The sequence below is a fragment of the Dromaius novaehollandiae genome, chromosome 4 (assembly GCF_036370855.1).
Source record: "Dromaius novaehollandiae isolate bDroNov1 chromosome 4, bDroNov1.hap1, whole genome shotgun sequence".
Lineage (NCBI taxonomy): Eukaryota > Metazoa > Chordata > Aves > Casuariiformes > Dromaiidae > Dromaius > Dromaius novaehollandiae.
In genome coordinates, this window is record NC_088101.1 from 86,315,814 (window position 1) to 86,879,817 (window position 564,004).

Consider the following 564,004-nt stretch of genomic DNA (forward strand, 5'->3'; position numbering starts at 1 on the left):
GCTCGGAGGCCAAATCCCGGCTCGGCGGCGGGCCGGGACCCCGCGGCCCCGCGTTAATGCGGGCGGGGGACGAGAGGAGTCGAGGGGAGCCGGGGAGCGGAGCAGAGGGCGACGGGGGCGAGGAGCAACGCGGTCACCGGGGCACCGAGAACGACGGGGAGAGATAATCAGGCGGGAGAAAAAGAGGGAGAAACAATCAAAAGAAGGAAAAATAAAGGGCAGATGATGCTCAGGGATAAGAGGAGGCAGCGGGGGCGGCTGGGAGCCGGGACCCCGCGAGTAATTGGATTTGGGGCCGCGTTGGCAGCGATAAGCGGTTCCCTGTGCCGGTATTTTTGTGCCCATTTTGGGGGGGTGTTTTATTGGGGGGTTATAGGGGACCTCGGGTGCCTGCTGCATCCTTGCCGGTGGGGTCAAAATCAAGGAAAAACCCTTCCAGGGCAGAAAATAACATGTCGCTGAGGGTTTTTTCCCCGCTTTCTGCAGGTACCGCCGGCAGCGGGGGGGTTTGTGCCCCCCCCCGCGCTGCCTCTCCGGGGCTCCCTCCCTCTGCAGCGCAGCGGCGAGGGGCCAAAACGCCCCAAAACGAGGTGCCCCCCCCCCCCCGGTCCCTGCCCAGGTGCTTTCGCGGCGCCGCCGAGCAGAACGAGCTGCCCCGGGGTGGAGGAGGAGGAGGAGGAGGAGGAGGAGGAAGAGGAGGAAGGGCCGCGATGGCCCCGATAGAGCAGGGCTCCCTTGTCCCCCCCCCCGGCCCGGCGGCACCGAAACCGCCCTTATCTCGCCCGCATCGGCCGCCGCCGCCGCGGGGCCGCGATGGGGCCGCGATAGCGCCGCGCCGCCACCGGCGCGACCTTGCCGGGGGGCCGGGGGGGGGGGCTCGGTTGGCCCCGGTTGCTGCCCCCCCCCCCCCCCCCCCGGGCAGGTTTAATGAGGCTGCTAAAAAGGGGGATTAGAGGCGGCTTTTATGGGCGCGCTCGGCCGCGCCTCGCTGCGTTTCCTTGCGGCTAGTTAGTAATTTTGGGGATGGGGGGGCTGCTACTCCGGGGGGCCGTGGGAAAACACCCCCCCCCCCGCCGTTAAATTTCCCGGTTTTAGCAGTGCGGCCGGCGGGCGGTGCTGGCGGCCCGGCCTCCGCGGAGCAGCCCCAGCGCGGCGCCGCTTCTCCCGGCGGCCCGAGGCCGCATCCTGCAACCGGGCAAACCGGCGGCGCGGGGCTGCGGCAGCGAAGGCTGCGCACACACGCACAGCCACGTACACCCATGTACACCCACGCACAGCCACGCACACGCGCGGACCTGCTCGCAGGAGCACGCACTCCCATGCACACGCATGCAAACACGTGCAAAGCGGGCACACGCATGCACAGACCTGCATGCAAGTGCATGCACACCCATGCCAGCACCTGCACATGCATGCACACCCATGTACACCCATGCACATATACACGCATGCAAGCGCGTGCACATCCTTGCACACACACACATATATACGCGCATGCAAGCGCGTGCACATCCGTACACATCCAGGCAAGCACGTGCAAACCAGGCACACACAGGCACATGAACATGTGTGCAAGTGCATGCACACCCATGCAAGCACGTGCACATCCATGCACACCCATGTGCATGCATGCAAGCACATACACACCCCTATACATCCATGCAAGCACATGTAAACCAGGCGCACAGATGCACACATACACACGCATGGAAGCACACGTAGACCAGGCACACACATGCACATGCATGCAAGCACATACACACCCCTATACATCCATGCAAGCACATGTAAACCAGGCACACAGATGCACACACACACACACGCATGGAAGCACACGTAGACCAGGCACACACATGCAAACACATGCACACGCATGGAAGCACATGCACACCCATGCAAGCACATGCACACCCATTAACATGCATGCAAGCGCATGTACATCCAGGTACACCCATGCAAACACATGCACATCCATGCAAGCACATGTAAACCAGGCACACACATGCACACACATACACACGCATGGAAGCACATGCACACCTATGCAAGCACATGCACATCCATGCACACCCATGTACATGCATGCAAGCACATGTAAACGAGGCACATGCATGCACACACATATACAGGCATGGAAATGTGTGCACTCATGCATGCACATATACATGCATGGAAGCACATGTAAACCAGGCACATGCATGCACAAACACATGCATGCAAATGCATGCACACCCATGCAAGCACATGCACATCCAGGCACACCCATATACATGCATGCAAGCACATACACACCTGCACACATGCATGCAAGCACATGTAAACCAGACACATCCAGGCACACACACATATACATGCATGCAAGTGCATGCACACTCATGCAAGCACATGCACATGCAAGCACATGTACATCCAGGCACACGCATGCACACAGACATACACACGTGCATGCACCCAGGTGTGTGCCCCCCTCCTGGTTTGCCCCTGCCGCAGGCCTGCAGCAGCGCGGCAGTGCGCAGCCCCTGCCCAAGGGCTGAGCTGGCCGCCTGCAGCTCGGCTGCACTGGCAAAGCCACCCACTGTGGCCTGGGGGTTGGTGCGAGCGGGGGCAGCTCGGGGGCTCTGTGCACACCGCAGGCAGGCCCTGGCCTCCAGCGCCCCGTCACTGACCCACCCACTGCCAGCGCCGCGCCAAGCCCTTGCTGGCCCCGGCTCTGTCCGGTGCAGGGCCCCAGGATGGCCCAGCCGGCTGCAGAGCCCGGTGCCTGCGCAGCAATGCCAGGCAGGGGCTGGGGGGGCCCGCTCCGTGCGTGCACTGCCCTGCAGTCCCGGTGCACCCCCGCTGCACAGCCCCGGGGCACGCACTGCCCCGCAGTCCCGGTGCAGGGTCCTGAGACATGCATTGCCCTGCGGTCCCGGTGCACGGCCCGGGGGCACGCATTGCCCCGCAGTCCCGGTGCACCCCGGTGCATAACCCGCCCGGTGCACAGCCCCGGGGCATGCACTGCCCCGCACTCCCGGTGCATATCCCGCCCGGTGCACAGCACTGCCCCGCAGCCCCCGGGGAACCGCCCGGCGCCCGTACCAGCCGCTGCCCCGCCCGGTGCCCCCCTCGCCCCGCCCGCGCTCCCCGCCGCCCGCACCGGAGGCAGGAAAGGGGGCGTGGCCAGCGCGGGGGCGTGGCCTCGACAGGGGGCGGGCACGGGGCGTGGCCGGGGCTGGGGGAGGCGTGGCCGGGACTGGGGGAGGCGTGGCCGGGGTTGGGGGAGACGTGGCCGGGACTGGGGGAGGCGTGGCCGGGGTTGGGGGCGTGGCCAGCGCGGGCGGGGCGGGGGGGGCGGGCGGCCGTGGCGCTCCCCTGCCGCCCGGCTGCGGCAGCGGCGGCGGCGGCGGCGGAGCAGGGCCCGGCCCGGCCCGACCCGACCCGACGGGAGCCGCATCGCGGCGGCGCCATGGCCCTGCTGCGGGCGGCGGCGCTGCCGGCCGAGGGCGGCCCGGCCTGGCTGCCCACGCACGTCCAGGTGACCGTGGTGCGGGCGCGCGGCTTGCGGTGCAAGGGCGGCGGCAAGCCGGGCACCAGCGACGCCTACACCATCATCCAGCTGGGCCGCGAGAAGTACAGCACCTCGGTGGCCGAGAAGAGCCCCGGCGACCCCGAGTGGCGCGAGGAGTGCTGCTTCGAGCTGCCGCCCGCGCCCGCCGCCTGCGGCCTGCTGCTCACCGTCATGCACCGGGCGCTGGTGGGCATGGACCGCTTCCTGGGCCAGGCCCTGGTGCCGCTGGAGCCCGCCCTGCGCCCGGCCCGCGCGCCCGACCAGCGGTGAGTGGGCGCCCGGCGGCGGGTGGGGTGGGGTGGCGCCGGGCTCGCGTGCGGCCTGGACGGGGTGTCGCGGGGCACGGGGCATCCCAGGGTCCATGCGTGACCTGGGAGGGGTGTCATAGGGCATAGGACACCCCAGGATCCGTGCCTGACCTGGGAAGGGTGTCATGGGACATAGGACACCCCAGGGTCCATGCCTGACCTGGGAAGGGTGTCATAGGGCATAGGACACCCCAGGGTCCATGTGTGACCTGGGAAGGGTGTCATAGGGCATAGGACATCCCAGGGTCCATGCGTGACCTGGGAAGGGTGTCATAGGGCACAGGACATCCCAGGGTCCATGCGTGGCCTGGAAAGGGTGTCATAGGGCATAGGACATCCCAGGGTCCATGCATGGCCTGGGAAGGGTGTCATGGGACATAGGACACCCCAGGGTCCATGCATGGCCTGGGAAGGGTGTCATAGGGCACAGGACATCCCAGGGTCCATGCATGTCCTGGGAAGGGTGTCATAGGGCACAGGACATCCCAGGGTCCATGCATGGCCTGGGCAGGGTGTCATAGGGCATAGGACACCCCAGGGTCCATGTGTGACCTGGGAAGGGTGTCATAGGGCACAGGACATCCCAGGGTCCATGCATGGCCTGGGAAGGGTGTCATAGGGCATAGGACATCCCAGGGTCCATGCGTGACCTGGGAAGGGTGTCATGGGACATAGGACACCCCAGGGTCCATGTGTGACCTGGGAAGGGTGTCATAGGGCATAGGACATCCCAGGGTCCATGCATGGCCTGGGAAGGGTGTCATAGGGCACAGGACATCCCAGGGTCCATGCATGGCCTGGGAAGGGTGTCATAGGGCACAGGACATCCCAGGGTCCATGCGTGACCTGGGAAGGGTGTCATAGGGCACAGGACACCCCAGGGTCCATGTGTGACCTGGGAAGGGTGTCATAGGGCATAGGACATCCCAGGGTCCATGCATGGCCTGGGAAGGGTGTCATAGGGCATAGGGCATCCCAGGGTCCATGCATGACCTGGGAAGGGTGTCATAGGGCACAGGACATCCCAGGATCTGTGCGTGACCTGGGAAGGGTGTCATAGGGCATAGGACACCCCAGGGTCCATGTATGGCCTGGGAAGGGTGTCATAGGGCATAGGACACCCCAGGGTCCATGTATGGCCTGGGAAGGGTGTCATAGGGCATAGGACATCCCAGGGTCCATGCATGGCCTGGGAAGGGTGTCATAGGGCATAGGACATCCCAGGGTCCATGCATGGCCTGGGAAGGGTGTCATAGGGCATAGGACATCCCAGGGTCCATGCATGGCCTGGGAAGGGTGTCATAGGGCACAGGACATCCCAGGATCTGTGCGTGACCTGGGAAGGGTGTCATAGGGCATAGGACACCCCAGGGTCCATGTATGGCCTGGGAAGGGTGTCATAGGGCATAGGACATCCCAGGGTCCATGCATGGCCTGGGAAGGGTGTCATAGGGCACAGGACATCCCAGGGTCCATGCATGGCCTGGGAAGGGTGTCATAGGGCATAGGACATCCCAGGGTCCATGTATGGCCTGGGAAGGGTGTCATAGGGCATAGGACATCCTAGGGTCCATGCATGTCCTGGGAAGGGTGTCATAGGGCATAGGACACCCCAGGGTCCATGTATGGCCTGGGAAGGGTGTCATTGGACCTGGGATGTCACAGGGTCTGTGTGTGTCCTGAGAAGGGTGTCATGGGACCTAGGACATCACCAGGCCCATGCATGCCCTGGGCAGGGTGTCAAGGGACATATGACATCACCGGGTCCATGCATGTCCTGGGCAGGGCGTCATGGGGTGTAGGACATCTCAGGGCCTCTGTGTGTCCTGGACGGGGTGTCACAGGGCACGGGGCATCCCAGGGTCCATGCGTGTCCTGGGAAGGGTGTCATGGGACATAGGACATCCCAGGGCTTGTGTGTGTCCTGGGCAAGGCATCATGGGGTGTAGGACATCACAGGGCCCATGCATGTCCTGGGCAGGGTGTCACAGGACAGCAGAGGGTTGTTGTGTGCCCCAGGAAGGGTGTCATGGGGCATAGGACATCCCAGGGTCCGTGTGTGTCCTGGCCAGGGTGTCGTGGGGCACAGGGCATCGTGGAGCCCCTCCACGCCTTGGGAAGGGGATGGGGTGTCACGGGGTCCACGTGTGACCTGGGAAGGGCATCACTGGGGACATGCATCATCTTTGGGGCCGTGCACGTCCCCGGGTGGGTGCCACAGGGGATCACGGTGTCACAGGGTCCGTGCACGGCCCAGGAAGGGAGTTGTGGGGGGCATCACGGGGTCCGTCCTTCTCCCAGGAAAGGAGGCCCGGGGCATAGGGTGCCCTTCCGGTGGCTCCGCGGCCCCCGCCGGCGCTCCGGGGCCGGCGCCGCTCCTCCGCCCCTCGCCCCAGCCCGGCACCGCTGCAGCGTGAATCGCCGTTCTGCCTCCTTTCCCCAGAACGGTTAAAGGAAAGAGGAAAAAAAAAAGGGTTTCTAGCATTTGCCAGGCAGAGAAACACAGGAATGTGGATGGAATTCCTTTAGGGAAGAAGTTTGCTGAGGTTTGCTCCGGGGAAGGCTGGGCGCTTGGCAGGAAGCACGGCCCCGCTCCGGGAGAGCGGGATTAGCCTGGAAAAAGGGGCCGGGAGGACTTTCCCGGGGGTAAACGCGGTCGAAACGTGCCCGAAAACGTAACCCCCGAGGCGCTGTCTGAGCATCCCCCCCCCCACTCCCCCCCGTCGCCCTGCCTTTATTTTGCTTTTATTAGCGCTGCCGGGAGAGTGGGTGGTGTCGGAGGAGTCGGGTCTGGATTCGTGGGGCCTAATTCAAAACAGGCTCCTGGGGGGGGGGGGGGAAGAGAGCAGAGCTGGGGGCCTCCACGATGCCGGGGTCCCGCCGGGGCGCGGAGGGAACCGCTGGTGGAGAGCTTGCTTCTCCCTCCCGTCTCCACCCCGTGCCGCTTTCCAGGACCTCCTCCGCGGCGCTTGCTCCTGGGTGTAAAACTGCTGCCGGCTTAGGAAAAGGGCTCGGTTGCTGGCGTGCTGACCTTGTTCCCGTTTTCCTGCTGATTTTTGTTGCGCGGAAACGTCGCCAGCAGTGATCTTCATCCTTGTTTTTCAGCTCAGCGGAAAATGTTCCGTCAAACTTGGACTCTTCTCTAGGAACAAGGCCGTCAGCCAGGGTCCGGCGGTGTTTATTAGCTGTCTCATCCAGCTCAATGTCACAGTGGTTTCAGTGTTTTGCCTGCGAGAAAATCAGCTCTCGGATGTGCGCAAGAGCATCACAGCCTGAGAGCCCCCACGGCCTCTTTGGGCATCCCCGGAGATCCCAAGCCACCTCTGCTGTGCTCAGCCATCTCCAAGGCTTGGGGTTGGCGGTGTCACAGCACGCAACATCAGTTTACCACTTCGCGCTTGTGCCATGTAGCCCTGTTATTTCTAACCAGTGTCTTCTACTTCCCTGTTGATCAAGACGGCTTTTACCCAAGGCTGTGGTCTGCACTGACGGTGGTGGGATGGCTTTTTTGGCCGTCTATGTTGACGATGGTGAGATGGCTTTTGTGGCCAGCTATGTTGACGGTGGTGGAATGGCTTTTTCGTCCATCTATGTTGACGATGGTGGGATGGCCTTTCCAGCCAGCTACGCTGACAATAGTGGGATGGCTTTTTTGGCTGTCTATGTTGGCCGTGGTGGGATGGCTTTCTTGGCCACCTATGCTGATGGTGGTGGCATGGCTTTTTTACTAGCCTTTCAGATCCTTTGCCCTCGTGCTTGCTGGGTAGACCTCTGGTTGGTTCTCCTCCTGCCTGGTGGTGCTGGTGCCTGGTGGAGGGCTCCTGGGCGAGATGTCCTCCGCTCTCCGAGGGGGGACGTATCTGGGTCGCTGTCGTGTGTCTCTAGGCAACGTTCCTTTGCTGGTCCAGTGCCGAGCTTGTCCTTCTCCAGCGTCCTGAGGCCCGTGCACCTGCTGGGCACGATGCTTTTTTGTCAGCTTGGTGTGCAAGCACGTGGCTCCTGGAGCTGGGTCTTCATGGAGAGCAAAAGTTAAGGCTTTGCAGCACCGGATCCTGCGGGATGAGGGGAGAGTAAATGCCGGAGAGGAGTCTTGGTTCCTGGCTCTGGGTGTTTCCTGCGGTGACTTGCAATCGCCCTCTGCTCGCTGGCTGCTGCCTCGGACGGAAGCAACGGCGGCAAGCGGCCTCCGGCGCCTCTGCAGCGGGGAGCTTCTCGTGCGCAGGCGTTCGCCTTGCAAAATCAGCCCAGGTCTCCAAAGTCCTCTGTGCTGCAGCTCCTCTTGCCGTCCCCTTGCTCCTTCCCTCCCCGGAGGGGCTGGGACGGGCGTCTAGTGAGCTGCGGGTGGGTGATAAGGGGAGAAGGGTGGCTCGGGGCGAGGACTTCTCGGAGCGTCGCACGTCCTCCTGCAGCCTCGGCATCTCCCCCTGCTCCCGGCCGCCATGGGAGCTGCTCGGGGTTTGGGGACCTGCTCGGGGTTTGGGGACCTGCTCCCTTTTCCCCCCGGCACGGCGGGGTAGAGGCTGGCAAGCTGTTTTGGGCCGATTCAGCCTGGTCTTTGCATCTTCTCTCCCTCCCCTGCGGCGTCTGCGCCGGGGACGGCAACGTGCAAAAGGAGGCAATCGGGGCAGCTTGCTGCTGGCTTCCAGGATTGGTGCCTTTTTCCGTCCTTTTCCCTTTTTCGCGTGTGTGACTCATGCCTGGGAGTGGGTCGCAGCGTTTGCTGCCACGATGAATGAACAATCGATGCGTGAGCTATTGCCAAAGCGCTTTTTCAGCTGGTATTTTAAGCCGCGCGGAGCCCTTGGAGCTGGTTTCCCTTCCCGAGCGAAGGCGCCGCGTCTCCGCCGCCGTGTTTATCCCTGGGCGTCAGGTTCTCCATGCAAACCCTGCCGTAACGCCCTGCCCAGCTGGAAGTGGGAAAGGATTTGTGGCAAAACCCTGCTTTTTTCTGCCCCAGGAGCAGGAGCACCAGCACCGGGGGAACGTGCGGTGCAGCTCCTCGGAGCCGGCCGCGCTTTGCAATCCCGCAGACTTGGCCCTGGGGTTTTGGAGAGTGGCCGCAAACAGGCCGGTTCCCAATGCCGGGTTTGCGGCTCTCTCCATGCCGTCCCCTTCGGAGGATGCAAACATTTTGGAGGGCCGGAGCAGAAGCAAATACAGCTGAAGACATCAGGTCTCCTGCTAGTGTCTCCTCCGTTCATAAATGTTTTATGCTCCATCTTGCAGCTGCTTAAATCTTCCCTCTCCTCCCCTTCCTCCCTGCCCTCCCTCCTCTAGGGAGCCTCTGATTTTCAGCCTAAATCGATTCACAGCAAAGTCGCCCACACGCGGGGCTGGGGGACACGTGCCAGGAGCACACGTGCTTCATCTCTGTCGTCCCCCGTAGCGAGCGCTCGCTCGAGCGGGTTGGTCACGCCGAAGCTGGCGTTCGCTCGACGAACGGGGCAGAGTCCCCCCGTTTGCAGCGCGTCGAATTTTCTCATGAGCTGCGGGGGTTTGGGGTTTCTCGAGTTTGTTTCCAAGCAAATCCTGGAGGAAGGTTTGGAGAGATGAAGCTCTTTCCATCTGACGCTCCCGAGCCCTCTCTTCCCCATCCATAGGGGAGTCAGCCTGTATTTATTTTCCATCTGTGCTTTTAGCAGCTCACAGGGTTCACCTTGCAAAATAGGGCATCCAAAACCAACACGAAACGAACCTACGCTGCAGAAAAGCTTCCCGGCGCCGGTGGGGGAAGCTGCGGGTAGAAACGCGAAGCCAGACGAGAAGCACAGAACTCCCCGGGGCCGGGTTGTTTTCCGCCCCGCGCTTCTCCACGAGGTGAACTTCCTTCTCGTCCTCGGCGCTGGGCTTCCGCGGGGCTGGCCGTGTCCCGTCGCGGGGGCACGTGCCCCTTCCCCTGCACGCGTTCCCCCTTTTATTGTCCCCTTTTTTGGGTTGCCCTTGCTGCGCTCGCCGGGCAGCTCCTGGAGCTCTGGGCCGCCCTGGTGTCTCTGTTGCTCTCTGGGCCTCGGTAGCCTCTAATTAAAGGCTCGCGGCTCCTTTCGCGAGCAGGGCTGACCTTGTTGCAGGGATGATTCAGCAGCAAAGGACAGGCTGGTGCGGGAGGAGAAGAGGCATCGGCTCTGCGTCGGGCTCTGACTCGCTCGGGAGCTGCAGCTCGGGCAGCTGAGCGTCGCGGGGCAGGAGCCCAGCTCGGTCCGAGGCGAATCTCGGCCTCCGGTCGGCATCGAACGACTCTGGGAGGCTATTGAGAAGCGTCCGACCGCAGGGCTCTGCAAACTCTCCGCTTGTGCATCCTTCCCCGTGCGTGTCTGCGAACGCCATGAGCTGTTAAGTGACTTACCTGCCCCAAGAACCCCTCCTGAACCAGTAAAGCACTGGGGCCAGTCCGGGGGCGAGGCTGGAGAACCTCTGCTGAAGGTGTCCAGAGCGTGTCAGACGGGTCCATCAGAGCGAGGTAGGTGAGGCAGAGCCTCCTCTGCCTGGGGGGTGGATGGGGATCTCGAGGACCTTAACTGGCTTCATGGGAGGGCAAGGGTGGTCCTTCTTGGAAGGACCACGTCCTCCTTGGGGAGGTCCACGTCTGCCCTGAGAGGCTGAGCGTGACGGCGCGGGGACGGGCGAGCAGGGAAACCCTGGCAGCGTCGCTCTGCTTTCGGTGCCAGCTCCTCGCTCCAGCTCCTCCGCTGTCGTGGGGGTTAACCCGTCCGGGGCGGGGTGGCTGGCGGGCAGCGTGGGACGCGGCCGGGGCACGATGCCTGCTGCTGTTCGTGAGCTGTGGGGCAGGATGGTGGTGGATATCCATGTCTCTGATACCCCGTGTGGGATATGCCGCTTCCGAAGTGCTGCTGGAAAGGTCGTAGGGGGGAAAGAGAGGTCGATGGGGGAAAGGGGCCGTCTGGCTAAGGAGAGAGCTGGTTCTGTTAAGGGTTGGCTCCGTGTCCCTCCTGTTGTCCCAGCCGCTTGGCTTCCAGTCCTGGAGATGCTGGGACAGCCCAGTGCGGACCAGCTCTGCGATAAGCCCAACCAAACCTTCTTACTAATGGAAGAAGCCGTCTTCTGGGTGGCCCTGTAATCCGGATACCCAAACTGATGTTTCCTGGAGCACTGCTTTACTGGGGGATCCCCTAAAACGGTGCTCGTTGACCTGCTGAGGAAGAGTTTTCCCAGCCTCGTTCATAGCTGCCTTTGGCACAGCAGCTCCTAAGGGGCAGGTAGACCTCAAGGTCTTGCGGGTTGTCCGAGCCGCCTCCGGGCAGTCGGGGTGGGACGTTGAGCATCTTTGTGGCTGTCCTCGAGGTGACCGTCCCGTGGTGGCCCAGGGAACGTGGTGGGACCATGCCCTGGTGGAGCTGCCTGCCGGGAGGCTCCCCGGCCTGGTACGCTGAGCGTTTTGCCGCGATTTCACGTGACAACCCATCAGGTTTGTCAAGCGGATGCTGGGCTGCGAGGGGGGAAGCACTGGCGCGTGTCCTCCAGGTCCCTGGAGGCCTGGAGCTCCACGCGAGCGGCCTCGACGAGGGAGGCCGGGACGAGCCGGGTGCTGACCCCGGGGCAGAGCCGTGCCGTCAGCATCCCCCGCGACGCCGCTTCCCCTCGTTAATGAACAGCTCCAGCCCGCCTGTTTTTATGCCTTTTTTTCCCTTTGCTCAGCACCGCCTCTGACTTTCCGGAACGGGATGCCGCTGTCGGACGGGGAAGCGCGTGCTGTCGTGGAGTCGCACCAGCGCCTTGGGCTCCGCTCCCGCTGCCTCCCTCTGCGCTCCGGTCCCAGCAAAGGCAAAAATAGCCGCTTCCCGGGAGCCCTCCGAGAGCTCGGAGGGGCCCCCGGCTGCTTCCCCTTTCCGGGGCGTCTGCTGGGAGTTTTCCGTTTGAGGTTTCCTCTCCGGCGCTGGGTGCTGGGGCACGTTGCTGCTTCCTTCCCCGCGGAGGCCCCGGGGCCCCGCGTCAGCTCGTTGCTCGCCCTGCGGCTCGTGTCCTCGAGCTGCTGGAGCTGCCCTCCTTGGAGGGCTTGCGCTGGAGATGCCTCCAAGCAGGCTGGGCTCTCCGTGGGGTCCAGGCCAAGGTGGCTTCGCAGGAGCATCCCCTCGCAGCGGAGGTGGGCAGCAGCCGGCGGATGCAAAGCCGCAGCTCTCCGCGGCTGCAGCAGGTTTCATCCTCAGGTCCGTGCTCAAGGGCGGAGCGGTTCGGAGGTGCAGATTTGGGGGGCCGAAAGCAGCCAGGCTTGCGAGCAGCCCCGGGCTTTGGAAGGTCGTAGCAGCCGCGTTGAGCCCTGTTGGGTTGCCGCCGGCGCGAGCTCGCCCCGCTGCTTCGGCAGCTCTCCCCGTGCCCCGCGGGTGCCACGGACCTCTTTCCTCATCATATAATCCAGTTACATTCAGAGCCTTTGCTCTGGGTCTGGGTTTAGCCGAGAAGTCATCTGCTGCTGGCTCAGGCCTGGGAAGACTCTCGTGCACACAGAAGCATCAGCCGGCTGCGTCAAAGCGATCGCGTCCCCTCCGAGCTGGGGGATGCTCGTGGCATTGCGACGGTGGCAGCTGCTGCTGCACCGTAATAATCTTCCCTTACTCGGCACGTCGCGGCGGTGCCGGCTCTCCTGGGGGCTTGGAGGGCTTTGCTGCGCTAAGTTTTCCAAATCCAGAAGCTCCTGGCTGGGGCTTCCCACCAGATGCAGCTTGTGGAAGAAGTGCGTAGGGAAATGGAGGGGTTTGGGATGGGGTTAGCAGTGGAGAGGTGCCGCAGGAATGGCAGCAGGGCTGTGGTTTGTGGTGCCGAAACCCGCCCCGGTCCCGCTCGCGTGGCACGTCCCGGCCGGCTGCGCGCTCGGCCGCCTTCCCCGTGTTCTTCCTACGGGAATTGGTTTAAAAGTTAAAAAAAAAAAGGCATGGAAACACTTAATACTCCCAGACACTCCCACCGTGCCGTAAACTTAGAGCTCTGCCTAAAAACAGTGCTCTCCCCTGTTCGATTAACCTTAATGTCCCCAGTGATGCAGGAGGTGGGAAGGGAGATGCCCAGTCTGTGTCGATGGAGCGGAGGCAGCGCGGGGCTTTTGCAGGCTGTCCCATCGTGCCGAGAAGCTGCTGCCTTTCCTTAGGTTGATCCATGCCGATTTTCCCTTTTTTTCCCCACGGGATGGTGTAAGACATCGAAAGCGCTGGCGTGATTTTTCCCGTTACCCGGTTCGGCCGCGAGCCTGCTCCTCTTTCCCCGGCCGCATCCCGGCCGTTTGGGCGGCTCTCGCTCTGTGCCCACGCGCCGTTCCCCGGGATCGCCCACCTTCGGCGTCCGGACCATCGCGGTGGGTTTTGGGGCAATATTGGGAAAGCCTCCCTGATCCGGTCATGTCCTTAGCAGGACAAGAAACTTCTCGGGAACTCGGTTTGCGTTTTCTCCTCACCCTGTTGCTTTCAGCGCGGTTACACCCATCTCCATTCACATTTTCCTTCCCTTTTTTGGGGATGACTTCACCCTTCCAGTGCGCTCTAACAAGCGGGTGCGAAATACAGCTGAGGTTTTTCTTTAGTTTTTTAACAAACCTTTGGGAAATTGTTCCATTTACAGGCCTAGAAATTTCTTCCAACTTCTTTTACGGACCTACACGTTTCCTTTTGACTCGTTAAGGGGAATTTTAATGTTTTGATCCAGGAAGGGTCAGTTGTTTCCCTTACAGCGTGATTTGGAGAGTTATAGTGGATACATATAGTTGGAGCTGCAACTTTTTTACCTGCCTCGTCAATGGCTTTAACCTTTAAAGAGAAATTTGCACTGAAAAATAAGAGGCGGTTCACGGTGCTGCTTCAGCAGGGACCGAGTGGCTATTTCAGATGTTCCCCTAAAACCTCAGTTATCTTCTAAGGGGCTTTCCAGCGGACGAGGACGCTTTGGGGCACTCTGCAGCCTCTTTCAGGGTGAGATGGAGAGGGTCTGGAATAGAGTTATTTAAATGGCTGTTGTTTGGTGCCACTGACTCCGACTTGAAAGGATTTGTTCTGAGTCACCGACTCGTAAATATTTAAAAAGCAAGCACAGAGCGCCTTCTTTTTTTAAACATGGGCTCACGACGCGTCAACTGATCGTATAAAAATCTGGCCACCGCTAACCTGCCCTCGAAGTGCACGGCGGTGTCTGACAGCCTTGGTTAAAGGGTCTGTGCCGGGTTCCTCGGTGGGGCTGCCGGTGGGACGGGGCCGGAGGCAGAGCTGCCACGAAGCGGTCGCGGTTCGGCGAGAGGTCTGGCCCTGGATGCCACCTCCGTGCTGGGGGTTTGGGTGTCTGCGAAGTGGCAGGGGTTGAGCAGGCATCGCCCAGGGGAGCAGGAGCGGGTCCCAGATGATTCCAGGGATGCTCCTACCAGTCCCACCAGCCTCCTCCAGGCCGTTCTGGCTCGTGGCGCTTGGCAGTAACAGAGGGACCTTCTCCTTTCTCTTCTGTCCGGCTCCAGGTGGCACAAGCTACACTCCAAGGCTGGCAAGAAGGAGAAGGAGCGTGGCGAGATCGAAGTGAGCATCCAGTTCACGCGCAACAACCTCACGGCCAGCATGTTCGACCTGTCCATGAAGGACAAGCCGCGGTCGCCCTTCGGCAAGCTGAAGGACAAGGTGAAGGGCAGGAAGAAGTACGACCTGGAGTCGGCCTCTGCCATCATCCCCAGCAGCATGGGCGCCCTCGACATGGAGGATGACTATGACATTGGGGGCAAGAAGTCCAAAGTCAAGGGCTTCTTCCTGAGGAACAAGCTTCGCAAGTCTTCCTTGACCCAGTCCAACACCTCCCTGGGATCCGACAGCACCATCTCTTCTGCGAGCCTGGGCATGGCCGTAAACGCTCCCGAGGTAACCAAATCCCCGAGCAGACACAGCAGTCTGTCCACGGAGCGCTCCGGTAAGAGGATAACGGTTTTAATCTCCCCCCTTTTTCTTTCTTTCCTTCGTAACGGGCTGCTAAGGCTCTCCCGCAAATCTGTTAACTAATTGCTTACAGTGTCCTGCACAAACCCTCCGGGACCTGCGCGCCGGCAGGGACGGGAGGAGACCTCTGAGGTTTGGGGGCTGATGCTGAGCGTGGGCTGGAGACCTTCTCGGCGGTGCTGGTTGCACTGATGGCAGCACGCCCCAAGCCTCGCCGCAGCCCCGTGAGGGGTCGGCTGTGACCTAGGGGGGTAGTTTAGGACCAATTCTCCTCGGTCGGTGAAAACGTCTCCGACGGGAGCTTGGTGCCACGAACAGGGCCTTCCCCTCCGCCTCCCAAAAGCAGGCTGCTAATGCCCCGCCGCAGGAAGCCTCCCGGGGAAGGCGGAGCGGAGCGGAGCGCGTTGCTGCCGCGCTGCGCCGCTGCCCTGCCGTCTAACGAGACGCCTCCGGCTTGGACGCAAAGTCGAAGCAGTGACCGGTTCCCGGTGATTAAAGCAGTCTGAGCTCTTGGCTCTCAGACAGTGATTTGCAAACAAAAAAGGCCCTTGTAGTGCGTTAATTCCGGCCGTCCCTTGAAAACAAAATATATAATTAAATGATTTTGTTGGCTAGAGACGGCAAATTCCCGCGCTGGGTGGGAGTCGCTGGGTACGTGCTGCTGCTCACTGCGTTCGTGAAGCCGCCTGCTCGGTGCCTCCTGGTGCTGCTGGGCGACATTGCCGCGGACGCCCCTGGAGAGCGGACGGAGGCTCTGGTTTGGCCCCGTTCATCCTCGCGCCGTGGTGAAGGAGGCAGAATCTCTCCGACTAGGAAGGGGGATGAGATGTGCGTCACCTCGTGTCCAGGCAGCTCTTCCAAGTGGGGTCACCAAATGCTGAACGAAGCAGCAGCTGCAAGGTCAGGCCATGGGCGGGCAGGTGCAGGAGCTCCGGACTTACGTTATGCCTGTTGGAGTGGAGCTTAGAGGCTCATCGTCTTTTATTCAACGCAAAATTTTAAACCACACTTAAGCATAAGCCCTTTAAGAAGCTTTTGGATGGTTTCTTGCATTTTCTTGCCTTCTCAGATCCTCTCAGACTAGGGTTTGGTCATCTTATAAAGACTGCTGTCTGGATCCGGCACGGGGAGGTGATGTGCTCGGGAGGGTGCTGTGGAGCTCGTATAGCCACATGCTTGTGACCTGCACTTCGTACTTCCAGTGACTTAATTCTGGTAGAGCCTGGGAGGGAGCAAGCTGGGGTAATTTCACAGATCCCCTCTGTGTTTGCAAGCAGAAGAGAACAGTGCTTTGTAGTGCCTGTGCCCATACCCAGATGGACTCATGTGGGTTTTGTGTTTTATTCCCCCCCTTCAGTTAAAGACTACTTGCCATCTCCAAAATTGACCCACAAGAGAGCGTTCAGCGACGACGTCTCCCAGGTCAGCGCGGCACCGGAGCCGAAAGCGATCCAAAGCCTGAAGCCAAAGAACGATCCCGTGTCCCGGTCCTCTCTCTGCATCAACGGGAGCCACGTTTACAGCGACGAGCCTGCCCCAAAGAGCCCCGTGTCTGCCCCGCAGAGCTCCGCGCCGCTGTCCGTGCCCAGCGTCCCCAGAAGGCCAGAGGAGAGCTTCGGCTTCATTCCCCTCCATCCCGACTCCCACGAGGTGCCTTGGGGCATCAGCAGCTTTGAGAGGATGCAGCAGAGAGACGAGCCCAGGTTCATCCCGTCTCCTCCCAGCTTAGCCTTGCAAGAGGAGCTCAAGGTCTCCACTAAAGCCGTAACCCTCAGTAACCATCTGGGCAGAGCCAAGATGGAAGAAAACAGTCGCTTAGAGACCAAACCTACCCAGGTTGCAACACCCCTGGTCTTCTCCACGGAGGTGACAAAAGAAAAACATCCTGAGGAAATGAGGAAGGAAGACAAGAAAGCTAAGGGCAGTCTCTTCCACCACGGAGGCAAGAGCGATGCGGGGAGCAAAGGCCAGGGAGAGAAAGGGGGACCCTCCCAAGGCTCATCCGTCCAAGCGATGGCAGGTGGAGACGAAAAAAACAAGGCCAGCGGCTGGTTTGGTTCAAAGGAGCCCAAAGAGTCTCCTCAGAAACCCAGGTCAGTGAAAGGCGGGTAGGGATGTGTAGGCCATTAAGTAGCTGTCCCACCTCCGGTCTTAAATGCCTGTGTTGTTAAATGCTCTACAACATTACCTGGAGGACCGGTCCCCATTGCACCTACGTCAGACTGATATTTTAGGTCTACCAAGATAATAGTGGGGGAGATGCTTCTTTGGTGTTAGTTGTCTCCTCTCAAAGGAGAGGGAGGGTGATTTTTTGCGTGAAGGACAAACCAGGGAGCCAGGAGATCTGGATCTTCCCCTTGCTTCTGCCCCAAACCAAGTCCGTTCGCCATCCTGGGCTGTGTTTCCCGGTGGGTGGTGAAGGGAGGCATCGCCTCCGCGGGGAGTGAGACGCACCTCTGTGCGGGGGTGATGTTCAGCGTGGTGGTGCCAAGTGTTTCTGTGGCCTCAAAGTGCAGCGGGACTGCAAAGGAACATTATCCTTTCATTAGCTAAAACGCTTTCCTGGCATTCGGGGTAGGATGCGGGTTGTACTGACACGCAGTTGCTCTTTTTTATTAACATCCCACACCCTCTGCATCACCGATCTGGCCTGGGGCGTGGTGGTTTGGTAACCTGAGATATTAATATTTGTGAAGTAACTAATCCCAGCCCTGCTCTTTCCTCTTCCCATCCCACCCAGCCTTCCCTTCTCCCCGTTGTGAATCCCAATTGTTCTGGCTTAACGCGATGATTCATCCCTCTGAATCCCCGGCGCTGGGTTCGTGGCACACAAACCACGACGGGTCCGTGCCGTTTCCGTGCTGGTTTTCTGGCCCTGCAGCGAGTCCGGTGCCCGTCACGAGCCGGGGCTGGCGCGGGGACGAGCGTGCTCGCGCCGCGGTCGGGCAGCGCCGGAGGTAGCGGAGCGCGGCGGCTGCTCGTGAGCTTTGCCCCCCGCGTGTGCCGGAGGGGCTCGGCTTCGGCTCTGGCGGGGGCCGGCCTGGGTCCAGAGGTTGACCGAGAGCACGGGATGGTGTCACCATCGCTCATCAGAGGGAGAAAACGGGGTAGAAAAACGGCCGGTGAAAATAACTAGCAGTCTAGAGCTGGTTGAAGTGATCAGGTTGATTTATTACAGGGATTTTCTAATCTAGGCTGACTTTAACCTAATTTATTAAGCAGAGGGATTTTAATTCAGCGTAAGCCTCCGCTAATGAGGAAGGCACTCGGGGTTTATTTAACTGAATCAGATTCCTGCACGAGTTAAAGGAAATTGCTTGTAAAACGCTGCTCAGATGTAAGCGAGGGCATGAGTGCATCAGACGGAGCAGCGGCTCTGCAGCGAAGAAATCATCTTTGCAATTTGTAAGACGATTTCATAGTCTTCTTTAAGGGCAATAGAAAGAAGAACATGCTGCCACGGTGTCTGAACTGGGTGAGAAGTGGCTCGCGCAGAGGAGATGACGGGGAAGGGAATGGCGACGGAGCCGCGGCCGCCCAGCCGCTCCGTGGAGGAGAGACGGGCCACCTTCGCGGGGGACGAGGGCTTCCCAGGAAGGATTTCCGTCCCCAAACTGCTCCGGCAGCAGGAGGGATGAACCCGACGTCCCGGGTTGCGGTGGCTCTAGCTCCTACTCCCGTGTCTCTCGTTTCCAGGAGCCTCGAGGTGGCTGTAGCGATACGTGTCCCTCCCCGGCGCGAGCTTTGCTTCTGGGTGAGACCAGGCGACGCTGGTCTCTACTGCTCTGCTTCGGCAAGGACAGACTGTTTGCACTTTGGTTTGTTCTTCTGACGTTTTTTAGTTTTGCATTAATAAACCTGCCGTCTCCGAGTTAAATTCTAGCAGAAAAGTCACCATGTGAAAAACAAACCCATAAAACATCCCGGCGTAGCCAAGCGCTGGTTCGGGCAGGGTGCGAGGTGCCGTGAACCTACAGCAAATGTGGAGGCACAGGGTGAGCGTGATGGGGAGAAGGTATTTGGCCCTGCACAACTCCCCTTGGAGTCTTTTCATTGATAAATCAGTGAGAAACCTGAGGGTTTCTCGTTGCTTTGCAATTTTAGCAAAGCGGGAAATGTGGTTTGGAAGCGTATAAGCATGGGCTGTGCGTTGAGATGCATCACGTGAGCCGTGCCGGTCACATCGCACGGAGGGATGCCGCTGTCTCCTGGGCAGGGAGGTCTGATCCCGTCGTAAATCAGCTCCCGGACGCTTGTAGCATCCAGCCTAGGAGAAAATCGGAGTCAGTGGAGAGGCACCCGTAAAAACTATTTGTTTCTAACGATCCTGTGGTTTTTTCAGTGGCAGCTGCTGGAACCGAACCTAGGGCTGTTCCCCTCCCGTAGCGTTTTTACTCCATGTGGGTTTTTCTTTGATCTACTTCAATGCTCACAGTTTTACTTCAAACCAAGCTGGTTTTGGTTAAAGCCTCAATCTCAGCCCCCCGGAGCAGCCTCGCTGGAGGGGTTCTCGCACCCGGCGCCGAGCGGGGCTTGCGGTCGCCCCTCGCTGGACTTGGCCTCGCCGACGCCGGCCTAAAGGCACCGGCTGGGACGCGCCTTGCCTGCAACGTCGTCTCCAGCCCAAGCGACGGGGCCCGGCGGAGCGGGACGACCTCGCGGCGAGAGACCGGGGTGAGCTATGCTGCAGCGAGGCTTCCCCCTCCCGAAACTACGAGTCCTTCTGAAGCAGCACGGGCTGGAGGGAATAAACTAGCGGGAGCCCCTTTGGGGACCTTCCTAAGCATCCGAAAGGGCTTTTATTGCAAATTGGAAGGTGGGAAGTAATGAGCTTAAACTGTAGCAAGGGAGATTTAAGTTAGACATTAGGAGAAGTCTCTAACAGAGGACGGTGAAATGCCAGAGCTGCCTGGCTGGGAGGGGAGGAATCCCGGCATTTGGGGTTTCTGAGAGCAGGGCAGATGATTTTGGCAGGGGAGAACATTACAAGAAGCATTTGTCCTAGCCTAGGGCCCAGGATGGGCTCTGGGAGATGGCTGCTGAGTCTCGGTCCGTGCAAAAATGGCCTTCCCATCGTCACAGCGGGACAGATTGCCTTTAGACTTATTTTCCTGGTCCTTGAATTTTTATTTTTTTTAGCCATTAATTACAATGTCATTATTTATCTTCTTCTAATTATGTAAAACTTCTATATTTTTTATTTCATTCTCCTTCCTTACGCTGGTCTACCTCGCAGACCACGCCACCGATTCAAGTCGAAGCTGTTGAAAAATTTATTAGGTCTTGACAGTATCTGCCTTGGCTGCAGATTACACAGATGCCATCTGCAGCTTGATAATAAAATGCGTATTGTCTCTAAAGCATGCGATGGAGAAGTTAGCAGCGCTTATCTGCGGGTTTTTTATGGAGGCACATCTGCATGTGGAGGAGAAATAAGCCTGCTGCTTTTCAATTACCCGTGCAACTCGTTGGAGATCCGGAGCTGGATTAGCCTTTGCTTTGCTTCGCAGGGAGAACCTGCCTCTGTAGCAAGCAGTTTTTCCCTGCCTCTTTGACTCACCCATGGAAAGGATTATTTTTTTCTCCCCCTGCTCTTCTGCTTCTGGAAACTTTAAGTTTTCAGCTCCTGCCAGCTAACGAAGCAGAGTCGTATCACCCCCCCTTCGCCCGTCACGGATGGGTCTGGTTCAGCCTGCGGCTGAGCGTGGGGAGATGGTGTCAACAGCAGCCGTGTTTGCAGGGCTGCAAAACCCAACCTGTAATTAGTTAAAAGAGCTGTAATTAGAAAGATGCTTTATAGTCACGGTTTAAATTAGCCTGCAGCGAAGACACGCTTGGCATAGCTCGCCCTGAGCTGCTCTCGCGAAACCGCACCCTTTCTAAAATAAGGAAGCGGCTCGCTTCGGGCTGTTTTTAACTTCGGCTTTACAATGCGGCTCTGTTCTGTTACGGGCTTTTTTTTGCCGACCAAGCGGCCCCCGTTCGCAGCCCTCGCTGGCTGCCGGGGCGAGCGGCTCCCGCGCTGGCCCTGCCTTTCCGCTCCCGAACCGGCCTGAGTGGAGGTGGGGGGACGACAACGTTTGCTCTTTGGTGACTCAAATAAAAGACTGCTTGGGGTTTGTTGTTTTAGGGTTGTGTGGTCGAGAGCTGTATGCGAGGAAGAAGCTCAGCTGGTTAATTTGAGCCGAGGCCTGAGGCCAAAACAATTGGTTTAAACGTTTCTGGCGTTTCCTAGCCCGTTATCAGATCTCCGCAGGGTCTGCTTCCTGCGGCGTGGGCCGGGATGATAACGCGCGGCTGCATCTCGCGCTTGGGCAAGAGGAGGAAAGGAGGAACGGCTCCGTCGCTCTTGCAGAAGCGATTGCGTTAGTACCGCTCGCGGCTTCTGCTTCTGCAGGAGGAAGATGCAAAATCACCCCCCTACCTTGACTGTCCCTTCCCCGGTCCGTAGCCGGGATGGCCAGCAAGGAGGCCAAATCCTGCCCCCGATTCCCAATTCCTCACGCTTCGTCGTGCCCTTCCAGAAGGTTTCACACCCTGGACGGCTTGGAGGCCGCCCACCGCCAAGCCCTGCTCCAGCCGCCGCGTTTCCTATTTCAAAACTCCGCTGGCCCCAAATCTCCGAGCCGTCAGCGCGGCTCTTGGCCCCGGCACGCAGCGGGTTGCTCAGCCGTCGGGTTTGTTTTGTTTTTTTCCTGCTGAGAGGCCAAAACGCGCCTGTGAAGCGATGCCAAACAAATAAATGAGGGCAGAAAGGTATCCGCTATTTATTTTGGCTCGCAGAGCTGTACGATGGGGTATGGGAGGAGGAGGGGGGGTGAGTCAGCGTTTCAATACAGCAAAGAAAAAATCTTAAAGCAGGCTGCTGCAAGCGGAGGTTTCCCTCTAGAGGCATCCGCCGTCCTCAGCACCGGCTCCGCGGGCCGGGTGGTCCTGGGGAGGCAGGTCTGCTGCCCAAGCCCGGCTGATAATCCTTCGAACGACTGGGTGCAAACGCGGGTGAGCTGCCCATCCCCAGACATCCCAGGAGGATCCAGGGTGCTGGGCAAGGAGGTGAAACCAGCCAGGCCGTGGGGCAGCTGTGAAGGTCGTTAGCGGGGAGCTCTCATCAGGAGCCTGCAGCTGATTATGGCTCTGTGGCCATTTGGGCTTGAGCCCAGCAGAGCCCGGTGGATTGAGCCTTGGTTGCTGTGTGTGAGATGCTGCTTCAGCAGAATCATGAGGAAGGATCTTAACCTGGACTCGAGCGCTGAAGTGAGCGAGTGTGAGTGGCAGGGGTGAGTGCAGGAGCAAGTGGGAAGCTTCGTGGTGGGTGCTGCTTGCAGCTACCCTGGCCGAGATCTCAGGATTTCAGGCTGGATCTTGCTGCTTGCCTGCTTCCAAACGGTCACTGATGTAACTACGGGTGATTTAACTCCTGGGTTGTTACAGCAGGATTGCTGTGAGTGTTGCTGGAAAAGGTGCAGGAGAATGGATGGAGCTGTGCTTTCACACACGTAGTGCTGCTGTTCTTGGGTTTCCAGTGGAAAACTTGCCAAGTTTTGCCCCGTTCCAGCCAGCCACGTGCTGCAGATAAAACCCGTTTGTGGGCAGTGTGGAGTCGCCAGGCTGTGCCCTGCAGGTTGTGTGGTCAGCTCGCCCTGTGCTGCTGGTCTCAGGACAGGGATCTCTGCTTTGGTTTTTCTCCTTGCTAAAGCGGGTGTAATGGAAGTGATTTCCTGCAGTTACTGCTCTTGGCTGAGGCAGGAGGATACGTGACAGCTAGGGTTGGACGCCCCAGGAGCAAGAAGGCAGAGTTTGCAAGCTGGATATCCTCACTGTATTGTCAATTTTCATATAACTTAAAAGCACTGGGATTCGGGGATCCCCTTTTTCCTCCCCCTTCTCCAGTCTGGTTTGATGAGAGCCACGTATTGCTCGAAGCCAACTGCTTGCCTTCTTCACACGCAGGCAGCATCGTGGGCAGCGGTGCCTGCTCTGACTTCTGGAGCTTTGCTGCCTGAAAAAGCAATAGCAGCTGGGTCATGGTGCAAGTTTGGAAAGAGGAAGGAATATCTCCTAGATCTTCAGCTCTGGATGGCTAAGCCTGACCTAGCTGGCTGATCTATCAGTGCTCTTGCTTTGGAGAGTTTGAATTTGGGGGAGATTAGAGGGGAGAAAGTCAGTTTGCAGCAAGTGGCAGTGAACTGGTGCTCATGCCTTGGTGCATGTGTTCTGCTGGGGGGTCCAAGGCCACCAAATGGCCACACCGGCTTGCTTTGTGGCTGCAGGCATTTCTGCCCTCACCATCTTCTTTCATAAAGTCAGATGAATTGAGGTGTTCTCTCAGTATTAGCAGCATCCTTAAGGTGTTGTAGATGGAAAACTCCAAAAAGCGGTTGTTTTCCTTGCTAGCTGTTTTAGCATTGGCTTTGGGATGATGTAGCTTGTTGGAACAGCATTGTGCTGGCTGCCCCTGCCAGGGGGGAATCTTAGCATTGAGGTACTGGGGGGAAACGGGAAGGTTGTATCCCCAGGGCACTGTGTTCCCGTTTTGTGGTTAAGAAATTATTGCTGTCACTGCAAGTCTGGCCTTAACCTATGCAAGAACTTGGACTTCTCTTTTCTGGCCCTGAGCTGTCCCTGAGCTCTGAGACCCCGACCAGGGGCTGTGTGCGACTGCCTGGCGCATCTCACCCTGCCCTGGGGAGGTCCTACAGCGCTTTTGCTCTGCTGTGTGCAGCATCCCGACAAGTGAGTTGGCCGGTACCGGCCGGGTGTATGGAGGAGGCAGATGCTGGCAGCTTGCACAGCTGGCCACAGTGATCTTTGGATTGTGAGCAGAGACCTGTGCTATCACCAGCTGTACCATAAAACCCCACTTGGGTATCTGTCCAGCTTCACCTTAAAGCTAGCTGGCTTTCACACCCATTTCTCCACCTGCAAAAAAAACCATTTGCCAGGCCTGGCTAAAGCAGTTTAGCTGCAGCGACAGAGAATTTGGGAGAGACGGGCTGGCCTGTCCGCTCTCCCAAACGTTCATGTGCTTCTCTGCCGTGGCCTCGTGGCAATAGTGAGGATGCCCTAGATATGCTCTGAAGTGGGTCTTATGATATCTTGGGCATGCTGTGGGCAGGATGCGACCTCGAAGCGCCCTGACTTTGCACCGTGTCCAGAGAGGTTCGCTGTCAAGCACGGAGAGGCTGCTGGTCTCCTGGGGTGATCCATGCCTAAAGCCGCAGCACCTTCTCCATCAACTTCTGCCATCGCTTCTCCAGGAGGTTTTATTTTCACCGAGGAGCCAAGGCCTAAAATGCTCTGGAAGAAACAGGCCACTCGGAGCGTTAACTTCCGCGGAGCTGTGTGCCCAGCTGCCGCGATGCATTTTCCACCCTGCTGTGCTGGTCCCTGCGAAGAGCCAGCGGTGGCTGGGCTGTGCGGCGATGGGGACGGGACCAGGCTCCGCGCCACGGCCACCACTGCTGCTTTGTGACAGCAGGAGAGGGCACCCACGAGCTGTCTCTGCCTGCAGCACCAAGTGGGTGCTCAGCTGCTGATTTGAGTGGAAAAGGTTTCAGGGCTGCTTTTTGTGCCTGAATTGCTGGGTTTGCTCAGTGGTGTTTGCAGTATTGTCTGATGTGTGCTGGAGTTGACTTGGTTGCAGGCAAAGGCCCTTCAAATACCATCCATCTAATTTGGTGTCAGTTTTGGGTTAAAAGACGGTAACAGATGCCATCTCATGTGTGAAAACACCCTGGCCCAGGCTTTCCAGCTCTGGTGACAGGGTTAAAAAGTGGTTTAAAAACTGCCCTGTGGTGGGAAGGAAGAGCAGGAGACCTGAGGCTGGAGGCGCAGGAATTGCTCTGCAAGTGTCCGTCACACGTGGCAGCAGCAGTGTCACCTGGGGACAGGGACTCTGTCCTCAAAGACAAACCTCGCATGTGGCTTTGGTGGGCTGGTGGGAATTGCCTCTCCTTCTGCAGCTGCCTGCCGCATCCCCCTGATCCCGCTGCGAGGGCACAGGGTGACTCAGGGCACCCCGGGGGATCAGCCACTCGCTTGCCTGTGCATGTTACCTCCCTAAAAACTAGGCAGGAGGAGGCTTCGATGGCATCGATTGAATAAATAAGCTCCTTCCCAAGGTGCTCTGGTCCTTACGTCTTTGTACCCCTCTTAAGCCTCCCATGGGAGGTTTTGTTACGGAAACTTCATTTTTTTGAGGATGGTGAAGGTTCACAAGTCCTAATGGCCTTCTGCCTTCAACGGCAAACCACACTTGGCTCAGCCGTTTCGTGTAACTGCAGTGTGAGGGCTTCTAGGGCTTGAAACAGTGAGTTAAATAATTTTTATTTATCCATATCCCATATTTATCCTGCTCACAATCCTGCCTGCTCTGGAGACAACCACTGATGACTGCCCCTTCTCCACGTCACTAACGTTTGCCTCAAGATGGCATTTTTGCACTTCAAAATACTTCCAAGTTTTTTTTGTGACGGAACCACCCATAACAGGAGGTGCAAATTGTTGTCCAAGCAGCTTTGCCGTTTGGTTCCCTTCTGCAGCCGGTGTTCACGTGGCTTATTAAAACCTACTGCATTGGCCATGCGTCTGCTCTGCAGAGGGGAGGCTGCCCGCGTCCTGTGCAGCCCCCGGGAGCAGGGTGGTTGCGTGGCCACGTGCCGTTGTGGAAATGTGCTTCGTGGCTCGCTCACAACCGCTTGCCGGCCAGTTGCAAGTCGCAGACCACGACGGGGACGTGTCTTCCAGGCTCTCTGATGGTTGAGCTGGTTGTGGTGTTTGAGTTCATGGGGGAAAATGCAGCGCTCCTTTAGCGGAGACAGAGTGAAGTTGGAAGAGGAGAAGGGGCTTAGCAAAGGTGAGTCCTGGACGTGGTTCCTGTGTGGGGAGAAGCCTGGCTCTCCATGAAGGCTGAGTCCTCAGAGAGCCAGCCCAGGCCCCTCACCATCGGTGTGGCAGGACGGGTGGCCTGGGGTTCATAGGCAGCGTGTTGGCCATGGGTGACCTTCTGGTGTGGCTTGTGATCCCTGCAAGCAGCTTGGCTGAGGCAGGCTCGTACCATGGTGTAGCTCAAGGGCTGGAGATGGGGCACGCTGTGCGTATTGGCAAAGCAGTGCATTTCTCTTTCACAAGGACCGATGGCTGAAAATAGAGGAGAAAACTGTGTTTTCCCCCTCCATTAATTCTCCTGTAAGCGGGCACCTCACCTTTTGGCCACATCTAGGTGTGCTGTTGTGGCCAATGCAGAATGAATTAATATCTATAGCTCATTTTTTTGTTGCCAGTGCTGAGTGCCCCAACTGTGGGGCCAGGATTGGGAGGAAAGGGGGCCTGGGTGGCTCCTGGCAGTGGTGAGTCAAGGGGAAGGGGATCAGGAGGAGGAAGCCAGCACTCGGAGCACTGGCAGGGGTGTGGGACGTCCAAGCTGCGTCCTTCGTTGTGTGAAAACTTTCAGGATGGCCAACGTTTGCCTGCCTCCCCCAGCCTGGCAAAGCTGTCCTCGGTGGTGGCGAGTACGTTGATAGAGGAGTTCCCAAAAGAACAGAAAGGTCAATCTAGTCCTTTTTCACAGGCAGCAAAGAACAGGCAGCCTGACTTCAGGCTGAGTGGGAAAATAGGTCTGCAGAAGGAGATCAATAGTCTGAGTTTAGGATGTGCCAAGACCCTTCCCTCCTCTTGGGTCCCATGTGGGGATTTGGGCATCGTGGGCACTCAGGCCAGAAGTGACTTGATGAAGGGCACCTGGGGAGGTTTGGCAGAGCCGAGAACGGGGCCGGAGTCCCTTGTGTGCCAGTCCCACGTCCTGGCCACGTGCTCTGTCCCTCTCGGCTCCTACTCCTTGTTCGCTGGTAGCCACGCTAGCTCTCCCGCTTGTGGGAGAGGGAGCACCACTGCCACTGGCTTCCTGATATGTAGCCAAACACGTAACGAGACACTGGAGTAAACGGGGAAAGACTTGCTCTTGTGTGCTCTTACTGGCTTAAGGAGACCTTAGCCAAGAGCTCAGCTGGGCTTCTCATGTGCCATCTGCCCTCGGTACGCACCAACATCTGGACAAAGAATAAGCCGAGTCCTTGGGCCACGGGAGGTGGAATAAACCTCTCTAGCTCCTGAGTTTTAGGGACTGCTTGAGCAAGAAGGGGGAAACTTAGCAAACTGTTCTAAAACAAGGGCTGCTCTTTCCTTTTTGTAGTGCATGCCCTTTCCATGCATTTACTCCATAATCATTGCTCTGCCTAACAAGAGAGAAGAGTATGTATTTGATCATTGCATTGCTTTGAACTGAAGCGTTTGTAGTGTATGTGGTGTATGCTTACAGCACTGTCACAGCATTAACCAGGAGGACTGTTTTGTCTTCCCTCCACAGCCTGGAAGTGTCTCCTCAGGTAGAAACCAGCTCAGATGCTCCTTCTCATATTTCTCCTTGCTCCCCTGCCCAGTTTCCTCCTGCCGCTGTAGCCCATCTCGCTAGCATGCTTAGCACTAACCTGTCTTCCGCTACTGGAGAAAGTCAGTCTGGATGCTTGTCCCCTACCAATCCATTCCTCAACTCCCTGCAGAGCAATCCTTTCTTTGAGGACCTCCTTGCTGACCAGGTACTAAATTCTCCTTCACCTACTCGCTTTTTCTCTAGTTTCCCGTCTGGGCCGCATGCTTCAACAGAGGTCGCTGGGAGCTTTTATTCCTCTGAGGATTGCAGTCCCTCTGCCTCCCTAAGAGTTAAAGATCCAGAGAGGGAGTCTCCAGCCAAAAGCATTTCTGTGCCCGTTCCAGAAACTACTCCCCCAGCACAAGGAGACCTTGCTCCTCCCGATGAGAAACCTGCTGTTCCTCCTCCCCTCTCGGAGTGGGACGATACTTTTGATGCCTTTGCTACCAGCAGGCTCAAACCAGAGCTGAAGAAAGAAAACTTATTTGCTTCTGTAGCGGTGGAGGGCATGGCTTTCATTGACGATCCAGATGCAGCTAGTCCGACAGAAAGGTCAACCGACCTGGCTCATGAGAATGGGACAAAGGTATTTGAAAAGGCCGATTCCCAAATTATCAGTGAAATGCCTCCAAGTCTACGGTCCTGGACAAATTTCTCCAGTTTAGATGTGGGGGCGAACCTGGTGAGCACAACCCAGGAAGCGACTGTGATAGAAGATGTGCTGAGCCCTGTGTCTGCAGGGTCGATGGGAAGGAGGAAAAGCAGCACACCTACGGTTTGGACAGCCGCTTTTGCATCAGGAAATGCAGGGGAGAAGGAAGCTTCCGCACAGCTAACTGCTGAAAATATTGCCAGGGAGGAACAGGATAGTAATGAGGAAGAACTCGCTAGTGCAGGGGAAAATGGATGGATGACCATAGCTACTGAAACGGCTTCTCATCTGTCAGAAAGTGCCCAAAATGCATTTGAGAGGGAGCACGGAGATCAGGAGAGCGTGTTTGGACAACGGCCCTTCCTTAATGAAGGCATCTTTGAAGAGAAGAGCAGCTCTCACGCTGCCGCGTGCATGCTTCCCAGAAGCAACTTCACCCCCCAGAATCCCTCTGAAACGCCGCCCGGGAGCAACGTGGCTGCCGTGCCCCCGCGGGTGCTCAGAGATGGGGCAGCGAAACAGTTCCCCACGGCACCCAAGCCGGAGAAGGCACCCCAGGGCGCTGGTAGCGAGGAGGAAATGTTCGACATACGGACGTCAGTCTACCGGCTCCAGGCGAGCATGCGGCTAGAGGCTAGAGAAAGTCGTGCGAAAGTCGCCCCAGACGTTCGCGAGGGGCACACGCGCCCCTCTCCGTGGACCGGTGTCCGAGAGAGGGAGGAGATGGCAGCGGGCTCGGATGCGCTGGTGGCCGCGCCGCCCCCCAAACCTCCGCGGTGGTTCGCAGCCGTGGGCGGCAGAGGGGAAGGTGAGGACGACGGTCCCGACCCGCAGCCGGGGCCGCGAGGCGGCGAGGACCAGCAGGAAAACGCGGAGGGCCCGAAGGTGGAAACAGTGCTGCCGAGGGCCCGGCTGAGCTGCGAGCCCTCCGTCCCAGCAGCTCCCAGCCTGCCGGTGCTCAGCACCACGGGAACCGAAGCCGGGAGCAATCCGGTCGCCGAGGATGCTGACTCTGCCGCTGAGGACTTGGCTAATTCGGAGGCGAGAGCACCCGAGCTGGCAAAACGGGACAGCTCTTCGGGGGAAAAGCTGTTTGAGAGAAGTGAGACGGATGTGGCTGAGCAGTTTGGGACTTGCCCGTTGAAATCCTCCCTTGATGGATTAGGTCCGTCAGGTGCGGATGGGAGCTCCAGCCAGCCAAGCTTATCTGCTGTAACTGAGGCCGCCCGGCCACAGCCGCTCGCCTCGATGCACTCGTCTGGGCTGGCAGACGGTGCCGAGTGGCTGACAGCCCCGGAGCAGGAGCTGCTCCCCGGGAAGCCCGTTCCCTCAGGACTAACCCCATCTTCCAAACTAGACTCCAGCCAACCGGAGATCTTCTGGACGGCTCTGGAAGAGCCGGAGCCGGCGGGTCACCCTCCGGGTCCCAGCCAGGCCGCTCGACCTGAAAGGTTAGCGCGTGGGGAGAGTCCGCCCCAGCTGGAGCTGGAGCTGGCGTGGGGAGATGAGGAGGGGCAGCGCGGGCTGGCAGCCAGCCCCAGCGGGCGAGCACGAGGCCGGCCCGAGCCGTGTGGCCCCCAGGCAGCGGCGGGCCCTCCCCGGGAGGCAGAGCAGGGCGGGCACTCGTCCAGCGAGCCCGAGGGGCTGCCAGGGCCGTGGCGTAGGTGGTCAGCAGACTGCAGGATAGACTTCAAGAAGGCTGATTTCTGGAAGCCAGATAGAGCAGAGGAGAGGAGCGAGCAGGATGCTTCAGCCCTGGGCAATCCTTTTGCTCCCGTAGTCAGCCCAAACGCCCCAACAAATCCCTTTGTGGAAAAGCCACCAGAGACCCTCCCTGTTCAAGCTGTACTACCCGAAAGGCCTAGTCAGGGAAGCTTCAGCATCACAGACCTCGATAGGGAAGCTCTTCAGCAAGGCTTCCAGCCCACTAACCTCCCTGGGGACCAGCTAGGCAAGCCTCCTTTCCTGCATGACAGCCAGCCTTTGGCCTTCTCCACCCCTTTCCCTGTGGCTGCAACTAACCCTAAACAGTTTGATTTCCCTTCCCCTGTTGCGTGCCCCACGAGCAGTGGGGTCCCTGCCGTGACCAGCCACGCAGCAGCTCAGCCCTGCCCTTTGCTGCAGTCCGGTGACACACAAGCGTCAGCGCTCGTGGTTTTGCCCAGGGAGACACAGCCAGCTAAGAAGCCCTTTTTCCAGCAGACGACCAGGTGAGCACTCCGGGGAAGGCGAAGGGTGTGTATTTGGTAGAGGTTAACCCTGTCTCCCTTCTGCTGGGGGGCCGCTAAGCGGGCCCCGAGTCAGCGTCAGCGGATCATGGTTGTGTTGACTCAAAGGAGGCAGCTCCATGTGTTGCTGCGTGTCCTCTTTTCCTGACCTTCCCATATTGAAGGAAAACCTGTGGTCCCAGAGAGTCCTGCCTGAACAGCTTAAACCCTTGGCTCTCTCGGACCAGGGTGGAGAATGGCCGCTGGTGTCCTGTGTTTGCTCTAAACTAGGGTGAGTGGTTTCAGATGCATCCAAGACTTGCCCCAGCTGAAAACTCAGCCACAGCAGAATTGCAGCTGCATTTCACTCGGTGCTATTTTTGGCTCCATCATCTTCCCTCTGCTTGCAAAATAGGTACCTTTTCCATGTCTGCTTGGAGAGCTTCCAGCCATTAATGCTCTCATGAGTTCCTTCATGGCATGTTTGCAGCTATCGCCCCTTCCCTTTTCATTAATTCAGCTTTGGTTTCTTTCCTTTTTAAATGACCATCAGGTACTAAAAACTTTCTTCTCTCCATAGCCAAAGCAAAAGTAGTTTCACTGGGGCAGTGGCAAAATGCCGTTCTCCCCTCCCTCCTGCCAAGATTCCTGTTGGTAAAGAAGAAAGTAGGACTTAGCCCTGAGGATAGCAGGAAGGGGCAGGGGGTCCTATGGCAGTGTATCAGAGGAAAAGAAGGTCTGTTCCTCCTCCCAGATCAGAGTCTCAAGCTTGTAGAAGTGCTGTGAAGCAGAGGAGGATGCTGAGTGTAAAGCCTCAAGTCTTCTGCTCTAGGTTCTCCACTTCATCTGATTTCCCTGGTACACCTTCCTCCAGTCTGCCTAGGGCAGGAGAAGATTGTCATGGGATCCACGTGCTTGGAGTACCAAGGATCGAGTTGTCTGTATTTGGAAGCTCTTATGGCTTAAATGGGAACTAGGGGTACCTGCTTCTTCTAGCACTGGTTTGATCTGCCTCACTTCTGTGACAGAAGGGAAAATGGAGCTTCATAGGGACACTGAAATGATAAAATCCCTTCTGGCCTAAGAATGGTCATGGTCACGTCCCTAGGAAGAGGGAGCACATGAGAATGGGGTCAGCGGAAGCTAACCCAAGCCATAGGCCTTCTGCATGAAGATGCCTCCTTGGCTTGAGGGTGGGTTTGGCATGCAAAAATGATCTCAGGAGCAGACGCCAACAACAGACTGGCCTGTTGAGTGATTTTTTTGTTTTGTTTTGTTTTTTCCTTTCTTGTTGCTAGAACCTCAAATCCTTCTTAACTGGATTATTTATTCTCCAACTGATAACTTGTTCAAAATCTGCAGATAGCAAGTATACAGAAACATCTTGATTTTTTTTCTTAATGGAAAGAGAAGTGTCTGGCAATCCTGGAGGGTAAAGTTAGGTAATGAGAGGAGCGTAGTGCCAGGACCCTCTCTGCAGATGTTACATGTTCACTGTCACCTTAGGACTTGACCGTGCATCCATCCAAGGCCTGGCAGACCTGTGGGAGGAAAGTGGGCTTGGATCCAAGTCATCATATCTGTGCTGGCTTCTGTCATGTTACATGCCTGAGAAGTTCTTTAACCTCTTCTGTGGTTTCTCTAACTGTGAAACATGGATGTTTTCTTGCTGCTGCAACTCAAGAATCTTTGAAGAGTTACCTGAGGTCTCTGTGGAAGGCTCTGAGGATATGCACTTCATTACAGAGCTGGGGATATGTGCTTCCCCCCAGTTGTCATGGGGGAAGCGAGGCAAGGAGGAAGGCCCCTTCTCCTGGTCACTGATGTGGCTTGCCTTTCCTAGAAGCATCTCCTGATAGGATGGTCAGTGGTAGGTACAAAAAAGAAAAGGTACAGAAAAGGTGGAAGAAGAAAGAAAAGGCTTCAAACCAAGAGCAGGAATGAAGGATTACTGGGACAAAAGTGTCTCTCTTCCATCAGAGGAGGGAAGAGCTGGTGTCTGGTGTGGGTGATCCAGTGAGTCTCTGATGGTGTCGTTTGCCCTTCTTGGGGTGGGATGGCAAAATGGACATAGGGAGCCGTGTCCACTCCTCAGTGGCCAGAGCAGCTCCCTGCTAGTCTCAGTTTGTTAGAGATGGCAGGTTAAGTGGAAAACTTATATCTGTGACTGATGCTGGTATGAACCAGGCCAGAGTCTCTCACCTAGACTGGCCTGGGGCCTGCGTGGTTACAATGAGCTGGGAGGTTGTGTCCTCCTGAAACAACTCTTTGTGCACTGGATTTGAAGATGCAGCTGGGGAACCCTGAGCTGAGAAGAGTGCCTGCTCATTGCATTGGCAGAGCATTCCCTGCCCTTCTGCAGCAAGGGAGGGCCCTCATCACAAAACCCAAGTGACTGGGTAAGGTAGGATCTTCGAAGCATCAGTCAGAACAACTGTGTGTTCGGAGGCTCTCCTTTCCACCCTTTGGGGAAGGGCAGGAGAGCAGCCTCAGTGCTGGGAAGGCCTCTCTGGTCACATCCCCCTGTACAGGTGGGACCCAAAGGACAGGCCACAGTAGTGATTTGGGAACTCCCTCTGCCATGGAGAAGTGTAGCACTTAGGAAGCTTCTTGCATATCGATCAGGAACTGTGAAATGTGTGACCGCTGCAGCACGTTATGGCACTTGCAGGTGATGGGATTGGAAACATCGGTGGTGCCGAGGTTGTATTGCCACATGCTGCTTTGTGCCTTCTGATGTTGAGAGCGCACCAGACCTGTAACCTCCTGAACACGTGGTTCCAAGTTAAATCCCAAGCTGGTCTTTGGCATCTGAGCTTAGTCCTGGTGGAGCTCTTGCTGCTCAGAGTGGTTTGCCACATCCACAGATAGACTTAGGGGGAGAGTTGCTGCTCTTGTGTTCAGTCATTCTCTTTCCTCCTGTAGACCTTTCTCCAGCGAAGTCAGGCCTGGGTGCTGTGTGCTGCTTCAGGCATGGCAGGTTATCCACTAGAAACTGGGAGACTGACTTGCTTGGATTTGTCCTGTATTATTTTGTCCTCTGAGAAGCATTTTAATGGGAAGATATAGACCTTATTTCCGAACTGCCGTAGGGAAGTTCCCCCAGTTTTTCCACTGTGCTCAGCAATGACCTTGGGAGCATTGCTGAAGGCCATGCTGCAACACAGCAGGATTTGCTCAGGAGATGGGGAAAGGGAGAGGGGCCAGGACTGTGCCTCTTCTGTCTTGAGGTGTTTCATCTTAAACCTCTTAAGATTCATCTTAAACCTCTGAAGTCTAAGTGTGAGATTGGAAGCACTGTGCCAGCATTAGAGGGACAAACTCTCTTGTCTGTGTAAAAAAAAAAAAAAAACAGCATTTCCAGGAGCTGGGAGAGGATTCCTTCTCTGTTCCTGTACATTTTTAGGGGACTTTGTTTCTTACCGTGTTGGTAACTTAGCTTTGTTTTATAGCAAAATGAATGACACTTGGGATTCTGTATAAATACATTTTACAAAGGATTTTCCCAGGCAGTTTTCTGAAGTGGTACTGAAAAGTCAGTTTGCATTCTTACCTCTAGCAACAACTTCCTTTCAAACTTTTGACCTGTCACTTCATCAGAAAGCCTCTCTGTCATAGAAAGCATAGTAAATTGTGACAGATCTAGGGAAACGGCAGTACAGAGAGAGTAAGAATTGCAGGCAGTCATACAAACAGGCAGAGGTTTGAGAGCAGGGTTGGAAGCTGCTACCATGAGCTGTAACCCACTCCTCTCCCCACAAAGAGGGCTGATGCAGAAGTGTCACTCATGTCCCATCTGCCACCTAGCAGGAGCAGGTCAGAAGGGGCTGCTTTGATCACCATGGTTGCTTCTGGACAGCAAGTCGAGGCAGAGGCCAAGTAGGTCACCCAGGTTTCAGCTAGACTGTGTCTCTGGAAGCTAGAGCCAGAGCCTGCTGGTGATGGAGGAGTCGTGCCCCGAGGCTTTGCCAGATCCTCGTTGCTCCCCTGCCTCCTTGGTGAGAGTGCAAGGCCTCATGGGGTGTAACAACGAGGAGGATCTGTCGCGACATGCTCACTTGTGGTCACACGGAGATGTGGTAGTGGATTAGGCAGGTCTTTGGTGTGGTCAGTTATTTCTTCTCCCAAATTCACGCTCGTGCTGGCAGGTTGAAACAGGTCCAGCTTCTCAGCAGATCCATCAGGACTTCAGACGTGGCTGTGAAGCATGAAGCAATCTCTGCTCGCCTGGATGTACCCTGCTGCCCGACTCCTGGAGTGTGACGCTGGTGGAGGCATGCCTCTTGCTTTTGGAGCCTCTCTGAGTGACAAGGCGAGGGGGCAAGCCCCCAGGCTCTGCTCAGCGGGAGCTATGCACGCACTGCCCTGCAGCCTCTCCTGCCACTGGGAAGCAATGGCAAGGAATGAGATCATTATCTCTTTAAAAATACCTTTCCTGCTCTGCAGCTAGCAGAGGTTCAAGCAAGCAGCACCAGTACTTCCACTTCTTAAAGGACTGGCAACGAGCAACTGCTCAGGATCTCCGCAAGGTCTCCATCCCTCACTCTGCTTTATGTCATAGCAAAAGGATGTGGATAACTGCTTGGACGCTTTAGCATAGTGTCACGGTGTTTGCAGCTGTACTGGTGAAGGGTGTTAATTCAGGGTGAATACAGGATGGCGACTTCTCCAACTCCAGACTTTGTCAGTGGGTTCCTGCAAAGGCTCATGGGATCACTCTCCATCCTTTCAAGCTGTCTGTGAAACCTGGACTCTGCCCCTGCTTTTGGACACATCTGATATGGAGTGTTAATGCTCTAGCTTCTTGACACTGGTTGGTGGCTATGATTGCTGTCTTCTAGAAAATGGATTACAGGGGCCATTGTCATCATTGAAGAGAATTTTCTAGATGTGCCCCATCAGCACAAATGGGAGATTGCTTGGTACCTCCTGATCCTGTCTCCACTGACAAGGCATGGAGACACCAGCCTTGGGAACCGGGCCATCCACACTACCTTCATCCCAGACTCACTGGTCAGCTCTGAGCTGGAGCAGGGTTGAAACACCATTTCTTCTCCCATCTGAGTCTAACCTTGCCAGATGGGCAGCAGACTCAGAAACAGAAGGGGCAAAGACCCAGTTTTGAGTCTTGGCAGTGTGTGAAAGGAACCAAGAACATGTCCAGGAGGGTTGATGATCTCTCTGTCTGGAGACTTTGGAAGCAGGAGCAGATTCTCCATTCTGTGGCCCAAGCATGTTCAGACGGGCCGGTATTCCAGAATCCCATCTGGCCTGAACAGCCTCTTGGGAGTAGGTGCTGGGCACTGTGATCTTAACGCTTGAGAAGGTCTCTCTTCTGCTTGCTCTGTTCCTGTTGTGCCAGCATCCCAAGGCACTGCTAGAGCACAGAAGCTCTGTTCGCTGCTGAGGGGATGTTTCCCTTCTCACAGGGGGCAGTTCTTAACTTGTGATGTAGGTATGGCTTTCAGGCAAGGCTGCTGACTGCCTTAAAGGTTTCAAAAAAAAAAAAAAATTAAGTTCCTTGCTCTGCTTTAGAGATGGAAATAAAGCACAGCTCTGGTGGTTAGAGCACAAGCTGGACTTGAGGGGTCTGTCCCAACCTGCCTGACAGCTCACACTGTTATTCCTCCTCCCACAACCCATGCTGCCAACACCTGAGGTCCCCATCTGTGAATATGGACTGAGCTTGCTTGAGAGATGAGGTGCTGCGAGCTCCTGGGATGCAGGATGTTCCCCTTCCCCTGCAGCACTGTCTGGGTGCACAGCAGGTGTGATGAATTCCCTTTCCAGGGCAGCTGCTGCACCTGACAAGCACAGGGGCTTCATGGAGCTCCTGGGTAGATTTGAAGATCTTACCCCTGAGTGCTGGCACACAGGACTTGCTGATCCTTGCAGGAAAGTAGCATCAGGTCACTTCTTTCCATCACTCTTTGTTTAAGCCCAGAAGCTATTGGAAGTGTCTGGATGAACTGAAACAGCTGAACTGTGATGAACAGTGAGGCAAAAGTAGATGAAAATAAAATTTCCCCGATAGTTGGCAAAGAAGGTGCCTGGTGTCTTTACCCCCCGTTTTGGCTAACATATCTCAGGGCAAATCCTGTGGTGCCTTCAAGGTTGGTGGCGTGAGTCCCCATGCCTGCAGCTCGGTGCCTTTGTGGGAGAGGCCATCGCGGGATGGTGGGGTGCATTGCCTTGTGCAGCACGTCCAGCTCACAACCAGCCCCTGGTCGTGATCACAGCGGCACTGTGGCTCGCAGAAGTTTCCCTTTGAGGTGAAGGGGAGGAGGAGAGAAAACATTTTTTGCCTTTGTAATCCTGAAGGTCTGACATAAGGTCAGATAACTGCTGGGAGCTAGTGGTGGCAGTGGGGCCTGCGTGTTGGGGTGGGCAGAGGTTAAAGGCATTAGACAGTGCAGGAACTGGTGGTTGCAGTGGTGCAGGATCATCAGTGAACTGTCAGTGGTAACTCCAGATATGAATCTTGGGTCTCCTAGACAACAAAATACCCATCTGGGCAATGGCCATAGCAGCCCCTGATTGCACTGACTTGGGTTAAATTTCCCCCAGGTGCGCTGAGGCCTGTCAGACAGGACACACAGCGCTTTCGGTGTGCACTGAGTGTTGTAGGTGTGTGCACAGGCCTGGCCTGTGTCTTGGCTGAGCCTGTGTCCTGGTGCTCCATGTTGGCACAGATCTCATCCCTGCCTGGAGATGGTGCTGGAGAGCTCTCTGGGCTGCCTGCTTTAGAGGACCCTGGCTCTTCTCTCTCTCCTCAGAGCAGGTGAGCTTTGAGGAGCACATGCTTAGAGAATTGAGCTATGTGGAGTGGACTAAATCTGATAAGTGGGTCCCATCCCCATAAAAACCTTAGGGACAGTCAGCAGTGTCACTCCCAGCTGTGCAGGGTGTTAACTGTCCAACTTCCTTGTTCTCCTCAGTCCTCACCCGGTGAAACCCATAAGCGCTGCAGTGCAAGAGGTCTCCAGTGAGAAGAAGCAGCACAGGTCCAGCCTGACAACTGCCCTGAGCAGTGGCCTGGAGAAGCTGAAAACAGTCACCACGAGCAGCGTCCAGCCCATGGCACCGTTGTCTCATCCGGAAAAAACAGACTCTAAGAAGTTAAAGGTAGGATCCCACCACCACGTTCTCACCTCCTCATGATGTTGCTTTGTCGGTGACAAAAAGGAGCAGAAAATGGGTGTTGGAGGATGTAGAACACGGTCCTGCTACAGCATGAGCAGAACCACATATATTAGCTGTAACATCCTTAATCCTACTTGCACAGTGTCCCACTGGCCTCCCTTCCACCATGACATGGCCACTGATTCTTGTCAGCCCCTCATGGCTTCTCCCAGTGCTTCCTTTGGTTTGGGTTTTTATAGTACAGAATATAAGCAAATAGCTGGTTATCTGCAAGGCATCAGTGTCTGCAAAAAGTCTCCTAAGGTGGAGCATGTGATCACTGCCCGGTTGGGCCTGACTGAAGGCCTGAAGGGTTTTCTCTCCTGGCAGGGGTGGAGGGAAGATGCTTCCTTGTTTAAGTACTGCTTGCCTGGCTGTGTCTCAAATGCTGGTGTGTTGAGACAAGCAAAACATCTGTGTGAAACGTCTGAGGGTATAGTCCCATGCGGATGCCTTCTGTTTTTCCCTTTGACTACTGCTATTCCATGTTTGCCTCCCCAGCTGAGCATGTAAAATGCTGCTGCTGGAGTTCACCTTGATGGAAGGACAACTGCATCCCTGCTGTACCCAGAAAGCCCTTTGTGGTGCTCTGTGGGCAGTTCAAGTCATAGGTTGCGACCACCTCGTCTTTCCTGGGACGAGATCTGGCTGGGTCCTGCTCCCCTATGTTACTCCAGCCTGTTGGCCAACCCCAGCCCTGCTAGGAGACCTGACTTCCCTGGGGCTCTTGCCCTCTGGGAACTTCTGAGGGGTCTTTCTGCTCTTATCTTTATTCTACTCTTCTGCCATCATCTAGATCTGCCTTCAGCTGCAGGGGAAGGAGGAAGCCCAAAGTGAAAGAATAGTTAATGCCAAGCCTCATTATGCCAGGCTAATTTAATCATGCTCTGTTGTGCCCATGTCCTTAGCTTCTAACTGCTGGGGGACAGAGGTCTGAAACAGTCTTTGGGGAAAACTCCGTTCACTTTTAAGACGAAGACTGATTCACTAATGGAAGTGTTCTGCGGTCAGTTCTAGCCATACGGAGGACTGCATTGGCCTAGATGACTGTGCAGCTGTTCTGTGTCCAATGCTTCTGTGCAGTTGTGTGGCATGCAGAAAAGCTGCTTTGTGAAAGTATGAAGCGATAGCTGCACACAGTCTCAGGCCCATTAGGTCAAACTTGGGAAAAAAGAAAGATCTGCTGTTTGCATTGGTTGTTGCTGCACCTGCAAACTCTAAAGGGAGCAGTGGTTTTTGTTCAACTCACTGAATGTTTCACTTGGTTTCTGCCATAGGATCCCACCTTACCAGACCAGTCAGCCAAGTATTATCACTTGACCCATGATGAACTCATCCAGCTCCTGCTGCAGAGGGAAAAGGAACTTAGCAAGAAGGAGGAGCACATCCATGAACTGGAGAATTACATCGACCAGCTGCTGGTGCGCATCATGGAACAGTCTCCCGCACTTCTCCAGATCCCGCTGGGGGAAGGAAAGATCAAGTAACCTCTCTGCAGAGACCAGCATCACTTGCCTAGAGCACTTCTCCAATAAACATGCTACAAACATCCCTGCACTCCCCCCTCCTCTTACAAGAGGGCTCCAGTGGCTTAAGTTTGCAGAGTTTAGCAGGAAAGGTTATCTGCCTCTCCCCAGCCCAAGCTTATCCCAGCTCTGGCTCCAGGGAACTGTAGGGTGGTGGGCTGTCCTCCACCCTATGGGGAGGAGCAGAGTCCTCCCCAGGAGGCCGATGCCTCCTTTGGCTCCTGTCATTGTGACCGAGCGGCATCTTCTCAGGCACTCATCCTGCCAGCGCTTTAAGTGGTCCATGGATATTCAAGAGCCAGAAACTGGCCACCTAGCCCTTGTCTTCATCCTGCTACTGCTGCTCTTCCTGCCCACTCTCCTCCACGTCTCTGTTCTCTGAGAGGGTGTATCCTGGCTGACGGACAGGTTGATAAACTGGTTGATGCCGTATCAAGGATGCTTAAACTTGGTAATGGTCTGACCGCATGTTACTGTCCACTGAGGCTGCTGGGCAGGGCAGCTAGGGGAAGAGACTGCTGGATGCCTTTTTCCCTTCCTGCCTCATGTGTCATACCCCAAAATGAAGGGTCTCCATCTGAAGAGCCAGCTCCTCTTTGTACCTGACCACGTGGGAGATGCTACAGGAAGCGACAGCGCTAGAACTGGAGGCCATAAAGAACTCAAGCCAGTGTCACTGCCTAAGTGTGAGCTGTGTTGGTACCTTCACTGCGTGCATGCAGATTTGTGATGCTGCCTTAGTTACTCAGCTCAAAGCTAAATTCATAATCTGGAGGAAGTGCCAGTGATAGTTAGTTTGTGCAAGGTCAGTATGGTAGGAGCTCTTCTCTAACACCACCCAACCCATCACCAGGCTGGCTGGCACCAGTATGCACTGGGGACTCCCGTATATATAAACCACAGCTGAATTTTCTACTCAGTATTACACTCCCCCTTTCCTGTGTTCACAGGGATTGCTTTTCACGGGCTGCCCCCTCCCCTCCGCCATTGACTTTGTGTTGTCTTAATACAACAGGAAAATGCCATAAGGACCAAAGCTAGTGGGAAAGGGTGTCTGACTGCCCAGCTATCCATCTCTCTATGCATGACATCCTCTTTAGTCAGACATCTGTCAAACACGTGCAGATACGTTCTGTAGAAACTAGCAATTCAGTAATAGATATAGACCATCTAAAAGCCAGTATTAATAACACGGCTGGAATTACATCAAATCTACACACCCACATCACGCCTCTGGCTTGGGCCCACCATTAGATGTTCTAGGCCAGCTCTGTCAGGAGTTGAATGCTTCTTGCTACTAACTGTTGAGCAGCCATATCAAGCCCTCTGATTTGCTTGGTTTAATAACTGCAGGTGATGATAGTCTGAGGCTGATGAGTGGTGCTCCTGGCCGCACAGGAGTACAGCATAGCTTTGATTTGGAGATGCTGTTGAAGGGTATGTAAAGGAAGTTGCTCCCTCTCTTGCTTTGTCAGCTTTTGGCTGGAAGGATCAGTTGCTGTAGAACTTGAGCTGTCTTTACATGTAAGGCATCTTCTCTCTTCTGTAGATCTTCAAAAGTTACTTGATTTTATTTAAACTTCTATATTCTTTTCTCATTATCTGTTTCAACATATACCGTGACTTTGAAAAATTGTGCCTTTTGCAATAGAAAAAGGGGAGTTTTCTACAAAAAAAGGCTTTAAAAATCTAATTCTTAGTTCAGTATAATCCAGCTTGACCAGCTTTCTTTTGTTTCTCTACTAATTTGAGAGAAGTGTTTATTTTTAGAAGCAGTTAGCAGAGCCTTCCCATCTCTAATTGCAGTTTGGTGATTTTGGTCCTTTGCAGGAATGCAAGTGACATGGGAGAAACATATATTAAACGATGACATGGGGGAAGAGCATGGCAAATATTCCTAGATAAAATACAGCTGGATAAAGACAGTATTGGGTCATGCTCAAAGTATGAGATTGGAGAGGGCTATTGCAGTAAGGGGTATCAGTTTAAAAAGAGATTTGTCATTACTATCATTGGCACCGTTTGGTCGTATCCAGCCTGTGGACCATTGTATGAGAAGGAGGATTTGTTACCCTGGAAGATACTGGCCGTAAGCCTTGAGTTCCTATCTGCCTTTGTCCCTAACAGGAAAGTAAACTGGGGTTTCATGCTTCTGTCTTCATCTTTATGTCCTTCCTCCCTCTGTTTGTGTCTCAGGTGGGGGGGACTTACGTTCTGGTGTAAGGGCCTGAGGGAATGTATTTGCCCCTCTTTATATAAGTACCAAGAACTTCTTGTTGCCTGTACAATCAAAGGATCCCCTGGCCTGAGAACTGCGTTCCCTTTTTGGGTGTGTATCTCTTGTGGAGAATCCTTCTTTTTACCTAAAGCCAGGCAGGGAGGTGTTGTGGACAGCTGGAAAGCAGTACAGCATTGGAATAGCCACGTATAGCATGGGAAGGAAGGCTAGGAGAAGGGGTGGCCACGACAAAAGACAAAGATGCTGAGCTGTACAGGCTTGTGTCAAATGGACTTTATTAAGGGGGAGGTGTAGAGCTGAAATACCATACGAGAGCCAGTTGTCCTCGCTGGCTCTCCATTCTCTGCAGAACAGCTGCTTCCTTGGGCCTCTCCCTCATGAATGGTCAGCAGTGGGCTCCAGGCCATCTTTTACGCTGCTCTTTCAACATGCAAAGTAGAAAAAACGCTTTTGAGACCAAATCAGGGTGCCAGCAGCACCCCATTCCTCTCCCCTTGGACGCCTATAGGGCCGGTTTGCCTCTGGCTGCTCTCGTGAGATTTTTGTTGTGGTTGTCTCTCCTCCTGAGGATGACTGTATTGTAGGTGCTCCCCACACACAAGTGCCAATGTTTTTAAGAGCTGGCTACACCTCCTCCCTGCCTCTCCCCTTCTCTCTCCCTCTTCTTCCATTACATTTAACTGCCTCTGTAAGCCCCTCTCTGCCTTAGTCAGGTCTCTGCCTTTTTTTCCAAAGCTTGAATGTTTTGCACTTTATATATTCAAGTTTATCTCAGAGCTACAGAAGACTGTATCAGGTGTATGGCCTTTTCAGCAATATAAGTCTCCTTCCTGTGACCTGCTTTCCATGCGTCACAGCAGAGCGGTGTGGTCCCTGGACTGCCTTGCACCACCGGCATCTGCTCCATGTCGGATGTGGTTAGAAAGTCTGCAGAGCAAGCGGGGCCAAAATGCTCATGCCTCAACTTTGTAATAGCAGAGCATCTCCAAAGGACAGGGTGGGTCACCCAGCAGTCACGGTGGTGGGAGACAGGATGGGTACCTTAGCTTCTCACATTAGACAGGGGCTGTGGGGAAAGAAAATGAGTGATGATGATAGCCAAGGCTGCCCTGATGTTTCATGTCTGTCCTGGAGTGTGTAGACATCCAAAGGTATCTACGAATGACAACTGTGTTTAGCAAAGGGCATCTTTAAAGATGCTGTTGGTGTTCTCTGTTTCTTCACCCTACTATTCTGCAATTTCTTTTTCTCCAAATGGTTTTTATTCTCTGCATAAGCACAAGCAAGGCTTGACTATACCACAGAATAACACTGAAGGCAGAGTCTACCTGTGTAATTTTTTGTTAAAACCTCTAAGTCACCAGAAAAGGCTGGTTTTGAGGACATAGATGTCCTCTCTTAGGGAACAAAATAAAGAATTGGGGAAAATGTTCTAAAGTTTAATGTTGCTCATGTCCCAAATTCACATTTAGTGATTTTATTTGCAAAAACAGGGAGATGAACAGTACTTTTTTCAACGTACAAGACAACACCTGGGATGCCGTTGCTCTTTGCTGAGCCAAGCAGATGAAATGATTTTAATGAAGCTGCCTGTGCTGCTAGCAGCTTTTAAGTGGTGCCATTTTAAGCAAGGCCATTGCAATAACTCTGTATTTTTGTCTTGCATCCTGATCTGTCCTTCGCTTTCCACACTCAAACCGTTTCATACGTTTTCCACAGGATGCTGTTAGTCACATCTGTGCTCTGCTTTCGTTGTCTGCCCACGATTGTTTGTTTTTATTATTTTAAAGAACTTTGGTCAAGTGATTTATTTCTGTCTTTATTGGCCCTTCTGACCCAGAGTTACAAAGAGGGACAGAAGAAATGCCAAGTTATATCCTTAAACTGGAACAAACCTGAAGGGATATGGATACTGAACAGTGTCTTGTAAACCCAGCCTTACGACTTGTCTGTGAAGAAACAGCAGTGTGTTTTGTGTTATAAACGTGGGGTGGAAAAACATCCCAAAGTTGGAGAGAAGTGGTGGGGTATTTGGGGTTGCTGGTTTTCCTGTACTTCATGTATGCAGGAAGTGGGTTCTGTGTGTTTCATGTTTTAATAGTTGCAACTAATGTTTATAAAGAGCTTGTTATTTACGTTTTAAGCACTTTAAAAAAATAAAAGTTGTTCAAGCTGTTCCTAGATACTTCTGATTTATTGACAACAGCGTCTGTGCTGATAGCGCTTGGACAGTGAGTGACATTTATCTGTTTATTTTCTGAAGTAGGATGATGGTGTCTAACTTCTCCAGCAGTTTCTCCACGCTGCATAAGCATCATGAACGGTCTCAAAGCAGCCGCTGCCATGCGGAGGCTCCTGGGGGTGTTGTTGCTGCAGAATTACCCTCTGAATACTGCTCCTGCCTGCGCTGGTTAGTGCATCTCCAAGGGGCAAACCCAGCAGGTTAATCCTGTAAACCCAACAGGTTAGAGCTCAGGCCAGCTTTTTTCTGAGTCTGTTTTGATGCGAGGCCCAAGCTAAATGACTTGGGACCTGATAGTGCCATAATCCCCCTCCTACACCTTGAGCTGGCAGGGTTCTCGCTCATGGTGTGGCTCTGTGCTGTGCTTTAATGGAGCAGGCTAAAGCATCGCACGATCTCGCACGTGCCTTACAGCCGCGCTGCTGGCTGAAAGGCTGCCGACGCTTGGCTCGGGTGGCCTTGCTGCCCTGGGGGATCAGATGTGCCTACAACGCCCGCATTGTGTGCTGCTGAGGTTAACCACATGGAGCGGAAGGGTAGAGGTTATTACTACATTCCTGAGGATTTGTGAAAAAGCAGCAGCTGAATTGAGGAGAGAGACCCTAACTGCACCATGCTGGAGGAGGAACGGAGAGCTCGGGTTGCATCTGATGCCCTAGGGAGTTCAGCCTTGGGGGCTTGGTGAGGAAACCCAGCTTCACGAGCGCTGCTGTTCCTGGGAGCACGTTGAAGAGGACCTTTGTGCTTTTGGCAACGTAGGCTGAAGTGTGATATGTTCCCCTGGAACAAGTGTGAGGAGGAAAGGGTAAAACAGTGACTGCAGTTCAAAAGGCCCTTTGGGAAAAGGGGGCTGGTCAAATACTGCTTAACTCCATCAGCAGTCAGTCCGTGAGCAGGGGTCAGGGCTCAGTGCGAGATCCCGGCAACACCTGCAAAAACAGGATCACGCTTCTGCAAGGCGACAGACTTGACCGACCTCTGAGGATATCACCTCCCCCGGGGGGGGGTGGCTGTAACGCTTCACGGTGACAAGCCGGTGTGTGCGGGGAGCCCATACAGACTGATCCCCAGCTGACACCTTCGCCTCCAGCTTCTCTGTCCTAATCCCACCCACCTGTTTTACCCATCAGCTGCTTTCCTTCTCAAGGCTTGCTTTTTTCTTAATTCATGCCTTCTCCTTAGAAAAATTAACTCCCCTTAAGCTTTGGTAAATGACTTTGCTGCTCCAACAGAAGAGTGTTTCGTTAGCTATAATCCCGGTTTATTTTTCATCCAGCTGGATTGCAGTCGGTTATCTAGCCCGGCACCTGTCTGGGGGGATCATGTTAGCGCCGAGAGCCCAGATCTGCTGGGGAGGAAATGTTCAGCGCGCTGCTTTTGGGATCAGGGGAGCTGAACTGTGACCCTCCAAAAGGCTACACTGAGTAAAGACAGCTTGAAATTATTGGGTTTGTGTGGGTTTCTCCTGGCTGCAGAGGCACATGGGGTAGAGCAGAGCAGCAGTAATTAGGCGGCTGCAGAGCTGGGGTCCTTCATGTCAGAAAAAAGGATTTTAAGGCCATAGTCCTGCTAAAAACGGACATACATGTTTGCATATCTCTGCTTGCTTGAAAGCTTCAACGCGGACTCAGGGCCAAGGACTCATGTGAAATTTCTGTTCCTGCACACAAAATAATGACTGGGTTTGTTGCTCAAAGCCTGAGTTTTGCTGTTGGCTGCAAGTTTTCCTAAAATCTGACTTTACAGATGGAAGCCGACAAGAGCTGTTCCTGTTGCTTTCCTCTAGAATAAGCTCTCATGCCAGTTTTGTGCCCAGCTGTCATGTGTGGGGTCACCGCCCGAGACCCTAAAATGTGACTTTGAGCAAGTTTGTTAAGAAACAATAGCTGAGGGCTCTGTTCCTTCCTCCCCACCGCCAAAATGGAGAGAAATGTTGATTTAACAGTGGGTGATCTGGGGAAGCAAAACTCCCCCTTCTTCCCCAAACCACTGAAATGTGAGTTGTCAGTCTAAATGTATCTAGTTAGATTGATATCATCCAAAGAATTGACTTCTTTCTGGTATTCAACCAAAAAAGTGATAGTCTTATGTCACTCCAAATGTGGTTTAAGATAAACAGATTCTCTCCCCTCTGTTGTTATAAAACATTAAGTGTCTCAACATTAGGGAGTTTATCCATTATCTGGCTCTAACCACAGTAGAAGGGAGGGGGATTTCCCTCGTACATAGACTGAGAGAAGATTTGGGATCTAAACGGCATAATAATATTTACTGGAGAGTCCTAATGATTTTGCTGTGTTTACTTGTGTGAAGTATAGGATGAAACCTTTGGAAAAGGGGGAAGAGTTGCCTCCTAAAGTATTAGTCATAACAACTCTTTTTTTTTTCTAACACTGTTAGAGCCTAAAGCAGTGTTAGACCCTGCTTAGAAAAAGCAGATTCTAGATTACATGCTCTTCTTCAGGATGAGGACTAAAATCACACTGCATGTAGAGGGATGAGGAGTAAGGAAGCAGTAGTGCAAACAGACCTGAAGCGTGGATGCATCTGATCTGAAAGTAAGGTCAGACCCACACGCACCTGCACAGACAGTGTGTCGCAGGAAGCCTGCAAGCACCCAAAGCACAGTTTGTGCCACAGCTGTGTTTGATTAAAACAAGCAAACAGCTATCTCTGAGGACAGGATGCAAGGACAGCAATGGATACACTCTGGTAAGCAAAACTTGTTGTTGGACCAGATCTTTGTCCATCCTCCATCCCCAGGAAGGTCACGTTTCCATCTGAAATGACGCAGCAAGGCAGAGAATGGACATAGGGGGATGCGATGCTGGATGCCATAAGACTGTATCTGAAACAAGCTTGCTGCTGGAGCAGATTGGTGCAGTGCAGGAGGTATTAATGTGTGTATCAATTATATTGGATATAAACCAGCTAAAACCTGATTTTTAACTGAGCAGTATCTCTAATGGAAAATGAACAAGAAATGAGAAAATGCTATTTTTCTATTTTGATAACCTACTGGTTCCATTTTGGTCACCTATTGATTTGCAAACATGTAGACGGGGTAGGTATGTATGCTTTGGTGGTGCTGTCTTCGGCTCTGTATTACAGTTTTGGGGTCCCAAACATCACCACGTGGGCTCTCCAAAATGACAACCTTTAAATGGTAAATGCAGAAATTTGGTTTGGGGCTTCAAAGGGGCATGGTGTTGCCACTGATTGATGGTGGGTTTCCAGTATGTAGAAAACTGCTTTGTGGTAAGGACCCTGGCATATTTTGGTTGATCTCAGCAGGAGCAAAATCGTTCTATCTCACCACGGCGCTTTTCGACTATTAATTTGGATTTCCCCGGTCTGTTCATCCCTTTTTTCTTTCATGAACCAGATTCCTGTGGCAGATTAAAGCTCCAGCAAAGGGAGCTTCTCATATAACCTGATTGACACCACAGGACTCCCTCAAAAAAATACGACTACGGTGCTGAGGCTGCAATGCAGCACGTGGTCTGTGAGCCCAGGCAGAGCAGCAGCAGGACAGCATGAAGCCTGGAGGGTGGCACGAGCTCCCTTCCCCAGCTGCGGCTCAGCACAGCCTCTCGTCCACTTCTTGGCCAGCTACGATGGGACAAGCACTTCGGCAGTGACATGAGTTATCATGCTGCGCCCCTTTTCTGCCCCTTTTCTGCCTGAAACTGCCTGACAGATTTGAGATTCAGTGGAGGGGATCAGTGGGGACTTGTCCTAAAAACAGTTGCTGTTGCTGCAGATGGAAAGGGAGCACAAAGCATTACAACTCCCATGAAGCAGAGCAGCATTCCCACAACGAAATGTTCTGATGTTTATGTTTTTCACTGTATAGCAAAAAATACGGATTTTTTTTTTCTGGTACATTGTTGTACTTCTCCTTAGCTGGAAGATCCGTTTATAACCTGCTCTATATTCTGTTGCCTTTACTTCTACTGTGCCAAGCCTTCCTCTCATGCCCTGATTGCATTCCCTACTTCATCTGCAGCTCCAGTATTATCCTCGGCTCTTTGCTCTTCCCAGGAGAATTGATCCTAATCCTCTGAACAATTTTGCAGGCATTTGAAGGGCCAGACATTTCTTATTCCACTAATCTAGAGAACAGAATTCTTCGTATGCATCCCTTAGGCTCTCAGTCCCCCTCAAATCTTGGCTTTATCTCTACAAATCATAATACTGATGAAGCAGACGAATAGTCTGCATCAAAGTAAACTTATTATTTCCAGGTTTCCTGTTCTTTATATTTAATCACATATCTTAAAGGTCAATAGCAGTTGTTATGCTCCTGCAAAGTAAGAATACATATTTCCACAAAGAAATGGTGAGTCTTTAGTTTATTCAGGACCTCTTGAGCTTTCATCTTTCTGTGCATTATTATTTGCTTGAACAGTGTTCAGTGTTAAGGCAAATGTCTGCTATCCATGTCATGTTCCCGTGCATCCCAGCAGTCTTATGTCAGCATGCGTATTTTAGCTGCTGTGTCGCTGAAAAAATGGCATTTGAGCACCAAAAATTAAGAACTTTTTGGAATGAATCCTTAGTGAATTAGTCAGAAATGTGCACCATGAAGTAGATGGGCTTTTAGGGAAAGGAAGAACATAATTCTCATCCAGTGGTGGGCTGTTGCCTATTAAGTTTCTGTTAGTGCCTAAATTTAACTGTTCTAAGAAAGGAAGAAACTGCTGTGGGGGAGCCCGTGCTGCGGGCAAACCCTTCGTGCTCCTCCATGGCCCTCGCGCCCCACAGCCATGGCTGTGCAGCGAGGTGGGGAGGAGGAGGCAGGACAGGGCTCAGCCCTGTGACCCCATATGGCTGGGGGAGCTCACACAGCCCCCTCTGAGGAGACTCTCCCCGTGGCCCCCGCCATACTGCCCCCAACCCGCCTCCCTCTTGGCCCCCCTCACAGATTCCCGCCAAACTACACTTCCCGTCGTGCCCCGGGGTGCCGCCCCCTCCGGACTCCATCTCCCATGATGCACCGCGTCCCCCGCGCCCGTCCCATTGGCCGGCCGGTGGGGAGGTCGCCATTTCCCAGAATCCCCTTCTCTCCCGCCTGGCGCCTCAGTCGGAACTCCATTTCCCGAGAGGCGCCGGGCGGGGAGGTAAACTACATCTCCCAGTGTACCGCGCGGGAGCTGCGGTGGGCTGCGGCCAATCAGCGCGGCGGCGCGGCGAGGGGCGGGCCCGGCGGCGGGGGAGGCTGTTTAAAGTGGCGCTTGCGGCGCGCGAAGGGAATGGCGGAGCCGGCGGACTATCCGCCTTTCCAGCTGGGGAAGCCCCGCTTCGAGCAGGTACGGCCGCCGGGCGAGGGGGCTGGGTGTGGGGGGACAGGCACGGCGGCGGGAGCGGCCCCAGCCGGGCGCGGCGTCGCCCCCTGGACTTCGCCGCTGAGGAGAAGCCCCCCTCGTCCCCCTCGCCGCCTCCCTTCGCCCGCCCTCGCCTACGGCCGTGCGCGGATTGGCGCGCAGCCCCCCTCCCATTGGGCCGCCGGGGTGTCACTCAGAGCCCCTCCGTCGCCCCCGCCCCCCGCCCCGTGGTGGCTCCCGCGGCGGGCGGTGATTGGTCCTTCCCGCCGTGCCCCCGTGGCTCAGGGGGTGCGGGACGCGGCGCGGAGCGTGGGGGTCGCGGGTTCGAGCCCCGCTCCTGGGGGCAGGGAGCCGCGATGCGCCTTTGCGGCTGGGGAAGTCGTGATGCCTTTGCACACCTGGGCGCTTGGGTCCCCTGCTTCGGGGGGACACCCAGCGGTGCTCCCTTGCTCACCCTGGATGGGGCTTGCACACCACGCTTGGCCCTGCTCCTTGCAGGTGGTGACGGGGAGCCCAAGGTTGAATGGAGGTGAGGAGCACCTTGGCCCTTGGTGGGGCTGGCACCCAGGCACCCAGTCCATGAGGCATCAGTGACACGTCCCTGGCCACCCTCATGTCTCCTGCTGGACAGGGCCACCCCATGGTGGCCTGCGGTGCCCTGACCCATGCATAGGGTGTGATCCCTGGAGCCAGTGGCCCTGGTCCCTGGAAAGACCAGAGGTCCTTCTGGCTCCTCTTTGGTGTTATTCGATAGCAGAGGGTAGATGCACCAAGGGCACAGCCATGCTTCACCCTCGCCTCTCCCAGGCTTTGGGAGCCCACAGCTGAGGGAATTCCCCGTCAAACCTGTTAGGCCCTGATGGGTTTCTCTTCTGTGATATTGTCTGCATGTTTTAACTGATGGAAGGTGTGTGGTTTTTCTTAATCAGTGGGAAAACTGGGTTGTCCCAGTATACAAAAACAGGTTTCATGGCATGTCGTAAGATCTGCTTTTAACATGTAAGACCTACATTGCCGAAAGCGAATACTGGACATCAAGAGAAGCCCGCTTGCACGCAAATTCATATAGAAGGCTGTCATTAACAAAGTAGCTGGTTCATTAAAGCAAAAAATTAAAGGATGAAAGCAGTGTAATTTTATGCTGTTTTGTGCTAGAGGGTTTGTTGTTTCTGTATGCGGTGGTTTAAGACTCCTGCTTTGTTCCTGCTTGCTTTAGGGTGAAGTAGCACAGGGGTGAGGGCGTTGGTGTAGACAGCTCGCAGACCTTCCTGCTGCTTGTCACCTCGCTCTGCCTGCTGTAGGCCTGGGAAGCAGCGTGACAGAGAAGCTGTTTGTATTTGCCTTGGTGGGACTTGGCAACAGTGGGGAGGTCCTCGAGTGAGCAAGGCTGCAGGATTTCTGGATCTGATCCAGGTGGGGCAGAAAGAAAACTCGACCTTGTCATGCTAACTGGCTGTAAATGCTCGGGAGAAATGGTTTTGGTCTGTTGATTCACATGGCCGCTTAACGATCTAAGTACCAATTTACATGCTCATGGTTATTGCTTGGCAAGCAGAAGTCTGATATTCATAAAACTGCTCTAGGTGAAGTATTGCATGTGCACAGCTGACTCTGCAGAAGAGGAAACATGATTTCAGAAGACACTGGAGGTTAGGAAACCGTAGAAATACACAGCTCCCATTTCTCTAGTTATCCAGTGACTTGGAAATAATTAGAACGGCCTGAAACAAACAGAAACTGCCCTGATAAAGAGCAGAGAGGTAAGAAAAGCCAGTGCAAGTTCTGGCGTGGTTAGTCTCCACTGTACTCCTTCCATGGATACTGAAGAACTGTTCCCCGAGTTACTCTTGGGTTCCCTACTATAGCTTGGCTGGCAAAGGCTGTTCTTCATGTTCATGGAGCAGTATCAGACTTCTGGTGTGGCTAGCAAAGTTCATGTAACCTACTTTAGCTCCTGTTGATTTCTCTCTTGAGCTGGATAAGACCGTTGTGAAAAGGAATGAGACACTACTTTAATCTGCTTGTCCATAGCTACCAACTCCAGAATGAGTTGGAAGAATCTGCTTGTTAGTAGGTCCTCCTCCCCTCCAACCTCTGACTCTTGGGGGAATCTCCAAGGAGACTTTCTCTCCTCTATCTGCTTGAAGTCCACAAGATACAAGCTTGAAGTCCCAAGCAACAAGACCGCTATTTGCCAACCATCTGATCTGCTAAATGCAGGCCTCAGCTTTGCTTGAGGGAAGCCACCGATTTTTGGTTGTGAAGAAGTCTAGCTGCCAGTTTCCCGTGTAGTGCCAACACTTCAGGAGGCAGATATGTGCCTCTTTTTCCTGTCGGCTTCTCTGTGAAGAAGGCTGGCCGCGTGACTGCAGCACAGGACAGGAGATCGGTCTGCTGGTGGAGGGAGCTGCTTGTAGTGACAAGCCTTCTACGCCAAGGGGCTATTTCCCCCTGCGGAGAATCGGCTTGTCTGCACAAACCAAGGGATGCTCGGGCTGAGGAGACGGAGCTTTTTAATAAGGAGAGGAGGAGGAGGAGACGCTACTCCCTTCTAGACACCACAGATGATTCGAGGCACACTTGGCAGCGTGTCAGGCACAGAATCGGTGCATTCTGTTCATTAAGGAGTGACTGTCACTTGTAGCAACATTTAGAAAATGTTTCGAGGGGTATGGCAGGATGCTAATGATTGCATACGTATTTGAACAGAGCTGTCCTCTCTTCTAACTGAGGCTTCTGTGAGACGAGTTGTGTGGAAATCCACCCGTGTCCCGGAGGGTGAGCTCTGCTGTCGGAGGAAGCGCCCTTGGAACTGGACGTTTTGGGGGGTGTTTTGCAGGAGGGCCACCCCAGGCTCTGAATTTGTTTCCCCTCCCATCCCTAGTCATTATGGTCCCTTCCTGTAAAATTTTGTGTTTCTGCTGCCAACATGAAGTTAGCAGATAAACACCAAACCCAAAGGTGTCTGTATTTCCTCTTCTCTGGTAGCAGGAGCCGCGGTGAGAGCTGGAGCGTGGGTGGCCTGCCGGTGCCCCGCTCTGACTGCTCCAGGCGCCTCAAGGTAGGTGAGCGATGGGGACTAGAAACCTGTCTGTGCAAGAGCCTGATTTGGGATCCGGCAGCTTTGCGGGGTCACAGAGCAAGAGAGGCCGCAGTGCAGCCAGGGGCTGAGGGCACCCGCTCGGGTCCTGCGCCCGGAGAGGTCTGCGGGAGCCGGCTGGTGCGGGGTCCTGGCCCTTCCGCAAGCGCTAACGAGGATTAGTCAGGCAGATGCTCTCTCCCATGACATGACCTGGTGCAAGTTTTAAAGTTTTAACTTTAACTCAGAGACGAAACCCTTGATCTCTTCCCCTGGCTGAGGGAGAGGAAACCGGTATTTATTTTCTCACCTTGACCTTGTTGTTTAGAGAACTGAAAGTCTTGGAAAACTGAAGTGTCCGGGGGCTGTTGGGTGGTGCTGGTGAAGAACACCCACAATAACAGGGTAGCTTGGCATGAGGGAAGTACACCTGAAATATGGTGACACTTATATCGGCTATTTGGTGGGTTTCCCCCAACAGCTCGCGGCTCAAATGCCTCCTTTCAAATTCTTTCGGTGGCCTGTTGCAGCATTATATCTGCTTCAAAGGTCTCGGGCTTAAGCAGTCCAAGTAACAAAGGACGTCCTGCTCGTTTTGTAATGTGCTAGTGGCACTTAGGGTGGCTGTTCAAAATCGAGATGTTGTCCTTTATAACCATGTTATCCCCTTCTTCGCTGGCGTGCTAGCTGGAAGCAAGGCTGTGGCCCTTGGAGAGGTGACCTGGCTGAAACTGGGGCTGCGAGAGATGCAGCGGAGCTGCATGGAGCATCTTTGTCCTTGGAGGGGGGAGGGGGGGGGAAACAAGGGAAAGCTGTGTGCTAGGAACAAAAACCTTGGAGAGAAAACTCTGCTTTCTGGGGATTTGGTTCAGAGGAGGCGAGATGGTTTCATTCTCTTTTCAGTATTGAGAGCCCCAAGAAAGGAGCCAAACAAAATTTGGGACAGCTGATGGAAAACATCCGTACCCCGCAGCACCATTGGAAATTATTAAATTCCCCTTCCTCCACCGCTTGCTTTCCAGTTCACTTGTTTTTCTTGATCTTTGGACAAGTCCCATTGGGTCAAGTCACTTGTTTTTTTCGTGTGTGAGGTTAAGGCTCTTTGTAGCAGAAGTAGACTATTTTCGGGTAAAAGAAGAAATAAGGATGTTAGGCTTGAGAATCTCTGTGATAAGGGTTTAATTTCATGGCAAGTAGCTTCATTTCATTCAGCATACTTTTTTCTTAAAGGATTTGCCAAGTGCTTTCCCCCTCCTAGAGCAAAAGCCTTCAATGCATGTTCCTAACGCTCTGGGGTCCAGTGGCCATTCTCGGTTGTCCGTGGTGCCCCGCTTTTGCCCACACAAAGTAAATGCGTTTCCCCTCTATCAGAAGAGATGAGGAAGCCTTTCCTGCAAAGGCGAAGTCGGATGTGGGTGAGGGTTGTTTGCCAAATGGCAGTGTTAAGTGCTAGATAGAGGAGTTCAGCTGGCACTCTCCTTATCTTTATGGAGGTTTCAACAGTCCCCCAAGGTTGTCCAAGCTGTTACGGGAGGATTGCGAACTTCGCCCAGAAGAACTGAGCAATGAGCAAGCTAAGCTTCTTCTCAGCTGAAGTTTACATGATCACCCTTAACACACAAAACTTGTTAGCCTGCGTCACCCTCTTTGCTAAAGAGGAAAAAGTGGCAGATCTTGAAGATCCTTCAGGGGAATAAACCCAAAACAGACCTGTAAACGTCTTTACTCCTTGAACAGTTCAGTGCGTGTTTTCGCCGGAAGCTATGTATGGTCATGTAGACCATCATGTGCTTAAGATGTTTTTTTCTGTTGGCCAAACATGTCATTTTTATGACTGCAATATTAACAACATAATTAGAGACACGCTGTTGTCAGAGCTTGACCTTGCAGATATCTTCAGTCTTTGAACTGAACACATGCTAATCTTGTAGATGTCTTACAAGGACATTTAGTGCTAAAAATCATTATTTCCTACTCTCTATATAGTTTAATCTGATAGATTTAACACGCAACAGGGTTTATTACCCCATTAACAAAACCACGTGGCTCCTGTGTCCAAGATAACCCTCGCAATAACATACAGATAAAGAAGCTCTTGATTAGATACGCCTCTCAGGAGCCTGATGGCTCGCTGCTTGCGTAGCGTAGTTGCTGAAAGCCTCGGTATAGGGGTGGCAGGAGGAACAAGAACAACAAAACAAATGGTGTAAAGGCAACACAAGTCCAGTTTCTGCTCATGCTGCCTTGATTAATGCTATTTTTTTTTCTATTTAAGAAAGTCAATGAGACTCCTTTCTCCTAGCGGCCCTGGAAGATTGTTGTGGAGAAAGGCAAGATTTAAGGAAATCCTCATCTAAAAGCTCTGTGCCATGAGGTTTGTCAAGCTCTTGGGGCGAAGAAAGGATGGTACCTTCCAGGTCCAGCTATGCTGTAGTTATTGGAGTTAGAGCTGGTCCATTTGGTTTTGCTTAGGGAACTGGGAAGGTCACTGGTGACAACCTCAGAGTGGGAGGCTGCCGCAGCAGCGGACACTGGTGAGAAGCTGGGGCTATTCACCCACGTGGCTTGAGACCTACCATCTTTATTTGTCAAGCGATGATGCTTTGGATGTTGTTTAAAACAGCTCACAGCTGGCTGAAAGGCAAGAAGTGTTTGCAACTGATTGAACTTTTTATGCAGCTAGGTCCAGCCCAGTGCTTAAAGCTGCTTGAGATGACGTTGACGTACCCCAAATGGTGTCTGCTGTCTCTCAGCGTGGCTTTCTCAGCCCTGAAGAGAGCCGCTGACCCTGTTTATCCTATGCAATCTATTGGATTCTGCGAACACATGCTTAAAGATGAGTCGCACAGGAGAAGAGGAAATACAGACACCTTTGGGTTTGATGTTTATCTGCTAACTTCGTATTATCTGCCAAAAAAGCCATCAGTTGGCTTTTTTTACATCTCTATCAGCCAGGAATGGATTTTAAACAGAAAATTTGTTTGCAACTTGTAGTACAAGATGTAAACCCCTGCCCAGAGCTGGGGGAGCAGTTGCTGGTGTTACCAGCACCCCCGCTGCACACGTGTGCACCCACCTACCCTCAAAACGGAGGACTCTGCAGCCCTGTCTTCAGCTCAGTCGTCGTAAGCACTTGTATACGTGCTCCCATGTGGGGCTGAGGAGCTTACGGTAAGGGTAGTTATCTATCACTCAAGGGTTCAAACCAACGTGGGGGCAAACTTCATAGGCTGTGAAATAGGTCCAGAATCTGCAGCGCTGGGAAAAAGGTGAGACTCGGGGCCACCATCTCTCTTCAAAGTGGCAAATGAAGGCTTCGTCTCTTCCCCGTGGCTCTGTCAGGGCATTTAAACATTCGCCTGGGAAAGAAAAGTTTGGTGTTGTGTAACACCCTTGCCAGGTTTCCATGCTGTGTTCCAGGTTATGGTCGCGTTCCTGAGCAGACCTGTCACTGCAGGTCCCGAGCTCTCTGCTGTCTGCTCAGGTGCAGGAGCTGATCCCGGGGAAACCCTTAGCCCTTTCGTACTGTAAAGTCAGAGCCTAAACCATCGTCTTTGCTTCGTAATAGGGCGGACTACAAATGTGCATGCAATTACCACAGCTCTGCTGTCAGGCAGTACCTTGCCAAAGTGCAGTTGCTCAATTGCTTGATTTTTCTTTTTTCTTTTTTTTTTTTTTTTCCCTTTTCCTAGTTTAGCTTAAATCTCTTCCTAATTAATTTAAAGCAAGCTGACGTAAGCCTGATTTTTTTGGCTAGAAATACAAGTCTATGTGCCTTTTGCTCTGACTTAATTACAGTGTGATTTTAAAAAGGATTTAATTAAACTGGTAAAATCCTGCGTGTCTCCTATTATTCCCCTGGGCCATCCAGTTTCCTAAGCATCTGTTTACATACAGTTTTGAGGGATGCCCACCTTCTTTAAATGCAGGTGATAAACAAGTGCTTGCCATTGGTCTTTTACCTATCTCTCGCTGCCCTTCTCTCCAAATTTCTGAAGCCTGCAAGGAGCGTTTTCATTCTTGCACTACTTATCTGGGAGTCAGCTGGATCTTACATGGCCTGCAGCACCGCGATTTAATTGAACCGGAGCTGTAATGTACTCCCCTGCTCTCCATGAACTGCTGTGCTGGGGAAGGGAATTAATATTCCCAGCCGCTTTTCAGAACTTAATCTTGCTTGCAGGCTGGTGAGAACTGGTACCAAAATAGCCATGATTAATCACAGGAAATTTGCGTTATTCAGTTTTTCTTCCAAATCACCATTTACTACAACAGCTGTTGCAAGAATAAAATGGAGAGAAAAGACGCTGGATGGGTATTTGGGAGGTGAAGGTCAGCCTTTGGGGCGTGCTGGTTCGGGAGCTCGGTCCCTTGCATGGAATATGACAGCCAGAACCCAGAGATACCGGAAATAATCCCAATAAGTGGAAATTCGGGATGGTTCTCGCTCAAATCTGCGCTAGGGTTGCCGCTATGGTGGTGCACCGACTGGTGCCAGATGGTTCCTGGGTAGTGGGACATGATCCTCTACCCTGGTCGTTTGTCAGAAGAGTTATTGGACGTGGTGTTGGCTTGGTGGATGACTGCAAAGTTGGTGTATCCAGCTCAAGCCTTGAGGGAGATGGAAATACCTCGCTTTCGCTTACTAGGTGATATCAGGCATAATGTGGGGATGGAGGAAGGAGAGAGGGTCAGAAGTAAGCACAGAAGAAGTGATCCATGGATGATAGAAAGCAAAAGAAGACACGGTGGAAGAGCGTGTAACGTTATTTGAGAGCACTTGAGCAATGTAACCAAACTGGCATCCAGAAGGCACATAAAATCATGTTTTCCCCTTCTTGGCATTTGTGGTAAATGGCTGAATGGCATCCCCAGGCCCACCCTGCACCCCAAGAGTTGGTCATGGCACCCTTCACGTGGATATCAATAGCAAATTTTAAATAGCTTCTTATGATGATGATAAATAGGTTTTCCTTACTGTTTTTCTATCTGAAATACATTTCTGACTTTTCTTTTTTTATTCCTTCCTGTTGTTTTAAATTAGTTTTTTTGGACTTTTAGGGGCTTCTCTGTTCTTCTTAACTGAGTCCTGTAAGAGTGAGTCCTAAAAGTCCCTTAAGACAACTGAAAAGACCAGGGCCTGGCCGATCAATTAGTTTTGCTTGGTGCTTTGGGCTGCAGCACAGCAAACCAGTAATGTGCAATGAGTTTGTCTGCTTTGGGAAATAATTTGGCAGTCGAATGTATTTTAAGCTGAAAGAATTGTCTTATTTATGTTGGAGCCCTGTAGGACATTGCACTTGTCTCCAGAGCACTTCCAAGGTTTTCTTTTTGATTTTTGGCTGCTTAAGCCATCTGAATAGAGGACTCGCACAGAGGTATTGTTTTTCCTTGTCTGATGGGATTATCTTGTTTAATTCTGAATAAAAGCGATAGCACAGTTTTGCATCGTTCAGTGAAGCCTGAATAGCAAGTAAGCAGTGTAAAATCTCTGGGCGTAATCGAAAGTAGAGAAAGGTACCTAAGAGGTCTCTGATTTGGGTCCTCATAACAGTGGAAACAAAATTTTTTGTTTCTGTGGGAACCAAATAAGAAGTCCTTGAATGCTTTTCTTGGCTGTGGTGCTGTCTGCAAAACAGTATGTTACGTTGTGGTTATTTGCTTCTTCCTTGTCCTGCAGAAATTCAGAATTTGCAGGAAAGTATTCGAATTGGAGAGCAAATTCATCATCTGTGCCTGTTTTGTGAGCAGCAGCATTGCGATCGTGTCCGTGAAAGCATGTGGAGATGCGTTTGAGGTGCAGCCCTTGGATGTGATTGAACTTGCCCCTAAATTTCAAAAAGATTAGGATTTGTTTTGTTTTGTTTTTTAACTCTTCTTTTGCATTTAGATTTATGTAAAAACAAATAGCAATCTTTAAACTAATTTAAACAGGTCTGATGGCTTCTTGTTGGGAGACTAAGCCTAAGAAGCAGAGGCTGACCTAAAAGATGGAAAGACAACCAGCAAAGTCCTGCAATAAAGCAGCTTTTCATGGTCTCCAGAAGATGGAAAAGATGGAAAGTCCCACGGCTGGACAGCGGCCGAATCGACAGCCGAGGTTTTCTGCTTGGTGGCTGAACAGCCTTGGCGGATGGGCCGCTGCTGAGGAGGGCTGTGCAGTGAGGTGTTTGGAGGCAGCCTCAGGAGGAAAACCTTGCTCAGAGTTTGATTTTTTTGGTTTATTTTTGCGCCCTTCTTGTGTGTTGGAAGCACAAGCATTGGTGACCTAGGTGGAAAGGGAGCTTTTGTGATGTTCTCCTGGAGAAAGCCTTTCTCGGTCATCAGAGTAAAAAAACTTGTTCAAACTCACATACCCTTGGTAAAAGACCTTTTATATATATATATGTGTGTGTGTGTGTGTATATATATATATTTTTTCTTTTTCCCTCTCCCTTTCATGCTGTTATTCTCACGCTGGGAAACAAGGCATGGAGAAGTGAGTGACTTTTCCAGAGAGTCTAGATCTCGACCTGAGGAGTTCCTGCTGTTCCCATTCTTGTGCTCATCTCCCTCTGATTTTGCTGGTTCTTTATCCAAGGCTGAGTTTTATTTGCTTTCTCTCTTCCCCCCCCCAATTATTTTGGTTGCGAGCGAGCCCAGCTTGAGCGTTGATGTGAGGGGGAGAAGCAGGAGAACGGGGAAGTGCTTTTTCACCAGTTACATTTTTTTTCTCCCTCTTTTTTTCAGATGCTTGATTAACAAAGCTGCTCTTTAAAATCTTGGCCTGGACGTGGGAGTAAATGAGGTTTAATGCAGTTGCCGTGTTTGAAGAAACTTGGATTAGAGACAGCAGAGCGAGAAGTTTGCTAATAGCTTGTCTTCTGCAGGGCCCCCCTTTAGCGGTAATGAGGCACGCAGGTGGGATGTAAGTGAAACCAACCTGTGAGCCTGCAAACCAGGTCAGTGTGTGTTAAAGAATAACTCCCTGCCACAAAACTACGGCCGATTCTGCTTGTTGGAGCAGGAAGGGTTTGGCTTAAATCATTGTAAGGGAGACTTAGCCTAGATGTGACAAGTCCTTCTGCTGCTAAGGTTAGGTAGGTGTTTGAGCAACATGTCTGTGGTGGGAACGCAATCCCCTTCACTGGAGGTTTTGGAGAATTTTTCACTTCCAAGGGGCTCATACCAAAAACAAGGAAGAACAAGTTTATATAGCTGTGTTTTAGAGACCACAGGATAATTCAGAAAGAAAGGGGAAGCCACTTTCTTTTCGGTCAGGTCTTGCTGTCTGGGTGAGGGAGGATGAGATCTCGGGCCCACCCGCCTGATATTCTGGGGTTCCCTGGTGATCTGAAGTTCTTGAGAACCTGCCTTGTGTGTTGGCCTAGGAAAAAAGCACACACATTTGCCTTCTCGTTGCCTCCGCTTTGAAGTAGCAGTGGTAAAAGGGTATTTCGTAGTTTCTCACATCTTTCGAAAGTGGGGATGAAAGAAGCAAACACTGGAACCGTCCTGTCCATCAGCAGAAAAGCAGCTGGCTTTAAGTGACCTAATGTCATGATTAATTTTCTTGCTTCCTAGTCTATATTTTGAGACTCTTTTCAGGAAGAAGGCTGAGGCGAGGGCAGTTTTGTTTCTTGGGAAAAGTCATCAAAATGCCTCAGGACTGTTCCATGCAGATCTTGTACGTTCTGCAAACCTGGAAACCCACTTCGTTGTGCATGTGTACACGTGCACTTAAAAAGGAAGATATAGTTGTTAGCCGTAAGCATTTGAAAGAGTTGCCGACAGCTCTGCATGGCAGTATTAGGGTGTTTTTATTTTTATTTTTCTTGCTCCAGAGCTTAATGTGCAATTCCAGGGTAGCCTGAGTCAGGGCTGTCGTCCTGCCCGTAGCGAAATGGTCCTGCCCCTGCCCTGGGGCTTGTCTGACTGCAGGATAAGCTGGTTCAGGCAAGAGCAGTACCTGCAAACGCATCCCTCGTTTAAGGATTAGTCTCTTGGCACTTTTTCCTTGCTGATCAGCTCATTGCAGCAGCAGCTGAGTGCCGGGGCTGACACAGGGAGGGAGAGGAGGAGGAGGGGGCGTGGGAAGAGGATGGCAGCAGGCCTGGCTTGCAGGGCTTGGGGCTGCTGAGACGCATCCTGAGCTGGGGCTGCCTAAACTGAGCAGGACGGACTAGGAGTGATTTTAAAGGCTTGGCCTTAAGGAACGCGACCGAGACCAGCATCGTACCTGAGCCAAATGGACGTGTCCCCCGGCTGCCCGAGAGCCCCGGTAGCTTTGTGCTTTTAAATCCGTAGTTCTAAAATCGCATTCATATCGTGCGGTATCTCACGTTTTAACTCGCAAGCACAGAATGGTCTCTTTTCCCCCTGCTTTGTGCCTCATATTGTCATTTACACCTTCATGAAGTGGGTGTAAAATCCTAATGATCTAATCCAGTAGCATTTAACATCGACTTCTCGCCGTGAAACGCATACTGCGATGATATAAGCAAGGAGAGTTGAGACCACTTGCATCTAAAAATCCCCCCTCCTCCTCCTGCTCTTGTTGGAGTCACATGCTTACAACCGTTCTGCATCCTCATATCACCGTTCGGCAAACGCGGAGGGATGGGCAGTGGGAGAGGAGATCTGTGGGAGCGTTGGGGATGGAGCGATGAGCGATGGGTGAATCATGCCTTAGTCACGTCCCCCGCTGCACCGCTGGAAAGCATCAGGCAGCAGCGAGGTGGAGGACGGCGTAAAGCAGAGAAATCCGCTATTGAGAATAAAAGCGAGGTAGCAAAACGTCAAGCTCTTAAAAGCTAGGAAGTACTAGAATGAGTGTTAATTAAATCAATGTTAATGAAAAATTACTGGGCTTCCCCCCCCCCCCCCCCGCCCCCCCAAATAATTTGAATCTTGCTTTTTGCTTTTCTTTTTTTTTTTTTTTTTTTTTTTAGTGCAGAAAACTAACAGCATGTTTTATAACATGCTTGCTTGGAGTCCTGCCCTCGTGTCCCTGTACCTTTTTGTACCTTTGCTGTCTTGTTCAGCAGCTCTGGCATTTGCACACACTTGCAGCGGGATGCGAGCGAATCTGGACCAGTGTTTAAATGGTGATGTACGTGCATCCTCAGGGCTCCCAAGGTGTCAGTGCTTCATGATCCTGTGCTCTGGACTTGCCTCAATTCAAAGATAGATAATATATATGTGATTTTAAAGCTGCTCTCCTTTACTTTGAAGCTGTCCATAATCTTTCCAGCCTGTTTCGTAGATGCCTTCCCCTTCTTTCAGACTCTCCTCCCTGTTCTCTGGACCCTCTTGTGGTCCTTCAGCCAGCTTTGCTGCTCCTGGCGCAAGCATCCTCACTGCCGTGGCCTGTGCCGTTATCCATGCGGGAGCACCCCGAGGTCCCCTGGCTGCGAGGCTCCGAGGACCTTCAACGGCACGTGTGTGAAATTCAGTGGAAGCATCTGAAACGCAGCCCATTCCTGTAGGGACCGGATCCTGCATCCCGCCTGGTGAACGATGCTGTGCCTCCGTCCCCTGCATCTCCGCCTGCAGCAGGTGTTCTGCTGGGCTTCACCCAAACCCCAGTTTCTCCGCTGTGCTGTCGTTATTTCCCTTGGTCTGCAACTCTTTTCCTTAGTACTGTGAGCACGTTGAAGGGGGGTTGTCTGGTTTGGGGCTGAGGGGTTGAATGTAGATTTTCGCCAAATTCTGTGAAGTCTTTACAGATTATTTTATCCTGCATGCGTCTCAGTGTGGTGTTTTCCCAGTTCTAATGTCCTGGTGGAGGTTGACGATACATTTTCCAAACACACAGCTAGGAACAAGCTCCAACCATAAAGTTATGATTCCTTCTCCATGTGTTAAGGTGAGACTGTAGTTCCCAGTCCACCTTCTGCTACGTTTGTACATTGAATCGTGCAGTCAAACCCTGCCTAGTTTAATGCCTGGACAATTCTCCAATAAATGCAAGGCTTAAAACTGTTTTTGTACTCAGTCTCATCTTCTGTTACCTTTCTCACTTTTCCTGTCAAGTGGAAAGCTGCTTGTTGCCTTGTTCAGACTTCTGAAACTCTTTCAAGAACACCTCAGAACAACGTCGCGTACCTTTTTCTGTGCAGTGTGCTGGTTTGCAGAATTCCTTTGTGCTAGTTCCTCCCCCAAAACGGGGAAAGGAGGTTATTTCTGCCCTGGATCAGTTCACGGCTCCATCTGACCGTGTGATCCTGTGAAATGGGGTCTGGCAGAAATGAGGACAAGCGGCGTGGGGACAGCGTTACAGGCCCTTGGCGGGGGGGGGGGGGGGGCGAAGGGGGTTTCCTTCTCCAGCATCGCCTGGCATAGGAGGTCTGGGACCGTGCCATTAGCTTTTTGCGGTGTGTGACATCTCCATCGTGGTTACTATAAGGCAGATTAACCAGGTAACAGCCAGGGGACGGTGCTTTCCCTTCCCCTCGCTCTGTGGGGTCTGTGCCCCATGGGCCAGATGTTCGCCTGGCTCGCTCTTAGATCAGGGGAAGTATTTCCTTGCAGGGCTGGGGGGAAAAAGCAAAGGGTATTTTAACAGCTTAATAGTATCACTTTATTCTGGCATCTATATTGCTATGGTGAGTATTAACAGGGTCAATGTCCTCACCTTTCCTTTCAGAGCTCCCATCACAAGCAAATTGTGAGTGAATAGCTTTGTGATTATTTCTTTTAGTTGCTACTTAGATTTTATTTCCTCTGCAGAGCTTTCTCCACAGAAGATGAAAAGGCAATTGCTAACTGAACACGTTTTGTTCTTTTTTTTTTTTCCCTGTCTTCCAGACTTCGTTTTATGGCAGATTCAGGCACTTCTTGGATATCATTGATCCGCGCACTCTCTTTGTTACTGAGGTAATGTATATGCTCCTTGTTTTCCGAAAGTACTATTTATTAGGCAGGTTTGGATTAAAAACAATTTGTTCTGTGAACAGCAGAACCAATGAAGCCAGGTTTCTGATAGATTTGTGTCTCACAGGGGATTGATTGCCTAACCGACTTCTGTTAAATCTGCAGCCAAAATTTGTCCTTTATTAGACATCAGCGAATCCCCAGCGAGCTGCCTGACCATCTCCCACGAGTAATTTGTGATCCCCGAGCGGATTTCAGTCCAATCTGCTGGAGATGTAGGAATTTTCTATCCGAGGGCACTCCGGGCTTTCATGAAAGACTGGAGCACCCACGTGAAGCCCTCATGGAGGAGGTGAGCTGTGGCACGAGCTCCTTGTTGGACAGTGCACGCCGGAGGGCATCACGAGTGCCCTAGGTACCATGGAGATGTCCATTTGCCCCATTAGCCAACAGAAGACCCTTCATTAGTGGTCCTTCTTGCGTGGACTCTGATCTTAATCAGAGGCGGGCTCACACCGCGGTTTCCCTGTGGCCGCGCGCAGGGAGAAGACGTTTTCCAAGTAAGGTGGTGTAATTTTTCCATAGCAATTATGCTGTCTGAAACGGGCTTTTAAGTTTCCTGACCTATTTGCATTTCATTAGTGTTATCCAGCATTGCTGCATTTCACCACATTCACAAAATAGCCAACTAATAATTGCAGGGGAGGAAACCCTCGGAAGAAATATTCCTATTGGTAATCTTAGATTCTGCCTGCTGGCCAGAAAACTTAGTTTTGCTTTTAGTGAAAGGCAACTCCTTTTTCTTTTTACTCTCTTTCTTGGGGGGTAGTATAAATTGGAAAAAAAAATATGTAAATTTAATTTTCAGGACACTGGGAGCTGAGCTGCCCACTGTAGTGAGTGATAAACGGAGTCCAGTTCCTTACGCATTGTGATGGAAAAGTGCCTGGTACCATTTAAAATGTTTTTTTTTTTTCTTCAAAAATCTATTGGTTTCTTTCAAAAACATAAGGCTAAGATGTACTGGGTGGCTCCTTTTGGCTACCTTTTGGCTGTGTGCCCAAGAGAAATGCAGACGATAAAGCAGCTGTTTTTTACACCGTCAAATCGAAGATTATACTTTCGCTTGTAAAAACACAGGCTCAGATGAAGCATGAGATCAGTTTTCAAAAGCTGGCGTTCCTGATACGGAGCTCAGTCTGGGGAAGCAACCTGCCAGCAGAAGAGCATCGCGATTCCAGTGAGAGGTTGTTCGCCGTTGGTGTCATGATAAGAGGGAATGAAAATCACAGTATTACCTGAGGATCCAGTGCACTTTGCAGATGCCAGAGTTGGTATTTAAAGAGAATGCAAGCACATATGCCAGAATGGGAAATAGTGCTGTGCGTTAAAGGCTCGGTGCTGCAGTGACCTTAACAGAGACTTAGCGTTAGATGCAACGCTAATCTCTAATATGCAAAATGCATGTTGAAGGAGTGTGTGTGATAGCACGAGGAATCCTCCAGCCGTCCTTTGTGGTGATGCAGAGAACTGTTATATATCATTTGTGAGCTCTCTGTGTATATTGTCATAATTTCGACTCTGAAATTCAGAATCCACAAATTATATTTTGGTTGTAAGGCTAACCTGCTTTCCACGTTGTTTTTATATGGTAGTATTGCGTTACCGTATTTCACAATGAAGCTTTAACAAGTGGTGACACAGGGTGGCTTCTAGGCGGAAAAGGAAAAGCCTTTTTAGAGACCACTGTTGGGTCTGTACCAGTTTACACCAGTGAGGTGGTAACGGAGCAAAAGTCGGTTCACGTAAGGGGTCTTCGCTATCAAACGATGCTTTTTAGAGTGAAGGAGAAGGTACTTCACATGTAAAAGGGAATTGGATGTTAGAGAAGGGAGACGAACTGTCTTCGGCTGATTTTGTAGTGCACTGAGAATGCTAATTAAAAACCTAAGCAACGGCGAGGAAACTGAGGCTCAGACATATCTGGATCCTGACAAATATCAAAACACCTCTCTCAGCAGTGGAATACAGGCTATTTGCGCTAGGACGCTTTACGGAGTTGGTATTTGATAGCTGCTTTCGTCTCATGCTCCAAGGGTACAGAGTCTGGCACAAGCTGTGCTCGCGGTGCCAGGATGCCCTGGGGATCGACTCAGGTCCCGGGGATGCAGGCAGCTGCTCCAGGAGGTCCTGATCTGCTCCCCTGGAGGAGAAGGAATCGGGTGCATGGCTCTGACACCCGCGAAGGGGAACACGGCAGGACAAACTTTTGCAAGCCAGCGTCGACTGTGTTGTTTTGTGTGTTTGTGAATCCTGAGTTGAGAGAGACTTGGCTGAACTCACATAAGACATTCAAACAGCTACTGGGGCTCTTTGAATCTGTCAGACTTTGTGTCTCCCTGGAGCCTAGTGCCACTGTGTTCCCGCATCTAAATATTTCCTTTTTGTCAGTTTTTAGTCTTCTCTGGTTTTGTGGATTGACAGAAAAAGCATGTGATTCTGCTCACCTTTCTCCAGGCCATTGTTTTTGTATTCTTTATTATGCCTTGACTTTTTTTCTTTTTTCTTTTTTTTTTTTTTTAACTCTTTTTTGGAGGAAAATTTGGCTGGGTGGAGATAATGCATCCAGTTTTGTTTAGCTAAAATCTATTTTCCTTTGGGAATGTTTCTGTATTCTGATAATATTCTTTACTTTTCTCAAAAATCCCTTTAAGTCTGTAGCATGTGTGTGAGAATACACAGAGAGAGAGAGAGAGAGAGAGAGAGAGTGTGTATGTGTGTGTGTGTGTGTGTGTGTGTGTATGTATGTTGTGAATGTATATATTTTTAGCTAGGTAACCTGCTGTGTACCATATAATGCCAAGCTATTGATATTTGCAGTGGTATTAATGCAGAAGAAAATAATGAATTCTCAAACTTATTTCTTGTGTATCGCAAAGGTGCAGGGAGATGATGGAACTTGATTGAGTTAGTGGTTTGGTTTGGTTTTTCTTTTTTTGCTATTACAAAATAGGCTTAAGAAAATACACTGTATTCCCATTTGGGATGGCGTAGTTGCTTTTACACTGTAGTTGTGGTAGCATGATGAAAAAGTTGTGTTGTTCGAGCAGTATGACTCAATCTGATTTCACTTTGTACCCAAAGCCAGTTGTTCAGTTTACCCATCCCGTTATCTGCAGCCACATGCAGGTCTGCTTCCAGAACAAAAGCAGTTGTTTTAGGACCCCAAAACGCTTGGTTTTTCTCCTCCACTGTGCATTTCTTACTTTTTGAGGGTTGAATCTCTTCTGCTGTTGCATCTAGGCCCCTTTGAGGGCAATTATCTCACTTGTTATGCTCCATTGAATATGGAGGGTGTCTAGACACTTAGGTAAGCTCTCTGAAAGCTGGATACCTGCTCCAAACGTGAATGAATTGAATCCCTTCTTTGGCTCAGTTGCATCCTTTTCCATCTCCCTGTTGCCCCTTTTTCAAATTGTTAGAAGCTTTTGAAGGTGTTGGAAAGGTTGGGGTTACAGAGTAGTCAATTAGTATGACTTAAATTTTCCACGAAGCTTTTGACAAGATTCTCCTAAGAAGGTGAGACACAGGGAAAAAGAGCAAAATCTGAGTGGTCCGTTTTCATCCTGGGGACAGATACGAAGAACCGAGTGCCTCAAGCAGTTCTGGGCCCAAAAGAGAACCTCAACAAAGGAGAGATTTGGTTTCCTTCTATCTGAACATAAATTTGAAATCCATGATCTTCAGGAATGGCTTGGTGTCTCTCCACAGAAGGAGACACGCTTGTCCATTTTCTGTGGGTGTTTGAATTATATTATGGTGATGCTTTGATAGACCTTCTGAGGCACATCGTGGAGTCTGCATTGGCTCTTCTTCCTGAGATAAGTCTCTTGGCAAAACAGATATTAATACCTGGTGTCTTGGGAAGCGCTTGTCAGAACATAAAATCTGCTTTGCTGATTGACCTACTTGCTGGGCTCTGTGTGTGTCTGATTTTGTGCTTTAAAATACTTTGTGCGTATGTATGTGTAACCAAAAGCTGTTTGGTTTCATCTGATAATTTAAGTGGCAAATTAAAATCTATAAAGGGTTTGAAGGCGAAAAGATGAACAAGCAGCCGGTTACGGAGAGCTCCTTCTCGCTGACAGATGGCTGCAGCTTTCAGGCCCAGGTTCTCAGGGAACAAATAGATTGCTGTTTGTCTTGGAGGAGCTCACCAGCACATGAAAAAAGTAAATAAATGTGTCTCTAATGAGAATGCAGGTTAATCCCATGTAAAATGCTGGGAAATGTAATAATGTATTTTTTTTTCACTTCCTTTTTTTAATTGCCGTGCATTGCATCATTGCATCTTACTGGTGGCTGATGATTCCTCTGCACGAGGGAACCAAGCACAGTGATAGCGAGTATAATTTGAATTTTACCTGGTCGACTGTATGGCATTTTTTGTTTCAGTCTCAGTGACGATCATCTCTTATGAATTTATTTTTTTTAATGAAGCAAATTCTTAACACAGTTAAAAACTGCCTTGTATTTTAGAGGTTCTTAAGCTTGAATCCTCATGGGATGCGTGGTGAGCATTAGGTTAGGTGTCACTGTGCTGAGCAGTCTGTGAACTCCTGAAAAGAAGATATGCATTTGTGCCAAGTGTGTTGCCGTGGTGGAGTTGAAGGCCAGTTGCCCCAGTTTATGTTAAGAGCATTCAAGTGGGAAGATTATCTGTATCAAACTTACCTACCAATTTCACTTGCTTTCTATGTGCTTTCTTGGAACAAAGCACCAAGCTTATGTCAGTATTGCATGTCGCCTTTAAAGAGAGGGTTTTTGGGTGTGCTAATTCGTGTCGTTACTAGCTTTCTAATGAAATAATATTTGGCTACAGCAAATTTGCAAACTTTTCCAGTAAGCAGAAAATGTGTCACTTCTCAGGTCAAGCCCAACAAGCCTTGTCGCCGAGCCCATGAGAAACCCCTTAGTGGGCGTAATGTCTATTTTCTGAAATGTGTGAGGCCAAAATGATTGGAGTAATACTTTTAATTGCTCTGTGATTAAGGTTCATTGAGAGAAGCAGTAGGGACCAGCAGATATTTTTATAAGGCTTACTCCATCTGACATGAGCCTGGACAGACTGTTAACACACTGTGGGAAGCTCTTCATGGAGGAAGCTGTAGATCTAACTAATTCAAAGCAAAAGTCAAACAAAAACTAAGAATTAAGCTGTGCTCAGAGGGGCTGTGTGTGTTATCTGCTTGTACTTTATCTCATTGTTTAAAGCATAAATCTACAGAGTGCTGAGCATCTTGCATTCCCATATTTGGGTTTAAAATGGAAGCAGGATTAGATGTATGTTATTTATATGAACGATACCTTCTTACTCAGCAGATTGACTGTCTGTGTTTATTCAGTGTCACATCTGCTGGCTCTACTTGAACAAAAAGTTTCTGGCTCCTGTTGTCTGTCACTGTAGATCCAATACAATAGGGCCAGCTGGAGTCAAGTCTGCCGTATGTATCATCCCATCGACTAGTGAGAAAAAATTGGGAACTGTTGAATCACTGGAGGCAGAGCACAGCTGGATTTCCGTATCCCGCATGGAGTTTGTGATGCCGATGGGCAGAAGCATCTTGCTTTGGTTTGTGCGCTGAGTAAGTCGGTCCTGGCCTGAGCCTTAGCCCGGGGAAACTCGCAGGAGGCCGGCACTAATGCAGCCTCCAGCCCCGGTGAAGCCCCGTACAAGCGGCGTGAGATGCATGCTATTCCAGCAGGCCCTGTCCCATCAGTGGATTTTGTTGTAAAAACCCAGGACTCGAGACTCGACTCTTCTCGTTGATTCTGTAGTGGTAGCAATGTCGTGCTACTGGCACAGTGACGGCTATTCTGGTCTGTATATGCATGTATGGTTTTCTGGAGGCAGCTCTAAGCTGTGTGTAGGCATCAGCTGAGATCCAGGACAAGAGGTGGCACAGATCTCTGACGGAAACAGTGTGCCGTTGAGCACAGAGAATGAGGTAGAAAATCGGCAGAAGAGCTCACCTGCTGGAAGGAGATGTTTGACGCGTGTACATTTGTACAGTCATCTATGGGGCCCGATGCCGTTGTCCTCGGTCCCACCACAGTGCCAAAACGACGGCCACGAGGGACCCTGGGTGCTGGCACTGGGTTCCTGGAGGTGGCCATCTGCTCGGTCTGGTGTGTGCTGCTCTGTCCTGCTGGCACATTAGATCTTGTTCATTGTTTTCCTTTCCTTGCAGGGCAAAACTAGGCTCTTGATAGTATCATCCTCCAGTGACTCCCATGTTGCGGTGTGCCATCATGTGTACTGGTGTGAGCAAGGGGTGTTTCTACAGGGACAGAAGCGCAGAAGCTTCCTGCCAGAGCAGGTCTGCAAGCGGGCTTCAGGCAAAGAGCAGCTAAGTCCACGCCTGTTGCTCTGGGCCAGGGCAGAGCAGGTTAGATTAGTTCTTTGCACTAAAACTTGTGGGCTAAATCTGAGCTAGTCTACCCCAGCTGAGCTAGGTGCTGTTTCTGGGGTCTGCAGCCAGCTGGTGTGGCTTGTGTCCATGCAGCTGAGCTCTCCTCCTCCCCAGAAGATGTGTGCTGGCAGCTGTCCTGGCCCATGTTAACTCCCAAACCGTCACCGGGAATCATCTGGGAGAGGGATAGTTGGTTCGAATGAAAACCATGCCAAGACCATGCTGACAGCTGACCCGTGTTGATGTCTGCAGGCTCGTGCTCAGGCCCTGCCTGGTCTAATAGCACAGCTGTAGCCATAAAGTGGAGTCACGCAGTTTAACAGGAGCCCACTGCACCGTTCCCATGGCCTTAGGGAACTGAGGTGTCGTCCGAAAGACTCCTTAAATCGCGCTCAGCGTGAGGCAAAGGTTGAGCCGTTGTTCGGAGACTTTTTGTTGTCGTCGTCGTCTCGGTAGCGTTTCCCAGGTGGGTGCTCCTCCGGCTGGGCTGGTGGAGCACGAAACGTTGAGTTTGTGTGCTTCTGCCTTGCTGAGCTCAGTAGATCCCTGGCACTGCTTCTGGTTTTAGGTTTGTAAGAACATTCTCAGGGTACAGATGGTCTGTCTAGCACCCTATTGTGAGAACTGAGACCCCATAATCCACCACTAGAAGTGCTGTGGCTTTTATGAGAAAAGGGGTATGAAAGAAATGTCGCATACTAGTAAAAACTGTAGTTGCATAGTTTTTTTTTTTTTCCTTTTAATCAGTGCTGTAAAAACTCAAGTGACATTTCTCCCTACAAATATCTGTATTAAGAAAAAAATCAAGCAACAATAAATATTGAAATGGCAGCGCAACCTCGTAGACAGGGTGCTTGTAGACCTCTTATCCCTGTTAAAATGGAGATGCAGCGTAATCTTAGCTGTGAACACGCTACCAACTACCATAATAATGCTGTGCTGTGCTAAAATGCAGGCAGTGGAGTTGATTGGCATTCTGAGCTGCTGCGTGCTGTAAAGTTATTTCCTGTCTTTTTGGAGGTTCAAGTGGTTAAGAGCTTGGTTGGCTTTCTGGAAGGGTACAAGGCAACCGCGTATTTTCACTAATAAAATATTGAGGCTGTGAATAGTTCGCTAAAACTATCTGGACACCTCCAAGCCCTTTGGAAGATGTCATCTTAATGTGATCCTTACATTTAACGTTCCTGTTTGCTTTCTGCACCACTTCTTGCAAACTGTAGGAACTATCAGCAATTTTGTATTAGGACTTTTTTTCTTTGAGAAAGTTCCCTCTCTCTCCCCACCGAGCTGAAAGGAAATTCATGCAATTTTAAAAGCAAAATTGGGCCTTTTTGTTTTCTGTTTGTTACCATACTAAACAAGATGGGATCTGGCCAGGGTTGTTATAGTAACTACTAAGATTTCCTCAAGAGAAGGAGAAAAAAATAGAACACAGACCCATTCATCTATTACTTCCAGTTTTTCATTCAGAGTTACATGCTGTTCTGTGTAGATAATTTGCAAGACACACAGTGTAGGTAATCTCAGTGACAAAAAACATACCAATAATGAGCACAAATGGCTCTCCAGAATGTTGTGCTGGCACTACTGGTTTATTTTTTTAGCTTTGGAGGCAAGAGCGGTTGTCTTCCCTGGATCTGCAGTTATTATTCAGCTGGCTCTGGCTCTTCACCTCTGGATTTTGGCTTGCCATGTCAGACTATCTGAAATGTTACACAATTGTGTTTTATTGATATGCAGGGTAAGTGGTAGCTTTTTCCTACCTGAACTAATGTGATGGTTTTTAAGCAAGTAACCATGAGGCTCATAAGGCAAGAAGCTATCAAGAAGAACTAAAAGAGAATAAAGTCCTGTTACGATCTTGTATGATTACTTCTCTTCACACACTGGAAGTGCCTCACTCGAAAAAGCGTAAAAATCATATTTGTTTTTCAGGGCTGTAGTGGTTCATAGTCCTGTGATCATGCAGTACTCTGACTAGGTCTTTCTCCTAGTCCAAGTTCTTTCACAGTTCACTAATAAACAGGATTGTAAAGAGCAAAACTGTCCCTGCAATAAGGAGGCCCAGCGTGTTAAACAGGAGAGTAGGTTAGATACTCCTCTGTGTTTCTGCATCTTCTACATGGTATGTGGGTTCCTCCTATCTGCTAGGACTATTTGCCTTTTCTGTTGGAGAGGCGAGATGCAAGAAAGGAAGAGGAACCAGAGCACTTGGCGAAGGAGAGCACTTCCAGCTACGGAGCTCCGAGTGTCCAGCAGAAAGTCAGGCCTCTCCCCAAGTGGTTTCATCCCATTGCGTTGTGCTGTTTCTCAAGCTCTGCATTTCTTCCCATGCAAGGTCTCGATCCTCTTTCCAGGAACAGTGCATCCTGGTACTGCATTGCTGGTAATCATCACTGTAATTCGCAACTCTTTCTTTTTGTCCAACGTCAGTAATGAACAGGAAATTGGCTCAAAATTCGTCTCTGAGGAATGCTTCTAGGAGTGAAACTAGTTTTTAGTTCCTTGTCAGTCATCTTCTGCCACTTCTGAAAGAGGAAAATCTGTTCGTAGGACACAGCCCTGCCACAGTTGCTAGCCTGCGTTCATCCTGCTAGGAAAATGTGTAACTTCATCTGTAACTTTGGCTTAAACAATAAGCACTCATTTCTTAAGGCTGTGGGGTGCTGGAGAGATGTGGAAGAGTATGGCAAGTGACTAGTCTTACTCACTTTAGTATCCAGATCAAGCTTATTTAGGCTTCTAAAGAAGTTTCTTCCAAGAAAGGACCTAAACTGTTTGCCCAGTTCTTGCTTTTCCCTATGCATCTGCTTATGGGCACTGTTGGAGAAAGTCTGAGCTAGATGGATGTTTTTTCTGAGCCAGTAATGAAAGGTTTTTTTGTTTTAAATAATTCTGATTCTTGCAATGCATGGTGTTTCCACAGCCTGCTTCTAGGTGAAATCGGTGCTTGCCTAACCTGTCAAGAAGTGGGGAGATTCCTGTACACACCTTGTTACTCATCTTCAATACTCTGTGAAATCTGTAATAGCTGAGACATAGAGCTTTCTAATTTTCCTAATTCCCCAATGAAATAGGAATAGAAGAGAGCAAAAGAAAGTTCTTGCACCTATCACTAGGAAATAGTCCAGATTTGTGTTAACTATCTTTCTTTTGATATCTTACATGTTCTTAACATAAGCTGGCCCTGTTCAGGAAGGGGAATGAACACCATACCTAGAGTGATGCCAAGCTCCAGGAGCGGATCTAAGTCCAGCTGACAGAGAAATCCAGCCCACTTCTGGGAAGTCTAGAGCAAGGGCGAGAAGGACGATCAGCGGTCCCCTTCTGCAGGGGCTTGGCAGGCATGCTTCATGGGACAGGCTCAGTGGGAAGGGGAGCCTGAAATGGCTGGGTTAACACTGGAGTAGGGCAGAAAACATTTAGAAGCACATACTGTTTTCAAAAGCCTTGTTTGCTTATGGGTATGTAGTAGTAGTCTTTGCTTTGAGAACAGGTTCATGGTCTTCTCGTTTAGCCCTCAAAGGGTCAAAGTGTGGCTGCGTCACCTGAATCAGATTTGTGAGATAATCTTGCCTTAGTACAGGCATCTGCATCCTAGGCCTCTCCACGATTTCGGCACAAGGGAGGTGATAATTCGTCACTTGATACGTGTGTGTAGTGACACGCTGCAGTGAGCTTCGGACCGGTAGCACTGACCTCTGCTTTAGCGCTCGGAAAGCACAAGCCCGAGCTCTGAGCCTGCGTTTCCCCGAGAATACGTGGTTGTTTCCAGAGTTCATTCCTACCTCCGATATCAAGGCTTATTTGGCATCTTCATACAGACTCTCCACTTCTGTTGAGTAGCTGCTCATCAGTGCACAGGAATGAAATATGAAATACCAGGGCAGAAAATACACGACGCTGGGGACGTTAGCGTAGCCCATGTAAAAACGGTCATGAGTCCAATCACACCACGCTTGCTCTTCTGAGTGAAGGAATTAACGCTTCTCCAAATGCCTCGTGCTGCGTGTTGTAAAGGCAGTAGTCATTCATTAGCTGCCGCTCTCAGGTTGGCGTAACTGCTGGCACTTCCAAGAAAACAAAGTCCCCTTTGATGTTTGCATGAAAGGGAGAAAAGGAGCCTCCCTGCGACTGATCCGGCGCGCAAGCGGACCTAATGAGCTGCAAGGATACTCGCCTTATTTACGAGGCGGTGTGAGACTAGCGCTGGTAATGATCATGAGGGGCCCTGACACTATTACGGTAAAACCACAGGTCTTTAGATGAGTCATAATCACACTGCATGTTGTTTTAGACAAAATATTCTGTATTTGTAAAATGTCCTCGGGCGGTAATATTATAAAAACTGCCCCCACGACGGCTAGTGCAGAAATGTCAAATGAACTCCACGTTATTCATCTGGATGATAGATAACCCGCAGCAATCTTTTTAAAATGTTAATCTGAATAGCTTGTTTGCCTTTGAATATTTGGGAACTATTACTCAGTTATCTGCTGCTTTCTGCAGGCTTGGATAAGCAGATTTAACCCCACCAAAGCCACCATTTATGACCTGACTTGTTCTTCTGTAGGTGAAATTACTTCAGCAATAATAAATAAGATTAAAAAAACCCTTTGACTGCTTCAACTGCAAAAGACTCTCCTTTTATGTGAATAACTGTTCTGTGAGTAAATTGATGATTCTGACAGGCTGGTAGCATGGCTTAGTGCCCTTGTGATCACTTAAACACATTAAATGTATTTATTTTCTGTTTTTTCACAATGTGAAAATGATCTTTATTTGCACATGCATTTATTTTAATTGCTCGGGTTTTCACATGCATGCTTGTTGATATCCCAATTCTAATTTTAACTGCACCAATGACTTGATACCAAATCTTTGATATTTTTAAAGAGAACATGACCAACAGCAGGGGGAAAAAAAATCAAAACCTCTAACAACTCAATGGATGTGTACCAGGCACTATAGCAAAGCAGCACAAGTTAGCAGTTCTGCACAGTGTTACTTGGAGTTTCATCTGAAGTATGTGGGAAATGTCATGGCATATAAGATAAATTAACCCAACTTGGTCGCCAATACATAGCTGCAAAGTGGGGCTATTATGCTGTCTTGTGTCCCCTTAAATGCTAGATTTGGTAGAGCTGCCCTTCTTTATACTGCGGTGCTGGAAATCGGGCTCAAATTTGCTGCATTGTAACTTTTTCATGGGCACCGAATTCTCGGTGGTGAGGGCTTATACCTTGCTATATAAGCCTGTATGTGCAGGCTGATACCTTCCTTCTCCCTCCAGCAACCTGAATGTGTTTGCCGGTGCATTTTAGAGGTGCCTCTTACATTGGGAGGAGGTGTGGGAGCAAAGCCAACTCTTCAGTCCTTCTCAGAAGTTTCCCTGTCAGCGTCGCTGGGAGGTGTCCATCGGGGAGTTTGATACGTGGAGCGAATCAATTCCTTAGAAATCTGTTGTACATTAGGCATAAATGTATCCTTTTTGCCTTAAACTATTTCCTGTTCTGTATTATATGTATAGAAGGACCCATCGCAAGGTCTACGTGAAAGAAGATGTGATTACATAACTTAAAGGCATTGCCTTAGACAAATCAATTCAGTGCAGAACAGATGTTGCTGACTGTTTTATTTGCAGAGTCGTCTGAAAGAAGCCGTGCAGTTGCTGGAGGATTATAAGCATGGGACTTTACCCCCAGGAGTCACCAACAAAGAGGTAAAAGAAAAAGCCTTGCTAACTTTCTCCTCCTTCATGCAGTCCAAAGGGGAGTCTGTGTCTACTGTCAAATGCAGCACTGCTTTACTTTTTTGGTGTTGGTGCTGTTAGCATCTGGTACTGGATGTGTTCAGTTGTATTGCTGACTGTTACAGTGGAGGTGCCGGTCCTTCACAGCTCAGCTGCCAGTATGCTATAGAGAACTTCGGCTGTTTTGAAATCTCCGTGTTGCGAATGCTGCTGAACAAAAGTGGTAGTGAGGAGCTTGCAATAAAAAATGTACAAGATTTTTATTTAGAATAAATAGAAAACTTGGGGTTTTCTGTTTGCACAAATACTGATTATCTCTGATCAAAGCTATTGCTTCCCTTTCCCTTGCAAAGTGTGTTTATTACTAAGAATGCAAAAGAAAAATTAGCTTCCTTTGCTTCGGTGAAGGAAAGCTTGCTGTTGGATTTTGTAGGTTTTTATACCAGCAACCGTGGTTTGTGAGCCCTTTCTCCTACTGTGTTCCTGTTGCAGGCTACAAAAAATACCATTTCTCCACTGAAATAAATGGAGGACTGTTGTTTGGGCTACAGCTAACCTGGTGGATGTCCTCATAGTGTAGAATATATTTTCAAAAATGGTACTTTTTATGAGGTAGCATTGCTACAGTTGGGATACTTAAGCATGGAGTAGATTTGCTAAAGGAGGATGTAAAAATAAATAAATAAAAAATAAAAATAGAAAATCCTATTGATGGGAATTTCTTAGCACAGTTTGCCAAGAAGAAGGTAGTTATGGGTAGAACTTGAGCCTGCTTTGAGACGGAGGGATGGACTAGGTGATCTCTCCCAGCTATATAAACACCTAAAACTTGTGAAATCCGAGGCAAGTATTGCAGAGGGGCTAGGCTGCATTTTGAGCCTTTTACATCCAGATCACTAGCATTAGACAGAAATAGCCGTGACTCTTCTTTAGGTGTTCTCTCAGTCTTTTTTCCATATTTGTTGCTGTGTGGACACCTGACCGTAACACCAATACAAGGGCTCTTCTGCGGTGTGTGTCTGTACAGCATCTAGCATAAGAGACTTCAGTCCTAAGTCATATCATGATATAAAATATGGATAAAAGGCATAAACAGATTTTGTTGCAAGGCTGGAAATGCAGAACTCTGTTCTCCTGAGTTAGTGCTTTAGTCCTTAGTGCTATCTTAACCTTCAGATTGTCCTGTCTCCCAGCTCTCCATCACGGTGTTTAGGAAGCCACTTTAGGAAGTGGCTGAGGTGGGTACTGTTTTGGGAAAGAGGCGTTGCTTCAACAAGAACTTAGTGGAAATTATCCCTTCCCTGTGTGATTTGCCTTACGAGGCATCGCTCTCATGGTCATTTGATGTCACTACGTTCTGTCAACCATAATTTTATGGTAAGAAAAAGAAACCAGAGCTTGGGAAAAGAGGAAAGCAAAGAATGATGCAGCAGCAGATGACTCGGTTCCCATCTGCCTTAAGGCAGATGAAATACAAGTCATTCACTGTGGCAAGCCATGCAGGCTTTTGACCTATATCTTTGGGTTTGCATAGTGATAAAGTTAGGTTATACCCAGAGTTCATTCAGAATTGCATTGAGAGAGAGAAAAAAAAGTGTCATATGTTACTTGTTTCCCTCAGCCATGACAATATAAGCATGAGGCTAACTTTATTATGCAAACTGGAGGAGTTCAAGTGTAAAATAAAGGTATGGAGTGGAGCAGGAAGGAGAAAATGAGGCCAAAAATGTCTTTCCTAGAAAAAAATGTCAGCACATCAGTGTAAAAATAACAAAAATACTGAACAGTTTATCTTGATCAGTGAAAATTATGTTGGGGGTCTTAAGTGGGCTCTGCTGACAGATGGCTTGTTCCTACATTTGGCTGTAGGATAAGTAGCTTTCCCAAGGAGCTGGATACCACTTTCTTCAGTGATCACATTCAAGAAGGAGCCATGAAGCGTGCGGTGGGAATTGCAGCATGTCCTTGTTATTGTGCCTAAGTATCCTTTGCTGCGTTAATTAAACCAAGTGGCAGGGAAGGGTGAACTAGCCTTAGGTGGATCCCAACAGCAGACTGAGACATGAATGTTCTGTATAAAAAACCAAACCTCTGCAGAAAGGGTGGCAATGGAAAGGACTTGAAAGCAGATGATAGATCAGTGTGCTCAGGCTGCAGTGTGATGGGAGTGACAGACTGCATTTAAGAAGCAGCCGAAACTGGCTTGTTAACCTGGGGAAATGATTCGTGAAGCCAGCAGGCATCAGTCCTCCTTCGCTCCTTGAGTTGGTTGGTTGTAAGGAATGATCTAACTCCTTAATGATTGAACAGGAGAGGCAGGGACTGTATACCGGGCCGTAGGTAAAGAAGGTTGCTGCTATGGATGAAAACCATCAAAAAGGCCGAGGCTTTCTAAGGAGAAAGTGATTCTTCCCTTTTGTCGCCATGGTTTGCCCAACGCTCTTGTAAAGAGGCTGGAAACTTAATGACTGCAAAAGAGGCTGTTGTTAATGCTGTTTTTTTTGGAAGTGAAAACTGAGTTACAGTGAAGTGAAACGGTTTTCCACTTAGGTATGCCAATGCCCCTGGTAAAACTGAGAAGAGGATCCGAGGTCTCCTAGGTTGCAGCCCAGTGTCCTAATCTCAGAAGTACCCCTTCTTTTGGGAGGGCCAAGGATGGGATCTCCTTCTCCTAGGAAGGAACTGTCGACTTTGCTTGCGGAGAGACTGCTTTGATCTGGTCTCCTCCAACAGATCACATGCATTTCAGTTCCAAAAACTTAGGACGAGGATTTTAACGCCTAGATCCCCAAATTAGCACTAGTGTAGGCCACATCATCTCTTAAGCTTTAAAAGGTTACCAGAAGGCTTGAGATGAGCAGACCAGATGCCTTTGATTCTGAAGAGGATGGAAAATATAATTTTACTTCTAGTTTCTTAAAAGAACTGGGCAAAGTATGTGTGGGAGATTGAGGTAGCAGTGTTGGGCAATAGAAGTGCCAAATAGGTATTGATACTTGCGTGGTCCCTCTGGGTGTAGGTGAAAGGGAGCTTCCACCTAGCTTAAGCAAGGAGCTTCCCAGCATGTCTATGGACCAGGCAGCCCTTTGGTTATGACAGTGAAAGATGACCTTGAAAGATGTCTGAAAGTCTGAAATCCCTTATGTCTGAATACTCCTGCCCTCCCAAGCATGCCCTTGAGCGGACTTGAGTAAACTACCTGGCTGTGTTTGCTTGCAATGAAAGGTGGTGAAAATCTTCAACATACTATTGTAGATTATAGGTTATGAGAGAATTGTTATAGTCAAATGGGTGAGATATCTCTGTCCTTTAAAGCAGAGCCACCAATTTAGAAATAAACTCAGCCTGTAGGAGGTCTTTACTTGGCAGTTCTGAGCTATGGAAAAGAAAACCACAATTAACCATTGCACACGTAGATATTCCTGGGAATGCTCTTTTCTTTGCATGAAAGGTAATCTTTGTAGTCTTTCAGTGGCATATGGTATTCTCTTGTCATGGAGCTAACTTGATATCATTTTTCTCTTGGTTACTGCTGTGCTGCAGTCACAAAAAAGCACTGGTTTTTTTTCTTTTCTTCAACTTCCTTTGTTTTGTTTGTCTTCTTCTTTTTCTCTTACTCAGGTTAAACGTTGCCCAAAAATTGTTATGGAAAGCACTGTTCCTTTTCCAAATAACTGTAACTAGTTTTCACTTTTGCTGGTGATAGCCCTTTCTACCAAACAACTAATGGCCTAGATGGTCTATAATAAAATGAGGTTTCACTGAATGTTAAGGTCATGGTGGCATGATGCATTTGATATTTCTCGTGTTGCTCAGTCATAACAAAATAATCTCCTTCCTTCCTCTGAGGCAGAGAAGAAGATCTAACTATAAATCTGATGCAAATAGGGCTGTAAACATTGTCTCTGCTTGGAGGACTTGTGGCCAGCAGAAGCTCTGAACGTACGTGGTGGGACTTGTGCTCTGAGCATCAGTTGTTGTCTAACTCGGGGGCAGAAGAGAAGCTCGAGGGGAGCATGGGGGGACATCTAGGTAGCTGCAAGCTCACCGGTACTGAATTACACACAAGCATGCCAGATGCACATAGCTGTGAGTGTCTCATTAATTACGGGGGCATTTGCAGAACGTACGATGTGCTGGGTGATTGCTTTGGGGGAAGGGAAGCATCTCCCTTGCATTGATTTCACCCCAAATTTTCCATCAGTGAACCAAAGAAGTCTGGAGAACATGCTGTTTTGCTTCCTCAAGCTTAGTTGCCGTTTTTATGGTTTTTGCATGCACCACTCTCTGTAGGATGGACTTCTGCTACAAAGCAGTAAGTTGAGGAGATATTTTGCATCATTTTAGGTGAGTGTGTGGTCGTTCTAGTGCTGGTTGGGAAAAGGCACCCAACGCAGCTCAGATGAGGTGCTTGCTTTAGGGAGAGGGGCTCACGTGCCTGTGTTGATGGTGGAATAAGTGACTGAGCCGTCCAATGTTTTACATAGCAGGTAACCAAGTATGTCACATACTCCCCGACGTGCTGAGCAAGTTGCCACGTGCTGGCAGAAAAGCAGCAATCAGGAGGTAATTTGATTTTGACTTATTTTAACCCTATTTCACCACAGGCAGAGTTAATCACCTCGTGTTCACTTTGAGCAAAAAGTGTGTAGCTCATGGTAGTTACTGCAGCTCGTCTAACACCGTGGCTTGTTTGCATCTGAGGTGTGTGTAGCTGATGCATTGCTATAGTTGTACATATCGAAAGGGCTGGGTAGGGATGGTGCTGAAGAGGGGAGCACGTAGTTGTATCTTTGCTTAGGAGCTGATCCAGAGGATTTTGTTGCTAGTGCCTCTCAGTTTCTCCCTTTATAGTGAGCCCTGTAGACATGCGCAGGGCATGGCACGCAGGTAGAAGAGGCTGAAGGCAGATGGTACAAAATGCTCAACTGGGCTGGTGGGCTTCATAATTGGGCGTCATATCATTGCAATGATAATCACCTTAGAAGCCTTAAAGATAAGGGTTTGGGCAGAGTTTTAATTTATTAGCATTTTGAACAACCCAATAAATCCCCCAAATGCCAGCTTCCAAGTCTGAAAGACAACTTGCTTTGACTGAGGTGTTTGTTTGATTTTCTGGCTGATTTGCTGCTGTGGTGCACCATGTTTGACAGTGTTCAAACTCTTTTTTTCCCCATTCAGAAATTTGTGGTTCTTGTCAAGGATTGCCAGGCAGTAGCTGAAGGCATGCTAAAAGCTGAGCTCAATCTATATTGCCTGCTGAAATGATTTCCCTGCATGAAAAATGAAAAGATAAAAACCTAAAATGACGTCAAGTATCTCCTCAACACTTCTTTGTCTTCTTAGCAGGCCTTTATAGAGAGAGAGTTTCTTTTCCCTTCCAAAACAGATTTTTCAAAATGAGTTGAAATGGAACAATTATGGACTATTCTAAAAAAGAAAAACTCTCCAGACAGCTGGAGTTGTGCATTGCTCCTGTTCCCCATGACCATCTCTAAGCCAGACTGCAGAGGAAATGCTGTTTATCTCCAGTTGCTCTCAGTGAGAAGACTTGTGGACTTGGACACTCGCAACATCTACAGTTTTAGTAATGTTCATTCCACCATCTTTTTGCCCCTCTGTGCATTAGCTCTGCATTCGTCTCTGTGTCAGAGAGAGGCTGAAGCATGAGCATTTGGGGAAAGTGGAGTGTTTTCCCCTTTGGGTCTGCTCCTTGTTGGCTCCCTTGGTTGCCACCGTGGACTCGTACTTCCCTTTGCATCAGTAACCTCCTGGCTCATCTCTACTGCTCACAGATCTCACACTGATCCAGTAGCTCTTGTACTTGCTCTTGAGCTGGAGTGATTTCGCTGCTTGGGAAAATGACCATTAACTCAAGGTGGTAAAAACCTATTTCTTGAGCATTATTAGCAAAAATGAAGAATTGATCTCCTAACTGTCAATAGCTGTTAGACTGCTGATAGCTTTTTAATGAGGGAAAGTATAGTATTTTCTGCATTGGAAAAATGTTTTCAAAACATGATTTTTACCATAGTTGGTACGTAATTTATGTACTTAGCAAAGCTAAGGATGAATACATTTGATTATTGTTTATTCAGTGCTATGTATTTCAGCAAGAAAGCACACTCCAAACTCCTCCCGCTCAGCTGAGCTCCTTTACCAACCTTTTCTTCCAGTGTTTGCAGCCACACTTGGTTTTGGTTAGATGCGAGTGAAGTTGGGTGTTTTCATTCCACTTATCAAAATCCCACCAACCAAAAACATTCTCTGTAGTGGAAATATCCCACGCTGTGGTCAACCTCCCTCTCTGACAGGTTATTATGACTTCAAAATTTTTCTCTAAATAAGAAGATATTCTTAGTAATGCCAGCATTGAGGGTTTATTTCTGTTCTTCTGGTTATTTGGGTTAGACACTTTAAGGGGATTATGAGAATTGCATAAAACCTACTTGAAGAACAACCCCCCCGAAGGCTTTGGGGACGTTTGTTCTCTTAACGGGGGTTTTGGGACTGCCACGTGTCTCTGAACTGAATGACTGAATACCTTAAATCTATACGTGCTTTGGTGGAAGAAACAGCAGTGTCTAGTACTGGTGTAGAAATAAAAACTCTGTCCCGAAAACTTCAGGAGACCTGGTGAGATTGCAGAACTTCCTATTACCTTGATTAGTTCTTGTTGGCGGTCAAAGTGGAGATGTGGAAATCCCAGTAGATGTTCTGCTGATGCTGGTTGCACAGCTCCTTCTGCAGAGGATTAGTGCTGGCATGAAATGGTATGTCATCCCGTTTCAGCTCCTGGTCCCGTGGGAGACTCAAAAGTAGTAGGATTCTTAGAGGGGGGGAGAAGGAAATGTGTAGGATTCGTGTTGATGGGAGAAACCAATTCACTTGTAATTTATGTCCCATCTTTTCCAGCTCTGGAGATCCCGTTGTATTACTGCTGTTCCATAAGGATTGCTTCGTCTCGCTGGTGTGTTCTTTAGCACTTTATGTGTGCTCCTCATTTAAGCCATCGCTCATTATAGTTAAGCAATCTTTTTGGGTTGCATTCCTTACAGCCTGCGACGCGGTGAGAGAGGGATGTGTTACAAGGCCCGCTGTTGCAAGCCGGTTTTAATGAAGGTTTCCACCGGCGGCGTACGGGGCTGGCAGAATCAGGCCCTTAGCACGAAACTCCGGTGGCTGGTGATATCTGAGAGTGGGTAGGTGAAAATGACACACACACAAGTGCACTCGGAGCCAATTTGCAGCAGAAGGTATAGACTGTAACATATCCAATTCTAAACAGGGCAGGCAATTCCCCAAACTGCCTCCTGTGGGGAATCTCCGCTGGAGTAAAATGGCTTCATTTGAGGGAATACTTTCTCCTACAAAAACAGTTGTCGCAAAATATCAGCCTGATAAATAAGAATCAAGGGACGGCTTCCTTGAAAGTGGACATTTTCTCTAGTCCTGGAGTAGCAGCGCTGAGGTTTATCCCCAAACCGCGAGGCTGTACCAACTGCAGGCATAATGATGTGGCTTTTGTCCTTTATCCTCAGGCTTCTTTCACTAATTTGTAGCATTGCATCTGTGTCCTCTGTGTGTGTGAGTCCCTTTTCCAACCTGTCCAACAGACCAGCACAGATTGGAGGAACAGATTGGTGCTGGCATGTCAGCAGTGGTAAAAGTTAAGAGAAGCAGCACTCAACGGCTATCAGAGAAAGAGAGATTTAAATCATTCCCGTTTCACGACACAGCTGCTTTTTACTGTGCGATCGTTGTGCTGCAGAAACGCCCGTTGCAGAAGAGCCCTCTCAAAGGCCGCTGAGCGTCGGACACGGACAGCCCTGCTCAGGCGCAGCGTTGCGCAGGATGAGCGCCCGCCGTGGAAGGGCTGCAGCAAGGCATCGGCGCTGGGGAGATTTTGTTGCAAGCTTAACGCTGCTCTCTTCTTTCAGCTCGTCCCCTGAAATGCCCATATTTTTGTTTCCTTTGCTAAAATCCCCTGAAATGCCCATGTTTTTGTTGCCTTTGCTACAATTCTCTGCAATAGTTCCATGCTTGGACTGCATTGCTGGCATATCCAGCAAAACATGTCCATGTTGCACATTGAATCCTGATGTCTCTCTTCACCTTTGAAGCAGAGGTAGAAATAGCTGCTGCTGTAGCATCCAAGAGCCGAAGCTACTGTATTTGTTGTGACACGAGTCCGTTGGTCCAGTTAGGGTCAGAGCCCTGATTTGCCCGTCTGCAGACTCATAGCACTCTGTTCTAAAACCCTAGTGTCTAAAGACACAGAATAGTCTAAGAAATAGAGCGATGAAGGTTTTTGTCCTCTTCTACCTCCCATCTGTCCCTTCACCCTTGCTTTGGCGCCCCGGCTCTTCCCTTTGGTCCTGCCAGTAGAGAGAGGTAAAGAGCCACAGAAGAGCAACGCGCTGGCAGGAGTGACTGCGAGTGCTACGTGTGCACTGAACGAGGACTCACAAGCGTGAGTACTGAATCATGCTTTTTCCATGCAAGATTTTTACTTTTTCGTGCCAGCATGGGACCAAGAAGAGGTTTAAAAACTACTAGAATTAACTAAATGTAACCCTTGTGCAGATGCAGCTGTTAGTCTGATGGAAATAGCTGTTTCTTTAAATGTGCACCCGTGAAGAAGATGGTGCTTCTGTCATTCTCTGCGCTTTGTACCTGCACTGATACAAATTTGGTCTGTGTGCAGAATATTGTAAGGGAAAGTGTGATTCCATGACAGCATAAGCTGCTCTAAGTCAGCACTGCCATGTTTCTGCCGTCTCTCCTCCCGGCCATGTGTTCCCACCTCCTTGCTTGCTTGCATTGGCACAGCTGGTTCAGAGAGCTGAGCTTAATAAAAAATCTGAAGCTCCCTTCCCCCACTTTTGGAGTGCTTCGCTTCTCGACTTGAGCAGCTCCCTGAACTTTGTCTGCTCTGCGTGAGCATCCGTGCCGGTACGAGGTAGGGGAGGGAGCGTGCCCCTAGGAGGGGGGGAGGATGGTGGGGCTGTGGTGCCTTAAACACGTATCTGCTTGAGCTGGTGAGGATGCGAGCAAGTCTGAGGTGGAGGTAGGAATATGAATCCAGGTTTCTTAAGACCAAAACTAAACATCTTGAGCTCTGGATCATCTCCTGGCTAAAATCCAGTAGCTTTGAAACCCCAGGAATTTAGATTTTGAGCCATCCAGGGCAAGAATGAGATCTTCCTCTGTGTGTGCCACAGGATCATAGGATGGTTCAGATTGGAGGGGACCTCAGGAGGTCACCTCATCCAACAGAGTTCCCTAGACTTATTCTAGCTGCTCATTTGACAAGACATTTATATATGTGCATATTTTACGATGCATGCTTATCTATTTGTTAGAAATCAAGATAGCAGTGAGGCAGCTCTGTTATCCTATTCTGTTCTGTTACCCTTAGAAACTCCACTCGGAAAGCTTCACCCCTTCGGCACACAAGCGTGGCTGAAAAAACCTGAATGATCTGTAGTGAGAGGAAAAATGCTGCTTTTCGAAATTGTCCCTTGGAGACAGACACTCGCTATTCCTCCAGCCAGCCCCTTCCTGTGCGCGTTGGCGGAGCATGAACTGTGGTGTGTCAGTTGTGACTTCTCACTCTCGAGCCTTTCCAAATGCAGTTTTGGCAACTTGCTGTTTTGAAACTGTTTCATTTCTTCCCCATTAGTATCAGCGAAGTGAAAAGAGACTCACCAGCTTAATGGGCATGTATTTATTACTGTGTTCTTCCTTCAATCATGTTAGCAGCGGGAAGAGCCACTCATGCTGTCCCAGACACAGCAGAGAACAATGAATCTATCAGAGTCTAAACAGCATCCCTTTTGGAGAATAATAGCTTTTCTTAACAGTGTTGATGAAGAGCGAAGAGGTCCATTTGCAGTAAACTGTACTTTTTTTTCTCTGGTCTCTTGCAGGATACAATAAACCCTAGATAGATCGGCTGTCCCGCTGCTTCCCTTTCGCTTTGATAAAGTAGCCTGTTCAGTGCTCTGGGGATTGCACTTGGACCTACTGTCTTCTGCAGTCTCAATGTTCCTCTGTGACACTGTGGTCTGGTCTAAGATGGGTTGAACATTTTCGGCATCATGTCCAGGCTATCAGAGGCCAAAAGGCACCTAGGGAGCTTGGGCAGGAGTGGAGGGGTTGTAGATTAATGCAGCTTAATGAAACCATGCTAAATTCAACTGCAGAAGCTTTTACTCAGCAGCAGCCTGCCTTAGCTTCATTTAATCATCAGAGAATTGAGAGACTCTCTCTAAATTCACATGCAGATTACAAATAGGCTTGATTCACAAGTTCTGTCTGGGCTAAAGTAAGCTGAAACAAATCTGATCTTGAGCAAGCTCCTTGCGTTAGCAAGCATGGTTTCCAAGGCTGTGCTTTAAACCGTGTAATGGCATCCAAGTCCTCCCCTGACCCTGGCACAAGAAACGCTTTTCTGTGAGTGCTGCTTAGTCTGTTTAAGCCTTTCCAGTAGAATGCTGTGAGGATTAATTAGTTAATGTTTATTGAGTGCTGCGAAGTGGTGAAGTGTTATTTAAGTGCTATCTTTTTTTATCGGTTAGGACTTGATTCTCTTTCCACCTACACTAGTTTTATATCTGTGTAAATCTGTGCATTTCAGTGGAATTGCTCTTGGTTCACACTCCGATTCCCAGCAATCGGGGCTCGCCTTGCGGCACTGCGGCACGGACGGGCGCTGCACGCGGTGTCCCCGCACGGCTCCTGCCACCCCGTAGCTGTCCCACGGTCCTGGTGTCTCAGCTGATGCTTCTTGACGGGCAGGTTTTCATGAGGGCTTTATGGCTCTGGAAGCAGCCAGAAGTCGTGGCTTAATGATGCCTAGGATGGAGAGAGGGTGCCTTTTTGCTGATGCATTTCAGTGTTGGATGCAGGGCAGAAAACACGTAGATTCTCTTTGTGATTTAGCCATTGCATGGGTCATTTGAGCTTTATCTGCTTGCAGCTAAAACCTTTCTAAGGTAAAGATTGTTAGCAGCATGGCTGGAAACTGTCCAAGAAGCAAGACTTTCAAGTGAGAAGCAAGTGTAGACCGTGGGTTATGTGGCCTTGTTTTTCATGTTAGTAATAACGCCAGACATGGGATTACACATAAATCAGCTGCTAGGGTAGGTTGCAAGTCTATAAATCTTTCTAAAAGCATTTAACCATAATTGAATGCTTTGGTTGGAGCTTGTAGTGTGCATTTGCCTCTATGTTAAATATCACTTTTCAAGAAGTGGGAAATGTGGGTTTTGGGACTCGAGCTGGAGCAGGCAGGAGAGAAGTGGGAGAAAGGCACGCGAAGCACGAGTGATCACGCTCCTGGGAAGGAAGAAAGTACAGGGTGGAGAACAGAGCAGAACGGATTTTAGCAGGCAGCTCCATCAGGCTGCACCAAACTGCCTTGTGATTGGCACTGGTTTTTGGTTTTAGTGAAGTACTAAAAATACATGCATACTTATTTCTGTTCCTGTCACCCGCTGACCTTCACAGTAAGTATTAGAGCTTTTCCAGTGTGGTCAACCTTACAAGGAAGATAAATAGGAGCTAACCCTGCTGAGTTTGTACTGAACCCACTGATGAGCGCTCCCGATTCATGCCGGTGGCCCTGGTGGAGCCGGAGCTGCCAGGAGAGGAAAGCAACAGACGACCTGTTTGGAAAAAATGCAACACAAGTCTCGATGTTCCGACCTAAAAAGCTTCACCTTTCATGAAATTCCCACCAGGATCCAAAAGATGCCAAACAAGCCATGCCAAAGTCAGTATGAGCTGCAGGTGCTTGACACTTTAGGGTGCTTTTACATCTTGGGCCACGCACAATTTGAGCCAAAGCTAACCACACAGTTTCCCTCTGAAAGTCAATGGAGAGAAATGAGTACTGCTGGAGTGCAAGTCATCTAGTCGGGGCCAGTCAGCTAGTCGGGATGAGACAAATTGCCTGTTTTCTGCCCGCTGGCATAAAGGCAGTCCAGAGAAGTCGCTGCAGTAGATGTGTGTGTTGTAGATGTCTTGGAGGAGGTGAAGCCCATCTCCAGTGTCTTATTCTGACCGTTTGACTACTAGGTAAGGGATCTAGAAAGAAGTAAAATTGTTAGTATTGCTTCACACTAATATGCTGCCAGATTCCTGCTGTTGGTCTGAAGTGTGAGCTTTTCAGTGAGCTTTCCCAGCACGGTAAGTTATGTTTTTTGGGACAGATGCTATTTTTCTGGTTTTGTATCCTGTGAACGATTGGGAGTGGTGAAAAGAACATCTGCTTTTGGAGGCTCTCCCCTGAATGGCCACGTCGCACGTGAAAGTAGCTTGCTCTTGTCTTTGAGCATGAGCTTGGCTGTATCACACGTTCCAGTCCCTCCACTGGAATATTTGGAATTCAGTGTGGGATAGATAACTGGAGCTTCGCTTCAATAAACCTTGCAGCTCCCAGAGTGTGAAGCAACTGACGCTTGCTGATGGGGTGCAAACTGCAGACTGCTGCCTCATTAAAAGCGGGTGTTCATGGGTGCAGGTGGGATCTCGGGAAAGGGTGAGAGAACCGCCCTGACTGAGCGAGAAGGGGACCCGCAGGCTTTGGGCAGAGCTCCATCTCCATTCGACTGGACGAATGAAATAAAGCAACTAAAATGCTCCACTCTTCTGCGGATTTCCTTGTCTGCCTTGTCTTTATTAGGGGACTTTTCCTAACCGTTGTGAGTGATGTTAGTGCAACGTCTAATATAGGTAGGACCGCTGCGTTGCTTGTTACGTGTAGGGCTTGCCCGACATGTTCCTCCTCATTAACTGTTTGGAAACAACTGTGCCTTGTCATTACATGCTTTAAAAGTGCAGCCAGTCAGTACGGGCTTTTCTGCATGCAGAGCTATTCCTGACATGGCATATTTAGAGCACATATTCTAGGATTTAAGACAGAGTGTTTGCATGTCTGCTTAGTGTAGCGTGCAAGAGCCTCAAATCCTGTTTGCCTGTGCAGCCGAAGGAGGGACGTGGTGAGAACATCTATTGCAGATCCCCAACACAAATCTCACAAATGTGCCTTTGTGTCTCCATTGACTGTGCAGGGAGGTAGGGTCTGGCGGCATACGGGAGTAGGTGGTGCGAAGCTGTCATTGCTCTCTTGATCTTAGACAGCCGAGTCCAACTTAAGCAGTGTAGTAGGTGGTCTCAGTACAGCCAACTGCGCTTGTGTGGTGCGGATTTGGCCCCTTGTTTTAGCAGCGTTGGTGCCGGTTGCAAACAAGGGCGAACTGTGGCAATTTGTAAACATAATTTCACCTAGATTGGAAAACTATGGGTGCGTAGATGGCAAACAGAAATGCTGTCTTTGAGCCTAGAACTGTGAAATCTTACTGTAGTTAATAGGAGGGAAATTAATCTCTTAAGAATATGTGGTACCCTCTGTACTATCTTTATCGTGGCAGGTGTTAGCTAATAGATTTGGGGTGGATATATTCTTTAAATAAATACTTTTTTGAGAGCTATCTCTAAGCTGCCATTATGCTGCTAAGTAAGGAAGGGTAAGTAGGGTCTGTCCTGCCACCCAAAAATCACATCTATTCACCAAGAGTTATTTCAGGCTTTGTCTCCTTACTGCAGCTTTGGGTCTCTTTAGGCTGTGGCAGTGTCTTTGATACCTTTTCTTAAACTTCATAAGTACATTAAAATTCTGTGTAACTGAGTACAGTTCCTCAGTTCAGTTTTTTCAAAGCTATCTGCCTAGATCACGAACAAGGTGGGTGAGAAACTGTTCCTCCCAGAATTATAGAAAAATAGTCCTGGGAAAGATGGGTGGAGATCCTGTCGCTGGATTCAGCATCCTGAAATGCTGGTGCGGGAGCATTTGCAAACGGTCCTGGAGCCGATTCCTCCGCGGTCGTGAAGGACGCCTCTGCGAAGCGGAGGCTGATCTCTCGTTGCCCAAAGTTGCAGCAGCCACAGACCAAAGCAACTTGCTTGTCGATGCCTGTTTAGGTTGCTTTGCAGAACGAGAAATCTGTTAGCTATGGTCTGACTCTCTTCCCCTCGTCCTCAGTGGTTTTTTGGTGTAAATCCATGTATGAGCATGTTTGGTCCTTGCACCCAGATTGGAGTGGTGGCAAAATGCTTGGAGAGGGTGCAGACAGCTAACTGCCCCCTCTGCAGCTTGGACTCATTAGTATACAGCCGAGCTGATGGAAAGGAAGATGATCTATCGGAGGAGACCCACCCTGGATAGACCGACTATATTTAGAGATCGTGGACCGAATTCCAACAAAACTTCAGCATGAATCTGGAGTAGTTCCACATGCTCCAGTGAAGATGCTTTGGATTCACGCTCGTGTAAATGAGATCAAAATCTGGCTGCTTCTCCAGGATGGCCAGAGAGGGTGTGAATGAAATCTCTAGCTAAAATAGAGACGTGCTCTCAGAAACGAGCCCCCCAACTGGCAAGACTCCTCAGAGCACTGAAGCTATTGAAAACGGCTGCAGACAGAAAATGAATTAGAGGATAAAGAAGTGAAAATGAGCTGGCAGAATCTGTAGGTGACTCATCAGGTGCATCTTGTAAAGTCTCCTTCTGAGAAGTAATGAAATCTCATGTTCTAACAATATTGGCACTGCAGCAGGAAAATGCATAAATATTGGGATCAATTAATGAAATTAGATATCTTGACCAAAACAGCCGTAGAGCTGGCTCAGAAACCGTCCCTCTTCCATTATGCTAGCGTTTGCACTTGCAGTTGGAGAGGCAGGATGATCCCGTGTTTCGGTTCCGTGTCTAAGATAGGCGAGACCTGGGCAGCCGCAGGATTGCTCGGACGCTCTGGTTCATCTCCTGCGGCATCTTCACCCCGGGGAGGTCCTCTGAGCCGGCGTGCGGGTGCAACAGCCCGGCTGAACGTGGAAAAGCCCCAAGAGCTGTCTCGGCACGCAGCCTCCCGCCCTTGGGATTTTAGGATTAGCAGATATAGCTTGGCTCAACCCCCCGGTAGGTAGATTGCCTTACTGTTTATAAAAGAGTATTTGCCTTATTCCAGCAGTATTTTCTTGATTTGCATTTATTTGGGGGATGCATTGAGCCTCAGGTGAAGAAGAATGGCAGAACTGGGCTTAATTCAGGTCTTGATAACAGCAGCACCCAGACTAAAACCTAAACCTTGAGTGCCTGGATGACTGAACGTGGGCCCAGCATTTAGGTAGCTATTCTGGTGGATGATCAGAGAAACATGAGCTCTCTTAAAGCAAAAAGAGCTATCGCTGTCTTTGGATTTATAAACAGCAGAGTGCAAATCATCAGGTTATCCTAGCCTTGCTTTGGCACTGCTGCGACTGTTGCTGGAATAATTTGTCTGGTTCCTGGCATCCTCGATTCAAGAGGATGTTGACAAATTGGAAAGACGTAAAAGAGCCACAAGGGTGGTTAAAAGATTGGCAAACGCGCATTGCCAGTGAAGCAGCCAGTCTTTTGGCTCTGTTTGATTTTCCTTGCGTTCCTTTGAGCGAAGGTTAAGGGGTGACTTTAGCAGCTCCGAGTACCTGCGTGAAGAACAGAAATAGGCAGCTCGGGAGCTGTCAGACGGAGGTGTAACACGCGCTGGGGGCTGGCGGCTGAAGCCAGCCATCAGCTGGAAAGGGGGGAACAGCTTTTTAATAATAAAGGCAATTTAAATGTTGTGACAATTTACCGTAATCCTGGGATTTTTTTTTTGTCTCTGGAAATGTATACATCAAAAAGGGGGATTTTTTCCAAACTATCACTTGCATTTAAGCATAATTCATGAAGGAAAGTCCTCTGGCCGTACTGTGTAGCAGACAAGTCAGAGGCTGTGCAGTATATTCCAGTTTATTTTGGTACCGTGCCCCCTGCTCTTTGGCTCTACCTATACCTGATGTATATGCTCCTCCGCTTATGATATATTTTTCTCCATGTTCACAGATCTCTGCTGCCTGCGCTTGATTTGAGGTGTTTTGATGCTGCTAGATTACAACGATTAGTAAATAAAAATAGGCACTTGTGAGAGTTTTAAAGGGACTTTTTCTACTTTCTGAGTATTTTTCAGCGAGCGAGAATGTTTCCCTCCTTCTGGAAAATGAAAAACAGTGGAGACTTCTCATGCCGAATCTCCCTGGCAGGTTTTATTTGAAGAGATCCTTGCTTCTCTGCCACTGCAGTATTTGCTCCACCTTTGTTCCCCAGCAAGCCTCGATTTCCGCAGCAGTGTGGGGAGCTCGTTCAAGGAAAGGTTGCGCTAAATTTACATCAAGATCTATGTGCAACTGTGTTAAGATAATTCTTGATTTCAACAGGTTGTAGCATAGTATGAATTCTGTTTTTTTCCCATTGTTGTTGTTATTTCTGATCATCCAAAATAAGAATGTCTGCTCTGCCTGGTAGTCTTACTGGACCCCCGAATTTGAAAAGCACTCGGTGAGAATAAAGGTCCCTGGAAGAGCAGTGCGAGGTCCCGGGAGGACGGAGGAAAGGAGTCTGCTTAAAGCAGTTCCTCCCGTTCGTTTACCATGGCAGCTGAGAGGTGCATGTTTGGGGTTTTGAATGAAACTGGGGATTGCGAAAGCTATGCTGCTCCTTCCTAAATGTGATGTTCTCTTCTCTTTTTCTAGCTGTGGGGAGCTCAAAAAATAAAGCAGGTAAGGTACCTTTTTTTATATAGCAGCTAATGTGCTTTTTCATATTTCATTGCTGTTTTAAACTGTCACTTTTTTTTTTTTTTTTCCTTTTTGCTAAATGAGGGAAAAGTGCTGTCCTCTTCTGCGCTACGGGATTTGTCCGTTGCTGTTCTGTCCTGCCACAGAAAATACATGTGCAAAGAACGCTGTTTCTACCTATGATTCTGATTTTTCTTTTTGTATTTACATATTTCGATGTCTTCATTTTCCCTTTTCTATCTAGTCAAGAGATTTCTGGTCCCCAGTCTTTCCAAGACAGTTTGACAGCTCTTCAGTGAGGCTTAAAACTAGGACTCACCTTCCTCCTCTGCAGGCCCAGATCACTTAGGGATCGTTTTTTCCTCCCGGCCCGCTGGTTATGCGGGGGCAGCTGCCTGGGCTCATTGTAAAGTTTGGTTAAAATATGAGTTTTATAGTCTGTTTTTGCTCAGTAGAGCAGAATTGGTCTGGACAGTCCACAGCCACCGCTCGGGTAGGTGCGAGGGTCGCCTTCCTCTGGCAAATCCAAAGCTCCTGGCATTTGGGAAGGTTTATTTTACCAGGAGCTGAGCGTGCCTACAAATTTTTATTTAAACTCTGTTGGATCCTGAAGGAAAATTTGAGCCTTCTTTTGATTTGGCATGCAGACTTGTATCTACAAATATCTACAAACGGGGGAAACGCTTCCCGTTGTTGCGCGTTGCTGGTACATATTCGCCGTACTCGGAGGAAGATCTGTCGACAGTTAGTGGAAGTGATGCTAGAACCCGTCATTTTTAAAATGAAGTTCAATAGTCTGCCTTCCCCGCATGCATGTCGTTAATTTTTTTAATCAGAATGGCTCGTTTTTACTCTGGAAATGTTGAATAACACTTTCGAAATCTGCTTTGAACCGATTTACGCCCTTGTTCCCACCAGAAGAGGCAACGCTGCCCTTGCTGCCCTCCTGCACGTCTGCCCTCCCCTTCCTCGTGCTGGGACGAAGGCTCTGCCTTGCTTTTCTCGGGCAGTTTTTCAGCCAGAGCAGCAAGCTGCACCTCAGTGGAGATGCTGAAAACAGTCAGGGATGGAGAATAGATTCCCTTTTCCCCCCTAGGGCTGCATTTTCCCTGCTCGGGTTAAGGCACGGTGGTGGGTGGTCTTCGGGGACGTTGTGCTGCCAAGCAAGAGACGCTGCTATATTTCGGGCTCTGGTGTTGTTAGGCGCTTGTACTAAATTATGTCAAGCATCTTTAAAAGAGACAGGAAAACCAGAAGTAGGAGCAGCTTTTGTGGAGACTGCTGAACAATAGCTGTCTTTGATCGGAGCTGTAAAAGCAATGAGAGCATGCTGCTGTGCTCATGACAAGACGTATGAAGTCCCTCTTTACTCTCTCGTTAAACATGCTATTTGGAGAGGCTGACTGCTTGCTTCATTACGGCTTGCCAACTGTTGCTGTGCCTTCACTGTGTCTGTTTGCTGACTGTTTTACAGGCCATCATCCATCCCGATACAAATGAGACCATCTTCATGCCTTTCAGGATGTCAGGTATCGTATACCCTAACCAGGGAATAATTCAGCTTGCTGGGAAGTCATAAGAAATGTTATCCTTTCCCCCTGTTTCTGCACTGCATTTAGGCTAAGATCACAAAATAATGCAAATGTCTAACTCCCTTTGAAATCAAGGAGAATTTAGGGTCCTAAATACCTATGAGAGAGCCAGTGCTTAGTATTTTCCTCTCTTTTGGATATTTTAATGTGGTCCCAAGCTAATATCCTTCCTGGCATTTTTGAGGTATCCATCACCGTAGTGGTCATTTTGACTTTGCAGTAAGCAACGAAGCTTGGTGCCCAACGAGCACCTTAGTGCTTCACTGTCCAGGGAGGAAGAGGATGAGCCCTGTTTCTCGGTGTGCGGTGGCACGTGATAGCCGCGGCGGTGGGAAGCCTTGGGAGGATCAGCTGCACGCGTCCGTGGCTTGGCTGCAGCGCTGCTCCTTCCCACGGAGACTGCCCTTTGGTGAGGTGCCTTAACTAGGCAGAGAGAATTAAACCATCCCCTCTTCCCCCCTTCGTAGGACCTTTTCCACGTTTCTCACGTGGGGGTCATCTTCACGTGATGGAGCGACTTGGGCGCGTGGGGAAAGTCACAGGGTTGATGGGCTCCGTTCTCCAGTTCTTTGAAGAAGGATAATTTCAAGGGTGAGGTGCAGGAGAGAAAAGCCAGGACCCACTACTTTGCTGCCTTGCTTATAACTTTTTAAAAATCTTTCTTCCTCTCAGGGCTTTGCCCTTTCTGACTGTAAATTGGAGCCATAAGGCTTAATTCAGTAATGTTGGTAAAATGTTCTGAGACCTTCTAGTGGAAGTCATGGAAATGAATTATAAGTAGCATAAGAATTGGGGGAAAAATGTGAAGTACTTGATTTTTTTTTTTTTTTTTTTTTTTGTGGCACTTGTTAAGATTTGGAGTACAGGCTCATCTATTGTAGCGAGCTTTACTAGTTTATACCCGTAGGAATAAAATAGTCCCTCTCTCCTCTATTCCTCCGCACGGATGCAAATATACTTTCTTCAAAGTGCTTATACTATATTGCTTTTTCTGCTCGCCTGGAAATAACTGAGTTATCCTGGCGTAAAGGCACTGCTGGAGAGGCTGATGAAACAAGGGCAGTAAAGGAAGGAGGTCCCGCGCGTGGCGACGTGCTCCTGCCCGTCAGACTGCTCCGTGGGTGCCCTTAGCGCGCTCGGCCGTCAGCGGCCCCGCGCAGAGCTGCCCTCGCTTCTCCCGACCGGACCTCATCCTCACCCCCAGCCCGGTCCAGGACGATGCTCTTCGAAGTGCTAGCAGGATGTGCCAGCACACAGCGGTTTTACTGGAATAAGTCTGATTCTAGATGAAACCTTGGAGGTTTCGGGGCAGCTCTTGGTGCACAACCCAAGAGAAGAGGATGGGAAGGTCCTTTGGGAAAGCCCAGAGCCCATTCTTGCCGGTGCCGTGGGTGTAGCTCCGCGGAGTTGCCGCGCTCGCGGTGGTGTGGAGGTGGGAGGAGTGAGAGCAGCCCGTCTTGCCGGGTGTGGCTTGTACCCGAAACCAGTAGCGGTGTCAGCTGCTTAGGTGCGATTTCTTTCACCCCAAAACTGTGTGTATTAAAATGCATGCATCTCTCTTTCTTTCTTTTTTTTTTTTTTTTTAATAGGTTACATTCCCTTTGGAACACCCATTGTAAGTATTTTAGCATCTCTCCCCGCTTTGTTTGCGCGTAACAGGAAACGCATTTTTTAGCACCCGCATCGAATTCTCCAAATTCCATGTTGCTGTGTTGTGACAAATTCACGAAAGGTTCGCACCTTTCCCGTCACCCGTTAGCGATGGTTGCATTGTGCAAAACACGCCCTGTGGATTTAGACGGTTGGGCTTGAGGTTATTTGTCTACTTAACATTATTCACCCAGCCCCCTGCCAATCGCAGCGCATACGTGCACGCTGGCTGGGTTTTTTTATAACATCTTCAGCTTTTTATTTCCGTTTTGGAAAGGGAAGACCAAGCTGAGCTCCCTGCCTGCAGAATGCAACTTCTGCAGCTCTGGGATTAATCTTCAGATTTTTTTTTTTCCTTTACCCGTTTTACAAGTCCCTTCCCAAACGTGACAAACCTAGAGAGCTGGAACATCCTGAGGCCCGCGGCATGTTTCCTCCTCTTCGTTAATTAGAGCTGAGAGTGCTTTGCATGGGGTTATTGCTAAGTGCATTTTTAGTTTGTGCTTGTTACCGTCTATGAAACGTGTAAGTATTCAGGGGCTGTCTATAGCGAAGGCCAGAGCTGAGATAACTCTGACTTTATTCCTATTACCTCCGTTTTGTGAATGGGCAGCTGGGCACAGCGGCTTGCCCAAAAGCGCGCAAGTTGGGGCCAGAACGTGGAGCGAAATAAAAACCTGCTCCTTCTGGCCTCCAGCCCTCTGCTCGGGCTATTCGATCATGCGTATTAGAACAGTTAAAGTAGCAAAACCTGCTGAATTTAATCTTCCTAAGCCCAGCGGACTGTGGCGCAGTGCTTACTTAAAGGTAATGATCCTTTCCAAAATGGTGATAACAGGGTTGCTAAAGCCTAAAAGCAGGAATCATCACTGCTGTTACTATTTGTTGTGGTATGTAGCATTTTGATGGTAACTTTGTATGGGGCATTTTAAAAGAAAAGGTTAAACAAAAATGAGTTAACGATCAAATTGACAATGAAATCGGCCCAAATCCAGAGCTGTCAGAGGAGCCGAGAGCTGTCAGATGAGCCCAATTTCACTAGCTGTAAAGGATAAACTGGAACCTCTTGTCATTTAAAAAAAAAAAAAAAAACCCAAACGTTTCAAATGTTAAAATTAAAATGTAACATTTATGCCAATCGATCTGTGAAATTTAGTGACAAAATTGGCAGCCTGCTCTAGCATAAAAACAGTTTGAGTCTTGCATTTAACATAGGGGGATGGGATTTCCTCAAGAGAGACTTAATGTGCCTGCGGTTAGCTCTAGCTGAACCAACTCGGGGCTCTTTACCGTTAAAGCCGTGCTGCCGTGCCAGCCCACCGGGGCCAACTGTCCCGGCTTCCTGGGGTCGCTTAAAACGCCCGGAATGCGTTTTGCCCGAGACGCGAACAGATTAGGTATTTAGCAGCTTTACGGTGTATCAGCCAACGCGCAGTCCTGTAGCTTTTCCCTATAGCTAGTGCAAAAAAATTTGATGTAGTTTAGCTCATTGCTCAAGCAATGAAGGTCGTGCTGACACAGTCGTTTCTTTTTTGGCCGAGCAGCTGCTCCCTTGATACCACCGAATGATGTGGCTGGTTTTTCTTGCCCTGTATCAGTCCCTTAAGCGCACTGGTACCAGTCTGGGGCTGTGCAGTGAGCTGGATCCGAGTCGCAGCAGTAGCTTGCTCTCCTTAGTCTCCATACGCTCTGGGATCTTGTTTGTGGTCCAACCCCAGAAACCAGCACAACGGGGAGGGTAGCAAACCGCAGGATAAGCTTGTGTGAGTGCCAGGCAGAGTTTGCATTTGCCCGCCTGGGCTTCAGCCCTCGAGGCAAAAAGCAAAGCTGCCCACGGTCGCTCTGGGGTGCAACGTGCAGGCGGTCACCGCGGGGCAGCTTGCGGTGCTTCCCCTGCCCCTTTTGTGTTTCCAGCCTTGGAGGAAGCACATTCATCTAAGGAGGAAGATTTATCTGCGTTTACTTAATTCAGACCTGTGCACTGAGCATGGAATGGGGAGTAGGGGCCGTGATCCACAGCTTTGGGTAAACCACAGTTCGCAGGCGTTTCTAAAGGCGGAGGAGAGTGTTTCCCCTTTTGAAGGGCTTGGAATTGGGTGGAAAAGCTGGAGCGGTGTTAGGAGGTTCGTGCTGTTGGGCTGGTCTCCGACGGCTCCTGTCCCAGCAGCTGACTGCAGGGATTTTAGTTTAAAATGTACCCAGTGACAAAGGAATACAACGAATTTCTGCTGTTGTGCTTTGGGAGCTGGACGGGGAGTTCAGGAGGCCTCGTGCGGACTTGCGAACGCGGAGAGAGGACCCACGCGTTGGTGTTAACGTGGCATCGCAGCCGAATCTCTCTGACAAACGAGACATGTTTGCAAAATGAGAATCCTAATGCTGATATACTAAGAGGCTCTTCAGAGCTGACAGATGTCCAAGTGTGTTTAACCCTGGCTTTTTGGACAGGAATGGCCATTCACACCTAATAGGCAATTAAATTTTGTAGTTGATACTTTTCTGGTGTTTAGAAGCTTTTTTTATTTTGTTTTCCTTCTTAGTTATTTTTTCCCCTGACAGTAATTAAAAGTGAAACTGTACATTTCTTGACAGACTCTTGCACATATGGAGAGTTTGCATTTAAACGTGCCTCTTTCAGTCATACAGATTTTGGGTGCTCTTTTATTTATTTATTTTACTCTTTTATTTTTCTTCTGTGCCGAGCTTCAGCTGACAATGTAGTAGCTGCCTGCAGTCTTTCCTCAGCTCCCAACTCTCATTAGCCCACTGGCTTCTGGGGCTGGAGTCAAACCCGGGGTGAGGAGGTGCATCGCCTATTGAATTAGCTTGGCTAAGACCAGCAAATATGTAATTAATGGCAAGATCTGCATATTGAATGGAAGCAGTAAATTAGTGCAACTTGCACAGGCTGGCATTCAGCCAGCGTACAAAGTAGCTGTAACTTCAGAAAGACTGTAGGAGGAAAAGCTGGAGGAGGAGGAGAAAGGGAAGAAGATGTAAATTAAATCAGGCCTCCCAACCCTTTTACCCTTTTGTTTGTTGTTATTTCTCTTTTACGTCCTTAAGCATAAAAGTTGCCTCCTCTTCAACTGCTGCTGCTGCAGATGTGCAAAGATCACTTTAGCTTATCCCTCTTTGTGGCAGAGTCTCTGGGCTGGAACAGGGAAGTTTCCTTTCCCCTCGGCTTCTGCAGCAATAAAGCCAAAGAAGCTGGTCGAGCCCAGAGTCTCATACCCTTTTGCCCAGACGTGCTGGTGCCTCAGAGACATTTCTACTTGCATCTTTACCTGAGTGCCCTGAAAAAGAAATCTATTTTTAGTTAAAAGGAGTTGTTTGGTCTTTCCTTTTATACTCTTAACAAAGATGCAAGTCATTTTGTTACAAGACCCTCTTCTTTGGAAACTATCAGAAATGTAAGGAGCTAGAGAGGAGAAAAAGACAGTAATGAGAAGTGTCACATCTTACCTGTTCTCACCCGAGAACTCATCCTCTTGGAAGCATTTGCTTGGGTTTATCATTGGGAGTTCCCGTGCTTGGCATCCCTTTCCTCTTTCTCAGCTTCTGACTTCTTAAGAGGAAAGATTGCCACAAAGTAAGGCAGGAAAGGGTCTGACAGTGCTGCATTGAATATTCACTGGTGGAAAAGACGGGGGGCCTTTAAAGATTAGAGAGTAGGTCTGTATTGCATTTTGCACCATGTCCCAAGGATGCTCTCAAGACTGTACAGGCAGCACAAGTGTGCTTGGTCCCAGATGCTGCAAAGGGTGACCGTGCAGAGCCGTGGTGTGTCTCATCTGCAGGCACCTGCACCTGGCCAAATGGGCGGGACAGGCTGCTCTAAGCCTCTTCAGGAGATACCGATCATCAGGCTGAGCTCATCACCCAAGCGGGAGTTTTTGCAGCTCTAAGTATGACACATCAACAATTCTCTTATCTTAAAACAAAATTCAGACTCCCAAACAGGAGCACATGTGCTTCCAGGTGGCACTCCTGTCTTCAGATGTTCAAATCCGATTTCTTTCCTATGCTTGGAACAGTGAACGTGCCAAAGGAAAATATGAAAAACCCCTTCACTGCCAATAGAAACAATTTTGAACTCTTTCATTAATGCAACATTTGAGTTATATTCTAGGAATACCTGGATTAAACAATTGATTGTAGTTTAAAGTTGTAATCTTGGGACAGTATATGTTGTCATGCTTCTCTCCAGGTGTGCTGCAAGCAAGAGTTCAAGATGAGAAGTTTTAATGGTCAGCCACAGCATCCAATTTCACCGTTAGAAAATTTAGAGACAGTGAGGTGAAGGGAAGTTCAGAGTAAAAAAAAAAAAAAAAAAAAAAAAAAAAAAGCAGAATTGTGCTCTAGATTTACAGTTCTTTGTTTTACAAAAATCACATTGCTTTGTATTGGAATGGGCAGTTTTAGAAGAACTGAAGAGATGAATCTGTTCCCCCACCCTGTTGTTCCTGGTTTGTGCTCTGGCCACTCACCATGAAATAAACCCAGAAATTAAGTTAGTTTAATTATGTCAATAGAAGTAAGCTTGCTGTTTTCATGCCTAGGAGAGCACCAAGAACAAGCCAACAATTTATTTGTTGATAAGAACCTCTCTTCTCTTGCAGGTTGTTGGTCTTCTCTTGCCCAACCAGACACTGGCATCCACCGTTTTTTGGCAGGTAACATTCTTCTGCCGCCGTGCATTGAATGTGTGGAGAATGTGATGAAAAGGAAAGCTGAATTTGATTTGTATCTACAAGACTAACTAATGCACGTGACTTTTCCACATCAGCAGTGCTTTAGTTAATGAGAAGATGATGTGGCTAGGTGTAATGGGGAGAAGGCTTAGCAGGTCGGGTATGTGCTGTAAGCAAGCTATTGGGCCTGCTTTGAGGTGCCCTGCGATTTGTGCCACCGTGAACACCTTGTGAGGGAGATGCAAAGTAGCACTTGATCTCAAAATCAGCTTTTCAGAGCTTTTTTGTACAGGTGTAAATGATTGCAGAGTGTGTACTTCCATGGAAACATAGGCCCTGAAGTTCACACATCTGCTGTTTTGAAGAAGCTCTGTCAAATAGTAGGAATTTACCTTGGAAAATTCCTGCTTGGAAGTACAATTTATCCACAGGGCTGGGGCAGCAGGAGGTCCCCAGTGCTGAGGAATTTCAGGAATAGCTGTAGATCATAAAGGCAAGGAGCTTTGCATTCAGTGCCCTAAATAGACTCTGGGAAATAAATGGGGTTTATTGGTGTTATTCCCCCAGTACGATTCTGGGAGTCAAGAGAAAGGGGAGGAAGCGTGTGCATGAATGAGTTATACCCACAGCAAACACCCCAATTAAGCAGTATTTCAGCAATAGCTGAAATGGCAAAGTAAGTTATTTTCAGACTTATTTTTAATTGCCAGTGTCTCTTTTTTTATTATCTACAGTGTAAGCTGTGATAGTGAATTGTGTGCTTAAGGAATATCAAAGCAGAATGGGATCTGTCTAACATTTAGAAAGACTGTGCAGAACTGAGAAAACATGAGTATATCCTGGTCTGTTGTGGCTTGGTTTATTTAGCCATAAGTTGTGGCCCCATGGCTTCAGATGCTGGGAGTAGGATTGTGGCTGGAGAAGTCTAGAAACGTTCATAGTTTTAAAGGACAATTAACCTAACCTGTTTTTAGACTTCTCTTCTAAGATGGAAGGAGAAGTCACCCTCAAGTGACCCTCCTGGAGAAGACACCCTCAAGTGATTAAAGGGTGAGCCAGCCCAAGCAGCTAGTTTGGACTAGGTGTCTTGTAAATGGCTCTTAAGTTAGGAGAGCATATTCCCCCCGTTGCTGCGTAGTGAGTCTAAATGTAGTCAGTGGAACCTTTCAGCTTTAGAGGGGCGGAATAATCCTTTTGGAACTAGAAAGAATATTTAAAACACAAAATCAAAAATCAACTTCAAGGAGACATTAATTAACAAAATACACAGACTTCAAGTTCCAAGCCAATTTTAGAACAGCGTTGGTTTCACTGGGAGTTAGATGTGCTAGGTAGAACTTGGCAAGGAATATGTAGGAATCGAACTGCTTGACAAACTGTCAGATTTTGTTTATGGCTCCTCAGATATGATCAGATGCAGAACTAGCCCACTAGCGAGAGAGGTCGTAGCAGGCAAGTCCAGTAACTGTAGACCCACTGAGAAGCTGCAGTTCAATTAGTGGTTCTCAAACTTTTCCAGGTCATAACCTGCCGGACCCATCATCAAACCAGATAGCCCCAAATCAGAGTGCTATTTTGGAGGTCCTACTGTAATTTCTTATTCCTTCTCATTTCAAAAATGACGAATGTGAAGCTCCCCAAACAAAGAACATTCATACCTCCCCTTCAGTATTCCTACTTTTATTTTTTCTTCTGTCCTCCCTCACCATCATCTCTCTGATTCTCTCTCTCTCTTTCCCTGTGCTTTCCCCCTCCTTTTCTGACTCCTTTCTGTTTCTTTCCCCTCTTTTCTCCTCTCAGTCTTGTTTCCCAGGTTCTGAGCAGCAGCTGGAGAAGAGCAGCCCTAAACTGCCATGCTTTAACCACAGCACCCTGAGTACCCCTGTTGCAGTTCAGGGCATGTCAGGCCCCAGGCTGAGGTAAGCAGTCATCGGAGCAGCAGCGGTGGACTCGCGACAGCGTTTCGAGTCCCGCTGTTGCTGACCGAAGCAGGCACGCTGGCTGCCCACCCTCCGCTAGTCCTTTACCCCCGTAGGAGAGTGAGCATTTGCCACCCTTGTCTGAAAAGGGCGAATAGGAAGAGTTGCAGTGTGCAGAGCCATCGTCCAAAAAGCGCAGAAGGGTGTTGGGCAACCAGCCAGGAGGACAGTGGAGTTCAGAAACAGGTAGTGGGGATATTTCTGATATAAAGATCACTTAGGGTAGAAAGAATATCTGAGCAGAACGTCTACATCGCTCTCTGAAAATGGGATTCATCTGGATGAGTAGCGTGGATTTCTGGGCTCTGCATAGGATTGCATTAACAAGCAGTAGGGCCTGCAGGAGGACCTGATGCCCGGGACAGATGCATTTCAGATAGCTCTAGCCTGGTCCTGTGCACCTGAGTACTCGGGGGTTGTTGAAGTGCCTTAGGTGCACTCCTAGCTTAGCTTGCTCAGAAGGGACTGCAGGGCATGTGTATTTAGATGCTGTTATTTGATAAGTGGGGACAGGGAGGAGATACGCTTTGAAAGTGGACTCTTGACCTGCTAATGTTGGCCTGCCCTGTGGCTGCTCTGCAGTGGGTCTGCGTTCACAGTGAGACCCCGTTTCTACCTGCCTTATGGTCCTGCACAGGAGCAGCACCTCTTGGCTCTTTGGGCTTCTTCAGTGGAATTTTTTAGAAAGAGGAGTTTTCTAAAAACCCTCTTGAAAATTGAGACAGATTTCCAGCACATGTTGGCAAGCTGAATTCTTAATTTTTTTTGTTCAACTTAAAGAAAACAAACAAAAAAGCAAGCTTTGCTGGGTCAGATGTTCCTCGAAAATTGTGATTGGCAGGGAGAACATACTCTTGGGCTTTGGTGTTGTGATGACTAGGCGATCCCTATGTTATCGTGCCTTGTTTCGCTCTGCATCGTGACTCTTCTCACTCCCCATTTCTCTTTTCCCCCTCTCCTCTCAGTTTTGACCACAGCTGGAGAGGAATCAAGTTCTATCAATAGTCTAAACTGAAAATATGGTATTTATGGGGTGGAAACCATTGTTTTCTTTATGTTCCTAATAGCTGCTGTGGATAAAGCCCTGCAGGAGTGTGGTGCTACTCTTCCCTAGCTGCTGAGATGTTTCTTCTATGCTAAATCCTTCTCCAAGAAGTTAGGGACAGAAATACCAATTTAGTGGCATCTGTGTCCCTAAAATGGTGCATTTGCTCAGATGAAGCATCCCATGACCCACTGTTTGAGAACCATGGAGCTTAATAAATGACTGAAGAACAGGCTGCTGGACTTACTGTTACGTATCACAACTGTTTCTAAAGGATTTTCTGGAACAGTGTTGAATATTGAAGTTGTTACCAAGCACAGTTCCCCACTGACACTGCATTAATAAAAGGAAAAAAGGTTTTAAGTAGAGATTTAGCGTTTAGATTGCTTTTGCTCATAATTTTGAAGTTTGTTTAGAGCTAGTTGTGTATTTTCATATACATGTGCTTGTGGTTGTGCACGTGCTTATGTATGAATTTCGTGCCTGGGCATTAGATCGGATTTACTGTATGCACAAGCCTTAGAAAAGAAGTGGCAAGTCGTGAGCAGGTATGAAGGGTGAGAAGTTTTCCTGTGGTACTCCTGTGTTTATAGATTTATTCTTGTAAACTTATGTTTATGTCTCCCTCTTTTTGTTTCTTTTTTAGTGGTTGAATCAGAGCCACAATGCATGCGTCAACTATGCAAACCGAAATGCGACAAAGGTGAGGAGACCCAACATATGCAGTGCCTGCAGCAAGGCTGATCTGTTTTGACACAGAAACATAAATCCTGTCTCTTTGCTGTTAATAGAAACTACAGAGTAGGCACTGTGATGAATTTATAGATTGGCCATTCTCCTATATAGGATTCAAATTTAAACTTAGGCTGGAAATGACATGAGTGTTTTGCTTTTACTCCAGTCCCTAGATGTGCTTTGTTCCAGTCACCAAAACTCCTCAACACTTGGCACAGATTAGGGGCTGCACTACAGAGTATTGCTAGTTTTAGTGTAGGTGACACTAGCAGGCATGAAAAATATCTATAAAAATATCTGCACGCGGTGTGTTGTTGCGGGGTACGTGACAGCGGGCTGTGATGTTCCACAGCCTTCGGTCTGTACCTTCAAGCAAGCTTCAGGCACCTGACAGCAAGGCTGGTGTCAGGCTGCACCGAAAGTCTCTTTACCCTTTGTGTTAGCAGAGCTTAGATGAAGCTTGTGAGCCCTTATGGTATCCCTGTCCTGCACACCAAATCAGATGCTGTCATTTCCAAGAGCATGTAAATATGAGATTTCTGGGTTACAAAACTCTTCTGTATAATGTTTGATACCCACCAAGTTAGGTAGACATCCTAGTTTTTCTCTCGGATCTTAAAATCGCCCAAGGTGCATAAATAATGCTGGCTCAGCAGTAAGTTGCCTTTGAGCTAAACCAGTATATTGTTCTAACTAATATGAAATGGTTTAATTTGATATGTAAATGAGCAAAAAGCAAAATGATAGCTATTTGGATTTTCATGTAGCAAAAGAAGGCTCCATGATCATGCTTGCATCTTTTAAGGACTTTATATACTCTACCAGCAGTACTCCTGCAAATGGTGCCACAAAAGTGAAGTGTTGTTGTTCCTGCTCTCTTCTCCTCATCACTTTTGTGTTGTTTCATTTCTTCTTGGGATGCTGGAAGCTCAAGACAGGAAGCTGAACTGGAAACCATCCAGCTCATCAAGATAACCTTTTGAAGACATGTATTTAATTTGGAGAATTTGGGGTTCATCACTAGTGTATAAGAGTGCTAATATCTTTACTATTTGCTAAATTACATTCACATACTTTCTTTAAGCTAAGAATATTATAATTTCTGGTGCCAATTAATTTTTCATTACATTTAACCTTGTTCACGAAGCTACAATTTTCCTTGGTTTTGCCACTATTAGATGACAGACCGTGTCACAGAACAATATGACAAAATTAAACCTGTCTCTGGTTTAAAAAAACCCCAAAACAAACAGAAAAAACTTGGTTGTATTTTAATAACCAAAAGTTTGTTTATTGAAAATATGTTTGTTTTTCTTTCCAAAGCCTTCTCCGACATCCAAGTTCATCCAGGGCTACTTGGGAGCTGTCATAAGTGCTGTCTCAATAGCAGTGGGTAACGCTTTATATCTATATATTTCACTACTAACTGCTCCCTTACAGTAGTACTCCAGTGCTTTTGAGATATTTGTTTGAATTGCCAAGCACGTTTATTTTAATTGACATAAATCAGTCTACATAACAAGAAGATATCTTAACCATGAGGTGTCTCTGTCCATGCATGCCCAAACTTTGCAACAGAAGGGGAGTTCTGCCGTTGATTGCTTACATGTCCTGCCCTATGCGCTGCTTGGCTCCGTGCACAGGAACTCTGAGTGTGTCTTTACTGTTGAGCAAACTCGCTTGTATTAGTATGCAATTAATTATCCACACTTCCATTAACTTCCATTGAGTTAGCCTAGACCAAGTTAGCGCCAGATTGAGTGACCTTGAGGCTGCACAGAGTGACTGTGTGACAGCTGATGTGCTGAGCAGACTCGGGCTTTTGGAAGTATTCCCCTGGTGGGTCAGCACCTTGGCTTAAAAGAACAAAAGTGCTCAAAATGAAGTCTTCTACCTGTGGGCAGCATGCAAGCTGGAATCAATGTTCAAGTTGTAGCTGAAGTCCTCTGTAACAGAGGAGCTCTGAAAAGCTAAAATCACTGAAATTATGACTTTGTGGTGTTACCATCAGGCTTAGATTCCCCAGAAGCACAAGTGCTTATCTTTAACAGGGTCAGCTAATTCCCAAGGAGGTAGATACATTTCTCAGAAGCAACTTAGGTGAGTTACTTTTCATGATGGGTTTTCAAATAAGCCCCTAAAATGTATGACTGTGCTTTTTCTGCTGGAACATTAAAGGTCCCATGGCAGTTTTGATTTTTTACTTTGGCCAAAGCTGCTTCCTCTGTCTCAAGCCGTAGACATCCTTTTCCAGACAATCCTTCTGCAAGCGGGCTGTGCCATGGGAAGAGGTCACCACTAGTCTGCTTACCCCTGCCCTGCTTCTGGGAACCACGCAGGTTGCATCCAGGTTCCCTAATTCACCCTGGGGAAAAGTCAGTGTGGGCTTGTTTAGATACCTTTCCAAGGTAAAATTTGTGCCTGGAGCAGACTCGGGATTACTAGCAGAGTTGTAGAGTCAGGAGTTACTGGCTGGGAACTGGCAGTGAGCACTTTGGCTTATCATGTCCTCAGCAGACAGCAGAAAGTTTGCAGGAAGTGTCTCTGTGTGTAGCTGCTGCCCTCTGCACCTGCACTGACTAGTAAATCCAGTGTTCAGACCTCTACAGTCACCAGTTTCCCCTGAATAAGGGGCACAGAGTTGGTAAAGTGCCTTACAGCGTGCACTGGAAAGCACTGATTTTAGTGGATAACCTTCTGCTTAATATTTTTCCTTGGCGCTGGCTTTGCTGGCTTACTCGTTGCCGCGTTGCTCCTCTGTATCACCGATGTTACATCTTCACTGCAGACCTGGCCCAGCTTGCGCTTCTCGACTAGCCGTGCAGTGGTGCGAGTGCCCGTCTGTCACAGCCCCACGTAGATATGTCCACGCTAGCCCCACGCTTATGCAGCTACGGGACGTCCGAGTCCCTGTCCCGCTGTCCTCAACGCTTCGGTTAGCAGCAGTTCTCTGCGGCTTATTTCCTCGTGTACTGTGGGAAAGCTTGCCTCCCTTTTCCAGTCCTTAGCTCAGAATTTTTCCCATTTTGTGAATTCAGCAAAGCAAAGCAGTCCAGCGTGACGTGTCCATGCTGGTGCTTGCAGCCTGCAGTCCAGCCCCTAGGAAAGGGGTCCAGCCGAGGGACGGTTGCTGACTCCGCGTTGCTGGCATTAATGCTGCTCTCCGTTTTGGCAACAGGGGCAGATAGAGGTCAGGAGACACAGAGGAGGTGATGTTGGCTGAGTTTTGTCACCCTGAGACGCTGACAGGCTTTGGTAAGGAAACCACTCGGGCTGCAAGCAGAAATGGCTGTGCTGGGACAGCTGATAAAGGTTTCGAAATCTCTGGGAGATTCCTCCTGTGCTGACTGTGAGAGTGCTGGAGCAGAACCATGGGTTCAAAGTGCCAGAGGGATTTCATGTGACCAGCAGTGGCTGCGTGAGAAACACTGGTTCTCTGAAGCACTCCGAAAAACTTGTCCTGGTTCTTGAACACCAAGACTTGTAGATAAAAGAAATTATCGCAGGTGGCCTGCTGTTGCAGACTGTGAGGTGGCCATCACCACTGGTTGGCTAATCATTTTGCTGTTGGTCAATCAGTTCTTCATCCTGTGGTGGTCTGTGACTCCAGGAGGTTATAGCTTGCTTTCTGGAGGTGATGCTGATGGAGCGTACATAGCAAGTAGCTTTGAATCAACGTGGAAAACCAAACGATGCTGGGATTTATCCAACCACATAATTTGTGAGTGTCAGGCAGAAGCAACAATGCTTCATCATCTTGCACACCTTGGCCCTCCATCTTGGGGAGATCTTCAAAAGCACCATGAGGAAACATGATGCCACAATATTCTGTAATTTTAGCATTTTCCAATTTGTGCAAAAGAAAGCGTGTTTTCATTCAGTGGTATGGATGCCACCAGGGTGTTGATGCCTTGCTGTGTTAATGCCGTGGTGGTAACACCAAACTGGACTTCTGCTTGGATGCCCTTGGTGTGCCCTTAGAAGGGGTCAGCGTGTGCAGTGGGCTCCTGCTTGCTGGCTGCCCGCTGACGTCCCCGTGCAGGCAAGCCCCGAGTCGCCCTAAGGACGCGTGTGCGAGTTACAGCAGAATAGCCAGGGCACTGCAGGTCCATAGTATTGCTTATTGCATGCGGAATTCCCTATTTGGAGAAGCCTGGAGAAAATCCTGCAGGGCAGGGAGTGATTTTTATGTGGTAAATATCTTAATTAATAACTAGCATCTCCTCAAGCAGTTTTTTTAATGATGATGATGGCAAATTATTTAGAAATAGCCTTAAGTTTCATTAGCTTGGACTCTAAAGCCTCAGACCTCATTAACTGATCTCTGCTGTCAGTTAGCAACAAATCACCTCTCAGTGTGAGCCTATTAGGACCAGATGACCTGAAAACAAGTGCCACTACCTCCAGTGGTCTGCTGAGACCTGGTATTAATTAAAGCGAGCCCCTTCCACGTTTGCAGTTGGCAAGCGACACAGAGAGAAGATGCATGAAGAGGCAGTTCAGTTCACTCGTGATTGTGCTTCCAGTAGTCTTAACCCTTCTCATCTTCACTGAGAGACAGAGGCAAGCAAGTTGCTTTCTCACGTCTACCCAAGAGCAGATTTTGGCTTTATGCTTCTTGCAGTTAACTGAAAGTCTTAGCAAATCTTTGCAAATAAGCTTATTCGTTTCTCATATTGGAGAGGAAGAGAGATTTTCTGACACAGAGAAGCAACACTTTCCTTTTCGAGCTAGTTCCACTTCTAAACATCTTTTTCTCTGAGATCAAGGTCTGTTTTGCTTGTTTTATGTGTTGACCCTATAACTTTCATTAGTAGGCAGTCATTTTTTTTGTTAGCATTTTTGGTGAGTGTTATTTCCAAGGGGCGTTTGGATGTATGACCCTCAATTCACTTTTAGTCTGGGAGCCTCGATTCGCATCCCTTTGGGATGCGTTTTTGGAGGAATCAATGCTCCTTTTCCCCTGAGGAGGGAAGCCTTGTAGTCTTGTGCCATTGACACATACTGGGAGGAGGTATGTTGGAGAGTTTACATTAGTAAGTGCTGTCTGCCTCCTCGTCCCCTCTCCTCGCTATGGCTACGTCGAGTCCCGCTTCGTGCACCCCTCTGAAGCTGTGGGTGCTGCCACCTACTCCCAGCCGTGCCAGATCCTCAGCGCGACTTTGGGCAGGGAAAGCTCTGCCAGGTCCAGAATTTTATTTCTCCTCCTGCCCGGCATTGAGGTGAAACAGCTATTTGAAATGGGGCTAGAAAAGACATCGGAAGAAGTGATGTTAAGATGGGCTGTGGGTAAGAGGAGGTGGAAAAGCTGAATTAACAGACACTCTTCTTATGCGATCCTTCTGCACCGTTTTGCACGCGCCCTGTCCCCGCAGAGCGCCTGCTTCCCGTACCCTGGACAGGAGGGATGCGGGGACCGGCAGCGCTCTGGCTGGGTGTATTCTTAGCTCTTCCGAGCACACGCTGAGAACTAGGCTACCCGCTCTGAATGAGCGCGGCGCAGCATACGACTTCCAAAAGCGTAGCTCCGAGGAGACAATATGTTTAGAGGATTCTGATTACTGTTAAGTAACCTAGATTTATGTTTCTCCTTCTGTGATTTTAGTTTATTTTTATCATGTTCTCCATATACAAGCCTCCTTCCTGCCTTTTATTTTGATTGCTCTGGCTCTACTGCTTTTCCGAACACTAAGCAGTAATTGTTATTTTTTTTAACAATTGAGTGCATTCCTGTTATTAGGCCTTATTTTCTCATATCTGGCTGCTGTTCATGATGGTGGTGTTTGAAGCACAATTAATACCAGCTGGTTTTGCTAAGCAAGGCAAACAAAGCCAGAGAGTAGCAATAAGAATTGAGAAAGACCAAGCATATTTTAAATGTTATTTTTCTCAAATATTCCAGCGCCAAGAGCTATACTAATCAGAGAGTTTGTAATTATACAGAAACTCTTTCCAGCAAATACACATACACACAAACTCTGTTAATTTTGTCAAGCTTTTAAAAGGTTAAAGCAAAGCTACATAATCAAAACGTCTTTATTATTAATGGTGTTAATAACTTTTTAGATATTTCTTAAGTAGGTTTCTTAATTTCTGATCCAAACTAGATTTGCAGCTGTATCGCTGATCCTTTTTGCTTCTGGCTCAGCTATTTAGTATTGGGGCCTCCAAAGTGTAAAATCAGCTTGAGGTCAGAAGCAGCTCTTGCAGGTGCAATTAAATGGGTGCAAACTAGAGGAGATCAGTACAAGAAGTGGGAGCTGCTGTGTAAATAGCAGGCGTGTGTGGTTTCAGACAAATACAGACCAGCTCTCGGGTACCCAAGGGCAGACTCTCTGCATTTTGGGTTGTCACGAGACCTGGGGACCCCTTGAGGAGCAGCTCAGGCCGGGAGCAGTGTAGCCGTGTCTGTACCATTCATGCTGCTCCAATGCTCACTGAGAGTCCGTGGTGCTGATTTTTGGCTTTCTCAGTGCACCCTCCTTGTCGGCTCTCACAGCTGGACGGAGGCGTGTTTTGCTTTATCTGGTGCCTTCATTAACCTGGTAATCGAGAGTGGATTTTCAGTGTGCCTCCTCTTCAGTGCAAAGGATCCTGAGACTTTTCTCTTCAGACGCTGTATACTCCATCCTGTGTCACCCCAAACTCTCCTGATCTTACGCTAACAGATTCTTTCAAAATTGATTTGTTAGTGGAATTATTCCCATTGGTGTCTGTAGTCTTTGGAGCAGAGCTTTGTGCATCAGGTTTTCAACTTCCACAGTCGCAGCTTCAGGTTGTGCCAAGGCTGGCTCCAAATCTTGCTCCTTGCAATACTGAAAATCCCATGCGGATTCCCCGAGAGATTTCCCTCTTCTTACAGTATCGTTTGGCCACGTTTCTGGCATCTCCTGGGAAGCAATGTAGTGTTTCTTGGTCTGTTGCCCAGCTTGGTGGCTAGTTGTCCATCTGTTGTCCACTCCACAGACCCTGGAGGTGCTACAGGCATATGTAGTGCTGGCGGTGTCCCATCCTGGTGACAGGATGGTCTGTAATTAGCCCAAAGTAAAGCTGAAATGTGTACAGAGCGTGTCGTACATATATAGGTGTATGTAACCTAACCAGGATGCACCTATCACGTCTTCTAGACACACCTCATTATAGTAGGGGTTCAGCCCTTCCCTGATGAAAGGGGAAACAAAAACAACCAGCCAGCCCCAAAAATGCTTTACACCAAGTTTCTGAAGGTCACACTTCCTATCAGAGCAAAGACTGAATTTCCAGGCAAGATGGAAGTAAATCTAGTCAATAGTTATGGGACTAGGCGTATGTGTGTGAAATCAGGCTCCTCTTGCATGGAGGGATGTTGGTGTTTTCCTCAGTTAAAAAAGTAGCCAGGCTCCCTCCTCCTCCTTTCAAATCTACTGTTGTTTGTAACATCGGAGAAGAAGGATTTTGTTGAATGGCAATTTGTGATTGTTCATTTGGATGCTCTTAGGTGCTTGGGTCTTGTCAATATAGAGATAAATAAATATGGTGTTATCACTTAGCAACCTGACCTAGATTCTGCACAGAAGTAGGTGTTTTGTCATCTTTGGTATAAAACCTAGACCTACAGCGTAATATAACTATGATCGTCAGCCAGGCGTATTTTGTATACGTTGTGTTGTTCTGTATTCTTAAGATCACCTTTTGGGGTAACCTTTGGTTAAAAATCAGGTGATTAAAGCTTTTGGTAGCTTTGGTGTCTAGTGCTGTCAGCTACTGATGACTCACCTGGGCGTCATCTCCAGCCATGGTGCACAGGAAGACGTTTAGAGCATCTCTTCTCAGGCAGGTCCAGGTGTTTTTGTTGTACTCTTAAAAGTGCTGTTCTACAGACACTTCTTTGCTTCCTTGGCCCTAAATCCTGACTTTTGACAAGCTGGTGGAGGCAGGGAACCTTTGTCTGTGTGTTGTGGTCAAACCATGTTTTGCTGTAGGACACGTTCCCAGTGTTTTAATGAACTATGAAAGTAGACAAAGTTTTAAAAAGTAACAGGGAAGTTAAACTTGAACGTTAGTGTAAGAACAGACTAGGCTAAAACCGGAGGGAAGTGGGACAGTTTTAATGACCTAGTCTGACTTACTGAGGCATCTTGTGATACTTTTCTTTCCCCTTGGAAAAAATGCAAGAAAAAAAAAGCACTACTGCTAGTTCAGAGTTTTGTGCAGGTCAGTTTTAGGACACCTGACACGCTCAATCTTGGTTTGTGGGTTTGGACACATTTTCATCCAGCACATGGCTTCAGCAGGTGGGATGTTCTCCTGTACAGAAGCCTTAGTGATGTTATTTCCAGGAAAATATAAATTGTTTGTTGAGGAAGAAAGAGAAAGCAGCTTACTGCAGAGAGGCGCCTGCACGAGGATGCCCTGCCTTCTGCCTGGGCTATGCGTCTAAATTCGGAGGCAGGGAAAACCGGAGTTGGTGAATTTAGGGAACTGCTGTGAGCAGTGAACTCTGCGGGGCTTTAATTGCACCTTGAAACACAATAATTTATCATAGAGATTTTTGGTTGTGTTTCCAAGGGGTCCATAAATCAGAATTCATGCCAGGAATCTCAGCTGTGATCAGAACTGGTTGAGCACAGAGGTTATACAAAAATTAGAACTCCTGGACTATATTTTTAGCTGTATTAAAGAAAAAAACTTGCGCAAGGGTCTAATCTAAAGCTCAGAAAAGGCTAGGGTGTTTCTGAGAGATTAGATTAAAGCAGAGTCTGCTTCAAGACAAATGGACAGAGCAAAAATGGTATGTTTAAACCAAGCTGGTTTTTTATTTTATTTTTTTTCCCCAAAAGATCTCAGCAGCTTGCAAAACCAAAACGGTCTTTGTCTTGGAAACATCCCTCACACCATAAGACATTCTTACGACCACACAGGATTTCAGCAGAAAGTTCTTTTTTTTTCCTTCCTACGGAGGTTGAGAGTTGAGGACTATTCAAGCCTAAGGTTATACGTGAAGAATAACATTAGCACTGTAACGGTTATGTTATGGTCGGGTTTTGGCAATACCTGGCCTTGCAGCCCCAGCTCTCACAGCTCAGGAAACCATATAGGTGTTGCACCTGTACGAGGTACGTTTGCTCCCATGTGCAAGTTTAAAAAACTTCTAACATCAGGGAGTGGGAATAATAAGGTTATATTTGTATACAGCAGCTCTTTCTCTTTATGATATGAATTACTTAAGTGTAGGACAGTGTTTTTAAGAGCCTGCAGTTTTCTCCTGCGTAGGCGAGTTGGTTGGCAGGGTCTGAATTTCAGAGCTGTCAGGTGCTTCTGGCTCCATCAGCTGAAAATGCGCCTCGCCGTGATGTACGTGCTGGACGAGCGTCCCGGCGCCTGATGGGCAGCTCTGGTGCGATGCAAACGCTGTGAAACGCGAGTCAGCCGTGCTCCGCGGTGCTTGGGGACGGGGTGTCTAACCAAAGCTAGGAGGAGAATCTGAGGCTGTAATTAGGTAAGTTAGAATTGGGCTGGCTTGTTGCATTTCAGGAATTAAAAAAATAAAATAAAAAAGTCAGGAGCAGAGACCCCGGGACGGCGGGGCTGGCCGCGAGGCGTTCCTCCTCCCCGGCTCTGCGCCCCCCCCTCGCTCCCATCACACACTTAACTCGCGCACACAGAGACACAATTTTGCACTCTCCTCTCTAGGTGAAGGTGCCCCTGTGGATTTTTCTAATCCCAGCTCCCTCTTCCCGATAATTGTTTGCGAGCCGCGTGGAGCGGCCGCATTGACAGCCTGTGAATTTGGTGTGATGCCCGTAATCAGTTTGCGAGACGGCGCGGGAGGCCACCCACTGCCCTCAGGACTATCTGCCACTTAGTGCGGTAAAGCAACACTTAGATCGAGGAGCAAGTCGGCACAAAGTAGGGCGAGGGACGGGAGGGGAAGGAGCGGGGCCCGCAGGAAAATCGCTGGGAGAACCAAAGAGCAGGGGATAAACTTCTGTTGGCTGCTTAAACTTTCCACCTAGAGCAGCGCATGGCTCTGCGTTCTGGATACCTGTCCTGGCAGAACCTCAGAAGCTGCTCCTCTTGTTTCATCACCTCTTCTTCCCTAACGGTTCACAGATACCAAGTCCAGGAGAGAGGTTGTTGTGATCACCCAGGCTGGAAACCCAGCCCAGAAATTCCTGCGCCAAGCCCGTAAGTCGTTGGAGCTGTAGTAGCGATTTCCGAAAGGCTCAGCCTCGAGCTTTGAATACGGACTTAGCTGTGTTGACATCGTGAAGCCACATCCCAAAGCGTGGTTTGTTCAGGGTAGGCATGTAGTGCCCTTCGCTCTGCATCTGGGCTCAGGAATATATAGCAACCATAAGATCCTTGCCTACTGCCTTCTCCCAGACTCCTTGGTCTTCCCTGCAGCATTTTTTCCCTGTTGTTTCACTGATGTCTTTCTGTTGCTGCAAATTTGGTTTGATCCGTGGCTTCTCCTGCCCCAGGCCAGCCTCACAGTGCTCAGATGCACTGTTTGTACAGGATCTGGTCGCAGGGAAAGCTTGATGCAAAAACAACAGCTTCTGTATCTTGAGCATGGGACTCTGCCATCCTCCTCTTCGAATCCTTCTGTTTATCCTCCATCGCCTGTCAAATCAAGCTTGTCTCTTTATCACTTTTAAGTCCTCCTTTTCCTGCTTGTCTCTCTCTCCTGCATTCTCACCATACTCTACCTGACCTTTCTCAAGACCGTGCCACGTTCTTCTATTGAAGCATCCAGCCACGGGGCTGCTCTTGGCCTTTCTGCAGTCCTCTGAGTGCTGGTCTGACTCTGCAGTTTCCCTCCTTTCTTTCCTCTTGCCCCTTTTTATCTTCTTCCTTCTCCACTCAGATCACTATTGCTTCCCCTTCCCTTACGCTCTTCCAGCTTGTTCTCCTTCCCTTGGTACATCTCCAGCTGGTAAAACTTCCTAGTTTTCCATCTCCATCTTCACCTCTCAGCCCTAATGGATGATTTTTTTCCTTCTTTCTCCTAATGTTCTTTTCTTTAGTTGTGCTGTGTGGGACTCACCAGATCCAATTAGTGCTTTGGTGCTCAATTCAGCAACCTGGTGATTCGGGGGGCTGAAGACTAATGCTTCTTTAGAGCTTTTCCCTCCTTCCAGATGAACTTTCTACATCACTTGGGGCTCTTAGCTCACACTGTAGTTTTCGGCTTTGCCCGAGTGTTTCTGGAGCCTAGGAACGAGCAGACTGAGCTAAATTTGTGTCCTGTCCAGCCTGGTATCTTGCCTCTAACAGTGGCCGTACCACGGGCTGTGGAAGAAAGATGCTGGAAGCTGTGCAGGAGTTAGGTGAGCAAATGTCTCTCTGCTCCCCTGCTCTGAGCACTGAGGGGAGTATTGTGGTGGTCCAGCACGGTTCAGACCCTGCCATGATTCAGCCTGTGGATTAAGGTACCTAAATTTAGGTGTCTATGTGTTGAATCCCCTTAAATCAGTGCAGATCTAATCAATGTGGTTAATGGAGTCTAGAGAGCAGCTCAGCTATGTTTAGGTGTCTTAACCTGCAGACTGATGTCCGCCCGGTTGGCTGGACTCTTCGTATTCTTTTATTTCATTAAAAACTTGCTGTCAAAAATAAGTGCGACAACTTCTTTGTAAGTGAACTGCTGGTGTACTTACTACATCAGAGCTGGTTTACAAGAAGTAGGATTTTCAAGTCAAACTTTCTCAAATCACTTAGTAACTACCAACTTCAGACATTCAAAAGTTGGTTGTCAGGCTTCAAAAATAATGGGCATTTAAAAAAAAGGTAGCTTTTTTCTCCCAAAAAAAGTGTGTATGTGTGGGGGGGTTGGCTTGTAGTTTCCATGCCACTTGATTCATGATGCCCTGGACACGAGGTCCGAATGTTTTTTAGAAGACAGGAAGAAAAAGAAGGAGGTAGAAAGCTTGGTTTGTTATTACGTAGTCCATTGACTCCAGAAACTGGGGCTTTGATGAAAGCACCCCCTATAGCAGTATCTCTTCATACAGTCGCGAGTATGGCAACGTTACAAACTCTGTCCTCCCTGCTGGGGCAACACTGTTGATGCCGAAAATGCAAAAGTTAAGGGAATAAATTCTCCAGAGTTAAAGAAAGGTTGGGAGGAGGCAGAGGCACAGGAGAGCCCTGAGTGTGGTTGCTTTCCAGCAGACAGCGTAAGGCCCCAGTTTCACATTACAAGACTTTTGCAGCAATAGCAGTGTAACATATTCCCAATGCCCGGTTTGTTGGGATGCTCTGTGGACGGAATTGAGGAAATGCTCCCTAAAAAGAAGCATCAAAGAATATGCAACAGTGGAGACCAGTGGCATCTTTGGGGGTGTTTCACATGACTGCATGTAAGTGTCTGTTTTGGGAGGACATGAAACACCCTGAAAAATGCCCGTTCCTCTTCCCTGGGCTGCCAAGGGAGCCTACGGAGATACCACGTTTGCTCTAATGAATCCCACCTGACCATCTCTGTTACGTGTTTGTACAGAGCTATCGTGGTAGATCCCTGAGCTGTGACTCGGCCCGTGGGCAGGGTTATCATCACCATAATCCTCCTGCGGTCATTTCATTAGCTTCGGTGATGAATTTGAGTCAACAGTCGATGTTCTTTGGCCAACCTCTAGGAATTAACCTCGTTAAGCCATCCTTGCCGCTCTCTTTTCTGCTTGCGGTGGTGCAAGATTGAGGAGTACCAGCTCGTTGCTGGACCTTCTCCGCTACCTGTTTACCTTCATCCCGCTCCACGGCCTGCGGGAAAGAGTTCACAGATTGGCTAAAATAATTTCAGAACTGTAACAACAAACCCTCATTAGTTTCTTAAGTGTACTTCTCATGTTGGGAATTTGGGAGATTAGATTTAAATCTATGGCAACATTTAATTTCATATGCACAGCAGGGTGGTCGCTGTAAGTGGAGGAGCGAGTTCATCCACAGCACCAAATTGAATCTGGAAGTAAAATGCTTTTATTACCGCCAGCCTCTCAGCAGTGTCTCTCCCCGGCTCAGCTGAATCTTTCTTGTTTCCAAAGCTGCTGCTCTTCCACTTGACGTTCAAATCCTTCAGTCCAGCCTCCGAGCAGAGCTGGGAACCCAACAAAATTTGACCTCTCCACGATTAACTCTGGCCAGTCTATAGATACCTGAATCCATGGGGCAGCACCAACAAAGCCGTAGTTAAGACTGACTTAGCTTTACTTTTAAAGACACCCATTTTAGGCTCATTTACAGTTTCTTAGAGCTTCTGGATTCTGACAATATGTATTCCCAGGACTCGGAAAAATTTAAGAAAACAGCATTCAGTCGTTTTGGAGAGGGAAGATGAAGACAAAACGCCCGGTCTGTCCAGAATAGGGAGAAGCGATGCCACTCGCTTCTGCCCAGGGCTAGTGTCAGCGCAGCGGGTGACAGCAGGACGCGTCGGGGAAAGGCTCGCGGGGCGCTGGAAGCGCTCGCCGGGCTGTGCAAACCCGCCCGCGGCTTTCTGCAGGGCTTGCCCAGCAGTCGTGCTTCTGCACATCTCCCCATCACCCTGCAGAAAGGCAGGATGCGCTGTGCATGCATGTATAATGTAGCAGCTCGCAAAATATGTTCTCCCATGGTTTTCTTTTCTTTATTTTTTCTTTTCTTTTCTTTTTTTTTCTTTTTAAAGCCCCCAAACCACTATTTGCTGGCAGATTTTTGGCTGAAAATTTTTCTGAATTTTGCTGCATTTTTTTTGGCTGAAAACTTTTTGGCCGGGAGTTGCTAAAGACTTCCATTTTCAGCCTAAAATTTCTGCTTTGGGGCTGCTGGGTTTTGTTTGCTTGTTTGTTTTTTGGATGAAAAAGAGAAAATATTGTGGGGGGGAAAGTAATTTGAAGACAGAAGCCACTTCCTGCGAATAAGCTTACTAATAACCCCCATTCTGACTGAAAAAAAATTCTGATGAAAATCCTCTGTCACTAATATCTAACCACGCTGCTGCTGGAGCCAGGGAGCCTCCTCCCTGCTTTTCATATTAGCATATGCAATGGCTTAGATCACTGCAAAGCTGCAGAGCGCTGCATTATTCAAGTGTTGGAGGAGGCAACAGAAAATGAGCTGTAGTTATAATGAATTGCCTGCTATGTCTTGTTTCTATTAATAAGTTTATTATAGCCTAAATGTTTGCTTTTGAGTGGCGTGGTTGGCACAGGCTGGGGGAGGAGGGGTGAATTGGGAGCCTGGGTTGGACCAAGCACCCTGCTCCCACCCTGCCTTTTGCATCCTGGGCCCAGTGGTTTTGTGCTGGGTGGAAGAGCAATGCAATTAGCTGGGAAAATTTCAGTGAACTGGGCGTAAAACGTACCGGGGGGCATTTCCACTGAGGGACTGAATGGTGTTGCAGCGTTTTCCAGCTTTTCTTGGCCGGAAAGGGCTGGAGCTCAGCTGGGGGGTGAACCCAATGCAGCCGAGCGCTGCGGCACGGGGGAGTTGGTCCTCAGGCGCTCGGGAAGGGAGAGAGCCCTTCGCATCCCGCCGCCGTCTGCCAGCTGCGGCATCTCTCCTGCTTCTTATCGCTCAACATTTCCATTTCACTGATTTTTTTTTCCTCTGTCTCTAGGTGGGCCTTAATGTGCTGGTTCAGCGAGCAAACAAGTTTACCCCCGCCACCCGTCTCCTGATCCAGAGGTTTGTGCCATTCCCTGCCGTAGGTAAGAAACGATGCCTTTTCTCTCTATTCCAAGTGTCTGCTGTAAACCTCACTGCATTAAAGCCGGCAAAACAGCCAGCCAACTCCTGCCTTTCTGGTTTATGCTGGGGTTTATATTCGAATGCTTGGTTGTAGCATTCACTTTGCAAGGAGCTGTGCCAGCGAAGCCCGAGTGTGGTGTCAAGCCGCAGTTTCCACTTCTAGGCAGCTGAAATAATCAGCGCTGCCTGATCGTAGGCTGTCCAAATCCTCGAACTTTTCATTTGCAAGAGACTGGTTGAATCCGTGTCAGATCAAATCCTTGAATCAGCACTAGCGCCGTTATATATTTTTTTCAATGAAAAAGGAATGAAGTGCTCCTGTTCTGAATACATAAATTTCTAAGAGCCACGGGTAAAACGAGGCTGAAGCGTGTGAACGGGAAGACTGCTGCTGGCTTTCCGGAGCACGAGATAAACAGTTCTGTAGCTTATCAGCGAGCTGCTGAGCATCTGAGGAGGGAAGGCACACGCTGGACTCAGCCTGTGAATCTTCCCTGAATCCAGTGGCTACAGCATTCAGCAAATCATGAGTTATTTTGGCTGTGAAGAAATCTCCAGTGGTGTCAGGGTATTTTTTTTTCTTCATACATACATACATGTATGTATGTGTGTATTTTTATATATATATTTCTTTGTAAATAAACAGGCTTTTAAATATATATATACATATATATATATAAGTGCAAAGACATTTTTGTCCAAAGCAGGAAGGAAATCAAGCAAGATATTTTTTTGTTAATGTTATTTGTTGTTAACTCAAAGCTTTTCTTTAAACTTTTTTCTATGCTTTTTCAAGGGCCACCTTGTCAGAGCTTCTTCTGAACGCTGTCTTACAGGGCAACATCACCACCCAAAAAGCGTCGTGTCCCAGTCTGCTTTGCGTGGCCCTGTTTCTAGCTCCCCCAGACAAATCTGATTTCTGAGTGGTTTAAAGGTCTTCTTGCCAGCTAAGAGGCACTGCTGGCCTTGAACAGCTAGTGTAGCTCCCCATGCCTAGTAGACCTCTCTGTAGCTGCAGTGGTAAGGGCATGACTTTTGGGGACCAGGTTCATTTTAAAAGCATTACCCAAGTGATTCCACTTCATTGCCCGAATGCATTAGGTTCTGCGTGAGTTATTTTATTCATTGGCTCAGGGCACTGTAAAATAAATAGAGGGATGGCTGAGATTTCATGATAGTCAGAGACTGGAGTGCTCAGATGAGACAGGCAGTGGCATCCTTGAACAAGCCACCAGAGCCCTTACACGCTGATTGCGTGAGATTTACCGGTACACACACATTCTGAGTCTGATCCCCTCCGTATTTCCAAAGCTAGATCTTCAGTAGGACGGTCACTAAACTGCCTCTGAATCAGATGCTTTCTGATGCTTCCTTGCCCACCCGTGCTGGTTTCAAGGATGGTTGTGGCATATGGAGTAGATGTGGTTTCCACGAGTCAGTGATGGAGCTTGTTGCTCTGAGCCTCCTGCCTTCGGTCCCCAGGATTTGGGGACCTTTTTTCCACCAGTGAAGCAGCGGCATGTCCTTTCTGCAGAGCGGGGAGGACCCAGGGTCGTGGTCTGTAGTTTGCACTTGGTGCTTGTTTCTGGCCGCTCAGCAGTCACGTAACGGATCTGTGGATGTTGGTACTTCAAAAGTAACGTCAAAGCCAATCCTGGTGTTTATGGAATCGTTTATCTGTTGATCCCTGTATCCTAGTGTCACAGACTGGTTTTGTTCTCGTGGTCTTACATAAGTCACTGCAGTGTGGTATTTGATGAAGAATAGTAAAATACTCTATCCGCACCCAGAACATGATGCAGAGCTCACTGATCAGTCAAGCTTCTCCTTGAATTTCCGTGGGTTTTGGTCGGTCCCCGCCTGGTCCCACTGCCTGCCACTTTTGACATGTCCGTGACTCCTTCCCCCACGAAGAGCCCACGCAAGGAGAGCAGCATCGTAGAGTCTTGCGCCACGTGCTGATGGGGAGATGGCTGCTGCCGGGCTCTGAGCTCTCGTCTTGGGGGAGATCTTGCAACTCCTTTATGCCTCCGTTCTTTCCCCATGCGCAACAGGAAAGATGCTCTATCTCACCTGAACTCTCTGACTGAAGCAGCAGTGATTCTCAGAAAAACCTCTAATGTCGCAGTTTTGCTGTTCTTCCTGGTTCCAGTGTATTTTTAGAGGTTTTCAGCTTTTGATTTTTGTATTCAAGAGGGCACTGAAGGTTAGTATGAGACCTGTGAGGCGGCTCCGAGACTGGCTTTGCATCAGAGACGCGTGCAGAAGATCTTTGCCGTCAGATTGTTCTATTTTTGTACCAAGGTGTTAGCAGGAAGAGGTTAGGCTTGTGTCAGAATTGATTGAGGACCCGTAATTAATTTGTTTAGCCTTTAATTAATTCTCTAGTTCTTACTTTATTTGTGTACTGTCATGCTTAATTATGTGCCAGGACATCAGGAATCGTCCGACTAATTGCTGCTTTGTTGTTTTGAAAGCTGCAAGTTATTGCTTTGCAGACCTGGGCAAACTGTTTAATTAAGACGTGCCTGCCCATTACTTTTGGAACTGCCAGCCCCTAGGAAAAGGGCAGAATTTCACCTTTTACACCCGAAAGGGCAGATGCTGGTATGAAGCTCTCGCTCTACTGACATACGTACAACTAAACAGCGTTTCCCCCTGCTCTTCATCAACTCCCTCTCCCTAATCCACCGATCTCCAATGAGTTATGGTGGTTTGTATCAGCTGCAATGCTGGTGGCATGTGTCAAAATTCCTACTCTCTCTCATCCCAAAGGGATGTGAGCAATGGAGAGTCGGGGAAATGCAGCTACTGCTCAGGTGAGAGACAGCCCGGTCCCAGCAGGGTTTGAGAAATTTTAGTGAGAGCACAGGGTCACACGGGGCAGAGATGTCATCGCGGGTGAGGGATGTCCTCGCAGCCAAGAAGTAGGTTGCTCTTGCAGTGGGGGTAGCAAACCAAGCTGTACTTTACCGTGGAAATGGCTAATGCTCTGCATACATCAGCAGCCGACCCTATGCAGAAAGGGTCCCAATTAGGAGCTGGTGTTACATGCTCGATGTTGGCCACCCCAGCCCGTCACCTAGCTAGTGAAATTGTTTATTATGAGGGTTTTCAGGGCAGAGAACAAATCTGTAGGGTTCACTGGGAGAAGTGTAACGCCGTTGTGTTCTGGAGACTTGGTGTCTCCAAATTTGAACAAGAAGGGGCTTAGCCCTTACTCAGAAACGTAGGTAGCAGAGGGTATCTATACCCGGTATTGTTGTGAGAAACACAATTTACCACCTTCTTCCCAAGCCTTGCCCAGCTGAGAGAAGAGCTGACAGGAGGTTTGCTACAAGGTAAAGGGCTTTGCCTTCTTCCTTTGCTTTCTGGCTTCATGGTGAGGCCAAAAAATGCAACTTTTATCTTTGTCCTGTTCTGTCCCTTTGTTTGCTGGGGCAGAAAGAAGAAATTCCCACCCTGTCAAAGGGCGATGGATACGTCAGTCTGCTAGCAAAATCTTTGACACGTGGATTTTGCTTCAGGGAGGACACAGCGCAGGAGCCTTTTACTAGAGATAGCTATAATGTTATTGCAGGCGCTGTTGCGCTGGAAGATCTAAACTTGGTTGAGCCTGCAGACTGCAGTCTCCACGGAGATTTTATGGCAGCTGTACCGGTGAAGCAGAGGTGGATGGTATGAGTTGCCCCGTGGCCTTGCCGTGCCGCTCGCGGACAGCTTCAGCCTCTCTTGGCGTCTCAAGCATCAGCAACCGGGAGCTGAATAAATCCTAGTGAGCAAGATGCTGAGTTAACAGACGGGAGTTGCCTTCATCAGATGAACCTTTGCAATCCCATTTCAATCCCACCCGAAATGGGCAGCTGCCGGTAGCGAGATCTTCCAGCCAGCTACAGATCCCAAAATAGGACAGCTTAATTTAAGCCCTCTCAGGCATTGAATTAATGCTAGCATCAGTCACCAAACACACTGCAGTCTATAGATACGTCTTTCAGATATTTTCCAGATTGTTTAGTGCCGTGAATATATGAGGTGTAATGTGGGCATGAACTGATCATAAATTGCCTGTTTAAACAGCAGAGAAGTCTCCAAATTCAGGCCGGGTATACGTGGCTGTAACTGCAGTAGTGTCAGAGGAACTGAACCCGCTTCCCCCAAGTCTGAATTTGGCGCTTTTGTGATTTTTGTCCATGCTCTGTGGTCCCTCTCAGTAGCCATCCTGAAGGATTTTTCCAGGGGAGAAGAAAATGCTGCATGAGACATTGTAATTTTTAGGTGTTAAAGAAGGAAAAGGAAATGTAGTTTGAAAAGAGGAGTGCAACAAATCCTCAGCCGTGGAGGCTGTGTTTGCTCCAGACTGAATTCCAGCTCCCAGGCTTGAGCTCTGCTTGGAGGCCATTGAATGGATCATCAGAGCCACTGGAAGAAGGATTGGGCTGTCTCAGGATCTGTGGTCCGTGGTTACTATAGTGATAAAAATAAAGTGTTAATGCTTTTTGTTTCTGCCTCAGCTTCCAAAGGCGGCTTCCAAAGTCAGCTCAGCAACCGGAGAAGGGAGTGCGGTGCAGTCCTGGTGCTTCCTAACTCGCTTGTCTGTTGAGGCATCAGATGAAATACTTGCTTAAGTGCCTTCCATAGTGAGAATGATCTTAAGCAGATGCTTAATTGCCTTAATAAACACTTAGTCATCTAAATCAGTGCTACCCAGTGAATGTACCAGGTGTGCGTAGACTGGGCCATGATATGAAGATAAGGGATGTCACTGGAGACAGTGTCCTTTGTACTGGAGAGGTGTGTCATTTAAAAAAAAACACACACAAAAGAAGTTTTCCCCCAAATTCTGAAAATCTAATTTTCTACCCATTTATTTATTTCTTATTTTCCATCTCTTGCATTTGAAACCTCCATAAAAATCAAATATTACCTGTTACCTGCCATATTTTATGCTTTCCCAGGACTGTACTGAAGCAGAATGGAGGCGGCTAAAAGAGTTGTTTGTCTCAGGCAAATGTGCTGGAAGCAGGTTAGAAATTTGGGATCTCGGCAATGAATCCTTAAAAGGGTCTAGTGATTTTGAGAAGCATCTAGAGCTCTCGCGTGAACTTCAGGTCTGGAAATGCCAACAAAAGTCCCACGAGAGTCTTGTGCCAGTGCTTCTTGCCTTGACCAGACTACATATACAACAAAAACAGCCTCTTCTGGCATGCTTTTATCTGCTCGGTCTTGACTGATAGCTAGAAGGATGGGGAGAGAGAAAAAAAAAAAGGAAAAAAGAAGGGGGGGGGGCTAAACTTTCTTTAAATGAAACACCTGCTTTCTTTTTTATCTTGGATTAGTGAGCTGAAGGCCTGGTAACACAGATATTTTGATAGATGGGAAGAGTGGTCCGGTAGTTAGAAGATTAGCGAGAGAGACAGAGTGTGCGTGTGTGTATGTTCCTCTCGTTCGGGAGTGTAAGGAGCATTTGTCACCACAAATCATCTTTGATTGCCGAGCTGCGTTCGTATAGGGCTCACCCACCCACCACCCTCAAAAAATTAGACATTTGTTATATGACATGAGTTGAGATTAATTAGCGAATATTAACCCATCAAACAGCACAGAAAGACATTTTTGGAAGCAGTGGTACTGCAGCAGCAGTGGCTTTGCATTAGTTCTGGTTGGAAAGTTTGCAACAAAATGTTGTGGGTTTTTTTTTTTCCTGGAAAATGCTATTTTGTCAAAACCAAAACTTTTGTAGAGATTTTCAACTTTTCTTTAGAAAATTTCTTGAAGGATAAGATGGGGTCTGGTGGTAAAGCATCATGGAGAGTAGACAGTGGGTCAGTAATCTGGCATGTGGTCCAGGTCCAAATTCCTCTTTCTCACTTGTACCTGGAGTTACCCCCTTTATAGGAGGACAAGGGACTTGAGGGCAGAAAACCCACAGTCGTTACGTAGGAATAAATGCATGAGATCAGGAGAGCAAGGCAGGCCAACTGTGTGTACCAAAACACGAGTCTTTGTCCTCAAACCTCTCTCAGCCTGCAGGACTTCGCGAGCAGTAGCATTATGGACTCCCGCAGCAGAGTGTATCCCACGGGGACGTAGAGACTTCTGTCCGGGCCCTGGAGGAGAGTTGTATGGGGGAAGGATATTCCTGAACCACAAGCCTAATGGGCTAAGAGCAGAATTTGGGGCAATCTTGAGGCTACCAAAGCCACAGTAAGGCTAAGTGAGGGGAGGGTTTTTAGGAAGGGCTCCAGAGCTGCCACCACATCAGCTCTGAATCCTGCGTTGTGCTTTCCCAGGGTTACAGCCAGCTCAGGGGCTCCAAAAGAGGTGGCAGTGTCCTTTCCCCCAGTTCGTGCCAGCCATCTCCTGCACCCCCAGGCTCGTGCTCCTCACGCTCATCCCTGAGCAGCTCAGCTCACTGGGTGGAGGAGCTGCGATTATCTGGAAATGTTGGTGTCCTTTTTTGCCTCAACACATTTCTGACTGTGGCAGCAAATTCCTTTGCAAGTAAAAGGGAATGATCTTGATGTGTTTTTTTACCCCTCAAAATCACATCTGCCGCTCTGTACAGGGGTGAACCTTGACTTTCAGAAACTTTTTGGCAGGCTGATGAAAACGAAGCTGAAGGGGTGTCATAGAGAGCACAAACCTGCCATTTGGTATTGACCAGGGCTGCGTTGCTAATCATCATGCTTTTCTCATCCTCAGCTAGTGCCAATATCTGCAATGTTGTCCTGATGAGGCACACAGAGCTGGAAGAAGGAATTGATGTTTTGGACAATAACGGAAACATTGTCGGATCTTCCAGAATTGCTGCAAAACACGTATGTACCTGTGATGTTCCTTGCAAGCACTTAACGTAAGCATGGACACAACTGGCCTTAAGGCTCAGCAAATCCCACGGCTGTAGGAATCGATGACTTAGAAGCTAGAAATAGATCAGAGTAACCGATCACGCAGGAGGAATGCTGCAAAGCTTACTGCGCGCTTTGTACCTGCACTTGCAGTTGGGTGTACACAGCACTGCATGTGCTGCTGCACACAGAGTTTTAGAGGTGACAAGCTGGGGTATCGCTCTAAGTGTCATTTCAGAGCACTTGATCAAGAGCACATTATTTTAATCATAGAGGAGAGCAGAGTCTCCCATCTGAAATATTAGTTAGTTCCCATTATTATTCAAGGAGGTGCAAAGCAGAGTAGTTTATCTTTGGACCTGTTTGCTTTTGAACACGACATACTGTGTTTCCCAAAAGCATGTAAGTCAAGACTAGGTAGCTTTTTCTAAAAAATAGGCTACAGCCTTGGCAGAAGTTGGGGCTTCGTGCAGGAACAAGCTTGCGTTATGCAGGTAAACCTGACAGCTGATCGTAATGGTCTGAAAGTGTACAGATTCACATCAGAAGGATCCTGTGCTCCCCTTATGCATTCACAGCCTTAGGATTTCTTTGTGGAAACTTGTAAGCAGTTCATGTTGAATATGAAGCAAAGATAACTTACACCTTTTTCTAAATGAGGAAGACTTCATTTTCAAGCCGAGTAGCTTTTTAACCCTTGCCATGTCAAAATTGCCTTAACAATTGCCATCCAGAGCTTTATAAGGGTGGCCAGATGTTTTTATTCTTGTGCTAACACCTGGTTTGTTTTTGCCTGTAACCTTCTACTCTCTACCATCTGCTTGCAATTATTGCGTTTTCTTCCTTTTTACATAGTTTTGTCTCCTGAGCATCATCTGATTGTTTGAGGCATGTTGTTTGCAAGTGGGCTTTAATCTGAAATGTAAAGCATGTACAGAAGCACACGCCCAGGCAGAGGAGTTAATAATATAATGCTTGGCATTTCTCTCGCTCCTTCTGTCCAAGGCTCTTAAGGCACTTCAGAGACAGCAATTAATGTACAGATTTACAGTCTTCTGCAAGAAATGGGAGATCTCTAATATATCTCCATATTGTTGTTTAACAGGGAGCTTAAAACAATCTGTTGAAGGGCTCAGAGACACTTATTTGAGCCAGTTTTCCTCACTTACATTACTAGCTTCAAGACCCTTCTTCCTCTCTCCATGCTAATGGTCTAGGAGAATACAGACAAGACAAAAAATAAACATTAAAAATGAAGGTACGTTAAATGTCGTTTAGGTGGAGTTTAAGCATCAAATTTGGGACCCTGAGAACTTCCATTCAGCTGCTATCTAATCTTGACGGTTCTTCCCAAATAGCGTAGTACCTGGTTTTGTAGCGTAAAATTTGGCAGGTCCTTAGCGTTGTAATCTGCACCTCTCCAAGACCTTCTCCTGTTTTGGAAGGTTTGAATGCTCTGAGTCTGTTCAGCGTTCCCATCCACGATGCTCTGCATGAGTCTCGCGAAGAGCCACGCGTACGGGCAGCACCAGGCAGGGACTGGGACTGCACATAGCTCAGCCTGCACGGGGATATTTTACCTTACAGAACATGCCGGATAGCTGTTCTGCCTTTTTTTTTTTTTCTACCCCCAGGCAGTACTAGCATGTTTGTGTGGAAATATGATATTTGAGCACTTTTGGTCACGTAGGTGAAATCGGGAAAGCTCGGTTATCTCTAAGATGCGGAGCCCCGTGCCCCGCGTTTGGGTCTGTTCCTCTGCATCTGTGAGCAAACCTGGCTCTAGCCCATCCGTTGTAGCAGCGGAGCAAAAACAGGTTGTATACGAATAACTGATAGCAAAGTTGAAAATGCTGATACATTCATTCACATATGCAGCACAAGAAAGGCCAGCCAAGCCATTTCCGTGCCTACGCGTTGATTGCTCAGTGCAGGTACATCCTGAGATTCGTTTTAAATGTCTTGGGTTTGTTTGTTTGTTTTTCCTTTGCAGGCACTGCTAGAAACAGCCCTGACTAGAGTGGTCCTGCCAATGCCTATACTGGTTCTACCTCCAATTATTATGTCCATACTGGAAAAGTAAGTGTTGGGAAGTATGAAAGCGGGGGGGCTTTTCATGGGGAAGGGAGAAAAGGTCCTTCATGAGTGTTATTCATTCATATTTTTTAGCAGTTGTCCATCAAAGACAGGTTTTTTTGCTTGCTACAATTTTCACGTCCCAACATCTTCGACCATTGTTGAAGTGTTATACTGGTGGGGTTATTTTAAAACATCTTTCTGAGACTCTGTAGCAGTTTGAATAACCCTATTCTGTAGGGTCAGTGTGAACCAAAACTCTCTGTAATCAGTGGAAAAGTATTCACAAGTTTCCAATCTTCTGTTTTGCAAACATTAGAACTGCCACATGGGGTCAGACTAAAGGTCTCTAGCATGATACTCTGTTTCTGCCAGAAACTGTCAGTGGATAAATAGGGAAAGAGAATAAGGACTGAGTCAATCGTACTGCTGGCTGCTTCTGTGCCCAGGCCAGGCTTCAACCTCGGGGTCCTGCCGCTGCCGTTTCACCACCAGACCAGCTGCCAGTGCACTGCATTGGCACAGGAGCTTGCGTTCAACCCGCGGTTGGGAGCGTAGGGATGTACCGACCAGGCTCCGTGCCTGGACCCTCTTGGCCATAGCCACTGCAGGTCTTGTCTTCTGTGAACTTGTCTAGACCCTGTTTGAACCCCCCTGTATTTTCTTTAAGTAACATCCTGTGGCTTTGAGTTACGCAGATGATTACGCACAGCGGGGAGAAGTACTGCCTTTTGTTTGTTTTAAACTTCTCTGACCTTTGAATTGGCAGCTTCCTTCATCTCACCTTGTGGGGGACTGTGAAGAATAATCTCCTTTCACCTTCTCCATTCCATTCATGATAACAGGACCTCTCTCTTGGTTTTCTCCTTCCTACCTGTCATCTATAGTCCTGGGTCAGTCCAGGGTGTGCCTCCATGCTGACAAAAGGGAGGAGCGATGGAGCACTGACCTTCACATATTCGGCAGAAGTTTGCTTTCCATCCCTGTGTAAGCCAGAGTCCCTCTTGACAGATGTCTCCGTGGAGCCCCAGTGCTCCTCGAGAGAAACCCTGCATTTCTGGTAGCACTTCTGGAGAGTGGGCAGGAAAGGGCAAGGTTATTACCTCATGTCTAATTATCCCATGTCATTGCTTTCTAACAGTGAAGAAACCCAAGAGCCATGTGCATTGGCTGTTCTCGCCACTTTGTGTTCCTTCACGTCACCTTTTTCCTCTGCCCAGGGGTGCTGTGAGCACTCACTGTTTGGAGATGTGTCCTTACGGCTTCCTACTTAGCTGCCTCCTTGCATCCCATCAGACCAGCTCATGCGGTGCGAATGGCCCTCGCAGGGGCGTGGATCTCCCTGTGAACCTTGGGAGACTGATTACTGCACTGAAAGATGGGGGTGCTAAAGGCCTTGCTGTCTTTGTCGTGGCAGTCAAGCTGGAAGCACTTTTTAAACAAACTTGTTGATAATGGCTGCTCTAAAGCACTCCGCTGACAAAGTAAATAACAATTAGGACGATTAGGTATTGACCCACAGCTTTGGTTAGCCTTGTTTGCTCTTGTAAAAAATACCCTAGGGCAATTCCCTGTCCTTAACAGAGGGGTTGAGGTTGTTTCTGCAAATGTTGAGTCTCATTTTCAGTGTCTGAATTTAAAAAATAAATACTGTATGTATCCCTGTAGCACCTAGAGTCTCACACCAAAAGCAGCTCCTCCCGTGAGCTAGATGTGGGGCAGAAGTATGGTAACAAACTCTGGTTTGGGAACTCTAAAGCAGGCATTTTCCACCCTTGTTGGTCAAGGCATGCTGTTTTCCTCCCTTTTCTCAATAGATTGTGGTGGTTTCGTGTGGCAAGGCACTGCCTTGGTAACACTTGCTGCAAGCCACTGCTTGGAGATGGCTGCTGGAGGAACACAAGCAAGAAGGGTAGCTTCCAGTCCCACAGATTTTGTGCAAAGCATGTGATTTTTCACTTCATGCTGCCCCTCGATAAACCCTGCATCAGCACTGCAGCCTTTTCCTGCTCTGTGACCCTGTGTCCCTGCCAGCCTGTGGTCCATCAGCCAGGGATCTAACCTGCAAGATCACGGAGCTAGAGAAAGCCCGTGGTGCGTATTGCACCGAAGCGGGGGATCGGGGCGATCCTTCCTGCAGCAGATGGGATACGCACACCGACACCGTAGCGCTAGCAGCACTTTTCCCATCATTTGAGGCATCAGATGCTTCCTCCTGTTGCATGATCTGATGTGTGTGGGCTCAAGTATAAGGGGTGAGTAAGGTGGAGAGGTCTGGGTTGGTGCTATTTGTCCAGCTTTACAGGCTGAGGATGGAGGGGAGGATGCTCCATGAGCGAATCACTCAGGCGTGACTGTCCCTTACTCTGCAATACCTTGCTCAGGGCTTGCCCGACGTCATGTGCAAGAACAGGAGTTGTCCTGTTTCTTGGACCCCAGCACATCAACAGCTTCCGTGCTTTAAACTCGGATGCATGATTCTAGTCTTTATAATCTCATCAAAGCTGCTTTGCTGTTATCAGTCTAAAGGACCTCTGTTTTCGTCTGTCCACATGCCAGACACTTAAGAAATGCCACAGTTTTGTGGTATTTCCCACCACAGAGATCTTTCTTTCAGTCTTTCCGTTGCATTAAGGCCTTTCACCAAAGTGCCTGTGTGTGTCACTGCTTACTTAACAAGGCCTGTGTTCCAGTCAAGCTGTATCTTGGTGATTAGCTCATCCAAGAAAGATCACCCCAGAGGACAAACTATTTTATGCGTGTAATTCAAAGGCTCTTTACTATTCTGGTTATCAACATAAGCACACAAAAATCTGTATGTGCAAAAACACAGAGTTCATAGGATCCAAGTCAGTGAAGGATTATCCATGTCCAACAGGAAGCACTGAGGACCATCATGGGTCTTGCTAAGCATCTGCAAGCTTAAATAAAACTATTAGTAAAACTTTCTTTGCACTTGCGAGCATCATAAGCTCTGTTATAACAGGATGCAGTTTATTCAGTGTAACTATCTCCATGCAAGAGTGCTTGAAATTAATTTTGTATCTGTCAAGCAAATGTCGAAATACAGCAGGTTGTCCTCGAAAAGTCATCATTTTAACTGATAGGAAGACCTACTTAAGGTTTGGATGAGAACCCTTTTCTTCTCACCTCCCCCAAATGAGGTTCTGCAGATACAAAATGTATGGGCAATGATTTTGTCTGCCTAAATTCTACTTAGAACTTTGTACCTGCTGCTTTATTTTTCACTAAATACCTTTGGGTTCCTGGAAGCCTGTCAATGAGCAACAACAGGTATAGGAACAGGGTGAAATTTGGTCACAGAAATAGAGGTTGTGGTCCAAAAGATGCTCACGTGCCCATTATTGCTCTAGGACATGGAACCATCCACCTGCTGTGGAAAGCATCCTTTTCCATATCTGAGGGATTCAGAGTCCGGATACTGACCCCGTAGATCCCTTGCAATGGTTACCAAAGGACACAGTCAGAGGTGAAACTAGATTAGATTTCGGGAGATATAAGAGACGCTCAGGGAACCCAAAGCAGAGTACACAGAAGTTATCTGCGAGGCAGTAGCCCAAGAGAGAGTTTGAAGCAGGAGTGTTTCAGGTTAGTTCAAAAACAATAAAAAAATTAAATCTGTCCTGGCCAACATTGCGTATTTCAATTTTATTTTCCCGGTTTGATTGGGGAGGGGGCTGTGAAAAGTTCAGCTTTTTAAATTTAGTGCAGTTTTAGTTAGACTAGGACTTTTAAAATGGGAATCATATCAAGGCATGTATTATCAATTTATTTATAGAAGTCCTGACAGTATCTATAAATGAGAAAGATGAGGGTGACAGCTTATTACTTGATGGCTGGAGATCTGGAATCAGAAGTCGCAATCTGGATCCTGCATTTGAGGTTGTGGTGAAGGAGGAAAGCGACTCTCCTGTCTCGTGTAGAAGTCCAGGTGTAAATGGGTGAGAGCACTGAAGTTGTGTGGGAGTTGTACCACCTGAGGAGCAGGCTGTGGTGTCCCAGCAAAGGTTTTTAGATTTATAGAAAACCTGCTCCATCATTTTTGTCTCGATATTTGAAAAGTTTTATTTTAAGTGGCCAGTTCCCGGTCGTCGTCTTTCCACTTGGATCCAGGTCTTTCCTCTCTCTCAGCCATCTCTCCATCTGCATGTTTTAACTCCCCCAGCTGCCTCTCTCGTCTCTTGTGCCATTTTTTTCAGCTCTCTTGGCTTCTCTCGTCTCTTTGCCTGCTGTGTATTTTAACTCCTAGGGCCGCCTTCTCTGCTCTCCAAGTAATTCAATGTTACCTCCCACTGCTGAGCTCCGTAGCGTTCCATTCTTTCCCCATGTTTCATGCATTTCCTGCTGCTTGGACGCTCTGTTGAAGCAGCTAACATATAGAATCAATGTTTATTTTGAGACTACATATGCCATGCGGGGAACACGGTGTCAGTTATTTTGTGCAGATGTATTCTCATTTAAGTTTTATAAATAATATCTATGTTGGCAACTTTAATACAGAAAAATATTGGTTTCACATCATCTCTAAGATGAAGAAAACTCATCTACAGAAAGTAGCTGACTTTAGAGCAGACAATGGAAACTTCATTGCAACCTTTCTACGTGATAGAGGTGCAGGAACAATTACATCCATTGCATTAAGTTGGACTTCTTGTACCTCATACATTTTGTGTTATTCAGATACTTGTGCAAATCCTTTTATCTGATAGTTATCTGATAGTTATGATGGAATTTGAGAAACAGCACATGTTTCCTGGAGAAAGCACCAGCCATTATCCAAGCCTTCTCCAGTATTCTCCGTCCAGCTTCCTACTTCTTGCAGAGTTGGAGCCCATCATCCAGATGGTCTTTTTGCAGACCATCCAGGCTGTCCAGGTCTGTACATGCAAACTCAGGTTCCCCTGTAGCCTTGAGCTCTGTGGTGGGGAGTCCAAATTCAGTGGTACCAAGTTCACATGGTCTGGATAAGTGGTGGACAAGCCAGCCGCAGCTCAGTCCACCACCAGCGTCTGCTGTGGATGCTTTGGACTAATAGCCAGCAGTGGGGACTGGAGAGTGTAAGTCACAAACTCTTTATCCGTAAGCCTTTTCTCCACCTTACAATAGAGGCAACCTGAGGGTCTGAAGTGCAGAAGGCCTGAGGATGAGCTCCAAGAGCTCATGTGTGTCAGGCTAGACAAGAGAAGGCCACAGAGCCGACTGTGCCAGTTATGGAGGGAAGATAAAGCCGGAACTGTTGGCAGGGGCGAGAGCTGAAAGAGAAGCAAGGAGCAGAATGGTTGTGTCCCTGAAAGAGGAGCTTTCCTACTCTTTCTTCATCTCCACGTCATCCTGATCTTGAGGCTTGCAGAGCTGCTAGCACCACAGTATGTCAGCATCCTCGCACACCAGTTGTCAGGGCTGTTTTCCCATAAAGCTCATAAAATAAGGACATTTCAGAGTTGCTCTGGCATAGCTAAGTCAGGCTACCAGTATGAAGAGTTACTCTCTTGATAGATAGCCAATGCTCAGCCCATGGCCTGGTGGTGGTAGAAGGGAGCGTTCTTCAGCTTAGACCTTGCTTTTCGCTGCAGAAATGTATGTGAAGCAGGAGGCTCCCCTGGACCTTGTGTTCATGCCCTCTTGCTGGAGATTTTCTCGCAGCGGTGTTTGCAGAACACTTCCTACCACTGCTTTTCTTCCTCTTAAGTGCAAAGTCGCTCTGTCCGGCTAAGCCTGCAGTGAAGTTTGTTTGAACTAAACAGCTGACAGCAGTGACACCTTAAATTGTTATGGCTGTTACCAGAGTAAACATTGAAACTGCTCCCTTAATTATGTCAATCAAGCAAAAAAATACCCCACCCTCACTCTGTCTCCATCCGCTCGGTCCCTGGAGGGAGCACTGCGGGAACAGCCGGAGCAAGAGGTGCTCCCTCGGGTGGACGAGGCTGGAGGACAGCGGGGGCTGCGGACCTGGACTCTGCTCGCTAGAAGAGCCGGTTTTCGTGCAATGCCCTGAATGAGCCAGGAAGGCTTGCCGGCTCGGAAAGACCCTCGAGAGATAGCAGTGGGGCAGCCCCGAAGCAGACGATGGCCACAGGTGGAGCGACATTGCTCGCTCTGAGCAGAATCGGGATTTGGAGTGAGTCATCTGGGATGAGACAGTAACGCCAAAGTGTTTTCACAGCACAGGGCCTTCGGATATCCGGGGTTTAGCCTCCAGTGCTTTTCTTACCCCGCCAGCACCGTCGGCGTCTTGCAGTGTATGTATTAGCTTTGAACCTGTTTATACCAAACACTACAGAAACCCCACAGAATCTGTCAGCTGGGAGACTTTGGTTAACTCCTGTCATATTTAGTTTAGCATCTGACACCTCCTTCTAGAGAAATACAGCTCTGGTTCACTGAACCTGATAACTCCTTTTTAGTACAGCAAGTGACTTCCATATGGAATAAATTACAGTACCTCTTGAAAAACGCCAGAGGCAGCTGCCAAATTATGCAAAATTTAAACCACTAATGAACAATGTGATGAAAGTTGAATGAAGGTGTATTTACAAGATCTACAACACACTGTCTCTGTGGAGCAGATGTACTGTCTGTACAAGTATGTGTGTGTCTGTGTATATACCTACGTACATGCACATTCATCCATATTTAAACGTTACCCTTAAGGTCTAGCTGTTTTAGGTATATCTGTTAACAGTAAGTGCTACCTAAGATCAGTAAGCCGGAAGGTCCCCAACATGTTACTCCCATATTTCTATCTGCCAGGCAAATTTCATGACAGCAAATTACAGAAAGAATAAGCGTTAGGGGATTTGAAGGAGAGTGAAGAAATGAATCTTTTTTTTTAAAAAAAAAGGGGGGTGGGGAGAAGAGAGACACAGGGAGAGGAAAGTATTAGAAAAATGCATGTTCTTGTGCATCCAAAGAACAATATATAAACATTAATCATTTGTATTGGTCCATAGTCAGACAGAGGATTGGTGCAAAAATTTGGCTTCTAAAATGTTAACAACAGGACATATGTACTACTGTCTTTCTGCAGCCTTCAAGCATAAGACCTCATCTTGGCGCAAACCTTTCAAGCCCACGTGTCCCATTTGAATGCCAAAGTTTAGTTCATCAGAGCCTGGCCAGTTCTGTCCTGTGGACAGGGCAGTGTATAAAACTACTTTTGTCATGTAAGAATAGCTCTGTTTACTTGGGCAGAAGGACTGCTAAGATAAGATAATATTCACCTGCTTGTGAGTATCGCAGTCTGGTTCAGAAGATGCTAATGGCCAAGTTGTGCTCTCAGGAGGATCTAAAGGTCCAGACCTCCACACCCAAGATCTAGCCCCCGGGTGGAGCACACACTACAAAGCAGTAGCATAAGTCACTCTTCGACAAATGGAAATTTGTTTTGTTTAGTTATGGTTTGCTATAATATAATACTCTGCAATTAAGCCATTAGGAAACATCTAATCATTCACTTTCATCGGGAATGGGAGGGTCGTGGGTGAAAAGAGATGGTTTTTGGTTGTATTCGACAGGTAACAAAATGCAGCATAGAATAATTAACTAAATTTTCTTCCAAAATCTGTGTCGTAAGCAGGGATCCTAGGGACCAAAGAGTAGTGACCTCTCAACTGATCATGAGTCATTTATTCTGAGCTACACAAATTTTAGAATCCGAATCCCAATTAAGACATTACACTACATGTGTTAATTAGTCCCCTCCCCCTTTTAAATCAAGCCATAACTCTTCTTAATTAGGAGGTTAGCCACTGTAATTTGAACTGGCATGAGTCTGAAACACTCCTGGAAATCACACCTGGAGGCTGTACCACGGATCATTTTAAATTGGTTTAGTTTTTACTTGGGTGATTATAAGGTCCCCAACAGGGCAGTAATTAAAGAGGGTGCAGCTTCCAAATTAAAGTGTCGGGGTGGTATAAGCAGCGATGTCTTGGTTCTAAACTGTACTCCAGGGAGGCTAGAGGGATGCTGGTCTCGTGATTTTTCTCAGCAAGGGCTCTAATGGATCACGACGTTTTAAGCATAAGAATAAATCGGTTCCAGCAATTGACCCTCTGCGTCTCAGGGACTAGTCGTCACAGGGCATTGCTGGCAAATCTTGAATATCTCATGTGCAGAGCAGCAGTCTGCAAGTGCAGTTACCGTATGGAGCAAGGAGGCCTGCTTCCCTGACCCGGATGAAACACTCACGGACTTCTGCAGGGGTCTTTTAGCTTAAATCATGTTCTGTTCAGAGCAAAGTAGCCAAATACTGGAGAATAGAAGCCTGGCTTTCACGGTGCAAGTTGTTAGCATTGATTCTGAGTTGCTTATTAGCGAGGAGTTAAGATATTGGCGGAGTTAACGGTCTGGATCTTGCTTTCCTGGTTCTCCTTCCCTGCTTCCACCACACCTTCTTGAGATGAAGACGACCATTCAGCTGTCATTGCTAGCCAAGGGCAGAGTCTGGCTGTTCAGACACACACACACAACGTGCAGCAGGGTAACGAGCTCCCACGCATTAGCTGCTCTCCATCAGGTGCATGCTCGTAGCCTGCAGGAGACGTGAAGCAGATGGGGGTTGAGGTAGTCTGTTATCTTGCATTTCCGCAGGTTCAGGCTGCACGGGGAGATGGTCCTCCAAAATAACCTCTGTGTGTGCGAAAGCACTTAGGTTTGGGGCCGGCAGCATCCCCTGATGTGGAAAGGTTGCTTAACTCCTTTTGGCTGGGGACCTTGTGAATGGCACACATTTGACTAGAAACGGTTTTTAAAATCCAAAAACAGGAACCACCGTGCTGTTCAGTGGTTAGTGTCATCTGATCATTGTTAGACCTTCCCTGCCAAGGAGAGCCCCTCTGTTGTTATCCCAGGGGAAAGGCATTAGCTAGGAGGTTTCTGCCCATGTTTGATGGCAGGACACCTCGAGGCATCAGCATCCTCCAGGCACTGTTGGTCAGGCCAGGGAGTGGAGAGAGACACGCTGGGACTAAGGCAGGAGCCGGTGGCCCACTGGCCAGTCTGGCTGACTCTCTGTATTGCTAAAATCTGCTGAACACTTGGACAAAACCCACTATCAAGCTGCTCTCGCTTTGTAGTATTCTTAGTTGTTTCAGATTGGTGGGAAAAAATTGAATGACGGGTGGCATTTTGGTGAAAATAACTCCCCAACAAAGCCCTCAAGGATCCTGTTTTTCTCCCTAAAGCATCCAGTTCACACTCATTCGCAAACTGTCTGAGGTCCTGTATCCTGTAGCATGCTTAAAATACCAGCTTCTATCGGGTGAATGTTGTCCATGTCATTCAGTGTTAATTGCATCATTAGGGTCACTTAATGGGTCATTATCAGAACTTGACCTTGCAGATATCTTTAAGCGTTTGCTGTTAACACATCTTAAACTCATAAATATCCCCTGGGGACAGCTAGTGTTAAAACATCCTTATCACCCACTCTAAAGATGTTTGATTTTTAACAAATTAAGATATCGGCAAGTTTGCTACTTTATTATGCCATTAACTAAGTCAGACGCCTTTTTCAGCACCATTCTGTTACACAAATGACAAGTTCTCCATGAAGTTTGTCTCACAGGAGCCTGATTTCCTTCTGCTCACTCAGCATCACTCCAAAGCCTTAATACAGGCAGCACCTGCATACATCCACATCACCTTGTGTATTATTTACTCCAGTGTGAGACTCGTTTGAAATGGGGGACGTGTGTGTGAAGCAATCCTGTTTTAATTTGGGAGAACTGAGCACTGAAGTTGCCCATGGCTGTGTAACACCACCGGGTGGAAAACCGCAGTGTGCCATGCGGACAGGACTGCCCTGGGGCTGGATCGTGCTCTTCTGCCGGTGAACCTGTTCTTATTGCTAGGATGACCCACAGAGGAGGATCCTAGATGACATGAAAAAAGGCAAGAACATGATCCTTTATTATTCATGATCTGTAAAAGGAAGGGCTAGAGTCATAGGTCAGGCTGAAGATCTGGTCTCTGCACAGGTTTTAACACCAGTTGGGGTGAAGGAAGCCAGCGGGTCTGCGCGAACGCTTCGGATGGTGGCATGTGCTAAGGTGGGCTATGGATGGGCTAACACAGCCTTTTCTTTACAGAACGTCCCTCCTGAGGTCCCGTCCCCGGATGATTCTCCCAGTCCAAAGCCTTGTGTGCCTCGCTGCCTTTGGCCTGGCCCTCCCCTTGGCCATCAGTCTCTTCCCGCAGATGTCCGAGGTCAGTACACATCTGGGCTGTACTCGGGGATATCTCAAAGCTGCTTACCAATACCACTGTTTTGTCTTCCTAGATAATAGTCAGCACTTTTTTTTTTTCAATGAGGCAGCAGAGACCCATCGCAGTAGCTCCAAGGAGGTAAAACTGTAGGAGCTCTTTGCTTTTGGGTAAATCCCATAGTAAGAGTCAAGGGAATTCATGCTGCTCCTAGTTAGCTATACACAGGTTATGTTGGCTTAGAAATAGGAAGGGAGAGGGGGCACACTACATATTGGGTATTTGGTATGTGAGAAATGTGCCGACAGCAGAAATCAATTCTTCTGTTGAATGTTTCATTCCTATTGGGCTCCTTCTTTTGTGGATGAAGTCCGTGCGGTCTCCTGCATTTGAATAAGTGCAGATTCACTGGGGAGGGGATGGTTATGTTAGTCCCTCCCTCTTAACACTTGCTAGAGTAGCATAGATTAATATCACATGGCTTTTGCCTAACATTAGGCAGCGCTTGGGTAGTATGGTGGGATATACCTTTCTAGTGAGCATGAAAGAACTGAACAGAAGAATCTTTGTTCCACCCAGCAAACCTACTTTTAAAGACATAAGGAAGGGGACTACATGATCCTCCTCCCTTCCATCACATCCTGTGTTCTCCCCGAGCAGTGATCTGCTTCAGACCTCTCCTGTATGGAGGATGTTTAGCGTGTAAAGTAATTAGTTACAGCACCAGGGAATTGCGGGGCAAACGAGTTGGAATAAGAGACTGCTGAAAGTATATGAGGATAACAGGCTGCCTGCCTGCTCTCCAATCAGCAGTGTCTCAGCTGGCACTGTGGGTGACTGTTTCCTCCTCTAGTGATGTCCAGGTCAGATGCGGTCAGATCACAAGTCAAGCGATGTTTGTGTTTCGAACTGATGACTCTTGCTGTGAGAGTCAAGCTGGGCTCTTCCTGTCTTTTCTGTGAACGTGAGCTTAGTCAGAACCGAGCTGCATCAGCCACAACATGGTTCAGCTCCCGCTATCCCAGGACAGTGTTGTTTCCTTGGTATTAACGTAGTCTGTCCATCAAGCAAACAGTCGTAACGAGGATACACATTATGAGCAGGTGTACTTTTCTGGAGTTTCTTTGAGGGTTTCTGCCTTTTCATCTTCTAGACTGTCCCCAAAGTCACAGCCCTACACTGCACTGCAGTGTCAGTGCTTCAAAATAATATTTTCTCTGGGTCTGAGTGATTTCCAGGGAAAATCCCCACAATTCTGCACCAAGCAGATACTGCATCTCATGGCCACTAAAATGCAAGAAGGAAGATAGGATGGGAATTCTGCAATGCAGCTGTTAGAGGGAACAGGCAGAATGGCTAGTTTGATTGCTTATGCCTAAGTTAGTTGAATAAATTGTTAAAGTGTAATTTTCTTTTTTTAAGGCATTAATTTCAATCAGTTAGTGTTTGGAGATTTGCAGATTGCAAACCAAGGGCGGATCACTATTATAAAATGATAAAACCTACGTCAAATGGGCAAAGGACTTTAATGGTGTTCTTTCTGCTTGAACTGGAACAATTGGTCAGAAATTGGTATCACAGTCTTTGCTGTGTTATTCCACTGGTTAATTCCGTTTACTGGTCTGAATGGGTTTATCCACAACTTCTAGCCAGGGAATCTTGTACACTTGTCTGCTAGACTGAAAAACGTGTTACGAATTTTCTGTTGTCCTAGTTGTTTACAGGCTGAGATTAAAATTGTCCCTTAATCTTCTCTTTAGGAAGCTGAATATATCTCAGTCTTGGAGGCTCTTGCTAAAATATGATTTCTGAAGCTTTAATGATTCACATTGCTCTTCCCTAAACTCTTTCTAATTAGTCAACATCCGTTTGGGGTCATTTACATGAGAACCAGACACAGTATTCAAGTAAGAAGTTGTGCGCAAGTACCAGTTGCAGGGGCAATGTGATTGCCTACTCCTACTTGAGTTCGTACATCCACAGAGCATGTTAGTCATTTTGGCATGAGCTCATGCCTTGACTCATGGTCTATCAATTATTTACTGTGTCCTCAAATTCTGCTCAGAGTTTTTGGCTATGAAGGGCAGGGGAGTATTTCCAGGTCCAGCACTCATTCAAGGTATATGCCCAGGGTATGTCCGAAGTTCTTGTTGGAAGGATATATCATCCCCTTTCCAGGGAAGGGAACTGCAACACGCACCACCAGAAGGTAGCCATGGCCTTTCCTGACAGGTCTCCTTTCAAAATAATCAAGGAAGCAGGACCGTGGGATTTACCACCGAGCTCATTTACCCCAAAGGTTACACACTGCCACTGTTCCCCCAAAAGTGTGCCCCATGCTGTAAGTACGGTCTTTGCTTCCAGAAGCAACTTTATGTTTGACCACAGTGCGATGCATGTTGACTTCCTTTCCACAGATGACTGCGTGATCCAGGTGTCCCTGTACCAGTGACCTCTGCTCTTAATTATTTACCACTTTCCCCCACTTTGTGTCTTCTCAAACTTTTAGCAGCAGCCATTGTGTATTTTTTTCCTTGTCATTGACAACACACATTTAATAGTGTTGGCTGAACCAAACTATTCTTTCAACATAGACAGGAAACTTGCCCGACAATTCCTTTTTGAAATTTAGATCATTTGCAGTGTTTTCTGTAGGTTCACCCAGCATCACCTGAGTTTCTGAAACAGTGCCTGCTCAGGTCAGCAAGAAACTAATGGTTTGGTACCAGAATGCGAGGCATTCAGAGCTAAATACTTCCTCAGAAAATTTGGGCTCTGCAAAAATAACTTTCCTTGTCTTGGGTTCTCTAGCTATAAAATGAAACTCAAGAGGCCTTTCTGCCTGCTTTGGTATAGTCTGAGCTTTATGGGTGAAAGATATGCTATAATATGTAGTGTTTGATATTTCAGCTTGAACAATTGTGTTGATGCTAACAACTGCATATGAATTCTAGCGCTCTCTGACACAAGGGAAGATGAAGATCTAGCTTCCTTCAGAGAATATTGCAGGCACCAGTACTGAAACCATGCAGAATCACTTGGAAATGACCTTCTAAAAGCAGATGAAATGTTATCTGCAGTGTAAACATGAATCAGTGCTGATTAGTAGATCAAACAGAATGATGTGCTCTCTGCCCACGCATCATGTCAATGACGAGAAACCATTACAGCCGGTGGTTTAGCTCATTAACTACTGGGGTCTCAGCTCTGGTCAACTGGAGTTATCTCCGCTTGCACAGTTGGACCTTCTGAAGCCAAGAAATCAGGTTCTCTAAAGCCCAATCGAATCAATCTTCCAATCATATTTGCATTCATTGTAAATGTGTGTATGTATAAAGGTGTTCATCCCATTCTGCAGAATCTCATTGAGGTCTCCTCAGTGGCCACTACTTTGGGGCCATTCAAGTGAGCAGAGTAAGTGATTTATCTGAAACAATCTTTTCAAAGCCATTTCTTCACAGTCTTGGATAGGAAAGCTGATTTTCATTGCAAGGAGCATCTCTCAGTGATCGTGTGACTTTTTGATCATTCATCACTGATCCATGAATGCATCAGACAACCAAGATAATAGACTTTGCCAAATGTCTGGAAATCGACCCTGTTCCAAGGGTTCTCCTTCTCTCTTTGTATATAAATATAGGTATGTATGTGTGCATGTATCTTCTTTTTTCATAACTGCGGTCAGTGAAGCAGCTATGAACATAACACTACTGAGATGATGCTGTTGTAATGAGCTCTACCCAGGGAGTAAATTATTAACAACAAGAATGTGATAGGCGTGTTCTGCTCCAAAAATATGATTATGGTCTGAAGAGCAACCCTTGAAGGAATTGTAAATGAGCCAAATTATGCCCTTAATCACACATTCACAGTCCTTTTTTCTTCAGTCAGAGAGCAAAGGCAAAAGCTGATGTGTTACTAAGCTCTAGTTTTAGCGTTGGAGCTTGACTGTCCTCCTTTGATCCACTCCCCTAACGGGGGTTCTGAGCATGCTTCAAACTTACAATTAGATTTCAAGCAGAATTAAAGCCTTGTGATAGATTTAATAAATGTCCCAGAGAAATGTGGCCACCAAATCATGTGCCACGAAAATTCTCCTTCCCTGTCTTGCCAAATACCTACTTCCCACTTATCTGTAAAAAAGGTGGGTTTTCTTGAAGGTTAGTGGAGCAGGTAACCTGGATGTATTTTTAGAACCCTACTAATACTAGTGAAAGAACGGGCCAGCCTTGCTGTGTCTGTGAACTTCATGCCTAAATGCTCCCCTGGCCAAAAGCCTACAAGACACATATCACGCAGCTTGGAGAGAAGAGGAGAGGGAGAACCCCAGGAGTGAGTCAGAGGCAGGAATTGGCTCCCTGGGAGTCCCATGTTTGATTGTGGGTGACCTGGCAATGTGGGCACTGGCAGCCCCTCTTGGCTCGCTGCTTCTCACAGTTGGGGAGCAGCCTCAGACCAACATGGTCCTGTTATTGCTTATGTGATATCCTGGCATGGAAGTCCCATTTGAACTGCTGATGGGCTGATGCAACTCAAGAGCCACAGTTTCACCACCCTCCTTACTGTCTTTGATTCTGCTTATACCTCACTAACAATATACATCAATATACATCAGCTATAGCTGCTTCAGAGTCAGTGGAATTATACCTGCTTTAAGGCAGCATAAGAGAAATTATAACCCAGCTCCGACTGTGTACAGAAACATCACTATGAACTAAATGAAAATCGCAGAGCTGACCCTTCACATGCTGGGAAAGATGACATGTCCAGACCTTCTCTTGGATTGGTATTTATTCAAGCTAAGACCTTATATTTTCTTTGATTTGGCACAGATGGAATTTGCTTTACTGTCTACAAGTGTTCTCCAAAATTACAGCTTATTTCTAGGTGTTATGGTTTTGAAGATAGCCTTAAAAAAAAAAACCTAGTGTCAGCTGTAAAGATGTGGGTCCCTGAATCTGAGTAAACTTCATATATTGAGAAATATACTTTTCATCCCAATAGAGCGTTAACTCCAATATCTAAATACATCAATATGCATTAAATAATTCACTACTGTTAAGTTTAGAAGAAACATCTAGTTAATGCATTTAGCCCACAACCTGAAACTGCCTCCCAAGCCCCCCAGGGAATCTCTTTTCTAGCCGCCTATCCTACCGCATCCCCACTGACAACTCCTACTCAGTTATGCACTGCCAATAGAAACAGCTGTGACAGTTCCAAACTGAAAATGGGACTTGTGTAAATTAAATTCAGTGTAGCAGCAAAAGAAATAACCATGGGGTTGCTCCACTGATTTTCCACTCTTTGGTCCCTGCTCATCCAGAGCATTCATTTTGCAGCATCAAAGAGGATGCTATTGGACTTGCAGGGTGCTGCAAACCCACAGAAACCTGCTCATCCCACACCCAGTACGCTGAGTGTGCTGATAAAGAAGAATAAACCCAGGTGAGAAATGGAGCTGAAGCATCTGTGACAGGAGTTGATGGCAGAGAAACCTTTGCACTGGCTCTGTTAATACACATGCCCTCATCGCAGGTTAAGTTTGAAGGGTCTTCGTAGCCGGTTAGGGCAAAACAAGCCATCTTCTGGAATTAGGCTGATTTCAGCTGAAAGCCTTTTCTTAAAAATAATCTTCCTTTTGGATCTCCAGGACAAGGGGAATAAACAGCCTAAAATCCAAGGCTGAGCTATTGTTTTCCAATCTGTTTTAGCCTTCATCTTGTTGGCAGGCTGCTTTAGAAAAGCAAAAGGTTAATGAGCCAATGTGCAGTGGGATTATTGCAGTAAAGATGACAGTGAACCAGTAATTACTAATTAGATGCAGTTTAACAGGAGGAACAAGTGAAATCTCCTCTTCACCAACTGTCAATAATTAGCAGATTTGGTGAGGTTGAAATGTGTCCACAGTTAAAAGGCTGATTTTTTAATGAAATGGCACTTGACAAAAGAGCTGTATGGAGGTCACAGCCATAGCCCTCGAGACGCTTCCCTATACCATACTTAGGAGGGAAATCAGATGCAAGACAGCAGGGGGTCCCCATGAAACCATTTCTCCCTTGGGATTACATTGCACTGGGGGAGGGGAGCAGGAGGGATTCTCTGCAGTAATTTTGTCCAACTTGGATGAGAAGCAAAGGAAAGGATTTGCCAGCTGCCACAGGGAAAAATGTTTGAGAAGTGAGAAGTTCTGTGGTATTTCTTTGCTTCTGGGTCTGAGGAATGGTTTCCTGAGAATCTGGTAACCTAAGTGTGCTGCCCAAAGTCTACCCTTGCGATGGAGATTGATCTTGAAAAGAACTGCTCTTAGGAAAGAAGGTCCTTAAGGACTTGTAGGAGGCTGGATCTCAGTTGCATGTGTCTCCAAAAGATTGAAGAAGATTGTGACTACAGCTGTGCCCCAAGGCTTTGGTTTCCTGCTGACACATAGACTGGACACTCCATCCTTGACTTCTGAGGCATTAAGAAGTTCCTCCGAGATTTCTCTCCTAGGTGCTGATCCAGTTTTCCCCTGAATGTCAGCAGAAGCTGGCAAATAACTAGCAACATAGGCAAGACTCTTTATTTTCAGTGTGAGCTTAAAATGTGTAGCTGACTTGTGTGAGCCCACTTAAGTTCCATGTAACTCTTTTTACTTGAGTAGAAACCCAGCAGGATTTATATGATACCGAGTGATTGGATGCTGATGTGGTTCGCGTTGGACTGGAGAGAAGAGCTGTGATATCTGGAAATGTGCTGAGCGCTGATCTAGGTTTCAGATGGGAGATGGTGCAAAACAAGGTTTGTCTGGTGTTTTTGTTAAGGATGGACTCATTCCTATCAGAGGTTGGAGGACAAATGAGTGACCCATTTATTGTGAAGGGCAGCACGTAGTCCTGCACTTGGAAGGAGAAAGTAATGGGAGAGGAGGTGATGTTTGGGGAGTAGCAGGATGGTACTAGACACATAGATTTGAAACAGTTGCACCAAACTCAGATGTAAGTTGCTAGCTCATCCTTGATATGAAATAATAGCCCATGGAGATCATAGACTAGGTTTATACTAGCCGGGCCCAAGCACAAGCTGGGTCACTGGCCCATGGTGTCCAGACTGGACACCATGTCTGCATTCTCTCTGGGTCAGTTTTGGCTCCTGCCAGCCACCACTTCCCAGCTAATGCCTGGGCATGGCTGGGGGCAGCACTTCCAGGGACTGCTCCCAGTGAGCAGTGTGAATAAAGCCACCCTGTTCATTGGGAGCTTGTTGGCGGGATCATGGTCACGCATCGCAGCAGCAATCCTGGCCTGTCCATCTCAAAGGTGGCCCTCTAATAACTGAGTCTGCTGCACAGGAAAAGCTGCAGCCGTGGCCTGGGGCTGCAGGCGAAGGGATGAGCATTAAACTCGAACCGGACTCCAGACCAAACAGCCAGTTTGTCAGAAAGGTTTTGGTCCTGTTGGTTTGAAACGGGAGTGGGTTTTACCGTTTGTTTCTCTGCCGCCTCCCGCCCGTCCCTGTTCTCACCAGCCTTCTCTGACTGAGAGCATCAGGCAGAAGAGATGCGTTCCCAGGCTGCCCCCCCCCTTTTTGTCGCCTTGCTCAGTTCTCATCTCCTGTTTTTGTTCACCTGCACCAGCTGGCAGGGGCAGGGTGTACAGACCCGCGAGTGCTTTCCGAGGAGCCAGACTTCACACACTGCCTTCCCTTGGTCCTACCCTCTGGCCTTCCCTTTACACCTTCACTCCGCGCCCTCTCCTGCCTCGGCAGCCTGGCAGCTGCAGAACACCTTTCCTGTAAAAGCAACCAGGGAACAGGGGAAAAAAAATCACCATAGCTTGTTTCTGGTGCTGTAGATTCCCCCCAACAAGCCTAACTTTTAGTTTCCTTCTAACTGTGTTGCTCAGGAAGGCTGCTGCCCAGGAGACTGCCAGCATGGAGAAGTCTTTGCCTTATTGAGAGTATTTAGATGCCCTGAGTGTGTTTGCGACCATGAGAAAACCAGCCTGGAGCTTTTGCTATGTTTCTTGGATGCCTGTCGTAACCACAGGTTAAAGCCAGCTCACAAGGCCAGACCCACCCTCCATGTCATAAATGTTCAAGCCCCAATCTAAGGGGCAGCAGAGCTTTTTGGAGTTGGGGAGCTCAGGCGTGGCTGCTGCAGGCAGGCTGGAAGGGTCTGACGCAGGCAGGCTCACGTGCTGTGGACCCTGTTCTCCAGCACCTCTCCCAAGTTAAGGTATTCCTAAACACGTGGGGACGCTTTGAGCTTAGTAGCCCCCCACCCTTCACTTCCAGTGGTGCTTTAGCCTGAGTTGCTGAACCAACTGACTGCAGCTGCTCTGTGTCCACCCTCCAGCATCCGTGTGCTCCCTTCTGCTTCAGGGGTGGCTTCAGTTTAGTGGCTGATGTTTCTGCCAAAAGCTTGTAAAAAACCAAACAAACCAAAAAGAAAAAGAATCCAGGTTCTACCTGACCGTGACACCCTCGTTCCCCCCAGTCCTGGAAAACCCCAAGGCCTCATTATTATAACTCTCCATCTCTATTGTCTGATGCTATTTTAAGTTCTATTTCTGGGACTGGGCAATGGGGGAGATACTGTGACTTGGTGATTTCCTTCTTCATTTGTCTGGTTCGATGCAGAGGCAGTTCCAGATGCAAACTGGTGGTGGTAATCTCACAGAGCAGCATCTGCCTTGTCGCAGGGCCATCTCCTAGGTTTTCTTTGGGCAGGCGAGTTACTGATGATCGGCCTCAGCAGAGACCGAAACTCCCAGTGTAACTGAGCGGTGTTGCTGTTGATTTAGTAGGATAGGGAAGGTTTGGGTTGAGTAGGGATGGAGCTACCTGCCCTTGCAGTCTGCACTTTGGGCAAAGTGTGGTCATGCTCTGCCTCCAGAGCAGAGGAAGAGGAAGGACCCCGTCTTCAGGGGCATCAGCTCCACCGTCAGTCTTTGAAAGCCCGTAGGAAGTGTTGCGGTGGTTAGATTTACAACACCTTGCCTGTTTGCACCTCGCGGGGTAATTATTAGGCTCAGTGACATCCCGCGCCTGGGAAGGTCACGAGTGAGCAGCGTTGTGATTGATTTGGAGACGGCGTCTTTGTTCTCACCTTGCCTGTCCGAGAGGCTTTGATTTGTGACTTGGCTGGTTTTTGAAGTCTGTTCCTAAGAGTGGGCCTTTGTTTCGGGAGCAAAGGTAAAGTTTGTGGGAGTTAAAGGTGCTGAAAATTTCACAGGATCTGACCCTAAAATTGAAACCTGGACCAGCAGAGCTTATTCTTAGCGCGAAGCAGTGGCTTGAAGCGAACTGTTATTTGTGGTCATTCAACGTGGGTGTGGGAGAAAGGACCCTTTTGTACTGCCCAGGGGCTTCGACAGCAGTGTCAGACAGGGATCTGGTTTCATGTTTATATCTCTGTCCCTGGGATACAGGTTCAAGTATGTAAACTATCTATCCCGCAAGCACAGGCTCCTGCAGGTGTGTGGGTGCTAGTGGGCATAAAAAAACATTCCTGACACCATCTCTTTTGAGGAGTCTTCACCTCCTGATGGCTATAAGCCATTAAGAGTCAAAAGAAAGAGCTGACATCCGACAACTCCGGATAAACAGCTAAACATTAACCCTTAAAGTGTCTCGAAAAACATACTTAAAAGGCACTTTGTGGAAAGAAGCCATTTTTTTTTGCAGGCCTGTTAATTGCTGTCTTTCTTCGGGACACCTTTCAGCAGCACCTACTATAAACAGAGCAGCTCCTCCCGAAGCACTTCCCCCCAAGGATGCCTCCTCTCCTCGCGGGGGATCTCCGTCCATGTCTCCTTTTGCCCTGTTGAATCCACCGAGCCTCCTGCAGCTCTTCAGGTTCACTCGCTTCTTCTCGGCCTGAAAGCCGAGACCTTTCCTTTCCGTCTGCCAGCCCACCCTGGGCACTGGTTCCTCTTTCTGGTGTTGGAGCAGCCTTTCTGTCTGGTGCAACTGGGTCCTTCTCCAGCTCTTCCCTGGCTGTTGCGTGGGTCACCCCTCCCTTGCCGTACACGGTTGCGTAAGTCCTTCTCTGCTTACTCCGAGATGGTTGTTTTAGCTCATCTGAAGCAACCGTACCTCAGAGTACTCCAAGTGAGAAGTTAGGGATACGAGCAAAGGAGGAAGGCCTGTCATCCAGACTCGCTGCTGTAATTATATGTGGTTATTGTAGAAAATGCCTTACTAATCACATTTCCCAAGCACAAGCATTTCTAATTCTCTGTAGTTGCTTTTTAAATCATTTGGATCTAGCAGCCTGTTTTTGAAGAGTCTGTTGGCCCTTCAAGAGAAGGGAATAGGAAGAAGACTTGGGGTCCGGAGGAAGTTGCTTAGCTTCTGTAAAGCAACAAAGACATCCCTAAATTCCTGTAATATCCCTCACGCTGTTCCTGCCTAATAGCTAGAGAATTGCAGGCTTTGGCATTCTTACCAAATAGCAACAAATTTTCTCTTCCTCTTGAGGAATTCATATTAAAATGGACCTAACTGCTCATTTTCTTCAAAAGGGAAACTTGCCCTTGTCGAAATTGCGATGACACAATTCCCCTTTCCTTCTTCCAGCAGAGACTATCGCATTTCTTGAAAACCCTGCTCCTTCATTTACCTTTAGGGAAGATTTCTGTCACACCGCTTTAGGTTTGTCTAGCAGAGTGCTCTTGCATCACCATTTTCATGTCCCAGATATTCTTCTGGCACACACCTGCCCAGCCCAATTGCTGAAGGGTAGTCCGCTCCGGAGCACAGCAGGATTTTCCGCAGCAACTTAGGACAGGAAGAGAAGATCATGTTGCAGTGAGTTAAAGGCCTGTTGTACTCTGATCCTGATCTGTTTTTGGCAGGATGAAGCCATTTGGGTTGATGAGGGCATGTCTTCCAGTCCACTTTTCCTTTCATGTATGACAAAAGTTAGAGATTTCAAGGGGGGTGAGGATGCTCAGCACTTCCTGAAATCAGGCCCTTCTTTTCCAGTTCCTAAATGTAGGTGAAGTTGCCTCCTTCAGCTGTCCATATCTGAAAGCAGATGATTTTGTTTCTTCCAGAGAGGGAAGACAACTGTATTTGCTGATGCCTTACGTTCCAGTAAGAAACAAGGGGTTGCAGTGCCCATGAACTCGGCAATTTTGGGGGTTCTCAAGATGATATTTTAGGTGGGCCGATGACTCTTCCACCCATCAGTTGGCTTGAATATCCTCCAACAAAGTCTGCAACGTGACTTCTTCATGACCCAATGGAAGAAGCCTCCTTTAGTCCTGAATGCCCTGCACAATTTCAGGAGAACGACCTGTCGTGAAGAAGGGTTCTTCACCCTCAGCACTTGCTGACGTGACGTGAGAGTACGTGTAGTTCTGCTGTCGTACCAGCCTGAGAGATGTGGACCGTTCAGGATCTGGGTGGGAGCAGCTTCTGTAGAAATTCATTTAGTTTACCTCTTGAGCGCTTGCCTTCTACACATGAGCAGAACTTCTCCTCCAGGGTATAGGAGACTTAACTCCTCCAAAGGCCTTCCATTCAGTTCTTCGCTTTACACAACAAATCATACTTTTTTCTCAGCTTGTCTCTCTCCAGGGCAACTTCACTTTGATTCTTGGTTGAATCTCATGCCTGAGCTTCTGCATCACTGTGTATAGGTGGTGAATTTATGATACACCTTACCGCTTGGTCTCCTCCTCTGCTCACACCATACATGAATCATTGAAGGATCACGGCTCTGTACTCGCCGGGGACTCGCACTTGCAGCTCTTGGATAGCAGCAACTGGGTGAAGATGGGGAGGGTGAGAAGAGGGAAGGCCCCTCGCTTCTGGGATTGCTAGAAAGAACTGGAAATGTCACTTTTTTCTGCAGGATAAGAAACTGGAAGACTTTTTTCATCTTGCTGTTTAAAATCTTACAGTTTCATGGTTTGCATTTTTTTCAGTGCTTGGGGTTTCTGTTGCTGTGGGCAACACTCTTGTTCCACAAAAGACTCACAAAGCACTGTTTTGCAAGGATTGGGAGATGGTTTCGTTCAGGGGAGCGACCTTGCCATCCATTCCGAAAGCTGGAAGACTTGAGCATGTCCTGCTTCCCAGTGAGAGGGTCTCAGAGCGGTTTGAGCCCTGCGCTCACCAGGCCCAGGCTCTGCTGCTTACCACGGCTTTCGTTCATCCAGAGACGTCATCCTGAGGCCCTGTAAGGCTGCGCGTGGAGAACTGGAAAGTTAAAGCTGGTGCTTTACTGAGGTGCTGGTGCAGAGCAGAGAACAAACACGGGACAGAGCACAGGAGTGAAACATGTCTGTTAAGCTGCTGCAGCCAAAGGGCAGGCAGGGACATGTCGAACGGTTGGAGCTACCCTGCAGCCGTAGGTCCTGCTGTCATGTGTTATTTTCCCACTTTCTGGGGTCTGACATTGTTATCATCAGTCACTTCTATAGAACCAGAAATAAATGCGCTGCTGGGCAGTGGGAGCTCACCACCACGCAGGTAAATTGTTCTCTGCTCCAGCCTGGCTGGGCGGTAGCCCGAAACGCCGTGTTTTCCTTTTTCCCTTCTGATGAAAACGTTTTCCTGATGCAGAAGCAGCGCATATTTTTCTTTAGAGGAGCTGTGATGCACTAATTTGCAACTCCATGTATAGGCAGCTGTGTTCTCACAGATCCGGGGAGCAGAAGTTAAAAAACTGCTGCCTTGATGAAGCTGCTGTCCCACACGGACCCATAAATCCTGCAACCTCTCCCACTCTGCTTCAGGGCGAAGTCAATTGCTCCCGTTTAAGGTGAGGGCGGCTACATCTTGAGCCTTGCAGCTGTGTCAGAAGCAGTTGCGCATCTCTAGCCAAACATCTGTTGAGTATGAGGAATATTCCTGCTCATCTCTATCCATAAACTTGACGGCACCCAAGTTGCTGCTGACACTTTGCGTTTCAAGCTCTGCTAAAAGCAGTGACGTTTGCAGGGGACGGTACAGAGGTGTCAGCAGATGTGATAGAGTGTGAATAGCTTGTGGCACTAACACCGTCACTGACATACTTTATCTCTAACAGATGTCATAGCGGGGTGATGCCTGTTGCCACATTCAGACCTTTTCCAGCCTGATCTGAGAAGAGCCTCTGTTTTCTGTCCTGTCCTACAGACAGCTGGAGGTGGTCAACTCACCCATGACAGGAAGCAGGCACAAAGGAAACCCTTCTTAATTGGATAACCCTCTAGAGCTAGGATGGCCAAGTATTTCAGTTTTCCTCCTTTTGGTAATATTTATTTTTTCAAGGAGGGTAGCAAAAATGAAGATAAAATTAATTTCAAGGGATGGCACTTTTTAATGCCAGTTCCAGGGGTGTCCAGCCAGAGGTTTGACAGCAGCTCCCGTAAATGCACCAAAGTCAGCTGGGAGCAAACTGGTCAGAAACTGCTAATGGTGCAATGGCTGGAGCAGGGGCTGCAGCACCTCCATCTCCCCCATTTTTGGGGCAGATTTTGAAGCCTACACTGGACCATTGCCTTCTCCAAGGAGAGTTAGGAGACTTTGTGCTAGCTTGTTTAAAGCGACCTCAGGTCCTACCAGAGGCAATGCCTTTCCGTCTTGCGCTTCGGTGTAAGCCTGGCTTAGTGTCTGCAGAGAAATGATAGATCCCCCCAAAGCTGCTCATTGAAAACAGAGCTCTGAATTCAGAGATAGTCCTTTATGTGAAATCCGCCGCTAAGTTACTACATTGCAGGGATTTAAAACGCGTTACCCACCTGCTAGACACATCTCACTAGTTCCAGATTTGCAGTCAAGCAATAAACTTGGATTGTCTCATAGTTCCTTCCTCTACATCTATGCAGAAGTACATGTGAATCCACTCATATGGCAGGAAAAGGGTAGACAAGCACAGTCCTGAACTTCTTGTCTCCTCTGTTCATCCCTATCTTCTAATGGCTGCGTTTCGCTTCAAAACACGTGCGGAAGAGGGGAAACTTCAGCTGGCAGGATGCTTTCAGGCGTAGCCCCGCGTGCAGCTACCCTCCTGCGGCGACGCACCACAAGTTTAATTGTATTTACGGTCTTAGACGTGCTCTGACCGCTTGGGCCAGGCTGTGACATTAGTGGTAAGCCAGGCACTAAGAGTGGCGACTGTCTTTTAAGACAGGAGTCCACGCCAAGGTTTCCCCTTTTTGAATAGACTGGTCCAGAGCTCCAGAGGGGCTTAATCCATCGGCTTGCGTCTCAGCTCCCAGCCCTCATCTCCCGGGCTTTCCCAAACATCTGCAGCGCTTCCCGACGTGCTGCATTTGCCTGCACAGGCTGAGAGAGGACATCTGAGACTGGTCTGCTGCCGTCCCGGCCGGGGAGTGTTGCAGGTGCTTGGGGAATGTCAGTCCCCCGGTTAAAATTCCTTACCTTAACGCGTCGGACAAAAGGCAAGGATCAAAGCGGAGGTGGCAGGGAATGAGTGTCTGACCCCTCAATAGGGCAGTAATCACTGCCGAAATGCCTGAGCCTCCCGCAGGTGCGTGGCCGGCTTTGATCCCGGCGTTTCGGGGCGCCCGGCCCTCCCTCCCCGCGCTGACCCCAGCGTTGGCGCCGGCCGTGCTCTTGTTTGGGACACGAAGGGTGTCGAGGCCGGGTGTACGGGAGAGCCCAGGTCCCCGGCCCCGCGGGGCACCGCTGGCCGAGGGGTGCCGTGCTGCAAGCCTCTTGCTGGGGCCGGACCCGCTGCGGGATCTTCCCAGCTTTTGGTTATTTATTTATTTATTTTTAATATCTTAGCCAACATGCAGGAGTTGAATAACTTATTTCCATGCATTTAAGGAAAACATTTTGATTTTCTGATTCAATATGATGGTTTTTCTCTTGTGAAAACTGTGAATGTGTCTTTAAAAGAGGGGAATTTAAAAGATTTGAGGAAAACAAAAAAGTAGAGAGGAAATACTGCAGTCGAGTCTAAGGTCAATTTTTATTGTTAATTTGAAAGAAAACCAAGCACAATTCAGGTTTAGCTCAAAATGCTTTTGCCCCAGTTTTGTGATTTGGGCAGCAACCTGAGTATCAGGTATTGACACGGTTATTTATCACAGCACGCATTAGTCATGCGACTGTCTCTCAACCAGTGTGTCCAGTTGCTGGGTGCATAGTTTCTTAAGTATGTAGGAAAACTGGAAAGAGGTCAGAAAAGAGCTTTAACACCAGTATTTTAAATGATAACCTGCCTTGCAGAGGAGAAGGATGAGGAGTTTTATCTATAAACGTTAACGAAGAGGTGATTTAATAATCTTTGAACACTTTTCGCGGGAAGAGAATGTGATAGTGGAGAGCTCCTTAGCGCAGCAAAGACAAGCAAAAAATGCAAAGCTGGAAGAGTGAAGATAGAAAAACGCAAGCTGTGTGGATGGTTGCTGCCCTTTGAAGCAGGACACCAGCACCTCAGCCTGCTGCCTGGGGCTTAACCACCTCGTAAGTCATCTTAACATCCTTCATCTGCCAAGACTCAGCTCCTCCGTGGTAAATGGGAGGAGACGATGGGGAACACGAGGGATGCGAGTGCTGTGTGTCCCCCTCAGACAGACCATCTTTGTCATCAGCTCTTTGGGGCTTTTCTGGAGTGCAGGATCAGGCCTTGCATGCATTTAGTTCACCCAGCGTCTAGTCCAGCTTGGCTGAGGCGAGACGGTTTGGTCTTAGCTGGTTTCACAACTGCCCTGACCAGCTTTTTACCAGCTAGTCTCATGTCACCATAGCCTTTCCAAGCAGCAATCCTTAGGAAATCCCAGTTTCCTGATCTTGAGTCTTAGCAAGTGGATCCATGGAGAGCACTTGTGATTCTTGATGGCGAGGAAAAAGTTTGGAGAGAGTTTATCTGAGCAGAGGAGGGAAAATCTTGCTGTCTTTAAATTGTTCAATTTACATTTTCTATTTTTGGAAAGCCTTATAAAAATAAGTACAGGTTCCAGGACAGATTTGCAATTTTGGTCCTATTAGCATTCTTTCAGCTACTGTCAATTAAGAGAAGAAGATCTGAAATATCAGAAAGCATAACATTTAGGCAGTTTTACTGCAGGAACGAGAACAAACCTAAAAAACCCAGTCAAGCTGCTTTTCTACCCCCAAATAATCATGTTACACCAGTTTAACGAGTTCCTTCTTCTCCACAGAGGTGCATTAGTTGACCATGCATTGAGCCCAAAGTAGAGCAGGTCGACGTGAGCCACCACGAAGGAGCCATAGGAGACCAGTGAAAAGGTGGTTTCACACCACGGTTGCACCAAGCTGCAAGCAGACACGTCTCGTTCCCATGGCTTGGTTGAAGCTCATGAAGCTGAGGGAAAACTTGATCATTTTTCGGTGTGCCTGCAAACACTGAGGGCAGCCCAGGGTCCGTATCGGTGCTGGACATGCCCAAGATCTCAGCCTCGTGGTGCATGCAATGCAAGCCCTGCGCACGAAACTGCCGCCGTGCAACTGCGGTCCCGCGTGGCACTGCCTGAGACGTTAATGATAGTTATTGCTGAACTGGTCCGAGCTTCGTTAGGGCTCAGCTAGCCTGGAGGTGCCCTCTGCACTTGCCCTGTCTCCCGTTGCCTTTTTGGAGGGATGCGCAGCCGGGGACCGCAGCGAGACTCCTGGAACGGACCAGCGAAGCGCTCCCAGCTCCCCGTGGATCCCACCCTGGGGTCCATGCCGGAGCCACCGCTGAGCCTTCCAGCTGTAATTCCCAAGGGAGATGCAGGAGAGGAGGTGACCAGCCAGATTATCCCTTCCCCCACCTCCTGGTACAGCATCCGTCAGTCCGCAGGACCCTCCCCCTACCAAAACTGGCTGCTTTCTTCCTTCTCCCCCCCCCCTTTTTTTTGGCTGAGTGATGAGCTGTATGCCAAATCCATCTGCTCCTGTCTCCCCTAGCTGCCTTCCATATCATTACAGGATCCCTGGCAGCGCGCCTAGACCTATCTTTCTCCCTCCACTCTTAGGAGCACATTCCTTTCTACACCTTTTCCCGAGCTGGGATAGAAATGAGTATCAACCCCAAACAAAAAGCATCTGCTTTCTGCCTGCTTCTGCTTCACCGGACGCGCATGTACGCTACACCCGTGTCAGCAGCGAATGCAAAACACACACAACCCCCCAGCTCGCCGCCCCGCCGCCAACACGGGCTGCTGAGACGCGGGGCTCCCGGCGCCCGCCGCGCGCTCGCTGCCGCGCCGGCTCCGCGGCACCAGCTGTGACCACCGCACCATTTGTTCCTCCAGCCCACGCCAGCACGCGGAGCCAGTTCTTTATCACCCCAATTAGCCTTGTCGGTACTGATTAGAGGCGAGCGGCTCCCGCTGCAAGGCGGAGATGGGGGGAAGAGCGCTCGCGTGCGCGGCGGGCCCCGCGCGTGGCGAGTCCCTCCCGAGCGGCTTTGTTCCCCGCGAGGGATCGGTTTCACCGGGTCGGCAGCACCGCGGGAAAGCCCGCTGCCCGCGTTGCCCGGGTCGTGCTGACTCAAAACAGTTGCTTGGAGAAGGTCAGGGGATGCTGGGCTTGCTTTCTTTTTTCTTAGTGCACTTGGTTATCTGCTAGGAGGAGGAAAGGATCTTCCTCCAGCTGCACTGGATCCCAGATCCGGTGAGGAAAAGCGGTGTTGGGAGCATCCTGAGGCTCGCACTGCCCACATCCCATGCCACATCTGCTGATGTGCTTTGGGAGGCACTTTTGCTGCTCCGCTGTGCACCTTGGCCAGCCCCGGTGAGGATCTCCCTGCAGCTACCCCAAAGCTTTCATTAGGCTCCTAGAGGAAGAACAAGCTTTTGCCCTTCTCCCACTGTCTTGCCATGGTGTCTCCCATGCTGGTATGGAGGTTACCGAGCGGTCGGTGCTGCACTGATGGTCTGCCCCAAAGGCAGAGGGCTTTTCCCAAGTCAGCCCCTTTCCAGCACACCTGGCAGTGATGCTCGCACACCGTGATCCCCTCAAGCGCTGGGGGTGAGCTTGTGCCCCGCTTGGACTTGCGTTCTCCCATCATCACTGTTGAAGGCTTTTTCTGTTAGGCACCTCAGCGCTGCAATCCTTGACTCAGGAAGGGGATCCATCCTTCAGCCCAGCAGGACAAGTAGGTCTGCCTCTTCAGGAGGAAGAGGATGGTCACAACTCAAGCCCAGTCCCATGGTAGGCACTCAGTTTGGAAGGACAAGGAGCAGCCGTCTTTCAGGGGGTGAGCCAGGTCCCATCACCCACTGTAAAGCCTGCTCCTGGTTGCACCCTCCATGGCAGGCATTTCCTTTCAGAGGGCTTCCTGGCGTTGCCATGGCCAAGAGGGACCCTCCTGATCTGGTCTCTCTGAAACTGAGACACAAGGAACTGAGTCACCAGCAAGCCCAACCTCCAGAAGACCCTCAAGGGTTTGGGGGTCAAACCCAGCTCTGGAGGAAACTACCCTCCTCTCCCCTGCAGCGGTGTAGGAGCCTCTCCATGAGATCAACACCAAGGTTGCCTCTTCCTGAGGCCTGTCCCGTACATTGGCTTAGTAGATGAGAAAGTAAGGAAAGCAGTGCGAGCCTGGAAATGCAGTTGTGTTGCAGGCAGAGCAGTGACCAGGGCGTAGCAAAGAGTAACCGTGGTCCCTGGGTCCTTTTGGGATGCTCTGTTGGGTGGAAGCTCATCTGAGGAGGTCCAGGCCACCAACAGCTGGAAGAGCAATCTGCCCCAAAAGGGGTGAAATTACACTTCCTAACAAAAAACAGCCCTGACAGACCGAAGGAATGAACTGGCACATGCTGAGGGCGGCTTCCCCCGCATCTTCCACGCAGGATTTTGCACGGAGAGGAACGAGCTCTGCCGGCACCCAGCGTGAGCGTTGGCCCACCTCTTCTGGGGCCTCTGGAAGCCCCTCTCACCGGGGTGTTTCTCCCACCGGCGGGTGCAAACGCCCAGCCTCGGTGCCCGGGCGCTCTCCTCGCTCCGTCTGGAAGACGAGGAGGAAAACAATGGAGAGAAAAGCTGCGTCAGAGCCGGGCGGATCGGAGTCAGGCCGCTCTCAAAATGGATCCTGCGGGCTGGCGCGCGGGAGAGTCGCCTCCCCGTTACCTTCGCTGGCCACTCTCCCCCATCACAATGCCTCGCTCGGCGGTGCGGCACCGAAAGAAATGGTGAAGTTGCTAATAATGGCACTAAAAGAAAATATGCTACATCTGTTATGGATAGCAGTACAAAATTAGCTGATCACACCTCTGACACCCAAGATGTCTTCACTTAAAATACTCGTTGGCTTACTTTACATAATTTGCTGATTATATTTAAAAGAAATACAATTTTGCAATTACTGTTCTTTCTGGTGTGCTATCTATGCATCATTTTCTTTTTATGTTTATATATTTCTCCTTCATTAGTGCAGTCTGAAGGGTGATTAGATCCCTTCAAACATTTTACAGAGGTTAAACGTTGATTAAGATTTAATTATTACTGTAAATAGCTTGGAATGACATATGGTGCAAAAACCTGACATATGTGCATTTGAATAAATGAAGTGCTATTTCCCATGATGCTTCAGTAGCTGTTTAACAGCTTTGCTGAAGGGTTATGTTGCACCTCATGTTAAGATTGCTTTGATGTTATATTTTGTTGGGTTTTTGCAGCTGAAAGCTAAGAACAGTTTTTCCAGTTTTTAAAAACATTGAATATTTTAAATACCTAAATTGTTTTGCACAAATTTTTGCTAATTTGTCTAACTAGGTTAAACATTTTCAAAAGCATTTCGATTTTAACGTGGGTTCCTAGCATTGTGTCAGCGACGGCACCGACTCAACATAAAGGATCTCAAAAAGTGTCGTCTTCGAGGCGCGCTGGCCCGCGTCCGCGCCGGACCTCCGCTCGGGCCGGGGACCGAGAGCGCCGCGGATCCGTCCCCAGCACGCCAGGGTTCGGACCGATTTTGGCGCGTCGGAAAGCTTTCGTGCAAAGCTGCCTAGGGAAAAAAATAGCGAAGGGCTGGTGGTTTCGTAAGACGGGAGCAGGCGATGTGGACGCAGAGCGGGGCTTTGCGGTCCTTAACGTGCTGCAAGGGGGGGCTTGACGGGGAGGCGATGGAGGGGGTTCAGTTGATGCTCAGACATGTTGCATGTTCATTTTAAGGTAGCAAGGCAGCACATGTGCGTTGTTTCATGCAATGCAGGTTGATATAAGGCCAGTCTGGGGACTCGGAGCAAAGTCCCCGCGGTGGCACCGCTCGCTGATCCCATCTCCCGTCTGCTTTCACAGATCGAGACGTCCCGGCTGGAGCCCGAGATCGCCACGGCCACTGCCAGCAAGACGGTCGTCTACAATAAAGGATTGTAAGCGGACGCGGCCCATCTCGGCCCAGCAGATTTGGGGAGGGGAAGGGGGAAACTTGAGATTACTACTGGGAAAAAAAAAAGCGAGACACAACAAACTAGAGCTCGGCGGTAGTAGCGTGTTCCCGCTCCCGGAGGACCGGGGGGGACTTATTAACGCTTTGCGAGAACTGACACCTCACTCAAGAAGATTAATATTAAAAGTTTTAAATTAGCAGCAGGAACAACGACGCCGATTCACATTCAAACACGTTAGAGCACTAGCTAAAGAATAATCGCACACTTCATAGCGCTGCATGGAGGGACGCTCGACGGCACGGTCCCGTGCTTACGCCTGACCCCTGAGCGTGGGTTTTGCCGAACAAACTCGGTTTCCGACGTGGACGGCGCCTCGGCGGGGAGTTTTGCCCGGCATCCAAGCCGCGGGACGGCCAGCGCGGCCCGGCACGAAGCCGCTGATCTCTTCTGCTTTGCACACGTATAAAGGACGGGGTCCGTCCCCGCTTCCAGGAGCCCTCTGAAAGTCAGGGAGTGAGTTTAAGCCAGTTGGGAAGTCGTGCTAGGCTGAGCCCGGGGTCTAAAGACACACTTCCACCAACGCTTTAAGCCGGCAAAACCGATGCCGCCCTGAATTAAACCCTTGCAGCCTCTGTGGTGCGGGAGCAGCCTGAGCGGCCGCTCGGGCCCGGGGGGGACGGTGGGTGCAACCTCGCGTGCAGCTGGTACGCGCTAAAACACTCGGGGCTTCGGAGTGGGGGGGAAAAAATCACCACTGACCTAGAATGAAGGCCAAAAGGGTTTTTGCAACGCTCCGAGGCAGGAGGCACCAGGCCGCGTCCCCGCGCTGCTGCAAGCCGCGAGTCCCCGCGCGGACATCGGCTCGGGGGCCGGCGTGGGCTCGGGGACGCCGGAGCAAGCCGGGCATCACGGCAGCTCTCCGCGCCGGCTGCTTTCCCACCCCTCCTGCTTTTTGGGGAGACCCCCGGCCCCCTGAAACGCTTCGCCGGCTGCCCGGTGCCGGGGGATGCCCTGCCCGGCGCGGCATCAGCGAGGAGGCACGTGGCACCGGGAGCATCGCGCACGCGGCGGTGAATGCTGCCATGACGCCCCTTCGCTTAATAGCTCATTAACCGCCTCGACTTCCCTCACGCACGAAAGGAGCCTTCAGTTTGGGAGAGCAACCCGAATAAATAACTGGTGCATTTATTATGACCCGTATTGGGGAAGGGCCGGGAAGACACCCCCTGCACACCCGCACACCCCGACTCCTTCACCTCCGCCAACGCTAATAACGAGGCGATCATCTCCTGTAGCATTTAATTAGAAACGGAGCACTTAATTGATTTCTTGGGCGTGTTAATTAAGAAACGACGAGGACCAGGCTGCGGCAAAAGGTGCCGGCGAGGAGGTCGCCGGGAAGGCGGCAGCGCCGGGCGCGGGTGCCCTCCGCTCCCTGCGTCCTCCCACCCCGGCCGCTCGCCGGTTTTGCAGACCCGGGTCGCCTTTAGGAAACGTCCTCTTTTAAAAGTGTTTTTTTTTTTTTAATTATTACTATTATTACTGCTGTGTTTCGAAAGTGGGCTCCCCGCGCCGTGGCGGTTCCCGCGGCGGCCCCCCGCGCGCGGTTTTTAACCTTCTCGGGCAGAGTCGTGGCGCGCCACGCTTTCTGTAACAAACTAATAATAAATAGAAAAGCGGATGCGTTTACGGCATCGTCGTCCGGTTCTTGGGACGGGCGGCTCAGAGCCTCGCACCGAGCTGGGGACGCCTCTGCCCCGGCACGGGAACGGAGCGGCCGGCTTTCCCGCGCCCGTGGGAAACTGCGGGAAAATTCTGCCTGGGACAAAAATCACCTTTTTGCAAAAAGAAAAGGAAAAAAAAGAAAAAAAAGGGGGGGGAAAGGGGGGGGGAAAAAAGGGAAAAAAAGGCGGGGGGGGAAAGAAGAAAACCCCTGGGGTTTGCAGCCCATCCGGCGCCGCGGGGCTAAAATGATTTCGGCCATCCATCACGGAGCTGAGATTCTCGCGAGCTGGTTTTGATGGGGAGCCGCCTCCATGGCCTATTTCCGAGGGCAAAATGGGGCCGTTTGGGACTGGCCTGTCCCTCGGCACAAAGCTGCTCGCCTTGGTCCCCCCGGCTCTTACCTGCAGCGCTCGGCCCCCCGCATGTCCGTCCGTCCGTCCGTCCCCGCCGGCATCTCTCCCCGCAGACACCCACCCCTCCAGCCCCACGGACGTGCTCCCTCCCCAACAAGCCGCCGTGGAAAGCCCTGGTTTTGCCAAAAAAAGTCCCCCCGCCGCGAGCAGAGAGGCGTCGAGCCCGTTTCGCTTTTTATTTCCACGCAGTGACACACGCTACAGCTGCCGGCTACCTACGGCGGGGCCCGCGCGCACACGGGCGCGGGGAGGAGAGAATAAATTAAACCCGAAACGCGTTAAAAAAAAGACAAAATAGAAAAAAAAATAAAGGAAAGGAGGGGAGAAAAAAAAACGGGGGGAAAGAAAAAGGGTTGGGGACATCGAGCGTCTAGGTAGGACGTTTTTATTGGAGCTCGCGGCTGCCGGACGGCGTCCGGCTCGGAGGAAGGCGGCATCCCGGGGGCGCTGGGCCTCCTCCTCCTCCTCCTCTTCCTCCTGCTGCTCCGCGGGGCGCCCCGGGGTGCTGCACTGGCCGGGGGCCGGGGGCCGGGCTGCGGCGGAGTGTGCCCCTCACCCTGGTCTCTGGGCGGCCGGGCCGCCGGGCTAGAGTTAGTGGCGCGGGGCGCCGCGCCGCCCCGGGTCCCTGCGCATGGCGGGGGCCGCGGGCCCCCGGCCCGGCCCTAGTCGTTGGAGGTGACGTCGATGTCCTCGCCGCCCGCCTGCTTGGTGGCCAGCCGCCATCGGTTGATGTGGTGGGAGCCCTTCTTCTTCTGGTCCGCCTCGGGCCCCTCCTCCTCCAGCTTCTGCCGCTTGTACTTCGTCCGCCTGTTCTGGAACCACACCTTCACCTGCGGCAGGGGAGGAGAGGCGGTGGGTGAGGGTGCCCGACCCCCCCCCCAGCGCAGCAGCCCCACGCCCAGCCCGGCCCCAGCCCCTCACCCTGCTCTCTGGGCCCCTCTACCCCATTTATCACGCTTAGCCCGAAGGAGTGCGTTTTGCACCGGGACGGTGGTCGGACGCTGGCCCCGGGCCCCGGGGGGGTGGCGGGATGCAGCCGGCCACGCGGGATGCTGCAGGCCCCCGTGCAGCCGGCGACACGGGATGCGGCCAGGACTCGGGATGCTGCAGGCCCCCGTGCAGCCGGCGACGTGGGATGCAGCTGGCGACATGGGATGCTGCAGGCCCCTGTGCAGCTGGTGACACGGGATGCACAGAGCAATGCGGGATGCTGCATCCCCGTGCAGCTGGTGACGCGGGATGCGGCTGGGATGCGGGATGCTGCAGGCCCCCATGAATACGGCAACGCGGGATGCGGCCGGCAACACGGGATGTGGCCAAGGACGTGGGATGCTGCAGGCTCCCATGCAACCGGCAACACGGGATGCAGCCGGTGACTCAGGATGCTGCAGGCAGCCGGCAATGTGGGATGCAGCCGGGATGCGGGATGCTGCAGACCCCCATGAAGCTGGTGACGTGGGATGTGGCCGGGACTCAGGATGCTGCAGGCCCCCGTGCAACCGGCAACGCAGGATGCGACCGGTGACTTGGGATGCTACAGGCAGCCAGCAACACGGGATGCAGCCGGGACACGGGATGCCGAGGCTCCTGTGCAGCCGGCAATGTGGGATGCAGCCAGTGATTTGGGATGCTGCAGGCCCCCGTGCAGCTGGTGACATGGGATGCTGCAGGGCCCCATGAAGCTGGCGACGCGGGATGTGGCCAGTGATACGGGATGCTGCAGGCCCCCGTGCAACCGGCAACATGGGATGCAGCCGGTGACTCAGGATGCTGCAGGCAGCCGGCGATGCGGGATGCAGCCGGGATGCGGGATGCTGCAGGCCCCCGCACAGCCAGTGACACAGGATGTGGCTGGGACTCGGGATGCTGCAGATCCCCGTGCAGCCAGTGACGCGGGATGCGGCCAGCGACACGGGATGCTGCCGGCAACTTGGGATGCTGCAGGCTCCATGCAGCTGGCGACATGGGATGCAGCCGGGACTCGGGCTGCTGCAGGGAGCCGGTGCCGCGGGCTGTGGCCCCGCTCCGAGTCCTCGCAGGACACTAGGTGCCGCTGCTCGGCCACCGCCAGCCCCGCGCTCCGGCCCGAGCCCCTCGCCCGCTGCGGGGAGCGCGGTGCGCAGCCCCCAGCACCGCCAGCCCCGGCCCCAGCACAGCCCCCGCTGTCAACCCCCGGCCCGTCTGCCGCTGCTTTTCCCCCTCCTCCAACAGCTGCGAAGCACTTTGCAAACTTTAATTAAAGCTCCCGGCCCTCCGGAGCAGGGAAGCTGCCTCATCCCTAAATTATAGCCAGGGAAACTAAGGCATAGAGCAATTACACGGCTGGAGCACGGGATGGTGCAATGGGCAACGCCGGGATAATCCCCCCCCCCCCCCCCCGAGATGCTGGCAAAGGTGCCTGGGAGCCTCCCCGCTGCCTCAGGGGATTTTCCCTCTGGGAAAGCTTGCCGATCCCGTACAGCACAGCCGATCGCCTCCCGCTGCTGCTCCACTCGGGTCTGCACCCACCTCCACCTCCCCCCTCCCATAAATCCGCCCCCCCGGCGCGGGGCCGCGATGCACAACAGCCAGGGGCTCCACGGCCACGGCCGCCCGGACCAGCTGCTCTTTGCTCTTCGACCTTCCCAGGATATTTTTTTTCCTCGGCACTGTCTAAGCAAGGGCCCAAGCAGCAAAGCAAAGCGGCCCGGAGCCGGCTTTGCTTCCGCACCAAATTAAACACTAGAAATTAAATCAATTCAGGGAACAGGCCACAAATCTACCAGCCTGAATTTGGGGGAAACATCCTCCATCGCTGGACGGCTGCTTTGCACGACGGGAAACCAGCACCTTTGCCCGGAGCGCCTGGGAGCCATGCCGGCACCGTGGCCTCGGGCGCACAGCAGTGCTCTCCGCTTGCCCTGCTTTTCCCAAAATTGCTGGTTTTCCCACAGTGTTTTTTTTCCATTTATTTGTGTTCTTGCATCCTCGCAAATGCCTGCTAAAATAAATCCCCGCCAGGGCCGCCCGGCGCCTCGCACCCGGCCGGGCTCTCTGCACCGCCGCGCTCAGCCCCGGCGGCAAAGCAGCACCGTAAAGCTGCATCTTTGCAGCGTGCTTTGATCGCTGGGGTTTTTAAAAAAAAAAACACATGTTTTACTCGCTAAAATACCCGCGCGTGAACAAGACATAACGGCGGCACATGAGCCCGTGGAGCGAGACGGCACCGGCCGCCGGAGGAGCTGCGTCTCCAGCCCCGTCGCGGGGGACGGCGATGCTGAAACGCGGCTTCGCCACCGCCAAGCGTTTCTGCTCCGATCGTTAAAAAAAGCAACACCAAACCAGCCCGAAAGCGCCCGGCGCGGGCGGTACCTGGGTCTCGGAGAGGCTGAGGCTGCTGGCGAGCTGCTTGCGCTCGGCGCCCACCACGTAGTGGTTCTTCTCGAAGGCCCGCTCCAGGCGCAGCAGCTGCGAGGGCGAGAAGGCCGTGCGGATGCGCTTGGGCTTGCGGGCGAAGGGCCCGTGCAGCAGCAGGCTCTCCTGGGCCACCTCGCTCCCTGCGGGCAGAGCGGCCCCGTCACCCCCGGCCCCGGCGCAGGGGTCCCGTCCCGCCCGGGGAGGCCGCGGTGCCGGCAGCGGGGGGGCTCGCTGCCCCCGTCCCCCTGTGCCCCGTCCCGGTCCCCGCGGCTCCTGCCTTCCCGTCCCGTCCCGTCCCGTCCCGTCCCGTCCCCTGCGTTCCCACGGTGTGGCCTGACACGGGAAGGCAAGGCAAGGTGAAAGGAAGAGAAGGAAAGAATGAACAGAGAAAGAAAGAGAGAGAAAGAGAGAGGGAGAGAGAGAGAGACAGAAGAAGGTAAAAGAGGGAGAAAGAGAGAACGAAAGAGAAGAAAGCAAGAGAAAGCAAGAAACATGGAGAGGAAAAGCTGAGAAAGAGAAAGAGCAAAAGAAAACTGAGAAAGAGAAAAACCCGAGGAAGGAGAGCAAAGGAGAGGAAAGAGAAAGAAAGAGAAAGAAAGAGAAAGAAAGAGAAAGAGAAAGAGAAAGAAAGAGAAAGAAAGAGAAAGAGAAAGGGAAAAGAGAGAAAGAGAGAGAAAAGAGAAAGAGAAAAGAGAAAGAGAAAAAAGAAAGAGAAAAGAGAAAGAGAAAAGAAAGAAAGAAAGAGAAAGAAAGAGAAAGAGAGAGAAAGAGAGAGAAAGAGAGAGAAAGAGAGAGAAAGAGAGAGAAAGAGAGAGAAAGAAAAAGAGAAAGAGAAAAAGAGAAAGAGAAAAAGAGAAAGAGAAAGAAAGAGAGAAAGAGAAAAAGAGAGAGAAAGAGAAAGAAATAGAGAAGGAAAGAGGGAACGAAGGAAGGAACGAACGAGCCCAGACACACGGAAGAAGCCTCGGGGCCGGCGGCAGCAGCGGCAGCGCAGCCAGAGCCGGTCGGGCCGGGCCGGGGGCAGCGCGGGCAGCGGAGCGGGGCCGGGAGCGGAGCGGAGCGGGGCCGGGGGCAGCGGGAGCCGCGGCGGGGTCGCAGCGCCGACGCGTAAGGAGCGCGGAGAACCGCGGGCGGCAGGAAAGAGGGAAGGGGAAGGGAGGAAAACGGAGGAAGGGAGGAAGGAGGGAAGAGAACGAGGAAGAGAGAACGAACGAGAGAAGGAGAGAGAGAAAGAGAGACAGACAAGTAAAAAGAGAAAGGAATAGAAGGAATAAGGGAAATAAGGAATAAAGGAGACAGAAAGGAAGGAAGAAGAAAGGAAAGAAAGAAGAGAGGAGAGAGAAGGAGAGAGAAAAAAGGAAAGAAGAAAAAAGGAAAGAAGGAAAAAAGGAAAGAAGGAAAAAAGGAAAGAAGGAAAAAAGGAAAGAAGGAAAAAAGGAAAGAAGGAAAAAAAGAAAAGAAGGGAAAAAAGGAAAGGGAAAGAAAGCGCCTTTTGGAGATGAGATCGAGCGAAATCTTTCCCTTCATTTCAGAGCAGCAACAGCCCCAACTCTCTCCCCGGCAGACGCGCCCCCCCGGCCGGCAGGGCCGCGCGGGGCCCCCGGCCGCGCTCTCCGCGCTCTCCGCGCCCGCGGACGGCGCATTTCGTTGTCGGGAGCCGGGCGCGGGGCTGCGAAAGGCACCGGGGCCCGGGGGGGGGGGGGGGGGCAGATGCGCCCTGTCACTGCCCGGCCGTGCAAAAGCACCGCGGTCCCGGCGTGCGGGCAGAGGCCCCCCGGGTGCAGCCGCGGCCGTGTGCGCGGGTGCGCTGCCGCCGCGGTCTCGGCACCCCCCGGGCCGCCCCCGCCGCCCGGAGGCTCCGCGGCAACAGGTCCAACCCGCCGGGGGGGGCGCGGGGGGGGGGGGCGGCTCCGCGGGGCCCCGACGGCGGCTCACCTTGGAAGCGGTGCCCGAAGAAGCGGTTGCGCAGCACCCAGGGGTAGAAGTTGAGCGGGTCGCGGTGCTGCGGCCCGAAGAAGGCGGGCGGCGGCGGCAGCTGCGGCGGCCCCACGGGCAGCGCCGGGTGCCCCACGGCCTCGGGGAAGACGAGCTCGGCGCCGCCGTACAGCGAGCGCCCGGCGGCTCCCGCGAAGCCGGCGGCGAAGGCGGCGGCGTCGGGGCCGGGGCCGGCGTAGGGCAGCGCGGCGGGGCGCAGCGGCTCGTCGGCGCTCAGCGGCGCGTCCTTGGCCACCAGCGACTCGATGGTGAAGCAGCGCTTCGCGGACGGCTGGAACATGGTGCGCGCCGGCGGGGGGGGGGGGGGGGGGCCGGGGGGGGGGCGCGGGGGGGGCTGTTCCTGCGCGGGCGCGCGCGCGGCGGGCGCGGGCACGAGGCCTCCGCGGGGCAGCGCGGACGCGCGCACACGCGCGGGCCCCCCCCGGGCGCCCCCCGCTCCGCCGGCCGCGGTGCCCGGCGCTGCCCGCACCCCCGGGGCCGCCGCCGCCGCGCCGCAAATAAAGCCGGTACCTGGCGCGGGCCGGCGCGATGGGCGGACTCACCTGCCGCGGGCGCGGGGAGGGCGCGGGGGGGCGCGCAGGGGGGCGCCGGGGGAGCGGGGGGGGGGGGGGGGGGCCGAGGCGCGGCGAGAGCGCCCGAAAAGCCGGACTGGAGCCGCTGCCCGGAGAAGCGCCGCGAAGTTGGCGGCCGGAGCGCCGCGGCTGCGCCGCCCCTGCGCGCCCGCGGAGAGGTCCCCCGCGGAGCCGCTCGCTCTTTCCCTAAAAAACAGGAAAAAAAGGGAAAAAGTGATTTTTTCCCCCCCCTCCTTTAAAAAAAAAAAATTATCCTTCGCGGCGGTTCGTAACTCCCCAGCTGCTCGCAGGACCCGCCGGGCTTTGGGTGGGAGGGGAAGGGAGGTGAAGCCCGACCCTCTCCCCCCCCTCCCCTCCCCTCCCGCGGCCGCGGCCCGGCGGCGCAAACTGCGCGCCGCTCAACGCGACGCCCCCCCCCCCCCCGACAACAGCGCGCTCTGCCCGCGGGCCGCGGATAAACCCGGGGGGAGGGGGGGAAAAAAAGGGAAAAAGGAGAGGGGGGGGGAAATTTTTAAAAAGTCACGGTTTGGGGCTGGTTTTCCGCCGGCGCCCAAAGGCCGCGGTGAGGGGCGCGGCGGGGCGCGGGCGCGCAGCCCCCGCGCGGGCCCGTCCCGAGTTCGCGCCGCAGTTTGCCGCTGCTTCGCCGGGCGCCGGCGGCTCGGCGGAGTTTTGTTCCCCCCCCCCGCCGCGGAGGAGGGGGCCCTGCCCTCCCCTCCCCTCCCGCACAAAGCGGGTTTAAAGTCTATTTTCCACTTGGCTGGAGCGAAATGCGCCGGGCGGCACCGCGGCCGCGGCCTCCCGCCGCAGAGGCAGCGCTGCAGCGCGGAGCGAAACCGCGGCCCGGCGCGGCCCGGCCCCGCTCGCCGCCTCCCTGCGCCCGCGGAGCCCTGCGCGGCCGCGGCGCCTCCACGGACGGGGCACCGCGAGGCTGCGCGGGGCGGCGGGGGTAAATTCAAAGAAATGCAGAATTGAGCGGGTAGAAACGGAGCAAGCGCCTTGCCGGACCGATTTTGTTTTCCCCCTCTCTCCGAGGAGGCGAAAGAGAGAAAAATAATCTATATTTTTTATATATATAATTTTATTTTATTTTTTATATATATCTATATAAATGCAATTAAAGAAGAGGGCTGGTGGAGAGGGCACTCGGCGGGGAGGACGGTGCACCCGAAGAGGGAAGGGAAGGGAAGGGAAGGGAAAGGAAGGGAAGGGAAGGGAAGGGAGCGGAGCCCGAGGACGGGCGATGCGGGGACGGCGCCCGGCTCGGATGCAGCAGCCGCCGCGCCAGGGAGCGGGTACCGCGTCCGGACGATTTTGGAGAAGAGTAATTTAATTTAATTTAATTCGATTTAATTTGATTTAATTTAATTTGATTTTTTTTCCGGGCGGCAGCTGCGGCTTTCCGTGCGATCCCGCCGGGCCCGGGGCAGCGCTCCGGCCTCCGCCGCCCCTTGCGCGCCGCTGCGCGCCCGCCCGCGGGAAGGCGCGGGGCCCCCGTTTCGTTGCGCGCGGATCTCGCCGGGCTTTAACACCCGCTGCGGGGGGGGGGAAAAAATCCTCCCAGGCGCTGGCTGCTCGCAGAGGTAATTCCCACCGGGCCGGGTGTCTGCTGCGCATCTCCCCTTCCTAATGCCCGAGGAAAGAGCTTTTTTTTCCCTTTTTTCCCTTTCTTTCAGTTTTTTCTTTTTTCTTCTTTTTTTCTTTTTCTTTTTCTTTTTTTTTGCTTTTTTGCTTTTTTTTTTTTTTTGCTTTTTTTTTGCTTTTTCCCCGATGCCGCTTGAGCCGGGGCACAAAGCGTTTCGCTCACTCTCCCTCCGAGATTTTCGCCGGCCGCAGTCGCGGCTCGCTGCCCGCCGGGGCCGGGGCCGGGGCCGGGGCCGGGGCCGGCGGCGCGTCCCGGGGCTCCGCAGCCTCCCTCCCTCCCTGCCTCCCTCCGCGGAGCCCGAGGGCCGCGGCCGGGCTTTCCGCGGCTCCCGGCGGGGAGGGAAACCCGCACCCGCGGCCGCGCTGCCGGCAGTTTGCTGCCGCCGCTCCGGGGCCGCGCAGAGCCCGCTGCCCCCTTCCCCCTCCGCGGCAGCGCAATTCCCGCGGGGATAAAGCGCGGAGCCCCCCGGCCGCGGACGAGGCTGGTTGCAAGGAAAACTTCAGCCTCTGCCCGAAAAGGGCTCCGGGTGGAGGAGAAAAACATTTTCTTTTCAACGAAAGCGGCACCGGCCGCGGCGCTGCATGGGGGGCAGCTGGCTGGGGGGCACGCAGGGCCGCCCCGGGGGCTGCTGCTCCCTGCCAGGGGGGTCTGGGGGGGGGCGGGGGAAGGTGATGCCCCTTCAAATATGACGGTGATGTTTTTCCAAGGAGCAAACGAAAGAGGAGTGAAAAAGTGGGAGAGCGGGAGAGGACGGGCACCGCCAACCAGCCCCGGGGCTGGCGATCAGGGGCTGCCCGTGGGGATGCTCGGGGCGAGCACGCAGGCAGCGGGGCCCTCTGCCCCCCGGCACCCCCAGCCCTGGCCGGCCCCGCTGCCTGCTTGCCCCCTCCCCAGCCCCGACCCCACTGCCAGGCCCTCTCCATCCCCCTCGGCCCATTCCCCAGCGCCGGCGGGAGCGGACGGCGGGAGCGGGGCCGGATCCGATGCGCTGCCGGCAGGTGCAGGCCGGCCCCCCGCCTCGTTAATCGGTAACGCGTCGGCCTCCGGCATCCGAGGGCAGAATGTGGAAAATCAGGCCCCGGGCCCCGGAGCGTGGCCGCCAAAGTTGACCCCACTTCAAAGCGCTGCATCGCTTCCTCCCGGACGCCCCCCCCGGCTCTTCCCGGGGCCGAGCCGCTCTCCTGGCCCCGGTTTGATCCTGCCGCTCTTCCAGCGAGGCCTCGCGCCGCGGAGCGGAGGAAGGGGTCCGCATTTGGGGTCGGGGAGCCGGGAGACCCAGCCCCATCCTGCCCCGGAGCCGTCCCGGGCTGCTCCCCGCCTCCCCCATCTCCGCTCCTTCGGCTTCCCTTTTCCTAGTTCATTCGGTGCAAAAATACACCGGGTTTGGAAAAAGCCTTGCACGCACGGCCCCGCCAGCGGGTTATTCGTTTGCACCTTCCTGAGTCTCCTTTTTTTTTTTTAAGGTGGCTTAACGGAGCCGCAGACGAGGGATCGCGGGTGGACGGGGTGGTGGGACGGCGGTGGATGCCTGCATCAGCGTGGATGGACGGGAGATGGATCTAATCTGGGGCTCGGGTCGCTCCGGAGGGCTGATCCCACTGCCCTGCTGGGAGCTGGACTGGGCTGGGAGGTGGGAGCCCGGCCGGGGGAGATGCTGCCGGCTCCTCACCCGGCAGCAGCAGGGCAGGGTGCTCCGGACACGTCCCCTGTCCCCGAGGGGCTCCCGTGCCCTGAGCTGGCCCCGGGGAGGACACCAGGGCTGCAGAGGGCCGCCCGGCCTCGAGATGCCATTGCCTAACGCCGACACTCCCCACGAGGCTGGGGAAGCCCCGAAACGCGTCGAGCTCCGGCCAGGCCGTCCCCGTGCGCGGGGGGACACAGGGCTCTCGTTACGTGAAGACGATGCGCCTAAAAGGCGGGTGGCACGGCCCTCGCCGAGGGGCTGCGGGCGCAGGGTCACGGTGCCCGGCGGGACCGAGCAGGGCGGCTGCCCAAGGCCCCGGGAGAACCGGGCACTGATTTAGGAGGCTGCAGTGATTTAGGAAGGCGGTGATCTGGGAAGGCGGTGATTCAGGAAGCAGTGATTTGGGAAGCTGCAGTGATTTAGGGAGCTGCCATGATTTGGGAAGGTGGTGATTTAGGAAGCTGCAGTGATTTGGGAAGCTGCAATGATTTGGGAAGCTGCAATGATTTAGGAAGCTGCAATGATTTAGGAAGCTGCAATGGTTTAGGGAGCTGCCATGATTTGGGAAGGTGGTTTATTAGGAAGCTGCAGTGATTCAGGAAGCTGCAGTGATTTGGGAAGGTGATGATTTAGGAAGCCGCAATGATTTAGGAAGCTGCAATGGTTTAGGAAGGTGGTTAATTAGGAAGCTGCAATGATTTGGGAAGCCGCAATGATTTGGGAAGCTGCAGTGATTTGGGAAGCTGCCGTGATTCAGGAAGGCTGCAGCAGGGAGGCAGAGCTGCTGCACAGGTTGCAGGGACAGGGCAGATCCTTGGGGAACCTTGGGGGGGTCTGGGCCCGTCTCGGTAGCAGGGGCATGGCGGGGGGGGGCGATGCAGCCCCTCCTGGGAGCTGGGAGCAAAACCGAAGCAGCCCCTCGCTGCAAAGCCGCCCCGGAGCGACCGCGGAGCGACGTGGGGCTGCCGCTGCCCCCCCGGGACATGCTGCTCCCAAAGCACCCTGCAAACATCACCCAGATCCCAGATCCCCATCCGCCCCCGCGGACAGCGGGATTTCCAGGGAGAGCCCGGGATGCGGCGCCCGCCGGAGCATCCCGGCCCGGCATCGCCATCGCGGCAGCCGCCGTGGATCGGTCCCTCCGGCGCCGCTTGGGAAGTGGTCGCCCGGGGACCCTCCGTGAGTCATCTATTTATTTTCCCCGGTGCCGTACGAAAGGCAAACCCGGCGTGTTTCCATACGAGCCGGCTAGGTGCTTACAACACTGACATTCGCGACGAGAAAAATAGGCAGGAAGGCTTCTTAGCAGCAGTTTTATTGTGTTAATAAGTTTGGCGTCTATAAGCAACATATGTAAATGACTGATATACTGTCTTGCTGCCATTTAACATTATGTTGCGGAGGTGAGCGGGAGCCAAGTCTGCAGCGCTTCGACTAATACGCGGGGAGCTGCCAATTTTTTCTCTCTCTTTTTTTGCATTTGTTGGGTTGTTGTGTTTTTTTTTTTAATTTAAACAAGTTAGCGATCTGCAAAGTAGTGGTTTGGACCCGCCCGTCCCCGTCGCTGGTTCCTGGGAGGTGGGTGGATACAGCGTTCGGCCAGCGCACCGGCCCTGGGAAGAGGTTAGGGTTAGGGTTAGGATTAGGATTAGGGTTAGGATTAGGATTAGGATTAGGGTTAGGATTAGGGTTTTCCACCGGGGGGCTCCCAGGGGAGGGATTATAGGGCGCTGGGCCGGCTCTTGCATGCACCGAGTTGCCTCCGGCAGCCGCCCGGCGAGGCCGCCGGCCGCGGCCCCCGTTGCCGACATCTCCGCGTTTCCCCCTTCTCAGGCTGAGGGGGGAAAAAAAGGGGAAAAAGGGAAAAAAAACCCGCAGTTAGTTTTTCTCGCAAGTAATTTTCAGTTCATTTATGTTGAATCGCTGGTTCCTCGCAGTCATATGGATGGCAGGCTCCCAGCCATTATTAGTGTAAACAGATTTGTGAGCAGTATATTTAGCTGCTCCATATTGCTTTTCGGAAATGTGCGCATTTCCGTGGCGCCGGCTCGGAGAGGGCCATACCCTGCCGCCGCGCCGCAGGTGGGCTCGGCGCTGCACGGGGCCCCCGCCGCTCGCGGCCCCCCCGGGGGCTCGTGCTGCCGGAGAGGGGCTGGCGGGGGCGGCCGGGGCGCTGGGGGTCGGGGACCCGCTGCGGGGTGTGAGTGCCGTCAGCGGGATTTGGGGTGCCTGGTCCCGGCATCGCCTGCGCCCGGGGCTGCCGGGGAGGGAGGTGCGAGGGGCGCACAAAGCCCCCCCCCCCCCCCCCCCCGGGGCAAAAAGCGGCTCCGCTCCGGATGCTTCCCGCTTCCACGGGATGCAGCAGGTCCCTGCCCCTCCGCAGCCTCCCGGCTCCGGGGGAAACATCGCCGGTAGCGTTTCGGCGGCCTGATTTTGCAAAACGAGGGACCACGAGGGCGGCCCCCCCCCCAAAAGCCGGCCCCACGGGGCCTCCGGGGCACCCGGGAAAGCACAGCCTTGTCCCCCCTCGGGCCCCGGCGCCCGGCGTGTCACCGCTCTCCTTCCCTCCGCTTCCAGTGCGTGTGTACACCCGTATATAAATACATATATATATATATAAATAAAGAAAGAAAATCCCAAACTCTGATTAAAATCCCCTTTTTCTTATTCACCTGCCCATCTTTCCTCTGCCTCCATCTCCCCTTCCATGCAAACTCATAATTAATCGCTCAAGGCAAAAGTAATGAATGTTAATTGGCCATCTGTACAAAGACTAATTAAAATCTACCATGCTGGGGATTAAAACATACCTATAGCAACTGCCTGAATTGAGAATGAGACAGAGGAGAGATTGAGAAAACAGCTGAAAGGCTTGTGCGGAGCGCGGCCGCGCTTAGGTGCGAGATGAGCTGCGGCTCGGCGAGCTGAGATGCTTTATTAGGAAAAAAAAAGGAAAAAAAAGGGGAAAAAAAGAAAAAAAGAAAAAAAAAGGAAAAGAAAAGGGGGTGGGGAAGAAAGTTCGCCGCCGGGAGCTGTTTTCACGGGAATAAAGGGCCGCGGGAGGTTCCCAAGGCGGAGCGACTCCCTCCGGACCCCAACGTTGAGGGTTTGGCTGGGACGAGGACCGAACGCGTCCCGAGGGGCTCCGGCCCCGCCGCCCCCGGGCAGGAGACGGTGGCGGGGGGCTGCGGGGCTCCGCTCCGCTCTTGTTTTCGCAGCTCCGGCTGTGTTTACTCCCAACACGGGTGACCGCCGTGGCCCTATTACCGGCGCGGCTGACAGCTCGGCTGACGAGCGCGCGCGCGGCGGGAATGCGAATGCGGCGCGGTCCCCGCAGGAGAGCGCGGAGAGAAGGAGACCTGGCTGCAGCGCTGCCTCCTTCCAGCCCCCCCCGAGCTTTTATTTGGTGGAGGATGTTTGCAGCGATGTCGCTGCTCCGGTGCAAATCCCTTGTGTAAACACCCCGCGCTGGCTGCGAGAGGATCAGAGCGGCTTTACATGCTCCCTCGCATGCTCCCGGGGGCTCTGGTGCTGTGCCGAGAGTGAGGAGCGCAGGGAGCTGCCGTTAGAAGGCCACGCGCGAGCAAGTGTTCAGTCTCGGGGAGACAGCGCTGCGGTGTTGTTCCTTTCGGCTTGTGGTGCACCTGGGGGGTGCACCAGGGAGAAGAGGGGTCCCCCGGGTCCTCCCGCGCTTCCCTCCAGCGTGGTCCCCACGCCGGGCCTGGCCGGGGGTGGCCAGCGCCGAGGGACCCGTCTCACCCGCAGGCAGCCCTGTGCTGGCACCACTTTGCAGAGCGCTCGGGGATGGGACGGGAAAGGGGACAAGGAAAGGAGAGGAAAGAGGGAAGGAAGAAAGGAAAAGAAAATGAAAAGAAAAGAGCTAAAAAAAACAGGTAAGAAAACAAGGGAAAGGGAAAAGGAAAGGGAAAGGGGAAAAGGGAAGAGGGAAGGAAGGGAAGGGGAAAGGAAAGAGAAAAGGGGAAAGGAAAGAGGAAAAGGGAAAGGAAAGAGGAAAAGGGAAAGCAAAGAGGAAAAGAAGATGAAAAAAGAGGTAAAGGAAAGTAGAAAGAAAGCAGGAAAGAAAACAGGAAAGAAAGAAAATTAAAAATAACGGGGAAGGGAAGGGCAGCCAGGGCTGTGCATGCAGCAGGCTGGGATGCAGGGGCTGGAGCGGGCAGAGCCGGCGGGTGCCACGGCCCGGGAGCCGGGATGCCGGGATGCCAGCGCCCCGCAGCCCTCACCCCGGCACGGGGATTTGTACCAGCTCTTTCACTGATTTTGCACGCGCTCGCTGCACTCACATTTCCAGCCCATCTCTGAAACCATCAGAGCTGGAAACTTCTTTTTTCCCCTTTTTTCTCCTAAGCGAGGCTCAGACGTGATCCCGCGACTCCAGGATGCGGCGCCTTAAGAAAAACCCACCAAACGTCGCCGGGCCCCGGGGCGAGAAGCCACAGAGACCCGGGGGGACCCCGAGCTTCGTCCCCTGCTCGGTCCCCGCTGCACGGCGCTGGTCCAGAAACGCTCGCACCGAAAGGGAAGAGCCTGGATGCGTCCCTACCGCCTTTCGGAGAAGGACAGGACGCCGGTGGCTTTGCCCTTGCCAGGCTGCAGCTCCGGGCTGCCGCCGCTCCGGCCCGTGGCCGTTCCCCGGTCTCGGTACGCCCTCAGCTGGTCACAGAAAATGGGAAAAAGGGGAGAAAAACAGTTCACGTCATTTTGCCAGCGAGACGCTTGCTGAGCCGCGGTGGTGATGCGGATGGTGCTGCTCTCGCGGTGGCCTGGAAGCTCCCTTAGATAGTTTCCTTGCTCCACCAGCCCGGAGCATCCTGCCCCACGGTCTCCCCGAGGAAGCGAGGGTTGCTCACGCCTCCCCGTCTGACTTCTGCCAGGCCTCCGGACCCGCTGGGAGAGCTGGCTCCTCCCAGGCTCGTCCCAGACCCAGCAAGCCCCAGAAGTGGCTGGTCCTCTCTGATCTGCTCTGCTTCTGCTGTTCTGCTTTGGCCCAGGGCCCGGCAAAGCCCACGCTCCCATCGCACCTTTGCACGATCCCAGGCGCGGATGCGTGTCCCTCGGATGACACGAGACACGGTGAGGTGTCCCCTAGCCCGGGAGCTTCGCACGCCAGCAGCCAGGACAGCTGCATGCAGACAGGTCAGAGCTTGTTCCCTCCGCAGACCTGGTGTAAAACCCCAAAATGCAGAAAGCCGGCCAGGACACGGCCTAGATGCAGGGCTGGAAGCAGCCCACGTCCTTGGGGAGAGCAGAGGGCGAGGCATCACTGAAGAAGGCCTGAGCGATGGGCAGTGCCGTGGCCGGCAGACGATGACTTGGGACGTCCCTAACTTGATCCTTGCTGGAGAGCCACCTACCATGCAGCGGAGAAGCTGACCACAGAGAACATGCATGGCCCAAAGTCAGAGGGGTCTTAAACTTAACAGAGGAAGAAAATCCCTCACGAGCCCTGAAGTGGGCATTGCTCAGCCTGGGCACCTCACCTCCGGCTGTGGGGGCGAGCAATGCCGGGTTATCCCGTGTAGGGACCTTCTCTAAGCCTCTTTTCTGCCCTGGGGCCACACGAAGCAAAGGGTCCCTTTTTTGCTGCATGCATCTCCCCTGCTGTGTTCCCCTCCTTGATGTGCTCCTCCTCTCCCTTCCTGATCTTCTCACTTCTTTGCCACCTGCAGCCCTCATGGCCTTCTTCCATGCATTCCTTGGAGCAGCCCAGAGGAGGGAGCCCATCTCCATGGACTACCAAGAGCACACTGGCCTGGCCGCCCATCCTGGCTCTCTCCATCACCGGTCATCAGCCCAGAACCCGTCAGATGGCTCCATCCTCCCTGAGTGACATCCCACCCCACTCCTCTGTGGTCAGCTGCCCATCTTCATCCCAGCCTGGCTCAGCTCTTCCGACAGCAGCCATGCGTTCATCCAGGAGCACCCCACCACCACGGCTCTCCTTACCCCGGTGCGGAGGTGGAGAGGGCTCTGCCGCGATGTGCTCACCCACGGACGGGGTGGAGCTGGCAAATTGCGTGGTGGCAGAGCCGTGGCTGCTTAACGATTCACGGAGGTGAGTGGTGTAGCCCACTGAAGCACCAGAAAACTTCTGAGATCAGGAAGACTGGGGAAAAAAAAAATCTGGCACAGATCTACTAGATAACAGCTCCGATTCCTGGGGAAAACAAAAGGCAAAGCGAAAAATAGCTATACACATTGCCAAGGTGGTTTGAGAAAGCCCCACCAGACCCGTGGGGTCTTTTGCCCCGAGAGCATCGCCAGCATCTCTCCCTTGGAAGCGCCTTGCTCCCCGGGTTCGAGTGACGAGCCCGGTGCGTCCCTGGAGGTTACAGAGCCATGCTGAATCCTAATCGCATGCACAGCGAGTCCCCGTGGAAGAAAACCATGAGAATAACTCATCCGGGCGGCAGCTTGGAGCCCAGTCAAGTGACGGAGTGGCTGAGCTGAAGACAAACTTACTCCATTTAACTTCTAGCACATGGTTGATTCACCAGCAAAATTTAGCAGGATGAGCCACAACGCATCACCAGGGCCGTAAGATTCAGGCTGATTTATGGGCTGGCTCTCGAAGCGTAGATGTTAGCAACAGGTTTTTTCTGTCAAGCAAGGCAGCGGTGTCCTTGTTGAAGGGATGGTGACGCCGAGGCTCTAACTTTGGTCCTCATGCTGCCGCTGGATCGGTGATAGCAGGAGAAAACTAATGGTGAACTGGTGTTTTGGAGAGCTGATAGGACCATGTGGGCTGTAAGGGGTCTTTCAGCCTGCCAGTGGCCCTGGGCAAAATCACAGTGGCAAATAACTCAAGGAGAGTCAGGAATGGTGAGCGCAGGGCAAAGGAGTGGGGAGAAACAACTCGGGGACAAACCCAGACAGGCCAAGGACCTCTGGTCACAGCCACGTGTGTCCGGGACGGATGGTGGTCAGCGGCTGCTCCTGCTCCGGGGGGAGGGTGGCCGGGTGTCCTCTCCACCCCTCCTCGCTGGGGTCTGCGGCAGACCGTAGCCCTTTCCCTTGCAATTCCCACCTTCATCCCAGAGCGGCGTGTCGCCCCAAACGGGAAGGCTCGTAACGAAGCGATGATTTAGCTCACATTTAGAAAACTGGCACCGTTTGGTTTCTCGTGATGGCACAGAGAAGTCTGAATCATCAAACTTCCCCCTATTTACCAGCTCAAAGGCGAGGAGGCAAAGGCAGAGAGATGCTCAAACCAGTCTCCTTTTAGCGATGTAAAGCTTCGCATCTCACGCGTTTCCAAAGCCCGCGTTCGCCCCCCGGGCTGGCAGCACCACCGGGACGAGCTCAGCCGCGTTTCCCAGGGCGCAGCGCATTTTTTGGGGGCTTTTCTCTAGCCACCGCACTACTCAGCCCGTCCACCCATCCGCGGCGTCTTTCGTGCTCCAGTCTCTACTTCCCGGCCCCCAAAAGAGCTGCACAGTGCAGCGGTGGCATTTTGGGGCTCATTCCCTGCAAAGAGACGGCTGCAAAACCACCTGCAGGTTCCGGCATGACTTGGACGAGGTCGGACCCGAAAGCCCCAGGTGTCAGCTCTGACCTGGTGCGACTGAAGTGGCTCGAAAAAAGGGCGAAAAGGTGCAGCTGCATCTCCCACGCCGGTTAGTGCTTGGCTGGTAGCGAGGGGTCCCCGTGCCCTGGTCAGTCCTGTCCCCCTCACAGCTCCTCCTGCAATTTGGGGCTCCTCGAGCCTCCCCCCGCAGCCCCAGCTTGGTCTGAGACCCCACAGGCGCAGGATTCAGGGCCCCTAGGTCTGAGCATCGGTGTTTTTTATTTGCAAAAGGGCCTGATCTCTGCTGCAGAGCTGAGAGCTGCCTTGCCAGGGCCCACAGGGACGTGGGGTTAGGAGACACGGGAGTTTTAGCTTTCTCCAAGAGCCAGGTGAGTCTGGGGACCCACCAAGGCCCGGGCACGACAGCAGCAACCCTGGGAGCTTAGCTCTGAACGGGGACAGCTGGTCACACCAAAACCACCTCCAAAACACTCGAGTGCCTCATCATCCCCCCTTGGTAGACACAGAGTTAATGAAATCACTGGGAGACGGAAGGAGCGGGCACGGGATGGCGCGCACGGCAGGCCACCCAGACCAGACGTGACATTTTTAATGACTGTAGACCAGCGTAGACAGCGCTGAGGACACGGTGAAGCAGTGGTTTCCCCCGTGCACCTCGGGGTGCTACGAGAACTGCTAAGGCACCCAGAGAGCAGCGAGCACGCGGCAGAGACGGGAGGCACCAGACGCGCAGCTGGGCGGACAGGAGCACAAAGCAAAGCGCGAAGGCGAGTCGCGGGGCCGGCGGCTCAGACGTCGTAGAAGTCCACGTGGGCGCCGGAGCGGAAGGTGTCCTCTTCCAGGAGCTTCAGCAGCTTCTGGGCCGACACGGCGCAGTCGATCAGCTGCCCGCTCTCCTGGAGGCCCTGCAGGTGCTGACGCAGCTCGGGGTCCCCGGTTTGAGTCCGGGCCAAGAGCTGCATGTCCGTGTCCAGAGGACCTGGGGAAAAAGCAATGAGAAGTCACATCAGCAGAACCCCAAATCTGCACTCGCTTTCCTTCTGCATCTGAGCCGGCTGCAGGAACATCTCTTCTAGCCACGGAGCGGGGGAAAATTAAGAGCAATTAATGCCCAAAAGAGCTCTGCTATCTGCACACCGACACCAGGTCACACGTGGCTGATACCGCAGTCCGGGCATGAAGGAGGCAAGGGAAGGGGAAAAACAGCCAGTCCGACATCTGCCCGCGATGCACCCCTTCCCGCGGCCCGGCTGGCCTCTCCCAGCAGTGGGAAGGCGGCAGCAGCAGCGCAGCAGCAATGCCGGCGCTGGGCAGGCCGCGATGCCGCTGTTCCCACCCGGATGGGTTCCCGTTCCATGATCTCGCGGGCGCAATCGCGGCAGGGCGCTGCTGCGGCCCCCTGCTCACCCGGCGCGTAGTTGAGCACGCGGACGTCGGGCTCCTCCAGCGCCAGGACCTGGAAGAGCATGTCGCGGGCGGCCTTCCCGCTGCAGTACAGCGCCCAGTTCTTGAAGGGCTTCAGGGCGCAGAGCGAAGAGACGTTCACCACCGTCCGGCTGACGCCGGGGCGCTTCCCGAAGGCTTCCAGGGCGGTGGAGGTGAGACAAAGCGCCGAGCTGACGTTGAAGGCAAAATAGCTGTTGACTTCATGCAGGTCAGTGAGATCTACGAAGGATTTGGAGATGTCTCCCAGCGAGCCTGCAAGGGAAGGCGGGAGAGCTGCCCGTCTCCGATGAATCCAGCAGATATCAAGCAGCCCCCCCACCTGCCGCAGGAGTTTAACCCTCCTGTCGAGGCAGGAGGAGCGGAGGCACGGGCAGCTCCTGCGATTTGCTACCAGGCCTTGGCTCAGCATCCCAGAGACCCGGCTAGCGGCACAGGTTCAGTCTGGTTAGACTCAGTCTGATCACCGCTTTTGGGTGAGTGAAGGGTCCCAGCGTTGCTCTCCCAACACCCTGCTTTGAAAAAAATAACCCAAAAGCCAAACAAAACTAAAGCCCTTTTGCTTCTTGCCACCTGCTACTCAGTTTTGTTATTTATTGGTACCCGAAGCAGTCGGGTCTGCTGGTGCTGAACGAATAAAATCTCTGCCTCGGACACGTCATTGCAAAGGCCTGATCCTGCAACAAGGCTGCGCAGGTAAATTCCTGCTCCGTGAGGGAACGGCTGAGGGCTGGGATTCGGCTCCAGCGCCAGGCGTTGGATTTTGGTGCCTGCAGCGGGGAGCCAGCGGCAGAGGCAGCGCGGCTGGGGGGGCTCTGGGCCTCGCCGCAGAGCGGACGGGGCGTCGCGGTGCCCGCGGGTGGCTCCGGCCCCGCAGGCTGCCCAGCGGCCCTGCCACCAGCCCGGCAGCGAGGGGACATCCAGGGAGCCCCCGCCACCGGGGCGACAAGCCCAGGGCGCCTCTCCCGCAGCGGGCCCGGGCTGCCAGGCGGCTCCCCCTCCCCGATCCTCGCCCCCCCGGGGGTCGCGGGTGGGGGCCGGGGGTTACCGGCGTTGTTGATGAGGAGCAGGCGGGCGGCCGGGGCGGCGGGCAGCAGCTCCCGCAGGGCCCGGGCCGCCCGCCGCAGCCCCTCCTCGGTGCCCAGGTCGGCGGGGACGCACTCGACCCGCAGCGCCGCCGCCCCGCGCCGCAGCTCGGCCGCCAGCTCGGCCAGCGGCTCCGCCGAGCGCGCCAGCAGCAGCAGCACCGAGCCGTCGCCGAGCCGCGGCGCCAGCAGCCGCGCCAGGCTGCGGCCGAAGCCCCGCGAGGCGCCCGTGAGCACGCAGGCGGCCGGGCCCCAGCGCCCCGGTCCCGGTCCCGGCCCCGGCCCCGGCCCCGGCTCCATGTCCGCCCGGCGCGGCGCGGCGCGCCACGGCCCAGCTCGGCGCGCCACGGGGGCGTGACGTCACGCGCCACGTGACCCGCCCCCATTCATTTCCCCTCTCCCCCCCGCCGCGTTGTGAATGGAGCTCCGAACGCGCAGACATCACCCGCGGGCGCTGATTGGCTGCTCCGCGCCCACGCCCCCCGCCACGTGGGGGCGCTACGCGCCAGGACGCGCGCCCGGAGCGGCGGCGCGGCCGTGGCGCGCTTCGTGGGCGGCCCCGCGTGGGCCGCGGTCCCTCCCGGCCGTTTGCAGCGAAACGGGGAGTTTGGCTCGGGTTTCGGCTCCCAGAGGGCACCTGAACCCTCCCCAGACACCGGCTGCTCTGCATTTAATGCCAACCCCCATAAGGATTTCCTCGAGGTGATCTCCGCACCTCTAAAAAGCCTCGCGGGCTGCAAATGTGCTGCATTTGCCAACTTTCCCCTCGGCTGCATCATAACGAAGCCTTTGCACACCTTTTTCCTCCTAAGTCACTATTTTTCTCGTGGTGCGGGAACGCTGAGACCAGTTGTTTGTAGGCAGCAAAACTGCTGGCTGAGCCCAGAGCTCTTTCTTGACTGTTTTGGTGCTCGAAGACGCAACCAGCTTCCGAGGGGATTTTTTTAAAGTAGTACCTAGTTCGCATCAAAATAGCTAGCAGTTGGATTTGTTTTCACAGCTGTTAAATCCTGAGGACAGATGGCCTCAGTGGTGCATAAGCAGGTAAGGAAGGGGAGTTTCGCTTTTATGCAATCATAGGCTCTGCTGAAACCCTAATGCATTCGATTAAAGAAATGACAACATTAAAAATTCATGGCATGGCAAAAACCCAAGAGTGATATTTGTTTTGCTAAAGCAGATATTACACATTCAGTAAAAATAAGATCAGCAGCAAAAATAAGACAGCAAATGTGTATTTTTTTCACAAGCCGCTTCTTGATGGCAGAACTTGCCTTAGTGATTGCCAGCTCCCCCCTCTTTCCTTTTCTGCAGCTCTGATTTGCTCCCATCCTCATCCTCGCGCTTCTCGCCCTGCTTCCCAGCCCTCGTGTAGCTGCGCTGAATGGAGAACTGCTTCAGTTGGAAGTGACCAGTATTTTTGTTGGCTTTTTTTTTTTTTCAGCGGATCGTTTTGCAGATCTGAGGTGTCCTGAGGCTGCGCCAATGCACAAGGAGGGGTAGCAGCGGGAGCGAGGGTCTGGGGGAGCAGCTACTTCGACTGACAGAAGGAAGAGTGTTGGATGGTTGTGTGTGCTAATACGCACTAAAAGTTAAAAAAGAGAAGGCAGGGAGGAAACTGGTGGTGAAAGCAGCCCAGAGCTGGAACTGGGCTACAGGGCGGCTGGGAAATGATAAATCCGTAAGGCGCCTCCTGATTGCTGCTCTCCTGGTGCAGGGCAACAGGACTTTGTGCTCCTTGGCAAATAAAAAGGCCTGTGCCAAGGAAGTACCTTGCTCCAGGTAAGTTTAGCCGTTAGCAAAAAGATGACGTGATTTCTTCCTGGCCTTTTCTCCTTGCGGTCTAAAGCCAAATCCTTCCCCGTGCTCTGGGTGCACACGCAGGGTGCTGCCCGTCCAACCGCGTAACCTCCTGACGCGTCTGCGCCCATGCAGCGATAGCTGCCTGCGGAAAAAGAACAAAACCCTTCACTTTTTCTCCCACATCCAGCGCCTCGGGCAAGTCTCGCTGCTGTGTGTTTGCTTTTCTGACTCAGACAAATCATTCACCAGGGCCAGACGCTGCGTTTCGCTGAAGCGGGCGTCTCTTGACCTCGTGTGGGTGGACTTGTTATCTCCGACTTCTTCCTGTGCTTCATCAGTGCCAAGAATATCACTCTTTAGCTGCTGCACGTACATATTTTCCTTGCTTGTTTTGTGGCAAAAACCCATCTCTATCACTGACGGGCCACTTGCGTTTTGGTATAAATCTAGTCATTTCACAGGGCCGGGTTCAACCACTGCATGGAGAGATCTATGGGGAGCAAAAGGTTTGCGTTCCCCGTGCCGGGAAAGCAAACCACCCCAAAGCGAAGCCATGGATGGGAAGCTGTGCCCTTTAGTCCTGGAAATCCACCTCGCATCAGTACCCTTTTCATTCCCTAACATGCTTTTTAATTTGGTCATCTGAGTAGGTGACCTGGTCACCTCTGAGTAGGTGGCCTGGTGAGGCCGATGACGCTTGCAGCACTGGCTGTGTAATTGTAGAGATTTTAAACTTCACCATCTGATCTTCCTGCAAATTTAGATGAGATGCTCTCGGGCTCCCGTGACAGCAGCTTCCTTTTTCTAGTGGATTTTAGCTTGGCACAAACGTGCTGGTTGCGACTATTCCACATTTCTTGGAGGACGCTTGCTTATTCAATCAGTGCCATTCAGCAATTTCAGAGCCTGCTGCAATCTCACCTTTTATGTGACCAGAAACGAGAAGATACCAGTGCTCTTTCCTCATCCCTCCTCCAGGCTCAATCATACCGTGTCAGTGCTGCTGGGAGAGCCCCTCGGGGAGAGAGGGAGATGCCTGCGGTTAGCGTAGGGAGCTTAGGATCAGACCTGGACTAAGGGCCAAATCCAGTAAAGGACATAGCTATTGCCCTGGCATTTTCCGATTTTTTTTTCTATTTCTGCTTTTTTTCTGGCTCCCTTTTTACTTTTGTGGTCTTTTGCAACTTGGATTTTCCTCTCCTCATCCACGGTTCAAAGCCAGCCTTAAGAGTGCAGGGATGGTTTGTGAGCAGTTTCTCCACGGAAGAAGGGCTCCAGAAATGGCAGCTGCTATCCGAGCAAAGGAGCACTGCAAAAATTAAATAAATGTAGAGAAAGGGCACGGAGAAGGATAAAACGTTAGTGCAGTCACAAGGAAGCAGAGCATTTTGGTTGGGATTGCTGTGAAGATTTGGCTCCATGCAGGAGTGGAGAGCAGCGCCAGAGAATATGTTTTAAAGGGTAAATGTTTGCTGTTGGCTAGGGATTTGAATGATACATCAAGAAATACGATATAAAAACATCTAATGCATGAAATAAGGAAGACTGGGGAGGGCTGTACATTGTAGAAGGTTCACCACTAGGGACTGGACCTTCTCACACGAGGGAGGGAGTGAAGCAGGGTCCCCCATTGCCTGAGCACGTGCTCTCACCGCTGCTCCTCTTGCAGAGCTCACCAGCCCTGCAGCGTTGCCAAAGGGCAATGTTGACCTCTTGCATTGCCCCCGCAACTCCAGAGAGCTCCGGGGAGGCTCCTGAAGCTCGAAGCCCAAGCTGGCTGCACGTGAATAAATATTGTGATCAGTGAAAGGCTTTACCTGAGCAGCGACGGGAGAAGAGCATCCCAGGGAAGCCCCGTGCGTGGTCCAGCAGCTCCAGGGAGGACTTCTCCTCCTGAGCAGTATCAGGCTAATCTCATCCCAGGTGAGTGTGAACACGTTGGAAGATGACCAGAGGGACATAGACAACCGGGCAGGGTGGGAGCTGCTCGGCGGGTGTCTCAGTCCACACACGGGATGGCACTCACAGCCCCCGGGGCAGTGGCCCACATTCTGGCCGCGGCGGGATCTGAACTCTTTCCACGATGCTGGGAGGAGGGTCAAACAGGTGGAGACATATCAGAACCAACAGGAACAAGGACCATTTTCTTAAAAGTGTGTGTGCTGGACAGGCATCTCAGTTTGGACCAAAATGCAAGAGAGAGAGGATGCACCGCTTCCCCAGGGAGCTGATTCCCCTGTTCCAGTTTCCCCCCAAATAAACAAACAAAACTAAAGCAAAACTGCTGTTAGGAGGATTAAGATCTCACTCCTTCATTCTCCTTTACAGAATAATGTTCAAGGACTCAAGATTCAACTCAACGTTCAAGATGGCTCACACTGTGCCTGCTTAAAACTCCGGAGCAGGGCGGACCCTAAAAAAAAGATAAGATAATAAAAAAGATAGACCCTAAAAGCAGAGAGTGGAGCAAGGCGATGGGGTAGAGACTCCCCATGAAGCTCTCGGACTATGAAAATTAGAGGTGTGAGTCATGGCTGTGGGAAGAAGTCAATAAAAGGGGACCCTGCCAGGAAAGCAGGAAGGATCAGAGCTGAAGGAGGTGAGAAGAAGGTCAGAGCCCTCTTTTTCCTTTTTTGCTGTAGAGAGGATGCTTCTTTCCAGACTGATCACAGACACAAGTAGAGAATTTACTGTGGGAAATGACCCATTACAGTAAACCAGAGCCATAAAATGCTCTGCCTCCTTCTCTATTGCAAGGTTAAGTGCAAAAGATTAATTTAAAGGACAGGATTTAAGTATCAAATGTCAGGTTTTGGTGAGAATATCGTTCATGGAGCTTAATGGGGATATATATGTTTTCCAACACATTGCACTACAGGATAGTGTGTATCTGGAGAAAGAGTGAGAGGTTCCTGGGCATGCAAGAAGAGAACAAAACCTGGAACTGATCAGAAAAAGAAGAGAAAGCTGATTGCTATTCTTTAATTTTTCCAAGCAGAATAAAATATCATATCTAAGCACACCGTGTGCATGTGCAGAAGGGATTTAACAGATCAGATCACGCCTTTCTGCAGGCAGTGCTGCCACTGGCTGAGGAAAACTCAGGTTACGCAGCCGGGTGAACGCCCGATGGTGCAGGACCATGGTCCACGGGATTCCCCGGCAGATCGCCAGCCTCGGCCTTGCCCCGCAGACCACGTCGCGTCCCGGGGGCTCCCCGGGCTCCGGGCTGATGCAGAGCATGAAGTCCTTCCCGCTGGGCCTGCGTTTGCAGCTGGGGATGCAGTTGGGAGAAGCAACGCTAGGTGTCAGCGACATGTAAAATCTGCGAGCTGCAGCAGGCAGCTCCCGAGCCAGGGCCCGGCCGCAGGTGCGAGGGCAGGGAAGAGGCTCTGGGGTTGCTCCCTGCGCGGCTCGAAGGAGGGGACGGTCATGGGTGCAGGCCAGTAGAGGAGTGCTGGGGGGGGGGACACTTCTCTTGGCAGCCCTGGGTATTTCTGCCCGTCGTTACCACCCAAGAAAGGCAGAGCTCAACGGCACACGAGGTGGCCCTGGCTGTAGCCGTCATCTCTGTGACTACCCGAAGTCTGCATGGCCAGGGCTGCTGGCGAGGAAGACTGTGGTTTCACTCCTGAGCTCAGCTTGTTGTTTCCGTAGCCCAAAGGCCAACCCAACTGTGGGACCTCATCATGTTCGCACAGGCCCCACTCAGCAGCTAATTATGGGAGCTCCGAAGGACAAGATGCCTCGGATGCCAGCGCATCACTCGCCCAGGGCGGCTGGGATGCTCTCCGCCTGCGTAACTACCGATGCCTGGATTTCACACCAGCGATGGTGAGGACGATGGGCTGAGCGGCGCGGCAGGAGCCCCCCTGCCTGCTGCGCCCCGGTGGGAAGGGGAGCGTGCGGAGAGGAGGTCTCCCCCCCGTACTGAGGGGTACTTAGGCTCGCACTGGTGCTAACCGCTCCTGACATGTGTGGTGAACTGCTTGAGTGTAGGGATGGATGCGTTTGTCCTTCTGTTTCTGAACAAGACATGGAAACCAGCCCTTTGCTGTGCTGTTCCCGACGAGCAAGGACTTCCCAGGTTCAGCAAAGCCGCCCAGAGCAAAGTAGCAGCTCTGAGCCCTAGACGGGGATTTACCTCCTAGATCTTTGAATCCTGGCTAGATGAAGCCATATCACAGAGATGTGTGCAGGCGGACATTGGCAGAGTGTGAGAAGTCCCACTGCGGCTTGCCAGAAGATCTTCGTCCCACCATGGCCACCAGAGATCCTGTCCCTGTCACTAACTGGAAACCCAGAATTGAAAAATCCTCTGGAAATTTTGAAAGCCAGAGCTCAATTCAGACTGAAGTCCATTCCATCTTGCCAATATTTCAGTGTGTCCTTGCTAATTTTCTGCATTCAAGCTGTACAGAAGGAAAGGTATAACAAAATGTATGAGAAAGCAAGAGTCATGATTATAAAGTCCCAAGCAGGGATTTGGGGAATAGCTTAGCATATCAGAGAGCCTTAAAAATTTATTTCGGTCTTGACCAGAAATGTGAAGCAGAACAGGATTTTAAGCACAGAGGATAGCGGCTGGAAAACTGGGATTTATCCTCCATAAATATGTTCTGGAAAGCTGGTTTATTCTGAGGTTACTGATACATGCAGGTGAGTGCACATGGGGGGAAACAAACCACGTAGACAGGAGCAGAGCCTGGTTGAGGTAAGGGCCCAGCTGGCGCTGGGTGCTGATGATTTAGAAGGCGGCTGGGGCAGGATGGAGGGGTGAAACGCAGGCACCTTCCCGGGCAACACAGATTTATCCACGTGCGATTGAAGTGCAGGGAGCTAAAGGTCGGTCTTTAAGAAGGAAACCAGGCTGCCACACGCCCAGAGCAAACAGGAATGGCTCGTGGGCTGGGCTTAGTCAGCACCTGCCCGGGGCTGGCCCGCACCGTGTTGCAGGTTTGCTTTTCTTGTTGCTTTAGAAATACCACGCGCCTTGCCTTTCCTGGTGTCAAGCGATCGGTTAGGAGGAAGCGAAAGACTGCACACAGCCCAGCAGAGAGTTAGGTTATAGCAAAAGGGGTTGATAAAGTCAGAAGGGAGAGGTGGTGGTGGGAGGAGGCCGAGGCAGGCTCAGGAGAAGGCTCCAGGACTCAAGTGTGGGTCAAAGAAACCATGAGATCTGGTGGAAATGAAAGTACGCTGCTTAAGAAGAAGGGCTGAGGAAGGGACCTACCCAAAATACATGCCGTCCGCTGCTGCATTGGCATCGCTGCTGCCCGTGGCTCCTGCACTGCACCGGAGGGGCCAGGTGCTGCAAGGCTGAGGAGCACGTGGAGGCTTGCCTGGGGCTCAGCGGTTTGGCTGTCCCTTTCCTTGTACTGTAACTTCTCCTGGTGGCTCCTCCTCTACCATACCCAGGCTTTTGTTTTTGCTCATACCTTTTCTGAACGGTTGCTCCCTGGAAGCCCTTTTGTACTGAGATTATCTGAGTACCTACCAACGTGAGGGACAAGGCCCCCAGACAGGCTGCAGAAGGCTCTTCTCTCCCTGCATTAGTACCTGTGCCTTGTTTTTTTCTTTTTCTTTCTTCCTTCCTTTCTTTCCTTCCTTCCTTTCTTTTCTTTCTTTCTTTCTTTCCTTCTTTCCTTCTTTCCATTTTTAATTCCTGGATCTTTTCTATAGCCCTCTCATTTCAGTGTAATGTTTTCCTGAATGACGCTGATGAGACCAAATCTAAGAGTAGCTTGGCACTGTGCCCACATACCGTTATTTGGACATGTAAAACTTGGTTTCTACGCTGGTCTGGTCAGAAGACGATATAACCAGCTCGAAAGCAGCAAGAGGGGGAAGCTGGCAACAGGGGGTACAGCAGGGAAGGTGGGAGTTGTCGGAAACTGTTAAGCAAAGTAAAAGCGCAGAATGAAAACTGGAGACCACCACAAAAAAGCAAGAAAGAGGTTGTTAAGATTACTAGGAAAGAAAAAAAGAAAGCACTACATTCTGACAGTGGTGTTATTCTATTGAAATGACAGAATTCTGCCTCATCATAAAGCTGTCCTGAATTTGGAAAAATCCCAGGTGACCTGGTAATTTGTATATAGTGATGACGGCTTTTGATTTCAGCAGTAACGACGCTGCCAAGCAGTTGCTAACAAAGCCAGAGGGTTAAATCAGCAGCCCGGGGTAACTCGCATATGAGGCTGTATGAAGGCTGCCCAAGCTTTCGGATCGGTTATATTGATTTTTAATAAGTTTTGAAACACTGGAGAAGTTCTAGAGGACTGGAAAAATGCTAATGAGAGGTCATTAATTAGAAGGGAGGGCTTAAATAATTACCGCTCCATCAGACTGATGTCAGTTCCATAAAATATAATGTAACTAGTGATACGGGACTTCGTTAGTAGGGAATTAAGACCGTTTCTGTCAGCCAGCATGGATAGGGAAACAGATTCTGTCAAACAAATTAGATATCATTTTTCAGCGAGATTATGAGCTTGTTGCTGTAACAGACATCTCTGAGGCATTTGTGTTGGTCCTGCATGATGTTTTGATGTATAAATTAGAACAAGACAAACTCAGCCTGCTTGTATCAGCGCCTGGTAAGACTGAATGGAGTTGCTACGGACAGACTTTCCAATGATACCAAGTTGGTGTAGCAGCAAATAATGAGGACAAATCCTTAATGCTCTGCAATTGGATTGCTCAGTAAGCCAGGCATAAGCAATGAATATTCATTTAAAGGTGACCAAATGCCACGTGCCCGGGGACAAAGAAGGGAGCCTCTGTCACAGCACGGAGAATTTTATCCTGGACAGCAGTGACCTGAGAAAGAACTGAAGGTGATGGACAGTAATGAGCTGAACGTGAGCTCCCAAGGTGACATTGCGGACAGCAAGACGGGCTGAGGGTATCTGTAACAGCACAAACACACCATTTAGGAGAACCAGATGGATTATATCCACTTGGTGCTTGTTACTAGAGCCACTACTCTGTCCACTTCTGGCATCCACAGACGAAGAAAAATCTTGAAATACCATAAGAGTTTTTGTAAAGAATGTGCAGATAAGTGAATTACTGGACAACGTGCCTCAGAGTGAAAGGCTCCGAGAACTCAGTCTGGTCAGCTGATCAAAGAGGAGGCTAGTAAATTATTTGATCCCAACTCTAGGACCACACGTGAGCAAGAAAAACTTGATCACAGCAGTCCCTTCACTCTCCTGGCAAGCGTACAAAAAGATCCAGGGCTGAAATTTGAAGCTAGATGACTTGAGACAAGAAACAAGAGACACATTTTTAACGCTGCTCATAGTGAATCGCTGCCACAATTTACTCCCCTGGTTTCTCTCAGAGGATGAGGGGTGGGATTCAGTTGTCCAGACAGGTGTCTAACATCATTTTTGTTGCCCTAGGCTATCAGGGATACCTGCAGGGCAGTCAGAGGCCAGGTGGGATAGCCTAAGACATCTAAAACAATGACATTGCAGCCTCTAAAATGGTGGTACTCATTCTTTCTGCTGTTGCAGGATGGTTTGACTCAAGGCAACAGAGGAGTAAATGTCAAAGTTTGATGACAGCTTGATTTCTCGGTTCCCATCTCCGTGCTCAAACCATGTGTACTGTAGTCTAGTGGACCAGGCAGCGTCCTCATAACAGAGAAAACTAGACTGTTTCTGAGAGCCTTATTTGTGATAATATTCTTACCTAACCGCACATTTGAGATTGAGCCTGGAATTGGTGTAATTTTTAACAGTTCTCATCCTGTAACTAAAACTGTCAAGGACTGTCACCAGCGACTCGCTCTTTGACCTCTGGTGTTTAATCCTGTTTCCAAAGCTCCCTGAAGTCAAGGCAATATTCACCACGGACTTCTGTGGATATTGGCTCAGCCCCTAACAACAAGCTGTTACTAATTGAATGAAAACAGTAATCTTCTTAGCTGCTAATGGCAGTAGATGGTAATATCTGTGGATTTTACACTGGAGCAGGATACGTACCACACACTGAGCAGGGCATTATATATTTCCCTTAGCCACAGGTAGCTCATCTCAAAGGTCTGGAGTCCAAAGCAGCTTGAATCACAAATGATCTGCCTCTTTCAGCAGCTGTCGCTCTGCTTTGCCGCCGGGGATCGAACCTGTAGCTTGCAGGGCTGGAGGCACAAGGCTTTTGCCGTTGAAGCTAAAGGAGTACCTCGGCTCGCGTGTAGCATCGGCTTCTGCAGAGCAGCCGGTGGAGGCAGATACAAAAAGCACAGTGCCTCGCTCTCCTTAGATCCTCTAACCAGCCCTGCGGGAATACAACTCCAGGCTGCTAGGCTGCTATTTTTATCTGCTTTCATTATATCACTTACGTGTCTCTTTGCTTCTGGTCCTCTGAAAGCTTGTATCGAATCTCCATGGTGACTGCCATCAGGATACAGATTTCCTCCCTGCTTTTAACACATCCAAAGCGACATCCATCTGGTCTCGTAAGACACGGTATTTGGCAACCCTAGACACGATATACAAGAGCTGGTGAACTCAACATAAACTAACAAACTTTTTTTCGGGCTTTCCTTGCCCGTCCTGTACTGTTACGTTTGTGGCATGTATTGTGGTTTGGAAACTCTTTTATCACCTTTTCATTTAATCAATTGACAACACAGAGAGATATTCAGACGAGCAGCATTCAACCCCTTAGCGAGCTGCGAGGAGGGAAGTCAGAGGTGTGCTCATACTATTAATGTGGCTAATTTATACCTTAAAACATGAAACCACAAAAGCAACAACAAATCTTCCACTAAGAAGCAGTCAGTGGTGTACATAGCCTGTGTTCGTGTTCCTACCACGTTCCTGTTTTCATTCTTTATCCCCGTGTATGTGTGATACCTGCCTGCTGTGTCTCCTTCAGACCGTGGGAACACAGTGCAAGGACTGCTCCACGGCACCTGATACAACGGCAACAAATAGCTGGAAATAGGGCCCTTTCCGCAGAGTTTAATAATACGGAATAATAATACTAATAAGCCGTTTCAAAAGGAGAGATTAACACTGAGAGTCATAGCAAAATCTTGAGGAGACCTTGATATCTGAGGCTGTTTACAGAGCCTGGCAGCACTTTTTTGCAGGAAGCTTCCTGTGATGTCCTTGGGCAAGGATGCCTTTCTTCTTGTTGTGCAACTTCTGCTGGGTGGCTCTCGCCGCTCTTGTGCTGCGGAGGGGCTGCATTTCAACAGTGCTGTAATTAAACAGCTGGCGAAACATTTTAGGATGAAGATGAAAGACGTTTTGGAGTCAATAGGAAGATTCCTCTGGAATGAAGTCTGCCAGAATCAATGTCGCTCTTTCGGAATTGGGGGTGTTTCTGTGCATCCCGTCCGTCACTAGGGCCGTGGTGGGAAGCTCTGATCAGGCCCTGCAGTGGGGTGGGAAGGAGGGATGAGGTTAGTCCTGACTGGAAGTCTCTCTTCAGCTGGGGATGAGTAGGGAGAGATCTGACCAGGGGATCCCCGGCAGCGAGAGGGGATGGGGCTCACGGGGAAGGCTTCCCCTAGCAGGGCAGGAGGTATCGGGGCCACTTGCGCCTGGGCATCTCTCCATCTCACGGAGTGGGGGCACCAAGGCTGCCTCTGGCCCCACCAGACGTGTGGGTCCCATGGTGGTGACCCCGTGGAGACCTCTCACGTGTAGGAAGAAACGCCATGGCTGCTCCACCTGCGGGGGTATGGCACAGGGGAGATGGCACAGCAGTCCCTGCCATGGGGGATGCCTCGCCTCGGTGAGGGGGTGACGTTGGGTTTAACCATGGTGGGAGCCTCCCTGCGTGAGGGGTGGCAAAGGTGTCACTGCCATGGGGTATGTGACAAGGGGGCCATTCCCATGGGGGAAGGCCTCCCCTCCTGGGGGGTGACATGGCAGTGTGACACAGGGGCTGCTGCCATGGCGGGGGATGCCCGTCCTCACAGGGGGACGATGCTAGGACCGTTCTCATGGGGGTCCCTCGGGGCGGTGACCCAGGGCCCAATCCTGCTGGGACCTGCCCTCATGAGGGGTGACAAGGGTGTCACTGCCGGGGGGCTGTGTCCCCTCATGGGGGATGATGCAGGTTTGCTGCCATGGGTGAGGTGTCCCCTCATGGAGGACAACGTGAGGTTGCTGCCATAGGTGAGGTGTCCCCTCAAGGGGGACGATGTGAGGTTGCTGCCATGGGGGATGCATCCCCTCATGGGGGATGACACAAAGCTGCTGCCATGGGGACGGTGTCCCCTCATGGGGGACGATGTGAGGTTGCTGCCATGGGGGATGTGTCCCCCTCATGGGGGATGATGCAGGTTTGCTGCCATGGGTGAGGTGTCCCCTCCCGGCAGATGATGTGAGGTTGCTGCTGTGAGGGCCGTGTCCCCCCATGACGATGACACAAGGTCACTGCCATGGTGTCTGTGTCCCCTCACGGGGGACAATGCGAGGTTGCTGCCATGGGGCCGTGTCCCCCCATGATGATGACACGAGGTCACTGCCATGGGGGAGGTGTCCCCTCATGGGTGACGATGTGAGCTTGCTGCCATGGGGGATGTGTCCCCTTATGGGGGATGACACAAAGCTGCTGCCATGGGGTGGTGCCCCTCACGGGGGACAACGCGAGCTCGCTGCCATGGGGCCGTGTCCCCCCATGATGATGACACGAGGTCGCTGCCATGGGGGCGGTGTCCCCTCATGGGGGATGACGCGAGCTCGCTGCCATGGGGGCCGTGTCCCCCCATGATGATGACACAAGGTCACTGCCATGGTGTCTGTGTCCCCTCACAGGGGACAACGCGAGCTCGCTGCCATGGGGCCGTGTCCCCCCATGATGATGACACGAGGTCGCTGCCATGGGGGAGGTGTCCCCTCATGGGGGATGACGCGAGGTCGCTGCCATGGGGGCCGTGTCCCCTCATGACGATGACACAGGGCCGCCGCCATGAGGCCGCGTCCCCTCAGGGGGGACGACGCGAGGTCGCCGCGTCCCCGGCCTGTCTCCCCCCGCCACGGCGCCCTCCGCCCCCCTCCCGGGCGGCTCCTCGCCAGCGCAGGCCGCGCCGCCCCCGCACTACATTTCCCGGCGTGCAGCGCGCGGGGGGGCTGGGCCGCGCGGCGCCGGCGCTGCCGCGGGGCGGGGAGGCAGGTAGCCGGGTCGCTCGCTCCCTCGGTCGGCGGCGGCGGCGCCCGCCGTTGCCCCATGGAGCGGGGGAAGATGGCGGAGCTGGAGAGCCTGGAGACGGCGGCGGAGCACGAGCGGATCCTGCGGGAGATCGAGAGCACCGACACGGCCTGCATCGGCCCCACGCTCAGGTACGGCCCGGCCCGGCCCGGCCCAGCCCAGCCCGCCGCCAGGCCGGGGCGGCTCCCCGCGGCCCCCCGCGCCGCGCCCGGCCCGGCCCCGCCGCGCTGCCGCCGCCGGCCGAGCGGCCCCTTCGTCCGCGGCGGCGGGGCCTCGCGAGCCGCCTGCGCGCCGCCCTCGGACCCCGCGTTTCACACCGCCCCTCTGCGCCGAAACTTCGGAAAAAAATTGCTTTTTTTCTTTTTTTTCCAAATTTCCCCCCCACTTTTTTTTTTTTTCCTCCCAGCACGCGTTGGGAAATGCGGGAAATCCCCGGCGTCTCCCCTCGGGGTGACCCGCATCCTTCGGTGCGGGAAGGGGCAACGCGGAGGCTCTGCCGCGGAGCCCAGGGCTCGCCGAAGCCGCCCTCGCACACCATCACCTGCCCCTTTGGTTATTCCTATCCACGAAGCTTTAATGCTGCTCTACGACTAACGGAGCCTTTGTTCCCTCGTTGAACCTCTTTTTCCAGCGGCTCTTGCAGCATCCTGCAGCTGGAGGAACCCGCTGCCCAAGCGCTGGCTCTCCCCTCTCGCTGGGCAGCGCGAGCGGATGCGGTTGCATGCCTGGCAGCGCTGACATTTTGCTTTGCTTTTTCTCTGTGTTCCTTTCTAAAAGTATTTTATCCTTTTGGGTATTTTTTGTTTTTTTTGTGAAGCCATGTAGGGTTTTGCAGCAGGGACTTTTGCTGCAGTGTTAGTCTGCAAGACCTGGCAGCTGTCTGTGTAACGGAAGCCTGTTTCTCATGAGAAATCACCTCATTTCTTTTTTTAATATGATATTTTAGATAAATTAGACCCATCTAAGGTATGTTCTCACTAGCCAGATAGCGCCCTGTTAACGTAGCTGTCCTCAAAGAAGTCCCATTATGGATTCAGCAAACCGTGTCCCTCTTTCTCCTCTGTTCAAAGTAAAACAGAAGTTCCCCAAAGAACTGCATGTGAAAACCAAAATACATTGCTCATGGTGATGAGCACAAAAGTGGGCATGAGCTTGCAGGAGGTTAGCAATACGTGTGGGTGGAGGGCATTTATATGCCATTGTAATCAAATTGATCGGTCTGCAAGGTGGGAAAAGGTGGACGAATGTTGCCAGGTGCATCCAATTTCAAAATCTAAGTAGTTGTGTTATTCAAACCTTAAATTCAGTCCTTGTCCTAAACTCCTCACCCCTTCTCGTTGTGAGGTTGGAGGGGCTGTTTTTCCTTTTTGCAGTAGATCAGTTGGTCTCACGCTGGTTCCTGGGTGTCCTCCAGCCGCTGCCCAGGAGCTGCTGAGCTGGCAGTCACAGTGCTGGTGGGAACATCGAGGGGTAAACGGAGCTTGAGCCCCCTGCCCTCCCCCTCCGCAATAGCCCTTCATTTCCCTTAAATATTTAAGTTTTACAAAATCATGGTTTTAGAGTTAATTTGCTCACCTGTCTTCAAGTATAAATGGGTTTAAGCCATTGATAGTCCAGGACGGACACAAAAAGGCCAAAGGTTTTCGTATATGGAACAACAGGACACTTGATTTCTCTCTCTAAAGGATTGCTGGTTTGTTTAGCTTTTTGACTATGTGGGTGTTTTTTCTGAGGCTTTTCTGTGAAACTTTGAAAGGTAAACTATATGACGTTGTTAGCTGGACATATTGAGAACTGGTTAGATTTATTTACAAAACTTAAGAAATGGTTAAAATTATGGGAGCTGCCAGAGCCAGGAGTGTGGGTATTTTTGTCATTTCATAAAACTAAGGGCAGTTGATCTTGTTTCTCTTAATATTAAATATTCAGTAGAGGTTAGGCAAGGGGTCAGGCTTTATGCATATCTTTGCATACCCACAGCAGAAACATTAATGAGTATCTGGGGTGAAGAAAGGTCTGTGCTTTGCTAGCGTTAACTGTTGCAGTACGGTGGTTGCAGGATTGATTCTCGCTGGGCTTTCAAAGCTGCTGCTATAAGGAAGGATTCCCTTCCTCCTTCAGGAGTGTTAGTAATAATATAAGCAAGTAATTGCTCCAAGGAATTTTAGAGTTTCAAACTAGGCCAGTTTGGGGTAGGCATGATGTGCTGGAGAGTCCCGAAAAGTGGATGCTGGAAACTTTAGAGAAGGTGACTCACTGCTCGTAGGCATCATGGAAGAAGTGTGTCTCCAGGAGCCAGGCTGGCTTCTCTTCTAGGAAGAACAATTTCAAAACACAGTTCAGAAATAGCCGGGAACACTGGGCTCCTGCTGGCAGCAGGCACTTGGTTGCAGAGCTTTGCTTTTATCAGCAGCAGGGTTAGATATTACAGCTGCAGCCGCTCTGTGCCTCGCAGTGGCATAGCGCTTGGGGCTGAACTTCTCCTATCAGCGGGTGGCTGAGGAGGTTAAGATGTTAGGGTCCAACTAATTCATCTGTCTGGGTGGGCTTGTGTCCCACCCACCAGGGAGAGTTTTCTGTTGGGAAAAACGACAAGGGTAGTAATTCTTGCCCTGGGGCAGGGGAAGGACGAGATGCCTTCTTGAAGTCCCTTCCAGCCCTGTTTTTTCTGCTCTTTTATTTCTGTGATCCTGGGAGTTGGAGGCATGGGCTGGGACTCCGTTGCGCTGGGCACTGTGCAGATGTGGAGCAGACTGTCCCGAAGAAAGTTCATTCTCAATCTAAAATTTAGAGAGACAAGGGCATGTGAGGAAGCGCTGCAGCAGCCTTGGTTTGTATGATGAGCCGTGTCTTGCTGTGCTAATGGCTCGATTGCTGCTGAGGTCCCTCTTTTCTCTTATACCTGGCAGTGAATGTCATGGGTGTTGGAGGACACCAGGCAAGCTCAGCAAGTCTTTGTAGGGCTCCCCTTGAGTGTGTGATGCATCTGGAATCAAAATAACACATTTCAGGATGTCTTTCCTGCTGTTGAGCCTTTAATTATATCCATTGCCCCTAATTCCCCTTCTGCTGTTCTAATTCCCCTTCTTTCTGTCATGTTATGCTTGATTTTTGCAGGGGATTTTTGCATCTCCTCTGTTTATCTCAGCTCCTGAGAATCACGTAGTTCTGTAGGATCAGGACCTTCTGGGGGAAGGGAAAACTTCCTTCCTTAAAACCATCTCTTCGATAAACTGTGACACCTGCATGCTCTAATTTTCATCACACTTAATTGACTGATCAAGTTTGCTCTTCAGCGAGGTCTTTGTCTGATTTGTCTGTTTTTGGTGCTGGGACCCTGGAAAGGGAACGTAATACCCGTCACGGTCGCTGTGGGCGAGGGTGGCCGCCCCGTGCGCTCCTCGGTGGCCTTACTCTGTGGTTTTGGGTCAAAGTCACGCGGTGCGAAAAGCACGCTCGCTCTGCAGGCTCATACGGCACTTACCGGGCGCTTGTCCTGCAGTATCTCACCTTTGCTGCTTCTCCTTTAAATATTGTCACGGGGGGGGATATATATATTATGGTATTATTAATTCTGGGTTTATTGTAAAGAGTTTTATTGAAGGTGGCTATACAGCGTTGTCACAGCAAACGAATCTTACTGCACATTCCTTATTGCCCGAGTCTTGGTTTCTTACTGCTCCAACCGTTTCATGTCAGAGGTTCTCTTACCTGCTGGAGAGCCACCATGGGAGATGTCCCCTCAAGTTGGGACATGGCCACCGTGCAGCCCGCTGCCATGCCCGAGAGCTCCCCGGGCTCCAGGCTGCAGCGCCGTTATGGGCACGGAGTTTGACTCATGGTCCTACAATATTTGGTGTGGAGAGAGACCTTTTTGCTGACCTCATGCCGTGTTGGAGAAAATATACCCCTTTTTGCTGATCTCCTGCCTGTTTCTGGCCTCACCAGTTGCAATCAGTATCGCCTGGCTCCTCCTGGTCAGCCCTGGGTGCTGTCAGGTGTTTGTGATCAGCTGGGGCCTGAGATAAGGGGGGGTCGTTGCAGAGACTGCTTTACTGCATGGCTAATGCTATGTTACTTCTGCGATTCTCTCATTTTCTCCATTTATTTTAGCTTCTCCCTAGCTCTTTGTATGAAATGTCCCCTTGCAGTCCTGTGTTTTGTGCCATGCTCCTCCTGGATTATGAATTCATGACTCACACCGGTGCAGAATAAAGGCAGGAAAACCAGATTATCTGGTATGACTCCCTGTGTGTTTGGGCCATATAATGTCACTTATTTTTCCCTGTATGGGTCTGCCATGCGGTGTTTGATTAACATCTGCCTCAGCCAAAGGCGAGCTCCCCACACGCCCCTATGGTGGTCAGAATTGCTAATCATTTGGATATTTTATGGTTTCATCCTGCGGATGTTTTGCTCTCCTCTCCTTTGCTACTCTGCAGCATCCTTTAACACCTGAGGTCTTCTCACTGTTAAAAATACATGTTTATATTTTTCAAGTCACTTCTTAATCTTCTTTTTGCTTGATTATACGGTGTGAGCGCTTCAAGTCTGTCGCTGCATTGAAAACCTTTCTTCTGCTCTCAAGTTGCCTTTGCGGCTTTTGGAAAAAGGTGAAGAATTTTTAAACACTTGGTAAATAAAAACCAAAACCAAACCCTGCTTTGGCCACAGCGATGGTTGCAGTATTCCAGCAGTCTCATCACTGCTTCAGATATGGATAAAATTGTGTCCATGCTCTCATCACTAGTCTCCTGCTCATACGCTGAAAGAGTTGAGGAGCTCTGTTTTCTCGGCATTAGGATCTAAGCTTAATGCAGTGTTGCTTTTTTGGATATGTGGTTCTTCATAGCTCTGGCTCGTGTTCCTCTTTGCTCTGTCTGTGCCTTTGCACTTGCTTCTGCTGAGTGTGAGCTGTTGGAAATCAAGGTTTTCAAGCGCTGCTCTTTGTGGTTGCCCGATTTCATGATTTGTTATTCTGCCAGCTGTTGTGTCATCTGCAAATTATATCATCCGTCCTTTTACATACTTATTTATTTGTATTTACTTTCCAGATTGTTCCTTAGCGGGTGAGTTTTCATCAGTTATGTTGGGACTAGTACGTACCTGTTAGAAAATTCACCAATGTTAGATCTCGAGGAGCAGTTAATCACTCGGCGTGTGTGCTTTTATGTTGTGTAGAACCATATTTTAATAGGAGTTTCATGTCCGTCTGCTAACTGTGTGTGTTTGGAGAGATTACAAAGTTGTTTAACCAAAGAACGAAATTAAGCGTGCTTGATAGGCTGTATTTTCTGCTAAGCAGCTCTTGTCTGAGATTAAAGTAGCGCTGTAATTAAGCTCTGTTCTCTAAATCCGCTATCAACTTTTCCCGGACTGTGTCTGGGATTAACGTTGTTCTAACTGACCCGTCGCTACCTGGTTGACCCCTTTATAATGTTAGCGGTGTGCTGTGTTCATCCTGCTGCCTGGAATCTCCCCCGTCTGCCAAGGTTTATTTTAAATCATAGAGCCGGAGGTCCTCTGGATTCTTGGCCTCTTGATTTAAATGTTCAGCAAATAATGTTCTCCTTTGGGAATAGTGGAAATAGGTTCAACTGACCTCAGCTTGATGGTTACCTTGCTTGACGTCCTTCCTGGCACCCTCAGCTGTTGCCTTGTGATTCAGTTTCCTGGTGCTGAACATGAAAAATTGGGGCTTTGCTTCTAGAAATAAGAGCGGTGGATGGGTCAGGCAGTGCTGGGGCTCTGGTTAGTCCCTCTGAGCTCCCCAGTGCCTCCTTTGCTGAAAGCCGCAGCTGGGGCATGGTAGACTAGGGTGTAGTTTGAAGGCTTTTATAATTGCTAGAGCAGTTGTCCCCTGGGTTTCATCTGCTCCCAAACGTTATTCTGGCACAGTGTTAGTGTGGGTGCTGAAACATTGTGCCCTTGCTCCCCCTCACCTTATTTTTCCAGCTGGACTGGTTCCACCTTGGGCTTCTTGGGGCTCCCCCGCGCCTGGCCGGGCACCGGGAATCGGGTGGCAGGGGCCGGGGTCTGGGCGCGAGCGTGCTGTTAGATGGCCGACTTCCACGAGCTTGGACGTGGCGTTCTTCCCTGAGCCGCCTGCAATTCCCTTACCTGGCAGAAAGCTGTTTTGCTGGCTTAGGGAGTTAAACTGGCTTGTGCAGGGTCTGCTGAGCGCTGCAGCCAGCGCGCAGGGAGCAGCAGCCATGCGCCAGAGCGGTGTGCTGAGTCCTGTGGGTTGGATGCTGAAAACGAAGGTTGCCCAAGCTGGTCCTAAGCGAAGGAGGCACTGGGGAGCTCAGAGTGATGTTTGGGAGCAGGAGAGGCAGAGTCTGGTGGAGGGGAAGGAGACCTTGGAGCGGGGCTGGGATGAAGCGGGCCACATCTTGCATGTGCTCGCACTGGCTAGGAAACGTTTTCCAGGTCCTGAGAGCTGGAGAGCATCTGAAGGTGAGACTTGGTGTCCGTAAAAATCCCCTGATGCTGAATGCTGTGGTTACTGGTACATGTAACAGTTAAAACCTTGCTGAATTGTCGTCGTCCCTGTTCTGCAGCCTTCGGTGGTGCCGTTTCATGTGGTATATATACTTTGTCCTGGCTAAACAAGTTCCATCTCTTATTCTCACTTTATGTATAGTAATGCATGAAATGTCAGCCACCAGCAAAAGAGTGCTGTGAAGAAATAGCTCGGCCTTCTTGACGCTAAACGTTGGCCGCGGGGCTCATCCGGGAAGCTGTTTGTAACAACTGCAAATTGCCTGCTAATAAAAGCCCTGCAGGATCTTTGGAAGCATCTTCCAGCCCGTTCTCCTGCCACCCAGGAAGGGAAGCTGCAGTCTCCTGGAAATGAATCTGTGCCTCTGTTCATATGCACATAATTAAGCGTCTTTTAAAAGAAAGTTTATTGCACTAGTGCTTGAATTATATTAGCGTTCCCTTCTGGTCAGGCTGATGATGTTCAGCTCCAAGTTTTCTGTTGCAGAGAAAAAAATACTAGCAACTGCTCCCATGAAATAATTCAGTGCCAGCACTGGTACTCTATCGGGAGACGGACTGGCCTGGCTTAATGTGTGCAGCATCTGCAATCTCTGCCTGCGGGTATGCTTTGCTCAATTATAGCAAGCTTTACAGGTATATTCTCTTTTGCAGAGTTAAGGTCTGATTTGGCATATGGTTTTGGGAGGGTGAATCCTTATAATTCATATAAGTGTTTCCCCCCCCCGCCTCTGTCTGTACCCTGATGCAGTCTGGAGGGAACAGCTTGCAGGAATGTGCTGCTCAATTATTTATAGCTGGTATTATTTTCTTCCTTTTCCTCACAAAAGTACATTCTTTGCTAGCATTTAATGAATCGCTGTCAAAGGACAGATTATCGAATGCCTGTTTCTGTCGGGTGGGATGGGGAAGTGTGTCTGGGCTCTTGGTAACTCCCTGAATTTATTTTTCTGCTTACCTCTCATGTACCTTGTCTGTTATAGCAGTGAGGATGGTAGTGCTGGGAGTTAGCAAGCTAAAGGGATATTTCCCTTGAATCTTCAGGAAAAGGCTGCTGCACTAATTTGTATTAGTGTCTGCTGGAGTTGTCACTGCATGTGACTTAGCCGTATTTCATCTTAAGCTGGCAGCTGAGCTCATCTTTAGAGCTCGGTGCTGTCATGCGTGTAGAAGGCTGCTCAAAACTAATAGTTTGGAGACTTGCCGTGCTGGGTGAAGTTTCCTTGATAACTGGCCCTCCTTGGGCAGAGTTCCTGTGGCATCCAAGTCTACCCGGACTGTCCACTGTCATGCTCTGATTCTGCTTTTAGGGGGTTGCAGGATTTTTCTTCCTTTCTCTCTCTCCTTTTTTTCTTTTTTTAATAAAACAGACACTTATTCTAAGGCTGCAGAAGCCTAATAATACTGACTTTATGAATCACTCTCTTCCCAGAGGAGAGCAAATATGACCTCTGAGGAAAAAAACTGAAATGACTGGGATTGCTTAATCCAGAGAAAACAAAACAGGGGGGCACAATTTATCGGCAGATGAAGATATAGACTAGACTGTCGAAAAGCAGAAGAAAAACTCGAATTTGCTATGTGCAGGCTGAGATCTGGACTTGGATTGCAGCAATGGGGATTTAGGATAGATGTAAAAAAGTGCTTCCTAACTGTAAGGAGAGTTGGAATAGGTAAGAAAATCATGAAAGCATCCCGTCAAAAGCTCTTCTAGTTCACTGTACCGTTTCTGGTGTTAGCTAGGATGTACGTTCCTTGTGGGTTTAAAATTGTTTCCTGCTAGGGCAAGATCTAGGCTGTCACGATGACAATGAGCAACAGTAAATCAGTCATCTCTTCCCCCCCAAGCTGAAGGTTCTTAATTCAGTCTATTCTCCTGCTCAAGCTGTTTTGAATTGCTCATTATCTCTGCTGCTTTTCTTGGTGTCTTTTCTCATACAGCTATCACCTTTTTGTGATGAAGGAGGAAAGATCAGAGCTGCACATAGTAATCAAGGTGCAGATTCATTTCATGTGATTTATTGAGTGGCACAGTGATGTTTTCTGTTTTGCTTTCTCTTTCTTTGCTGATGGTTCCTAGCAGTCCCGAGCCAACGCTTCTGGCAGTATAGCCATAATGAGTCCAGCCTCGCCCTTCCTCAGGGGTAGGATTTGATTTGGAGCTCCTCAGTGGGTACGTATTGCAAAGGGTTCGTCCCCATCCCCAGCTCCTTCCCTCCAGATGTGCTGCTTTACGCTGCTCGTGCTGAGCGCTCTGTCGTTTTGCCACCCTGGTGCTCGGTGTCGCAAGATCCTTGGCAGCTTTTTGCTTTGGAGTTAGTCATACTGAATAGTTTTGTGTTTTCTGCAAAATGTCATCTTGTTGTCCATCCCCTTTTCCAAATCACTGATAAGCACACTGAAGCTGATGAAAATTGACTTTTTTTGTAAACTTTCACAGGGCTTCTAGTATTAAAGTGTGTTAGGTTGAACAAATCCCTTTTGCTAACTGGTTGGACCCCTTCAAAGAGTGCTCATAAATAGGATGCATGAAGGCCATCCCCAGAAGCTGTTGTGTCTCACTGCGTTGTACATCTTTCATGTTTGCTAAGTCATGAAGAAGACTTCTACTGGATTGCCCGGTTGCACCTAGTGCTCTGCAGTTTGCTGGATTCTTCTCACCCTGCATAGGCCTTTAAAGACACTGGCATCATGTTTTCCATCTTTCGCTTCTCTAGTGGTAACTACACTGTTAGCAAGAGGTTACTGATAAACAGGGGTTCGTGGCTTGGCAGTTTTACGTAACACACCTTTAGTGTCGTCTTGGGCAAATGCAATTGTTTGCTCCACTGATCTGGTCTAAACATCTTCTATTAACACCTCAGCCTGAGGCAGGGAGAGAGGTTTTGGCACAGAAACTTCCTTAGTCCTGTCCGTGGCACACAGTAAAGCAAGTCATTCCTCCGGCTGTCCGTGCTGGGATCGTTTTCCTGAAAAGCTCCTGCTGTCTTGCTTGCTCTGCTGACTCTGGCAGCCTCCTGGCTCCTGATGTTTGGAAAAGTTGCTGGTTTTTCATATTTCAAGTAATTAGCTTTTCAAATGTCCTTTTCCCCCCCCCCCCCCCATAGATTATTTTGCACTTAGTTTACCAGAACTTGTGCTCTTTAATCTTCCAGGGTTTGAAAATGTCTTCTCTTATTTCTTGAAACCCTCCTCTACTGCTGTGTAACTCTGGTGTCTCAGGTTGTGGGTATGGGAGCGTTTAAAACCTCTCTTAGTAGCTAGTATACTGCTGGCTTGGAGCATATAAATATGTCTCTTAAGCAGTTCCATTGCCACCCACAAGCGTTTAATACCTGTAGCTGTTTCTTTTTAATTTCCTTTTCAGCTGGGAAGAAGTGAAGAAACGTGCTGTTTTTCTTCTTTGTAGTCGTATGAATCTGCGACGTGTTTTTTCCGCTCTCACAAAGGTGCTTGATTTGAGTGCTTCACGCTGGCTGTTGCAGAGAGCCCATCATCAGTTCTGAACACTTGGAAAGCTTCTCCTGTGGGTTTTCCTAACTCCATGCTGACAAAATAATTTAGGAAATGTAAAACCTCTAGTCTTGGCACTGCCCCCTTGTTTGCCTCTCTGCCTGGAGGGCCTGAAGGACAGGATGGACAAACTTCTGTCAGGAATGAGATAGGTAAGGTTGACCTTGCCTTGGGCACCGAAGTGGATGAGGTGGCTTCCTGAAATCCCTTCCAGCTCTGCTGTGAATCAACAGGATGCTTGATTTTTTTTCTGGCTTCGGTGGGTCTATCTGGTCATGGGCTGAGATCGAGAAGCAATGCTTGGACTGGCCGTGGTGCTCCTTCATTAAAAGGAGATGGTATGCGATGTGGTCCTTTGGTTACCATTTGAGTGTTCAATAAGGTGGTTTTGTGTGGGTAGGTATGTCCCTAGCTTCCTTGTGATGCTAGGTTTACTCTGCTTATGCAGGCCAACGGTCTTCTACACGTGTAGCACTCGTGATGTTTCCACTAAGCGCACATCCAAACTTCTGGGGATAGTTTGTTCTGTTCTGCTGGGTTTGGGGAGTCTCCAGAAAGAAGAATGGCTCTTTTCAAGAGCATGCTGCTGCCAGGGTAACTCATCCAGCCAGCTTTTGGCCTTTGTCGTTTCTCAGGGCTTCCCAGACCTTCCCTGGGTAGCAAGCTGCAGGCTGGATTAGCTGTTCTGCTGGATGCCATCTTCCTCAAGGTAGTTCCACCTCCAGTGGCTCCTTGAAGCATCAAAAATTAGAGCCCAGGTTTCTTGATTTCCTCTGCATGTACCTTAGGAAGGTAACATCTTTTATTAAAATAGATGCAGTTTTATGTCGTCATAAAGAATTGTTTCTTTATAATATCCAGCCTGTTCTCCAGGTGCTATTTGTCTTGCAGAAACGGGGCTATGCTGTGCGTCTGTCTGCTGGAACTTCCTCTCTGGGCTCCAAATGGGTTTTGGTTTGGAAAATCAGTGCGCTGATAATTAGCTCTCCCGCTGGGTTGGCCTTAGAGCTGGCAGTTTGCTCAGGCGAGACACGCACTGGTTTGCTCTTTCTTAGACAGTCACTTGGACGCAGAGGCCGAGCAGCATTAGCTAGGGTGGAACAGCAGGTGAGCAAATCCTTTCTGCTGCTTCTCAGTGGTGGCTAGTAAAAAAGAAAAAAACCCGAGGCTGAGGCTAGTCATGATCCTGTATCTTGGGCTAGGCTGATGCCTTTTGGGATTTTAAACTGTCCAGTGGCGATGGAAAGGTCAAAATCTGCAAGGGCTTTGCAAAGTGACTGTACTCTTCCTGAAGTCCCTGGGGCAGGTTAGGGTCCTGTTCAGCAGCTGGGTTTTTAGAGACCTGTTTTTAATAATTTTCTTCTGCCCTGGGTTGGGAGCGTGCCTGTGCGGCCACGGTGCAGGAGGGGAGAAATGAAATCGTGGAAAGGAAGACCGTGCGCAGGGCGGGGTTTTTAACGGCGCCCGGGAGCGTGACCTGAGCTGTCTGCCTGGCTTCCCTTGCACCCGAGCAGGTCCTTCCCGGTGCCAGTTCTGCTTGGTGCTGGCCACGCTGGGTGTGGTGACGGGTGGGACACTAGATAGCATGCGGAAAGGAAAGCGCTGTGTCCTTGCATGCCTCGGCTGTGTGGCGGGTGAGCAAGCCCGGCGGGAACTGCCCTAGGGAGTATTAATAGATGTGGATTTAGCTAAACAACTGTGTGATGAGCTGTGAAGGTGCTCGAGCGGCTCAGAACAGATTGAGCATTAGCTGCTGTCTCAGTGAAAAAAAGTGTTTCTTGTGCTCTTGGAAATCCAGAGTTGATGCCCAGGGGACCAGAGCTCTGTGTCCTCTGCAGTCGGGGGGTCCCCACAGTCGCCAATGCTCTTTTTGGGGCCCTCGTGTTTTGCTCTTCATGCCGAGAAGATGAGGGTGCTTCACTTGAGAGTGCAGCTATAATAACCGTGGTCCTTCTTCTGCACCCCCTGCTCCTCCCAGGCTTGGGTGGTGATTCAGCTGCAGCCCAGAGGAGCTTTTTTTCCCCTTTCTGCACTGAAGTAATTCCTCGCCTCTCTTTCTGCAACAAATAAGCTCCAAATGTGGCTGCGCAGCTGCTGGCTGGTCACCCTCCCACGTGCGGTACCTTGTGCGGCTGTAGCGGCCAAGCACACAGATGCAGCTGGACACGCGGTGTTGTTGCGACTGATGCTCAGCTATGCGCTCGCTTTTTGAGTTTCAGGCAAAGCAGCGAGAGCCAGCAAACAAAATCTCCTCCTTAAAATCTGTCAGTGAGGTTAAGAGATTTGCCAGGTCTTCCATAAAAGATTTACTGAGAAGCCAAGTGTTTATTTTCTTTTCTAATGCCATCCAAGAGGAGCAGAAAGGGAAAAGATGAGTGTAAGGAGTGTTTTTCTCCTTTCTTCTGTGAGTAATGATGAACTCCAGAGTACGATAAGTGGCTGGAAGTGCGGAGGGAGCTCTTGGCAGTGTTCGGGGTGACGGTCACTGCTTTGGTCTTTGCTTTCGGTCTGGTGCCTCGAAGCCCGAGTGTGTGGCCAGTGCTGGCTGCAGTGGCCTGATAGCAAGGTGAGCAAATCGGGTCAGGGCACTGATGCCAGAACTGACCCGGGGTCCTGGGTGTTTGAGCTCCAGTTAAGCAGTGCTTCAGGAGGGTGCAAGTTGCTGTTGTGTGCTACCAAAATTAGGGCTTTGGTGACTCCAGGCAGCATGCGGGACGGTTCACTTTAGGTGTGTCCTGGGCCTGAGGGAGGACTTGATTTGAAGAAGGGATTTCTTGGACAGGAGCTTCCTTACTAGTAGATGTAATCTTCTGGAAGTTGGTGCCTGTTAAAATATTACTTTCCAAACGTTGCTTTTTTTTTTTTTTTTTTTTTTTTTTTTTTTTTTTTTTTTTTAAAGCTGGCCTTTGCTTGCTTTCTGTGTGAATTCTGGTTAGGATCTAGAGACAGCGAAGACTAGTTGAACCGTTTTGTCAGCCTATCCTTCTCTGTCTAATTTGGAGAGAATTGGGCATCAGATGTTTATAACCTGAATTTGTTAGAGAAACCATGCCCTTCTGGAAAGTCGGTTAAATATATTGGTGATCATTCTCAGCCTGCCTTTTCCTGACAGTCAACATAATCTGATGCTTCGTTTGTAGGCTAGCGTTCCTGGACGAGTACAGATCCGCCTCCTGATCTGAAGAGCGTAACCTTAGTACAGCACAGTTAGCAAGGGTCGCACGCAGACAAAATGAGAGGAGGAGAAAGGATGAGGAGGATGAGGCTGTCATAGTGTCTGATGGCTCCTCTGGTGTGGTTCTCCCTCTCTTTTACTGCTCACCTCGGTGCTGGTAGAGGATGCACTCCTCAAAAGGACATGAATGCAATGAGGGAGATGATTTAGGAAGTATGTTTTGAGAGTCATCCTCCATAGAGGACAGCATGGAAGCAAGTAGGACCACCAAAGGAAGGGGTATGAGAGTTTCCTCCTGCACTTCAGCCCTTCGGTCATGTAGCCCCTCCAGCGGGGAAGCTGAGCTGAACGGCATGGAAAGGCAGGGGCAAGGTAACCCGGCCCCGTGCCCTGCAGCGGGAAGCTGCCGAAGGGCAGGTAGGTGGTGATGGGTTTAGGATTGTGTGCTGGAAAGCGAGCTTTGGTCAAGGGTGGAGCAAGATCCAGAGGTGGAGATGTGATGAGGGTTGTGGGATGGTGGCTGAACAGACTGAATGAGTGATCTGCTCTTGGGATGGGAATGAAGGAAATCGATGGCTTTCAAATTCAGAGCAAACTTACCTGTGGTCTCAGCTCAGAAGCTGAATGAGATGTTACCTTAGGTAAAAATAGAAACTCGGTGCTCAGCTTCATCTGTAATGGCATAAGGATACTGTATTAAAACATTTAAGCTTACAGAGTTCATTGCTCATCACTGTTTAGAAGGAGACTAGAAATCTGGTCACCATGAATTCTTTGTCAGCCCTCTGAAGCCGCTGCTTTCTCTGATCAGAATGATGTAGACCTGTAGAAATTCTCTATCTTTGTAGAAAATTCTACCGGAGTGGCCTCAGTGTGAAGTTAAATGTTTTCATGGGGTGAAGTTATGAGCACCTTTGTGTGCTGCAGAAAAGATGCAATGCTGGATGAAATGTGTCCCGCAGGAGCTAAAGACCCCGATCGGGAATTTGGAGCCCCACTGTGCTGTGTTTTGTAATAAGGACCCTCTCTGCCCTGATGGGCTGCCCTTCTTCTGTGGTGTCTTGTGACTTTATTTATTTGCGTTTGAAGATCTTTAAGCTTAGCAATACCCTTCTGTAGCAGTGGAAGAACACTTAATTACCGAATGACTTCCATGAAATGCATAGTCCCTTTCCGAGGAATGGGGAGTTCTTTAGTGCAGATGTGTGTTAAAAGTGGGCAATGTTACAGGACAAAGTAGGAAGAGAGAACTACATCCTCCTGCAGAATGAACTTGCAAAGATCAGCTGGACTGACCTGTACTGGTATTTGGCCAAGAGATCTGAGCTGAAACACATTACCTGGAGAAGAGCCTGGGAATTTCAGATGATCCCTTTGGGAGATGCATATCCATGAGGGGGGCATTTTCCTTCTTAATTTCTTCTAGAACTGAACTGAATTGAGATGCCCAAAGCAAAGTTATTCAGAAGTGCTTGATGTCATTGGGCTTACTTTGTATTTAAGTGCTAGAGAAACCCCAATCTGAGCCTTTTTAGACCCCGCTCTCCCATGCAGGACTGAAGTAAACTGCTCTTTAGGAAACAAAGCAACAGAAGCTGAAGCAATGTAGCTGTGGTATCTTTGTAATTGCTCCTCCAGACTGGTGCTGCAGCTGGAGTAGAGCACTACGAGTTACGGTCCTGGTTAAGGGCTTTTTGCACGGCAAGCTGGAAACGGCGTGGCTGAGCCAGGAAGTATGTGCTGTGTTGGCATGGACAGAAGGGGAGTTTATGACCTGGGAAAGTCCAGTTTGTCCCGTGTGGGTTTATCTCACAGTCTTTAGGAGTCCGTGTGGTACCGTTGGGTGACCAAAACTGCCTGCTGCAATGGCTGAGACTGCCTGCTGGCAGCAGGGCTGGCATGGGTGGTGGGCCAGGGGCTGGAGCATCCCGGCTTGCCGCAGGATGAATCCGTGCCCCGGCAGGGCAGGGATGCCGCAAGCTGCAGAGGAAGAAATGGGCTGTAATCCTGTAATCTGTGGGTTAACCAAAGCAATATCAAGGCCTCTAGCGTAAGCTCCTATTAGCAGCTGCTGTTTGCCTCACCTGAAGGGTGAAGCCAGCTGAGAAGCTCTCTGACTTGTAAATGCAAAGTCCGAATCAGAAAAGGCCTCAAATACTGCTGCATTTAATACAAACGCTTCGTCCATGGGCCTGAGCAGGTTGGGGCTTTGCAATACCAGCAGGTAGATGTTCCCTCCATGTCCCCGTGTTCCTGCCCATCGGCAATTTTGGTAGTGAAGTTATAGTGTTAAGAACAAGGTTGTGATTTTGGATTTATCCACTGAGAAAACCAGCTTTTCCCATATACTCTGTAATCTGTCGGTCCTGCTTGTTTGTGTCTCGGTTCGGAAGCAGCGACTAAAAATGAACTTCTTGTGTTGGTACCATGCCACGAATTGTTGCGTGCCAGACGAGTTGTGCGTACTTTATTTTGGAGAGAATTCCAAAATAGGCGCTGGAAGGGAACCTGCTAGATGACACATCCATGGATTTCAGCGAGACATGTCAAGGGTGTTTGTGTGGGTTTTTTTTCTTCCTCCCTAAAGCTACAAATACTATTGTGCATCTAGCTAGAAAGTTAACTCTTTCCCCACAGATAGCTGTAAGAGTTGGAAAATAAAGAAAAGGGGCGGGGGGGAAGCAAAGCCTGGGCAAAAGTTAACTTTTAAAAATTGCATTTCTCTCCAACAAGGCTTGCAAAATCAGTGAGGAAAATGAGTGTCTGTTCAGGCTGCTGTTGTGTGTCTGATGGTGGCAAAAGGGGACCTGAGCCTGCCCAGTTTCTCCAGGACTTATACTCCTGTGCAACCCACCGTAGTTGTATTGGTGATGGGGGGAGCTCTGGCTTGTCCTTCTGTTACCCTTTTATGGACCCACTGTTGATTTATTTGTCTGAACTTAATCTTCATGTGTCTGACTTTTATTTTTTAAACTAAATATATGAAAGCATGAAGTTACTAACAAAATAACTCCCTCCTGGGAAGTATGATCTAATTTCATTCCTCTCAGATTCTTCCAGTTAAAAGAAATCCATGCCAGATAAGCTTAAAATAGTGTTTTGTTTTGTCCCCCCCCCCCCCCCCCCCTTAAAAATAGCTGTCTCTTGGGGACGGAGGTGAGGTCAAATGCTGGCTTTTTAATGACGAACCAAAGCACTCTGAACTGTTTGGTAGCTGGGATGTGGCGTATAGCTTTGTCTGGACCTCAGACTCATTCTTTTAGGTTCTCGTTCTTGAACGGATCTCTGCCTTGTCCTGGGCAGGATTTCAGCCATGCAGATGGAGATTGCAGTTGTTTTTTCTTGAGCATTTTTGCATTTGAGCATCTTGAGCTGCTCTTCAGATTTTGATCTTATACATGTGTCTGAAGTCTAATACGTGAGATGCTCAGTCTGAGGCTACGTACTCTAAACTGGGCTCGGTAGGTAGTGCTTGCATTTCTATTGGAAACTCTAAGTAATGAGAATAAATGACAATCAAGCTAGAAGGAGAAAATGTGAGGGACGTAGGTGTTGGTGCTTGTTACGCTGCCTGTTTGTATTTGCTGTTTTTAATCTGAAGGAGGTAATAATAATAAAAACCGTGTTTAACTACACTTGTGGATAAAACTGCACTGCAAAGGTTGCAAGCAGAGGTGAGGACAGAAAAATAAATGGAAGCTGGAAATAAAAACAGGAAGCGCAGGACGAGATTCCACCTGGCTCGACCCAAGTGACTTCGCTTCGAAAAATAACTTGCGTTGGAGAGCTTGGCAGTGTGCGCAAAAATAAAGCTCCCTGTCAAGGGGAGAAAATAATCCAAAGCAAAGAGTCCTGGAGGGAGTGGAGCACTGGAAAGGTATTGACAGCAGGAAATCACGGCAGCGTCACGTGGCCCTACGAAAAAGTCTTGTTTTCAGCGTGTAAGAATAGTGAAAGGATCCAGCTCTCTTCACAGAGAGATCTTGAAGTCTGTTGTAATCGTTGCACTTAGAGACGGGCAGAGAAGTGCGGCACCACTTGTCCGCTGTCTGGAGAGACTGAGGGTGGAAATCAAAGTGGAATCATCTCTTCTGTGTCCAGCTGCCTGCTGGCAGGCCGTCGCTGTGCCTGTCTCCCTGAGCGGGAATATCCCAGTGGTTTCCTTGTGCAGCGGGGAGGTGAGCTTGGAGGTGGTGGTCTCTAGCTGCTGCGGCTGCTCTGGCTGCTCCAGGCAGTTCACTGGTTGCTTCTCGTTGAACTTCATTTTGCTCAGTTCCTATTCACCTCCTAGGGTTTGCTCGCTTCGAGGCTGAGTACAGAGCTACAGGTTTCCAAAACCTTCCTCCCACCCCTTCCAAAATGCATCCAGCTTCTCCCAGGGAAGGCTTCTGTGGGAAGCTGCCTGCGTAGCGGTAGCCCTTGAGAAAGCAGCCGTGTTTTCGCGAGTCTCTCGCGCTTGCAACCCCATGCGGCTGGTGGTGCTGGGGGGGAACCCGCTGTACCGTGCGTGCCTAGAGGCTTGGTTGTTGCTTCTGGGGGTCCGACGCAGCTGGAGGCAGTGGACTGGACTGGATGTGTGTGTCCAGCGGTGGTGGCTTTCCAGGGAAGGGGATGGTGAAGTCTGCCCGGTTGAGTGCTGCTGGTGCTCACGAGTGACCTCCCCGAGCTAGCTGGGGGGCACGGCTGCTGCTTTGTAAAGCAGCTTAGTTTCAATATGTGCATTTTGTCTATACAAAATAGATGCACAAATTCCAATACAAATGAGCTTTGCTAACGGGCCGTGAATCTTTTTTCGCGTTGGAGTGGAACATGCTCGTGTGAGTTACAGCTCTAAAGAGGAGCAAGTTCCTTCGTGAAGCTTAGGCTCACGCTAAGTTATAGGAAGCAGTCCTGCGCTGCCAGAGCAACAGCTGTCTGGAGAAGATGCAGCGCTCCAGCAGCTCTGCAAGCCCCGATGAGCATCTCTGCTTTCTGCCCCCCTCCTCGGGAGAGCTGGCTAAATACATGAAGAGACGTGGCTGTACCAGGATCTTAAACAGTTCTTCAGCTGTTTCGTATGTATGTAAGTCTTTTCCTTCAGTCCTCAGTATGAATTTAGGGCTGCTGAGCGTTTGATGCTAACAACCCTGCAGTCTGAAATTCTCATCTTCTGGAGAGAAGCGCAAGAAGACGGAGGCTCTCGAGCCTGGCCGCGTCGGTGCGGCGTGGCCCGAGGCTGTCCCTAGGGTCGCAGTAATGCAGCCTCCGCCGACGCTGCCAGCAGTGAGGCCAATTACCGGGCCTAGGGAGAGCGTTTCGGGAGCTGACCATCTGCTCACCGGAGACCGGGCTAAAAACGCAGTAAATCATACGATAACCGCTCTCGCGCGTTAGTGATGTGAGCTCGTTTGTGGAGGCAGCTTACAGGAAAGGAGCTCTGCCCCGTTTTCTGATTGCGCTGTTGCCGGGGATGACTTTCTTCACTAAAACCTGTGTTTTTTCAGTATTTCTCTTCCCTTGGTGGCTGCTTGCAGCCCATCTGCGTGAACGGGACGTTTGCGTCGGGCTGTTTAGTAGGTGTTGCCCCAGTGGACTAGGCACTAAAGTACCCCAGCAGAAACCCATCGTCGGGGATCAAACGTGGCTTGCTCAGAAGAGGTATAATGAAGGAGAAGCTTGTTTATCTCGGGCTGCAATTGGACAAGATCTTTTGGGGAGAAGCTAACTTTTAGGTGTTGGGGAGTGATAATACAAGTGAATTAAGTCTCCTGCAGAAGCTGAAAAATGCCCTGAAGAAACCAGCATAATGCGAGTGCTCCCTTGGAGGGATCATGAATTTATGGCTCTGACTTGAGTCCCTGAGCAGGTGACCAGTAGCTGAGGCCAGTAACACCCTCCTCTTTCTCCCTTTTGAGGTTTGTAACGTCCGTCTGCTGGAGACGGCTGCCCCAAAGCAGGACCAGCAGCGTGATAGCGGTGCCGCGGGCTGCCATCACCCCTGGCACGGGGATCTGGCAAATGAGGCAGTTGGTCATAGTCATCTCTTAAAAGCCCTTGCTGCTGTTTCTCCCCCGGCACGTGGTGTTCTTGCGGTTGGAGCGTGTGATGGCACTTGCTCAGACCGCAGCGCTGGGCCCAGGCTGCGCTCGCAGCGAAGGAGTGAAACGCCGTGAGAGTGACTTAACGTTGGCAAGGGTGCAGAATAAAGATGTCCTGTTTTTGACGCAATTGCATTTTTGGAATGTTTTCTCTACAGGTTTTATGGCTTGATTGTGTAAGATCTGAAAGCGCGTTGCGTGGAGGCTGGTGGTGCTGGCGCGTCCTGGCCCTTTCCGCTGGAGCGTTTGGGCCAAGCACTGCGGCCCAGCCAGGAGCGCTCCCCTCCCAGTCCTGAGATTAGATAGACTGACCCTGACTTGTGGTGGCACACACCATCTGTTTCTACTTCAGGAAGAATTTTCTGGTTTGATATCACTAAAACAAAAGTCTGAAGCTGGTACTGAGATGTTTTTAATGAATATGAAGGCCAACAAGTTGCTCTTACTAATTTTTTTCCTCCTTTTTTTTAAGCATCTGTATCTTTAAAATAATGAAGTATTCCAGGCATTTCCCTATGTCTGGTAGTTTGTTTCCTCTTCCGTTGAGAGAATTTGGGCCCAAGTGTAACTGTTCAGCTCCAGCATCATGACCAATGGCCTCCCTCTGCTATCAAATGTATACATACACGCTTTTATATGATTCATTCATTAAATGTCTGTGCTATAATCCCTTGCTGTAAGGCCTTCATGTGAATCGTTTTCCTCGCCCCTTCCCTTTCAGTAGCAGTTTTATTTGTATTTTTGAGACCGTGGTAACGACGATCCTTTCTTTAGGTGAAGTGATGCTGTTGCCTCCTTGTTTGTCCTGTCGCTTGTTTAACGCCGGATCACGCACCCGCTTCAAGTTTTGTGACTTCCAGCTGCTGCTTGAAAACCTTGTGTCCGCACAAGACTTTTTTTTTTCCTCTTTTTTTTTTTTTTTTTTTTTTTTGCCTTCCTCTGCAGGTATCACAGAGGTTGACCCTGCTCTTTGCTCTGGAGGTTTGCTTTTCCACGTGAGGCTGCAGTAGACTTGATCTTTCTCAGAAGTCCTTCCCGTCCGTGTTTTCAGGCTTCTGCGGTGCACGCTGGAAGGCTGTTTTTCACTTGGAGAGACTTTCTGTGGCTCTTTAACGAGCTCTTGGCATGCTTTTTTTGCATCGTCTTAATGTGGATTGTATTTTTAGAGCGGCTCATGCTCGTAGCAGATAGGGCTACATAAAGATTATTTCTCAGTCGTGAGCTCCACGGTCTGAACTAACCAAAAATAGCAGTTCCCATGGGGTGGGTGGAGGAGCGTGTGTGCGAGTGGCCAGCTCCTTGCAGATGCTCTAATAGCCTGTGTCTGCACTCACTTGCGTGTGTGCAAGCTGCATGCGGAGACGGAGGGCGATGTTTTTGGTTTTGTTCTGTTTTTCCAGGCTGAGCTGCATTAATTCACCCTGCACTGGCTTCAAGGTATTATTAACTAAACCAACAGGTTCTTTTAAAACTTTGAACCATGGCTTAAATTCACACATCTCAGTGCTGCGTGAGCCAGGCTTAACTTAATGTTTTCTATGCCGCTGTGTGTGCAGACTTCAAGGCGTCCGTTTCAGATGCACGTTTAGCTAAACTGGTGCAAATGAAACCGGGAGCCTGGTGGGTTTTAATCGAGCAACGCACAGGCCCTTGTCAGCAGCTGCAAAACCTGGGCGGCCGCTGGCAGCGGGGCGTGAGAGAGAGATAAGTCAGTCTATGGGCAGAGAAGGTGGGACTCATAAATAGTCGATTGTCCTGATCTAATCAGGAGCCCTATTTTTGCACATCCTGTGCTGTGATTTTTTTTTTTTAATTGAAACAGTGTACTACTATGGTTTTCCCCTTGCCCGCTTCCCAAACAGGAAAAGACAGGACTCTTATTTTTTCCTCCCGAGGAAGAATTCTAAACCTCGGCTGAACGACGCATGTATTTTGACAAGACAGAGGTGTAAATATAAGAGGTTGGGTTTGGCTCTTTAGTCCTCACGTGGGATGAGGTTTACAGAAATCTTTTCCGCAGGACGTGGTTTGTGAAACTGCCTCCGCGGCGGCCGCGATTCCTTGCGGTTTGCCTCCAGCTCTGCCAGCGCTGCTGCTCTGTGGCCTCAGTGGGGAACCGGATCTGCAAGCTGCTGCTCCTGGGCAAAATATCCAGGGATAAAAAGGTTCGTTCGCAGCATAAGCCTGGCAGTACTGCTGCTGGCCTACGGGTACGTGCATCTTCTGGCAAACTCTTCCCATGTTTGGGCACTGCTGAATTACCGTGGGGAAATCGCTCTTGTCTGAGCACATCATGTTTTGGGAGGGGGCATCCCCTTCGGTCCTCCAGTGCCACGTTGCCTTCTGCTTCCACTGGCTGAAAAATGATAGCAAGCTGATCTAAACACCTCTGAGGATATGTTTGGTGCCCACCACGCCTGGGTTCGATTAGCTGTTTGCACATGTAGTAATTCAAGAGTGATTGGGTCTGCTTTGGGGATTGCTGGGTTATTCTACTCTGCGTGTTTTTGGAGGAGATCACGTGGGCACTGGAAAGGCCTGGGTCTCCCGATAACGGCGGCTCTGCGGTCTTCAATCCATCCCGCAGCTCCATGGCTAGGACGGTCGCTCATGGTCCCTATAGTGTGACTCGCTGCTGGCGGCGAGGCACCCCGAAAAATAGAAGAGCTTTGTGCCTCGTTTCTGTGTGCTACGTGTGTGTGTTTTCATCTTAATTTTCCCTTTGGGGACACTGAGGTCCTTTGAACCAAATTGGCTGGAGGCCTGAGTAATTGCACGTCGCCTTTTTAAAATGCCTTTTGCACTATCAGCGGGACGCAGCATCCTTCGCTTCCTGCCCGAGTAGCTGCGGAGCCGCTTTGTTCCGCCCGAGCCGCGGCCACGCTCGGAGCAGCACGTGGAGCCGAGGTCTGCGCTCGCGAGAGGTGCCGTCCCGTCGTTTGGGGCTGCTGCTGTTGCTCATCGTTAAATACCCAACTCTGCACTTTTTTCTTTAAATGAGCTGCTTGCATTTTAAAATAGTGGTTTTGAAATCCATTGCTTGAGTCTTAGGTGTTTTTTGAGCTAGGAGCAGTGATGAGCAGGTTGCACTTCTACTTCTGTGCTGCTTATTGTGGTATTTCAGCAAATTTTAAAGCCTGAGCTGTGGGTTGCGGGAGCCGCTTCCGAAGCACTGCCTGGACATAGGGCACGGAGAGCCTGAGCCCGTGAGCTGCCTGGGACGTGGAAAGCTACGGCCAAAGAGGTGACTGCAGAGATGGAGGTAGAAGGGCAAGTCTCGGCTCTCGGACTGAGGCACCTAAACGTAGGTGTTGAAAGGTGTCGCAGCACTCGCCCCAAAACAGGCACCTGCTTTTGGTTGGCTAAATGGTTCTCCAGGCTCAGCTGACTGCACTGACTGCAGGCGGTCCTAAGCAGAAGTGTCTAGTGCTGTTTGAGATGCTCTGTAGTACGTGGGGACACTGAAAAGAGGTTGGCAGCGTGACCTAGAGCCTGCAGGACCTCCGTGCTCTTTGGAGCGGCACCTGGAAGGCAAGTGGGATGGGATGTCCCAGGATGTGCTCACTGGCACGTGAATCTCTGCCCAGCTCTCTATGGAGTCCACGCGCGGACACGTAGAGGTTGGGTCTCCGGGTGCATCTGCCTTGGTCCCTAAGCTGAGATCAGGAGCGTGCTCTTGAAGCAAACGTCCCGAGTGCTGCGCCGTTCCTGCCTCGGCATGGAGTGGTCTCAGAGCCGGTGGCCTGGCTTCTCCACGGTTGGACATGCAGCTTGTCTGGAGTGAGAATGGGTAAAACCTGACCCCAAAATGCGTGTAGTGTAGATGTTTTGCTGTGCAGATCTGCTCTGGTGCTACGTGTTAGTGCAGACATGACCTTAGTCTGTGAGCTGAATCTTGCCCAGCGGAGCCGGAAAGCAAAATTGGGCAGTACAGATAGGTATCAACTTCAGCGCGTTAGCAACCCCAATTTTTTTGCCAAAGAACAATTTTTAGGAGGATTATTCTTAGCTAGCTCAGTCTGGAAGCTGCTGAAGCTTTTTCTTGTCTTTTCTTTTTGCTGTGCGCCTGGTGGCTTGGTTTTTCTGTCTTTATTGGATTGCAAGACGTGCCGTTTCAGTGCTAGGGAGCGTTTGGGATTGCTGCTCGCTACAGAAGAGAGCTTTTTGTAGCTCATGCTGCCGAAGCGTCTCTGCTTTCTTGCCTTTCTTGGAACAAGCTCTGCAAGGTAAATTTGCTAAAGCCTTCAAAGACTTGGAAAAAACTCGCTTAGTGAGTCTGCCTTCCCTTCGCCGTGCGTTGAATGCCCGGGCCGGTTGATCGCTTTCCGGCCTCGCTATGTTCCGATTTCTAGTTAATGCAGGAAAATAAATATTTTCCTACCTCGTTACCCTCTTACTCTGTTGGACTTCTCATAAAGTGCTTTTTGATTAAGCTGTTAAAATGAAATACCTTGTAACAAGTGTAAATAGCCCTGTGCTAATAGCCAGGAATGTGAAGTGGTGGTGCTTTCACTCGGCTCTGAAGCCAATTCCAAGTGCTTTTAATGAGTTTTCACTTGCAGTTTGTTTTTGATTGAAGTGCTCACTTTGTAAAAGTCTAAGCGCTGGTGCAGCTGGGTGGTAGCCTAACAAACCTAATTTCAAAGGTAAATTTTTAGCTTTCTTTTTTTTGTTCCAGGAGGCTGTGCCCTAGCTTTGAGGGAGGATCCCAGCGCGGTGGCTGATGGCCGGATGATCCCAAATCCCCCTTTTTGGGTGGTTGCCCTGGATCCGATGCGTTAGGCTCTCTTCTTCCCCCAAAACGCTGCCTCCGCTCTGGGTTTTCTCCGCGCGGACGGTGGAGACGGCTCTTCCCCGACTTCCCAAATCCGAGTTACGATGTAGTGAGGATGCCGAAGCTCAAGGCGGTGAGGAAGAAGGGCTGGGGGGGCTCTGCATGGCTGTGTATGAAGGTTTGCCAAGCTCGCTGGAGACTTTCCCTGGGCCATGCGGCTTGGGGCAGCGTTGGCTTCCCCGGCTGAGCAGCTCGGCTTTTGCCGGCCGGGCTCTGTAAAGGGCGGAGGAGCTATTGCTGTATCCACTCGACCTTTGCACGATACGGATCGTAACTGTGTGAGTAAAGCCCGTGACCTCTGGTTGAGCGAGAGTGCGGCTTAAAGTAAGGACTGGGTGTCTCTGAGACAGAAAATTCACCTTTTTTCTCAAGCCCTCATTGCAAGATGGGTTGCTGCGGTCACTGCTTGCAGCACTGCGCCTTGTTTCTGGCGTGGATCTGCCCGGCTTCGGTCCCTGCGTGAGCTCAGTCCTGCTGCTGGAGGTACTGCTGGGAGTAATGTTAGTAAATAAATATAAGTAATAGGTGCAGGTACTCCTTATACCGTGACTCCTCTTATCTGCCTCTTTAAGCTATGCAGAGGGCACTTTTTAGCCCTCTTGTAGGGCAGTTTATCAGGGCCTTAAATCAGACTTTCTGAATCTGTTTCAACTTGCCTTTTTTTCTCCAGTTTTCTGGAGAGGTTCATTCCATCAGCAGGGTCATCAGCAGCAAACGCGTGCTGTTACGTTCGTGGCACAAGCATCGTTCTTGAACAAAAACGCCAAGCAGTTCGCTCTAAGTACAGGTAGTGAAAGCGAAGTGTTGATAGTGAAATGCTGCATTTGATTCCTTTGGTGGACTCGTCGAAGGCTGTGTGCAGAGGAACATAAGCACCCAGCTGTATCACCCCAGCGCTCCCCGGCCGTGCGTATGGGATAATGCTTTCTAAGGCGTTTATCTCCTAAATCGTGTGAGTGTATTGAGTTATTCCTGAGGCTTTCTCTGTAGTTCTGTGTCAGCGTGCAATAAATACGAGCTATATTCCTGGTTCCTGGATTAAAGCAAAGCCTTCATACACTTGCTGAGAACCAGTCTACAAAGCAGACTAGATCGTGGCAAAGCTACCTTGTCCATATGCTTTCTTGGCTTCCCCCCCCCCCCCCCCCCCCCCGCACGAGACACTGTATTTTTCTGGCTGTCCCAGCTGATACATAGCTCTTGAGATGAACGTCTCTGGCAGGCTGTCTGATGTTCAGAGCAAGCTTGCTTTGTATATTTGATTTTAACTTTCAGCATAGACTTTTAATTAAGACTTCATGCAACTCTAATGTAAAGAGACTAGCCTAGGAGCACAAATGTAATTTTGAGGTAAAATCTGCATGCATGTTTTTGAGAATAGTACTTCTTAGGTGCATTTAAACGAGTAAATACTTGTTTCTTGGGTACCTGACAGAAGTAGAAACTTCCCAGACGGTTTCCAAAATGAAATATGCTTTTAAAACAAACTCAGACCCACTTTTTCCCCTTGGTAGCTTGTTCAGGCTGGTAACCGCTCAAGATGAAGAGGTGCTCTGGGGAGAGCAGTAATGAATGTTTACGTGGCACCCGGAGGCTCTCGCCGCGCATGTCGTCTGCCAAGTGTTTGGGGGAAGCTTTCTCCCGTTATCTGCGATGCAAATGAAAAGCTGCAAGTCGTTTCGTTTCCCACCAAGCTGTGAGTAACTAGAAGATAATCCCGGCTTTCTGTGGCAGGGGAGCCCGCTTTAAACGTTTTGCTTAGGGACGTTGCAGCTCGCGTGCAGGAGTTGGGCAGTGCAGAGCAGGTCGTAGCCAGTCGCTCAAGACGCCTTTTTTATGCCGAGTGAAGAAGGTACCAGGTAATTTGGTACCTTGGCAGTGTGGTGTTTTTTTTTTTTTTTTTTTTTTCTTTTTTTAATTAATTCTGGGTATTTTTAATTGGACTGTGGATTCCCCTTGTTGCCTCTCCGGAGGCTCCCGGCTTTCCTGCGCTTGTGAACCTGCAGGCGCAATGTCGGACTCGGAGCCGGCTCCCTGACCTCTTTCCTTGCCGGGTCCGCTCTGGCTTGCCGGAGGAGATGCGGTGCTGCCCCGGCTCTGCCTTCCAGCAGCCGGTGGCTGGAGGATGGAGGACTGTGCTGCACGGCAAGCTGTGCCCCGCGGAAACGGCCATGGCTAGCTTGGCGAGCGAGGAGAGGGGTCGAAGACGATGTACGCGAAGGACGGCTGTCAGCCGGGATCCTGCTGCATCGCAGTGCAATCCTGCTCTTTCGTCTCGTGCTCCCCGCACGGCTGCTGCTTTGCTTTGGATATAGGTGTATTATAGCCTAGGAAACGGTTATTTTCATGTATTTTTATGCAATATATTAGCCATACCCTTTTTCCATTGTGGCTTAGACTTTTTTTAATCACTTCCAAGTCTGGCCTAGTTGTAGAAAACTTAGGATTTGCTTTGGTGCCATCAAGTGGCAAAAAACTAGCATTGCTGCTCCTGGAGATGATCATCAGGAGCAGCGGAGGCTGCGAGGAGGAAAGTGCCCTTGCTCAGGGCGATGGGAGACTGCTCAGGTCGCATCCTGCCTGAGCAGGGTGGAAGAGGGAGCGCTCAGGAGCCGCCTACGAGGGTGAGCCGGGGAGGTTTGGTGCTGGCAGCGATGCTCAGGGCGGCAGCGCTCGGTGATGCAGGCGTTTAACAAGTGTGCCGTGTTTTATCCCGCTAAGGGTGACCCAGATTCTGCGTGTTTTACTCTTGGATTGCAACCCCCAAAATACAGTCGTGCAAAATTGACACCAGTTGTTGGTGCTTTTGACTGGAGTTGTGTTAACTGTAGACGAGTCATTATAGTAGGCACGTGGTGGGTGACAGGTAGGACTGTAAAACAGGAAATAGAGCAAAATTCACAGCTTTCATGAAAAAAAAATTGATTAAACCTAATTCTTTTTTCTTAAAATATCCCATTTTCCTTTCTACCTGCCTCATGCAGTGGTTTCTTTTCACTCCATGAAATTATCTGTATATGCAGAAGCACTGCTGGGAACGGAGAACTTTATTTTTCCCGTTATTGAATTTTCTGTTGCCAAAACTTGCATCGTTCATCTTTGTGCTGCGGGCACGGGAGGGACGAAGGCAGGATTTGCATGGTATATTTGCCACCAGCTAAATTCAGGTTTGCAGCTCCTAATAAAGGAGACCCATCATGTTTTGCAATCCTGGTTTTCTAATTTGAATCTGTGGGCTTGGTGCACAGCATGGTTTTCCGTTGTCGGAAGGGTTATTAGCAAATGTACGGTTGCAGGGAGGCTTTCCAGCTGATGCTTTGCCTATTCCTTATTACTCTAATGAGCTGGTTTAGCTGGAACGGATGCACAGATGTTACTCTTGCTGCAGGTTATTGCTTAATAAGTGGAGGTGATGTTTCAGACCTCAGTGTTATTTTATCAATTGCAAGAAGGAAATCCGATAGCCTCAAAGGTGCCTTGCAAGCACCTGACTTTCCCTCGGCGGTGTGATAGTGATGCTCGGATCAGACCGGGGTCGGGGACTGTCTCTGTGCATCACCTTCTGCAGTGCAGGCTCCAGCTTGGCTGATCACCGAGCACTGCTGAGAAAGAAATAGTTCCCAGGCACAAACTCCAGACTCTCCTGTGCCAAATCCTGAGGACAGTATTCTTCCAGGAGATGGTCAGCAAAAACTTGATGCTCTGAAATGCAGAGTAACGCAGAGGTGGTCTTAACCCTTAGCTGTGCAAGTGGCTGCTCGCTTCAGACAGGCGTAAAATGAGGAACCGCAAAAGAGGAAAAAAGGATCAGCTGGAAGCAGATGCTCAAGGTGTAAGACTTCAGCCCGAACGGAGCCATTTATAGGTGATGAAAACCTGGATAAGAATACAGAGTTGGTCCAGAAGCCCGTCCAGTCTCCCCCGGAGAACGGTGGCAGGTGCTTCAGAAGAGTGTCGTTCTGTGTGTTCCCTATTCCTCACTGTTCCTGTAGGAAACTCTCCCCCTTCAGATGGTGGCTCAGAGGTTCAGGGTCTTCCTGAGCTGGAGCTGTCGCACCTGAGACATTGTCTACTGTCCGTGGAGTGTCGGCAGAGGACTGTTAACAGCCCTCGGCGAAGCGGCGCGGGGCAGGCCCGGCGACTGAGCAGGTTGGATGTTCACCTTGCCTGCTGCTTTGCTCAAGCTTCCCGCTACTGAACGTGTATCTTGGTGGCTCCATCAGCTGTAGGCACGCTGGTTTAGACGGGACACCAGAGCTTGGAGTGGTGCGGTCCTGCTAGACCGGGATCGGGAGGCGCAGAGCTTTCCTCTGACTGTTCACGCATACTCAACCAGCTGAGCAGGATTAAGACTTTGTCAACTGCTAAATGGGATTTTAACTTGCAAGAGAGATATTTTAGAGCCAGCTGATTCAACCAGTCGAAGGCTTGCTGCTTTTTGCTTAATGCTCGCCTTAATGTGTGTTGCAAACGTCCAGCTGGAGGGGCAGGCTGGATGGGCAGGGGCTGGGGAACTCCTAAATATCACGGCATGAAGATCGGAAACCCTCATCTGGCCGTCTGCTTTGTGTAGCCTGAATCAAGCAGGATTAGCTTATACGGCAGCTTAAACAAGGTGATGCCTTGTCTCTGAGTGGAAAGGCTGAGGACCGTAGCGGCGTGTGGGCGTTCGGTCGTGGTCGGTCCGGGTCCTTTCCCCGATGCTGCGGAGAGGAGTCTTCTCCTGTGCTGCCATCTGGAGTGCGCCGAGAGCAGGTCCGGCCCCGCTCGTGCACCCGCTCCTGCCCACAGCCCAGCACTTTGTTCTGATGCCTGATTTAACTTCTGATTTAACTTCTAAATGCATTGTTTCAAACCTGGACTACATATAAAATCCTTAATTTGCTAGCCATTTCCCTTTCCTACCCCTGAAGCTGATGGAGGACTACGCTGGGAATAGATCCAGCCAGTACTGAAGTGCGTTATGGTCTTCAGATGGCCAGACTTCAATATAAATGATCCATGTTACCAGTTGTAGACAGATTACTCGCTTTCTTGACTTTAAAAATAGTAGCTCAAGTTTAATTACGGTGCGCAGCTTTTGAGTAAGAACTGCTACAACTTAAAGCTTAGATCTAGCTTTCCTCAGCGCTGTGTTGTGTTAATCAAAAGGTGCATGTGATATCGCAGTCCAGCTGTTACTCCAAGATGGTAGATATTCAGTAGATAAAGTTATATACAGTAGATTTCAATTGTAGTGATTAAAAAAAATCACCACTGAGTTTTTTAGGTCCCTGAAGAACTTGGTTTCTATTCCTGGAGGGCACATTTTTTTCCAGGGATGAGTAAAGGCAACACCTTGATGGATGGTTTTAACCTTTGTTTCTTAAATTGGCAGGAAAATCTCTTTTCCCTTCTCTCTTGTTTGCAGGCGGAGTGCTCCATTCAGCACATCAAATGTGCTTTCACATGGGAGATCTTTAAGGTTTGGCTTGGGTAGCAATGCATTTTATTTGGCTACTGCTTTGGTTATCTGTTACTTTTGGACATCCGAAAGGAGTTCAGAAATACCTAGAACTGCAGCCCTTTCTGCCTCTGCCCGCCGAAGGGAAGTCAGATATGGTGGGTTTTTTAATTCCTTCCCCTTTTTCACTTTTTTTTTTTTTTTTTTTTTTTTTGCTGCTGTTTTGGGACTGTCTTTGGACACTCTTTCCTAGTGGTATCACTTATTTTTGTACTTCCCATTCTCCCTACCTGGGCATTGCAAACCATCGATGATATTGCTTTGGTTGCTCTCCTGCTTATTGCAGGACCACCAAGAAGGCTCTGATGCTGTGGAGACGCTGGGTAGTCCCTTTTTGTCATCCAGATACTGCAGTTTCAAATGTATTTATAAAACCTTTTTTCTTTCCTTCTGCTCTTTACCCTGGAGCATAAGCACAAAGTGTAATAAGAAATGGAAGCAAATGCTTCCGGGCTCCCTGGGAAAATTCACTCCATCCCCTCCGAGGTCTGGCTCCACGGTGCTTCCAGCCTTGTTTGGACTCGTCTTTCCCATCCTGCAGTCCCTGGAGCTCGCTCTGCCTTGAGCTGCCTTTGTAGCTGCCACGGGGAAGGTGCAACGTCCCCTCTCCTTTGGGACACCAACCCCGTCATCTCCAAGATCCAGCCCTTAGGGAAGCAGAGTGCTGTGGTCAGGGCTCAGCTGGCCCAAAGGCCCCCTGAGAAGGAGGTGAGGTGCCCAAGGAAGAGGCTGGGTAAGTTGGGTGGTGTGAAATGCTATGGCAAGCTGCTTCTTTGCCCAGTTTTTTTGGTTTTTGCAGTTTTTTTTGTTTTCACTCTATGGTGTCTGGACAAGGCTGGAGAGGGATCACAACATAGGGCCTGCTCTTGGTACTGGTAGAAGGTATGTTGTCCACCCGTGGTGGCTTTGGAAAGCCATGGCCTAGTGAATCCAGTTAAGGGGAATGGAAATTGGGAATTGCTGTGTGTAATTCACATTCCTGGACTGGCTCTTTGTGGCCTAGGCATGGAGAGGTGGTATCTTGCCTCACTTTCAGTCACGTCAGAATTAGATGTGGGCTCATCTGCCTTGCCAAGCTGTTGGAACGGGCATCTGAATAAAGCTGTGTGAAGGTCTGCTATATTAAAAGCAATACATGTGATTAATAGCAATTGCATTCTTCCTTAAAACGTTGTGTTGTGGACTCGATGGCCCTGTCTGAGTACAGACAAGTCTTATGCATCCCACTTCTTAGTGTGTGTTGTGTCCTGACAGCTGGAGACCTCCAGCATCTACGAGCAGAAGTCATGTTTCCTTGGCTCCTCTGTGACCGAATGGCATCACTTTTCCCCCGCGTGGGGAGGGAAGAGCAGTCCTACGGCCTTTCTGTACGTGGGTCAAGTGACTCTTAAGACTTGCTGGGCTTTGAAACTCCCTCAGTCTTCGTGAATGAAAGTATATTTAGGATGAAATGTGTGCTTAGCCCGATCCGCAGCCTAAACAAGCACATACTTCACTTCTCGTTGTGATTTCATAAAACAAATGCAGAACAAATGTTATTTCTCTCCAAGCCGGTGGAGACAGCTTGTTCTCGTGTGCGAGCGAGAGCTCCCTTCCCTGGCAGCTATGCAGGATCGCTGCTGCAGATTTTTTAGCTCTTCACATTTCACTTGTTAATAAAATAACTTTTCAGTTATTTGCAGTGATTGATCAAGACTGATACATGCTGTTAGGTCACTGGCACTTCTAAAGACCATGGAGCGACAGATATCTCACTACGAGACCTACCTTTCCAGTTTTTATGTGCAAATTCTCAGGTTTTCCCCATTTTTCCTGTGCTGTCATGCTACCATTGCAGTACTTCAAGAAATTAAGAAGTTAAATCCTTATATTAAGTGTTGTAAAGCAGCAGGGTTGGTTGATTTTTCTCCCAAAACCCTCGGTTAAAATTACAAGTTATGTTCACACGTAATGGACAGATTTGTTTCTTGTTAAGAAAAAGCCCCAACTTTAGATTTACCTAAATTAATTGTAATTAGTGTGATTAGTTGAAATTGGTACTTGTTGGGTTGCTGGGGAGGAGGAGGGTGTGAATGTGGCTCAGCTCTGCAGTGACAGTGTCAGGCGGAGCTGGCTGGTGGTGGACGAACGGCTGTAGCTCCTGATCAACAGCCGCGGCTGGGAGCACGTAGGAGCTGAGAACAACTGCTGGCACCTGGCTCCTGCGAGTGAGGGGATAACGAAGGATGAAGAGCTTTGAACAACTCGGGCAGAGCTTGCTGTGGTGCTGCGGGGCGGTGTGCGTGCCCTGGCTCGTCGCTGGTGTCCCCGATGGCTCTTCTAGAGCAGCTCAGCCTTGTGCCCGGGCGCTTGCACCTTCGCCTGCCCAGGTGGCAGCTGAAAACCCTTTCAATTAGGGGATCTGCCTGGACAGCTTGTGCTCGTTATCAGAGCACCATTTCTAGGAAACGAGTACTGGGACAGGCAGCTTCTGCTTTCCGGCTCGCCTTCTCCTCTCCAGAAGCAGCTCTGCTCCGCTGGTTGGAGGCTGCTTGTTTTGGGGAGCGGTGGTGGAGCGAGGGATGAGGGAGGCGATGACATTGCTAGGAGAGAGGCAGGTATCGGGCACCGTACAGCAGAAACACTCTGGGATAAACTTCTTATGTTCCCTGCACCTATAACCAACACTGCTGCTTCATCGAGGCTTAATGTATTTTCTGGGATATTTACTATTAAAATAATAAGCATAATGCTATATTATGCTTATAGTGCTATATTATGCTTAAAAATAGCTCTGATGGCTACTTTTGTAGGAAAGAGTTTAATGAAAGCTTTTTTTAATGTACTCTGTTTCATGGTACTAACTTTACTCTAAATCATACTATTTGTATTTTCTGTGACTTTGATAAATTGTCTGTATCTTGTGTGCAAAGTAATTTGCACACGTGGAAGCGCTGCATTCCCCGGGCTGGTGGAGATATCAGAGCCTTGGCCAGCCGTCCCGTCCCACGGAGGGGCTTGTACGACTTGACCGCAGTTCGAGTGCGCGATGCTCACCATTGCCGACTGGTGCTGCTCCACCGTCAGGCTTCATCTGTGGGTGCCAAACGCTGACCTTTTTTCCATCTTGCTTTGGAGACTGGCACAACTGCGTATCTGTGCTTCTGAGGCAGGTGGGAGGAGGTCTGCACCATGGTCTGAAGCTTTTGGTAGCTCGCTATGGTGAAGCGGAGCTTCTCCTTGCTGCTGGTGAAAGCCTGGGGGTCAGCAGCGCTCTGGTTTCTGGCACAGCCACAGCTTGTTGTGTGGCCGTGGGCATTTCACTTAATTCTTCTGTGCCTGTGTTGACTGTGGTATAAAACGTGTGGTGCTTCCCTTCAAAGGGAAATTGAGACAGATTGACGTTTGTGAGGTGTTTTGGTAGCTTCTGATAGCATTTAAGGGTGTGCAGTTGGTTTAAGTTCTTGTTTTAACATATGCACGACTTAAGTAGTATTCTGCTGATCCCAAAATAAATGCAAATGTTTTGATATATCCTTTGTAATGTAATACTTCCAGCAATACTGTAGCACGCACACTTGGGAAATGCCCTTAAAACCAAGCATGAGTGTTTATAGGACACTGTCCTCGTTTTCAGTACAGGGAGGTTTTGTGAAATGGTGACCTGAGTTTATTCAGCAAGGAGGTGATACCAAAAGCAATTTGGAAGTAGTGCAACTCTGCTGTTCGGGTTTCAGTTGTGTGAGCAAACTTTCCTCATGGTGATTCTGCATCTGGCTTAAACTCTTACGAAATCTGCTGCTGCTGGAGTCTGGATTGCTCATCAGCTCCAAGCGCTTGGCTTCGGGCGCTCTGCGTGCAGAGTTCAACTCGAGGCCTTCCAGATAGCGAAGCTGGCCTTGCTTTAGCAGCCTGCATGCCGAAAAGCCTGTTACGCCCTGTCTGACAGTGGCTGCGTTTCGGGGGGAGCTAAACCTCGATGCAGTTGCGCCGCTGCAACGCGGGGTGGCAGTGCCACTTAAAGGTCTGGTTGCCCAAAGCCGGGGATAATCTAAGTTTTGGTTTACTGTGATCAGGGCTGTGTCTGTTTGGCTCTCAGTTACCTTATTTCTGTGCGTGCCCGCTTCTCCCATAAGCATCCCCGTCACCTCCTGGGCTGTGTTACGTATAGCAGCCTTCTCTGTGAGCCACAGTCCATGGAGATGGCAGAGCTGTGAATGTCCAGGCTTAGGAACACCCCAAATTTCTGGCCTTAGTTATATCAAATCACCCACAAGCCTGGTCCATGTGATCCTACATTCTCTGGTCTTTGATCTTGCTCTTGACTTAAGTCTACTTTGTAGATTTTGCCATAAATCAGGCTAAAAGTTGGCTTAGCAGGGACCTTAGCTGACTGCGTATCGGTGTGGTCGTAACCTTGCAAGATGCTGCTTCTGGGGAGGGTGAGCATGCGTGTGTGGCACTCGTCTGGGAGAAGCTCTGCCCCCGTGGCGCTCGTTTTGCAGAATTTCCTGGGCGCTCTGGTCTGCTCTGGCTTTCCCGTTGTCAGAGTTGGCCCCTGTAGTCCAGAGCTGTCATGACTTCTAAAGTGCATGGCCTTAAAGCTCTTTTCAGGATCGCTCAACCTTGGGTACAAAATGTTTCTTGGTATCCCGTCTAGTAATCTGTATTCTGTTGTATCTGGGGAAGCCTTTGGGCACCTATGGTCCATCTTTGTTGCTTGTTTGGCTTCGGTCGGGTCAGTTTTGGTGTTGACAGAAGTCTCCTCTTTCCAGTTCTTGGCCTGATGCCGCTGTTGCGCTTAGCATCTGTTGCATTAAGCTCTTGTCAGCACATCTTGCATGGGATTTGTCTTTGTGTTGTTTTCTGATAAATGCTAGCCTGAAAGAGAACTTGGAGCTTGCTCGTGTGTTACTCTTCCATTTCTCCGTAGGTTGCTGACCCTGTGGCCTTTCCTGCAGGGAGTCCACTGCAGCTTGGGTTGACTTGCTTGGGCTCCTTCCCAGAGGAAAGCGTGGCAGGAGGACCGCACTCCTAGCTGAGCTCTTCCGGGCTTAGAGGACTTGCCTGACTCCTTCCCACCCGAGTCATTTGTCAGTCTGTAACCAGACAATCCGGAGAAGCGTGTACACAATCTCTCTCTCTGTCAGGCGAGGTTCAGTCTATCTCCCTTTGAAAGGCAAGCCAGCCTGCAAAAACCACCTCTGCAACAACCTTAACAGAACCGTCTCCCCCTGCCTTTTTGCCTTCTGGTAGCTCGTGATGGTCATTTGAAGCAATCCTCCTGCAACTTTTGTGGGGCAGGTGGGGAATCTGTATAACAGGCTCTATGGCAAACCTGCAGGATGCCCGATTCCAGGAGCAGAAGCGTTGTGGGACGGTGTTTGCACAGCGTTTGGGAGAGGCTTGCTTTGCTGTTCTTTATCAAATTCTCACGTGCTTGTAGGCGAGTTACTTGGGTACTTGTATGTCTGTTATCTAGCTCTGTGCAACTCTCTCCTTGGGTTAGAATTGCAAGGCCCCTATAATTATGTAATTAAAGGCTGAATAAGTTATGAAATATTGAAGGTAAAGACATGCTTTCAGTATTAATATTAAGGTTTCTGTTAGTGAAAAGCTTATCGCTGACAAGATGTGAAATCGCCTCCCCCTATCTGGATGTCTTGTGAAGTTTTGTTGTGCTAATCTGTTATGGTTGAGGCATGAATAAGTGAGCTATATGCCAGAATAAACAAAACCATATCTCATCACTCCTTGTTGCTGCTCCTTCCAAGTGTTTAAAAATGGTAAGATTAGTTCTTTCCTCCCCGGTTGGAGGAGGGATAACCTACTCAGTGTGAAAGATCGTAGTTGCATGTGTGAAGATACAGAGGGAAACCCAAAGTTCATGACGGTCCCAAAGGTGTGATGATGATGTCATCTCCCTACCATCACAGGAGGTGGGTCCAGAGGGGTGAAAGACTCCAACAACAGTTCTGTCACCATCCCATACCCCCATCCCTCCAGGTGCTTCTCTTATTGTTCTTGCTGCAAGATGATTTAGTGATGGAGGTGTCCCCTCTAACCTGTCTCCCTAAAGCGGTTCCTAAGCTAAAATTGGTCATGGTGCTTGTGGGTTCCCTCTCTAAGGGTACTTGGATTTGGGTGTCTTTTTAAGATATCTGACACCTGAGTTCCTACAACTTTCTTGAAGACAGATGGCCTTTAAGAAGAGCCCCCATAGGTCAACAAAAAGCCTAAGTCTGTGCCTCACTTTACACTGGAGGATACATTTGGACAGTATAAATGTCCTGCTCACAGGATGGGCTTGTTGATGCTCACACCTTCTGAGACACCCAAATCCATCAACCATGGAGAGGACTCTGTAAGAAACAAGACTTGAGTCAAGTGGGAGTGGACTTACTTGAGCTATGCTTTAAGCAAAGATGCACTTGGTGCCCAAATTAGCTGTTGAATTTTTGGAATTTTCTGTGTATGGGGAGAAGAGGAAGATGTAAAACAGCCTTAAGAGCAGGACCCCACTCCGAGAGGTGCTGCATGGTTAGGGTGCTGCTGGATTTCAACAATATCTGTCCGTAAAAGCTGATTTACTTAATAGTCTGTTGAAAGCTAGTTACTTTTAAACGGTGAAATGGGAGAAGGATGTTTGTATGAAAACGAAACCCAGAAACGAATTACGTTTTGTCCATCAATGCGCTCTTGCAGGTATTGCAGATTATAGCATGCTGTTGTTAAGGAGGTGTTAGCAGGAGGTGATAACTGTACTCCGAGTAAAGAGGAATTACTGGAACTAATTAGTCTTCACTTCTGGTGGCTCTCCTGCTACTTATTCATGGTGATGACCTTTTGGAGTGGGACATAATTGCAGAGGTGGTGCTGGGCACACGTAATGCAACTCCTGTAATTCAGGCTACTGCTGCCTGGGGGGCTTTCCTGGCATTTATTGAGTAAAGGAATAAAACTTGAAACTTGGATCACTTGCTGCTGCTTCTTTCTTCTGGGAACTATTTTATCTAGACCTTCAGAGGTAGATCTATCTTCATGTCTCTTACGTGTCACATTATTTTATGAAATTTGTCCAGATACAGCCATTAAAATACTAGACTGATTTGAAATGTTTTTATTTAAAAGTAAATACTCAGAAGTAATATTTACTATAACAGCTTTATTTTTCTTTGGCAATATTTCTACTTGGATGAGATGTCTAAAAGGATCTTTCCCTTAAACTGGGATTGGTTTCATCATCAGCTTAACAATTTGCTGGGTCCCTTTCAATATCTCCAGGGATGGAGACACTGTAACGACTCTGGGCAACCTGTTGCAGTGTTTGATCACCTCATGGTAACAAAGCTTTTTCCTGTGTTTAAGGAATTTCCTGTATTTTGGTTTGTGTCTGTTGCCTCTTGTCTTGTCACTGGGCACCACTGAGAAGAGTCTGGCCCCGTCGTCTTTAGTCCCCCCCACCATCAGGTGTTTATACACATTGGTAGTATCCCCCTGAGCCTCCTCTTCTCCGGGCTGAACTGTCCCAGCTCTCTCAGCCTCTCCTTGTACATCAGACTCTCCAGTCCCCTAAGCAGCTTTGTGGTCCTTTGCTGGACTCATTCCAACATGCCAGTGTCTGTCTTGTGCTGAAGAGGCCAGAACTGGACCCAGCACCCTGGATGTGGCCTCACCCGTGCTGAGTAGAGGGGAAGGATCGCCTCCCTCAACCTGCCCACTACCGTCTGCCTAACGCAGCCCAGGATGCTGTTGGACGTCTTTGCTGCAGGGCTCGTGTTCAGCTTGATGTCCCCCAGGACTCCTAGGTGCTTTTCTGCAGAGCTGCTCAGCCTCCAACGTGTCCTGGTGGCTTATTCCCCCAGGTGCAGGACTTGCATTTGCTGAACTTGGTGAGGTTCCTGCTTGCCCGTTTCTCCAGCCCGTTGCAGTCCCTCTGAAGGGCAGCGCAGACCTCTGGTCCATCAGCCGCTCATCCCAATTTTGTATCGGCTGCAAACTTGCTGAGGGTGCACTCTGTCTCGTCATCCAGCTCGTTAATGAAGATGTTAAATGATACTGGTTCCAGTATCGACCCCGGGGTATGTTGCTGCACAGGATTTTCTTCAGCATGTTACACAACATTCGAGCAGTGGTGCCTGCTCTGTTCCAGCTGGGGTGAGCTGTGTGGTTTTGCCAGGGTAAGGAGAGGGCGGTGTGTACCGTTATGTGACAAGATGTATTTGAACATGTACAGCACAGCATGCCTGTATGTTACAGGCTGTAAATTTTCACGCGGTTACCCCTATGTTGAGCAAGATAAGACATCTGGTTAATGTGTGTTGCCCTGGACAGTGGCCAGCTTGGAAGATACTCGATGGAGAGGGCGATTCCACCGCTTCCCTGTTGGTCCCTACCAGTGGGTTTGGAAACAAGCAAACAAAACCAGCATCCTCCTCTCTGCCTTGAATTTGTCTGGCTTAAGGTTGCAATCATTTTGTGCTGTTATGTGCTTCTTCCCTGAATTAACAGTTCTTCAGCATGTGGTATGTTGTTTAATGAATATGCTTGCATCTAGGCATTAAATTGCATCTCAATTTCCCATCTGAATAAGCTAAATGGAGAGATCTCTCCAAGTGTCCTACCATGTTTAAGGACTATCGCCAGCACTCAATGGCTTGTGATTGTTTTTGTGCTGTTTTTTGTTGTTGTTGTATAGCTCTGGGATTTGGATCTTCAGTGCTCTGGTATTGGTGTGTCCTTCACAGCTGACTTACCATATAAAGGTGGTCTGTGTCCTAGTGAATTTAGATAATTTCCCCCCCCCCCCCCTTTAAAAGTTGGTAAATCACTAAAGGCCAGAGTGAGAATCACCAGAGCAAGGGAGCTGATGACTCCCTTGAGCTTTCTGTCTCTCTTTATAAATAGCACATATGATGCACATCTTCTCCGTTACTCTAGATGTGTCCTCTGCTCCCCAGCTGTGGCCTGTCAGAGAGGATTAAACGTGCTGGGACACCATCGTAGGCACAGCAGCAGCGAGGCTGGAACATTTGTGGTGGCTTTAAATCCACATCCGCTGATTCTTGTGGGTTGGTGTCTGCCCCCTTATTTCGACACTTTTCCTAACAATAGTGTACATATGGCATAAACGTTCAGAAACTTCCTGCAAAGTAAGTGTGACTAGGGTGTACCATTAGATTTCTTCCTTTTTTTAAAAAACTGTGTTGTTTACAAGCATTGTAAAGATGATTCATCTCTGTCTTAATGTTCACCAGCTTGGACGGGATGAAATTTATCTCGTTTGGTTCTCGCTCGCGTTCCTGTCCTACACATGGTGCAAATCAACTGTCCTTGCAACTTGAAAGAGCCCGAGAGAGTCGGGCCCGCTGACGCATCGCTTTTGTTCTGGGGGAATTGTTTCCATTGTGCTCTGAGAGTTAAAAGCTCTGCTCGTGCCAGTTCCCCCCATGTCTGCCGCAGTTGGGAGCGTTCGTGTTTGTTGTCGCTCTTCTGGCTTGCCTGGCGTTGGGTTGCTCCTTCCATTTCCTGGCTCTCCTCAAGGATGAACGCTAATTTGTTCAAGCTCTCCCTCTTACGGTCTTTTATCATCCGAATTTTGTTCTGCAATAGGGACGTTAGAACCAAGTTGTTCCGTTTTATTTTCAATTAGGGTCATTATTGTTCGTTTCCTTCACAATCTTAGTCTGGCACAGAACATCTATATTCCACCCCAGAGATGGCTGTGGCTTCATGGTGGCTCCATTTTTCCAGTAATGTATAGTCTAAAAGCGCTGCTTTGTCATAAGTAAGTACTTAAGAAGGCTTTAGAGTATTTTATAACTAAAGATGTGATCTTGTGCAAGTGAAGGAAATGGAAATTTTTCTGTTGCTTTCAGTGAAAGTTGAGTTGGGTTCTTTGAAATCCTTGTGAAACCTGTCTGGATTTAGTACCCAGGCCAAAAATACACTGTTTCTTTCATCATTAGGGTTTAGTACAGTATTAGTTAAGATCAAGTGGTTTCCAAAGAGCTTTAGCTATTCAGATCAGAACTGTAGAAAACGGGGCTTCAGGGGATCTCAAGAAGTTAGCTACTTCATCCTCTCCCTATCAGAGGAGGAATTTGGTCTCTCCAGGAGCGAATAAGCCTAAGCCACTCCTGCTTGATGTTTTTCTAATCTATTCTTAGAAATGTCTGATTAAAGAGATCCCGTAACATGCCTAGATGGTCTGTTCTGGTTTTCTGCCACTCTTGCAGTTAGGTTAAACATTAGACAGTTTTCTAATTCTTCTGGGCAGTTTAAGCCCATTACTATTTTTCCCTTCTTCAGTAGACACAAGTATTTGCAGGGGAATGTGAGTTTGGGCCTCCTCTGGTAGCCATACATCCCAAACCCTGTTGACTTTTCACGCAGCTTTCCTCCCTGAGGATGTTGCTGTGACTGTGTCTCATGTCCTCCAGTTGAGTTTGCCAGAGGAGGCATAGCTGGAAAGAGGATGGGCTTTCAGTTACAGCACTGGAGTTCAGAAGTGAGCAGTGGTTTGGGGATGAAGCTGAGGTTTGTTGGGGGTGGAGGGGACCCTCGTTGTCCTGGAATTAAAGCATTAAAGTCTACAACCTTGACCCTGACCTGGTTAGGACAGCAGAGGTTCGGGGCAGGGTTAGTAACTCTTTATGGAGGTCTGTTGGTCAGTTTTATTGGAGTCCAACATAGTGGACCTCTTGAGTGGCTCCAAGGCTAGTTAAGCTTGGCTTATTTTTGTTGCAGGTGTCTGTCATTCATTTAGCTGTCCAAGCCTCAACAGATATGCCACAGCTCCTGGATCTTGGTTCAGTTCTTACAGCTGATTCTAACATCTTCTCTTGCCTTACAGACGCTTTACCTCCTGTCTTAACTGAGACATGATCTGTAAAATAACTCTTTGACAAAGTTTCCGCAAAGCTTAATTAAAACTTCATCATCACTTTGAGATTCCTGTGTATCACTAGTATGTCTTATTTAGACTGCATAGTTCTTGGGGATGTGGTGGAGCATTTCCCTAAACAGAGAACTACAAGAGTGGAGTAAAACTCAGTACATCTGTTCTTTCATCCCCAGCTCTACCTTTTTGGAGAAGGCACCTTTTTATATACGTTCACCAAGTCAGGTTCATTTGCGAATACGTCTCTTTTATGGCATCTGTGCTTTTGGCACGTTACTGCAGGTTCTTGACACAAGTTTTCTCAAATTGAACGAAACTGCTTAAACTGAACCAACGCGCGCAGGGAGTGATGCAGCTCCATAAGCAGAGGTACCTCGTGCCATTCATACCCTGAGATATCTTGTCTGACCTCCAGCTGCCTCTCTAGAAAATCATGGGTCTCCTGTAGGTCCTGTTCACGTTGACATGCCCTAGGTGGGTATCTCAAAGGGTACTTGGCATCCATGTTTAGGCAACTGAATCCCACAGATTTTCTCATCTGATACTTGCATGTAAGTTTTAGAAAGCAATTATTAGGCAGTAAATGAGAGCCTCTTCTAGCTCTGACTGTGCTGGTGGAAGAAACTGGGTCAGCAAAATGCCTGTGCCTGCCAAGAAGCCACTGTTTTCTGAGCTTACCTTCTGGAGCTGCTTGTATGATTGCTCCTAATCAGGTTTGATTAGATTGATCTGGGCTACAAGAAGCTTCAAGACTTTTTAGAGTAGCCTCACTTGTTTTGGGGTGCTGCTGGTGCAGGAGAGGGTCTCAGGGCTTCGTGCAGGAAGGCAGGAGCTGTAAGCCGGGCTGGAGGAGGAACTGACTGAGCTTTTTCCCCTGGCAAAGCTGCGTGCTGCAGAGTGCAAATCCGTCTACTGCTGAAAAGTCAGGATCTTCTCAACGCAATGAACTGGCAGCAAAAAACTTAGTTGTGCCATCTCGTTAAACTTTTGCCTGCTAGCGAGACCTTGAGTTGACCTTGATAACGATCCATGCTCTTTGGGGAGAGGAAAGGAGCAAGAAGCTGGCAGTGCTGGGACACGGAGCTGCCAGGCGGGGAGCTCTGGGCCAAGGGCTGTTGCGTCTTGCGCTGCTCCTCCCGTGGAGACGATGGAGACATTAAGCTGCTGCTTCGGTCTGAAGCACCGGCCATGAGAAACACGTATGCTCGCGTGCAGCCCTCGCTGGAGTCGCTGCCCAAGTCACTCTGCAAAGACGTTGGTGAACACGCTTCGAGCGTGGAAGTTATCAATCACCCTGCTGTCGTTTTTTTGCTACACTTTGTGTAGTTTTATCATGTAGCGCTCTTAACATCACGCATGTCTTCGGGATTTGTTGTGTCTCTGTTGGATGTTGTGACAATATTGCTTCACAGCAGAAAGGAGGGTCCAAAACTTGAAGCCAAGAATGCACCAAAAAAAAAATCAACTTGTTTGAACAATGCATAAGACAACAAAATGAACTTTGTTAGTAAGAAAAAAACCTTTTATTGGGCAATAACACAGCAAGTATAGACATTAAAATTTTTCTGTGGTAATCTAATCTGCTTTTATAGATGTAACGACTAAATTATTGATTCTCTAAAGTTTGTAAAAGCTATATTCTGTTATCAGCGATCTGAAGTTTGGATGCACTGGAAGGGTGGCTTTCTTCTTCTTTGTCAAATCTTCATTTTCTCTCCTTCCTTGTGCTGCGGATAGGGTAAATAATACAGCAAGACAACCGTGGTGTCCAGGAGAAAGGGCTCTTCTCTAGAACTGTCCGTCTGCAGGGTGGTTCTGTCACCTTAGTGGTGGACTGTGGAGATGGCCTTGGTCTAGCAGGGCTCTGAGTGAGGAGTGAGATGGGGCATTGCTGCAGCCTTGCGTGGTCTCCCTGAAGAGTTTGCCTGGCTTTTGACAAAAGATGGCATCAAGTTGACTTGATGCCAGCTTGAAGCCAGCTTTTGCACTGAGTGGTGAAGGGAGCTTGAAAATTTTTTTGAGAAGGGGATGATCTGCACCAAAATTACTGGTGCTGTGCAGGAGCCACGTCTTCGCTTCTCTTTTTCTCTCTCCTGTCATCTATAAATACGTATCCAAATACAAAACCTAACCCATTCAGGAGCTTGGGGCTCGATCTGTGATTCAGGTGGACTGGGGATGAAGTTGCAAGTGTGCTTTCGGGGCCGAACGTGGGGTATCGCTGCTGTTGGGGTATCGGAATCTGCGGCTCACGTGTGCCCCGCCGGCGCTGTGGGGAAGGCGTGGGGCTGCTTGGAGGATGTTGGCCACGTCCGTGCCTGCCTTCTCTGCGCGAGGCCGAGCCCGCTTCCTCCAGGCTTGCTTCATGGCCCGATGCTTTTGCTTGTGATTCTTGCTGCTTCCTTTCCTGAGCTGTTTACCTGTGTTTGCCCTTAAGTACGAGGCCCAGAAATGAAGAAAGCAGAGTCCCCTCGTGCGCCTCGAGGAGCAACCGCCATTCACTTATTGCCTCCAACATGCTCTAGAAATAAGGTGCTGTGCCAGGTGACTCGTGCCGCGGGGGTGTTGGGCTGAAGCTCCTGTCTCCTCTCTTGGAAAGCTGCCTCCCTGCTGATCCCATTCTATTTGCGCTTCTGCGCTCTCCTCTTCTTGGGCCAGTCTCTTGCCCTTGCCCTTGCCCGCCTTGCCCTTGCCCGCCTTGCCCTTGCCCGCCTTGCCCTTGCCCGCCTTGCCCTTGCCCGCCTTGCCCTTGCCCGCCTTGCCCTTGCCCGCCTTGCCCTTGCCCGCCTTGCCCTTGCCCGCCTTGCCCTTGCCCGCCTTGCCCTTGCCCGCCTTGCCCTTGCCCGCCGTTGACGTCTCCAGCTTCCCAAGGTCTCAACCTCTGGGATGCTGTGTTGTGGGAGCCTTAGGACTCCTATCGCTTTGGTATTAGCGGCGTATTTTTAAAGTACAGCTTGCATTATGTTCTCCAATTTGTTAATGAAACTGCTGAGGAAAACCAGGCCTGGGACGAATTCATGTGGAGCCACTGTTGAAAAGCCCCTTCTGCCTGAGCCCAGCCTTTGACAAGCAACTTTGTCTTTTAGAAGGGTTTTCTTGACTAGCATATGCATGCGGTTTATGGTAATTTTCTGTACAATGTTTTTCCCTTAAGTGCTTTGAGAATACCTAAATTCGGCAATGTCAGGAGCCTTGCTGAAGTCAAGGTAGTCCCATTTACAGCTTCCCCCAGCTATGAAACCAGTGTTATCTGGCCAAATAATCACACTAAGAGCAGTGGTGCTTTTCAGCAACTCCCTTATTCTGCACTTGAGAACCTAGTGATAATGGGATATTGCTAATATTTTGCTGAATTTTACATGGGTGGGAAAGATTTGTTGTAGGCTGAAAATACAATTGGGGGTCACCTTGTATGTGCAAGATGCACTTTTTCCATTTAGATCCACAAAGGTGAGAATGCTTTCTAAACTATAAAATGAAAAATATTTATAATTAGATATTGTGTACTTTTGCTTTTAAGAAAAGAGTTGCTACTTGCTCTGCTGTGCTTGTGACCCGGATATAAATCTGTGTCGGTGTTACGGGAAATCAGAGTAGAATTAAGTTCTATTTAATAGAATTAAAGCTAAAAAGCAAATTTGGCACTTGACCTTCACCTCAAGTGCTTTCAGGTGTAATACGCCAAGTAAATGGGGTTTCTTTTAAAGTGCAATTTGCTGATGCACAGACAGACCTTGGAGCATGAAGCTTGATGTGACGAGCTCTCTCCGTTAGGTATTAAGCAGGTATTAGTCTTGCAAACTTGCTTTGACCTTTTTCAATGAAGATGTTGCACCACTCTTGTGTTTTTTTCTTTTTGCATTGCTCAGTAGTTGTTTATTACAAAAGTTAGAATAAGATTAAACAAACTGCTAATGCTTTCATGTAGCCTAATGAGAAGAAAATGTTTCTGAGGGATTAAAACCACTACAGAAGTTTTAAAGGGGGGGGGGAGGAAAAAAAAAAAGTCCACAGCAGACTCAGGAATTTGTTCCACTTATTAATTGAAAGCACCAGCGGGTCGCCTGTGTCCCGCTGTCCCCGTGCTGTCCTCCTCGTGTTGTTCCCCAGCCCTTTCATTCCTCCCCGGAGGCCTTCCAGCCTGGCTGCCCTCTCTGGGAGCGGGCCGGGGGGTCCGGCGGGTCAGCTCCCAGGTGGCTCCCGGTGCCGTTTCATACGTGTGCAATAAGGTCCCGCAGCGTGCGTCTGGCCTAGGAGGTGCCACCTGAGGCTGGTGGCACGGTGACGTGTCTGAGCTGCTTCGGAGGGCAGCTCTTGGAGGAGGAAACCCGTAGCGGAGCTTGTGACCCCTGGCAGTCTTGTGTTGGGTTGCGTTGCCCCAACTTCTGCTCTCTTCCCAGTTCTTGCTCTTTTGGGTGGTCTCAAGGCCCCAGATTGTTCAGTGCAAGCTGTCGCCTGAGGACCAGCATCATCCCACTGGCGTGGGGCCGCGTGGGCAGCAGGAGGGCTCAGCGTGTCCCACCTCGCCTGGGCTCAGGCTCCCTCTCTCCCTCTTGGAAACCGGAGACGGCATCTGAGCATCTCGCCTGGAGCCTCTCCCGCTCGTTACTGGTTCTTAATAGTTTGGCCCCTCGGGCTGGACCAGGCTTGGTGGCCCCTGTGTTGAGGGAGAGGTTTTGTAATGAAGCCAGGCTGCAGAGCAGAGCTGCTGGGCTCGCTGGTACGTTGCCTGTTATAACTTTCCTGGAAAGATTTTTTTTCCTTTTTTTTTTTTTTTCCCCAGTTGACCTTTTGAGAAACCAAAGTGGATTTTTAATGAATGCAGAAATTGTGAAACTCAACAGTACAATCCAAGAACTTTTCAAAGTAATTTTTAAATGGTTTTGTTTAGTGAGTGTACTTGAAAAAAAAAATAAATAAAAATAAACCAGAAAGATCTGTCAGTGAGCACAGAACCATCGAGCTAAGAAGTTACACCCTTCTCCAGAGTTACGAGGTCGGTGCTTGTGGGCCAGGCCACTGTTCCTCTGACTTTTAATCAAAGGGTTTTTTTCCAAGGCGGGGGTTATTCCTCAAGCTATGTAACCATTTTTTTTTTAATATCAAAGAAAAAAGACTACCTCATGGATCATCACTTCTTATAGCATTCTCACAAGGCCTTGTATTTACAGCCAAGAAAATGGGTAGCTGAAACCTAATTTTCATTTTTGTTTTGCTTAATTATTGCTTTGTTGTTTTTAGTAGTGGAATAAATATACGTATAAGGTTTCTTTTTATAGAGACTTTTTTTTGTGGATCACAGAGTCCTACAAATCACTAGTCACTCGGCAATTGAGTAGCGCTGTGCTGAAGATCCAGAACTGGCTGGAGTAAGTGCTCCAGCTGGAAAAGTTGTTACAAGAAGTGAAGTGCGTATGGAGAAGAGATGAGATTCAGGGGAGCAGCCGGAGAAAATGCCTGTATATCCAGAACAAGATACTGGGTTTTCCCAGGGTTTGGTGGGTAAGAAGTGTGAAGTCTAATGCCCCAAACATAGTAATCCTGAAAAGGAGGAAGGAGGAGTTGAAAATGGTTGTATTTCCCCAAATTTGCTGTATTGCAGTCGTTTTTTTAGGCTGAGTGGAGCAGTTGAGATCTGGAGCCGGTGTGGAGAAGGAACCGACAATTGCTAGGTAAATAAGAGTGCATGGACTCTAAGGACGTGAAATCACAGGGATGGTTTTCCGGGAGTGATCCTGGAGCTCAGACAGCTACAGAAGCGGCTGGGAAAGGTGGACCTCCAACGGGGGCCCGGGAAGCTAAGACGATGACGGTAGTCTGCCTACGTGAAGCTCAATGTCGAGTGAGTGCTTGGTGTCCCATGCCCTTCGAGGCCATTGGTGGTTCGGTCTGGCGCTTCTCTGCGGTGGCAGAAAGCTCTTGGGTCTTGCTCGTTTGCTTGCGTTTTAAAGGGAGGGTGGAAGTGAAGGATGCTGGTTTTACCCGATAGGACTGTGAATGAACAGGAGGGCTCAAAAGGAAGACACAGAATTTTTTTAAACGAGCTTAGAGGTGACCTCTAGGATACTGGGATTTTGTTGCTGTCATCAACTCATTTTTTAACATAGAATCAGGCTAATAAAAAGCATGGGAACTTTGTGTTCAGCCATCTGCAAATGAAACGCTGCCTACAGTTTGTAAATGATTTTGAGATCTTTTTGGCTGCTAGATGCTTCTGCAAACGGTATTGCCAACAGTATTTTGCTTTTCAGGCAAACACACTTGTATGGAACCCATAATTGCTGTTTGCATTGGTCTTTAAAATTTGTGCTTGAATAAAAGCACAGCTTCTGTAGCTTCATTTGGTTGTGTGTGTGTTCATCTTTGAATTTTGAGTTAGTTCGCTGAAGAGAGGGGCCTTGTCCGCTGAGAAGCGCTGCCCGTCGGCCGAGCATCGCTAGATGGCACTCTGCCTCTAGCTTTAGCACTTCCACGTTTCTCCAGCAAATCTCCGTGCCTGGGTAAGCTGCAGGAAGAACCACTAGCATCATGCCGTGGTGGCATTCAGACCATTTGAGGAAGTTCTGTCCCTTTCTGCCTATAGTCCAAGGGTAGAAGCTGGTTGGTACCAAAGGACATGATGTTGTAACCTTCAGAGACTTGTGTAGACTGCCGAAACATGTGATGTTGGTCTGCGTTATTTTACATTGAGTTTTAAAAAGGCTTAAAGATTCTGGCATCTTCATTTCTGTGTCTCTTTTTTTCTTCGTTGAGAATGGTTTACTGAAATTGTACAGTTGAAGTTCTTAAAGAGGGTTTTAAAGCATAATAATTCGGTGTTTTTCCTTCAGCTTTCAGTCCTATCTTGGTATTTTCTCCATAATTTTGGAGACCTTTGTGGATTCAGAAGCTGGAGTTCTGCAGAGCGACTCGTGGGCACAGATCACATCACGCGGGTGCTTCGGGCAGGGAGATTTAAGATGTCTAGCAGGATTCCCCTAGTTCTGATTCCTCATGAAGCGTCGCTGGCCACGGCTGCAAATAGTGGTTGTTTTGTGACTCCTGTAGCTTGGTACGGTTCTGTCGTTCCCCGTCGTTCACCTCTAGTTGCTGTGTGGAGTCCAGCATATGATTTATTTAGCCTTGCTTTCTGAAATGATGCAACCTTGGACTTCATAAAGCTCGTGGGTACTTAATACTTCTGCCTGGAGGGGGAATTCAGGTTGAGGAGTTAGCAGTGCTCCTCAAGATACTATAACTCTGCAGAGACAGGTCTAAGAGTGGGAGCTGCACATGCCACAGAAAAATCACTGTAATCGCTCTAAAAACAGAAGCCAAGCACAATCCCCTGCTGTTTCCAGGTGTCACATCATCTATCTGTCTGCTAGAACAGCATTAGCTTGCTTTGCAGTTGTGATATATTGACTCTACATAGCAGCCGCCTTCCTGTAGACGAGAGTGTTGGGTCCTGGGCTGTTTTACAAAGCTGCTGGAGATCAGCTTCAGTACTGGCCAGTGCAGAACAAAAAGCATTTTTCTGGTTTATTTTAACACGGCCTAGTTATATGCAAGAGAAAAGCAGAGTTCTCCTTTGATCGCAGGAGATTTCTTTTTTTAAAGCTCACGTTCTGGGTATTTCTTGTAAGCAATGACATTAACACATGCTGGAATCCTGACCCGCGCTGGCATCTTCTTTTAGGTCTGTCTATGATGGAGAGGAACACGGTCGTTTCATGGAAAAATTGGAAGCGCGAATCAGAAACCATGATCGCGAGATTGAAAAAATGTGCAACTTCCATTACCAGGGCTTTGTGGATTCCATCACGGAGCTGCTGAAGGTTAGGGGTGAAGCGCAAAAACTGAAGGTAAGAGAAACCAAGTGAATGTCTCCTTTTGTCCAGAGCATTTCCTTTCTGTCTTAAAACAGCAGGAAAAAAGCTTCCTTCCCAGAGTCATAGGTTAGTCATTTGAAGTTTAACAATTATTTTGGCACACTGGAATGCTGTGGTACATTAGAAGCACAAGAAAGATGAAGGCTAGGCCTGTTCTCCATTAGGAGACATGCTTTTCCTGGGGTACCTTATACTGATTTCTTAAGCAAAAATACGCTCTATAGTCAAAAGCACATCTGTTGCTGCAGCAGCATCTGCTCCCATGCCCGTTCTGGTGTGCAACACTATCTGTAACGGGAATTCTGCCCGAGTCGGATCAGCAAAAACTTCTGATGCACATCTGACCTTAATCACCAGGTGCCTGCCCGATGCTGGCAAGTGAAATATGAATATTTAAAAAGCAAATGAAATTCAGAACATTATACGTTCAGAGTAAGAAGGAACAGTAGTTAAAAGTAAGTAAGGATGCTTGAAATCACTAAATACTGAAATACTGGCTTGTAAACGAAGGCATAGCTCCTTTCTTTAAGTAGCATCTCCAGTTTTGTTTGCTTTAACTGGAAGCTAAAATGGTTAGAGCTAGGGATGGGTTTTCCAAATACTGAAGCCTCTAAAGCTGTGCAGAAAGACAGGAGAATGATGTGGAAAAGTGGAATTTTCCTATTTCTTTAAAAGCTGATTATGTTCAGTAGGTTGGGGAGAAAGCCATTTGTAGGATTGGGGTGTAGATAAGCAGTGGGAAGGAAACCAGTCAGCATCCTGGGGAGAAGCAGCTAGAGACTGCGGGTTTTTCTGCACGTAGGGGCCAGGTGGGCTTGCAATTTAAGCTTGGATGCTGCACCTGAAAATCTGAATATTATATGGTTTGGGGCATATTTAAAAGCATAGCAATGACTTAATCAGTGAGCTTCAGGGGTTGGAGAACCTTCCTCTTTTTCCCACAGAAGTTAGGGCAGAGGAAGGGAAGACTGCGTGCCTTTTCCGTTCCTGAACTGGATTCTCAGCAAGCTTCACCAGCAAGGTGTGACCTTGATCTACCCCCCCACCCCCCAGAAAGACACAAAACCCAAAAATCAATTGCCTAGTGAGTGGGTCTGAATTGCATGGCACCCAAAAAGGTGCGGGTTGGGTCTAGAGAACAGTACAGCTAGTCTTACTAATTAAACGGAGTGTGACCTGTTGAGAGGGACCTTTATGGAAGCTGGTCTGGAAGTGTGGAGGACTGTTCAAGGAGAATTAGAGGAAATGAAGTAATAACAGGGGGAAAAGTCTCAGAAAAGCACGTTTTCTGGAGAAGAATTAAGAGCACTAGTTTGGCTGTGCCAACTGTTGGCTTTCAAAGTTAACTCTGGCGTTTCCAACGCCGGCCTCAATCCCACAGACAGACGCGTGCATGCGGGAGCACCTTCTTTGCGTGGGCTTTCCTGACATCAGAAGGAACCGTATTGCAATGGCTTTTTCCAAGGCGAGGATTCACCCAGCGGTTGATTGCAGGATGAGGCCATTGGAAATACCATGAAAGGAGTCCGCTTTTTTCTTTTTTCTTTTTTTTAAGCTATTGTTTCTAGCTAAGAATTCCACATTGTTTGTTTGCAAAGGCTTGTTGCTGTTTCCCATTCTACAAACAGCTACTTTGTTGGTGGCGCACTGTGAAGTCCATCTCTGTACCCTCAGGATCTCTCTTGATTTCTATTACTATGCGATCTATAAAACGGCACATGGGAAAAATATACACAGAAGCTTATTTGAGAAATATTGAATCCTCTTTGTAAGGGTTTCCCGAGAGAATCATCCATGGGTCCAGTGACGAGTGTGGCTTTTGTTCCAACTATTCATTCTGCATTTGATCTTGGCCTTTTTCTCAGTAGCGCTGGTCTTTGAACATACATGCAAGCAAGGATGAAATAAATGCCCTCCACAGTGCATCTCTAGTGCGCATCTTTGGTTATGTGCTTTCAGCTTTGGGGCATTCCTTATAATACCACACTTGTAGAAATATCAGCTTCATTGTTTTAAGAATGCACATGCTAAATACGAGCTAGACGTGTCGTCTTCACCCGTCCCTGCGTAATACAGTGCTACAGTACGGAGGGAAGAGGGCAGCTGTAGCTCAGGTGGCCCCAAATCAAGCTGAAATCAGAACTGTATGGTTAAACTCTTTGTGTTTAAACCTTCTATCGTTCTTGGTCTCCTAAGGGCTAGCACAGAGCTGGGAACTCTTCTTGCTCGCGGGTGAGCTCCTCAGTAATGAACTTCTGCACTAGAAACCTCATGTTTCTTTCAAGGGATGCTGGGTCACTGGTTTATAACCCACATATTGATAAACAATTAAGTTAACTAGAAATATATAGGACATGTCTTTAGAAAGGCGTCTCCTTAATTTGGGTGATTTTAAACCATAATATTTTATTGAACCAAAACCTTTTTTTTTTGCATTTGTTTTTTCTTTGTTTTTTAACTTTTTTAACTGTATAGTTTCACTAACATGTTTCTCATTTAATTTCTTATGGGGTTTCAAAGGAAAATCTTGCTGCTTTTTTTTAATGTTGTACATCTTGAATGTTCTCAGATCTTGTACTGCACAGACTTTCTTCCTTAGTAGGAAACGCGGAGTGCAGTGTTGAGTTGTTCTTGCTCTGCAAATTCCCAGTACCCCCAACATCTTGACAGCTGTGTACCATTGTAGTTACTCCATCTCATAAAGGTTATTGTAGGAATGAAAAGACTCGAGGAGAGACATTGGGGTTGTTCAATTTGGAAAACATGGTTCAAGGTGTGGAAGGGAAAGGATCACAGACTCACGGGGCTGGTGGCAAACTCAAGGAAACGGTTAGTCCATCTCTCTCTCTAAGGCAAGTTCTGCTCCGGCCACGTCATTGCTGATGGATTTTTATCCAACCTGGTCAATGTTAGTGTTTCCCTAGGTATCCTTCCTGCTCTAGGAAGTTCAAGTCAGATAGATGAGAACATTTTTTTTCTTTTTTCCTACCCTTTAGCTCTACTGGTCTTCTCCTACCAATCATGGCCACAGAAGAGAGATTATTTCTTCTTTTTGTGGTGGCCTTCTACAGCTTGGAGGTTGTTGTAACGGTCTTCCCTAGTCTTGTCCTCTGTAAGATGAGTAGCCACAGTCTATCCGAGAGGGTCGTGCTTTCTAGGCCTCTCGTCATTTTTACTTTTCCTACTCTGAAGTCTTTCCAACTGGGAGGTTTGGGGGTTATTTGTTTTTGTTTTGTTTTTTTAAGTGTGGTTCCTGACCTGGGGCAGGTAATCAGTCACCAGTGAAATGGAGAAGGGTTATTTCAGGGGGTTGTACATGCTAGCGCGATTCTTGCTTTCTTAGCAACAGCACCGCACCGGCTGTTTTTCAGTTTGATTTACTGTGCTCGCTGGGTCCTTTGCCAAAGAGCCGCTGTCTAGTCATTTGTCCCGTTTTGTGTGGCTGATTATTTCTGCCCGAGTTTAGCACTTCACACCTGCTGCTACTGAATGGCAAGTCATAAAACGGCTTTTCTTTGAAAAAATGCTTGCAGTTTTAATCCGCTCTCCCGACAGTCCTGCTGCCTCCGTGCTCGGAGTCATGAGATCTACGAAGCTATGAGCGGGGGAGAGAAAATGAAATGGTTTTTGCTACTTATTGCCTTTGGATTAAGGCAGGTCTAACGAAAGCCAGGCTGCTGGCTTAAAGCACAGGGAAGCTCACCTTTGTCCGGGCAAAACCCAGCTTGAGTCTTGCTGCCGCAGGACGTGGGGTGGCCTGAAGCTACGACGGTCATGCGGTGGTGTCCCAAGCGGGGAACGGCTGCGACGGTGGGTAACTAACCCAGCGTTTTGGGTGCAGCCCTCGACCAGGAGGTTCCCGAGTTGCTGGCTTGAAGGACCTTCTCTTGGATGCAGAGCGGGGTTGGGGCACCCTTCGTGTCCCTTCCCAGGGTGCTCTCAGCCGCCCTTGCTCTTCTCCATCGTCTCCCTGCCCTTCTCGAAATGCTAGCGGCATAACGTAGAGGTGGCCCCGCTCGATGCCATGTTTTCTGTCCCCCCGTGCTGCGCGTCTGTCTCGGGTTATAAAATCTCCTCCGAAAAGCTTCAGTGTGCCAACGCAGCGACTATATAAATGATCATCCCTTTTTTTCCGCTGTGTGGATGTAGTTCTTAAGAACAAAATGAAACGCCACTTCTCACCCCCCTGAAACACCCGGTGTGCAAGGGCAGGATATACTCTTACTTCTTGTCTTAGCTGGGATTGATATGTAATTTTAATAGAAGACTAGTACAGCCTTGGCATTATTTTAGGAGCAGTTTTAAATTACCCTACATGGATTCCTCTTTCCTGGTGGGATTTTCAGGATATAAGAAAATAAAATAATCTTTGGAAGAGATGCTGTGCTCCTGCTCGTAAAAGCTCCATACATCAGAGAGGAAATGAGCAGTTTTTGCACGAGGCAGGCAGCCAGGAGAGCCGAGGCTACTGCAGAAGCGGGAGCGATGCGATGCAGATGCTGCGCCGACATCGTCTAGGGGAGACCGAGAGGCGAATCCTGTTCTTGCGTCACGGCAAACTCATGAGCAACGTGTCTGGTATCAAGAATAAAAGGGATCTTGGTGAGGCTGCAAAGAAAGGTTTAAGTTCTGATGTCTTACAAAGATGAGCCTGGCAGCGAAAATCAGCGGTTTTAATAGCCGTGAAATGAGTCTGCTATTAAAAAAAGCAGCAGGTTGGTCTCACGGTCCTCTCCTCCATTCCCGTCTTTCTCCCCACTGCTGCCAGGGTCCCTGAGCGCTGCCGGCTCTGCCTCCCTCGGCTCGCAGAGGTACCCCAGCCCCGAGCGGTGCTGCGTAACCGGCTGCTTTTGCTAAAGAGCCACGGCTGGGCCTGTTGGTGCAACTTTTTTGGCCCAAATTGGTTTTGGTGGCACAGAAAGTGGAAGCTCCAAGCAGACAGGTTAGCAGAGATAACGTGTATGGGAGCCAGGAGGAGGGATCCCGTGGGAGATGTGTCTTTAGGTCTAAGAGAAATATTTGCACTTTTTAGGTAAAGTACCCATTGAAGACTTCTTTTCTTGCTGCGATATTAAGGACTTAAAACCTACTTATAATTTATTTGGTGCTGGGAAGGGGAAATTTCATTCCATGTCACTTGTATCCTACCTCTACCACTGATGTAAAATAGTTTTTTAAGATGAGAATCCGTGTAAGCATCTGCTGCAAAATTTGGTCCATGGAGACTGTGGCTTTCTGAGGCTGCCATGCAGCAGCATTAACTCTTGTTGCCTTCCACTTTTCTGTAATAACAAGCAAGAAAATCCTCTCGTGGCATCCTCTGTATTTGCTGGGCTGCTGTTGGCATCCTTTAGTGTGTCAGAAGGGTGATGGCAATTAAATGAGCTAATTATCCTGATTTACATGTACGTGTGCTCTTTCTCTTCCCCCCCGCACCCCACAGAACCAGGTGACAGACACCAACCGAAAGCTGCAGAACGAAGGAAAAGAGGTAGGTGCTGCATCCCTCCTTCCCTCTCTCCCTTTTGCTTTTCCACGCTTTGGCTGCGCTAACTCGTAGCGAATTGCACCAAACTTCAGCGCTTCCAATCCATCCGCCTTACTGATGATCTACATGACATTGCTATTATACATTTTAATAACCCTCTCTGCTGTATCTTGCCTTTCTGTGTGAAACGTGAGTTGCGCGAGAGGGTTAGGACGTGATTTTTCTTCTTTTTTGCAGCCTCTGGATTAAAAGCTAGGGGCAGGCAAGCCCTGGAAAGTAAGAGGCTGCGGGCTTGCTGCCTCCCCCCGGGCGGGTGAACGTGATGGGTTGTGACAGTATAAGCTGCGGAGTCGGGCGCCGGCTTTGCCCTGCAGTATGGCAGCAATTAAAGCCGGTGCGGTTTCGAGCCGCATGGGTAGAGGCATCAAGGCACGGAGAAAGGAAATGATTGAATGTGTCTTGGGTGCGATTTGCCTCTAATCACCTTCATTCTTCTGCCCCTTCGTCATGAAGGAGTAGTAATAAACCGAAGGGGCTTCAGAGGTGGGTGATGGCGCTGAGGACGGAGTGACGGCACCGATGCTTGAAGCTTTGCGAGTGCCTGACACGTAGATGTGTGAGAGCTCCCGGAGGAGGCCTCTTCTCCCATCTCTTTCATTTCCTCCTGATGAGTCTCGTTGCTTGACCCATATTCCATATAAATCTTCCACTCTTTGCACCTTTTCTATTTCCCAACTACCCTCCCAGAGAGCCAGACCTCGTTTTCCGAGAGTACGTGCAACCGTTACTCTTTATAGAGCTGCACTGCAGTCAAAAAACAAACAAGAAAATATCCATGTTGGACCGGATCGGGCTGATTCATCTAATGAAGATGAAAGAAAAAAACACCCTTCAGGGAGGGGGTGGCAGAACATACCGCTGTGTTACCTTGGATGGAGGATTCACCTCCAAAAGTAGAAGAGCCTGGGGTTTTCAGAAGGACTTTACAACCTCAGTCTGGTAACTGTGAAACATGTGGATACCGTGGAGATAAGTCAGTAGTCTAAAGGACAAAACTCTGAACAGCCCCTTTCAAACAATGAAGCGAAGGAATTTTCTTTTGTATGTGATGGCTGATCCTTGTTTTGCCCTTATCCAGATGTACAGGTTTTTCTAGTGAAGACTGAGGATTTAAAAATCATTGTTAGTTTATGATGGTAGGAATTCCTCCGGGAACGAGTGGCCACATCCTGTCTTTTAGAAGAACTAGCAAAGAGAAGCTTGAAAAGGGAGAGGGAGTAGGAAAAAGATGAATAAAATGGGAAGGGGAAATCATTTTTGGAATTCACAGGACGTGCTACATGGCTGGTATTTTGATGCCTTTGGTTTTGCTGCTCGCTTGCTTTAAATTAGAGTAGAGAATGCTTCTGCTGCTTGATTAATCAACCCGAAGCTGCCCGTACGCCCTATTTAAGCAATGCTTTGCAGTGTTCAGCGAGCTCTGCAACTATCAGAGGAGGCTTTGTTGTCAGTCTGCTGTTTGGATGTTCATGACAAGTGCCAAGTAGCTTATATACTCTCTGCTCTGTGTTTACTATTCTCACTGTCATTTTTTTTCCCTTTCCAAAGTTGATAATAGCAATGGAAGAGCTGAAGCAATGTCGATTGCAACAGAGAAATATCTCAGCGACAGTTGATAAGCTGACACTGTGTCTTCCTGGTGAGGAATCTGAAATTGCTCTCTATTTGTACAGCTGTCTATTTTAACTCACATCTCTTTGCTTTAAGCTTCTGTTTCAATGCTTGTGTATTTTTTCTTGTCTTTCCAGTTCTGGAGATGTACAGCAAACTGCGAGAGCAAATGAAATCTAAAAGGTAAATTTTATCTGGGCTGATGTTTATGTTGGAAGTGTTGAAAAGCACCCTTTTGGTGTTAGCTCAATTAAACAAGGAGGTTCTCAAAACTTAGGACTTTGAAATCAGCCTTCCCAAGTGAAGTTATCTGATTTTTGGCCGGTATCTTCACAGTGTAGCTCAGCCTCCTATGGTACAGAGTAGAACTGTGATTGCAACAGCCTCTGATTTCTTTCTGTGTTAATCTTTTTAATTAAGATGGATGTTCACTTTTTTCACGAGCGCTCACTGTTGTGATGGACTTCCCAAATGAATGCGTGGCTCTCGGTACTTCTGCATTATTAACTAAGTTTCATCCTAGGAATGTCATAATACAAAAACTGATATTCTCCGAGAGAATCCAGCGTGAATGGAAGCCAGTGGCCTGCGAAGTGTTGTGTGGGATGGTGGGGGAAGCTGGTGAGAAGGCAGATGGCTTATTTTGCGGTAGAATTAATTGTTGCTCAGAAGAGTGAGCTGAGCTAAAGGACTTTGGCTCAGAAATGAGCTGTAAATCCCGGATTTTTCCCGTTCTCTCTTGTGGTCCTTAAGAATTACACCAGGGTCCAGGGTATTTACATGGCTGGGTATCTGGGGAGGATTTGCTTAAGCAGCATGGGAGCTTGGAGCAGTGCTGCAGCTCTGGGGGTGGCAAACGGGGCGAAGAGCGGCTGGTAGAAAGAGCTTAGCTTAAAACACAGCAGGAGCCAGCTGAGTGCCAAGCAGGCAGCGCGATCCGCTCTGCCTGTTTTGTGCCTGCCATCCGTCGTATAAACAAGGCAGAACGAACCGGTGTTTCAAACAGGGCGATAACTAATTGGATAGGGGTATTTTTGCCCTTCCTCTCCTGCCTCCGCTGCTCATTGTGGTCCTTGGTCCCCAGAAGCCTTGGATAAGCAGATAAGCATTGCTCCTGCAAGATGGGCTGGCCGGAGGAATTGCTGAGAGCTTATTTGGTTGTTCACAGCGCTTATCCGTTCCTTTCTCCGAATGTCTGAGCGCAGAATTAGGCAGCGCAGAGTTTGTCCAACTGCGTTTAGCCTGTTTATGGGAGCAGCAAGGGACTTGCCTGTCGACAGATGTGGGGTGGGGGGCTGGAGCTGATCACAGCGCTGTGAACATCTGAAGGGAATTCACAGGCCATTCGATTCCCTCTTCTGGATAGTGTTTCCAGGGTCTGCTTCTAGGAATTGCATCTTTCTCCCCCCCCTTCGAATTGGTTCATTTTGAAACAAATACAAGTTGAAAGCCACATTTAAGAGGAATCTGAACCCTTGGCTTTTTTTTTCCTTTCCTCTTTGTCTTGGTGTGATGGCTTCATTCACCAAACGCAGCACAACATATTAAATATTTGTGTGTCTGCACCCGGTCTCACTTATATATCACTTCGTGATAGCCAGCAAGGGGGGCGGTTACTCGTGTGAGTCTCAGGTTTTGAGCGCCCAGCCTTGCTGGGGTGATGGACTTTGCATTCTGGCAGAATAAACTCAACTCTTCCAAGCTAGACAAAATGAATTACGTGCTGTTTGCAGGCGTTTGCCAAACACAGAGCCAGCGGCTGCTCACTTGAGCTGGAAATGGGGAACGAAGCACAGTCCAAACCCAGGCAAGTGGCCGTGCAACCTGCAGAGAGGGGTGATGGAGAGAGACATTTCATCTTCCGTTGTTCAAAGTTGTTGCCCCCTTGGCAAGCGTTTCCATTTCAGTGGAGAAACGCTCCCTCGAGCTGCAGAGCTGCGCAGGGACTCGGGCACCCGCTGGGCTGGGAGACGCTAGATGCTAGCGGGAGAGATGCAGGACGGGAGACCGCCGCAGCGGTCCGCGGCGCCGGGAGGACCGGGGCGACCTGCCTTCGTCAGCAGCCGTCGCTGCCCTCTGCTCTCCCGTAAACACGAACACGGCTGAACTTTTCTCTGCCCCCGCATGGTTTAGGCTTTGTTTTCGGCAGGCCGCCGGGGACCCCATCGGTGAACACGCGCTGTCCCCGCAGGCTACCTTTTAGCTGCTTCTAGTTCAACAAACAATGTCCTAAAATATAACAAAACCCCAGTGTGTGTTTACTTCTCTGGTTTAATTTCTGGCTTTCCGTGCACTCTTTAAGTTTCTCTCCAGAGGGGATTGCGTTTTATTGCAAATAGCTTTTTCATACCTCGCTGCAGTGTAAACAGTGACCGGGTTACACGATTAAGCCGTTGGACTTTCGGTGGTCTTAACAGGCCAGGCATCTTCTGGTTAGAATAACTTCCCCGGGGACCTGGCGGGAATTTAGGCAAGGCTGACGAGTGGGGATTTGGGTGCTGGGCTTTTTCCAAGGATATATTTCTTCTGACTAAATGTTTTCTCCAGCCCCCCAGATTCAGGGTGCACCGGCAGGTGACTGCAGCAGGATTAACCGTGGCTCTAGTCTGCCTGCTTAATTCCTTCTCTCCGGTGTTTCTTTGAAGAATGCCGTATCCATTTCCCGATGGAGTTTTCTGAGCTAAACTTGCCTTAATTTGCCCTAGAGGAGCCTGTGACCTGGTGTTGGTCATAAACGTGTTTCTGCAGACCCTGCTCGGAGGGGGCGGTGGGAGCATCAGGCGGGCGCAGCGAGGCCCGATGGAGGCCGTTCCTTGTTGAAGCCTCATCAGCTGCCTCCTGCTCTGTTTTCCCTTTGCTGAAAAACTCTGCTCCTGAATGGGGTGATATCAGTGTACTTCTGTCCAAGTGGTTAGATTTAATTCTCTCTGTTTAAGGCTGAGTTTAGGAAACTGTGCTGAAACTGGCATTTTCCGTTTTAGCATCGCTGGGGCCCAACTGCCGGGCACTGGTGTGCTGGTACCCCCACCCGCTCGCGTTCCTTGGTCCGGAGCTGAGATCCTTCAGTGTATGGCGTTATATACTGTTAATGCACACTTTGGAGGGGAAGTGGAGCAGAAATAGCTATTTGTTCTTCTGCATCTCCCTCGCTTGCTCTCCCCAGGCACTACCCCGCGCTGAAGACGCTGGAGCACCTGGAGCACACGTACCTGCCCCAGGTGAGCCACTACCGCTTCTGCAAGATCATGGTGGATAACATCCCCAAACTGCGCGAAGAGATAAAAGAAGTTTCCATGTCAGACCTCAAGGACTTCCTGGAGAGCATCCGTAAGCACTCCGACAAGATCGGCGAGACGGCGATGAAACAGGTAGGGGCCCGGGGCGGGGGGGGGGTTGGTGGCAGTGGGGGCTGCTTTTTGGAAAGGGAAAGGCATACTGCAGTCTTGTTAAACTAAGCTCTATTTTTGCTATGCCAAGGCAGCAAAGATTTCAACGTAACTTTATTTTAAATATTGAAGTAATTGTGTGGCTTGATGAAGCAGCAAGATTCGTTGTTCTGGGGCTGCTACTAGAGTTTATTTTCCATTTTTTTTTTTTTTTATACTGCTGAAAAGCAATAATGCATTTTTGCCCTCTTCATCCCCCACCTGTACTTTGCCATACATTCCTGGTGCCCAGAGCGTGGGATGTGTGGCTGGGGTGCGTGGTGCCTGTTTTCTGCCTAGTGGAGCAGGGGCATTGGTGCTCCTGTGCCCGGTGAAAACTGGAAGACCTAGACACACCAGTATTGATTTCCCAGGTTCAGGGTGAAGCAGTAAAAATACACGTATTAACCATAATTGAATTTTTTCAACTTGATCTAATTTTCAAATACTAGGTACGCTTTTATTGTGGCTTATTTATATTTGCCTAGCAGTTCATGTCTGTGAAAGATGAACCTGATTAATCGTACATACCCATGTGTGTATTAAAATGGAATTGCTTTTTTCTACTCTTCTTTGATATTCTAGTTTTGAATTTCAAAACAGGTTTTCGCATTACAACTGGAGAGTATTGCTCGTGCTGTCTGTTAGGAGAGCTTTGCCACTTTGATGAAATTCAGCTTCGCTGGCAATAAAATGTTGCATCTCTTGAGCCATAAACCGCTGCCTTTGGTAGTGATTGACTGATGGGACTTGCTGATTTACGGGAAGGACTTTTGCCATAACCTTTCACAAAATGTAAAATCGTGCTGTTGCGTGTACGGTTAGAGGTACAGACAAGTTCACTTTTCTGTCTTGGAAACACCATCCTTTCCATAAAACGTTCCATCTTGAGGATTTCTGTTAATTGATTTAATTTACAGTGTATTTGCTGCTTTATTGTCTTCTCAATCTCCTTCTCGTATTTTAAGAAAACAAACAAGCCCTTATGTTGTGTAATAGGGCTATGAACAGATGCTGTGCTGCGACTTGACAAAGATGTTTGCTAACCTCTATTAGCTGTTACATTAAATCAAGTTAATCTCTCTGAATCTGCAGAAAACATGGCCGTGATCTTGGCATCCTCATGGGGATGTCATCGCGTGCTGGCGGCAATGTCTGGCAAGATCCTTCCTCCTCGTGTCTTGTCTGTGTGTTTGCAGTGGTGTTGCTGTTCCGAATTTACCTGATACCACAGTCTCTAGAACACCAGCTGTTTACAAAAAGATCTTTTTTTTGTTCGTTATAGCAATTGAACTTTTAAAATGATTCTCCTTTGCTTCCTGTGGCTCTGTGGATTGGAAGGAATAATTTTTTTTGGTCTTTTGATGAGCAATTAATGCGGTGGATGTACTGCTTTTTAAACAAATTCTTTATATCCTGTTAAGGATATTTACCAATTATAGAGGTATAAGGAGATGCAGATGTTGTGTCTTCTTATTTTATTTTCCAGTTGTGTTGTCATGCCATTGGAAGGGCGAGACTGGTTATTTAAACCTAACAGCATCATGTGCTGATTGCAGAGGTGAACCTGGGAAGAGAGATGTTGCAGATGTGCAAATTCAGCCGCGTTTCCGTGCCTGTTTAGGCAGACCAGTTCTGAGAAAATCCCCCCCTCATCATCTCCAATAGGTATTTCCATGCTTCCCTTGCTGCTGTCTTTTGATCCGCATATTTCATAGCTTCCCACTTTCTGTCCCCTTCAAATTCTTGGAGCACTCCAGTGTTTTTTTTCTGTTCTTTGCTTCCCTCCTGTCCCGTCTGCTCTCTGGGGAGAGTTTGCCCCATGCTGGGAGCTCGGCTGTTTTCGTCTCCTGCGCTGATGAAGTCTGGCTCTTTACCATGCTGCAAAGCTAGAAGAGCTGCACTCGCTTCTACCGGGATCGTCTTCTCTGCCGTGAGCTCTGTCTTGGTGTTTCTCTCGCCGTTTTTCAGCCTTCCTCCTTGCCCAACTTGCGATGTGCATCATCGTGAGAGGCCTTGGAGGGTTCAGTGGGGACTGCCTCCTCCTCCCCTATTCCAGTAGAAGGACTAGGGCCCATCAAGTGAAAACAGCAGGCTTGAAATAACCAAAAAGAAAGAAAGAAAAAGAAAAAAAGTATTTTTTTCACTCTGTGGGTGATAGACCTGTGAAACTGCTTGTCAAAGGATACTGTAGGTGCAAAATTTTCCATGGTTTTAAGGACAGACTGGACAAGGACTTCCAAGAGATTCCTGGCAGGTTGCTGATGGGACAGTCTGTGCTAGGCTCAAGAAGTGTCTTCTCCCGGCTTCTCACTGTTGTTGAATCAGGCTTGGGCAAAGTACTGTATTTTCTTGCCCTTCTTTGATGGAGTTGGTCTTTGGTTTTGCAGCAGTGGGTTATGTGAGCTCTTGGTGTGAGCCAGTAGGCAGTTGTGCATCTCAGCAAAACCTGCAAAGAGCGAGTCTTCCTTCCTCCTTGCTCTTCTGTAGCATCTCTCTTGCTCATTCTCCTTCCCTCTCTGTTTTTGGATGTTAGACTCTTTCTCTACTTTTAGCCTTTGTCCCTTAGTATCGATTTCAACTACTAATGTTTTGGGCTTCCCTTAAATTCATTTTTTGTTCTTCAACTCTAGATATTATTTCAACCACCAACATGGTGACTACTTTGACCTAAGCTTAGTTGGACTCTCTATTCCTTCCCCGCCGTGACAGCCTTATACACTTTCAGAAATTCTTGGTCCTTCACCACCTTCTGCTTGTTTACAGTCATTTTGGATTTTAAATATTTCTAAATTGAATTGTCTCTGGATTGTGGTGACTTTTTTCTTTTTTTTTCTTCTTTTTTCCTTTTTTCTTGTTGATGTTGCCAGCACCTCTGTTATGGGTACATCAGAGCTTGGGCGTCTGAATGTCTTCAATAGAAAAATACTTAAGTAGAGATGTTTTTCTTTTCTTCCATGTAGATGCTAATAAAATACAGACTGAATCGGGCTGTTGCAAGGGAGCGTCAAAACGAGACTTACAAAGAAGCCAACATCTAGATGTTTTTATTATACTTTACTATATCATCTGTTTGCAAACATCTTCCATCTCCCCCAAATCCCGTTTTTCTGCTGGTTTGTGAGAGCAAGATGCGGGCTATAAAGGGGGTTTTCTTCATCACCTGTGGGAACGCAGTTACCTTTGAGGTAGGACTTGCCACCTTTTCGACAGCAAATACGCACCGTTGCTGCACAGCAGCTTGGGAAGCAAGTTTGCCACATCCAGGTGCTAATGTGGAGCTGGAAACGATACTGCAACTTGACCCGCGTGCTAGGCCTATTCCTGCAAAAAGTGTCACGGGCTACTTGCGCGGTTAGAAGTGGTTAAGACCCAAAGCCCTGCGAGTCTCCAGTTGCGTAGGGTCCCTTTGCGTCGCTTTGGGCAGCGCTCCCTCTGCCAGCGTTGCCGGCATCGCGCCTGGCCTCGCTGGCTCCGTGCTCGGCCTGCTGCCGGTGATTGATAGCCGCTCTGGATCCGAGCTGCGCTGGCAGAAGGCCTGGGAGAGTTGGGGAACTGCGATTGGCAGCTCAGTACATTCGGTTTAAATTAGCATCATATAAATTCTTTTAAAATTGTTTGATTTCACCAGCGGGAATGGAGCAGGGGGTTGATACAATGGGGAAAGGAAATCATGTTTTTGTAACATTACAAATCTGAGGCCGATGATGACAAGGGCTGAAAATTTCATTTTGTGATAATCAGAATGATCTGTGTCGTAGTGCTCGGAGCGTTGCTGCGTTCCTGGCCGGCCGTCAGATGCAGGGAGCACCCCGGCCCCTCTTTTGGACAGGAAACCCGTGGTGGGGCGAAGTCAAGTGAGACCTTCCTGGGGTTGGCCGTGCGCGGGGACTGGAAGGATCTTGCAGAGCGCTGTGAAACCCTATATTCTCGACGTACAAACGATGAGCTCTCGCTGGTTCCTTGCCTCCTTTTTTAAATCTGAATTTTATTACCTATGGTTCTAGGGGAATCTGCTCTGTTCCAAATATTGCTGTTAATTATGCAGCGCTTGGAAAGATGAAAGTAGCTCAGTGCATTTGAACTCGTTCTGGACTTTGGCCCCGTGAACCTGTGTGTGTGCGTTTTGTTTTTGTTTTTTTAAGATCTGAGTCCTGGCCTTGCCAGGAATGAATTACATCTTATTAACACTTGCTGATATCCGGTATGTGGTTTTATTATCTAGCTTAACGTCTGAAATATGTCAGACATGTGAAGGAGGTCACTTAAGATGGTGCAGCATGCAAAATATCCCGTGTAAGCACTGTGAATGCTTCCACACAGGGGGCCAAGAATAACCAATCCAAAAGCCATTATCGGATAAAGCTTGTCAGGACGGCCAAAACGTTCAGCGTGCCTTGCAAAGAGACAGAGGCAAACCAGCTTGCTCTTATTTCTTTGATAGCCTCAGCAGGATGTGCTGTCGAAGCTGATGTTTAATAGGTGGTGATCTCCTGGGACAGATCGGAATGGGTTGGTGTTTTGGCTGTGTGCTTTTTTTTTTTTTTTGGTTGTCTGGTTGTTTTCTTAAGGTGATGTTTACTTTTCTTGGTGACTGGTGGTGTTGTCTGTGTCCTCTCCGAGCAGCGTAGTGTGAGGTCCGTGTAGGTGAGTCTTCTTGCAGCGTGGTAGAAAACATCAACCACTGATGTGAGTGTACAAACACTTCTCAAAAACAGGGCAAAAAAACTGCACAGTGATGCAATTTAGTGCACAACCGAAACGTTAATCTGATTTTGACAGGATTGCTGTTCTGATGTTCATCTGAAGAACACGAAGCTCTTCTCAACACGCGTTAGCAGCAGCTCTGTAAGGAAGGCAACAGCTTCTTTGAAAGAAGACATTAAGGTCTGAGGTTTAAATAACTTCCTAGCTTCACATGCAGATCCCAGAACTGAGCCTAGCACTCCTGACCTGCAGTGGTCAGAGCATAACGTACCGTGCACCTCATCTCACATTTAATACGGGCTTTCTTGCCTGCAGATAGCTTGGACAAAGATCACTGAAGTGTATGTGGTTGTGTGCAGCTGCCAGGGCAGTGCTATGCTTTTCTTTAGTATCAAAACTCTCAGTAGCACGAGATCCAATGCAGCCAGCCTTATAAAGAGAAAATCTTGTGGACAAGAAGTGCGGGAGGAGATATTTTTGCAGTCGCTTGGACTGGAGATGACAATTGCTAATAGGCATCCACTGCGGCTGCCGGGATGTTGTGCTACGTCTTTACAGGGCCATGTTAAGGCTGTTGAGCACCCAGCTGCGTGCTTCAATATTTTAGGTATGTCTGGATTTAAATTTAATTCTGACCTCGAGTTCCCTGGATTTGTGGTGATTGCTTTGGGCATGCGACTTTCTTTGCATTGTTTGCTCTGTGCTACAGCTTGTTCTTACAACCGTAACTGAACCTCAGCGTGCGTTTGCACTAGGAACGCCGAGCAGACGCTACCTACGGGTGGTGATTCCTGAAAATCTGTTGGCTGTTTTTTTTAATACTTTTTTTTTAAGTCACTCTGAATATGTTGGTGTTGGAATAAAAATGCTCCCATCTAATTTTTGTAAATGCCCTTTTTATGAGTTATAGTGTGTAAAAGCTGAGGAGACGCGGTTCTGAAAACTGTATCTGTGCACAGCTTGGAAGTAAATGCCAGTGCAAAAAGCTCCCAAACCTCCTATGTACGAAAAGGTAAATGACATAGTATTCATTATTTAAATAGGATAAAGAGCAACGTTGAGCTTAAATTGAAAAATTGCATTTGTAAAAAAAACTGGCCCAGCTGCAAGCTTTGCTGCCTTCTCCTTTCCATGGTGACCATGGACAAAACTGGGGCGCTCGGCATTTCGGTGCTGGGAGCTGGTGTACTCCGCTTGCAGAAACTGCGGTTACAAGCACTTCTCTCTCTCTCTCTTTTTTTTTTTTTGAGCAAAAGATGGTGTTCAATGTCAGCAACTATCTTCGTGCTCACCAGTGTCCTCCTCTTCTCTCTGCCTGTCCCCTCAGTGGTGGGGTCTCTGCAGAAACGCAGGAAACCTCCCGACACCCGTGTGAGTGGGAACCTGTAGTAGGTCCTGCAGGGGCAGAGGGTTGTGGTGCGGCTGCAGGTTGTGCCCCAGAAGCATGTCTGAGATCAGGGGGTGTGTTAAGGAGTCCGTGGGATGGAGGTGGGTGAAGAGGAGATGATGGGTGGCTTGGAAGGTGGCAGGGAGCTTGGCCTGCTGAGGTCACACGTCAGAGAAACCATGCCCTGCTGACATAGTATGTTTTACCAGTGGAGCATATCCAGAAAGGCAAGGTAAGGCTTGTTCCTGTGCTTACGCGGAGCAGGGCGTCATGCCGTGTGTGGTCCCACGAAAGTCCAGCTGGACCGAGCTCCTGGAGGCTGCGTGTGCTCCGGCCCCTGCGGCTCTCCCAGGGCAGGTTGCTCTAACAACAGCCAGCGGAGCTGCAGAAATCCAGGGAGGTTTGTCGGGCAGGTTATTTGAAATGATGGTGATAAGTAGAGATATGGCATGTGGCAATTTCGGTGTTATTGGAAAATCCTGTCCCGTCCCTGTTCCTCATTTTAAAGGCAAACACGTGCCTGCCACGGGAGCGGAGCAGCTCCCTGCGTGCCACAGGGCTCCAGGGATGTTGTCGCGGGTCGCTGCTAGTGCTCCACGTACTGCTCGGTGGCCTTTTGATGGCCCGGAAAAACATTTAGAAATGCCGTTTTGTGTAGTGTTCTTAATTATCCTCATCTCTGACATTTTTTAACTTTGTGTGATCTTCTGCAGTGCATATGGAAGTTGTTTTTGCATTGTATGTGTGTTTTAGAATAAATTAGATTTAACCATGTTCTTCGGGGTGCAGGGAATGTCCTGCTCCTACTGTGTCTCGGTCCTTTGGCAGGAGTTGATGTTCTCCAGAGGTCATGTTCATGCACATGCACCTCAGTTGAGAGATGGGATCCCCTGCCACGAGGACTGGCTACGCCAATGCCAAGCTTGAGTTTTTAGCGTCTGGAAGATCCCTGCGTTTATCGGCTCCCAGGGAAGCAAATTTGAAGACCTGCCTGAGGACTGCTAAAGGATGCCTTAGATCTGAGCTTCCAGATGTTTTAAACAGGGTCTCTTGTTCCAAACGTTTTCTTTAACAAGCACAAAAAGTAAAATAATGTTGCTTAATAAGAGCAAGGAAAATTTATAGCCTCAAATGCAGGGAGGAGAGCCTTTTACAAAGGTCAGCCCGGTGGCTGAGTAGATGGTGACTGTTCACACAGCAGAAGTTGGGATAAGGAAACAGTATTTCCTCCCTTCTGGGCAGGTTTGTAAAGCAGAAACTTATTTTCTGGTTAACTTCTGTAACGAGAGCTCCTTAATCTTTGATGCTGTCGCTTGTCGTCTTTGTTATATTGCCGTATTAAGGAGGGAGATGTGTGTTCTGGGGCTGTTTACACTAAAAATCCCATGGCGGAGTCTGTTCTCAGCTGCAGGTTTTGGACGGATGACGTGGATGAAGTAGCGGTAAAGGGGGATGTTTTGGCATAGTGGAGAAATCGTTACTGTGCTCAGACTATTTAGCGAAGATGTCGCTGTTAAACCTGAGTGAGTTTTGCGATAGCTTAGATGACTTGATAAAAATGTTGTCAGCAGCTGCTTAAGCTGTGTTTGCAATCTGGAAGAGAGAGATGGATAAGCGTTGGAGAAGCCTTCAAGTCGCTCATCCTCAGCATCGTCTGCTGTGCAAACTGACTCGAGAAAACTAGTAAACAGATGCTGTCTTCCACAGGATTAAAATATTGCAGAAAAATCTATAATTTAAAAGCCTAAGAGACCTACTCTGAGTTCAAAATACCTTCTCTCAAGGCTGGAAGTGCTTAAGGGAAGCCAGTGCGTTCCTGGGTATGTTTGGGGGATGAAACACCCCCAGGCTATTTACTTTCTCTGCCAAGGGAAAAAGGTCGCAGAAAGCAAGCCGAAGCTTCCCCAGGACGAGGGAAGCAGCCTTCTGTCCAGCGCGAGCGAAGGGAGTCAATGCAAACGGTTTTGAGATGACTTACTGCAAAAGCAGCCCAAGGCCTGGGCGAGGGTTCGCACCGGGGTGGACCGAAGCACGGCCGCGCTGGCGAGGGGGTGACAGGGATATCTGCAGATGCAAGCGTGTTCTCGTTCCCCCGCGTGCTTTGTTTGAGGTCTTCGTGCTTCCTTGTGCTTTAACTTTCTTCCTTCCCACATCGCATAATTGGAGTGCAAATGTGCTTATTATCATAAAAGAACTTTTTTATTCTGACGTTTCCTGGCTTTTCGTGGAAGGTTCCTCTGTTTATTTAAGAGGAATTCTGTGCCTTTAAGTCTGCGTTTAAAATTTATACTGTATAGGGACTTTATTAATAAATGGGTATTCCTCTGAATTCTTTTTATGACCTCAAAAATGAAACTGCTAAATCATGGGCCTTTTTTATTTCAGCATATGTATGACTAATGGCCGCAGGGACCGCGTTATCCCCAGTAGCATATCCAGCGCGTTCTGCGGACATGGCTACATCATAAAATCCAGAGTTTAAGTACAGGGCAACCAGATGCTGGACCGGCTTTTTGGGTGGCTGCCTTTTAGATCTTTTTAAACCCTCGAAACCCAGAGATGTTTCTTGTAATAAATCCTTTATCTTCCAACTGTCATAACACGAAAGCTTGCCGAGAAAGCGTAGCCAAGCAGAGCAGTGCCAAGCTGAGGCACGACCATCTCTTCCTTGTTCTGCTGGGCCGTTAGCAATTATGCTGTCGCTGGGAAAAGAGGTGCTGCTAAACCTTTTTTTTTTTTTTTTTTTTTTTTTTATTCAGCCCGTGGTGCAGACGTTCGGCATCATAGTTTTCACTGATCTTGCTTCTACTGGTTTTAATTACGTAGCCTGAGAGGTGTTTAAAGGAAGGCACTGCCTGGTGCGCGGGTCTCCAGTGCACGTGCCAGCCCTGGAGGTGAGACGTCGCGGATGGGAGCGAGACCCGTGCAGCGGGCGATGCTCCCGCTCTGGCAGAGCGCGCATGGGAACGGATGCGGAGGCTGCCGGGGGGTCTGGACCGGAGGGCGGTTTGGGGAAAGGTGATGGCAATGAGGCTTGCTCCAAAAAATGCTGGGAATTGCTCCCATCAGGATGCTGCTGCCTGCCTGCTCAACTCCAGCACCAACTCTTCATAATCCCCACTGCCAGTGTAGTCTGGATTTTGGCTTTTTAGGGGCCGCAAGTGAACAAGACTCCGTTTTTACTATTCACCTGAAGGACAGTGTCTCTTGCTGCATGTTGCTGGTTACACAGGGGATTGCTGCAAAACTTCTGGAGAACTTTTAAAGTTTTCAGCCTATGGGACATGCCCAGTCTAAGTGGTGGGAAAGGGACTAGGTGCCCATGTGAAATAACGTCAGTTATTGGAGAATACTGGCATCTGGGCTGCTACTCGGAAGAAAACGTGCTGATGCGAGTGGGACTGTGTTTTACAGTAGGGGTACGATGGTTTGGCTTTCAGGAGAGGCCTTCCGAGCTCTTGGACGTGTTGCGTGCCCTCTGCGTGACACGTCCGTACAAATTGCAAACGGGTGTATGCAGAAAGCGCAAACTGGAGTCCTTCAGCAGCCCAAGACTTCTCTTAGTTCTGATTTCTTTCCATTTGTTTTTAAATATGAAGTTCTGCTGACAGGTTAAGGTCATTTAAGCCTCTCAACATGTTCTTCCAATTCGCATATATAGCAAATTTAGAACAGCTTTCATTTGTGGGCAAAGACGCGCGTCAGTGAGTCCAGGAGAGCGCAGCTTTGCTTCTCTTCCCCCACTCATCACCGAGCTGGGCAGCTGGCAAAGCAATGTCTAGGTGCACAACTGCATCTATTTAATTTGGGAGCCACTGCCACTGCAGTCTCAGTGTGGCTTGTCCCTGGAGCTGGAGGGTCCGATGATGGCAAAGGGTTTATTTTTGCCAGAAATCCAAACCTCTCTTGGGTAAGAGGAATACCCTCTGCAGGAGGAGCGGTGGTAGGGGAATGATGAAGTGTCTATCTGGGGTGGTGCTTTAGCCCTGCATGGTGAAACTATTTTTTTGGTTTGTGTTGGATCATCTAAAGTCCATCCTTGGATGGCTGGAAAGGTCACGTGGTGCTTGGCGGGCAATGGGGAGCCCTCTCCTTGTTCTCGTGGTGGTTGGAGGTCAGGAGAGTCCTGCCCTTAAAATTAAGAGAGCGGATGGATGTCCCGCTCTGCAGTTCCCTCAAGTGGGATGCTGCTTTTTCATTTCACTTTTGCAGGTTTGGGAGATGTTGAGTCTCTACCGCTTGTAGATGGTTGGTTGGAGTTTGGGGAGAGGGGAAAGGTGGGAAGCATCTCCTGTGCTTGTCCTGCTCTCTTAAGGCTGGATCCCGCAGGGCTATTTGAGGTGAACTAAGCCTTTTCGCTCTGGAAAAGAAACAGCACCCTAAAAATACAGATGTCTAAGTGAAGGAAAAAGTGTTGTCTGTGTTTTTCAGGCGAATCCGTAACGCGAGGATGGGGTATGGTGGCTGTGGCTTCCGGGAGCATCGTGCTGTCGTTCACAGTAGCTTTTTGCAGGGAACAGTGCCGAGCTCCTGCCAGGCGTTTACCTGCTGCTGGGAGTTTATTTTAGGGTGGAAAATGTAGTGGTTAAATAGTCTCCGTGTGGTACAGGAAACGAAACCGGGACATGGTAGTATGTGTCTGCTGCAGTCCTGCTAGACCAGAAAGAAGGGGAGGAGATGGTTTACTTTCCCCTCGCCAGTTTGGAGGTATTTTAGTGCAGGGAAAAGCACTCTCCAAAAGGTGCTCTAAGGAAAATCATAATTTAATTGTCATGGTTGGGAGAAAATGGCAGTTTAAAGGACTTAGAGGAGCGTGAGGATCTGCCTGTGTTTGCTGGTGCATGAGAGGAGGCTTCGCTTCTGCACGTGGTTGGAAGCTCTGTGGTGGCCTCCGGCTCCAGCATCCGCAGGGCAGGGGCACTCCAGAAAGTGTCACTTCAGCTACAGCAGCTCGCGAGGATCTGATTTTCATGCTCTTGGTGCATCTGAGAAGGATTTGCTATCGTGCGTCAATGGAAGATCCAGCACGCAGTTGGCCATTAAAAAACTTCTGCTGGAAACAGCTATTTTTGCATGGTTCTTCCTGCTGCGAAGTAGGATAGATGCAAATAAGCTGTTCTAGGGCTCATAAAATGAGCCAAGTGGCCAAGGAAGGGGGAAAGCCAGAAAGTGCCGTTTTGCCCCCCTGTGTTCCTTGCAGAGAGACCCAGAGCCTCTGCGCAAGCGGTTTTCCTTCCAGTTCTGCTGAAATCCGAATCAAAGTTAGCAATTTTAGTCTTTCCCATCTTCTCAGCTCTTTGCATGGAGCAACCCAGTGAGGTAGGTGCATGTTATCTGTGACTTGCCACCCAGAAGAACCGACGTTGGGAAGGTCCCTGGTGCCGCAGGGAGATGGAGAAAGCCGGTGGCACCTGGTGTTTGGGACGAGGAGCTCCTGGCCCTCGTAGCGTTCCCACCGCTCGGCAACGTCGCTGGTTACGAGGCGCAAACAACGCGGACCTCGCCGCCTTCCCGGGGGGCCGCGCGGATGCTGGTGCTCCTCCCCGCTAACCTTCCTCAGCCCCTCTTAGCGCGGTCTGTAGTTCTGCTAACCCGTAAAACGGGCGCCCTGGGAGTTCTCCGGGTGAGCAGACAGCAGTATAAACAAACACCCCGTACCGCGCTCGGCGCGCTGCAGCCTCGAGGAGGCTTGTTTGCAGCCCTGACCCCGCAACCTTTCCTCTGGTTGGCAGCGCGCTGGCGTTGACAGTCCTCGTGGTTCAGCCAGAGTTGAAAGATAATTGCTGGAGGAGCAGCGGCCGGGATGGTATGTGTTATTCAGCAGGACCCCCTTGAGGCGAAGCTTTGAATCTGGTGCACATTTCAAAGCATGTGTTAAACTTTATGTGATGCTGATTAAAACGGAGGGCTGCAGGGTGAATTGGCAGGGCCCCACAACGGCATCTGCCAAATGACAGGCAAAGAAACGTCTCGCTGCCGTGCCGGGCTCGAGCGCTCGTCTCGGCAGTCAGGCACTGAGCGGGGGGAAGCCTTTCTGCGGCGTCCTTCCTATATGCTGCACACACACGAGTGCTTATAGGTCCTGTGCGAGCCCTCTGCTCATATGGTATTTTCATTTAAAGCCTTTTTATTTTCAAACCCATATGGAAATAATAGTGCTTTTTTTTCCTCCCCCCTCCTGTCATGTCCTTCAACTTTGTGTTTCCACTGAGCAGATGTAAAAAAGCGAGAGAATAAATGAAGGCAGGTACCGTCAAACCGTGGCTGGGCCCGCTGATGAGGGAGAACTGGATTTACGTGCCAGCGCGGGACCGCGGCGACACATGCACTCAATCACGGCAGACAGCGGGGATGTAGAGAGCTCCGGGGCTGCCCGGGCTGCGCTCTGGTTGCACAGCTTCAATGCTGAAGTGCCTTGGTATGTGCTTGGAGAGGTATATGTATTTTTTTATCTGTGCATCTTGATAGTGCTTAATGCCTAGCTCCAGAAGCTGCTTCCAAGATGCACAAGAGGTTAGTTTTTATTTTATTTTAGAGATGATGATGCTGAGACACAGGGTGTTTACTTGGATCAAGATTTCACTGTGTCTTAGTTGCAGAATTGGAAAAAAAGAGTCTCGACATGTTCCTGTTCCTGCTGTTAAGTGCATCCCCTTCTCTCTGCAAACAGCACAACGTGGGTAACTCTGCATCTCAGAGTATTGCAGAACTCAGTAGTTAGCAAAAAGACACTTAAAAATAGATACGGAAAGCTGAGGGAGCAGGCAGGCACCTTTTTGCGATAAGCCCAGTGGGCTGGCTGAATATTTTCCTATTGCTCTACAAGCTGCAAGCGTGCAGCTCTGTGCTCTTAGTGGGTGAAAGGACTGCCCGTGCCCTAGGCAAACTGCAGGAAGGGTATAGGAAGCAGTTGAAAGGAAAGAATGGAAAAGCAAACACTGGGAAAATATTCTGTTGGAAGAGGAAAACCCATGAAGTGGAGTGTGCCAGCACATACTTAGGTTTCTTGCGCGCATGCTGCAGTTGTGCAGTAGATACGCGATTAAATCAGCGTGATACCAGGAAAACGCACGGAGGTTTCGGAGCAGAACCCGCTGCCACATGTGAAGAAGTGGGACAGAGACGTGCAGGGAGACGTTACTGCTTAAAAAGCTTCCTCATTGGAGAGCCCAAGCGAGTTAGTTCCCGTTAACCTTACGGTGCTGGTGTGTGTAGGCAGCGCTGTGGCCGACTGGCTTTTTGGCTGCCTCTTACCACTCCTACGCTGATTTACATACACCTCCTATGCCAGATTTCTTTGTTTGCCCATTAAAAATAAACAAACGAAAGAGCCTTCCTTCTTGGAGCGTCCTCTGCTCCGGGGCTTTCCTCCGCTTAGAATAGCTTTCCTAAGCTGTTCCTAAGCTGTTCGCCTTTGGTGTTAGGCTTCACTATTTCCAGTCAATAATAAAAGCGCTTTCCAGTAAGAGCGAATGTGGAGGGTGTCTGGTGTTTAATGGGGGCTGTTAGCGTTGCCGCTGCCTATTCCCTGGATGCTCCTGAGCGTTGCAGCTTGGGCTGCGTTCATCTGCGTGATTTTGAGCAGCTTGGTCGTCCTTCCTCGGGTGAACGCTGGCAAGAGATTTTGGAAGGGTCCGGTGCACATCAGTGAGGGTGATCGCTAGTGAAGAGCAATTTTTATTTTGCCAGCTGTTTGGGAGTTGTGTAAGACAGGGTGTGCTCACCCCAGCTGCTGAGACACCTTAAATTGGAGCCATATTTATTCAAATAGTTTGTCATCTCTCCTGCTAGGTTTCCACCTGCCAGCTGAGGACCTGCAGTCTTTGTGTTAGCTGATTTTTCTGTGAATGTCCATGCTGTCATCTTTTTCAGTAGTTTCCTTTCCTATCTGTTTTTGCTGGTTTCCGACATAATTCTGTTTAGCTTTTCACTATTCTTTTCTGCTCCTCTGCCTAATTCTAGCCTCTTTTGTTTCTTCCTGACTCCCAGCTTTGCTATTGTTACGCTGCTTCTCCCCGTCATGGAAACACTGCTTGCCAGCCTCCCATCTGGTGTGACTTCCCTCTCATCTTTGATTTTGAGTTGATTCAGGGAAGAGAGAGTTAATTAGCTCATGGGTAGCGTACCTCAGTTTCTGGGCCGCTAATCTATTTTCGTAGGCCATCCTTCATTAAAACTTAAAATATCGATGACTGTTTTGTGTTCTTCGCTAGTGAGAACGTGGTGAACTTGGTTCTGATGGAAGCGTGACGGCATGGAAGAGAGCGGTGTGAGTTTTCCATCTCCGTTGTTCTAGCTCGGACTTTATTCCGCTGCGTCCGCGATGGGAGAGGGCCAGGTCCTGGCTGTGAAAGTGCTGTGATCACCATCTGCCCAGCCTCACGGAGGCACTGCTGTCCTGGCAGCAAGGCTTCTTCTGTCTCCAGATAGTTTGTTGTCGACCGTAAGAAGATGGCCAGATCAATTCTCTGTGCCCTGTGGTAACTTAATCGAGCGGTACCTTGTCTTCAGCATTCCCCTTCCTTCTTGCAGCATTGCAAAACCTTGTATAGGAGACAAGGGGCAGGGAGGTGGAAAAAGGTGGAAAAAGATAGGCAAGCGTTCAGTTTTAATCCATTCTAGGTTGTGATCAGTTGGGTGCAAGGATACCTCCTGATGTTTTGCATGCTGGGCAATATGCAGAGCCTTTCTTCATAGCCTGGCGTCTCCTCCCTGCCTCTCCTGGCTGCAAGGTAATTGGGTATGGTAGCACGGGAATTTTTGAGATGGTCTCTAGAGTACTGCTCGGTGTGTTTAATTTGCAGAAGTCACCAAAGATCTCTGCTAGATCAGGGACTAGTTGTGAGCAGGTTGAGCAGCTGGCTCTCGACTCCCTTGCATTGACTTGCTTCTGCGCCTGAGCTTTGTGCTGCTTCAGTTAGATTCCTCTCTCCGACTTTCCAGGTGAACTACGTAGCCATATCATTTTATGCCTCAGTCTCCAAAATGTTGCTATCTGGGGTATTGAGGCGAAATTAAGTGATATTAGTGGGTCTTTGACCACCTTAGCGGCGTGCACCGCACGTGATCTCTGTGGAGATTCATGTTGCTGCTGTTCCCCATCAGCCTCGTCTGTGAACTTTCCAGAAGTGTGTTGGCAGAGTAAAAGCTAGAGATGCTTTTTGTTACTTGAAGCATTTTCCTTATAAAATCCTGGCAAGTGTAGTGACATAAGTGGATCATTGAAATATTAATGAACAGATTTGTAGGGAAAGGGAATTCATATCCTCTGGATCAAAGAAATTTGTTGTATATTAATTTTATGTATTTACAAGTTCAAATGTTTCTTAAATGTCGTCTTGTGCTGTTTCTGTTAGCAGCAAATACGAATGTTTTTAATAAGCCTTTATTTGTAACAAAGCTGGCAAAAATGTTTTCTGTTTTATTTCAGAGTTGGTGGCATTGCCTTGAAGCTAGTAAGTCTCTGGTCTTGGAGGTTGTGTTAACCCCTTAGTATCTGACAGGGTTTCACCGATGGGGGACATGTAATATCTGGAAGCACTTGGCACAGACTACAAGAAATCTGGTTTAGTTCTTGAGAGCCCAATATTTGACATGCAATTAAAAGGCTATGAGCTTTGCTAACTCTTATAAATTTCTTTTGCAAGTGTGGCTGTTAAAGTCCAGTTTTATTAGCCACCTGTGCGTGCTTTATTTTTAAATAGGGACATTGGCCCTGTAAATCTGACTTTTTAAAATTTAATGTATCAGATGTTATTGAAGTATCTTTACAGCGCTGTGCTGTTGTTGCAGCTGCAGCTTTGATAGCTTATATTTGCAGCTACTGCAGATCTAATTTTGTGTGTGTGCTTGCGTGGGGGGCATGCGTGCACGTGCACAGAAATACATGGTATGAAATTCCCAGTGAAGCCTCTACAGGCGAAGCTGGATGGGGCATTGGGGTAAGGGCAAGTAGCCACTCTCCATCTGAGCGTCCGAAACTGTTTACAAATCCCAAGGGTTGAAGCTACCTTTAACCCTTCAGCTCAACTTTTTTCAGACATTTTGCAACTTGGAACAAAACTAAGCCTCCAAAATGTTGAGGTCTCATTTATTGCAGTGACTCTTCAACTAAGATGGTCTTCAGAGAGCGTGGGTTGGATGGGACCTCAGGAGGTCTCTAGTCCAACCTCCTGCTCAAAGCGGGTGAGCTGTGAGGTCAGACCAGGTTACTCAGGGCTTTGTCCCATCTGGTCTGGAAAACCTCCAAGGACGGAAACCTCTCTGGGCAGCCTGCCCCACTGCTTGGCTGTTCTTGTTGCAAAAAAGCTTCATTACACCCAGTCAGAACCCCTCTGGTGTCAATGATGTCTGTTGTGTCTCTTTGCACCATGCATCACTGAAGAGCCTGACTCCATCTTCTCGATGACGACCTTGTAGCTATTGGAAGGTGACTTAGGTCCCCCTGAAACCTTCTCCTCAGGCCGTACAGGCTCAGGTCTCTCAGCCCTTCTGGGTTCTCAGATTTTGTTAGGCTTTTCGTTTGTTTTTTGTGTGTTCTTGGTAGAATCTCTTGTGGGACTGTAGCTTTGTGTTGTTGCCCTTTTGGCGACCTAATGGCTCTGACGGTCTTCAGGCTGAGTGGTTTCTGGGCCCTAAGGGAATAAGCGGATGTAGCTTTGGAAGGCTCCCCGTGGTGCTGAGCATTTGAGCCTTATGTAGGACAGATTTCCTGCTTTGTGCTGCTGTGCTGAAATACGTATGCTCCCCATGAAGCACGAGGACCTGCCTGGCCTAGCTGTGCCTGGCCTGCTATAGCGGTCAAGGAAGAAGGATGCATTGCGAGAAGCTGTGGGCATCTTCGCTTGAGGGCTGTGCTGGAAGTCGCACCAGCTTTGTGTGCCGGGCCTCGGAGACGGGGAGATCCTCGCCTGATCTCATCGTCTTGGAATGCAAACTCATCCGGCACAGCGAGGCGCGGATCAGCTCTCCCGTGCACACAACAATAAAAGCTGGTCTCCTGCAGAGGGATGATGGGATTTGGTGCGGGCACGCGTGGCCCAGGTCTGGCTCTTGCTCTCCTGGTTTACAGAATCCTCTAAAACTTGGGATGTGGAAGAATCGCCAGGTGTCCAAAGGCATTCAGGCTAATTCCCAAGCTTATGTGGGAATAGGGCCAAGGCACTGGACACCACACTGTAGGCAATTTCATAACCTCTTTATATAATAACGTCGTTAGCTGCATTCTGCACTGACTGTCCACATATCAGCTGGTGCTTTAGGAGCACATTACACTGGGCTGCAAAGATCTGCTCTCACCTTAGGGTCTCTTTGAGGTGTAATTTTATGCTGTGCTTTGTTTTCATTTTTAAAATTTTTTTTAATAAAGGCATGAATAATTTGCTGTTGCAGCCTGCTGAAGCAAATGTCTTCCTTTAAAGAACGTGGTGGCTCCTGGCTAAATAGTGCTCGCTGGGTTTTTAGGCCCGAGCTGTGACTCCCCAGCTTGGTTCCTGCGTGCTGAACGGTGCCTTGCCGTCGTCTCCAGACCTGCAGGTTCTGGGTGTCGTGTGCTCTCTTCTTCCAGCACTGTTAATAAATCCTCTGCATGTGTGATGTGTTTTTTAAATACTAATAATCTCCTCCTAGACAGAGACCTTATGTACTCAGCATCAACCGGGCTGGAGAAAATTAGCTTTTCTGCCTTATAAACCCCTGTGAGCAGTTGCTGCTGATAGAAATGTTGACAGACCCCCTTGCTTGGTGGTCTGCGTGGTGCCACTGGAATGAAATATCAGTAGTCTGTGTAGGGGTGGGACAGCTTGTGTACAGCTGAGCCTTGCTGTCTCTATCGCAAACAACAAGGCTTGGGAAGTGCCGGTGACTTCCATTTTTTAAAGTATGTATTTGTTTTTCTGTCTTTTAAGCCAAATTCTTGTCACTACTGCTTCTTGGACCCAGTGATTTCTGATTGACTTAATAATAAAAAAAAGGCCCTGTGTAGATTAAGCTGCTGAAACGCCTTCAAGGCATTGTTTATAGGTTTATGTTCTTTCTTTTCTGAGAGAAAGTGAATACTTTAATGTCTTCCATATTTCAGGAATGTCGCCGGCTTGGATGAAAAGTGCTGTGGCATTTGAAGATGCTTTTTGCTGCTTTTAGAGAGAGACTGAATGAAATGCTGGCAGACGTGGCTGTGATTCTGCCTCGTAAGGCAAGTTTAATGTGTCTGAGAGGTTCAGGACCAACACTGCTGGAAGCTGAAGCCCTTAGAGCTGCAGAATGATAAACAGCAGAGCTACTGAGGAGTTACACTCCAGAGGGACTGTTTTGGAGGAATATGGGGTGAGAAAGAATGAGCTTTACAGCCTGGGCAGGTCCCAAGCAGACCAGCTATTTCTGAAGCCTTAGAAGCATGGTCTGGTTCCACCCCACCTTCTAAAGGTGCACCATCCTCGCCCAGAGCTTTGGTGCTCCAGCTGTAATCTTCTGCCATCTCCGTGGGCAAGTAGGAACCAGGCTGTGATGGAGCTTCTGGTGGTGGATTGTTGGTCCTCAGGTTTGCCCTGCAATGTGAGACTTCTTGATCACCTCATTCCTGTGTCCCTACAAGTCATCTTTGTTGCTGGAGCATGTGGCACTAGTAGGTGTTCATGGCCCCTTCCATCTGACTTCCAAGCACATGGTGGTTGAAGGTGAATTGTTATCCTTCCCCGCTCAGCCTCCAGAAATGAAATCCTGGGGCTTATCGGTTGTTACGTATGTCTTTTAAGAAGACTGTGTCACCATCTGCCCTTTAGGAGAGGTACCACCGCGGGGCCCGTGCCTTGAGGGAGGTGTTGACGTGCTTTGTGGAAGTGGGTGCTCATCCCGCACGTACCCGAGGGGTTTGGCAGGATCCTTTTGCTGTTACGCCGTCTGGGTTTTTGCTAATTCTGTGGGATATTTGGGCTTTTGATCACGTCCTTATGTCAGGAAACAAGTGAGGAACTGCTAATATTGACATCTCAGTTACTTGCTTCCTTATTCCTCGTGGATTCCTTCTGCTCAATGGATGTTATTCTGTATATTAGTGTGGGGTGGCGATTACAGGCTGCTCGTATGGGTGACAAAGTGAATGCAGTATTTTTACGTCTGTGCAGCTCTCTTTAACGACTTCAGTTGGCAATGAGGTCTGGTAAGTGGCAGCTGAGGTGCAGGTGTTTAACAACACAGATTTGGCATAAAATGGAAGTAGCTCCTTACACCACGCCAACTCTCGAATACGTCCACATTTGATTTTTCTCACTGATGTTCGACACTGTTTCCTATTTGACCTAATAGTTCTTTATACATTGGGGGGCAGGGGAAGAGTTGGAAGAGAAGTGATGGATGGTAAATTTAACATTTTTTAATCACAATGTAGACCCCCAGATGCTGTTCCAGGTTTCTTTGATTTAGGGACTCTGAGGAAGGGTTTTTCATGGACTAGGTACGGCTTTAGCATACCAAGATTTCCCTTTGCGAGGGAAATGCATCCTTGGCCCCTGGTGGGCACGGGTGTCTCTCCCAAGTATTCTTGTGGCACCAGAGAGAAGCAGGAAACAATTCCTTGGACAAAAGTGAGCGCACGTTTGATAAAATTACTCCAGGTATTCAGGAAGGATGGATGGTCTGGTTGGGGCACTAGACTGGAGCGTTGTCTCCCATGCTCTGCTGCTGTCTCGCTGTCCTGCTGTGGACGAGTAGTTGGCCTCCAGAAATTGGAAAGGATCTGGTGTTCTGATGAGCAGATAAGGAGCTGAAGCACTTTCCACGCTCATAACAGCTCTATGAAATAGAGGTTGGTACTCTGGTAGTGGAAGCTATATAAGGACTTAAGTCCTTAAGTTGACAGTCCTTAACTGTCAGTATTGCAGGGTCATTTTTTAGTTCCAAAATAATGAAGGCAGTTTGTAAATTAAAATTATGTCCCTATCTAATATTTGCATATGAATGCATGTTAACTTTTTATGAAATTTTCTTTAATACTGTTATTACATAACAGTCTAAAGATTCATGCAGAAGTTTGGTTTTTTTTCTCCATAGTTGTTTCTTTGCTTGATACAGATATCTTGGATGAAATACATGTGTTGCTACTAAAAGTTGACATAACCCAAGTGTGAAGTATTCAACTTTACTACCATTTTTAGGCTTGAGTCTAAATGCTGAAACTTTTCCAAGTTTCAGGGAACTTCCAATCCATTAAAAGAAAAAAAAAAGATTTTATTTTTAACTGGTGGCCGCTTTATGGTATAACAGAAAGAAAAGCTGGGGAAAGGCAATGTGTGGGGGTATGTCTGGGACTGAGGTTAAGTTGTGTGAAATGTTGAAATGGCAGCTTGGAGGGAGGAGTTTGAGATAACCTTCCTTTTGGAGTTTGAGACTTCTGGATAATTTTGTGCAAATTTGACAGCTGTATGTACGAGTCGAAGCCTCTGACATCCAGTGTCTGGTCAGTAGGTGGGGGAGTAGGGAAGGGAGAGATGAGGAATTTCAGAGTTGATTTCTAAACTTGGCGTCAGGCTGAATCCTAAATAAAACCCCCTTTGAAATGAGGAAATCCTTCTTGGCTAATTTGCCTGGAGCAAAAGCACAAAGCCGCTGCTGGGATGGCGCGGCCCGGAGTTGCGCTGCCCGCTGGGGATCGTTTCACCTCCCCGTTAACGCTCCAAGGCCAGAAATCCAGGATTTTCCTCGGTACTAATAAGCCAGCAAGGTTTCCTTTCTTGCCTTCTAGAAATAGCCCACGTGGACGATGTGTCTTCAGCAGAGCAAGTCAACGGAGTTGCCTACGGCAGACGAGCGCGTAGGACCTCAAAGCCTCTCGAAGGCTAACGAGGGTGCAGGGAGCGGGCCATGCTGTGGCTTCTCCTTCGTGTGATAGTTAGAGCTGCTAATCACACCCAACGCTTCACTTCTCCAGAGCCCGTTTTGTGCAGGTAGCCAGATGCTGATTGCTGTTGACTCCTGATCCCATAAAACCTTGATCAAACAGCTGGAAACAATTGAAAGAAAGTCCATGTTCTTTTGTTTAACCAGACAAAGCCTATTGTGTACTGTAGCCGCTCATGAAAGGTGGTTTTGCTGTGCTGCACCGAGGGACGAAGGGTTGAGCACTTCTTTTGAAAAATTACTTTGCCAGACAAAAGAACGAACCAGTGAAACAAATGTGAAGGGTAAGTTGAAATCGTTCCCTGGTATGCAGGCGATAGAGCTTACAGCGGTGCTCTGACATTTGCAGCCGACGGGGAGTGCCTGAGGAGGTATTTAAAGTGCATTTCTTGAAAGAAAGTGCTTTGTAGTCTTGGAGCCGTCCATTTAATGCCTGCTTGAAAGGTTCGCTCCGGGTTCGCAGATGCCAGAACCTCCTTCCTGAAGGATCAGAATGAACTGTAATATGCTAAAAATTAGCAGTGTGTTTCTCCCTCCCCGAGTGAGGCAGCAGAGCGAATGCCAATTGGAGCAGCTTCTCGTTTGCTTCACCACCTTTTGAAACTCCTGGAAAAAAATAAAATACAGCCTTGCCTGCATCTCTGCCCTTCACTTGTCCTCTGTCCTCTTGTGCAAAGCTGCTTTGCTTGCAGGAGCTTCATGCTCTTCCTCCCTTTTTGTCCCACGTGCATCTGTAGGAATAACCTCTTCCCACGTGCTGAATGTTTTGGTACTCTTTTCTATCCCTCCCCAAGCCCTTGCTTTTTTAGTGGTTCACTTTTAATTGATATTCGTTGTCAGCATCCTTCCTGCGCCCGGTTGACTGTAGCAACCTAGGGGTGCATGTGGCGAGGCCATCGCGGAGGATGCCTGGCCATTGCCTGCGTCGCTGGACCAGAGCTGGCTCGGGCCAGGAGCGGGACGGACGTTGCTCCTCGGTGGCTTGGACGTAGCGCTGGGCGGTCACAGCAGCACGGCTTTCAGAGTGGCCAGCGTGAATACGAGTGTCCCGAACTGTCCGCGTGAGCTTGTTCCGAGTTTGCTTGTCGGAGCGCTGAGCCTGGGTGCCGGTTTTTGTGTTCGTGGCCTCTCCATGTGCATGGCTCTGTGTTTAATGCCCTCATAAGGAATACCTTCTGAGGCCTTCTTGCCCCTAGGGAGCTCTTGGTTCATAGGTGTGCCCATGTCACGACTGCTTGGCTTCTTGTTTCTAAATGCATTTGAGGTCTCGAGTGTAAAATGCAATCTCACCACAGATTCTCGTTTTGCGGAGGAGTTTAGCTGTTGGAGAAGCGGCTGTAATGAAATTGTGCTGTTGGGGCTTTGCTATGGAAAGGGTTGCATAAAAGCGGAGCATGTGACTGCCACTGTGTATTATTAATTTGGTGTGTGCACGCTCTCGTTTGCGAAGGGCAGAGTTACACTTCCAGCGTTTTTGCTCTTTTGCTCTGACTTTACTAGTCTCAGTGTTTGACAGGCTGATCTGAGGCTTTGGCTGTTGGAAACCACTTCAATGGGTCCTGCGAGCTATAAAGATTATCTAAGCAGGGGCCCAAGGAGCACTCAAACTGGAGCAATCAATCCCTTATGTACTGTTTCACGAGAGATCCAGGGCTAAAGGCTTCCCTTGACTGACTTCTCCGACCGAACCAAGCTATTTTTTTAAACCCTTGTTCCTTTTAAGTTAAGGGCACAGCCAAGGGGGCTAGGAATGGAAAGCCGTGCAAGCTGAAGCCGGAGGCAAGCTTGGGCTTCGTGCTAGAGGCTCAGTGTGTCTGAGGAACTGAAATGCCTTCCTGGTAGCTCTAGGTTTTGCATCCATCTGATGCAGCAACTGAGGTGATTTATGTAAAAATCATGCATCTTACTGTCCAACTTATTTGGAGCTGTTCAGTGCAGAGGCAGAGACAAGACACAGTGCCAAGGGGAGGTCTTGGTCGCTGTTAAACGAATTGCTGCGTACGTGAGCAGGAGAGCAAGGGCACATCTGCAGCGGCAAGTTGTCTTGGGCTGAATGCAAAATAATGAATCCAGCTATGAAAGGTCTCCTGTGCCTACAGAGTCACTTGCATGCCTGGTGCATGTGATTCAGCCACGTTTAATTAGATTTTGGGAATCCTTAATTACAGGGGAGTGATGGTGATGGGTGTCCAAGGAGCCTGTAATTCTAGGTGACATGCTGCCTCAATAGACAAAACGCGGGGAGGAGGTGTGTACCGGTGGGGAAGGGTCTTTCTCGGGGTTGTGCAGGTCGTGGTGGGTCTGAGAGCTGAACCCGGGGTCTTCGTGTGCTGCCTGCTGAGCCATGTTAACTGGGAAGTGACCATTGGAGAAACCTGACCTCAAAGAGGGTTGTTTTTTCGCGTGTATGGGCTTTAGCTTGGTTTAGCTCATGGAAGTAAAGCTTGTGTATTCCTCCCGCGGCTTTTTGATGCCCTCCGAGCAGCACAGAGCTCTTGCCCAATTTTGACCAGGCTGGAGAAGATCAGTGATGTGTTGAACAGAGATGTCCGGGAAGAGGGCAGAGTCTTCAGAAGTGCTGTAACTGAAGCAAAAGGCTGTAAATAAGTTCATGTCTTAGATGCTAGGGCATCTGTGGCCTGGGGCTTTGCAGTGACACTGCCGCTTCAGCTGGCGCCTGGACTGCTTAGCCACCAAAATCGATCAGCCTCAAGGCCAAAATCCTTTAGAAACCGTCTCCCCAGCTCTGATGTGCACCAAATTCCTTGTTTGTTTTGCTTTTATCTCGATCTGTTAATTTCATCAGAGACTGGTGCTTAATTTCTGAAGTAGGTGTTTTAACATCGCTCCTCAGATCCCCTTGCTTTGACGTGTCTCGTGTAGCTTTTCTGTGATCTTTGCTGGTGCAACTCACTGTTCCTGGATTTTAGGAAAGACCGGAGTCCGGCTGCTTTCCCATTTGGGCGGTGAAGAAGTGTGGTACAGATGGAAAAAGCATGTAGGATCATTGTTATACAATAAAATATTTGCGTGGTTTTGAAGAGTCTTTGTAAGGCTCAGACTGGGGTTACGGCAGGGTGAGGGGCAGCTGTTTGCAGCGCCGGGGCAAATCTGCCCCAGGACCGCGTGGGAAGCAGGCTCTTGGGGGGTTAATTAGTGTGCTGATCTCTTGTATTTGGGGAGTTTTGATCCGTAGAAAAACAAACTAATGAAAGTGGGTTTTTTCTTTTTTTCTTCTTCTTTCTCTCTCTCCATAAATTAGAAACACTCACTTTTGGAAAAAAAAAAATGCCAAGTTAAAGGCAAAATTATGGCATTTATTATCTTGAATTTCCATGACTCGTTAATTTTGACTGCGTGTGGGTGGCTAAATAATCCTCCAGTTTCCGAAATCATCCTGAGGAATTTGCTGGTACTTCAGCGCGACAGACGCCCACCGTGGCCAGCGGAGAGGGTCGGCCTGAGCCGCTCGGGCTGCTGCTCGCTGCAACGACGGCAGACTATGAGCACGAGCTGAAGGGTTTTCTCATTTCGAACGGGTTAAATTGTTGTTGGGATGTCTCATGCGTTCCCCAGCTCCCGTCTGCGTGGGAACACTGCTTCGCTGGGGGCATCGCTTTGGTGGGATTTGGGCTCCCGCTTTCCACAGGAAGCGTTAGGGCTATGGGAGCATCTTCTCCTTTGAGGGTGTCCGAGAAACCACCCGTAGGTGTCTGCAGAGAAGGTCTTCCCCCTGCCAGCTGGTGCAAAGCTCCTTTGAGAGGGTTTTGGTTGCTAGGTATTTACTCACATTCTCAAAGTTCATCTTGCTCTCAGTAATTTCTTTTTAACCTTTTAATTCTGAGGTGTTTTGGAGTCTTAAGGAGCTGTTGGAGATTGCTCTGCTCTCCACCAAGCCGCAGCCATCTCCAGAAGGAGCCAGGTAGCAGCTCGGTGGTGGAGCCACCAGTGGCCGCAAAACCCTTGGGAAGCACCTTCTTCCTCGAGGCTTTGCTCCCCAAGAGCAAACCTTGCAGGGAGAGGCGGCAGGTCAAGCACAGTGAGCTTCACCCCTAGATATCCGATAGGAACCGCGCAGCGGTGCCGAGGTGGAAACCAGGCTGGAGGACCAAGGGCTGCATCCATCGGCCACCCAAGGAGCGCCCCGATAGCGCGGCGCTGGCCGGCGGCCTCCAAATCCCTGCCACTTGCGGCAGAGGCGGCTTCGAGCTGTTTAATTTTTTTATCCTTAATCAAGGGGGGGAAACGGCATCCTCTTATTTGGGCCGGTGCTCCGGCTGCTCCTGGGACCGAGGCGGGAACAAGAGCGACCAGGCAGGCCGTTCGTCCGCCTTCCACGCGGCCCGTCTGAAAGCCGAGGCTCTGCGGAGTTTAATGTTAGGAATACCTTGGGCTCAGTGGCATATGCAGAACAAATGTGAATCAAACACAAGAATAATTCCTTCAAGAATTTTATTTATTGATGTGGTAGCGCAATACTACACTGTTTACAATAGAGAGTTAAGTGGGATTTTGGGTTTGCTGGGAAGTTGACAGCTTGCGGTCCCGAGCAAAATTTCTGCCTTTTGTGGGATGAAAGAATAAAAGCTATGTTCTTGAAATGGTTATTTATAAATGATTTGAAAGTTTGTTCCCCTTCCAGGCAGGGGAGAGCCTGCCAGGATTGCGGTTACTGCAATGGTGAAATTTTGGATGTGAAAAAAATCACAGAAGTCTGTTTGCATTAGAATAACAAGATAAAGAACCTCGCGGAGGCTCGTGGGGGACGCAAATGAGCCGCAGTTGCGAGCAGATTTCCCTTGCTGCCTTTCCCACGGGGAAAGCGCTGGGAAGCCAGCAGGGACCTTGGACCGGGTGTGGGAGCGGGGCTCTGGCGTGGCCGGGGCTCGGGCTGGCGTCTCCCCTGCAGCCCGGCCCCGGCGTAGGGAGCCAAGGGGAGACGCTGGGTGAACGGTGGGAGCTGCCGGTCCCCTGCGCTCTTGTGCTGCCATCAAATATTTGCCGGCATTGCAATTTCAGCTACGCGCCGCTGCATCCCCCCGGCTTGGTCGGTGGGGACCTCTTCTCCTGTGAGCACTTGGCATGGTCAGGTGGGATCAGGGAAGAACTTTGTGCCCGAAGGGAGCAATAAACAGCTAATTTTTTTTTTCCATTCATTCAGTGTCAAATGCTTTTGGTAGAGCAACCCTGCAAATTTGGGGTGAGGTGGGGAGAAGCAGGGCTGCTGGGCAATGGGTTTTGCCTTATGGCTGAGACCAGATGTAGAGGTTAAGCTGCCCTGGGCAGTGGGACAGTGCTGCCGTGGCACCCGGAGCTGGCAGCCTGGCTGCGTGGGACAGGCTGGACAGCCGAGTGGGTGACGGCAAGTGAGAACATGAGCACGTTTTTTGGAGGCCAGCTACCCGTTCACCCGGTAGACCTTGCAGAAGAGGAGCGGCTGGGTTGCAGCACCCTGTGGAGCAGCTTACGGACAATATGTGATTTTACGGAGGCAACGTTGTGATTTTGGTGCAGTTATTGGCAGAGTAGGTGGCCCGTTTCAGATGCTCAGGCTGGAAGAGGCAATCTTCTGCTCAGATGCATTCCCTTCGTATTTAGTACCTACCCCGTCGGGCACGAGCGCTTGGTGTGTTCTCATAGGGGCTCTCGAGAGACTCAGCTGGGTTTTGAAAGTTTTTTGCAAAGCAGATAAAGGCTTTTGTAGCTCTTTTTTTCTTTTTTAATGAAAGCCTACATGTTTTCCAGGTCTCTGGTGCACTTCAGCAGTCAACGGCCCATGGCCCAAAGTCGCTGCCGGATAGCGTGGCTGCATGGTGCACCTCGGTCGCATGGGTCCCGCCGGTGGAGCAGGAGGTGCCGGGTGCCACCCTCGCTGCCGTGCCCGGTGGCAGAGGGTGCCCTGGGCGCCGGTGAGGCGGGCAGTGCCAGCACCTCCGTGCCACGGCCTCGGTTTCCGTTGTGCAAGAGCGCCGGGGCATCGGGTGCCAAGTATTTGTTTACTTCTTTGGAGATCGGACATAATGAGCTTGTTTACGAGGCTCTAGATAGACCAGAAGGAAGCCATCTGATTATTTGGAGAGCCTGATCTCTCCGACTGGTGCTCGTACAATGCAAGGACCTGGGTATCTTCTGCACCCTGCTTAAAAAAAAAAAAAAAAAAAAGTAGGGGAGAAGGAGCTTTAGTCTTCCAGTTTCAAAGAATAATTGCACCATCTTTGTTATTGATTCTCAATTTCTGGTGGTCCACACTAAGTTTAGGATTTGTGGCAGTGCTCTGTGGTCAGGGTGGACACCATGTGGCATTAATGATGGTGCATATGCGGTCACCAGCTGGAAGGTTGGACCTTGGACCAGGCATGGAGGAGCACGTGGTGCAGGGCAGGAGCAGCTGGAAGCAACGGCAGCTTGGTTTTCCTTTTAATGCTGAAGTGCATGACTGAATTCAAAACCTTGTTCCCCGTTGTCCTTCCTCTCTGCCTGACCCTGGCTGGTGCTGGATGCTCCAACCTCCAGTCCAGGCTGCTGAAATTCTTAAAATCAGGTGTGGGTCAGTCCTCCTGGCTACTGGAAGTGTTTTGAGCCCTGAGGGCGCTCTGTTTAAATGATCTGCATGCAGCTGGGTTTCCCGGTCACCCACACCTCTCTGAAAGCCTTTTGGGCTCGGTTGTATTTGATGGAAGTAGCTGCAGTGTGTCACCTATTGCCTCTTTTAAGAAGTTCTTCCATCTGTTCAGAGTCTGAAGACTTTCAGGTTAGTGGAGAACTGTCCTTGAGTTTCAGGAATGGGAAAGAGTTATTTTAACTCTTGCAGGGTTAACGTGTGTGTCCATCCTGCACTGGGGTCGAGCTTCTAGGATGCCTCGAGCGTCTCAATTCTTAATGTATCCAATGTTGCGTAGGCTTGTGATCCTCCCCCAGTGTTGCGGCACGGTCCCGCATGTAGGGAGTAGGAGATCCCAGCGCCCAACCAGCTGCCCTGGGGGTGTTATGAGATGCTGAAATGGTGTCACCCGTTGTTGTCCCCTTCCCAGGGCTTTTGCAAACCTCATGGTCCCACTGAATTGCCCGACTCTGCTTCTCCTTGCTCTGTTCTCATTCCAGTCCTCCTGGGAGGAAACTGTTGACTCTTTATCAAGTTACTTCACTGATTTATTGTTTATTTCTGGTTTTTTTTTGTTTGTTAATGCTTGCCTATTGCAGCTGCGTCTTAAATGCAGAAATGCTGAATGCTTCTCTAAGCCTCTAAATTCCTAGTTGGTGGCAGGGTTGAGCTGCTATAAACCGTCGTTCCAGGGCGAGCTGGCCAGTGTCCCGCTTCCGGCATAAAAATTGACTTCGGAACAGTTGAGATTATTGAGAGCGACTTCCCTGGGTTTGCTTCGGTGATGGGTGAGTGGAGATGAATGTTTGTGACTGGCTCCCGTAGCGATTCTCTTCCGAATGTGTAGGGTCATAAACGAGAAGACGTTCATGGAGCCTGGGAAGAGCCGTAGCCTGGGTTACTGCAGGCTCTGCCAAGTCAGCGGTGGTGGGCGGCGTGGTGTGTGAAGATGCCTTTTGGAAGTGGTTTGAAAGGTGCTCCTGAGTCAGGACCTCGCTGCTGAAGCGACGGACCAGGACAGCCCTCTCTTAGGGAGTTTGATTCAGTTTCGAAAGAATCAACGCGTGGTGGGAAGTGAGGAGGAGGAGGAGGCGGCAGCGGTAATATTGAACTGTCCAAGCCATGGAGGCAGCTTGGCTGTTCCAGGTTCTCTTCTAGCAGCTGATGTCTGTTTCTGCTTTTAATAATCACTCTTATTGCGTAACTGTAAATGTTTTCCTGTTTTGATGTCTATAAAAATTATAGAAACGAACCTGGTGCAGCGGTTCGTACAAAGAGCACAAACCTATTTCTAATTTTCAATTACGTAACTGTATGTATTTATAGATGAAATTGTTCAGTCTCTCCAGAGTTGTGTTTTCTCGGTAGAATTCGCCAAGGAGAAGCAGGGAGAGATGGCAGACTGGGGAATGAAGAGCTCGTATTTAGGAAGGGAAAGGTCAAGAAAAGATTGTAGAAAGGAGGCCAGCACAGAAGAAACCACCGTGGAGCAAAGTAAAAGGAAAGCAGGAAGGCTGCCTTATGTTTTTAGGAAGCTCTTGCCAAACCCCAGTGTCTGTATCTCTCTTGGCTACCAACAAAGGTATCTGTGTTATAAATGAAAAACATCTCCACTGTCATTCTGTTTATCTTGGAGAACCCGTCCAAGGAAGGTTTCTTACTGTACCTTCTGCGTTGCACCCTACTGCTTCTGATGACTTTTAGTAGCTGAGACCTTCTGCCTCTGGCTTGGAGAGCAACTTTATCTCCTGCTTCCCTGTGAATTTTAACCATCACCTTTCTGTTTTCCCCTTGTGCCTTTGCGCCGCTTTCTTATTGTATCTTAAACCTTTTGAAATTCTTACTGCAGGCTTGCAGCAAGAGCTCGACTTCTTGGCATCTAAATTAAGTTATAACCTTCTTGGAGCAGGACCAGGCAGCTGCTGATATTTGCAGCAGCAATATTTGCTGCAGAAACGTCCGTAGCGTGTGCTGTTACTGCCTCGCATTGACAGACTTTGCGCTGAAGCTGATGCAGGGCGCGCACAGCCTTCCCTCTCGCTGTCAATTTGGGGCAATACGTTTTGGCAGGGGGAAAGTACTTTCCTAACGCCTCCAGCTAGATGTCCTGCAGGACCAAAGCCTCAGAGCCTGTTTGCAGAGGACTGTCCCTTCCCCAGAGCTGGGTGATGAAGCTCCTGAAGTTTGAACAGAGGGCCTGAAAATGGACTTGTTTGAGCAGAGCGGTGAAGACGATGGTGAGACCACGAAGACCAGCTTGCAGGCTTGAAGTCTAGTAGCCTGCATGATGTTGCAGAACGAGTATCCTACCGCTCTTTGCTTCTTAACCTGTAATATCCAGGGTGTTGTAATCTTGCTGAGGGAGATTTGTGGCTTGGGCATTTATCAGGAACCGGTGTGTGGGTGATGACAGCTGCAGAGCATTATATTGGAGGGACTTTCAGATTTAAAAACAGCTTTGACAGAAATGTGTCGCCAGAGAAAAGGCCCTTGCGTCCTCCTGCAACCTCGTTGCTCAGCATTTATCCTTTTCAGTAATCCAAAAGGATAAAAAAAGAAGCTGTTCCTTTAATTTCCTTCCTTTGAAGAGCCAAAAACAACAGCGTAAAACCAGACACATGTCAGGAAAGGTGTCTTTTCAACCCCTCGCCCCCCTCTAGGAAAGATGTGATTGTTGACATTTTCCTTTGGGTTTCTGCTGTTAACCTAGCTAATCCTAAACAAGAGCAAAATTAGCAAATTAACCTCAGGACATGTTATACACATGTGTCTTACCATTGGGGAAATATAAGGCATTCTCTGCTGAAGTGCTGTTTTTAAGGGCGGCACGCAGAGTGACACAGCTGTAGAAAAATTGGTCTTTGCTCACTGTCGCAGGCAAGCCGGCAGTGATAAGTTGTCAGGCGACACATGGAAAGTCCTCGATCAAGCGTTCTCAAACCTTTTATTGATTGCCTTTGTTTTCCATGTCCTCGTGTGTCCCCACGTTGACCCCCTTTGCAATCACACAACTCCTCCGTGGAGATCCCAGCCATCGCTTTCCACTTGAAAGTGTTCTGCATGTTGGTGGCCGCTTCCTGGATTAATGTGAAAGCAGCAGAGGAGGGAGAGGATGGAAGTGCAAGACGGGAAACCACAACCACATGGGGCACCGGGTTGCTTTGAGCGTTGCTGTCCTCCTTTCACCTCCTTCCCCGTGTGCTGTGCTGTTGTGGGTAAACCGAAGTGGATTTGGCTGAAAAAGGACTTGCGGAGGGGGAAGGTATTTTTAAATGAGATCACTTCTTGGATCAAGTTCATCGTGCGAACTCTCCCAGCGTTGGTATGAGGGTGGGAGTGGAGGACAGTGGCTGGAGAGTTCGGTTCTGGTTGTGCTGGTTTAAGGTGACTGTCAGGCTGCAGCCTGAGCAACCCCTTGCCTTTCTGAGGTTTGCAGGGGAGTTTGGGAATGTCCTTCCAGGTTGGGTGTGAGGGAAACCTGCTCCTCTTTGAGAGCATCTCTGCCCTTGGATCATCTTCTCCTGGCACTGTCAGGTGGGCATATTAGGGTAGATGTGACCTGAGCATATATATGATGGAAGGATGTTAACTGATTTAGCAAGAAGTGTCCAAGCAGTTGTGAGACCCGAGAGCAATAAGGAGGGAAGTATTCCTTTATTGCCAGCAGCCCTGGGACAGAGCCTCTAAAAGTAGAATTTCTGCAATTTTGGAGAAGTCCTCATTCATAGATTTCAGCACTCTGTAAATACTGGTATTATTACTTCTATTTTGAAGATGGGAGGATTGAGCCAAAAATGTGACCCACTGTAGGTCTTCCAGCAGGACAGTGGCAGAGTTGAGAACACATGCGAGACGTAGACTTTTGGGCTTGGGCCACCCGCGGGGCCCGGCGTGCTCCGAAGTCCTCCGGCTCCTGGACAAGAGGACTTCCCAGCTCAACCGAGAGGTCAGTGGCAGCACAGGGATTAAAAGCTGGATAACTTGACTCTCTGGCCAACAGTGAATTTTCTTATGTCTAAGAGGAGGTTACTGCTGCCCTGCTGTATCCGGGTTTGAGGGTCAGTGGGTCCTGTAAAGTACCCAAACCATCCGACTGGAAAATGCTAAAGAAAGAGGGCGTTAATGGATGGTTTTGTTTTATATACTGCTTTAAAGGGTGAGCTGCATTTTAAAGCCAAGCCTGTGTTTGAAGATATCGAGGCTTGAGAATAAGCCGACACTGGTGGGCAATGTGGCAGAAGCTTTGGGAGAAGGGGAAAAGCTGTAGTTCAGCGCTGTGTGCGTTTGAGGCCATTGTGCAGGTGCTTGAACTCTCAGTATTTCAGTTGCTTGTCTCTTTTTCTCTGCTTTGGGGACTTGAAAATGATGGAGAAGAAAAGCAGAATATGATTATAGAATTACGAGCAGGAATAATTTCAGTACTTACTGATCTGACAGAATTGTGTTAAGGCTCTGTTTTAACTTAGAGCATTTCTGGGATCTCATAGCAAAAAGAAAACCTTCCCAGAGTCTTTTCCTCCCAGCCGGATGTAAATGGGAACGTACGCTTGCATTAGCAACGCCCAGTTTTACAGGGCTTAAGCCAGATTCTGCACTTAGTCTCCCAGTGAAATTAATTATATTTGGTCTTGCAAATTTGAAGGCAAGAGCTGACTCTGTGTTTGAGTTCCTATTTCATTGTCACTGAGAGGCTGTTACAAAAAGCCTAACTTTTCCAACATTTTTTGCAGTGAGCTTTGAGCTGGGGTAGGTAGCGTGGTACAGGGAGTCTGCGGATGGGCTTTGGGGCGCTGGAGAAAAGCAGCCTCCCTTCTCCATGGTTTGCTTTAAAGCTTGCTGGTGCCTGGCCAGATACTAAACCTGCTGCCTCTGCGCCCTTGCGACTTCAGAAGTGACACCCCTGGCTTGCAGGAGTTGGAGAGCGCTGGTATAAGAAAATAGATTAAAAAAAAGACAAGACTTTTAATCTTGGATCAACTCAACCTTTAAAGAATTCACTTTTGCAGAATAAATAGCTGGTATTCTGAACATAAATCCCCTCTGATTTCTGAAAAGGAGTCGCCATTGTCCAAAAATCAAATGAATGTCTGAATCATACAGGATAAACTGGAAATAGTTCAGCTGAACAAATAATGCTTCTATATAAAACGGAGCGCAATAACATGCAGAGGATTGGAAAAACATGTCAGTTACCAAGAAAAATACTATTGCATCCATATTAATTTTTCATTTTCAGTTAGAAGAGAAACCATAAGTCACTATTAAACTTGTATTTCAAAACTTTATATTCTTTTTAATGCCCTCATACAGCAAACCATGACTATTTAGGAAAGTGCTTCAGCATGCGCAAGTCACCTTTAGGGGAAATGAAGCACATGCTAAAAGTGGAGTTCACTCCTAAGTGCATTGCTGATTCGGAGTTCCAACATCCCAAATTACTGAGCCTTGCTGGAAAACAGCTTAAATTTGGCATTAGATTTAAATTTTGTTTTAGAAAACAGTACGAACAGCAGAAATGTTTCCACTGCATTCTTAAAATATGGAAGAATATTGTTTTATAGAGAACAGTTATTACATTGCCTACAGCCTGAGAAAATCCAGAACAGCAGAATTACGAAAAGGAGTCTTGCTGTAGCTCACTAACACTAAAACAGTTGGATTTTTATAATTCTTTGTGTCAGTCTGTGTGGAATATATAGAGTGCACACAATGTGATTTTAAAAACAAGGTCCATTGCAGCTTTAAATAATTATTTGAAATGAAAAAAATTGAAACTGCTTTCTTCCGTCTTATTTAGTCCCTGCTCTTGTTTGCTTTTGCTGGGAGGGGGGAGGCAGCAGTGATCAGTGGTACTGGAGGCCTTGTAGAGAACGCAGCTCTTGCTCTGCTCTTCTTGCCCAAGAGTAAAGTGGTCAGGTTTCCCTAGGGTTTTTTTTCCACGTATAGAAAAGTTGTCTATTTTATTTTATTTTTTAACATAGGTGTGTTTGCAGGAACCCCGCCTGGGAGACCTGGGGGCTCTAACTCTGTCTGTCAGAAGACACAAGCCTTCTGCAGGAGGAGGACCTAGGAGCAGCGAGAGCCTCCAGGTTCTTGGGTTGAAAATTGAAACGTTACAGGGTTGTTGAGGAGCTCTGATGGGAAAGGAAATAGGAGAAGTTTGAGTATTTGGGGAAGGGAGAGAAGTGTTTGGTGGAGGGGATTAACGGGTTGTGCTGTGCCCAGCGCCCCAGCTCTGCTCGGAGGAGCGCGGGAGCCCGTGAGCAGCCTGGTTGGTGGGAGAGTTGGATCTGCCGGATGCTGGTGGCAGCCGAATCTCCTGCTGCCCCAAACTCCATTTTTTTCTGCCTTACCGATGCCCTCCAGCACGAGTCTCCAGCGCTGCTGAGATGTGTCTGGAGGGCAAGTCCAAACTCTTGCTCCCCGTCTGGGTCAGCAGCGGGGGCTGGGGAGCGCGGGCTGTCCCACCGCCAGCGCTGGTGATGAGGTCCACGGTCATCGGTCTCACCGCTGCCTTGGCGAGGGGCTCTGCACGGCAGTCCTGATATTCCTGACGGAGATACACGTTCCTCCCGAGACCCACACGGAGCCCACGTGGGAGACGAGAAACCGTAAGAGGAGCTCAAGCACCTGTTGTATTTGGGGAGATCACCAGCCACTTGAAGCTTTCAGCACAGCTTTGCCTCTGCCCCAGGAGGCTGGGGGAAAACCTTTCGGAGAGGAGCTAGGATAAAATTGGAGCTGCTCCCTGTTTCTCCCCATTGAGTGTGGCCTATGAGATAAATCCCAAAGCAGCCACCATGTGTGCACACGGGTCCTTCTCAGGGTGGTGTCTTGGGAGAAGGCATCTCCCCAAAGTGCGCTCAGAAGATCGTATTTATGCATTTATGATGCCTCAAACAAACCAGACTTTTCCAGACGCTACTGAGGACTTTGTTTTTCGGCATCTGTCCCATCAAAGATATAGCCATCTATTAACCCTTGCATTTTGTGGGACTGTATCAGCTGAGATCCTGACGTGGTTGTGCCGTTGCAGCGGCTTCTTACCAGGTCCAAATGTCAGGGTTTTGCTTGCTGCTCCTGCAGTCTCCCTGCCTCTGGCTGGGAAGTGATGGGAGAGATGGTAGCCTTGATGTCAAAGAGCAGCAAGGTGTTTAGCAGATTTTGGCCCAATGCTTCTTTCTCAGCTGCTTGGCTGCCCTTTTTAATCAGAAGGTTTGTGGTTTTTATTTTGTGGGGTTTTTTTAGTTGTTATTCCGTTCCAGGCACTTGTCTAAAGTCAACTTGATATTGCTAATGGCGGCAAACCATTAATGTGGTCCCCTTCACTCAGGAACTTTTGTATTTAGAGCTGATGGACCTGGTTTGCTTGTTCTCTACCCAGGCTGTGCGTAGGCAATTGCCACGTGTTCTCCTTCCCTTTGCACATGACAATCATCAAGTAACAGTAGCCTTCCCACCCATAAGACCCGGTGTCTTTTGAAGCCTCAAGCACTTGGCTTCCGTAAGCCTTATTAACACGAGTGAGAAGTATTGCAGGTGTGCTCCTTACCTTAAAAATCCCCTAACGAAGAGCTTTTTCCCAGAAAGATTTATTTCTTGTGAAGTGCCGAGAAGTTTGAGCAGATGAGCTTTCCTCCTGTAGACATTAGGAAGACTTTGGAAAGCCTCAGTTTATCTGCAAACCTCCAGTTAGAGTCTTGGCAGGCACTCTAGCAAAGACTGGAGGTCCCTGGCAAGCTGGCGATACCCTGGAGTGCGGTGGGACACCCAACAATTTGCTCCTGGGAGCCTGAGCGGGTGCAAGGTGCTGAGCAGAGGGCTCTAGTTGCGCTCTGCTGCATCTCGGCAATTTTTAAGCTAACTGTGCCTGGCGTTACATTGACAGTTGCCAATGTGGATGCAAACAGGTTTGGACAAAATGAAGGCAATGAGCCGTGCATATTCATTCCTGGATATTTGGCATGATGCTTTGCTCTGCAGTTTGTGTGCCTTCTGTGCGGGTCTGTAGCTGTAACTCATTCTCGTGTGAAGAAGCCTATGGGAATGCAAAGATATGAAAGCTGCCGTCCAGTATCTACATCAGATTGCGGTAAATCTTCATTCGTCCTCCTATTTCTCACTTCTGAAGTTGGGAGCAGACACAACTTCCTATAAATATGTTCCTCAAGAAGAGTTACCTTCCTACTTTGCTCTTTATAGATGGCTCTTTCTTCATGCATATGGATAGCAGCTTTATTTTCTCATCTTCAGTAGCTTCTGTTTGATCTCATGGGTGCTCCTTGTGCCTCCTCGGGGAACATGGCTGAATAGTTTCTGTTCAAGACCCCACACAGAAAACTTAAAATGATTTCTGGAGTACCTTAGATACAGAGGTATAAGAGGCTTCAGAAGTTCAGCTGTAGGTCTGCGTGGAAGATTAAAGCTACCTGGCCCTATGTTTGTCTTTGAAGGATGTTAAAAAACAGAAAGCGGATCACGAAAGAGGAAAGGAATCTCATTAATACTGGAGCCGGTTGGGAATGTTGACTTTTCATCTTAAGGGATATTTCTTTATAGTGCAGTCCGAGACCAGTTTACCAATTCCTGTTATCCTCTGTGTGTTTCAGCCTTTTGTATCCACTGGTACAACTTGCGATTTTGTCAGGCCTAGTTTCTCTCAGCTCACTGAACCAAACCAAACCAAATGGATTTGCATTTTCACAGCTGTAGCAACCGAGGCAAAGTGACTTCTTGGCCAAGCGTCAGCTCGGGGATGCAACAGATTCATTCGGAGCTTAGCTTAGTCCGGGAGAAGGTGCTGGAGGGAGTGAACGTAGTATTTGCTGGCTTGAACAGAAGTAGTCTTTGGGATCTCGTGGTCCTGCTTGTGACTAATGTAATGGTATTTTATAAATGTAAATTAGTTGTATGCAGGAGGGAGTCGGGCTGTCCAGAGACTCATCTCCTGCAGTGAGTGAAGCTCAGTTGCTACCAGTTACTTAAGTGGATAATACAGAGTGGAGCACACTCAAGCCTGGCCTTGCTCATTGTGGATCGCTTTGGTCTGGTAATTTGGTGTATACGTTCGAGGGACTTCAGAAGCCTTGAGGCTTCCCTCTGTGTTAGTGCTGAATTGGCAGGAGGATGTGGCTGAGGCCATTGATCACGATTTCCCAGGATTTCGAGGACAGTGGAAGACAGCAAGGCAAGACTACAGGTCAGGTAACTTGATGCCGCCTCCTGGTTCAGAACTGAGAAAGTCCAAACTTAATTTATCTCATATTTGCCCCTTTGATACTTCTGTACAGGGTAAATCAGATATTTTTGCAATAGACAAATAGTCTTTGCAGCTGATTTGAGGCTAGGTCAATTCAAAACTGCTGTTGCAGAAAGAATAACCTCTATCTTGAGACAGGGGAAAGAGTCAGCATTGTTGGCTGTTTGATCTTTTAGCTGACTACTAGAAGTAGCAGGACAGCTTGGATTCCTTCCTGGAGGACATCAGCGTAGCTGAATTTCCAGCCAAAGGGTCAAGCCTGTAATATCCCATTAGCATATTTGAGGAGGTTTGTAAAATGCTTCCCTACCCACCCACTGCTGTTATCACCTCTCAGATATTGAAACTTCCTTGTGCTTCTCAGATTTACCCGGCTTGAACTCTTTCAGGAGGGATTGGTTTACTTCTCGTGTTAGAAGAGGTCTCTTGATGATTGCTGTCTCTAATCAGAGGTGGTTTTATGATTGGAAGCTGTTCTGGAGCTTTTTCTTATGTATTTTTAAAGAAGACAGATGCTTCTGATAGCAATTTGTATTTTCAGCTTCCAGAGGAAATTTGGGAAATAGTCTTTCCTTTGTGAAGATATTGCCAGAAGCTGCTCCTTGGGAGCCAGTGACAGTCTCAGAGCAAAGAAACAGCATCTTTGATGTCCAGCCATCCAGTGCAACCCTGCATGTTAATCAAGGCTCAACACATGTGCAAAAGCCTATATAAAATTGCCCCAAGTATACCTGATACCTTTTTTAGCAGAAGTTGTATCTATATCTTAATGCCTAGAGGAAGATGCTTGTTCTAGAATACTTTGCTTTGGACTTCCATATTTAAGGAAAAAAATCTGTGTGTCAAATCATTGAACAGCAACCCAGTGAAAAGGCTTGAAACTTTATTTATAAGGCCTGGCCCATGATGGGGAAAGCTGTTCCTGTGTAGGTCAGAAATGACCTTTAGAGATTTGGGCTTCTTTAAGAGAATTCCGTCATTCTGTGGTAGAGTAGGTTGTTATGGCTTTTCTTCTGTGTATGTCTGATGGGAATGCCACGCTTGGAAGAAGTAGATTTATTATAATTGTGGAGGTTTTCAGTCAGAAGGAACTGCATGTGTTCTTTTACTGTCAGTGATGCGTGGGTTGGGTTTGGTCTTCAGACTGCCAGCAAGTTGAGGTGATGGAGCTGTGACTTCATAACTAACGACTACATTTTGGAAAATGGACTTGTGCATTGCTGAGGAGCCCCTGCATGCTGAAGTACACTGATCTTTGGAGGACCGAATAGTAGCGTGGTTCTGTATGAGTTCACTTGCTTCTGTCATTTTTCAGTTTTTGCAGTTCCTTCAAGATAGAACACATCTCCGAGAAGAGGACTGAAATGTTGAACAGCTTTGATCTAAAACTGAAACATTTTGCTGAGCTTAATTAAACAAACTCATGGTTATTATGTAAAACCCTGTCCCAGGCCTTCAAACAACTTTTTAAATACCAGCTTCACTCAAGAGCTATGCCTAATTGTCTCTTAAAAGAAGCAGAGAGCAGCGGGTGTTGAAAGGCAATGGCTTGAGCTTAGCGAGGGAGTCCAGCTACCGCAAGTGTTGAAATTTGCACGGAACACGAGGAAGGCTTTGATCAAAACACAGCCCTAATTTCCACAGCTTGGGACTCTACCAAGAGAGCTAAGCTAATGGCAGCGGAGAAGGGTTTTGGAGAGACTTCAGAGGTTACAATGGCAGTGTCACAGCCTATAATCTGAATAGAAAACTGACTTGATGTAATTAACATCATAGAAATGTAAACCATGTAAGGATAAACCCTTCCCTCTTTTTCTGAGAATGTCTGGAGTCTCTCTGTCACTTAGTCAACAGACTGGGTCATAAATTGAACTCAGAAGAAAAAGAGGAGAGTGAGATGCGGCCAAAGGAATGTGGAAAGGATTTTGGACCAAGCTCTTTGGATGGAAGATCTAGACCTATACCCCTCCTTTCTGCTGTGAAGGATGGTGTTTCAAAGTGCTGGAAGGTTGTGGAAATACAGCTGTAGAACTTAAAGAAGTCTTTTTTAATATATTGTAACTGACCTGTATGTTTTTCAAGAAGGCTGAAACACTGGTTGAAATTTGTTATAACAGGGTGAGAGCTGAAAAAGCAAGGAATGAAGTGTTTTGTGTCTCTGCCAGTGGCGGATTTGGCTAATTGGTAGGACTGGTATGTAAATACAGTGATCCAGTTTGGGTTATAGTTTGTCAAGCTCTTTAAGTTAGCATGGCTTTTTGAGGAGTAAAAGCACTGTACCCCTTGTCAGGTTATCTACAGCAACACTTCTGAACTGTCAGGCCCTCCTGACTTGCTGTTACCTGTTCTTTTGAGCACTTAAAAATTCCTCTTGTACTCTCACAGGTATAAACAATCCATTCCGTTTTATGGAGGTTCCTTTTATTAAGAAAACTTTGTGGCCATCTTGAGCGTCTCCTGTGTGTCTTGATGCATTTGTAGTTACTCCTGATGGCTCCTCGAGGCTGTGTAACTGTGAAATGCCTTAGCATCTTCAGCTGAAAAATACATTGAGTGCCAGCTAACTTTGCTGACTTAAATGTAAATGAAATGGGTATATGGTAGTGACTCCGATACCAAGTGTTTCATTTTCGTAGGGAGTATGGTGGTCTTCCCCTTCACCCCCAATGTTTTAACTGTTCTGAGGGTGTAAGAAGGTGTACATGTAATTGACCTTCCAAGTTTTGAAACAGATATTCAGGTTTTTAGATGGTAAAATGTTAACGTTTAGTATTTAACAGAATGACTTGGGGCTAGTGGTCAGACTGTGCCCATTGATTCAAGAGAAGTATATACTGAGCAATGAGCAGATTCTCCACGTGAGCTTTCTGTGCAGCTGCAGAGAGGAACATTTAATTAATACTGAAACAATTATCTGGACAAGTAAATCAAACTCAGAACAATAACATTTTCCCAGTTACTGTGTGGTAGCCAGATGGTATTACATACTATTATTAAGGGCTTGGCTTGCCACTCTTGAGGTTCCTGGCAGGTAATTAGTGTATTTTTCCCATTTGGAGGTTTGGATTTCAGTGTTCTGGGAATTAGGCCTACAGGGATGTCCAGTAGATGTTTCAGTGTGAACGGAAGAATTTTTTGTTCTTGCTAGGAAATATTTCTTGCTGTTGCCAAATACCAGGATGCAAATAAAAAGTATATGCTTTTAGGTCTATTTGGCCACAGATTGTAAGCTAAACCAGGCAAGAAGTTTTCCAGAACTTAATGTAGACTCTCATGGTTTGGTAGAACATGCTGGGTTGGTAACCTGAATACTGTCTTCCAGTAGTCCTTCTTCTTTTGGTCACGTTCCCTGTGCATAAGCCTGATAGCTGATATTCACTGCTCGTGGTGATCTGCATGGGTTCGATAGGTGGGCCTGGTGTGCCGAATCTGTGCACTGCCCAAAAACAGGAGTAATGAGTTGCAAATGGTGAACGAAGCCTTGTCCTGCCAATTTCCCTCGTTCTGTGCGTACATTGCAGCTTGCATGTTAAGGTTTTCTGCTTTGGCATGTTGATGCTTGGTGAAGGCTTGCCTGTGTGGACCTAACAAGAAGTTGCTGTGTGGGTCTGCAGCGTCACATCTGCAGAAGCTGCTGTTGGAGCAAATCCACTGTGGCTGTTAAGCAGTAAATGGAAAAGCTAAAGGAAGCGAATTCAGCAGCAGAGTCAGTTTGGGGGTTGTGGATGTGAAGGCAGTGGGAAGAGTGAGAATTAGTCATCTGTGGCTATCGGTGAGAACCGGATGAAAAGCTGATGACTGAAAGCAGTGCGAGAAGCTCGTCTTGGGGCCTGCTGGGGAGCTGCGCAGCCCTTCGCTGTGTCTGGGTAGAGTCTCTGGGTTCAGCTCAGCTGGGAAACCTCCTCAGCCAGCTGCACTTCTGAAATCCTCCTCGTGTGCAGGAGATGGGCTTGGCTTGGCCAGCAGATGCTTAGCTCTGAATAGCCTGTTGGGAGTGGAGGTCAGCTGGGACCAGCCCTGAAGGTCCAGAACTTAGGACCTCTTTATGGGGAAAGGAATAAGGAGAGGCTGCTGGAGATGGCTGTGTTGCTTTGTGCTGCTGATCGTGTAGGACCTTTGCTTAAAGCTTGATTTAACCGGGGAATCTGAGCAGAAGCAGATGCACTTCTTTCATGTCAAATTTTTTGGCTATTTGCCTCTATAGGTTGGTGAGCAGCGCGGTAGGATTCATCATACCGGTGTTGGTGTCTAGTGGTTTTGTTTCTTTTGTTTGATTATCATTATTTTTTTAATATAATACTGATGGCCCTCCATAGCTCTTGTCAGCAAAAAAAAGTGCTACCGTGCGTAGTGAATGATCCAAATCTTGTGGCTCGTTTCTACATGGGGGCAAAAAGAAAATCCCACCTGGACCCTATTGCGTGGTGGGTCTCCGCAGCGAGGTCTGGTTTCTCCCCCAAAGGGCTCGCTGTCCAGAGGGACCTCCCTATTTTATGATGTGAGACCGTAAGGAAATCGGGCCTTTTTTTTTTTTCCTCTTTTCTGTCAACTCTACCCGTCTATTACATCTCCATCCATCAACCGCATAATGGAGTGGTGAGAGGTCTGCGTTCGGCACGGTTGGGGAGCAAAGGTGCGAGCGGCGAGGTGGCGCGACCCACCTGGAAGCTCCACCGGGACCTTCTCAAGAGACAAGTTCGTCGTGGAGGTAGGCCTGCCAGTGTGTCTATCCCAGACAGCGGATCTGGTTTAAATAAAAGCAGTGGAAAATACCCAATGTTCTGTTTAGCTTGCGAAACGAGAGCAAAGTGCGTTTTTTGTTCCCCCTGCCCTGCCTTTTGCTGCTTTCCTCCTCCTCCTTTCCCCCTTCCCCGAAGTCAGATGTTAATGTGGGACTTTAACAAGAGGCAGAGTGGAGGTATTAAGGAGATGGCCTTTAATATTCTGAAATATTTTTCCATTCATGAGAATAACCGTGCAGTTTTGGAGAGAGGGCAGGGAGGGAGCCCTACAGGGCTGGCCACGACCTCCAGCCCGGGTGGCCTGGCTTAACTTTGAGATCGGGACGCCACTTGCTGAGTACCCGGGTTAAGTCGCGATCTTTGGAGAGCTTTATAATCCATCAAAACCTGCATTTGAGGAAAACATCCTGTCTATCGCTCACACATGGCAACCTTAATGGGGGGGGGGGGGTATCTGTGCATATGGATGGTGCTGAGATACGTGTTTCAGTGAAACCTCTGAGAATAGGTTTCACCAGCAAACCTTGACGATTGGTTTGTCCTCATCCGATGCATTTTCCATTTTCCCAGTGATAAAACCGTGCAGATGGAGAGGTCTGGATTTGTAGTTGAGTTTTAGACCAATTCAGTGTTTTGGTCTACAGCTTGGAGGTAAATCAGTTTAAGTGAAGCCATCTCTGTGTGTGCCTCTAGGGAGTCAAGGCTGGGCGAGTTTCTGTTTTTAAGCTCTACAGGTGTAAGCTGATAGCTCGGGGGTCCTCAGCTAAGGTTTTACAGGGTTTTTTTTAGTAGTTTGGTACCTTCATAAAACCCCTCATGGTCATAGACAGCACAGTATGAAGAGCTCGAGAACAATTCATCCTCACTAGAAGTGCTTCAGATATATTACTATCCAAGACCTCTGTTTTTTCAATATTTTCAAACAACAGTCTTCTGTTTTTAGCATGTGAGATCCTATTAAGCCTCAGCAAGATAAGGTAGAGTAGGGGGCCTCCTTCTAGACAAATTCCCAACTTCTTGTAAAAGAAGTGATCGGAAAGACCTCAGGCTGTCAGACACAATCCCATGTAATCCAATGTAATCTAGGATGGCTGGATGGCTAAAATGAGGCCTAGATGATCGGTAATCAAACAAAGTGGTCACAAGCCATTTTTTTGGTCAAGAGCACAAAAATTTTATCTGGCAGAGCTGTAGCTTGTAAAAGAAGGAGGCAGCTCCATCAGCTACAGGTCAGTTATTTGGCTTTGCATTTGATGTGTGTTTTGTGGTTAGCTTCTTGTCTTTTTTTTCTTTTTTTCTCCTCTTAATTTGTGCTTTAAATCAAAGCTCCTAGTGGCTATAGTCATATGGCTTGGGGAAGTTAGTAAAATAGAATTAAACTGTCATTAAGGACTCCTTCTGCATTGCCCGAATTGGGCTGAACGGTTGCAATTCATCCATCCCTTCTTGGCTGATTCATCAACGTCATTTTCTATTCAAATGTGTTAAACTGAAATCCTGCTGTAATGACCTAAAGGTAACACAGGTGCATATGATCTTGCATAAAAGAAGGATGCCCTCTATCTAGGGTTTTAATGTTGGATATTCACTCTTTGAATAGGTTTTGTTAGGATTAGGTACCATTAATGCTGGGGATACTGATGTGAGCATGAAATTTATATGACAGGCAGAAGATTGCTGAATCACGGTGGCGGGGGGACGCGGGGTCTCGCCGCGTTCCTGGGTGGAGTGGTCTGGAACGGCCTCCTCCATCGTCCCGCTTCATGAATCTCGGGCGCAGGCGTTACGTTGGCAAAACCGGAGGCGGTGGAGTGGAGCGCAACGAAACGCTGCCGAAATGAAAGTCGTTAGGAATTGCTTTTTAAAGGAAAAAAAAATATGGAGAGACACCAAAGTTATCATTCTGCAAATATTTGAAGAATGGCATTAAAAGGGCAGAGATTTGAAGTGTGTGCAGTTAGTTGTAATGCAATTATGTAGTGTTTGATCCGCAAATTCCTCGCAGTTAGCTGGATTAGGCAGTGGAGCAGTAGAATAACTTTTAAGGGAAGTCATGTGGCTTTCATTGTTCTAAGGTTTTTGCTTAACTTTACCCTGAACTTCTGCATGTTTTTCTACATTTTCCTTGGTAGACCATTCTTTCATCAAAATGATTTAATGAAAAGCTGCCCCAACTTTGATAGCTTGCGATATACAAATGACATTATTTCACGTTAGGCTTTGACCACTTTAAACTCAATGTATTTAATGACACTGTATCTGTTTCCCCTCTGTCCTATGATCCTACAGCTCCAGCATCGTTTTGAGTAAATGAATAGGGTGATTTGAGACAGTAATATTAATAGTCAGTGCTGACATGAATTTCTCTTTTCTGTATTCAGAGGGAGGCACGAAGGTGCTTTACGCAGCCCAGACGTCTAAGAGCCTGTCTGCTGGCCACTAAAGTATAGCAAGGGTGGGACACGAGTTGAGACCAGAAGGAGCCTGGGGAAATGCAAAACTTCACGATTGTAGAAGGTGAATGTTGCTCACTCAGATCCTGAAATTTTCTCTGTCTGGTGTGAAAGACAGCAGTAATGTCATCATTGGAAAGCTGTCTTAGGTTGGCATGGATATAAAGATGCCCTTCTTTTCATTGCCTTCCCAAGGTCCTGAAAATTGGGCTAAAATGAAAATGTACTTGTTCTTTAATAGGTTTTGGGATCCCGAAGAGCTAGAGTGCTTCAAAAGTTCTTCGTGTTAGATTGGGCCCCTTTTTGCTGTGTGTCACATCAAAGGGGTTATTTCCTGCTGTGCAATTACTTACAGTTTGGAGAGTACAAGTTTTCAGCCCTCGGACCAAGTGGTGCAGGTTTCCGAGACAAGTTTTTGTATGTCAGTGGGTTTGCTCTAAAGATTAAAGAACTGCTTGCAGAGAGGTAAGCTCGCTCCAGAAGGTCCCATGCTTCACATACGCTTTTCATGCTGTTACTGAAGGTTTTATTTATTGGCTGTTAGGTTGAAGCTACTGATGTCAGTGTAGCCCAGTGAATGGGGAATGAGGATAATTACCAGGAAACTATGATGTGGCCTTGAGCAAAACTGCTCTCCCTTCTTGGCTGGTTGTGCCGCAGGTCTCCCAAGGAGGCCTCGTTGCTCAGGATGTCTGAAAGACGGAAATTGCAGTTTTCCGCTATGAAGGACTAAGTACTAGTGTGTGTTAAAGGGGTTAGTGTATAGTAGGTTAACTGGATTTGACTCAGAGGCCCTTCTGGACCTCTATTCTGTTAATTTTTTCTAGTTAAGCTGTGATGAACAACTAATTACAGAGGTTTCTGCCTGATAACGTTACCCCGAATGTGGCTTACTCAACATATTAACACAGTGCAAGTTTATTGCATGTGTAACAACTACAAAGTACTTAACCAAAAAGTTACATTTGACTGTGTGGTGCTCTTTGCAGCTTCAGAAACATCGCTTTTCCATGGCCTGGTGCATCTGCAGTGTCTTTCAGTTCACAAGATCTGTTGTGCTTTGCACAGTTATTCTTGTCTTGCACGTCTGCTTGGGCTCCTCCAACCACGATTCCAGCAGTGAGGATGACTTCAGCCTTCTCTTGCTGCTTTCGTGGTGGTGGTTGTGCATCTGCCTGGCTTTGAAAGCAAGCTTGAGTTGTCCTGTGAGTGGTGAGGAGCCAGTGCAGGTGGAAAACTGGGGGGCTGCGTTTCGGTGAACCCCTGCAGTGAGCAGATGAGCTGTGGCACCGAGTGAGATGCTGGAGTAAGTCGCTGATATGCGGTGTAGTCAATCTCTCAGAGCACAAAGAATTAAAAAACCTGATCCTACTCTAAGATCGGTTTCTGATGAGTATCTGAGTTCTCTTAAGGGGGGAAAGGCCTTGAGTTATTAACTACAGTTCGTTAATCTCTGCAACTCCAAATCAGAAGCCTATTTTTAGGTGCCTCTTGTGCCTTTTATGACTTTGGTGTTTTGTAGGCTTTTTCTAGGCAGTTGTTACTGTGCTCTTGCTTTTCTCCTCCTTCCATTTTGCTGTGTTTTTAGGAGGATTTTTTTTTGCTGCAGAAGTTTCCTTGCTGCTGCTGTCTCCCCGAGATGCAGCGTGAGAGGTGCTGCTCCGAGTGAGACATGTAGTGTTCGACACATTTACTTTCTCCTAAGGCATCCTTGGAAAAAAGAAAAAAACTCAACTGAAATGAGTTCCTTTACTGCTTTGAGTAGGAAGCACGGCCAGCTTTATTTCTAGACATCTTTTAGTTTCACCACCAATACTACAAGACTGATTTAAGAATTCTTGATTTTGTCCAAGAGGTTTTCTTCTCCCTTTTCTCCATTTTTTTTTTTTTAACTTCAGATGGTAACTTTTAAGCTTACTTCCACTTATTATTAAGAATGGTGGTAAAAAAAATAATCCTCTTGCCATGTTAGAAGGAGTAATGGGGGAGAATGTAGAAATAAAATTCAGTAAAAACTTTGAAGGCTGTCCAGGAGACAAAGAAGGATTAGTTTCTTTGAAGACGTGGATAATTACAGTTCAGTTGGAAACCTCAGGAAAACCAATTGGAAAGTACTGTTTATCAGAAATGCTGACCAAATGTGAACTTCAGGTCAGGTCGCTGAACATGGGGCTGTAGCTCTCCGAAAATCGTGCCATGGGATTAGCAGTAGACTGGGCTGAGCTAGGAACATCCCTTCAGCCAAGTTTTGATGGTAGCTTTGTTGGTATCGTGCAAATACGTAGGAATGTTGCTGGTGATGTGCAAAGTGTGTTCGCAACGCGTCCCTGAGAGTCTGGGAACAGTCTTGCAAACTTAACGCGAAGCAGAGAGATGTGATTTGGGAACAACTCATGAATTGGAGATATGGAAGGAAGGAAAGTGGGCGGGGAAAATGAAAACTGATTTCTTAATTGGTGTGTACTGTTGCCGCCTTTCCTCAGATCTTTAGCTACCTGAAAACTGGCTGCTTTTTTTAAAGGTCATTGACTATAGTTGTAATTGTATTGTTGACAATTTTTCTTTAATTATGGATGCAAACTTGTCACAATCTCATAGTCAAGTCGGTCTGAAATCTCTTGATTTCCTGAGCAGCTGAATAACGTAAAAATCTTTACATGTGTTTCCTTCTGTTGGATTTAGGCTTGGCGTTGTCCATTACTGCTAGGTCTTCTACAGAATAGTCTGGGATGGCTCAGTTCTCATTCAGCCTGCTGTCCCCTTATCGAACGGACTGTTGGGGTGGCTACTCAGCTGTTCATTTTATTGTAGTAAGAAAGAACCAGAAAACAGTCGTCTTCCAGGAGAGCAGTCGTCTTTCTGTTACTGTGTGGGATGGCTGCTCAGTTTGTTTGTCCACGTTGGGCGCTTAAATGTCTTGCTTCTGCTAAGTCGTGGCAGTCTGCTTCAGTTTAATATGCCCCTCGTGGCTTTAATTCTGTGGATGGTGTTTAGAAGTCTTTACCAATAAACCGCAAAAGCTTGTCTGAGGAAGGAGAGGTGTTTGAGCCCCAGCTTGCTCGGTTGGGCCCGTGAAGAGCACAGATTGCGGCAGTGCCACGGGTGCTGGACCAGCCACGTGTGGTGGTCTCATGGTTCTGGCGAGTGTGAATTTTATCTCACCTGCAACGTGGCACTTAACGCAATACCCTTCCCTGAACATCAGGGTTTTGTCCAGAGATTGTGCTATTATTGCTAGAGATACTAATAGTTCTGTTGTACCAAGACAGGATAATTTGGACCTTCATCAAGATTAGGGTTAGGAAGCAATTTACAGTAAGAGCCTCAAGGAACTTAACTTTATTGTATCGAAGAGGAGAATTGTGATTTCTGCTTCTGTGGATATCCATCAGAAGAATTTGATTTGTAAGCTGCTGGTACTATACAAGCAGCCGAAGTAATAAGGTGCAATAGCAAAGGTCACAGCTGGGTACATGCAGACTGGACATTACAGGTGTGGAGGTATTTAACTCCTGGAACAATCTATCAAGAGTTGTGATGGACATTGCATCCCTGGGAAACTTTAAAAATGAAAACAGCTCATTTTTTTTCTGAAAGTTTTGCGTTCCGGTTCAACCACAATTACTGACCTTGAAGTAGATATTAATTAATGGACAGCTCCTAGTCTGTGTTGCTCAAGATGTCAAGACTACCGGCTTATGATGATCTCTTAACACTTTATGCCCATGAGAAAAATAGATTTGTACTTTGTGTTTTTCTTCTTTGAGAAGACCAAAGTAAAAATGAAGAAGAGTTTAAAGAGAAAAAGAAGTGGAGCACAGCTCTGGGAGCCAAGGCTCTGGGTGTGCTGGTTTTGACTCTGATAATGCTCCTCGTGTGGCCACGGGTAAGTTGCTGACCCACGTGTGCCTCAGTTTGCCGGTCTTGCTAATTCGGGGATACTTCACTCACATAATAGGATGATGCGTTTCTAGCATGCTGTTAATGGTAACGCGTAAGAATTGCAAGCTTTTTACAGCTATTTGTTTATGACAAATGAGAGTATTTGTATTTAGAGTAAATGCCCATTTTCCAGACCTACTTCATTTAACTCCTGGAGATGTTTTGACTCGTCAAAAGAGGATTTTTCTTGACTTTGGGCCACCGCTGTGGTCCTCTATCCCGCCAAGTTCAATGTTCTTCTGGATAGAATAAAATGTGTTTATGGATTTTGATGAAACTGTAAAATTCTTGGATTGTTAAACTTGCTGTGTTACGGGAAAATGAATAAAGTTCTGACTCAGTTGAGGATGACTGACCTGGGGGGAGAAGGGAATGTTGTGCATACCACAGTTTGGATTGCAAGGAAAGCATTTCTTTGATTGTCCCTGGCATATGTTCTTGCTGGATTATTACCGTTGTCTGGTGTCAAGTGGCACACGTAAGGATGAGACGTGGTCTCGGTGCCCCTGCCCATAATTTCATCTTATTACTGTTCCCCCTGCCAAACCAAGCGTTTCCAGGCTTAAAGGTTGTCTCCTCCTCCTCAGTCCAGAGTGAGTTGTTTGGGCAGCTTAAAGGACATCAGTTTTTCTTCTCCCTTTGAAATGAACCTTCCCCCCTTTCTCACTTTTCCTACAGATTACAACATATATTTTAATATTTACAAAATATAAAAACCCGACAAACCGAACCCAGACGGTGCACAGTGGGTGTTAGTCCTCTCTAGATATATTTATTAAAAGTAGAGAAACAACTCAAGGCTCGATGCTGTTAATTTTCTCATCACGTAGGCTTTGAAAATCTGGTATTTCTGCAATGCAAGTTGAATGTTTTTAAGCATTACCTAAGTCAGCCCTTGGAAGTAGTGCCTTGTTTGCCTCTTCCCTGCTCAGGTCCATGTGCTGTGTTCATCCTGTGGTGTTTGAACACCTACGTTAGTGCATGCGCAACCTGCGGTTTAGCAGTTTATTATTTCTGCAGAGATATTTGAGCGTGCAACACTATTTCTTTTTCCTGTTTCCAAAGAAATAAAGTGAAAAATTCAAGCAATTTCAAACAAAAGTTTAATCTTTGTCTGTTTGCTATTACAGAGGTTTTAACCCCTTTTTGTGCTTATATGATGTTTAAAAATCCATTTTCCCTTGGTAAAGGAGGGTGGTGTGTGCATCCTTCGTGGCCCATGCTCAGCATACTTTGTAGGTAGGTGTTCATGGATATGCTGGTTCCTTGCAGAGCTGGGCAGCCCGGCCCAGATACTAGTTACGGATTTTGCCCAGCTGCCCAGGATTTAACATTTTCTACAAGTCTTGTAGTCTTCAGTTGAGCAAATACCGTAATTTGGTGTCACTGGTGGGTTTCCATGCTCTGCATAACTTTTTGTTGTCTGTCTGCTCTCCATCTTCTGTGTTTAGCTGTTGTTTCCTCTTTTTTAATGTTTGTTCCCTTCATTTTCTAAGGATTGCAGATACAATCAGTGGAAAGTAATTGCCAAGATATTCTTCAGTCTTCTGCTATCTCCAAATGATAAGGTACTTTGCACTTGATATATCTATTCTCTTAACCACTCCCTTTGATAGTAACATCTGCCTAATTTCTGGTCTGCCCTTGGCTTTCTTTGCAAACTCGGGTTTCCTGACTGGGTACTGACAGATTGCTAATCTTCACCCCGGTGGAAGAAATCAGTCGAGTTCTGCTTCCCAATGGAAAACTCCAAATTTTCTGATCCCTTCTTCTACTGTGGTATGAAACCAGAGCCGTTTTTCATCAACCTTCTTAAATTTGGACACCCGGACTAAGTCCAGTATACTAGAAGTTATGCCAATATTTCCATGCTTATACGTGTAAATTGTGCTATCTGCTGAATTAAAATGACTAGCTTTCCTGCCACTTCTGCTCTGCTAGCATTCACGATGTTTTGCATCCATCTGCAACGCAACGACCTCGCTTACATTTTTGCTCAAGTGCAGAATATGGAGCAGATTTTTTTTCCCTGCCAGTTCTGCATTTCTACAGGAGAAAAAAATACCACTTCCTTTTAGTAGAGGAACAATCTGTTAGAATGTTTTACCCTTTCACGTGCTTCAAAAAAGAAATTCCCGTTTTTCTCAGCTCAGCCAGGTATTGATTTCTTCATGTACCCTTTTGCTTCCCTTATCAGTTATCTATGGTTCCTAACAGTGGATTTTTCTTTGTTAGCTTCAGCTTTTCTCTTTATTCTATTTGTCATGTTTTTGTTTTTTATAGCTTCCTTAACTTCCCTCCGAGCCAGGTTGCTTTTTAACTAGTGTGGCCTTCGTTTTCAGTTGTGGGATTGTGGCTTTTCGAGCATCTAGTTAAAATGTTCTTAAACAATTTTCAATTAGTCGTCATATTTTTCTGATTACATTCTTTTTCCCAACTGATTTGGCTCGTAATTGTTTTCAGCTTGGTGAAACTGGCCCCTTGTAAAAGTGTGTGTGTGTGTCTAGTATTGGTAGTGCTAATATATTTTATTCCTAGTTTAGATGCTTTTTCATTGCCTGTAAACGCGTGATCAAGTCATGGTGATTTGCTTTTCAGCTATCAAAAAGGGGGGATGAAGCATGGCTGCCTGTTTAAAACTCACATATGGGCTCCGTTTCCAAACGTAGACCAGAGCACAGGATCCTGCCGTAGGGACTTGTTGGCGTTTAGCTGAAGGCGGTACGTTAGCAAAGTGACGTGGTCTCCACCTCTTTGTCCTTTGGTGGCTTGATGACCTCCACTTCTCCTGCCCTTCAGTATGGTGGGCTGTGTCCCAGAGGTAGCGCTTGTTAGCTCAGGGGGACTTAAAAAAGTAGTAGATGTGGCCTTGATGCTGGCTTTGGAAGAGCTGTTGTCCATGTCAGAGGTAGGAGCGTGAGCAGCTCGCTGGGACAGGATTGAGGAGCATCGGCCCGGGTGTGCGCTCTGCAAAACTGGTGGCAGAGGCAGGTGGAGGGGAAAACCAGGAGAAACCCATCGCGATGTGTGGTGGGGGACGCGTTTCTGATGAACGAACTGTAAAAATGGGCAAAAGCACCAGCTGCTCCAAGAGCAGTCAGTGTGGCACTACTAGCATGGGCAAGCCAAAGTCCAGAATTGACACCTCCAGGCAGGGCCAGATGTCACCTCCTGCATCTCCTCCACTGGCGTGGCTCTCGGGGAGGTCCTGCACCAGGAATGGGTGCTGCCGCAGGCCCCGATGCCGGCGTTGGCCTGAGCACGTTGACTTGGGCACGGGGACACGTCTAGAGACTGCTACGGGAGGGCTCGGCCTCGGTTACCCGTTAGCTGACCTTCGCTCGTGCCGAATGGGAATGATCAGAGTGGGGAAGGCAAATGATGAGCAGTCGGGCTCCATCTGCAGATGGTTAATTACCAGTTCACACAATATGTTGTCAGGGGTCATCTGTTTCCAGTTTCATCATAAACAGAAGTAAATGTTGAGAACATACTTTTGTACATCCAGTTTCACTTGTTGTGGATACTTGGAATAGTTTGCAACCCACATCTTTTGGTTTTCAAGGAGGGCTTTTGGGCAGAGAACCCTGTGACCATGTGAGATCTTTTTTTTAAAGAAGTGCCCTGGAGGTTGCATTGTAGGGACTTTCCTTATGCAAAACATAAAAGTGCTGTTTTTTAAAATTATAACCATATTTTTCATTAAAGTCAGTTGGAGTCCCAATAAACAATTGACTCTGAAAATTTTCCAAATGTTTGTTGCAGTGCTGTTTCTATTTTTAATTATTTTTCTTAAGTATTTTTCTTAAAAACACAGCTTGACTTATAATTTAAGAAGTGATCTAGTAAATCAGAAAAAATGCACATGTATATAGGTCTTTATTACAAAATAATTAAAACCCACTGTATATTTGAATGTAAGAATACTTCTGTGGGAGTGTCCAATGGTTCCTGCCGTTTGGTTTATCGTGGGAACTTCTTTTTTTGTTGCCGACTTTCCTCAAAGACCCTCGCAGCGTGTTTAGACATTTGTTTTGTATAAATTGAGAGCTGTGTGCATATTCAGAGAGACGGAGGGGACTTTGCAAAGTAGCTGTGAGGCGCAGAAATGTCTGGGCCGTAGACACCAAGGCACGGTTTCCAGACTCTGAGTCTGGCTTGGGTATTGTCATCTTTTACTCCTTATTCGCAGTTTTAATCACAGAGCCGTGTTACCTGGTGCCAGGCTGGTTTGTTGTCTTTAAAAAAAACAACCCAAAACCCACTAGTTTTAACTCAAAATTTGTCATATCTTCTTTATAGAAAACAATAAAGATCTCTTTGTAAGATATTGGGGTTAAAAATTCCTTTTGCGTTGTAATGCAAGCTGGAGACCGAAGAGCCTTAGAGGATGGTCCAATGCTGTTTCTGTGAAACGCCAAGTGTCTGCGGAAAATGCTCCTTTCCAGAAAGAGCAGACCATGGGAGAAGGCAGTGGAGATGGAGATGGAGGCGGCATGTGTGCATAACCTCTCCCTGCTGTGAAAACAATGGGGTGGGAGGAGGAAGCTGCAGAGACACTAATTCAGATTTCACCCATCTTCATTCGGCTTTCAGCTTCGGAGCCAAAGACCCCTGCGTCGGCTCGGCTGGAGGTCCGAGCCGTGAAACTCGTTACAGCCTATCTCAACCACGCGGGCAGATCGGCCAGTTAGAAGTGTGCTTTTCTGCTCGCAAGATTAATGTCTGTGGTTGTCGAGAGAGATCTGAACTGCCAAAGGCATGGGATGTGGGAGGTTAAATACGAGGACTTGCTGCTTGCTGGAAGTCTGTTAGACAGCAGCTCAGCTTACAGATTTGTGCTTTTTTTCCCCTATCCGTGACTACCAAAACCCTTCTCAGAGCTGCTAGCTAATGGTGTTCATGCTTCTATGTGCAAAGCTTCTGCCACCTGCATGCTTCTGGAAGCGTCCCACCGTAGGTGCAAAGCTCACTGATCTCTCGAATGTTTTTGAAGCATTACCTGTTACAACTGTGTTTGTCCATATGTTCTGTTGGGTTTCTGGCCCTGGCACGTGGTTCAAATCCTGCTATGCAGCCAAGTGAGCAGTCACTGTGCTTCTGGTTCTTGTCGCAGCGAGATGGAGTGTGCCCAAGCCCAGAATCCGTGGATCCAGTGCCCAGCATTTGAGTTTCATTGACGGTCTCCACCATAGCAAATTGCTCTCTTGCTCCTTGCCTCCCAGGGCAAGGAGCAAGGAGAAAGTAATTTCAGTGTTACTCTAAGCCTGTTGCACTTCTAGTGAACAATCCAAGACATCACGTGCTGGTAGGGCAAGTCCGCAAAGTCATTTGCTTTTCGTCTGTTCCATGCTTGTTCCTGTTATGGGGCTTATTTGAAAGTGCTTTAAAGTGTCTCGGTTTTCTTCTGAGATTAGTCTGATGCGGGATATGTGATTTTCATTTAAAAGAGCCAGAATGTGGTAACGTGACAGCTGTCCCGTGGTGTGCAATGAAGGTCACCTTGCAACGGTATGAAAGGCCCTGATTTGTTGCTGCACGTGGATCACAGGTTCTGAATTTTGGTCCTCTGGTGTAGTTCCGTTGTGGGGTCAACACTGTGGGTCAGAGCTGCTAGTTTGCAGCATGTTTCGTGAATAATAATAAAAAATATATACTTCTGCTGCTTTGATTAGTAAGATTTTCTGAGTACCCTGACAGGCTTTGTGCTGGGCGCTGAGTTATGAGTGGTCCTCTCGCTTTCGGAGACAGATGTTGTGTTCAGTTGAACCTGGATTGTCTGTAGTAATGTAAGGCCCTTGCCAGGATGAAAGGAAGAGAAAGCGTGTCTTATTATTATTATATTTATTTATTTATTGTAAAGCTAAGGCCATGACCTGGCCTGAAGATCTCTTTGCTTTGGATTAAGAAAGGTTTTTTCTGTATGATGATTCCCTCACCTGTTGCACTGCTGCAGCAGTGGTTTCTTCTACGTGACGCTTTGGCAGGTACCCCTTTTTCTTACTCGTAGGGAGCAGGTTCCCCTGAATTACCAGGGTTGTATTTGTTGCCTCGTCATCAGCTCAGAAGGTTGTAACTCAGTGGGAGGCACTGGCAGCAGCTGCCGGTTCCTGCTGTGCTTGACGTTATTTTGTCTCCTGGTCTCCTGATCCTCTGCTATTCTTTGCGGGACTCTTGGGAACTGGACGGTAGTGCTGAGCAGATATAATGCTTGCAGATAGGGTTATGAAATTTTTACTTGATGTCAGAATGTCTTTATGTTCCTTGAGCAACATGCATAGTGAAGTGGGATCCTTGACCCTTATCTCCAGCTAGAGGTAAGATATTTCAACTTGCATTTGGGTCTCTTTGCTTAAACAGTGAAGGCTTTAGTCTGCTTGGTGTCTGTAATTACCAGTTGATATTTATTACCCTGTGAGCGTGTGAGGGTCCAGTATAATCTATTTTGCATTTCTGCCAGGGACCAAATACTCTTTGTCACAGGAAATTTCTTGGGTGAGTTCAAATATGCTGTCTACAGCCTCCCATACCTCTTGACACGCAGTCTTGCTGGTGGCCTGTAGGTCTGTAGCAATTTCTGTGGTATTCCTGGAATATCCCTACCTCCTTGGTTAGTCAGAGTCTTAAGTATTGAAGTATCACCTGTACCCATTGCTTCAGCCATGCTAAGCTGCCTCCAGCTGTAAATGTTTGAAAAGATTTTTTTTTTTTTTTTTTTTTTTTGCCCTTGTTGTCTCTGTTAAATAGAGAATTACTTTTCTTTGGCGATCCTGCTGAGCAGCATTATCTTCCTCCTGGCTTCAGAAGTCATAGACACCAAGCGTTTTCGCTAGACCTCCCACAAGGATGGCTGTTGTGTCAGAATCACGGAAATGTCTGTCTTGGTGGCTCCATTTAGATGATGAATGGTTTTCTGAAGTTAGTGTGAGCCACAGTTTGGTTACTTCTTACAGTCTGAACTGCCTTAACTTCTTTCTCTTCCCAGACCTATATTCCTTTATTATTATTATTTTTCCTCTAAAGCCTTTCCACTGGGAAATTCTGGCAAAAATTAGGAATGAAATCTCTGTCAAAAGCCCCACAGAAGACTAGAGATCCATTTTGCTCAAAGGGCTTGGGAAGAACCTGAAAAGATGGCTTTTTTGCTGAGACTGGAAATTTTTGAATCACATCTTCCTTGCTTTTGCTGAGTTCTTAATCGTGCTTTGCTGAGGAGAGTAAACAATTATGTAAGACCATCATCGTGCTCTACATCCATTTGACACTTCTGCTGTTGACTTCTGTAGAGGATAAACATCCATCAAGACGGCTAGAATTTGTCATTATTTCATGAAAAATGGCATTAGCATTGTTAAAGCCCAATGGGAACCCTTTGGTACTAACAGCCTCCAGGGATAAATCAAATTTGTACTGGCTTTTAAGACACAGACATAGCCCAGTAGTCCCTCTTTAACTGAGGAGCTGGGAAAATTGTTTTATCTTTGGTAACTCTTTCCAGAAGACCTTAATACAAAGCTAATATATGAGCCATACATAGCTTGTGCATATCTGATGTTAGCATCTATAATCACTTATTATTTTCTGTGACTTCATGGTGGAGCCGGATAGTTGGTCTTAGAAGATGTGGGTACCAGGGTTCTGTAGCTAATAGAACTGATCTTTTTGAATGACGGTTGCTGCTTTCTCTGGAGGGAGGGAGGAAAAGGCTTTATATTACTACTGAGGAAGCAGATTGGTCCCAGATACGGTGGCTTCGGGACTGTGGGAAAATAGGCTTTGTTTATGGGCAGAAGCAAACTGTAGGGGAAATTGCTTCATTGCGTCATCCCCTGAAGGGTTGGCTTGGGGCATGGGAATGGTTTTAGTCATGGAACAGATATAATGGGTCCCCTTTATTCCTTCTCCTGCTTCAAGGTCTGTTCTTAATCCAGACTCACAGAATTTGTATTCCGAAGTCGATCACAAACTGGTTTCAACAGAGGGTGTTGCCCTGTAGAGTCCTAACATCCCATCTAACTCGCATCCCAGTTTGCCCTCATTTAGGCTTCAAATTACCAGTATTGAAATTTCATTGTTGAGAGGATCAGGCCATGTTGGCCACTGTATCTTGATAATTCAGTAGTTACCCAAATATTCCCAAAGCTGCCATCTTCAGAAGGTGACGCTCTGGTATCTGCTCTGACGTTAAGTTGATCATGGAGATCTTCGTGTTGGGATATGCTAAGTCCTGGGATAAAAGGAACGTGCGTGGTTGTTCCTCCTGAAGAAGTTAAGGACTGCAGATGAGCCGCCTTGGTCCTTCGTGTTCTGGCGTTCACCTACCTGTTGTGCCACTTTACTCAGCTCTGCTTATGTCTTTCCAAATCTGTTTGCTTTCAGTATGAAGTTCCCTTGTCACATTCAGAGATGTTGCATTATTTGTCAGTCCCTCCTGACGTCTTGATGAAGACCCTTGTCTTTTCCCTCCCTGAAGAAAGCAGTGCCTTTTTAAAATATATTTATTTTTGGTGGTCTGTTTGTCGACTACTGTTCCTGGCTTTTTTGCTTTCCTCTAGACCCAGTCTGCTGCTGTGGGATGTGTAGGTTCACTTAGTGCAATTTAAACTTTCCATCTGTTTGCAGCATCTCTCTCTTGAAGTAGTGCAGTTCTTTTTCCTGGGCCAGGCAGGAGCTCTGGTCAGCAAAACGTGCTTTAAATTGGGTTGTTGCTGTTCTCCTTGAGGAGAGTTTATTGATGACTTCCCACAGTAGCACCTCGTAAGCATGAGGGGCTCTCATTTTCCTTCTGTTTCAAATTTAGCACGCAGGAATAGAAATTTCCTCCCCCAATTAGGACAGCAGCCAACTTCCTTCTTGCACGTATCGTTGCAGCATCTCTCAATGTTATTTTTAAAGCCTTTTTTCTTTTTTATTCAGGCGTTTGGCTGGCGGGAGGTGATTGCCGGCTCTAGGTTGGGAGGCGCAGGAGCAGCGATCCTGTCTGGCAGCTCGTGGCTCAGCCAGCCGGGGCGGTCGCGGAGGCCTGGTGACTGCCAAGGCCTGTTTCAGCAGAACGTGATTTTTGGGACCAGCCTTCCAGTGTCCTGGACCAGTGCCTTTTCCTGAGGACCTGCCTTGCCTCAACAGACACCAGCTTGTTCTGCTTTTTCTGGTGTGCTGCCTTGGGAGAAGGCTTAGCATCTGCCTTAGGTGTCTCTTGGGACTGGTGAGGACACATTGGGAGCAAAGTCTTCCTGTGGCTCTACAACAAAAAGAATAGATAAATTTTAATTCTCTATCATATTTGGTGCTGTTTTTCCCTTTCTGGAATACCAGGTGTTGAATTCTCACCTAACCAACCATCCATAGCTGACCGTAGAATGGCTGAAGGTTTGAACCTGGTGACGTGCACAGCGTAATCATTTAATCTTTGGTGCCAGTTGTGTTTTCCATCATCTACAATGTGCGGGTGGAGTGTACGACGTGGGCTGGTGCACTATCGCATAGCTGTGTGTGCTGGGTTATCCTTGTCCAGCTTCTTAGCGCTTCTGGCCATTACTGTTTAGACTACTGTGTGCCAAACTTAAGAAAGCTTTAGAGTTTTAAAAGCTTCATATGGTACAGACAAAACTTTATCAGCTTCTTAAAATTATTTGGCCTCTCCCGTTGCAAATGAATTGGCCTATGTTATTTTTGAAGTTAATTAGTTACATGAATGTTTTCTTGGTGTTCGTGTTTGGAGCTCTGGCCTGGTGTCCTGTGTGGAGCATGTTTCTCCTCTTGGCTCAATGACGTAGAGTGTGAACTAGCCGTTGGGGTTTTTTTGGAATAGGAGTGAGCTAGAAAGTTCTCCTTACAAACTACAGCTCTCTGTTACTTGAAATTGAAATCTCATATGTCAAATCCTTTCCTGAAGAAATTTTGGGCAAGTGCCTTAAACAATAAAAATAACCTTTGGGAAGAAGTGTTTTTTTGAGATGTTTTAGATAAATATGCCTTTGTTATGGTTTAAGAAAGCTTTTCTTTTTTTTTGATGTGAATCTGACTAGTGAGTGGATTCCCAAAACTGAGCAAGGTATGCTTGGAAAGAAATAAAACCACAAAATGGTGTGGTTAGAAGCTTTTATTATCTCATGCCTGAAGATAATACCTGTGAGAGAGGGGAAATCCTGTGGTATTGAATATCACCTAGCACTTTTTTATCCATAAGAGAAATTTATTGCGTAGAAGAGTAAGCAGGCTTGTTTCTTTTCTTCCTCCCCTTCTCCCCACCAACTGAAGAAATGTTCACATTTTTCATTCTCCTGTATTTAGGTAACTGTCTGGAAAAGTCCTGACCTCTTGGAAGTCCGGGCTGATGTTGGATTTTCTTTTTTTTCCTTCTTATTTCACTATGAAATTTTATCTTGAATTATGAAAGTCTTGGTGTTCCTCCTGTGTCTTGGTGTTCCTCATCTTGGGGCTCAGAACCTTGTTTTACTTGTAATGTGAGTGTTGATCTGTCTGTCCTTCATCTACTGAGAAGACAAGCCCCTGTCTTTTTGGGATTAATGATTTATTGCTTTGTGTTAGTGCTTTGCCCCGATGGGAAAGTAAATTCCTGCTTCCCTTTCTTTGCTGGAGTGAATGCTCACTATAATGCGTTCATCGCTGCCCAGTAATCTGCAAACTCCATGATGGCTTTTTCTTTAATGCAATACTAGTCTATTTTTATTTTAGTAGCACAGCCTCAAGGTCCAATAAATCATCAAGCTGATGTCAAGCAAAATGTCTGAAAGTACTTCAGGACTCTCAGTAGCAGCCACTCAGGTCATTAATTTGAGGAACTTTCCATTCCAGTGGCAGCATCTTGGGGTTGAGGTAGGCGCCGTGCCGACCATGGGACAGGAATTTTGATGGGCTGCAGCGAAGTGGTGACTTGCCCATCCAGGGATTTGAAGCTGTTTGGCAGGTACAGACGGTTACAGTCCCCCAGCGCACGTGGTGGCACATTTCCCTGACTGTGGTAGAAGATAGCTCAGAAGATGAGCAAGGAGGGTCCAGAGACCTTGGAGTGACCTCTTGGAGCTGGTCACAGTTCAAAAGCTGTCTTCCCAATTTGAGAAGGCCTGTTTAGCTGGAAGACCGGCTGGCTGTATGTGGAGAGACCAGGCAAGGATGCTTGTATTTGCCACTGTAGCAGACCTAAAACCATATAATATTACAGGTTTGGGTCTGCTCTGGTTACCTCATTAGCTGAGCCAGAAATTGTTTTGCTGGTATTGATAGTGCTCACAGAAAAGAAACAGCTTGAATCTGAATTTTAGTAAATCTAACCCACTGCTTTCCAGTGAGGATCCTGCTTGGCTCCTGTAATTAGAAGCTTGTTTTTTGAGAAGTGCAGCCCTGAAGCATCCAGATGTGGTTGAAGTCTTCTACAGAACTGCATGAGATGTTGTTTCCTTCATCTTTCTCCACTCTCCCAAAGATTAAATGGACCAGCTCTTTACCATTCCTTGTTCTTTTCCTTCTGGAAGCAAAGTGAGAATCCCAGATGGGTTTCCAAGGTGGACTTGGAAAACACATTTCATATGTAACGTGCTTTCTAAGCAGTGCATGTGAAAGGCTACCCATGGTATATGTTTCAACTTAAGGAAAACAGAATCATCCAAGAAATGAAGCCAGTGTTTCTAGGCATATTTTTTGTAGTATGCTGCTAACTTTTATAATGTGCTTTTAAAGCATCACTGGAAAAAAGGAAAAGCATCAGACATTATACTAGCTGCATGCTAAGTTAACTGTGGATTGAGCAGTACTTCAGTTAGCAAAGCAGTAACTCAAATTAGTGCCTGTGTCCTCTCTGACTTGGACAGAATCTGAGTCTTTCACTTAATCATTTATAACTAATTGCAGTAGTTCTACAAAGTCGATGCAAATCTTTGGAGTGTGCTTATACTAAGCACAAAATTAGTAGCATATTTTGGTGCTTTTCAATGACTTGCATAGCACCTGTGCTCGGATGCACTTTTCTTCATTAGCGTCAGACTTGTAAACCTACTCTGAGAGCTGAAAATCCAGCCGTGTTAGCTCATAAGTGTGATAGTTGGTAGTGCTGCATCACATGTGGATAGCCAAACTTTGCTTATAGAGTCTATTAAAATCCCTTTTGTTCTTCCATGACTGTAGAGAATTGGTATTGTAGCTCATAAAATAGTTTGAATGTGTGGGGAGGATGTAGGTATAAGTTGCCTAGTGCAAGATCAACAAAGGTGCTAAGGTTTGTAATATACCTTTTAAACACCTGGATACCCATTACCTTAAATGAGAAGTTACATGCTTAACAGAGAATGGGACTTAAATACAACCATCGGTCTGGCTCTTCCATCACCTGCAAGGCTTCAGAATGAAATTCTATTTAATGTTTCTTCAGTGTTTTCTATTGAAGTATCTCCAAAGCATTTTAAGAACAAGAACGTTAAGTCACTTAACAGTTTGAGAGATGGCAGGATCTCTTTCCACTTTACTTGGAATGGGGAGAAAAAGTTTGGAATTTATTTGGAGGATGAAGAGATTCCAGCTTCTTGAAGACTTTCTCATTATTTGCAGGAGCACAACAGTCCCTAGTTGTCTTTTGCTTGGTAACCTGGCATAGCTCAGAAAATAATTCTCTGCTCCAGCTGATGGTCCTCCACGTGTGTCCCTGAGCTGCTCACTTTTTGCTGCATGCTGCATTCAAAGGAAGCCTGCTGTGAGCAATCAGCAGAAAAGAAAGATGTTTATTGTTGAACCTACTCAGATGATGTCTTTCTCTACCAGTCACTGTGCTTAAAAAAAAAAAAAAAAAGTTTTGATTCTTTGGCTTTGTTTTATGGTGCATTATACAGTGGATGTAAATGCCATTGTGATAGTTAAGCAGGGTAACCATCAAGCCAACATAGAAGTCCTTGGTGTTTATGCAGAACTGAGGGGATGTTTTAAGTGTGGTAGGGAGTTGAAGTGGTGATTCAGAAATATGACTTAGAGGGATAGGATTTAGTGGGAAAATTTCCCACTAAGTCTTGTCACACTAAGTTCTTGCAGAATATTAATTAGTAATATCGATTGATATGGTTTTAGAGATCCAAAAAAATTTGGTCTTGCCATCTAGTCTATCACTGTTTACTAGATGCAAGGTTTGTCCATGAAATTGTGTTCTCCACTGTGGGTTTTTTTTTTTTTTTTTAAGAGCCCTAATGGTGTGTGCATATTAGCAGAAAAGAGGCGCTTTTAGTTGTGATCCTTCCTTGCCTGTGTAAGAACATTCAGAGGCTAAATGTTCTCCTTTTCTCTTCCAGTAGGAAATGAAATTTAGGTGGCTAGACATGACTTTAAAGTGCAGTCGAGTTCAAGTGCTTGCCTTCCCTTCGCCCAAAGCTCTAACCAGTAACTTACTGTTTTTTTGTCCCTTTTGGAAGACTGTTTTAAGCTCTGGTATTAGCACATCAATGGATATATCAATCCAGTCTTGTAAAAATGCACGTAATTCTTGGATCAGTAAAGATATGGAGATGTATCTGAGGGCAGATGGAGCTGGCATGGTTGGTGATGGAGCTGAGTACCACCGTGCTGGGCTGCGTTAACAAAGGCACTAGCCTGCACCTCTCCTGACGCGAGTAAACCTGTGTCTAGGACACAGGAGCTCCTTTGAGCAGACTTCCCAGCCCCGTTGGGTGGTGCAGCTTTAGGTGCTGGAGGATGCAGGTGCTGAGGGCATGTTCAGGAGACGAGTGTAAATGCTAGACGTGTAACGTGGACAAAGCTGATGAGCTGGAAATCAGTTGTAGGCTTAGATGTGATTGCAGCAGTTACAGCCATCCTGAAAATTCACGACCCATGAAACATTTTGGAAGAGAAATGTGCGTTGGCAGGGCGTTTCTTTCATTTGATTCATGTCGCAGCGTTGGAATCGATGACGCACTCCTGCGGCATGCGGGCTCGTGGTGGTGAGGATGTTCCCATGCACATGCCGATGGCCGTGTTGTACCGCCCGGTTCAGTCCCATGTGCAGAGCAGACCCGTCGTGGGAAGAGGCATGGTTCCCAGGAGCTGCTGGGGCCGCGGAGTTCCCAGAGGACGCAACGGATGAGTCAGCTGTGAGTTTGAGGGCTGGGGTACCTGTCCCTCTTGGAGGGACACATCTCGCCCAGCTACTTCTCCATTCTTCTGTAGTAACTCCTGATCAGCAAACCCGGAAGGCTTCTACTTGTGCAAAATTTCAGTGATGCTTGAGCAAGCAGCGATGGTTGGTTGTGTTGAGGTTGAACAGCTCTTCTTTCTTCTTCCTCTTAGGCTAACGTGTTTGTGGCAATACAAAGTTATCTTTTGTTTTCCAGCTTTATTGCTCGTGCCTCATGGAGACCCCTCCCCACTGCTAGCTTGGTTTAAGAGAGCTCCACTGAATCGCTTACGCGCTTTGGGGGGTCGGGTTCACACCTAGTGAAAGGCAGGTGCAAGTCCATGAACTCCAGATGGAGGCAGAACAGTCGAAACCATATTGAATTTTGTTTTTCAGCTTCCCTCACCAACGTCATGTTGGGGCTAGATGACAGTATGCGTAAAAATATTTTTATTCTATTTATCAATAGCAGGTGGAGTTTCCTGCAAAAGTGATCGGTCGATTATTGTTGTCGAGGTATGAACAACTGTGCCACATGTGTGCCGGTGGCTGCAAGGGAGCTGGCAGAGGGGACGCAGGGAAGACCTCCCAGCTCAGTTGAGAGGCACTGTTTTCTTTCTTTTTTTTTTAATGGTGTATAAATTAAAATTGGAAGGGGGTGGAGAGAAGGTGTGAGATTTTTCTTGTGGTTCTTTTCAGAGGTATGTTTTTTATCCTTAATAGATTTATAATATGCAGGTCTCTTTATTTGTTTCTATAAAATTAACTAGTAAATTTAAAATGGAAAAAAGCTGGTAATAGGAACCAGGCTATCTTTGCCAGTGCTGAAATGTTGCTATATTTATGAAAGCTAGACAAGGGCATTTTACCTTCTGCCGGGTGTTATGCCGGAGTGCCACATGTTGGAGGGTTGTAAAACTTTTACTAACGAGAAGTTGGAAGAATGCTAACTTTCTAATTGCCCTTTTTTTGTGAAAGCTGCTGTTTATTTTGGTCTTTAAAAAATGTAATTGTAATTTTGAAGTCTGCAAGTTTAAACGTAGGCTAGCACTGCCTCGTAATGTGGGAAGGATGTGTTACCTGGCGGTCAGAGGACGGGTTCGTGAGCTGGGAGCCAACGCTTCTGTCTCGTGCTCTAGTGACGGCTAATTCTGAAACCCTGGAAAAATTCTTCCGCATTTCAGTCCTGAAAATTTAAGCACAGCCATCCAGGCCCAGTCAGTGCGAGTTTTGTCATTTGCTTCTGTTGAGAAAGGATTTTTTTTTTGCTACATCCATGAAATAGTGGCAGGGTGCTCCTGTTGGAAGACCCTTTGGTGTCTTTGGATGAAACATCTATCTAAATGCTAAGTTATTAATGATAGTGCACATTATATTAGCTATTCTTTGCCTTAGTGAACTCTCGAAAATAGGTCATTAGGCAAGCGTGATTAAATTAAATAATTAATTTGCTGTGATGGGGCATTGTTCAAAGAAGGACTGAAGTGCAGAAGAGCTTCATGGAGCCTTTGGGAGTTGCTCAGTGCTTGGGGGATTAAAGCTTCTTTGTGCTGAGATGGTAGTTTCCTATACGAGATAGTTTAAATGTGGGTTTCTCTCCCTTTCTTCTTTTTGCTTATTGTCATTTCTTTGCTATTACTTCCATGCTGTTGGAAGTGTGGCCATGGTCACATTGTCTGACATTTCATTCTTTAAATCCAAACCATCGTAAAGTGCTTAATGAGGGTAAGAAATGATGCCCTGGAAACTGGGCGTTTTCTTTTCCTTCTTGAACTTTCTTAAAAATATATTTGAGTGGAGGAAAGTGGGATGAGGACTTTGAAACATGCCTCCAGGTTGGGTTCCTCTCTGGTGTGCCACATGTTGCTCTGAAGGAAGTTTGTCACCAAAGCGTACTGCTGATTTATAAACCCCTGTGATGACTTCAGTGAATTCAGCTGAAATTCAGGAGAAAATCCTTTCCCAAACTGTGTCTGCAGGCAAGATGGGCTGATGCAATCCATCAGATCTGCTGTGGCAGGTACTTTGCCCAAAAATTTCAGTCCACGGTAATGGATTATTTTAATCCTTATTAAGATACCCTAATGCAAGCAACATGTTTGGGAAGTATGTAACACCCGTGAAGTCCACTGATGTCACTTGGGGATATTAACACCTCTGCTCCCAGCTAGGTCCCGGCGAAGGGATTTCAGAGCGGTAGCTAAGTACACAGGTTCGAGATGTCTAAATCCAAAGAAACATCGCTGGCCTTACAAAAGCAGTAAGGCTGCATTAGAATAATTGCACACCGATGAGATTGCAGGCATCTGGGCTAGTTAGGTACTTTGACATAATAAATTTCTGTATCAACATTCAAGTGATCACTTTTGGGCAGCGACAGCCTCACCATGGCTCCTCTTTTGCTTTGTGTTGTACTGGTAATGAGTAATTAAGATGTAAAGGCACAGCGTGCAATGTTAAAACGTTATTCTATGAAATATGCATTTAGCTTCTGTAACATGTTTTATGCAGGATCATGCTTTCTGAGTTCATAGGCAGAATTTCTGGAATAATGCATAATACGAACAAAAGATACATATTAAGGTCTAATGAATAGTAGTATTGATCTTCTCTGTTTTTAGTAGGGTTCTCAAGGGCTAGCACGTTTTGATTGAGAAAAACATGCTTCAAAGAAATAACCAAAAAACCATTTGGTCACAAGGGATTTTACTAAGGCACGTTGGCTTGGAAGAGCTCATGCCTCTGGGGACGGGAATGGCTGTGGATATTGTCTCTTCTGAAATAAGCAGTCAAAGGGCAACTCTGATGCTTTCCCGTCTTCCGGCTGTGGCCGATTCGCTGTTTGAGATGGAAACGCCAGTGTTACTGAGGTCAAAGGCTCACATACATGCTGTCGCTCATGGTTGCACTGAATATCTCATGTATATTCTTAGCAGACCGATAGGCTCGTATGGCAACATCTGTGCTATTGTTCTGGCTTGCAAATTATATAGAACAGTAAAACAGATGCAGTTCTGTCCAATGCCTGGTTATATCTGATTTGTACCTGCTACTCTTCTCTCTTGCAGCATGTAAAAGCCTGTCTATAGGGGTGCGATCCTGGCTCCAGTAAGTCAGTGGCAGAGTTTTTTCTTTGAGTTTAATAAAGTTAGGATTTCTCCCTTGTAAGCATGTGCGTTGAGCTCTGTTAAGCTTTGGCCAAGTTATGATGGGATCCAGTTCGGTAGTGGAAGAGTGGAGCAAATTTTTGGGGAGACGGAAGGGAGAAAATGAAAAAAAAAAAAAAAAAAGTAACAGGGTATAAACACTTCTTTCAGGTCTTCATTTCTATCTTGTTGTCTTATGGCTGTGACGGAGGGAGGTGGTGGCTTTGGAAAGTGGTGGCTGCGCAGTTTCCCTGTTAGCCTTTAGAGGGCAGATGATGTCCAGTAAATAGCAGACTTGGGGCCTTCTGTGATTTTTCTGATTGTGAGTTATGTAAGTTTGGAGACTTTGAATGTGGACTTTTAAAAAATGAGTAGTTAATTCTCCACTGTCTTTAAAGGTGAATTTTATGTAAACTTACAGAAGCAAGATGAGATCATTTCAAGTTTTAGTTTCTGTCTGTGTATTTATTCCTAGTTTAAATGCTAAAAATTGTGATACAAGCAAAATACTAATTGTCAACATGGGGAGAAAAGTCTTGGGAACATACTGTGATAGAAGAGACTTATCTACTGTGTTGACTAAAAATGCATTTTTATGTTTTAAAAAGATTTCTTGAGTTTGGAGAGTAGGTTTTGCACCAAGTAATGCTGTCATAAGTATGACGAATGTGTAATGCTATTCTTCTCTCCCATAATCTCTTCCCTAGACTCCCCAACCCTTGTGCCTACCAGTCTTATCCTTGGGAGCAACTGCTGAGAGAAAAGCTGTCTATCAGCAGGATATTCCACTATGTGTTTAAGTGTCAGAGGAATCTGTGTGAAATGAAGTAAGCCAAGTGAATTTTAAGCTGTTCTGTAAAGAGCTTTTCAGTGAAATTTTTCGTATGGATTATAGTCAACATGCTTGGAGAAGCAGAGGCTGTTTAACTCTCTGATTAATTAAAAACAGAAATAACAAAATAACATTCTTCTTTCTTCTCCTGTTACCCTGAAGCTCTTGGATCATGGAGAAGATGGTTATTCTTGAAAAAGCTATTTAGCACTTAACAAGAAAAGCTAGTCTTTGTGGCTCAGCCCTTTTGGCATCATCTTTGTGGGTTTCTCATCAAAAAAAACCCATAGGGGTTATTCCTAAACAGAAAGAAGTATTCCTTGTTCCAGGAAGGGTTTTTCTCTCTCTCTTTTTAATCTTCTGACGGTGGAGGTATCGTGGCTGTCTGTGTCCCCCAAGAGAGATGAACTAGGTGCTGGCAGTTTTTCTGTTTGTTCTGGTTCATTCTTGAGCTGCTGTGATCCTTACTCCGTGTTACTGCTTACATTTCTGGTACGTTCATACGTAGCTGAAATTGTCCTTACACCACCTGCTTTGAGTTTGCAGGTGTCTGCAGTTTGAGCGAGCCCCTTCAGCCTACCGGTGGAAAAGCATTTCTGTGTGGTAGAAAATAGAGCTGCGAGGCTCTCGAAGTCCTTCAGCCCAACACGTTCTTCCCAGGTGTGATCGGCGTTATGGAGCCCATCTCTAGCATGCTTTCACCTAGTGCCCTGTTAGGTCCCTAGTGTCCGGGGGTCTCACCGAAGGCCATCTACTGCAGGGTGTTGCTACCCTTACTGCTCCCTGTCCCCCACGATGTGACCCGACCTGCTGGTGTGATCTGCTGCACCTCCAGGGCACAGAGCTCAGCGCCCTTACGGGTCCGCAGAAGGGTCTTTGGGCACATCTCGGAGCAGGCGAGTCATCAGTGCAGACATGCCGGATGACATTAACTGCTCGGAGCCATTGCCGAGAGCGTGCTAGTAAGGTTTTTCTTACAGGAGAACATTGGGAGAGACCATCCCTGCCTTTGCTTTAATTTGTGGAAGGCTGCCGGCTGCTTTGGTTCAGTTGGAGGCCAACTGTGCAACGTGTATCTCAGGCGATCATGAATACAGTCTTTCCCGACTGAGATCTGGACTGTGGGTCACATCTTAAGGGTATCTGCTCCCCAGATCTTCCCAGATCGGATTTAAGAGACTTATGAGCTGCCTCATGGACAGGCCAAGGAGTGTTTTGTCCAGGACTCGTTGCTCGGGGCTTTATCCTTTCCTTTTATTTAGATGAGTCTCTGTGTGTTCCAGGATAATCGGGACCATCTAAGATAGGTGCTTTGAACATTGCGGTTTCTCAGAATTCTCGTTTTAGTGGGGGGAGCAAACCCAGACCAGACTGATAAATGGAAACAAAAGCAGAATCTTGAAAGGAAACTTATCTCCGAAATGCTAGACAAGGCCCGGAGAGAGGGTGTGTGAAACATAGCAGTTTGGGAACTCCCACAGAGAGTGGAACAAGAGAGTTTAATTTGAGGCCAGGATACGAGGATTAACACTCTTTTAACTGCATAATTTAAAACAATTTTTGAGGATCAGTTTGGTCAAGATAAATAAGTGCAGAGCAGAGACCCGGGAGCTGATGGGTTGTCATCCTCGTTTGGTGTCCTGGCGAGTGAGCAGCTCTGCCTCTGTCTCCATTTCTTGACATGTAAAATGGGGATATTAGGCAGGGTGTTTCTTAACATACCAGGAGCTTCGAGAGGCCCATACCCTCTAGACAGCGGGAGGGAAAATGAGAGTAAAAACACTCAAATACTGGGATCAGCTTTTCCAGCTTTGTTTTGCATGAGTTACTGTGGATTATGAGTGCACGGGAGAGCCCTGTACAGTGTCAGACCGCAGGTGGTTGCACCTCCAAGCCGAAGCAGCACCCTGATCTTCAGCCATCTCAAAATACCCATGGCTCATGTCCCAAAAAGCTCCGCAGTCCAACATCCCTTTAATCTTTACTGAGATGGAATTGGAGACTACTTTTCGCTGCAAATGGCCATAGGTGTGATTGTTTTGCAACTTCTTTGGGCAAGGCATGAGATGGGACCGCAACCAGAGGGTTGCCTGCATCTGTCTAAAAGGCGAGGGTTAGACGTTGGCACTCGCTGGTGGAGCTGTCTGCAGGCTGTGGTGACCCAGCTTTGGAAATCTCCACATTTGGGGCATTAACGCTGGTAGCTGGAGGCATCTTCCAGTACTTTCAGATGAAGGAAGAAATCTCTGGGCTGTTACACTGGCTGCTGGCTACCTGGCCACGGGGCTTAGGTGCTGCCGTCTCGTCGCAGGACAGGACCCAAGCAAGAGCAAGTAGTGGGACATCGTGTATTTTCTCAGACGCTTTAGGTGAAAGCCCGAAACTGTTTCCCTCCCTTCTCCTTCCATGTCCCCTTTTCTTCTGGCTTTGGTCTCTGGGAAAGCAGGCCTTCTGTCTGGCTTTTTTGTTTCCAATAGTGGAAAAAGGCCGTTACCTCCGTCTTGTCATAGAGTGTGTTGAAATGAACACTTGCTTAGAAAATGATTGCTCGTCCTCGATGCCTGAGGGAGTACGTAAAGCTAAGGTTTAGTCCTTCCTGGTTGCGTCCACACTGGTCATCTGGGGATGGGAGGGAAGAGTTGGACCCGTTCACCTGTGAGCGGGTTTGGTTGGGCTCCTCTCACTGCTTCCTTCGTTCCTGAGGTTAAACCGGAGCGTGGGAGCTCCTGCTTTTGCCTTGAGTCATCACTGAGTCTCATCGGGGAGAGAGATACCTCTTCAATGTTATATCAAAAGGCAGTATTAAAAAAACAAATAGAGCATAGTATATACTGCTTTGTATATGGGGCTTTTGTATAAGGATAATTAGAACCACTCAAAGAATTGTAAATTATTGGTAAGGGTTAAGCGCAGAATATGCATCGAGTCGCTGAACAGCGAGCGGTGAAGCTTTCCTCTGAGCTGGGCTTGCGAGCTGTTTGGGGCTGGTTCAGCAGGGACCTGAATCTCGCCGTTGCTCTTTAATGTGTTTGAAATACCTTGCGGAGCCGTGTTCCTCCTCCTGCTTTTAGCCGGCTTATCTAATTTTCAGCTTCTCCGCTCTGTGTAAACGTGATAAATAAAATTTTAATCGCGTGGCTGAGCTACTTCTGATGCCTGCGCACGGCTTGCTCGGTCTGGAGGCTAGATCACACGCAAGTGTAAATCAACACTTGGCTCAATAAAAGACCTGTTAAAAATGGCTTTTTGTCTTTTATTATACAGCTGACCTGGAGGAGTTGGTTGCCTAACTCCTTTTATCAATGCTAATACGATAAACTACTTTTTACAGCTTCTAGGAAAGGGGAGTGCTGAAGCCTTAAGAGCTCATCCTTTTCTCTTAAGTACTGGACTGCAGGAGCGTCCCCAAAGGACATTAGAGGTTTAATGTTTTTTTAATATAAAATGCTGAATTAACCAAGTTACCCTTTACAATGAACTCCGAGGATGTAAATAATCCTGACCTTGTTGTGTGGCTAAGGAAAATGAGCAGGAGGGGGGATGAAGGGATGAGGCTAAATCACTGCATGGCAGCGAAAGCAGGGGGAAAATTCCTGGTTCCCAATCGCCCACTAGATGCCGAAAGCTGGAGCAAAACTGGTATTTGGGACCCTCCTCTGCAGCATCGTGGCCTGGGTTTTAGCACCGGGGAGGAAGGTTGTTCCCGGGGAAGGAGGATTGGGAAGCTGGAGAAACATCCGTGCTGGGCAGAGCAATGCTTCCAACCCTCCATCTCCAGACTGTTTTTTCCGATGACCAAGATCCAGCCAAACCGCCGTCCTCGGGCCCCTCTTCGTGTGCCGCGAGGGACCTCGGACAAATTGGGTTGTGTGAGAACCAGTTAGCGCCGAGCGAGCAGAGAGGCAAAAGCTCTTATCTTGACAAGTGCCGGGATTTTAGTTAAAACTCAAAACAGAAGCTGTGTCGGCGTGTTGAGTTTACACCTTGCAATAATAATAGGCGCTTTTATCTGATCCGAGAGGGGTTTTATAACTTTCAAATGGATCTCTGGCAGGGAGCCAGCCGTACTGTCATTTTTTATTAACTTTCCTTTTTTCTTCCCCTGTAGCCAGTCTGCTTTTTGTAATGTTGTTTAAGGGATATGTATTCCAGTCCTAGGGATATTGTGAAACAATATTTTAAAGTTCTGTGTTGCAGCCCATTAAAGGGGTCTATAAAACAATCATAGCAGCAAATGCTCAGTCGCTAATCAAAACCACCAAAGCTAACCACAGTGGGACTTCAATGCCGTTTAAATAATAAAACCGCTTTTGCTGTGTCTTATCTACCGTCTCATCAGGAAAGAGCTAATTAGATTCTTCTTAAAAGTAAATATTGGCAGTCCGTTGGTGGGTGGAGGTGACGGGAGGTAAGACATGCTCCCTGTCAACGTTGGCAAACCAGTGCCAGAAAATAAGACAGTCGTAAAACCCCTGTAAAACCCATTTGACTTTTTTTTAAAGCGGTTCATTGCCAGGGTAGGTGGTATACCAGCTTTCCCATCTGAACTACATGGCTTCTGTAGTAAAGCTTAGAGCAACCCATGCCTGCTCTGTGAGTCTGCTCGTTTCTCCAGCCTAGTTGCACAGGACGTGTTTGCAGATTTTGGGCTATGTTCACTTGATCGCAAGTGGTCCTGTTACCATGATTAATTCAGCTATGGCTTCTAACTAGTGGGTTGAGTCGGTACCCTTAATTTCTCTTGCAATCTAGGCTGCGTGCTTGGTCACTTGTGGCTCAGCTATGTGAGGGCTTGCAAACGCTGCTCCAAAATTTAGCCTGGAAAGCAGCAGTGTGAGGATGGACTGGAGAACATTGAGGATTAGTGTTTAGGAGTCTTGTACGTCAGGCTTGACAAAAAACCTCAAAGGCTGGGTGCTTGGCAGACAAAAAACCTCAAAGGTTGGGTGCTTGGCAGAATGGCGTGGAAGTCACGTAATAGAAGCTGATGGTTGGGAAGGGAAAACATGTAATGAAGGTAGAAACTACCTTTTATTCCTTGTTATTTTGATCCTGCGTTTTTCAAGAAACAGCAGCAAGAGATTGATCCTTCCAGTTGTATTCAACCAACGGAAGCTGCTAACTCGTCAGCTGTAGAAGCAAGCAGCAGCTCCTAGGTGTCCCTTGACCAGCCAGTTACCACCACAAACGTAGGTCCCTGGCCCAGATCCAGACCGGCGGGGTAGCGAGGGAAGGCTCTGCTTGCTTTCTCCATCGTCCAGCCTGGCCATGGTGTTACTTCTGGAGGCCGTGTGTCCTGTCCCATCGGCATGGGGTGATCCTGGGCTGCAGTGAAGCTGGCCAGCTCATGCGCTCATCACATGAGCAAGCAAAAATAACTGTGCTTGGAGGGAGCTTCAGCTACGGGAACCCAACACTTTGGGTGTTACTGCTAAACGTGATGTTGGCTGTGAGCAGACATTTGGTTTCTTAACTTTTTTTTATATAGTCGCATTAAGCAGAGAGTCAAGAGATTGATAGTCTTGTATAACAGAGGCAATTTGACAGGATAATAGAAAAATGCACTTGCTTTCATGTAAACCACACCAAAAGGTAAGTTTTTTTTTTTAATTTTATTTTTGTCCCCTGAGGACTCTTCTCCTGCCCGCGGCCCCAGGTTCCCCCGTTTTCGGAGGGCACGCGGGAGTGTCGCCTGTGCTTTGATGTGGTTTCCAAAGTGTGCCTCTTCGGTGGGCTCCCTGCAGATGCCTTTATGTGAAACAGAACATTAAAATCCAAATGTGCCTGCTCTGCAGGTCGTTTTTCATCCTTTGCGCGCGGCGTCGGAGCCCTCGCGAGCCGCTGGACTTCCCCCGCACCGGGAGGGCTGGGGCCGGCGGGGTGTGGGCAGCGAGACGGTGGCAGGCATGGGAGCTCCTCGGCTGTTAAGCCCAAATTCCTCCTCAGCTCCTTCCTCTGGGCCTCTCCCCGGCTCGCTCTGTCTCTCCAGGTGAAACCGAAACCTCGGTGACTTCACCCGAGCCTGCCGAAGTTAGCAAAAACTTGATGTTTCTCACTTCTAGGTCACTTCAGTCCATGTGGTTTCCAGCCAGGAGAGGAGATTGTGGGATTGCCCTCCCGTCGATGCAAAAGCAATTACTGTTTCTCCTGGCGCGTACGTTGGGTCGTTCTAGCGTAACACCTAGATGATCGGATCTGCTCGGATCACCTCGGCTTTCCACGCTTGGAGCTGCTGATCGCGAGAGCTCAGCCAGGGTGGCACGGCGGTGGGCGTCCAGCGAGCACCCGGGGCCGGGCCCCTCCTCTTGGCTGTGCTTTTAAAGGGCTGTTTCTGTTTTAATTGAAGGTAGCTCAAGCTTTTAGGATAAGCAGTACTGGATAGCGTCTTATTATCTAGAACTCCTCCCCCCCCCCCCCCTTGATTCATAAGGGTAAAATCTGCCCCTTGTAGGCTGGACAACTTGAAGTCATGGGGAGCATCTCTCCGGCTGCTTTTCATGGATCACTGGAAGGTGGATGGCTTCTTTCCTTTTATTTCTTTTTTCTATTTCTTTTTCCCAGCAGATCCCTGAGTTTTAATTCAGGTCAGAATTCTTCTGAAATGTGATAAACTTTAGTTCGTGAACTGAGTTAAAACTGTGCAATAAAATAAAGGCAAAACACGGGATTTGAATTTGGGTTTTGAACTCCCTGACCTAGAGCTTTTTCTGGAAGGACCGATTTCCCGGACCCGGGGGTTTCGGTTCAGATCTGTTCTGCCGCTCATCGGATACTATGAGCTGCTCTGCACTGTTCTTGCGGGCATAGCCGCAGCAGAAAGAAGGTATTAATAACTTTTTTTTGAAAAGAGATGGGGGAGCAACATAACCAGTCTTTTGAGACCATGTCTGCAAGGTCTTCAGTTGAGACCAAGTCCGTGCTCAGCCTAAAATGCTTAATATTATCGACTTAGAACTCAGATGGCAAAGTTTGCAGCCAAGTGGGCAAAGCTAACGGCAGCATCCTTTGGCTGGTTAGTCAAAAGTTTTTCCTCTCCCATGACCGCTGTCTTTTCTTCTGTGATCTTGCTACGCCCTGTTTAATGATCTGTTTAAAGTTCAGGGTTTTACGTAAAAATTTGCATTTTCCAATTCTTTTATTTCTCCTCTTCCTAGAGGGAAAAAGAGATTATATAAATCTGAGAGGTTTTAATGAGTATGCTGGGCTTGCTTTTGGTGTAATTTACAGTGGATTCAGCATTACCACTTTATTACTCTTCAATTGAGTAAATTATGTCATAAATGGGTGTATCTGAGAGTAGAATCAAGCCTGGGATCTCTTTGTTGTGTGGGCTTCAGAAGGACCAAGCACTTATTCCCCTTTTTGAAGTCCTAATTCTCTTTAGATGGTGTTGCAATGGCTTTCTATAGAGTTGTGCCTCTGAAGTTAGAGATTTCTAATGCAAAAAACACCCCCTTTCCCCAATTGCTTAAAGTATTGACGTTGCTAGCAAAACTTGTCTCGAGCAGTGCTAACGTGGACCTTTTTCTGTGTCTTTGCAAAAATCCCTATTGTTGAGCCTCATCCCTTAAGAGATCTTTTTATTAAGCCTGCTTAGTCCTGTTGCTTAGCCGTCACGTCTCTTGTATTAAACTTTAGTGATATTACTGCTTTGCGGCCGCTAGAGGTCAAGATTGTGCTACTGCAATTCCTGGTGCGGCGGTGCCCGCTGCCAGCGATACGGGGTTAATCCTGCTCTCGGTGCTGTGCTCGGCAGTTCAGACCAAGCAGATTGCTTTATGCGTATGTGCATTTACAGGGCCAAAGGCAGTTTGCTTATGGAGAAAGAAAGCCTGGTGCATTTTGCAAGGAGAGAGGAGATTTTCTTGTAGCGCTTGGCTTTTAATGTTCTTCAGATGCAGCAACTAGAAGTGATCTATCCCTGACGGGATATTTCTTCCCAAGGAGGGATTTAAAAGGGAGCCGATCTGAAAGAGAGGCTGTCAAAATTCACTTTTTCTGGGATATTAATACTGTTTAAAAGCAAATTGTTTTGGTGGTTTACACTCTAGGTAGAGAGCTTACTTCTTTCTGCAGCTCGGGTAGCAAAAAGCAATTTGTGGGGTTTTTTTTCCTGAGGTCCCACTTGTTTTCGCTCTCTGCTGTTTCCATAGCACAATTGGTTGCTGTGTCCACGTTGCAATCTGAGCTGGCAAAAATTTGTTTAAATTGGTGCCTTCATTACTGCTTTCCCATTGTATCCTTGAAAACCTGTCCCTTTTGATTTGGATTTTCCAACCCTTTTCTTCTTTCATAACACTGCTGCAAAAGCAGCGCGTGATCTAGAGGTCGAAAGTCTGGTCTGAGGTGGCTTCGCTGGCGCCGGTACCTGCAAAAGGGTTTCTAGGATTCCTTCTTCCATCTAAAGTTAGTCTGTTCCTCTAGTGTGGGGCATGGATGGTCCCTCTGGCTACCTCGCTGGTGTGACGTGCCGCTAATGGCTGAGCTCTGTGTGTGTAACTGCTGTAGAGGAGCAGTCAAACCCTCAGATACAGGCTTGATTTTGATTGTATAAGGAATTTGTATGAATATAATGATATATGTATATACACACACACACATGCACTTGTAAATGTATATGTTTTATATATCTGCACCATCTAAAATGACTGCTTTTTAGAACGGCAACTGGATGATTTCCATACATCTTCCTCTCTTTCTATATATATGAATATGGGAGAGAGTCTATAAATCTGTATGCATGTATCCATATAAATTTGAGGTTTACAGAGTGTTTATTTTCTACCTACAGCAGAGCATAAGCCTTTATGTACGGAACCAGTTAACTTGTTGGCCCGGCCTTTTCCCCTTGTGTTAGACGTGATTTTGCTCCTGGAGTCCGAACAGTGCCTGTGTGCCGTTCCCCCTCCGTGCACTTCAGTTTGAACTTCTTGGTCAGCTCTCTTGGAAAATTGGCCTAGAGGATTTTCCTTGCAGATACTGTGCTCGCTAGCAATGAGGAAGCCGGCGTGAGTTTTTGTAGCACAGCACATCTGCTATCAGCTCTCGGGAGCAGAACCCAGAGGTGAGGTGGCACGAGGGAGCTCCGCTGAGCCCGCGTGCTGCGCTCCCGCGTCGTGGTGGCTCTCCCAGCGAGAGCGTTTGGGTTGAATACCTCTTACAGATTGCTCTGTGAACGAGCAATGTACAATTCAGATCTCCTGGGGTACCACAAAAATGCTTTCAGGAACCTCTGGGGTCCAGATGTGGAATGTTTTGTGCTGACACGGGTTGAAAAGAGAGGAACAAATCCAACAGTTAAGTAGGTCCTTTAATTTAGCCTGTGACAGTCACCACATGGCCTACGGGCTAATATTTCTGCATCTGTGCTGTAAATAGATCAATATGGCAGTATGATGGTTTGGCATTTTGATTTGTGAAGAGTCAGAATATTGTTTGTATTGTTGCATAATTGCTGAAATGGTTTTGAAATGAATCTTCTGTTTCTCTGGAATATCTGGGTTAGGAAAAACATAACATTTCTAAGTTCCGTTAAGCGTGTGTTTCATTTTGCCTCATTTGTCGTATTTCATGACTGATTGCATCTTTTGGCTGAAAAAATACAAGTTTGAGGATGCTGTTGTAAAATGTGAAATCTGCTTTTTTTCCTAGGCACAGCAGCAAAGAAACCTGGACAATATTGTATCACAGCATCCCAGGATAAGCGGCGGAAAGAAGTCCAAGAAAGAAGTCTGCGCAAGCTCAGATTTGGAGGTAAAAAACACTAGCCCCATGTCTGAGCAGGATTCGGGTATCCTGGATGTTGAAGATGAGGATGAGGATGAAGAGGTAACTGTATAACATCAAACCCAGGAGACTGGACAGCTTGGGGATGACTTGAATGTCTAAAAGAGTGTTTGCACCTAGCTTAGCCATGCATATTCTCATGCAATTTATTGTAAAGATGTAGAATAGATTGGGTAGATGTTGGGTGGCTTTTAGTTTTAGGTCGCTTTGCACTCTTGCCCACATTCTCGTTAGCAGGCTCAGCAGAGTACAAGTATTACAGGAAAACAGAAGAGCCCATGCGTTCTGTCCTACAGGCCTTCTTCCAGCTCAAGGGCTGCGCTTTGGTGGCCTTTGCTCGCTTGGGAAGGCAGTCTGGTATCTATCCTGAGCCATTTAAAAGAAGAAAAAATGCCACATAGTGTGCGAGATACTTGGCCTCTTCTGTGGAACGTATGTGTTCGTGACAGATGCACATTCTCTGTGCTGAAAAGGGCTGGATTTGGACAGAGCGTTTTAATGCGTTTTTAATCCCTCGATGTGCTCAGAACGCATTGTCGCTCTGCTCAGTCCGGAGGCTCAGTCCCGAGTATTATAGTATCTATAGGAGGGAGAGTGTGTTGGTGTGTGAGAAACGTATTGCCTTTCTGACCCCTCGTCCCGGGTCGCAGAGTGCAATCTCTCTGCTGCTTCTTCCTCGGGCTGGCTGTTTTCCCAGCTATAATTTCACATACCTTCTTAGCCACTGCAGTGTGCCAGTGCCTTTCACTAATGAATGCTAAGCATAACCTCTCTTATGCCGTTTCTTGCTCTTTCTAAAGAATAAAGTATATAGTGGAACGTCTTGGATTTGTAGCATTTAAAATGCAAACTAGTCCTGTCACTGTGTGTTTCAGGAAGAGCAGTTCAGAGGAACGTGGCTGTAGGGCACAAGGTGTTGAGCTTTTTTGATGTGTTCTGTCATTTCATGCTACGTAGTCTCACCTTGGCCACTTGGGAAAGTTTTCTCTGCCACGCTGCATGGTTTTTCTCTTCCTGCTGAAACATTTGTTGTGTCAGGAGAATGGTATTTTTCACCTACAACCTGTAACTGAGTCGGGTGGTCTCTGCGGCCCAGGGCTGACAGCCTATGACTAGCCAGGGAAGAGGATGAAAAACAAGTTTCTAACGTTTGCAGTAGCTTGAGGTGTCCCGTATGGTTCTGTGCTCGCAGTCTGCCTTTTCCTCGCAGTGACCTTGTTCAGTTCTTTCCTCTTGATCTCTGCTGTGCTTGCAGAGCAGACAGAGGAGATCACTGCTTTCTTCGCAGTGACTAAACTAGGGTATGGCTCAGACCCCCTCATGCTGCACTAAAACCATCTGGGTGTGATACCCAGGTAGAGCAGAAGTTAAAAGAAAAACAAGTAGGAAGGGCACGTTTTTGGAAAACAAATATTGATCTGAGTGTATCTGTTTTAGTACTTTCCTGGAAAGGAAAAATTCTGGTTCTTTGAATAGTTCTTGTTCCATCTCACTCTAAGAATCGCCCTCTTGCTTTGAAATGAATTCTCCCCAAGTTCGGAGGCTGCGTGAAATGTGGAGTTACTTGCTGTGGTGTATGTAAAGTTTGAGTCTAATTAGAACTGAAAGATGTAAACATTAAGAGGGAAAGTATTGGTTTTAAGACAATAATTTGTGCAGTGCAGTTGGGAGAAATCTCTTAATGCGGTTTATCAAACCATTAACTAGCCTCTGAGTGGATGAAGCCCCATGTCTTGGCGCGTTCGAAGCTAGACTGGTAGTAAGCCAGTAAACTTAGAGTAAGGATTAATCCTTCGCTGATGAGAGCGCAAAGGCTTCTTCAGTCATTAGAGCACGTGGTAGTTAGGGGCGCTTGACAACCCGTTGCGCGTCAGCCCGCGAAGGCCGTGGGTTTCCGCCGGCAGCAGAGCGATGCTGTTGGGAAGCCCACGAGCGCGTTCGGCCGGGAGGAGCTGCTGTCCTTGGTGATGAAATCGGTGGCGAGGCGGCAGCGCGCCTGGGGGCAGCACGGAGGCGAGCGGCAGAGGTTAGCGTTCTTCTCGTGGAAAACCGCTCGTTCGCCAGCACAGCTGGGGCTCTCATCTCGCATGGAAGCACACTGAAACAGCTATTCAACCTAGAGGAGTGTTAGGTGTATAAAATGTTAATGCTGGACTCTTTGGTAAGGGTTCGCGAAAGTTACAGGCCAATTGCAGAGTTGCTTTCCGTGATGGATGGATTCATTCCAAGCTCTTCCTCTTGTAGAATGACTTTTTCTTCTTCTGATTGCCTTGTCTGTGCAGCAATAATAGGCCGACTTAGAATCTTACTAATAGGGAATTTGAGTCTCCAAAACTAAGCTCAGTTCACTAAAATTGTTGGGGTTAAGTATCCTGAGGGCAAGGGAACTGTATCCCATTTTGTATCCAGCCATCATGTTGTGGAGCACTGAAGGCCATATGGTCTTCGAGGGACAGTACTGCTGCAGGTGGACACGCACTGTTTCCTGTGTTTAGCCCCTCTGACACACCAAGATTGCTGAGGCTTATATATCCTTGGAAAATATGGAATACTGCTGACAAGAAAGCCCGGAGAAGGAAACAACAGCCCTTGGAAAATAAGTTCCTTAGACGAGTAAAGAAATGATCCAGAAGTATTCAAAGACTGCAGTCATAGCTGTTCCTCTTCACCCAGCTCAGTAAAAAGTGCCAACCAGTAACCCCAGGTCTGTGTTTGAAAGACAGCAGTGGCTACTGGCTGAATATGGGAAGGGAAGGAAGAGTGAAGGGTGAGCTCCACATCGACTCCTGCTCAGGACTGAAGACAGGATTGTCCCAGCTGGTGCTTCTGGTTTAAGCTCCCAAGTGGGAGAAGTACTTTTTCCTCTAGCAAATATCTGAGGCCCCTCACTAGGCTGCTTTATGGAGTTCCCCAGCTTGGCTGGGAGGACTAAGGATCCTGTGACTTCTCACCCATGTGGAGCAATCCCTTCATCCCTGCAGCAAAATTCCCAGGACAAGCGGTGCAAGGGAATAAAGAGCAAAAGTTGTGTTTATGCTGTTGGGTGTATCCTAATACTGACCGTGCTCTCCTTTGGAGTAGCGTAAGAGGGCTCTGCCAGCTGCGTTCAAAAGGAGCAATGTGAGGCATGGTTCATTAGATTTCTCCAGTTTGGAGACATTATGGTCCAGACTTACTCCACCTCATGTACGGATGCCTCACTGAGGTGGGAGCTCCCCAAATAACCGCAGTAAGGGAGTGGGTGATGCAGCCTACTGAAGGTCCGAGTTTCTTATTGAAAGCCTGATATCTTTCTGATATTCTGGCTGCTTAAAGTTAAGAAGATTGGATCTTGGCCTTCAAACAGAAGGGGAGGACTTGCAGGTATCCTTTATGCTTTTGGAGACTACATGGTTTCGTCACAGAAACGGAAAAAATATCTGCTCTCCTAGTGAATCCCAAAAGTTGGAAAGGACCTCCGGGAGTCTTTAGTGCAACCTCCTGCCTTAAGCAGGACTATTAATAACATGAGACTGGTTCAGCTGTAGATTGATTCAGCTGTTTTTTGAAATCCTGCAAGGATGGAGATTCCCCACAATTTTAGGCATCTTGTTGGGGTTTGGCACAGCTGTCCTCACCCCCTGTGCTGATGCGAAGCTCAGGAACAGAGCAGGCTGGTGGAGGGGATATAATGAGACCCAAGGTCCTGAAGTCTTCACTTGACCAGGTTTTGTGGGCTGGTTTTTCTTACACCTTATGTATGAACTGCTTTGCGGTGCAGGGTGAAAGTGAATTGGGAGAAGGTTTAAGTTCAGTGTCTGTGGATGTCAAGTTTCTGGAGGAGGACCTACGTTTTACAGTGAGGAGCCCCACTCTTCTGCTTGCGCCAGCTGTACCCCTTTCTAGTAAAAAAACATCTAGGAAAAATACAAAGTTTGTCCAGAGTCTTCTGGTTTTCAGCGACTTTTTTGTTCAGCGTGTCAGGACAAACACACCTGTAATCTGCCACATTTTTGTGTTGTCCCCCGAAAAGGACCTGCCCGGTGTCTGTGGAGCAGTTGGTTCGAAGCGGATTCCCTGGTGCTCCCCTGTGGGAGAGGGGGAATTTTAAGAAGAACAGCAGCACACTTCAGAATAATGACTGCTCCGTTGACATTGAAGAAGAAATCATGGAATTGCAGCCAGCCTCGTATTTGGCAGAGCAGTTTGGCACTCGGGATATCAGCAGGTGTGAGTCGGAGCTGAAACTCATCAAACTTCTGGCAGTCTTTCAGTTGACCTGGTTCTAGGAATCATTCTCTAAATGATATAATAGATTCATTCAATTTTTGGAAGTTAGAGCAGGGATCCCAGGGAGCCCTCTGGACTTTCCTGGATAAACGAGCTTTGTTAGGTGCCATCAGCCTTCACCTTTTCTTGCTTCCACTGGTAATTATGCAAAAAACATGTTGGATACTGTGAGAGAACCCCCTCTATGCAGACAAAGCTGTTTTCCTGTTGTCTCTAACGCCAGCCAGAATGAGATCAGATAGTCTGCTGGACACTCTCGCCAGGTCCAGCATTACGCTGTTTCGAGCATCCTCTTGACCGCGTGAATCGATTCAGGGCTTTCTCCCCCTGAGGTTAAGCTGTGGCGCGTGCTAGAGCAGTCAGAGGACGCTGAGACCAGGTGCGGTGTAGCAAACCTACAGCACGATTTGTCCCCTATGGCCATTCAGCGCGGGATAAAATGCTTTGCAGCTGCTAGTGCCGGAGCGCTCTGATGGGGTTCACCGAGGCTGTGCCGGAGCAGGACTGCTTTCAGCCGCAGAGGTCAACGGGCTCATCCTGCACCGCGAGAACGTGCGGAGAGACCCTGCCGGCTCCTTCGGACTTGAGCCTTTGTGGACACCCCTGATCCTGCAGCTGCACGTTCACCTGCCTCTGGGCATCTACCCACTTAAATCAATGGGCCCATGAGTTAGTCCATGAAACACCTCTCCTGAATTCCTAGTATTGCATTGTGGATTTTTTTTTCCTTGTTGAAACGGGGCAAGTATATTTGCGTCTGTGTCATGTCTTTACATCAAAAAGCTACAAGGATCATAGATTCGAGCCACTGGATCACAAATTTGTCTGAAACCGGATCAGAGCATTCCTTAGTTCTGAGACCACAATGGAGAACTTAGGCTGAAAGCCTGTCTTCCATGGGTTAAATTTGCTAGAATCAGTGTTTAACCCAACTTGAAAGCATCTCTCCAAAGGGAGAGCTGCTTGGAGCCTGGCGGGTCTGCCTGGGCTCCCGGTACCAGCAACATGCCAGATGTGCAGTTGGGGAACAAGGCTCGTGACGCTGATGTTTGTGGAATGGGAAAAATTAGGGGAAGATGAATACGTTCTCTGTTCTGCAAATTAAAAGCAAAAAGATTAGGCTGAAGTGCAGCTGTCAGGGGAGCAGTTGTTCTGCTGTTCAGGAGGCTCTAACTCTAATTTCTTTGCCAACTTTCAAAAATCAAAGTTTTTTTTTTTCTTGTTTGAACAGTGGTAGTGCAGCTTTTGCTAAGAAAACCAAGTAGCTCCTAAAGGGGAGCTGAGCCTGAATGATTAGGTATGTCCATTTATTTTTGTCTGTTTTCCCTGGAAAAAAAACAACCCCCCCAAAAACAAATCCCCAACTGCCTAGCTCTGGGGTGAATTTTAGTGAGAGCTCATTTCCTTTTCCTCAGAAAGTTTGGCATTTCTGTGATTTCCAGTGCTGGATGGTCACTTCGTCTGTGGCAGGGCTGTGGCTGGATGTAGAGGAGATGGGCTGTTCTTTTCCTTAAAAATGCACTGTTGGTTCGCATCCGACGTAAAATCGTAGCACAGGTTTTGATCACTGGGGTGCACGTCTTTTCGTTTAATGGAACTGCTCTAGGGTTTGCGCATCCATGTCTGGTAGTGTTTTAACTAGATTAATTTAAAAATCTTTAATGTCTCAGATTAATTTTGCAGAATAGACCAGGATATTTTGTGTGTGTGTGTGGGGGGGCTTAAAAGTCTTTGCAGAAGATCAGAGCCTGTGAAAATGTTGCTGTCTGCTTTGGAAGGATTTCGCTGGGGCGGTGAGGTCCATTTCTGGCAATCGCTCGATTGCGCAAATCGTTATCAAACGTATTTCTCTGTGGACTGTATTCAGCTGCTGCCCAAAACTCAAGAGGAGCAAGAAAGTTGGATGCTAAATTCCGGTTCGTAGGAAAACATCGTCTGCTTTGATGATATTGTGAAGAGCTGGCAGATTTCCCCTCCCTCAGAGGAAGGTGGGATGGACTCGGGGTCTGTCCCATCCGCGTTGCTGGAGCTGATGGTGGTCGCCAGAGGATGGCTCGGTCGAGCACGCAACCATCCTTCCCCGCCTGCTTCAGCGATCTCCAGCGGTTTGGCATTCGGTGACTTCTGAGCCAGAAGTATTTTATGGTTTTACCAACAGGAGACCAGTTGCGCTTAATGCTGCAGCAACAGAGCAGGGCAAAAGCTGCATTCGGAGGATGAAATCTGGACCGGGAGCTATGGAGGGAGCCTTAGAAGAGCTGGGAGACTGCGAATGCAAAAGGAGCGAACAAGATGATGCGATAAACCTCACAGCAACACAACAAAACTGCTGCTGAGTGTTTGCAGTCATCAAATTTAGTCTTTCTTTTAAAAGACACGTGCAAGAGATGTTAGCAAGACCGCTAATCTGTGCAAGATGGGCGATGCCTGCAGTTCACCTTGAACCTCGGGCCAGGGCCTGTTTTATGAAAGGGAGGAAAGGAGACCTTAACGAGACAGACGGACGGGTTTCCTTGCACGCAGGGAGCTCTTTAACAGCTCCAGCTTCTCGCCGTGCAGGAGGCCTTTGAGCAAAATCCCCTGCTTGCGGTTTGCAGTCTGTAACTCACGTGCTCCTTGCTTGGAGCCGCTGCTGGGGGTGAGGAGGACCGCTCGCCCCGGGCGCGCGGGCAGTGTTGGTTGGGACTTGCACACCCTACTCCAACTAGAAACCTCTCCCTACCCCATCCTACCTCCTTTAGAGCAGAAATGCCTCTTGAGCGTAATTAGAAATGTTTAAAATAAACATGTTTCCTAGGCCTGTCCATTGGTGCCTTTCATCTCGCTCCCCTTTTTTCCACCGCGTGTCAACAGAACACTCCCCTCCTCTCCGCGTTTCGGGGAGAAGGAGGGTTGCTTTAGCTTTATGCCGTGGCCAACAAGCCGAACGCCCTGTTGACTTGAACATCTGCAAAGGACCCAGGCTTCTTGTATGCAAATTTCTCCTCTGATCTTTCTCCCTCCTTCCCACCCTCGAAAACTGTGCTGCTTGTGCCCACGTGAGGTTCGCTATGTTGTTGGAAGATGGTGAAGTCTGTGTGGCTTGTGTGTTTAAAAAAAATGGTAGAGTTCATGCTTTTAAAGAAATCAAACAAGAAATCTGGAGAATAAGAGTTTTTAGTGTTGAATAAGTACCGGTGCAGCTTCTGCCAGGACGCTTGAACTCGCACTTAAGCCTATGGTCAAAATCAAATGTCTTGCATCTCTGCTGAGGCGGCTAACCCAGGGACAAGTGATATGAGAGAATTTCTTAGGGGAGCCTAAATGGAGCGAGAGAGAAATTAAATGAAATTTTCCTGCTTTGAGAGCCTTTAAAAATGTAAATACAGACAAATAAAATAGAGATCAATAGCTAGTCTTAATTTTGCATGCCTGAAATTCCCGATGTTGCTCTGTCAGATGTGCATGCGTTAGAGTTGCACTTAGCTATATGAGTGCTGTGTATTTAATGCTGGTCTCCTGCTGTCCTTTAGGTGCCTGGGGCTCAGGACTTGGTGGACTTCTCCCCCGTGTACCGGTGCCTGCACATATACTCCGTGCTGGTGAGTCTGAGCGTCTTGCGAGTACGGTGCTGATGCTGGAGCTTGTCTGAAAGCAGGAGATCGAGTGCTGCTCCTCCTGTCAATGTTGCCCGCAAGGTAGCGGTTGCAAAATACGTATTTTTGTTTGCCTGGTTATGAAGTGCATTACCTGATGTGGAAAATAGGCCTGTGCCTACGGTGGTGGATGGATTTGGGTAAAAAAAAATCGTCGCTGCTTTACGCAGCACACAGGCCACAGAAATGGAAAAGGGTATTTTTTGCAACCATTGTAGACTCTGGCTTTATAATAGGCCAAATACATATTTCTTGCTTGTATAGTTTCCCTGAAAGAACGCTCCTTTAACCACAATAACTTCGGTATTCAGAGCAAATTGAGGAACTGAGGAGAAGTTTTAGAGGTTTTGTTTGTTGCAGTTGAGAGAAATTCTCCAGTCTTCAAGTGCTATTTGACAGGATCCTATTTGACGGGGTCAGATTTGCTGCTGTCCAACAAAATCCACCGTTTTGCTGTATCAGTTTCAATTTTCCAGTAATTAGTTTTTGGGGTTTTTTTGTTTTTTGTTTTTTTTTGCTTTGAGTGCACTCAGAAATATGGCTGAACTGAAAGTGCTCTTTGCTGGCGTTTACTTACTGCTCATGCATTTGCATGCTGATAAGCGCGCAACTCTGAATATTGTCATCTTCTCGAGAGCTCGTCGGGAGATTTCCCGTCTCTGGTGATACAGGCTGCTAGATTAACGGGATTTCTTTCCAGGCATTCAGAGTACGTAGAACATTGATTTTTAGGTATTTATTTATAACAGAAGCAGGTGACCCTTGTGGGTTACATTTCAACCTCTACTGTTAGCTTTTAATCTCTAAGGCTCCTACAGCAGCGTGTGAGCCTTGCAGTCTCCAAGTCTATGGACCCCAAGGACGTGTGTTGCTTTGCATCCGTTTTAACGTTAGTAACTACATTTTCTGGCGGAGAGAAGTTTTAGAGGGCTCTTCTGCTGCGGTTGAGCAATCCGAAGGCCAGGCAGGACATGAAAGGAGGACTCGCTCCAGCAGCTTTCCCCCCTTGCCACCGCGGAGCCAGGCTGGAGAGGGAATTACTTCTGAAGCCGCTCTCTCCGGCAGTGCACACAGATGAGTTTGCAAAAAGGAAAAGAATTGTCATAAAAACATTTACATGAAATCGTTTCGCGTCTTCATCTGTTAATAATTTTGTAATTTGGCTACGGAGCCACGATATTTTACTGGAATGAAACAGCGAACCCAAACGCGCTGCTGTGTTTGTCTTGGACAAAACCTGCCAGCGCGAAGCTGCGCTGGGAGCCCGTTTCGGGGAGCGCCTGAGCTGGAGGTCCCAGCTGCTCCGCGGGGCTTTGGGGACTTCGGAGTGTCGCCTTGCTTGGAGGACCTTCAGTGAAGGCTCGCGGTGCTTTGGGACATCAGAGTGTCCCTTTGCTTGGAGGACCTTCAGTGAAGGCTCGCGGTGCTTTGGGACATCAGAGTGTCGCTTTGCTTGGAGGACCTTCAGTGAAGGCTCGCAGTGCTTTGGGGACATCAGAGTGTCCCTTTGCTTGGAGGACCGTCAGTGAAGGCTATGTCCAGTGCAGACAGGAATGCTGTAGCTTATGTGCGGTGGGGTATATGCCCGGGTATTTAAATGCAATGCTGTTATGGGGAGGAGGAAGAGTTTTCACTGGTGAATATAAGGTTTTTTTTACATTTGACTGAAAGTATAAGGCAGAGCTGTAGAGATGGGTTGGTAGGATGGGAACCAGCTCCTCGAAAAGAGAAAACTGCCCTTTTTCTGACCTGGCTGTGGAGGCCCCGCTCGCGCTGAGCAGCGTCAGCGATCCCGCGGGCATCGCGGGAAGCGGCCGCGTCGGGCGGAAGGATCATAATGCAATAGTTACCGAAAAGAAAAAAGAAAAAAAAAGAAATCCTAATATTTGTCATTTACAATAGCGTTATCTACACGCTTGGCCTGCAGTTAAAAAGGCCCACGTTGAATAAACATGGAGATATTTATTATTTTTAGTGAAACCGACCTTCCAGTCACCTCGGTTTTATGGCTGCGCTGCTTATAAATTCCCAGCGGATTATTTGAAAACCCTGCTCCTATCTGGCAGCCTTATCAGCGGGGCAGGAGTTCACGCATTGTGCGGGGAGGTCGGCGGGCGGTCACGGTCTCGCGGCCGGGGCCAGGCACCTGTAAATCCTTCCGCCGGCAGCCAAGGCGAAGGGCAGGCGCGCGCAGGCACCGCCGGGAAGCGCTGAACTCCCGCAGGAAGGGCAGAGCCGGGGGAAAGTGAGCGCCGCGGGTCAGGCCGCGGTTAACGGGGAGCCGGGCTGCGGCCTCCGGAGGCTGCTCCGCCGGCCTGGTCCTCGGCGGGGCCGCCTCGTGGTTAGTTGTTTGGTTTTGATTTTACTTAATTTTTAGTTTTTTTTTTTATTTTCCCTCTATTTATTTTTCCCTTTCTTTTTTTCCTCTTTTCCCTCTTCTTTTTCCCTTTCTTTTTTTCCTCTTTTCCCTCTTCTTTTTCCCTTTCTTTTTTCTTCTTTTCCCTCTTCTTTTTTCCTCTTTTCCCTCTTCTTTTTCCCTTTCTTTCTTTCCTCTTTTCCCGCTTCTTTTTCCCCTTTCTTTTTTCCTCTTTTCCCTCTTCTTTTTCCCCTCTTTTCCCTCTTCTTTTTCCCTCTTCTTTTTCCCCTCTTTTCCCTCTTCTTTTTCCCTCTTCTTTTTCCCCTCTTTTCCCTCTTCTTTTTCCCTTTCTTTTTTTCTTCTTTTCCCCCTTCTTTTCCCCCTTCTTTTTTCCTCTTTTCTCTCTTCTTTTTCCCTTTCTTTTTTCTTCTTTTCCCCCATCTTTTTTCCTCTTTTCCCTCTTCTTTTTCCCTTTCTTTCTTTCCTCTTTTCCCGCTTCTTTTTCCCTTTCTTTTTTCCCTCTTTTCCCTTTTCTTTTCCCTTTTCTTTTTTCCCTCTTTCCCTTTTCTTTTTTCCCCCTCTTTTCCCTTTTCTTTTTTTCCCCTCTTTTCCCTTTTCTTTTTTTCCCCCCTTTTCCCTTTTCTTTTTTTCCCCCCTTTTCCCTTTTCTTTCCCCCCTTTTCCCTTTTCTTTTTTTCCCCCTCTTCTCTTTCTTCCTTTATTTTGCAAGAGATAGCTGACTCAGGGCGTCTCGAGGCTGGTGTAGGACAACCCCCGCGGCTCTAATCCCCGCGCGGCTCCGCGTGCTCCGTGTCCCCGCTGCCGCCCCTCGAGGGCCCCCTTAACATGGCGGCGCTGGCGGCAGCCGCTTGGGTCTGCGGCACCAGGCCGGGCCGGGGCAGGAGCTCAGGAGCTGCTGAGCAACGGTGTTGGGCAACAGCACGGTATCCCTTTCCGAGGAAAAGTGGGAAAAAAGAGCTGAGGTTGCGGCTCTGTTCTGCAGAAGTTGGAGCCGTTGGATGATGGAGCAACAGGGTGGCAGGACCAGGGCACGTGGGTCTTGGCCACCCGTCCTCTGCTCAGCTGGGCCGAGGCGATGGCCGCTTGAGCTTGAACCCCGAAACGCTCCTCGGCAGCGGGGCGCTGGCCCAGGACGGCGGCCCCGCGAGGCTGCCGGGCTTTGGGGGTCGCGCCTGCCCTCTCCCTGAGCTAACGGAGGAGGTGGTGGAAAATGCTATCGTCATTATACAAAGAAACGAGGATACGGCAGCGCAGTGATTTTGCCACGGACGTTTTTATCTTTTACGTTGCCTTCGACCAAAGCGCGTGTAACATGTAATGCTCGCGCTGCTTTGATCGATAGCCAAAATAAATTGGGAAAGGTGAGGTTTGGGCCAGATGCTTTATCTGCTGGAGCATCTGAGCAGCTGTTTGGAGCCTTGTATTCCGAGGCCAAGACATGGAGCTGCTTTGCTTTACATAACAGAAAATGAAAAGCGGGTTTCGTTTCATGTTTCCCCGAAGCTGGAGCGAACGGCGTGCAGAGAAGGGCACCAAAGGGCTTCTCTGCAGCCACGTGCCGGGGGTTGAAGTCCCTCGAGCTGCTGCTCCAGCCGGTGCTGGTGCCCGTTAGTGCTCATTTTGGGTTTTTTTTAACTTTATGCTATTTGGTTACCGGTTACTTTGAGGAAGACGCTGGGCTTGGCACTCCCGGCTCTTTGATCCGAGCTACAAAGGGGTTGATTTAGGGTAAAGAACGAGTGTCCAAAAAAATAAAAAAGCGAGGAGAACCCGATGTAAATACAGGCTTAAAAACGCAGCTACCTCTCAGTTAATGAGGCACTTCTGGAAAATCGCAGAGCTGGGTAATTTAGATAAATGGTAGTTGACATGTATTTACTATACATTTCTCGTATCTCGCCGTTGACGTTTCTGTCTGCTGTGTTGCTTCTGCCCAAAGCCTCGCCAACCCTAAAGCTGCTTTGATATGTTAGGAAAGGTTTAAAAAAAAAAAAAAAAAAAAAAAAAGGTACAACAAAATAAAGAGCATCTCTTAAAAGCAATCCACGTGGAAACTTTTTGAAGCTGCTCTGTGAAAAATAGATGCATTTTGTTTAGATTGAGTCTCTTAGTACGTTACCACTTGCCCATTTTAGCGATAAATACCGTGTTTGTGTTCTCCATCTGTTTCTCCAAGCTCTGCAGCAGCAGCATGGCCTTGGCAGGAGAAAGCAGAGTTTGCAGGTGCTTGTTGGGGTTGGATGGTGGTTCACTGTTAACGGGGGGGACCAGGGAAGTTGTTCTTCCCAGGGGCCAGAGCATCTCTTGTAGGAGCCACAATTCGAAGATGAAAACCTCCCCACCCTGCCTTTCACCTGAGAAGCTGCTCTTTTGCCTTTGCTTAACACCCCTTCTTTCTTTTCTTTGATACCGAACGACAAACTGCCCTGGAAAGTCCGTGGCTTCTGTTTCTGCGATCGGGGTCGTAAAGTTTCTTTCCTCCGTGTCCTTGGGAACTCGAGCAGTTTGAACTCTGTTTGGGGCCGGGGGGGGCGGGGAAGGAGTGGAAAACTTTCCTTCTCGAAGGCTCTGGTGGCTCCTTGTTCATCTCCGACACTTTGCAGCTTGTCCCATCGCTCCGTCCTGGCATATCTCACTGTCTGCTGACTTGGCTGACCCGCGGGTGCCTGCTGCAGTTAGATAGTTATAAACACCGCCCTGAGATCATAGGGGAAGGCTGAGGGTGAGCCACTTTGTGCGCGGGGTTGATAAGGACACAGGAAAAGCCATTAGAGCGAACCGGTGTCAGTGACCTGCGATAACCGTTCTGTACTACGTGCTAATGGGCCCCGGGTAGCGGGTCTGTCTGGAGTGGCAATAGATTTAACTTTTGTAATTGTCATATTGCTCTTTTAACCCCGTGACCTTGTTACCCATGAGAAAACCACTTGGCTCCGATCAAAGAAGCAGCAAAGAAATCAGTGTTCATTCTAAGCTGGCTAGATATGATCACAGGCAGTCATGGTTCTTAAAATACTCAGTTTGGAAAACAGACGTTAGGAAAAAAATCCTGCGTCGACTCCTGCAATAGCCTGGGCGCAGACTTCTCGTCCCCTGAAGGAGCTGTGCTTTCCCAGGGCTTTACAAAACTCAGCCCAGTTGCTTGTGGCTTTACTCACAGCAAATGTATTGGTATTTTACATTTATTATTGATCTACTTGTGATCCACTCAGTTCCCTGTTCCAGGCTTAGTGGCTAAAATGAGAGGCTGGCTCTGTTAGTCCTGACCACAGGAACTATACTGCATATATTTTGTAGAAAGACTGCATTTCGTTTAGGCTGGATGGGACCTCAGGAGGTCTCTAGTCCAACCTCTCGCTCAAAGCAGGTTGGCTGTGAGATCAGACCCGGTTGCTCAGGGCTTCGTCCAGGCTGGTCTTGGAAACCTCCAGGGACAGAGACTGCAAAACCTCTCTGGATAGCCCGTTCCACCGCGTGACCTCCTCAGAGGTGTTGAAGGCAGCTGTTAGGTGCTTCCAAAGCTGTGTCTTCTGCAGGCCAAACCAGCCCCGTTCCCTCAGCCTCTCCCTGGGGGACAAGTGCTCCAGCTCCCAACCAGCTCGGTGGCCTCCACTGAAGCCCCTCCAGTTATTAAATGGCTTTCCTGTATTGGGGGGGGGGGGGGGGGAGGAAGAGGAGGACAAAAGTAGACATGGTGTCTAGATGTGGTCTGAGTGCTGTGTACAGGGAGATAATCACTTTGGCCAATCTCCTGGCTGTGCTCCTGCTAATACAGGCAAGGAGGCCGTTGGCTTTCCCTGCTGCCAGGGCATGCCACTGGCCCACGTTCAGCTTCCTGCGTGCCAAAACTCATGGTCCCTGTCCTCAGAGCTGCTCCCCAGGCAGGCACTCCCCAGGCTGTTGTTGCAAGGGGTCTCCCTTCCCAGGCGGGGGACTTGGCATTTGTCTTTGCTGAATTTTATCAGGTCCCTGTTGGTCCATTCCTCCAGTTTGTTGAGCACCCTCTGGATGGTGGCCGTGTCCTCAAGTCTGCTGACTTTCCCCCGTAGTTTGGTGTCATCTGCAAAGCTGGGGATAGTGCATGCTGCTGCTACCTGCAGGTCCTTGATCAAGATGTTAAACAGGACAGGTCCCAGGACAGACTGCTGTGGTTGTCTGCTTGTTAGCAGCCTGCCTGTAGTGTCCAGCTGATTAATCATGCCCCTCTGAACCCGACCCTCTGACCAGTTATTTACCCGTCTAGCTGATCACTCATCCAGACTGTGATGTCCTGACTTGGGTAGAACAGTACTGTGGAAGACCATGTTAAAAGCCTTTTCAAAGTAAATGACATCTGTTGCCCTCCCCTCATCCATAAATCCAGGCATTTTATTGTAGAAGGCAGTCAGGGCATCAGGTATGTCTTTCTCCTGTTAAATCCGTGCTGGCTGTTTCCAGTCACCTTCCTCTTTCTATTCCAAGAAATGTGTTTCAGGAGGACTTATTTCATGACTTCCCTAGGGATCAAAGCAAGGCTGAGTGTGCACTGTAGTTCCTTGGATCATCTTTTTGGCCTTTTTTGAAGATAGATGCAACATTTTCAGTTTTCCAGTTTTGGGGAGAATCTCATTTTTATGTGGTTTTAATTACCAAGCAGTCTTTGGCTCTAAAAAGCTCTAGGATCAGGGCTGATTTTGATATGGGAGATTGTTCATCTTGAGTAGCGCAGAACACAGAGGTTGAAGGAAACTTATAAACACCAAAACCACTATTTGTGTTATGCAAGCGTGTGAAGCCTCTTGCTGAAAATTTGCTTTATTTCCTGGCGTTGAAACTCAGAAGGGTCTCGGGAATGTGTGCTATATTCTTCAACTGCACTGGAGAACTCTCATGGTCCCTGTTCCAGTAGTTGACCACCCTTACTGTAATTTTTTTTATCTGAGACCCTACTGTCCGCTGCTCACCTGGTGGGATTGAGCAGCTTAGGCATGTTTATGGGCTTCCAAAAGGATCCCTGTTCCGTAGAGTATGTGTAGGATGTGGACTCTTTATTAAGACTGCTGGAGAAGGAGATGTTTGAAATGTCCTTCTGCAGAAGGACTGTTGTGCTATTTGTGTTACTGAAACTGTGTGTTTTGTACCTAAATTAACCCCTAGAGAATTATCATGTGCTGACCAGAAACTTTATGTATATATATATTTTTTAAGTCAGTGTGCTTGTGCGGGAGGGGAGCTGTGAAATAATAAGCCCCCATGTTGTATGAACCTCGCCGAATGGCTTGGTGCACAGCTGCGAGTTGCTGTTTTCCTGCTCCGTACGTTGTTTCTCATCTCAAAGGCCTCTATGCCGTGTATCTGGGAAATGATTGCCATCCTGTTTTCCGTAATAAACCCCCCTTTTTTAAGAAGGGTCTTGAGTTGGCTGGACATTAATTCTCGGTCTGTTTACAAACATTTGTGCAGGAAAGGCTGAGCACCGTTCAGGACGGGCTCGTGACGCATATACCCACCATCTCGGCCCCCTGCTCAGGAAAACGTGGAAGCGAGGCAGAGCCGTACAATGAGCGACTGCTGCCTCCGCATTCCCGGAGCCGGCACCGGAGCGGCGCGCGGAGCGGGAGCAGCGGTCTAGCGCGGGCGAGAGGAGACGCACGCGGCCGGGGCAACCCGAATGCAAAAGCTACTTTCCCTCTGAGCTCAGCAGGCTGCTTTGGTCGTATTTAACGAACAAGGATGGAAAAGCTGAGATTCAGAGGTTTGATAACTGCTGTGTATGACCGTGCTGGTATGTGCAGCATGTTAAGAAGGCGAGCGTGGCCTGCAGAGTGCATTTACTTGGCTCTGCAATACCTGAGTCACTTGGAATGAGAAGTTTTGCTTTTGAGAAAGGCATCTCACCTCTTTTATCATCTGAGGCTAGTACCTGAGGTTCTGGGTGACTTATGATCTCCTAGAGCCTCTGCTCTGTGAGGCCCAATCTGCTGCTCACAGACCCCGAGGAACCTGCAGGAGTTGTTATGTGATCAGGGATTTGGCTGTTGCCCCTAAATCTTGTTTCTTGGCTTACTACCTCCAGCCTATCTAAAACCTCCTGCCCCAGAGATGGTTGTTGAAATGCTTTGGAATCCTTCAGGATAAAAAATGGTTAGGAATAGTGCAGCCTACAGGTTGTGCCTGTTATTTTTAGTAATTGTTTCAAATGTTAACCAAAGGATGTGCACAAAACTAAATACCAGATTCTTCATTGTAGGTAGTAACTTATGTATGCCACAGACCGTGTTTTCTGCCGCTGCTGCTAGATGGAAAGCCTAGCACCGTTTTGGTGCACAGAATCGCAGACTGTTTGGGGTTGGAAGGCACTCTGGAGATGGGCTGGTCCAAAGCAGGGTCACCTAGAGCAGGTTGCCCAGGGCCGTGTCCACTCGATTTTGAATATCTCCAAGGATGGAGACTCCACAACCTCTCTGGGCAAGCTGCTGCAGGGTAGTCACCTTCACAGAGTGACAAAAAGAAGTATCTTTTTTAATTTAAGCAGAACTTCTTGTATTTCAGTTTGTGTCTGTTGCCTCTTGTCCCATCACTGGGCACCACTGAGAAGTGTCTGGCCCCGTCTTCCTTACTCCCTCTGTCAGCTTACACACATTGCTAAGATCCCTATGAACCTTATCTTGCCCAGGCTGAACTGTCCCAGCTCTCTCAGCCTCTCCTCATGGTAGAGATGCTCTTACTCCCTTAATCATCTTCATGCCCCTTTGCTGGACTCATTCCAATATGCTCGTGTCTCTCTTGTACTGGGGGGCCCAGAACTGGACCCAGCACCCCAGATGTGGCCTCACCAGTGCTGAGTAGAGGAGAAGGATCCCCTCCCTTGACCTGCTGGCAACTTTCTGCCTAACACAGCTCAGGATGCTGTTGGCCATCTTTGCTGCAGGGACACGTTGCTGGCTCTTGCTCAACTTGGTGTCCACCAGGACCCCCAGGTCCTTTTCTGCAGAGCTGCTCTCCAGCTGGTCAGCCCCCAAACTGTCCTAGTAGGTTATTCTTCCCCAGGTGTAGGAGTTTGCACTTGCTGAACTTCATGAGGTTCCTGTTTACCTATTTTTCCAGCCTGGTGCAATCATCTGGTGTATCAGCCACTGCTCCCAGTTTTGTGCCATCTGTATTTTGAGGAAGTAGAGGAACCAAAGGCAAATTTTACCCAACAGAGCTAATGGATAAAAGGCAAGAGAAAGGAGAACCATCATTCTGCTCAAGTGAGCCAAGTGATGTTTCTGCTTATGTCTCTCTTTATGTAACACAGCTTTTTCACTGCTTGGTCATTTTGGGTTCTTGACTTAACCTTTTCCTGCAGCCCATAATTGTTACATACGTGGTGTTTCAGGGGAGCAGAGTTGAGAGCTGGTCAAAAAGGAGATTGTGGTGGTACGTTTCTGATGGGGAGTAGACCGTACAGCGTCCTGCCTGCCTGTCTGAATTGGGTCTGTATGGATCACTGCCTTAAAAAGCAGCAAACAACTAGTCATCGAATGGGGAAGACCGAAAACGGCTCCTGTAACACTGAGTCCTTCCCACCGCAGAGGATATATCTGATGCTGAGTCTGATCTCCCTTGGTGGAACGTGACACAGAAGGTCTGTTTATGAGGCTTTCTTTTATTTTGATTTCTCTGTCCTCCCTGACCATTGCCCCCGAGTGCTGTCATGGAAGAACAAAACAAATATGCAAATTTAGTGGGCTTTTCCAACCCAAACATTTTGTGTGACAGTCTTAGGAACGAGCAGCACTCTTTCGCTCCAAATGGAGGTATGCAGGATGGGTGCTTTTTTTTCCCCTCTTTTGGCCAGTTTCTGAGTGCGCTTGAATTTGGGGAAGGGAAGGGTAATGAGCCTTCTCAGTGCAAAAGAGGGAGCTTTGAAGTCGAATCAGGTAGTGGCACAGTGCTTTCTTCTAATGCAACGATCCCCATTTAGTGACTTTTTCCCCCACTTGTGAATTCTCTGCAATTAATGCAAAGTCCTGTCTGTTGGAGGTTATTAGCTCTCAAGTAGGAGGCACTTATTTTAAAAGACAAAATGATAAGAAAGCAGTAAAAAACAGCTGAGTCTTTGCGACGTTTGTGTTCTCCTAAACACATTTTTACCTTTTCTCCTTCCACCGTCCTCTTCCCTTGGCTCCTTTGCCTCTCTCTGGACCTGCACTTAAGGACTCATTCTGCCCTGTTCTTCATCTGAGGAGTCTTTTTGAACAGTTGTGTGTTTTTTTGTTTTTTTTTTTTAATGAATGGGAGTACTGACAAGAGCTGATTAGTTGTGGGGATGCATCCTTCCTCGTAAAGCTGGTGACTGATTTCCACCGCTCCCTTCCTTCCTCCAGACCGGAGCGCTCCTTCTCCTCCGGGCCCTGCTCGCAGTCGGCATTGCCTCCCGGAGGCTTCGAGCACCGTGGCCTTGCTTGCAATCCTCTGTGGGCTTGCCCTGAATATTTTTTCCTGGCAGCTCGTTCATTATAAAGTTTTAATGCATTTTAAATATATTATGAAATCGGAGCATGCAGTTTGGACTTATCTCCGCTCGTTCTCGGGCTGCAAGCGTTGGGCCACGCTTCCCTTTGCTGAGCGGGTGAATTGAAAATGAGCGTATAAAAAAGGCATGTACCCTTGCACTTAACCTTATCGGTCACCTGGAACGGGAGGAGACTGCCAAAAACGTAACCTGAAAATGTTTAGCTGCTGCTGTTTGTAAGGAGGAAATATCTGTCTACATCATCGTTTTGTAACTTTTAAGAAGTATGACTTAAAAAAAAAAATCCCAAGGCGGGGGGAGTTGGGTCGCCGTATTTTCCAGAATGAAAAACACAGGCTACTTGTTCAGTCAATTCGGTTTTAGGTCAAACGTAGTTATGAAAAACAGATGATTGCCGGTGATTGAGTTGTACTTTGACAAATATCCCATTGTTTGAGGCGGCCGTAATTTCTCACGAGCGTCACCCAGCGCCAGGCTCGGCGGGCGCCTCCGCACTCCCGAGCCCGCCGGGCCGCAGAGGTCTGGTCGCTCCACGCTGGAGGTGTTGGGTCTTAGGGGGAGCGAGCGTGCCGAAAGAAACGCTCGCTGCGAAAGGGATGTCGCTTCACTTCAGCTATTGAAATACGGGCTGGCATCTGCCGTCGGATGATGCTCACGTGCGGCTTTCGGAAAGGCTGGGAATGATGCTTGCTATGTGCACCGTGTATCCCGTGCTACTAAATGAAGATCTGTTTGGCAGAGCCCTACGATATATCTACCTACATACTGTATTTGTGGGATGGGGGAACCCACTATTCACGTTTCCCAGATGGGACTAGTTGAAGCAGAGACAAATACGCCTAGCCCTGGGCAAGTCCGACCCAGCGAATGCCCAACCCGCAGCGCTCAAGCTGGCTGGGTCTCGTGCTCTTCCACGTCAGAGCTGAGCGGTGGCACTTTGTGGTTGACTCGCTCTGAAGAGGTGGCTGTGCTTAATCTGCAAGGTCAAAATAGCTTTCATTTTGGGTGCGTTTCAAGTTTCTGAAGGTGAAAAGCAGTGTAGAAGGAAGCCTATTGCATTGCTCTTCGTTTGGTAGGTGCTGTTAAGGCTGGCTAGCTGCAAGGGAGCGGTTGGGACTTTTTAGAGTCTTTGTTCTGAATTGAGTAGCCCGTCGCTTGGGAGTTCTTTCAGCTTCTGAAAGGTAAGGGACAAAGCTTGGGTAGCTTGAGCTTGGACAACCTGGGGGACAAACTGTTCTTTCTATGCTTCATGGCATGTTGCACCATCTAAAACCTTCCGTGTTACCAAAAGAATAGAAACTCGTGACCGCTGCCTCAAAGTGGTTTGCAACCCAGCATGGACCACCTGGTGTCTGGAGGGATCCTGGGAGAAGGCTGGGCCGTGGCAGCCTGGTGCTTGAGCAGATGGATCGGGTGGGTGTGCTTGGGAGGTCTACGCACGTGGCTGGAAAGTCCAAAAGCAGAATTCAAGATGATGTCGAAAAGCCATTTTGTGCTGAAGAGAGGTCTTACACGTGTCTGTCCTTGGCGAAGTTGCAGAAAATACTCCATTAGGCGCTGGGAGCACCGAAGGGCGATGCTTGTGTGTAGTCCTGGTCACTGGCGGAGCTTTCAGAAACATACACTGTTAGGTGATGTATTTTGTCATCTGAAAGCACAATCAAAGCTATTAAAAATTTGGAGAAGCAGTTTTTGTTTGACTTCTAATCAGCGTCACTGGTCTCCTGGGTATGAACATGTGTTGGATCTTCTGTTTCGTTGCTACCACTCAGAGATAAACTTTCGGCTATTAATCACTGGCGAAGATTAGACTTCGCAACAAATCTTAATTTGTGCATGTGACTTTCCACCCCTTTTGAGCAGTATTAACTACAAGGAACTGTGAAGGCTCGAGCTGTCATCTCGGAGAAGTTTAATGTCCTTCTCGCCTTTTACAGCTCAGTAAGCTCCGTGCTTCACTTCATTTGTCAGGCACAGTAACTCCAAATTGTGAGCACTTCTTCTCCTCGCTATTGAAAAGTAAAATTGCAAGATCAGAAAAGGTCCACGAGGGAAACATTTTAAACTGTTTGAGTCTTTATGTTCTTTGTGGATGACCATATCTTTTTTATATTATGGAGAATTGATTTTGTAAATACAAATATACGATTTTAAAAGTTTGACTGTGTGTTCGGTGTTTGTACATGCAAACCAGCTCACTTTAACTAGGATAACGTGATGTTAAGTAGTGTGGTGGACTGGGGCAGTTGTATTTGGTCTAGTTTAAGTAAAAGCTGTGGTACTCAACCCCGTCTATGCAGAATAACAGAAGAAATGTGACTTGTATAGCAGAAATTGAGAACCTTGTGCTCTCTAGCTCTTGTTAAATGGACCCAGCAGCTCTAAACCAATGACCCTGAGCAGTAGCAAATACACTATTTTTTTTCTACTACTGCTAAATGCAAAAGAAAACACATTCCTGGTTAACATTTAAACCTATTAAAATGTGACTGAAGTGGCATTCGCATCTTGGATTATTTGGAAGATGTACCGTTGCTGCTTGTCGGTCCCGTTAGGAGAACTTGTTCCGCCCTAAAAACGGTGGCATTTAGCTGCGTGCAGCTCTGTACCTGCTCGCAGGCGCTGTCCTTGCTGCGGCGATGCAGAGGGGCGTTTCAGTCGTCTGCAGCATGCACGAGGTCCGCTGAGGTGCAAATGGTAGATAAGAACACAGCTATGTGTAGGGCTAGAATTAATGTAGTGAACTGATGGTAAATTTTAGGATTTTAGATAAAAGGCAGATTGGATCTAGGTGGACTCTGGTCAGCTGAATCCTCCTATTGCTTTCTTCGCTTCCCACTAGAGCAAGGAGTGTTTCCATCTCAACAGTTAACATTACTTGTTTATGCCAGAGTTTTGCATTTCCTCCGAGACTTCTTGTCTCAGCTTTCGCCCAACCGTTTTACCTCTGGAAACTGAAGGGTCACAGATCCGCTGCTGCATTTGCAATCTCTCAATATATCCAATAAAAGTTGGAATCCTCTTTGTTGCGAGGATTTCCTTTGGAAGGGCACGGGTGGAGACGGCAGGCTCTGCCTTTCGCATTTCTTTCGTACCCTTCGAGGTTCCTCTGTGCTCTGGGTTTATATTACCCAATACGCTTCAATACGGCCTCTTCATTCTCTAGACTTCATTCTTTTTGTCTCAAGGCAGCTTAGAAATAGCAGCCGTGCAAAGGTTGAGTTCTTGTTGGCAATGGCACGTTACAGCAGGCAAGACCGAACCTTCGGTCGAGCCTGGGAAGAGGTGGCAGGTCCTCGTCCCCGGCCTCTCCCGACTGCTGCCCGTTGCCTTCTCTGCTTTCAGAAGCCTGTAACGTGTGTGAAGATATTTGTTCTCCTGCTCTTTTCAATGGACCTACTGTGAGGAAGGGTGGGACAAGGTTTTTGGTGGGTGCATGTCCTTCAAGAATGGCATTTTGCAATCCGCCACACCCCTGCGAAGGCTCTGCCGGCTGCAGAAGGGAGCTTTATCGCACAGGTAGAGCAGAACCGGTGGTTTCTTGGTCCTGTTGTTTTCGGGAGAGAGATTTTCTGTGGTCAGTGGAGCCTGTTGAATGCTTTGAAGACGGGAGCACCTGCAACGCGCTTCCCTGGGGCAAAGCACCCGCAAAGGGTGGCTTTGATTTCAGTGGGAGCTGCGCATCGAAATGAGTCACTCCTTCCAGCTTTGTCATGCTGCTGAATTTTTAGAAGAAAAAATGTAAAAATCCAAGGGTTCTTTTCCTTCATTTCCAGTGTTAAAAAAAAAACTACGGTCTCTTCCACTCTCTAGCCTCTGTTTTCCGTGGAACCATCCGACACCAGATCTTACGGATGCTAAAAGTTTACATGGGCACAGACAGCTGTTGGGCAAATTTACGGAAAAAAAAATCCATCCAGAGGTGTTAGAAAGACACCACATTTGGCTCAGGAAGTCCTGGAGCTGTAAATTGATGGAAGCTGAGGGAGTACGCTGGAAAAGTCATATTATACGGTTGCCTTATTCTTGGGTTATTCTTCCCTAGGCGTCCCATGGTGGCCGGCGGTAAGGGAAGGGTGCTTGGGTCGACCGATGTCAACGTGTAGCATTTGCGCACATGTATTTAAGAAACCTGGTTGTTGCTGCTGATTGAATTTGGGCTTTGCGTGGGCACCTCTCACACCCTTAGCTCTGTGGGTCGGCGTCTCTTGACAGCTCCCTGGCGTCAAGGTAGAATTGCTTGGAGGACCTCGGCTCTCCCATGTTGATGAGGGTTTGAGAGAAATGAAGATTTCTGATTTTTTTTTTTCTTTAATGAGATGAAGATAGTTACAGCTGTTCTACAGAGCTGAGACTGCTGCTCTCTTAAAGCCGGAGATTGCTGATTTTTCCCCCCTCCTTTCCCCAGTTATACCAGTGGTAGGTCAACACGAATGAGCCTAAAGAATTTGGGGCATTTAAAAAATGTGTCTTTCCCGGATTGCAGAATTAAAGCGCACATTATTTTCGTTTTTCATGCTTTTTTTTCCCCCTGCAGTTGCAAGGGTTAGGACTATATAGTTATCTTTTTCCAACGAAAGCTTAGTTAGCTGCACAGCATTCTTGATTCCTTCTTCTAAGCCTGAGGCCGCAAGTTTTGGACCATGCTTGCAATCTTGAGAGCAGTGCTAGCTGCAGAGAAGACGCTCATGTGATTCTGGGAGCGAGGAGGTGTCGGCGAGAGTTAGTTGGTGTTTGGCTGTGCCGATGGTGCAGCTCTGCTGGGCAATTCGGGTTCTCCTCTGCATCCACCTAGTGCAAAGGGGCCAGTGGGAGAAGCAATTAGCTCCTGATGGAGGAGCGAGATGCTCGACGCTGCTTTTAAGGGTCACGCTTCTGCTAACGCCCCTCCCTGGATTTATTTATTCATTTTTCCCATTTTATTCAGCCTTCCCCACGAGATCTTCTGGAGCGGGAGCTCCTCGGGGCTCTGCCCTCGCGTGGCCCAGCTGGCCGGCAGCCGGGGTCAGAGGTTGGGCAAAGCAGGAGTCAATTAAGGCTTTATTAGACGGCACTAGCGCCGCTCTGAAAGGACCGGCCGAGCCGGGGCTCCTCATAAAGGCCCTTTGTTAAGGTATTTAATAAATTAACACCGTGATGTGGAGGGCAGGGTGGGAGGTGACTACAAAAGCCGGGCTTGTTCACCGGTGGCTTTACCCGCTCGCAGCTCCGCGGTCCCCGGGACGCGGCGCAGAGGGAGCGCCAAGAAAAACCCAGCTCTCCGCTGCCCAGCTGCTTCCAGGCTTGGACATTAGAGGGCATCTCCTCCTCGCGCGTCTCTTTTCCTTTTTCCTTTTTGTTTTGTTTTAGCGCAGCTTAATCTATAGGTCTGTCTTTAAAAAAAAAAAAAAAAAAAAAAAAAAAAAAAAAAAAAGGCAAAGAGAGCATTTGACCCGCTGTGCAAATTAGCCATATGGCGAAGTGTAATATCCCGCTGACCCTCATTACGGCGCGGTATGAAAAGCTCTCCCCTTTTCACGTGCAAGCATATTAAAGTGGCCTTTTCAGCGTTTTCTTCCATATAAAACTGTCTTCACTCCCGTGGCCGAGCAGTTAAAAGGGAACTCCAGCTGCAGGCGGGAGGGTGGAATTAAAGGCTTTGCCTTAGCCGAAATGGAAAATAGCCATTGCTTCCCATGGGCAGAGCCGGGAGAACAAAGATGCCTGGCGAGCGCGGGCGTCGCGAAGCGGGGTAATGGCCTTATTTTCCGAGACGGAGGAGCGCCGGCCCGTTGAGAGGGTCGCTGCTGCGAGTCCAGCCTGGAGGAAGGGGGAGAAGGGGGGAATCTTCCATGTCATCCTCTGCGGTTAACTGCTTCGTGCCGAGCTGTCTGGAGGCGGTGGCAAGCTGTCCAGAGTTAGTGGGACCCAAAGAAACCTTCTCGATGGTAAGCGGTGGCCCTTGTGCTGCTTTTCCGTTGGAGCTAAGGAAAATCCTAGTGTATCGTTGCCCTGGTAGGGAATTGGTTTTGAAACTGGGGGTGCTGGACACCTTGCCCGGGATCGTGGTGCTCAACCTGCATGGAGCAGAGAGGGTATTTCCAAAATCCTTGATCTTTCCGCCGAAGGAGAAGACCCAGGCAGTGCAACCAGCACCTGCTCACCAGTCTTACCTCCCTCCTGCTCTAGTAACTTTTGACTGTTGGACCCAGACTTCAAACTTTGCTTTCGCCTTCCTTTGGCTTCACAATTGTTTTGCTTTCAAACTTTGCTTTAAATTAACTTAAATACGTGGTCAGAGAGGGAGAAGAGAACTCCAGAGCTCCTAAGGAGCATCCTTGGTCGTCTGTCTACTTTTGTGACTCTCCCTGGTTCTCTTTTAGTTTCTTTTAGTTTAATAGCTGATGGCTGTGTGCTGGTACTAGGCAATCTCTGGAGCGCTCTTCTCCTTTGGCATGGGCTCCAGTCATGCTCTTTGGCCTTCCTCCACTTTGCAAGGTCTCAGTTTTTAAAGTGCTTGAGAAAAAAATCCAGTGAATCAGCAGGTTCCTATCAGTGCAGCTTTGTTGAAAATAAACCCTGAAGCACCTGAAAACATTGAATTCACTTTGCACTAATTTGTGCGGCACACTGAAACGTGGGATATGCTCACTGGAAGAAGAGAGTTTTGCTATTCTCCTCTGCGAGGGTGTCCGTTTGAGTCAGCCTGGCTGGGTGGAGGTGAGGACAGATACTACCTGCCGCGGGGCTTGTTTGAGACGCTCCAGTAGGAAGAAGACAGCTCCATGAGTGTGCCAGTGGCCCTTTTAGGAAGAGATGCAGGTCTTGGAAAGATCATACTCTAGGTCTGGATAAACTGAGCTGTAGCTTCTCAAGCCCAATGCATTTGTGTGCTTTTCACTGGTCAGACTTCACTTCGAAAGGACCTAGTTAAAAAACAGAAAGTGCTCCATTTTCACAGAATTGCAGATTGGTTGAGATTGGGAGGGACCTCTGGAGACCATCTAGTCCAACCCCTCCTGCTCAAGCAGGTCCTGTTGCCCAGGGCCATATCCAGAGGGCTTTTGAATATGTCCAAGGATGGAGACTCCACAACCTCTCTGGGCAGCCTGCTCCTGTGCTCTGTCACCCTTACAGAGGGCACCTTTCAACATCTCCAGCTCCACTGAGCCAAACGTGGGGAAACTGGAGTCAACTGGAAGCATACAAGGGCTGAGGACGTACGGCTAGGACCTTCAGTCTGGGAGATTCATTTGCACAGCATGGCCAGCACAGAAGATTGGTTTGGCCGAGATTGTCGAGACATTCATCGGCAGGACGGAGAGCGGCGGTGGGGCTGTAGGCATCTCCGTGCTTGTCCCCTGTGTGCTTGTTCAGCTGTGCAGCGCACGTGGCAGCGAGAGCGGTCGCCCGTGAGCGCGTTCAGCTCGGCAAACCTCCGAGGGAGAGGCTCACCTCAAAAGCAGCCCTTGCTGTACGAGGGCACGCTCTTCCCCACCCACGCAATTTTCTGGTTAGCTTTATCTTTTTGTTTGCAGTATCAAGGTGGTGTTTACAGTAAACAAGCGGTTCTAGCACGCGAGCAAAGGCCTCCTTTTTGATCCTGGTTCAGTAAAGCGCACGTGTACTTAATGTGGAGCACCTGCATGTGTACCCGCATATTTCTGCGAAATTGTTTGGGAATATTTATGTTTTTAGAGTTAAGCATCTGCCTAATAGTTGGACTTCTCTTCTTTGTGTTTCATTAGTGGCTACTGATGTTCTCTTGGCTCGAAAGATCTCCAGGACATGCTAAACGTTTTTTTCCAAGTTCATCTTTTGGAACTTATTTCTAGCTAGTGTACATACATCTGTTAGCTTCTTTAAGTGCCAGATGGTTGTCTCTCCTTAAAACACACTGCCCTTTGTAGATAATTTGGGGGTAAGAGGTGGATATTTGCAGGATTAAAAAATTTCTGTGCTGTTTCTGACAAGGTATATCACGTCCAGACTGTGCTGTGGGCTGTTGGGGCAGGGGTTGTAAGTGTGGGTCTGATTTTCTGTAAACCCATAAAACTCTGGGATTACAAAAGGGGAGTAGAAGTGAGATCCAAATTTGACCTGAGTGTCTCTTCAGCATTGGTGTGATGCCGAGTGTTGTTTGGCACCCGCACACAAATCAAATGAAACAGGCTATCTGTAGGGGACCATTTCAGCCAGGTGAGGGGAGACAAATCACAGCACCCCTGCTCAGCGAAATAAGGAAAAAGGAACACGCTGTTGCCTGTTAAAATGAAACTGAGATTGGCTGAACTATGTATGAATATAATCCCCCAAACGGGAGTCTGGCGACGGTTCTGGCACTTCTTCTTTGCAAAACGTGGCACATCAGAAGTGCTCGGGACACTTTGAGCTAGGCTGGGAAATAAGCTGTGTGTAGAATACCTGGGGGCTTTAAAATTTGTGTGTAGACTGCTGGTAAAGCCCCATTTTCATAGCATAGGATCATTCAGGTTGGGCAGGACCTCAGGAGGTCTCCAGTCCAACTCCCTGCTCAAAGCAGGTCGGCTGTGAGATCGGACCAGGTTGCTCAGGGCTTTGTGCAGTCTCGTCTTGAAACCTCCAAGGACAGACTGCGAAACCTCACTGGGCAGCCCGCTCTGCTTGGCTGTTCCTGACCCCTCTGTTTCATTTCTGCCCGTTGTCTCTCCTTTTCCCACCACGCACGGCTGTGAAGAGCCTGGCTCCATCTTCCTCACAGGTCCCAGGACAGACTGCTGTGGTTGTCTGCTTGTTAGCAGCCTGCCTGTAGTGTCCAGCTGATTAATCATGCCCCTCTGAACCCGACCCTCTGACCAGTTATTTACCCGTCCAGCTGATCACTCATCCAGACTGTCCCGTCCTAACGTGGATACAATGAAGTTTTGGATTTTGGGAGCTCCGCTTTCAATTCTCCATGTGAACTGGGAACCATCTGAAGGCAGACTTCACAGGGGAAAGGCTGATCTGCTTCGCGTGGAGCAGTTTCGTAAGTCCTTGAGATGGGCTTTGTAGGAATGGAGCTGCTGATGTTCACTGTGCTTTTGAGAGATGCTGTGTAAGTCTCACTTGAGGGTGGGAGAGTTTCTGAAACATGACTGAGAATTTCCATGGACCAGAGTCAAAGAAGGATGAAGAGCCAGTGAAAGCCAGAGATAAATTTAAGAAAAATCCAGGTTATGCAGTAGCGAATGCTAATACATTACTAAATCCAGATGGGCCGTGGGTTTTAGATTCTCGCTAACGAGGAAGAGAGCCAAGTTCAGTCTTGACCTGTCTGCTTAAACCAGAGCTGCAGTGTTGAGAATGACGTGCTTGGTGGATGGGATGCTGTAAAAGAGCCCTTCTCCAAGGGATTTGAACCAGGCTGTTACTAATGTATTGAGGCTATTTCTGCTTGTTCTGGGGGTGTCATTACCTGTGTCCGTATATATGCACGTAACCAAGCGTAGCTTGGGTCTTACCTAAGAAGTAATCTCCCCAGCTGATAGATTTGAGCTACTTGGTTTGCTTTTAACAGCAGGTGTGTAATCCCAGCAGGGTTCATCAGGACCTTGCCTTTCTGAGGTGGAAGGGGAAGCAGCACATCACCTTGCTTCCTTTGTACCGATATTTTAATGCAAGAGTTTGGACCCCCTGATTTCTGGGGAAACATTGCAAGGACTGTGAAACGTGTGAGCTGGTGCAGCCCGCAACGACTGCAGCGGAGTCGCGGGTTATCGCGGGCATGCTTCCTGCTGTCGTGTGCTGCTGCTAAATTATTATTATATACAGCCACCCAGGGCGGTTTGTGCTTCCAGGTTAATAAGGGAAGCCGAAATTTATTAACACAAGACCTCATCGTCTGCGTGTTCTGGATGCAGAAACCCCGCTTTGCTGGGCACTTGAATTATTTGCTGAGGACAGCAGCGAATAGATTGCAGGAAATTTACAGCACATTTTTCCCTTATAATTCACGACTAGATTTACTGTCGGCTCTCTGCTGCTCCTGAGTTATGAAACTTTTTTGGTTTTTTAGCCGCCGTTTTTGCATTCTTGTGATTATATTCTGTTTTCCCTTATGTGGTGCTCATCTACCGTCCTAATTATCTGCCTCTCGTTGCCAGCTCTGTGAACTCTGAAGCTAATTTGAGAAGGAACATTCTGCCCGGTAATTTTAAAAGTATGAGGCGTTATGGAGGGTTTTTCCTGGACCGGTGATTAGAATAAATGTGCAGTTTGGAAGTGTAGTTTTGGAGTCTTTCTGCTTGCTTAAGTAGACAGGCTGAGAAGTGGGGAGAAGCCTGTTCTTATTAAAACTAAGCGGATGAATAAGCGAGGGACCTTCTTCTCCTTTCCCCAACGTGCTTGCCTGTCTTCCCCAAGCTATAGGTGAAGCATACAAGAAGCCCTGAAGGAGCAAGGATCCTGCCTCTCTAAGGACACTTTTAATCAGCATCTTGCTTCTGTCCAAGGACCAGCTCTGGCCCGTGCTGAGGTGGGACGGCAGTGGGAGGTCAGAGCTGGAGTTGCTCCCTCCAGTGGTATTTCCCAGGTCGTCACAGCTGTCAGGCCTGCCACAGGCCTCTTAAAATCTGCATGTGCACCATGAATTTTGTTGAAAACAAAGAAGATGTTGCAGGTGCACCACATCTTTCCAAAGTGAGATAGTTGCTTTTAAGACCATAACAGGGAGAAGGTTGGCTTGGTTCCCATTGAGAGGACACGGCAACCAGGGGTAGGGCACGTATAAGCACAAATCTGAAAAAAAGGGAGGTAACGACAGGATTGCTTAAATGGGAATAACCAGCACGCGTGGGGCTGAGAGGAGGATGGGATCTAAGTAGAAACACTGTTTGGTGTTTCCAGATGAGTAGTCTATAAAATATGGGGTCTTGCAACGTGTTCTGGATAGTTGTTTTGATGTGGTTTCTTTTTGTTTGTCTGGTTTTTTTGCTTGTTTTTTACCTAGAGGAAAATGATATTAAAAAAAATAGAGTGCAGAGAAGATGAATGTTTCCTGAAGACCTGATAAGTTGAATGGGCTTAAATAGATCAAATGTGAGAAACTGGGGGGTCTAGGTAAAACTGCCACCAAGGGGAAAAAGGACTTCCCATTCTTAGGAGAATATAGTATGTGAGCAGAAAGAAAGTCTAGGAGGACGATGGAGGAACGGACTTAAGAGAAAATGAGGAAATTGTGCTTGAGGAAAACATGGGTAGTGTCAAGAGAGATTTTTTGGGAGGAGGGATACTTGTTCCTTGCAACAGCCTCTCCTAAGAGAGCCTCTAATATTTGGGACATTTAAAATCTGCTCATGAGAAAAAAAAATAGGGAACAGTGGCATTGGGAGGGAGATGGTTTTGGTCAAATCAGCAGGTCCCTCAGCCTTAGACTTTAGGGAATCTGTTAAAATGTGAAGATAGTGTACATTTTGGGGGAATGCTTTCAAAGCTCTTTGGTCTTCCTTCTTCCCTAGTACCGTTAAAGCCCTTTGTTGTGCTGAAATGAGGAGGCTTTGGCCTCCGAAGTTTGCTAAGGATCTCGTGGGAGTGAAGAGGCTTCACTCCAAAGTGGAGAGCTGGTTTACAGTAAGTTCTTAATAAGATATCTTGAGCTCGGTTCATACCGCTCTTGCTTCTGGTGTCTGTGGAAAACATTTTTCCTCTGAAATTCAGTCCCAGATTTGGTCACTTCATGGAGAGCTTTGTAAAGCTGGTCCAAATGCTTCATCTTCCTCCAAGCCATTTGTAAAATAGGGATAGAAAACATTTTCAAAAAAAGTATAGGCTTGCAGTTTATCCCCTGTGGCAAAGGATGCCTTCTTGCCCTTTCTTTCCCCCAAAAATGGGTGATGGGGGGGGGGGGGTGAGCAGGGGGTAGCTCTTCTTGGGCCCATTAGGAAGCTCAGTTGGAGGGATGAGGGAAAGGGATTTTAGCTGAACTGCATCACTGCGGCATCGTCCTAGCAGAAATCGTCAAAATCTGGTATTAAAATGCCTCATTAGGAGCAGGATGCCAGTCTGAAATGAGTGACCTGCCTTCCACGTTGCCAGTAAGTCCTCAGGGTCACCGCAGTGTTTTGTGCCTGGATCACAGTGCCTGGCTTGAGGGACCGAACCACGTGTCGATGCCCTGTGCTGGAGGTTGGGGCTGACCTCCGTGTGTGCTTGCCTTAGCCGGTGCCGTCCATCCCTGGAATCAGGCAAGGAGATGGAGTTGCTTTTCCAAGAAGGTTTTTTTTTTTTTTACTTGAAAATTTATTGAAAAAAGGAAAAAAACTTCAATTTTATGTTGAACCACAAATTCATTGGTAACAATGGGCTGCACTAAGTTAGTCTAAGTCATTTCAATCAAAAATCTTGATGCAACTAGAGGAGAGTTCTTGGTATGTTCAGCCTTGGAGATAGTTGGGTTTGTTTAATGACATGTCCGAAGCCGGATGCAGGGCTGGGAATGGGACAGCCCGTTCTGTCTTGGTTCTCTGATTGTGTTGTCAAAACTCAGAGGGAAGGGTAGCACCAGGATCCGGTGAAACACCGTTTCCTGAGCCTGGGAGAGGACCAGGAAGGGAGGTCAGAGCTCGGTGTGCCGCACTCGCGCGTCCCCTGAAGAAGGTTCGTACTTAGCTCAAAAGAAACGTGGGTTTTGTTCACCAAACAGGCTTGCCGCGTAACCTAGAAACAAGACCAATACCTCTTGGAGTTGTCTTTTGGAAGAAAATTGCAAGCTCCTTGAAGTTGCTTGAATTTCATCTGTGAAGTCCCAGCTGGAGCATCCTTGTACCTGTGGCCGAGGCACAGGTCATTGAATGGGGACCTGCCTCTTGAGAAGTGGCTCTGCCCTTCATGAAGAGTGAGGCTGGGACTAGGGACAGTCACCTGGAGGAGGGGAGAAGAAGATCGGTGGATCTTCTTAAGCCTGGAGCCCTGCCTTGCAGAAGAGAGGGAGTGAGCCGGGCTAAGGCTCCTCCGCTAGGGTAATTGCATTAATTTCCCAAGACCCCTTGAGTAGAGGGCTGCTTAAGTGTCATCTGCAAAGCTGGTGAGTGGCTGATTGTAGGAGAGTCATTAAATTAGCTCTTTTTTTTTTCTCTCTAAGTAGAAAAGGATGAGGTCTGGTGCTTTTCTCTGGCAGGTGCTATTTATTGTTGCATTTTGTTAGTTTTGTGAATTCCAAAGGAGATTTTGGCTCTCGACAGTTCAAAGCAAGCCGGTGTCCCTTCTCTGAAGTCTTTCTAATCCCATTTCAGACACAAAAACAAAACGGGTGTGGGGGAGGAGGGAACAGGCAGGGATGAAACAGCCTGGTTTTCCATAGCCTCGGGGACCTGGGCGGTCGCTGAAGGTCAGGATGGCTCATCGGGTGGTTGGCATCTGAGGATCCTCCTTGGCATCTGAGGATCCTCGTGGTTTTGTTCTGCTGCCTGGGTGGGGACGCTCAGATGTAGACTGGCTTGGTAAAACAAGCCACCTACAAAATAACGATATCAACTGCTTTTTTTCTTAAATCCTCCAACTGTTGTGGCTGTAGCGGCACCACCTCACCTGTGGATCAGTGTAGGAATTTCTGCCGCTTTTTGGCGTTGTTTGGGCCCTCCTTCTTTTTGCTAACCCTAGAGATTTGGTTGGTTTGCTATCCCCAGGGTTCAGTGTGCAGAATCTGATGGTTTTTCACATTATGGTCCAGTGAAGAAGCTGGTCCTACACTGCCGCATGACCACACCTGCACAGGGATGCTGGAGGATGAGTACGGAGGAGCTCGCCAGATCCTCGGCTACCTCCAGAGCTTGTTGCTTGACTCAGTGCCTAGAGTAAAACTCTTTGTCATCTGGTGTTTGGATCAAGTTTTGTAGGAAAGCATTACACAGATGTGCCAGAAGAAATTGCGCTTTGCATCTTAAACGCAGTAGTTTTTCATGCGAAAGCGGTTGGGGTTAACACAAAGGCTGGCGGCTTGAATGAGTTTGTTCTGTTTTTCAGGGAGCCCGCGAGACCTTTGAGAACTACTACAGGAAACAGAGGAGAAAACAAGCTCGCTTGGTCCTGCAGCCTCCTTCGAACATGGTAGGATTGCCCCGTAGTTTCCGTGAGCAAAGCTGCTTTGCCGAGCGAAGGAGCAGCCCGTTGTCTCCGTGCCGATCGCGGCTTGTGGGTGGTCTCGGACTTGTTTCCAGTTTCACTGGCCGCCTTTGTTTTAATCTCTGCTCACTTTTGCTTTGTTGCAGCACGAAACTTTAGATGGCTACAGGAAGTATTTTAATCAAATTGTAGGGTAGGTATTCTTTTTATATACACGCTCGCTAAATATGTGTGCCTGGGGTTGTCGAATGGCCCAAAAAGAAAAAAAAGGAGGAGGAAACATTGATCTTTTGGATAGTCCTTTAAAGGAGCCAAAACAGGACAAATGTGGTTAGTGCTCCTGCAGCATTTGCGAATGGAGGTGTATTTTGTAACGCCCGAAAGCTTGGCTGTGTCACCAGGGCGAGCGCTTGGGGACCTGCCAGCCCGCATGCCCAGTAAACGTGTTTCCAAGAATTTGAGAGTAAATGAGCTTTGTGGACTGTGTGCATCTGCTCACTCCGGCAACGAATAGCCCCTCTGGCTCAGTTATTCTTTAATACTGGATAATTACTTTTTGATAATTTTCCTGATAAATGGGGTCATTCCAACGTGAATATCCAGCCTCTATTCCTATGAGCTTCTTATTATTGCAGTCCAATTTGACAAGAGTCTTCCCAAACCGACCGATGTCTAAGTGGAGGGAACCCAAGACCGCTAATCCAAAAAAGATAGGGTATGCCGAATTTCTTCAGCCAAGAGTGCTGCTACATTTCCGCATGTAGTTGTAATCCCGAGTGCGGGGTGTGCCGCTGGCCGCCTAACACGGCTTTACGCTCGCCGGCTGGGTTTTCCCTACAAAATGCAGCTTTGATTTTGTGCGTTACCATTTAAAATGTGTTGTGTGACGCTTGTTCCCTAAAACAGACTGTTTCTTTTTGACCAGTACGTTTGATAGCTGAAGTCTGGAGTGAACTGATTGCCTTTAAATGTTTGCGAGCGTATGGTGCCTCCCGGCATGCCGGAGTATTTTCCCTGCAGTTAACCAGTCGTAATGCGATTGCTGCTGGCTGGAGTAGGATTTAATCAGCAGTTTTCCTCTAAATAATGGGATGGGGAATTTAAAGAGGGAAAATTCTGCCTTTTTGCATATATGGAGTTGCATTACTAGGAACAACTATATTTTGGCTTGCTTATATAATACAGGGAAGCTTAATGTAAAGTACTGTAATGTTAAAAGTAGGTGAACAAACATGTTTAGTGTTGGCTATGTTTGGGGCAGGTAATACTGCAAATCTGGGCTTGCTCTGGAGATTTGTGCATGTGCAAATTCTGCATGTCCGTCGCATGCAGCGTTTGCGAGCCTCTGCCGAGGCTTTGCAACCTGTAACTTTTGACGATGGTGCCGTTTTCTCCTCCCCGTTAGGTTTTTTGTAGTTGAAGACCACATCTTGCATACGACTCAGGGCTTGGTAAACAGAGCCTATATTGATGAGCTGTGGGAGATGGCTTTATCCAAAACGATTGCAGCACTGAGAACACATTCAGTAAGTAAAAGCCCCAGATTGTTCAGCTGTTGCTTGACTGTGCTTTGACATGCTGAAGCACTGCTTTTCACAGTAGTAGTCTTTGTTTTGCCTCTTTGCCTATGATCGTTTTTAACCCAATAAAGCGAAGATATACTGCTGTTTTCCAGAAGGTATCTTCAGCTTTCTTGCCTCTCAATGCACTGCGTTTCCTTTTATCAAACTCTCCATTTTGCAGGGAAAATAACAGAATAGTGATTTGGTGTTTTCTGTTACTTGGTTGATTATTTTGGAGTTGCACCAGCAGAGGGAGTCAGTTTGTCCTGTAAAACTGGGGAGAAAAAAGGCCGTATTTGGAACTCCAAAGTATGAGCCTTTTTGATAGTCTCTCAGAATTAATGGCAACGAATGGGATGCTGTCAAACTACAGAGAGTATATGCTTAAGAAGTCAGTAAATAGATTTCTTATTCTGTAATAGTGAAAGAAGTTTGTAAAAATTGCTTTTTGCTTTGCTATTTCTCTGCTTGAGCAAAAAAACCCCAAAGCCGATACGAAAAATGGTACAGCTCTCTTCCCGTTTTGTGTGCTCTGACATAATGTCATACTCTTTTAGCTGGGAACACTTGAGTTTTTGATGTTTTCCTGCTGTAGTAAAAACCACCATGTTGGTCAGAGGAAGAAAAAAGTGCTGCACCGTCTTTGGTTCCTGGCTGGCGGTTTTGGAAAGACCCATCGGCGAAGCGCGTTGGGTTGTGCGCGTTAGGGTACGTTGCCTTGCAGCAGCCTCCCACCAGCTATTTTTTAATCTGTGGGTTTTTTTTCCAAATCTGTATGGCTAATACACTTTCAACATTAGCATGAACATTTCCATGCTATTAAAAGAGCCTTTTTCAGCTCTTCTCCCTTGCACTTGCAACAGCGTTATTTAACGCAATTCTGAGAAAACCCTAAAACTTCTGCGTAGAGGCACAACGTGCTGCTTCCTCCTGACCGCACGGAGTTTCACATTTCCATGCTCTTGACCTTAATTTAACATGTCTTGGCTATGTTGCTGAACAGTTGTGTTGTAAAGCTGTTTTTAGGTGTGTTTTTCTCTTTATCTCCAGTTGGAGGTTTTCTGCTAGTGTGCAAGCCAGCAGAGTAAAATGCGTACAAACACTGAATTTTTCAGTTTTACCAACTTCGTTGTCTTGACAAGTTGTTTTAAGTGATGCCAAACTTAATATCTGAAGTGGCTGCCAGGAGAAGACTTTTTTTTTTTTTTCAGTAATCGTGGTGTTTTACACAATTTCTCAGCACTATTACTGTGGCCACCACCGTCACCCCTGTGCACCGTTCAGCCTCCAGCCGGTATGCGGACCCGTGCTGCCCGTCCCACCGTGTTAGCATTACGGTTTGGTGGGGACTGTTGCCTTGGCAGGGCACTTCCGCCTCTTGCCATCCAGCCACGCTCTTGTGCCTGGATTTTCTTCCTTGCTGTAGGCTGGGACATTTTTTATCACTTCTGATAGCTTTAGGGCATTATCTTTCCTTCTGACTTTTCTTTTTGGACAGTGAAATGGAAAATGTGTCTCTTCCAGTCGTTCACGTTGATTAATGGAGTCATTCCTCCTTGAGTTTCCAGCGAGCTTTAAATCTCAGTTTTCTTTTCCAGCTTAGGGTCACTGATTCTGTATTTGGTAGAAGTCTGTCAGAAACTTTACATATTTCACCGCAGCAAGGTTGTCTGCTAGTGCAGCGGTAATGCCCGGCATGCGTGGGTAACGCAGGTTGGGTCCGTGGCTCTCGCCGGGCTCCCTGGTGTCTTCAGAGTTTCCAGCAGTGTCTTGACCCGCAATAAGTGTTTGCACTGGGGCTCTGGCTGCAACGTTGCTAAAAACGTAGGCTTGCGGCATGGTTTTCCTCAGCCTCGGTCTTCCAACTAGCAGTGTGGTCTTCGAAGGGGGCTCGGGGATGCCTCGCCGCAGTGCTCCATCACCGTCAGACACAACGTGCTAATGCTACCTGAGAAGCGGGGCTGTCTCTTGGGTACGACCACGCGCTGATTTGCTTCACCTTTTCTCGCTCCCCTTGTAAAAACAACAGCTGTTTCTGGGTAAATCTTAGAGACACTTCAGGTATCTCTAGAGCAACTGAACTCCTTATTCATCATGGTGCGCTGCAAGGAGAGATGCCCTTATCTGTATGTCTTCCCTTGCCCCATGCTACGTTACGGCTTATGCTCTACAATACAAGCTCTAGGACTGCGTTGCGTGCCTACGTATTACCGCACAAGTGATAACGTAACATGGGAGGATTGAGGGGGAATATTTTCCTGCGCATTGCTGTTTAAAGATGTTTTGATTTCCCCCTCCTTTGCAGTCCTACTGTTCTGACCCCAGCCTGGTGTTGGACTTGAAGAACCTCATCGTCCTCTTTGCAGACACACTCCAGGTACCTGCCTGCGGCAGCTGGCGTTTATCTCACTAAGCGCTCGCGCCGCTCGCCGAAAACGTCCGTCAACAGGTTTGAACGGCTGACCTCAGCTTGCCGCGGCAGCGCGGCGGCTTTTTCATGTCGGGGCGGGTGAACCGCGGCGCCGGCCTGACGGCCTCCGGGCTGACGTGGTCCGTGGTGAGGGCCGAGCCTCGGCCGCCCCGATGCGGCTCCGCTCGCGCACGGTGCCAAAGCCTTTAACTCCGCTTGGCGCTACTGCCTCTGCGAATCGCGACCTCCAGCCTCCGCCGGCGAGTCCTCAATGCTGGACGCGGCCGTGGTTGTATCATGGGTTGAATTTGCTCACATCCTCCCTCTTAAATGCAGAAAATATCTTGTAATTCCCTGCTGGTGACTATTTCTTATCCAAATTGAGTAGCTCTCTTTCCCCACCGATGCAGGGATACGGCTTCCCCGTGAACCAGCTCTTTGACATGCTGTTGGAAATCCGAGACCAGTATAGTGAAACCCTGCTGAAGAAGTGGTCAGGAGTTTTCAGGTAAGAAGCTCTTTAAGCAAACCTGTGCCCTAACGAGACTTCCCTTACAGAGTAGTTTGAGCCCATAAGTAAAATTGTTCTTTTAAGAGAGATTAGTGGCAAGCTCCTGTCTAATTTTGGGCACTGTTAATCTTAGTGTGGGCTCTCCTTGGACCTGGGAAATTCCATTTAAATTCAGTTTTGAGGATCACATGTGCAGTAAATCAGTGTATGCCAAACCATTTACGTCGTGGAGCGATAAGGTTATGCTGTCAGCTGGGAGGTGGATGGACACGAGAAGCTTGTGTTGCAGCAGCGTTGCTGCATCCTCATTTCTGCACTGAGTTGTGTGCAGCGTGTTCAGCACGTCAGCGGGCATGTCCGCAAGCTGAGCCGCTACCCGCAGGTGGGGCACGTGAGGTTGTCTGGGGTCCCACGCTCTGCTCTGGAGCTACCGGCTCCTCCTGTGGTGGTCTCCCAGGAAATCCTGGGAGGATTTAGCTGTCTCGAGGTGCTGGAGACTTGTTGGTGCTCAAAGAGCGTCCCTCTTCATCGTAATAGAGAGGCCTGGAGCTCACCTGGGCTTTCAACTGCTGTTGAACCTCCAGTCTGGATTGAAAGCACTGGTGAACCATGGCCATGGGTTTTATGTAGACTGGAGGCAGGGAGCTTGGACACACCATCGTGTGTGGCTACAGCAAAGACAGTTATCAGCAGTCACAAACGTGGGGAGAAGTTTTAGGCCTGTGGGATTCCCCACTGTGGGTCAGATCTTCACCAGGCACCTATTGCTAAAGAGCTGGGTTGACTAAGTAGTAAGAAGTGTGCTGAACTGTGGTTGATCTCTCTTCACAAAGTGTTGGCTTTTCTGTTGAAGTAAGTATTGATAGTGATGTTGCTGCTTGCAGGAATGGTTGCTGTAGCTGTCTGTCTCTTTTTTCTTCTTTTGTTTTATAGAAATATACTTGATTCAGATAACTACAGTCCCATCCCGGTAACAAATGAAGAGATTTACAAGAAAATAGTTGGACAGTTCCCGTTCCAGGATGCTGAACTCGAAAAGGTAATCTTTAAAGGGGGCAAGCTGTGCAGCTTCTCTCCTAATGCACCTTTGCTACTAGCATTGAGAACTATTAAAAATGAAGGGGTCAAAAGAAAAAAAAAGAGCCCAAGAGGAAAGAACAAATATACTTTCCATGTGTTGTGTTTCTCTTGGCATGGTTGAGGAAAGTGCATATATCGATACCTCATCAATTTTCTTTTCGGCTCACAATGTGCTATCACAGCTCAGCAATACTTGCAGCGTGTGAGAGAGACACTAAGAATATCTGCTTCCATTGGTATTTTATTTCCATTTTATGAACCATGTTATTGACCTTTATTTGTTTTAATCGCTCATATTAAAAAAAAAAAGAAAAAAAGTCCAACAAAACAGTATATCTTGGCTTTTGTAGAAGTGTGTGCTTACAAAACCTAATAGTGTAGCCAAATTTGACCTAGCCAGTGTCCCTTAAAAGCATGCTTGGCCTTGCACTCCACATCTGGCAGACAGTGAGCTCCAAGCCTGGTGAACTTAATTAGGAAAGGGAGGGTTTTGATCCAAGTTAAGTGTTTAGACTTTAAAAAACTGCGTCCTTCCCCAAAACTGTATTGGGGTGTTCAGTTTCCCAGTGTTTTGTGCTGCACTTTCCAGCTGTGTCTGTGCTATGGCTCCTTCAGATTGGGTTCACGTGACAGCACATCTGTTTCCTCTTGGCTTTGGGTGTTGTAAGCTCGCGCTCACCTTGGGCATTAACCGTGGGAGGTGACCAAGCAAAATGCCTTGTGCATGGTGGGAAATAAAAGTGAAGGGGTTCTCCAGTGGTGGTTTTGAGGGGTTTTTTTTGTTTGTTTGTTTGTTTTAATAAGGGTAAGGGAGTGGGGATGAGGAATAGTGTTCTTCTGCTTGCCTCTTTCTAGCTGCAAGTTCCCTTCCAGCCCAAATCCCTTACGCACCGCTGGGCCTTTTGTAAGTGATTATCTGGTCTTTCACTTGGCTGAAATGTTTATATAATATACAATAAATGCTGGCTTGTTGCTCCATTGCTGGGCTTAGCTAAATATTAGAATTAATTTGACCACTTGGAACATGTAGCTGGAAACAGTCGTCACTCAGGGCTGGGTGTGAGAGGCAAATCTCCCTCCTAAATATCTGCTCGTTGACTGACTTTAGTTCTCTCCTGTATTTTACAGCAGCCGTTTCCAAAGAAGTTCCCCTTCTCTGAGTTTGTGCCTAAAGTTTACAATCAGATTAAGGAGTTCATCTATGCTTGTCTGAAGTTCTCGGAAGACCTTCACCTGAGGTATGGGGGGTTGTGCTAATGGCTGTAGTACAGTAGCTCTGCAACTCCGCACTGAAAGATCTCAGTGTGAGTAAAGTGTGAATTCCCTTCCTCAAGCCTTCATGCTGTTCAGCTGCTTGGATATGCCCTCTCCTGGCTGGAGGTGATGCTCCCCTTGGAGCCGTGGCACCTCTGGCATAAAAAGAGCTTGCCAAGTCTTCAAAATACCTGTCTCGTGCAGGGACAGATGGCGCGATACCGTGCTAGCTGCCGAAAAAGCAGGGGGTTCTTCCCTCCGAGACATCTCAGAGTCGCTTGTATGGCGTAGATGAATCTGGCTGTCTCGAGAAAGACAGCGATGTGTCGCTGGGTCAGCGCCTGGTGCAACCTGCGCTGCCGAGTGCGGTTGGAGCTAGGTGGTATCATCTAGTCCTCCGCTCTAACTAGCGCTGAGCACGCTGACGCGCGTTAGTGGCACGGGCCCCGAGTTCGGAGCACAGATAAAAGCAGAACAGGGCTTCTGCCCATTCGGGACTCCAGAAGTTTGTGCGCTCTGTGTATTAATAAGCTTTGGCTTCTGTTTGCTTTTTCCTTCGCACGAGGATATGTAGTTGTTGTGGGTTCTGTAAACGTACTCCCTACATTTACCTTGCTTCATCCTGAGGTGCCTTCATGCTGTTTTCACCAGTGTTTGTGTGCTTTTCTTTTTACACCCAGTAACTTGCTCGACGTGGTAGAAACGTATAAATTAACGAGGACATTTTACGTTAAGGAGGGATCCTTCTCCCCTTGCGAGTGCTTGCAGCACCTTGCTGGGAAGTGGTTGGGCTGCATGAAGGCTTCCACCTTCCTTGGCAGCTTAATGCACAGCCTGAGGCTGGATATTTCCCCTGTGCTCGTGTTGGTTGGTGTGGAAGCATGGGACATTTCTCACCATCAGTCCCCGAGTTTAATCTCACCCATTCACCGGTGGCAGGTTGTTCCCTTTGGTGGGTCCCAAGGCTCTTAACCTGTGGGTCACCATTAAATGCCTCGGTTTCGAAGGGCAGCAGAGTGGTCCTCTTTCCCGCGGATGTTGATGTCACCCAACTCCTCCGTTGGCACTTCCCGTGCGAGTTTTGCGCTCTTCACCAATACAGGGATTATTGGGTTTGTCAGGGAATGGAAGAAAAGTGCTCCCTTGGGTCCCTCCTCGGGGGTCCCCTGGGACAAGTTATTAAAATTCCTTTCGACATTGGATTTTCCAGCCGTTTTTGAGGGGCAGCTTGGGGCTGGGGGCAGGGAGCTGAGCTATTGGGTTTTCTAGCCAAACATTTGGAATGTTTCTCTGAAAACCCCTGTTGACACTTTCTTCATTTCACCCTGACAGTTTGAATTAGTTTTTATTAGGAAGCTTGGCTACAAAGCCGGCAGCAAGTTTTCTTTCTCTTCTCTTTCTTTTGCTGCTTTGGTTGTCATTTACCTTGCGCCCTGGAGAGCTCGGGGTCAGCCTGTCACTCACGGGAGGCCTGAAGGTCACGACTGATGCTACGGGATATGGGACAGGGCTGTCATTAACGCAGACAGTTCTCTTAAATGCTCTGCAGTCTTTTCCTGAGGAGCAGAGCCAATAGCAGAAAACGTAATTCGTAATTTTTTTTAGAATTATTATTCTAAACTAGCTCCTTGCATTTACTTGCACTGACATATTCTCCTTTATGTGGATGTGCTTATGGAAAATGCTTTGCTTTTAAAGTATTCAAAGAAAGGCTGTGGCTTGCAGTGCATTTGTAAGGGTTGCAAATTTTTTGGTCTGGCTCTATTAATTTGATTAGGAGAAAGAAAGCCTCCTATATATTTTAAGCATTTCTCAGTTGGAGAAAAGCTTGCACGCTACCTCATGGAGGAGGTGTCTAAAAGCATCCACTGGCTGGAAAACTTCCCCCAGTTCCGGTAGAACTTCCCGTTTTAAAGATAGAGGATATCTTTGGAAAACAGTTGGTGGAAGTATGAGATGTCAGCTCTAATCTATGAGGACTTTGATTTTTTTTTTCCTTTTTTTTCCCCCAAACAAAGCACCAAGCCTGAAAGCATTTGGTATGCAATTCTTACAGTGCTGCAAATCACTTGGGTGCACAAAGTTTTTAAAAAATTAAGAATGATAATCAGAGGCTCATACACCTAAATCAGCCCTTTGGAGACAGCCCGATAGATGTGTTTCGTTGACAGTGAATGTCACTGGTGTTGCATCGCTAGCGGTCTGTGGTTGCAGACCAAAACCCGGCGATGATGGTGGCTGAATTGACTTAAGACGTGTAAGGTGAGCAGCTTGCATGGAAAATATTGTTAAGTTGGGTAAAAATTGGTTTTGTTTTAATGTGCTGAGAACTGAGATCCGACCTCTACTTTCATGGTCAAGAGTCTGTGCCCTAAAACTGCTCCAGTTATTCGCTGCAGCTGGCCCTGGGCAAGGCAACGGCTAACACCCATCGCTCCCGTTCCCACCCCGATTCACCTTTTCCATCTAAACGAAGAGGATTTGGGGAATCTCAATGCGACACCTGCTCAAATCAGACAGGAACGCTCCCATTTTCCCCCTTGCTCAGCGTCCGAGCACCCCTGGGCAGACACCACGGGTCCTTCTGGCTGTGGTGGGACTCAGACCCGTTACCCAACGTGCAACCAAAGTCAAAGACTGGATTTCGTAGCTCCTGTGGCCAGCTAACTGAGCGCGAGCAGGAAGCCTTTGGAGACGACGCTTGCACGTCCAGAAAGCCAGCTCAGAAGCTGCCAAGAGCGTGACCATCCGGAGTGGACGCGGGCAGATGGCACCTTGCCAGCAGGTTGATGTGCGGGACGAAGAGCAAGCTTTTCCAGCACCACCCGCTCGGCTCCACGGTTGCTTTAGGGGAGGAAAGCTGGCATCGTCTCCAGATGCCGCGTTCGCCAGCACCGGAGGACGGCGGGATTTGCTCCGTGGCTCCCGTGGGATCCTGCCGGCAAGCTTGCCCCTACGAGCTCAGCAGCCCCCAGCTCCATTACGTTATTAAGACGGGGTGGAAGCAGCAGTTTGCTCGGGCGAGCTGGTCGCTGCGGTACTTCCCAGATCCTTGGAGAGGGATTGCAGGAATTCCTGCGTGCCGTCTTTCGTGGTTTCCTGGTACGGTTCACCCAAGGGACAGCGCGCGTGGGGAAAGGCAGTTTTTCTTTCTTCCTTCCTCCCCTGCTGAGCGCGGGTGCAGCCCTCCTTGCCCCCAGCCTGGCGCCCACCCGGGCTTGCGGTGGCTGTCGCGGGGCCCTTGGTACCCGCGCTTGGCTTGAAACGGCCTTTTGCAAAAAAAAAAAAAAAAAAAAAAAAAAAAAAAAAAAAAAAGTCTGTGCTGCTTACCAGCTGTGGATTTTCACAGGGTTTGGTTTGCTATATTTAACCATGCCATTGTCTGGCGGTGGGGCCTGGGGACAGCTGGGTGCTCCCTGGGGGATGCTGGAAGGCCGGGGGGGTGCGGACGCCTTCTGTGTTTGTGTATGTGTGGGGTTTTGGGAAGGGGGGGGGGGGGTGTAAAGCCTTGCCTGAGAGTCCCAACCACAGTAAAACGACCAGAAAAATGGAAGTGGCTGGTTTCTCCTTCCCTCGCCTTCAACTTCTGTTCCACGTTTTTGAAACCCCAAGTGCGACGCCTTGGAGATGGAAGCGAAGGAGCCGAGATGTCCACCTGAGACGAGGAAGGGGCTAGCGCTGGTCGTCCCTGCCGGAGGGGCTGTTCTCCGCAAGGGCAGCTCACGGGGAGCCGTGAGGATCGGCTAGCAGAGACCCGCGCTAAGGCTTTGGCCGCTGATGTTGAATTGCAGCTACGGGAGCTTGACCCCACCACGATGCTGGCCCACCGTGGCTTGCACGCAACTGGGAAGAGCCGGTGGCTGGCCCTTGGCTGGAGTGAGCTCAGAGGAGATCAAGGAAAAGGAAATAACGGAGAAACCCGCTGGGAAGCAGCTGCTGGGCTACGAGGACTTGTGCAGCTGGGCTTTTCCTTGGGAAAGCTGCAGCAAGACACGGTGTCCCCAGCCTTGCTGAAACGGGAGCCTGGCTTTGCTCAGGGACGGTGAGAAGACGCAGCCTTGCTGGCCCCATCGGCTTCCCGAGCATCGGGCTGGTTGAGACCTATCGTGTCAGGCCTAACGCAGTGCCAGCGACAGAGCAAAGGAGCCTGCGTGCAGGTTGCTTTCCAAAACCTCCTGCAGAAAGGGGAGGTTGCACCTTGCTGGCGCATGTCTGTGCGCAGGGCAGCGTCCCGGCAGTACTGAAGTCGCTTTGCAAAGACCAGTTCCCTTTAATAGCTTTTATCCATGGAAACATCAAAAAGAAGAAAACCAAACCGCCAAACTTCAGCAATACCGAAGCCTCAACCGTCTGGCAATGGCCATTTACATGTTGCAAGAGTTTCCAAGTCTGGTTTAGTAAAGCAACGTGTGGATCAGGGCTTTTGCAGCAGGGGGGAGTTTTTTTGTTTCTTTTTTGAGGCAGGTATATGATCCCTTGCATTGTGCATTCACAATCAGCAAAACTTAAACGTGGACAAAAAGGTGGAAATTGCGCTAGGGTATCGGTCCGTGCGAGCGTGTTGGTGCCCAGATACACGGCACGCGACCACGGACAAGCCGGGGTGCGTGGAAGGCGGACCAGGTCGGGAGGGCTTCAGGCAGTTTTCCTTTTTCCAATTTTGGATAAAGCACTTTGCAAATCTCTTCTTAACTTCTGCTTTTCAGCTCCACGGAAGTCGATGACATGATCAGAAAATCGACAAATCTGCTGCTGACCCGAACGCTGAGCAACTGTTTACAGAACGTCATCAAGAGGAGGAACGTAGGGCTGACCGAGGTGAGGCTTGGCCGCGCGGGGAACGATTGCCCGGCCAGGGCAAAGCTTGGTCCCATGGAGCTCGTTGCAACACCTTTTAAAGATGTCAGTCTGGAGCGTTGTTATAAAGTGTTTGGCTTGAAGGCAGTAAGGGAACTCCACAGCATTCCCGTAAGGAGCAAGAAACGCCTTGCACTCGGGGAAAGAGGAAGCTTTTTGGCAGCTGCTGTTAGGATTTCCACTACTTCTGAATTTTCTGTGTATCGTGTATCAGAAATAAAGTGGCAGGTAGGAGGACGTCAGGGAGTGCTGGGGTGGTTTTGTGCTGGAGAAGAGAAAAGTGGGAGTTTTAAGAGGATTGGGGTGGGGTGAGGGAATGGTCCTGTCCAAAGATGATGTTCATGATGGTTTCACTAGAAGCTCTCTGTCAGTATTTGGATTTTGAGATCGATATTTTTCTCTGCACAAACTCAGATTTCTGGTAAACCGAATGCATGTAAACCATGACTTTTTGTGATTTTGTGGGCCCTCTGTGCACTATTATTAAATGGGCATTTATTAACACAACTGCAGTTGTGAAGATGTAATTGCCTAAACCTGTAGTGCTCTCTGGACACTGCAAATACCGAATGCAGGTGTGTTTTGGAGAGTTCAGCGCGGTTGCGGCAGTATGTATTGATGCACCATGTTTCCTCAGACCTTTATCTTACTGTCTGGCATCTCTTTGCTCCTTGGGGGCAAATTCCTCCTCCTCCCTGCTCCTCCTGAGATTTCTTCTAGAAAAAGGAATGCAACACTATCCCCTGCTCCCTCTCGTCCTCACTGCGTACCAAATTGCAACTAATGTGTGGGTGATTTTTCCCCATGTTGTATTGTCTCTATCATCATTTTTTTCTAATTGTATTGAAGAAAAAATAGTTTGTGCACCTGAGTTCCCTCCTGCCTTTTTCCTTTTTTGCATAACCAATGACCTCCACATCCAAATGAAAGCGCACAGCATTTCTTCCTCTGAGTTTCTCAAAGCCTTCCCTTAAATTAAAAAAAAAAGAATTGATGTGACCGCATGGAGCCCAAGAATTAGAGGACACATTGAGGAGTCCTAGATCATACGCAAGTGTAGTCCTATTGTCAGAAGGGATTCCAAAGGCATTTAAGTGTCTTGCATAAATGTCACTTCTCAGAGGAATATTTAACTTCTCACAGAAGGCAACACTATCCTCTTCTGGGCGCTCCAGTATCTTCCTCCAAGCAGTGGACAAGGTACCGACCTTACTGGTCTGTTATCCTCTTTAATCCACTTTTCATTGCTGTCATTTTGGGCTGCCTCTGAGCAGAGGACGTTGGAAGTTGTTACCAAGTCTGCTCCAAATAATTCCAGTGTTTGTCCTGCTTGTTTGCAGTGACCCATCCAAAGAGGGAAAAAAACAAAGGGAAAGTGGATTTCTGACCTTGAGCCATTGAGATATCTCGCCCTGAGTGCTTGTTTGCTTAACTGGGAAGGAAGGAAGATCAGGCAGGGTGCGGGGGCATGTGCTGGTGAAGATACCGAGACCACTGTCTAATCTGTGAATTCATAATTACATAAAACTAGACACAGCATCTGCACTGAAACCTCCAGGTTTATACCCAGTGGCTTGGAATTAGCCATCAGGGATTGTTCTCACGTGATTAAAAAAATTATAGAAAGCAGGACTCTTGCTATGGAAGAAATAAATTTCAGTGTGGCAAAGAGCTTCCACCTGGGCAGCAAATTGTGATCTCCACATTTTGAACGATCCTCTCTCAACAAAAGGGAGGGGAAGGAAGCTACTATTTTCTATCATTTGGAGACCCCAAGAAGGTTCTCTTTCCCCCCTCCCCTCCGAATTCAAGAGAAGATCAGAAGGTGAAGGAGCCAGAGAGGGAGCAGGACAGCTCATGAGAAGTGGTGGAAGAGAACCTCAACACTTATGGAATCACAGACTAGTTGGGGTTGGCAGGGACCTCTGGAGACCATCTGGTCCAACTCCCCTGCTCAAGCAGGGTCACCCAGAGCAGGCTGCCCAGGGCTGTGCCCAGTTGGGGTTTGAGTATCTCCAAGGATGGAGACTTCACCGTCTCTCTGGGTAACCTGTTCTAGTGTTCAACCATCTTCACAGCAAAGTAGTGTTTTCTTATGTTCAAGTGGAATTTGCTGTGTTTCTGTTTGTGCCTTCAGGTTGGATAGCTGATCTCGACCTATAAGTTGTGATGATTGGAGAAGAGGTTTAGGAGGAATGTCACACAGTTGGCAATATCTAACATTTAAATAAGTTGAAACTGTGGAAAATATACCACAATCCTGATGTCAGGGCTATCTGATGAACTAGACCAGGAAGCTGCTACCTATTGATGTCTGATCAATCCAGACAAAAGCAGGTCAAGGTGTGCTTATTGAGGAATTTTCTATCAGTCCAGTGAAGACAAATGGCTTCTGTGGATTCCCTGCCAAGGAGGAGGAAAAGGTTCTTCACGGAGGGGACAGCAAGACATCTGCTAGGAGAGAACACGCTTTTGACCCCCATGGATGAGTTTGCTGCTGGCCATTAGACGATGATGAAGCTGCGATGATCTTACTGTCGATTTCCCACTGTCTTTCCTTCAGACGTTCCTGCTCAGTGAAGACCCTGGTATAAGGTGGAAGCAATTTGACTTCTGTGACATTTTGGTCTTCCTACTGCCTGGAGGAACTGGCTGCCCAATTTAAGCAGCAACTGGTTTTATATAAGCCTTGCTTGCTAGGCTAGCAAAGTATTGTACAAAATCAGGAAAAGCCAACAAATGACCACTTATCTGAAGGCAAAAATCAGGAACGGAATTAATCCAAGGAATTCTGAAATGAGAAACCCTCCTAGTTACCTGTGTAATACTTTTCAGAGAGCAAGTACAAAACAAAAGGAGTTCGAATCATAGTTTAACTTCTTAAAACAAAAAAAGACTGACTGGAATAGCAGAAGTGTTGGCAGGAAGGGACCTCTGGAGGTCTCTGGTCCAACCACCTACTGGAAGTAGTATTATTGCTAACTCTAGATCAGGTCAGCCACTGCCTTCTCTAGCTGGCTTTTAATTTCTCCAAAATATATATCCCACAGCTTCTCTGGGCAAACTGTTTCAGTGCTGCACTGCCTTCCTGATGATTTTTTTTTGTCCCTGAAATCCAAGCTGAACCTCCCAATCTGTGGCCATTTCCCCTACTTATGTCATCTGGCACCAACAAGAGTTGGGCTCTGTAATCTTTGTAGCTTTACTTTGATATTTATATGACCGCTGCACTCATATAGGTGCTGAAACATAAAAGGATCGAGTGGGCACAAGGAGAGAAGAAACAATGTCCTAGCTGCATAGGAATTGGCAGTTTCCATCTAATTCAGAAGCAAATGATTTCTGAGTGCTTCAAAGTCGTTTCCCTAAACGAGGTGTTTCAGACCGCCATACCCTCGTTCGGCAATTAAGTTATGTCAGTCTGGAGCATTGAAATTAATACCTTTTGTGAATGTAAGAGACCTGTTTTGGCATGATATCTGAGCTAGGAATTACTTGGAATGGTTTTATTATGGCTTATATTACACCTTCAAATATTCACAGCAGTCTGCATGGGAAAAAGGTATCTGCTTAAGGAATTAATGATGTATTTGGCTTCCAGTTCAGTGATCCTAACGTGGAAGCCGTGATTGTTTTGCTCTGGACTAGAAATGTTTGCGCTGATTGACTTGAGCGGAGCCTTTTACACCGTAGTTACCTTTAATGTCCCAAAATAGTGCTATGTGAAGGAAGTTGAGAAGACAGCATTAAGAAAATTGCAGATAATGGTGGGTAGGATAACCTGAAAGATATCAGGGTGAGATCTGCTGTTCACCCACACACCACCCTTAGGAAAGTAAAACCACTTTGTAATTGCCACCAAGCTACCTTGTGGTTTCTTTGTTAAATGCCTTAGTGCGATGTTGTTCAATGTCACTCAAGATACAGGTTAGTTAGGGTTCATTAGCAGCCAGAATACTTGTGATCTGACATGGCATTTTTTCTGTAAGCCTGTTGTATTTGAACTGTACTGAAATGAACACTGATTGACAGCTGAATATAGGAAACTCATCTAAAGAAAATCTTTTGTGGTATTAGTGGCTGTCATGGGAAATGCTTGTTCCAAAATGTTATCTTTTATTTAAGTTTCTTATGTTGTTAAAGGAGGACAGCCTTTCTTAGTGTGTAGCCGAGCATAGTGTGTTTGTACAGTGTCAGCTTTTCTTGATGGAAGATCTTATAAATCGGCATCCCTTAATCTGGCATGGCCCTGGCTTCAGGAACACAAACAACGTTTGACTACGTTTTTTGCCTTTTGCAGCTTGTACAGATTATTATTAACACAACCCATTTGGAGAAATCCTGCAAGTTCCTAGAGGAATTCATAACCAATATCACTAATGTACTTCCAGAAACTGTCCACACTACGAAGCTCTATGGGACCACGACTTTCAAGGTGAGCGAGCTAGTAAATGCGACCTGCAGGGAGCTGCTGTAGATACTCTGTTGGAGAGAATCTGTGTGCAAAGCGTGTGTGTGTGTTTAGGCAGGGAGCTGAGCTGAGCTGAACGGGTAATTTTGTCACACCGTGAGAAGCATACACCAGCAGACCAGCTTTTTGCTCCTTCAGAGCAGCTGTATGCGTAACCTCTGTGGGCCTCAGTAGTGCTAATTTACAGGCTGTGGCCACAGTGCTCGTTATCTAAAGGCTTAAGCAGCTTTTCAACAAAGGCCTGTTTTTTTTTTTTAATTAATTTTATCATTTTGCCATTTGAGCTCTGTTTGGAATTACGTATGTCTGCTCAGGAATGCAAGTGCTCTCGTTTCCCACAGTCAGCTAGGAAAATAGGCTTGCAGAACTTATGTTCCTTTATCTTTTCACTCCTTTTAGTATTATTCCCTGAAAGTCAGGGCTGGAAGAAACTGCTGGACTTCCCAGTCTGGCTGTCTTTCAATCATAACCCAGGAGTGTCCCCCCAGATACTCCATATGAAGTCTTAAGACTATAATCAGGCCAGTTTTGGAGTATCTGAGTTGTGTCCTGTAGCCATAGGGCAGAAGATAGGAAAAATGCCAAAGACTCTGGTGACGTTAGGGAATTGGTTAGGCAAGGTTTGCCCATGGATGGAGGAGCACTCTGGGAATAATTCAATGAGTTCTGGTCTCCTCTTCATCCAGGAGAGCAGGAAATAAAGGGCAAAACACAGATATAAAGCAGAGACCCTCTGCCTAGCCCAGCATCTGTGTTGGGGAGAGCTGTGAATAGCCTTGTTCAGCAAAGACCTCCATCGCCTGGAGCCTGGTCTCCACCGCACTTTGGTGGCTCTCAGCCATTCTGCATATGGAAGATTCCTCTCCTGGTCTCTCCCTTTCCATGCTAGATTTGTCCTCCTGCTCTCCAGGTCCTGCCTGGCCAAGCTGGCCATGCCCATGCCCACGTCTGAGCTGGCAGCACGCATCCCCCAGCTTGAGCTAGCAGGAGGGCTGTGATAAACCCCTAGTTGTCTAGGAGCACCTTCACAGAATCCCAGAAGGGTTGAGGTAGGAAGAGACCTCTTGAGATCATCTAGTCCAACCTCCTTGCTCAAGCAGGGTCACCTAGAGCACATTGCCCAGGACCCTATCCTGGTGGCGTTTGAATATCTCCAAGGTGGAGATCTTGCCTTGAGCTACCTTAAGGGTGAGGACTGTGATTTGCGTAGCGTATATTCAGTCCCGCACTACCAAAACTCTATGTAATGTCTCGTTTCCTAGGATGCTCGCCATGCTGCAGAGGAAGAGATTTATACTAATCTGAACCAGAAGATAGACCAGTTCCTGCAGCTGGCAGATTATGACTGGATGGCCATGGAACCGAGCAGCAAAGCCAGCGACTACCTGGTAGATCTCATCGGCTTCCTACGCAGCACGTTTGCTGTGTTCACCCACCTCCCGGTAAGTGGCACCCTGCCTTGCTTTCCATTTCTCGCCGGGCAGCTCACGGGCTTGATGGATTGGGAGGCAAACGGCATCTTATACTGTCAGGTGTCATGGTCGGAGCAAATCTATCTTGGAAGCAAGCTGTTTCGTGTGTCATCAGAAATCAGGAGTCAAGCAAGAGGCTTCCGAAGCATTTTTAAGGCTTCCATAGATATAAAAGACTGAAATATCCCAGTCCACCACTTAGAAGCAGGATCATAATTCACTCAGCATCTATGTTTTGCATATGTTATATTTCAGCTTAATGGAGGTTCAAGAATTTATTCAAAACTTGCCAGTATAAGGGCATAGATTGCTTCTCATTATCTGAACTGCAGACGCATTTCCAAATGTTTGTCATGTCGCTGGAAGCCTGACATCAAAATGTTGCTCTGAGTTGTGCATGCTTATTTCTTTTCCCTGCTGTCTAAAATACGCCTGCAAAATTGATTTTATATTGTTCTTTGCAGTTAGCCAAGGTGTGTCCCATCAAGTAGGACAAACCTAATCATAAAGCAGTTTCATTTTTGCTCAAACAGCTTTTTTTATATATATATATATAAGACTTGTTCTGGGTTCTGTGGATATATGAGTATCTTCAATCAGCAGGTATTTGAAATAGCAAATCCACTGAACAATATACTTATACTAAAAGCAATTCTAGCGTCTTCCCTTTTCCCTGGACTGTTACTTATTTCTTGCTACTGGATGCCCAGGATCATAGTGTACCAGCACACGTTGGGGGTACCTTTCAGTAGCTTTGCTATAAAGAAGAAGAGAAGACTCATACGATGGCAGTCACCTTAATTTCGTCCTCCTTGCTTTTTTCTTTGTGGTTGGACTGCTGGAAGGGATGTTGAAGCACTCAGCAGAGTCGTTGTAGGTGGTGGTGTAGCCCCCGGACAACAGCAGTGCTTTGCAGGTGTTCCTCATTGCCCAAGTCTTTGACCTTCTCTATCACAGCTAGAGGACTTGGGAGCTGGATGGAAACTAGTTCAGATTTGCTGTGGAAGAAGAAGCCACCAGAACAGTTTGCTTGGGGTTGATTGCCCAAACACTCTCCTCCGTTGGCAGCAGAGTGCACGTGCTGGTGGCCATGCAGGAAGTCGTGGTCAGGTGCTGATGTGGGACGGGCCAGTGCTTGGCCGCTGGTTGGATTCCCCAGCTGCTGGGTTTCTCCTTAGAAAAAGGACATCTGGGTGTACCAGGGTGGGATGGCAGCTGGGAGCCACTTCCACAGACTGGGATTGGGACCACTTATACAAACCAGCAATCTGGTTGATGGAAACAGCAAAACGTGGTGCCCAGGTGACCCAAATGCCTCGAGCTGTCCTTGGAGCAGGGGCCAGTAACTCGGGACAGATCCCAGGGGAAGGAGCACCAGAGGCTGAGCAACGTCCACCCTTCCTCTCCGGTTTACTTTGGACTCTTCGTTGATGTTTTTAACATACGTATACCTCGGGCAAAGCAGACAGGCGTGTTTTTCTAGGGATATTTATATGGAAAATGAATACTTAAGTACCCAGAAAGCACTGCAGCGTACCTTCCCTCTCGCCACACACATGCACAGACGCTGCCCGTCTCTTGCTCCATCCCTCCCCTCCGGCACGGGGAGAAACCCTGCGTTGTTCATTCGGGGCTTCGGCAAAGCCCCGCAGAGCCCGGGGCTGACGGGGGGTCTCCTCGCCGGAGCGTGAAGCACGGCCAGCGTGGAGCGACGGGGAAGGGGAGACGGGCCCGCGGTGATTTATGAGATGGACTCGCGGTGATTCATCTTCCTTCAATATTAATGCTTCCTTTCTAAATCAATCAAAATTGTTTGGGAAATTGGGAAGGCAGCGACTTGGTCCGAAAAAGACCAAGAAGGGTCGAGGCAGCCTTTCTCTTCCCAAATTGGATTAAAAACGACCCGGCTGATGAGAAGGTCGTCCTGCAGTTTCCCCCGGTGAAGATGCCAGGCGACCTGCTGATGCTGCTTAGTGTCCATCCCCCCGCCCCGCACAGAGCACCTTATCTTCAAAGCCTTGCGCGGGGCTAATCCTCCCAGCAGCCCCCTGAGATAGGGCAGATAAGTTCCTACAACCCAATTTGTGAAGCTGTAAATCTGGTTTAAAAGGTTCGTAGGGGAGGTAGGTCTGGGATTTTTGCAGGTTCCTGCCTACCCTGCAGGCACCGTGAAGAGAGGATGAGTCAGGGCAATCAGACCGTATAGGAATGTCACCAACTCCCTTGGTCGCTCTGCTGATTTCTTCTTGTAAGGCTCAAGGGCCTTTTTCTGGTAGGTTACTTAGAAACAAATTCAGATTTCTATGGTCTTTCTAAAGGAACTGTAGGCCATAAGGCTTGTGAAAGCCCACAGCCATCTAAAGCGATGCAGAGAAATGGAAGAGCTCTTTGCAAAAGCACCAGATATACGGGACGTGCTTCCTTTGCGAAAGGAAAGAGAGGGGTTGGAGGGGGAAGAGCCCACCTCCCGAAAGGATGAATTACAAGTAAAAGAGGATAACTAGTAGCTTGCTGAGAAAGGCAAGGAGAGGACGCTGTCTTCCAGAGCTGCTAGCTGGGGACCTTAATGTTTGCTGAATTTGTGCAATGTCAAAAGCTTTCTCCCGGCGTTTGAACTTGCGGGAGTGTTTTTTTTTCTTTGAAGAAGAGTGGCAGTCGCGGGAGATGAGTAAGTAGCAGGAGGCGAGCTGCCTTGCCCGCCTTCCGTCACGACAGCGATTACAGCGAGGGAGCCCTTCGCCTGCAGATCAAAGAGGCTCGGCCCGGGCACGTCCCTGCTCCCGAAAAAATGCAGCAGCAGAAAGCGCCGGCCTCTAACAGAGCGGAGGCTGAAGCTGCACTTATTAATACGTGATGTTCAGGGCCATGTTCAAAAAAATATGCCTCCCCCCCCCCTTTTTTTTTTTTAAAGGTGGTTTGCTGCTTTTCAGCAAGGCGAGGGCTGCGGCCCCCAAAATTAACATTTTCGGCATCGTACTTTTGCAGGCGCGACCGAAAAAGCCTTTTGTCTCTGACGGCTGATTGTTGTTTTAATTTCTCGTTAGACAAGTTAATGTAAATCGCATTGACAGGGCTACTCCAAACAGGCTGATTTGTTGACATTAAGCTTTGCGGAGACGGAGGGTTGTGTCAACACCTCGAGCGCACTGTCAGGTTAACAAAGCAAGGATGTTTTCCTGGGGGGGGGCAGCCGTGCGGGGGGGAAAGGGGGGGGGCTGTGTTTTTATTTTAAGTTTCCTTTAATCCTCTGTTAGGCTTGTATCTCGATAACCTCCTTTGGAAGGTAATCAGGGCAGGTCAAGAGGTGACGGTGACCCGGGACGGGGAAGCAATCTTTCAGCAATCGGACAAACCCGAACCTCCGCGGTCCCCGCGCTGCGGCGTGAACTCTTTGCAAAGGGTTTGCAAACTCCTTTTTTTTCTTCTCTGCCTTTTGTGCTTATTTTTGCCAGATGGCAGGCACAGATTTCAGCTGGAACTGTGCAAATGCTGCGGATTCCTTGCCTGGAACATTTTGCCTTATTCACCATATTGGCATCTCTTCGCTGTCGCAAAGAAACGCGTTGGCCCCAGCGGCTCGCGCGTTGGTAGAGAGCGCTTTAAAAATGTTTGTTTTCCTTTTAAAGAGAGCGGTTACCTGTGTTTTTTCTTTAAATGCTGAATCCCTGTGTAACGTGTTAAAAGGAAAGAAACTGTGTGCAAGTAAAACGCACCGCAAGTCTGAGCTTTGTGCAAACCACAGCTTTGACTGCCCGGGAAGGGACGCGCGTTTGTTTAACCCTGGTGGAAAATAACCAGCGTGAAAACAGAGTTTGAGCCCCCAAACCATGTTCTTTAGATTTGAGTCAGTCCAGTCCATGCTTAAACACGATTCCCTTTCCCTTGAAGGGGCTCAGCGAGTTTTGCAGCCATATGTGATTCAATCCTGCTGCCTCTCGGGAAGGGTTGGCAGCTACTTGCACCCATTTTACAGGTGGGGAAAACTGAGGCACGTGGTTTGCCCAAGGTTGCAGCACACCTAGTATCGAGGCTGGGAATAAAACCGGTCTTGGGGTGCTTTGATTTCCTCCTCATCCTCTTAGCGTGAGGTTTGAGGGGTTGGTGTGCTGCTCTGTTAGTCCCCTGCCAGCGGCAGCACCCCGCGGTCGGCGTTTCGGCGCGAGCCTCGCGCGGGGACGATGGGCGCCTGCCTCGCGCGCCGTGCCGTTGCTCTCGTCCGCCTTTGCCTCTGACTCCCTGTGTTGCCCTCCGTAGGGGGACGTAGATGCCCACTCGACCATGTCGGTGAGTACCCGGCTGCGTGTCGCCCGCCTGCCGTGTGCTCTGCTCGCAGCTCGCGCGCGGGAAGGGGCGTTGAACCAGAACAGGTCCTGATCCTCGCAAGGGATAAGCAGATGTTAATTCCGAGTATTAATTTTGCCTCCAAACCTTCCCGCCGGCTGCCGCCTCCGCCTGTGGTTTTCCCGCGAGGGGACGCGGGCGCTCGGCATCGCGATGCCCCTGCTTGGCTTGGGGCCCCGGCAAAGCAGAGCGGACCTTTGGGACCTGCCTTCTGGTTCAACGAACGCCTCCGGCGCTGGCCGTCGATGCTTGCTGAAGCGATCCGGGCGGCCGGCGCGGTGTCCTGCCCCGAGACCGAGGCAAGAAGCAGCGGAGCCCCCGGCTTTCGCAAGACTTGGACAATTTCGAAGCCAGATGCATTTATTTCTTTAATTGAATCCAGTGCCTAGACAGCTATGGAGTCAGCTGCCTATGGAGAGGGGTGCATTCGTTTCATTAAGGTAAATCAATGAAAAATAATACCTGGAGGTCCCCTGGAAAGGGTCAGGGATGGTGTAATCCCTTTGTATGGCGGGACCTTGCTTGGCCGCTCTTAGCTGGCTTGGTTTTTAACCGCAACAGATGCTAATTTGCCTTTTAACCACTCTAATTTTTTATTCTCTGGGTAGTTTGAGTTAATGGGCGAAAATAAATCACGAATCACAACGCTCGCTTCGAAAGCAAGGTTTAAAACCAAAAACTCCATAGCACAAAATATCGGCACAAGGGGGAAATCGTCACTTGGAGTGAAAGCGTCCGGTGGGACGTGCTCGTGGCCATCCCTCGAAGCTCGTTCTTGATCGTGTGGATACAGACCCCTCCCCGAAAATGGGGACGTGCACGGGGCCGAGAGCTGGGGCCGCCGGAGCCTCTGCCGGCGCTTGCATGGCTGCGCGGTGCGGTGCTGCCTGCCTTGGCCTGCCTTGGTGCCTGTGCATCCCCTTGCTGCTCTCCCCAAGCGTCTCCCAAATCCAAAATACTCACAAAAAAGCGAAGGGGTGGAAATGAGAGCTGATGGTTCCCTTAAAGGAAGGAGCAAAGTGTTCGAATAGGGTGGTTTTGACTTTGTTGGCTGGCGGGAAGGCTGACCTCTGCCTAACCCAGGCAGCGCTAGTTAACTGGGATCCCGGTAAGCCGAGTTATCTTGTAAATACGTGGTCTCTTGGATGCTTTCAGCACTTTGCAAATTAATCGAAGCTAAAATGCCCAGTCGCATAAATCCTTTAATCCCGGGTGTGCACGCTTACCTAGGCATTGCTTCCCGTCGTGGAGTCACCCTGGCATGTTCGTCTGTGATTTTATTGTGCAAACGTAGACTTGTAAAGCTGTCCTTTGCTTCCTTTTGCATGCACGCACACACGCCGCGAATCACATGTGCAGTACGGGGAATTTGGCAGTCGGGCATCCCTCCTCGGCACAAGGAATTGAAACGCGCCTGCCATTCCCTGCACCCTGCACCAGTCGGTGCCTTCCAAGCGCCCTCAGGGAAGCTAAAGTATGTGTTTCCCCCCTTTAGGCTCAGATTTAAGTGAAACAATAGATACATTCTCCCTAGATCGTGCAGCCTAGGTTACAAATAATCGCAAGAGAGGGCAAGCAAAGCATTTAAAAATGCAGGCCCTTATGGATTGCTCAAGATTGCCGTGGTCTGTCTTCCTCGTGTTCCTTGCATGGCCATAAATAAGGTGAACCCAGTGTGTTAGCAAAAAACAAGGTGACTGTGATGCTTAATTCTTTCATTTTCTCTCTTTTCTCTGTTTTCCAAGTGTCGTTTCTAAATGTTCGAAACTTAATGCAATGTTTAGTTCTTGGAAAAATGTGGAATACGTGAAGTGTCGTATGCCTCGCGTGTCATTCCCCGTTCCTCAGTAGTCGGCTCCCATTGTCCTGCTTGGAAAATCGGATCGGAGCCGCTGGTTTAAGGCTTGCGAGGCTTCTGCCCCGCGAGCGCGTCCTTTTTCCCAGTCTGTTCAACATCTGGGGCCGGAGTCACGTGCGAGCTCGGCTCCCCGCAGGCACCGCACGTCACGGGAACGCGGCAGCCCGTCCCTTGGGCGTCTCGAAAGGGACATCCGTGCAAACGCGGCGTCCAAAGCCTGCGCGTTTGCAGGGGCAAAGCAAGGGAGCCGGCTCACGCCGGGGTTTCTAAAGGGCCCGCAGCGAGGAGGAGTGCGGCATGCCTTCCTCTGAGCCTTTCTTCTTTTATTTAGAAACGCTGCAGCCACGTCGCGGAGATGCGATCCTGCGCGCTCTCTTTTTAAGCGTTCCTGCTGCCGTAGTTGGCAGACGCTCGGCCCTGGCAGATCAGCAGAAATGAGTATGGTTGTAGCCCTTTATACATTAGGGGAGAAGAAAAAAAAAATCTGTGTTTAATCAACTTTTTTGTTTCCAAAATGGCAGCTGCTTTGTATTTAATGGAAAATCAGACTCTTCCCAATGGAAAGAATGTTATTCCCAAAGCGAAGACAAAAGAAAATAAAAGCCACAAAAGAGGAGGATGAAATATGTCATTTATTTTATTTATTTATTTTCCCCCCCCGCCCTTTGTTCCAGTTTTGGAGCCGGGTGCTCTGATAGTCGTTGGACCGCGGCTCTGGTTTGCGTCAGGCGTTTCGGGAAGTCTCGCCCCGCGGATGCGGGGAGCGGGAGAGCGTCTTGCGGAGAGGACGGCCGCAAAAAGCCGGAGCCACGTCGCCCGTCTCGCGGGTAAAGGCAGGGTTCGGGATTTGGGGAGCCGCTGCCCGGCTAATACAAAGTGATTAATTAAAAATATCTCGCCGTGGATTTGTATGGTGGACCGTGTCCCACATGGAGATGGCACAGATCTCGAAATCCTCTCTTTAGGTGTATTTTTCCCTTGTGCACACCTAACAGCTTCCCAACTCGAGCTTTGCTGCAAACCTCTGACCTGGCTGTCTACAAAAACACCTCTGCCCAGTTGTATGTATATATATGCCTGCAAAAGTCTTCAAAGAAGCTGTCCCATGGTCAGCCATAACAGTTGCGTTGCAACGTACTTCCCTTCTCTACACCCTGCCCTTCCTTCTGCTTGTTTTTTTCTTGGTTTAAAAAAATACAGTAGATGTTCATTCGGTGACTGACAGCACAGTCAAAGCAAGGGAAAACCTTGTGTTCCTGTGCCTAGCCTGGATCCCACGGCTGCACGTGGTTGCAAAACCCTTGATTCATGCTTTTGCTGCTGCTTGCAGACAAGTACGTGCCGTTCTTGCTGGCCTAGATCCCTTGGTGCCTCTGGTGGGAAAACCTTGCCATAAAGCTAGTGACCCTACGAATTAAGTGATACTTGGATGTTTGGGGAAAAAAACAAAAAGCCAAGCCCTTGCAGATCTGTGTGTGGGAGCTGGTTAAGGCCATCATCTCCCAAGATGCGAGTACTTTTGTGCTGCTCTGGGTTTGCATCTCCAGCTTCATCCAAAATAGCCTCCAGCTGCTGACCTGGGGCATCTTCTACGGAGCCAAACTGCCACGGTTCTTTCTATTTTATAGGAATGTGAGGGTTTGTGTTGGACTGCAGCGGTCAGCGTAATTGGCTGGCTGGTTTATTTTTTGTGTGGTGAGGATAATTGCTGTATTTGCCTCTTTTTTTTTTCTTTTTATTTGTCTGGTTGCCGCTGAACTTCTGTTGGCAGTTTGGATTTGCCCTGTGTTTGTCTTGCTACAGTATCTGTGGCAGCATGTTTTCCCCTTAATGCTTGAAGGAGAATGTAAGTGGTAAATGTTTGCTTCTGAAAATGACTCCCCGTCAATTCTTAAATACTGCCGGAAATCAGCCACTTAAAAACGGGCTTTCACTGAACTTTAGCATGAGTTTGAAAGTTATCGCCTGGTCCAAGGATGGTGTCCTCCCAGGTGGTCGTAGCAACTGCTGTTTTGGTCTTCAGATGCCGTTGGTTTTCCAGGTGAGTGGGTCTTTGCACAGCACGAATTCCACTTGAAACGGTGCTGCTCAGCACTGCTTTAGGGCATTGCTGCTGTGGGTTTGCTCAGGTGAAGCTGAAGATATTGCAAGGATGGAAGTCCGTTTCTTGAACCGAGTAATAAGCCGTTATATAATACGGGATGAAGCTGCGGGAAGATAAAAATCCCAAACATTTAATTCAGAAAAGAATATGGTTGAACCTAAATGGTGACGATCTCTTTTGAAGATGGTGATTTGCTAGTGGCAACATAGCTTCCTCCACTGGGGGGTAAAACCTGCCCTATTCCCAGCCCACGCAATTCAGTATATTGGGTTGGAGGAGGAGGAAGAGCGCTGCCCACAGCCGGCCCCGAGTAGAGCACGGACTCTCTTAAACCAGAAATTATCATTCATCTGACTGCCTCTGGCATGGCACATCCCAGCTTTTGTCCGAATGTGAATGTTCTTGAGCACAAGGTGATGTCTCATTTTGAGTAAAATGGGCCACAGCTGTCTGTGTCCTGCATTGTAAGAGGCAAAGTGGATTTGGGGACATGTAGGGGAGGTTGTTGACGTGAGAGTAATGTCATCGCCTGTTGGTCGGTCGTTACCAGTTGTGCTTGCTCTCTGAAGTGCATTTCTCAAAGAAATGTGTCTGTCATCACTGCTTCTCCTTTCATAAGCGTGGGCTCCAGAAAACCCAGAACTTTATCATTGCCAAATAATGTGAAGGTCCTGATGGGGGTCCAGCTTGAGGGCCCCTGTTTCCCCCACAGGCGTTTTGCTGTGCTCAGAGCCCCTGTGATGCAAACGGTCTTCATCGCAACCTTCATTTGTGGGTTAGAAGGTTCCTTCTTATCCTTGGCAGATTTCAAAACCACCTAAAATTCAGCTGTGTAGTTTGCAGCTTTGGGCCAGTTGCCTGGCTGCTTCCACGTCTGTAGTCAACGCGCTGGCCTCTGTGGTTAGGGATGACTTCACAGAGCCGTAGATCAAATACAGAGCTTGACACCACCTGAGATCAAGAGGTGACCATTAATCTTCCCAGCCGCTGAAGTCGCACATCTGTCACCTCTTCCTCTCCTGTTCCAGGCAGGTCACATCTAATGCGGAGACAGGTCTCAGCCTGTAGCACGTTCCCGGCTGGAAACCCCCTAACCATGCTGCTCTTGCCTTTTTTCCATAACACAAACAATTTTGGGGGGAAAAATGATTTCCTCTGTTTATTAAGAGTGCCACAAAACAAACCTTTAGCCATGTAAATAGAATTAGTGTTGTAAAGTGGGCAAAATACAAATGTGTCTGTAAGTAACTGGGTCTGTAAGTATGCTGTGGAGTGGGGCGATGCAGCTGGTGTGGTCTGTGCGGTGGGATTTGGGATGTCTGTGGATTTCAGCTCTGCTGTGCACAGTAGGTGCTGGGCTTTTATAGGGAATGACTTACTCTCTTCTGATACCTAACGTGACACTAATACTCCTAGGGATGGAATTTCGTTAATATCATAAAATTGTGCAAGGAAGTACGTTAAGAATGTAAACTGTTTAATTGTGCAAACAAATAATCTCTTGCTCTCTGTGAGGTTTGACTTGCACTTAAACTGTACTGATGGCTTTATGGTGCATCAAGTGCCCACCTCTGTGCATGATGTTTGAAAGGAGAAAACCTTAAATGTTCCTCGGAGGGAACTGAGACTGTGGTTCTGTGGTTTTACAAGCCTTTTGTGTGCATGTGGCTGGTTTTCTCCAAAATCTGGAGAGGTGATGACTGAAAGTCATGCCTGTTGGAAAGCTCTTTGGCTTCCCCTCATCGCGTTGTCCAGAAGGATCTGTATTAATTCTTCCCCTTGTTAATGTTGTCCGGAGAACAAGGCGCTGATCAAAGTCCTCCCCGGGAGGACCTACCTTTTTGCCTCGGAAATTACGCTGTGGCTGGTGCTGGTGGGAAGGTGACATTGTAAGCTGTCTGCATCACAGTGAGTTTAACACACGCTAACGAACAGAGGAGAGACCGAGGTCGTTAAGGTTCACAGTTGATGGGTGGCAAAGTAAAGCACGATGATTGGAGTGCCCGTGTGATGAGGGAGCCCAGAGGCAGACTCTGGTCTCCCACGATGTTGCACCTCTGGGGAAGGGAGATGGTCATGGTGGGGAAGAGCCTTGCGGGACCACATCGTGTCCTGCGTCCTCAACTGCACCGTGGTGTGGAGAGGCATGGGGTAGTCTGGGTTGTCCTGAGCAACAAGAAAAATGTTGGCTTGGAATTTTTAGCTGAGGTCCTGAAAGTGAGAGTCTGAGGTAAATGACACTGTATCTGCTTCCTCTTTGGGTAGAGAACTTCTGGAATAACAGGATCTCTGAGCTTTTGCCCTCCACATGGGCAGAAAGCTTTTCCTTTTCTTAGAAGACAGGCTTTCCAATCCTTAAGTCATTTCTGTGCTTTTTTTCTCTGATTCTAGTTTCCATGTCCCTTTTCATTAGGATGCGCTATTCTAGCAGATCATTTCCTAGCATCCTCCAGAAGGGCGATGGCACTTTTCTACTGCTACGTGCTATCTCCGACTCCTTCTCCAAACTGTGGTGCTCCAGGGTGGTCTCACATTTTCAAGGTGTGTCTTGCGCCTTCTGCTTCCAGGCTCCACACTTGGCTTTTTGCTACTCTGTATTTTTCCCAATGATTTGACGCTCGTGCTGTTGTATTTTAACTCCATATGGTCGCTTCCCTTCTCATGACTTAATCTGGGTTCTATTTAGCTGAGATATCCAGCAGTTCTCAGGATTAACGTATTACTGCTTTTAAATACCAGTGCAGAAGCTTCCTTTACGTTTCCCTCACGCTGCTTCATGCTCCCAGGTCAGTACTAAACTGATGCCAATGGAGAAAGCCCCGCTGCCCCTGCTCTCTCTGCTGTTGGGTCCACGTTATCCAGCCCTGCAGGTCCAAGGGAAGGAACTTCCATCCTGTGCTGAGCTTCCTGGGCCGTTGCCCGCTTCCCCAGGTGCACACGGGCTCTCGCCTCTGGGCCACCAGAGACGTGCTGCTGCTTTGGAGCCTAATGCTGCTTTGGAGGCTGAGATGGTCAGCGATAGCGAGCTGAGCTCACAGCCTACTTGGGAGCTCCAGCACGCCATGCCTCACTGGGGTTCCTCCACGCCAGCAGATCAGAAGTCTGCTACTTGGTGGTGTCTGTATCAGTACAGAGATTATTATGTGATGAGAACACTCCAGTCTATCCCTGTAATGTCCCTTGCTGCGATTCTTCTTTTAAATATATAACATAGGAGAAAGGAGGATATTTCTGGAAGCAGCTGGAGGTGGGTAGCCACCAACCAGCCAACCTAGAGTGTTCCTCAAGTGCAGAGAGTGATTGTAATTCATTTCTGTCTTCCACCCCTCCCAAATAACTGCAGGATCTCTGGGAGGGACAGACACCCTACATGATTCTTCGTAATTGCTTCTGCTTGGGGAAAGCTTTTTCTGCTCAGTTTGTTTCCTCTTCAGCTGACTTGATCCCTCTTCTTGACCATCCATTTTGTTCAGGGTTTTCAGTTGTTGCTCCTGGCCCTGTTCATCTTGGATACACTGGTATTAATTTGCAAGATATTGGGCCCAGATCCACAGCTTCTTTTTTTTTGTTTTTATTTTTAAAACTACTTTGTCCAGATGCTTTGAGATGAGAGCACAAGTGGCTTTCAGGCTGGGTGCTCCATGTTCTCCCGTGCGTCTGGTGGCACGCACGCACGGGCTGTTGCTCTTGCCACTGTGTGAGCAGCACGCTCCCATCCCATAGCTCGTGGGACATTGTGCACATTTAATGTTGTGCAAGTTAATTCCAACATGAATGTCAGAATGGACAATTAGTAACAGGCTTGCTGGGTTTTTTTGTTTTTCATTTTTTTTAAGTAAACTTCTTAAAACTGGGAAGGAAGTCAATGTGCCTTTGTTTTGACTGTTCATAAAGTGTTAATTTTTCTGGATAATGGTTTGGGTTTTTTCTAAGATCTTTAGGGTTTGAGGTTTGACATTTGTTTTTCCATGCCCACACAAAGAATATGTTTTGATTGTTATCAGTAGGGTAAAAGGCACAAGGTGTACGGACAGTTTCTTACGGTCTTGGCTTTATCCTGAGTGAGCTGATCCTTCCATTTGGTAAAATCTGCCTTTTCAGGCATTCCAGAAGTTCTCCAAGCTCTTCAAAATAAATCAATTTACCTCTAAAGCAAATAAAAAAACACTAGACATGCTTCTGCTCCCTAGCTCCCGGTATATTTACCGTGATGAGGAGCTGTCTAATGGCCGCTATTTAAACCCAACCCATAAAAAAGTAAAAGCAGGCAGAATGCAAAGGCAGAGAGTCACTAGCAAAACAATTTGGTGTCTGCATTCAAGCAGGCTTTCAGACAGGCATTTGAAAAAGGGACGAGAAGTCGGAGAGGGGCACTCGCAGAGAGGAAAAGGGACTTAGTCTTTCTGCTGTCCTTTCTTAGAGTTTTTTCCCCACCGAACAATTCCTCTTTATTATGGCATCACATTTCCATTTGCTGCAAAATATTCCATCAGTGGTATGCTATGAATTGGAAAAGTCAGCAAATTCAGTGTTAAAATATCGGGACATCTTGCATTGCATGCGTTACTGCATTGCATCTGTAGGAAGGTGTGCATTTGATACAAGAGGCAATAACGCAGCATCCGCTGCACGCTTGAGGAGGCAGTTCCTGAAGCAAGCCTCGGTTTTTGTTTTGGTGCTAGCTAGAGAATTTGGTTAACTCTGTTGTAAGACAGGAAAAAAACGCTGTTTGTAGCCAGCAGAAAGGAGACCACGTGGACCCTGCCAGGCTTTGGTTTTCAGGGAAGGGCTGCCTTTCTTTGGAGAGTCGGTGGCCGCGTTCTCGATGCTGCAACAGGACTTGTGCGTGTGGGCTGTGTGCTACGTTGCACGTGGCTTTGGGAGAGGCACCGGGCAGGTTCCTGCCTGGCTCGGTTACGGGATGCTCCTGCTCATTGGGCCCTTGGGGCAGCTCCGATCGGTGGCCAGTGTCCCCCGGGATGACTGCCAGCGCTTTCGGCGCGTGTTGAGAGCACGAGGTGGGTGCCGGAGGAGCCCCTTCTCCCCCTCTGCAGTGAGGTAGGTAGCGGCAGCATATTCCTGATTGCGTGTTAAGATTAATGGGTATTTATTTTAACAACCATTCAGTTTCAGTAGCTTTTAATGAGTCCTTTGATAGCAAGTTCCTTAATTAACAAGGCGGCCTTTCAGCTTTTCCCTTCCCTAATTGTTAACATATTTGCTATTTTCAAACAAATATGCTACCGTGAGCAATGCCGGCTCGGCTGTTTCCATGCTGACCTTCCCCACGGTGGCTGTTCGGCCTTCTGGGAACCTGGAGGGTTTAATCCGCTGCCCAAGGATGAAATACAAATGAAATGAGGTGATTTCATGCCTGATTTCCTGGAGCGTGATTGACTCGGCAGGGATTTGCGGGCTCTGCCGAGAGTAGCCCGTGCCTTTGTGCTCTGGTAGGTGCCCCTTGGCTCGCACCCTTGGAAGAGCTTCAGAGAAGGTTTGGTTTCTCCATTGCATTCGTTGGCATGGCCACAAACAAGCTCGCTGGATGTTATACCCAGGTACGCAGAGGAAATCTGGGGGGGAGAGGGCCGCTTTGCCTTGAAAGGTGTCATGTAAAGCCCAACTGCTGGAGAAATAGTAATTACGAAATGTAAATTGAAGCAGGTTGCGCTTAAGGCCACGGGCAGAGTGATTCATTGCCGAATAAAACAGTCCCAAAATGATTCTAGTTTCAAAACAAAGCCTCCGGCTCCTGCTCTAACGATACGCTCAGGAGGAGGAGAAATGCTTTATTTCAGGCACTGACCACCGAATAGCGGCGTCACGGCCCGAGCTTTGCAGCCGACGGGTCGGGCTGGCAGACATTCAGGCGTCTTGGCCATTGTGCTTTGTAGACCTTCACCCGTGACCGCCGTCCTCCCCCACGCAAATCCAGTTAATTTTTTATGAGGTTTGCAAAGGTCTTGAATAAACAATTGATACTGTAGAGATTTTCCTGGAAGCGCCCGTTAATATTTGAGAGTCTTCAGTTTTCTGTCAAGTTGGTAAATGAGTTATTGGTGACTTGGAGGTGGGTTTTTTTCTATGTCCTTGTCTCCGACAGCTCAGGTCTTGGTTACGTGATTCCTTCTTTGTCCTCCTCTCCAAACCGCATCTTGCATTTTAGATAAATTGTCCTTGAGCTTGAGGTATTGGGGTGTCTAGGAGGGTAAAGCAGCATTTTTGTAATACCTGTAGGCTGTTACTGAGCTGGTTTTCCAGCCGCAGTAGGGAGTGCGGAGAGAGATGAGGATGTCACCCTGCAAATTCGTAAGGAGCTGGCACAGGGAGAGCATTTGGGAGTGCCCACTGCTGCACAGTGTGCTTTAAAAAAAATACAGTAATTAAACCAGGGTCTGGGCTGTCCCTGCTGAGTGTACAGGAAAGCTGTGGCTCCCTCTGAAATTTCGCCATCGGGGCTGGATTTTCTGAGAGCAGGAACGTCCAGGGATGACCTCTCTGATCTGCTCTGGTCATCGAGACTTTTATGCCAAGGGATGTGTCCCAGCATTGCTAACGTGGGTGGTGCAGGCAGTGATCTGAGCAGAGCGGTGGTGTGGGGCCTGGTGGAAACCACGTCAATCCCCGTGTCTGATCTTCGCCTGTCGGAAGGTGAAGCACGTTAGTCCGTGGATGCCGAAGGGCTGGGCAGGACTCTCAGTAGAAAACAGGGACTCCCTTCTTCCCCAGGACCTGGCAGCACTACCTACATCGCTCCTTGGGACCCGCTGAAGATTGAACTGGGAAAAACCCCCCAAAACTATGAAGTGGACCTATGTGCGTTTGATGGTGAATAAGTACCAGTGAGCCAAGACGGGCGCGTTCTGGCAGGAGGAGGTACTTGGTATCTGTCAACACGCAACCTGTACCATCTCAAGTGTGAATATGAACAGCTTTTCTTACTTAAAATAGCAGCTTATTAGTAGCGATGTAACAGTGTCCTCATGCTATCTTTCTCCGATCAGTAACACCTCCTTATCAAGCTGATATTGCAGTACGTTTTGGGAGGGATGTTGGGAAGGAGATGGTGTTTGGGAGCACCTACTAGTCTTGCAAGGTGCTGCTGCAGCTGAGCATCTGCTGCACTGAGTATACGCATGAGGCCGAAAACGTTTTGTGTTTACTTAAATTTACAATTAAAGACTGATTCTTGTTTAAAGCAAAATGTTTTTTAGGTGTTTAAGCCTTAAGAATAGTAGAAATAGAAGGTCAAATTCTCAGCTAGTGTAAAAAGATTCAGCTCGAGTGATTTCAGAGAAGCAGCGCACTTTGCACCAGAAAAAAATTTTGGACATAGCCAAGTAGTGTCTGAAAAAGGCAGGAGTAGGGATTGCCAGAAGCTGCTCCCATGTTTGTTTATCTGCTGGATTCCCTTTCCCGTTTCTGCAATGAGACGTAGTAGAAAATACTCGCCAAGAATTTCAGAAAGTGCCACTTCTGGAATTCGCACGGAGCTTTCGCTGCGGAGGCTCAGCAGAGAGGCTCTTGTGCTGTCAAAGCATGATAATTAAATTACCTTTCCACCCTGTGCTGTCCGCGTTCGGGTTATTAACTTGACATTTCATCTCAATTATTTGCTCTTCTTCACGCCCTCCCAGTGCCGCTTGTCACTCACTCTTTATTCGGGCGGGCCGGGCTGGTCGGAGGAATGCGTGCCCCGGCGCAGGCATGTTTGCCATGCTTGCTTTAAGCGTGGGTAACCCTTTCTGTACCTCCGTGGCTGCTGGTCCGACCCTTGCTCAGGTGCGGGATGGGTGCTCCTCTTCGATCCTCGTCAACGGGAGACTTTCCTGTGGGTTTTTCTTTTGATTTCACCTGCAGGGATTTGTGTTCCCTCCTCCAGCTGTTGTAACAACATCTGGTCAGCTCTGAGGGTTGCGACCACCTATTCAAACCCCCAACACAAGCTGCAGGTCCGGCTTTCCTCATGCTCTGCAGAGCAGAAGGAAAGTAGTGTATAAAGAGGTTGACATCCCCTTTGGGCTTTGAGTTGTGTATCACGAAACATAGGCTTCTGCTGAGTTGGCCTTGATAGCTGGAAAGCAGCTAAGAAGCTGCAGATAGAGATATTGGCAGCATTTGCTGCAGTGAAAGCTTGTATTTGGTGGAGCACGTTGGTGGAAGCGCTGTGGGACACTGGTTCCAGCTTGCAAAGACCTTACATCCCCATAACCCCTACCCCAAGGCATCAGCTTTTCAAGCATGGCTTTGGCTCAGTTCAAAGCTCAACGCCAAGCCTGGAGCTGTCGCTTTTCGCAGAAAATGGTAGTGGTGGTGTGGCATGGCCACTCAGATGAACCTACTGGAAAAGGCTCCGATGCTCTGCCGCCGGGTGTCTGTGGAGCCCATCCGGCAACCGGGCTTTGGGCACGCCCAAATCGCCGTGTTTCAGCAATGTCCCATATGTGAGAAGATCACAGCGCTGGGCTTCTCCATGAAGATCTTTGAGATCTTATAGGAAGAGCTTGAGCCCTTAAAGGGCAGTCTGACTTGCAAGCCAGCTGGATCTTGCTCTGTAGGTACCAAGTATCAACTTTGACTTCTTCATGTTTTAATCTCTACAATATCTGTGTCCTTTAGGAAGGAGAGCAGGAGACCAGTAGATGCAGAAGAGGCCTCTCTCGTTCACGTTGCCCCTTTTTAGCCTGCTATAACTAGCTCAGGCAGCCTGTTTCAGCTGCCCACGTTGGCTCCTTTTCCCCTGAAGGGCAGAAGTGGTTTGGAGAAGGACCCTCTCCAGACTGGGCATCTCTAATGGCAGCAAAGGGAGTCTGAGGACATCACCAAGGAGAGATGGTTGGGGTGAATAAGCCCCAGGGTACTCTGCTGTCCCAATGTGCACTGTTTATCAGACTGCTCAGGCTATAGCTGATCTGCCAAAACTGGAATGAAGTTATGGAGCAGGTTCTGGTCAACTTGGAGGGCAGAGAGGGCCTCGCATGTGCTGTCCTTCTCCTCTGCTGCCCAGCACGTGGCTTTGCGGTGTCCTTCCTTTCCCCTCCGCGCCTTCCCTTGCGCCGGGAGTGAGCCTCCTGCTCAGTTAACGGCCCTGAACTGCCCCGGCGTGACAAAAACTGCAAGTGTGACTGTTCGGAGTAATGAAGAAAAATCACAGTCCAAATAGCAGTGTGCTTACCACTGCGTTTGGAGAGGAGGAATTGGCCTGAGCAGTGTTTGAAATAACCAGAAGTGTTGAAATGACACAAGTAAATGATGAAATGTAAAACCTGTGGCTGCGCTAAGCTTTGTGGTTGTCATGTTTCATCTTAATTTTAGCACGGCTGTTTGTTAGGAGGTGAGGAATGGATGCATCTGGAGGCTGGGACCTGCTGGAAGCAGCAGGAGATGAAGCACCTTTCCCCATAATGCCGGGCTCTGATTTTTACAGAAAGAGAAATGTTTCCTGCTGCTGCAGATGAATATTGCTGTAGATCCAAAACAACCCTGTGGAGCTGGTAAGAACATTTCCTAGTACATGGATCAAACACTGGCTCATCTGCCCACGCCGCGGTAATGACACCTGCGGTACTTAGCTGCTGGAGCACCGAGGAAAATCCCTGCTTCAGTCCAGGTCTAAACACAGTTTTGCAAAGTGCTCGTAAAAACTGGTGAGATCTCGTAAGCCGCTTCTTGCTTTCAGGAGAGCGTGTTAAATTCTCCTGCGTGCGTTTGCAAGCGTAATCTCCGGATAAATCTCTTGGCTGTTGTCATGTTAACTCCATTACCTAGAAATATTATTGTAGGGTTGTGTATGCAGGCAGCCGCGTCGTTCTGTGCGACGTTGGCCCCTGGGTTTGTGCGAGGCTGCACTCTCATACCAAAGGATTTACACGTTTTTATGGGCATAATATATGTTGCACGCTCACATCGTACATGGTAGCGTATTACTCAAATCTTAAACGCCACCACTTTTGGATGGCTTTTAGGTAACTGGTAAGGTGTGACTGAACAGAAACCGTTTCCAAAAAGGAAAAACGCCAAAGTGTGAGAGAGCGCGGTTGTGCTCGAGATGGAGAGAACGTGTGACATGAAGAGCCACCAGCTACAGCTCCTGTTGGCAAAGCTGGCACCCTTGGATGCCCATCCCTTCTGCTTGGCGGCGATTTAAAGGGTGGGGAAATCCCTTCCGCCCACAAAAAGGCCTTTCCCATCTCGTGGCATCTCGAGAGTAGCCATAAGTCTTCACGGAGGGTCTCAGTCTTTACGTCGGTGCTCGTCAGCTCTGCTCTCTTCTCCCGGCAGCTGTCCCGGTGGCTGGTCCTTTAGCCAGGGAGGCGAGCGGGATCTGGGTCTCAGTGACCTTCTTACAGCCTTCCTGAGGAAATAGTGGTTTTTGAACGCAATTCTAACTTTCAGCTGGGACAGCTTATCCCCGCTCCGCGCCGACCCCCCGCCGTCATCCTGACGTGGTTCTGAACATCATAATTCTGCAGAGACATCCCGGGCTTCGGATCTGACAGTTCAATTCTTCCTTTTCACTGTCGAATGAGCAAAGCCCTGCTGTCTCAGTCGTGCGTTGTGGCTATTTCTGTCTCGGAGTAAAAAACTTTTCCGTTCAGAAATAATTAAAAGATTCTGCAAGGCAGATGATGCTGTCAGAACCAGCGGCCTGGGGCCGGGCCAGCCGTGGGGTGCAGTGGGTCTCTGCAAAGCTGCCGTTGCCGCGAACAGGCACGCACCAAAATCCGTGCTGAGAGCACCAAAATCCGTGCTGAGAGCAGATACGCCGGCTGGGGAAGATGTCGGTTTTGCATGCACGATACCCGCTGTTCGGATAAATGATAGTTAGTATTTCGGTTCTCATTAGTTATACATTGAAGTCTGTCGAAAATGAATTTCCTCCCCAGATGAGGTGCTTTCTTTTGGACATGCGGCTTTTGCAGCTTGTCACGTGTCGCATTTGCAAATGGGCTGTTTCAGATTTTCCAGTTCAGAAACTTAAGCATGCTGATGGAGTGGATAGCTTGTCGTGTTTACCCTTCTCCTGCCTGGCAGCCTGAAAATTGAAGGCTTATCCAGACCAACTCCTCTTGCTGCAAACTGTTCTCGTGATTTATGGGTGGAATCTCATTTGTTCCTCCAAAGTGAAATGCAATTGATGTAGCCTAGAGAAAACGTGTTAAAAATAAATATTTACTGACAGTTTTCTCAAGTTTCCTTAGTGGCTGAAACTAATAACTATTCCTACTTCTGTGATAGATATAAAAGTTTCAAGGACTTTAAGTAGCTGATAACGATTACATTGAAACATTTGCAAACTATTAAGTTTTTTGGTAAAGATAAGAGCAGCAAATTAAACTTTATCCTGATCTCTAACCTTGGTGGTTAGATAGCAAGCGTTTTGATCTGTAGCTTCCGCAGGGCTTTGCGGCAGCAGCCAGGTAACCTCGTTTTGTCTTACAGATGTTGGAAATGCAGCTAAAATAGTTTGCGCTAACAAGGAGGACGGTAAAAATGTGAAATATCAGAAAGACTGACTCTCCAGCGAGAGAGCAAGCTCTAGCTGAATCTCTGGTAAGAGGGAGAATCCCTTCAAAGAGGCTCGTTGCAGTATCGAGCGCCCCGTGAAGGTCTAATAGCGGACGGGACGCAACGAAGAGGGGGAATGGAGAGTCCTGGTCTGAAGCATCTCGCCTCGTGGGCCGTGCTCGGCGTCCGTAACGAGCTCTGTTTGGTTTTGCAGGGGAAGGTGGCGCAGACCGCGTGCATGTCGGCGTGCAAGCACCTCTCCACGTCGCTGATGCAGCTGCTGCTGGAGGCCGAAGTGCGGCAGCTGACGCTGGGGGCCTTGCAGCAGTTCAACCTGGACGTGGAGGAGTGCGAACGTAAGACGCAAAACCGTTTTCCGCGTTTTCGCTTTGCTCGGCCGTTTGTATGTCAGGACTCAAGCCAGGGCCGCGCTGGCGAGCGGTGCCAAGTCCGTGGGACTGGTGTTCCCAGCGGAGCTGGCGGGTGCGGTTCACGATGACATTTGGCAGTGTCCTCAGGACAGAAGAAGCCCAGCAAATTCTAAGAGATCAAAACCTTACTCTTCCTTTTTCCTCTTAAATGGTGCATTAATACTTTCCAGACAGTCCCAGCTTTTTGAGATCAGTTATGTTAAAAACAGGCGGAATTAGAGTGGGTAAAACTTAAGCAGGGCTAACAAAAATCAGTTTCCTTGGGTCTGTTTCTGAAAACAATAACTGGCTTATGATCTTAAGATGTTCTGGTCCTCTCCTGACCTCAGCTGTTTGTTCCTATTCTCTATCTGGGAATTTTTTCTCAAAGCATAGCCAATTTGCTAGGTCGCTCTTACAGAAAGTAAGATGCCTTGTAAGCAAAATAATTACAGCTATTTAGAAATGTGCCATGTGAGCATTGTAGGTACCAAAAATATGGTCTGCACTTAATCCTGCTCATTTTGGTTCATTGAGCTAACACCTGAATGCACTCTGGGGACAAATCCTAAGATCTCACTGAAGTTGCTTAATATCCTGCTCTCCGTAGGTGTTAACAAAATATAGATCAGAACTGACAGAACACTTTTTTTTTCTTATTATTTTTAAAATTCAGTTCAAAGCAGGGCTAAAACATTGCCTGTGCTCAGGAACCTCCCTCAGGAGTCTTTCTCAAATGCTTGCGGAAGCTCTGAAAGTCCACGCTGCAGACAAATTTTTGGTAAAAGCAACAGCAGGAGCACCGTGCGGTTCTTCAGTCACGATGTATGGCCAGAAACCCTCAAATGTCACCCAAACCCTCTGGATTTAGTAGGCTTGAGCACTGCGTAAATCAGTGGTGGGTGGTCCCTGTTGCAGGATATTTGTGAAGGTCAAAAACGCAAATAGGTTTTGAAAAAAGTGGTTGGACAGATTAGCGACCGTCCTCTGCGTGAGCGGCGGAGATGAGGGGCCGGCCGTGGGGTCGTGGTGGTCCTGAACCGCGAATGACTGGGATCGGGGCAGCTCGTCGGATGGAGCCTTTCGCCGAGCCGTGTGTTGCTGTTGGACCTCTGTCTGCTTGAGAATGGTCATTCTAGTGCTTTAGCAGAACAGCACCTTTTCCTGAGAAAACAGCCGTTTCTTTGAGCTCCTTTTGGCCTCTGTGCCCATTTTTAGCTGCATGTTATTTAAAGCCTGGTGTATTATGTTCTGTGGCCACTTGTGAAAATATCAAAGGGTCAGTGTCTACGGAAAATGCTGAGCTTGATACAGGTGTACAGTTTCTGTGTTTCTTGACCTGTTTATCAACCCAGAAACCTTTTAATTTCAGAAAGGGAAAAGGTTTTGGAAAGTTTATTCCACATACCCACCTCTTTGGCTTTCCTGGTTGACCTGAAGGTTGGAACAGACCTTGGAAAAAGCTGAGAAGATGATAAACCTGTTTACAGAATTGTCTGAAACGCTCCTTGGCCTGGTTAAACTCCACAGCAGAATTGTCCCTGGCCTCAGCAGCAGTGGTATCAGAGCCTTAAACAGGTGTCGAGCTTGATCTGTCTTTGATAAACTCCATTTATTCAGTGACATTAATGGTGTTGCTTCATCATCATCTGGCAGTTGACTCCATCACAATATATTCTTCCACCCTTTAAGAAAAGTCTTGCTAATCATGTTGGAGTTAAGCCGTGCCCATCAGCAGTAACTACTGAGAGATTACATTTATTTCTGAGGAAGGTCACCCACTAAGATTTTTGTTACTGGCAGAGGGTGTTTTCTAATAGCTGTCCGTGTCCTTTCGCTGATTCTCGTCTCTCTCATTTGAGTAGACCGGACGAAGCAGCCACGTTTGATGAATCATGTCCAAAATTTGCAGCAGTATCGTATGTCGTAATCCAAGCGATACCTTATTTTTCTTTCAGAAGTGTCTTCTGCCTTAAACTCTGGCCATGTAATTTGTGTCCCAGCAGCAGGTCCTGGCTCTGCTGGGTTCCCGATCTGGGTGCGCAGAGGGCCAGTCTGCGTTGCGGAGGATAACAAGCAGCGTTCCTCATTGATAATAGTTTTGTCGTCTTCCTTTGGGCTGCAAACAGACCTGTAACCCTGTAGTTTTTCCGCCCCGTCTGTAACTTGGGTCACTAAGCAGCATCTCTTCCCTAAAAGCCCCCAGTGCTAAGTAAAACGGGTGACATTTAATACAGGCTCTAAAAGCACGATTCCTTAAGTTCCCCGGGATCTGGAGGCACTTGTTTTGCGAGGCAAAGCCGGGAGCACTCAGACGTTCAATGGCCGGTGCCACCAACCTGAGCGGGAGGGCAGGCGACCCGCTCCACCCGTCTCCAGCCGGGCAACGGAGACCCATGCCGCGGCCGTAACCTTGCTATCCATCACTGTCCACCCCGCCGAGGACGGGCAGCTCGGGCAGAGTCTTGTCTTGCTTTTTTCTCAGGTCACCTCTCGGGAAGCAACGCACCGTGATTTTAATGCATGCCTTAAAACAGCAACAATGAACAACCAAAAAAGCCCAGTTTGTAGGCTGGACTGGTATATTCAGAAAATACATTTCAGTTTGCAAGAGTTTTATTGCCTGAAAATGCAGGTGCAAATCTCAGCGTCCCCGTTATAGTCGTGTATTTGACTCCTGCCTGAATGTGCCTCCAGCCCTCTCCCATCTCCCCGACGCCAAAGCCTCACCTGCTGTCGCGGCTTAACAAGCACTTACCGTTTATTTTTTATTTATATTATTTTGCTATATTATTATTTATATTTAAGTAAGATTTCGTAGCTCTTTGGAGCACTTCCAGGGAATTCTGTCAAATGGAAACGGCTTCAGGGTTTCGGTCCCTGAGTTTATTAGGCTTTTATTTAAATGTCTCGTGAATGCCAAAAAGCATCAGCTACTTAAGAGAGTGATGAGGCAAATTAATGAAAGAAGCTACAGGCCTATATTAACTGTGGTTTGAAGATGAAACACTGTTTGTAGATTTGTTCCCTCTAGATCAGAATAGGTGTAACACATTATGAAAAAGGTTGTTTATACACACAGTAGATAACAGCTGCAGAGGTGGAGAAGGTGATGCTTTAGGGCTAAAAGATGACACCGGTAAGTTAATTCTGCAGAGCCGTGGATTCCTAAAATAGTTTTTGAGTTACAAATAGCTGAGGCTGGTGCGTGGGAGATCCCTCGCCCGAGATGCACATTAATAGTTAGAGGGGCTTGAAAGACGTTTTGGTGCAGCTTTATGATCAATATATCCATAAGTCTGCAGAGGGGCAGAAGTCATTCAGAGAAGTATGTTGCTAGCTGGTTATTACTTGCAACTCGTTATTATTACTTGGCTTTATATAGCTCCCTTCTGCAGGCGAGAGAGATTCGCTCACCTCTTATTTAAGCCTAAAGTGCAATAAGGCGTGGAAGGGTAAATGAATTGTCCAGAAAGACACAGTAGGACACTTCTAATTACGTCTCAATTTAGGAGTGAGTTCTGGCTCCAGCCTGTTGAGCCGACTTAAAAGGAAGGAAAAAAAAAAAAAAAAAAAAAAAGCCCTGGAGGGGAAAAAAGAAGTCACACAAATATTTCTGTGAACCTGTAAATAGAAGGGGTGGTACTTCTTTAAGAATAGGCATCTGCTTTTTAAAATGGGGCTGGTTGCCGTGTCCAGAATGCTTCTATAACCCGAGCTTTAGCAGTATGTGTAATGTGCTTTTTTAAATTGGTACGTGCCTTTTAAGCTAGATGCGTGCTTTGCTCTTTTTAGGACCTCCTGTTTCTGGTATTTTTTTTTTCCATATCTCATGTACCTCAGAGGTAGCTGGAATCGAATGTAATGACCCAAATTTGGGGATTACGGCAGGAAAAAAAGAAAAAAGAAAGGCGGCTGCTCTTGCAAAAGCGTTTTACGTCTATGTAACCGATTCCAGCGGTGGTTAAAGCAGATTGTTTTTACAATACTTAGATCATAAAATAAGCAGTTCCATAATCTCTAAAGTCTTTTAACCGCTGCTTTATGAGAAATTAAAAGTGCCGTAAAATTATATGTAAAACTTCATTAAACTCCAAGTTTTTGCTCAGCCGGCCCCTGGGTGCATCCAGGAGGAAGCATGGATGTGCCAGCCCCTTTGGAGGATCCTGAGGGAAGCCCACCAGAAGGGACCTCTCCGGGGCCTGGGACAGCTGCTTGCCACCTTCTTCCCAGGTATCCCCAGCTCGGGGGCTCCTGCCCTGCATCCCCCAGCCCCACGGCGAGCCGGAGGTCTCCCGTGTTTGGGGACGGAGGGGACGCCGCGAGGAGCCGATGGGAAGGTCTGAGCAGGTCCCGGGAGCGGATGGAGCTCCAGTTTCCTGCTGCCCGTCTCGTCCCTCGCTCCCCATCCCGTGGGTCCCGCGACACCCGATGAAGTTTTTGCAAAAGGCGCTGATAGCTTTTATTGTATTGGTGCCTCGCGGCCTCAGTCAAGCGCTTCTGTGTGCTGCTCGGATATATGTTAAAAAAAAAATTCCCATTTGCCATAACACCCCGTAACGCTTTACTACGCGTGCGAGGAGTAAACCCAGCTCCTCTGCTCGCGTTTCCGCCGTAGGGTCGTGCATTGGTTGCCCGTATGGGAACGCGATGACCCGGAGCAGAGCTGAGCAGCTGGAAAAAGCAGAGGCAAGCGGCAGAGGGTCGCTGTGCTTGGAGAGCACGCAGGTGTGTTTTAGTGTGCAGGCGCAGAGCTGAACCCGATCCCGCGTGTTGGCAGCCTCACAAGTTGCTGCTCGTTAACTAAGGTGCCAGAAGAGTCCCAGCCTGTCCCGAGTCCAAGGTTAAGCATATTGCATGAAGTGCCTGCATGGATGGGTGAAGGAACGCGCTTTATGTTGAAAGCAAGCAGATTCTGGTGGCCGTGCAAGCGGTCACGGTGGCTTGGCTCATGCTTGGGAACCTGCAGATCCTCTGGTTGCCGGTGCTTTTTCCAGGCCTATCTGCGTTTGCCGCGGGAATCAAGAGCAACAGAATTCCCTCAGAAGATGAGAGAAGCAGACCGCTTCCTTCCCCACCCCTTCGCCTGTCAAAACTTAGCCCTTGTTAGGAAGCAAAACTTTGCGTTTTCATGCTGTTAGATGGAGTGAAGTGATTTGCATCGACAGCAGAGCTGCTCTCGAAGTGCTGCAGTACGTGCTTTCCGGAACAGGCAGGTTAAATTATTGGTGCGCAGTGACGGAGGGAATGGAAGTCGGGTCCTCTGGCCAGTGGCTGTGCTGCGTTCCTACACTTAGGTTTGTCCTCCATTATTTCTCTATGAATTTGCTCCCCAGGGTATATCATTAATGTCTTTAGTGCTGCCTGCTTTTCCTCAGACGACCTTTCTTAGAGGTTGCGGAGCACTCACAACGGCGATGAAAGTGATTCCTGGTGAATTAGTGCATATAAACATGCATGCAGGAGAAGTGCATGACTCTCCATCAATGAGCTGTTAAAAAAACATGTCCTTTTTGTTTAGATTTTATTCAGCATTTTGGCTTTTGTATTTGTCTATAAGCTTTCCTTCTCTTCCATCTCCTTTGTAAACCTATTGCTAGAACCACTGGGTCATCTCAGCCTCTGCTCAGACTCTCTGGTCCTCTCGTGTCTCTAACTTGTGCTGTCTGCTATGACATTTGGGATATCTTCCATCTCCGACACCTTGTCGTGCTCTCCTTTGTTACCAGGACTCTCATCTGATATTAGTCCGTCTTTATATTCCTTTGCAACTCGCTTCAGCAAGAGGAGATGCCTCTGTCCACACTTCTTTAAATGAGACTTTGAAAGTGTGAGTTGGATCCCTGAAAATCCTCATCTTTTGCTTCCTCTTCTCAGCAAGCGAAAAGCAATGGAGAGAAACTAATAATGAAACAAGAGCTTGTTTATGTAACACACCTGGATTTTATCTTCTCATGGTCTAAACTAGATAAGATGTTTTCAGTTTTGCTTTGCATAGTAAAGAGAGATCAGAGTTTTACTAGTTGGTCTCCTCTGATTACTTGCCCGATGTCATTCTGTGAGGTTAGTTTTTCAGTTTCAAGACCAATCTATGCTTAATTCCTTTAGTTTAGGCAGTTTTCAGAGCTTCCTGTTTAACTGAACAGTTCCCCAGCTCCTCACCGACCTTCCTTTCCTCACCCAACGTAGATACACACGACTGGTGTTTGTGAACCTTTTCAGCTTGATGAGGTAATGCTGAGAGGTGCTCATTCCACTCTGCCTCGTATTAGTATTTCATTGGAGCTGAGAGCTTCATATCTGCCCAAAGACTTGCGCTGTACATCTTGGGTTATGGGTTTGGGAACGTGATTCTGTAGACCTGTTCTACAAATTGGCAGGTACCAATTTTCCTGGCACACAACTCTTGCAGTTTCATCTGAAGAGTTCCCTTTTCTTCTACGATAAAACATCTGGTGGTCAAGCTGTGAGGAGTTCCTCTCTGACGCTGTGGATGCCCTCCAGGCCGGTCAGTGCCTGCAGTCCAGGACACCCCAGTGGACCACTCATCGCTGTGAACTAATGGGATTCCAGGCTCATGTTTGTTCCATCAGAGGAACAAGTGACAGGCAGGGACTTTTTTTTGTTAATCTGACCCAGTTCAGTACATTTTGGACAACTCCTTCATCTTCCTGCAGTTTTCAGGAATTCCACAGATGGGGATGAACTTTGAAAATTCGGCCTGGAAATGACATGGGTAAAGTATTAAGCTCAGTATGGAGATTAGAAAGAGAATAGTAGGACTTTTCCCAAAAGGACCTTCTCTCTGTTTCTCATGCCCAAATTCCCACCCATCATTTCTCACCTTTTTTTCCTTGTGAGCTTCTCCAGATTCCGTACAGAGATTTGTTCTTCAGCTTGAGTTTTCTCAAGGGGTGATTTTTGGCTCTCTGGGTGAGCTGTAAGGGATCCTGCCACTTGGCTTTTCTAAGATAGTCTCCTGAGACCTTGTCTAAGGAGGACAACTGTGAGACGTGCCACCTCGTTCATTAATGAATATGAGGTCATCGTTTTCCCAAATACAAAAGCTGGGCTCTAACCACGAAGTCTTGTGTTTTGCCCAGAAATGTCTCCTGGGCTTGCTCTTCTGTAATCGCAACAGGAGGCATACAAGGATGTGGCTAGGTGGAGAGGAGTGTGTCTAGGATATAAAAATAGATTCTCCAGTTCTGTATAATTAATTTACAGTGGATGCCTTTTCTCTTGTGTTTGTTTGAACTCTTTATTCTTTGTTCATTGTAAAGGGCTTAACGGTTCCTGTTCCTTGATTCTTTCATTGCTGAAATGTTTTGGAAGAGAGGTTAGAGTCCCTCTGTGACCTGCCCTGGGTGGCCCAAGCCTGTAGACCTTGCAAAGACATTACTTTTTTGGCCTGAACACAAGTCTCTCAAACCTTTAGCCTGGCTAAATGCTTTGTACAAACAGCCGCATACTGATCTGCTCTATTCTCTTGTGATTTTCTGCTCGAGGGGCTGTACTGTAGGTGGCTTGCTCTGTTTGCCACTTGCCTTGGTAGTGGAGAAAGTGCAGTGAACGAATCCGACAGTACTGAGGCCAGCACTGTGCTCGGTTGTTGTGAGGAAATTATCCTGAAGTCTGGTTGAAGAGATTAAAACCAAGAAGAACTGGCTGTGTCCTTCCTTTAAAGCTCTGTTCTGTTCTTTGTTTCTTTTTTTCTTTAAGACTTTATTCGTTTCTCCTTCCAAAAGAAGTTTGTGGCATTGGTATGTAAACTGTGACCTACGATTACAGAAGGTACGACTATTTTTATAACAACCATGGGGTGAAGCATTTCATTCAGTTCTCTTCTGGCTCCTTCCAGGCAATTGCTGCAGCAGCTTTCTTCTAGTACGTGAGCCGTATTCTTGATCTCATTTCTCCAGTGATACAAATAATATGATCTCAGATGCCATTTCAATTCTTGGATGTCAAGTGCATTGCTAAGGCGGGAGAGGCCCCAGTCCCTTCTTTTATGACTGTTACTGTTTGAGCAGATCTTGGTTTATAGATGACCGATGACAATAGCGATGTATTCACAAGTCTTGTGAAAACATTCAAGATCCATTCAGTGAGTATTTGAAATTCATGTCTTTGGGAAAATCTTAAATTTCACGACTCCACGTGTGCTTCTATAGGGGTTTCTAGCAGCTGCTAAGCCCTTAAATCTAAAATAGAGAATCCTTTTTGATGGAATCCTTTTAGGGTTTTTGTTTTTCAATGTTGTTTGAAATGTAATTAGTAGCATGACGTGGCCCCATCCGTGGAGCATGGGACATCGCGGTCAGGCAGTCCTCTGTTACGGACCTCAACCCGCTGAAGTCTGTGGCATCAACCAGCCCTTGGTGGTTTCATCTCACGAGCGGAAGCTAGACAGCTATTTCTCACATCTAAAAGGGGTTTTTTTTAGCTTCTCAGGTACGTGCTTTTTCAAGGTGGGGGTGTTTTAGGATTGATGTGACTTTTGGGATAATTTTTCCGGATGAGATGGAGGGCATATAACAAATGCATAAAGATGATTTATCCCTTGCAGATCGGAGTCGGAAAGCTTGTGTGTTAGTCCTCCCTTATGTGTGTGTGTTCTGGTTCAGCAAATTACAATCAAGTTTTATAGCAAACACATTAAAATGACTGTATAGTTAGAATTAATTAAAACAGCTTTGAGCTTAAATGTAAATCACTGTGGACTATTTGCAGCCTAAACTTTGCAGCACTGGTCTGTGAAACTGGCTGGAAGCTGAGCGGCTCCTTTCTCTGTCCAATTGCATTTTGGACAAAAGGAACAATAAGTCCGTACATACAACTGTGGATGGTTTCACCTGGCTTTCAGGCTCATGTTGAGGCTCTGTCAAGGGCTTTTTCCTTTTCAAAGTCTAGATGTTAACACTCATGTGCATACATTTTCTTTTTATTTTTTGTTATCTGTTTCTGGTAGTAGGATTGGATAAAAATAATGGTTTTAAAGCCGCGTTTGTTAATCAGTATGTCTAGATTTTGTAACAAAATTGGCTTGCTTTAGCTTTGCAAAGAGAAACGCTCTCTTGTCTCATTGTCCTGCAGCAGAATCACTCGAGTGATCAGTGCAAAGATGAGTGATCGTTTCAATCTTAGAGCTCTTCTGGCATCTGAAATTATTTAGTAAAGCTGGGGACGTCTGAAAACTGGCCACTGCGTCCCTGGAGGTACCTGTGTCTGTATTGAAGGATGTTCTCCATCCCAAGATTTTAATGAAAGTTGGAGCAAGAAAGCCAACAAATAATCTCTCTCTGACTCCCAGAAAGAAGGCAGTTGAGGAACCGGGCTGAACCCTGTCTGTCCCATTCGTTGGTCTGTTCTCAGAAGAGCCATGGGGACTGCTCATATGACTGGGCTACTACAAGGCATCTTTAAAAATGGGGCTTTTCAATGACTTTTTTCCTTCGTTCTTGGCATTTGTTTGAAAATGAGATAACTGTTGGAAGGAGAAGCATTCAAGGAGAGGGCCATCTGGTGTGAGGTGACTCTACTTAGGGTTTAAGGAAAGGACAGGCTTTGTCTCTTAGTACTTTTGCGCAGTCATGGAGACAGAAGGCAAAATCCTCCTTTCTTGTTGCAGAGCCTTCCTTCTTCCTGAGCGTTGTGGACCTGAAGGAGCTGGTTTGAGGGTTCCTGTATGGAAAATACCAGAATAGTTGGGCATTAAGGACCCTGTGGTTCTTTAACTTAAAAATGTGTACCTTGGTGTATATTTTCCCCTCGCTTCTTCCTTTCTACCGTTACGCTAAGTTGTGTCTCATGGAAACTCTCCGTTCTAGAGTGCAGCTTGCTCTGGGTCTGTAGAAGCAGTGAACTTCCGCCAAACTTGGAAAACGCCTCTTGAGTTATGATGTTGCGTTGCCTGCAACTTTGGTAGCTTCACAAACTAGGTCTGCTTGGTCATGAGACGTTGCACTGAGGGCAGAGATAAAGCTGTTATTTCTTTTGCTAAAAAGGGCAAAAATGTAGTGATGTTGGGCAAAACCAACCTCAGACATATCTTCAAAACACACACCTGAATACACGCAGTCATTGGCTTTGTGAACGTTACCAAGTAAAAGCTGTGAAATGACGTGGAATAGCTAACGTCTTCTAAGATGGATTTGTAATAGTCCCCCTTAGTGGTTTTAGACTTGGTTTAAATAATAAATTAGAAGAAAAATAAATGACTTAATGCGGCCAGATTACACTAGAAGGAGGTAAATGTGGCCTTGAAAATATTCTCTTCGCTTTAGAAGCCAACGTTATTCAGTTGTCAGATGTCTTCATCCAAAATAAATAAATATGCCGCATAATGGAGGCGATTCTTCCCATTGGGGTGGCCGTATATTGGCAATAATGCGCCGTACCAGATAATGCAAATAATCTACTGCCACATAATTAATGATGCGGCTGGGCATATTTTTTTGATGAATGCTTATGGAGCCTGGTGACAGGCGTGAAATTAGAAAATTCCTTCAGCGCCCTAAAATATAAATAGCTTTCGGAACTGAAAAGAGTTTCACAGCTGAAGATTTTATTGTGTTGAGAGGAAAAACTTTTCCACCCCCATCCCCCCCTTTCTTCTCTGCAAGTTGTTTGTCCATTCACAAAACAAATACTCTGAAGCCCAGTACGGCTCATGGGAATAAATTTCAGGTCGAATTAGTACAGTTTCCTTGCTGTCAGGACGGTGGAATTAATGGTGTTTTGATGACACGAATTTTGAAGGGCGAACAAAGAAGCTGAAGGGAGGGAGACATGACTCCTTAGAAGTGCGGTCCTCCTCTCCCCCAGCCTCTCTTGTCTTCCCTGTCATCCGTCTGCCAATCTCCCTGTCCATGGTTAGTTAAAGGCGCTTTTTATCCTCTTTTCTTTCCCACAGAGTTTGCCAGATCCGGCCCAGTGCCTGGGTTCCAAGGGGACACGCTGCAGTTGGCCTTCATCGACTTGAGACAAGTAAGTCTTTGTGTTTTTGTTTTTTGTTTTTCTTTTAAGATGTGTGACTGAAGACCATCAGGTCTTAAGGGAAGGGAGAGGAGGGGAAACGGCGTTGGCGGTTTACGCCAGAGACCTATATTTCCCCCCCAACGCGCTCCCCCTCCTCCGGGCGCTCGAAGCCACCTCCTCCTCTAGCTCTCTGGGGTCCTCGAGATGGTGGAGGTGAAAAGGGCTGGTGGCACGGGGGAGCGAAAGAAAGCCGCGCGTGACCCTAGGCGATGGGGCCATTGTGCTGGGGTTGGCTTCTGCAGACGGGGCAAAAAGACACCTCCGAAGCCCTCCCAGCTGACGCCAAGCAGGTGTTGCTAACAGAGGGAGCACTGATGCAGAGCCCGCCCGCCCGGGCCACTTTTGTTTGCAGATAAAGCCCGGAGAAGCGTTTTGCGAGGGCGAAGGAATTTGCATTCGGGGTTGTGCGGGGGGGCTGGGGGCCCTGTCTGTCTCCCACTCTCCTCCCCCCTCCACCGTCCCCTCTTCCGCAGATGGTCCCCAGCCATGAAGGACAAAGTGGCTGTTTAGGAAGATGATTGGGAAAGGCTCCACCCATCGGTGCCCACCTCTCAAGGGGCCCCATTATAGCCCAGTTGACCATGGCAGGTACTGAGGCATTTGTAGGGCTTGGCAAGCCAATTTAGGGAAAAGCGCCATTCTAGTGAGTCATTTGTTAGGGGTAGAAATGGGCATTATTGATATACTAGGCTGGGGGGGAAAAGTGAGGTGGTCCTGTCATCTCTTGGCACCGAAGATGGATGGGTTGGATAGAAAGTCTGAATGAAGTAAGACTCAATGACTGATGCTTCTCTCCTATTAAAACAATCTTTTTTTGTCTGTTAAACCCCCCTGGCTTTGTCCCTCCTGCCATCATGATGCAGTGCCTCTTGTTTTCAGGGTTGACGTAGTTTGCATTCTGAAAACTTTCGGGTGCCGAGAGTATTTCTTAAATCTGCATAATCCCTTGTATCGATGATCTCCTTACCACTGTGACTCTGATTCATGCTGGAGCCACTTTTAACCCGTGATGGTTTGAGAACGTCTCTGAATCCAATTGATGTGCAGTGCAATCTGTCATCCGATGACACTTCTGCAAAGCAGCAGTAAGGTTGTTAATAACATCGAGATGCTGCACGTTCACGTTTCATACTTGGGTGTGTGATTAACTGCCAGATCTGTTCAAAAAATGGTCAGAATAGCTACACGGGAAAGGTGTGTGTTATCATTGCTATGTGTTGACACTTTTATCTTCATTAGCTTCTTGGCACTTTATTGACTGCAATACGCAATGCGCTCCCAACCTCCTGGGCATAAGGAAATGTGGAGGGTTTGGTCTTTTTCCAAGCACGAAGACATGAATGCAGGGATTTTGAAGAGGAAAGCTGTGGCTTTTTGAAGAATGAAATGCCTTAAAAATGCTCTGTGAGGTTCAGCTGCTCTGAGCCAGTGCATTAGCAGCAGGCTGGGATATGCGAAATGTTTGTACGGTTCATAAGTGCAAAACACAGCCAAATGAATTCAGCTTGGGTAAGGAGAAAGCTAAACAGTAGCCGTCTGCAATTCTTCCTCTTCTGTCAAATATTCTTCTTTGTACAGAGCATTTTCGTCTTTGTTTTTGAAGGTAGTCCCAACTTTTTATGGCTTTTAAAGATAACTTTTCTGAATGGTGTAAGGAGAAAGGGGTGAAGCTCAGTCCTGTTGAGTTTCAGTTGAAAGCAGGCAGTCCTAGATGTTCTCCTGGATAATAGTGATGCTGTGTGGACGCAGACAGAGTATCGTGCAGATGGTGGACATCATCCGATTGTCCCAAGTAGAGTGGAGGCCACCCATCACCGGTTTATTGAGATTAGCAATAACACGCAAAGACGAGGCAGTTACTAGTCTCCTTTGATGTTGTCGATTCGCTAATCCTGGGATGTGTCTTGTGTAGCCAAACTCCGTGTCGCACGACCCTTCAACCAGCGTGGCGTTTCTTGTAGGGCTGCGCCTGCAGCTCTCAGGCCTGGGAGCAGTGGGGAGCTTGATGGATGGGTGGATGGATGAAGGTACAGCACAGAAAGGTCATCCCTTGTTTTGTTTTTAGTTTCTTCTTTTTGGACATTGCATTCTTCCTCTTCCCTGGCTCTTTTAAATCACTGAATGTGACAATATATTTCAGTAATAGTAACTTTGAGCTCTTACAGCTGTAGCTAAAATTGTCAAAGTAATGTGAGATTAAGTTGCTTTAAGGAAATGACTGAAATTATTTCTAGTACAATAAAATGTAAAATGGTGGAGGAATTTAGTGATTGGGTAATGGTTTTCTGTCTCAAATATTGATCCCTATAACGAAGAATAAAACCTGTTAAAATACTATTGTCTAGGTGCAACAGAATTTCTCCTTGTTCAGTACCCTGGACTCAAATGTAAGGTCCCTCTGTACAAAGAGAGCCTCATTTTCCCGTTGTGCTCGGCAAAACTGGGAGCAAATTCATTACTATATGGTCAAGAAGAAGAGAGTCAAGCCCAGAGAACCCAAATTGCTATTCTGTTGTTTTGTAGACTGATTTCAGAGCTTCAGATTTACAAGGAAAATCCATAGTAGCCACTGAAACTATTCCAGAGCAGACAGTAATTTAAAACGCAACTTCCCTTCGCATCCTGGGACAATTCTAAATCGAGTGCTTTTAATGAAGTGATAAAGTCACCCAAGTCATATCTCAAATCTTTTTGTGAGAGTCTTTTTATAAGAATGATCTAGCAGTGTAACTCAAATATTTAAGGCTTTATAAGGAAGCAGCAGTTACTTTTCCCCTTAGAGGTTAAACTTTGCTCTTATTCACTCTTTGCTATATGTTAGAAATCTGATATAAATTTGGTTCCATAAATAACCTTGCTGAAATATGGAAGGCGCCTAAATAATTTAGCCTTCTGCATCTTGCAAAAGCAACTTAGGCGCTTGGATGTCCAAAGACCCCTGAAGAGTTTCAGGGGACTTCACATCAGCCCCGAGTCAGCAGATGCAGCAAGTTTGCTGTGCACTTCACAGCTTCCAGCCAGCTGGAAATGTTTTAGCTTTTCATTTTCATGGGTTTATTGTAAGAAAGTTGGTTGCAGAAGAAGGTTTTATATTTGTCTCTGAACTCGCTGCAATCCGCAGCCATTCTGATCTCTCCTAGAAGCCAGATCGACAATCGTGGCCGGTCGCCAAGGAAAATCTGTCTCCAGCACTCGAAGAATTTCACTCTGGGCTCTAGCGAGCGAACGTCTTAGCCGGCTTTGAGAGCGTTCCTTACTCCAGGCCTCTGCGTCTGTCCAGCGGATTGTAAATCCTGTGTGTCGAATTTCCACTGGAAACGCAAACTTCAGCATCAGGCTAGATTTAGAGAAACTTGACCTGGAGCCCATCTTGCTGTAGGCATGCAGATATGCGAGGGGTGAGCGCAGTGAGGCTCCACCACTCCAAATCCATCCTTTTCCTGTTTTACGTAATAGATGGCAGTAACTGGATGGTGCTTCTGAATTTGAATGCCACCTCTTCAAACCCCGTCAGTGAGACAAGAGAGGCAAACACTGTCTCTGGGTTTGTAGCAGCTGCTCTGCTTGCCACTTGTCAAATAGCAGACATTTTCTATGTTCTTTTTACTGTGTTCAAAAGCCAGATGTGGTTACTGTGGGTTTGTGTTGGATGCCAGCCAGCTGGGTAATGAGAGGTCTCCCTCCGATGCATTAATTTTTCCCGATTACCTTTGATAGGGATGCTTAATAAAGGAATGTTCCCCTCAAGAACGTGGTTCCCTTCCGCTCCTGCTCTGTGCCCCATTCTTCTTCCCCGCAAACAAATTTCCTATCTTCCCTGCATTGTTTGCGTAGTCGTGGGAGGGTTTTTTTTTTCGTTTAGAAGGCACGGCATAAGAAGTTAGGCAGGAACTTTTAGCCCTATGAAATGTGCAGCCGTTCTGTCTTTGTGTCCATCTTTTGATTTCCCCCAATAACTTCTGAATCTTCTGGCCTTTTTCAGCCATATTTGACTGGGGGGTAGCGGGCTTCAGCGGTATAACAGTCCTACGACTTTTGGCCAAGGTGACAGAGAAAAGCTGTGGTGTGAACTCATGCCTCAGACATCAGGGAATCCACCGGGCAGCTCAGCCTTGCAAGAGGTCCATGGGAAATCTGCCTTTAATGCTTCCACACTGTTTTTTTTAGAAATGTCTGGTCAGTGGAAGGATACGGCAGTGGGGAAGTGTGAGGTTATGTTGAGAGAGACAGTAATGCTGGGTTTTGCAGAGATCCAGCTCAGCTTTAGTCAAAGCACAAGATGACCAGTAGTGAAATGGAGTTTTGAAAACCCCATGTGTAGTTGGTGTCTCTTGGTGGTTGGCTGCCTTAAAGGCACTGGAGGCTTTGACTGATGCAAGACAAGCCTGTGCCATGCGAGGTGGTGACCTCTCTCCTACTGCTGCTGGAGAGAGGTACCGGACAGGTGCTTCAGTATCCAAGCCAGGCATGCTGGCTGAGGGAAAGCCCTTGCAAATCCGGGCTTAGCAGCCATGGCCCTGTGGGTCGGTGCCTTGAGATGGCACTGCGAAGTTCTGCCCACCTCTACTTTGTTACTTGAGGCATTTTGTTGGCAGGGAGATAGTCCCTTGAAGAGCTTGGAGACAGCGTCTGGGACAGCGTGCCCGTTCATAGGTTTATTGCCAGCAGGCACGGAGACCTGGTTCTTTTACTTATTTTTATATTTTACAGTTAAAAGTGGTTTCCCTGCCTTGTAAAAACCCAATGAGATACCTGAGGAGCAGTGCAAAAACAAGACATTGGATGAGCTTTAGAGCCAGTCCGTATGTGGGTTCAGTCCTGGGCCTGCTGCAAGAGGCACTGCCAGTCCCACGAGTATGCGGTGGTGTGGAGAGGCTTGTTAAATGTAAAATTGGTTTGGCCTTTTTTTCCCCTGCTTGTTTTGCTGGTATACGCAAGAGAAGTTGAAAATTGTATTAGAGGGAGAGTCAGTTAAGCTAAACATCTCTGTGAGACGTCTTCACTTCACATGTACTTGCTTGCGTCTTTGAAGCACAGGTTGCTGTCATAAGAGGAGCTGCAGACAGAGCAGCTGTGGCTTTAATCATTGAATGCAGTAAGGCAGAGATGAAAAGGTGACTCACCGATTGCATCTAATCTACTTCCTTGACAATTACTTTTTTCCATCTCCAAATTGCTCTGCAGACTGCCATCTGCCTGGCCCACTGCCTCACACGTCTTGATCGTAGCAGCTTGACTGATTCTCAGGAGCATCCATTGCGCTGGTCTGGGCAAAGGCTGCTTCTTGGGGGATCTGTGCGCTGGTTTTCTTGAGAAGCACTCTTGTGCTGTTGGGTTTTTAGTTCTCTTTAATTGTCAGTGCCCTTTGCAAGGAGACTTTTACCATCCCTTAGGGAGGAAGAGAATATTTACCTTTTACATCTCACTTATATTCTCTTCTTTCTTCTTAACTGCATCCCTCTACTCCTGTTTTTACCCTGTATTCTGTCCTTTATTAGTGCTTACTTTTAATTAGTTAATCATTACTTGTGTGGACTTGAGCTCCCTATTCTCATCTTTAGGTCAGCTATCAGAAGCTCTTGGGGTAGCTCTTGAGAACCATCCCACATGTGACCTGCCTGGCATTGTATCCCATGTGGTGCCAAATGAAATGTTGAACTCTATTAATCTTTCATTGTAAATGTCATCTTGTTCTTGCTCGGTAAGGAAATAAGAGGTGTGAAGACATATGGTCCAGTTGCAACCTTAATTCTTAATTACCCTGCAATGATGGGTTTCAACTAGTTTTATCATTACCTTAAATATAAGTATTTGCTGTTAAGATCCTGTCTCCAGGCTGTTAATTACTTTTGCTGCTCCTCTCCGAGTTCCTTCCACCGATTGGTATCTTTTGGATAATGCATCAGCCATTATTAATTGTGTTCACTGCGGTGGTGCCTCCAGGCCAACTAATAACTGCCCATTTTGCTGGGTCTTGTGGAAACATGAAGAACTTGAAGTCTAAACAGATGATGGAGACCAGAAGAAGTAGGCCAAATGAGTCTGACTTACAGCAGAACGCATTATTGCCAAATATTTTCCTTTTTTTCCCCCAGGACTCCCGAATGTGATAAATGCTTTTCTAGGCATCCAGAAGTCATAGCCACATCAACTTTTCAGAAGTGGAGATGTTATTGCCTTCATCCTCTGTCACACCTCTCTACCTATGTAGGCCCAGATTATGCTAGTTTCTCTAAATGCCAAATTGCCTGGGGAAAGCAATTTAAAAGCTGTAGTCTGTTATTAATTTATGTTGGACCTCAGTGCTCTCTGAGCCTCTCCAGTATCATGCTGAGTTTCCTCTCGGAAGTTATCTGCATGGGATAATACAATACCTTCATCACCAAAAAAATACTAGTCCATTAACCTTCTCCCCCAAGAAATGCCTGGGCGAGTTTTCTAAACCTGTGTTTTAAAACTAATAGTTGCCTTTGAAAATATTTGCTCTAATCACTTGGTGGAAAGTAATAGTTAATGTAAAGTCAGAGAGTTCTTGAGGCCTGTATAAACTTTATGAATTTCATGTATTCATACTGTATGAATCACCTACCTCTTTGGAAGGTGGAGCTGGCCATACCCTTCCATTCCGCTTCTCTGGAAACTCTAGAGGAGAAAGAAACCTGCTATGGTAGAGAGCATAGTACCTGTTTCACCTGTGAGCAAACTGAATCACCAGGTCCCATGGTGCCCAGGAGCCCTGACCCATAGCTTCAGCGCCTGAATTCCCGCTACTCCCATTTACATGAGCACATGGGACCTATTTCTTTGTCACCTCGTGTGCTCCGAATGCCCTTTGCATTTCTGTTGGTCAAGGGTTCAGGTGCCTCCTTCCATCTGTTCCCCACCCCAACTCTCCCTTGTCCTAGGAAACTTGGAAGAGGTGAAAAAGTACAAAGATAAGATGGAGGGGATGATTAAAAAAAGAACCAAATGCTTAATAATGGGCCATTTTTTACCTGATTCATGGTCTTCATATCATCTGATCTTTCTGCCTTGCTGCTAGCACCATCTATTTTAACCTCTACTGGTCATGTTGTAGGAAAACAAGGTTCTGTTTCTTTTGGACCCTGATTAAAAGCTCTGCTTCTCAGAGCAATTGTGACACATCTAAAAAGAAGCGAGGTAGTTTGTAAGCTGTGTTGGTACCTCCTAAACCTCTGTCTGGAGTCCAGTGTGCGAAAGCACCCTCGTAGACTGTGTGCAGTCCTGGTGGTGCTCAACCTGCCCAGGTTTGTCATAGGGAAAGGTACTCCGTGCTGGAGACCCTTCACAGACAACAGATACCGGCACCTTTTCCCCACTCTGGCACATTTTTATATGAAGGCCCGTGGTGATGTGCTCAGACAGGAGTTATCAGGCAAGCATTGCTCAAGGAGCCACGCAGGACTCCCCTGGGCATGGCTAAGCCCGTGTTAAGAGGACCAGTAAGGACATTCCAGCATCTTGGCCAAACCAATGTTTTCCTTGCTTGTTAGGCTCAGAGCATGGATTTTTTAGCACCTAAAAACCAACATTATTTGAAAAGGACACATTAAGTAATTTATTTTTAAATCAGTGTTAAATGTCTGATTCACAATGGAAGGATGGTTCGAAGTTTGTGCTGAAAATCCTGGCTGCTGCTCAGTGTGCTCTGCAAAAAGAGAATGGGAAGAGAGAAAGACACACAAAGGCATAAGTTCAGAGTGGATTTAGAGCCTTAACTTTGAATTTTCTTGCTTTGGTGGGTTTAAGCTAGTCTTAGTGTTACTTTAAACATAGCCCTTTGTAGTTCAATTATATTAAAATCACACAGATCCCTAGTGCAGTCGGCTGCTTGGACTCGGTCAGGATCCATCACTCTTTATCCAGGAAGGATGTATTGGCATGCTGAGGAATTAAAGAGCCTGGATGCTCCCCAGAGCCTTCAAACAAAAAAGAAAAATCAAGAGTGCAAACATCCTCTGTTAGCACTTCTCTTAGGCGGAAAGCTCTGCCTGGATTTCTTTCGTTAGGGCATAGCAATGGAAATCGTGGAGTCTGTTGAGACTTTACAGCCTGAAACAATAAAAACAAACAAAAAACAGTCAGATCCTCTCTCATTCAGAGATTTTCTCTATAGACAAAAGAAATCAAAGGAGCTGTTGAGGAATTTGATAAAAAGGAATGGACTTTGCTACCTAGCAGTTGTGTGTTAAATTCCTCAAGTAGTCCTGTAAAAAGTATATCTGAATTGCTTAGATGTCCAACTCCTATTGAAATCGGTAAATGGTGGGGTAGGACATACCTGTTGTTCTCGACTTAAGTGGTGCTGTAAGCTGACTCTTGTGGTTTCTTGAGGAATGACTGGGCTTTCCACGCTGTGGTCAACCCCAGGTCCAGGTGGTTGGGTTTTGTCCACGCACATCCCATGTTGCTGCACAGATCTGCTGAGCAGGCTTGAACTTAGTAGTGAACTTGTGCTTCCTTTCCAAGGCTGGATACTGAGCTGAAAATGGTTCAGTAAAACACTGTGTGATTGCTTGTTATTCCTTTATCTTGTCATCATACATGTTTTACAGTAGAACAAGCAGTACAGCCAGACGGGACTCTGCTTCCATGAGGAATCTCAGCAGAAGGGGACAGTGCATCTAAACTGGCAACACATTTTAGTTTGCGTTCTTCCCTCTAAGACTGGTAGATCCTGGGGCCCCTCAACTCTTGCTGCCTTGTGTTTGGAGGTGCTTTGGATTCTTCCACCCTGGAGCAGGTTGCTGTTACTTTAAGCATCTGCCGTACACAGCGGGAGCTGGATGCTCTTAGCAAGCCTGTTGGTAGCAACAAAGATCTCCTCCCCGCCGTGCCCTCTAATTGCAGGAGACTGTGAGACCGTCATCTGACCAGGGAAACGGACACCGCTTGAGTTATAAGGCCCACTTTCACCTTTAACCCGCTGATTGAGGCAGGATTGACGGGGAACGGAGAGGGCCAGAGGTGCCTGCCCTCCACCTCCGGCTCCCCGCCTGTGAAACCCAAGACGCTCCCGCGAGCTGTGCGTGCTCCGAAGCTGTCACTCTTGAGCTGGCAAGGAAAAGCGCTGCTGCTTGAATGGAAATGCCATCCATAAAGAAGCCTTTATTGAGCTGCCTTTCATGACATCCTAGCTTCACCTTGTGGAGCACCTCTTTTTTTAATTTTATTTTTTTAAGAGCGCTCCTTTTGCTTTGTGAAAGCGAAGAACGGGCAGCTCGACTCAGCTGCTCCGTCTCCCTGGAACGGATCAGCTGGGCCTCGGTGGGTGGCAGAGCCAGTTTTGCAGAGCAGTTTTGTCTTTGAAGCCGTGGGGGAACAGTATCCCTCTGCAAACGTGCGGCTCCTTTCCTCGGGATCTCTCAAGTGCGGCTGGATTGCTCAGTTGTCGTTCCCCAGCGAGGAAGCGGTAGCCCTTGGAAAGCCTTTGGGGACACTTTGGCCGTCAAACAATCAACTCTGTGAAATAACACACACAAACCCCAAACCCACCAGTGGCGTGATGAACATCTGTGAAAAGTATACCAGGCAAGACCGCTGCTGCTTTTATCCATCAAGGTGACTTTAATTGCCAGGCAGTTGTTTGAGAAGCCTCGGGTACCCCGTATCCTTCGGGAATGAGGTATTAATTGCCTCTTAGACGACTGGTCCTGGAGCAGTCTGCTGTCAGACTCTCCAATTGATTTTTTCATTTGATTTAAAGAGTGCACATATTGACTAGCATTTATGTAGTGCCGGACCCATGGATTAAGAGGTTAATAAATGAGATAAGGTTGGTGGGGAAAGGCAGGTAATTCAGAAGTGGAAGGGCCCTACGCAAGATAAAACAGGGGAGAGGGAACTTGACCTCTGCGTACTTAAGACAACACAGCGGCGAGAAGGTGCAGGAGTGACAACGGTACTGGAGCTTTGGAAGAAAGTAGCAACGTGGAGAAGGTGTCCTCCAAATAAAGGCAGAGTTAGGATCTCGGGGTTGTGTTTTAAGCTTTAATGCTCTATTTCAGCCAATGAGTCCTTCAGGAAGCTCGGTTACCTGAGGCTAAAGGTACTGCTCATCTTTTACAAAAGCATCCGTCCTTCAGGGTTGTCATTTTTATTGATGAATTGACAGCAAGGTGGCACTGTACAGCAAGAAACATTGCAGTATGATTTATTTCAACTTTTCTATTAGTTTCCCCTCCACTGTGATACAAATAATTTGTGTTCCTATCGGTCCTGTTAGTTCCAGGGCATGTGTGTTTGTTTTTAAACATAAAGCAATAGATATTGCTGTTAAGTGCATAAATGAGTTATTTAATAGGTTGGTTGTATTAAAAGCAGGAGTTTGCAGATTGATTTGATGATGGTGGGAAGTTTTGTGCTGTTGCTCTAAATCAGTCGATTTGTGATTCAGTGCAGTCCTACTCTGCAACGGGAGAGGAGTGATTGAGGTGTCTAAGTGTAGGTATCTACTGCAGCCTTAGAAGCCCAAAGGTATCCTAGACATCCACGAAAGACCGGTAGATAGGGCACAGGCCAACAGAGACGTATGCCTGGCTGGAGTAGCAGCTGCTGGTTACACTTTGGTGCCTGAAAGGGCATTGGATACCTCTATTTCGGACCTGAATTGCTCTGTTGCATGACTGACAACTGGTTTATTTGATACATGTCAAAACCTGTTGTAGTGACAGAATTGAGCTTTGCGGTTATGGCTCTTTGATACTAGTAAAAATAATGGAGGATGAGGCAGGTTTTGTTCTAGCTCACAGCCGGTCCTGTTCTGCGTGTGCGTGCTAGTGCAGGTTCAGGTTTTGTCCTTGAATGTAGCTATGCAAACTGAGGGAGCCAGGAGCAGAGGACGTGGTCTCCAGAGGCAGTTCTTCCCACCCAGCATGAAAGTGAACAAACCAGAAATATCCCAGCTTGACTTCCTCGCTTTCAGCTTGACTTTGCGTTCCTGGCCGTTAGCAAAACGAACACTTAATCCCAGAAACGTAACCCACTTCACCAAAGCATCAGTGATTTAACAAGCATTAGGTATTTGGTCTGCAATTTTTGGCTAAGTGTTGCAGTAAGTATCCTTATTACTGCCTCTTTTTAGTGTGTATCCCAAATACAGTGTGTAACTTCTAAGATTATATGTTAGACTAGCTGGGTGCTAAAAGCTCTGTGTGCTAGGATAAGCACGGGGAGAAGAGAGACATTAAGCTAATTAATGGTCTTTAATTGATGAAGGTTGAGTTGGTCTAACCACCAGAGCAGAGGAGTGGCAGTTCTCTGCTGTGGGTCTCGTTGAGGGTCTGGCTGAAGGTGAAACCAACCTGAGACAGAAGAGGTTTTGCTCCTGAACCTTTAAAGGGCAGGTTTGAAGACTGGACGAAGTGGGAACAGGTTTCTTGTAGAACAAGGGCCTCTTGAACTTTCAAGACTACAGCAGCAATGCAGATGGGTGCAAAGAACAGTAAATCTGGGTTTTTGTTAAAATGAAAGTGGCTCGCAGAGGAGTGTGTGCTTCCCAGGGGAGCATGGGTTGGTGCTGCAGTTCGCAGCGCATCCCACTTAGCTTGCAGTAATTCGAGAGATGAGGTGAAGCTGGGTGAACACGGCTTTGTAGATTCAGCCCCCTAAAAAGGCCCTGTACATTAGGATCAGCCACCCAAGGCTCACTCTTCCCCCTGTGAAAGGGGGAGAGGTACCTCCAAGGGCCCTTCAGGTTGCAGCTGAGATGAGCTTTCCTCTGAAAATGGCTGTAGCCTTCTGGGTTGCCTCTTACAGGTTCACGGAGAAAATGTGCATCTAACTTGGCTCCAGTCAAGGTCAAACAATGGCAGAATTGCAAAGTCCTCTCCCCTCCTCTTTGCATTGCTAATGGCAAGATGCTAATGCCTTTCAGAGGACATATCTCCAAGCCTTCTGCAGCCAGGCCTGCCCTCGCTGTGCCTGTGCTTCAAGCAGAAGGGACTTGAGCCAGCTCCAACCCTGGAGCCATGGGGATGGGTTGCACAGTGCCCTTCTTGTCAGAAAACCATTTCTTTATGGTGTTTCTGAGCCTCTGTCTCTCCTGCACTGAAGAGCAGGAAGGACCGGCTGCTTCCTGCAAGGTGAGGAGCACGGTGGTTTCCACCGGCTGCTCTACCTTCCTGTGCTTGCCAACAGCTACATCCCAAAAGTGGAGGAGGTGAGTGGAGGGCAATGTATCTTCAGACAATATTTATTGTATTTTGCTGTAATCTGTTCATTTAGAGCTGCTTTAACGCATTCCTCAGCACTGCGTCCGCCTCGGCTGGGCTCGTTAGGTATGCCGGGCAGGTATTTGCCTAGAGACCCACCGACAGCTTACGGTGTTTTTTCGCATTCCTCTCTTGGCTAATCCCCTGCTCCTAACAAATTTAGCTATATGGCTGCATGCTTTAAACCACTCCAAATGCGATGTTTATTCAGGTCATGTGCTCATGCATATTAATCTCTCCGGCAGCCTTCTCATTCATTCGTCTGGATTCGCCCTCTCCATCAGTCCCTGCTGACGGCGCTTCCCTCGGGGATGCATTTTAGCCTAACAGCTCGCTGGCATCAAGTCTCGTGGATCGATACCGTGCATGCTTTCAGTGTTTAAATTACCGCCGTGGTCTCTTGGTCTTGGCTTAGGTGAAAGAAGCCTGGTGATGAAATGACACTTGATCTGGCGTTTGCCGGATAATGTAAACAAGCACATTAGCTGGACCGGATAGACATGTTAATTGTGGAGCTGTTGCTTGGATTGATCCATGAAAGTCGGCTTCAGGGAGCTGCATCATCCTTTCATATTCTTACAAAGAAACCACTGAAAAAATGATCTTTCCCCTAGCTGGCAAGTCTCACTGCAGCACAGTGAAGCACCAACTCTGTTTTTAGCAGGGCAGCGTTGGTAATTGTTTCCTGATACCTGCTCAAGTTGGTTGACAAACAACACTGTCATGGGAAAAAAGATCCTTAGGAGATGTTTGAGTTATTTTGACTGAAGCTTGAAAATTCAGCTGTGAGACTGTATTCACAATTGTACGAGCTCTGGATCAGATCTGACACACAGAACTTTTTATTCTGCAATAGCAGATGTTGGGTGGCCCGGATGCGTGATGTGACCTGCGCTTACCGGCTGATCTGCCGGAATAGCTGCCGTTGGTTTCTGTGCATCATCACGAACCTTCATCTTGCTTGAGCAAATTCTGAGTTAATTAAGATAATTTAGTTCTGTGACTAGATTCTTGGGTTGCTTTTTGTTTTGTTTTGTTTTGTTTTGTTGGTTAATCACTCAGCTATGATTGTTGGCTGGCCAGTTTGGGCTGTGACTTGGTTTGATTAGGCAAAGAGGTTACAAGTTTCTTTTCTGGCACATAGTTAGAGGTTTCATGTCTCTCTTGGATGAGACCTCTTGGGAGCAGCAGATTGTTTCGTTTCTGTAGTTTCACGTGCAATATCTGGTTCTGTCTCCTGCTCTAGACTCTGAGCTGGAATGGCAGGTCCCATGCTTGGAAATTCAGAACAGGTTTCCATGGGTGAAAGCCTGTGCCTGTTAATTTTGTTTAAACTCTGGTGTGTTTAGAACATGGACTGAAGTAGCATGATATGCTGAGACGCACTTTTGGGGAAATAAAAGTCTGGCTTTTGCCTTAGATGGTGTCAGCCAGACAGGAAGAGAAGGAGCGATAGGTGTGTACCAAGCCGAGGATCACCTGGCATCCTACCACCCTCCTGTTCGCTGCAGCCACATCTGTCCAAGTGGAAGAGTAAATACTCCTCCGATCTAATCACGTTAAATGTTCCAGAATGTAATACCTTAATTTGGTTGCTGTCATTACGGCTGATGTGGAAATGATGTGGTAATCAGGAATGACAGCGACGGTAGATGTGAATCCTTTGTTGCAAAGATTAAGAGAACCTGAACAGATAGTCGTGGCGGGTGTGCCCGTAACCAGGAATAGTCCTCCAACGCTGACTCAGAGCACAAGCCCTCTAATGAAAGCCGAGTCTTTCTGTAGAGGGATTGACTTGTTCTCATCTAAACCTGTTATTGGCCTCTGCATGTTCCAGTCCAAAAAGGTCATAGGCATCATGGTATTAAGTTGTGATTACGACTTAAAGGAAAAAAAAACAACAAATGCATCTTTTTTTTGTGTGTGTGGCGACTTGGAACAGAAGTGTCTGAAGTCTGTTATTGTTCTGGCTCTCTTAATGTTTAAAATATGGAGGGGGGTGGGAAGTCTTCCTGGAATGCACACCCGATGCAGAATTACTTTTCAAAAGTGTTTGAAAACAATTGCTTCTGCAGGAGTAGGAGCTAATTTGAACAGCCAGTTCTGTCCTTGAGATTTACATTCCAGGATGCCAGAGGAAAATAGCACATTGGAATTTGCTTCATGTTTGAGGTTAGTTTGAAAGAAGTCCGGCACTTTTATTGAGGGTGGTTTTATATAGCAGCTCTCAGTGGAAACAGTTTGTCTTTTATATTTTTAGGTTAAGGGATTTCTTTAAGGTCAAACTGAGTTCACAGAGTTTTCTCTTCTGCCTTGATGGAGGTAGGCATTATTATTTTAAATGACTTGGGTCCAAACTTGTATTATAGCCTCTTGGGCATGTTATTCTATACGGTTGTGGAATCAGGATGATAAAATAAGTACGTACGTGTCATTTCCAAATTTGCAGAAGAAGGCTGCTTTCATCTTCTCCCCTAAAATGGACGGAAGCTTGGTGTGAGCAGCACCTGGCACCTCAGATGAGGTGGGTTCCTTGCCTCGAAGAGTGCACGCTGCTCACAGACTTGCAGATTCTGTAATTTAGGGCCTTTCATGATCCCTGCACCTTCCAGTCGCTTGCAGCTTTCGCCTGCGGGGCTGCAGGAAGGATGCGTCGTTAGTGACTGGTCCTTGATGGACTTGTGCTTTTCCTCCCGTGCTTTGCACGTGCTCCATTTCTGGTATACGTCCAGTGGTGGTTTTTCCTGCACCCCCTGAGAAGGAATGTAATGCTGGTGTTACAGGGCAGCGTGTTTTTGGAAACCTGCCTGCTAAGGGGGCAGATGGCCTGGCCTACGCAAGACATGAGGTCTGATCTGAGCCCAGCTTTGCACGTACATCCTGGAGAGAGGTGCTCTTAAAAGGCAGGGGAACACTGCAGTGCAAGCTCCTCAAGAGCGGTGTGTTTTTCCTATCAATTATCTTTTAATAAACCTTTATTTGTGACAAAAATATTCCGTTGTAGTAAAGAGATAGTACAGCACATATGTGCATGTATGTAAAAATATACATGAAGTTAAAAACTATTCCAAGAGGAAAAGGTGATGTAATGGGCTGTGGAAATAATATATTTTTTTCATTCTTTCTCTCATCCGATCACACTTATGATATAAAGAGTGGGAAAAGGCACAAACCCATTGAAATGTAAACCACTTTAGCAAAGCTCTCCGATCGCGGTGTACTGTGCTCAGGCAGAAAGCTGCATCCATTGGTGGTTTCCAGCACATTAGCAGCAACATGTGGAGCCATCTGTCATGGCTTGGAGGTGTCGAATAGATTCAGCAGTTCATTAGGCAAGACCAGAAGAAGGGGGGGGGGGGGGGGGGAGTAGAGTAGAAATCAGCTTATAGGCAGGAAAAGGGGAGACTGAAGAGCTGGAAGAAGCACGGTCTGTGCGATGCTGTAAGCTTTTTATTGCTGAGTTATACAGATGCTGTGAAATACAGCGTAACTTGGCATCGCACCCCGTCGTGGAGTCAGGGCGGTTCATTTACTGGGTCTGCAGTGGAAGCTGGAGGTTTCCCCAGCAGGCTGGGGCACGGCAGGCAGCAGCACTAACGCTGCAAGGGGAGACATCCTTCCCCTCCGAAACCGTCCCCAGCCGTGCCCCGGACCGAGCTCAGAGGTCTCGTCTCGGTGGAGGCATCTGACGCCCGCAGCCACGGTGCTTCCGGAGGTCTTTGGCACAAGAGCTCCTTCAGGCTCTTTCTGCTAACCTTTTTTACATGCGAGGAACAAAATGTGCTGTCCCTGTCAGTACTTCACTTTTTTCAGTAGGGAGAGAGCAGATCACGTCAAGCGAACGAGCATCGCTGTGTGCCGTGGGTGTCCCCGAAGCTCAGGTGTCCGCTGAGGAGCGGAAGACAAGTTCAACACATTCTACGTAGTTCAAACCCTTATTGCATCTGTTTTTTGTTGATAAAACTGAGGACCTAGATCATTAATAGGCTTTGGTTAATGCAGCCTCCGATAATCTGCAACATTGCTGCTGCTGCTTTGCAATGTTGCTGCATTGCTGGCAGCTGCCCCAATGTACGCTCTGCCCCAAAGTCTTGGCCCGCCTTGTCTAACATGCTCTGCGGAGTAAAGATCAGTCAGATATGGGGTGGAGAGACCTTCTGATCTAAAGTGATTTAAGTTCAAGTGACGCTTTAGACAATGCTGTTTTCAGAGCTGAGTTTGAGTTTTAAATTGATTTGTTCTAATGAATTTGTTCACCAATGGGATGGCTTGAAGGAATAAACGCTCGGTTTGCTCTCTGCAGTCTCCAGGGAGATACAGATTCAGATCACAGCAGTTTCCGAGGTAGGATCTGGCTGCTAACTGTGCAAACTCTTCAGGGCACGTCTGCTGCTTGGGAATCTGAGTTTTCACCCTCCTTTGCAGACCATCTGGAGATGTTTGCAGAAAGTATGTTTCTGAGCATGAGCTATTAGTCATCTATGGTCACTCGCAGGGCAGCAGGGCTTCGCAGGGGGGTTCAGCATCCTTGCTTTGGCTGGCACATGGTGTCCAGGTTGTGTCTTTCTGCCTCTCTGTTCCATGTTGGAAGCTGGGTCATCGCCTTGGTGGTACTTGGGTACAGCTGGCACAGCGGCTACGTACAACCCGTGCAGAACATTGCTTTTCATGTCGCTGAAGCTTTGTCTCCATGTTCTTGCCTTGGTGTTAAACCCTTTTTAAACAAGTCCAGCTCTGGATAACACAATCTTTATTGGGAAGCTTTTGTTTCTGCTTTACTGTATTTGGTGCTTGCACAGTCTGAACGGACGACTTCTGTGTTTGAGGACCACCTGGGTACCTGGTACCTGGGCAGGCTGCACAGCCCCAGCGACTGCGGAGGTAGCCAGGTGAACTACGGAGGTTTGTTTTAATTTTCTCAGCATTTGCTCCTCAGTAAGGTGTTTGCAGGTCCATGTCTCTGCTGCGATGCTTTGCTTGCTGCTTAGCTGCACTCAGGCTCCCAAGGACCCCTCGCTTCGAGGGAAGCCTCGAGCTGGCAGGGAGACCGCTGGGATTCCCGATGCCTGAGAGGTGCTTGCTTGACTCGGATATTGGCTGGCATTGTATTGATTGGCTTTATTTTTAAACGGGCACCGTATCACACAGGGACGCTACCGGCTAATTGACTGTACAAGCTGTGTCTCGTTTTGAGCATGAGTTGTGTCTCTGAACACCTTTCTGTGTCCTTGGAAACTGGGAAGCAAGTCCAGCTGTTACAAGCTGTATGGAAATAATGTGCATCGCTTTCTCCAAAGTAGTCTCCTTCCAGCTTTTGTCCGCGAGCTCCTGCGATTTGCAGACTTCATCCACGAGCGAGAGGCGGGCGAGCAAAGGGAAGGTGATCCCTGCACGGGGTTTGGTTCTTGACACCTTGGGCTCAGGTCACGAGCGGAGGCGGCTTGGAGTTTTCCAGCCCCTAGAGGGTGCTGGGAGCACGGCGAGACGCAGGGCCTGGCGCGGGGTGATGGGCGGCGAGACTGGCGCGTCCCAGTTGGCGTCGTGGTGGCAGGGTTCAAGTTCCAGTTGCAGTTAATGCGGGAGGCGAGTTTTGAATTAAGGCGCTTGGGTTGCTGATTTTCCATTAAAGGTCTCTTTGGAGGACGCGTGCGAAGCATTTGCACAACCAAAGCTGCGACACGGAAACACTCAGATATAGTGCCAAGGTTGGAAAGTTCCTTTTTTTTCTTTTAATTTTACTTTATATTGTATCTGTTTGCAGAGTTTACATAATTTGGTGTGTTTTCCCCTTGAATAAGCACTTCAATATTCTTTTAATTTAATGAAAATTTAAAATCTTCTCCAGCGGTGGAACATGCATCCGAAACCCCCGAGCAGGGGCATCACAGTCGCGGTGGCGAGAGCATCACGTTCCCCTTTAGCTGCGCTCTGCGGACCAGACGTAAATGCAAGTTTAGGACTGTAGCATTTTCGCACTTCTGGTGTCCTGAGGACGCCTGGATGTGGCGACTGGGAATAAGACGGACAGTTGTGCCTTTCCTTAAAGACGGAGAGCTTGAATAGACAAGAAAGTTGGGTATTTTTCAAACAGAAAGAGTGAGAAGTTTGCTGAGGTCCCAAGCAGAACCTGGCCCTTATATAGTCACTCAATTCTTCGTGACTTCTCCCAGCTGTATTTGGCTATGTTGAGTGGTAAAATGGTCTTGCCTTTTAGGAGCACTGCTGTGTTGTTCTCCCCATTTTTTCCAGCCTCTCTGGTACCTCTCTGTTTGCCTGTGTATATACGAGTTTGCTGCTGCTTGGCCTTTTTATCATTTCATCTCCTTTCCTTACTCTGTCCTTCTCCTAGCAGTCATGTTCCCTCCGCATTTGAAATCCTTGGTATTTCTTAATAAAGAGTAAAGACACAGATTCAGACATTCAGTGAGCTGTCCTAAAGCAGGATGTCTAAAATAACTCTTATTTCTTTCCAAAAATAAAAATCCCGGAACGTTAGCACGTATCACAGAACAGCGCTGGCCACAGGGGACCTCCTGCTGCCTCCACTCCAAGCTGCTGCTTGGAGCAGGCCTGGTTTCAAAGTCGGAGCAGGGTGTTCGGGGTCTTATCCAGGCCATGGAGACTCCCCAGCCTCTTTGGATCCCTTTTCCAGTGTTTTTCCACCACTCTTGCTGTGAATTTTTTTTTTCCTTATATGTACTTGTGATTTGTGTTGTTGCGACTCGTGCCCCGTTGCCCGTTGTCCTTTGACATGTTGCCTCGGAGAAGGGTCTGGTTCTTTTTTCTCTGTAGCCCCCTTTCAGGTACCAAAAATATGAACCGTATAACCCTTAGCTTGTAGTTTGGGAACAGTGATGAGACTTAATTCTGAAAATATAAATGCATTTTTTAAAGAAAATGAAACCAGTGGAAAACTGAAAAGATTGGAAAATTAGTTTTTTGGAAGAAAAAAACCCTGCAGACAGGAGAACGGGGTTCATCTGTCTTTTGTTTCGAGGAGTTGTTTTGGGGGGTTGTTTCAGATTAAAGAAGTTTGGTAAAATGTTGCAGCCGCTGCTGGCTGTCCAACCATTGATCTTTTGGGCCGAGTGATGAGACTCCACGCGCCGTCGGGTTTAAAAACCTGAAAAGTTAAATGGCCAGCGTTTACGGTAAGGAGGTTTCTGAAGCGGTGGCCGCGGGGTGGTCTCTCGACGCTCTGCGGCGTCTCTTCCTCCGAGCTTCTCCCGGTCTTGCGCAAACGGCCGTCCGACCTCCCAGCAGCCCCGCGACGGAGGGGAATGGCGGCGTTCCCGCTTGGCGGAGCTGGGAACTGAATCACGGAGCAGGAAAGTCCCACTCTTCGAGTCACTGGGATTATTCACATGAGCGAAGGACTGGCCCACGGGCTTTGCCAAAGCCACTAATAGGAACCAGGTTTCCCGGCTCTTGGTTTTGGGGCAGAGTCAACGTGGCCTCGCCAAGGGGACTGAGGAGAGCGGCGAATCCGGAGGACTGAAGCCTCTTCCAGGAGGTCTTGACCCACGTCGCCGTGCCTCAGTTTCCTGCTCTCTGTGCAAGGCTTTGAAATACTCGGATTTTGAGAAAAAGCCAAGTGGTAACGGGAAAAAAAAAAAAGAGTTTGCTTGCTTTCTGGCGAGGAAGCTGCCTTCCATGCAAACTCTTACAGGATCTGAAGCAACTCTTTAAAAATGTACTTCATAATTAAGGATGGGAGAAGGTCATCTCTGTGTCCGGTCAACAGCTAGCAGTCATTTTTGCACCAGAATTGGGATAGGTGGTTTACAAAGAATAGAAAAGACGTGCTGGTGGCTCCCGTCAGCTTAGTCGAAATGGAAAACATGCAGATGATGGCTGGAGGCTGGATATAACAATAAGCTAGAGCGACCGAGCGCTGAAATTCAGCACAGATCTCGTTAATTCCATCACTTTTATTTGGATTTTTGTTCCTATATTTTCCACTGTCTGTTCGAGCGGTGTTTTGTGCAAGTTATTGAAAATGTTTGTGGCTAGCACTGTAACTAATGAGTCGGCTGCATCCAGCATTACATAAACTTGTCAAAACACTAAAGTAAAACTGACTCCTGCTCCCTCGTCTCAGAATTCTTGAAGGCTCCATGTGCAGATGTTACAAACTGTAGCAGCTAATAACGTACAAATGCGATTTAGTTTTTAAAGTAGATTATGTTAAGAAGAATTTTTGTGTAAATGATAGGGCTGCAACTGGATCTTTTGATGAAATCAGCTCTTTTGGGGCGCAGCGTTTGGATCTGGTAACCTGGCTCCAGCACAGGAGCTCAAATCTGTCTTCCATCAATGAGCCTGGAAATCGCCATCTGGGTGATGGCCTGCTTAGTAAGTGGAGTCTAGTTTCTTGAGGATGTTTTTCCGTGCTGTAAAAGCAGCCGCCGCAGGCTCCTTGCAAGGGCCACCTCCTTGGGAGCTGTCATGGGGAGGCCAGCTGCATCACTCTGCAAAAACGGGTCTTCTTGGCCGGCTTTGCGTGTAGGACAGGCTATTTCTGCTTCAAACGTCCTCTCTCTGTGACGAAACGGAGGATTTTGGTTTCCTGTGCCGCTCTTCTGTCACCTTGAAGACTGCTGAGCCTAAATGCCGCTCCAGGCAGCCTGGCCGGGACGTGCAGCCCAGCTGGGAAGGCGAGCTCAGGCATCGGGTGGGCATGGGTTCCTTGCTGCTGCTTTGCTGGTGGCCCCACGGGGTTTTGTTTTTAAAAGGAAAGGGCAGCATAACCGGGCTCCGTTCCAGAGAAATGAACAACCTCGGAAAGGACTTGTTGAAAACAAATGAAAAGTGGTGATGGGCTTGCGTAGTCGTTTTGGAGATAAAGTATCCCGCCTGCATCCTCTTGCTTTTCCTCCTGGTTTTGCTCTCCTATGGTTCTAGTAACGAAGAGCGTTACTGCGCTGGTAAAATTTATGTAATGCACACATTCATTCCCAGGGGGGTTAGAGCCTTTAACAACCTGTTTTGGTCAGTTTTATAGTTGTTCTAGCAACATAGTAAAATTTGTCAAGACCATATTAAGTTATGTTTTCCCATTGCCTTTTGGCCTGCGAAGGTGTGAACAGCATCTCTGCAAGGTGCACCTTGACGGCAAAGCCGGGAGCGGTTTCCTTTGGGTGGAAATGCCACCGAAGCCTAAAACACGCTGCCATGGTGTCCTAACGAAGCCCGTCCGCATGTTAAAACACAGCACATTTACTCTGCTACCTTAAAATAAATAAATAAAGGCAAGCCTTTGTCTTTTTTGTGCTTTTTGACGCCTTTATTTTCCCCCGACTTCGGTGCCCGGAGAACTAAGACCTCGGCCATCGATGTGTTTGCAGAGGTGTGGATGCTAATGGGAGTTGCGTCGTGCGCTTCTTGTTTCAGCCTAGCAGCGATGACATGGGAAAGAAGTAGAGCAAAAGCAGAGAGTACCTTGTCCTATATGTTTCTGGCAGTGGAGAGAAGTTCTTGGTCTTTTCCACCGACTGCGGCGGCTTGGTGGTGCTCTGCCAGCAAATCTTGGTGCGGCTCTTTCTCTAGGAGGGTTAAACGCGTGCACCTTTGCTTAAGCTGGGCGGTTATACGAGAGGACAGCGTTCCCGTGGGATCGGAACAGTGTATCATCAATTTTGTGTCGGCGAAGACGGTTTTACTTGACACCTAATCAAATGATATTTAGTCGCTGCCGCCAGGGCGCCGAACTGTCATCTCATAGTTGTGTGATTTTTCACGAGAGCGGTGCCAGTAGAGTTGAGGAGACTGTGGTTTGGTTATAGCTTTAGGCTAAACTAAGACAGATGTTACGGCCTTTATTTGAAGTCGTCGGTTCTTCACCAGTTGGTCCGTGTGCATTCCTTTCATTGCTGGAGCGCGTTATTTTTCTGAGAATATCGCCTTCTGCAGGGAATCCTGGTCATTGTTAATAAATTACTTCTGGGCATTTCAGAAAAAATTAAGTAAAGATGTAATTTACAGAAAACAAACAACGTGCTGGCTTAACTCCTACAGTGGGTTAGGAGCCAGGAGACCCGCAACAACCCCAAAACAGACCGTATATCCAAATAGCATGAGAAACTTTGGAGGAACCTTCTTCAACCTCGTTTTCAAGTGTAGCACTGAGTTTGTTCCCGGGGGAGCTGGAAGGAGGGGAATTTCCATAGATAGTTTGGGGAGTTGGGAGGCGCTAGATTTTGCTTTGCCAGCTGATCTTGATGCTATTGGGCAACTTGTGTCCTTGTTTTCTCCCCAGCTGTCTAACGAGTGTATTCTAACTAATGAGGGACTTGAGGCTTTGTTCAAGTTCATAAGTTTCTGGTTCTTAGAAAAAGGGCAATGGAGAACTCCACAGTTACGTACAGTGATGGTAAAATACAATAAGGAAGCAGTCTTTGCCAACCAGCAGATGTTAATTTTATGGTAAATATAAAAAGGTTAAGACATTTTTTTCTGTTGTGTGCAAAGAACTACTAGCTTCAGCATTGCTTCAAACCTGCAGTAATTGAACAGAGAATCTCATTTGAAATTGTTATTTGAAAATTTGAAATTAAATCAAGGATCTTACCATTTTCTTTTGCAAGAACTAAGCTTCTGACCTTGAAAATCCAAAGTGTGAACTGTGTTCATCCATTCTCACCACCCCTTTTTTTAGGTTATGCTGCAGTTTGGGCCATCTCTGAAAATAAAAGCTGTTGCCCGAGATGCTGCTGTCTTGGCACTTGAATTTTATTAGAAACATAATGAGTTAAAAATTGCTGGGTTTTCATATGCTGTCAGTTTGTCTTAATGCTGCAATTCCCAAAAGTTCCTTTCAATTGTTTAATGATCTCCATGACATTATGATGAGTGACAATACAATTAAGTCGGGGGAGCTGCACCTATAAGGAATTTGGCTGCAAAAGTTACCTGCGTTTCCCACAGATGAAACCCTACCTCGTTTAACTAGCATTTGGTTGCCTGGTTAAGGTCACGCCAAAAATAGAGTCATAACATTGTGCAGCAGTTCTGGTTTTAGCAAAACTGGTCGATGAAGTAAAACACGGATGAAATCAAACTTGGAACTGAAGGCAGGCAGTCGTGTCCTCAATGCAGTCCAGAGGAGGACCAGGGCAGCCCAGTTTCGAAGAAGGTTTTCGGAATAACCAGCACCCTATGATGTCAGTTCTGTAATCTTTAATCAAAACCAACATTGCATGTGCTGATGGTAAAACAGTTGCATCAGTTCCTGCATTTAAGATCGCCAAAACATATCTGCGAACGTAAAACGAATGTATTCTCAGCATTTTAAAACATCTTTCACATGCAGTACAGTGGATTTGTGACAGCTGATCATAGCTGAAGCTACTTGATTTGTTGTAGGCTGAATTTTTGGTGGAAGTGCTCCATTGAACTCAGCAGCTTCAGAGAGTCAGAATTTACTCCTGTGCAGTAAAAGTCCATGGACCACTGGGGAGCTGGGTTTTTGCATTCAAAAGATATATGAGCCTTTTCCTCTGTAGAGATGAGAGTTACTCACAGTAATAAACTTTGCCTAATTGGGTACTGAATTTGCTAAGTAATTAGAAGTATTTCTATCCCAGCTTTCATTCAAAGGTGTCTCAGACCATGAAAAGCACAAATTAAACTTCCAGACAGCCCTAGGAGAGAGGGGTGATATTGCACTAGTTTTACAGTCTGGAAACTCAAGAGGAGATGCTGTGATTTGTCCAGAGCAGGTCAGGCAGAGCGAGCAAGAGAGCTCCTCAACGTTGATTCCTGCTGCCCAGCTGCCAACGTGAGCGAGCCTGCTGCCGTTTGCAAAAACAGCTCTAGCCGCGAGTACAAATGGCCTCTGCATGCTAGATGTTAATGTAAAAAAACAAAGGTTTCTGTTAACCTGAAGCGATGGCTAAGCCCCGTCCGCAGGGCTACGTTGGGTTTGTTGGAAGCATCCGCATGCGCAGGCAGTGTTTGCCCGAGTTGGATGTTCGACATGGATTTAGGTCCTGGAGTTGAGGTGTGAGGCCATGCTTTGTTGGCAGGCTGGAGCTGTAACCTGATTAATCTGAACAGGTAAAAAGTAACACAATCCATCAGCAGCCCAACTGGCAGCGCAGCCTGTTGAGTAGTGAATTTTTCATCAGGGGGCCATTAGAGAGGAGGTGTGTGTTACTGAAGATGGTAGAAAGAAGAGAAACTTAGCCAGGCTTTCATCCGGAGGGATATTGCCTAACCAGCGAGGAATCCTTTCATCAATAAATTATGAGGAGAATGGGAGAGTTTCGAAAGATCGGCCTGTTAGCGTGCTCTCATCCGGCAGATTTAAGGAACGCTATATTTTGGCCTGGGATGTCTCGCAGGAATTCGGCATCGGTTGGGAGCAGCGATAGCATGCGGTGTAGCTGCCTGGGGAACTTCAGACCTGAGCTTGTGTATGTTGGACCGCAGGGCGCGGGCACCCTCTTCGCAGGGAGATGGGAAGGGCACGATGCATCTATCAGCGAAGAGAAAGAAGGCAAATGTGGTGTGACGGCTAAGCCCACGTATTGAATAACAAGAGAAAAAACAAGCAGGCACCCTCTGTTCCTTCACCTGGCTGCCTTCCACCCCGCTCGGCAGATCCTCCCTTGGAAGGGCGACCGCCTCGGCCCAGACATCTGGTCTGCTTTCTCACAGCTTCTGGTTGGCGCCGTTGTGGATCCCCATCTCCTCACATGTGCTGCGGCTGTCAAGTTCCCGTCCTGCCGTTCCAAGGAACAGACAAAGTTTTATCCATCTGGAGTGACCAAAACACGTTTCGAGAGGCAGGGTTTTAAAGGCTCATTTCAGCACGATTCTGAATGCTCATGTCTTCAATTTACCGTAACCTCTGTTTGACTCATGCTCAGAAAGTAACAAAAGTTCCTGTAGCGTCTTTGTCAGAAGATTTCAGGGTGCTCCACAGATACTCGCTATTTATGTTGTGCAAGAGCCACCGCTGCCTTGAGAGCCCGTCTCCTTTGCACCGTTGGCAAACCGAGGGGAAGGGAGGTTGTCATTTGCTTTAGTGGAGCTAAGTGGCTCATTGAGAAATCGTACCTAAGCATCCTCATTCCTTGCTCTAGCGATGGGACCGTGCTTCCTTGGTTATGTAAGCTGGCATGAGAACAAGAAATAAGTTATAACAGAAAGCAAAAGAATTTGGAGCCTGGATGGAAGTCCCACCGCGTTGTGGGGTGGAAACTTACCCAGAAATGCAGCTTTCCAAAGGCCTCTTACTGTCCGAGTTTCTTTGCTGGCTTTTTAGTGATTCAGAGCGAGAAGCTCTGCACCAGCTTTGCAGAACAAGGCAGTGAAGTGCTTCTGTCTTGCGTGCACCATGTGCCATCCGCTGAGTCCTCAACATGGCAGCTGACGTTTCAGCTCTGCTCTAGGTGCATGCTTGCTCCTCAGCACTTGCACTAGTTAGCACCCCGTGAACCTGCTGTGCGGTGGGAGAGGGGCAGCGTGACGGTTCTCCTCGCAGCATGTCACCATTTCGTTCTGTTTTGTCTCTTTGCCAGTCCTGGTTTCCTGATGCGAGGGGGATGCCTGGGAATCCAGACAATTGGGCAAACCGTTTTAGTCATCTGAGCATCAACGAGAGGGTTGGTCTTGTGGGGCAATGAGCGTGAGCAAACTAGAACTGGAAATTGCAGTGGGTTCACGACCATCCTATATTAACTTCCTTGTATTTGCTCTATACGAAGACTTGCTCTATATGAAGTTAGACTCTCTAAGTCTAACTTCAAGCATCTCACGGTCTCTAGAAGGCAATTCAGAGCAACTACATGGGGAACTTGGTCTCCCATCTTCTTAGGGCACTCTAAAGTTCATCTACCTGGGATGATGACATGAGAGTTTGACCCCCGTAGACCACGTTGAATACCTCTCAGCCTACGTCCAGAGCTTAGTCTACACCTACGCATCATGTAGCTGCTCTGTGCACAGCAAAGTGTCTACAAGGAGAGGCGTTGCATACTAGTTACCGGAGAAAATGCCCCAGTAAAGCAAACGTCCCTTGGCCCATGTATTTGAAGGTCACAAATAGCAAACTTTTATGAGATGAGGCAGCTTCCCTGGCAGAGAGAATATTTCAGATCTTTTCATGGAGGATCTACTTTCAGTTTGTGTGTCGGCAAAGAATCGATGGCTTGGAAACTTGCTAATAAATTATGTTTTCCAAAGTAATTAGCCCTTTGGGCGCAGAGAGTTTATGGCCTAGCACCTCTAGGAATTGGTGGTGTCAGCCTGTGGTGGCCTGCAAGTTCGGCATCTTTCAGGACAGGAGGCAGGAGACGTTTGTATTCTTTAGTGTTTTAACTGGCAGTTTTTTGTCTTATTTTGATCCTTGTCACTGAAATCCATCTACCACAGTAACTGATGCTACAGAAATTAGTGATTAATATCCCAGGGTTCGTTCTTGCATAATAAGGTGAATGTTTCTACCATATGTTAGCTGCTGTTGCTGATCTTTTGGTGAAGTAAGGCTGTGCTCCTTCAGTGAGAGTTCGTCTTTCAGAAGGATCCCAAATCTGTTTATACCCCCAAATCAGAAAGCTTAGGTAGCAAAAGCAACTTTAAAATTAACACTTTGTCACTTCATCTTTGTCCTGTGTTACAGCAGGAGATGCTAAAAAGGAGTCAAACAGCGAAAGAATCGCCATCTCCTCCCGCTGATGGGACAGAGAGGCTTTGCCCTTGTGCCCTTTACTGACAGTGGCTTTCTGGTATTTGCTAATATAGTATGAAACAGTTATGATGTTTTAAAAACTGTTTCAAATGAGAATATCATAGCCCCTCTTGTATAGTGGTGTTCATACAAAAAAAAAAAGGAGGCGGCGGTCTGGATGGACAGTCCATTGCATATGGCATTTTCATATTAAAAATGGTCTTTGAATGTTGTGGCTGTCCAATTTGTTAGGAAACATGGGTATACAGGACTATTTTTGTGGCTCATGGCTCGGCCACTGACTTGCTCTGTTGCCTGGGGAAAGTCCGTGAAACTTCCTTAGTTTACCCACCTTGATGGGTGGTGAGAAACCTTAATAGAGTGTGACAAAGTCTTCCTAAAAATCAGAGTAGGCCAAATGCACAGCAACGAGCTTTATTCTCATCACATTAGCAGTATAAAACTACTATGGCTTTATTTCCTCTTGGCAGGAATCTTCTGCTCCGGGGAAGTAGCTGATTTCTTGTGATAGATTTTTTTTTTAGAGTTGAATCTATGTGGGAAAAGTTGTGAGGGTCCTTTTTAGCATAAGCTCTTCACAAAACTTTAGCCAGTGAGTTTTAACAGCGACATACGGATGTGAACTCAATGGCAATACTTAAAGGCACGTCTTCAAAGTTATCCTTTTGGAGCAAGAGTTTAACAGGATCGGAAAACTAATGGACACGTTCAGGCAAAGGAAACGAGGAAGCCAAAGATCTCTTATCAAAACAAATCCTGCCTCGAAGGTACTTCCAACTGTTAGGACCGGTGCCAAGTTCGTCTTCGGAGCTCCCGCTGCCAAAATTCCAGCGAGGTCCCGTCAGGGACGTTATCTGCTGCGAGAGGGAACCCAGCAGCCTCCGGTTCTCCCCAGCGCTCATCTTGGTCGGGTGCCTCCGAGGGAGGGCTGAGCACACACCTGCCTGGAGAAGGGGAGAAATCCTGGCATCATCAAGGAGTGGAAAGCAGGCGCCAAGACGAAGGGAGAATCCCCACCTCTTGCCGAAGAGCCGTGTTTCGGGTTGTGCTGTCAGCTGATGTTCGACGAGTTTGGCGCGGTTTGCAAGCCGCCAAAGGCAGAGCGGGAGCGGTGCACGCAGAGGAACACCCCTTCGCTGCTCCGAGGTCGCCCTGAGGTTGTAAGCGTGTAGCCTTGCAGTCGAGAGTAACAAGCGTCACGCTAAAAACGCCTTTGCAGGCACGTGAGCTGCAAGTGGAAGTGGTGGTGGCAACGCCGTAGTGCGTCGGGCGGTCCTGGTGGTATTATTTCCACGTAGCAGGCTCTACCGTGCAGTGTTGGAAACCTGCTTTCAGTAGTGAAAATGTCATTAAAATTGCTTAAATCAAACAGAAAGAGAATTTGATATCCAGAGCTAGCGTAGGGCGATTTGCAAGTTAAGTAGTGGACTCTGAACGCTGTGTTTCTGTGTGGTCTTACCAGGACCTCCATTGCCACATCTGCTGTGTCCCGAAAATGTGCAAAGTTAAGGGAGAAGTAGGGAGGCATCATTTTTGGCAGCACAATTATGTCCTTGGTTCACTGGTGGTTTTAAGAGCAAGCACAACATTAAACGTATAGAAACTAGGTTGGAAAATAATTCTCCAAGTTGGGGCAGGGGAAGGCCCAAAAAACACACTCCCACCTCAAAACCCACGAGCAGCTCTGGGCAACAAGCAAACAAAAAGTGTGGGAAATTTGTTTCAACTGATTTTCATCTCCTGAAGTGACCCCGGTAAAAATGAACCTGGGTTATAGCTCACACATGCAGGCGGCATTACCGGTGCGTAGCGAACCGTAGGGCGGAAGCGACAGCGAGCATCTCGAAGCAGGAATTTCTTACCTCAGCTTTGACACCAAAGAAAACGTTCATTGATGCTGAGATGATAAAAGTGCAAGAGCTTAACTGGAAAAGAGAAACGAGGGGGCGGCAAGCGTTGCGGAGAAGTGAGCAAATGAGACTGACCCGAAACGGAGGGGGCAGAGGGTTGAAAAAGAGGTAACGGCTCAACGGAGAGGCAGCAAGGCTTTGCAGTAGGGAAGGGTGAGAAAACTGTGCAGCAGGAAAGAAGATAGCACTAGCGTGTCATATGGCACGCATCTAAAATGTTTACAGGAGAAAATGGTTTGACGAAGCGGTGAAAAACCGCATGCGGGGCATTTGCCGCTCTCGGTGGCAGCGGGCATGGCTTTGAAGCAGGCGGTGAAAGTCTGGGGCTTTTTCACGCTGGCTGCTGCCTGTGGTGCCAGGAGGTGTCTGGTCTGTTTTTACACCTCTAAACACACCATGTATTCCAGTGTTTAACCCCCCCCACACACACATACACAAAAGACGCCTTTGTGCTCAGATTGCGACTGATAAAAAATGCAGGTATTACTCACCTCGCCAGATACTCACCAGATTTCATCAAGACTTTCCATGCGCGAAAGGGCATTGCATGGGTTCCAGCCACCATCCTGAGAACCGCGGTCGAAGAGACTCTGTCTCCGCACTCTCTAATTTTGGTGCACTCTGTTTTCTTGTCTTGAGATGTCAGCTCAGAGGTGCATGCCATGGCCACCAGCTCGCTCGTCGGGACTTTGCCGTGTGGAATCTGCCTGCGATTCCAAAGGATAAGATAAGGGAAAGGCAGAGAAATAACTAGTAAAAGCTGCATAGGAAAACGGGTAGCGCTTGCCTGTGTCTGCTCTGAATTGGTGTCAGATCAGGTTCCTTCCTACCTCAAGACCTAGAGGTTTTTGACAGCTTAAAAACATCCAGTGAGCTTTATCAGCTGATGATTTTTTAGATGAAGTCTAGGCTCTGTAGTCTGATGCCAGCAACCAGGATAATTAGTGTTTTGACTGTTGCCAGCACTGAGGTTTTATTACTTTATATTGTAAATGGTGACAAGACCCTTCTGTCCATTTGCCATACTGAGGTGGGGAAAAATAACCCTGGGTGCTTTGAACAGCATTAACTGGTGAGCTTAATTCAGGTGCAGAGCAGGGAGTATGAGCTAAGCCCTCAAGCTGGTCTACAGCAAAACTGGGGGGATTTGATAGGTATCAGTTGTATTATAGGCTAGATGGGACACTTAGGACACTTCTTGTACACCTGTTTTGTGACCTTCTGTCACCACAATTGGTGGCTCCATCGGTGATGGAGAGCAAAAAGGGGAGTGGGAAAGACCCCTCCAGCGGGCAGCAGGTCCATCTCTAGCATAGGGAATAAGTTGCCCCTCTCTTCTTTGAAGGGGAAGGAACTATGATTTTGGGTTGGCAGAAGATATGCACCTATGATGGGGTGTGGAGTTTCGCCCCTACTGTTTCTCATAGACACCCTCCAGGATTTGCTCTTGGAGTGTCCACTGTGGTATTGAGAAGACAGACAAAGTAGTGTTTTAAAACAGGAGAAGTAGTAGATACATTCAGGAATACTTTTGCACATATATCTAATGCGGTTCCTTCTCATTCCCGTCTGTGGAATGGAGACCTATGGATGAAAAGCACAGTATAAGGGATGTCTAGTACCATCAGTGCTTCTGGTCTGGTTCGTGAAGCTTTTGGCTGAGCACGTAGTGCCCTACTCCATATTTACCTCCTTCCATTCAACAAGAGGCAAGCGAGCCAGCCGTGCGCTCCCTCCTGCTTTCCTGGCTGTGAATTGCAGCAGAAAATTGCAACTGGGAGAAACGTGAGAAATAATCATCGCTCTCCTAGAAAAGCTAGAGATGTGTTACTGTCTGCTGAAACGTGAGCAGAGCTTTACTGTGGCTGGGGCCTGCACTAGCGTCTACCATTAAACAGTGCATCTGACCTTCAAGTTAGTGGATGTTAGATAGCTACTTATCAAAAAAAAAATCCAATTAATTTTTCCATAAGACAGGATTTTTTTCTGTGTAAGTGGCAGGCAGACCTATAGGTGTGCTGCTGCCTTCTTTGACAGGTTTCCATAGTCCAAAGCTTTTGCAGCAGGACCTTGCTGTGTTACATGACACAAAGCACGCCGGTAACGTACCCAGAGAATTATCATCTTCTTTCTCGCAAATGACTGCTAGCAGCTATTGCCTTAAATGAATACATCAAAGATGATAAAGCACTCACTGCAGTAAAATGCTGCTTTAAAAATATTTCCTAGCACTTGGCAATTGTAAATGAGGCACTTCTGCATTTGTAATTCAACATGCCATAGCCAGTGATTTGGAAATAACTGTCAGTGAAGAGTCCCTTGTTTGTTTTTCTGAAAGGGCTCAGTATGAACAGAGATGGTTTCCATCTGAAACCGAGGCACTGCAGAGTTTCCTAAAAGAGGTGATACAGATCACTGGCACAAAATGCGCAGAGGCTTTTTGGTCCGAGCTGCAGGTTTTGATTTTGTTTGCTGCTTCGCTCTTTATCTAACTGCATTTTGCAGGCTCGCGAGTTTGCGGGCAAAGAGCAGAACTAGTTGAACGTGTTCTCTGTGTGTTTTCTTTAATAGAGTCTACAAAACCTTCCAAATTTCCCCTTCATCTTTTCCGGAGATGGAAGCTGCGTTTCTATGGCTGTCGTTCCCAACTGGATGTATTTGCAAAAGTTGGAAAAAAAAAAAATCAATTCAGAGCAGTGCCTCTTCATACCGAGAGTGGTTCCATTAATATCGTATGGGAAAGTCGGTCCAAACTCTGAAAGTGGATATAGTTTGAATCTGAAGGAGGGTTTTGTGTATGAAACGGAGAAACGCTTCCCAGTCTGACACCAGTGATTGATTGCAGTTCTGCTGAAGATTAGCCAGACGCTTTAAGCACCGCAATTATTCATGTTTTCATAGTTCGATGCTATATTTAAACTGTGTCTAACAATGTACGTACACGGCGTTACTCTGCTGCGAAGGCCCCGCTTCTGAGCGGGGAAGGAAAGCACGGCTTTTATTATTTCATTTTCCAGATACGTTTTGCGCCCTGTGCGCTCGCTTCAAACTTAGGCTGATCCCAGGAGGGCAACCGGAGCCGTGCGGCTCGGGATTTGTAAGGCATTTTGAACCCAAGGGGCTGCAAAGAGAGGTTAAAGAATAAAGTATTTGAAGCCAGCCGTGTGGTTTCTGGTGATTTCTATAGATTAAGCCATTTCTGTAGATAGATCTATAGATTTCTGCAGATAGTAGTGAACCTTTCTTGGGTTTCTCTTTGCAAAAGAAGCTGAGCTGGGGTTTTCCCTGTGCGGGTGGGCTCTCGAGCGGGAGGTCCCCAGTAGCAGCCTGGAGAATGAGATTCTCTCCCCAGGTCTGCGACGTTCCTGTCGCGATCGACTGCCAAACCTGGACCTCAGCCTTCACGTTAAAGAAAGAAAACGCATTTCAAGTGTAGGAATTGCCACGTTTTGCAATACTTTTGAATCTCTGGGTGAACAATACTGTCTTGATGCCAAACGATGGCCGTAGTAGTTTTTTTCGGTGCACAGAACATAACAGGGCTGAATTTCCCACCGGGGTGAGCGAATGAACCCAAGGGCGCAGAGTTCAGGTTGTACGCAGTCAGCAAGTGCTTATCCCAGAGATTCTGTGGGCTAAAGCAGTGGGTTTCAGTCTCTGGACAACTTCTAGGAGGTCCACAAAAGGTAACTAAGAAAGGCAACGCTATTGTCAGAGAGGTTAAATTAATTATTCAGGTGTCTACTTCTCTCTCTGTTGGCTTTCTAGAGCTCAACAGATCAAAAAGTGTTTGAAACCTACTGGCTTAAAGAGAGAGGACACAAGGCACTGGGAGACCTGGTAAAATTAGCCTAACCTTATGATGTGTTTCATTTTATAAAGAATGGATGACGGCATGTTTGCTACGGTGAGATACTGGTTTTGAGCTTTGGAGGAGCGTTTATCATGTGCTCCTGGTTGAGATTTGTAGCTTCTTATAGTGGCACTCAGAATCTACATTTAAGCTCCTACTGTTTCCACTAAAGTAAATTATTTACCGCTTCCCCATTACATTCTAGTGCCTCGATAATTCAGAAGACAGATGAAACCTGCAAAATATTGGATTTTGATGCTGGCAGTGTATGCATCTAATACGAGGAGTAGTTGGATGACCAACATGACTTAGAGCGGAAGAATTGGGATGTACAGTGAAAGGGTTATTTTGGTGTGCTCGTGGTCTGCGATGTCAGTGAAATTCCTTGATGGAATTGATGGTGTAATTGAGTGCAGGTGATTTTTTTTTTTTTTGATATGGATATAGATTGAATGTTTTTATTCCATTTTTGGATGATTTATAACTTTGGAGTGTTACAGCTGTTTAGACTATATAGAAGTTTTGGCTTCACATGTGCTCACCTCCCATATGTTACAGTATTAATAATGCTTTGCATTACTAAGTGTAATTCATTTTTTTCCCCCAAAAAACCAGCGTTGTCCAGACAGCCACGCAGAATAGTTGTCAGCTGTCTGAGTCTTGTGCTATCACTGCTGGTTTACTGAGGGGTGAAGTTGTGCCCAGAAAGCCAGGCAAACGTTAAGTAGCAGAGCTGCTCATGCCCTGGAGCAGGGTGGTATCCTGTTAGCGTGGAAAAGCTGTGATGGTCATTAAGCGACAGCGATAGTCGTGCTTGGGGTCAGGTACCCCTCCTTTACGGTAATTGCTCTGGTCTTAGCCACCATCAATGGGTGGCAGAGGTCAGAGCAATTCACTGATGGCCTCATCTCTCCAGCCTTATATCCTAACAATTGAACCAAATTTCCCCCCCAAAAAAGTTGCATTCCTTATTTTTTTAAGTGTACATGTTGCTACCGTATGTTCCAGGAGTCTTCCTGGAGTCGCCTCGTGTTACTACATCTCTTTTCCCTGGAAAAAGAAAAAAAAAGGCAGCCCCATGTGGCAGGGTCCTACGATAGCCACAGGCTTGAGCTTGCAGTGAACATGAAAATGGTCATTTTGCCATTCACTATTGCCTGTCAAAAGAAATCTCTTGGAAGGAAGTAAACAGATATTGTGGAGCCTGTCATGTTCGATTGTCAAAGGAGATCGGGCGGGAATGGGAGAAAGTTGGCAGTGTGTGGACATGAGGAAGCAAGTGCATTTATGTTGGCCATTTATTACTGTTCCTGAAAGGAGCTTTGAGCCTACCTTAATGCAAGCCATTGTGCAACTGCAGATTAATAATTTCCTATTTAAATAGGGTTTTGTGACTTACGGCTCCAGGTAACAGGATCAGGACGGCCTATCTGTTTGCAGAGGATAACATTCTGCTTTACCACGCTTTTGAAAACCAATTTAGCCACCCTTTCCGGGCATCAGGAAAGTCCAAATCTTCCATGTAAGGCGTGAATGCGGACAATGAGAGAGGGTAAGCTTGACTCCACGCCTGCCACTGCTGTGACCTCCCTTGAGAAAGGTCTAATCCCGATGTAGAGCTGCAGTCCAGATTACAAAGGACAGGCACAAGGAGCACAACCTTACATTTTATGCAGGCCAGTAACTGGGGGAGAGGCTTTACCTCTTTTGGCCAGTATTAAACCAGGCAGTGCCCCAATACCCAGGTCCTATAGTCTTCCCCCTAACTCTGTGCATCGTCCCAGCGCAAATCTTGAGCGTGGGCCCACAAGGACAGCAAGAGGAAGGTGGTGTCTCCTACCGTGTTACGTGCTGCATACAACAGGAGTTAACCTGTTTGCAAGCGGACTGTCTGCAAGGTTGGTTTGCTGTGTAAATGCACAGATGTAATTTAGGATGCTGATAGCCCCCACTGCAATGATTTCAGAAGGCAACATAGGTTTGGGGAGGTGGTTTTGTTCTTGCAATGAAGCACCACATAAATATCGGTCGGATGAGGTGCTCCAGGCTGGATTGCCACCGTGGAAGTCAGTCCAGCGGGCGCTGGTAGACTGTCGTTTGCCGTGCTCAGCAAGGCAGAGGATTTATACGGCTGCTTGCTTGAAGCTCCTGCGTGCTGGAGGGGCACACGGCGGTGGAGGTGAGGGCTTAGTCCTGGGCAACCAGCTGAGAAGCGTGAATTGTCGCCGTGAACTCTACTTGGCCTTGCAGCTTTGTTGACACACATTGACTCCACAAAAAGGAAGAGAAAAAAAAAATGAAGCAGGTGAGGTCATTTGGAGTTGAAACGAGCTCGGTGCCTGTGTGTGTGTATTTGATGATGAAGTTATAATTAACCTGCCATGGCCGAGGCGTCGGGCCGTGCCTGCCCTTAGCGTCCCTCGCGGGGAGGGAGGTGGCTGCCGTGCGCGGAGAGGACCCGCTCCTGCCGTGGGGCTGCGTGGAGCTGCCCGAAGGGAAGGGAAGGGAAGGGAAGGGAAGGGCCACGCGGGTGAAACCCCGCCGGTCGGGGCAGCGCCATGTTGCCTGCCGCGTCCCCCCGCTTCCGACCGCGCTCATCCCGGGGAGCGGCCTGGGCGGCCCCCCATTCCCCCCATGCCTAATGGAGCTGATGGAAGTGATCTTTTTACTGTGTGCTTTTTATTGTTTGTTTGTGTGTGTGTGTGTGTGTGTTTTGTTTGTGTATTTGTTGTTTGTTTGTTTGTTTGTGTGTTTGTGTGTTTTGTGTGGTTTTTGTTTGTGTTTTTGGTTTTTGGTGTGTTTTGGTGTTTTCTGGTGTTTCTTGGTTTTTGGGGGGGTTGGGGGGTTTTGGGTGTTTTTGGGTGTTTTTGGGTGTTTTTGGGGTGTTTTGGGGTGTCTGTTGTTTTGGGGGTTTTGTTTTTTGTTGTTTTTTGTTGTTTTTCATTTTTTGTTGTTGTTTTGGGGGTTTTTTTGTTGTTTTTTTGTTGTTCCTTTTTATCCTTTCCCCTCTCCTTGCAATCTGGCCTCGGGGCGGCTCCTGCGCCCGCTGGCCGACCCCGCCGCGCTTCGCCGCAGGCTGCTCTCGCTTTCGGCCCGCGCGGCAGCGGCGGGGCAGCACCGCACCCTGCCCTGCACCTGACCCCTCTTCCTGCTTCCCCCCAACCCTGCGGTGGTTTAAAAAAACAAAACAAAACCAAACAAAACCAAAAAAAACCCTCCCCGCGCCGCCGTAAAGCCCCGTGGCCGGGCAGGCGAGCGGGGAGCAGACACGGCCGGGCCCGGCCTGCCCCCGCGGCGACCTTGGCAGCGTCCCTGCGGCGCGCGGCGCCCTGCCAAATCGTTTCCAGCCCTTCCTTCCCTCTCCCGCCGCCGCCTGCGCCGCGCTGCCGGCTGCTCGGGGCCGCCGCGGATGGGTGCATGGACGGACAGAGGCCGCGGGTCGCCCATGGCACTCCCGGCCCCTCTCCGGGGTAGGCCGCGCGGCGGCCGGGCCCGCTTGCATCGCGTTCGGGGTCACCCAAATCCCGAATTTGCTGCGTTCTGCTCAAGCTGTTTGAGCGTCTGCGGCTCCCCGGTCTTCCCAAATCCCAGATTTGCCGCGTCCTGCCTCCGCGATGGCTCTCACCCGCCTGCGGCTTGCCGAGGCCGGCGCCATGTAAGCCTCAACGCGTGGCGTTCGCGGAGCCAGCGGGAGGACATCTGTAGAAGTTTCACGCTGGAATACCACCACTTTTTTTACATTATCGACTATTCTATAAAAAAAATAACAGCGGATTGCAATGTAAAATTAATTTGAGGGTCTGGTGATAAAGCGTGAGAGGAACGTTGGGTTTTGTGGTTTCTCTTCATCCGTCCTTGGCCTGATGTCGGTGCTGGGGGCCGTCCTCAGCCAGGGCCGCTCTGCAAGTGCCTCGCGCGTTGATGCTGGGGTCACACATGAACGGATGCGAAAGGGAAGGAGCTGCCGTCCCGTTAGCGTTGCCAGGCCTCGCGGGCCTGCTCTGCTCCTGATTCCCGTCCGGGTGAAAGAATCGCGCGGATGATCTTTGCCTTTCCCTCGAGCGGTCTTGGCTTTCCCCCCCGCTTTGAGGACCTACGAGACGCCTCGTTTCGTACCAAAAGAGAACTTTTCGGTTTTGTTTTCACGTTTCTTAAAAAAAACACGCACCGAAAACCTCAAGTTCTTGGTGAGAGTGCTGGTGAGGTGTGATGGTTTCGGGACGGAAAGCCCGTTTTGTGCTGCGTGAGACTCTCCCGAGGTGTTCGCAGGGAGCAGATGACAGCAGAGACCGTCGTCACGCTCTGCTTCGGGCCACGTCCTCTCCTCGTTGTCGCAGCCATCTCCTTTCTGGGCTCGTGGATGCTCACGTGCCTCCCTGCAAACTAGAGTTATCCCAAGCAGCTTTACTGCTTCGTAAAAGCTACTTCTTTATTTTTTTCCTGTGCATTTAAGGTACGGGATGCGCTGTCAGCTCACTTGCCTAGCCCCAGAAAACAGGTCTTGAAGGAATCCGGAGAGATCCCTCCCTTAAGATATTAATTACCGTATTTTGGTAATTCCCCAAAATTGTCAGCCTATACTTTAAAAAAAAAAAAAAAAGACCTCCCCGATGAGCGGGCGTCTCTGGCTGTCCTGCGCAGCCTGTTCGCGTGCTTCACCACTCCTCGCTGCGAAATTCTTCCTACCGTTGGGTGTGAATCTCCCTGAGCTGAATTTAAGCCTTTTTGTTCCTTGGTCCTGCTTGGAGCGGATATATTTATCCCCTTCGTCTTTACAGCTGCTCTTTGTGTACACAGCGACCGCTGTAGCTTTTTCTCCCCTCTCCTAGACTAACGGGTGCCTGGCGCACCGTGTTGGCTGGATTGATGCCTTCGGCATCAAAGCTCCTCTTTGGCTGAATTAATTCAAGAAAACCTCGCTGGCGTGTTTGGTGGCCTCAGTGGCACGGACGCAGCCCGTGCAAGCTGCCGCACTCCCTGGTCGCTCAGCGCTCGGTCCCAGCCTGAGCATCCAGACGCAGAACGATCCAAGGGATTTTTCCAGGGCCACCAGGGCAGCGGTGGGAGAGGAGTCGGACTGTTTTATTCCCAAAACCGCGGCTTGAGGGCGATTCTCGTCGAGCCAGAACCGGCAGTGAGCAGCCACCATCTAGGTGGCATGGTTGGGAGAGCGCTCAACTCATGTAGGTCCACGCAAGCGTTCAGTGCAGCAGCAGCAGATTAAAGGACCTCAGTGAATGGTGTGTTTATCACACCTAGACAAGACTTTTGGATCCTGTTAAAATGATAAATAGGATTTTAGAGAGTACCCCTGTTGCACAGACCTGCAGGACACGTTGCTGTCCTTATTACTTATTGTTTGAAACAGTCAAGCAGAAAAAACACATACTGCCCCCCCACCAAGTTAAAATGGATGTGGCTTTGTTTCTCCTGCTGGTTTTAGCCTGTGTTGGTTGTGGTTTGCTTGGCACTTCGCTCTCCTCCCCTCCCTCTCCCACACGCCTGGTGCCCTGATCTTCCCCGTCCTGCCCCCGCGATCACCCTCTGCTCCATCCTCTCTGAGCTGTCACCCTTCTTCTGAACCCCAGAAAGAGAAATAAATTGTGCATAAACACATTCTGTACATATGAATTCCCCCTGGGAAGCAGCCTGCCTATTTTATAATTAATGCTGCTATTGTTCTCCTCTTTTTGTATATTTAGATGGTCTTCTTGTTTAAAGTTGATTGCTTGCTGCTCCTTTGAGTGTCTCTCACGGGAGGGAAATGGATGATGTTTCAACAGCAGATCAGCCACAATATGTACTAAACAAACAGAATTGCAAAAAACATCATAAAGGCTCCTTTGTCCTGTTGGATAGCAAAGGGGGGGGGGAAATCTCCCAGAAGTAAGTTTGTCAGTGCAATTTATCTATTAGATCTCCTATTGCTGTGATTGTACCGGAAAGTGTCCTAAATTAAACACTTCCACCCTTCACTGGTCACCAAAAATGTCACCCCAGCTTTAAAGGCTTAGTAGATTGTATCTTATAAGTGTTCCCAGTAGCTGACAAACCTGTGCTGTGTAAGGTCTCCATGTTCAGCCTTGTTAACACACCATTTGAGAGCTTATGTCAAACATCAGAATAATAGGTTGCACATGCTATTGATTAAATGACAGTTTTCCCTACTAACAAAATTGATCTTAGCTTTGGATTTAGCAGTCCCCGTCCTCAACTGTGGGTTTGTTCGGTTATCTAATTTTAATGATCAAGTTTCCATTTCTTCTGCGAAAGTAATTTATATTTCACAGCTCTTGGAGGGGGAGAGGAAGGGGGAAATAACTGAATACCCAGGGAGGCATTGGAAACCTGTCAGCCACGGGCGAAAGGCTGAGCTACCTCCAGTCGTCCTGGTTCTGTCCATGATATGAGGTGGTCAGAAGACTGATTCTGATTTTTTGGAGGGTGGGGATGCCGTGGGGTACTAGCTCTGTGGTTTAACCCCAAAATGATCTGGACTCTGCAGAGACTCCTTCCTTTTGACGGTACTGTGAAGAAGCCCTTGGTAGAGGGCATTTAGCAGACCCGTTAGTCATAACCCTGCTCTGAAGAACTTCTTAGCTCCCTGAGATAATTGAGATAATTGCCAGGCATTGTTTAGAAATGAATGCGGTCAAGAAAAACATTTCTGTACAGACATAGTCATATGTCTCGTGTTTGGCCTCCGATGCCGCGCAGAGTGTTTTAGACGATGAACAGCTCCTGGACCGCAGTTCTGAGCTCTGCCTTCAGCAGTGTGGCAGCTGAAAGGCGAGATGGCAGCCCAGGTACCCGGGAACTACCCAAGCTAGCCTTAAAGCAGCCAGCCACCACTCATAGGTACAAAGGGTCGCTTGGGTTTATCTGCATGAACTTCAGTCAAGTCTGGCTTGCAGTGTAGACGTCCTGCAGGCTCCCTGGTATCACTGAGACATCCCTTCGGTGTGGGTTGGTGATGTAGGTTTCACTTTAATTTCTTACTGACATCCTTGAGGGGTGAATGTGGAAATGTGTCGTGAAACTCTGTTACATGAAGGCGTTGACCTGGGTTCAGCGTTTCCTTTGGATTGCGAAGCAAATGTTGTGGGTCATCTGCTCAAATACGTTTGACTGCATAAGATTATGGCACTTCCACCAGTGAGTCTGTTCAAAAATTATTGGACTGAAGAATTGAAACTGCTGAAGAGCAATCTCAATTTATTACTAACAACAGGGTAAAACAATATCATGAATGACTGCAGAAATCTTGTATGCAGTCAGACTCAGTTATATGCTGATTCTTTTCGGAACTGAAGTTCAGCTCCGGGTTAATTGCTTTTGGTCTGCAGTTATCTCTAGAACATCCTATCAATGTTATATGATCAATAAATAAACCAAGAAGAAAATTCAAGTCATCTGTATAGACAAAAATATTGGATATGAAATCATAGCAAAATCTGCTTGGTGAAAGAGGCTGTTAAAACAAGATTAGTTTTCATAAACAACATACATGATGTGTTTTGAAATGCTTTGTTAGACTGTGCAGAAGGAGAATGACTAAGTTAGTTTAGACAAAGAGGGAATCATTGAATAAAGCTACAGCAAAGCACCTCAGGATACATTGCAGTGCATGAGCCTGGAACAAGTGAAAATTCATAACAAAGCAGCCGTAAAAATCAGGAGCTGAACTAGTGACACCAGTCCCAAGTGAAGTTTGTGAGGTTCTAACCTCCTCCTGCCGACAGGCCTTGCCTTTGGGTTGAGTTCCTCTGGAAATGGGCAAAAGCCAATTTCTTTAGGCAGTATTGAGATTATTGTGGGATGGCTGTGGGATGTGACTGAGCTCGGAGGCGTGGAGGAGGCAGGCAGGGAGCTGGCGGTGCTCTCTCCGGGTATGGCTCTGCAGCGTAGATGCAAGGAAGATCTGTCTGTCCTTCCAGTGGGCCAGGCACAAGCCAGCTCCAAATGGCTCTTGGATTAATTGCAGGATTTATTCCCTCAGGTATGGCGAGTTTGGTCAACGCGGAGTCACATCTGCTGACATTATTTTCCATCTCTGTGTGTTTCTCCAGGCTCCTTGGACTTGAAGGATTTTTCTTTGATAGCACAAGGCCCATTTTAACCTCCTCTTTAACAGAGTTATCTACTCAGTTTACTTAACAGCATGTGGAATTGCCGCAAACATGTTGCTGATGCAGAGACTAGGCTTTGAATTGTAATGCAGACCAGAAGGGGAAAATGCCACAGAAAGATGCTCGTAGCTGAGGCCTTGCAAAGCGAGTATTGATCATGGTCCCGCTCGTGGTGGTGAGAGGATGAATTAGCTGCAAACCAATAGAAAAAAGAAGGAAAGAAAAATGCAGTCAGTCCTGCTTTTTGTTTTGTCCCACTGACTGAGAACAAAGTAATGAAATTAAGGACTCTGAAAGGGGTGAGATCGTGAATCATGACAAAATTCTCCTGTTGTAACAGATAGTGATTCCCTGCCCCAGTAAATCAAAGCTGGTGCGGCTGAATTTAGAACATAAACTGCTTTACTCTTTTAAAGACAAGTTCAGGAATGAGTGTACAAGGGGAAATGGGCTATCCTGCTAATGCAGAATCTTTCTCCCCAGGTGTTGGGGGTTTTTCCTCTACATTTGTTTTTAAAGAATCCAAAGTTTGGAGAATTAAGTTTACAGCCCCAGTTATTTCTGCAGTGTGGATTTAGAAGCAAATACTGCAACTTGTCTGAGATAACACAGACAATTGTATTCTTGCTCTTTTGAAAAATCAGAGTAGTTTGTGCATAAGCATGAGCTTAGAAGCTGTACTTTTAGTTTGCTGACTTTGAAATTGTAATCCTACATCATCATCATCATACATGGGTTTTTTTTTTTTTTATGTTGGGTAAAAGTACCTGTAATTTTCTCTGCTCTCTGTGCGTTTTTTCGACCACAGCAACACTGTGAGTATGAAATTTCCCACCCATTGGGATGTTGTTCCATGTGCCCTCTGCATAACTCCCATTCGAGGTGATACACAATATTTAAAGATGCTGGCAGAACAATTAATAAAGTGCATTGAATAGGATTACATGAGCACTGTAGGAGAAAAAATGTATTGCTTACTTCCCTTCCAGCCTTCATCCCTCCGGTGCTGTCACCCTCCCCTGTCTGCCTCGAGGCCGTAACCTCAGAGGAACACTCAGCTTACAGTTCACGCTACAACGAGGGCAGATCCAGTGTTGAAATAGTATTAAGTACCAAAGGCAATCTTGAAATAATGTTAGTCTGAGTGAACCCTGATAAAATCAGGGAAATTCAGAACTCAAGACTTCTCGTAGGCTGTCGCCCTACCGAGGCAGTGAGTCTTAGCGTGCTCTGGGGGGACCTTAGTTTCTCGAGGTATTAGCCTTGAGTTTCCTAAGATAAACAGGGTTGATTAAGTGAGATTTTTTTAATTCTGAGGTTAAGGATGGCTTTTTTTGGTCAAGGACCTGAACTACACCTTAGGAGCCGTGTTTAACTTTTAGCTGGATTACTTGAGGAGTGTCGTTTCGTTGTGCCTCAGTTGTCCCTCTTCTCCCAGATGGCATTTTTGTATCTCACCTCTTTTCTTTATTGCTCGGTTCTTAAATTTTGGAGGAGTATGGGGTGGACGTCTCCATATAAAGATAAACCTCCTGGCAGGCTGTGCCCTGACCGCAGATGACTTGGTTGATGTCTCTGTCGTGATGCAGGCTCAGTAGCTAGATGTTTGCCACCCGCCAGCTCAGCTCTTGCTTCTGGCCTCCTCCGGAGAAGACCCCGTTGCATTTTGTACCACTGGTGTCCTTAGCGAGGGAGAACCCATTAGCTGTTCTCCAGCATCGGAAAGATATTAAATCAACTGAGAAAAAGCTGGAATATAGTACCACCCCAAAGGAGAGGGAAGTTGGGGTGCTTAGATTTTGATTAACAGATTAAATAATCCCTCCAGGAAAAGGGAAGCGCCGTTACTTAATGTGCTTATATACTTAAAATAGAACATGTCTGGAGGAAAATGTTGTGAAATGTGTTGAAAAGCCCTCTGTTCGTAAAGAGAGGGGACTAGAAAATCTAGGTTTTTGCATATCGAGACTCTTCTCAAGAAATGCAGAGGTGATAAATGATTCGTGAATCAACTCTGTAATAATAAACACTGCAAATACCAGGTGAATTTTCAGTAAAGATTAGTGTGCTTAAAGGAACAGTTTGTAACCCACTCAGCTAAAGAAAAATATCTTAGGTCATAGCAGGTACTTTCCAGGCATAAACATGGGGATTGTGTTGCTGTTGATGGACTGTCTTCACAGATACATTTGAATTAGCTTCTCACATCCTCGCTGTTGGTGTTTCTCCTCTACCACCATGCATTGGTGTTTTCTACATTTCCTCTTCCCCGCAGCTTTTGTTGTGTTTGCGAAGGAGGCAAGTTACGCGATGCTGATAGTGAAGCGATGAAGCACACTAGGGATTGTCAGATATGCCTGATGGACCGCCTGAAAAGCAGGGAGTTTGTTTATCTTTTTGCTTTACTAAACTGGTTTTAACAATAAGTGTTCGATATTCAAATGGAAATATATTTTCCCCCTTGAGTTTGAACATTTCTGGCTTAGTTCAGGTCAGGAGTATGGCCTAACTGATACTTTTGAGGAATGTGGTAGCTACCAAAGGTCCATCCACTTTACCAGGGTGCATTTCTGCCGTTGTTCTGAGCATATCAAAAGCATTTCTGGAGGCTGAAGAGAGTGCTTGGAAGGGATTTCCATGGAAAGCTGCAAAACTAAATCAACTCTGCTTGCTGGTAGCTCTGTTATGATGAAATGTATTGAACCGGTAAGTTCCAGTGTTCTTGGAGGCTTTTATTGGGGTTAATGCCAGAGATTTCTGGCTAATAAGGAAAACAGAGTGGCTTGCTCCTTCTGAGGGGCTGGATAAAAAATGCAGCAAAAGGGGTGAGGGAAAAGCCCTTAGGATTTCTCTCTAATTCAGATCCCTATGGAGATGAATTATTGCCTCCAGAGGATGCACTGGGGCCCTTGGAAAAGAAAAAAAGAAGAACAGTAGAGTCTGCAAGAAGGATCAGTGCCGCAGCAGTGAAAGAAAGGAGCAGTCTGTAAGGAAGGATAAAAAGTGCATCTGCAGAAGATGGTATGGGGAGGAGAGGATTCAAAAGGCAGTGGGAGCCTTCTCTGAAACAGACTGCTTAGATGAGCAGTTGATTTGCTGAGCATCTTTTCCAACACTGATAGATACCAGAAACAGAGGAAACACCAGTATTTTGGTGGAGGGATTGTCACCGCCTCTTCCTGAGCCTCACAGCCAGGGAAGATCTCTGGGATGCTTGAAGGTACCACTTCAGTTGACGAATGTGGATTGCTCTCCTCTGCATGTACAGTGGCTTTGCTAAAGGTCACAACAGAAAAGGTGGGCAAGAAGGAGCCCAGACTGACCCAGAGAGTTTATGATGGAGCCACAGTAGCAGAGCAGCCTCCTGCCAGGTGCATTGGTTGATAGGGAAGCCAGGGTCTTTCCTGGCTTTTCTTGTCATCCTCTGAAGAAGCAAATGGTTCGTGAGCAGCGTAGCTTACGGAGCCAGGTTTCTTCAGAGTGCCCTTGCTTGGATTCTCTAGTGTCTAATGTAGCTGAGCTTTTTTCTTTTATAGTCTTGTCTTCTTCACCTGGACCTCTGTTTTGATTAAACACAGAGAATAATTGCCCAGAGAGGTTGTGGAGTTTCCATCTTTGGAGAACCCAAATGGATAATGTCCTCAGCAAGCTGCTCAAGCTGCCCCTGCTTTCACAAGAGTGGTTGGACTGGATGATCTCCAGGCATCCCTTCTGATCTCAACTGTTCTGTGTGATAACACCTTTGAGGTCTCTGCCTGTCAGACTGTGTTTGATACTGGCCATTATGATTAAAAATAATTATCAGAATGAATTAAGAGAGACCAGGTAAGCCTCTTTTTCTTGAGAAACCATCCTTAGGAGAAGAAGTTGAGACCAAATAAGTAACAAAAGAAAAGCAGAGCTGCTTATTGAAAGAGTCCACTTTTCATGTGTTGTCAGAAGGAGAATGAATTATGTAGGTAGGTACCGGTCTGTCAGGGACGAAGGGAAATGGCTCAGAAGAGCTCCAAAGTCTGATGTGCTTACAAGCCACCAGTGTATCAAGCCCTGAATAATGGAGGAGTTTTATTAACTTTAGCAAGAATAAAATTTTACCCAAAGGCGTTTTGATGTTATGCAGGCATTTACATAAGCATATCTATGTTTTCTGACTGTCCTGTCTTCCTGCCAACTAAATCCGATCACCCTCAGCCTGAGTATTTTTTTTCTTCTTATAAATGTAGTTTGATAATGAAATAGAAACACATGGGTTTTTTTTCCAAATACCATGTTAATTTAAAAAAGGCCTTTTTCATTAGACATTATATACACAAGGGCTACAGATTACAAATGCAGAAAATTAAATTGTAAACTCTACAGTGAGGCCTTGGGGGGGGGGAGTAATTAGAGCCGCTAACCCTCCCTTGTACCCTGCCTCCACAAGAGCCTTCGCGGGGAGCGCGGGCTGAGGAGGACTAGCTCCTTTCAAAACCTATAAACCGCAAAGGATGGGTCAGATCCTTATCATCCCTAAATTATAACTCCAGGCTTGCACACTTTCCCAGAGTCAGACGACTTTTGGTGGATGGGTTTGAAATGAAGTAGGGACTTTGGGTTTATTTTCTTTTTTTTTCCGTTGCTGTTTCCAAAGAAGCATTACTTCTTATGCTTTAAAAAAGAGGGAAAAAAAAGAAAGATTCATCCCTTTTCTGATCCTAAACCTCAATTACTATTAATTACTGCAATAAATCTGTCTCCACTGAATCCCTTCAGTGGCTGCAGTTTGCGATTATGGCTCTGGCCACAGGTCCAGGTTCAGCATCATCTTTCTTTTCAGTAATCCGAGTAAACTATTTGTAAGGTCGCTTTCTTAAACCCCCAGGGAACTGCACATGGTTTGTCTTCCAGTGCAACATGGTGCATACCTCTTCTGGGGCTATCTTTTTCCCCCCTCTTTTCCTAAAAGCCTGAGCTGGAAACACTCTGTTGCCTTCACTCCTTTCTTCCTCTCTGCATTTATAGCTTCTTATGCTGTCTTTCCATCCTGAATCTTTTCTTTCTGTGTTTTGTGATGCACCTTTGATCCGGGAGGATGCTGGGCTACCCATCAAGATCGCCTAGGAGATGTGTTAGTGGGCTCTGTGTCTTTCCAAAGGAAAGCAAGACCTAGGCAATCACGTTGTCAGCGAGTTTTGTTTGCCTGTGTGTTCCCCTGTCCCCTCCGCTCCTCCCAATATTTTCTGAACTCATTGGAAGTTTTTGCTGATATTTCACAGAGGGTAGAGGGTTGTTACGTTACTACGAGTTTCATGGAAATGGGCACGCAGCTAGGAGGGAAGTCCAGTTAGCATCTGTGAACTCGCACCTCTTTTGACCCAGAGGATCCACCAGGCAAAGAGGCTTTATAAGTGAGATAAGGCTGAACCAGAGCTGGCCCATCCTGGCATCCAAATAGATCAACCACAAGGTATAAATTTATTGGAAACCACCCTTCCTTAATTTGATGCTCACTGAAATACTTGTTCAGGACTTTGCCCTCTTTATGAGCCATTGGCTCGCTCTGTGCATGACTTGACCTTTCAGTCCCACACGGTCTATTTATTTATTTTTTTAATGAGTTACTGATTTTCAGCATCGCTGAAAGTGCTATTAATTGCTGAGCTTTATTTCTTCCTCTTTGCTTCCTGGAGCATTTTAAGGCTCAGCTCACTCACAGTAGTGTGCTTTGGTACTCTGTATGGTAGTAACTGTGCTGCAATATTGCACCTTTCTGTGGCTTCTTTATAATATTTGCAGCTCTATCTCAGCTCTTTCCCCCGTCCCGTGCATTGGGCACCATAGCGCTGACAGACTTGAGGCAGATAAACGTGTTTGAGTGCCATCACTTTTAGCTGCAGTTTATTGATCGCTGGTTACTACCTGGGGATGAATAATTTAGAGAGCAGACAGCACCGTGACTCCACTCTGTTTGGACAATCGTAGCGGCTTGTATCATCATTAATTTAAATTCTCATTTCATCTTAATAATACACTTGGCCTTCTGAATCTGGCAGTTCTCGGAGGCCCCGGCTGCCGCGGAGCTGGGGCTGCGGTGGCACGTGGGCCGGGTGCCTGGTCCCGTGTCATCAGCACCGCCGGAGACCATGAGTTTCCGAGGACAAATTTCAGCTCCAGCCCTGGGCTTTTCAATCTCTTGCCTTGCAGCCTAGGAATTTCTCTGTGGAAGTGCAGGCTCCTGCACCGAGTCTGCAGAAAGTGGATTTTTTTTTTTTTTGCTTTAGTTATTTTCTGTAGGCTCCTTGGAAAGAGCCCAAGGACCTCCAGAGGTCTGTGCACCGCAGGGAGAAAAATACAGCTCAGACAGACATGTGCAGAGCAAATGTGACAACGGGATGAGTTTAGATGAGTGATAAACTTGCTACGGAGCGATGGAAACATCATCCTTTGGCATTGATAAAGTGCCCTATTTGCTGCAGGAGCGACCCGCGCCTGGGGGCTAGGCTTCTCCAGCAGGTACGGTGCAGCCTCGGGGGTCTCTTCCGTCTCTTGAGCTGGAACAGCCGGAGGAGAATTTCTTCCCGGGCCCTTTTGGTAATTCCCTCCCAGGGGGATGCTCACAATGCAGCGATAAGGAGCGCGATATTTAACGTTGCACACGTAGGCAGCGCGAGGGACGAAGAGTATCAAATGCCCCAAGTTCCCAGGGCTGCTGAAAGGCAGCGTTGTTCCCCCACTGCACATCGTGGCTTCTTTTCACTTCTGCTTTAGGCATTAGATTAAGCCTGCAAGCAAGCAGATGATTAATAACCCATATGATTTCCATCTTCGCTAGAGTATCTTTCTTTAAATCTTTCTTCTAAATCGACCAGGATGGAGGGTTGGGTTTTTTTCAGTTTTAGTACACTCAGTAGTCCCATAGAGCAATTGTATGATCAACTTTTAAAAAGCATTTTTTCTTTCCAGCTGAGGCTGTATGTCCTGGAGGCTTTGCCGTCTTCTTTGGGGCTGTGTGAGAGTGTAAGTGGGTGCAGGTATTATTTATATATCAGTGCAGTATAGCGATATGCGGCAGGTCACTGACCCACGGAGTTTACAGTCTAAATAAGTGATGAGATGTCATGAAAAATTTGTATTTGAGCACAAGGAAAGTTCAGCCCATGCCATGAGCTTGCTTGGCTTTTATTTATTTTTAATTTTTCTTTATTTTTGAATTCGCCATCTGACTTATTCATGCCTCTGTCTCGGGAGACTGGGGGCTTTCTGGGCCTTTCAGAAAACAAGCCCTTTTTAAAGAGGAAAGGTTGGTGAGTGGTTCGGAGAGGAAAATCACTGAGCAGGAGGATGTGGAAGAAAGCACCAAGGCAAGAATGAAAAATGAGGCTCAGAGAGAGGCTTGTTAGCAGCACAGAGCAGCGGCATATGAACAGGGATTTCTTTTGCAGAGTTTGGAAGTTGCAAGAAGGTTTCAAAGGTGCAAAAAGTGCTGTGCGCTGAGCAGAGCATCTTCTCATGGGGCTGCAGGGCCGGGGCGTCTCTGTTAGAGCTCTGGTAGGTGAGGATGAACTATGTTACAGATAAATCTCGCTCTTCAAGTATGATTTACAGCAAAGCTCTTGGGAGACGGCAACTGCAGACTCTGGGCTGGTTCTCCAAAACTACGAAGTTCACCAAAGGGTGAGAGCAATCCTGCTGAGTGGAAATTGTAGTATCGCTGGCAATTTGAAATGAAACCCTGCATACAATTGCCTCTGGGGATGTTTGAGTAATTCTATCCCATATGGAGCAGGAGATGGCAATAGGATGGGTGGAGAGACGGCCAGACAGGCTCTCCTTTCTAACTGTAAATTTTCAGGTTGAGTAAGAGGCCTCTCTGTGTTTTCCATTGCAAGGTGCTTATATTCCATTCTTCCCTTTTGTCTAAATTTATTGATTTTCATATATTGCCTTTGATAGGGTCACTCAGTCATCCTCTGTTTTTGATGAATGCCCTGTTAGTGATTTATTTCCTTCCCATAATAATGGTGTCTGCATTCCTTCCATTTCCTTTCCCAAACTCCTTTTCTTATGAACACTCAATGCTTTAAATGTGTGGCGAGTTCTGCCATAGATGGAACTGTTTCATTTGCAGGTGAAAGGGGTTTTTTTGGTTGATTTCTTTTTTTTTGTTGCTGTAGATATGTATCCCCTGGAATAGCTGGGTGGAAGATCTGAAGTTTTAAAGCTCCCGCCCGCCCCTGCTTTCTCTCTTGTGACTCGGTGCTGTAAGGCGATGGGGAGGCCGGAGCACAAGCGGGTTTCAAATGGGTTTGGACAGATGCGTGGAAGATGAGTCCACTGGGGCTATTAAACACAGCATTCATATTTAGCCTGTGGTTTGGTGTATCCCTAAATCACTGAGTACCAGGTGAGGTGAAGTACTGTGGAAGTTGTCACTGTGTGCTCTGAGTTTTCAGGGGACAGTGTATAGGGCTGGTCAAACCTGGTGAACTCCTTCTTATATTCATCAGATCTTCCCTCTGACATGTCCAGTAGCAAGACTTCTTTCCTGGTATCAGGACCCCAAATTTTGCAGGTCTCAAGAAGTATTAAAATATCTTCTCCACCCAGAGCGTGAGCCTTGCTTTGGAAATCCTCTCTATCTGTCACCCGGAAAGGTTGTCCCGGTGTTTGTGGTATCACCTCCTTCTCCCTGTCTCCACCAGCAAAGATTTTATGTACCCCGGAATGGGAAATGAGCTGAAAACTTCAGACAAGTTGGCTGTGGACTTTGCTATGGTTTTTTTCAGGTGAAAAGCGGAGGCAGGTGGTGGGAAGCGAAATCCCCCTCTGTCCTCGGCTCTGATGTTTGTTAGGGTCACCTACGGCTCTAGCGAAGTTCCTCCCACTGAGGAAGAAGTAAAGGCCAGTTTTCGCTGTTGGTTTTTGGAAGGCAAAAAAACATGTTTTGAACGCCTGTAATAAGTGATCCTTGGGTGGAGGCGTGACTGTGTGTCCTCTCGTATGGGATGCACGTGACTAAGCAAGGTTCAAACTTGTCCTGTCCTTTTTCGCTTTATGGAAGAGCTTTGATTATTCTTAGTAGGTGTAGAGCTGAGTTTCTTTTCATTTTGTTTTCCAGGGCTGTACAGGACTCTGTTTGCCCGGTCAGCTCTCCTACAGTGATTAACTTAAAAACATTTTCCATCTTCTCTGTACAGCAATCAGCAGCTTTTGAGTTTGGACATTAAAGAACATAATTGCAGGATTGGAGTTGGCAAACTAAAATTCTGCATTGATTCTTGACTCAAAGTGATTGAGGAACACTTCCTGCTTCACCATCCCTCTGTTTTCTCAACATGATATTTTCTGAATGGCTCCGTATGTTTCTGTAACTAGCATGACTCAGTTTGGGGGCTGAGTGTTTGTAAAAATACTTCGGGTGATGTTAGTGCATATATGGTGCATATTAGATCTTCACACGTATCTGAGAAGTTTCAGGAGGGGCTTGGTATTAGGATTTTTGAGGGGGAGTGACCCTCAGAAGTGGAGCTGAGATGTGGACAATCCCAAAATGCGGTGGGACTTTGGAGTCCAGATTTCCTGTTCTTCATGTCCTGTAGAGAAGGGCTTTGACTGGTAGAGAGGTGGTGGTGGAAAGCCATGGTTGAGTGGAGCTAAGGAGGCCCAGAAATGAGAGCTCTCTTGTATTAGGTAGTATTGCAACCCGGAGCAAATCGCTGGGGAGAGGAGGTCCTGGTGCCGTTGCTCAGCTACCCACAGGTACCCTGATGTCCCTCAGGTCCAGACAAAGCAGAATTTTGGGCTTAGGACTTCAGGATAGCTCCGCAAATATTCGTGGGAGCAGGATGAGAGAAAGGATAGGTGCTTGGTCAAAAGTGTTGTCAGCAGGGCGATGCAGACTGTCGTCATTGCAAAACAGAGATGGGCAGTGGCATGTCAAAAGTATATGAAAGGTGGCCCTTTGCTTCTGGCTTCAGACTTGCCTGGAGGTTGTGGGGGGCCCGTGCATGAAGACATATCCCTTTGTCACATGAGTGCAGAATACTGCAATTGCGAGAGCACGTTTCTGGCCAGAAAAGAAGAATTTGACAGATGAAAAGCGTGTGCCCGTGTGTGCTCTCCGTTTGCAAGATTGCATTTCTTTTTGTTGCAATAGCAATGCTTTCGAAAGGGACTTTGCTGTGCACCATCTTGGCTCCCTTTTCTGCCGAGTAGCTTCCACTGTGGCTGTAACATTAGTCTTGCATTTTTATTTATTTAAGGTTTTTTTTTTTCCAGCTAACAATGACCTCAGCTGTTTGTTTAAGGAGTTCATAACCCCGCACAAGTTTTACAGCAACCAAAAGGAAATTTGCAAGAAGTCCTTTGGTTCAGGGTATCTGGCAGTGATCTGCTGGAGCTCTGCTTTATGTTCCTATCAAACAATAATAAAATAGAAAGCAAGGAGAAAGTAAACAGCTTGGTGTAAATAAAGACAAAGCCGCGTCGTTCTGCCCTCGCTCCAGCGCTGCCATTCAGCCGCAGGAAGCGGAGCGCAGACAGCCTGGCCCAGCTCCGCTCGCTCTCCCTCGCCGGCTGCCCACATGTGCAGGATAATGGTGCGGAAATAAGTGAATGAGGCAGCAAAACGGTGAAGGAAATGTGTGCACCTATGTGTAAACCCTGACGTCTAAGAAACCTTGAGAAAAAGAAATGCTTTGAATAGCAGGAAATTATGCAACGTGGTATTGTATAGTGCCAGCATATGCCTGAAGCTGCTTATGGATCTTGTCGTTCTCTTTTCGACCGAAGCTGGCCGGAAAAGGGATGCTCAGCTTCAAAGTAGAGTTGTGGTTCTGGGTTTGAAGCTGAGCTGTGTTTAGTTTAGTTTTGATGATAGCAAAGGGTGGTTTGCTGGACAAACACTTGAGGCTCTTGCTGCTCTTGGAAGGTTTTTGCTACCTATGGCCACGTTGGAATCGTCAAGGGTTAAGGGATCCTTCTGGCTTCAAGTCCAAATCGAAAGTCCGTGCCAAAATCTGAATGGCAATTCCACTGAGAGCGGCAATTTCGGTGTAAGATTGTTTCTCTGTCCTGACAAATCCTCCAAAATGACTCTTTCTGTATGAAATTTTGTCCTTTTTCTTTTTTCTTTTCTTTTGAAACATCTAGCTCAAACTGACTGGAACAGTTTTGTCCTGGTAAATTTGAAATTCCCAAGCAATTTTTTTTTTTTAAGAGCTGTTTTTCGTCATTTCAGAAGCAGTCGAGCTTGAGCACTAGCTACTGCGGGCAGAGGCAGCTTCTGCGCCCGTGCCGTGGGACCTGTCCTTAAAAAGAGCAGCACCTCTTGGTGCATCTTAGCCATCACCAGTACGCTCAACCCTCCTTTTGCAACCTTGCTGGGCACCTGTAAGCCTAAGGAGCATATCTGTCCGAAAGAGGACTTTTCTGCCCGGCTGTGTAAAGCAGCCTTTCCCACATCAGATAGCGCCCACTCAAACTGGGCTTTTCTTGCTTGCTTGGTTTCTTCTGCCCTTGATGGTCACCAGGTCGCAGCTTCCCTGCGACCCGAGCTGCATTGCGGTTTTAAAACCGTTTCCTTTGGACTGTCTTTAAACAGTGCCCTGCATTTCCACTGTGGCAGGCATCCCCACACATCGAAGCTGGGTTTATTTTGAGAGGTTTTGCTGCACAGGTGTCCAATTCACCGAGCCACAGGGAGATCGCTATAGCCCGTTATCGCCTCCTTCGCCTGTAAATTGCTTTATGATATGGTGATAACTCTGTGTACACATCATAAAATATCTCTCGCGCACGATTTATGCCTGCTATGTTACTGTAAAGGTGATTGCTCAGGAGCGATGACCAGATAGTCTCCTTTTACTCCCTGGTTAGTCTATTGCAGTTCTTGGCATCTGAAATCGGGCTTTGTTTATACCTTTCCGAGGCTTCGACAATAAGCGCGAGGCCATCCAGAGGTTAGTGTGACACCGGGTAAGGAAAGGCCTTTGCTTTGTTTTCAGATTCCTCCTGCGTTTTTTTTTTTTTTTAATGTGCAACAAATAGCCATAAATCCTGCCGTTCTTCTCCGGGCCCAGGGCAACGCTCTTTGCTGCGCTATTGCAGAGCGAGACGAGTAGGTGCAGCATCGGGATCAAACGCCTTAGCAGCACTCTCTGCTGCTTCAGCTGTGATTCCTCCCGATGCCAGTCCTCCTAGGTGCATTGGTTTGAGTTAAAGTGTGCTCTGGGAGCTTTGGGGCTCGATTAATTTTACGTCGTGTTATGGTTATCTTCAGGATCTTCAGTTTCCTAGGTATCTTCAGTAAGTTCTCGAGATGCCAAAAGCAAATCTTATGTTCCTTCTGTACGAGAACACTGTATTTTTTTTCTTTTTTTCCCTACATGTTAGCGTCCTGCAAACTTAAAGTTCCCAAATGATTTGCCTGCACCAAAAACGGAACACGTTAAAAGAAGCTCGATGTTTGCTCAAAATAAGAGGCTTTCTGTAGGAAAGAGTGAGACGTAGCAGGCGATGTTCTAGCACAGGCCTTGTGTGAGCCGGCATTGCAGATCGCCTCGGACGCCTCTTGGAAGCCCTGCTTTGGGGCAGGCCCAGAGGCTGCTCCCGGAGATAAAAAATGGGAATTAAAAATTGCTTGTTTGAGACCAAAATCTGGTTTGTCCTGCAGGTGCTAAGAGGAATGGAAGAAGCCTCCGAAGGGGAAGTTTTGCGGTGTCCATTCGGCTCCTTCGGTTTTGCAGTCGTCTCCCTCTCCGGGAGCTTGGTAGACTTTTTCTCCTGGTTTTGCGTTTGCCTTGCTGTGTTGATGTGTTGCACCGATGTTTCGGAAGGGGCACAAAAATCCCCCCCCCCCCCCAGACTGGAGGAGGTCTGCATGAGCAGGGTGAACGACTCTTTCGGAGCGTGGACGGAAAATAAAAGGCAAAACAACAGATTTTCATCGGGGCCTAGCAGAGAGGTGTCCATACTTTATCAGAATTTATTAGTCTCTAGAAGCCTAAGAAATACAGATTTTTCCTGAAGGAGGGCATTACCAAATTCACTGATTTTTAACCCTCTGCAAAGTTATTTTATTCCCGCGTTTGCTTTTAGCCACACGTTTCCTACTCTGGGGGTAGAAACCCCGCGGCCTGACGAGAAATGGTTTCTAACGAGCGGCCCAGGTTTTCCCGGGTAGTTCGGCAGGTGCCACCATGGGGCCTTGGCAGCGCGTCGGCTAGGCCCGAGGCCTCGGCCCCCTCCGGGCCTCGTCCCCCTCCGGGCCTCGGCCCCCGGCGCCTCCGGCAGCGGCCTGGGGTTTCGGGCCGGCCCGCGCGCGCGTCCCGGCGCGGGGTGCGGGTTCAGCGGGCGGTGAAGCCTGTCGGAGATAATCCCCGAGTTCACGCCGAGGTGACGGCAGCGGCCGCCGCGCGCAGCCGGGCCGGGGTGAGCGCGAGGTCGCCTGCTGGCGTTGGTTTTCTTTTTCTTTTTTTTTTTCCCTTTCCTTTTCCCCTTTTTAAGGCGTAAACAAAAGAAAAACGCAACTCGCGGGGCACTTGGCACCGCCGGGCTCGGGGAGGGCGCCCGCCACGTCCCGGCTCTCCTCGCTCCCGGCTTCTCCCCCGCTCCGGCCCCGGAGGAGGGCGGCAGGCGGGAACATTTCCCTTCGGACGGACGGGGCTTTTTCCCTCTTTTCCATGACGGAGGAGGCTTGTTTGGAGGACTGCTGCTCCCCCCCACACTCCCTTTTTACTAGTTTTTCTCTGTTTAGGGGAATCTCTCCTTTGGGAGTGGGCGATGAGTCGTTAACCCTTCTCCAGCCGCGCTGATGCATCCTGCTCCAAACGGAAATATCGGCGGTTTCCATGCTATTTCTGAGAGTTTTCCTCGGATCGGTCGATTTGGCAGCGCGGGTCAGGCAGGGCAAGCGAGATGCCAGCCGGGGGCTGACGTTCCCGGAGCGTTTTGCCTCGGCTTTCCAAGGCTTCTGATTTCCGCGGGATGCTCCTCTCGGTGCTCTTTCCCCTCTTTTCCAAGCCCCCCTTTCCCATCGCTCTGCTCCCTGGGCGGTAACAGCAGGCCGCCTCGCGCCCCGGAGCCCGCGACACGCCGGGAGCACCGGTGCTTCCGGAGGCGACGGCTTTGCTGGGGGAACGAATCCGGCTTTGTGCCGCCTCAATGGCAGCGGCGGGGGCTTTCAGCGGCGATCCCTCGAGAGCGCTTCTCCGTGACGCGCTCGGTCCTGCTGGCGACTGCCCAGCGTTGTCCCTTTGTCTCGTGGGATCTCGAGGGGAGAAATCCCGTCGTCTTCGCTGCGCGGCAAGCACCAGGCAAACTTGTCAACCAGCCTGAAGAGCCCGATGGGTATAAATAGTTATTTTTATGAGCGCAAATTGGCTGATAAACCCAGTATTGCAGCATTTACTTCCCTCCTTTTACCCATTCATAAAACCGCCGGTCTAGGCAGCTAGCGCGAGAACGGATGGATTTTTCTGAAACAGTGAAATCCCAGTGTTTTCGTACCAAGTATTTTTAGCGCCGTGGTGTTTTCTCAAGCGGCGTCGCGCAGTGCGTTGCGATGGCCCGCGGAGCTCGGGATTTCCCTAGAATTCAGTTCAGCCTTCCCTGCGGGCAGGACTCCAATCAGCGACGAAGGCCATGATCCTGCACCATCAAAGTCAACAAGAGCGTAGAGAAGCAGAGAACGAAGCTGCTCGGGACTTTCCAGGAGCCTGCGCGCCTGCCGCGGCGATGTGACACGTTAATCCGCCGCGTCCCCACCCTTGGGTGTTGTGCTGCTTTGCACCGCTTCGCTTGAACTCTGCCCGGCGTTTCATGGCTCTTTGGTGTGGTTTGGTAACACGGGGTCGTGGACCGGCAGGGAAACGCAACTCAGCAAAACCGCCTTTAACCCAATAGGGATTTTTTTGCCTTCGGTACGAAAGTGGCCTAAAATCAGAAATACAGCATCTGTCGGGTAAAACCGTAATGCATGTGTAAAATTTTAATTAGCCTCTCGGCATAAATATCTTCTAAAAAAAGTCAAACCATGCAATTACACCAGCACTTCAGAGTGAACGGAAAGCCAGAGATTTCCCTCCTAATAAATGACGAACATTCGCAGATGGAAAATCAGAAAACCGTCCTGCACACCCGGTGCAGACCAAAAGCTTTCTGGAGACCTTCCCCTGGAAATCCGATTTACGAAATACAAAACCCTATAAACAGGCAACAAGATGAATCCGAAAATAATCCAAACTGGACATGCTGGGGTGCAGCCCGGAGCCGGGGAGCTAGGAGGTTACGAAGGGTGCCACCACCCCAGTGCTCAACATGCATTCACTGCTGAGAGCAAAATCGTGGTTTCCAGTGAAATCAGTGACAAATCCACTCCTGCTTTCATCTAGACCATGGTTTTACCTTCTCGTCCGTTCGTGAGTAGACAAACAGCCGCAACATTGCAGTTCCTGGTGCCTTTTCTTCTTGGCAATCCTGTTGTCCAACCCCCCGTGTCCCCACCGGTTAGCATATTTCTTTCTCTTTCAGTATTACTTTCCCATGGGGCATAATTGAAACCTCCCCAAAATAAATTATTTTGAATGTACTTGTCTGCGGCTGCCGCTGCTGGAATCTCTTCAGGCTTTTGTGCTCTGCAGAAATCACCCGTCGGCAGGGGCTGCCCAGCCTGCGGTGGGTACGGTTGGTTTGCAGCTTAGCCATGGGCAACGTGATGGTTGGCCTTGGTTCAGCTTCAGGAGCTGCTTGTGCTCCTCGAGGTCCCCACGGGGACTGGACGGGCCTTGCCTGGTCCCATGGATGGTGGGTGGCTCCTGCCAGGGGCTGAGCTGCTCCCTTCACCTGCGGCTCCTCTTGCCGCTCTTCAGCCGCGTTGTCCGGTCACCAAAAGGAGTTGGTTAAAGGGAAAAAAACCAAGCTCGGGAGGCGTATGGGCTAATGGGGCGAGTGCCCGGGGGGCAGCGAAGCCCCCCGAGGGAGCCTGGCCGTACCCCTGCCCAAGCGGCCCCATCCACCCTGCTTTTCCGGGCAGCGACCTGACACCCTGCAACCACCCCGTGCTCGGAAAAGCCCGTGCGCCGCCCTTGGCACCGCCAGCACCCCGGGCCGGCTCTTGCCGACGCCTCTCTGTCTCCCGCTTTGAGACGCAGCGAGGCAACTAGAATACCTCCAGCTCAGTTTGATGCGAGAAATCCGGGATAATTGCATTTAAATTTGTTTAAACAGGTTAACGGATTTGCCAGCTAATGGGCTGTAACTGTCTCTACCTTTTCATCCTGCTGCGTGTGTGCGCGCGCTGCTCGTGTTTGTTTTGTTTTTTTCTTTTTTTTTTAATAGCAGTTATTACTTTTTTTGGAGGGGAGGTTCATTCCTAATTGCCCGTTTCCCGCCGGCCCGTCGCTGGCGGCTCTCCCGCTGCGCGGGTTTGTGTTGGCAGAGGGAGGCACTTGCCGAGCCGCCTCTCGTCGCTCTCTGAAAGTAAAAATCTCGGTGGATAAGAGGGCAGAGGACATTAGTCACTCAGATTCTGGGTTTCTACTACATTAAGGTCCTCGAGCTGACGCTTGCAGACCTTGAAATAAAGTACAAGTTAGCTCAGGGTGGGTTTTTTGTCCTTTCACCATCCAGTTACGGCGTATCTGTGAGGCCTCTGTGCCAGTTTGCCTCCGGTGACGGATATTTTATAAATACGGATAGTATATGTGTGAATTTGGCCTAGCAAAGTTGGGACGTTGAAAATAAAAGGGCTGAGGCACGGGGGAAACACAAATGCAAGCACAGAGGCGATGACGGCTCTTCTGACTTTCGCAGGGACGAAGTGCACGGCCCTTATGCAACCCTGTCCCTTCGGCAGGGATTTAAAAAACAAGAAGTTTGCTTGCCAGGGAAGGATTGGGTTTCCATTTCTGGCTAGGCTGCAGACTGCCCTTGCATCTTGGAGCAGCTTCATTTTCTGGACAGCTGCTGTTCGCTTTTAGTTTGGACGAGTTTTGCATCTCGCTGCAGCGGATGTTGCCCTGGGTGCAGGCTGGCGTTGGATCCATCCCTGCAACCTCCTGCTGAACGGGGAGAACTGCCTGTCCTCTCCCAGTTCGTCTCGGAGGCCGGATTTGTCCGTGATCCCAGAGCACTTGGTGCTTCTCAAGTGGCAGTTTCCTGATGATCAGAAGCGTTTGAGTGCAAGTCCCCGGTGCCCTGGCTGTGAATTCGTAGAGGGGCACTGCATCAGTGCAGAAGGGGAAAAAGACAAAGTTGGGAAGGGAGGACGATCCAGAGGAGGAGCCGCAGAGGCCGGTGTTGCATCAAGTCAGGGAATTTAGGAGTTTTTATTTCATGTATCACTGCTGCAATAACACTTGACCTCTGTGGCTCAGGCTTGTGGAAGGGGAGGGCAGGAGGGGTCCTTGGGGCTGAGAGCTAGGACGAGTCCTTTTTACGTAGGTTGGTTTTCACCGTGGAGAACATGGGCCTCCCTTTTCTGCCATCTCCTTTAACTCTCCGTCCCTTTTTCTTGTTCGTGAGGCTCCGTGCCATTTTGCATAGCGTAATTTTAGATGTTGCATAGTGTCCCGACACTGCTGGCAGTAGTACGAAGGTTTGAGCAGCTCCTTTGGCAAACAGGATTGTTGAAGGCAATACCTAGGCTGGGAGCGTGTAACACCCCAAAAACAACACCAAGGAAGAGTTGTGCCATGCAGCCACTTTCTGTTTCTCATCTTCAAGAACAGGATTACATCTTGTCTCTTGCTTTTGGCTTCAGAGTAATTCAAAGTCGACCCTTTAGTTTGTCTATGGGGATCATGGTTTCCTTGGCCAACCCGCTTGTCAAGTTTTCTAGCCTGGGCTTTGAGAGTTGTAGACCACCATGAAGAGCTTCAACTCTCTCGGGCTTCAGTTGCCTCTGGTTTGTCCCAGTGTCTTTTCTGATCAAGTCAGCTCCATGCCAGTCTTGTTGACTCAAAGACTGGTCAGATTTTTAGGTGCAGACTCAAACTGAGGGTGTCGTACGTCACCTCCTGGGTTCATCCAGCACCCACTGCGATCTTGGTGCAAGCGTGCAAATCGTGACGCTTGCTTTGATGTCGTTCCAGGAGCGCTGGCACAGCTCGCAAACTCTGTTTTGAATCAGTTCGGATTCGTATTACGCTATTTCTGGCTTGGCTGAAAGAATTTTATCCAGATTCAGCGCTGTTGTCTCATGTCAGAGGGAACACACTGTCTCGCATTGGATTTGATCTGGAGGAGAGACGCTTGCAGAGGCATTGTCATGTCCCGGTTGCCTTCGCCACAAGCATGCTGTTAAATCGTAGCCATCCTTTCCCTGTGCTTGATGGGAGGGCTGCAAAAACATGCTGTAAAATAATCTTTGCTTTGAAGAGCTGGAGGTCATGGTATGACAAGGGAAATGAAAAAGAAGTGTTTTGAGTGTTTTTTTACAGAGGTGGAACTGAGGTAAATGGAGAGAAAGCGACTTTTGGCCCTCCGAAGGGGAGGTTGTGGCAGGGCAGGGAACTGGTCCCCAGTCCAGTTCTTCCATCCCAGCATCGTCTTCCCCCCGTGGCCATTTGAGCAAGACAGCTCGCGTTCCCAAGGACACCGGCGCTGTGTTTTCGCACTCCACCCTTTGCATTTTTGTCCTGGATGTGCTGTTCCCTCGCAGTGGAGATGATGTGAACAGGCGCACACAGTCGGTTTCCGCTTGTTTGCGGAGACGCGGTGGAGGCGGCATCGGTGTGCGTCAGGGGCGCGCGAGGAGGTTCCCTGGGCAGCTGTGCTGCTTGTGGTTTTCAGTATATGGGTGCATAAAAACACAATCTCTTTCAGAACTTTCCTTCAGAAGGCACGCTCAAACCTTTCTCCATTTCTTCATTTTTAAAAATACACACATGAACATATCTACCTGCCCCATCCGTGTTTTTTGCCGAAAGTATGATTTTCTCGCCCCCGGGACCCTGTTTCTTGCAAGCTGCAAGTTTGCCGTCCTGCTCTTTGCGCACAGCACGTCTGCAGCTTTCTGAGTTTATTGCACTTTAATATCATCACAGTAAAAGCTCTTTCTTTTTTTTCCTCCTTTTCCTTTCCCCCCAGTGCGCGCGCTGTCGAGTTTGATTTATAGCCTTGAAAAGGAGACTCTTTAGTTTGAAGAATTAATGGTATTTGCATATTTTATTTTGGAATCTCCCCCGGAAGGCCTGCGCGAGCCCTCGGAGGAGCTGGGCTGCCGGGGGCCTGCGCGCAGAACTTCTCCCCCCTCCCTTCTTTTTTTCCTTTCAGATTTAGCTGCAGAGGTGAAAAGTTTAAACAGTAAAAGCAATAAAACCACATTTATGTGACAGATAAATCGTTTCGAGACGGCTCGCCCTGAGCTGTCGGGCTCCCTCCTGCAAGCCGTCGTCCCCGGAGGAAGACCCAGCGCTGCCGCGTCCGCTGCCCGGCGAAGCCGTGCCGCCGGCACGCACCGGCGATGCCTCCACGGTGCTGTGCGAGGAAGTCCGAGCCCGGAGGTGCCGGCCCGGCCGGCCCTGGGGACCCTCGGGCCTGCCTAGCTGGCCAGATGGATGTGGGTAAACAGTTGTAAAATACACAGACTATCCATCACTGTCACGAGCTGCTCCCGGGAGCCTTGCTCGCCAAGCGCGCTGGGAAGGTCCCGCCTAGCTCAGGGTGGGGATGCATCTGGGACAGGTCGTCTTCGTCGGGTTTCTTGGAAACGTGCTCACCTTGTTTTGCTCTGGGGCTTCATCTCAGCTTGCTGTGAGCTGCTACGGGTCCCTCCAGTGTCTGGACGTGCCCGTTATACGGGAATACGTTGTGCTCCGTTGTTCACAGCTTGCAGCGGCCCGCTGGCCCTGCCGCGTCCCGGCGGGTTGGACACCAGGCCACGAGAGTTTCGAGCCTGCCGCGCCGGGTGGGAAGAGCACGGGAAACCACCTTTCCGCTGTCTCTTTAAGGGCCCTCAAGCACTTCCCTTTGGAAAAACTCCTGCAGATGATGTGCGGCTCCGGCGCGAAGTTAACGCAAGGGGCCCCAGCGCGGACCTCCTGCGCGAAGCCGCGGAGAAGGGCGAGACGGAAAAGCCCTCCGAGGTCCCGTCTAATCCGTCCCCCCTGCCAGGGCGGGCGATTGTTCCCCGCCGCTCGCTTTCTTCGCTGTGACCTACATAGTCAAAAAGAATCGTGTTGCACATTTTTGTTTGGGACCTCGAGGTCTTCAAGGAGCCAAATCCCCGGCTTTGTGGGGCGGGCCGTGTTGTTAAACAGGGCTCGCGCCTCCGGGAGCACCATGGAGACGCCGCCACAATGAGCTCTCTATGGGCCGCGCGTTGCTGCGGGCCGGGCGCTGCTGGACCAAATAGCCGAGCCGCTCTTCGCGGGGGCTCGGCAGCGGGCGCCTGGCTCTCGGGACGGGGGGAATGAAGACGTACATGCACTTGGCAGTCGGGCCTGCGATAGAGCGGTCACAGGAGCTCTCACCGACAGCAGGCTGAAGGATGGCAGGGAAATGCAGCCGCTCTTAATTAACTTGTTTTATAGGGCTTGGATTAGCGCTGCGCCTTTCTTAACATCTCCTAGTTCCTCTGCTACATCCTTACGGTTGAAAAAACCTGGCTAGGTGAAGAGGGAAGTCCGCTTAGGGAGAAGCAAGGTTAGTGGGAGAAAGATTTTGGGAGCTATTAATTTATCATTGCTGCCTTGGAAAGTAGTAATGAGGGCAAGACGGCGAAACCCTGTGTGTAGGATGGTGCACGGCTTCAAAGCTCTTGGTCCAAGGCGCCAGTAATGTTCTGCAGAGATGTGACACCCCGGCTTGGGTATTTAAGCCTTGCAAAAGCAATCTGTTTTGTTTTTTGGTTTTTGTTTTTTTTTTTTTTTACCTTGCTGCCTTTCTCAGACACCTTATAAGGAGTCCAAGGATGCCAGGGGTTGGTGGACCACCAAAACTTGCTCCGTCCAGTTCACTATCCTGAAAAAATTAGAAGCCGCAAGGGAAGGGAAGGGGATCGGACTGGGAAAACTCAAGCTTTGGCGGGGTGGACAATATTGCTGGCGAGCTGGATGACAAAAGCCAGCCAAGTTATGCTTACAGAAAACGGCAGCATGAATGTCAAGTAGGCGAGATTGGATGTCACGTATTTGTTGAGCGTGGTCTGTGTGGCCAAGGTGGGAGAGAGTGGAGGAAGCGCAGGTGTCCAGGGCAGTTGCTCTGGGAAAGGAGGGAGCTTGAAGGAGCTTCCAGGATCCCAGGTTGGAGGGAAGCATTGGGGGAAACTGGGATTAATTTGCTTATTCCTTGCCCAAGGTCAAGGCCAGCCCAGGGGCTGCTGCTGGAAAGGCCGCGGGGTACGTGGGAGCCTTGGGCGCGGTGAGAGCACACGTATGGTGCACACGGGTGGTTTGCTTTGTAGACCTGAAGGGCTTCAGATAAGAAATTGCCACCTGCGATGTTGGGGCTCTGCGGCAGAGATTGTCACGGGCGTCTGAGTAAACCTGCCTTTGCCTCCTGGAGCTGCCAGGGGACTTCAGTGGTTTCTCTAACGAACGGCTGGAAACCACCTGAGACTCCCAGGCTCCTTCTGTAGCTGCATTAACCTAAGATAAACCACTGCACTCCTGGATGTCTCTCATACCTCCCCCAGGGAGCTCTGCTCATTAGAGACACTTACAGAGCACTTTGGAGATGTTAGGAAATCTCAACGAGTACGACGAGAAATCCTTGTGGCCCAGCTAAAGTGAAGCGGATGGTAACTTGGGGACAGAAGAAACTGTGACTTTAACCACAAAAGTGCCTCCTACTGTAGTTTGAAGCATCAGGACACTGCGGTTCTTCTGCGGCTCTGCCACTGACCTCCTCCCGGTGTTTGGTTTCTCACTTGCACACGTAGCACCTCCGTTTCTCCCCTAAAATAGAGACAACTTGCGGAAGGAGCGTGATATGGCTGAATTAGCTAAAACCGTAAAACATTTTGAATGTTTTTTCTGCTTAATGGCACCTGTCCAGGTTTTTTGCCAAGTTTTAGGTAAACCTGCTCTCTAGCCAACGTTTAAAAATCTCTTTTTGTTTGTTTTTCTGTTTGTGCTGCAGCTCTTAGATCTGTTTATCCAGTGGGACTGGTCGACGTACTTGGCTGACTACGGGCAACCCACGTGCAAGTACCTTCGCGTGAACCCCACGACAGCCCTCGTCCTGCTGGAAAAGTGAGTGCAGGTCCAGACCATCTCTGGACAGTTTTCAGCTCTGTTTCGCTTTAAGCAAGTGTGTCTCAGCCGTGCTTTTCATCACGCGCGCTGCCTGGACGGAGCAGCCGCAGGGAGCAGGGCTGCTGGGGAGCCTGCCTCCAAAGGTTTCACCCCTGCATCTTCAGTGGAAGATCTAATAGGAAATCCCTTTTTATCATACCAAGCTGAATTCCAGTATTTATATCAAGACCTGTTGAATTGGCCAAGGGTCGCTCTTTCTGCTTCACTTTTAAGCAGGATTTCCCTTGTTTCGCAATAGTCTTCCACTGTACAGAGGCGTATCTGAAGCAAGCCCCCCAAAATCATTTCAAAAGTGGTAGCCTGCAGCTCTCCTCTGTGGTGCCATGTAGAAGATTGCAGGCTAAAAGCCCAGCTATGGGACAGTTTGCTGTTAGAAAGGACAGGATCTGTGCTGTCAGGTAAGCGCAAGTCTGAGCCTCTTTGAAGTCTGGACTTGCCCAGGTAGTTTATATGCAAGCAAATGCTTTGCACAGCTTCAGCCTGAGGAGCAGAGCCTGAGGAGCAGAGCCTGAGCGCTGGCCCGTGGCATCAGGACACTTCAGGTGAGCTCTGCTTGTGTCCTCTGTGGGGATTGCGAGATCAACATAGCAAGGAGCCTTTGAGCCATGGTCGTAGCCAGTCTTGCAAGCCAACAGCATGAACAGAGAGTTCATGAGTTAGGAAGGGCATGCACTGAGCACATGCTCTGGAGCACCTCGCAGTAGCCTAAACTCCAGAGGCCTTGGTCCAGCAGCCAAAGTAGCATTTCTGGCTTCTTTTTAAAAGCTGTAGACAGGTGTTGGCCAGCACCATCAAGAAAGCACTGAGGGAATTAATTCATCAGATGTGCTTCACCTGTGTGTGCTCCTCTGCAGAGCAGTAGTGCCAGCTCTGCCCTACACTCCTCATCCCCTTAGAAAATCCCCGCCCAAATGGTGGGTTCACATATGAGGCCAGCGCATTTGCTTCAGTCCCTAAGAGCGGGATTCACTTCACTCATTGCTTCTCCAGCATGTAGTTGCAACTGGAGGGACACTCATCCTGCCTGTGGTAGGAGGTGGCTCAGGTGACACTTTCTCTGGTAGACCTCCACGCTCTCACTGGGAGGAACAGCCCTACTCCTGTCCCTCTGCTTGCAACAGACCTCTCAGCTGTGCAGCTGTGAGCGAGTCACCAGCCGATATGACAGCAAAGTGACCTGCCAAAAATAATAATTAATAATTTTCCAAGCAGCTCATGCTGTGGCCACTCCATTGCTAAGTCTTGCATGGAGCAAGGTAGGATAAGCATGGAGTCCTTTTTTGGCCATAGTTTCCAGTTAGATTTGTTTAGGTTTAACATGAAAGCAAATCCCTAGGATGAATTTGAGTTGCTTTTTTGCTGTTGGAGTAGGTATCTCTTTTTTTAGGGTATGAGAATACCTGATTTCACATCAGTTCATGGCATATAAATGCTGTCAGTATGGTACACAGGGACTGAACTGATCTACCTGGTGCTTGGAAAGCACTTTTGTACATTATGGCATTATTTGTATGTGTGCGTTGTATAATATTATACCTGTACGTGCTAAGTATTATTTGCAACCTGACATCCATGATCTAAAAGCCTGCCGCATATTCAGGCTTTGGTAAAATGGTGAGCAGCTGAGAGCTCGGACACCCAGCAGTCAGAAGAGCTGGGAACTTGGAAGCAGGCAGCAGCTGGGACTGGTAGCAGCTAGTTGGGAAGACTGGGGGGAGCAAGAAGGCAGCTCCCCGTGCCCGGCACGGAGCTCCGATTCCCCGTTTTTTGCCCTTTTCCCCAGGTAGTGCTTGAACGTGGACCATCCATGTTCTGTGGTGTTATTAAAAGAAAAGCCACAAACCCCAGCTCCTCTTGCCAGCGTTCTTGTTTTAGGGAAAGTCTCGCGAATCCGGTTTGCTTTCCAGAGACAGCCCCAGCGTAGCCACTCGTTTGGCATTAGGGGCGTGCTCGTGCCAGCTCGTTTCCGTCCCCGATCGGGCTTCAGACACATTGGGGATTCTCTGTATAGCCCAAGGCCGGCTCCATCTCACCCTTTTTGGTTGCCAAAGGGTCTGGTCACCCGGGGACACCTGAGACCCTGCGCTGGACCGGGCATTAACTCTAGGCACGTGAGCTCCTCTCCAAACGTGGAGAGCAGATCCCCAACCCTATCTGTACGTAACTAGCTTTGCCAACAGGACGACATGAAATTCTGATCCACTGGTTCGTTTTTTAACTTGTTTTCATGATTATCTCTTTTCCTAATCACACATCTCTCATAGGATATCACGAGTGTAAGTATGCTGCTTGCTTGGGCTTTTACCTTCACCTTGCAATGACTTTATTGTTTGATTTAAATGGAGCACTAAATGATCTAAATGCAAGCTGTCTTTGAAACGGTTCCCGCCGGTAACTTTATCGTCTCAAATGCACTACTTACAACTAAAAGAGGAGCTTTTACTGTGTTGCTTTTTTTCTTATAGATTAATTTAAACAAAGCTTGACTCCATTTGAGGCGGTGTCTGTTGACAGGGGTGGGGACAGCATTGAGCTTTCCCACTCCCTTCTGCTTTTAATTCTTAAGCTAGTACATAGGGACGACAGTACAAAAGTGGATCTAGTTGTCCTAGGGCTCTGCAGGCACAAGCTTTAAGAAGTGGAAGTGTTGAACCTCCAAAGAACTTCTTAGCTGCTCAGAAACACTGCCTCTCTGTTTTAAAGCTGATATTCTTGGCGTCCTGATCCAAAGCCCTGTCTGTGACAGTGCCATCCAGCTACTGAAAGATCAGGCGCTCCCTGTAGCCAAATGTTGGAAAAGAAACGGGCTCGAGTTCAGGGATCGGGACCAAAACAGGCCTTCTGGCCGTGACGGCAGCTCTACAGATGGAGGCCGTGGTCCCAGACCGAGCCTGCGGGGCCGACTTGTGCCCTTCCCACCCAGGGCTAGTCCTCAGTTGTGCCGGGATTTTGGAAGAGTATTTTTTCATCCAGCTTGGGTCCATGACACTGGTGCCCAGGTGACCCTCCCAAACGTCCGTAGTAGCACAACTGAGGAGGCCGGGAGCAGCTTGTGCCAACGCTGTCACCAAGAGAAACGCCTTTTGAACCACCAACTTGAGGGTACGTCTACCCGCTGGCTTGCAGGCACGCACAGACTTGCTCCGCTTGCACTCCAAGCCTTCGAGGAGATACCCAACAACGTGAGCCCTGAACAAATATGCCTTTCTGCCGTCTGGCTTCCTGCCTGCAGAGTTAATGCAGACGTTGCTTGATGGCCTGACGGCCAGATCTCCTATTTTGAAGGGTTAGTTGACTCTTCAGTTTTGTAAAACTTTCCTTCATAGCTGGTACAGTCCTTATAAGCCTGTATCTGTGTATCTAATGTTTGCCTGTAGATGTGCAATTCCTTTTGCACACAGTGAGGTTAATAAGATCGAGTAGCTCAGGGGGCCTGAAGATTAGCAATTGGACATCAGACCCCAGGAAAGATGCCTGGCCGCCTGCGGCCGGTAACGCAGGTCCCAGCAGCAATTAAACTTTGCAGGGGAATCTGTCCAAAGGAAGGCACAGGTTTTAAAAGAATCATCGTGACCCCAAATGTCCCTTAACCAGCATTTGTTTACCATGGCAAAGTCAAGTCACAAAATATGATCTTACTGCATCATCCGCCGTGCATGTCAGCCAGCAATCCCGCTATGCTTTTCCACGGCTCCTGGAAGCAGAGCTAATTGCCTATGCGCTGGACGCCTAAGCTAGCAGCCCTGCCTTTGACACCGAGCGGGTTGCGCTGGCCCGGTGTCTGCCTGCAGAGCTTTGATGGCCGCGGGGCTGGAGCCCGCGGCGTCTCCTCGAACGGTAATCGGAGCTGAAGGCTCGGCCTCTTCCAGGGCTCGCGTCCGGTTTCTGCCTGCCGTTCGCCTGCACGTCCCTGCGCTCCCGGGACGCTGCTGCGGCGGCCTGGGCTCTGCCGCAGTGGGGTCCTCGGCACGGGCCATACGCCTGGGCTTCTTCTGCAGGTGGCTTCACTAGGCGAGGAAATCCAGCCCTTAGTACCTGCAAATTCCCAGGGGATTGATGGTCTGAGGTACCGGGAACTTCACTCCCTCCCAGATACTGGGAAAGTTGGGAGCTAGCTCCAACTTTTGCAGGTCCACCCGCCTGTGTTAGCTATCACAGTCAGGTTATTGGCAGCACAAATGGATGCTCTGACTTTAACGTTTCATCATCCTGATCCATAGTTTTATCCATGCAACTCCTTTATAATTCAGCAGAAAGCACAAAGGTGATATTTCCTTGCACGCAACCCTGTTTTCTTAAAAAATAATGTTTCACGGGAATAAATCTGCTCCTCACCTGCAGCCTTAAACAGCTCCCTTGAGATCAGGCACAAAGGGCTGTAAGGAAGAAAGCTGCGCAGGAGGAGAGGGAGCAAAAGTCTTAGGGCCGAGAGGTTTTGCTGTAACCCCACGTATTACCTGTGGGTGTTACATGTGCAAAAAAATCAGTACTTTTGGCCATTGGGTGTTGCTATAGCTGGCAGCACTGCAAGGGATGTGGCACTGGGCTGAGGATCTGAAGATAGGGGTTGACTTTGAGCGAGTCCGATGTCCCTGCCTAGCCTGGGAAGCAGCAACAGTGCTTCCCACCTTCCCCGCAAAATGTTTTGAGTGCCACTGGAGCTGCATAACTGCGTGAAGAATAGATGTTACGCTTACGTGACGACAATTAGTTTTGAAACTCGTGAAGCTGCACCACCTATAATCTGTGTGCCTTGCAAACCTCGCTTCCCGTCGGTGTCCGTGCTGCCCGGCTCTCGCAGTGGAGCCACTGGCAACCTGCTTGGGCTTAAAAAGAAAAAAAAGAAAGAGAAATTACTTATTCAGCTGAATAAAATTGCTCCAAGCTATCTTGTTACTACTGGGAAAGCAGCTCCATTGTAATCCTGTGCCTTTGGGCACTTATAACTTTAGCAAATTACCCTTTGGGATAAAGTTGTTAGCCTTGTTTTCAGTTCCAACCTAGATGTTTTTTGGAACATTTCAGATTCCCTTTGGCTCTTTTTAGGAAGATTGAAGCATGAAAAAACTTGGGTTTTTTTTAATCTGTTAAGTAAGTTTCAAGAGGTTTGTTTTGTGCTTGGATAACTCGAAACCCCCTAATGTGATGAACTGCCAACTTTCCAAGGACTATCATGACTATTTCCCAATCACTGCGAGGCTTCGTTTGGGTACCCAAAGCTGAAGACGCAGACTTGTGTGACTCGTCCAAAGCCGTCTGCCTCTGCCAGATCTGATTTAACGAGAAAATCATTTACAAATTACGGTATTATATAAAAAAAGCGGTGCCTTCTCAGAACCAGCGGGCGGGACGTCCCGAGCCCGCTGCCTTTGGGACCTGCCGTTGCTCCGTTGAAGGGTCGACCCTTTCGGGGCCGTCTCCCTTTGCAGCTTTCGCGGTGGCCGTCGCCCGGTCACAGCCCGTGGCCTGCCTGCGACAGCTAACGCTTCGCCCGTGCGACGGGCCGCGGCACCCCGCGGATGCGGCTGCAGACGCGAGCGTGCATGAGGCTGGAGCTTTGCATGCTGCAGAGATGGAGCTGCCCCGGTTTCGCCTCCCGATCCCGTGCCGCCGCTGGCTCCTCTTTCCTTTGGCTTTCCGGAGCCCTCGGGGCACTTGTTGAGACCAGTGGGCTCCTTAGTGTGCTAAATTGCAATTTAAAGAGAAAAAAAACATGCAAATCTTGAGAAGATTTGTAATTTGGGGAAACCAGCGCTGGATTCCTGTGGTTTAACGCTGTGTAGTGCTTTAAGTTAACAGTGCCGAGACTTTACGGCTGCCGCAGAAGCTGCATCTCTTGGCCACATGCAATGCACCGTTGTAAATGATAAACATTAATGCTGTGGATTTGACGCTAAATTTTTCATTTCCTGCCACTTTCACCATTGATCTCTTAACATTACAGTATCGCCATTTAGCATTTAATAAGATGGCACGGGAGCATAGCAAAAGCTGCTCTGAAGGAAGGAGGGGTGAACCAGGGCTTTAGCAGCTCGTGAGCGGAGGCAGCCGCCCTGCAGCAACGTAGGCTGTGATTTGTGGGGTTTAAAGCAAAACAGCAGATATGTTGTCTAAGGAGAGGTGTATATGTGGCTCGATGTCCCCCTCTTTGCACGCATCTGTCCTAAAAATTGGGGACAGACCCTTGAGACGCTGTCACCTCCTCTCTCCCTAGCAGGGCCTGAGTATAGTCACTTTGGAAGGACCCAGCAGGTCGGGTACCCGGTACCCCCTGAGCAGAGCTTCCCATCAGCAAAGCGCAGGGCAAGTCTCGGGCTTTATGCAGGGGTCGTCTGTGGGCTCGGGGTGCCGCGTGTCGGAGCACGGCGCGTGCCATAACCTGACCGGCTCTTTCTGCTCTGCGCAGGATGAGGGACACGAGCAGGAAGAACAACGTGTTCGCGCAGTTCCGCAAGAACGAACGGGACAAGCAGAAGCTCATAGACACGGTGGCCAAACAGCTCCGCAGCCTCATCAACAGCCATCACTCGTGAGGGCACCGGCCGCTCGAGACGGGACTCTGGGAGCTGCAGGCAGCCTGCCGCGTGCCTGCACTTGGCGTTCTTGTTCAAAGAGAATATCTGTATTTTTTTATTCACGTGTATAGTCTTCATGAAACCTACCCTTCTGACAAAACGTTCCTTGTTAAACAATCCTGGGGAAGAAGGGCGGCACTGTTTGTGCTGGTACAGTGAAGGTGGGGTCAGGAGTCTCCATTATAAGCTCCTATTTTCAGGGGTTTATAAAGTGAGGGTAAAAGCTGAAGGCTCAGAGAGAAGTTCACACCCAGACTACTTTTTTTTTTTTGGTGTGTGTAAGCCAAATTTGAAGAATCAGTTTGACTTTCTTTTGTTAAGTTATTCAATTGCAGAACAAATGAAAACAAAAATGATATATATTGGGAGCAGCCACGGTTTCACATTCTTTTCACGGGCTCCGGTAAAACGAGCACGTGTTTAGAAGAGGGTCACTTGTTATAGCCTGTCTTGCAGATTTGCATATTGGATTTGTGTAGAAAGAGGGGCAAACTGATTTCCCAACCTTTCTCTTTTTTTTTTTTTCCTGTAAGGGCTGATTTCCACCTTAGCTTGCAGATCCCTTGCAGGAAGGCAGCAGCTGGAGCTGCACTCCCAGCCCCTTCGTGCACATCTGCAACCGCAGTGCTTGGAGCGGGTGCGCGCTGAGCTGCACCGCTCGGACCTGCTGCTGTCTTTTGTACCCGCATGAATGTAAAAGGGCTCCAGAGCCGCCTCATTAAATAAGTGTAGAGAGAGCGAGTATGGAGTCAAGTCCCTCTGCTTCCCCCGGTCTGACTTGTGCGGCAAACGCGGCTCTCCCCGAAGGAATCGGCGTGAAGGCCCTGGATGGCCCCGACTGGAGACAGCAGCAGCATCCGACTCCCGCCGGCTCAGAAGTGCCCAAGGACAAAATTCTCCTCTTTGCGCTGGAGGTGCCCATACGTCATCCCCTCAAATCAAGACAGCCTTTGAGGGCAACCCTAATGCTATCAATGGGACGTTAATCATGGGGTTCGCGTTACAGAGAGAGGGGACTTTTGCCCTTATCTTTTCTTTACCCTTCTGACTGTAATTACTGCAGGTGGAAGCTTATCCAGCCGGTTCCCCCACCCACCAAGCCCTGGTGCCCCGTTGAAGGGAATTAAAGTCTCCGGTGTGTACATAACCACCCTGGCAGCGCTGCTTCTGCACAGACGTGAGCATTTTTTTTAACATCGTTTGAATGTGCTGGGTTGTCAGCTCTCACCTGAAATCACTTCTGGAAGTCGATGCACCTTTTCTAACCTTCGGAGCAAGGTTTGTTCTTCTTAACCTCCTTTCACGCTGTGGAAGGGCAGGGCTGGTTTGAACGCTCTTAGGTCGTGACGCATCCGTTTGCAGAGCGGTAGCTACGCTTTCTTCCTGCACTCAGTCCCTTTTCTTTCTCACCCTGTGCACTTTTTGCTTTGTGGCTCTTGCCCGGGGAGCTCTTCCGATACTCAAGCTCTGGATACGCGAAGGGGACGGTGCTTTATTTTCCCTCCTCGTTCCTCAGCAATACATTTTTTTTTGATAAGGGTACATGGTACTTAACCCTGGAAGTGAATAGGCACGTTGGAAGCGATGAACTGTTGCCCTGTCACGGCAGTCTCCAAACACGAGGAGCAGTGGATGGGATATTTTCATTAATGTGAGGGAAGACCAAATGTTGGAAGTTGGCTTTATGGTTCTTTTCTTTGGGGGGGGATCAGAGGGTACTTTCAGCTTAATGCCTCTTTGAAGTACGTGCAAGAAGGATGGAGGAAGAAGCAGCAGGTGAGGGAAGGTTGTCATGGTGGCCAGGAAGAGCTTAGCCTCGGCGGAGACATCCAGGCACGACCCAGCAAGTGCTTTCTCTAAAGACAGACACAAGTGAAAAAGCAAACTTGGTTGATCCCCCAGTGGTGACATCTTTTCTGCTCTCTAAAAGGCCAGTGGACCCCCGTGACAGTGAAAGCAGGGCTGCCTCCGTCAGCCTCCACCCCCCGGTGAGAAGAGCCCTGTGGCTCCTCGGTGGTGGGGTGGCCCTGAGCTCGTCGGGGCGCCCAGAGCTGAACCTGAGTGTTGGACCCAGCCTGCCCGACGCAGCCTGGGACCTTCTTTGCTCGCGCGATCTTCAGCTGTGTCTTAGCGGCTCAAATGCTGCACAGTTGAGGATGACAAATCACTCAGCTTGTTGGACTCTGGTAGGAAGCTCTGCTTAGCTCAACTGCGGAGAAGAGGAAGGAGACCCATCCTCACCGCCTGGCCGAGGAGTCTTGCTGGCCGTGGGGAAGCTCTCGGTGCCCCTGCCAAGATGTGTCCCATGGAGCAGCGTGGACCTCAGGGTGCTTTATTCCTCCTTCCCATCTTCTGCTGGTGCCACCATGGGAGAGAGGGGCAAAGCGAGAAGCGGGGGCAAAGCCAGGCGGGATCGGCTGCTCGAAGAGTCACATCTGCCTCCCTGAGCGATCGAGGTCCTACCCGGAGTACAGAGATGGAAACAAAGCCCGAGGTACCCAGTGACGACAGTAATACAGGAAGCTTCAGTCCACAGGGCACCTGCGTTAAGGGCCATTAAATAGCAACAAGCACTTTAAAATACTTGAGAATCAAGCTGCTACAGAGGCTGGCGATGGTGTAACCGAGCATCAGCAAGCATGACAAATAAGGCACTCTGGCATTTCCAGTTTTTATTAGTGGGAGGATAGACTGTCAAACACAATTTTTGATCGCATTTGTCAGCTGCCGACTTTGCTGCCGGGCAAGGCGGCGGCTTTGCAGCCTTGATTTTTTTCCTCCCCTCCACGCTAGCTGCTGGGACGCGGCCGGGGAAGGAAGGCGAAGAGGGGCCGTGCCGTGGGAGCGCACCTTGCTTTGAGCGCTGCGGCCAGTGCCGACCTCCCCGACCCGGGGCTGGCCTCTCTGGCCCCTCCATGCCAAGCACGGCTGGAAGCGGGATCGCCGTGCCGGAGCGGGATGGATTTCCAAGCTCTTTTAAGCGCTGCTCTGCGAAGCCGTGCAGAGCGCCGGGATCGTGTGAGCGGACTCCTGGCTCGTAGCGCTCCGGACTTTCTGCTGGGAAAGCGAGTCCCGGCCAAGTAAGAGATTCAGAGAGTTTCTGATTTCGGGAGGTCAAGCGTCTAACCGCAAGTCACATAACGGGGATGAAAAATGGAATTTTGGTGCTCTGTTCCTAATTAACTTTTTGTTCCAAGAGATGCAGTTCCATCCCTTCAAAATAAAATTAATCTTTTAAACAGATTGCTTAAAAAGCCCTGGAAGACATTTAAAATCCCCTCTAAATCTCTTACTAATGATCGGTATCCTCTGATACGGATGGTATTGCTTAGGAGGGATGAGTTGTTGCTATGAATTCGTAACGTGGGGGGAGGCAGGGGCAGAACCCCCTGCTGTAAGAGCAGATTTGCAACCCCCAAAACAAGTAATGCTGCTATTAACCCATCTGTGCACAGACACGAACGGCCCTTAGTTTTTTAAGCCAGTGGCCGTAGAAAAGACTAGCTTATTCCCCCCTCTCCCCACCTCCTGGCAAATGTATTTCAGCACCAGTATGGGGGGAAAAAAAGAAAAATTTGGCTTTCTGGGAGGCGTCTGTGCATCTTAGTGTCTCTGCAACCGTACGGGGCTGTGCAAGGCATGCCGCTGCCAGCCTCCGCCTTGGGAGTGATTTCTGTAACGTCTCTAATGCACTAACCTGCGGACGAAGCCGTACCTTTGCATTCGGGGGACGTCCTGCTTTAGGCTTTAGCGTGTGTGCGTGTGTGCGAGAGAGGAAGAGGTGGTGGTTGTTGTTGCTGTGGTTGTTCTCGGGCTGGAGTTCAAGTCAGATGCTCTCAGCAGTTTTGCACTTTGTTCCGAGTCCAGCCGCAGCTCTGCTCTCCGTGGGGAAAAGCCGGCCGCTGCTCCGCGCGGCGGCCCGTTCTCCTTCCCCTTCGACGAAACGTGGCTGTTTCGTGCTGCCGCGCCGGGGTGGAGGGCGGGGGCTTTGCCATGCCGTCCTCAACCTGTTTGCAAGATGCTGGGAGGCAACGGGGAAAGCGGCGGCTTAGCTGGAGACGTGGGAGCCACCAAAGACCCCGGGTACGAGCAGCGCCCCGGCGGACATCAGCTCGCTTGGTGGGATGCTCGTGGGCTCCTCGTCCCGCGTGGTCCCACGGGTGGACGTGGCTGTTGTCAGCGAGTCCCGAGGTGGAGGTGGTTTTAGCGTGATGCTTTCTCCACCAGACATAACTTCAAGGGTGGTGGGTTTGCTGTTATGTTGAGTTCAAACCGTGGAGGGGCTCATCTGGTCTCCTCGAGGGGCAACAGCATCTCCCCTTTGCATCCCTGGTCCTTCCTACCTCTCCAGCTCACCTCCACTGGGCATTTCCCTTTCATTCACTGCTGGTTTGGAGCCTTTTCGCCCCCAAAATACCTTCAGTGTTAGAAGTTTTGGAGGAGGCAGCATCAGGTGTCCCTCTCCCTTCCCTCTCCTGGCCAGGGCGGTGGGATGCACGTCTGGGCCGCTTGGGCTTTCTGCACCTGGTTACCTACATCTCTGCGATGCCCAGATACAGCCTTCACCCAGAAACACATGCTGCTGCTGCTGTTTAAGCCCCTCTCTGCACCAAAAACCCACGCCATGGTGTGATGGAGAGCCCAGACGTGGTAAAAAAATGCCGGTAATTCGAGGTCCCTCATCGGGAGTCCTGTCCGCCCTCCCTCCTTGCTTGTCCCATCATCGGCCTGATTGCACACACGCGCGTGCACACACACACTCCCGTCCCTCGGTGCCCGCCGGCTGCTTGTGTTGCCTTTTTCTTTTTTGCGTAGGGGGAGGGCGTGATTTTTGTAAACTAATGTGGTGAAAAACAGCTTTTTTTGCACAAGTCGTTGCACAACAAGGGGAAAATTTAGTAAATTAGGTTTAACTTTAAAGGGAACCTTTTTTCTTTCTTTCTTTCCTTAAAACTCACTAGCAGAGCTACTGATTTAAAAAAAAGAAAAATGGACTGATTTAAAAAAATACGGACTGCATGGTTTACAGGTTAAATTGCATTAGAAATTAGCATGTTGATCGCAACTGTACATTTATCCTATTGTAACTTCTATTAAACAATACAGCGTATAACTGTTTAAATAAGCGCCTGTGCTGCGTGTGGCTCTGTGCACCGGGGCTGCCGAGGGGCGCGGGGCCGGCTGCCGTTTCGGGGGGACGTGGCAGGGGACGGCACCGGAGCGGATCCAGGACTCCAAAAACTCCAAATTTGGAGCCTCGGGAACCATTTGCCTCTGCAAGGTGATGCCCCATTGCAACGCTGCCGGAGAAAATCCCTAAATCCCTAAAAGACAAGTCAAAGCTTCTGCGCTTGCCGGGTTGAGCAGGATTGAGGGTTGAGCAAGACTGAGGAGACCGTGGTCCAGGCTCCGTTTTATTGCCTGCCCTACGGGCTCTTCCCAGGAGCAACCGACCCTTCGATGAGCCCAGGCTCCCTTTCCCTCTCTGTCTTGTGTGCTAAAGCCAAGTTTTGCCTAATTCAGTGCCTATTTTAATTGCTTTCTACCATAAGCGAGCGTGATTAAATCCAAACCTTCAGCCAAGTAAGTAGCCGCCTTCAAGGAATGTGTGTTTTGCTCTCATTGATTGCATCTATGTCTGCAGATGGGGAAAATAATCCCGAGCAGGAATTACGATTTGGAGGCCAGAGCAAAGACCATGGGAGGCAGTTCATGGAGGCAGAGGGGGGATGGCTTCAGCCTTGCATGGGAAATCTTTGTGCCCTCTCACATTGCATAGTTTTTTTCATGGTATTTGTCATCCTTTGCAATTTGATGATTATATTAGTGTCTTTTTTTGGCCTTAACTGCGTTAGGATATTAGATTCCACAAATATCTTCCAGCCCTGGCTCTGAATGCGCAGTAGACTTAGGTTTCTGCAAGACATTTGACTTGGTACCATTTTGATTAGGAAATTAAAGTGATACAAAATCAACGTGACACGTGCTAATTAAAAACTGGCTAACTGGGAAATCTCAAAGCATAATTATAAACAGAGACTGCAACTTGGCTGGGGGTATCTCCACGGGGCCAGGGCTGGAGTGGGGCTGAGCTGGGGGCTCCTCACCAGCCGGCCGAACTCACAGGTGACTCAAGGTGGGACGAAGGGGACATTTGGCGTGTCCTGCCGGGAGGGTCTGGTGGCTGGGCTCAGGGCACCGGCGTGTTTTGGCATAGCCTGCAGGAATGAAGGACTTGGGGGATTTTTTTTCCTGCAAGGCAATAGCCGTGTGCAAGAACATGGGGGGTTTTGGTAGGTGGTGCGTTGGCCACAAAGGCCCAGCTGTGCTTGGTGCTGCTAAGTGTGGCCACTCCAGGATAACATCTCCAATTTGGGTGTCTGGATCAGCAAGGATGCTAAAAATCAGAGAGGTTTTCAAGGAAGGGGTTTTTTTCTTTCTGGTGGCCTGGCCCTCCACCATCCTACAGCACGTCTTTCATCCCATCCCACATCACCCCATCACACTAGCACTGAGCTAGCCCACGCATCCACTCAGCCTAGTTGTGCTGCTCGTGGGTCCCCGGCATGTGCGTGTTCTGCACCAGAGCAGGACCCTGGCCCATGCTTACGTCCAATACGCACTTGCTCTCATGCGATAGCTTCTCTCATGCTCCTCAGGATCAGCCTGGGCCCCTCCATGCTCTTGGGATCAGGTGGCAGCAGTATCTGGAAAACACGAGAAGCCACCAAACTCCCAGCCACCCCACCTGGCAGCCCCGCGGGTTTTATCAGTCTGTAAAGCTCCCTGCACACCAGTGGCGCTGGACACTAAAGCCATCGCAACCTTATCTCCTATGGTAATGAAATGCCCAACAACTGCATAAAGCTTCCCGAACGATGCTGTCTGCAAGCCCCGAGGGAAGACCAGCGGAGCTGCAGAGCCAGAGATGCTCCGCGGCAGCAGCAGAGTGGGGCTGGGACACGGCCCCAGTGCCACGAGGCTCCAGATGGGAGATGATGGACAACGATCTCGCTGGACAACCTCGGGATGCAAGTCTTGGCGGCACCACGTCCTGCTCCCTGCACAAAGGGACTTGCAGGCAACTGGGTGGCCGCACTGTCATGCACCAACCCAACCGGCCGCAGCGTAGAGGAGAGGTCTGGTTGCTGCCAGTGCGGGTTTGCCCGTTACCCCAGCTCTGCTCCAGCCCTATGCCGTACCAAGGTGGAGTTGCTGCAGCATCTGCTTTGCTCATGGATGCTCCTGGATCAGCCGCGGTTGTACTGCAGCCCCAGGTACGTTTCCGAGCATCAACATGCTCTGTGGGAGGATTTTGATACGAGGTGCCGCAGGGCTGGGAGGGTCTGGGTTGAGAGCCGTGGCCTTGGGCAGCTCCCCTAGTCTTTAGCGTGTTTCCCCATCTCAAAGTGGGTGTTGTTTGATGCAAGCCAGCGATGACACAGAGGCTACGGGGAGGAGATGCTGCAATGCAGGGAGATGTCGTGCCAATGGCCAAGTGCTACGGTGCGGCAGGGCTCTACCTACACCTAAACTATGGCACGAAGAAAGGCCAGAGCTCCCTGCAGGTCAGCTGTCCCTGTACCACGTAGCACTTTGTCCTGGGTGTCCTCGGGGCCATGTGTGACATCCCTGCAGCCCATGCAGGGACACCGCAGCTCCATCGGATCCAAGTGCCTGCCAGCAATCTATTGCCCGAACCTCGGGACGTTTTGCATGCCCAGGATTGTGCGAGGCCTGCTTGGCTAGCGTTGGAGGATGGTGCAGGAGGTAGCCCCATACATCTATGGAGCCATTAGAGGACCAGCCCCTGGAGTGAACTCTCGCCAGGATCATGCCTGGGCTTTTTTTGGAAAGAGAGAGTTGGACAGTGCAAAGCAGAGCCAGGCAGAGCAGTAGGGGTGCAGCAGTGGGGTGAGCAGGGGCACCTCAGCTTGCTCCCTGGCCCTCCACTGTTTTGCAGTAGAGGTAGGCCTGGCTTCTCAGTCTAGTTCTGCAGTGGACATGGGTGATGTTGGGTTGCTCCATTTGTTTGTCTGGGTCTTGGTTTTTTGTCTTTAAAGTAAGAGGAGGATGTTTCTGATATGGACATCTACGGGACTTGAATTTCTGCCTCTTTGTGTCCTACACGTTCACTGGGATTTAAAATCTCCATACAGTGGTTTGCCGCCTTGCTGGTGGGAAGGGACCTCAGGGGCTCTCTAGTCCAATCTCCTGCTCAAAGCAGACTAGATCAGGTTGGCCATGGCTTTGTCTAGCCAAATCTCAAAAACCTCCAAGGATAAAGATCCTCAGCTCTCTGGCAGCCTGTCCCCAGGCTGTACTATTCACCCGGTGAAGTTCTTCTTAATGTCCAACTTGAACCCTGCAAGGTGCAATTTGTGACCATTGCACCTTGTTCCATCATCTGTCGCTACCATGAGTTTGACTCTGTCATCCTGCCCTTGAGGTAGCTGCAGACTGCTGCTAGATCCCCCCTCAGCCTCCTCTTTACCAGACTAAGAGAGCGCAGCTCCCCCAAACTCCCTTTTGAAGGTCACATCCCTCCTCCATCTTGTTAGTCCTCTGCTGGACCCCCTCCAAATTCTTGACATCCCTCTTGTCCTGGGGGGCCAAAACTGGACGGAGTGTTCCAGGGGCTGATCAGAAAAGACACTAACTTCTCTTGATCTGCTGGCCGTGCTCTTCCTAATGTATCCCAGCGTGTGGTTTGCTGTGCTCATGATGAGACTCATATTCAGCTCATGTTCAGTCTGTGACCTCTTCCTAGTCTGACACTAGGAAGACCAGGAAATCGTGGGTAATCACACGAGGGAGTGATGAAGATGCAGACTGGGGGGTGTCCTGTACCTGGGCGATTCCTGGGGGAACCTCCCTGCTTGTGGTTGCTTGTGGGTTTGGGATCCAGCTCTTTATAAAACAGCTACAGCAAAAGGCAACAAGGAGAAAAACTATTGGGTGATTACTGAGCTTTGTGAGTGAAGGTGGAGGCTCCAGATTGGAGACTGGAGCATAAACGTTCCCTAAGGCCCCCAAATCAGTTCGAGGACCAGATAATGGTGACTCTCTTTCTTGACATGGTGGACCAGAAATGTGCATGCTACAAAGAGGTGCCAGGAAGGCCAAGTACAGAGGCATTAGGGCTTCACTGTCTCAATTGGAAATGTCTCATCAGATACTATGGTGATGTTTGTTTCAGAACTGTTGCAGAATTGCCTTGTTATAGGCAATATGACCTTTATTATGAACAATATTGCCTTGTTTTAGGCAATGGACTGTCACATCCAGGTCTTCCTCCTTGGTCCATGACCTCATATGTTGCACTAACAAATCTCACCCTCTTGTTTTCGCTCTGCTCCTCATGGTTGTCCAGGTCTTCCCAGTTCGTAATACCCGATCCCTGTTTGTGTTGATGTCGCTTCCCAGCTTTGTCTCACAAAGCAAGTTTTGATAGCACAGCTCTACTTTTTGTGCCAAAATCATTACTGAAAAATGTAGTGGGTTAGATTGGATTTGATAAAAGCCTTCCCAAAACTGTTTTGAGCAATTTTAATAATAACTCTGCTGCAGCTCCTCTTTCATCACAAACTCTTACGATCTTCTGTCTCCCTAGTTCCTTACCAACTTTTACAATGCTTGTGCTGTTCACTAACCCCTACAGCCTCACTGATAACTTATTAAAAGGAATTAGGAAGCCTAGCACCAAAGCCAGATTCAAAATAGAACAAAGGCGTTAATGGACTTGTTATTTTTTCTGAGTACGGGTGCTTAGTGCTTTTAGGGAGGCTGAGGGATACCTGTCAGGACCAGTGGGAAACCCCTACCCTTTCAGAGCAGCAGCTGGAGGCAGGAAGAGATCCCTCTAGGATGTCTTGCATGGCTCCAGATGTCTATGTGTGGGCAACTGGATTGGCCTTAGAGTCTATTAGAGACAAGACTACAACATACGGGTTTGTGGCTTGATAGAGGAAGAAACACACTCTTTACCCCTTACTGTGGGATGAGGGTTTGCCAGATTTCTTCTAACATTGGTCAAAAACACTTATGGCAGGATGGCAAAGATTGTCTGAGATGGAGGAGAGAATGCGTCCGTCTTCAGTGGACTTCCTCCCACCCCTGAGAGGGGACACAGCAGCGCAAAGTGTGAGAGACCTTGGGCATTGATGCCGTGGGGATGCTGAATGGCAAAATGGCATTCCCAGCCAGGAACGAGTGGGCAGGTGGACTCTGAACCAGAAGGGCCACCCTTCAAGGACCTGAAGTTTGCAGGACTGAAGAGCTTGAAGCAGAAGAGGAGGAAGAAATCTAGTACAAACTGCTGTCATCACGTGCCCAGAGAGCACAGGAAGAGAAAATCAGGTAGAGGAGGTTGTTGCAGCAGATAAACAGATATGAGAAGGGAAAGGAACATATAGCCCGGAGACAGTAAGACCTGTGGTAAGAACGGAAGTGAGGGAGATGAAGCAGATAGATAGACAGAGAAAAGATTGTACCTCCCCTGGCAAGAAGACTGGGTGAAATCCAAGAGGAATGAGGGCAGAACATTACATACAGGGGAAGAAATGTGGGCAGGGAAACACAGGAGGTGGAACGACCGGATTTGGGATGTGGAACTGGGTCAGGTAGGGAGTAACACAGATGAGCAGTTGCGATGCCAAGAGAAGGCAAGGACGTTCCAGACGGCTGGGAACAGAGGCGAGGGAGCTGGGGGAGCATCATCCAGCGGTTGTGTGTGATGGAGAAGAGGCAAGACTGGAGCACCTGGGAAAACAGAACTTGTCTTCTTCCCTCCGTTCTCCCCACACCGATGCTTCTCCGATGTTTCGTCCAAATGCACCGCGGTGCGTCCCATCCCCATGTGGGCCTGGGTCATGTTCCTGCCGGTGACAGCCCCTTCATCTTCGCCGTGTGCTGCGATTATGAGGAGAGGCAGCGCACGTGGTTTAGCGGCCCTGCTAATTGCATTCTGTGGGGCGGTAATTGAATGAAGGCTCGCAAGAGCCATGGATCAAAGGCAGGCGCCCATCAATATCTGCCTGCCCCAGAATCCGATTAGTAGGGAGAAGGCATAAATCACAGCTGCCCCTCCCTGACCCAGCAATACTTAATGCAGGTACGGCTCCCAGGCCAGTGCCGGGGAAATCTGATTTGCTCACGAAAGGTTAAGCAACACCGTAGATGAAAAATTATTGCGATGCCGCGTCTTCTCGGCGGTCATTCATCTCTGTGCCGCTTGCCGTTGGATGGAGGGGCTGCCTGAGCCGGGCTTGGGGGATGATCACTCAACGTCGCCGAGACGTGTGAAGTGTTAAAGACCCCCCGGCGGGGCACGGGGCGGTCGTTTATATTCATTAGTCGGCCGGCTGCAGATGTCGGCGTGCTCTTTGAGGGGGAGCACGCAGAGACACGCGCTCCTGCCATCCGGGTCCTCCCTCGCGGGCCTCGGTGCAGCGGCGGGAGCCGGATTTCCTCTGCCTCGGTGGCCTCTGGCGCTCGTTGCTCAGCGCCGCTGTGAATCTGCGCCCAGGCTCCACCACGCAAGCGGCTCCGGTCTCATGAAGGCAGTTCTGTTTCTTCTCCCTCCGTGGTCCTTTCTTCATCACGAGGTGCAAAACCCCTGGGTGAGGGCAGCCCTCAGCTCTTCCTCCCTGGTCCCCCCAAGTGTCTTTGGCAATGGCTTTCCCTCTGACCTACCAACCTCTTAACATGCCAAAGCTGCGGGTTTTCCAGGACAGAGCCTGGTGGCTTTACTGGATCTCTAGATGCATTTCTGTTCCTATCATCTGGCTGAAAAAGGATGGGGAAACAGCCCTCAAGCTGTCACATTTCAATGGGGCTTATCTACCTTCCTTCCTTACGTGCTTCTTTTCTCCACAGCATCTTGGTGCAGAAGAAACCTACAGAAGAAGAGAAAATTCCCCCTATAGTGTCCTTTAACTGAATATCTTTAATGCCCCACATGCTCTGCGAGACTGGCTGGCCGTGCCTGCAGCCGTGGATGCTTCAGAGACCGTCCCGCAGCATCCCAACCCTACCCGGAGCTGCCGCTGCTCCTGCTCTCTGCAACACCAGTTTGGGGCTCTCTGAGGCAGTGAGGTTTGCTTTATAAGAGGGGGGGCACTGAGAACCTATATTTTTTCCCCAATTTGCTTTTAGTGGAAATTAGCCACGTACCAACAGAGCGTAAAAAGGATGATCCTGATGTTGCCCAGGGGCTGAGCACCGAGTGTAACTTCTTCTCAGCTGGGTCCTCCCCTCCCCTCCCCTGCCCTCAGCTCCGCAGGCTCCTGAGAAAGCTGCAGCTGAAGTGAAGAGCCGTGTAGCAGCCTGAAGCAGTCGCTGGCACGGTGCGCTGGGGCTGGCGTCTGATGAAACCGTGGCTATTTGAGGTAGAAATGCCCAGCTTTGCTGCTGAGCACCCGCTTCCAGCCTCGGCTGCATCGCTGCTTGTGCTATGACCTCCCCCAGCTCTCGTGTGCACCTCTGTCTAGGTGCACGCTGAGATGCTTCCACTCATATCCGTCTGCTCGGGATATACGTGGCAGGACGTAAGCCAGCCTGTAACCACTGAGAGCAGAAAAATGTGGTTTTTGCATTAGAGTGATCACAGGAGAGGGAGCAGAGCGTGCTGCGATAGCCCAAGGCCCTGAGCTTAGCACTCGCTGTGATACCAAACCCATCCTCCCCTCCCCGTCATTAACACATCGTGTCCCACTGAGAGATTTCCCACTCCGAGGAGTCTTCCTTCCTCTTTATGGAAAGGAAATTCCCTAAGGGAGGCAAAACTTGACTGGGCAATTCACTTCCTAGGCCGGACTGGTTGGAGTCTTGGCCAATGGGCAAAATGTGCTGTGAGCTATTGCCCAGCACTGGAGTGGAGAGATGGTCAAAGCACTGGAGAAGCATCTCCATCTCTGGCCTGGGCTTTCAGACCCCTTTGGAGACCTCCCAGCTGAAGTTCCTGAGACTATTTTGTCCATCGCAAAGTGCTTTGTGAATGGTGGAGAGAGGGACCTCAACCGCATTTACAGGTAGGAGATCGCAATAACGCAGGTGGGCTTCAGGTTGCCTATGCTATTAGAAGGACTGGGGTTTTAACAGGTTTGGGGTGAATGCAGAATGACGTGGGTGACAGAGACCTGCTAGCTGTATTTTATCACTGAGGACCTGGTGAAAAGTCCTGGCAGAGGTGGGATGCTGCATGGAGTCAGCCCATGGTATGCAGAAGTGGTGTGACCTGCACCGTGTCTGGATGCTTTCTGCTCCCAGACGGAACCAGCAGCTTCCCATTTACAGGCAGGTCGGCCGTGAGCAGCGGATCCAGCTGGGCAGATCTGGAGTGAGGTTTGAATTCCCATCCTCCATGGCTGTGGTGAGCTGTTTCGTCTTGTCAGTGAACCCAGGAGAAATCAAGCAGCTTGTCAGGGGAGCCACAAGCTGTGCGCAAGTCTCTGCTAGTGCCTGCAGCTGAAAATCGCCCTTCTCTGGCATCGCCTGGGAGAAAATAGCTGCTGTCAGCTCTGGGGAGGAGGCTGCACAGCCAGTTCGTACTCCAGCGCAGGCTGGTCTGTCCTCAGCGGCAGGGTCACGTCCTACATGTCCCTCTGGGAAGCCCAGGCACTGAAAGTTTCTGCAGTGATGAAGACAAAGCTGCTGTGCTACCCCACACAGGCAGAAAATCCAGACAAACCAGGGAATGGGAGAATGGTCCAGCACGTCTAAACCCCGGGAACTGTGAGATGACAGCCTTTGTGTTTGACTCAGGTCTTCCCTGACAGCAGAAGATGTTTGCGAGCCCTGTCTGCAGGCAAGGCAGCCCAGGACACGTGTGCATGTGTGGTGGCACGCAAGGATAGATATGCATCTCTCCGGGGTTTAGCCCCAAGGCTTTGGAACAAGCACCGAGGAGAAAATCCAGCCTGGTTTTGGATTCTGGGCACAGTGTGTGTTAGGACTGGCCTTTTGGGGTTACCAGGGCAAGATTTCCCTGCCGCTGACTTCAGCAGGCTTAAGACTAAACCCTTAGTCCTAACCCAAGGAAGCATTTCACACCTGCTCAGAGGCTTTCAAGCCTCTGGGACGCTCTCCCCGTGGTAGGGCTGCGGCGAGGGCCCCGAGGCTGCGTCTCTGCTAGCAAATTAAACAGTTGCAGGGTTCAGACACCAATTATCTTCTCTGTTAAAACATTAGCACTCACCCAGCTAATTCTCAGACCTAGTTCGGGAGTTTGCATGGGCCACGGACCTTTCCTAAAAGGCAGGATGGATGCAGCCGTGCTGCTCTGGCAGGTAAGGGAGGTTAATTCAGTGGGCAGAGGCTTGTCCCTGCCAGATGGCCTCTGGACCAGAGGACAGTCCCAAACACGTCTGATACGCTAGTATAGACGTAACCTCTGTGTTTCTGCAGTGCAGATGTGGCCAACCAGGCTTTCATTTAACGAACCTACAGCTGAAGTCTTTATAGTTTAGACAGTTGCCAAACATGCAGCCATGAATACCTTAGCAATGCTAATTATAATTTAACATATTAATACTAATTGTCAGTAACATCTTTTTTGTTTTTGTTTTTTTTTTCCCAGCATGCTTATTTTCAGGGATTATGGCCATGTCTGGTTTTGTCACCAGGAAAAGCATAATTTCTGGCAGCAGAGCCCAGAGGAAGCCCTTGCTTTTGTAACTCGCTGGCTAGATGCAATCAGCTCTCCTCTCCATTCCTTCCAGACCTCCCGTGAGACAGTGGGAAAGCTCCTTCGCCCTTGGAGCTGGGAACCCGTGGTGGACACAGGAACTGGAGCCGGAGAAATCTGTCACCAGCAAAGGCTGCCTGAACTGCCTGTTCCTCCTCTCCCTTCTCCGTACACCTCATAAAATGCTCAAGTTTTCTTGGCGCTTTTGATCCTCCTGTCTCCTGGGGAAGGCGAGATGGGCAGAAGAGATGTGCGTTTGGGAGTTTCAGTGAGGAGGTCCCAAGGCGCAGAAGTAATTGGCTTTTTCCCTGTTTGTTGTTGTTCTTCTTTCACTGAGTCTAGTGGGTTATTTCTTTTTGAAGGACTGTTGAAAGGAAAGCATGTAAAAGTGAGGTTTATGAAGATATGGGACATCCTTAGCCCTGGAGTCACATATTGAGCAGACCGGAGAGAGAGCGATGGAGACGGAAACAGGCAATGCCAAGGCCTTGACTTAGGTTTCCTCCTAGCTATGGTTTCAGGTGAGTCTTGTTTGGGTTTTTCATTTTTTTTTTTTCATTTCCCATTGAAGGAGATGCTTGCTTTTGTTAAAAGAGGTCCTGATTCCTCCCCATATGAGGACAGAGAGGCTGAACCTCAGCACTTTCATCTGGAAGGGAATCCTTGCTCTCCTGCTAGCTCTGCTCCAACTTTCCTTGGTCCTCTCTGCAGCTGGTCCCCAGCATCCTGCTGAGCAAAACCCTCTCTTTTTAAGAGTCATCCAGCTTCCCTCTCCTGCTCGGTGCCAGTGAGACCTCTGGGCCCAAATTTGTGAGCTACAGTGCAAGAAGGATGCAGACTGGTTGGAGACAGACCGAAGCAGGGCTGCAAAGAGACCAGAGGACTGCGAAACATGTCCAGGGAGGGAAGATCAAAAGGATTGCAGTTGTTTAGTTTAGGAAAACTTTATAACAGCCTACAAATATGTAACAGGCTTCTGCGAAGAGGAAGGGAATGGACTGTTCTCCTTGTTCACCAGGACTGGGACAGGAGGCAAGAGGCTTAAATTACATCCAGAGAAATTGAAGTCAGAAGGAAAATTTTTCCATAATGAAGACAGGCCTTTGAGTTGAGGGGCTGCAGCAAGGCAGTATCTCCACTCACGGAGGTCTGGGAACAGGTAGGACAATGTCAGCCATGCGTGGGTCGGGCTGGAGCTGATGCTGCCTCCATCTGCGGTCAGCACTGGGCTGGATGCCGCGCTAGACCACACCAAAAAGATATAGCAGGCAGATTTTGAATCATGTGCGGGATAACTAGCTCAGAGGTAGGGCTGGGGATCTGCAGCGGCTGCGGAGCAGCATCGGGAGGAGGCATTGGCTCACAGCTCTTGGTCTCCCTGGTTGGAAGCCGGGTGGTGGTAGGAGCTGCTGCCTTGTCAGTAGTGCTGATACAACCACGCTGGACTGTTAAAATGAACCAGTAACAGCATATTTTTAAACACAGTTTTCAAGAATTTTTTTTTTGGTAGTTCAGACCCAGATCATTTCAAAGGCCCTGTGGCTAACTCAGCCCAGATTAGGACTTCTTAAACTAGTTTTGCTGCTGCAGATAAAGTAATATCACCACACCCTCTTCCTTTAGGTCTCTCCCAGTGTGCATTATTCTTTCACAAAATTAGAAGCTAAGCAAGTTACTGCACCACTCATGAAATTTATGGCTCCCAGGCCCAGGTGGCCTGTGAGGTCCTTCCAGCCTTACCTCCGTGATAAGAACGGGGCCTTACTTCGTCCCTGGTAAAAGGGTTCCAGCTGGATGCTGGGCGAGATTCAGCTCTCAGACTCACACACCGAAATTCAGGGTTGAAATTCAGTTGCAGACTTCTACGAGTCCAGTGGCAGTTTCAGAAACCTGGGGAAGTCGCCTGGCCTCTGATCGGTGTTTGAGGAGGAAGCGATTCTCCTGGGGTCCCGAGCTCTACTCGCCAGCTCCGTGTGGATGTCTCGGATACCCCAAAGCACCGCGAATACCACCTGGCACCTATGTGTGGGCAATTGGGTCTTGCCTTAAAGATCTAGTCCATGCGGTCAACGCAATTAAGAGCTATCAGCTTGACCAAGCGTAGCTGTCATTGGTAACATCCGCTGAAGACCTGCATAGGCTAGGAAGTGTCCTAGGAAGCAGAACAAGAGGGAATTTGCTCTTACCTGCAGCCTTGCAGGTGCACTGCACTAACTGTGCTCTGTGCTTACCCGTAAGGCAGATGGGGGTGAGCATGGGACACGGAGATGCTCCCTCCCGGTGTTGTGGGGCACACGGAGGACCACGGAGCACGGCAGTTTTCCGAGCAAGGTCCAGCCGTGCCGGCATGGAGAGATGCACCACGCTCGGCAGATTTCTGGGGCAGCCAGCACATGCATGAACGCAGGGCTGAAGGTCAGCCGTGGTCAGATAGCTACTCCCAGCTCTTTATGCGTTGTCTACAAAGCAAATTTCTTGTTCAAACACACCCCTCCATTGGCAAACAAGAAAAGAAAAGGAACAAAATAATGGACTGCTAGGAGCTGGGAGTGGAAAGCCGCTATGGCTTCACAAAGTTGAACCACTCTGATCTGAGATGGGAGGGAAGGCAGCAAGATGGATTAATTTAAGCCTTCAGATCTGATGCGTGTTAGCTAATGTGGAAGGAGTTCTATGTCCTGATAGCTCTCTGTACCATCCCTCCTTCCTCTCAGCATGCACGTATGTGAAACTCCTCTTTTCTGTGAAAAAAGTGTGTTACGTATCCCCATCTCTCCTGCAGGGCTTTGTGAAGCAGAGACACGCTCAAGTCAGCTCCAAATACAAGGGCAGAGGAGCTGCAGGAGAGCAGAGTTTGTCTGCTTTACCCCATTTCTGAAGACCTAAGGTGAGGCTTTAGGTAGAAGGAGTGTTTTCTGGGAGTTGGAGACCTTTTCAGGCATGGAAACGTTTTTGCGGGTCCAGAATAGAGAGTGCGGCAAACTTTGAACAAAGTCTTGGCTGAGGATGGTTTTGCTGAGTGTGACTGAATGATGTTAGCTAGACAATTAGGCAAAAAAGTGGTTGTCAGGCAGAACGGTAGACTGGGAAGGGCAGAGATGATATGGTTGTTAATCCCATAAAACAGAGAAAATAGAGGTAATAATTGCCTGCGGAGCAGAGAAGCTGGTGTGGGGAAACCTGTAAAATGCTATGAGAGCAATACTGCCGTCGAATCCATCATTTTTAGTGCCCAGCAGTCACAACCTTTATTCCCGATCTCTTCTTTCTGAGCTGTCTTTGTTGGTGGGGAGTGAGGATGAGGCATGAGTGGAGATGATGGGGCAGAAGGGACCATGGTGACTCTCATGGTGACCTGAGCAGGGGCTGGTCCGCCTCAGTGGCACCCTTTAGTGGTGGACAGGGAGGATGGAGCTGTGGTCCAGTCTCTGCTGGGTCTCAGACCATCTACTGTGCTCTTTTGCCAGGCCACAACACCAGATTCATTTCCAATGAACAGGTGCTGCAGGATGCAGGGTTTTACTCTTCCGCTGTAAAATGATCCCTCCAGCTCCTGAAATACGTTCCATAGGCTCCCTCCTATTTCAAATTATATCTTTTACGTGTGAAGAAAATCACTGTCATAGACAGTGGGAGAAAAATTACAAGAGGGGAAATACCTGAAAAGGAGGAAGAAGAGGAGAAATCATTTTGGAGATGTGGTTCTTGCTACGGAGCTCTATCCCCAGGGACATCATGAGAATCAGAGAGAAAATGAACACCAGGGAGCACAAAGCCGTGGTAAGTATTTTATAAACTTAACCTTTCACTAGGCCAATGCAGGAAGGTAGGTTAAATTTGACCTATGATATCTCTTAAAAGCTTGATTCTCCACTTGCAAGATACCATCGATTTAGATACCGACTTGCACCGACTGACTTTCTAGATGCATGGTTTAGACTGCTGCAAAAGCACCAAGTTGGCATCCATGCGAGGAGGGTGGTGAGAGAGACAAAAACACAGTGATGCTGCGATAAGAAGTCAGTGATGTGGTTGCCTGAGAACCTGTGGGCACCATCAGTCACCTTTCTGTTAGGAAGGAGCTACAGGAAGTTCAGAGAAGGGTGACAAGAGGACTGCGCAGCCTTGTTTGGAGAGAAACCAGGACTGAGAAGAGACAAACAAGTGTGGGACTTGATAAAATCTGTACAAAAGAACAAGAGTTTAGAGAAGGGGCATTTGGAACATGTCAGAATGGAAGGAGGCTCCAAGAAATAAAAAGGTGGAAAAAAATCCAAGAAACCATTGGTTATTCTTCCCAAAAACTGGACAGTGGCGCTTATTGCCACTGGAAGCCACCAAGGCTCAAAAATTTGTCAAGGTTCAAAGAGGAATTGGATGTCTCTCTGGGTTATCGGGGAGAGTGCTCAAAGAGCTGCAGATGGCTTTTGGAAGGGATATTAAGCCCAAACCTTCTGACTGTCTGCTCACTCCATAACGCTTTAAATATGGGTAGTTGTGTTGCTGCTGTTCCCAGGAGCATCCTTCACGGGAAGAGACCTCATGGGGTGCTGGGCCAGCGGGACGGATGGGTGGTCCTCAGGGATGGTCCTCCCTCAGAAAGACATGCGAGCTAAAGAAGGGGAGGAAGAACTGGCAGATGCAGGCAGACAGAAGAGTGTCGAGTGACAGTCGTGTGACATCCCAGCGTGCAACGGAGGTGGTCTCAGCAGGGCTCCCTGATGCCCTAGGCCTCCCAGCAAAAGCAAGATTTAAGGAGGGCATTGAAGGATGGGGCTTTCAGTGTGTCTATGGGAGGACAGCACAAGTGGGGCAGGAAGGTCCCATCCTGAGACCTCTCCTGGGATCATCCTGGTCCAGATTGGGAGTGGTCCTCTAAACAGCTAATGACAGCAGGAAGGTCACCTGGACACTGGTGCTGGGGGCCTGAGCCGTCAAGCCAGAGATCACCCATCTAACAGCGGTTCACCTTCTGTCTGCATGAGGAGCTTCCCCTCCTCTTTAACCTGCCTCCGCTGATGGATGCCTCCCGAATTTCATTTGCTTTTTACTTCACCCCTCCCTCGCCGCCCCCTCTGCTCCCCGGCTCGGGTGCTGCGGGCTGGGAAGGGGCAGAGCAGCGGTGGATATCTCCTCTGGCCGAGTTCCCTGTTCCCCCCAGCTCGGGGCAGGTGCTGCCATGTGAAAGGCTGGTCCTCTCTCCCCGAGATGCCTGCGGACGCAGTTGCGGGGTGGGTGTGTGTGCGCGTAGGGAAGCCAGGGAGCCGAACAGTAGCTTTTTCTGTTCCTGGCTACTTTGACGTGGTGATCAGAGGAGCTGGCCAGAGTCCTAATGAAGATAAATGAGCATCCCCCTCGCCTCCGCTCCTCCGGCTTTTATTGATGGGCTGCGGGGTGAAAGGCGAGAGCCTGAATGTTCATTTAAGCAGACGTCACGAGTTTCTTTGGAGGGGAAGGTGTAAGAAAAACCGCCTTGTGCCTGAAAGTTACTCCAAGATGAGCACGCTCAGCTTTACAAGCCTTTCTCCATTCCTTCCCCATCCATCACTTCCCGGGAGCCCTTTGTAAATGCAAATTGCACTTTGATAGAAATAATGCACTGAGCCTCTATTAGTGTCTGTGTAATGGAGAGGGCTATTTTAATGCAATCATTCTTAAAAGAAGCTCCTCTGTGCCTTATTTTAGGCTGTGTATCAAAAACCAATCTGAAAACGCACTCCTCCCCTCCGCTCCCTCCCCGCTCCGTCCTTTGCCGGCGCTGGGATACTTTGCCTTTCGAGCTCTGGATCCCTGCGGTGGCTGGAGTGTTTTACCATGTGAATGAGAGCTCGGTCCGACAGTCCGTCCAACCTGTTCCCCACGACAGGGTTGGGACACCCAACCACGAGCTGGTGGTGGTGCGCACGGAGATGGGACAACCTGCTTCCCCAGAGCTGCTTATTCCCGTTTGTCTGGTGCGCTTTCCAGCAGCAGAGAACTCGTTAACGCCTGGCTATAAACGTCTCGTAGTGTGATGGAGAGCGTGGATTATTTGCAGAGCAGCCCCTGAGATGCCTGTTGCGTGCTCTGCTCCGCAAACTGGTTTTCCTCATGTCCCAGTCCGATCTCTCCCTCCCAGGGTGTGGAGCAGCAGCTCCAGCACCACAATCAGCTTAAGCTGCTTAAAAAATCGTAAAACCCAACATTTTAAGCCAGCGAGATCTCCCTCCATGCACACTTTGGGAGGTCAAAACAAAACTGCTTTGAACTGTTTAAAAACAGATCAGAGCTGCTATTCATCTTCATTAATGAGATATTTAACTAGTTCCTTTTAATAGCTTTTTTATGCATATACCAAATGAAAAAAAGAAAAGAAAAAGTCTCATTTTCTGCCTAAAAGGCCTTTATGCTCCATGCCCCTTCCACCTTAACCCCTAAATCCTGCTCTTCTTCCTGACGTTATCATCACTCGCCCCTCAGAGCGGTGCAGGATCCTTCTCCAGCCCTTCGCATGCACCACCACGATTTGCACCAGCAAGGCTCTGCCGGCCGGTCAGGCAAGGGAGGTGACTTCTACCAGCTGCCCCGTGACCTCTGCACTGCTGTTGTGCAGGATTTATCCCACTGGAGACGCTAATCCAGGTGGATCAGTTTGTCCATCTCATCCTACCTGTTTGGCTATGAATTGTGTTGGATGCTGGAGAGGATTTTTCCATTAATGGAAATCAAAACCAGCTTGAAGCCCCCTCCCAAAGAAGGGCTACAAAGCTGCAATGATGTGGCCTCCACGCACCTTTCCTGCGGAGAAGGAGTAGTTAGCGTGAGTCACAAAACCAGGACGAGGTGCAAAGCAGCTCTTCTGACCTCTGGATTAGGGTCAAGGACATTTGGGGGGTCCTTGACTCGCAACGAGAGAGATACAGGGCAAGAAAACTCCCTCCATAAACCACAGCAAGGGGTTGGAGAACAAAGGGAGGAAACATAGAAAGCAGAGGGGACACTTTCCTGCTCCGCGAAGGGCAGAAGAAGAGGAATGGGGAAGGCAGTGTCGTTCAAGTGAAATCCCCGACCGGAATGACAAAAGGGAAAGAAATTAAAGCCAGATTTGTTCCCCTGGGCTGGAGAAAGGAGGATCCCTTTTGGTTAGTTCCTCCGTTCTTGTTTCCTTTAAAGACAGGAGATAATTGCAATGCTTAATGAGACCCGTCTAGCCACGAGAGGTAGACAACGGGGAAGGATGTCCCGGAGCCCCGGAGATTTTGCAGCAGTTTGGAGCACCGGGCTCCTTCCCCGTAACTCGTAGCCCTGCTTCGCATGAGCCAGAGGTGCGGCCGTGAGACCTGGGTGTTTCTTGCTGGTCGAGCACCCAACCCAACCAGGCTCCGCTCTTTGGCTTGGGATCCCTTGGGGCAACCGTGGCTGAAATGGCCCTTGCAGACATTTCTCTGCCTGACACTTTTGTGCTTCTCTCCACGTTTTAGCATCCGAAGAGGTTGCTCTGATGAACCCGGGCTGTGCTTGCCACCAGGCCGAGGTCCTTGAGCTCCAGCTGCACCAGGTGAGCTGCTTTGGGTATGAACAGAGCTGATGCAGGACCAGCCTGATATTCCTGCAGTCCTCTTCCAGTTTAGGGGAGGATTCGTGAGCACCGTGCCTAACTGGGCTCCAGAGGAGGAGGTTTGGGGACACCGATTTCAAGCCAAAGTTCACCTTCTGGCCTTGGGTGTGGAGTTTCTACCGGGCACGGGATGGTGGGAGCTGATGAAGACTCCCTGGGACACTGACGGGTTGTCTCTTTGGAGCACACTGCGAAGGCGCCCAGAGATGCCCCTCTGGAGACCCTCGGGGGAGATGGGGGGTCCCACCGGTGGCAGATGCCCTTTGCACGGTGACCTTGCCCTGAAACGGAGGGCTCCTTTGCCCCGAGAGGCAGAACTTGTCTAGCACCAGCTCTTCTCCATCCCTCCCTTTACCGGTCCAAGCCTGTGTTTCGGTGCCAGCCCCGGAGCCGAGCCGCCTCTGCCGAGGCCTCCGCGCCTGGCCCTGGGGATGCATCCTCTTTCCGAGCTAATTATTTTATCTGTCACTCGATAGGGCTCGGGCCGGGCACTGTCCCCTGAGCTTCGGCGGGGGGAGAGAGACCTTTCAGGCGGGCAGGGAAGGGGGCCGGAGCCGCGGCGGGGAGGCCGGTTTTCGCGGCGATCGCTCCGGACCGTGCCGCGGGACTTGGAGCGAATGCAAACGGGTCCGGCGCTGCCGGATGGCGCCGCGGCCTTTTGTGCGCCGGGTTTTGTGCTCTTAGGCGGGATCGTTCACGCGCCCGGCTTGAATGGCGACGGGCACCGCCGGGCTGAAAGGCGACGCAGGTACCGTCTGGCACCGCGAACGCTGCTTCCTCGGGAGCTGCCGGGCTTTCCGGGCCGGCTCGTCACTCCTGTAACGTCCTCCTTGCCGTGGGGACTTAAATCTGCTTATTGCAGAAGCCGCTAGTTGTGTTTTTCTGGGATAAATCCATGCTATTTTATGGGGGAAGGTCAGCTCTGACCTTCCTCGGAAAATTTGCACGTGGCCCAAGTTGGATATGAGTTTCTTTCCCTGCTTTCTAACCAGGAGCATGGATTGATCTGGGTTTTTAAGGAGGTTTTCCTCCTTTTAATTTAATTCTAAATTAAATTTTAATTTAATTCTAAACTAATAAATTAGTTTAATTCTGCTAGGGGAACGGGAATACGGCCTCGTAACTCCATGACACCACGAAGGGCCAGAGAAACCTGCGGGTGGGTGCTCGGAGCTGCGGAGATGCTCAGGGCTGGCATCACCCCGGCTAGTCCACGAGCGAAACGTGGATTCGTTCAGTGGGTTCGAGCGGGACTTTGAGGTTTGTTTTTGGTCAGAAGATGAGCAAGAAGACCCTTTTCCCAGGGTTTTTGAGGGATTTTTTTGGAGAGGAGGAGCTGGCAGCAAGCGTGAGCCTGCAGCGGGTGGCGAAAGCCCGGGATAACGGCGTGGAGCCCGGCCAGTGCAATCACCTGTATTCAAGGGTCTGGGATATAAACAGTTTTTCAGCAGCATCTTCAAAATATCATCTCTGTAAATACACACACGCGCGCGCAGACCCCCGAGCCCCTCACTGCCGCCGCCCGGTCCCTGTCTCGGGTTACGCTGGCATTTTGAGACGAACGGAGGGACTCGAGCGTGGTTTATTTTCCTCCGGAGCAGGGTAAGATGTTTCTCGTTACGCCTTTTTAATCCCCCCAAAGGCGGCACGGCACGCAGAATAACGGCGGCTGTTTTCTCGCGGCGATGCAAAACCCTTCGCAGCCCACCCGGCCGCGTAATCGTCTGCACCCGCCGGACCCGGAGGCCGGGAGAGGCCGGATGGTTTTCAGAGCGGGCTGAGACTGGGGAGAAGGAGTTCACTGGTAGCAGGAGAAGGAGGAAGTTTGTTAGGAAAAAAGAGAATAAATACTGCCCAGGGCTGGCCGGTTTGTTTTGCAGAAAAGCGTCTATGGCAGATTTTTTTGGGGGGGATGTTTTTTGGAGATACTGGGAGGGAAGATAAAATTGGAGACAAAGAAAGGAAGGGAGAAAGGGAGAAAGAAAAAGGGAAAGAGAAGGAGAAAGAAGAAAGAAAGAGAGAAAGAAAGAGAAAGAAAGAAAGAAAAAAGAAAAAAGGAAGGAAAGAAAGAAAAATAAAAAAGAAAGAAAGAGAAAAAAGAAAAGAAAGAGTATGAAAGAGAGAGAAAGAAAGAAAAAGAAAAAGAAAAAAGAAAAAGAAAAAAAAGAAAAAGAAAAGGAAGGAAGGAGGGAAGGAAAGCAAAAGAAATGGAAAAAAGGGAAGACGCTCAGAAAAGGATCTCTCAGTAGAAATTTCAAACCGGGGAACATTAAGGAAAGGCTCCGGTCACCTGCAGTTATTATCGGCGTACAGAAGATGTTGCCCCCGTCAGCGAACGGCACAGGCGACGGTCGTTTCCCTGCTTATCCGAATCAGCCAGGAGCTCGAAACGCTCCTGTTCTCAGCACCTCCTTGGGGGTGGGGGGAAACCCCCGTACAAAATGTTCCTAACTGAGCAACAAAAAAAAAAAAAAAAAGAAAAAGAAAAAAATAGAGGAAAGGAACAGAAGCTCAAAAGTTTCTATATTTGGGGAAAAAAAATGAATAAAGCCACCCACTATCCCGGAGGGCAGGTTTCGGAGGCACCGCGCCGGGTGCTGGCTGCAGGGAAGGGGCAGGGGAGCCCCCAGGCACCGCGGTTGCGCTCACGGAATTTTTTTTATGGAAGCCGGGATTTGGGGCTCTGATGCTTTAGGCCGCACGCTGCCTTGGCGGTAGGAAGGAGGCGGACGCGACTGCACAGGTAGTGCTGGGATGCGGCGGCGCGCCTGCGGGAAGCAGCTTCGGGGGGAGCGAGGTGATGGCTGTGGCGTGGCTCCACATCCCTGGAGCATCCCAGAGCATCCCAGAGCATCCCAGAGCTGTCTGGAGCATCCCAGAGCCACCCAGAGCCACCTGGAGCATCCTGGAGCATCCCAGAGCTGCCTGGAGCATCCTGGAGCATCCCAGAGCCACCCAGAGCATCCTGGAGCTGCCTGGAGCATCCCGGAGCATCCTGGAGCATCCCAGAGCCACCTAGAGCATCCCGGAGCTGCCTGGAGCACCCTGGAGCATCTGGGAGCATCCTGGAGCATCCCAGAGCTGCCTGGAGCATCCTGGAGCCATCCAGAGCATCCCAGAGCTGCCTGGAGCATCCCGGAGCATCCCAGAGCACCCTGGAGCCGTCCAGAGCATCCCGGAGCATCCCGGAGCATCCCGGTGCGCGGGGCCCCAGCAGCACACCCGGCCGCCGCGTCGCTCACTCTCCAAGACGTGACAAACGGAGCGGAGGGGTGGTTTTGTGTCTCGTTAGCCGCCGCCTATAATAAAGCTGGGAATTCGGCCGAGCCGCGTTTCTTTTCCTGGAGAGCGCGCATCGGCACAAAAAGGCCAATATCGGAACGATCTCGTTTCCTTTCTCTCTTCGGCATCATCTCGAACAAAGGGCGGATGGGAAGGAGAAAGAAAGGGAAAAAAATGTCACCTGTTCCCATACGGTCTTAGAGCGATCGGAGTCATTATCTCGGGGGCTTCACATTTCTAAAGATTCATTCTCTTTTAAACACTGGCATCTTGTTAAAAAAAAAAGAAAAAGAGAGAGAGGTGAAATCGCGGCTTCGTTAAGTCCCCCGGACCGGTTGCCTTTTCCTCGCTTTCCCCCAAAGTCCGGCCTTCAACACCTGGGAAAAAAAAGCAAGTCGAAACGAAACAAAACCCGCTGGCCACCAAAACAAAACGAAAGCCGGCGCGTCCGCAAGGCCCCCAAGCCCGGCTTTTCCCCACGGCGCTCCTACCTCCGACAAAAGCCTTTGGTTTTCTGTCATTCTTTTCATTTCCTTGATGGCTCCCCAATTGTCAAGCCTTCAAGAAAATGCACTTTAGCTCTTTGTCCCCAAATGTAATTTGATAAACTCTTTGCAGAAACATTCGGGTTTCGGAAGCTTTTCAGAAAAAAAAAAAGAAGAAGAAGAAGGGGAAAGGGAAAAAAAAAAAAAGCGACAAAAAAAGCCAACCGTGCTCCTGCCAGGGGAAACGGCAAGGGGTGCGGCCGGGGGAGAAGATATCTGAGAGCCTATTCGAAGGTTTCAAAAATGAAAAAGAGGGGGGGAAAGCGGCCGTTTTTGGGGAGGGGGCCGGCGGGCGGCTTCACGCCGCTCGGCGATGCTTCTGAAAGCTCCTTCGCCGGCATCGCCCGGGGGGGCGGGCACCGCTGCCCGGGGGCTATAAAGCGCCGCGGGCCGCCCCGGCGCGGCGACGCACGCACGGGCTTGGGTGGGCAGGGGGGCCAGCCGTGGCCGCAGCCCCCGCCGACTTCCCGGTGTGGTAAGTCACTAAATTATATGTGTTTTTGCTTTTTCTTTTTTTTTTTTTTGTCCCCCCCCCATTCCCTTTGCAACGTTTGCTCCGTTTGGGATCGGCGCCTGGCAGCGTCGGGGTGTTTCTGGTGGGATCCGGGGGCACTTCGGTGCTTTCGAGGCCGGGAACTGCATCCCATCGCGTGCCAAAAATGTTGCTTTTCCCCCCCTTCCTTCACTCCCCGATTTCCACCAAACTGCTGCTGCCAAAGGGATTTGGTTATTTTGCTTCGTACCAGGGGTGGGAAAACCAGCGACGGCAACGTATAAATCTCCTCGCAGGGCTTTAAAGGCGCCGGTTGAGGAAGCAAAGCGAAACAAAGCACCCAAAAAAAGGGAAACGGGGGGCAAATTCCCGGGTGGGAGGCGGCGGGCGGCAGCGGCAAGCGGGACACATCCGCCGCCGGCATCAGCTGCGCGGCCCCTGCGGCGCTCACTGCGTCGGGGCCGAAAACCCGCCCGACTGAGCAAGAAGCCAGTTGCAAAAATTAAATTGCCTATTTTTGGGTTTTTTTCCCCATTAATACCTTGGCAGGGACACTGATTAAATTCCCAAGCAGGTGGAGATTGCACTTGTGCGAAACGCGAAGCTTTCGTAAAGCGTTTGTCGGGGTGGGACGGCTGCGGGCTCTGTTTCCCGCGCGGGTAGTCCAATATTTGGGAATTACGTTGTGATCCATTGCAGGAAAGTTAGAAAATACATTATAAGCCTCGTCGGAGGAGAGAATATTAACACCAGGAATAAACGAAACAAATAAACTAAAAAAAGCAGGAACGTTAGGTCCGTTATTAGCAGAACGTTAGCAGAAAAAAAAGTCCAAAAATTCCCCAAAGTGACTTTGCTGAATTTCCTTTTGGAATTAAATGCAAATATTGTCGCGCTCTGCGGTGCGGTGAGAGCGGTCTTCGGACAGGGACGTGCAAACCAAAAATTGCACTCAGGCACTCGCAGCCCTTTGCAATTCCTCTTTCTGTGGGTTTTGCCTGCGCTGGTTAAAACAAACAGCAACAACCAGTGTGTTAAAAAGTCCCCGGACACGAGAAAGCGCTAAATAGAGGCAAAATTAAAAGGTGATGCAGAAGCAATTGCTCCCTTGGAAAAAATTAAAATAAAATACAATATTACCCAGAGATGCCCCCGGGATTACTTCAGGGCCGGTGGCTTTGAGGTGACTTTCCGGACCTGGGAGGCTGCGGAGCCGCGCGTGGGGTGGGCGCTTTTCCCGGCGGGCATCGGGAAAGGGGACCGTGGGAACCGTCTCAGCGGGCAAATCCCCGGGCCGCGTTTGGGCAGAAACCGAGCAGCAGCGGTGCCCGCCGACGCCGAGTGCAAAGCACTGATTTTTTTTTTTCCCCCAGTTTCCTTAAGAAATTCGGCTTCCTAAGAGAACAGGGCTGATGGGGTCCTGCTTTCTGCGCCGGGGTCTCCAGCAGCATGTTGCTGCAAACGGGGCAGCAATAAGCAGCTCGGGGAGCGGGGGGAGAAGAGGCGACGGCCCCTCGTGCGGCCCTTGTTTGTGTGCCCTCGGCAGCGGCTTCGCGCCGTGGCCCCGGGGAAGGTGGTTTGGCTTCGCCTGGGGAAGGACAAGCAAATTATCCGGATTATGGCGAAAGCTGCGGCGAAGCCTGGAGTCGCTGGGCAGAGCCGGGGGCTGCCGGCGGGGCCCTGGCGCCCCGCTTCCAGCTCTGCTGCTGACCTCGGAAAAGCCGTTTTCCCGCTGGACTTTCACAGTTTTGTGTCCAGAGAGGGGAAGTTTGCAAAAAAAAGCCCTCAAAACCCCAAAGATTTTTTTTTTTTAGGCCTTTCCCCCTTATCCCTGAATTTCCGCAGGCGGGAAAGAAACCGATTCTCATGAAATTATGTGGCAGCGGCTTATTCCCATCCTTTTCCCACCCGCTCAAAAGGCCGTTTTCACACACTTCCCGAGCAGCCGGAGCCATTTCTGGACACGCTCACGTGTGCTGGTCCCTCGGGATGGCAGAGAGCATCCCGGGGTGGGTTTTCCCTTGGGAAAGGGAGGAGGAGGAGAAGGCCGCGTGCTTTGCTGGGCGTTCGCCGCGCCAGCCCCGAGGGTCGGGAGCAGCGTGCCGGCGGCATCCGCGCACCGTTCCCGTTGCTGACGGGCTTCCCGGCAGCAGGTGCTGCCGTCGCGGCCCCAAACGAAGCCGTTGGCAGGAGCTGGGCTGTTCCCGCGTGGTTTTTCGGGACGTGCGGCCTCCGTGCCGCCCCGGGGGGGCTGGACACCCCGTTGTTTCCCACGGGCCGTGCTGCGAGGGTGGGAGAAGGGAAGGGAAGAGAAAAGCGGATTAAGAAATTCCTTCCAAATGGCCCTTTGGGGTGAGGAGCAGATGCTGAGGCAGCGCCTTGCTAAAACCACCCGCAATCCTTGCGCATCGCCGGCTCCGGAGCTCCCGGCCGGGCTGGACCGCACCGAGCCGCTGCCGCCGGGCGAGGCCGTGCGGGGCCGCCGCCACCTGCCGCCCGCGCTACCGCCGCCCGCCACCGGGTGGCGCGGCAGGGCAAAGAGTGAGCGGGCGGCGGCGGCGGCGGCTCCGGGATGCACCGGGGAACGGGGGGGTCCTGCACCGCGATGCACCCGGGAATTGGGGGGGGGGGGTCCTGCACCGGGATGCACCGGGGAATTGGGGGGGGGTCCTGCACTGGGATGCACCGGGGAATTGGGGCGGGGGGGGTCCTGCACCGCGATGCACCCGGGAATTGGGGCGGGGGGGGAGGGTCCTGCAACGGGATGCACCCGGGAATTGGGGGGGGGGGTCCTGCACCGCGATGCACCCGGGAACTGGGGGGGCTCCGGCACCGGGATGCACCGGGGAATTGGGGAGGGGGGGGGTCCTGCACCGGGATGCACCGAGGAATTGGGGGGGGGGCTCCGGCTCCGGGATGCACCGGGGAACGGGGCTGGGGGGGTCCTGCACTGGGATGCACCGCGGAATTGGGGGAGGTGTGGGGGGTCTGGCACCGGGATGCACCGGGGAACGGGGGGGGTCCTGCACCGGGATGCACCCGGGAATTGGGGGAGGTGTGGGGGGGGCCTGGCACCGGGATGCACCGGGGAATTGGGGAACTGGGGGGGGCTCCGGCACCGGGAGGCACCGGGGAATTCGGGGGAGGGGGGGGGCCCTGCATCGGGATGCAGAGGGAAGGGGCGGGGGGGGGGGTTCCCTGCATCGGGATGCACCGAGAAGGGGGGAGGGTTTTCCCTGAACCGGGATGCACTGGGGGGGCGACCTGAACTGGGATGTACTGTGTGTGTGGGGGGGGTTCCTACACCAGGCTGCACCGGAGGGGGGGAGGGAGGGGGTCCCTGAACCGGGATGCACCGGGGTGGGGGGGGGCGGGCTCCTGCACCAGGATGCACCAGGGAGTTGGGGGGGGCCTCCTGCACTGAGAAGGGGGGGACGGTTCTCCCTGAACCGGGATGTACTGGGGATGGGGGACGCCCTGAACTGGGATGCATGGGCGGGGGGGGGGGGGGGGGGGCATCCTGTACCGGCTGCACCAAGATGCACCGGTGAAGTGGGCTGGCTGCACCGCGGGGGGGTGAGGGGGGGGAGCTCCCTGTGCCAGCTGCACCGGGCTGCAACGTGGGAAGTAGGCTCCCTGCACCGGCATGCACCGGGGGGGCTCTCTGCACCGGGGGCAGGGGGGGAAGCTCCCCGTACCGGCTGCACCGGTTGTGGGGGGGGTCCCTGCACTGGGACAGGCGCTGTTGGGGGGGACCCTGCTCTCGGCTGCACTGAGATGCACCGGGGCGAGGGAGCTGCCTGCACCGGGGTGCACCGGGGGGGAGAGGGGGCTTTCTGCACGGGCTGCCCCGGGGGGGGGGGGGGTCCCTGCAGCAGGATGCACCGGGTGGGGGGGGGGGTCTTGTAGCGGGAGGCACGGGGCGGGGGGGGACTCCCTGCCCCGGGATGCACGGGGCGGGGGGAGGCACCGCCTGCGCAAGGATGCTCGTGTTGGCCGGGGGGGGGGGGGTTCCTCGCAGCGGCCCCGGGATGCGCCGGGCTTCCCCGCGCCGGGGGGGGCCGGAGCCGCGGAGCCGGGGCGGGCTCAGCCCCGCCGGGCACCAGACTCAAACCAGCTGGGGAGGCTGCGGGGGGGCGCGGGGAGGGGGGGAACTCAATGAACTTTTGTTTTTCCTGTAATGTGAAGCAAATGCTGCGCACAACCGCCTGCGACCAGGCGGCCGGATACCTGCCGCTGCCGCACCGCTGGGGCGGGGGGGGCGCCCCCCCTGCAAGGCGGTGTCTGGGCTGGAAACGTGCCCCGGCTAAACCGCGGCCCCCCCAGCCCTGGGAAGCATTTGGGGGGGGGGGGGGGACCAGGACAGTGACATAAAGTCCCCCCCAAGAAACAGGGCTTGGTGCGGGGGGGGGTGGGGGTGAAGGATACAGCAACCCCCAAACCTCCGCGGGGGATAAATCACTGCGGGGGCCAAATCCCCGGGGGAAAAATCATTCCGGGGGGGGGGGGAATATTGCAAGGGGGCAAATCATTGCAAGGGGGCAAATCCTGGCGGGGGGGGGGGGGTCGTTGCAGGGGGTGCAAATCGCCAGAGAGGGAAACCATTGCGGGGGGGTAAATCATTGCAAGGAGGCAGCTGATTGCAGGGGAGCGAGTCATTAGGGGGGGGGGGCGGAATCATTGGGAGGGGGTAAATCGTTGCAAGGAGCAAGGCAAAGCACCGAAGGGGGTAAACTATAGTGGGGGGTAAATCACCGTCGGGGGCAAAATATTGCGGGCGGTAAATCACTGCAAGGGGCGAATCATTGGGGGTTAAATCTTGCCGGGGGAAGGAATATTTGGGGGGGGGGGATCAGTGTGCGAGGGGAGAAATCATTGCAAGGGGCAAATCATTACGGGGGAGTAAATCATTGTGTTGGGGGGGGCAAATGATCGGGTAGCTGAATCATTGGGGGCTCAGTAACTGGGGGCTAAATCACTGCAAGGGGCAAATCATAGGGGGGGGTCAACTATTGGGGGGGTCAATGATTGTGGGTCAGTCATTGCAGGGGGGCCAATCATTGGGGGATGAATCACTGCAGGGGTGGCCAAACATGGGGAGGGGGGGTCAATCATGGGGGAGCAAATCACTGCAGGAGGGAAAATCATTGGGGGGGGGTTAAATGATTGCAGGGGAACAAATCATTGCGGGGGTACAAATCATTGGGGGGTAAGTCATTGCAGGAGGGCAAATCATTGGGGGGGGGGGTTAAATGATTGCAGAGAGACAAATCGTTGGGGGGGGGGGGCAAATCGTTGCAGGGGGACAAATCATTGGGGGGTGAGTAATTGCAGGAGGGCAAATCATTGGGGGGGGGGTTAAATGATTGCAGAGAGACAAATCGTTGGGGGGGGTAAGTCATTGCAGGGGGACAAATCATTGGGGGACAAATCATTGTGGGGAGGTAAATGGGGGACAAATCATGGGGGTAAGTCATTGCGGGGGGAGGGCAAATCATTGGGGGATAAATCATTGCGGGGGGGCAAATCGTTGCAGGGGGCATTAAATGATTGAAGGGGGATAAATCATTGGGGGGGGTAAATGATTGAAGGGGGATAAATCATTGGGGGGGTAAATGATTGCAGGGGGGCAAATCTTGGGGGGGTAAATGATTGCAGGGGGGCAAATCTTGGGGGGGGGCAAATCACTGTGGGGGGGGGATCATTGCAGAAGGGCAAATCATTGGGGGGGGGGGGGGAGCAGCTCCCGGAGGGGGGCTCCGGCGCTGAGCGGTGCTTGTCTCTCCGCAGGCCGTAGGTGCGGGCGGCGGCAGGAGCAGGAGCAGGAGGCGGCGGCGGCGGCGGCGGCGGCGGCGCGGCGGGCCCCGGGCCAGGGCTCGCACGCTCCAGCGGCGCGGCCGCGCGGCTCGGCCCGCCTCCCCCGGAGCCCTCTGAAGTGAGGGTGGGTGTGCGGGGGAGCAGCCGGGCTGGCGGCGAGCCCAGCCCGGCTTCCCCGCCTCTATATAAACACACATGGACTTTCTTTCCTACTCAAACTCACAGTGAGAGGGGCAATACGGCGCAGCCCTGCCTCCCGCTTCGCAGGAGCCTGGTGAAAAGTGTGGGGCTAACAAACAACCAGCGTGTATATATATACCTATATATATATATATATATACACACCTATATTTATGGAGATATATTTATATATATAGATAGAGATATAAACCGATCCGTCTCGCTCCGTGTGTATAGATACATATATATATAGCTATTTAATTCTTCCATCTCTCCAGGTCTTTGCTGAATTATTTTATGATTTTTTAATTTTTTTTTTAAATCTCGCTCCTTTTTTTTTTTTCCTCTTTTTTTTTTTTTGGTGTGTGTGGCTTGCATTGGAAGCAAGTGAGACCCAGAGCATCTGCATTTGGACTTTTTTTTGGGGGTGTATTTCCCCCCCCCCCCTCCGGGGTTTTTCTTTTTTGCAGAGTTTTTCTTGAGGTTTTGGCTATTCAATTGCACGCCCCCCCTTCCCTCTTTTGGGGGGGCTCGCCTGTTTTTTTTCTCTTTTCGTGCTGTGTGTGGTTTTTTTTTTTTTTCCGCCTGTGTCACTATCAAGTTTATCCTAAACAAGAGCAAAGTTTTCAGAGAGGGACAGGGAAAATTTGATTTTTCCCCCTTTTTTTTTTTTTTTGCTTTTTTTTTTCCCCCCCCCTTCCCCCGCTGCTTTTCGCCCCGCCGGAGGCGCGGGGGGGGATCCGCGGCCCCCAGCTGCCCCCTCCCTCGCGGCAGCACCCCCGGGCCGCCCCGGCGTGCGCTCCGCCGGCGCCCGCGCTGCTCCGCGCGTGGGGGTGCGAGCGCGGCGCCTGTCAAGGGGCCGCTTCTCTCCCCACCCTCCTCCTCCTCCCTCTCCCAAATATGCTTTTCGCAAGTTTTGATCTCGTCTCGGCACTGGCTACCCTCGCGGCGTGCTTGGTGTCACTGACTTTGCTGCTGGCCGTGTCCCAACAGCTGTGGCAGCTCCGCTGGGCTGCCACCCGCGACAAAACCTGCAAGCTGCCAATCCCCAAAGGCTCCATGGGATTCCCGCTGATCGGCGAGACCTTCCACTGGCTCCTGCAGGTAAGGAGGAGCCCTTCTCCTCCGGGCACCGCACCGGCCGCTCTGCTTTTCCCTCCTCCTTCTGCTTCTTCCCCCTTCTTTTTTTCCTCCTCCTGCTTCTTTTCCCCTTTTTTTCTCCTTTATCTTCTTTTTTCCTCCTCCTTCTTCTTTTTTCCTCCTTCTTCTTTTCTTCCTTTATTTTTTTTTTCATTTTCTCCTTCTTCTGTGCTTTTTGCCCGGGCTGCGATTGCATCATGCGGGGTCGGGGCCGGTGGAGCCCGGCGCGGGGCGGCCGCCGCGCTCCGCTCGCTGCCCCCGGGGGGGAGTCGGGGTGGCCCCGGTGGGGCCTCGCCGGGCAGGACCGGGGGCTTCTCCCCCCCCCAGCCAGCAAAAAAAATTAAAAATCTCCTTTTCCCCTTCCCTTTTCCCACCCCCCCAGCCGAAATCAGGAATAACCCGGGGGTGGGAATTAGCCCCGTGCGGCGGCGGCGGGGGGGGAGCTGGCTGCCCTCGGCCCCGGCTCCGTGTTTGGCCCTAAAAAGGGGGGATTTGGGGGCGGCCGGGCGGGGAGGCGGCGCGGCCGGCTCGGGGGAAGCCCACGAAGGTAATCGGGAGATTAACCCGGGATTAACCTCGCTAAGTGCTGAACAGCGCCGGGCGGCGCGGGATCCCCCTCGGCCCGCGGCGCCAGAGCGTGTTTGCCAAAAATTAAAAAAATTAAATAAATAATAATAATAAAAAAAAAGGCGGAGGAGAGCGGGCAGCCGGCGGGCGAGGGGTGCCCAGCTCCGCGGGGGGAGCCGCGGCCGGGGGAAGGGGACCGGGCGAGGGGCGCAGCGGGGCCTCCCCAGCGCCTGGAAGGGGGGGAAAAAGGGGGGGAAAAACCCCAAAACAATAAAAATCCCCCCCCGCCCCGGGCTTAGCAATAGGAACCGGGAGCGGAGCGAGGATGCTGCCGCCGCTGCCGCTGTCGCTGCCGGCCGGGCGCGCAGGGGGCCGGCGCGCAGGCTGCGCCCCCCCCGCGCCGCGCCCCGCCGAAGGGGTTAACGGCGCGCTCTCAATAGCGCTTTCTTTTTTAAAGAAATTTATCAGATTTTTTACAGGGGGACCAGAAAAGGGTTCTCGCTTTTCCACAGGCTCCATCCAAACAGAGCGCAGGGCTAAAAATACAGAATTTTGTATAAATTGGACTCCGCTCGAAACTTCTGCCGCATAAAGGTGCTCTTTGTGCGGCCCTGGAAATGGTGTACAAATAACTCTTTATTAATGCCACAAAAAGGACTTTAATTATATTTACGCAGATCAAGCAGCGGGGTCACCTGAACATCTGAACCGCACAACCGCGCTTTTGTTGCAGCACCGACACGCGCGGCCCGGCAGCGGCTCGGGCAGCGACAATGGGCGCAGCGGCTTCCCCGGGGGGGCCGAGCCCCCCCCCGCGCCCCGCGCAGCCCCCCCCGCGGCCGGCGCAGCGGCTCGGGGCGGACAAAAGCCCGCGGAGCATGTGGGAAAGTTATTAAACCCCCGCCGGGATCTGCAGAGCGGCTTAGGCGAATCGCAGCCTTTCGGGTCGATTCGGTCTTAGGAGGAAAAGGGGGGGGGGAAAGGTTAAAATGCTGTTAAACGGTTAAAGCGTTAGGAGAGGTAAAGGTAAAATAATATAAAATAATATAAAATAATATAAAATAAAATAAAGGGGGAGGAAGAGCAGGGAGGGGAGGAAGGGGGCAGGCAGGCGCTGCGGCTCCCCCGGGGGTCCCGCAGCAGCCCGGGGGCTCCGGGACCCCGCCCGCGGCGCCCGTTTTGTTTTTTGGGGGGGGGGAAAGGTTGGAAATTAGGAGTCACTCCGGATCGTCCCGATTGGGGCAGGTTGCTTTTATACCTTTAAAAAGCGCTGGGTGTTGTGTCCCCATCTTCCCCCCCACAGGGCAGGAAACTCTCCCCCCCCCCCCAACCCCCCCTCCCGGCCTTAACCCCGGTCCGGCCCTGCTCACCCCGCCCGCCGAGCCCCCCCCAAGCTGCCCCAGGCACCTTCCTCCTCCTCCTCCTCGCGGCCACGGGGTGCAAACACGGAGCGGCCCCTCCCCCCCCCCAACCTTTTCCCATTTTTCGGCTGTTTTCCCATCGGCTGAGCTCGCCTTAAAAAAAACCACCCAAAACCGCTAAACCTAACGCTGCTCCCGGAGTCATTTCTATGAACTGGGGGGGCTCCGCAGCACCGAAAACCTCTTTTTTTCCTTTTTTTTTTTTCACCAAAAAATCCCCCCCCCCCCCCCCCCGCAGGGCTCCTGCTTCCAGTCGTCGCGGCGGGAGCGCTACGGGAACGTGTTCAAGACGCACTTGCTGGGGCGGCCGCTGGTGCGGGTGACGGGCGCGGAGAACGTGCGCAAGATCCTCATGGGCGAGCACCAGCTGGTGAGCACCGAGTGGCCGCGCAGCACCCGCATGCTGCTGGGGCCCAACACCGTCGCCAACTCCATCGGCGACATCCACCGCCACAAGAGGAAGGTAGGCGCCGCCGCTCCCCACGCGAGACCGCGGCGCCGCGTGGGAGCGCGGAGTGGGGGGGGGGCTGTGCGCGCGCTGCGTCCCGTTTCCCCTCCCCATCCCCGCGTGGGCTCTGCCCCCCCCTCTTTTTTTCCTCCTTCCCCCCCCCCGCGTGGGCGCGGTCCCGCGTGGGCGCCGCGCACGTGGGCGCCGCGCGCCGCGTTCCACGGCGGAGTCCCCGCGCGCGCCGCCGGCCTTTGAGGAATTTAAAAGGGCGATGGCCCCGCGGCAGGCAAAAGGGGGGGGCCCAGACGGGGCTTCCCCGCTGCTTACCGCCGCGGGGGGGAGGAGCCGGCTCGCCGCCCCCCCTCCCCACCCGCCGCCTCCCCCCGCAGCCGGTGGCACGTGCGGCCCGGGCTGCGGTAACCCGAACGCCGCGCCGAGCCCCGGAGCGCTCTTAAAAGGGCAACGCCCCCCCCCCCACCGAGGGAGGGCCCACCGCAGCTGCTGGGGGCGACGCGCCGTCGGGGCGTTTTGCTGTTTGCACGATGCCCCCCCTCCACCTCCAGTCCCTGGCGGGGATTTTCCGGGGATGTTCCCCCCCCCCGCGGCCTCATGCTGGCCGGCTAGTCGCGTCATTGCATGGAGCATCCTGCAAATTTAGGGGACCGGGGGCGACCGGGCCGGCCGTGGAGCGGGGACCTTGTCTCCTCACCTCTTAGTCTGCGGATATATTTCTCTAAAGTCCCTATGCAAACAAATGGCTCCGCCGCCAGCTTTTCCCCTCCTGGGGGAGAAGATGGGACAATAAATAACACGGGGCAGCCGCTAGCCGTGTTTCCGCACGGGGCGACCGCCGTGTCTGCAGTTACACTGCGGCTTTTCTTTAATTTTTCCTTTTTTTTACGGAGGTAGAAATCTATCCCTGCCCTGCTGCCAGCGGGATGATGGCTCCTCTGCAAGGAGGACCATTTTGCAGGCCAGGTGCCTCGGAGAGGCAGTAACCACAGGTGCCTCTGGAGCTCCTCTAGTCCTGACCCTTCGGTGCTATTAAATGCGATAACTTTTAACTCGCCTCATCCTGCTGTTGGTACCGTGAGAGGTGCAAGGAGGAAAGCCTAGACCTGAGATTAGTTTCACAGCCTGCTCCTCGGAACGGTGTTTCTCTTGCTCCCAGATTGTGGTTTTTCTATTCTGCTTCTCCCAGCTTGGCCCTTTGCTCCCCCCGAAGCCCGCTTTCCCGGAGAGCCGGTCTTGCTGCTCCTACGTAACTTCTCCAGGGCTGCTTGTAGTGCAGGACGGGGCTGGCACGAGGACGGGTGGAGCACGAAGCCAGTGGTGCTCACCCACCTCAGCATCTCGCCCCTTTGGAGCCACCTCTAGCTCCTGTTCCACCACCGCTTGCAAGGCCACCATCTGCCACGAGCCCTTGTCCCCTTCCTATGAGCCAGCGGAGTTGTGCTGATTTACGCCAGCGCTGGTAGATCTTCTTCCATCTTCCCCGTGGTCTCCTCTGCTGGTGGGACCGACTGCTGGCGCTTGTCCTCACGGCTCGGTGGCGAAGAGCTTTAGACCACGCGTGGTTTGGCGTGGTAGCTCGCCAGCGACGTCGTCCGCTTGGCTGCTCACGTGTTGCCAAGATATTTTTGCAAAGATTTGCTTTGCCCGCGGCGGCGGTGGCATCAGCGCTGGGTCACACTGCTCCATCTCCGGAGCTCTCCTAGGTTCGCTGGGTCTCAGCTTCCCTTTGGGACCTTGCAAGGATTCAATCCCCCTTCCCTGAATTTGGTGGATATCCTCTCCATTCCCAGCGTTCGGGGCCGGGACGGCGTTCCCGCTCGCGGGCCGCGCGGTGCCGGGGCGAGGGGGGAGTCACGCTTTCCTCGGCAGCGTCCAGCCCTGGCCGCGGGCTGCTGGCCGGGCCGGGCCGTCGCGTGCTCCCAGCGTAGCAATCCCAAAATAGGCACAGCCGGCCGAGAAAAGCAAGGAGCAAATAAAAGCAGGCCGTGGGCTGGGGAGCCGTCCGCGACCCGGCGGCGCGGGGAGGAAGCAGACAGCGGCGCAGAGCCGCAGCCTGCTTTGTCTCACTGTCCAAAACTACATCATTCATTAACACGCCGCAATTAATGGTCTGCCTCGGAGGCATACAAGTGTTGAGCTTATTAGCACCGAGTAGAAAGGTCTGAGGCTTTAATATAGTTTGCAAGAGGATTAAGAACACAAAAGGGGCCATAAATTTACAAGCAAATATAAACCAGCTGCTGTGGGCAGGGCTGGGGGGAGGGAGGAGGAGGAGGAGGAGGAAGGAGGCGGCGGGAACGGACCTTTCCGCGCTAAAAGGGCCCCGATGGGAGCCGGCTGGAGGTCCGGCATCCCCGCCGAGCCCCCCGAGGTGGCAGCCGGTCGGACGGGGTGCGGCGATGCCGGGCTGCACCCGCTCGCTCCGCTGCCGGATTTATCCCGGAGACTCCTAATTCACGGGAAAAGGCTCTCGTTGATTTAGGGGAGCTCGCGATCACGGTCTTGGTGAAGAATTTGGCGGCTCGATCGGCTCATTGACTTTAGACCAACGCTGCTGTCATCTACGCCGGCGTAAATCCGGCGTAATTCCAACGGATTAAAAAAAATAGCAAGGTGCAGCCGCTCCTGGCTGAAATACAAATTTCTTGCGTTTTCGTAGCGCCTTCCACCCCAAAATGCCCTGCAAGCTCCAACTGTGCTCTGAAAAGCAGGAGCAATGCCTGAGTTGGGTTGCAAACCAGGAGCCGGGCTGATGTCCTGCAAGGTGGACCTTTCTGAACGTAGGTCCTTCTACCTGTCCACATCTTCTGGACCTGAAGGTGTTGGAGGCCCTGCAGGGCGCACAGAAAATAAAACCCGTGCTCTAGCTGCAATGCCCTTTGCTTGGTGGCACTGCCATTGCTCTGCGATGCAGCTGGTGGCTCTGTGGACCCCGTCTCCAGTCTGGACAGGCGACTGGTGGCACCAAGAACGAATGCCAGAGGGCCAGGAGAGCTTTTCATGCTGAGGATCCATCCTGCACTGTCTTCGTCTAGCTCTGTTTTCTACCATATCATGCTCTATCCTTTCGGGAAGCTTGAGCAACCTGCTGAGTTTTGGTTAGTGATATCTCATTCACCCCCTCTGGGATCTGGGGGCTTTGCATCAGGTTCATGGTGATCTACTTGACCTCTTAGGAGGCACTTCTGCCATCAGATTTATATCTCTGTCAGCTAGCGTCCTCTTAAGCTTTCTTCTCCTTAATTTTTTCTGGTTGTTTTGGGTCACCTCAGCCCTTCTCATCTCCTCCCTGGGCTTAGAAAGCCCAGAAAAGGTCTCATTCATTGTCCGCAGGAGCTTGCGTGTTCCTAAGCCGGGACACCTCAGCACCATGAGCGTGTGCTCATCCCCATGTGAACTGAGGCCTTGCAAGACCTCGCTTAGGATTTTGGCACCAGACGAGCAGGCAGAGCTGCCGTGATTTCCCTGCTGCTGGAGGAAGCGTCTTTCCAAGCGTTTTCTCCTGTTTTTGCCAGGAGGTGATGCATGCTCAGCATCATGCCTTTGGGATGGCGCGGGCTGCCCGTACGGGGGGTGGTTCCCTCTCGAGCTCTGCCGCCCGTCCCGCTGCGCTCTGCTATCAGACCGCGCGCAGCACTTAGCGAGGGCTGAACATCTGTGAAGAGCACTTGAAGCTGGTTCTTCTGCCAAGTGCTGCTTCCTCTCCAGGAGAGCTCGTGGCGGGTGCTGCGGGTGGCTTAGACACGTGGAGATCCCCTGCTCTCCGCTCCAGGAGGATGCAGGGGCCAGCAAAAAGGGGACGTTTCTCCTAAAGCTTCTCCTCCTTTGGTCTGCCCTTGTCAAAAGCAGTGTCCACTTGGCTGGTTGGGCTTCTCCAACCAGCTGATCTGACCTTTCAGACCAACCTTTCTGGCTGGACGTGGCTCCTGTTTCTTTGCCATGCTACTCTTCGACGTGGTGTTCCCTCCCTTTGGTGGAGCGATGCTCAAGCAAGGAAGGCTGCTCCTGCACGAAGGGTTGGGACCGTGGATGCTGGTCCTTTTGCTCCCTGACCCTTCTTCCTCTCTTTCCCCCTTCTGTGCTTGATCCCCCCTTGAGGAGCGGGGACAAAACCGAAGGTGGACTCTGAATGTCTTGGTTACCCATGCGTAAACGTGGGGAGAAGGACAAGGGCACCTCAGAGACGTTGTGCCGACCCACTGAAGACTTCTGTTTAGACAGTCCACGTCGCGGGACGGAGCTGGCTGCATCTTGCTGGTGCCGGCACTGCTTATTTCGAGACTCAAGGCAGGTTTTGCATTTTTGCAGGGGGGACAATGCTGAGATAGAGGTAGAGCATCGTGCTCATTCCCTGCTCTCCCACCCACCCCGGGCGTCGCAGCCCGTTTAGCAGCGATCCTCTGCCAGCCTGGCCCAGCTTGGCGTCTCCGAGACGGAGCGGGAAGCTCCCGGCCCAAGTGCACCTGGCGAAGCCGGCTGTGGAATAGAAAATATATATTTATAACATACAAAATAACCAAAGACTCCACCTGGGCCCTGGGGCACCTCGTTAGCCGCGCGGCGCAGCCCCGATGCTCAGCGGCGTCACGGAGCTAATTTAGCGTTCGCGGCCGCGGGTGGCCTTGCAGCTGCACCAGCCGGCAGCTCCCTGCCCGCGCGGGTTACCGGCTCCGCCAAGGCTACACGCTTGGCGTTCGAGGCTGGAATAGGACCGGCTTTATTGCGCGAGGTGAAGGTCAGGGTAATAGCTTGGCTCAGCAGAGAGAGGCTTTGATGGCTGCGTGCTTTTAGCTGCTGCTGGGGAAAGGGCCCAGGCAGGTGGTTTTTGTTTGGGTTTCTGGCCTCTTTTCTCCCTGATTTAACCGTCCTGGTCTAGGGGAGCGGGATGCTGCATCCCTGGGGATGCATGGGATGAAGGCGCGTCACCTCTCTCGGCATGGTCCAGTTTTTAAAGCCTGGAGGGCCGGATGCTCGTTGTGGGCCCCCCGTCTCCTTCCTGCAAACCCAGGCACTCAGACACAGCAGAGGCCACCTCCGGTTTGTTAAGGCTCATCCACATCCCATTGAATTTCTGATAGGCCTTAAGTTGGAAAAAAAAAATTTAATAAAGAAAAAAGGGTGTAAGCAACACTGAAGGGCATAAAATAATCATAACTTGGCCCAAGGATGTTGAAACCATCTTTCCATTTTTTTCTAGAGCATTTTTTTAATGAATCGTTTGAGTTTCGGTGAAACTGCCTTTTGCAAAGGTGACTGTTCCGCTCTTTTTTTTTTTTTTCCAGCTGGGTCTGGTTTGGAGAAATAGCCTCTGCTTGGAATTTGTGGCGCTGGATACCGTAACCACACTCCCTTTGCAGACGGATCGCAGTGTCCATAGGGCTCTTGGGTTTCTCCCTGGGAGAGGCCGTTGCGTTCGGCTCCCCGGAGACGCTGCACTCCTCACCTGCACCCTTCCTGCAGCAAAGCTGTGCTTTGACGTGCAAACCCAAAGCTGCTCATTTTGCGTGGCTGGGAGTTGAAATTCTTGGCTTTTCCTTCTAAATGGCCCTAGATTCCTCCCGTGATGGAGAATGGCAAGAGACTGCGGAGCGGGGAGATACTCTGAGTTTTTGGTTAAATGCTGGCGCGAGCAGATGTGCTCCATCTCCCAACCTGTCAGGGCATGGAGAGGGAAGGGATCCAGGTCTTTGCTGTGCTGCTGTGAAAGGCAGAAGTCCTTTAAAAACAGATCACAGGGTGTCCCATCAGCGGCCACGATGGGAGGTCATCTGCTGCTGTTTGTGGGACTCATGCCCGGTGGAGTTGTCCCCACGACCTGCTGGCCGTGTTCCCCCTTCGCTCGTGCTCCTGGCTCCGGCACGGCCTCTTGCCCATGGGATTTTGCAGCCTGATCCCAAAATGTGAAGGTTCATGAGACCACTGGAGCATCCCGGCGGGATCCATGCCTGGCAGTGGCAGTGCCTGATGCTGCGGAGCAAGGCAGGTGTCTGTTGTAACGCGGTGACGGGGCAGGGTTGGGGCAAATACCACCCGGCCTTTGGAACACTTGCATAAATAGAGTGTCTCCAAGGTTGAGACGCTGCTTTGGAGGCTTCTTTGACATGGAGCACCAGCCAAGCCACGTGCTGGTGCCAAACTGGTTTGTGAAAGCGTCTTCCAGCCAGTATCCTGGGCAATGTGCTCTCGGTGACCTGCTTGAGCAAGGGGTTGGACTAGATGGTCTCCAGAGGTCCTTTCCAACCTCAACTGTTCTGAGTCTGTGTGATTTTACGTTAGCGTGGCAAAAGCATCTTCATTTTAGGGCCAGCAGCTCCGAGCGGGAGAGGGAGGCAGCGCAGAGGAGCTGGGCTCTGCCCGACTGTCGTGTGTCGGATGAGGCTGCGGGTGTCTCATCCCCAAGTGCAGCTTTCCTCCATGAAATGCGTCGTCGTTGCTAATTACTCCCTAAGTCAGCCACTAAACGCAGCCTTCGTTAAGCATGAAAACGCTATGGGTTCAAGGCGCTTCCCTTGAACGTCTTCTCCTCTTCGGTGCGGTTTGCAGAGTAGCTACCAATGGGGCTGGGGTCTTCTGCAACCAGGACCAAGGGCTGTGGCTTGTCATGTGAATCCGGACCTCTCTGGAGTGTCCAGGGAGCCGAGACACCGGGAAGGCGTTTTCTGCCTTAGGAAGCCCATAAATCTGGAAATATCCTGTTCCCATCACAAGCAGAGATGGATCCAGAAGGGCTTGCTACGTGCTGGTGGCTCTTCATGGACCATGGGCAGGGACTGCACTAGCAGCAGGTGGGCACACGCATGGGGTCAGCGGATGCCCGCGGCCAGAGTAAATCATGAAACGTGTCCCCACGTCTATTTTAGGACATATGGAAACGTAACAGATGGGGGCATTTTCCAACCTCTGCAGAGGGTCCTTTGCAAACCGCCTTGCTCCCTGCCAGCCGGGGCTGGGAGACCTTCTCTCCCCACGGATCGCAGAGCTCTCGGCAGCTCCGGAGCACCGTTTTGCACCGATCCACCTCATCCTCGGAGCTGGGAAGCGGCCGAGATGTTCGGCTCGAGTTCACTAGAGGGCGCAGGAATTTTAGGCTAGAAAACGGCGGCGGTCCGTAAGGGAAAGTTGGCTGCCTTCTCCTCCTTTTTAATCAACTGGAAAGATGCAGGGTTGAACTGGAGGTGACTGGAAGGGGATCCAGACTTGTGTCTGGCGAGGGAAGGACCCGCTGACATCTGGGATTAGGCGGCGCGCAGCGCGCAGGCTGCGAGCCGGGGTGGCGCTTGGAGGAGCCGGCAGCGTCGCCGGGGCCCGCGCCGCTGCCTCTGCCGCAGGGAAAGAGGAGAATTAAAAAAAAAAAGGGAAAAGAAACCCCAAAAGATGAATGCTCCCCATTTTTGGGTTGGTGGTAAGGGGCAGCTCCTGCCTTCCTGCATCCGGGCTGGATGGGCGGCTTGGAGGGTGGCTGCCGGGAGGATGGAGACCTCGGCACATGGTGCCTTCGCCAGAGCAGCCCGGATCCACGCGGGCAGCAGTGCCTGGCCGGTGCCCGCGGCTCCGGGCTCGGGGTGCCAGCAACCGGCCAGCTTCCCTCCGGCCAGGAAAATGTGACCGTCCCCTCCGAGTGCCCACTGGGGAGGAAATTCTCACATTTACAGCTCTGCAAAGGTTAGGTGCTCTTGGAAAGACGGCGCTCAGGCTTTGCTTTCCGTTGTCGCCTGGAGCAAGCCGGGGGTCTGTCCGTCCTTTGCAGCCCCCCAGCACGCCGGGAGCCGGCGGAGCCTCCGGCGGAGCCTGTTTGGGTTGGATTTTCCCGGAGACCTGGCGCGCGGCGGTGCGTGCGTGCGTGCCCCTGCGCGCGCGGAGGTTAATGCAGAATAAACAAGCAGCACTTCGCCCGCCCGCGCCGCGTCCCCCCCCCTCCAGCGCCCTGGGACGGGAGGGATGCTGCCGGGGGGGGGGGGACGCGGCATGAAAGCCCGTGCTGTGGAGTCGCCGGGGCGGGCGGCGAGCGGGAGAGCGGGGACATTCCTGGCATTGCTGCGCTCCTCGCGCAGCAGCCCGGCCCGACCCCAGCGCTGCCGCGAGCCGACGGCAACGCCGGGGAGGCCCGCTCGGCCCGGTGTTTACTCACAGAGCTTAAATTAACGCTGTCTGCTGACATCGGTTTTTAGCCTGGCTTCCCAAGGAAATGAGCCGTACGTGACCTCAGCCTTTGCGTACACGCGGGCCTGTTTTTCCCCCAGTTACACTTGAACCCCTGTCTAAGTTCAGCCAGGTTTCACGGAAACCCGAAAGGCCTCAAATAATTATTTTGGTCCTTTTTTTTATATTTATTAAAGAAGGATTGGGGGGGGGGAATGAGAGAAACTGTCAGTGCTTCCCATTGAGAAAAAAGCTTGCATGTGTGTGTACACGTGCACAACCGTAATACTAGACACTAGAGAATCCACATGGAAGAGCTGTATTAGTAGCACCCAAATTGTGGGATGGGCTTGACTCAGAGCTCCCACTTTGCCAGACACCAGGGGATCCAGCTGTGGGACACGGAGCTATGGGAAGGCCGGCTCTCCCTTGAAGGACGTTTCTCTATCAGCCCTTTTCAGTAGTTATTTTAGACATCAGCAATTCTTGACAATGAGCAGCGCTCAGCTTGGGAGGCCCTTGATGCCCATGTTTACGGACAGAAGTGGGTTATTAGAGAAGGTAGAGAGGAGGATGTGCAGACTGTGTAGAAACCTGTGTCCGCCCTCTTTTGTAGGTGTTCTCCAAAATCTTCAGCCACGAGGCCCTGGAGAGCTATCTCCCCAAGATCCAGCTGGTGATCAAAGACACCCTCCGGGCCTGGAGCAGCAACCCGGAGTCCATCAACGTCTACCACGAGACCCAGAAGCTCACCTTCCGCATGGCCATCCGGGTCCTGCTGGGTTTCCGCATCCCCGATGAGGAGCTCAACCGGCTCTTCGAGGTCTACCAGCAGTTCGTGGAGAACGTCTTCTCCTTGCCTGTGGATCTGCCCTTCAGCGGCTACAGGAGGGTAAGACACTAGAGCTGAGTCCTGACCCAGATGATAACACCGATCTGGGGCTCATGGGGCAGTGGCTGAATTCTTACCTTTGTGTTGTTGGTGGGATGTCTCCTTGCCATCTGACTTCTAGAAGTGGGTCCATTTTGGGCTAAAGTCCTGTGCTGGTGGAGTCAAGAGGGAGATCTTTTCATGACTAGGAAGGGCTAAGACTCTACAAATCTGAGGCTGCTAATTAGTGAACAGGTTGAGATCAGTGGGGACGAGATATTTTCACTGTGCGAAGCATGCAGGACATGTCGAGACAGCCAGATACTGATTTCTGCCTCTTCCCATCCTCTGTGTAGCATCTCTTGATCTCAGCTAGGTTTTCAGGGTGGTAGGTGCGCTGTGGTTCAGTGCAATGGAGAATACGATGGGGGTTTAATCCATATTTAGTTTGAATGACCCCCGAAGCGTCTTTTTAAAGCCTTTGCAGCAGTATGTTAGCTCAGTGCAGCTCCACTCAAAGAGGAATTGCTTTAGTGAGATCGGGTGATAAAATTGCTCGGCAAGCCCATTACACTCTTGGGAAGAGGCTCCTTTCAGCCCAGTTGACTGGTTTCCTTTGAGAGAGAATTTTCCCAGGGACTTTCTTAAATCTCAGGGTGAGGAGGAGGCCTGTGAATTGGTGCAATCCTGGGGCTCCCACGTCAGACCCGTCGTTTGCACGTAGGTGCTGATTAGCCTCTCCTGTAATCTTGCCTGCTTTGGGCCCGCTCCTCCTGGGCAGGCAACAGCTCCAGCGTTTTTATACTTCTCTTTGAGCATCTGCAATTGCGGTTGGAAGTGGGCCAGCAGACCGAGTATTGCTAAGACAGGTTTACGTTCTTCTGAGCTCAAAGGGATCTTGCGCGGGGGTCACCCCCAACTTCCCACCACCCCAGTCACGTTCCCTGGACGTGTCCTCCTCACCTTGTCTCTGGTTGCTGATCATCACCGGCCAGCCCTGGGACAGGCTGGGGATGACTGGGCTCGCGTTGTGCCCTCAGGGGTCTGACGGCTTCTTGCTCTGCAGGGGATCCGAGCGCGTGAGACGCTGCAGAAGGGGCTGGAGAAAGCCATCCAGGAGAAACTGCAGAACACGCAGGGCAAGGACTACGCCGACGCTCTGGATATCCTGATAGAGAGCGGCAAAGAGCACGGCAAGGAGCTCACCATGCAGGAGCTGAAGGTAAAGACCCTCCCTGTCCTCCTGTGCGCTTGGGGGACTTGGGCTCCACAGTCACCCAGGAGAGTTACCGGGTGTCTGGTTTCTCCTCCCCATAGTCATGTTGTTCCTGCCAGGCCATCATTCTGCTCAGAGCAGGGATTCCTCAAAGAGCAAAGCTTAAGCTGGTGTGAGGAGGATGTTGTGGATCAGTCCTGGACAGTCATTCGCAGTGGGGTGACCAGGATGCGCTGCTGGACCTGCAGGAGAATCCTTGCCCAGGGGGTCATGGTGCCACCAAGCCGGTTGTTTTCCCAAGGGCCATATTTACTTGGAAATCACTCTCAGCCCTTGCTAAAGAGCATTTGCAAGGACTACTGAAAGGCCCTGCCAGCTTGCTGACACTTTGAGCCCTGATCAGCTTCACCCCTTGACCTGTCCTGTTTTATGGTAGCTTCTCCGCAGGTGGTTATCTGTAGTGGGGCGACCACACAACTTGTCCTCCAGGCACTATTAAGAGCCGTCCACGGGGACTTTTCTCCTACTTCTGCCACCCTTCGCTCTCTCCAGCGTGCTGCTGACTCTGAGCAAGGCTCTGTGGGAATTTCCCTGTGGCTGGTTGTCCAGCATTTCACACGAGACACCCTTTGAAAAGGGAGGCACATACTTTCTCCCAAGTTCAGGCAAAACTAGGCAGCTGGAGTAGCGGATGAACAAAGATGGATCTCACGGCGAGGGAGGGCTGGGCCTGGAGAGTTGTCAAGTGGGGATAGCACGTGGGAAATCTCTGCAGCTGTCGGCTCGGCATCTGGCTGCAGCTGGCGAGCAAAGGCTGGATGCAGATCCTGGTGCTGGGCTGCGGGAGCCGTCCTCTGTGCCTCAGCCACCGGTCCAGACCCTGCCTGGGCGGGAGGCAACGGTAGATCACCACCACCCTATGGCTCTCCTGAGCCTTCAGTGTCCCTGGTGGGGCCTGATGTGGGCCTCCACTGGGAAAGGTGGCTAAGGACAGGGTAGACGTGCAGAGCCTTGGGCTACCTTCTCGCATGCTCTGGTGGGGCTCTCACGGTGGCAGGATGAGATGATGTGTCTCCTCATTGCAATAGGGAAAACAGCTCCTCCGTGGATGAGGTGTCCAGCCCTGTGGGAGAATCTCACACTTGGTGCCCGTAGCGTGTCTCCTTTCTCCCCAGGGAAGGCAGGGCGGGGTGGAGAGCGGGGCAGGGAGGTGCTCAGGGAACCCCCCAGGACTGTAACGCCGCATGGCTGGGGCTGCCCTGGGTGATCTTGCTGTCCTCCTCCACCTGGCAGCAGCAGCCACATCTCAGCCCCAGGAGAACTTGTGGTCTGCTCTGAGCTGCCCTGGAGGAGGGAGAGGTGGGGGCAGGAGGCTCACAGGGGACGTAGGGCGAGGCAGAGAGCAGGAGCAGCACTGGGAAGAGGTGAGGGACAGGAGGTGACAGTGAAGGCTGCAAAGGGGACTGGGACCCACGAGACTGCTCGTGTGCCTGCGTTGGGACACGCCGAGCGGCTGGCCCTGCCGTCCGCCCCTCCTTGCCGTCCCTCATCCCAGATCCCGCTTGCCTTTCAGGACGGCACCCTGGAGCTCATCTTTGCCGCCTACGCGACGACTGCCAGCGCCAGCACGTCTCTGATCATGCAGCTCCTCAAGCACCCCCGGGTCCTGGAGAAGCTGCGGGAGGAGCTGCGGAGCAAAGGCATCCTCCACAACGGCTGCATCTGCGAGGGCTCCCTCCGGCTGGACAACATCAACAGCCTCTACTACCTGGACTGCGTCATCAAGGAGGTGCTTCGCCTCTTCACTCCCATCTCGGGGGGGTACCGGACCGTGCTGCAGACCTTCGAGCTGGATGTGAGTATTCGCTGCTCCTCGGCCCCAGCGTTCCTCTCGCACCTTTTGCTTCTCCTTTGAAAGCCTTCTTCTCCAGCGCTCTCGCAATGTCCTGTCTGTCCTCCGGGTGATGTTTGAACCTATTGCTCAGCTTCAACAGAGGGTTGGGGGTCTCAGTAATGTCAGGATCTGGTGTGTTTTGGTGGGCAGGGAGAGGAGAGAGACCCTTCTTGGATGAAAAGGCCGAGAGACTCCAGATAATCCATATTGCGGAGAGCTGGAGGAAAGGAGGCAGAGGGGGAAGATCTGGCTGGATATTTGCTGCTGCAGGAACCACTGTGTTTTAGACACTTGCCAAAATCTCTCCGCATCCCTGTGCTGCTCTCTCTGGGATGCAGCTGCATCCCGACCTTGCCAGAACGGCATCTCGCAGATCCTTCTGTGCCTTGCACAAAGACCTGGGCTTTGCTTAGCAGGCGAGCCTGGATTAGATCCCCAGGAGGACGAACGAAGTCCCGCTGGCAGTTGGTGGGTGGCATTGCTCTGGGTTTGCAGGAGCACGAAGGGGTCAGGCCTGTGGCTGGGAACCGAAACGTTTGGGCTGTCAGAGAAGAGACAGCCACGATGTTTCAACGAGCAACTCGTGACAATCTTGGGAGCCAAAATCTAAACTGGGGTGTGACCAGGGAAAGGTTGACTGCAAAGGGCATCTCCAGGCTGCTGGATGACAGGCGGATTACTCACCAGAATAGATGGAATTTCCTACTAGCAAAACAAAATCTTGAGACCCGGCTGTCACTGTAAATCCTATTAATGTAGTGATTTGAGTCGGAAACCTTTTAAAGTGCTCAGGGGATGATAAACCCGCCCCGTTTCTCATCACCCAGGCCCTGACATGTGCTCTGGGTGTGGGGAGCTGACACGCGGCGGGGGAGTGACGGGCTCCGCCGGGGAGGGCCCGACGGCTCGCGGGGCACGGCGCGGATGCGAGAAAAAACGTTTCCCTTTGCTCGGCGGCGGTTGAGCACCACAGGGTTCCTGGTACGCGGCTCCCGCGAGCGACCGCAAAGCAAATAAATAGCGATGGATCGTCCAGCAGGCCGGTAGCAGAGGCGGGAATAAATCCCGAATTCCCGTCTCCCAGCCCCTTGCGCTGGGCTCTCTGTTCTTTCAAATCCGCAATGTAGACCGGCAGTAACCCCAAAGAAAATGAGAAAAAGCAGCTGCCTTCGCTTTATCTTGTTCTCCTGGTCTTCTTCCATCTCTCTACAGCATGGTTGACCCATTCGTGTTTTCTTTCCACCCCCATCCCTCTCCTGTGCAGGGTTTTCAGATCCCCAAGGGCTGGAGCGTCATGTACAGCATCCGGGACACCCACGACACGGCTCCCGTGTTCAAGGACGTGGACGTCTTTGACCCCGACCGCTTCGGGCAGGGCCGAACCGAAGACAAGGACGGCAGGTTCCATTACCTCCCCTTCGGAGGAGGAGTACGGACCTGTCTCGGGAAGCATCTGGCCAAGCTTTTCCTCAAGGCGCTGGCCATTGAGCTGGCCAGCACCAGCCGCTTCGAGCTCGCCACCAGGACTTTCCCCAAAGTCACGCTGGTGCCCGTGGTCCATCCGGTCGACGGACTCAAGGTCAAATTCTTCGGACTGGATTCCAACCAGAACGAGATCCTGACGGAGACGGACGCTATGTTGGGGGCGACGGTGTAGACCCACTCCGGCTGCCGAGGGAAGGGCGGACGGGGATGGAGGGGTGGGGGTGGGGGCAACGGGGAGGAAAGAAGGGAAGGAGAGAAGGAAGAGAGGCGCGAGGAACTTCTCCACGTCACTAACTTTGCAGGCCCTCCGGGTCGAGACTGGTTTCTCCGACGGTGAAGCTGCCGAAACCGCTTGCTCTCTCCGTGGGGCGTGGAGAAGATCGGGGCGTCGTTGCCACGTGTTTCGTTCTGTTCGGAAAAAAGGCGAAGAATTTCAAAACCCGAGTGGAGCTGGGACTGGCTGACCACACACAGTATCTAAATATTATAAATATATATATATAAATATCTATGAAACACTTCTGCTGCGAGGAGGAGCGCTGCACGGCGGGGAAGGCTTTGGAAATCAGCTGGCGACCGGAGGTCCGGCTGCCCCGTGCGTCTCCTCGGGATCCGGCCGGGAGGCTCCGGACGAACCTGAGGGACGGCCGTGACCTCCGGTGGCCTCTGATCCTTTTTTAACAGTGTTAAATTAGCTGGTGATAACAGTGTTTTTTTTGGGGGGTGGGTGGGGGGGTTGTCTGTTTGCTGGATCGTGTTTTGCGTTTGGGTTTCTCCCCTTTTTTTGGCTTTCCTCGGCGAGCGAGCTCCGTGCCGCCGCTTCGAAGAGCGGGAGCGAGGTCTCGGACAAGTGCGTTTTATTTCTTTTTTTAATTCGGGGGCCTGGGGGTGGGGATGGGGGGATCCCTTTCCATTTTTTTTGGTTTTTTTTCCATTGAGTGACCTGCTGCTGCTACGTGGCCTGCGCGTATCCGTCCGTCCATCCGTCCGCCCGCGCCGCCTCCGTCCCGCTCCCGGCCCCTCGCTGCCCCTTCCCGCGCCGTTGCCTCCCCGCCGCCGGCTCCCTGGGTCCTCGGGATGTGCGCACTGACCTCGACCCCCCCAGCCCCCCCCCCGAGGTCCGGCGGTGGCCCACGGCCCACCGGGAGCCCCGCTCGGAGCTGCTCCTTTTTTCCCGGCGTGCCCCCTTTCCCGGGAGGCGTCGACATTAAAGGTGATCTCGAACGAAGCCAACGGATGCGTTGTTTGTTTGTCCCGTGCCGGGGCGTTTTTCGGCGACGGGAGAGCGGCGCGGGAAGGACACGGAGCGGGAGGCCCCTCGCCAGCCGGCCCCCCGCTGCCCCAGGGCTCTCCCGGAGAGGGGCCGTCCCCGCGGAGGCTCCCGGCACGGGCCAGCGGCCACCGAGGTATCTCGCGTTCGGTCTGCCGCGGGGCTTCTCTCGCTGGGTTGGGTTTTTTTCCATGCAAGAAGCTTCCAGGCTGTGGTGCTGAGATGGGACGGGGCCGTGCGCGCGGGGACACGTCGAAGGGCCCCGGGTGCTCGGGATGGCCACGCTCGGGGGCTTGGGGTCAGGCCAACACCAGGCTCCAGGGTGGCAGCAGGTACCATACGCCGTGTCTGCTGCTACTGCTCTCGCGGCTGCAATCGATGTCCGGGAAATCCCTCTCCGAATCGCCCCGGAGAGGCGTTTCTATCCCGGAGGAACTCCCTGCCTGGCGTCGCACAGTCCCGTCCGTCCCCCGTCCCTCCAAGAAGAACGGCAGCCGAGACCTTCCTACCCGCAGCAGTGCAAGCGCGAAGGTGTGGGCGGGCGGCCTGGCTTTGCCCGTCTAACCGTGTCCAGAGACGTCAGAGGGGCCGAAATGGGAAGGGAGAAGAGAAAGGCAGGTGTTTCTTACCAGGTTGCTTTGCAGGTTGTGCTTTTGATGAGCGGGCGCCTCTTTGGAAGGTCTAAGGAAGTGTTAAGTGAGCGATGGCGATGGTTGCCTTCGGCTGCCCGTCGTCTGGTCGGGGCCAGTGAAGAGGGAGGCAGTTTTCTAGCGGGGGGAAGCACTAGAGGTTGAATTCAGTGAGCCAAGCTGCCAGAAATCATCCAGGACGATCTAGTCGGACGTTCTCCACTTGCACCGAGGTGCACGATTCGAGCCAAGGTGGTCTCGGAGACTTGCTGCCCTGCCACCGTTACTGGCTTGTAGCAGAAGGCTTTGGTTTAACCCGAAACAAAACTCTCAGTCTTCTCAGGGGTGCTCTTCAGCTCCAGACCTTGCCTCGTGGTTTGTGAGCAACACGTCAAACCCAAAAGCTAGGTCTCAGGAGCCCCTGGCTACGTGGTCACTTGGGACCACGTCCCTGAAGCGGAAGCTCAGCTGATTTGCAATCCTGGAAATCTTGACGGAAACGCCGCAGACTCAGGCACCGTCAGGAGATTTCAGGCATTCCTTGTCCCTGATGGAAAGAAAACATTCCCAGCGATAAAACTGGCTTAATTGCAATCAGGAGGAAATCCCAGAGTACAAAGACCCAAAAGAGACCACAGTCGGAGCGGGGCAGGACGGGCCGAGCCTCCCGGGGGCAAGCGCCGGGGGACAGGTAGGTGTCCGGGGTCTTTCCCAGTGACGGCCACTCAGGGGACACGGGGACAGGAGTGAAGGCCGGTCCGTAGGGAACAGCCATGGGGCAACAAGCACTGGAGACCCGCTGCCGCTTGCCCCGGGGCCGTGTCCGAGCTGTCGAAGTGTACTTGGGGGAGAGAGGGGAGGAGGAAAGGGGGAGGTGGGAGACGAGAAGGGGGATGGTGGTGGCGAGGAAGGTTGAAGGGCCCAGCCGAAAGCCCGCTGACGGCTCTGCAACGGGCTCGGGAGGGAGCTCCAGCCACTGTGTCGCTAGCAAAGTCGCAGAAAGGCCTCGGTCTCGGTCGCTTGAACACGAAATCAGTGAAGGCTTCTGGTCAAATTTGTCTTTTAACGTCATTACAGTGAAAACCAAACATGCTTTTGAATGAGTGACTGACTGGAGAGAGCTCATGCAAGATGCATACATCCATTATATATATAATGCCTACATCATATGTATATATAATGTTTGTGTGTGCGCGTATTTTATCTAGGCATAAGCAAGTCATGCTTTCGTTTTACCATTCCTAACTAGTATAACTTGACTAAAAAAGTTGCTGCAGTGGGTTTGCAGAATAAAGCACTTTGAATCTCAGAAATGTTGTTTTTTTGTTTTTTTTCTTAGCACAGTCCAATTCGCTATAATATTATTTTATACACAAAATTTTTTTTTGGTCTGTCTTTATAAACTATTATAAGTACTATTTTTGTTATAATTCAAAATAGATATTTAGTATAAAGTTTTGCTGTTAAATATTTGTTATTTAGTAAAATATGATTTTTTTTCTCTTTATTGTAAACATTGTCTGGAAAAATATTAATATGTTTTATCACAGTTGTTTTTAATATTAAAAAAAAGAAAAAAGCACTTGTGGGGTTTTTCGTTATGAAATTGGTGCCGTGTGAACATGTGTTTCAGTCATGTGGTTTTTAATATGTATATAATATTATGTGTCGCATATTAAAATGAATGTTGTGTATTTTGTGATCTTAAAAAAAAAAAAAAAATCCATGTGGCTATTTTATAGACTTCCCTAATAAAAAGAGTTGAATCTCCACACCTTCTCCAAACCTTCTTTTATTTCACATCCCTTCGCATCTCTTCTCGAAGGGCTTGTGCCCTCCCGGTTCGGGGACTCGAGGTAACGCCCCTGTCCTGGGAACTGGGAGTTTTGCACCTATCTGGGAGCTGGGGGACCCTGTGGCTGGAGCGACGGTCTCCGCTGGGTTTCTCTGCTCCCCCCAGTATGGCCAAGATGATGGTGGCAGCCACGGGCGGGAGGCACAAATTGACACACAGGAAATTCCACTTAAACACAAGAAGGAGCTTTTCTACTGCCAGGGCAGTCAAGCCCTGCAACACGTTGCCCAGGGAGGTTGTGGAGTCTCCGTCTCAGGAGATGGTCAAAATCCAGTGGGCCCTGAGCAACCCGCTGCAGGTGACTCTGCTTGATGTCGCTTCCCACCTTGGCGACCTGTCGTTCGGGCAGATCCCAGCCATCCTTGTCGGCCTCTCCCCAGCACCCATCAGGGACACAGGTGCTGGGCAGGACCGAGGAGGAGGGACAGGAGGGGAGCTTGTCTCCAGCTGCCCCCGGGTCCCGGCCATCGCCGCTAGCTCCTTTGGGAGCTTGCACCACGCAGGGGTGGGATGGGGTAGCCTCGGCAGGAAGGACCCCGTGTCCTTGCGGACCATGGGCCAGGAGCAGTGGTTCTGCTGGGTGGTGAGAGCAGGTGCTTTGGCCCCTGCCCTCCCTCGTCTTGCACGTGGGCTACCGAGCCATTGCCTGCTTGGGCAACCTGTTCCTGAGCAAAGCTGCAAGCGTCCCCGAATCTGCCACGAGCAGAGCCTCCTTTGAGCCCCCAAACCCCAAAATTTTAGGAACTTTTGGTCTTAACCCTCTGCGAACCAGGTGGTGGGAGGAACTGCTTTGCATGAGATGGGGCAGAGCTTGGGCAAGCTGCTGGTGGGATTGGGAGGGCTCAGGTGAATCGTTAGGTAATTAGTTAGGTAATTACTTAACTAATTCTGTCTCTGAGCTTCTGTCTCTGTGCTCTTCTCCCCATAAAGTGAGCTCTGCTGTTGCCTGCTAGAAAGCAGGAGGCTGCTGCTCTGTGAACCCTTCACATGCAAAGGAAAGCGAAGGCCTGAGGAATTAATAGAGCCCTTTACAGTTGGCTGGAAAATATGACTGTGCAACCCAAGACTGTGTCCCTTCGACGCAGCCAGAGGCTCCGAGGCTCCGTTCCCTCCCTTCGGCGCTTTGCGGCTGCTCGCTTTTCCTGATTGCCGCTCTGGAGGTATCCTGCCAGCCCCAGCCCTGCAGCATCCGCGCCGGCCGTCGCCAAAAACCACCGTGCGGCTGTGCTCGTTCGCGGTCCTGTCCCGTTCCCAGCCTCTCCCTGAGCCGAAGTGGGACGATGTGTCACCTCCTCGCCCTTTCTTTCCCTTCCAACCCATGATGCATTTGTAATACCCGTCTGTCACCTATTTAATAGCAGGGAAGGTCATTTCCTTTTGGCCTTTTCTCTTTGGGATTTCTTCCCCCTCCCCCTCCCCCCTTCATTTTAATTAATTTATTTATTTTATTTAGGGCTTCACTGAAAAGCTGCACCGCCCCGGAGGGAGGCGATGCGACTCGCTCTGCTGCAGCAGAAGCCCGCGGCGTTGCAGGGCGGCCTCGCGGGAGCTCCCGTACGGCGGCGCGGGTCAGTCGTGCTGCCCGTACTTTCCATTCGGCTCCAAGACCGAGTTTCACGTTACTCGCTTTGTTTTAACTTCAGCTCAGCTCTTGGAAACTTTCTTTTTAAAGGCTGTGTGAGTGCAGAAAAGGGGTGTGTGAGTGTGTATGCATGCATGGACTTCTTTTTTTCTTCTTCTTCGTTTTCTGAACGCAGACCCCTGAGAGACGCCGCTTGCAAAATGAACCGAGCTGCTGGAGTGGGCTTGCTCCCCCTTGGTCGGTTGAAGTATGGCTTTAATTTACAAGTCAGGATTAGGCTCTGGGTTTAGGCCTTTCTAAGGGGATGGCTAGGCAGGTCAAGTTAAAAGGGATGGTGCAAAATGTTGAAGGGCAGCTAAAATAACCTTCACATGGGTTATTAAAAAAGAGCGGCAGGAGAAACTGGTTGGCTTCCAGGTGGTGCAGGTGGCTTCTTGGAGTCAGGGCTTTCCTCGAGGTGATCTGGGAGAGACCTCGGCTCCAACCTGTGCCGACGTACAAACCCCACCGGCGCCCAGCTTCAGACCAAAGCCATAGGGAGCACGTCTCAAACAGGCCAGCAGCATCCTGGAGTTTTTCCTTGGGAGACTGGGACTGCGGGGGCCACCCCAAAGCGCTCGGCCACCCTCCCCTTGGGTTCAGCGCACCGTGCGCCTGGGAGAGAGCACGAAGCTGGCAGTGCTCAGGGCACTGCAAACCGAGTCTGTCCCAAAGTCTCGTGTCCTGCACGCTAGTGCTGGGAGTGGGCAGCGCTGGGTGCTTCGGAGACTGATTTTTGACTCTTGCAGGGAAGATGTCCACGTTAATATGCTGGATGCACCCAGTGTCCTGCTGGCCTCCTAACAGAAATAGGCTTAAAACCCGAGTATCCATTCTACTGCTTCTTCCCAAATATTGCTATAATAAATTATAGTACCCGAATATCCTTGATAGCTTATAAATGTCCGATCCATACATTTAAAAGTGATCAACTGTGACAGCAAAAAGCATGTAGGGTAATTGGACAGCAAACGGCTTTCTGGCAAATATTTCTTTTTGAAGGTCTCCTTCCTCGCTTGTGCTGTGGAGACTTCCAATTTATCCCAGCTGGAAAAGAAAGTTTTCCTGTACACCAGATGAGTATGCCCAGATTCTGGTTTATAGCATATTCCTGATTAGCGATTAAACTGCTGGTGTGTGATTTTGATAGGATAAACTAAACGTGATAAAGCTTTGCATGGAAAAATGTGAGAGAGACGGGGCAGGAAAGCTTCCAGGTCATGTTGCAAGTCTCCAAAGTCTGTGTGTGTGTTTTTGTGTAAACAGATCATCTACATTTGCAGTTTAGAGACACAGAGCTGCAGGCTGACAAGTGTTTTGAGCTAGCACATCCCCGTGAGGCTTCACGCTTGTTCCCTCCGGGGGATTTCATTAGAGGTTGGCTGAGTTCATCCAGACCAAGAAAGAGTTTTTCTTGCTGCTGGCTTGGAGGAGCTGAAAATCGTTGTTTGCACGCGGTGGTTGCTGGATAGCCCGACTCAGTCGTACAGCATGTCACACCAGCAAAGTGGTGGTGTCTGCCCTGAAAAGCTCGTGGAAATTTTGTGCTGGTCTCTTCTAACCTGAAGCATGGTTGTTTGCACACTGTGGCCTGATAATGCCATCGGTAGAAATTCTACACGTAGACTGACTTCACATTGAGACTGCATGTGTGATCCTCTCAAAATGCTCTTTCCCCGGTGACCTGAGCTTGCCAGGGATGATGAAGATCAGAAAGTGCCAGCTACAGCACGCAGGGAAGGGGCTGCAAGACAGAGACCTTGGGAAAGTGTATTTTACTCATTTCAACCTCATCTTCCATGGTCAAAATCAGTGCAGACTGCCCAGCTGCATTTCAGTAGCACAACCTTCAGCACTTCATCCGTTAACCTGTTTCTCAGTTAAAGCATGAGGAGAATAATTTTGCATTTCGACCTAGACAGGGCTAAATGGGACGAGAGAGGGGAGGATTTTAGACATTGCTCCAGATCTGCTTAAGGTTCTGTCTCTCCATTTCTCCTATCGGGGGGACTTCGCTCAAACAGTATACGATAACTTCTCAAAGCCACCATTAGACAACATGGAAAATTAAATTAAAGTATTGTTGAACGCATCCCTGCATGTCCTACTAATGCTAAGGAGTCTGGACTCCAAAAACAAATGTTCCCTGAATGTTTCAGACAGCAACTTGAGCAGTCAGTTCACTCGCACCAAGAACGTTTCTCTCTCATAGTCTAAGACCAGCATCCAAACGACCTTACCTGTGTCCTCCAGTTCGTGTTAATGTTTCGTGTCCTCCAACATGCAGGAAAGTCAATGGTTGTCTTTTTTTTGACTGCGTTGGAAGCTGGATCAGGCTTTTATATGCTTTTTCAACATTATAAATATAGATGGAGTATATATGTATATTTGTTCTGAAGTATCATGTTTGACCGTTTGTTATAGCACGAACAGTTCCTCTTTCAGTGTAATGAACACAGTTTTATCTGGCATAAGAACTATGTTTAGTCTACATTCATATATAGCTTTTCCTTTAACAATATTTGTCTAATTATGGCTACATGGAATCATTCTGCTCAGTAGGAAAAGATTGCTCTTTGGACGTGCCTATGTATTATGGTGATGGATTACATAGAGCGACCCGAAACAAGCACAGAAGTGCTATTCAGGTACTCACAAATTGTTAAACGTAAGAGCAGCTGTTGCATCCACCTTACCGTATATCCTGTCTCCGAGAGTGGCCAGTGGCAAATATCGAGGAAATAAGTAAAAGAAACGGGGCAGGTGTAGACTGAGCCTTTCCTGGCTAAACCTCGGGTTAGGGCCGTTGGTTGGTTAGGGTTGTCCTGGTCTGATCCTGCTCCAGGATTATTTTGTAGTCGCTGGCAGAGGTGCTCCCGCCAGCTTGTCTCATCCTCTTTTGGATCCCTCTCAAAGGAGATCCCTCTCTTTGGATGTTGCGGCTCGTAAATCTTTTTTAGAAGAGGGGCAGCGTGGGATGGGAAGGTGAGGGGTCAGTGAGGTGCAGCCAGCAATGTGACAACCAGCACCGCTGCCGGTCGTGCCTGGCAGGCTCGAAGGGCTGGGCTGCAGACCACCAAAAACCAGAACCTCGTCCCGAAACTGGTGTCCTGATCTCATGTGAGGTCATGGAGCTGGGGACAGGGAAGGGTGGGAAGCCAGCGAAAACGTCATCACGGAAGGGGGGGCTTGGATTAAGAAGCGGAGGTGTTGGCAAAAGCCGGAGGAGGCACTGCCTGACCTTAGACCGAAGCAGCGCAGAGCTTTAACAGCTGCGTAGTGTCTGCAAAAGGATGCGGCAGCTTCCAGCTCCCGCTGGCGAAGCAGCGCACGTTGCTCCAGATGCCTCTGGTCTGCAAGCGGACTGAAACCCCGCCACAGTCATAGCTCTTGGTACTTCGCTGGCAGATGATATCCAGTAACTTCCCCGGAAATCAAAGGAAATTCCATGTCATCTGAAGGGGCTGGAGGAAAAAAAATCGTGGAAGAGCCGGGCCCGATTGCAGCAATTAGCTCAAAACCCCAGTCTCTAGCTGGTCTGAGGCAGCCAGCTTCTTCCCCATCAGTTTATTTAAAAACAGAAGCCCTTGAGTATTCAAATTGCTTTTGCAGGAGTCTCATTAAGACAGACATTATTGCGTCTATTAATAAAGCAGAACATTTCCTCCGCTGGATATTAATCATGGGGTGGATACGCTCGCTGGGGCAGTGAAGGGGCCTTGTGGGCAAATCTGGACCGAGTAAATTAATGTGTCATATTACTCTGAGAAAATTAACCAGTGTTTGTCCACGGAAAGCTACATAAAAAGGATCCAGAGAGGACACAGGGTCATCCCCCTGTTAAAGCTAACCTGCCTGTTAAGGTCAATTTATAGGAAAGTCCCCTCATGATTAATACACCAAGGTTTATAGTGCTTGAAACGCTGGACCTCTCTGAATCACCCTGTCACAGCAAGCAAGTTTTCAGGCAGTGCTGATAAGGCAAATAAGAAACTCCAAGCAGTAATTCATCAGCGAGTCCTCTGAGTCTTTTTCTTCTTTTTTTTCCCCTTCCCCCCCAAATTCACTGTCTCCTATCCTGCAAGTCGATGCAATTTTTGTCATCCCTGCTGTATGGGGCCAGGGTCAAGCACTTGATCTTCTGGTTGGCCCCTCCATGTTGTGTCCAAAACCGGCATTGATGCTGCAGCAGGTCTCTCTCTGTCTTGCCGAGTCCTTGACCATCGCTGACTACAGCTCCTGCAACGGCAGACTTGTGTGGCAGGTTGTTGAGCAGTGTCCCCACTGCTTTGGGCAGGAGTTTGGACTAGGTGACCTCCCGAGGTCCCTTCCACTCCGAATTATTCCTGGATTCTGTAGAAATCAAGTCTGAATTACTAACCTGCTCCATTTTCTTCTGTCTCTCACGCTCAAAGAGTTTCTTCTGAACGGTCTCCCCTTCTGTGCAGATCACCCCAGGGCTCTCGGGTAGATGAAAGACAATGTTATCCCACGACCGTTGTGTATTTATACGCACTCGTGTGCAGTGCACACCTCTTCCATGCACCTACGCACAGGGCATGCACGGGACTCCCGTTCTGCCGGTTGAATTTGGAGGGCACTGTGCTGGTTAGGAAATGCAAATCTAGGTGTTGTCAGAAGGCTCCATGGCTCTAGCTTGTTGATTTGATTTGATTTTTTTTATTTTTATTTTTTTTAAAAGATCTTTGCTGTTTTATAAGCTTGTACAAGGTTTTGGGGAAAGGAATGGTGTAAGTGGTTAAGAAGGTTGCCTGGAGGATCCAACACCAAGAAGAAAAGCCTACCTTCCTCTTCTACCCCACCCAGCAACGGCCTTGTTTGCACGCCCAGCACTGAGGCCCTTCTCAGCTGCTTAGTGCCTCAGTTTCCCTCTTTCCCCTTCGGGATAGCCCAGTAGTTCCCAGCTCCTGTGGGTGTTGGATTGGGAGGGATGGGGCAGGCTTTGGAGAAGGCAAAGTGCTTTATCACTGTGACCAGTGGCTCCCTGGCAGCACTTTGGGATCAAGCCTGCTTTGCTTTGTGTTAAGCGCATCAACATCCCTCTCTCTGGTAACATCTGATGTTCCACGTCAAAGGAGGGAAATTTCGATGCCGTGACTCTGAAACCACAAATAAACTTGAAATCCATGAGGCCTATTGGGCTCTGTTTCTACTTCTAAGGTAATAAATCTGGAAGCGTGGGGGGAGAAGTGGGTTTGAGCCCTTTCCAAACCTGTTCCACAAGCTCTGTGTGGTCAGGCTTTTTATTTATATTGACCCATTGACAATTTGCATTTTAATTACCATCACAGAGGTTTCTGTTTAAAAAAGTCAGACTCACATATTTCAAGCGGATGCAGACGAATCCACACTTGGTTTCCAGACTGTCCCTGAATCCGTCTCAAGATGGGCAGCACAGGAGAAGGCAAAGCGTCCTGCTCTCCGGAGCTAATTCCAGGACTACCAGGTGTTAATATTAATTTCCTTTCTTTAATGGGGTACTGTCAAAGCACTTTAGAAGCATTTGGTGTAGTCGCATTTATTAGAGTGGAATTTATCCCTGTGCTGAAGGCAAGCAAGAGGCCACGTCCTGTTAAGACCTAACGTAAGGATTTTGGAGGCATTTATACGAAGCACGGGCTACGGGAATGTCACCCCGAGTGAGTTAAGAGTTACTCAATAGGAGGTTTTCGGGAATATGAATGGAGGAAGAAGAAAAAATAAAGTCTGGTGGGCTGATGGGCGGCTGGAGAGAAAGTTTTCTAGAAGTGAGTTTCTGTATTCAGCGGAGATGATTCATCGCTCCCCGCCGTGGGTTTATGCATGGCACAGCTCCACGGTGGCGTTGCGCTAGCTCAAGTCTCAGTCGCACTCAGTAAATCGCACTTGTTCCTGCCTCGCTGCAGGCTGAGGGCTTCGCTCCCGCGAGCGACTGCCACTTTTGGCTGCGCAGCCTCCTTCCAAAAACACCCTTCAGCCTGAATTTGCTCCCGCAGCGACGCAAATCCTCTGGTGCCAGTGATGCCGAACCAGCCTGAGATAAGGTCAAAATTATTGTTTTTTTTGGAAATGAAGCGCTGTTTTCAGGTGTTAGGCTTGTGCCATTTTCTGTATTGTTTTTCTTAGCGGAAAGAGGAGTAAGTTGCTCTAAGTCTCGAGTCAGTCCTAAGCTCTAGTCTCATCCGGAGACATCACACAGCTTGTTAGGGGTGAGTGGGATATGAAGAAAGCTTTGTTACCGGGCCCATTTGGGTAACGCCTGCTCTTGAAAGCCTTGCTGTCACAGAAAATTAGGAAGCTGTTTCTAATATGAGGTTTTATTAAATCAGGCAAACATTATGTATGCAGGGACAGACCGGGGAAATGCGTCTTTGCCAACTTTCACAGGTTTCTAGATCCATCAAGTTTATGACCAAGAAGGGACATTAGATCATCCTGTTTCATCTCCTGAACACAGTCCTTAAATTTCGTCCTTTTACCTGTGCGCTGTGCCCCATTACTTGAGTTCGGCAGAGGCACGTCTTCCAGGAAAGCACCCCATCTTGAAGAAATCAAGCGGCGGCGAATCCACCCCTTCCCTCGGCAGCTCATCTGGTTAATCACCCTCCCTGTTTATTTCCACTTGTAATTTGTCTGACTCTCAGCTATTAATTCTTGTTCTTGCCTTTCACCACTAGGTTAAAGAGTCCTTTAGGACCCAGGTTTTCCTCCTTGCGAAGAGGCTTGCACGATGTAATCAAATCAGCTCTCTCAGCTTTTTTCTTTTTTATTTGATAAGCTAAGGAAAAGCTACTGAGCTCATGGAGTCTCTTGCTGCAAGGGATTTTTCCTTCAGCCTCTGAATCATTTTGCTGCCTCTTTTGCTCACCATCATCCATTTGTGCAGCATCCTCTTAAAAACATAGGACACGCGACAGGATTCATGGAGGAGAGTTCATCTCCCTTGGGAATTTCTGCATTCACGGATCGCGCTCGGCTTTTTTTCTTTCTTTCACGACTCTGCGATGGGACCTGTCCTCGGCAGCCTTGGCCCCTCTGGCCCCTAGATGCCTGCTGGAGTGGTGCTTTCCGGAGAATGAGCCTTCAACACTCGTTTCCCACAGGCAGGAGCCGGAGCTGTGTTAAAAGGCACATTATTTGCATGGGTCCAGGTTACCAAAAATTCCAGTCTGTTCCATACACTGCCTTATTCTCACTGCAACCTGTACTTCTTGCAGGTTTTTGAGTCATCTGGCTGTTTTTGTTCATTCTCTGTTAATTCTAAGTTGTTAATTCTCTGAGCAATATTTAATGAGAATAGTGGATCTGCCAAATGCATTTTATTTACTTTTGTTTTTTTATTTTTCTTCTTTTTTTTTCCTCTGCTTTGTGGGGAATCTCTACGTTGAGTGTTCATACTTGGGGCTTTCGGTCTGTATTGGAGATGTGGCATCTAGTAAGGGAGCCACGCGGGGAGCCGCGCTGGAGTTACCTGGGCTGCATGGCTGCTCCTGCTTTGCTCCCAGCAAAGCCCTTGGCTTGGAGCGACTCTGTGCCCAGAAACGCGTGTGTGTGTAAAGGGGGGCCAGAGGATGGAAAATCCCCAGCGGGAGCGTAGAAATGGCAAAGGTGTAGGAGGCTGCTTCGAAAGAGGCATGGTCACCAGGCCAAGAGGACTTGGTGGACCCATGAACGTTGACCAAGGCTTGGAGTGGCCAGGGTGGGTGCCTGCATGAGCGCTCGTGCCGGAGAAGGGGCATGTGCGGGTGCATGAGAAATCCCTGTGTGTCCTCGCCCGGCTGCCAAGGATGCAGCTGGGAAACCTGAGCGATTGCAGCCAGGAGCGGTTCACGAGCGGGCTGCTGTAAAATGCCACAGGAGCTGTGTTGCACCCGCTGGTGGTGAAGGTTTCTGAGGTATCAAAGGAGTAGAAAAGTGGATGGAGACTGGGCTTGACTGGCTTGGGTTGGTGGAAATCCAGGAGAGGACAGGTGTGCTTTCAGGCAGCCAGAAGACCATGACTCTGCCAAACCCAAGATGTTGGGGTGGCCAGTATCTGAGCTGAAAAAGGTGGTCGTGCCTAGCGACAAGATCAGCTGGAGATGTTCATCGCCACGTTGTGTTTCCCAAGGGAGAGGAGTTGGCCAGGTCCTTGAGAGCTTCTTGATGGACAAACACAAACCAGCTCTGCTGTGCAAGTGCTTCAGCAGATGACACGAGTGTTGTTGATTCCTTTGGTGTTTGCTGGCCTGATGGTCCGTTTGTCTCCCCCAGGACCAGCCAATTTAGTGACCAGCACTTGTACAAACCCATCAGAGATACCTTTCCAGCAGGCTGTAAATTCCTGTTTTGCCCTTAGGAAAACTCATGCTGAGGACCTGGTCCTGTGCTCAGGAAAGATTACAATAGGATTCATTAAATTTCTGATCTGCTTGGACCAAATGATGCTCTCAGATCCTCTATTACTGGTCAAAAACTGGCATCATCAGCACCAACATTAGCCTGATTTACTGCAATATGTGGGAGAGGTGGATTTGGCTCTTTATACATAGGAAAAAAAGCTCCTGCATTTGAATTTTTGCAAATGACAGAAGAGGATGAACCAAAATCGAGGAAACCTTTCCTTTAGCGTCCTCGCTGTCTAAATAACTGATCTGAGGCTGATCTGAGCACCCTGTGCCGGGAGCTGAGCTGGTGCAAACCCGGAGACAGGAAGGTCCTGGGGCGCGGGCTGGCCCTCGCGCGGCGGCAAACAGCAGCGACGGCCGCGGTGCTCCTGTTCCTGGCTGCGTCCCCTCCGCCAGCTCTGAGGAAGCCTTGGCCGAAGGCCACGGGTGTCTGTGCGTCCCGGTGTCTGGTTTTAGCGCAAGGCGGTGACGCAGCCGGGGAAGGCGCCGAGGCCGGGCTGCGCGTTCCCGGGGCAGCTTGGTGGCAGGGCTCGTCGCCCGAGAGCGTGGCCGGTTCGCACGGCCAGACGGTTATTCCGGCTATTAAAAGAGAGGGGAAACAGGACATCGGACGTGGTCGGCCCTGCGGTGCAGACGTCTAAACAAAGCGAACGTGCAAGCGCCGTTTCCATGACCCCAAAACACAATCCAAGCCCTCCCGGCTGCCCGGGTCAGAAATGCCAGCCCAGACTCCAGCCCGCCTCCGAGGCACGCTCCTGCTTTGCAGCTTGTGGTTTATTTACACTCCGGGTGCTACCGTCAAGCTGGGAAAATATTCCAGCGCTGGCTGAGCTGCATACTCAGCACAGGCCACGCGGGCTCTGTCTTTATTTTTATGGACCTCCAGCTATGGGGTAGGCTGGACCTCAGGGCTTGATGTGAGGGCTGAAGCCCCACGTCTGCGTTTATCAAGGGCACCGGTACAGCAGTGGTTGCTATTGGGGTCAGAGGATCCCGAAGCCATTTCTGAGTATTAATAAACTTGCAAATGAGACTGCCCTGCATGCTGTGCCATCAGGGGAATTGTCTGTTTTCCAGAAGAGGTAAAAAGGGACCAAGGGAAACTTGGTGCATTTGGTCCCCCTGCTAGCGAAAGGCCGTGAGGGAGAGCCAGGAGTCGTGACCCTGATCCAGGCTGCAATAAGGATTTGGGGATGGCTGTATCCTGCCCTCCCGGTAAGGTTACAAGCCCAGCTTCTCCCTTTTAGCCGGTTATTATATATTCCTTCTAACTCAGCAGCTGCCGTGCTTTGGCCAAGAAGCAGACACATTTCCACAGGGGGTTGTGATGACTCCCGCATATCCCACGAATAAACGCAGGAACAGTCCAGGGTCCAGGAGGCTCTCGGAGCACCAACCTGCCTCCCACTGCAGGCAGCTGGCTGAATTCAGAGGCTGCAGCACCTTTCCTGGCCCTCTCCTAAGATTTACACTGAAAGTGGCATCACTTTTGGAAGAAAAAAAAATACAATCAGTTGTGCTTCCTTCAGGCCACTCTGCTGCAGTTTCCAAATATTTATTGCACTGGGTGCAAACAGTACAACAGGTCTGTTGCTAAAATGAACTTGGCTTGAGCTGAAAATTGAAGGGGCAACATGAATCCAGCCTATTTCTTTTCATGCAGAGGTGTCCTTTTGTCCCTTCCATGCAACGGCATCATTAACTTCACCAAGGATGTCTCACACCACTGTAAGTGAATCTGTAACGAAGCTAAGGCTGATGAGCCTGGCTTCGCTGTTTGTAAGGCTGAGTGCTAAAGGAAATGCTCCGCTTAGGAGCTTGGATTAACCAAAAACCTTCGTTCCTTGGTTAGGGAGGATAAATTTAGCCATGGAGTTTACATAAGTAAAGCTCCCCTGGTCTGATCCTTTTGGCAGATGGACGCGCTACGGCTGACTGAAGCCTCACATCTTAGCTCCAGCTCTAGTCTGAAATATCACGGGCCTAATTTTCCGTGCATGCTCTGGCTGAAAGTGGTAGGGTTATTCTGGTGGGAGAGGGGAAGCATGCCTCTGTTTCCACTTGTTCGTACGTCTCTTTAACTCTGATTCTTGAGGGAAGTTACTCCGGGATTATTGGAGCGTCAGGCAGGCAAGAGCCAGGTCGCGTAGCTCTGGGTAGAGCAGGAACCAGTCCTGCGGATCTGACCGGTCCATGGTGGAGGGCGTTTTGGGCAGTTCCCTCCCTTCCACAGTGCATGAACTGTGGGGATCATTGCTGCAGGCTTTTACCCTTGCTGGAAGCTCGGAAGCAATCGGGCACAAACGCGGGAGGAAAGTCCAGCAAGCATCAGTGCGTACAGGCAGGCAAAGACAGTAGGTACAGGCACAACCTGTGGAACAAAAATGCATAAAATGCTGATTTCTCTGGTTATGCCCTCTCCAGGGAGGTTTTCTCTAGTTCAGCTCCCCTGCTGTTATCTTTGCCCAGATACCTCGGGAAGGTGGAAGCAGGCTGGACCGGCACCTTCGCCGGCAGACGCTGCAGGGCGGCTGCTTGCTCAGCCTTGCCGTCACCGTTTTCTCCTCCCTTGCAGCCCAAAGGACCTCAAATGCCCACAAAGCGTGATGTGAAGCATCCCATTTCCCCCAGCCCCTGTTTGCATAACCATCCTTTGCCAATCTCACTTAAACGCAAGCCCACGTGAGCGGAGCGATGCACCAGCATCCTGCCCATGACCCCGGGAATCTTACGGTTCCCCAACAGGGATTATCTGACTTGTTTGTTTTTTAATGGTAGGAAAACAAACCTCTGGAAGGCGTCTTAAAAGAAGGCATTAGTGTGGCTGCAAAGTCCGGGCTGCGAAAGCTGGGAAACCCCAAAGTGAAATGTGGTCGCGGTGCTTTGATTTGCTCCCCTCGGTGAGTAAACGATGCCGCTGTCCCGAACGGCGCGGTCGCGGGCTCAGCAGTGTCGCTGCCTCTTGGAGACCAAAGGGACCGTGTTCACTTAATGAGCAGCTCTTTAATATTCGGTTTTCTCCTTGTTGACCAAGAGCAGCCGCAGGGAGCTGGGTTTTAGGCCACCGTTTATTTGCTGTTTGGTCCCAGCTCTGCCGACAGCGGCGCCTGTGTGGGGCTCTGCAAGTGCCCTTGTCACGAAGGGGCCACTCAGATGCAAACAAATGTCCCTGCAATGGCACCAGGAGCCAGCAGCCTTCTGCAGAGGGGAAACTGAGGCACGGTGGCATCCCCACAGCTGGGCGATCACGGATGCAACCTGAAGGCCAGGGGGTTTCCAAGACCTGCCAAGGCTGCCAAACCCAGCGCCTGTCGTTTTTGCACGGCTGGAGTTTTACACGGGGACTTTCAAGGATGGTCCCCCAGGAAAGGGGAGAAACCAGCTCCCACGTGCAGCCGCGGGGATGCTCCTGCTTGGTGTCAGCGTGGATGGAGGACAGCAGTCCCAGGATGCTTGCAGGTCTCCTTGGAGCTGCCGAGCACATCACGGGGTCAATCAGCCATGCATGGAAGCTATTCCCCGCAGGCTGAGATGGACGTGGGGCTGCTCACCCCCTGTGTGGCGGTGGGAGCCGGTTCGGGGAAAACCTGGCCATGCTGTGCTTTAATATTGTGCTTTAATGCATGCACAGGGCATGGCTGTTGGCCTGTGTGGGCATTGCTCCTCCTCGCCAGCCACCTGCCTCCCTCCCTGGGCTGCAGTCGGGCATGGGGCCGCGGTCACCCGCTCGCAGCTGAGCACACAAGCCATGGGAAGCCGAGACCCAAAATAGCTCCTCGCTCCATGCCGGGATCTTCCTTCCCAACTGCTTGCCCTGTGTGTGGTCACCTCCGACAAGCTCCTGGAGGAGGAAGATGCCAAGGATTTCTGCGAGCGGAGCTAAAGGGAGACGATGCTCCTGGCAGGCTAGCATCCCTCGGGATGCGCCTGCAGCCAGGTTAGGCTTTCCAGCAATCCCGAGGGGTTTTTTGCCATCTCCCTTCTCTCCTTCTGCCCCTGCACGCCGTGGAAGGGCTTTGCCAGCACCTCTCCTTCCCGCGCCCACCCACTTCGCCCCGTGTGGCTGCCCAGCTACAGCACTTGGGGAAGCCGGTGCCAAAACCGCTGCCCTCCTCCTCGCGGCCTCGCTGCAAAGGGCAGGGCTGCCCGATGTTTGCAGTCAGATAATTTTTCCCCCTTCTCTTTTCCTGCTTGAGGCAGGGACTGCAAGCACTGCAACGAGTGCAGCTGGGAAAAATACCCCCCTACACCCTTTCCTGGTGCTTAGGGTCTCGATCCAGCCAAGAGCTTTTTCACGTGCATAAGTTTAAGTGCATATAAAGGCTTTGCTGGGCCTGGTCTCTCCTGTGTGTGAGCACCTTGCCTTGCCCCGAAGAGCTTTTCAGAGCCCTGCAGTGGGAGGACTCTTGGGCTGCTGGGGACAGCAGGGGTGGGAGCTTTTGGGGGGGGGGGGGGTCGTGTGCCCTCAACGCTGAGCGTGGTTCTGCATGTCTTCGTGGTTATGTAGGCTGGGATCTCCCTAGGTGTCTCGGTTTAGTGAGTGTCCCCCATCGTCTTCTCCCAAAAAAGCTGTTTAGCAGGGATTGAGCAGCAAATGTAGCATTCAATGGCACCAAGCAGCGCTGGAGGGGATAACTGCATGCAGCAGCAGGAGTCCTGTGCTGATGCACCCTCATGCAGTGATGAAAAGGGAATTTAATTCTAATAAATGTCTGCTTTGGGGATGCCAGTGCCAGCGCAGCCGTGCTGGGGGCTGTGGGGAGCTCTGTGCTGGCATATCCTGCATGCACAGGGGCCAGGTTTGCCTGGGCATGTGGGCACGCTTGTACCTGCCAAGCTCCGTGTTTCAATATCAGGCTTTTCCCAGGCATCCATGTGCCGGGGGGGGATATTTTCCTGTACGGATGTGATGCTTCTCTGGGCAATGCCTTCTGGCACGTCTGTGTGCAAGGGGCCAGAGGCTCTCCAGCATGCGTGTGCAATTGCACGTGTGTCTGAGGGTGCTATTGGGAATACAGAAATGCACGTGGCAGCGCGTGTCAGGGAGCATGTGAGGCTGAGCACGCTTGTGCTCGCCCCCGGGTGTGGTAGAGTGGGTGCACGCGTCTGCCGAGCGTGCACGGCCCTTCAGGGATGGGTGCTGGACGGGACAGGGGCGTGCGTGTGCCCGAGTCCTGCTTGCGCACGTCCTAGAGCCATCGGAGCCAGAATCCGGCGCCGGACGCCGGACTCCGGCGCGGCGCTTGGCTGTGCTCCCTTGCTGCCCTCTGCAGGCAAACCACCCCTCGTCCGCCGCGCCGCCGCGCACGGACCCGCCGCGGCCGAGAAACGCCCTTGGCCTGGCTCGCTACGCTTTTTTCCACCTCATACCCCAAGAAAACCACATTGCCCTTTGCAAAGTGTCTCCTGATGCAGCTACAGGACGAGGGCGCCTGGCCCGAGCCAGCTGTGCCGAAGGGCACGCTGCCTCCCCGGTGCGACGTGCCGGCTGCGGAGCCGGGCAGCTCCGCTGATGGCTTTGGCTGAGGCCGCCGCCGGAGGAGAGCGTAGGACGGAGAAATGTGAGTCAGCCCGAGGAGCCTTACATGCGAGCGGGCGCCGAGCAGTGCTTGGCAGATGCTCCCGGAGGGGCCTACGTGCGCGTGTGGCTAAGCGTGGAGAGACGCAGGCGCTCAAATATACCTACCTGGGTGGAAAACTCCCCTCGGCCAGAGACAGTGCATGGAAAAATGTGGCGGTCGCTCTCCCTAATTGTCACTGTTTTCTTTCTAATCTTGCAGGCAGCACAGAGGGTGTTTGCATGCTTTTTTGCATCCATGCTTTTGCACGCATCGACTGGATGTCTTTATTGCAACCAGTCCTGAAGGTTTCTTTTTCCTCCCTTGTGCTCAGCTTCTCAGCTGGGTAAGTCAGTGTTGCAGCCTGCTTCCAGGAGCTACCATCCGCTTCGACGTGGTACGGCCGGTGTCCCTCTTCCTGCAAGGTCCTGCCTGACACACAGAGCTGGAAATCAGGCCGATCTGGAATATCTGGGCCTTAAATCAGATCCTGACCGGGTCGGGGTGAGGATGTCCGTAAGTGTGTCTCTGACCTGAAGTCACCGTGTGTCAGGAACCCAGACCTGTAGTGCTGGGCTCTTTATTAGTGCTGGCTCCAGAGGCCTTGATCTGATGGGATCCAGAGTAGCCCCAACCAAGAAAAAAAATCCTTGGGCAAACTGGATTCGGAATACACTGAGGAAATCAAAATAAAAAAAGAGGAAGAACTCAAAACCGCTCCAGTTCTGCAGCAATTAATTTTTCAGTTCCTAGTCAGGATTTATATCTGGCATGTAATTAATCTCAAAACACAAAGAAATCACGCAGTTTTGTAATTCTATGGGGCCTTTTACCCGAGCATTTCAAAACCCCTTGTTAATAAAATGGGCTTTGTAATTATCCCAAGTGTCCAGACAAAAAAAAAAAAATTGAGCTAGTTCATGTGATTTTGCAAAGGTTACGTAGAGAATCAGTGGCAGAGGCAAGGATGAGGTGGTGAAGGCACTTTCCTGTCCACAGAATATACTAGTGGAAGGAAAAGGTAAACACAGAGTCACTGCTGAGCTTGCCAGGAGCAATCCCAGCTCCAGCCTTGTTTACTGGTGCCTCTACTCAGGCTGACTCTCCGTAGCAGTTGCAAAACCATGTGGCAGCTGAGTAACAGGGCAGCAGGTTAATCTGTGGTTGCAAATGGAGCTCAGGAGCCCTGATGGATGGTAGCTTCATGTGACCACCAGACTCCGTAACCTTTTATAATGAGAACGTAATCTTGCACAGTAGCTGTGAGCTGGGAGGAATTCTGGTTGCCATCAGGATGAGGATGATTTTGCACCCTCACCTGGCTGGCTGAGAGGGTCCATCTTCCAGGGCTTGGAGTTCAGCATTTGTTCCTGGGGACGTACGTGCAGGAGTTTCACAAGTGGGCTGCTGTGTTGTGAGTGAGCATCAAAACTCTGCTCTGGCTTATTGGGGGCTGGACACTGCCCTGTGATAGCTTACCTTGGCAATATGATGGTGGCAGAGTTGCAGAACGCCTCAGCTTGAAGGTGGAGAGGACAAATGAGAAGAGCGTCCGGGCCAGAAGAAGGACCAGGATGGTGGATTGGCTTGCTAGTCATTCACAGGCTGAGAACGGCAGAGAATAGCTGGGTTTTAGGCCATGGCTTAAAAAATGGAGTTAACAGAATGAGGGAAGAAGCTGGACTCGGTCAGGTGTTGGGACAAGGTGACAAAAATGGCAGGAGAAGGAACAGGCTTATGGTTAGAGACCTGGCAGGTGCGGTTTGGATTCCTGCCTTGCGTTTTTGTGTGCCCTGATCTTGTTCTTGGGCAAGGCACAGACTGCCAGCTTTGGCACACTTAGCTGAGTCTAGGCCTCGAGTTCAAGCTGGTGCCTGGGAAAACCTGCTCCTCCACACTCTTCAGGCCTGCAAGCACTGACTTCCCGCTGTCTAAGTGAGATACCATAGACGGGAAGCAAATAAGGACCCAAAAAATCTAAAAAAAAATCATCTATTAAATGAATGAAGGCTGCAGAAAGAAGGGAGAAGAAAGAAAGAGGAGTTCAGGGTGGCTGAAAAGCTGAATCCGAAACGGTGGATCTGGAATTAAGTATGGGGTTGGCGTGAGAGGGACCTGAGGGAGCGGAGGAAGCTGATCTGCTGAGACCCCTAAGAGCAACGGCTGCCCTACGGCTTGCTGGTACCTTTGCACAGGTAAGGGGTCATTTGAGCTTTCATAGAGGCTAAAGACAGCGCCAATTGGAACCAGATGTCAGGAAGTGCGAGGCACCATAAACGTGTGGAATGGCCTCCCAGCTATGGCGGCGGAGCCTGTAACACTGGGGTCATTCACGAAGCAATTAGTTGGCATCCTGCGGTTTTGGCCTGTTAAAAATGGGAATCAACCTTCAGGAGCTAAGTGGGCCTGCAAGGAGCTTTCCCAGAGCAGTGGGAAGTGCTGGCACGGAGAATTAGCGTGAGCTCTGGGCAGTAGGTGATGAGAGTTGGGATGAATTGACCTACCCTTGTCAATGAGAAGACTCCTGTTGAGTTCAGAGGGCTTTGCCTCAGGCCAGGTGCTGTGGCTTTGAAAAGAGATGGAAAAGAGAGGCCAGGCCCTGGACTTCTTATTCAGTTTCCTTGACAGTACATCCGCTAAAGCTCCTGTGCACTGTGCCTTTTGCATATTCTCTTGGGGAGCTGTTTTCTGTCGAACTGTCAAGGGGTTTAGCTTAAGGTCATGGTGAATCCATAGTTGCTTGAGGTCTTTAAAATTTGGGGAGATTTTCTTGGAGATATGCTGTAAACCACCCGAAAGTTATAGTCGAAGCAGGAATTTTGGGGTGACAATTTCTTGCCTGGCTTTTGTAGGAGGTCAGACTGTCTGAATACATACAGTTCCTCACAGTGCTACGATCATGACGCTGAACACTACGTTTTCCCCTTTGGTGCCTCCTGTTCTTCCAGTTTACATCTGCTTCTTTGCATGAACTGTAGAATCTGTGAGGATGTCTTGCTCAAAGACTTTCCTATTTACTCTCATGCTGAAACTAAAGAAATCTGAGAAAAAATATTTTTGAGGCTGGAAATTTATGTTTATGGGTTTGCTTTAATTATTTCTTATTTTCTCCACTATTTCTGTTCTATAGAAAGCACTCAGGAATCTCAGCGAACATCTTGCATGAGCCCAGTTTGGCATGCTCAGGAGGGCCAAATGTATATCTGCGTTTTTGACTGCATACTGCATCCCCCCTGACATATCTTGAGATGTTCATATCATTGATTTACTGCAGGGGGAGAGAGGCTGGGATATAAAGGCATCTCTTGTCGGTCTTGGAGAAGCATTTATGCAGGTGAATATTTGGAGAACCACCAGCTCTCGTGGCTGAACACTCACCATTAGGCAGATGTTGCCATAGATGAGGGGAAAGATGTACCAGGCCCTAGTGTGCAAGGTTGGAGAGCTGTTGCATTAAGTCTCTGTCAGGCTGTTTCAGGGTCTAGGAGGTCAATGGATGCTGTTCCACCAAGCTCAATAAGCTACACCCTGTGGGAGATGGTCTTCAATTGATTCACGATTTATTAGTGTTGTTGTAGAAGACTATTCTCTCAGGAGCCATAATGCTGAGTGATATTACATGGACAGATAGCAGAATATTTTACACTGTGGGACACTGAAGCTAATGGAGTAGCCAGAGGCTGAACCAATATGTTGTGTGTCCTTGAATGAGGAGGCCCTTTCCCAGGGCAAACTCCCCCTGAGGTTTGACAGAAGGAAGGTGTGTAAGATTTGACACCATAGCTGCTGTCTGCAAGGTAAATATTTAAAGCTAGATCAGCCCTTCTCCCCCCATTTTACACACCTCTGGAGTGTGTCACACCTCGGGAGGTGCTGAGGTCGCCCGAGCGGGTCGGACTAGCACCTCGCTCTGAGACACCTGGAAGGAGGGAAGCGGATTCCCAGCCGTGGCGATGCATTACACTGCTTATTGCATTTGCCCTCTTGGGAGGCGGAGATTTGATTGCTCTCCCAGCACCTTTTCTTCCCCCAGTGCAGGAGATGATTGCAAAAATTCCTATCATAAAATTGCGTTTTCAGAGCCAAAAGTCCCAAATAGTAGCACGGAGCCCTGAGTTTTCTCTGTGTTACTGTTTGTGCAGCCAGGCCAGCGTGCCGAAAAGGAGAGCAAAATGCCACCACGCAGGACTGCAACGGGGGGGCTCCTGTCTCCACCGCTTCCCTTGGGCACGAACGGCAACACAGCAGCCATGGGCTGCGGTAGCACTGCACCCGGTGTCAAAGCGAGAGAGTGAGGATCACGCCGGCTAAAAAAAGAGCAAATCCACTCAGATTTTCCAAAATGATGCAGGGTGCACTAGGGCATGTGGGCAGGAGTCAGAGTTGGAGTGGGAGAGGGAGGGGGATATCCTGAGTGTGGGGGACCCTTTCCTGCCCTCCTCCTCTTCCAAACCTCACCAAGCGAAAAAGGCCAAGGGACTATGGCTTTATAATCTCTCGCTTACGGGACTGGAATGACTTACTAACTGTTCCTATCTGAATAAAAATAACACCAAAACATGCTCTTTTCTCCCCCCCCCCCCTTTCAGGCCTCATGACTTTAAAAGGATTTGTGACAAGCCATGAGTCTTGAGAAAATAAACCATGATGAATTCCCATCCATAAAGACCATTCTGAAGGTATGTGTCCCCTCCTCCCCGCTCACTGGAAAACCACAGTCTTGGCCAGAATTGGAAGAGGAGCCATTCATTCAACTCCGATTTCCCAAATCGTATCGCAAGAAACGGACTCGGTCACCCTTAAATGAGCTCCGTGGGGACTCTGCTTCTCCTCGTGTGCCGGGTTAGCTCCGCAGGGTTTGCGACGTGCTCAGCGCTGTCGCAGTTAGCGCGTGATGGGAAGTCAGCGCAGCAGGGCGAGCGTGTAGGCAACGGGTGGCTGGGAAGAGGATGGGCTAATCAGTGGTGTCATCACCCTCTGGAAATACCCAGCTCCTCCTGGCTTTCATCCATTGTCATTAGCTTGGGAGAAGGACATTAAACAAGAAGACACGACCGCACCTTTTTGGAAGCAGCTGGTGGTTTTTGGGTGCCAGGCTTCGCACGTGCACAGGGGCTGGTTCTCGAGGGCTGGCACATCTCCGGTTTCAGAGAGGGCATTACAGTGTGCAGGGCTTTCTCAGTCCGCTGCCTTCCGCCCCAGAGGCAGCTGCGTTGGGACAAATCTCACTCCCTTGGTGGGCAAAGGAGTGCTAACCAACATGAGCCAGAACGTCGCTTCCTGCCCCCAGAAGCTCTGAGCTCTCTGGGAGCAAAACAGATGCTAGTCTGTGGCCCCAGATCACAGCCTTGACCCTGGTCTAGCTCCAGGAGAGAAGTCATCTCTGTTCCATCCCCTGACGTACGTGATTTTCCTGCCTGCGCTGGCTCAGCTGGTGCCTTGTGGGGAGCGGAGCTGTGGCTCCGGCCGCTTCCTGGCCACTGGAGCGGGAGGAGGAGCAGGGGATGCTTAGAAACTCCTGGTTTCCCTTTGCGCGGGTCCCCACAAGGCATGACTTTGCTGCTCCGAATGCACGCATGAGGGGATTTACACTGGAATATGCTGCTGGGAGGGATGAGGTTAGCACAGGGCAGTCTCTATGTGCTACGTAAAGCTCTGTGGGATGCTCGTAAAATATTGTGGTTTGAGCTGGTCAAAAGAAGGACAAGATTTGTGCATGCAGAAATTAGAAAGGTCGTTTTCTCCGCGAAACAGAAACAGAACAGGAATCATCTGTTTGTTTGGTTTGGTTGAAAACATTGGCAGAGATGTGCAAAAAATGTTCTAGTCGACAGCATCACATTCTGTGTTTTTGTCGTCATGTTTTGTAATTGTTAAATTCATGCTGATTTTCTTTCACTCCCCTTTTTTACTTCAGAGTTTTATGCAGACCTTGGCAAAAAACTGAAAGCAGAAGTACATTTATTTGATGAGTCACATTTTTGGGGAAGAGTGGGTGGGAGAAGAATTTTTTCAGCCCCTTCCTCAAACCAGTTAAAAAGGATGTGTAATTCCAGGTTATATTAATAAAAGCCTGATGCTTACCTAGTCCGGATGAGCTAAACAGGTTTTGCTACCCAACACCTCTTCCTGCAACAGGCCGAGCAAATTTTCCTGCCCTTCCAGTTGGAGCTGTCTTGCTTTCATTGCCTAAGTGGTCCCGTAGCCTCCTCACCTCCCTTTACGAGAGGCACCAGCCACGAGTCTTTTCCTTCAGTTTTGTGTGTTGTGCACGGCAAACTTTGCATGAGGAGGCCTGATGCTACTGCCGTAGGGCTAACGTGGGGCGTGCTGCAAGGCAGGAGGGGGAAGGCACAGGCGGTGCAGGCGCGAAGTTCACTGGGAAACTCTCTCGTGATGGGTGGGGAGTGATGACACATCAAAAGCGATGGGGAGAAACAAACCCCCGTGATATCAAACACATGGCAAGATGTACCACCTACTGTTTAATGAGAGAATTAGGACACACGAATGTTTTTTTCTCAGGCTACTTCAATCTGTTTCTAATCCCGGCCCAGGGAAGACTGGATGAGAAGCAGGAGGCCTCTATATATCTATATATATTTATATATAGATATTCACGTTCCTCATCTTTAGTAAGCGTGTGTATGTGTGTGTGTGTGTATTTACCATAATTGCTCACAAAGACATGTTTGACACTGTTATTTCTGGTGTTCTTTGGCAGCAAGAAGCTTTTTACCACCAACCTATTGATACCACATGGTGGATAACAGCTCCTCCTGCTCTCCCTCCCCGATTTGCCCCTGTGAATAAATCCAGACTGAAAAGCACTGGGTTTTCTGAGCTTGGCAGAAAAAAAAAAATACAAAAGGGAGAACGAAAGATGCCAGTTTGGATCCAGATCCCTCCACTAAATGGCTCTATTTTCCCTCCTGAAATGTGGGTCCCTTGTTCCAGCAAGTGTACGTGTGCATACGTGCTTGTTTTAAAGTGTTCCCATGGCACAGTTTTCACAGTGCTCTATTTATTTTGCCGGGTTCTTGCTCAGGTCAACCACGATATTCTGAACTGTGGTGGTTTGGACTTGGAGATGGACCATGTGGTCTCCATTATCTGAGATCACCACTTGAAAGCCAGCCTGGACAAGACACACCAGACCCTCTCATTATCTGACAGCTTTGCCCAAAGTCAGATGAATTTGGTAGCTTCGGTCACAGTCCTAAGTGAGTTGTCAGACACTGCCTGTAGAAGTGAGGACATCGTAGGACATCTGGGAGGTGAAGCCAAGGAGGGAATGGGATGCAAGGGAGGAAGCCCTGGGAGTGGAAGCATGTTAATAGCAGTGCACACTTTCCTCCTGTTCCTGTACTTGCCTGAGTTTAGCAAAAGGATGGTAGTTGCTTTTCGACTTCCCCCACTTGCCCTGTGGCAAGCATGGAAGCCCTTTGTCTGCTTCTGCAGACAGTGACGGGGGCTTTGAGAAAAGGGTCCTCCTGGTCAATGCAGATAAGGCAGAAGTGCCTGTAAGGTAGAGGGTGAAAGAGGAAATAGTTCCCTACTTCTCTGGTCCAGAAAAAAAGGCTATGTTTCAATTGGGAGCTTCATTTACACAGATTGCCTACACGGAAGTCTTTGTTACATTTGGGAAGTCACCATAAGCGAAGGAAATTTTTGTTCATGGTGGTTAGTGGGCCCTAAGAGAGCTTGCAGAGAGGAGACTATTTCATGATATATTAAGTAGAATTAAAAAAAAAATCTGTTTTTCTTCTCCAGGGACTCTATTGTGGGGCCAGTGCTGATCCAGAGCTTTGCTTTGGAAGATGAACTCTCATCTGTGAGCTATAGCTAAGACTCTGCTGGAAGACCGTTGCAGCAGATTTTCCTGGAGAAATGTTGGGCAGAGATGCCTCCAGAGGAGATCATGCTGGGGACTGGAAGTCAGCTGGCAAAGTGACACTTGGGCTGCTGCTCATTGCCTTCATGGTAAGCAAGATTTTGGGTGAACAGGTGAGGTGATGCAGCAACAGTATTGTTACCTGGCATGAAGGGAAGAGGTATTTCTCACTGATGTCTGGGAGGGCAATCAGATGGGTTAGTGCCAGAGATACTGGAAGGACAGCACAGGATACGTGTGCACTTCTTACTTTTTTTAATATATATAATGTACATATATCTATATACACATACATACATGAAAGTGCTCCCTTCCCCTGAGTAGACACATCCTTTTCTGCATCACGCATCCCAAGGTGCTGGTGACTGAAGCTTTTAAGGGCACTCATGGGACATCTGTCCATGGGTTGCTGAGTTAATCACCAAGTGTCCACTCTTCAAGGAAAAGAAATTGGCTCTTCCACAAAGTGATTCATCTCATCCTAAGATGAACTGAATTTTGGAAATGGCATTATTGCTCTACTGATTTCTGGGAAAGCCAAGTGTCCAGCCTGGGCTGCCTCCTACCTTTTAAACTTCTAAATGGAGGTGAGATGAAACCCACCCTTACTCTTCATCCTCTTTTTTAAAGACTGAACTTTCAAGGTCTTCTACTGTAGCATTTTCTCTTGCTCTCAGGTAATGTGGCTTTTTCCTTAACTCTCCACCTTTTCAACATCTAGTGTACAACGTGGATCCCAAACTGAATATAGCATTTTACTATCTGCCTCGTCAGTGGTCTCCACAGCCTTAAAAATTCCTCCTTGCTCCTATTCACCATCATCTTGCTGGGAACTGATGTTGGCTTTCTTGCCCATTGTGGCATTTAAATCCTTCTCCCAAAGTCACAGCCCTTCAGGTCATAGTACTCCGTTCTATGTTCAAGGGTTCAATGCCTTCTCTTCAGGCAACAATGAATTTTGTTATCTGAAAATATATTTGAGCTGAAGCATGCCAGAAACTAGGTAGATCTGACAGCTGAGTGTGCTGCCCTCCTCACTACTTACCACTTTGTCAGCTTTTGTGACTTAAATAGCTTAGATTGGTTGCAAGTAATATATTTACTTTCAGAAAGTTGATGACAATGTTGACTACCCCGGGAATGGTAGTAGATTACGACAACTATGCCATCAATACTTTCTCACTGAATAATACCTTCCAATTTCTGCAAGATAGCCAGCTCTCAATTTATTTAATGTCTGTTTTATTTCTATTGTGTCGCAGACTCTTCAAACAGAAGGTTGTGCAATGCCAGGTCATGAACCACATGAAAGTTTGTATTATGCCTGTAAGTGACTTTTTGATGAACAGAACTCATAATTTTGTCAGAAAAATGAGATTAGGCCTATTTCCCATGAAAAGCAGTGACTGACAGTTATTGCAATTTTAAGTATTTTGTAAGGTGGAGTGGTGTCATCTCACCTAATTTTAACCAAAAGAGTTTTCTGCCTGATCCAAACCAACTGCCAAAATTTATTCTGCAGCCAATGGAGCAAGATCAGCCCTCTAGCAGCCAGATCATCTAATCTATGTTAGACATCTGTTTTACAGTAGGATGATTGCTGTTTGGAAGTGCCTGCCTGTCTCCATTGACTGAAGAAGGGGCAAGGATTAATGCTGAATTAACCTGCGTATAGCTACCTGAGTGAAATCACTTCTGCTGTTTAAATATTGGCACAGCTTTACCATTCCTTTCTCCAAATGTTGGGAAATGCATTGTTCCCCTTCAGGACTCTCATGACTCACAGTCTAGGGAGTTTCAGGTAAGTCACAGAATGAATGCTCAACTCACAAGTCCAAGATCCCCTCCCCGCCCCTTCTCTTTATCCAGAAAGATGGGTTAAATTTTGGCTGAGCTGTTAATGGGGCAGCATTTGCGAGACCACACCCTGCTTGCCAGCTAGCTACGGGCTTTGGTGCTTGGACTCTGTGCATCCCCCAGGCTGGATATGAAAGTCTTGTGTTTGCCGCAGCAAATGCCATGGGACTGAGTGGTAAATTCGAGGGAAAGTTGCACAGGGTGAAGGTGGAGACCCGGTCGTTATCCCTAGAAGAGGGCATGGCCAGGCCAGGCTTGGCAGCCCGAGATGGTGTAAGTGCTTCTGCAGGTTGCAGCAGCCCAGGACTGCCGCTGAGCACAGAAGCAAGGAGGACACCTTGGTTATGTTGATACCATCCTGCAGTACGCACTGGTCTTAGGCCGATGATGAAGCCTGGCTTGGGTCCATCCTGTCCTCCGGAGGCAGCCTTGCTGCAAACTCTCCTGTTTCACACATGGCTTTATTAGTCAGGGGAACTATTTGATAAATGACCTTCGGTGCAGTGTAGACAGTCAAGGTTCCCGGAGCAAAATGGGTAGTGTACCAAGCTGGCAGCAAAGACACGTGAGCTGTTCCCCTCCCACTTCTGCTGTGTTGGTGAAGATCCCTCTGGTGGTGAAGAATTTTTCTTAAAAATCCATTCTGTGTCACATCTTTTCATCCTGAAATCCATCTTGTGTGTCTGAGGATGTAAGTTAGTGTATTCCTTTGTAAAGTTCCTACTTTTCATTCCACATTTGGGTCTGAGCCTGTGCTCAGCTCCAGGTTTTCCTTATGCCTACTTTGTAGGGACACAAGCCTGCTCTCTGGCTCAAGGACACTTTTGGAAGGGCAAAGGAGAAAGCTCAGGTCTGGGTTACCATTGCACACAGCTTCCACGGCGTTTTGGCTGCTATTTTCTGTGTCTGACTTCTCAGCTTACATGCATCTTTGTGGGGCTTGCCTGTGCCTGAAGGCTTCTTCCTAGAGAAGTCCTAGCACTGACCATCATAAAGGTCGGTGGGATTTGCAGGCTACCTGAACTCAGCTTTGCCTTGATTAGGTAAAACTCTGGCAATGTTAGACGCAAGCATCTTTTCATCAGCAGAGCTGGGACAGGAAACCTGGACCTGCTGCAGGCTCCCGAAGATGGAAGAGATGCAGCCTCTGGGCAGCAAGGTCTCGTTCCAGGCGGGAGAGAATCTGAGATTAATCTGTGCTTGGGTAAGTGAGATGGCTCATGATCCACCGTGCCAGGCAGCTATAAACTCTCTTACAGTGCCATAGCACTCTCTGAAGGCCCCAGCTCAGATTCGGAGGGGACCTATTGCTTAATGAACTCGGTGAGTCCCCAGAAAGCTGTGCAGGCAAGACAAACAGAAGGGGAAGGGGAACAGAGAGGATGATTTTCTTATGGTCACAGCAGAATCAAGGCATGTCCATGCAGCATCATGTAGAGATGCCTCAAGCCAGCTCTTTGTGATATCAGTATAACCACGCTAGCACAGCTTTGACTCCGTAAGAAATGCAGGATTGCAACCCATACCTTCCAGGACCTACTGGAAAGGGGTGACAGTCATGTCACGCTGTATGTCAGTTAACTAACTTGCTGGAGCATTTAGCAACTTACAGACTTAGTTTGAGCATAGTAATTTAAAAAATGCACAGTGAATGACAAGTGGAGCAAGGGGTTTTGTCAGTGAAAATATATGGTACGATATATACAGGGTATGATACATACAGCTTAGCAGCCTTTTTTCAGTGAGGAAAAAAAATTCCCTGGTTATCCCTGTATTATTCCCTTTTTTAGTGTGCTTCACTCCACAGATACCAGCATGATGCTGGGAGGGCACAGTTGTGCAGCTGTAACAATGAAGTGCTGAAACCAGCCAAGGATTTAGAAGCTATTAATTACAAATAAAACAAATGAGTGCATTTCACAACCTGCTAATTTGCAAGTGGAGAGAGAAAAGCAAAACAAATCAAATGGCTGTTTGCAGCAAATTGTTTGCTTTGTTCTAATAATAAATATGACTAAAAAGAACCGCTAATGCTCTGCCAAGGCAAAAATGTGTGTGTCTGCATGTGAACGTAATGCTTCTCCCGTTGAACACCTTAGATGAGTGAAGCTGAAAGAATTACAGAAATCTCATGTTTCCTCCTTTAAGCTCTTTGTTCAATTTTGCTTTTCACTGATTCTGTGGAGGGTCAGGCTGGATTGCTGTAATGTGGTTAATCATCAGTTAGTGTCAGCTGAAGCAATTATGTTGCCTTTAATAGACGGGATGCTTTTTGGGAATTAGGTTCTCTTCTGAGAAAAACAATTCTTGTTATTGATTAAAGGAAGTGGAAAAATCTTTTTAGTTATATTGACTTTGGTTTAGCTTCTTTTTCCCATCTAGAAAGGGGAGTAGCTTTTGTCACTGCAGTGTTGGGCAGCAAAATGGACGTGTGTTAAGACATCTGTGAACCAAACAGCTTTCTCTTCTTTTCTTCCCTGCACGTCCGGTACCACATTATGGGGCTGAAAATTCATAAGCTGTGTTATGCTTTGAGGACCTGCAGTCAGGAGAAGTTTCCACTCCATCTTTCTTCAGTGCCCAGGACTGCTTGTCCGGTATTTTAGCATTTCAGATATTTGCATGCTGGACATGGTCCATTGTGGGAACAGCAGAGCCATCTTAAGCACGGAGGAAATGTGGATTCAGACCATATCCAGACTTAGTAACTTAAACCTTTTTCTCTAATGGGCTGAACTGAGATCTCTGATCTGAAAAGTCCCAGAAGGCTTCAGCTGGAGCCCGTGTGTCCGGTTCTAGGCATTTTGAGATAGATGAAGGCCAACTGGAGAGGGTCCAGAGGAGGGCAGCAAGAAGGAACAAGGGTCCACAAAATATGACCTTCAAGGAAGGGCTGAAAGAGTTGGGATTGTTTAGTCTAGAGGAGAGGCGGCTGCAGAGAGATTTGCTAGGAGACTGCAAGTATGTAAGAGGGTATTGTGAAGAGGAAGAAAAGAATCTGCTCTCTGGGTCCACTGCAGGGAACAGACAACATGTTTTCATCCAAATCAGCAGCAAGACATTGGGGTTGGAGAGGTGGGGAGGCTTCATGGGGGTAAAGCTAATTATGTTACAGAACTGTCTGTCAGGAATGGTTTTGGTAGAAGTGACCCTATGAGGGCAAAGAAGAATGGACTAGGTAACCTGGCAAAATCCCTTCTAGTCCTGTTTTCTGTGGGTTTTTGAAGCTGCTTGGATTGTGACTCTGATTTTGCAGCTCTAGTACGTGATCTTGTAGATGTGAATATCTGTTGTATCTTGTGGTTTAAAAAGCCAAAAAAAGAGGATCAGAAATGATTGGGTGAAGGGATTCTGTGCAGGGCAGATACAGTTCTGTGCAAAGCAAGAACAAGGACATTTGTTAGTCCTTACCCAGGAGTCTGTGTGGCTGGCAGCTCACCAACAGGAAGATAGGTGTGTGCAAAAGGGAAGAAAGTATGAGATGAGAGCATACATTTCCTGTCAAGTACAAAATCCTTCCCTGCATGCTTGTCACCATCATTCTTCTCAGTTCTGAGTGAGTGAGTTCAGTTCTGAGCTTTGCAGGTGTTTATAGGAAGTGTCTGAATTTCATTCCTAAAATACTCCTTTATGCAGCACTTGTTAGATCTAGGATACTGAGTCCAGTTTTGGGGCTCCCTCTGTATGGGAAAGACATTGATAAGCTGGAACAAGTCCTTTGGAGGCCACCAAGATATTCATGGCTGGAGAATTTGCTGCTTAGGGTTAGCCTGAGGGAATGGGTCTTGTTCATCCTTGGAGGTTTTCAGGTCCAGACTGGATAAAGACCTGAGTAACCTGGTCTGACTTCACAGCTGATCCAGCTTTGAGCAAGCGGATGGATTAGAAACCTCTGGAGGTCCCTTCTAGCTTGGGTTATTCTTTGATTCTAAAATTCACCAGATGTATTTGTCAAAATCCAGTGCTACTGGTGAGGCCAAAGATGCTCTCCAAGCACCTACTGCCAAGAGACAGCAAAAGCATTGCAGTTCATTGTTGGTGCTCATACCTCTGCCTTAATTACAGGCACATTTTCATGTTAGCTTTTACATAGATGACAAACATGTCTAAACCTCCTCAGATGTTTCTGTCAAACCACTGCTCTTCACCTCAAGTAACCTCAATTTTTTTCCACCTTCTCTGCTGGCAGGAAGAAGACAGCCACGAGTTCCAGTCTGGATTGCTTTCACCAGTAGCTAGCCACACAGAGATCCCCGAGCAAACATGGATCCAGCTGGGTCTGGAATTGGGTTCAGAATGACATCTGTACAGCACAAGAGGAAAAGTTTATGAACTCAGGCACAATGCTGCTATAATGCGAATATCTACTACTTGGACCCTACTCGTTACCTTTGCAAGGTACTCCACTACCCCATTCTGAGCACACCAGTCTGCTTGGAATTAGCATTTTGTTCCTTCTGTCCGTGCTGTCCTCCTCATACTGTGTTGTTCAAGCCTTGGAGATGCTGAGGCTATTCCGGGTTAATAAGGAAAAAACAAAGATTAAGGTAGGTTTGGTTAGGAACAAAAGATGAGGATGAACCCTGCAGATTCTTGCTGCTGTTTCCCATCATGTCGATGTGCTTCACTTTAACTCCTTCTCAAGCTTTTTTGAGATCAGAGATGTAACAGACCCTTCACATAGATTTTTAGGCCATAAATAACTATTATGGCCTAGTTTAAAGCTCAGGCAAATCCAGCATGTGCGATAATTTGCTGTGTATCACAGATTTTAGAACTGCCTTGATAATGAAGATCTATGACACTATTTCTTCAGTTTGTCAGGAATCTGAAAGGGATCTGTATCGCGACTCCGAGGACAGCATATAAATGTCCTGTTAGGACACCACTAACAGAACTCCTAGCAGTGTTGCCCGGACAAGGTGCCCGCCCTCATACCTTGGCTTTCCCTCCCTCATTTTCAAATGGCTGAGATAAAAGGAAGAAGGTGAGCACCATTCCTTGCAGGCCTTCGTAATGGGGCTACTCTTGGCCATGAAGAGCAAACCTCAACGCCTAGTCCATGCCTGGATTTGCTCAGACTAGGGCAAGGGGCCTGCCTGTGCTCTGTGAGCACCTTCCCATGGTCCATGCGTGCTCTGCAACACATGATGTGCTTCTTGCAGGGAACACCCTGGTCAAGGAAGAATTATTCCCAACAGGCCATGCTTTCATCTGTTTTTAAATGTTTTAAAGAGCAGGGTTTCCACCACAGTCCTTGGGGAGGATGTTCCACAATCCTGTAGGTTAGATCTCACTGTTAAGAATGTTTCCCCTGATATTCAGAGTTCATTTTCCATTTCTTAATCCCGTCTTGTGATTCCTGGTTATTCCCCTGTTGAGCTAACCTAAACAATTCCCCCCACCCCCAACATTTATGCTTGTCAACTAGTCAGTAGACAGTTGTCCTCCTTTGCTGTCCTCCAGCCAAACTATACATATTTATTTAGCTCCTTCGTTTTTTTCCTCATAAGTCAGTCCTTCCAGCCACTTAATTCTTCCATGTTGTCCTATTTGAAATGTCTCCAGCTCAAGGCATTCCAGTGCTGCTGAGGTGCCCAGAAGCAAATCAAGTCCCCAGTGGTCTCCGCCCAAGGAGGAGGCTGACAGAGGATCCAGCTCCTTGTTTATGAGAAAATCCCTACAGCCATCTTCTTCAGCACAGGACGGAAATATAGTTTCAGTGTTACCGCTGAGACCTGGCCAGAGAAAAGGTGCAAATTTCTTTCAAATATTCTGTCGAATCCAGGCTCTGGGAACAGCTGAGAAACAAAGTCCTTCTGCATTATTTTCATTCATTTCATTGTAATCTACTGCCGTGGTGTCAAAATGATACAAAGAGGAAGGGTTGGCCCAAGAAAACACAGCAATAAACACAGCCTCTGCCCTAAAGAGTTTGCTGTCAAGTGTCAAAGGCTGCACATGCTGAGGCCATGTCATGACAGAGAAGAAGCCTAGGATACCTCTTGCATTTCTTTTAGGACCCTTTTTCTATCTAGATATGGAGAAAAGCAAGTTGTTTTCTGTTTGCTAGCTGACCCAAGCCAAGGCTGCTGCTCATCTTGTTTTGTTCAGGTATTAATATGTGTTTGCTAATGCAGGTTAGAAGCATCCATTTTTGAATCTTCCTTTAAACATGTAGGACAAACTAGTCTATAAAGGGAATTAGGCTGGCAGCACATGCAAATAGTCCTGAGTCATTGCAAATCTTTTGTTTCCAGGTAGGATAAATTAAGTATCATGGAGTTACGGGTGATTATCACTCTGTGGGGTCTGGCCTGCTCCTTTCCAGAGCCCCTCAAACTGCTTTCATCCTCTTCTCAGTGATGAGGAAAGCAACTGGAAGTGATGGTTTAACCAGTGCTTGTTGAAGGAGGAGCCAGGGATCGTTTGAAGCTCTGGATTCTTCAAAGGATAGTGGTAATGTCTCGGTCTTAGGTTGGAGTCCGAGATACCATTGGGTTACAGGGTGATGCTGTGGTAATGCATCTATTGCCTTTGCATGTGGTATAAAACTAGTTCCTGACTGTTTGTTCTCATCCCAGATCCTCTGGCATGACTGATATTCATTACAGTGTCAGTATCTGTTATTTGTATTAGAGTATTGTTCGCTGCCTCAGACAAGATCAGTGCTCCAGATGATGGAAGATTTAATGACGTTATAAGGAAAAAAAAAAGACTGTGTTATCAAAATTGACAAGGCAGAAGAAGGAAAGATTTTTTTTGTTCCTATTTTAATGATAAGGAACTGAAAAGTGAGGCTAGAGAGGAAAAATGTGCTCAGCTTCCTCTGCTGGGCTAGATATTCTCAGGAACCTGTTCCCTGCTTAAGCATTTTCATAAACACGTAGGTCATAAGATACTTCAGTTCTTGCCCAGGGGTAATTCTGTTTCAAGGCTATGCCTGAAGCCAAACTGCTTGAGATAACAGCTGATTATTTTACACAAGATCATCTTTCCCGCACACCACTTTGAGTAGACAGAGGCTCTAAGCATTGGCTGTCCCTGATGTTGGTTAATAGATAAACTATATTTTTCTGGGGCAACCCCATTTGTTATTTCATACAAACACCATGCAGTGAATGGCTCTAAATCATGGCAAGGCTACTGTAGCTGAAAGTGCTTTGGATCAAAACTGAAGATTACTGTAGGTCAACCCATCAGAAAAGTCTTTTTCAGATTTAGAACATAACCACTAATTTTGCTCCTCCAGCCTCTTTTAAAAATAGGA

At 49.4% G+C, this 564,004-nt stretch overlaps 6 protein-coding genes and 5 long non-coding RNA genes across 24 annotated transcripts; 7 read left to right on the plus strand and 4 right to left on the minus strand.

Moving 5' to 3' along the window:
* The first annotated feature begins 3,306 nt into the window (after nt 1-3,306).
* On the plus strand, nt 3,307-43,182 carry RAB11FIP5 (RAB11 family interacting protein 5). Of its 6 annotated transcripts, none has more exons than XM_064511660.1 (7): nt 3,307-3,816; nt 14,303-14,742; nt 16,126-16,861; nt 27,133-29,298; nt 29,917-30,057; nt 36,993-37,179; nt 38,514-43,182. In XM_064511660.1, exons 1-7 carry the CDS (start codon nt 3,449-3,451, stop codon nt 38,721-38,723), a joined length of 4,248 nt encoding a protein of 1,415 aa, XP_064367730.1. In that variant the 5' UTR covers nt 3,307-3,448; the 3' UTR covers nt 38,724-43,182. The 6 variants fall into 6 exon arrangements, with proteins under 6 accessions (XP_064367730.1, XP_064367732.1, XP_064367731.1 ...); XM_064511662.1 differs by having other exon boundaries at nt 27,400-29,298; XM_064511664.1 differs by lacking the exon at nt 3,307-3,816 and adding an exon at nt 6,171-6,404.
* LOC135328329 (uncharacterized) lies at nt 17,919-21,325 on the minus strand. Its single transcript, XR_010389171.1, has 3 exons — nt 21,193-21,325; nt 20,329-20,524; nt 17,919-19,035 (listed from the first exon to the last, which is right to left on the minus strand). It is a non-coding gene; the product is annotated as an uncharacterized LOC135328329 (long non-coding RNA).
* A 5,253-nt stretch (nt 43,183-48,435) lies between the features above and the next one.
* Nucleotides 48,436-158,925, plus strand: SFXN5 (sideroflexin 5). 2 transcript variants are annotated; one of them, XM_026121807.2, is made up of 14 exons: nt 48,436-48,555; nt 62,438-62,506; nt 74,621-74,698; nt 91,349-91,375; nt 92,868-92,922; nt 94,575-94,600; nt 99,258-99,311; nt 103,000-103,056; nt 104,412-104,477; nt 117,667-117,757; nt 124,500-124,615; nt 126,639-126,724; nt 136,837-136,954; nt 157,145-158,925. In XM_026121807.2, exons 1-14 carry the CDS (start codon nt 48,499-48,501, stop codon nt 157,220-157,222), a joined length of 978 nt encoding a protein of 325 aa, XP_025977592.1. In that variant the 5' UTR covers nt 48,436-48,498; the 3' UTR covers nt 157,223-158,925. The 2 variants fall into 2 exon arrangements, with proteins under 2 accessions (XP_025977592.1, XP_064367736.1); XM_064511666.1 differs by lacking the exon at nt 74,621-74,698.
* Nucleotides 158,926-159,536: 611 nt separating this feature from the next.
* Nucleotides 159,537-165,972, minus strand: EMX1 (empty spiracles homeobox 1). Of its 2 annotated transcripts, none has more exons than XM_064511670.1 (3): nt 164,706-165,972; nt 162,726-162,821; nt 159,537-160,204 (listed from the first exon to the last, which is right to left on the minus strand). In XM_064511670.1, exons 1-3 carry the CDS (start codon nt 165,043-165,045, stop codon nt 159,966-159,968), a joined length of 675 nt encoding a protein of 224 aa, XP_064367740.1. In that variant the 5' UTR covers nt 165,046-165,972; the 3' UTR covers nt 159,537-159,965. The 2 variants fall into 2 exon arrangements, with proteins under 2 accessions (XP_064367740.1, XP_064367739.1); XM_064511669.1 differs by having other exon boundaries at nt 162,726-162,910; nt 164,706-165,969.
* LOC135328331 (uncharacterized) lies at nt 164,906-178,313 on the plus strand. The gene is made up of 2 exons (XR_010389173.1): nt 164,906-165,046; nt 173,030-178,313. It is a non-coding gene; the product is annotated as an uncharacterized LOC135328331 (long non-coding RNA).
* Nucleotides 176,744-179,127, minus strand: SPR (sepiapterin reductase). Of its 2 annotated transcripts, none has more exons than XM_064511668.1 (3): nt 178,701-179,127; nt 177,666-177,907; nt 176,744-177,188 (listed from the first exon to the last, which is right to left on the minus strand). In XM_064511668.1, exons 1-3 carry the CDS (start codon nt 179,035-179,037, stop codon nt 177,090-177,092), a joined length of 678 nt encoding a protein of 225 aa, XP_064367738.1. In that variant the 5' UTR covers nt 179,038-179,127; the 3' UTR covers nt 176,744-177,089. The 2 variants fall into 2 exon arrangements, with proteins under 2 accessions (XP_064367738.1, XP_025971609.2); XM_026115824.2 differs by having other exon boundaries at nt 177,617-177,907; nt 178,701-179,124.
* On the plus strand, nt 179,069-185,354 carry LOC135328330 (uncharacterized). The gene is made up of 3 exons (XR_010389172.1): nt 179,069-179,781; nt 180,182-182,463; nt 182,869-185,354. It is a non-coding gene; the product is annotated as an uncharacterized LOC135328330 (long non-coding RNA).
* Nucleotides 185,355-191,610: 6,256 nt separating this feature from the next.
* EXOC6B (exocyst complex component 6B) lies at nt 191,611-482,993 on the plus strand. Of its 6 annotated transcripts, none has more exons than XM_064511671.1 (24): nt 191,611-191,849; nt 239,882-240,047; nt 245,518-245,565; nt 247,171-247,261; nt 247,371-247,416; nt 250,397-250,601; nt 300,138-300,209; nt 326,384-326,560; nt 334,300-334,368; nt 359,258-359,341; nt 359,503-359,549; nt 360,762-360,882; nt 363,224-363,295; nt 363,739-363,836; nt 364,773-364,878; nt 366,048-366,157; nt 370,880-370,991; nt 375,331-375,465; nt 376,764-376,943; nt 381,228-381,257; nt 396,999-397,140; nt 408,110-408,183; nt 471,117-471,229; nt 477,699-482,993. In XM_064511671.1, exons 1-24 carry the CDS (start codon nt 191,737-191,739, stop codon nt 477,823-477,825), a joined length of 2,538 nt encoding a protein of 845 aa, XP_064367741.1. In that variant the 5' UTR covers nt 191,611-191,736; the 3' UTR covers nt 477,826-482,993. The 6 variants fall into 6 exon arrangements, with proteins under 6 accessions (XP_064367741.1, XP_064367744.1, XP_064367742.1 ...); XM_064511674.1 differs by having other exon boundaries at nt 326,384-326,485; XM_064511672.1 differs by lacking the exon at nt 381,228-381,257.
* Nucleotides 482,994-502,656: 19,663 nt separating this feature from the next.
* LOC112994707 (uncharacterized) lies at nt 502,657-504,215 on the minus strand. The gene is made up of 2 exons (XR_003262005.2): nt 503,924-504,215; nt 502,657-503,809 (listed from the first exon to the last, which is right to left on the minus strand). It is a non-coding gene; the product is annotated as an uncharacterized LOC112994707 (long non-coding RNA).
* Nucleotides 504,216-510,448: 6,233 nt separating this feature from the next.
* LOC112989015 (cytochrome P450 26B1) lies at nt 510,449-528,891 on the plus strand. The gene is made up of 6 exons (XM_064511677.1): nt 510,449-511,571; nt 513,834-514,058; nt 522,814-523,089; nt 524,135-524,290; nt 525,858-526,139; nt 527,443-528,891. The coding sequence occupies exons 1-6, from the start codon at nt 511,368-511,370 to the stop codon at nt 527,833-527,835; spliced, it is 1,536 nt and encodes a 511-aa protein (XP_064367747.1). The 5' UTR covers nt 510,449-511,367; the 3' UTR covers nt 527,836-528,891.
* Nucleotides 528,892-550,129: 21,238 nt separating this feature from the next.
* On the plus strand, nt 550,130-554,940 carry LOC112989010 (uncharacterized). Its single transcript, XR_003260690.2, has 3 exons — nt 550,130-550,317; nt 551,573-551,662; nt 554,757-554,940. It is a non-coding gene; the product is annotated as an uncharacterized LOC112989010 (long non-coding RNA).
* Nucleotides 554,941-564,004: the final 9,064 nt, after the last annotated feature.

Coding starts and splice junctions, on each gene's coding strand:
- EMX1 (XM_064511669.1), bottom strand. CDS start 165,045: ATGTTCCAGCCGTCCGCGAAGCGCTGCTTCACCATCGAGTCGCTGGTG. Junction 162,911..164,705: donor CTTCGGGCACCGCTTCCAAG/GTGAGCCGCCGT, acceptor CTCTGCCCGCAG/GGAGCGAGGTGGCCCAGGAG. Junction 160,205..162,725: donor TCAGCCTCTCCGAGACCCAG/GTACCGCCCGCG, acceptor CCCCTGCCGCAG/GTGAAGGTGTGGTTCCAGAA.
- LOC112989015 (XM_064511677.1), top strand. CDS start 511,368: ATGCTTTTCGCAAGTTTTGATCTCGTCTCGGCACTGGCTACCCTCGCG. Junction 511,572..513,833: donor CCTTCCACTGGCTCCTGCAG/GTAAGGAGGAGC, acceptor CCCCCCCCGCAG/GGCTCCTGCTTCCAGTCGTC. Junction 514,059..522,813: donor TCCACCGCCACAAGAGGAAG/GTAGGCGCCGCC, acceptor CCTCTTTTGTAG/GTGTTCTCCAAAATCTTCAG.
- RAB11FIP5 (XM_064511660.1), top strand. CDS start 3,449: ATGGCCCTGCTGCGGGCGGCGGCGCTGCCGGCCGAGGGCGGCCCGGCC. Junction 3,817..14,302: donor GCCCGCGCGCCCGACCAGCG/GTGAGTGGGCGC, acceptor GTCCGGCTCCAG/GTGGCACAAGCTACACTCCA. Junction 37,180..38,513: donor CAGACTCTAAGAAGTTAAAG/GTAGGATCCCAC, acceptor TTTCTGCCATAG/GATCCCACCTTACCAGACCA.
- SPR (XM_026115824.2), bottom strand. CDS start 179,037: ATGGAGCCGGGGCCGGGGCCGGGGCCGGGACCGGGACCGGGGCGCTGG. Junction 177,908..178,700: donor GCTCCTCATCAACAACGCCG/GTAACCCCCGGC, acceptor CTTCCCTTGCAG/GCTCGCTGGGAGACATCTCC. Junction 177,189..177,616: donor CGTGCTCAACTACGCGCCGG/GTGAGCAGGGGG, acceptor CTTTTTCCCCAG/GTCCTCTGGACACGGACATG.
- EXOC6B (XM_064511671.1), top strand. CDS start 191,737: ATGGAGCGGGGGAAGATGGCGGAGCTGGAGAGCCTGGAGACGGCGGCG. Junction 370,992..375,330: donor GGAACGTAGGGCTGACCGAG/GTGAGGCTTGGC, acceptor TGCCTTTTGCAG/CTTGTACAGATTATTATTAA. Junction 375,466..376,763: donor ATGGGACCACGACTTTCAAG/GTGAGCGAGCTA, acceptor CTCGTTTCCTAG/GATGCTCGCCATGCTGCAGA.
- SFXN5 (XM_026121807.2), top strand. CDS start 48,499: ATGGCGGAGCCGGCGGACTATCCGCCTTTCCAGCTGGGGAAGCCCCGC. Junction 94,601..99,257: donor TTCCCTTTGGAACACCCATT/GTAAGTATTTTA, acceptor CTTCTCTTGCAG/GTTGTTGGTCTTCTCTTGCC. Junction 104,478..117,666: donor TAAGTGCTGTCTCAATAGCA/GTGGGTAACGCT, acceptor CTCTGTCTCTAG/GTGGGCCTTAATGTGCTGGT.